Genomic DNA, 576,716 nt, shown 5'->3' with positions numbered 1-576,716 from the left:
CTAATGGTATCCTGGACAGCATTAGAGAAAAAGTATTGCCATCTGGTTGAGGGAGGTAATCCTTTCCCTTGGCTCAGCACTGATGAGATCATATGTGAAGTACTGGGTCCTGTTCTGGGCTCCCCAGTTCAAGACAGACATGGACATAATAAAGTCCAGTAAAGGGCTACAAAGATGACTAGGAGACTGGAGCATCTCTCTGTCGTGGTTAGGCTGATTCGGCAACTTAACTCCACACAGCTGCTCTCTCACTCCTCCCCTCAATGAAGTGGAGAGGAGAAAAATGTAATAAAAGGACTGAAGGTCGAGACAAGAAGAGAGAAGGAGCACCCACCAACCATGGTCCCGGGCAAAACAGACTCGGATTGCGAATAAAGCAAAACAATTTATTAACAGTTACTTGAAAGCATAAAGAGAAACAAAACCAGTTACTTAAGAGGATAAAAAGAAAACAAGGCCATATCATAAAATCAACACCTCTTCACTCCCCTTTCCTTTTGTTCCCGGCTCTACCTCCTCCCCAGCGGCGCAGGCGGACAGGGAATGGGGGAGTGCAGGTCAGTTCATTCCATGCTGTTACTGCTGCTCCTTTTCTTAAAAGAGAAGTCCTTACACCCTTTTTCCCTTGCTCCAGTGGATCCCCTACTCACAAGGAAAAATCCACAGACTTCTCCAGCATGAGTGCTACCCGCAGGATGCAATCCTTCCCCATCGGATTGCTCCAGTGCGGGCTTTACCACAGTCTCGGATTCTTAAGGAGCTGTTGCCACTTGCTCTGCCGTGGGTCGTCACATGGACTTCAGATGCATCTCTACTTTGTCGTGCATTCCATGCTTCACGACCATCCTCAGGCTGAGGCGTCTCTTCTCCGACGTGGGCTTCTCCACGGGCTCCAAGTGGGTCTCTGCTCCACCGAGTCCCTCCTGGTTACAGGGGGGCCGCCTGCCGTCTCGCCACCGGTTGCAGGGGAAACTCAGCTCTGGCACACCTCGTCCCACTCCATCCTCACTGACCTGGTGTCGATGCGGCTGTTTCTCTCAGATCTCAGTCCTCTCTGGGTGAACTCAGCCCAGTGGGCACCCCGGGAGCGGGGCGCTCCCTGAGTTCCTCCAGCGGCTCCGTCGCCGCCATTCTCAGTGGGTGGCACCGGCCCAGCGCGGGCAGCCCCTGGCCAGGAGCCGGGCAGTGCCCTCCTCCCTTCTCTCCTCACTCCTGGGCAAAAGCACCTTTTCCGGTTCCTTTGTCCCAGCCTAAATAGGGCAATTCGCAGAGGCGCCGATTAGCTCAACCCCGAGGGGGATGGGAGTCCGATCTGGTGGCCAGAACCGGGTCTGACCCAGTTCCAAAACCAGGGAAGTCACAGGGAGCAAATCCCCTCTCTTGCCACCAGAACCCCTTTACCCCAAACCCATCACACTCTCCTATGAGGAAAGGCTGAAAGAGCTGGGACTGTTCAACCTGGAGAAGAGAAGGCTCAGGAGGATCTCAGCTATATGTGCAAAAATCTGAAGGGAAGGTGCAAAGAGGATAAAGTCAGGCTCTTTTCAGTGGGGCCTAGTAATGGGACCAGAGGCAATGGGCACAACCTGAAAAACAGGAGGCTCCCTCTGAACATCAGAGAACACTTCTTCACTATGAGGGTGACTGAGCACTGGAACAGGTTGCCCAGGGAGGTGGTGGAGTCTCCCTCCTTGGAGATATTCAAAAGTCATCTGGACATTGTCCAGGGCAACTAGTTCTAGGTGACCCTGCTTAAGCAGAGGGTTGGACCAAATGATGTCTGGAGTCCCTTCCAATCTCAACTATTCTGTGTTTCTGTAGTAGGATAACCACTACTCTCACTTTTTCTCAAGCCAGTGCAGATTAGATAGCTGTACAAAAGTGCCAGCAAAAGAAGCCAAGGCAAACAGTGCTCCACTCCTAACAAGATGACACACTGGAGGGAAGGGATGGCATACGGAGGGACCTTGACAGACTTGAGAGGTGAGCCTGTGTGAACTTCATTAAGTTGAACAAAGCCAAGTGCAAGGTCCTTCACAAAGTCCCAAGCACAAATACAGGCTGAGAGGAGAATGGATTGAGAGCAGCCCTGAGGAGAAAGACTCAGGCACGTTGGTTGATGAGAAGCTCAACATAAGCCAGCAATGTGCACTGGCAACCCAGAAAGTCAACTGTATCCTGGTCTGCATCCAAAGAAGTGTGGCCAGCAGGTCCAGGGAAGTGATTCTGCCCCTCTGCTCTCATAAGACCCCACCTGGAGTACTGCCTTCAGCTCTGGGGTCCCCAACGGAAGAAGGACGTAGACCTGTTGAAGCGAGTCCAGAGGAGGGCCACGAAGATGATCCGAGGACTGGAGCACCTCTGCTATGAAGACAGGCTGAGAGAGTTGGGGCTGTTCAGCCTGGAGAAGAGAAGGCTCCGAGGTGATCTTATTGCAGCTTTCCAGTACCTAAAGGGGGCCTACAGGAAAGCTGGGGAAGGACTTTTTACAAGGGCGTGTAGTGATAGGACAAGGGGCAATGGCTTTAAACTGAAAGAGGGCAGATTTAGATTACATATAAGGAAGAAATGTTTCACTCAGAGGGTGATGAGGCACTGGAACAGGTTGCCCAGAGCATCTGTAGTAGCCCCATTCCTGGAAGCGTTCAAAGATCAGGTTGGATGAGGCTTTAAGCAAACTGCTCTAGGGGAAGGTGTCCCTGTCCGTGTCAGGGGGTTTGGAACTAGATGGTCTTTAAGTTCCCTTCCAACCCAAACCATTCTATGATTCAATTAATCCTCTTAGCAGACCATAATATCCAACATTTTTTTCTTTTTTTTTTTCCCTCATTTTCTCTTCCCTGTTATTTTTATTCTCACATTAAATCATAAGGAAAACATGATTCATAGAACAACAGATGGTGACAAAAACCCTCTCTCTACACAGGAATGTAGGTGATGTCAGTCATCATTCATCTCAGCTTAATAGGCTACATTCAGTGTTTCAGTGGACTAAGGATAAGGATCCATTCCATATAAATTATTGACTTCATAAGTCACAGCTATATACCTCATATATAAACCAAATAGGACTATAACCCAGGGACAAGATTTTCTAAAATGAATAGTGATTTTTCATGCCCATCCTGACAAAATTTAAGTATGAGCAGATATTCAGTATGCTGGGGGGAGGGGAAGAAGGAGGATTTTTAAGATGTCTTTAAAATCTTCCACATGGGAGAAAAAGAAAACATTTGGCATCAAATTTACGATATGCATTTAAAACACTTGGTTAAATAGGACATTGTGATGTCATTTCAGAAATGCACAAAATCCAATTTTTCCACTTACCAGACACCATTTTACCTTGTATAATTCAATTCCTGCTTTCAGCAGATTTTGTTCCATGGAACATTCTGATTATTTCCATACTTAGTTCCTAATAGTATTTGCATTTGATAGCACCATAGTGGTTTAATCAGGGAATGGGACTTTTCCCGAGAGGGTATTTTGGAAATGCTCATCAAATTCGTGTTCCTCACTCAAAACCAAAGAGCCATACTCTTCAGTGCAGCTGTATTATCCCTAATAAACAGGTTTAGCCACAGGAAGGATCCAATTCCTACACAGCATGACTACAAACTACTGGAACGCAAACAGGCAGGAGTAAACAAAAGTTATGGGTCTTTGTCCTAAAGAGCTAGTATCAAAACTTGATTCACTGTTATATAAAGACGTGTGTTGCTCAGGCTTTGTCCTGTTAAGACTGTGCAGCATCACCCTGGAAACACTCACAATTAGTGGCAACTGCCTAGATATCCAGTGTGATGTTTTCTTTCTTATACAATTTTCTCTTTTGACTTTCTCAACCCAGAGAAAGCCAAAAGCACCTTTAATTCTGTAAATTCTTATAACTACCTAATCTTAGCTTTAACTATGTCCATAAATATCTTGAATTGTATGCAGAGCTAGTGCTAGTAAAGTTGAGTATCCGAGTTATTACCTTAAGGATATCATGGGATATGACCATTATGTGTGACCTGATTACGCTTCCACACATGCTTAATTTCACATATATGAGAGTAGTCCTACTGAAGTCAAATGAGCATGTTTTCAATGCAGAAAGCACACTATTATTTTTCACTTCCTTATAAATATTACATTTCATTATTGGTCCCCAGCTTTGGGCAAATACTTCTAAACCTTCCTGTATGGTGCTATCCGCCTCAAATAATCACACAGTATCTACAGAATGGTTTCTAAAGCTACTACTGTTAATGAAATTACTTGGCTTTCTACTAGCCCACAGTGCATTTCAAAAATATTACCATACTGAAGCTTGCTTATCTTAAAAAAATAAAACCCAAACAAATAAAGAAAAAAAACCACACCAAAAAACCCACCCCAAACCCACTGTTTACACAGGATAGAGAGAGAGTCCCAACAAGCACTGAAACAAGAGAGAGTCCCAACAAGCACTTTCAGAGAAGTGAGAAATAAAAACCTACCAACTGTATTGAAAATTTAGAGTGCTGATCAAGAACTAGCATAACTGGCTTTCTCTAGCTACAGATGCCTCAGAGATCAGACTTGCATCATACTTGACACTGTATAAAATATGCTTACATATTAGAAAACTGTTTGTTCTGAGGAATTTACAGTCTTAACAAGCAAGGTAAAGAATGTGAGTGAAACTGAGAGGTGAATTTATTTCCCCTCTCTCACACGGTCCCCCTCTGAACAGTGCCCCGATTCCCAGTCACTGTTCCACAGCGATGGGAAGCACAGTGTTAGTTACTGAAGACATCTTCATAATATATTTTGTGATCTATACTGCCTTCGACTGCCGATTAGATTGTGAAAAAGAATCCATGAAAGGGGATGGATGAGAAGCCTAAAGCAACTATAATATGAACCACTGCTTTCTGCAATTTCACTAAAATGGTAACTAAGAGTAGATCATTCATCTGACTGCTGGAATAAGAATTGTTTTTCCCTGCAGTGTATATAGAGAGTGCAATATTAATTTCTATGTATTACATACAGTAGCACGAAAATAACCTGTTGGGGAGTTTCAACAGAAATTATTTGTACAAAGAGATCCCCAAATCGAGGTACTTTAAACACCATGGCAAATATTTAATTACTTTGTCTTCATCAAAAAACCCACAACGCATCTAAGTTAGCTAAGCAGTCTCAGGGAATTTCAGTTGGAATCGTCAACTAAACCAGACACTTTCTGTCTGAACAGTACCTCACGTACAGAAATAGTCAGTTCACAGTGAGAAATGTTTGAGAAAAATACTGCTCTTTTCTAAGTCTGAATGGAGACTAACACAGATCTCATTGCCCATGCAGCACATCAAAGAAGTGACTAGTCACTTCATTCTGCTGTCAGCGATGGCGGACGAGGGACAGTCTGGGGGCAACTTCTAACCCCTGATGGAAATTACTAACTACTCTGGAGATTAATCCAGATGATGGAAAGACAATCTTCTGTCTTCACACATCTGCATATCCACCTGCACGGCCTCTCAAGATGAGACACATTACTGACAAATGCCATAATAATTCTTCTTTTTTGCCTTTTATCGCACTTTCACACCTGATGAACCACCTATGGCTGGTAGGAAGATTATTTCTATATAAGCAACTAGGCAGAGCTGACTTATTTCATGGGCATTTGCAATTTTTCATGAGAACTACCAGAATGCCCATAACTCTTCACAGCATAACCCAGCTATTTTTGTATGTCATTGGTGCATACAGATTATCAAAGGAATCAATGACCATAGATTATTTTGATCATTAATAAAAGTCAAATTTATATAAAAGACTAACAAATTTCTAGCATTAGCATGTGTTCAGCCATCCGAGTCAGCCAGAACTGACATTAAACTGGACAGGAAACAGTTAACTGAAATGTGTATTTCTAAGATTTTCCAAATCCTTTTAGGACCCTTCAATGAGCAAAATATAGTCAGCAATTCAAAATCAGTATTATTTAATTTCAGTCGCATAGCAAACATTACTAAATATTGTTTGGCCTCTTAAAACACCTTCACAGATATTAAACCAGTTGACATTAATGAATGATTTATTGAGATCTTTATTATTTAGCTGCATATTCTCACCACTTGTAAAAATTTCTTCCTCATGTATGAGTTCAAATTTAACTACTGCTGAGATTTTCAGTGCAGCTTGGCATAGCTGTTAAAATTCAATGGAAGTTAGGCATTTGAGCTCTGAAGCTCGTTTGGTAACCTCAACCTAGAAACCTAAATTCAGGGACTGAAGCTTGGAAACTCTCATTATACTCTCTAAAGAAAAAACATTTTGCTTCTTTAGACCTGTTGATTGACCTTTTTTAAAAATAAAAAAAAAATTCTTCCACCACCAAACTACAGGAGAGGCTTTCCAGCAGACAGTAAAATCAGATTTGTAGTAATAATGTAAGCCTGTGGCACAGTGCTACAACTTGTGGTGACACTATGCCTTCAATAAAGCACAGAACCCGTTTCCTTTCAGACTAAGTCAAAGCATTAGAGACAGTACAGTCTCTTGGCCTGGACTAAACAGATTCAGTGGATTCACTGGGGAAAAAAGTTCTTAAGCAAAGGAAAACCAAAAACTAGGTTTGATAATATTAAACTATATTAAATATCAGCATTAGATGGCTTTTTCTTCCCTTGATTCTCTGATGAAAAACAAAAGATAATACCAGAATTCATGCATAGTCAGTAACAGAGCATCACAAAAGGCAAAATTATTAAGACAGAATGACCTTTAAGATGTTTAGTGGCAAAGAACGTACTTTAAAATTATAAAGGCAGTGCTTATAAAAAATAGCTTTACATTGTGTTCTGAATAAAGGCATGAAACTAGCTGAGATACGCAGACAGATACACCTGCATTCTTCCATCTCACATTTAATTTTCCTGAATAAAAGGTAAGCTTTTAATTCTAATTGCTGTAAGCAAAAAAAAAAAAAAAAACACTCAACCAAAATATCCTTTAAGCTCATGACTGTATTATTCAGTGCAGGAACACAATTCCACAAATTCACAAATATCCTTTCAGAAGCTTTCTGAGATCTCAACTGCCCTATTTCAACGGGTGCTAAATCAGATGACAAATAATTATTTTTCATCAGAATATAAGAGAGGAGAGCAAATAGCCTATTATAAAGTTCAAAAGCAGCATTTCTCAAAGCTTAGAGGATGGAGGAGGAAGTAAGAGGATTACACAGAGGCTACTGAAGGTACATTTATGGTAACCCCACACTCTAGCACCTGAATTCCTTATGATCTATAACAATCTACCCTTAGGATACCCTCATGAGAGAGGAAAAGTACCATGTTTCTGATTTATCATGAATTGAATTTAGATCATCTGAAAGTAAACACAATGCCCTTCACCACCTGCTTATCCTTTACTTGCCAGCTTTAAGGTAAATGGGAGAAGAGCACGGGGAAGTTTCAACAGTATCATTCACATGAAAGGAAGTTCAGTCTGAAACTACTACTATAAATGCTCTTTTCAATCTCTTACCTTTTTTATCCTTTTAAATGTTGAAATCTGTTATCCAGCACTCCTATTTGAAGGAACAGGGTGTGCTGAGGAACAATCATAAAAAACTTCTCAAGAAAACTCCTGAAATGGTGTACAATCTAACTTTGAATCTGAAACTTGCCACTTTTCCTATTTGAAAAAAAGAAATGCTTTGGTTCCTAGGCTAAGGTGGAACAGAAACTGAATACTGCAGTATACTAAACAAAGAGGATTCAAAGCATCAATGGTACGACTTCCCTCAACCTACCAGAACATCTTATCACAGCACTGACAGATAACTCTAAAGCTGCTCTTAATTAAAAAGCTTCCTGAAAAGAAAGGCAACGTGTATTTCTACAGCTGAAATTTTGATATGGGGAACTTACCGTGCCAACAGCACGCTCTAGATTAGAACAATCGACTTCACAGGCAGAGCACTATGTCCTCACCGCATATAGAAATCAGATGTTTAGGTAGGAATTTAGATAATTCATTTTAAATTACATGTTTAAATCAAAAATGATCCTGTGACAGAGAATTTGAACTTTACGTCCCTATATTCTGTTTATTTTAGATGTTGATTCACACAAACAGTACACATACACGTCCTGTGCTCTTTTTCTTCCGTCAGCTAGTGAATACTTCGCAGAGTAGTTTGATGCGCGGCTCAGTTTACTCAACCAAACTAAGAAATGGCAAAACAAGCTTTCTAAGCCTTACAAGCTCCACAGGAATTACCTTTTTGGAGAGGAACATTTCCTACAAGGAGACCAATCAGCGCCATACCTCTTCTGACCTGCTTCCCCCATGGACTGAGTCCTCCTCACGCTGTTATCCAAACTCCATTTGTACAGTGTCAGACGTTACTGCAAACCAGTACAAGCCTTCGCAGTGGGCTGTACCCAGGCTGGCCTGTGTATCGATCGCAGGACACACGCAAGTTGAGAGAACCTGACTTCGATAACCGACTTCTCATACTCATGCGTCTGGTACAACTGACAGGAAAGTTGTGCTCAAAAATACATTTTTAAGTGACAATGAAGGAAAACAGCTCTTCAGGAACTGTAAAAACTATTTCCACTAGGGTTCCATTCTAAAGTCCCTCAATTAAACAGTACTTTAAACAGAAGACCTTTGAAAACTGAAATGTCATAGTTTTGACCTTTTATGGTGTTTTTTTTTTTACTTAATTAAGGAGACAGGCTTCATTCTTGATTTTTGTGAATGCCGAATGCCCAGAACTAAAGTCAACTATAATTTGAATTTTAGTTTTAAATTAATCACAATGTTCTCCTGAGGTAATGTTTAACGTTCATTCTTCAAACATAAAACATACATATCTCTACATTCATTGCTTGAAAAAAACACTGAATAATTCAGGAACAGTTTTCAAAATATATCTATTAAGACATACATGAAGTTGACAGTAATGTTACGGCTCAGATAATACCTAATTAATGTTCATTACTAAAGAAATTTAAAAAGTTTGGTACATACACGTAATTCAAATAGTGCAGAAGACTGATATTCTGGAGCTTTATACCACCAAAGTTTTAGGGTGAAAGATATCTTTTTCTTGTTATCATGCAGACTTAGAAACCTCAAGAAAGTATGCTAGTTGGAATCCGAATTAAATACAATACAACATAAACTGGAGCTCTGACATTTAACAAAATTTCATAGCCCTAAGGACCTAGTCTTGAACAAGAGTTTGAAATATGAATGAATTTGCAATTCCAACAACTCTTAAGCTGAGCTCAAGGTTAAAAATATGATTTTGAGGGCAGACAACTGAAAAAATACCAGAAGGTTAAAAGAAACACTAAGAGGCAGAAGCACAACACAAATCTATTTGAAAAGCTGGGTGATGTTTTTACCTATACAGGTCTTAACTATCATCGTACAAAGCATGTGCTAACAAAAATGAATTACAGAATATAAAATACTAGGATGTAAAATAAGTTCGAGACACATAATGTGACTGATTAAAAACATGGGGAACAGAAGTAGGAAGAAAATAGTGAAAGGGTTTTTTTCCCCATAAAAGTTTTGAATAACCGAAGTTCCTAGAACAAAGACAGAAATATTCTGAATAACTTAAGACAGTAAAATGGCACTTAAAAAAAAAAAATTTAAACTAAGGAAACTGGATTTTCAATACCAAGAAAACTTTTACCATCTCAGAGGGAACTAAAAAAGGATAAGCAAAAATTCCTTACTGCACTCTGAGATGAGCCAAATCAAACTTCAAGAAATTTGGAGGGTTTCCCCCCCCCCTCAAATTATGAAACAGGGAAGAAGAATTCTTTCTTGGAAGTACATTTCCAGAATGACTTAAAATCTTCGAAGAACATACGAGAACTTTATTATCTTGAAAGCATCTTTGAACAGAGTAAATGCATTTAAAGAGCTGCTACCTCTCAGGACGTTCTGAAAGCATTCCAACACTTTATCCTTCCTCTATTTTTTTTTCCTTCTACGAAAATTGAGATATTTATGTGTTCTAATATCTATTTAATTTTATGAACATATTTGTCTTTCTGTGTCTTAAGGAACCATTTTGGAGGCTGAAATAATCAGAACTTCTCTTCAGAAGAGTTCAGTTCATGGCTGATGCATCTTGCTATGCTTTTATCTTTCCCACAGTTCTCCTCTGAATTTTATGTTTCTTCAGTTTCAGCTGAGGCTTCACTGCCTGCTCTGACACTACTTCGCTGTCTTTAGTTGAGGAAAAACCACGGCTTTCTCATTATGAAACAGTTTTTCATGCCTTTACTGTTTTCTCTTGTCCATGAAGGAAACATTTAGTCACTTCTGTCATGTCAGAGCAGACAGCCAGGAATATCAAGATTTCTGTGATTACAAAAAGGGGAAGATTATATTTGTATTTACCTGGGTATGACTGTGGAGAATCAATGTATCTTCTAGATGATAGGATATTTGAGGCCTTAATTCTTAAATGCATCACAGAAAAAAAAAAAGTATTTGCTTGAAGCTATGATAGCAGGAGACTACTGTAATTCAAGAAGTTTCAATGGTTGTGATCTGAAAGGCAAGTTTCTGCATTTTGCTCATAAAGGAGGTCAAAACCTGTGTAGGTCCCAACACCTACAGTCACACATTTCAGTTTTCTTCTGCAAATCACAACTGTGTGCAAGGAACATGTGATTTTAGAATACAACATATTGTGCCAGTTTCCAGAATTGTTCCCTGTTAGTGCCCTCTGGAAGAACTTCTAGAAAGGTCAGCTTGTGTCCTGGCAGCATCAGTCTCTTCTCTCTCTGCAGCATACAGGTAGCTTCCATCAAATTAAAGAACAAGATTTCCAGAAGGGCCAGTGTCAAAGCTCGTGTGGTAAGGAAAGATGCTGATATATTTTTAAACCATTTTAATGCTTGTCTCAGTTCTTTATCATTCTGGATATGGTGTCAAGCTTTCCCATTCAAAAAAAAATTGTCTTTCAGAGAGAAGTATACTTAGGATGGAACAAAAGCTTTTCACCACATGGGAAAAACATCTCACCTAATCATAAGGTGTGGCTGGTAAGTTCACTGCCCCTCATGATGTTTACCAAAAGCTTTCAAAGCTCATTTCTAAATGTGTGTAAAGAGATCCACTATCCTTAAACAATAGAGAGAGAAAAAGAGCCTAAGGGAAAAAATTAAAATAATGCATGGCTTATAATAGAGAGAGAGACAATCTGTGAAACAAGCCACCCATTTTTTAATCTTTCCAAGGCTGGTGTAAATAACAATAACTAGAAAACAAAAGGCACGTCACAACATACAGAAATTTCCCATCTGATTTTAACTGCTCTGAAAATTGTTAGTATTGATTTTGTAAGGAATCTAGCAGAAAATATCTGTTATGTTTTTGGGATAGAGATCAATACAGGTATCACAAATCCCTTCAATAATGAGAAGTGAGAGATTTTTCTTGGAATTTTATTTATCCCCCTTAATGTAACATTTTCACACCATGCATTTATCACACTATTACATTCAAAGATCAGAGAGAAGGATAAGAGCACTTTATTCTAGCAAAACTTTTCCCACTTTATATTCCATCAGCCCACCACAATGGTATTGTTAGCCTGTTCCAGTTAGTGACAGCTTAAAGAGCACAGCCGTATTCTGACTAAACACATAAAAAGCAAATTATTTAGTTGCTAACGGAGTGTTCCAAACAGGACACAGAAATAAATACCTTCCATCTGCAACACAGTGGACAAAAAATAAAGACATCCAGTGACTATTATTTGTATAGTTCGGATTTTCTTCCTTTCCCCAAACTGACATGACTTAAAAGTTTTAAAACACATTTATGCCTCTTTGCTTATTGCAGCAAGAGAACTTCTACAAGTCGTGCAACAAAGCATCTTGTAAAGCTCTGCGCTGGAGAAACCTGCGGAGCTCAGCACCACGCATACCTACTGACTCAGGTTTGAAAACGTTATAGTTGTATCCCATACTACTCTCCAGCCAGTCCTCAAGTGCTCTGGAATCTTTCTATAGGGCTTTCTATAGGGAGCAACTCAGCACTTGTTGATTAGTGTACCTAATGTGAAAGCTTCTGCTTAGTCAAGGAATTAACGTCTGCATCTAAGAAGGGAGGATCAACGTGCCCACTATTACACATGAGGAACGAGACTTACGAACGTCTGAATATTCAATCAAATCTATGTTTCCCTTTTAACCTGTCCAGAATTGAACTGCTTAAAACCATGGTGAAAGTCAAATATGCTGTAGCCAATATCTTAAAAATAAGAACATAAATCCTTCCTAACAATGAAAAAGTAAAATAGAAAAAAAAATAATTAACATCCACTGTTTTGGAACATTTCTACTTAGGACCAACAGTAAAGTCACCACCAATACACATTTAAGTAAAAAATAAAGCCAAATTTCATTTTCATTGAACGTATTCTTTCTCCACCAAGCCGATGAGAATTTTCATCAGTGCAGACAGATGCATCCAGAGAACCTGGAATGAGCCTCTCCACAACTGACTCCCCCACATTGACTCTGCAGCACTGTGCAGAGGATTAGCTAATCAGATTTAGACTTTCACTGTTCATCAGATGGGAGGCATACTAAATGACAACTGCTCTTTCAATATACCGAAAATCTAAGATAAACACTTATTTTTACGAAATAAGAAATAGTTGTGAGTAAGGTTTTAGAAAGCTTCCATTTGAATCACTTAGTATTTACTAAAAAGATCAATACCACAAACTACTGGGACCTAATAAAACAGAGTAGTTCAGACATAAGCCTTTAAGAAATCAAATTAAATTCTTCAAAATAACAGGCACAATACCTAAGCTTTTAAGAAGAAACAGAACCATAGCAGTGCATATATGATGGCTCCTTCTTTTTATCTGCTTATATCCACAAACCTCTGGTATAGGTAACAGGAATTCTCTGTGTTCTTAACCAATAAAGACATTACACAATGCATAAAGAGCAAAACTTGCATGAGCTAGTTCTTACTAGTAATTTTCAGTACTTTAATTTATGTACCACTTTAAAAATTAAAGGAAAAATAAATTCTGGGGCTTTTAGGCTATTGGAAAATAACGGTTTGCAGGAGGTGCCATAACTTAGTTTATCTATGCACCACCAAAATTTAGTACCAAAGAAAATAGATTCACATTCAGTCAGACTCTTTATCTGTTTCTGAAATTTGGAATTCAATTATACTGTTCAGACATTTCCATACATATGTGTGTATTTTATTTTAAAAATACATTCACAAACACTCTGTCATTCACTTCTTCAATTCTAAAAATTCCAGGTAGAGCCATAATTTAACAAATTTCTACGAGCTTATTTTTCCACTCACAGAACTAGTGCAAGTGCTAGTGAAAAAGTTAAACACAAAACTAGTGCTTCTGCAAACTGAATGAAGAGAAGCATGTAGATACTGTGGAGTGTCACACCTTTTGCTGTTCACAATTGAGGGGTCAGAACTTTGACTATAGACCTGGACTGGCAGATCAAAGTCTAACAAAGATTATAGTATATACTCTCAAAACAGTATCTTGAAGATCCAAGCCTTATATATTAATAAAAAAAGAAATAACAGCAGTAATGAAAATTGTACTATACAACTTTTGTATTTTCCTGTACAATTTTCAAACTAGCTTGAGAGAAGTGCTGTGCCTGGACATTTGGCATCATGCTGCACAAAGAAAGAATAAATTACAAGACCTTGAAGGCTAAGTGCCACAGGAGAGTTTTAGGCACTGCAGTTTTTTGGAAAACTCAGGCAACACACCGCTTATTTTGAGTGACTCCTCACTGCTGAGCAGCACCCTTGGAGAAGAATTTTAACTGTAACTTTATAACATGTAAAGAGAAAAGGATTGTAAAAAGCCCATTTTATACAAAATTAATGATATTTCTATTAGCTTGGAAAAAAGACAGTTATTGTAAAAGCTTGTCTTCACATCAGAGTAAGTCCTGTGAAGCCAGGAATGTAGCTCATCAGTTCAGCCTCAGTCAAATTTTAAACTGGGTTTCAATCGACCTTTCAATTTTAGGGAATTCTAAAGTTTGTATTTAACCCACTAACCCAGAAAAAAAAAATAATCTAATTGCCCAAATTGGGCCCAAATTCTATTTGTAAGCTAGCATGGGTATACCAAATTACTGCTCAGATAAGCAAGCGCAAACTGATATTTTTTTTGTCAAAATTTGACTAGATTATTAAGTCAGAGGAACAGAGAAACTCAGGTTATTAAAATAATCAAACAAAAGTTAAATAAACAGAAGAGGTTTAAACTCCCTTAATAAAAACAGTTGCATGGTATAGTCCAGGTACCTGGGTTTATTTTTATAAAAATCAACAACAAAAAAAAAAAATCAAAGAAACAAAACATCACATCAGCCAAAAAAACCCTAACCAACCAACCAGAAAAAAATCCACACCAAATACACACAACTGAAGAACATCACCTGGGCGGATTTGAACAGATCTTTATAAATTGGCTGAGGAGAGGAGCAGAGACAGACGATTCCAACAGAATGGGATTAATCCTGGTGAGATCTTTTGTTAAAGCAGTGAGACAGACCCATGTCACTTCAGCAAAGCAGAAAGTTCTTAATTGGATTCCTTCTTTTATGTCAGTACTATGATATGAAACAAAGTTGTTTTATTATGTATTTCCATTATGACTATCCCTTTGGTATTTGGTATATTATTACTATTTTTAATTACAAGTTTCTGAGTAGAAGTATTTGCCTTGAACTTACAGTTGCCTGAACACCCAAGGTAAATCTATCATGAATTAGTTTATTATTATTCTCACTACTTACTAGGAGCTTTATCTTACTTACCCGCTCTTAAAAATACACAAAATAAAGATATGTTTGTCTTCCTTTCATTTCCTTACATTTTCATTTGTATTTGAAAAGGAATGCTGCTCACTTTGAAGCTTCTAGATACCCCATACAATATAAGACTGATTCCCTTAACTCTCAACTAATTACAATTTAATTCTCTATTTAATTGAGTCAAGCATCTTGCACGAACCACTGAAACCAAACCATATGAAGAATTACGTGTGATTCAGCTCTTAATTTTGAAGGTCAAAAGTCGGAGGCACACCTGAATAATGCTGATATTTCCGAGGTGTGTTTGAGAAACCATGTTACAGAGTGGCAGAAACAACTTAAGATTTGCCAAGTTAACAGCATAAGTAACCTTCCGTGCAGGGTCTGAGCTCTATGGAAGTCTCCATTCTTGTTAGATAGCAGGATCTATGGTGCCATGATTGTCCCCCACACCAATAGGGGTAACAGTGGGGGGGGGAGTAAATGGATGGATGGATGGATGGGAGGGGCAAGAGCTGGCAGGAAGGAATAAAGCACAACTTTTCTCTCCACAGACAGTGAGAACACAGAGCAAGTAAAGTGCTTGGCAGCACTGTTTGTCCCTTCCACATCAAAGCAAAGAAGGGCTGGTAGCCACTGAACTTTTATTCAAAGGGAAGAAAATAACCTCTTCTGTCCACCAGATGCATCGCCGTGTCTTAGTCCCAAAGGCTCAGCACGTTGCTCAGTATATCCCTCATCATTCAAAAACTAAGACCTCTCTCCTAGGTTTTGCATTTATGGAATTTTAGATGCTTAGATACTTCCAGGTCCTTCTGTCAGCCTGGTCAGACTTCAGCCCAGTGAACACAGAGGCTAGAAACTGCCAGCCAAGCCATCCATCCCTTTTCCCTCAAATTGATAATAATTTCTGAAATCCCTGCAAAATGTGTTGGGGGAGGAGAGGTGCACATGATTGCACTTCTCACCTATATATCTTCTCTCTTCTCAGGCACATACGAAACCCACAACCACTCACCGAATTTTGGTAATAGCAGTTCTCATTTTGTTTTGCAAGTACAGATTCCTGCCCTGATTTATTAAAAGACTAAAAGACAAATTTATTTCTAACTAGTCCATTGCGTAGATCAAGTGATGTAGATACTAATTTCCCTTCTTCTCGTAGAGCCTACCAGGATCTACAGAACCCAGATAACATTCAGATTTTGCGAACACAAAAAATAAATCCCAGACTTTATTACACTCTCCTAGCTGTAACGGTCCTAAAGACAAATAATGTATGAAGAAAATACAAGAAGCTAATTCTAAGCCTGACAGAATTACTGCTCTCATTCTCTCTCACTGTCTCGAGCTCTCACTCTCTTTCTAAAGCTGCCCACCCCTCCTCCGGCTCCTTTATAAACACAGCAGTAAGAAAGAAGACTTGCAGGGATAAAAAGGCACCGCTGTTGAAACTATTATTAAAACACCACAAGGAGCACTGGGTCGATTGTGGCATCTGAGTAGAATCTGTCTTTGTTTACGTACAGGCTAAATTGTTACAAAAAGTATAACAAATCAGCAAAACCAAGACAGAGATGTCTTAGTTCTTCGTAGGCTGGATTGTTTTTGTCTAAATTGAAAGAAAAAAAAAAAACAGCAGAAAATACTTTTAATTTAAAAAGCTAGTAACCTTCAGATCTAGACAAATAAAACGCAAAATTTATCTATATTAAATGAGTTTTGTGGCATCAGTTAATGTTTCATTACACAACAGTCTTCGCAAATTATCAGAGTAGAGCTGAAGACAGCATGGAAATACAAAAAACAAACTTTGGTAATACACAGATTTCACAGTTGGGTGGAGTACCACCTCAATGTGAATGCCATTTCTCAATAAATGAATGAAAACTCCACAACGTTAGAAAAGTACATCTGAATTAACCAGAGCAAATGCAGATCCTCCCAGCTATTTTATTAGTGATAGAGAAAAAAATCTGATGTCTGCAGGTCTCCTTGCTTCTTCCTACTTTTACTCCCTCACCTTCCTTCTCCACTCTTCCTTTTCCACACTGACTAATGTAAGACACTGAGAAGAGACTTCAACATCACAGAGGGTGGAAAAACTTAAGCCTTGGAACAGAGATGATCATGGAAACAAGACCAGGTTAATCATGGAATTAGGTTAGGGTTGGAAGGGACCTCAAAGATCATCTAGTTCCAACCCCCCTGCCATAGGCAGGGACACCCTCCACCACACCAGGTTGCTCAAAGCCTCATCCAACCTGGCCTTGAACACTTCCAAGTTATTAATTCTTAAGTGGGGGAAGGGGAAAATTTTTGACATATAAAGAAACAGAGGAACAAAAAGTATTTCTATATCTTACTGTACCAAAGAGAAAGTCTCCACTGATCAGTTTAATAATAGTTCTTCTGGAGGCATTCAAATTGTAGAAAGGGTATATTGCATAACAGGTTCTCCTTTAGGTCCACCCCGCCTTTGAAAAGACACAGCATTAAAACAGTCTATGAAATTACCCGACTGTCAGTGCAGGCAGATAGTAGGTGCCTTCGGTGCCAGGTTTTCAACAGCCGGAGCGAGCGAACACAAGAACAAAGAGCCCTGGCAAAGCAGATGGATGGTGACACAACCATGTGACAACGGATCCTATGCACGTTTGTAGAGAAACCCGATGTACTTGTCCGGCAGCTGGCCCAGCACAGCGGCTCTCGTCCTACAGGTGTGACAGACCTCACTTCAGAGGCTGCCACAGCTTTTCTGACAGGATGTAAAGAACAAAACTGTATTTTCCCAATGCTGTGGTTTGAAATTTGAAAGTCTTTATAAATAGATTTTTTTTTTTCAACGCTCTAACTTCTAAGAATATTAGAAGCAGACTGCATGGTCTTCAAGAAACAATCATCAAACAAGCTTAATGTTTAAGTACAGTCTCAAAAATCAGATTGGGATTAGCTCCCTACCGATAAATAGTTTTCCCTAAAAATCGTTTACCTACTCAGTATAAAACAGCAGCAGACAGAATGCAATGCAAATGCAGATTCTGCATTTACTTAGTTCCAGTTCTTTCCTGGAATGGGTCTGATTCAAGGTAAGTTTCTCACACGTGCTAATTCTAGGTCCTGTGCCCCAAGAGTCCAAGTACAGGCTCATCTATCTCATTTCATTCACAATAGGCTGTTACATGTTAAATTAGGATGTTAAAAAGAGACAACAGGAATTTTCCCCATTTCAATTAATGCTGCTTAAAATTGTAAACAAGGCAGGTATTTAAAAAAAAAAAAAACACCTCAACATTTTGAAGAGAAAAACAGGGGCTTTGCAGTTAATGACAACATCAAAAACAGAAGGTGGTACTGAAAGAAGTATTCTACTCAAAGGAAAGTGATGGCTTAGAAATACGATCTCAGTGAAGGCTAAATGACAATTTAAGGAAAGGAGCTTGCTAGGCTTAATCTAAACAGATTCTATAAATATTCGTTGGTATCATGAAATTGCTAATAACAAGTCTAATGCATCTGTTCTGTCTTTGTGCAGTTACCTAGACTACATTTCTTGACACCACTGTTCTGTAATAACCTCCATCTGCTCTGCTGTGTCTGTCATTTCTTTTGCTGTAACATATTGTGACAGAGGCTTCATTTACCTAAACTTATCTTGGCAACTTGTACTTCATTAAAGAGAATCCTGCAAGCATCAGTTAAAGCTTTCTTATCTGGCCATGCATAGCTAAGCTTCATAAATCATTCTTTCACGTTCCATTTTGCAGCTCCTGGAAAGGTAACACTATTGAATTCAGATCACTGGAATAGAGCAGTACTAAAATGTTTATTGACCGGCTTTTAGGCACTGAGCTCTGCTTTGAATGCAGACAGTAATATTAGCTAAAGCTTTTGAATTTAAAAGGGGTGTCACTAATATGTTTTATACACTGCTATAAATACTGTTTGATGGCAGGCTACTTTAGCAAGCTGCTACTAATCTAGCAGAAACAAAATATTATTAGCATATATTCCCTCCTTCCTTGTCCTTTTTTTTTTGTTTTTTTTTAATCACAGCATCTGCAAATAAAATATAATATATTCATAGATCTACGACCTCAATCACAGCTCAGTAGTGCAGACTGTATCTGACAAAGGAGAAGGGAATGTGCAAAGGGACCTTAAACCAACCTTTATGTTTCCATCAGATCAATCTGGCATTGCACCAGGACAGCACTTGGTGCAGTCACAGCAGCTGTGGAAGTGCCAGTCAGTAGTACAGGGGTACCTGGTTTGTAGCACAAGAGAATTGGGTTCAGTTTCTGCCTCTGTACAGACTCCTGTGTAGGAATCGTATGACAATCAGCAATATTTATACTGCAGACAGTATTACCTCATGATAAGAATCATTTGTTATTAGAATGAAAATAATGATGAGCCCATTTACAGACGGACAGAGCTATTCTCTTTTACATCAGGTTCAGAAGAGACTCATGCTGTGCTGGCTGATGAGTCAAATCACAAGTGCTGAGCTATAATAGGGTAGGAGGAAAGGAAAAGGGAAGACTGTTTGCCAGACAACCAAAACTTAATCAACACAGAATGATATAAATTCAGATTAAAGTCAGCCGATAGTTTTGAATGGATATTTCCTATATGAAAACAATATCTAAACTGTTCATTTCGGCAATATCAAAACATACCAGTTTAACAGTTAAGATTAAACAGTTGCAATAACTCATAACAAACTCGGAGACAAGTAGGATGCTGGTGGCCTGGATTCAGAATTCTTCTGTGATCCACAATTACAATTTGAACTGACATATCACACCTTCTGTGCATGTACTACGGGACCTAGGGAATTTGGGGATAGGACTCCCCTGTTTAAAGCATAGCCTAGTTTATCTAAACTAAGCATTTGGTAGCCCAGAGAGACAAGAAAGGACACGAAGGTCATTAAAAGACACACACCTAAGAGTGAGCAGCCTAGATTTAATTATCTTTCATAGTTTATAAAAATGCAGTGGTTTAAGATGAAAAGATTATCAGTTTCTTGGAAGTTAAGACAACTTCCAATAATGAGGAAAGGATCTTTGTTGGCAATGAATTGCACTTCAGTGCAATGGGGTAATGTCCTAAGCCCTGAGCTATCCAAAGACAGTACTGAGAAGCCCCTGTATGAGCTCGCTTTTGCTCTTAAAATGCCCCCAAAATTGAACTAACTTTTGAATGGATTAAGTCTGAAATGAATAGTTTCAGTTCTCTAAATTTACAAAATAATTAGGATTGAATTAGTCTGAAGCAACATTGTCATAAGCTTTCCAATCACAATTCCCAGTGTACCTGCTCAGTAAAGTAAACCTTGACTATTCACACTTGCCCACAAACAAAAGAAGTGGCAGTACGATTTTGAATAAAGTACAATCAGTCCTCAGAACTTACACTCAGAAAACATCCTGGGTTTTTCTACACACCCAGAAAACGTGGGTCGGGGCAATCCCAAGCACAAGTATAGGCTGGGCGGAGAATGGATTGAGAGCAGCCCTGAGGAAAAGGACTTGGGAGTGCTGGTTGAGAAGCTCAACATGAGCCGGCAATGTGCGCTGGCAGCCCAGAAAGCCAACTGTATCCTGGGCTGTATCAAAAGGAGCGTGGCCAGCAGGTCAAGGGAGGTGATTCTGCCCCTCTACTCTGCTCTCGTGAGACCCCACCTGGAATACTGTGTTCAGCTCTGGAGTCCCCAACACAAGAAGAACATGGAGCTACTGGAACGAGTCCAGAGGAGGGCCATGAAGACGATCCGAGGGCTGGAGCACCTCTGCTATGAAGACAGGCTGAGAAAGTTGGGGCTGTTCAGCCTGGAGAAGAGGAGGCTCCAGGGTGATCTTATAGCAGCTTTCCAGTACCTAAAGGGGGCCTACAGGAAAGCTGGAGAGGGACTTTTTACAAGGGCGTGTAGTGATAGGACAAGGGGCAAAGGATTTAAACTGAAAGAAGGTAGATTTAGGTTAGATATAAGAAAGAAATTCTTTACATTGAGGGTGGTGAGGTAGTGGAACAGGTTGCCCATAGAAGTTGTGGATGCCCCATCCCTGGAGGTGTTCAAGGACAGGTTGGCTGAGGCTTTGGGCAACCTGGTGTAGTGGAGGATTTCCCTGCCCGTGGTAGGGGGGATGGAACTAGATGATCTTTGAGGTCCCTTCCAACCGTAACCATTCTATGATTCTATGATTCAACTGCCTAGGACACCACTTCCCTCTTGTTCCAGGCTCCATAAAATTGGCCCAGTATCTAACAGGAATTCTAATGAAATGTTACTAAACTATCAAGCTTGATCTCTCTTCATTCCCATGCCAGCTTAGTGGATCCTGTACCCTCTAGAAGAAAGCCTACCACTTGGATAGTAGCTCTTTTTGGTGGAAGCACGACGAGGGGGAAGCAGGAAATACTGCAAGGACAACGTCGCCAGCTTGTAAAGAAACCAACTTGCGTGCAGATGGTCACATATTCCCTGTGGATCGTGGATACAGTCGGATCTTGGTGGCTGCAGTTCTCTCATGGGATTTTGCATTTAAAATACAAATTATTTCTCCAGCCTGATGACTGCTAGCTATATTGAAGGGGTTTATACACAAAGAAGAAAACAAGTTTTCCTAATCTTAGAATTTGTCTAACACTTAAATATTACTTAAATGTAAACTAACTTACAGTTGAGGAATCTATTTTCAGTTCAGATATCAATTTTGCCATCAAATGATGCCTCATTTTAATGAATTACAGCACAAATAATTCCACTTTAAGAGTTTGGTTTGGGTTTTTTTTTTTTGCTTTTAAAGGGTATACTCTGCATCGACTACAATTAAGTCCAATCTGCAAGGCAGGTAAAATGAAACTATTATAGTTTATGATTGAGCAAACCATTTTCTGCTGGGGATTTAAAAGCAATTGTTTGTGGCTGCTTAATTATGATCCTTAAAGTGGTAAGGGAAAAAAGAAAAAGCCAATGGAAATGTTGCGTCACAGAAGGGAGAAACAAGAATGTTAATATAAAAATGCAGTCTTAAGGATTATCCAGGGAATAAAGAGGCAATAGACAATTATATTCAGTAATAACAATATGCCTCTAATTCAGACCTTGCGTGTCAGTACAGTAAAACCAGCTCTTTATATGACTTTTCATTAGCAGATCCCAAGCTTTTCAGAAATCACAATATCCATTTGAAGGGGGACATAATAATTTCCTTTAGACTACACATTCAAATCCACAGAAAAATAACTGGGTCCTGTCTGTAGTTTGGGTCAACTGTCTGACATATTCATAAACCTTTGCCCATGAATAAAAACACCTTAAGAGTCTATGAATAGCTGAAGAGCTGCTGAATTCACATGCCTACTTCATTTTCACAGCCTGAGAGGAATCACCTATCAAAACACATCTTCTCTCACACCTTATCTCCACAACTAGGGCATAAAACTTTTGAAAATGGAGAAAGAAGTGGGAAGTTAATGAACAGAGATAGATTCACTTTGAAGATTTCCTCTTACAGTTCCATACACAATGAATTAAAATCTCTAGATGAACCTCAAGGGAAGTAATTCATTTGGCTCCTGCAAACCAAATAACAAGAGTCAATGTATGAACCTTTCTATACAATGATAACTTGTGAGGCTTATGTAATGTTTGTAAAAGACTTTTTGTTCCTCAGGTGAAAGGAGCACGTAAGGGCAAAGTGTTATTACCTTTAATTATAGAAGAGTTCACACTGTACTATTTTTAAAAATTGTAACCTAGAGCTTGATGGTTTTCTGTAATTAATTATATTAGTCTAAAGATGTCTCGTACAAAAATCTTTCCCTAATAAAAACATACAGATATTCTGAAATTAATACAGATTCCAGTTGCTAAGCAATTCAGAGAGCCACACCGTCATTTTTGCTGTAAAGCACAGAGTTAAGACAGTAACTCTAAAGACATGGATAGTTATCTTACAATCTTCAAATGTTAAAATCTTCAAATTTATGCATTACAAGCAAACTAATGGCTTTCCCTGTTATTAAAAGCTGTCCTCTTTCTCATTTTCAATCACTCATAGCTTTACCAAGTTGTGCAAACTACAGTTTTACATGCAAAAATGTGAATTTTCATTTCATTTATTTTAAAAGCTTCAGCCAGAACAAAAATGTTACAGAAATAAAATGTTTTTTTTTCTCCCCATTCAACATTTTATTGATAGTTTGTTAAATAAATCTGAATACTTTCAACATTTTAAAACAGGATTTATAAAACTGACAGTGGAATGAATTCTCTGAGGCATGCGTTTCTACACATCCTGAGAAATTCTGCTAAATTACACCAAGTGCTAAAACTTTGGGGAAAAAACTCATCGTTTGCACATGCTTAGCATACATTTGGTGCATCTTTACTGCAGAAGTCTCTGAAGAATCCAGACTGAGAAAGACTTTCCCTACAAGTGAGGAATTCAGGTAGCACAAAAGCAAAAGCTATTTGGGAGAAACCAAAGTCTAGGGAGGAAGAATGAGACCAGCATTCAAATGTGGACAGAGGTGCTCAGCAAGGATGCCACACCTGGGACCTGGAAGGATAGAGACCTAGTTGGCACAAACTAGAGTTGGAAAGAGAAACTAAAAAGCTCAAAACCCAGGAATGAATAATAATAATTAAGGAAAGGAGAGGAATGACAACAGTGCTAGCTGTGTAAGAAAGTTAGGGATAAAAATGGGAGTGGGTGAGCAAGAACAGGACTGGAATGAAAAGCCAAGAATTAGAAAGGAAATTATTTAAAAAAAAAAAAAACAACATAAAAATAAAAGAGATATGAGACATGGGAAATGGCTTGAAAAGGAAATGTTGACCTTGTGGAGAACCTGAAATATCAATGGCAGAAGAATGCAGTCCCCTTCAGACAAGAGAAAAAGCCAAACTCTGCATCCTGTAGGTCTGTGTTACACAAACAGAATTTCATTCTCTCTCATAGTTCTCAATAAACCTCATTAGCTACATTAACCCAAGTTAGCTACTGTCTACGAAATACCACAGACCACTTATGCCATATGTCACTCCCTTAGCTCAAAAGCAGACATCAGTATTTGAGTTTTTGATAGAGTGACTCTTTTGCATCCAGTTCATATGGACTTGAGATTCTGTTGTTCATGTGATCAAATAAACTACAGCTTCCCTGGAGTTTCAGATACTTTTCATTGTCCAAATACTTAAAGCCACACAGTAGTGCAGTTTTTTGCTGAAAAACTGAAGTTTTATATAGCAATTCCCACAATCATAACCACTTTCTAATCTGTTTTGTACACTATTTTAAATCACATTATCCAGCAAACTTTCTTCTGTGTGAAGCAAAGACAATTGTCTGCTACATTTCTTGTTAAGACACATGAAAGATGTATCTTGTTGGAGCCATATGAATATATCCTAGTATAAGTGTAATGTAATATAAAAGAGAAAAGCTGAAATCCTGAGACCAAGTCTGTATATGATCTTCTACCAAATAGGATTATCAGAGTAGTTAAAAGGAACTGCAGTAGTTTCTCAATGAGTTTTAAACATCTACTATCAGATTAAGTGAAAAATGAAGAAATCTTACATTCAGATAAAAAGAGTTACTGGGGTATTCTGAATGCTTAGGATTCAGGATTCTGTCAGCCAGGAATAAAGAATCTCCAATCAAATTTGTTGGCTCTTATTTCCACAATTTTACAACAGGATCTCTGAATTTAAAATAATTATCCATGGCTTCTGTAATGTTGAGTTCTCCCTGTCTCTGAAACTATTAAAATGAAAATAATCATCAAACAAAAAAAACAAAAAAACACAAATCCCACAAAATCTGTTGATATTTTTCCACTGCATTTGCTTTCCTTGCACCTCTGAGTGATAAGTAACTCAAACTCCATTTCAGCGACATACGAGACTGGCAGTCTTACTTAGTGCATGTTGCTCGAACATACAAGTTATTTTATGCATTCTACCATGAGCAAGCAAAATGGGAAGAGATTCCCCAAAAATAGTCCAGCACAGAAAAGAGTATCTGATGAACTCTGAGAGCATGGTAAGGGTTATGTTTTAGCAGATACGCCCATGCACCTCTCTGATCACACTGATAAGACCACGCTTTAAAACCACTGCAAAATTCCTTACTCGATGCTCATCTGCAGGGCTTTTGTCTGCACATTGTTTAGAAAGAAAGTAAACATTTATAAATTGATGGTAGTAGTGCTCTGAATTTGAACATGTCCAAAAAAATTTCTTTCCAATATGTCTATAAAGAACCAACTGCTCTTACACAAGGTATAAAGTTTTCACTAGCAAGGTAAAAAATATCATTTTAGTCATGAATCAGACTGCCTTCATATCCCAATGTGTGAAATCTATAAATTAGTGTGCAATAGGCCAGCAAAACCATTAAAAACTATGAGAAAAAAAGACATTAAAAAAAAATCCATTTTGCTAGCTATATAGAAACTATTAAGAGTATCAAGCTCCATTATGCCAGGAGTACAAAATACAGTGAAATTTGGAAAGACAGTATCACACACACAAGTCATTGCCTTTAACAGGGATTCTTCTATTAAACATCTATGTTTCTGACAACATTGATTTCATTTTGCATGATAAAAACCCTCTGTGTCATTATCTAATCTTTTTTCAGGCCATTATTAAGTTTTTCCAAAGAAACAGATTATCCATAGTGTGGCTTTTCATTCATTTGTTGGCCACAAGCAGTTAGTTATAATCATATTGTTGTTACCACAAAGAATTTAATCAAGATCTGTAGTCAGATGATCATGCAGAGTATGATTACTCTGAATGAAAAGAAACAGTAAAAAAAAAAAAAAAAAATCTGCTACTTCCCTGTCCTGTCTCCTCCATGAAAGCAGGTAGGAGAAGGTGCTACCTGCTAAAATTCTGGTCAAGGAGATCCAAATTCTGAAATACTATTACAGTAAACAACCAACAGCATGGGAGAGGAATGGGTGGGGGCAGGTCTGGTAAAAACAAATACAAATGAATGGTTAGTGACAGGCAGAATATCTTCGAATATGAACTGTTTTGGTATCATCATCCACTGACTTGAATGGAGCTTGATCCGTTTGATGCCAGATGCGAGTCCGGCTGATGTGTAAAAACACCGCACAGAAAGTTTGTGTTGAATTCTGCTTTCTTTGTTGCTCTTTGATAGCAACAAATGCCAAAACTTGTCCTGCCTTGGAAAAAACATTCCCCAAAAGCATTCCATAGCAGTAACAAAACCCTAACCAGACAGGATGACTGGCTTCCTTCCAAAACTACTTAACACACACACAGTTCGAGGAATAAATATCTCATAGGTCTTCTTCAAATTTGGAGAACTCAATGCCTTTCCTACAACAGTGGCCATTCCCAAGGGGACAGGAAGAAGCCCTCCTCATTAATCTCATCTGTTGGTACTTAATCACCTCACAGTCTTTACTACACTAGTGCTTTACCCCTCGTATATTTAATTGTAACACGGTTGGAGGAGCAGGAGTCAAATTATTATCTGTACTAACTTCTGAAACAGTCCTCTCTTCTGGCCATACCAAGAATATATCAATAAATATCAGTCCTATGGACTAAAACAAACACTATCCCTTTGTACACGGCATTCCTTGTGTTCCTGTAACTACTCAGCAGAACAAAAGTTTTCTTCAATGCCATCTGTTTTCTTTGCATTATACTACCTTCCCCCATACCTTGATGCTTTATTACCTGCCTTAAACGCATGTACCTTTCACATCGGTATGGAACACACCAGCTTCTGCTATTACAGTTTCTACTGACACCTCCAACACATAACGCTTCACAGAATCATCTGGTTAGAAGAGATCCTCAAGATCATCGAGTCCAACCATTCACCCTGCACTGTCAGGGTCCCTAAACCATGTTCCTCAACACCAAATCCACACGGTTTTTTAAACATCTCCAGGGACGGCCACCTCTCTGGGCAGCCTGTTCCAATACTTCACAACCTCTCTGTAAAGAAATTCTTCCTGATATCTAATAACCTAAATTTCCCCTGGTGTAACTTGAGGCCATTCCCTCTCATCCTCATTCATAACGTGGGAGAAGAGACCGACCCCCATCTCCCTACAACTTCCTTTCAGGTAACTGTAGAGAGCGATAACAAAAAAATTCAGTGTAGCAAAATAAAATCTAAAAACTTCTTTTGCTTTTTGAATCATCTTTATAAAATGTATCACTAAAGCAATCCAGCGCTGTAGGCCAAATGGCAACTGCATGAAATTAATACATTCATTGAAGTTGTTCATACTTGAGAGGTGCCTTCTTTCCATGGAAAAGGGTTAAAAGCATTTAATGGTCTGGGTTAATAATAGTAAAGTTACTGAGTCAATCTAGTAATAAATTGAGAAAAATCATTAATGCTGGATAGTGTTTGACCTACTCTCTCAAAGGCATAAGCTAAGAATGCCTTCCCTGTAAAACACGGAGCAACCTTGAGTGATCAATGCTTGTGCAAATGTTCGACTGACACCTGTCTGGTGGGTTAGGATGATCAGTGGGACATTGGCTATTCTCAAACCTGTAAGAAATTATAGAAAAGACACTTTCTTAGTACATTGATAATCAAGGCCAGAATTTTCAGCAAACATTTCATTCATTTATTCTCAAGGGAATTTAACAGCCCGCCTTTCAATACCGTTTTTGAAAATCTCAGACCTATAAGGGCAACTTTTTATCCACATTTATGCTTTAACACACATCTTTAGCACTCACATCCACATTACCAAAACTGACACCACAAAAAAACAACCAAGGGAATTTTTCACTTGCAAACAATTGCAGACAACAATATTTTCTCACTTAAACAGAGGCCTGGCTGTGACCAGGGGGAAAGGGATGAGCAAAGATGAAAAAATTCAAGTGCTACCTATGGCATGTCAGGAAGGAGGTGGGCTCCAGTATGCAGAGTTTCGGCTGGAAGCCATCTCTGGGAAGAGCAGCAGATGTAGAAAAATGCTGCGGCTAGAAATTCAGCATCGCTGCTTTTCGGGAAGTCAAAGAAATGTTATCTCTCAGATTCACTTATGAAGTACACATAGCTTTTGTCCTGAGTATTCCCATTAAAAAAAAACAAGAGGTATAAATGTATCACTTCAGAAATACAGTTTCTGCTTCTTATATCTTCATGTAAAATGTTTCTACCTATGAAAGAAAAGAAAAAAGCAGCTCATTTTGGTGCTCAAAGCTTCCTCATATGGCGAAAAACTGAGATTATAACTAACATGCCAGTGTATTAACAAAGACTGTCACTCCACGCTGAAATATGAAATACACTGAATGATGTCTTTAATCTAGGAAATCTAATCTAAATCTAATCTAGGAATAATCTAATCTAGGAAATTTAATCTAGCTTTAATCTAGGAAAGCACTTGAGCAAAAGCACAATTTAAAACCCAACACCACGAATAGTGCTGAAGTTAAAGAAACTGTTCATGTGTTTAGACATATTTCGGTGCCTTCAGGAATTTGGACTCTCAAACTAGTGGTAAGTAGAAGTATGTGAAGTTGGACTTTCGCAGTTCATAGCCTGGATCTGAAATTTCCTCACTTGGTGGCTTTGGCCTACTCATTTGTGTAAGTGTCTTCATTTCCACATATGATAAGGAAAAAATTATTTGGATGCACCAGTGGAAATGCTATCACCTGAAATTGTTTACATGTTTTGAAGATGAAAGAAACATACATTTACTTAACATCATATATTATTATTAAATTTAATTTTTATGCCTGAGCCAGAAAGCTTAATATTCTCAATTTATAAACTAAATTATAGTTAGCCACAACTTGCTCTAGCCTATCATTTAACTTTCTTTTCTATCTAGGTCTTACATCTTCCATTACTGTTGTACTGGACAGTGAAAAAAAAAAACGGTCCAGTTTATTTTTTTTACAGTGGACTGTAAATAAAAAAGTGTTGCTGCTCCATTTATAACCACCACTGATGATATAATCAGAATTTCAACAAAAATAATAAAAAAAGAGCCACATGTTTGCAAAAAACATGTTAATGCATTAGTTCTGGAACAAAACAAAAATAGCATGCCACTTTAGGGAATACATGTGTAATCTATTTCCTTCAGGTCTAGAGAAAGCTAATTTTTACATTCATTTTTCTTAAATCACACTGTTCCTCTGCAGATGACAGTTTTTGGCTCTCACATTTTTCTGCGCACGCTGAACTTTGTGCTATCAAATTGACGAGAACACCTAGTACAAAGCACTAGCAAACATCAACAACGAGACAGTTATTGGCAGACAGTGTTTTGAAATGCAAATAATTATACCAGTCTATCTTTCCCTCAATCTGTAATTGCAGGGTAGAACGGAGGACAGGTGGGTATTTCGAGCTCTGTTAAGCACCAAAGTTTTAAAGTGTCTCTCTGGACGTGGATTTGGATTGATGGCTGATGTATCATCAGTTACTTAGAAATCTTGAAAAATTCCGTAAACAACACAGCCAATGTCGTATAAACCTTCTCCTTTGAACCATTTTTTTCCTATCAGCAGTGAACACAAAGAGTTGTTTCTAATTAAACTGCAGTGCAGGGGGAAAAAAGTAAATGGATGCAGCAATGAGCTGGACTATTGGATAAACAGAAAGCTTGCAGAAGAAATGAAATAGCAGCAAAATGAGGATAAAGGACCAAGACATATACTGTTGTTAAAAGAAACAACTACCAAACCACACGCCGTCTTTGTTTTGCATTAAGTCATCTGTAATTCTAACGTTGGGTCAGCAAAAGGACTTCTTTCATTAAAATAACCTGATTGGGCCAAATGTTATGGGACCCTTTTAGCTTGGACTTGCCCAGTTTTTCCAGAGAATTCAGGAATAGCTTAGAGCAAAACGTTAGTGTTTTGCAAACTGAAAAGACTTGCTGGCCCAACAGTGTAATGTGTTACTTACGCATTGATATTGCAATCTAGGACACAAGCTTGTTCATGGACTACTCCAGGAAGAAAACTTATGCTAATACAGAATTTTCAGCCTGAATTATTCCAGCAGATTCCACATCAAAGAACAAGCAAATCTCACAGAAGGTAATTCTTGGAATAATCCATGACATCATGAAGGAGATGAAAAATCACATCATGCTTAATGGAGTCTATAGCTACAATACTTGATTTTTTCCCCAAGAAACTTGATAACCTCAGGTCAACAAACAAGCAAGATTTTTCCAGAGAGGAAACCTTAATAAGGTTTCTCCAGTACTACCTAATGTCACTGCTCAGCTTCCTGTCCAGCACAGTAATATACAAATCACCTGTTTTACAGCGATTATGAAGTGCAGCGTCCATGTGCGAGGACGGAGCATGAAGGGGCACACACCGAAGTACCCTGGTAAAAATACTGCTCTGTTTTCAGGCTGCCGTGAGCAGTGCCTCATGCTCTCAGTGCCTGCAGGCATTGTTCCACACACGCACTTGAAAAAATGAGCGAGAAGAGTCCGCAACAAATTACCTTTTCTGTTACCCAATCAAGCTAAGTACTAAGGCAAAGGCAACTTTTAGCCCCAGTAGTCTCTGAAACAACTGAAGGCTAAGCTGCACAACAGCTTTGCTGGCTCAGAAAACAAGGCCTTGGACAGACATTGGGTACTCTTAACTTCTCCATTCACCAGCTGGATGGTTTTGTGCCTACTGGAAAAAATGCTGAAGTGATAGCTCATTACTTTTTTCTGGCCATATAAGCAAACCCAGCTGGTCTGGCCTGAAGCAGGTTAAGAAAAACTATAAAATCTTCATCAGCAGACTACAGGAATGGCAAACTCTGCAGAGAGGGGAGATAATCTTAGAAGTGTGGAACATTTTCCAGTCACCATGGTTATCTAGACCTCGATCAACTACAGAGATTAAATCTGCTGATTGCCGCTTGTATCTTCTTGTCCACATAAAGTTCTATCTATATTGAAACAATTAATTATAAAAATGCCATAAGGCAATCCTTAAAAAGTCCCACATTCAATTCAGCCAGCTATGGGCTAAAGTGAACATGCAGGCACCAAAGGAAAAGATTGCTGACTCTGCAGAATCAGCCTCTGCCACTGGGAACGAGGACAAACTCTCACGCTGTATACACAGCGGGAGCTGGCAGTTTCCCAAGTGACATTCCAGTGATCAGCATCACCTCCGTACCTTCTTACTCGCTCTGCAGGAGTGAACAGCAGCCCAAATTATTTAAAAGGCATACTCATTAGGAAAGGAGGACTGCTGACAAAGAAGATACAAATAAAAGTACCAGTTCTGCTCTCAGACGTTAAAAGAACTGTGGGCTTGCACAGTATGTTCACAGTAGGTCAGTGTAACCATGTGGTCTGGCTCTTCTGGGAAATGTTTAATCTCTACTTTAGTCCTCAGAAACATCAGGAGTAATTACACGAGGCCTCCAAATGTTCATCGTGGTTCAAGGAGTCAGTCTTCTAAAGAAACACGAAGCAAATTAAGTGTCTGTTTGAATTTAATCCCGAAGCTCCACTATATTATTTACCCTGTGGCTGTAAGGTTCTCTCCAGCCTTTTGTTTCAGTTTTCAATTCAAAGCGTTTTTTACCGACCTTCAGCAACACGTTACCTGCTGTTGGGACTGGATAATATTTATAGAGTGCTCAAAGCACTTTGTGATAGCAAGTGCTACTAATACCCATGAAAAGGTAACAAAACTTGCACCTATAAAAACATGCCTTCCCTCTGGATTGAAGGGAAAAGACACAAAAGAAACAGGCATAACAGGATTTAACAATAATACTAACCAGAGGGAAAGAAGACAACAGGAAGAAGCAGAAAACTAATAAAAGTCAGTCAACCACAGGGAAAAGGAAAATGTTTTTCCAGCATATTCAAATAAGACAGGTCCAGAAGGGTAACGCACTGAAAAAAAACCAACCAAAAACCACATCAGAGATCAGACACCTTTAACGGAAGGTGTTCATATCAGAACTGGAAATCTTGCTCTATTTTGAATGCCAGTGGAGCATATGATTGAATTCCACTGCTGAATGTTATTGGGAGAAAACAGAGCGATCAATGAGTTATAGCTTATCCTTAGTCCGGTTCAGGACAAAGGTTTAAGTGTTAAGGGAAGATATTTGTATTTAGAAATGAAAGACTTAGAATCTGGAAGAAATTTTGAAGCTTTGAACTGTATGGTTGAGAAAACAGAGGGGTATAAGCAGAATCCACGGAGATACAGAAAATAATTTAAAAAGAAAATAAAAATTGGATAGTACTATATATCACAATTTATAATACAAAAACAGATAGACAGTGATGTTGAACAAAAACAGTTTGAAAAGAAGAGGGGGAAAATATTTCTACACAGCACATAATTAACTGGTGGTGGTTTTCCTGAAGGTATTATCAAGATGAAGAGCTTGGCAAGATTCAAAAAGGATTTAGACATTTATATGCATAATGAGAACATCCACAGCTACATTAGATGAGATAAAAAAAAACATGTGAGATATAAACCTTGATGCTTCAGCGAATAAGTCAACTTCTTGCTGGTGGGCATTAGAAAGAATCTTTCCCAATGGGCAAACTGCTCCAGAATTATCCATTACAGTGCTTCCTTCACTTACCCTTGAAGCAGCTGGTGCTGAGCACTGAGTCAGAGTGCCAGAACAGACAGACTTGCTTTGGCCATTTGTACATTTCAAGTAAACAAAAAAAGGTATTGTTATACAATCCAATTAAGTATGTGTCGTGTGATGATAGTGAGCTTGCAGAATTTGAAAAGAAGAATAGAGCTTCTTATCTCATAATTTCATTTAACTGTCATTAACTGTAAGGTTTAAGGCACTATAAGATGATAGCTTTGGCTTTTACAGAAAAATCTGTGTACCTCTTTCTTTAAAACCACATTGGGCATTTCACACTGCCTCTTAGTCTCTGGGCCAAACTACCTGACAATAGCCAGCCCCACTGTAAAACACACAGACAATCTCTTCATGTCCCGTGGGCATTCTTGTCAAGCTAGTAACAGTGTGCACCTAAATTGTGCTTTCCTGCAGCTTACTGCTAGCTAAAACGTGACACCAGTCCTCATGATGCATAAAAGGACAGCTTCTTGGTAGCACCACTCAGACTTACCACACTTTTCCAGAAGGCCATGTTGTACTAGGCTTCCTAATAGGCAGCCCTCCTTCCTTCTTTGCAGTACACTAATAGTCTCTCCCACCATTTTATTTTCTCACCCTTCCCAACTCTTAATAAATACAAATTCCTTCAGCCTGTCTCAGAAATAAAAATCTCTTGTCAACAGCTAACCCAGTTTGTGGGAAACGCTTCAAACGCAACCAAGCTTCTCAAAGAACAACCTGACAACAGGACACTTCCATACAATATTCTGTCACCTATACTTAGCCTGGAAAAATGCTTGGACTCAACCTCAACAAGCCACACTCACATGAAAAGAGTTACTTGTGCAACAAGACGCTCCACTAAAACATCCTAAAAACTCAAGGCTTATTCGCATAAAAAACAGGCCCAGATGATGAGAAAGGGTCATAACATGAAGATGGGTTGCAGTCCCTGTTTGAAGGACCGTTTCTGAATCTGGCCTATAACCACTTAGTGTAACCACTGCACAGTTCTCAGAGCAAGGACTGAATTCCCCACAGACGAGCATCCTAAATATTAGAGCCTGGCTCTCCTGTCAGTGTGAACTAATCATAGAATGGTTAGGGTTGGAAGGGACCTTAAAGATCATCTAGTTCCAACCCCCTGCCATGGGCAGGGAAACCCTCCACTACACCAGGTTGCCCAAAGCGTCATCCAGCCTGGCCTTGAACACTTCCAGGGATGGGGAACTTACAACTTCTCTGGGCAACCTGTTCCAGTACCTCACCACCCTCTGAGTGAAGAATTTCTTCCTTAGATCTCATCTAAATCTACCTTCTTTCAGGTTAAAGCCATTGCCCCTTTTTCTATCACTACACGCCCTTGTAAAAAGTCCCTCTCCAGCTTTCCTGCAGGCCCCCTTTAGGTACTGGAAAGCTGCAATAAGATCACCCCAGAGCCTTCTCTTCTCCAGGCTGAACAACCCCAACTCTCTCAGTCTGTCTTCATAGCAGAGGTACTTCGCCCTCGGATCATCTTTGTGGCCCTTCTCTGGACCCACTCCAGCAGCTCCATGTCTTTCTTGTGTTAATGCACTGTGAAAGCTGTTCTACCACTCAGAGAAAGACTTCACAGAAGTCTCACTATGAGACTAAGTCTTCTGTGAAGTCTATGAAGTCTATCTCCTAAACTTAACCCTCCCTTCTTACTCCAACGCAGAGATCCAGGGATTAGCCTCCTTTCAGGAGAAAACACATTTCAAAAAACTGACAACCATGTGAACTAGGTTTCTTCATATTCGAGGCAGAAGGTTTTAAGGTTGGCTACCTTATGTAAAAGCAGGCATCCTGTCTGGTTGTTTCTGGCAACTGCCGTTGCCGCTATGTTTTGTGCGGGGAAGACCGGATCCCGCAGCTGCCAGTGCATCTTGCTCACAGCATACCCATGAGACCACGCTCCTCAGGGAATTCGGTCACTAGAAGGATTTGACTGCAGATGTAAACTGTTTCACCAGAAGATGGGATGGCACTGAGCTGCTCAGCGCTGAAGAGACTGTGATTGTCTTAGACCTGATTAGTGAGAACTTCTGGACACTCAGGGAGCTTCACAAGGACTAATGTACCTAATGGGCTAGATGAAAGCCTGAGAAACACATTTTCTGACTTCCCTGACTAGCTCTCAATTACATTTTCTCAATATAAATAAACTGACACTTAGCTATCAATAACAGAGTAGAAATTGCACTTCCAGAGGTCATGCCAGACCCCAAGTGGAAAGAAATCATCCTTTGTCTCCTACCTTTGATGAAAAGTCAAGGTTAAAATGTTACTGAATTTGAATGCTGATATAAACACATATAATATCTACTTATATCTACTGGAGCGAGTCCAGAGGAGGGCCACGAAGATGATCCGAGGGCTGAAGCACCTCTGCTATGAAGACAGGCTGAGAGAGTTGGGGCTGTTCAGCCTGGAGAAGAGAAGGCTCCGGGGTGATCTTATTGCAGCTTTCCAGTACCTAAAGGGGGCCTACAGGAAAGCTGGGGAGGGACTTTTTACAAGGGTGTGTAGTGACAGGACAAGGGGCAATGGATTTAAACTGAAAGAGATTTAGATTTAGATTAGATATAAGGAAGATTATTAGATTATAATATTTATATATATAATACCTATTTAGATTAGATATAAGGAAGAAATTCTTCACTCAGAGGGTGGTGAGGTACTGGAACAGGTTGCCCAGAGAAGTTGTGGATGCCCCATCCCTGGAGGTGTTCAAGGCCAGGTTGGATGAGGTTTTGGGCAACCTGGTGTAGTGAAGGATTTCTCTGCCCGTGGCAGGGGGTTGGAACTAGATGATCTTTAAGGTCCCTTCCAACCCTAACCATTCCATGATTCTATGATTCTACTTGGATCCTGCCTGAACATGTGTATTTATATTTCACCATATGCCAAAGACATCTAATTTGAAAGAGGAGAGAAAAAAAAAATCTATTTATTTCTTCTATAAGAATCTGGCATGCATACAAAATTTGAAATGCTTTATTTTTACAGATCACATTGCAAATTAATTTAAATAATTCAATATGCAGATTATTCACTGTGCTGAAGATGACTGGCATTTTTCAAGAGTATAAAGACAACTGCCTGACTAAGGATATCAGCAAATGATATAAAGGCAAAAAAGCCTTAGCAACTTCCAGTAAAATATTTCAGACTATACAGATTGTTCCACATTTGAAATCGTACAGTATGTCAGAGGTTAACACACAGTGTGCAGCACATATTTTGAAGATCCGTTGTTTGCACTTTAAACAAAAAAGATTGCTTTAACTTTTTAAAAACTTATGTGGTTGAATGTGTACATAACCACACTGCCTGGATTTCACTTGTACTTGGCTTAAGCTATTGTACCATCAGGCATCAGAGAGGGTTTTTTTCCCCCTATAGAAATTTAACAATATAAGAACAAACGAAACAACTTCACTGACTGCTCAAGGTCATTCCTAGAGACTGCTCTTGCTAAGTAAGTCTATGGACATACTTAGGTGGAAATGCAGTAATTATAGGTGCCAGCTGGATGCAACCAATCACTGGTGCAGACCACCAACCCAAAGGATACCAAGGATTTTAAAGTCCAAAATAAGCTGTCATTTTACTTTTATCTTAATAAAAGAATCTTAAGGTTTCTTGTATCCTCCTTTATCTCACACTATAATGTACTTCAAAAATCCAAACGAAAACGAAGAAGTCTCAATACCTTCCCATTAGATTGACAGCTGATCAGGCAAGAATTACTCTTCTATTTGGTCAGACTTGGACAACCACACACAACTTTCAGTAACGTGCTATAGATTTGTCTGTATTTCACTATGAGCATAAAAGGCACTTCCCTCTATCAGCAGTTAGGAGGTTCTATTAACTCAAGGCTGTAAAATACACATAACATACACAGGTAAGTAAACAGTCCGATGGGCTACACTGATGGCTCCTGTAGCAGATGTCTTTTCATTTCTCTGAAATAACGTAAATGCTGTTAGAGCTAAAATTTGTAATAAAAACGCAGCACACCTCTCAGAGATCTTATCTACCAACCACTACAGTCCAAACAGCCTGGGATGCTGGATGCTCTGAGTCCCTAGCGGAATCCAGATTCAAAGTTTACAGCAAGCTGCTATATTTATAATTGATGACAATACTAACTACAGACATACAGGCACACACACTATCTTCATCTCCCTTTGAGGTGTTAAATATGAATATACAGCCACAAGTTGTTGCATGACTGTATCCTTAACAAACTCTTTTTAATGCAGAGGGCATAAAATTCTCATTAATAATAACTGGAGTTAGAAGCAGGAATTCCAGGAAGGATGTGTTGTCTCATTATATATTTACCAGAAATACTGTAAAATATTGTTTATGCATTGTTACAATTTTAGAGGGTTTTTTCTTTTTTTTTCTTTTTTTTCATCTTTCAAATTAACACCTCTATGAATAAGTCATTTAGAGCTAAATGAAAGCTCCTGCAATTCTAGAAACCATGTGTGTACTTGTAAGCTCCCACAAGGATACAGCTTTCTCGCTAAACTATAGAGTTACAAGAAAAGGGCTCTACAGCATCTGCTTGCGTTACTGCACAGGTAATTAATTCCCACCACAGTTTATGGATCTAATAATTCCAGCCATGTCACGTCCTCTCAAAATTCCCACCATGTTGGGGTTCACAAAATGCTAGTGGAGCTCTGCTCCACGATATGCAAGGGCTTTAACATGTCAATACTTCTTGGCTACACACAGGACCACACCATTGCTTCTCCATGCAAGGGACCATGGATGAGCAGATATTGTTTACTTTAAGATTCACAACAGAGAAATCAGAAAAGCTGCAGTTTTCTTGCAGGCAGCAATCCCTTCCAGGAGTCACCTGTAAGTGGTTTACAGCTCCATTAGAAAACTGCTTCTGCTCAGAAACTGATCTTTCAGAGTCTCAGAAAACACATTTCATTACACTGGATATGTCAGGATAAGATATTCATTAGTGGCTTATGCCTGTCTCCTAAAGTCAATAAAATCATTTCCAAGGACTCCGAGGAAATAGGGTTATGCTCATTCCAAACAGGTTTACAAACTTTACTCCTCAAGATACCCCAAATCCAAAAAAAAAAAAAAAAGGGGGGAGGTGGGACAACACACACTGATTTGGCCATTTATAGTAAGATTCACAAAGGGCTGCTTTAACCCTTCCGCTTTAATAATTATTGTCTGGCGCTCACAATTACAAAAGGTGATCCTTCCAGCTGCCACTCCCAAGGGATGCCACATGGTCATTTGTTTTAAAAAAAAACAACAGAACTCTCTTCTTCAATTGATGTTTGTTGTGAATTGGTTGTTTAGCAGTCAATAAAATCCTAAGAGATGCTTCAGTAATTGATTTCCCAGAGCAAATCTACAAAAGGATACGAAGTCAGTTCAAAATACAAAAAGGTATAGTTAAGGGTTAAGACAAAGCACCCATATTAATTCTCATTCACTGCTAAATCCATGGTCCTTTCATCCAGCAGTTGTTACTTCAGAGAATGTATACCCTGTACGCCTTCCAAAGAAACTTTTTCCTATAGGATGGAAAGCATCCTATAGAAAATAGGATAACTGGCAGAGTCTCCTAATGAAAGTAACAGTTGCTTGCAAAATTTTGCCACAAAGAACTTAAAATCCACCCAAAATGAAGCAAAACAAAACCACCACGCTAAGAAGCAGTATCCTCTTACTGCCATTTCATTGCTTGATTGGTCAAAACTGACAGTGCGATTTATCATCTTCACTTCAGCTGTTAGGGTTAAACCTTTCCAAAATGCTGCAGGACTGCAAAGGGCACTACTCTCACCCTCCTCCTCCTCCTCCCGTTAACTCCCTGATAATTCAGTAAAGCTGGCCAGGATATTTCCAAAGCTGCAACTCCACACCACAGCATGACACTAAATCTTCCAAAAATGTTTTTTCTCCTTTGTGGCAGGACTAAATCTCTGTAAAAACACTAATTCTTAACATTAAAATCTTGAAAAAAATTAGACAAAAAGGAACCATATTTATGTGCATGGTGAAAAAAAACAAAACAAAACGAAATAAAACCCACCAACACATAACAAAACAAAACCACAAAGTCAAGAATGGACACACATACGCACACAAAAGAACAGTCCTGGGAGCTTACTGCTCTTCATAGCAATGAGAAATGTCCCACTAGACCTGACCTACGTTCAAAACAGCATCTCTTCACATGGCCCAGGGAGCGTTTAGGACTATAAATGATTTTTCCATGCAGGAGGAAAAGGAAAATGACACATGCTACCTCTCATGCCCCATGCAATTGACAAGTACAAAATGGTCTCTCCTATCTCTCTCCATCACAGTTTTAGCAAAAACACCTTCTCATCCATAAAAGCACTAGAGAGATAACACTTTCACAATCTTTTCCACAGGTTTATAACCGACTACACTTGCATGAAAACAAAAGATCGTTTCCTTTAGGAGATCCTGATACTTATTCCCTACTCAAATTAGTAACACTCTACCTAATATAAAAGTTACATGGCGTTTTTTGAAAGAACATTCACATGGTCATCAATAATGTTTATAGATACAGGGTTGGAAACAATACACAGAAAACTTCTGTAGCAGCACAGTGTAATGTTGCACCCTAACATTTCCCACAGGCAACTGCCTCATCTTATGAGGGATACAGCTCTTTGTAACGCTTCACAATCCAAACATCTTAACACAACTACATGGTCATTTCTAATAAATTGCAGCCTCTGCACAACTGATGTACCACAGACTTTTGACTAGCTTTATTATGCTATGCCCAGTAATTCGTTCACACAAGCAAAGTATATTCCTGAACAGAAACAAACATGTATACCTAGAAATGAATGAATCATATTGCTTGAAATTGCTGGGATTTATGTAAAAGGTTATGTCATTATTCTCTATTATTTACATACTGGAAGTTCAAAGTATGGCATTTGCTATATTCTCAGTACCCAAATTTGCACTCTTAATAATGGCATTCTGTTTCCTGTTACAGCACAATGCACCAGCTAAAAAATATTTTACAATGATACCCTGAAAGTCTCCAAGAACTATGATCAAGTCTGTAGTTTTTCCTGCATAAAACAGCCACAATAAAGTGCTCAGTGATGCATACGTGCAGTGTCACACTGATGTTCTTAGCACCATTAAGTAGTCAAGAAACAAAAGTAGTATAATACCAAATTTCAAATTATGCTATAAAAGTGATATTAATTCAGTTTTTATATCCATAATTCCTCTGCTCTGCAAGACTAAGACTTTTGGAAAAAAACAGAGTCTTGTGACGCTTGTGATGCTCTGTACCCAGCACCTAATGCAACAGACCAAGAGCTTGCTTGTAGGTTCAACAAAATAACCTAAGCATGGAAGCTCTCAGGTGCACGTCTGCTTACCAAAACTTATGCATGTACACACATAAGAAAAAACCTTGTATTTTACTCTTTGTTATTTACAATAAACAGTAGCTTAACCAAGTCGGTTTTACTCTGTGCTATCAGCCTGAGGAAACTGAGAAAAACATTACATAGTCATTATTTTATATAAATAAGTGACAATATTCATCTTTTTACCACCTCAAACACTCACTTCTATGTCTTCACATTTACCTTAACTACTTCAAAATTCTCCTACATCTCAAGTGCAGTTATTATCATAATAATTCTCAAGAGTTAGTCCTAAGTATTCTCTCTGTAAAGCAACATCAGAGATACTTGTTAGTTTTTCAGGTCTGTGTATTTTGGTCTCCTGAGGAGATTCTGCATTTAGTTTTCCTGTGGTTCTTAATAATACCCATTTACTGGTTGACATTCCTGCATGATTCTGATCAAGAGCACAGATTTCCACCCCAGGACTGCATATGGGTTGTTTTGCACTCACTTGAGTGATTTAATCCTCAGATCCATAATCTCCATTTTATTGGTAATACCTGAAGAATAGCTTACTCCAGATCTGAAATAAGTTTTAGCATTCCCAAGTCTCAGTGGCAGTAGAAAGCCATAGTTGCAAGTGAGGTTAACAAGTTGGGGGAGGATGGGACACAAATGACAAAAAAAAAAAACCAACCAAACAAACAAAAACACCACCACACACCAAACATAACAAAAAAGCCTGACATTCTGGTTCAAACCTGATTTTCTTGGTTTTTATTCCCCCCTCTAATCTGTAGCAGCAAAAGTTTATTCATTTCGGAGACTGAATCCACCAGTAGTGGAATGCTGCTTCTTTCTTCCCTGCCACTCCCCAGAAAGGGCTGGTTCTAGTGCAAAACAAATGGGTTCAAATTCGTTTTTTCTTAAACATGTTTCTGTAATTGTAGAAATGTGCCAGTATTTTTAAACATTTTTAAATGTTCCCTATTAAAAGAAATTTCAAATCCTAAGTTTTTGCATATTTAGTTCTAAAAGGAGAAAACATATGAAAAAGTAATAAAAACAGGTAAGAGAAACATTTTAAAAATATAAAACTGAGTTGGCATTTCTTAAGGCAATTTTTGGTTTTCTGAATTGTGAAATTTTAAATCCCAATGCCAGAAAAGAAAATTTTATGAACCTTATATTTTTTCCAGAATAAAATATTTCCCATCAGCTATGCTGACGTGCTCTTTGGGGAGAGTAGAAAAAAAATAGGCTTTTCAGAATGCCTCTTGTTGGCCATCTTTGAAGTGTATTTAATCAAGTCATCTTAAAACCATCGCCTTGCATGACTGCTTATCCCAGATTCCTCTAAGATTACAAATCAGCTCCTGCTAGCCAGTCTGTTCTTCTGGCCTAATCAAAATGTTGAAACACCAGAATCTTGTAAGAAATCTTTTGGTTTTAACTTCATACTTGCACTTAGGAGGAGCTAATTAGTTTAAAATGTTATGCAAAGGCACACTGCCCTTGGGTTTGGGTGTATCCAGAAAACTGTATTGGATGTCTGTACAATTCAATGACAATCTGCTCCCTTGTGACTCCAATCATCTTCTTTTTCAGACGCCAGGATGTATTGAAAAGTTTGTTGTTACTATACACTGCCTAGAGAAGCTAAGCCTGCTTATGCCCCTACGATGTTCCTAGCGTTTGCATGTTTTACTGAGGGCTAGGCAATGTCACCAAGATACAGCCTGGAGCAGCATGTTTCTGCACTGGAGCACTGCACAGGAATGACTGCAAATTAGACAGAGGCAATTCCATCCTGCTTCCCTGTTGTTGGAGACAGAAAGTAATTAGCTGCTGGCCTATACCAGCAGCAAATCATTAACCCGTCCTGCCCCTAAACATTAGCTCAGCTGTGCTGGCCACTGAATTGCAAAGAATGGAAATACATCTCTGTCCATCTTCTGCTTTGTCTGCTTCAGAGAATCAGCATATGTGCACCATCCTAGGCTCACGGATATCCAGTCTGGGAAGTCGTCCTGAGAGGACTCGGCAGCATTTGGATTTGCTCAGATCTGATACCCAGAGCTCCAGAAAGGGCAAAGCTGCCTGCACAGAGGCTGTCGTTCCTACACATCGTTACACTGTGACACGTCAGCAGATACAAAGAAGGGTAGAAAGCTGGAGCAGGACCTGGAGCTGGGTTTTGTCACCATTGTCTTGGGTTATCTTCATTATACATCATTCAGATTGATCAGGTTTTGTTAAACACTGTTTTGGACTCCCTCTAATAAAGGCAACACTTGCCATTTAACCTAGACTACACGAAGCCATTCCAAAAGCCTAACTTTGAGAACTATTTCATCAAAGTAAGCATTTCTTTCAATACCCTTCTTACAAGCACTTGAAACACATGATGTAAGAGCAATTTTTCTTCACAGTTGTCAGCCGAGCAGCAAAGTAGGCCAAACACATCCATCTAACTCAATGGGCCAAACATAAAATGTAGGCCTTCTACAAACGCTTGTAAGAAATTATGTCTTATCCTTTGAAAGATGGAGTCATTGCATTGGCATTACACAGCCTGTGCATTAGATCAGACAGCAAATGAGATATTGATAGAACTATTTTGAACAGTCAATAGGCTTTCTAATGATTGATAGCTCTGAGCTTACTCTGGTAATATCAACGTCTGCGCTTGGAAACTAGAGATTGAAACTGTAATGCAATATTCTCTTTGCAGAATTCATAAGCATAACTCAAATGTAGGCAGTGGCTCCAGTTGAGAGATTTGCATGAAACTCTTTCTTCACAGCAGAAGGAAAGAATGAAAGTAAATTTTACTTGTTTTAATCTTTCCATCTAAATCCAACCAAAGTAGTGCATCAGAAGATAAGAACAGGGAGGAGGAAGCCATGGGAGAAGCCAAGTTAAATCACTGAGCAAAAGAATAAACTAAGGAAAAAGAACTTCTCCATGAACATTATGCTTAGAACACCCTGCAGGTTAGTCCCACAGATTTCAGCAGAAGTCAGAACAGTAAGTTACTGGACACTTGATATAAAGAACCAAAATTTTCCCTCGGAATATTTTATGTAGGACAGTCAAAGAGAAAAAGTACCCATTAAGGAGGGGAAAAACGAGCAGAGAAGACATAAAGCCAAGACTTTTTTAAGCGATATAAAATAATTATCAATGCAGACCTAAAGTAGCTAGATATTCAAAGAACACGTGCTCTGTATTCTCCCAGCATAAGCTTCTTTCAGCTCACAAAGAATCCAATAAAATGCTACTATTAAAAATATTCCTTACACTCGTAAAAATTTCCTTTTGCAGAAGAATGAAGAAGGAATTTTAATTCCATAACCTCCATCTAACAATGACTGAATTTAATGACAACATATTTATCTTAATTTTAGTTTCCAAACTGTCAAGCTGATGGTAATGTTCTGAGAAAGCTATAAATCCTGTTTGAATTACAGTTATTCATGTACAGTAGTTTCTACCACTATACAACCAAGTTTCCACTCAATTTCATCCCATATTGTAGAGGAGAAGGTGAAAGTAGTATACTGGGAGTCTTTCCTTATCATTTATAAACAATTACTTTCCCTTGCAATCTTATTGAAGTTGATGCTACTAATCACAGGGGAATTGGCTCACGCTTGCAAGAGGTCTGCAGTCCAGCTATTAGTAAACTAAAATGCAAAAGACATTAAGAGTCTCTACAGAAAAGAGAAGGTCCATAAGGACTACTTGATCAAATTAACTGTTAACAGTTTAAAACCTGAGTTGTACCAGACTACAAGTACTAACACTTGTCCAGTCGCCACTCAGATCAGCCATGTTTCAGTACACTCAGGCATATCTCCCTTCTGCCCTCTCTGCACCTGGCATAGACGCATCCTTGCTCCCTCCTACACAACACAGACCATAAAGCTGCCTGCATAGTTAGGGATTCTCTTTGGAAAACCAACTGTCAGCAGAAGTAGCTCTTCTTTCACTTCCATGGTATTATGCCGGTGGGAGTCTACATAATGCTGCTATTGGTTTATGCTGACATGCCAGACCAGGATCTATACCTAAAACAAGCACAACTCAGCACTTGCAGATTTATTGTCATAATCTACTTAACTAATCCAAAACGATTCCTTCACCACTAGTATTCTGCTCCAAGGAGGTGGTATCCTCCTTCTCTACTGCAGCACTTCAAGCAGGTTTTTATATCCCTCTCACTGTCACCTATGTGGCTTCCCTCTTTGCCTTTTTATAAACACTACGCCTGAACTATGGTGTCTGGGTAATCATCTCTAATGCAAATTTCATGGTGTCCAGACAAAAAGTGCCCATTTTTATTTAACTCTTTACACACATGCAGAAAGCTGCTTGCAATTTTAGTTCACTAAAACAGTACAGTTGCAAGGTGTTCCCCATGCAGAGAGGTGAGTGACAGTGCATACTATACAGCAGTGAGATAAGCACATTATAAGCAGATAAAGTAATTTAAGAGAAACAGTGAGGACAATAAAGGCTTTGAAAACTAATGTACTCTATGCTGATTGTTTATTTTTATTATACTGACTGACTCCTCAATCTAATACAAACTTAATGAATAAGCAGGCATTGCAGTTTATTAAGGAATAACGTCCTAAGCAAGGAAATAAAAATAACAGATGTTCTTCAAACTTTCTTCTAACACCTGCATACCACAACAGAAACAGTTGGGGACTGTAAGGGATTCTGAAATTAAATAGAGAACAAAATTGGCACAGTGAAAAGCAAACAGAAACGTATTCAAACGAGAATGTATCATTTTTCACATCAAGAGTTGGAAACGATTTTGATTAAATCATTGGTTGTTACAAATAACTTAAGGTATCTGTACCCTGTGAGTAGTGCTGGCGAATAGTATAAAAGCCTGGCTTTTTAGTTTCATTGAAAAGCAGTCTTTCTGTACCTAGTACTACTCTTGAATTTTGTTTTTAAGTAAAAGAGACAGCATGGAAATGATTGATTTGCAAAGTGCAGGGGAAAAAAGACACAGTCTATGATCACTTAGGCTTATAATGACTTATTCCTCCCCAAAGGATACCAGTGTGCAACTAAACCTGCATTTAGAATGTATGCCACCTAGTGGGAGCAAAAATTTGATCAAAATGTTAAAATACAATCCTCCAAAAAATTTAGCCTGGCACACTGCAAGCTGGAGGGAAATTTGAACCTGCATTCAGTGCTGAAGCACAGTAGTTACACACCAGGGCCTTCAAAGGAAAGGGTTTCTGATTGTCTGTTATCTCCTTCTTATTGCAAAACATGAGTAAAAGTTAGTGAAGACTTACGTATAAAAAGCCACTGCTTGATATCGTTGTGCACTGTGTCTCCACTAGAAACACAACTGGCTGTAGATAGACTTCACCATCTTGGGTTAGGTCTGATTCTAGTGCTGCAGCTCTGTACGAGCTTTTTCACTCTCTTTGACTTGAACTTTGGGAGGAACTAACCAAGTGCAGCAGTTTGGGTAAGCTGCAGCCATAACAAAAGTAACGGCATGTCCATCCATAAGAGGTGAATCTTGTCTCTATGTGAGCATGTAGGGAGGTGCACATCTGCCCCGAGACGTTTCATAGTCTTCATTCCAGCTTCATATGGTATGTTAGATACAGAATAAGAAGAGGGATGTTCTTGCTCTAAGGTTTGTCAGCAGACTGAAGGGAAATAAACATGTCTGCTTAGCTTCACAACGGATGGGTAAAATCAAAATATTTATATTTCACAATATAAATTTCACCAAACAGATCTATGAAACTCACTAACAAAAGATGCAAGTATGTCAAAGACCACGTGAATTCAAGGAAGACAGAAAAGAAACTCAGTTACTAAATTACTCTCAGCTACCTCCAGCCTCGAAGTCTCCTGAACAGAAAACGTCAACAAGGCTAAGAGCACATGAATTATCTTTGTCCTAGTCATACTCTTTACAGAACTATTGGAAAGAGGACTAGATGGACCTTTGATGTGTTTAGCTCAGAAATTCTTGTTTTATGTCAGGGCAAAATAACTTGTGTATCTAAGCACTAGTTATTCAATAGTAATACAGAAATACAAAACTTTCCCTGAGTTCAAAGGCATAGTGGTCTAATGTATGTAGTAAATACAGGGAAATATTATTTAAAATTAATGACAGAAGGCAATGTACTGTAATCTAATCACCTGACCTTCAAAAAAAATAAAATTCTGGAAACGCAGTAAGCGCCACCACATAATATTCGTTTCAGATCAAATCGGCTTGTACCATTAGCATCGGCATGGCAAGCAGAGCGCACGTGAGGACAAGCCAAGAGCCTGGAGAAGGCTCAGCTCCTGCTGCCTGGCAGCACGGCGTCACGGAGTGCCGCCTGCACTGAAGGGCCACCGGGCACCACTTCCCGTGAGGACACATGGCAAGGCCATCTTCACCCATGCTGTTCCCCCAGGGGCCAGCTCACACAGAATCAAAAGCAGGAGAACAAGCCTGTAGAGAACTCTAGAGGCTCCTCTACACCCACACCACAAAAGGATCCATAAACTCCTTTGGGAACAGGGCAGAGCCTGTGGAAGGGGGAAGCGGGGCTGACGCCCCATGGCACAGCCTCCATGTGCGCACAGGGGGAGAGGCCCCTCAGCGCACACAGCACAGGGCAGGCACGGGCACAGCCTGGCTTATCCCCACCGCCCCACACCGCCAGCCCCTCTGCCCTCCCGCCCCAGCCTTGCCCACCCCTCTGCCCCGGACCCCACTCAACTTCAAAGCCATCCCAGCTCGGGTTTTGCCGGGAAACAGTTGCCTGAACACAGGAGAAAGTGCTGGAACACTTGCCTTGAGCACCAACTGCAAGCAGGCAGGTGAAGATTTCATTTCTTCCCTCTCTCTCCTCCCCTTCCAGGCGCACAGGGCACTCGGCTCTCCCCTGACAGCCTCCCCTGGAGCAACGTGCCTTGGGAACCCTCACAGGCCTCTCCCGGCCCGGGAGCGCCCAACAAATCCCCTTTCCTGCCGCTGCCCCGGGGCAAACCGGCAGTTTCGCACCGAGGGGTCGCACCCGGGCTGGGGCGGGCGGGGCCCCTCCGAAGCAGCGCCGGGCGGTGCCGCGGCCCCCCCCGCCCCGCCCGCCCCCGGCCCCGGGAGCGGCACCGGCTGCCCGCCCCAGAGGGAGGGAGGGAGGCGGCGCTGGGAGGTAGCGGCCGCGCCACCACGAGGGTTCGGCAGCGCCGCCATGTTTCGTTCTTTCTCCCCGAGCCGCCACGCCTGGATTACAGCCATGGTGGGGGGCCGGGCGCGCTGCCGTGGCAGGAGTCCCCTGTTGGGCTGAGTTTAGGCCCCAGCGAGAATCCATAACGCTCTCGGGAATAAGTTTTGTTCCCTTTTGTGTTCTCGGCAGCACTGAGCGCCTTATTTTTCTCCAGTATTGCAAACCATACATGTGTTACTCTGCTTTTTGTCTCCTGTTCCTCAAGTAGAAGGGTGCTTTAAAAGACTCTCTGTCCCTTTTAATTCAAGTCAAGGCTATTGGCGCTGTGATTTGTCTTACTTTTCTCTCGAGTGAAAACTTCAAAATGACTTCTACCTGGGCTTTGAGTGCTGGAGAGGATGGCAAAGAGTATGCGACTCAAGAATAGCTCCTACTTTCCACAAAACCTCTTCATACAGTCGTACCTGAAATATCTTTGTGGCTGACATCGTATATTTCGCTTATGCGTGTTGTTACAGTTTATTCTTCGTGCGACTTCAAATATTCTTCATGTAAGATTTCAAGTGTTGGAGAGAGTAGATGCATTTTTTGATTGATTCTGGTGGGTTTTTTTACATGAACTATCTGATGAATATGAAAGCAGCTCACAGTGCATTTCAGTCCTACCATTTTATTAAACTTTCCAAAATTTGGTCACAATCTTTTATTCAGCTCTATTCTTGTGCCTCAGAGAGAAGTCAGTAAACCAACGCAAGAGACTTTTTCCATTATTTTGTGGCAAGTAAAGAAAAGTGAATGGATATGTTCACTCAGGATCTGTGCAGGAAGTTGAAGACATTCTCACCTCTTGCCAGCTCCTCTTTGGAAGAAAACAGACTTTTGTTAGCAAAGCTCAAAGGTATGTAATAACTATCTGTGTTCAGGTGGTCTGATTTTCAGTAGTGCTGAACGTTTGCTGGATTGTGTGTTGATAATCAGGCTGCTGATCCAAGTAGTAAAACACGAATTTTGGCACCACATTTTAGACCCTGACATTGTAAAATATGTGTAGAGCTGAAGAACAAAGGTGCAGGGGGAATAAAAAAAAATCTGTAACAGTAGAAGGAATCATCAAGGCTGTTTATATTAATGTGTTGAGCTTACCCGAGTGTTTTAGATAAGACATTGACATCTTCTGCAAATAACTGTTAGAGGACACATTTCCAAATCATTATGTGTTTTACAAAGGAACATTTGTAAAAAGAAAGAGGCTTTCTGAGAATGTGCCTTCAGCTAATAAGGCAGTCCAATGAAAAGTTGGGGCCATACAGGTGCCTTTTCCTGCTTCTCTCAGAGACAGGGTCCCATCTCCTCATCTGGGCTGGCTCTAGGGCTTATCTGACCTCACAATGAGCCGGGTTTAGAAACCTAGCAAATAGAAAACTTCATTTTCTCTGAGTTTCCAGTTTGGTTCCTTGAACTCGTTAATGCTCAGTCAAACAAGTGCTGAAGGAACGGAGGATGGAGGGGAGCAGAACTTCCCATTTGTACAACAGGTTGGTTGGCTGCCTTAGTTTTAAAATGAAACCTTCATACTACAGTAGGAACAACTCTTCCAAAGAGCCAGACACTTACGTGGTACAAATTGGTAAAAATCCCATGAAAACTCATTTTTTTCCATCTGTGATTTTGATCCACATGGTTTGAAACCCCTGGTATTTCAATGCTAGTTGATCTACTTCCAAGCCAGTACATGAAGAAGAAAAGGGGGAAAAAAACATCACTAAAAATAACAAACTAAAGAATGTGAAATCAGTTTAGGTCAGCATATCTACATAACCAAAATCAGTTATGGATGTGTGTGATCTCCCTGCAGGCTTTGAACTAGCCAAAAATGATGCTGTTGTCTTGCATTTTTTGCTCGACTAGACTATAAAGCAGGATTAATTTTGGAAGTAAAACCCCACTACTGTTTGGTTGCACCTCCCATTCTTTTCCAGCCTCTAAGATTTTCGTGTAACTTAAACTTCAGACTTGATAAATTTTCAGAGTTTGATAAAACTGCTTTGCTAAATCTTCCCTTTAAGTTGTTGAAGTGTATTTGAAATGTATTTGTTTTATCTAGCCTTCTATGACCTGTTGCTCACCCATCTCCTTTTACTAAACATTATTTTCTGAGGCTCCAGGGAACCTTCTAGCAACCTTCCAGTACTTAAAGGGGGCCTACAGGAAAGCTGGAGAGGGACTTTTTACAAGGGCGTGTAGTGATAGGACAAGGGCAATGGATTTAAACTGAAAGGGGGCAGATTTAGATTAGATATAAGGAAGAAATTCTTCACTCAGAGGGTGGTGAGGCACTGGAACAGGTTGCCCAGAGAAGTTGTAGATGCCCCATTCCTGGAAGTGTTGAAGGCCAGGTTGGATGAGGTTTTGAGCAACCTGATGTAGTGGAGGGTGTCCCTGCCCATGGCAGGTGGTTTGGAACTAGATGATCTTTGAGGTCTCTTCTGACCCTAATCATTCTATGATTCTATACCTGGTCACAGTATACTATCAAAAAAAATTTCTCTGCAGTGGCTATTTTGGATCTGTGGTATTTTATGACAACAAATAAAAAAGTGTATGAGGGAAGTTTGATCTGAGTCCACTTAAATTGTGAGAAAAATAATGGCCCATAAAGTAAGTAGAAATGAACAACAAATCTGTTTTCAGTGCTTCTGATGTCTTAACAATATATTTTTCTTCTTTTCCTGAGAAAGTTGTTTTCAAATCTAGGGATAAGCTGAAGACGTAAAATTGATACAGAATTTGTTTCTACATTAAATTGTCAAAATGCTTTTTCATGCGCTTAAAACATTACTCTTTTTCTACTGAAGACTACAGTAGTGTCACAAAGAGGACAATAGGGCCAAGATCACATTTTAGAGTCAAAAAGCAGGTGGGTTTAAAATTGATAAAGCACTAGAGATTCTGGGATGATCTACTTTTGCTATATTAAACAGAACAGTGTATTTTGTAATTACCGACAAATTGGTTTTATATTATGATTTCTCTCACCTTATTAGCTTCATCCTTAAGAAAAAGACTCATTGTCCTCTTATTCTACAGTGACTACATCAAAAATTAGAGGTGTGGTACCTGTTTAGACTATATAGAATATTGAATGTTGTTAAGGAACTTTAATGAGGAAACTTCATTTCTGCTTTTCCCTGCCACACATTTTCAAAGCTTCATAGAGGGAAGTTTGCATCAATGATGCCAAGAAGGCACTACGTATCCTCAGCTCCCCATAAATTCCATAAAAGCAGTAAGGGCTCCCCAGAGGACCTAGCAACTTAAAAGATTGAGGCCTTAGGCACTGCTGTCATTTACACCTGAAGAATAATGCAGACACATACATGCAGATGTAAAATTGGAGATCCTCTGTATTTTTTGTTTCAAAGCATGTTCCCGTTCAAATATGCAATTCTTCTCTCATGCAGTGCCTTTACCAGTAATGGGGAGTGTATAATGGCACCATTCATACAGCCTCACTAACAGCTGGATCAATGATACTTGTCACGTGTAGGGTTTCCTGGGCTGCTTCTTAAAGCTAGTTTTGATGGTATTACTTGAAAACACACATTTAGCTTTTGGGTTCCTCTTATTGATTTTTGTTTTTCTAAATGTAAAGCTTGTTTCACCCTAATATGTAAGTGTTTCTTTCAAGTGGATCTATAATGAGGTGGTTTGGACTGTGTGTCTTACTTCTCTCTGCACACTATTAGTATTGGACTCCCAAGGGCAGATTGTGCAGTGAACTGCGATAATGAGGTTGCTGGTTCATAAAAGGGCTGATGTGACAAATTACTGACCTGTTTTGGAGATTAAGTTACCATACCTTTGCCAGGGTCTGCGTATCAGCTTTTTATTCAGCATCATTCTTGTAGTTGTAAGTATGGTAGCTGCCCTGTTGAGTGTTCCATGTGCCAAGCTGATCAAGAAAACTGTTGCAAAATATAATTACTGATGTGATTAGTTGTGCTTCTCTCAAGACAAAACACTTATTCTATGATTTGGGATCTGCTCTAGGTTAAATTTTATGCAGCTCCTTGCAGTACTTGAGGTCTTTAGAAGTTCTTCCAGTACCCTACATCTGCAGCTTTAGTTGTGAGAGTATCAGAAGGAGCACGTTATAAAACTCACTTCTCCATACACAAATGTCGCCCCTGCGCTCCATTAGAATATTTGGCCAGCAGGTCAAGGGAGGTGATTCTGCCCCTCTACTCAGCTCTCGTGAGACCCCACCTGGAATACTGCGTTCAGCTCTGGAGTCCTCAGCACAAGAAGGACATGGAGCTGCTGGAGTGGGTCCAGAGGAGGGACACAAAGATGATCCAAGGGCTGGAGCACCTCTGCTGTGAAGACAGGCTGAGAGAGTTGGGGCAGTTCAGCCTGGAGAAGAGAAGGCTCTGGGGTGATCTTATCGCCGCCTTCCAGTACTTAAAGGGGGCCTACAGGAAAGCTGGAGAGGGACTTTTTACAAGGGCGTGTAGTGATAGGACAAGGGGAAATGGATTTAAACTGAAAGAGGGCAGATTTAGATTAGATCTGAGGAAAAAATTTTTCACTCAGAAGGTGGTGAGGTACTGGAACAGGTTGCCCAGAGAAGTTGTAGATGCCCCATCCCTGGAGGTGTTCAAGGCCAGGTTGGATGAGGCTTTGAGCAACCTGATGTGGTGGAGGGTTTCCCTGCCCATGGCAGGGCAGTCGGAACTAGATGATCTTTGAGGTCCCTTCCAACCCTAACCATTCTATGATTCTATGATCTATGACATTTGACTAAGCTGCAGCAGCATCAATTGGTTATCTACTTATAATCAAATTTTCTCAGAAACACTCTCTTCCATGAGGCACCATAGTTTCTCTCAGTAAGTGAGACATAGATTCTTTTCTCTGATCTTGCTTTTGCTGATAATACAACATGCCTCTTGATTCTGTTCGATATCGCAAGCATTCCAGATCTCTAGTAAAAATGAATTGGTTTTGTCATCTGTAGGACATCTGTATAGATGTTTTTTAATATTGGTCCATCAGCTGGCTTTTGAAGGTAGCCAATAGAAACAACATTCACTGGGTATTTTATTTCATTGCTACTTTTGCTGGTATTTTTTATTAACTTTTCCTTTATGCCTGCCAGGCTTTGGATGGGTGCATTTTTATAGGCAAAAAGTGGCTCTGTTATGTACAATGTGCATTTACATGTGTTCCACAGTAATATATGGTTCTCAGCAGGAAACAGAAAAGCTGTTGTTGTACACTTAAAAGTGTGATGATGATGTTTAATTTGTGATTTTATTTTTGGAACATTCAGCAAATTGAGCTTCGTTGTCCTACTGATGGGGCCAGCAGAGAGTTTGCATTCATAGTCTTTCCTCATTAGCGTTGACACCGTTGGTTGTGCTAGCTTTCATCTTTCCCCATAGCTGTTGCTTTGGGTTTTTTGCTACAAGGACTCTTGAGCATTTAAATGAGCACAACTCGCTGTTGTCCCCTTGCTGCAGTGGGATTGTCATTTCTGTCCTTTTTACTGTTTCACATGCATTCATTTCCTGAGGAAAAAATGAATTCTGTGAAGTATCTTGCATAATTGTCTGTGCCTTTGTGATGTGTATAATGAAGTGTAACATTATTTTGGAGAGGCTAAAGTAATGATCAAAAGTTGAATCCTTGTTGCATCCTTCATGTTTTATCAACACAGTTGGCAGGCGGTGGTCACACTCACTTCTGCAATGATCTACATCCCTCTCTAAACAAGAGGATGGCTTTTGCGGAGCTTATCTCCTACCAGGTGCCAAGAAATAATTGAGGCTTCTTGCACAGATAACAGTGTTGTGCAGCACAAGAATATTAGCACCAGATATTCAAAGTATGACTGCAAAGTGCTCAGCAAATGTGGTGGCAATCATAGAATTTGTAGTGAAAATGTCATATAAAAAGAAGTGCTTTAATTTCCCCAGTACTTTTCACCTTCTCTGTATGCTTTAAACATGCTTTTTTAAAAAAAAAAAATTACATGTAATCTGAAGGATTATGGAACTAAGGGACTCTGTATACAGTATTCAATAGGCTTTTGTGATAATGAGAGTGGGCTTACTTAAAAAGGAATTCAAAGTCCATTGCCAAAAAGCTGAGCTTCACATTTCATCCATTTTACATACGAATGAATGATTTGTGTATGCCCAGAAAAAGAAGTCTTATACTCTGAAGAATCATTCTTAAATGTCAGTATTATGAAGCTGGCTTTTGGTTTACCAGTTGTTTCTAATTTTGATAGCCATCTTCAAAGTCCTAACACCATTCTTCTTTATTTTTATTTATATCAGCTCACAACTTATGCTCAGGACAACCACAAAACTCTTCAAAGCACATTTGCCTCCAGATGAATATCGTCCACTTGTGAGAAATGCTTATGAACATAAAGCGATCTGCTTATCATTATTTGTTTTTAATAACCAAGTAATCAAGATTGATTTACTCATTTTTTAGGTCTGAAATTATATTAAAAACTTCCTTCCATAATGAGTGTTTTGGAAGTCTACTTCTTATTCAAGATTTGAAGGCAGCTGATATCACCGTTTCCAATGGCTTACGTCTCCAGACCATTCTGTACTCTGCTCCTGCTTATGAGCACTTTGAGACAAACTCATCTCTGTCCATAGCCCTGCCTGGAGCAGAGCCTTCCTATTCCAGAGCATGTATTGATAAGTATTCAATATCTGTTGAAGAGATGTAGAGATCATCTTTTCTTTGCAGGGAGTGTCCAGTTGCTGGGACACAGCAGCATGATCTGTTATGCAGAGGTTTAACAGACCTGCGTGACAGACAAAATGTTTACCCATTTTTATGGGTAAATCATTATTAGAACAACCCTGGAATTTACTGATATGTTGTTTAGAAGCCTGTGTGCTGGTAATGTCATAGCTGAGTTAAGGGAGCAGCAAAAAGAACTTGTCAATCAAAACTTAAAATATAATATTAATTTGATTAAACCTGATATGCCATGTACGTGTTGTGTTAACATGCATGGCTCCTCTTTCAATAGGAATAATTATGCCAAGACTGATGAATGGCATTTTGTGAAAATCTGTCAGCACCAGAACTACTGGGTATCTGTCATTTAGAGACTCTGCTAGTGCCACTTAAACATTTGAACAGGTATGATAGAAGTAATGATTTTAATGACATAAAATTTCTACTTATGATACAAGTTCTGGTAAATGAGGAAACTCTTGAACAGCTTAGCATTCCACTGGCTTGTCTTTGGCTCTAGGCTGGTAATCAGATTGCTCACTTCTTGAAACAAACTTTGTTTTTAGAGAGACTGAAGGTTCACTGAGAAACATTACTAAGACTAGACCCCTATTTTACTTCCTATCCAGATTAATTGTGGTAAACTTCAAAAACAATATTTCATGGAATCATGGAATATTTGGGGTTGGAAGGGACTTTTAAAGGTTGTCTAGTTCCAACCCACCTGTGGTGAGCAGGGACATCTTCAACAAGATCAGATTGCTCAGAGCTCCGTCCAACCTGACCTTGAATGTTTCCAGGGATGGGGCATCTACCACCTCTCTGGGCAACCTGCTCCAGTGTTTCACCACCCTCATTGTAAAAAATTTCTTCCTTAGATCTAATTGAAATCTCCCCTCTTTCAGTTTAAAGCTATTATCCCTTGTCCCATCGCAACAGGCCCTACTAAAAGTTTGTCCCCATCTTTCTTGTAGGCCCCCTTTAAATATTGAAAGGCAGCAGTAAGGTCTCCCCAGAGCCTTCTCTTCTCCAGGCTGAAAAACCCCAACTCTCTCAGCCTGTCTTCGTAGGAGAGGTGCTCCAGCCCTCAGATCATCTTTGTGTCACTCCTCTGGACTCGCTCCAACAGCTCCATGTCCTTTTATGTTCAGGGCCCCAGAGCTGAATGCAGTATTCCAGGTGGGGTCTCACGAGAGCAGAGGGCCAGAATCACCTCCCTCGACCTGCTGACCACACTTCTTTTGATGCAGCCCAGGATATGGTTGGCTTTCTAGGCTGCGAGAGCACGCTGCCTGCTCATGTTGAGCTTCTCATCAACCAACACCCTCAAGTCCTTCTTGTCAGGGCTGCTCTCAATCCCTTCATTCCTCAGCCTGTATTGATACTGGGAGTTGCCCTGATGCAGGTGCAGAACCTTGCACTTGGCCTTGTTGAACTTCATGAGGTTCACACGGGCCGACTTCTCGTGCTTGTCCAGGTCCCTCTGGACAGCATCCATCCCTCAGGCATGTCAACCACCTCTCATCTTGGTGTTGTCTGCAAACTTGCTGAAGGTGCACTCCATCCCACTGTCCATGTCGTCAACGAAGATATTAAATGGTAGTGGTCCCAGTACAGACCCCTGAGAGACACCACTCATTTCATAGGACTTCATTTCTGAGTATATATCAGCTTTGCATAAACCTCTCTCCTATTCTTCCCCAATAAATTCCTTTACCTAGTCAAACTGATACAGGGCTGCAACTATTTGTAACAGCATTAGCATGTGATTCTCTTGATTATATCTTAGACTTCAATAGAACACATTATCGCTGTTGTCATGGCAAGAAGATGGGGTGCCTTTGTAGTCCTTCAAAGTCCTTCTTTGTTTCAGTCGATGTGATTTCATTTGTACGGCATGTTTTTCCATAACAGTAGCCAACATAACTCCCTCAAAGAAAAAAATGAAAGGGGCTCAGTATAATGCATGTAGATACAGTTTTCTCCTTACAAGATCCAAAAATTCTCAAAAAAAAAATTAACAGATTCTCAGCCTCGTAATCTACTGATTACTTGCAAAAATACAAAAAGGATATATTAAAGGTCACTCTGGTTGGACTCTCAGAAAAATATTTTGAATTAAAATGACAGCAAAAGGCTGTAGTATGTGCAGCCTGGCCCCTGGTTAAACTTCTGTGAAAACACTTCTGATGCTTGTAAGTCACAGTCCTGCACTGTACTGTAACAGAATCACAGGAGAAACCTTTATTTATCACTATAATATTGCAGATAAATTTTTGTGCAGGTGAGAAAATAATTGCCTGTGGATATTAAGTATGTATCTACATGTTCATAACAGACTCTTTGTCTTACTCTCTGAAAACCCAGTCCTAGCTAGCCAAAGACATAACAAGAAGGTTTTGTTAACGTAAATGATAAATAAAAACAGTTCAAATAGGAAGTTTTTAGAACCCAGTACCTTCAGAAATTGCCCACATTATTTTTATTACTGTTTCACATTAAGTGCCAGCTATGAGATGGCTATTGTACAAGATAGGAAAAAAAATATTTGGTTTAGTCCAGTAAAAAGTTGAAAAAAAATCTTTTTATCTTCGTGAGGATTTTGTAGATATTTCTGACATTAATAATGGAGAAAGGGAGACCTTCATGTGTAGTTAATCCTGCCAGTTCTCTGCAGCTCTTCATAGTACTTGGGCCTTCTACATGAGACCCAAACAGTTCTTGGATCGTAACATAGGAGGGATTCTCACACCAAACGCCTTAAGGCTCCTGCCCACCTTGTCCTCCCTTCATCGCTACCCTTTCCTAAGAAAAAGTGTCATGCAATGCCAATTCAGTTTGAGACTTTTTCTAAAGCTAAATTGATGTTTGTAGTGTATGGAGTCAGTATCACCCTACAGGTAGCTTTTCGCTGTAGTATTTCAGACCCTAAACCTAATTATTTTAAATACAGCTAATAAACACCAGAACTTTACACTCAGAAATAACTCTTGGAAACAGCATTAAGGCTGATACACTGGTGGTACTCCTGGGCTTGATGCAACTCAGCCAAAGTGGGTATCAGAGCAGTTGAAAGCCAACTGATGCCTGCTGCACCAAGGTACTGGATGGCTCAGAGGTGCCGGCAGTGCAGAACGTTTTGTGTTTACCATCTCCTACAGGAAGCAGGCTCTGTGTCCCTTTGATATTCAACCAGCCTGCTCCATCTGGCACGGTCTGTGCTTCCAAATAAGGTTCAGCTGTCGCCTGCATGAGGAAGAATGGAACAAGGATCCTCAGAAGGAACTTGAAACTAAGGTTCCTGTACAAGATGACTAATTTTCCCTGTCAGAATTTTGCCTTAAATGCCGTCCTTGCATTTAGGGAAAGATAAAAATCCTATCATCCAACGATGTCTGAACATTGTGTTCACAGATTAGTGCAAATACTTGCCAGCGAATATGCACTTCAGATTGTTCTAGGAAAAGGGTGATGGTGTCATGGGAAGGAAAAAAAAGAAGGATTTTCATTAATCTAATAACTTATGTGTTTATTAGCATGATAGAAGTACCATAACAGATCAAAGCCACAGATCTAGATAAGTTAGCAAATGAAATATTGCAGTGGGAGACACTAAGAACAACCAGCATACAGCTGAAGACCATATCTGCTAAAAAAAACAAGTTTGGATTTGGATTATACCAAAATTCAAACAATTATGCTCTTTGTTTTCCCACTGTAAATTGTCCTCATTGTCGCTGGGGTCTGAACACTTTTATTAGTTTTGAAGATCATCATATTCATAAGAGGTTGTAAAGTCTTGCTGCTGAACTTTTTAAAATCTGTGTTGCACCCAAGTGGGCATTGTAATTGCAGAATGAGCAAGAGTAAGTAGGTGTATCATGATTTTTATTAGCCATGCTATCATTATTTGTATACTTCTATCATGCCGCTTCTTCTTGGTCTGTTCTTTAGACTGATTAGTTCTATACATTTATCTTCACCTGGAAGTTGTCCATTCTCTTACAAATTTCTATTACCTATGTTTGGATTTCTTGTATGCCTGCTTTTCCCTCTCTAAAGGGATGGGGAGAGAAAATACTTTTGTCGATGAAAGCATATAATTGATTTAATGACATATTTTGAATTATTTTCTATGCCAGTCTTTCTGTTTACCTTGTATTTAGCTGCTGATGAAAGTGGAGTAGGTATTCTTAGAGGTGTCCCAAATGAATTCAAAGTCATTCTTTCCTCACTTGCAGGAGACTTACAATCATTAATTATCTATTCACTATATACAATGCTTTTGTCATACAATGACAAGAGTCACTTTTTTTCATCTCTCTTTTTGACATTCTTTCAGTCTTTTTTTAGGCTTGAGCAACCTAAATATTCTGCAGTCTGTAAATGCTGCCACTTGCATTCTGTTGTTAAATAGTGAATGCACAGCTTCTGCTGTAAGTGACATCTTCAAACAAGGTATCTAGTTTTCAGAACAGACAGAGAATAACACTTTTTTCTAGATTATTGTGTTACTATACTTCTTTACATGGGCAAGAAATGGCCCCCAACAAATGAGAAATGATCTAATACTAAGGATCTGTTGTCAGTGCTTGAAAAGAGTACATGATCTTTGACAATCAGAGGGCAAATGGATATTTTTGGAAGTTCTACTTATACAGTAGTTCTCGGGGGGAAAAAAAAAAAGGGAGGAGGGAATACGGTCAATCTTTGGCACTGCGATAATGTGCCAGAACCTATTTAGTGCCTTTCTGAAACAAGACACTGTAGATTTAATAAATGCATGAAAACTATGAAACTGTCTGAAATATTTTACAAACCCTATCCTAGAGCTGATTAAAATATATTCTTCTTAATCCTTTTCTTATTCTGTGTCAGCCCTAAGAGAATCTGAAGATCTGGCCTAGTGCCTCAGAAGAATCATAGCTCATATTTTCCTTACTAAACCTTACAGGTTAGGCATCTTGGTTGGATTTCATCTTCCAGATTGGTTATTCCTATTTGAAAAGCAAGAGAGGCATATATCCTGGGGAGCTTGCCCTGAGAAGTGAGAGTCTGTGACAATGCAGGAGGCATTTAGCAAATTAAACATATTTGTTTGTGGATGGGTTTGGATCATGACTTTTGGTGATATTAATTTATTTGAGGAATATCCATGTTGTATCCACAGTCAGCTCTACATGGAGTGTCGTGCCTGGGATACATTGGATCCATTGTACATTGTTCCATGTGCCAGGCTGCCAAATTGCCATGATTTGTTAGATAATGGAGAAAAGCAGTTCATCTGGCAAGTATCGAAACTGGAATTGCTATCCCCAACCTCATATACTCTGTGAAATTTAGTTTTGGATTGAAATGTAAATTTGGTAGGAAGTCTTGCTTGTAATTTTAGTAAATGTAAAACGTGTAACAAACTTACACGTAATAAACTAAATCACATTTAGCCCTGTTATACCTCAGCCAAACATTTAAAGTTTCCTCTTTGAGAATATATGTCAACTAGTTATAGTGATTTGATAAATATTTCAGCTACACGTCACAATAGCCAGTAGCTAACAACCTTTCTCCTACACCAATACTCTGGTTCATTTTCAAAGCAAAGTCATTGACAAGGTACTAATAAACCTCTGATTTAGTCACGCAGCTTGTAGTGAAAGCCTCAAACTGAAGGCTGTATGTGTATGTAATTTTTTAACTGATGCTCTGGGCTACAAGCTTTTTCTATCAAGGTAAAATGCATTAAAGTAGCTCATAATTCTTCTGTCTGCCTTGTGTTGCTTGAAAGGCTTTAAAGAGCCATAATCAATTTGCCAAATGAATAAAGAACAGCCATGACCCTGCATCACACACAACAGAGAATTCACTAGTGAAAATACTGTGCATATATGTAGCTCCTCACCTGTTACAGAACTGTAGAAACATCAGGGTCCTTGAAATGATATTGTGCGCTGAATAAAGGAGAAAGATAAAAGATAACAATGGATATTGTACTTTTCTGAAGTGAAATCACGTATCTAATCTTGAATTGGGCATGATAGCAAATGAAATTTACTGGTAAAAATCCATTCTGATTCACAAGTGCTGTCTTTCTCCCTGCTCCTAATTTCAATTTCAAATTGCAAGGTCATATACCGTGGGATAATTTCACATGAAAAATGCTTTATCCAGCCAGTTTGTAACTGAGGATTGAGGTTGTAGGTGTGTTTGGGTAAGAAGAAGAGAGAACTATAAATCTATGTGTTGGGCCACGATTTCGAAAAATGCATATGGTGGAAAGTCATTGCTGGTAAAAACAGCTCAATGAAGTTAAGGCTAATTTGGATTTATTTATTTATTCATTTATGAAAATATGATCAGCCTACCAAAAATGCTGTCAGAGAAGAGTGAATAACTCTGAGGTTGTGGCTTCCTCCACGTGACACATCATAAAGTAAAAAAAAAGCTTAAACCAACTACACAAAAGCTGTATTTCTAGAGAAGAGCTGTCCTACACATGTACACTTTTATCCTGTCTCAATTACCACCATTTGTAATGGCCATCAAAGGCTGATTCTACAGCCAGAAGAAACTTTATCTACACTTACATCATGGAGTACATGTAGTACACCCGTGATATAATGACCAGGAATTACTTGGCAAAAGCATTTCTGTGTCACAATGAAATTCTCCTATTTTAGGGAAATACCTTTGCATTGTTCTGCAAGGGAAATAGCTGATAGAGAGGCCTAGGATGTGAGAGATTCTTAATCACCTTTTCTTAGAGTTCCAAGTGTAGTAATTTTTCTTATTTATTATAATTTTCTGTCTGTTTTGTCTGTCATGTAAAACTGATAAAATACAAGGGATTCTGGGTTTGCCTCAAAGTGAAATTCACTGGACACATAATCATCATATAACCCAAACAGGTCTGAATTTTTTCATATCTAAAGACTTCTCAGAAATGTCATGCCACAAAGAAGAAAAAAACAAATTAAATGATTGAGATGCCCGCTGCTCTGAGACTAACTCAGAGATTCATTATCACCTTTTCCCCTCACCTTTTTTCAGCTTTCAGATTGCTTATAAAAAAGTGATCTGTAAACTTCTTTTGTAAACCCCTTTTCTAAATTCTTTTAGATATGTTATTTTTTTTTTAACTTTATTCGAGAACATGTCTAATTAGCAATCAAGTTCATTGGTGGTTGTGCACCCAGGAAGGTGCGCATTTCCTTATTAATAGTCAATAGTGGTTTTCTGGTATCATAAATTAAAACAACTGGAGTTGGGCTATTGCTCAAGTGAAGCATTTTATTTTTCCTGCAAAGTTTCATGGTCTACATATTAGCCTACAATGTTGTTTCCTCCAGCCAGATACCTAGCTGTAAGGCAGTCCATTCAGCTTTATGTATTTACTATACAACTAGCATAGCTGTGATTGACAGTTAAAAAAAAATGTTGAGGAAAATAGCAATTTTGTCACTTTGCCTTTTAATGGGTAATAAAGTTTTAAAATTGTAAGCCTAGAACCTACTGGGGCTCTTCCCTGGGTTTATTCTTTCTGGACAATTACATCAGTGAATGAGTACCTTCGCTTGCTAACATTGTAATGGCAAGTCAGCGTGTTAACCTGGAGACTCAGCAAGTATTCAGATCATTACTTTTTTTTTTTTTCAGAATTTTATCAGTATTTTTGAAAAGCTAGTCATGAAAATGGAGATATTTGAAGGAGAGATTATGAAGAAACAAAAGATGGCATTATTGCGACCTTTCATAGACCTTAAATTATCTCTTTTGAATGACTGGTATGATTTGATCTCAAACTTGGAAACCAGTTAACCCTGTGGAACTGTAGCCCCTTGAGTTTGTGAGCTTATTTCTCATGTAAAACCACAAAAGACCTATGTGACTGATCCTTTGCGTGTTGTTTGTACCACACAAGCTTACAAATATGGCCAAAAGCACTAAAAAATTGGTCTGGTTTTCAGAGTTCAGGATGAAAGCAGTATAATCCTTGGAATCAATTGACAAACCAGGACCCAACTTCTTGAATTGGAGTACATGGAGACGGTGCCACTCATTTGAAAAGGAGCGACACTAGACCCTGAGTGAGCAGAAAAGGAAGTTTGCTCAGTTTTCAGCTTGGAGCATAGTTCAGGTCATGAGAGTACGGTTTGGAGTTACAAGCCTTCTTCTAACACTGAGCAAGACCCTTTTCTGGTTTATGGCAGAACTCCTACCTAGTAAGCTCCTCCATAGTCCTAATGGAAGGCTGCTTAAAATACACAATATTTTTATTTTCATAGTCGGTTTCAAGTCTGGCCAGATATTGGTGCTATATGATTGCCGTGTACTCTGGTATTTTGAATGTCCCAAAGACAGAATAACAGCATGCAACAATTTCTAAAACTTCCGAACACCAGTGCAGTCTTTTTCTGGGAACAGAGTTAGCTCTGGAACAAGGTCACTGCTTTAGCTGCAGGGCATAAAAACCAGATCTTAGACTAATCAGAAGTGGTTCCGTTGTGATCTACAGTTTAAAGGGTACACATGAAATTAAAAATATGGAGCAGTACGATTGGAAGTTTCTCATTGGTGATCAATTAGGTAGGAAATATTTTTTTGGGGGGTAGGGTATTTTACTGCTATGCATTTATCTTTGAATGTTCTTCAGATCCGCTTTCGCATTCCTGGCATTCTCTTCTTAATAAGCCTGGTAAAATGTCATGAAACAGCCTTCAGCTATCTTTCAATACTTACATGAACTACAGAAGTTCTTGGAGGCAATAGCCCATCTTGTTTGAGTGCTGTCAAACCATGACTGCTAGTTGTTACAAGATGCTGCCATTCCTGTCTTGTCATCGCACCTGTGCAGGCACGTGCGTGTATCCTTTTCTCCATGCCAGCTAGCAAGTCAAGTGCAGCAAAGAAATGACTCATGGAAGAAACTGGCAAGGAACCATGCTTAGGGCTGCAGGAGCCATATGGAGAACAGCTGTGACCTGGCCACAGCAGCTGGGGTCAGGCTTACAATGAAGTTGTGGGAGGAAGCAGAGATGTGAGGGACATGGTGCCAGTACAGCAGGTGAGATCCATTGATCTGGACTGCCAGTGCCTCTCTGTCTAGTGAGATAGGTGGGAGAAAGGATGTTCACAGCAGCAGTTCTCAGAGTGTGAGCAACCGGCTTTGGAAAAGCATGTTCTGGCCGGCAACTGCAGTGCTTGGTCTTGGCTGATGACTACCCGACGGTGCAGAACACAGAAATAGTCACTTCTCTTTTCCTCACAAATCTATCTTTTCCCCTGGTACTTGTACTTAGACATATATGAGCTTATGTGTGCATGTATGCTTCCACAGCTCTTCTCCATTGGTGGTCAAGAATGGTACCCTGAAAAGTCCTAACGCTGTTCTTCCAAAGGACTGCATAGGAGCTGCATTTTGTCTTACAGTTCATCTTTTTAACAGTCTTGGTTTGAATCTCTCCCCTTCTGACAGTCCTTTGCTAGCCAAGTAATTAAGTGGCTATGGAAACGAACTGCCAAGGCATGCACAAAGTATCTTCAGTGCCATCGCATCATGGCTCTGCCAGTGAACTCTACTCATGCTTTCCATACCTGGGAAGTGTTTTGTGGCACAGAAGTGGTGGCTGCAGTAAATTCAGTGCACAGAATACCTGCCCTGAGAACCACAAAAATGAGTAATGAGCAGGAAAAGTTGAGATGTAAAGGTACTATAACTTTTGAGAGCACTCAAAGACTTGTGGTGTGAGTTTGCTTATGTTTCATTCTAGGGTCTTAACCATCAAACTTCCTTCCTTGCGATTTGTTTTGATAAGATGGTGTTAATGTTCCCTCCGTATTTGCAGCTTGTGAATGTCATCCCCTAGGAAGAGTCCTCATCGTTATCTGTTTTTTCACTCAGTATACTCAGTGTACTCAGTACTTCCCATGCAGAGAGCCAAAGAGCTTCTTGGAAGAGCCTGGTTGACAAGAGTGAATTGTTGCTCTTGTAGCAGATGTAATTGCCAAGGAGCCTTCTGAGGAGAACAATCTGATTGCTGGTGAAATTAAAGCTTGCCTAACTCTGCAAGGCTGAGAAATATAATGGAGATGGTAAAGATTAAAACATTAATATTTGAAGAGAGTTGGAAGGGATCTCCATGAAGGTCAGATAGCTCCTACCTGCAGTATGCTCTCCTAAACTAATACCAGTCCAGCAGGAGAGACCCTCAGCCTGTAAACATTCCACAGAAAACTCTACAGGAGGAAAACTCTCCAGAAAGGATCTGAGTGTCAGATCCTAATTTAACATATCCCTTCCTTTCTATGTGGGAGTTATGTTTGCCTAATTTGCAAATCTAATATTGAGGTGGGTGGGTGTGTGTCTTCACAATTTTCCAGGGAAATTTTCAGGAAGATTTCTAGCTGCCCAGCTGAAAAACATCTATACTAGTCTTTTTCATGCTTTCCTTCTCTCTTTGTTTCTTTCTTTCTTTAGCCAGGGATTTTTTTTTTTCCTTAAAAGTTCATTTACCTATTTACTTAATGCTTTCTCTGACAAGATGAGATATTTGAAGAAAATATATACCTTAGGTTTCATAACATTTTTAGTAATGCATTTTTTGTCCAACCTTTTAGCTATATTTTCTACCCTGAGCTGCTACTCTCCCTGTTTTGGTAAGGGCTCCCTGCCCGTCTAATAGGTTCTTACTGCTCAGTGTCTGTTTTCGTGACCTGGGTAATATGCATGGCTTTCAGAAACAGGAAATATTTCACACTGTAACTGTTTTTGCAAGTGACCACAGTTTTCATTCAAAATGTAAAGAAAACATTCTCAGGAATACTACACAGTTTTAAATTTCATGTTAGGTTTATCCTGTTGACAAGTACCCACAAAATTAAAATCCTTTGTTCAAATACCTGTCTTCAGAGTGTGTGGAAGAACAAGACCATTAAAAGCTGTGTTTATTTGCCACTCAGTATTTACTGGAATTTCATTAATACCATTTTAGGCAATAAAACTTTTAACTGTAATTGTCTGGGCAGCATGAATAATCAGTAATGTCTTTTCAGAATGGTGTTCCCAAATAAGGAATACTAAAACTGTTTGAATAAATTCTTATCAAAAAATTAGGCCTCGGTTTGTTTTCAACTGACAAATTGACCAGTGACACAGTAATAGAAGATTGTGCATTTTTCTGCAGTAGTTATTTATAGTCAGTATTGTACTAATTTTATTCCTTGCAGATTGTCTACCAGTTCCAGGATTATGGCTGTTGAACCGTGTTTCATTTTACATGTTTGGATTTAATTGTGATACATCCTGAATTGATCAGGGTTTCCTATGGAGAATTAGGTTTTGTATAGCCTATTTCACCACCCACTCAGTCAAGATGTGGCTGTAGTTCAGGTGGAAGAACATCCCCTAGTAAGCAACATATGCAAGAAATTTCAGTACCAACTTCAATTGTCATTCACCCCAGATGCTTAATAGAAGTATCCAGCAGAGCTCTCTTCACATGTTTACTAAAAAAGACCATGTTAATCTCCTATTTTAGGATTTGTTTGCATCATTCGTTATCAATGAACATCAGTTTCTGCAGCAGAGATTAACTATCTCTTCTGGATTATCTAGCATAGCATGAATCATATTTCTTTCAGGGGAGCCAGCTTGTTGCAGTTAAGCCTCTTTATCTTTAAGGCAACATTCATTAATGCTGGGGTTCTACAGGATTCCATTTCGGGACCCATACTGCTTTGTAATTATGTATTTCCCTTAGGCAGAATCAGATTGGTCTCATTGTTTCCAGTATCTCATGCAGATGATCTTCAGATTTGCCTTTTCCTATTCCAACCTAAACTGAATGCTAACGAGACAGAGTAGTTACTAATTGGTCCATCTCTAGGTCTTTGCACTCCTCACTCATTGCTTCTATAAATAGATGTTCCATTTTCCCTGTTGCCAAGGCTTGTAGCCTTGGTGATAAAAGAAGAAAGGGGGTAAAACTGAGTCCCTGAAAAACGGTAGATATCTGCTCCTTCTAGATGAGAGCAAGCAGTTCTAAAGGAGCTGAGCTTCTGTTTCACTCGGCTCCCTACAATGGGACAGATGCAAATAATATTAATGCAAAGAATAGATAGATATCAATGACTAAAGGGAGTCAAAGTGCAATGGAAAAGATGGGCTAACTGCAGATGCTATATACTATCCTAAGAACCGTTATGGGCAATGGAATGTTTTTGCAGCTAAACAGAGGATATCAGTTTAAAGAAGCATTGCTTAGGCCGTCGTGGCAAATCTGCTGTCTCAAAGGCCTCTAAGCAACAAGTGGAAACATAAATGGGACAAGGGAGGTGGCAGTGCAGTCCTATGTAGTGAAAGATGATAGCAGCTTGACTGACATGGAGCTTTTGACAGTGTAAGCTAAAGAGCCTTGGAACTGATAGTCACATTGCAGGAAAGATGCAGACCCACTGGAGAGAGTCCAGTGCAGAGCAACAAGATCGTAAGAACAAGAAGATAGCTATAGTCCATCAAACAGTTCATCTAGTTCAATATCTTGTCTCTAACAATAATGAGCAGTCCTAGGGAAAGAGTGTAAAACCTAGGCATAGAACAAAATGCCTCTTGATCTGATTCCCAGATTTTAGTTAGTTGGAATTTAGGGAATTCCTGAGTTCAAAGGTGTGTCAGCATCACGCTTTTTAGTTGCCATTTTATTTTAAATGTTGAATGTAGCTTAATTACGTTTAAGCCATTTATAGTATTTTTATCTACCACGCCTTTCAATGAAGAGTTCTGCGGAAAATCTTTCTATCAGTAAGGAGGAATGAAGCACTGAAATAGATTGGAGCTTCTGCAGATCTGTCAATGTCTTTAAGACCAAGTTAGACAACTGTCTGGAATAATTATACAAGTATAATGTGACTTGGGCAAATGGGTGGATTGTTTTATCTTTTCGTGTTGTTTTTGGACATCCTTTTCTACAACTCTGTGAAAGTGGTATCATCCCAGGAAATAAATCCCTTCTCCCTAAATCCTCTCTCACATAGCAGCCTTCGAAGCCAGTTTATTTGCTGTCTCTTCCCCCTGATCAATCTTGCACTGATGCCACAGCAGTTTGGACAACACATCCTAAACCTTGTCCTGTAGATGTAACACTAAACAGGTATGATTCGCAAAAAGAACATCTTCATTTGATCAGACGCTGCTAGATTTATATAATTGTGACATTTCATTCATTGCCAGTTAACTCAGGTTGTAAAGCAGAGAACAACAGGCCTGCAGATTTAACTGCTGTGTTGGGCAAGATTTCTAGAATTATTCATAAAGGATGGACTTGTTAGCTTGTTAGATAAAAGTCTGTTAAGCAGTAGCCAAGAGCCATGGGTTTATAGAAGTAGATCTTGTCAGAGGCATGTGATAGAATTAATCAAGAGGCAAGTGGCACAAAGAAATTAGAGACTGGGGATGCTATAGATCTGATTGACTTAGATCTGAGTAAGGCTTTGATAAAGTTTCACAGAAGGATTTGATATGCAGATTCAAGGATATTGGAGTCAATGAGAGGATGTTGAAATGGATGAAAAACTGGCTGAAGAGAAGAATACTGAATAAATAGGCACAAACTGACTGAAAGAGTATAAACAACTAAAGGCCTCTGGTTCATTCATTTGCCACTTTAGATTCTCCAGGCTTTGTTCAGATGCTTACTCGCACTTAGCATACATCCACTGTTGTAGAAAAATAGCTGGGGAGATGCAATGATGCAATACACTGCTACATCTGAGGAAATTCGCTACTTTCCCCGAAGGAAGAGAGAGAAAAGGAACTTAGAATGCAATTTCTCTCATTCCAAGGCGCAAACATTAAACAGACAAATTCATTTTTAGAAGATGTTTTTTTCTCTATGATGAATTATGGATGACTGGTTTATAGACACAAATATTGTGGACATCTAAAGTGCAAGCAAGATAAACTTCCTCTGATGCTGCCTTTTCCCACGTTTATACCGGTTGTACATCAGTATAATTGCATTGACTTGCATTATTACCGTAACTCTCCCTTTTGTAGGATTGCCCCCTTATACCACCTTAAAATGTCCACTTTCTCAGAAAGATTTCTTTCTTCAATCTCATCTTACATTCCTCTTTCAGTTTTTAAAGACTGAGTGTAAGGAGAGTATATGACCTTATAAAGATCCATTGCTCTTAAAAAGTTCTCTAGTTCTGGAAAACTCCTCTCTCCCTTTACAGAGAGTAAGTCTCAGAGCCAAACTGTAGAAGCATCATCTGGTACATAGGGGTTTGGGTTGGAATTCAGTCCTGGGTGAACTATAATTTGCCCTATGAATAATCAATTTATGCTTTGCCTCAGTGCTCCATGTGTAAAAATGAGAATGATACAGAGTTATTTTGTAGACATAATCAGTTGATGCGGCATTTAGCCTCATAAACAGAATCTGTACAAACAAACTCAGGTTTTGGAAGAATCATGCTGTCTGTACTTGCTTTTATTGGTTTAGAAAAGGGGGGAGGGGTGTATACATATACATGCATAAATGCCTAAATCCTTTCTGATTTATATAGGTGAAGGAATTTGCAATGAGGCACATTGAAACAGAGCTAGTATATATAAAACTAATTTACATTCATCCGAAGAAGCAGATACATGATAAGACATATTCAAAGACTTTTTATTCAACCTTTTGTTGTTCATTGGACCCCTCTGAACTGCTTCATCAAAACCTTTTGCTTAAGGTGAAGAAGCATTGCTCTGCATTCTGGGACCTGTAAAACATCATGCTCTTGGCTGTCAGAACAGCATGCTAGAGAAGCTGCACGAGAAGTAGTGTGATTCCTAGAGACAAGGGATGTAGACTGTCCTTAGTCAATGGCAGAGAAACGTATGTTAGGAACCGTTTGTTTTTTTTTTCTAAAAGTTTCCATTCTTCATGATCTCAGTATAACTCCATTATCAACATCGATTGTACAGCACAGACTCAGACAGAACATAAACAGCAGTACTTTAAAACCAGATCTTCCCTGAGGAGGTGGGAATGGCCCAGGAATCCAAAATTGGAACTGGGAATAACATTGGAGCAACTCTCTGGGAAAACATACGAAGCGCAGGCAGGCAGAAAGGATGCAGCGTGGCACTCTCACTTGGCACACTCACATCTTGTATGCCCTTAGTTCTGCACAAAAAGCCCGCAGTTCCAGTCCTCTAAAGTACTTAAAAATACTCTGTTCCATTGCAATACACCATTGCAATGATCTGTCTCCCAGTACAGTCCCACAAAGGTTTTCATTCAGCACAACTTTATTTTCTTTTTTTTTTCTCCCCAAGATCAAGGGAAACACAGCATCTTTAAATGTCTAGGAAGCTTGTAACAATCATTCTGAATTCTGCATCGCAGCTGGGTTAACAGGAGTGTTACAAATACAGCAGTCCCATGTCACTTATGTCCTGCTGTCTTGAATTGGCTAGCAGAGTGTCTGCAAATACTTTTTTGATGCTCTGGGGGTGTCCTGACATGCCTGAATCACTCATGATCGTTTCCAATTTTATTGAAATAGTTTGAAAAATAGAAAGCATAAGAAAATAGGGCATCTTTATTTTTGAGGAGTTTTTGAATGCAAAACCGAATTACTTCCTCTACTTGTAGATAAGCTGATAATTTGATTTTATTAGAGGGTCAGTCTTTTTTTTTGCGTTTATTTAGTTGCCTGCGTAATGTAAGAAGTAGAATACCAAACTTCTAAGTAAAGGAAATAGTTAATGTTGATAGAAAAATAAGTACTTGTTCTGCTAGATACTTCTACTTAGAAAACTTGTTCATGCAGAGTCTGTGATTGTTAGGTCAACACTCTATTCCAACAATATGCTAATCAATGCCTTTCCAAACAACAAACTCACAGTTATTTTTCTCCTGTGGGGAAAGTGAAAAATCCTATAAAGCTTTTATTGACTTTAGGCTCTGGATTTGGAAGCAACTTGGTGAGTTCTGAACAAGGTATTGGCTGAGTTCAGTAGCAAGGGGCTGGTGAGTGAACAGGTTTGTCCTTTCTGGTAGATGTCACTGTAAGTAAGTGAGAGCTACCACGTGGGATTTTTGAGGGACGTAAACCAAATTTGACCCGTCAAAAAACAGTCATTAGGCAGCTAGTCCTGCAAATAGCCTGAGTGATTCTTTGTAAAAGAGATTGCATGGTGGTAGTGTGTATTTCCTGCCTTCTTCCAAATATGTAGCCTATCAGAAATAAAGCAAATATCATCTATTTTGAGAAAAAGGAGGTGTTCGTTTAAGAATTGTCAGGAAGCCTTTTCTTTTTCTTTCTTTTTTTTTTTTTTTCATTAATTTGTGGTTCAAAAGGGAAAAGACAATGTGTCCAGCATAGGCCAGGATCCCCTCACTTATAAAGCTTTGTTCTATGTACAGCGTCCTTTACTCTTATTTGCAAAAGTCCAAAACCTTATGGTTTCTACTTCACACTTCTTAACACATGTATGCTCACAGTACTAAGGAAACAATTCAAGGGCTTAAATTATCATTTAGTGCCATTATTGTGTCAGTTTCTGGTTGCCACTGAAAATTAAAATGGCACTAGATGTCTGTGTTTAAACCCCTGGACCCAACCTCCCAAACAGGCTACTGGCCTTAATGTAATCATTAAATTAAATGTGTTTATTTTCATTTTATTTTATTTTGTTTAACAGGCTATTTTTATTCAAAACCTGTGTGTGGGCATGCAGTAAATTCTGGTATTGGTTCAGCAACAGTCTCAAAGACTTCCTCTTCATTGCCTTTTTTTTTTCCTGATTATTTTCAATCGTTTTGCTCCTGAGGAGTCTCTGAGTTTCCTATGGAAATATCTGAGAAGTCTGTCATTGCTGTTGAGTTGAAATAAAAGAATATTCAAACATCCATGCAGAATAAAAGATGCCTTGCAAAGAAAGAAGAAGAAAAAAAGATCAACAGAAATTTCCGTTCCTGGTGTTTTGCTTCACAAAGTACTATCGCAAGCTGTGTCATAGATTGTTTTCCTTGTCCCCTAGTCAATCAATCATATCATATGGAGCTTTTCCTATCAAAGCCCTAATGTAAAAGAATTTCTTAAGGTAAGACTTTAAAGCTACTGTACCTTGTGACTGAAGGCTCTTGATCAGTCTTTGCCTATGAATCATTATTTTTATAAAGATAAATCCTAATTACTTGGCTGTAGAGAAACTGATATCTTTCTCCTTTCATGGGAAAGCAGAGGATATTGAGGGAGATGGATCACTTTTTCCATACAAGAGGTGTTTCTACAGGCCAGGAGGCTATCCTGAAATTCCACAATTGAGACATGATGACTTGTTCAATGGATTTGAGTCTGGTTGTTTGGAAGTAGCCTGATGCCTTGAAAAAAAGGCTATCTGGTTCACTTCTTGGTCCTGTTAGCATTTCCCCAAGACAGCGGTTTGAGTTGTATCCGTTTGCTTTCACACTTTTTCCTTGAGTTCTCTTGGCTTGTGCCCATACAGGATACTCCCTTTCAGTTCTCAGTCCTATACTGTATTTCTGTGTTATGAGGACAAAAGTATATTGCAAGTGCTTTACACTACTACCTGAGTCATTAGCATTCCTAAAGGATATGTAAGGGGAGAGGGACACTAATGAATAGGAATTTTCTCCTCAGTAAACTGCGGAACTAAACAGATCTGGCTAGTGCTGTCTGATGCAGAGATGGACCACATGGATAGTACTGCAAGCCTCTGCATTTCAGTGTATGAGGATTTACACGTAACTTGGGCAAGCTGTTAAGAAATCAAGATCTCTCTAAAAAGATCACAAAATGGATGTTATCTTGCCCATGCTACAACTCATGTTGCTAAGTAATTTGGTTGGACAAGATTTAATTAATAACAATCACAGCTTGATAAAGGCAAAGATATTGAAGAGCTTTAAAAGCCACTTGATCTATCCCAAGGCAGAAGTACACTTGCAATTTAGTATTAGTCATGTAATTAATAATAACCAATAATTTCACCTTCATAATAGTGTTGTTGTACTCACTTTGCATATGAGGAAACATCAGCAAAAGCAGGGAAAACTTTTCGAAGTCAACTAACCAATACACTGTCATAGAGTTTTTCTCCCCCAAGTTTACCCATTTTTGATAATTCTAAACTAAGATAGCAAGACTAAAGTGTGACTTGAAAGGTGGTTATAGCTTTTCTTTCTAAAATTCAGTTATGAAATCTCAGTTGTTAACACCAAAGAGTGTATGGTTTAGTATTATATGAAGAGATGTGTTTGAAAAATATTGAAATCCTATTCATCACATGTTTTTTTCCTTCTTTATTGGTGATTGGTTTATGACAACAGCCTACTTGGAATGAAATGATAATGCGACTTTGCATTTTCTTTCCTCTCAAGGATTTTCTTGAAATTGGGATGTATTATTCCATAATTTCTAATGGTAGGTGAAATGCTAACAAACAGATAAATCTGAATACTTCGTAAGTCATGGTTTTGTGTTTAGAAGATTCTGGAGAGGAATTGGATAATTCTAGTGAGTTGGGATTACATGTCTATAGCTTTAAGCTGCAGGTCACTTGCACAAAACCTAGCTCAGATCAATAGATGCTGTGTTACACCTGCCCGATGGCTGATTGGCGTCTCATGTGATATAAGCTGGTGACCTTGATTTACCTGATGGACAGGTGCATACTGATGTCAGAATAGTATTAAAGATTCTAATAGAAAAGTGATAATCTATGAGTAAGAATTATATCACCAATATGGAAGATTAAAGAAAGCAGAGAAAACAGAGCAATCATATAATATTTAGATTGATCAAGTGAAAATATAGTCCATTTCTATAAAAGCAACTTGGTTACACTCATAGAAGAGGTGTTACAGGCTTAAATCATAAGCTTTGGTTTAAGTTGTAGATTCTCATAAGAGGTGTCACAGAAACCGCGTGTATTTGGCATCATCTTGCCACTGAGTTGCTCATATTAAGCAAGAAGTCAAGGAACGAGTAGAAATGTCTGAATGATTTGTCAGAAAGGACAGAGAAATACTTAGGAGAAAGCACATAAAAGTTACTGCTGCATGGCATATGACCAAGGGCATGCCCTCCAAGGACATTATGTTTATTTTCTTTCATGAGAAAGTCTGAACTTCTATAGAAATTTGGCCATAAGCTGAAACTTTTGAGGGCTATCTTAAATGTTACCCACTTTAAACCTTTCTGCGACATAAGTGAAACTATTCCCATTGGGTGCATTTAGGAGTGTAAAGAGTGGAACCTTGGACAACATTTTCTGCTCTAAAGAGTTCAGTTTGGTCTTTTTCTTATTTTATATCTGCTCATTATTACTGTCTGTAGTTTAAATGTCACATAAGCTACATCTCGAAAAATAATCTTGATTTATAATTAAATAACAGGTTTTATTAATAACTGCTATGCATTTAATGGAGGCCTATGACTAAAGGCCTTTTATCATCTAATAATGCCAAAGCAAATTCATATCTCTAGAGTTAAATTCCAATATGTCACAAAAAAATTTCAAAAGCTTCTTTTCTGATATTTAACATTTTTACCTACCCACACATTAAAATGGAAGCAGGAACAGAGAAAGCTATGCCAGGGATGGTTTAAGAACTTGACCTATGCTGAGGCATTGAGTATAACAGTTTTGTGTTGTTTTTCTTAAAAATAGAACCTTCCTCAAATCCACTTGAGATTGTATAAGATAGTTAAGTACAGACATTGATTTATAGAACTATTTCTTTGTCATGTGTAAGTATTAACAATTGTTTAATAATAGTGTGTCTCTTTTCTGTTGCATTCATTCTTTGGAAACAACCACATCTACTGAGTAACCCATTCTGAGCTTATTACTCATTAGCTTTTGGCACCCAGTTATGCGTGGCCATGAGTTTTCTTCTTTTGGAGCTACTACCAGAATAAATGCTACTGGGAAACTAGTTTTTATAAGTTAATGTTGTTTGGCTTTGGATACGTAGTCAATGTTTTGTTACACCTACCACATAAATCACAAAAATTTTCTGTAGAATTTGGTCTTTAATATGCCAAGGGGCCTCTCTGTCACATCTGATTCTTTTTTCTAATTTTTCAGAGAGGCTGTAGCTATGCTATGGATTTCCTCTATGTCATTCTGGAAGGATTTTTTAATAAAATACACTATGTACAGACATCAGCAGTAGTTATGAATGCAAAGATTGATGACTGTTGATACTAATTAGTCAAGCTGGTAATTAATGGCTGCAGTACACCTAGCAAGGTTTAAAATGGCAATTATTTTACCAGAGACTAGCACCTCAATATGTTATCTCTCAAGTTACAACTGTGCATGACAATAAGACGTTAAGAATAAAATACCTTGTGGCTACGGAATGAACTGAAACAATGCATCCTGGGCCAAGCGTATCCTGGGCTGCATCACAAGAAGCATGGCCAGCAGGTCCAGGGAGGAGATTCTCCCCCTCTACTCTGCTCTCCTGGGACCCCACCTGGAATACTGCGTTCAGCTCTGGAGTCCCCAACACAAGAAGGACATGGAGCTGTTGGAGCAGGTCCATGAAGATGATTTAGGGCTGGAGCACCTCCCCTATGAAGACAGGCTGAGAAAATTGGCGTTGTTCAGCCTGGAGAAGAGAAGGCTCCGGGGAGACCTTCTAGCAACCTTCCAGTACCTAAAGGGGGCCTACAGGAAAGCTGGAGAGGGACTTCTTACAAGGGCGTGTAGTGATAGGACAAGGGGCAATGGCTTTAACCTGAAAGAAGGTAGATTTAGATTAGATCCAAGGAAGAAATTCTTCACTCTGAGGGTGATGAAGCACTGGAACAGGTCACCCAGAGAAGTTGTGGATGCCCTATCCCTGGAAGTGTTCAAGGCCAGGTTAGATGAGGCTTTGAGCAACCTGACGTAGTGGAAGGTGTCCCTGCCCATGGCAGGGGGATTGGAGCTAGATGGTCTTTAAGGTCCCTTCCAACCCAAACCCTTCTGTTGTTCCATAATAAGCCTTCTTTATGGAGACTATGTTTTTTTCCCAGACGTAAATTATAAGTTACATCTTATTAGAAAAATAATCCAGTGGCATAGTAACTTGTGTAGAAGGCCAAATTCCACTAGCATTTGCTAACTGCTATTCTAGTTATTTCTAATTATTTATTTACAGTTGGTTTTACTTCTTTGTTGGAACTTGCAAAGTTACGTGTTTTCCACTAATACCTATAAATCCATTTACAGACTTGCTTATTGTAAATGCTTGTATTTGAGTTCTCACATGTGACTGGTAAGGAGAGCAGCTCTCTTTCTGTGCCAAGTGTCTATGGTTACATTTATTTGGATCCAAACTGTACCTTATGCCACCTCACATTGGTATCTGAAGTCTCCTGTTCACTTAAAATTGGAGTACAGTGTTTCATCTTTACCATCTCCGCTCTCCTTCAAGATACTGAGCCAGCGTTCAAGATCAGGGTCTATGTAGTCCCATCTGGACATAAAAACTAGCCAAGCAAGCTTTGTTCCTCTGAAAGTCGGTATCACAAATAACCCCAACTATTCTGTTTCTCACAGGCAGTGGATTTGCAAATGTTTGCAAGCAGCACAGCTTGTCTCCTCTCCAGTGCCGTTTCCCATCGTGGGAGTAGCACTAGCCAAGCTATACTGTTTGCAACCGTAAGCTCTCAATAAAGGGACTCTTACTTTACTACAATATATATGTACACATTTGGAGTCTTTCAGCTTGAAAATAAGCATTGGTGGTGGAGGCAATCGAAAAAAACCCCTACAATTTAAGCTGCTGCCTTAGTCCATACAAACTTAGTGCAAAATAGCCTGGACACAAATCCAGGATATTCTAACCGAGGGCTGGAGCTCCTTTACTTAAAAGCAAGTCCTTGTAGCTGGAATTTCTAAACAAGGAACTGGAATTACAACTGCAATTTACAGGAGTTTACTTTTAACTGGGGAATACAGATAATTAATACTTTTGAAATAGTGTGAAAATTCGGACTCCGTCTCTTTAAGCCACGCATGACCTGTTTTCTCTTCATTGTTTGTGCATGCTTCTCTTTTTCTATTTCTTTAAAAGGTTTGTATATCAAATTCTTTAGAGTTGTTGAAAATCGTGTTGTGGGTTGATATGACTCATCACATTCTCAGTAGCATGGACAGTGGTAGAAAGAAAGTATCTGTTAGGACTGAGATTTGAGATACAAACTGAAAGAAGGAAAAGATTTATTTGATAATAAGATTAAGAATACCTCGGGAAACAATGACTGCGTATAGACAGAATGTTGCAAATTATTAAAGTACACAGGGAAGTGAAGCATCAGAAAAGGAGTTAAGATGAGAAAACCAGAATATATATTTATCATAAAAAAACCAGCAAGAATAAGTATTGTTGGAATTGTAGAAAGAAAAGGATGTTATAGCAGTATCAGCTATTGTCTTAGATGTGCAGATCTGATATGGTCTTATAGAGCTGTCGGTTTTTTTTCAAAAAAAGACTAGTATTTTCATCATGAATAAGAGTTTAGAGGTTTCAGTTGGGATTTTTTTAAATTAAATAAACAGTCTAGTTCCACAACGTCAGAATGAGAACTTTGAAAAAAGAGATCCCAGCTGTATACAGAGGAAAAACCAACCCATTAGAGCCCTCTAAATATGGCAGCATATTGCAGCCCTCACAAATAAGTAGAACTATTGGCATATCCAGGGAACAGAGACAGTACTCTGTTTTGCCACACTCTACTTCTTTTGCTGGCTCTTCTCCTTGCACTTCCCGGAAGGCAGGATGAGTCTTGGAGCACTGCTTATTTTCCTTTGAGCCCACAAGGTTGTTTCCAGGTGGTTTTACGTGGTTTCGCAAAGAGGAGGAAAGTGGAATGATTATTTCTTTATAATGTAGCTGTAATAAGCACCACAGTAAAATCAGTAGAGAAACAGATAAAGAATGAAATGGTGACAGCAGAAGTACATAGCCAGGGTTGTTATTTTTGCCCTTCAGGCCAACTACTTTGGCTCTTTTGTTGTTCATACTTGTTGACCAATACTAGTAGAGAAGTAAGACAAGGATTTCCCTGCTGGCCTTTGCTCTTTCTACCTTATCAAACCCCTAGCAAGCATTCCTGTCAGAGGTGTCTCTCAAGCATAAAAGTCTGCTTTGCCCTCTACCAAATCCCAGAGGGACTGACAGGAGAGAAGGGGACATCGGGACACTGCTTCAGCTTCCTTCTGCTGAGAAGCGGATCCTTGGAGACAATTGCAACCAAAATAAATTTGATCAGCCTCTAAGGACCAGGCCCATATTAGTTCCAGTACATGGTGTTTTAAAACTGCTTTTTCCTGCCACTCTCTGATTCCTGTGACAAGTACAGCTCAGCTGAGCAAAGGATCCCACTCAGTGGACTGGACAGAAGGAAGGCAAATAAGTGTAAATATACACGGTTTGGGACTCTGTGGTGGTAAGGAGCTGGACTTGATGGTGTCCCTTAACAATCAACTGAATTCTTGCATACAGTAATAATAACAATAATAGCAGTTGGATTATTTTACATAGTAAAACTTGGATACTATTCAAACAGTTTTTTCAGACAAAAAAACCCTGCAAGTTTTATTGCAAAAATGAGGTAAAATATACTGAATTTGTATGACATTCACATAAAGTAAAATAGAGTAAACAGAAAACTACACATTCCAGAGAATTAATTCTTAATGGGCCTTAAAGCTGCTACTGGATATTTTAGAAATAAAGAGAGCTAAATCCAAACATATATTGCCTAGAGTAGAAGATAAGTGAAGTTTAGGTGCCAAGGTTCAAAACTGTGATCATGAAAACTCCAGCTTAAGTGCTCTTTAAACTCAGAGGTGCTTAAATTCCAGTGGTGTGATGCTTCTTGGACAAGTTCTCTACAGTTTTGTCTGTATGTTCCTAGAAATGCAAGTGGTTTGACATGACGCCAAGCTGATACTAACTTTTACCCAATCCTGAGCAGGAGCCAGAAACAACTTCTTTCCAAACACCCTGAGAGGCTCAATCCAGGAAACAACCTCAGAATATTTGTAATCTGCACCCAGAACCAGGTTCCCAAATCAGATGATGACTGCTAATACTCTTGGTGTTAACCCTGCTTATTTGGTTACCAAACTGAGAATTATCTGTGGAGCAGGAGACTTAAAGTTCAGTTCTGTTCTGTGTCTGATCATGTACAAAACTACTTTTCTTCTTCCACAGTGGAAGATGGATCTTTAGTCACCAGCTGTAGCTAACACTGAACAAGGACATACGTCTCTGTTCTCATTGAAGTTCTGTTGCACTACAAAAATTTATTAGGTCAGGAAGAAAGAGTAAACTTGAGGATGAATCCACAGCCTTGAAAAGGGAAACCCAGATCTCAGCCAAAAGACTGTTGGCTCAATTTTGATTTGTAGGGTCTTCCAAGTAAAACAGTCTTGTGGTTAAAACAGTCTTTCTGCAAAGTGTTGCTGGTTTGGATCAGCTCTAATACTCAAATTTGAAAAGTCTGACGTGTGATGGATGTGTGGTTGGTTTTTTTTTAAATGTTATAGCTCTCTGTCCCCAGAAAACCACACTTAGCTTTGGAGCCACATAGCATCTGAGTGGACAGAGGCACATCTCTGCACTGTAAACAAAAGGGCCACATTTAAAAGACACAGGTTGCTCCCGGCAGCATTTCCTATTTTCCTATTGCCTGTCCTCGCGGTGATGGTGTAGGATGCGTTTGGCCCTGTGCTTAGCATACTAGTTGGCCTGGATCCTGTTCTGAAAATTCCCAATGTTGCTCCTTGGCACCTAATCTAGTCCTAGATTTCACTATAAGTTTTCATGTTGGTTCCATTTAAAATGTGTTTTACTGCATATAAGTTTTAAGAGCTATTGTTGAAAGCATTTTCAAGACAGTGATTTCCTTAATCTGATCGAGGGAGACAATGAAGTGAACCAGCTTAATGATAAGTGAGATAAATCATCTGCATATCAATCACGCTGTAAGAGATTGTAGCAGCTTTCAAAAGGGGAAGAAGAAAAAAAAAATCCATTTAAGCATTTAACAAATCTTACAGATATTTCACGTGCAAAGATTATTTTCATCATGACCCATAACCTAATCCTTGAATGTGCTACTGTTTGAAGAGGAAGGTCTATTTGTGTCTTAAGAGTTGAATTCGTGCTTCTCAAGGGAAAACCACTCCAACCATCTGCTGTTGCTACAGTGTTTGTAGTTACTTATGTTTTTCTTCCCACTTCAAGCCTCAGATTGCATGCTTAAATGCAGCTTCCCCACTGTAGTGCTCAAATACTCACTCTCTGTGCTACGTAAGATGATACTGAAGAAAAACAAAGAAGGCTGGATTGCTCTTAAGATAGAAGGAAGAAAAAAAATGGACTGAATTAAGGGAAAAATTGGATGTTAAGTTTTAAGGACAAAAGGCTCTTCTGTTGATGTACATCAACTTTTCTGTTGATGTTAATTGACTTTGGACACTCTTAATCTGATAAATGAGAGTAGTGTCTCAGACAGAAAAAACTGCATCGGCAGTAGCTAGTAGCAGGACGTTGAGCAGTTTGACAATATCCAAGATCAAGATGGACCAATCCAAGGTGGATTGATCTAGAAGCTACAGGAATTTGAAATCTAGAATTTCTACAATGAAACCAGTAGAAGGAATTTCAGCAAGTCTTAACATGCCTTTATTTTCCATTTTATCAGGAGATAAACCTAAGGAACAGAGGTCACTTTTTTTCCCACCACAATCAGTATAAAATCCAACCTGTGTATTTTTTTGTTTCTTCATTTTGGTATTCCAAATACTCCTGTGCACTGTCTCACAATGAATATCCTTTTGAAAGACTGCTGCAGCAAGATCTGTCGCCAAGGAGCAAATAACCCTCTGAATCGGTGGGACAAGTACTCTAATTTATTTTGCCTCCACTGATTGTCTTGATCCTCTTGTTTGTTTTTGCCTGGGTTAACTTCTTTTGGTACTTTATGCTGTTCATCACTATGGGATTTTAATTAAATTGATATATTAACTGTTTGGTAATTACAGATGAAGTATCTGTTGTAAATGTCATGCTGCTGTGCTCTCACCCCAGGTCAGCAATGAAAATGAGATGTTGTGCTTCAATATATTTACCCAAGGAAATTAAAACATAAAATAATTTATGATTTATCATTATCATTAGAGGCATTTATTAAAATTATTTCTTACCATGCATCATGCAATGTTTGATAAATGCATAATGTTTTGTGTCTAAGTAGACAGTAAAATAAAAATCGAATGGGGATGTTCAGCTTTGGTATCAGCAGTAGCCTTTCTGTGTGGCCACCTACTTAATCTTGCCTTGCCTGCTGGAAATTAGGCCAAAGAAGATAAGAGGTAACACTGAAAAACAAATAGGAAGTTTCAACTTCAGGTCATGCCTTAGACTCTCACTATCCTAAAGTGGAATTGTTAACATGAGTTTGCTTCACAGAGCTACCATAACGAGCAAAGACAAGCTTTTGGATAATTTAACAGTAGCATCATAGAAAAGATTGAGAGAATGCTTGTTCTGTATTCAGTAGAGGATGAATGTGAATCTGCTGTCCAAGGTGTACATTGACTAGTGAAGAGGAAATTCATAGCCAGTCAAGCAAGTACTTTCAGCTAAACGATGGAAAAATTCTCTAGAATATACAGAAGTAAATACATTAAAGAAAATACTCTAGTGCAAAATGTGCAGGCAGTCCTAATCGAGATACTTTCTATCTGTTGAATGCTTTACTTTGCAGGATTAACATTGCAGTATATAATATATGCATATATTTGGCTGCATGTTTCACTTCGGAATTACTTCCAAATAGAATTTCTAGCTCTATTTCGGAGATTAAATAGACATGTCACTAGTGCATGTAATATGATGGTGCGAGATGTGCTAGTTAGCAGCATTTCTGAGCAAGATCTCAGCTGAGACTGAAACCACGTTATGCAAGACACTGTCATACATATGATTCTGGAGAGTTTAAAATGTAAAAAATGAAAATTATGAAGGGTGTAGAAGCTGAGTACTACTATTGTCCTTTTATAGCTAAGGAATTTGAAGGATCTTAAATACAGAATTAAATGACTCATTCTTGAAGGCATGCAGTTATGAACTAACTGAACCCATCTGTTGAACCAACTACTTGCATGCGTCTGTGTCTGCTGTATGGGACAGGAAGGGTACTTATTCCTGGTGAACAGCTGGTCTGTGTCCTGATTTCACACCACAACCAGAGCTGTTGGTGCAGCGTTGCCCATGCACTCTGCTTTCCTGCAGAAAGCCCTCCGCACACTCCAGGAGATGTCCGTGTCTAGACTATTAAAGGATAACGGCTGCAAGACACACCATAAAGCACACCTGCCACAAAATGGATATACAGCTGGTAGGATCCTCCCTCCTATCTTGTTCTGTTAAACACTTCACTCAGGGTTCAAAGTCTGCAGTTCAAAGATGGTTAGTCCTATTGCTTTCTATTGACACAGCTATTCTGATGTTACGTTCGCTGAGGTTGTTAATGATCTTGTACACGTCAAATAATCAATGTAAATAAAACAAAGAAGCTCTGAAAGCAGTAACCAGCACTACATCAAAATAATTCACTATATAAATTCCTAAATCTAGAGACTTGTTCTACAGATCATTGTAGTTTCTTGACATTGCTCTATTGCAATATTGAAGTATTGTAAATACTTCTTATGTTATGGTGTACTACAGATAGAACGGTGTGTTCAAGTTACTTAAATTTATTAAGTGGGGCAGCTTTTTCAAAATGTCAATTTCTGGCCAAAACACTGACATTTTATGAAAGCTGCCTCACTTGATAAATGTGTGTATAACCCGAATGGACTGTTCTCCTGGAGTGCGCTATAAATGGAGAGAGGACTCTTCATGTGCGATTCAAACAATTGAAGGACATATATAGAATGTTATGTTTGAAATGAACACTTTAAATTTTCTTTTTATGTAATTTTACGATCTTATATATTCAAAGGCTTCAGAAATGTTTGAAAAGTGTGAGGAAAATGCAGATTAAAACCTCACCCCAGCAAAATGCTGAACAGTTAAGTGTCAGTGTGGTCCTGGCCTCATTTCCACTGACGGCCATGGCACAAGGGCTTCTTGATTTGCCTGTGAACTGACTTTTAACTCTGATTCCTTGTGCGCCCTTGGACAAGTCATTTAGTTTCCCAGTACCTTTGTTTCTTTTGTAAAATTAAAAGATTCATACTTAGTTAATTTTCATGGGTATAATAATGTTTAATTAATATTTATATAAATTTATGAGACCCCCCAGGAAAACAAATTCCTAAGAAATTTATTAATAATAGAAATAAATTATTTTATTAATTGATGGAGTAATGCACATGACACAACATTGCTAGGCAAAGGAGAGACACAGCATCCTGGTTAACAGGAATTTAGACTAAGTAAATAATTCTTGTAAGAAATTTAACTTGGCTTAGCTGTTGTTTCTCCCAGTAAAATTATATTAAACCTGCAAGAAAAACTCTTATTCTCATTCAGCATTGATATATAATGAAAGCCAATGAAAATACTAGACGCCTAGAGGATTCAGATTTAAATTTACTGTGGAAATATAATCTTGAAAGTCTTGATCAAATAGTAGTGTCCTGGTTTTGGCTGGGATAGAGCTAATTTTCTTCTTAGTTCCTGGTATAGTGCTGTGTTTTCAGATTTAGTATGAGAACAACACTGATACTACACTCATGCTTTTAGTTATTGCTAAGCAGTTAAGGAATTTCAGCTTCCCAAGCTGTACCAAGTGCACAAGAAGCTGGAAGAGAGCATAACCCAGACTGCTGACCCAAACTGGCCAGTGGGATATTCCATACCATATAACATCATGCTTAGTATATAAACTGGAGGAGTTGGCCAGGGGTGGCTTGATTGCTGCTCAGGAACTGGCTGGGCATCAGTGAGCAGGTGGTGAGCAATTGTATTGTGCGTCACTTATTTGGAGTTTTTTGGTTTGTGTTTTCCCCCGCCCACCCTGTCCTCTTAAACTGACTTTATCTAAACCTATGAGTTTTGGTTTGATTTCCCTCCTCAGCCCGTTAGGGGAGGGGACGTGAGCAGGCAGCTGCATGGTGCTTTGTTTCAGCTGGAGTTAAACCACGACAAGTCGTCACAAACTGAAAATATGTTTGGCAGAGTTTTGAAATCACACACTATAAAATTGATTAAAGCTGCACAGTGCTGTCATTTGGATGTTACAGTTTAATACATTAATATGTTACTTTAACATCAGGGGTTTGGGGATATAAAATAGAGTGAAGTCAGGACTGGTTAAATCTTTATGCACTACATGAGTCCAAACCATAGAGAACAAAAACAGCTAAGTGTGAAGATCCACCAAATTAGTAGTTGTAAGTAGCACAAGGAACCAGTTTCTTCCAATAGTTCTGTATTTTTCTCAACATGAAGTTTAACAACAGCTAGTCATTAGAGTGTCTTGGGCACTCTATATAGACACTGTTGAATACAGAGCAGCAAAGTCTTGGAAACAAGCCACATCCGCTAGATCTAACATTAACAATTTTTTGAAACGATATAATCCGTTGTGATTTTCTCCTTATAGGTACTTGGATCATAACTGTGAAACATTCTTTAGAAGCAGGACCTTGCCTTCCCCCCCTCCATCATTCATCTGGAATAAAAAATCTGTTCTTTTAGTTTGGCCTTCTGAAATGCAGAAAACTTGGATCTTTTCAGAGTAGCAGACTGTTCTATCCACAATCTCCTGACTGAACACCTTGAATTTTAATGGCTGACTTCTTGTGCTGCTCCCCATCAGCAGCTAAAATTGTTCACTCTTTAATCATAGAATCATAGAATCATAGAATGCTTAGAGTTGGAAGGGACCTCAAAGATCATCTAGTTCCAACCCCCTGCCATGGGCAGAGAAACCCTCAACCACACCAGATTGGCCAAAGCCTCATCCAACCTGGCCTTGAACACTTCCAGAGATGGTGCATCTACAACTTCTCTGGGCAACCTGTTCCAGTACCTCACCACCCTCTGAGTGAAGAATTCTTTCCTTGTATCTAATCTAAATCTTCCCTCTTTCAGTTTAAATCCATTGCCCCTTGTCCTATCACTACACGCCCTTGTAAAAAGTCCCTCTCCAGCTTTCCTGTAGGCCCCTTTTAAGTACTGGAAGACTACTATAAGATCACCCCGGAGCCTTCTCTTCTCCAGGCTGAACAGCCCCAACTCTCTCAGCCTGTCTTCATAGCAGAGGTGCTCCAGCCCTCGGATCATCTTCATGGCCCTCCTCTGGACCCACTCCAGCAGCTCCATGTCCTTCTTGTGCTGGGGACTCCAGAGTTGAACACAGTATTCCAGGTGGGATCTCACAAGAGCTGAGTAGAGAGGCAGAATCACCTCTCTCCACCTGCTGGCCACACTCCTTTTGATGCAGCCGAGGATACAGTTGGCTTTCTGGGCTGCCAGCGCACATTGCCGGCTCATGTTGAGCTTCTCATCCACGAGCACTCCCAAGTCCTTCTCCTCAGGGCTGCTCTCAATCCATTCTCTGCCCAGCCTGTACTTGTGCTTGGGATTGCCCTGACCCACGTGCAGGACCTTGCACTTGGCCTTGTTGAACTTCATGAGGTTCTCACAGGCCCACCTCTCCAGCCTGTCAAGGTCCCTCTGGATGGACCTTTCTTGAGGCTCGTTCTCTTTCAATGGACGGAGAGGTTGGAGGTCTGTAGTGCATAGTATTTTGACGCCTTCCAGGAAAAGTCATCTTCATAGTTATCTCTACAGCAGAGTTGAGCAAGTCTGGAACTCTAAGTATGTTTAGATGGGTAACATTCTTGCTCATTTTTAGCTGTATGAGTGCCATCATTATTGAACAGAAGAATTTGATATTTACTAAAATGATTTTCTTGTTCTGAGTGAATCTGAGTTTTGTTGCTCTGAGTGTAGTGCTGCTGGAGTTTTTTCTGGTTTTGAGTGAGTTTTGTTTTTCAATACACAATGTTTTTCGTCATTTAAATCAAACATTACTGCTTATTTCAATCATATGCGATTACACATTTATGATCAGTTTAACAACCAGACTGCTCTCACAGTGTGTGCAATGAAGGATAGAAATCAAGAGGTTAAAGATTGAAGATGTTAAACGATAAAGTAGGAAAACAGTGCAAATAATTTTATTTCCCTTAGTGGCGTAGCATTCCTTTTTAAAACCCAGAGGTGCTATTCATCTGAGAGTTACTCTTTATTTCTTTGGCCACCACTGGCATTCCAGAGGCAAGGGAAGAGTTTCTTCATAGACTTTACACGCACTTCAGAGCTTTTGCAGAAAGCTTCCTGTAAAAGTAATAAAGAATGTAAACTTGGTGAAGCTGAAGAATATAAACAAACCTGATTTAACCCAACTCTTAAAGAGATCTTTTATATTAGTCTTGCCATTTGATCATTATTACATCAATTATTCACAGGCCCATCTGCTGGGAATATTCAGGTGGAGAAAATTCTGTTGGACTCAATGTAAGCACTAGGAAACCTATTTGTCCTTTCTAGAAAGAAGGAAAAAGCAACTGGACTGAACCTATTCCTTCATGAAACTGTGAGAAAATACAGTAATATGAAGTAGATGAGTCTAATGAAAGAATATCAATTTAGAAATCCGTATTCAATGAGTTATAAAGAAAGATCAAAGAGAAGATTCTCAGGAAGACAAATTATTAAAAAATTGATGTGGCTTGGATTTTATTGGGGGAGAAATGGAAGAAGATTAAGAATGAAATACAAGTTTTAATTGACATGGAAAGTACCTGAAGAACTGTATGATACTTCTAGTCTCTTTTAAGCACTTTCTTGAGTAAAATCTAAATATGATCTCAGTGCAACCACTCAAAATAGGCACCAAGCCACCACAGGAAAATAGTCTCTGTACTTATTTCGGGAATTCTGTCATGGAGTCCAGTATTTTTCATTCACTGCACAATTGAGAAAGGGAATTCTGACAGACATCATGTTAGTAATTTCTAAAACTTTTCTGCTATATGGAAATCATAGTAGTAAATTATAATCTCTATGTTGCTTATTTCTAAAACTTTTCTCCTATATGGAAATCATAGTAGTAAATTATAATCTCTGTGTTGCTTATTTTGAGTAGAAATCTATTTGAGCAACTGACTTGCTGTAACTGCAGGTCTCTCAGTTGGTTTCTCTTCTGGAGCCAAAGACTGTGGATCACTTGACTTTGAAGGAAGTGTGTTGATTTCCATCAGATGGAGTTTGAAAGACTGTAATAAACATTTATTTTCTCTGAATATTCACCTGAACCAGAAGTAGAAGATTTTGGATTCAGTCATACAAACTGAAAAAAATTATAGAAGAAAGAAGTTTTCTAAAAGTACTTGGAAATACCTGTGCTCATGAGATACCTATTTACTCTGCACATACTTAAGCTTTAACTGTTGCAAATAAATGGTACACGATTTTCAATAGTTTTGATGCACTCATATATGAAACAAATCTCTTATTTTATTAAAACTTTTCATGCTTCGGATAGAAGTAATCAATTTTACAGAATTAAGAATGAAATAAATTATGTATCATCACCTATAAAAGAAGAATGGTCTTCACACATGAAAGATTCATTCATCAGTCGCTAACAGAGTCAACTCCCTGTAAGGTGTTGCCTGAGGCATGAAGATGTGATCAGCACAAAGCACGACTCTGGGAAGAAAATATTCTTCTCTTGAAAAACAAATTGATCATTTCCATCTTGAAGAGCAAGTAGTTCATCACTGGTTATTTCAGCCAATGTTTTATCTTGAAATCTCTCTGTTTAGGCTGTGTGGTTATGCCATAAAAATCGCTGTGAGTAACTAAAACCACTTGGCACATGGTAGTTGCTGTTGCTGTCTAGGGAACATCTCTTACTCATCTCGTTCCTTTGACATAATGAAGTTTTGTGTAGGCTTAGTACAGTGTGTAATGTGAGCTGTGCCACACTCATTTCTCCTTCTGTCAAATGGTCTTTTATTTTGGCTGGTGGTGTATTATTCACTATACATTCTGCTTTCATTCAGGATTCTGTCCTTGGCTTCCTTGCAAGTATCACCATAGCTTTGCTGCTCAGAAGATAGAAACTAAATAAAGTGTAGTGCTGGCAGAATTCAACTGAATAATTTACAATGCCATTTAGTCAGAGGAACACACTTTAACAATGTGTTACATGATATCTGCAAAATAATTTCCACTTTGTAAGGCTGTACGGCTACAGAAAATGGGAACTAAATTTGCTCTTCTACAAACCTCAGTAGTACTAAGAGCATGTTTGGTAATTGACCTCAATTTTTTTCTTGTTTATTTTGAGGAATAAAATGTTGAAGGTCTAAATGACTTGAAGACAGTTGTTAACATTTTCTTCATGGTTGACTCCAATGGCTGTAAACGCACATGCCAGGGCACACATGTGCCTGAAGTCCTAAATTGTAAAGAAGTGGTCAGAAATAGTCAGAGGCATATGCTCAGCTGAGAAAGATTGTACTACTGCTTACACAGTTCCGGCCGTTAGGCTTCACCTACCACTTTCTGCAGCAGCATAAGCCCATTTACAGCTGTGAAAGGCTTAACCTGAAGGAGAAAAGCAAAGCTGGAATTCTGCTGGACACAGCCAACCTGCATGCGGACATCTGTGAATTATGCAAACAGAGGAGCAGAACGCAAGCTTGTCCTTATAAGCAGGCTGTGTTTTCAGTGTAAGGGGGAATGGAGAAACACTCTTGCCTAATAATTATTGAAGTTGGGAGGGAACTTATTCCCATGGTGCTTCTCAGGGAGGAATAGTTTGGTTTGGCTTGGCTCTTCAAGTGGAAACATAACTGTGAATTAAAAAATGGCATGCTGAGTTTTAGGAGTGGCTTTTTTGCTGCTTGCCAGAGAAAAGCGGTGGGTAGAGGGCAAGTTGTCATTGATTTTTGAAGCCTGAGTGCGTTTTTCATACTCTGATGCTGAATAGTAAGCAGTGTAATGCTGCTCATGATATAAAGTTTATGAATAATGCTAATAAATGGAGTGTTCACACTGCTGCTCTCCTTCCCTGACATAACATAGCCACCTGCTCCCTACTTGTTGAAGAAGGTGGTAGAAGAGAAATTCCACCTTTTTTAAGAATATGAGAAGCTAATTTATTCACAGTAAGAATGTAATTCCACAAGCATTAGGCTTCTTTTCTTTGTTCAAGTTTCTTTCTAGTTCTGTTGGATAAATTATAATTAATATATCAAGTTATTTATTAAGTTTAATTATTTCAGTGTTATTCTTCTCTCTACCATTCTACAGTAATAATAATTAAATGCTATCAATATTACTCTAACACCAGTGTGAATGTAGACCTGGATGGTGCTACGTGGAGTCAAACAACAGGTCATTATAGGTTTTTTAGTATTGATTTGTTCAAGAAGAAAATAAATACTGTTACCATCATAAAACATAAACTGAGGTTTTGTAGAAGACCTTAACCACCAACTCATTTCAAAAATTTCCAGACCAGATACAAATGACGATGATTTTATTAACGTGCAAAACGTTTGAGAAGCTGTAAAGCATGTAAATAGCAATACATATGTAACACTAAAGTATTACAGAATTTGAATAACTTTTATGTGGGGCTGCCCATCAAAAAGCAGAGGTCACTCCATCAAACCTGATTTCATAAGGACCACCAAAATTAAATCATATGCACAATATACACATGCACAAGTAGCGTTTTGGGGCAGGATTGTTGTCATTCTGGAGCCAATACAAACTCATGGTCTAACTGGTCAAACATAATATACGTAGCTCATTTCTACTCTTGATTTTTTATCATGAATAAGATCTTATTATGAAGAAAGAGAATGAAAAAGCAAACAAGAACTAGAGTTTATGTGTGTTTTCACATCAACGTCTCCTTCCTTATTTAATGGAAAACTTTGCTTATGCACTTGGGTATTTCAGCCATAGTTGGATGGTATTTTCTGTGAAAAGACATAATTTATTGCCTATGTTACTATAACGTAATTTTGCAACAAGCCATGAAGGATCCATTGTCATGTCACAGAAAAAGAGTTTGCTTTGTATTCTTGCTTTTGAAACAAACATGACATTAGGCTTTCTCTGGTAACAATTGGGAGCTACTCTGTGGTTGAATTACATTTTCTAGAACAATGCCTGAGTCAGCATAATAAATAGAAATTGTATATTCCCATCTGTGCATGGAAAAGAGAGTTTAAACAGGGAACTTTTAAGCAGTATAACTCTTCTTGTCTTTTTTTTTCTCTGTGAATGAAATTCAACATTGTGTAGAGTCTATACAAGCCCTAAATATCACATACATTCTATTTTGAGAGCTAATGGGGACTTACGTAGTTCATAGGTTTTGTTTGTATATGGAATTTTACCTGTTTTCTGCAAGGCACCTTCAGAAGTCCATAAATGGATTCAATAAACATTGCTCAGATTAGGCTGAGTCTTGGAATGATTTTGTCACTTTCATTATTTTATTCTCCTTTTTGAATGCTGCTTAATAGCCTCTGCCAGATGTGACTTACTGCTCTTGGACTCACAAACGTAGTATTGAACAGGAAATTCTTCTCTGTAAACAGATTTCATTAAATGGCAGTTTTTGTCAAAGGTAAATGATACTCCCATAGGAAGACATCCTCGGAGTCCCATAAAAGTCTTCCTCTCTCTCTCTCATCTTTCATATTATAAATATCACACTACTTTTAATATTGTGTAAGCTTTCCTTCCCATCTTTGCGTGCTTTTGGAAGGGGAAACTCGAATACAACAAATGTTCTATTAATAGATACTATTACTTCCTATCCCTGGAAGTGTTGAAGGCCAGGTTGGATGAGGCTTTGAGCAACCTGGTGTAGTAGAGGGTGTCCCTGCCCATGGCAGGGGGGGTGAAACTAGGTGATCTTTGAGGTCCCTTCCAACTGTAACCATTCTATGATTCTATGATATTTCCTCTCACTTCTTTTCAAAGTGATACTGTAGATGAGTAGGATTTCGCTGGAAATACTGTACTGTGGTAAATACTGTCACTCATAAGCATAAATATTTCATACAGTTATCAGATATACTGACAAGGACTTCAGAAACGTGTGTTGTTAGACAGCTCTGTTGCATGCGAAGCATAAAACCCGTTCTTTGTGTATGCCCCCAAATGTTGCTCAAAAAAAGAGGGAGAATGTTATTCATCAAGGGAGATGCTGTTGTTTTGCTACCACTACTGGTATTACAGCTTCAGTGGAGGTTATTGTGGACTCTGCTGGAACTGGCAGCCTGCAAGTCTCTAATGGAAGCAAATGATAGACTTCCTGAAGTGAAGGTATCATTTCACTAACGTGCAACTAAAAGTATTCAAGTGAAATCTAATAGCTTCCACTTTCCAGAAACATTGTGAAAATAATTGCTCCCTCTTTTTTTCAAAGTAATATTTTATGTAGCAGATTGTCTGAAAGGAAAGTAACCTAAACTATAACAGGAGAATGTAAATTGCCCAGACAGTACTTTAACGTGTAACCAGAAGGTTTCAATGTACCAAGACACTGTGAGCTAAGCAGAACCTGCCTGGGAATAACTGATCTCTTTCCCGTTATTCAAAAGGTCATAGGATTCAGTCTATCTTGCTTATTTTACTAAATTAGTCAGTCTGTGCATTTCTTTATCTATCATTAAGGCAGCAGTGTGACAGCTTTGTTGTACTCTGATGTCTAATTTTATTTCCATTTTCACACTCTCAAATTTGTGTGTATTTGTACGTATGAATACTTGGGTAGTGTGGCTATGAATATATATGTAAACATATATATGAATCCATGAACAGAGAGAATACATGAATAAAATATTAATGATGTACAATTAAAATATGATTAAAAGCAAAAGCAACATTTGGAAAACACTATATATCTAAGCACATTGCCTTTCTTTGCATAAGCTGTATTTCACAGTATTGTTTACCATATATTTTTTTTTCATTTAACAAGTGAAGAGGAATAGGAAATATAAATGAAACACCATCATAACATGAATGTTTGATATTGTACACTTCTGTGTACACTTCTCATCAAATGAGCAACAGGTGTTTAGTGTTTTATTTTTCTGAGTCTTCCTGCCTCAACCCTGATTTGTTCCTTATAATTATTAGAAGAGTAAAACCACATTTCATTACCTCTATGAATTAAGCACAATCTCATGCTGTGTTTTTGATACCTCATTGCCCTCAAGCGTGGCAACTGGCACACTTGGTCTCTGGCACTTCTCTTTGCTGCTGCCTCAGAAAAGTGGTGTAACTGGCAACTCAGAGTTTTCCTGCTAGACCTGAGTCCATTCAGTTCCCACTCCCAGCTGAAACAGGCAGCTGGGGCGCTTAGGGAGAAACGAAGCGGGTGCGGGACGTGGGAGGGCTGTGCTGTGCTCAGCCCGTTGTGCTGCAGGCAGCTGTGCTTTCAGAAACCGCCGCCAGCTGCCCGGGATTGCGGAGCACCACGCGCTCTTGCGATCCCTCTGCGCTGTGCCCTGGGCAGCTGCTGCCAGCCTGAACGTGCAGCGCAGTGTGGTCGTCCTCCAAAACGAAGGAGGCTGGCTGCTGCAGCTGAGCCGCTGCCCAGACGCAACAAGTTTCCTTTGCAGGCTGAACCCTCTGTTGGTTTCCATGTTTTGAGATGGTCTTCTGCTAGTGACCGTTCCATGGAGAAGAGCAGCGCATGAGGGCATCTCACCACATCAAAGTGAGGGCCAGGAAGGGAGGAATAACTTTAAGCCTCTATAAAGCCAGGGGATCTCCCATTCCTTTCTGATCATATGGCTATGGACCTTACAGTCGCTGCGTGATTACAGCCTTGTGTTAAGCTGACAGTGCAGCTCGCTGCCTGAACCTTGAAATTTAACACTCTGCAAGTATTTAACCTCCCTGAAATGCTGACAGCAACATTCGGTTTTAAGGTATATAAGGACAAATTCTTCCCTCCCATAATTTCATTTGCTATAGTGAAATTATACTACAGAGAAATTTGTCACAGAAAATCCTAAAATAGCCAACCTTTATGTGCTTAAATCACTAGTAACCTCTAGACACATAGTGCTGCATGAAATAAATAAATCCCTTTTCAGCCTTCAAAGTGTGTGTCTAGTAAGAAGAGTGAGAACCTGTAATATGGTACCATTATACTCAACTGATCTGCTTCCTTTCAGGAGCCAGAATCGCATTAGCTGGCTTCAGTGCCTGTGTAGGATCCTTCCTGATTAGCAGTTCCAGCAGCCCTGCAAAGCCAGTGACCTAAGAAAAGAAGAGTTGCATTTTATTCTAGTTAATTTTTCTCTGAAATGATAGCTCAAATATATTGTGGTATAATATGTGTCTGTGTGTGTAATGCTTTAATTCTGTAATTCATTATCATGAAATTTTATAATCGTATTGCTGTATAACGAAACCTCTTTAATCTCTATCTGTCTAAATTTGAGCTACCCCTATGAAATCTCATTGAGACCACTAGGACAACCCAGATGATTCTGATCATATGATTAGAAGACAATGATGCTCATTGTTCTGTCCAGCAGAGCAACTGCTGGGGAATGTGCACCAGAAATAATCCCACTAAAGCAAGAGTCATTACGCTCCTCTGTGACACCATAGTAGAGAAGACTTAAACTACTCTGAAGACAGTTTAGGTTTAAAGTTACTGTGGTGTAAACATGCAGCCCAACAATACTCATTTTCCCCAGGTCACATTTCAGAGTAGGAATGTTCTTTACAACTAATTGACGCCATGTGGACATGGTATAAAGTCCATATTTAAAATAAGTCTTTCTCTGGACTCAGCAAGGCATAAACATGCACTTCATTAGAGCATGTGCCTAAAGTGTCAGGTGGGCTTGAGAAACAGGAGTAGATCCAGCTTTAAGTGAAGGGCAAACCTAGGTACTGAAAAATAAGAACACTCATGTCTTGTGTACTGTCCACACAGAAAGAAATTTTTCCAATATTTTTAATTCTACTGGAAAACTGGGCTTTTACTTTCTTTCTTTTTTTTTGAGATCATGTTTCTACTTTTTAACCAGAAATAATTTCATTGCAAATCTTAAACAGCAGACTTCATCTGTCTTTCAATTCTGCATGGGCAGAGCAAGTGGAGTCAAGTGTCCACTCTGTGTTCTTTTCCTTGGGCTTTTGCTTTTGTCGTTGTTTGCAAAACCTGAGGGGCAGAATTCTTTTACGTTGTTTTATGTTCATCAGTGAAGGTGGCCTAGAGGCTGGCACATGGCCTCTGCAATGTACAGAGTTTGAGTACTCTGCAACAATATCAATACTGAATTATTTCTTTTGAAAAAGAATTATTTTTCAGTTTGCATTTGTATAAATTTCTCGTGTTCTTTTCTGTGACTTTTTTTGCATTGGGTGTGGCATGGATATGTGTTTTTGAGAAAGGAGAAAGAGAGAGGTTTGAATCTTTAGAAATAAAACCTTGTTGCTGGATCATTCTCTACATAATCAACAGAATTGGAACTTTCGTTTTCACCTCACAGCTGTAATCATGCCTGAATTTATCTTTCCCATTAATTTTCAGACTTGTTTTATGTGTGTCTTTTTCTCATTTTTCTGCCTATGTGCATGCACGCACGCACAGACACACACATACTTTGTCTTGCCCCCGCAGGCACACGTACACACACCCACACACCACTACAGGTAAGGTACAATTTAATTTCCCAGTGCACACAGCATGGCCTAAATCATGTACACGCAGTGAAACCCTGGTGTGTCAAACTGCTGGGGAGACGTGCCTGAGCTCCACGGGCAGAGTGATGTTGACATTGTCTTCTCTTGCATTGAATTGGACCTGTGATTTTGTTCCCCGTCGTGTAAACCCCACAGAGACCTGAAGCAATATTCTCTTTATGCTAAACAGTGCATTGCAGCGTGTTCAGATGATTTTGTGTACAGGCAGTAGCAGGGCTCTGGATAAAGAGAAGAAAAGAGGCAGCATTTTGATGCATGATTTTCCTTATTATTCTCCCAATGGTTCCCCTTTTCATTTGAGAGGCAGCAGTGGGTGTTTGTTTTACTTAACACCTCACTGATGGGTCCACGGTGCGACTTAAGCAAACTGTGTTCCTGCAGGACGCCGAAGGTGCTCGGCAGTGGCCTTTTACATGTGCCTGGGTGTGTGATGTTGAAGGGGACAGCTTGTTCGAGACAATAACCCACGGAAAACCGGCTCACCAGGGCAGCGTAGTGGGTTTCAACTCCAGTTTGGGGCACTGGCACAAGGCGCTCTCGCACTACATCGTTTGCAGCCCTGTTTGGTAGTGGTGCTGTCACTGCTGCCCTTCCTTCATTCCTGCAGGTATTGAGGATCTCCAGGGAGCACCGTCTTTGTGCGAATGAGGAATATGACACTGCAGGATGCAACTAGAGCGTTAATGGGTCAGTGAGTGACAGCTGAGCCTTCTCTCTGAGGTATTGAGCTGGCTATCACTGCCAGGAGCACAAGGTCTATACAGCGAAGTGTGCCAATTTAATTTTGTCACATGTGGCCTGGGTTGTACAGATAGGGCAGTTTCTAGAATTGTTTGACAATGCTAAAACTGATTCAGGCTACAATGCAACATTTAAGGATGCTAATTAGAAAATAATTGTGCTGTGTTGTACAGACTTTACCATCGTAATATATCTTAAAGGCCCCTATAGAATGGGAAAGAAGGTATTTTAATGCACTTTACATGCAAAATGAGGCACTAGATTTTGTGATTTGTAACAAAGCGCAGTACAACTGCCATCACCTAGTAAATCAGAAAGCAAAAATAGTTCTTAAGCAGTTAGTATCCTGCTTTATTTGCTAATTAAAATGGGGTTTGGAACTGCTCTTCAAAAATGATTGCTCTAATTAATTCGTTGTTCTTTCACAATTCTGCCTTCTGTACCATTTGAATACAAGGCAATCCCTTGTGCTTCTCAAAAGCATGACGGCCAACAGGGCATCCTGCCCTTCCTCAGAACAACGGGCTTTATTGCTTGTCTTTGTTTAATAAAATGTCTGTCCTATACCAGGGCTAAAAAGTCATGCATATATACACTCACAAATCTGTTTGCAATAAAATACAAGTATAAACCCACGTTTTTGACATAATTTTTTTAAAATTTCTGCAGAATTAAAAGAAAAATAGGTGATCACTTTTGTGTGGCCAGTGTCAGATTTTAGCTTTAATTATTTTTTAAATCTTGATAAAAGATAGTGATTGTTATAATTACTATTCCTGTCACTGTGATATAATCTTCCATTTTGTGGTTGATGGATGGTATTTAAGGTAGTTTCTACAGTTGCCTTTGAAGCATTGCCTGCATTACTGGCATGACTATGCAGAGTACAAGACATCAGGTATGAAAAGGCAACGAAGGAGGTGAAGTATGGAAGAAGATGCACTCATTTTGCATTCCTCAGAGTGCTCGAAAGTTCGAATATGTTTCGTATCCATTAAGACAGACATTTAAGGAGAGGTAATTGAAGTATTGGTTGTGAATATACTGTCTGATAGAGGTAGCCTTGCATTTTCTCAAATCGATCCTTCTATCTGTGTATATATGTATATTATTCACAGGTTTCAGTGAGGAATTTGATACCATAAAGGCTACTTATGAACTGTTGTTTTTAGTGACTTGTTCAACACAGGAAGATACATGTTCTGTTGCTCATTCTATTTATTAGAAATGTTGAATGAAAGGAAAAAATGAAAAATTAGTCCAGAACTGAAGTTCACTGAAGTCATTAGAAAAAGAGATTCTAGATTATTTCAAAATGTATTTGATCAAATCTGTAAAGAGAACTAATAAAAATGTATATGTGTGTGTATAAAGTAATGAATTAACAGCTTCTCCTACTAGAATGAGCAAGCCCCTTAATGTTAATACTTACAAGTAGTAGCATGATCGATCCCACAAGTATCACTGGCGTGACCCCTCAGCTTTATTCAGAAAAGAAGTGCGAATCTATCACGACTTATATTATTTGATTGGTTCCACTTAGAACAGCTGACAAGAAAGTTTTAAGCTCTTCAGATTTTCATTTCCAGCACATTGGGAACTAACCTCTGTTTTCTTCAGTAGTGTATAAATGACCATGATTACAGACTGTCATATCTTAAAGAATTTAGGATATTAAAGATAAATGGTCTTAAATTTAGTTTTGTGGGGCTTTTTATGCCTGCAAGCTAGAGCTAGGTCAGCATAGTGGCTTTTGAATTCTTCTTTGTGCAATATCTGGATACAAGATGTTATGAGCACTATATTAAATATTGGATAACTGTAACAAAAATCCATTTTTCAGAAAAACATCTCTGTCAACACCAACCTCCAAGCTATTTGAAATTGGCTCTCTGTATCTATTTGGTTAGTCATTTAAAAAAAACGAGTAAATATGGAAATGACCTCACAATATCCACCTACTCTCTGATTAAGAAATTGCCAGCACAACAGTGTTTTTTAGCAAATTATAAATAATGGGAAGGAACTGGCACCTATTTACCTTTCTCTTCTTGCCCATCTGTCTTTTGGACAGCAGTCCAAGATCAAGCAGACACTTTTAAATTTTTCTTCCTTAAAAATGAGCAAGCAGACTAAACAGTCCCTAAAAGTCCTGTAAGATGAAATCTTCTCTGGGAACAGAGGTGATGCACAGCCTATCTCCTCTGTGCAGGGTGCCTCTGGCCTCCTTGCAGAGGGCCTCCTCTCTACTGGCCACACAATGATTCTTCCTGGGACAAGGTCCTTCGTACCCTTAGGAACTGTGCTTCATCCACTTCTACGTATCTCCCACCCTCATCTTGCTCACCTCCTTGAGAAACTTGTTTCAACTTTGCACTAAGCTGTTTATGTTTCCTGTTTCTTTTTTTCCTCACAAATTATTTGTGACATTAATGACCCACATTTTCACAGCAACAAACCTTGCTGAGTGTTTGTATGTCTCAAATGGCTGCAAGTACTTGGCCTTCAGCCTCGTGCTTCACAACATCATGACTTATTGCTGTAATAGTTATTTTCCATACATCTGGAATATGAGCTTGTACACTCAAGTCTTCATGCCCCTATATAATTATATGTGCAACTGCTTTGCACTTCCACTCTCACCACCCAGGAGTGTTGTAGCTAGGCATTTGCAAAATACTAACTATGACAACAACAACATCTTTTTCAGTTAAGTCTATGTTTTAAAACAGCAAAAGAAAGACTTCTTATGGTAGCAGTAAGATAAAAATTAACACACGTGATTTGCTTCCTCTTTCAGCTGTTATTGTCATCCCTAAGTACCTGTCATCTACTCCTGCCTGTCAAAATCTACTGATTTTCTCTGTTGTCCTTCATCACTTTATTTTAATAGAGAGAGGTTTTTGGAAATACTTCCCGATACAAAAAGAAACTAACACAAGTTTGTTCTTTTGCGTAAGCAACATCTGCTGATGCTTCTACCTGTTAGAACAAATATGTCTGTGGCAAGAGTGTCTAGAAGGTAAAATGCAAAGTCCTACCAGTCTGAGTACTGATGAGATATCTGCTGGGAAATGTGTGAGATGCAGAGGGGTGGAATGGGAGAGGCTGGTGGTATGGAGAGATAGCTGAAACAAGCAGATGGCTTAAAGGAAGCTGAGAAAGGCTGTTAGCACATAAAGCACCAAACACTTGATGATGAATTGCCATTTTGAGTTGCTAGCTTTTTCTTCCTTATTTAGCTAACTACTGTTCCGATAATGACTTATATAATAGCTTCTCTGTGAAGATTTTAAGTCGCCTTTACATTGAAGGTATCTTTTTTTACAGAATGAAAGCACAGGCTTAAAAAATCATTAAGGTCTAATGCAAAGAGAGGAAAAAAATGGGATGAGAGAAAGGTAACTATGCAATTTGCTTCCTTTTCCCTTAATCAAATGAAAGTCATTCATTACCCTACCAATGGGAAGTAAGACCTAGGAGTCCACAGAAGGCAGTCCAAAATGGCCAGACTGCTCAGGTTGTATTATCTGCACCCATGCCTGACATAGATAGCTCATCCCAGTCCAGCTTTTATGTGCTGTACACAGGCTCTGTATGACCCTCAAACTTTTCCTATCTTGCTGCTTAAGATGTCTCATTACAGCAGTAGACCTATTCGTTGCTTCTTGTCTGACGGGTCCTTTATTTTACTCTTAGCCTTAGTTTTCTCCCCTGCAAAATCTGGCTTACACCACTGGCTGATCTCAGGGCAGCATGTTTGGAGATGGGAGCTCATTGCAATATGTCAGGTAATATAGTAATTATCAAGAACTCTCAAGGAGGAAACATCTGTTCAAAGCGGAACACAAAACATCGCATTTTGCTGTGCTGGTAGAGCGCCAGGCAGACCCCTCCATCAGGATGGTCCTGCGCAATCAGCTGGTTGCAGGAGATGCTCTTTTCAGTATTTGTCTTCATCAGACAGTGTGGGTAATATGTGGCAGGTGGGTGTGTGACAGTCATTGCGTGTTTAGACAAGGGTGTACTAAGGCATGATTCAGAAAGCTATGGAACACATGCATTCACGTGACCAGGACTGTGCTGAGTCTTCAGGCAGGGCTTTGTCTCTTGGGTTGCGAAAGACGCTCTGGATTAGACCTGAAAAGTGTCCTTCGTCGTTGTTACCTAAAAATGGGGTTCTTCCAGTTTTTAAGAGAACAGTAATGTACTGATGTGTTTCAAGGCAAAAGTGCATGCAGCCCTTGGGATCCAGATAGTACTTGTGTTGGTTTCATTTTGCTAAATACATTGCTTTAATGTTATTCTATAACACCTATTCATTACTGGTAATGAGCATAGAAGTTATGATGAAGATATATGTCCAATTTCCTACTATACCTGTAAAATATTAGTAATTTAAATGAGGCCATACAAACTATAAAATTACACCATCACGCACTCTCATTGCAATATGATTGGATTGCCTCTCTAAATGGTTTGTCATCAATCCCAATAAAGACAAAGCGTGGGTCTAACTGTTGTCTTGAATCCAATAGCTTAGTTTTATTGCCTCAGTAGCAGCTGTTTAAGTGCCCCTTCTTCTGCCACTCAGTGATGTGATACGCCTTTTCCATAAAGCAAGTCCATCAAACTTGCCAGGAATCTGCTCCAGCCCACCACAAGGGATCCTCTCAGATTTAGAACTGAACAAGTGTATTTAGAGGGGCATAAATGAGTAATGAAGCCTTGAGTTCCCCTTATTTTTCCTTAACTGAATTAAAATTCAGAAGAAAAAAAAAACAATATCCAGCAACAGTTCTCAAAATCTCCTGCCATCTATAGGCTTTACTTCCATGAAGGAAAGATACAACAGGATAAAAAAAATGCTGAAATATAAGAACTCTTTGGAAATCTCCTAAAAATATTTAAGTACTAATGAAGACTACGTGAAAAATTTCCTGCTCTAGCTGGACGCTAACTGCCAGGAAGTTCCTGGACTGGATGTCATTACTGATAAATCATGAAAATATTTAAGAATTAAATCAATTAGGCAATTAACTTTCTAGAAGTTTAAACTGAAAGACAAAAATATACATGTAAATATGTGTTCTCAGGGCCTGGAGTTCTATTCAGTTATTATTTTCTTAACCAGTGAAGTTTAATAGTAGACAGGATCCAATTCTCTCCAATACCCTGGGTGTATAAGTGTCATAACTTCTAATGATGGTAATTCTTGTTTCAATTTCAGTACATTACTTGAAGTAAGAAACAGTGGCAATGTCTTAAATGGGGAAAAAACCCCACATATGTAAATTGAAGCTGATCAAAATGAGGGTAAAAAGTGTAAATTATTTGTGATTTCCTGATGCAGTTTTTGAAATAGTGTTTATATAACCCATACTCAGGCAAAATTGTTTTTTTTCCTCACTTTAAATATATTTTTTGAGTTGAAAATTCACATTCACTTTGATTTAAAACCCACTTCACTGTGGTGGCTGGGGATTTGTAAGCATGCATACTATGGAAATATTTCTTTGTAATTTCTGAGCCTCTCTCATCCTTGAGTTGATGCAGAATGAAGAATTGCTTTCTCTTTCATGCCAGTTGCACTAAAAAAGGTACTGCTCCGTTTGAACACATGGTAGGCACTTTAGAAAGAAGGGAAGTGCAAGGAAGTTACCACATGTTGCATTGGATGCCTAGGCCTTCTCTGGCCATCTGCCTGGGAACATGGTTCTGTCTCTAGAGTTCAGACATTCAAGTTTTAGATGTCCTACTGTCCTATTTAAGATTAATTTTACATATATCTTGGTGCATGTCAGGAATATTTCAAACAAAGAAAACATCATTTAAATGGAAAAGTATAGCATTTATGTATCCTCCTTGACAGTGTTAACTGTGCACCTTTTCATTGTGTCCAATAATGAAAGTTCTTTATTTTTACATATTATTTCCCAGCTAACCTAGTTTATGTGCTGGTTGCTAATTTGCTGTTTGAATGCATACGAAATACAAGAAATACACTGCCAGGGTGATTCCCACAAAATATATTTCTGCTTTGGTTTCTAAAATTAAGAATATTCATATTCTGTGAGAATAGACGGTAAAGTTATTATTTTGTTTTCAGGAGATTTTCACAAACATTTTATGCCACAAGGAGAATAAATATACACATCTCCACTACAGCTACTGTACATATTTTATTATAATATTCTATTAGTTTGCATTTTTCAGCCTAGAGCTTTGCAACCTGGATGACAACGGTTACGCTGATGAAGTTGTTAAGCTAATTAATAGATAATAAAGTAATAGCTAGGTTTATCTCTGCACTTCCACACTACTGCCCTGTAACAAGGGCTGTTTATAAATAAGCATTCATGCTGAAAAAAGTAATTCTGTGAACACAGTCATTTCAGGCAGAAAAGAAACTAATGCAGCAAGATTGATGAAAAATGAACCCACCACAGATTTTGGTGTGAATTTAAACTTTCATCTTGACAGGTCTTATCATTGTCCTTTAGACAAGCACCTGATGAAAATCCACAGAAAACAACAGTTCATAGAAACTTCTATAAAACTTTTTCTCTGTTTCCGAAAATGGCTTCATTCAGGGACCAATGAATCTATATGTGCAACTGAGGCAAATTCTCATAAATTGAATTTTGAGGTCTCCAGTGGTTACCACAGTATTCCACACATCTGTCCTATTCAACAGACTGCTGTGCTTTAAGACAATGCTCAGGAAGTATCAACGTTGCAGGCATTAAAACAGTCTATACTTCAAATAATTTGCTAAATAACTGTACTGCTGAATTGGGACATTCACCATAGGCTAATACACATATTTGGAGCCTTTTCTAGGCAGACGTCTAAGCACAGGACTTTCACCCTGAAATTCATTGAGTAATTTGTAGAAAATATCTTACTCTATTTATTAGTCATTGTAATGGAGGAGCGGAAGTTAGTTACTTTTTCATAATTGGGGCATGATTTTGTGAAGTGTGTCTTTTCCAGTACTATTCATCAAATAAGTTCTTGAAATAATTTTGAAAATGTATCCAGAATACTTCATTGCAGACATCAAAAGATATTTTACTATGAATGTCAGTATTACTAAGTTCATGATTTCTTGTTTTCTCATCTGACTGGAGTCTTTGGTGACATATTACATTTTTTTCTGTTCTCTTGTTAGTTAACTTAGAAAAAACGGGTTTTCTGAGTCTAAACACTTGGGTTTCAGAATACCTTTCTTTCAAATATTTTTGGAAATTTTAAAAGAAAATATAGTTTCTGTGAATATACTTTCCAGGAAGTTAACATTCTGGAAAAGAGAACTGTCAAAAGTAAGGAGAGGTTGGGTTTGTTTTATCAAATCCATAACATATAAATTATTTTTTAAAAAATTATTTGCCTGGATTCTAGTGGAATTATAGCATCGTCACTAAGTGGTCATAAAACACTTTCAGACTTCATTGTAAATGGGATTTCATTGTGTTCACTTGCATTGTGTCTGATTTTTATCATACAGTACACAAAAATCTGTAATCCAGCTTCCATTATTATATAACACAGGGATAACCACGTCTTTATTTCTACAAACTTACTAATTATTAAGAGCCTCATCTTGTTTCAAAGATGGATTTGAGATTAAACTATTTTATGAAAGGCTACATGGGCAAATCTATATCATAGACATAAATCTGTGCTTTTAAAAGTAGATTTCAAATGTGCTGTTGCTATGATTCTTTCTTAACTTCTACTAAATGTATTATTTTCCCAACAGTTATGTCTTCTTCCCAGGGTTGTTTATTTATGGATTATTTGGAAGTTTTTATTCATAAACATGTCCTAGATCACAGCAAGAGTAAATTTTGGAGGGACTGTAGGAAAATCATTAAAAACATCTCCAAATTGATTTTCCATGTTTTTGTCCACTTGATAAAGGAAGTACATAAAATCTTTAGGAAGTGAAGAGGTGCCTACATGTAGTACAGTGATCAGGATAGTTGAAATCACAAGAACTAGAGCAATTCCCTGAGTCAAGGGAGTATTTTATTAGAATAACACAATAAATTATAGCAGTTGTATTTAATGAGTTTCTAAATAAGCTTTAATATCCTCTTTAATACAATATAGTTATATTAAATACAATGTATTTACATACAATCATATTGTATTTAATACAATATGGTTGTATGTATGAGCCATTGAAATGCGAATACATGAAAGAAAAAGTGAATTGTAAAACCTTCAAAGCAGCCAAGTGAGTTTGGACCAGTTTTTAAAGCATATTTGCATGACTTTAACCCACAAGTGCTGGTTTTCAGTGTGGAAAATTAAAGGTAGGCTCTTTAACCAGTCATTAAAAAAAAACATTCTCCCCATAGCCTTCCACTACTAAAAATATGCTGGATTTTATTGCCTGTCAAGTTCCAAGTTTGAGAACAGCTCACATTCTGGGAGCCAGGGATGCGTCCTGTTCAGGATGGACACGCTTACCTGGTCTTTCACTATGCTTATCCCAGGCATTTGAGATCACTGTTTTCCTTGGGGATCCTCTCTGGCTGAACTGAGACTGGCTGATTCTGAGAAGTGTCTTTCTTCAGAAAAAGAAATACATTATAAATAGTAGTGAACCAATCTGCTCTGCCAAACCATTTTTGTCTTTCTCTGAAGGCAGAATTCAATGTGTTCATAGGATTTTCCACTTTTTTTTGACTGGAAGTACTTATCGTAAAGGTTATGATGAAAGTTTTCACCTGAAATGCCATTTCACTTTTTTTCACCTCCCTTCAGTATTCTTTCACGTCCATAATTTTGTGTTTTCCCACTGGGCTGTATCTGGAGACCATTATTTATACATTTGTTCAGAGCCCTTGAAACCGGGACAATACAGCTATGTCTTCCATTGGGGTTTTTAGGTGTGTTCCCATTAACATTTCATTGTAATACAATGTTATCAGAAGAAAAGCAAGGATGATCTTGTCAATTAAAATGGCATTTTAGATAACCTTAAGGTGATGACAAATGGATAAAAGTCAGGACATGTAGTGTAAAGGCTCACATGTTTTATTAGTCTTGTCATGTTGGGCTCAAGCTTGGTGATAGAATATGCAAGCTAACTGTGGTACTGTCTCAGTTTTAAGCTCAGAAATGTCTTATTCTTATCAGAAAATCTATTGTGTCCTATAATTAAAAATACGATTTTGTAACCACAGGATTTCCCTAGAAAAGCTATACTTCTTTTCTGCATATTGCACCTTGAAATCTAAGAGCTCCCTCATCTCTCCTGTTGAGGCAGCAAATGAGCTCCTCCTTCTCATCAGGATTTTCTTTTTGCTCTTCATTTTTCATTGTTTGTCTTAATCTTACGTGTGTCATCCAGACTGAAACTGAATGCAATCTGGCAACCCAGCCCATTTGTAAATTTTGCAACCAATGCTGAATGCCAGGCTGTGATGATACCTCAATGCCAGAATTCAGATGGTTTCCTTCTAATAAGGGGGGATCCTTGGATGAGCAGCAGTCAGAACTTTAGCTGTAGTGTAGACACAGGCTACCCTCTTTCACTTTCTGTTTATTTTTACAGATTTTAAAATAATTTTTAAGTACTTTTAGAATTACAACCTAAAGAACCATTCTAAATGTCGTGGTTCAGCCCCAGCTGGCAACTAAGCCCCACCCAGCCACTCGCTCACTCCTTCATCAGTGGGATGGGGGAGAAAATCAGAAGAGCACAAGTGAGAAAATTCCTGTGCTGAGGTAAAGACAGTTCAACAGGTAAAGCAAAAGCCGTGCATGCAAGCAAAGCAAAACCAGGAGTTCATTCGCTACTTCCCATGGGCAGGCAGGTGTTCAGCCATCTCCAGGAAAGCAGGGCTCCGTTACGTGTAATGGTTGCTTGGGAAGACAAACGCCATCACTCCGAATGTTCCCCCCTTCCTTCTTCTTCCCTCAGCTTTATATGTTGAGCATCACATCATGTGGTGTGGAATATTCTTTTGGTCATTTGAGGTCAACTGTCCCAGCTGTGTCCCCTCCCAACTTCTTGTGCACTCCCAGCCTACTCACTGGTGGGGTGGGGTGAGAAGCAGAAAGGGCCTTGACTCTGTGTCAGCACTGCTCAGCAATAAGGAAAACATCCCTGTGCTATCAACGTTATTTCCAGCTCAAATCCAAACCATAGCTCCATACTAGCACCTATGAAGAAAATTAACTCTATCCCAGACAAAACCAGCTAAACCACAACCACGCTAAACAAATTTTCTTTTTATGTTTTGTAATAAATCCTTTGAGCTACTGATCAGTTGAAAGCCCTTTAAAAAGCATATTAATATATATCATGGTATTTTTGCTCAGTGCATAAGGGAGCAACAGAAACTATTCAGTGAGCTATTGCAGCGAGTAACACTTTGTAGGAAAGGGTCTGTATACTTTATGTTTAAGACAAAATGTCTGGCTCTGAGTGAAGTTCAAAAGCGTGACGGGCAAGTTAAGTTCTGATAGGAAGCAGCTAGCACCACCAGGTCATAGTCTTAATTCTGGGCTGCTGGATGCCTAACACACTTTCCCCTCCTGTAGTGAAACTGCTCTTGTTTTGGTTTAGGACACCAACATGACCTTGGGTCTAGGTTTTGGTCAGGAATTGGCCCACTGATTGCACAGCCGCTAATTGGCCAGTGACACCTTTCTGGTGATGATAGAGCCCTTCATAAACTCCCAGTCCTGCACATCTGTGGTCCTTGTGCCAGGAACTACAATGAGAAGGGGATAGGTAGAGGATATAAATATTTGTATTCTTTATCTGTGTTTTCAATTGCTTTTGAATTTAAAGGCTTAAATCCAAAATTAAAAAACTTATTTTAAGATAAAAATCTTATCTTATGATACAATCAAATTTAGTCTCTAGAAAGAAGAACAATGCCAGCCTGTGAATTTCTTGCTTATTGTTTCTGTGCTTCCTCTTGCTTCAGAATTCCCTTTCGTAGGAGGCATTAGGAATCTTCAGTGCCTGTCAGCTCAGATCTCTAAACAGTCTCAATTCGATATAGATAGCCTGATTTTCACCAACCTCTGAAAAATAAACAGATGGCTTCTTAGCGAAGCCAAGAACGGGATAGTCTACACTCCCTTGCTGGTCAGTTGATGGTGGAGACTACTAGAAGTTTTTCTACAGAGTGTGTTGAAGTTAAAACACACTAATTGTGATAGATTTCCAGGGCAACTGTGAGGTTAGTGGAAGCCCTTACAAATGAGATTTGGGAATCTGTGTATTCTGTGTGAGATTCCATGGGATTTTCAACTTTTTATCAGCTCTTAAAATGAGAGGAAAAAAAAGGATTTTTTTTTATGTTTTAGAGAGAGATTGTATTTCACCCTCGTTGTCTGAACTATTGTGGATGAATGGGTGTAGCAATACTTACGGTTCATTGACTTTATGTTTGGGTGAATACTTGAATATATTGTTCCAAGAGGTAAATATTGGCTTATGCCAACAATAGTCAATAGTACCATTTTGCATGCTTAGTACTGCATTTTAACAAAAATAAATGGTAACAAGGACTGCACAACTGCATGCATTTATCCAGGTTGGATGGGACTTTGAGCGACCTGACCTAGTGGAAAGTGTCCCTGCCCATGGCAGGGGGTTTGGAACTAGATGACCTTTAAGGTCCCTTCCAACCCAAACCATTCTATGATTCTGTGATTCCTGACACAGGTCTTCATTCAACTGCTCATAACTGTCTGGAGACTTAAATCATTCTTACAAACTTTGAGACATTAACAGTAAGGGAATATATTTTATCCTCTTTTCCCACTTTTGATTTGTCTTGAGTGGGTTTGTTTTCTGCTGTTTCCTGATCCTTCCTTGACATTTAAATCCTGGAAGAATAATACTTTATATTCTCTAATTACATTTTAAAAGTTAGAAAAGAATCGGGGATTTTTATTCATATTTGGAAGTTTAATCTGTATGTATAGTTGTTTCTGTCTCTAGACATGCAATATTCAAGAATTCAGCAAGATTATTGTTTTTATAACAAGAGTGCTTTTTTAAATCTCCGTGAATAATTAGTTCTTGGACTGATATTTCGTATATCCATCATATTTCATTATCATGCAACAACTCTTCATGCACTGGCAATAGAAGAGCTTTTATTACAGTAGCGTTATTACACAGTGTTAGTATTCCAAGAAATGAAATATTAAAAAAATGTACATTCACAGAGTGTGTTACAAAAAATCTGTAAACACCCATGAAAATGAGGAAATTCAAAGTTAAGAACAAATATGAGGATTTCTGAAATGAGCATAACTATAGGGAAACCACTGCATTGTTTTGGTACTTCCAACTGTTCCAAGTCTTTCTTATTATATTATCTCTTTCTAATCTTGACTGTTTAACTGTGCCCTTTCCCCTTTTAGAAATAAGTCTATCCAAAATAACCCCTGAAAACAAATTTTAACTTTGGTCAACTGGTATACGAGGCCAAGTTCACGTTTCCACTCTCCTCATCTAAAATTTTCCAGAGAAAGTATTGGAAAAGTATTTCTTTATAAGGCAGGCTGCTCTTTCACTTGAGCATCCATGTGCACATGTTTAAACTAAGCCATTTAATACAATGTAGATGAAAGTAAAACATAAGAAAAACAATGCCATGAAAACGACCAACGTACAAAGCCCTCTAAGAATCTTATCATAAAAATAATCTTAAGATACAGCTAGCTATTTCTGTTCAATAGCCTCTACAGGTGTGTATAACACAGGTATTTTCAGTTACCTTGTGGACCTGACCCTGATTGTACTCTGTATTTGAAGCTCACTTTGGATTAAATTGCATATACAAAACAGAGGACGTAAAAAATTGTGGCATTGAATAATAACAGTCGGAAACCTGCTCCACTACATTTGATATTTTATCTTCCGTACCTGAATGCCTTGTGAATCACTGGTCAGCTAGCAATTCCATCTTTTATTTCGCTAGAAATACTTGTTATTTTCTGAAAGATTGTGCTAAATATATACTTTGCAAAAGTATTACTCGTAAAGACATGGTGTGTGTCTATTAACCCAAATTTGTGACATTGACTTTGAAAGAGAACTGACGTGAATGAACTGTCACTATCACGACTGTCACTATTATCCTGTTAGGCACCTCAGCCCTACGATTTTAAATCACTGCGAAAACAAAACAACAATAAAATCTAGCTTGGTCTTCCTTCTAACTTTAATTTTGCTTTATGCATTGGCCATGTGCCAGCTAAATCACCTTGCGTTTATTTAAATGCTTTACAGGTTTTCACAGTCCTAGATTTTGGTTTTTTTTTTAATATCAGTAGCTACAAGAAGAGTAGCTCTAACTTTTGACCTCTGTTAGCTGCAATAATATATACCACAGACCAATAAAATGAGCTCATCAAAACCACATGTATGACTAAAATTCCCTCATTAGCTTGTACAAGGAAGGTTATTCTTTGTTCTTTAACTTTTTAGCACTAATTTTCTGTTTGCCTGACTATGTCTCAACAACTGGGGAAAGTTTGCAGTTGTAGCAATTGGAGAAAAGGAGAAACCTCCTGCTTCTTTATTGGTATAGTCCATTAATATATATATCTCACCATGCAAAACTTACATTTATTTTTCATAACATCTGAAAGTAAATACATTTTAAGGGGCAGAAGAACAGCAGAGCCTTAGGCAGTGAGCAAAGTAAACATCAGGTGAAAGACAAAAGCCTGGAAGAATTGATTATGCCACTTGGCTGCTCTCCTGAGAAAGATAAAAGAGGCCAGGACATGCTCTGCTACTCCCCGCATGTAGAAGTCAGGCTTGGAAACAATACTCTGACATCTCTGCCATGCAGATAACTCCAGCAGGCAAGTCTGCTGATTTAACTATTCACATTTTGTATTTTTTGTGCCTGCTGATTGACAGCTACAGAACACATTCTACCCGCTTGATCTTTGTGTACTGGCTTTAATGAAAAAGAAAGAATTAGGATAGGAGAGGGATGAAATTGAAAAGATAAAGCGATTAAATAAAAGATTAGGATTCCTGAAGACTGGGTATTCTGCCAAGATAATGCAAGGAGAACTTGAGCCAAAGCGTTGGGCTGTGTGCACACAGCCAAGGACACTGGAGACTGTACAAACTTCTGCTGTTCAAAGCCTGTCGGGAGATGTAACTGCAAAAGAATAGCGCTTTACACATCCTTAGCCTTTGAATGACTGGGTCACAAACATGGTGTTGCCTATTGTGCTGCAACACCTCCAAGCCAACACATCAATGGAGAGCATGCTGCTTACATTCAGTTCCCGTTATATTTAATGTCAGTTAAAACTCACAGCATTTCTTGGTACTGTGCTGAGTCAAACTGGAGGTACCATGTAATGTTTTGCTGATACAAAGATCTAAATCATAGTCATTATCTGAGAAAGGAAGAACTTGAATTCTATGAGATGTGAAGTCTGCCCTCCAGCAAGTTGGAAAGAGCTGCTTTGCACCAGGAGGTGCTGGTCCATTATGATGCCTGTAAGTTATCATTTAAAATGCTAGTTATTAAAGCTAGTACTATAAGAAGAGAATAGCATAGGTAATCTTATATCCATTTATATTCTGGGAACCCTAAGTGATGTTGTGTCAAAATGACCGCTAATCCGGCAGACCCTTCCCGTAGAAGAGGTTCTCCCATTTTGGTCATTCGAACTATTATAGGATTTACTTACAAGGAAACAACTCTATTCATCATTTCTGCTGTCAGACAGGAAGGATATTGACACGAGGACTTCTCGCTGCAGTTGTAGATAAAGGCAAGGCCACGCATGTGGCGTAATCAGTGGTACCAAGTAGGAGCTGCCTTTAGGTTCCTCTCTTACAATGAGCTGGCTGAGTTTATCCTGCGACCAAGAGGTTTATGCAACACAGCACAGCCTGAAGGCCAGGCTGGGCATGCAGCAAAGCACGAGCCTGCACCTGTTCGGGCTGACTGCTGGATGGACACTGCTGGTTGCACGCTGATTGCTTGGTCAGGACCGCTGCAGGAGCTGGTTTGGGTTTGTTTTAATCTGAACTTTGACACTTTGAGAGTTCATAAAGTAGTGATTCCTGAAATGAATACGAAACATGAAGTTGCCCTGAGCAACAGGAATTTGGATATGCTGTTTATTCTGAAGAAGCAAGCTAAAATAAAAGGACAGAGACATTATGGACAAGAAGCTTGCCCAAAATTGTCTCACTGTAGCTTCTCCCTGCCTTCTCTGGGAGCCAAGATGTGCACTGGCAGAATTAGGATCTGTGTATGAAGAATCTGGCTGTGACAGCTTCAAAAATAAAAGCCAGTAACAAAACACGGGAGCATTGAGTTAGAGCTCCTGGCCCTTTACAGTGATCATTCTGCCTGCCTCTCATGTCAGCGCTGCTCCCCGTGACCTCTGTCACCATGGTCTTCCTTATCCTAGATGGGCTCTCCAGGTCCTCCTGGCTGGAGCAGGAGTCTATGCACCATTCAGTTTTTGTACATTAGGGAACTTAAGTTAGTTCTCAGGGAATGAGTTCAAGATCAAGCTATTTTAAAGTCTTCCAGTTCTCTACTCTGCCACCTGAGAAGAGGAAAATAACAATACTGTATTATTTCAATATATTTGATGTCACCAATTTTCTCAAGAAAAGGAGGAATTTTACAGTTCTGCTGTTCTCTCTTCTGAATACACTTGAGAGGTACAGCCGATTTCTGCAAAAATAGCATGTTAGATCTGCAAGATATACAGGCACAAGCAGCAAAACATAAATGTGCACAAATTCCATTTATTCCATTCAAAATGGATTTTCAATTACGTTAAGGTAAATCCAGTGCTATAAGAAGAAAGAGAAAAGCTTGTAAAATGGAAGTTATGATCTGTGCACAGGTAAGGAAATTACAAAACAGAGTGAGTTCAAAACAAACTCTTCTGAAAAATGGCAGAGAGGGAAAGATGGTATCAGCTAAGCAACCAATTAAAGACGTTAGCAGATGTAGAAGATGAAAAGTATTAAATGGCCATTATATAGAATAATTGCTGAGAGACAAATGATAGGAAAGAAATGGAAAATGAAGAAGAGACTCAAAAAATAATAGAAAAAGGGAAAAAATCTAAGATGGCTGCAATTGTGGGATTAGGAGAGAGAGGTATATTAGTAATAAAAACAGTGGCTTTTAATCCAGGGGTAATTTACAAGGAGTAAATTTGAGTCTGTGATTCTGAACTCAATATGACATCAACAGAAGTTGCATAGCTGCTGCCTCATAAGCACTTGTAATGTGAAATCTGACAGCCAAAAGACATAAACCACAGCACTCTGCCTAGCTGGGAACTGTGGCCATGGACACTGAAGCATACTCCTCTGCTTAAGTATCACTGGTCTTTGATATGTATTCCTACAGGGAAGGACTTTAATGTTAAACTTTTCCTCCACAGACTCACTCTGTGTTAGGAACATATTAAAGATAAAGGGTGCTGTAGAAAGGTGATTGGTGACCTTGCATTGAATTTAATCTCTTAGAGCAGAATTATTTTAGCTGGCATTCATCTTACTGAGAGAATTATTTCTTGGCACTCACTACTGTAGCAACTGAACACATAATGAACATTAATAGATTGTTTTCATCATCATAAGCCTTATGTGAGCTGAGTAAGAATTAGCCCCATTTTGCAGGTGGTGAACTAAGCCCAATCCTTCAACATGATGAACATGTTCTACATAGTGTTGTATGCCCTCAGCTCCCATTGGAATTGCAGAGTGGTGAATACCTCACAGAAAGCTTTGAGACATCCAAGCATTTTGTTTAAGTGATTTGCTAGCAGTTCTACATGTGTGGCTTTCCTTATTCTCAATTACACTAAAACCATATTACATTAACTGGGCAGGAAGCCAGGGAACATAATCTGAACCCTACAGTACTAACCCAGTGTCTTAATCACAGGGTCATTCTTTCCCCTTAGAACAGGCACTAAAAAAATCCAGGATTTTCAGCAGAAATGAATGTTGGGCTAATGGAATCAGTGCACTTCGCTTGCACAAATGACAGTTTGTTGATGAGAGCAAATGGATAGAAGCAGGAAAGTGGTGGGTGTGGGTGTGAGTAAGGAAACAGTAGAAGAAAGGAGTGGCAGGATTAGGAGGGTGTGGAGGTCATTGGTAGCAGAAAGTGAGGAGAGACAATATGTTTAGTAGCAGTAGTACTGCAGGCAAAGGAGGTCATTATGAGAGTGAGAATGAACACAGCAAATGCAAGACATGAGCAAGTGTATTGCGTATGTTTTAAATGAACAAATCTTCAGTACTTGGTGTGTTATTTGTATCCAGACACAGGTAAATCCCTGGAAAAAGAAGTCATGTGTACTTTAGAACACCACAATAGCTATAAATATAATGTGATTTCTACAAAATGATGGTTTGGATTTTATGTTTATCATTAATTTTCCTTTATGACTCATGTATTATTTCCTTATCGTGTTACGGTGTTTATATTGATTAAGTATTTATTAAATGTTGAGTTATACTTCTTTGTATTGATCCACCACTATAGTAACAATTGTGCTTTGGGGTTTGCTTTTTATTTTATTTATTCTTATCATTCACAGAATTTCCCTTCAGGTTCTCCTAAGTCCTACACAACAGCTTCTAGACATCTTCTTGAGAGAATACTTGTTAAAAAGATTTCAAAGACTTGGGAATTAAGACCCCAAAATCAAAGACTGCTAGACAGAGGCTTTGATCTTGCAGTTTTGTGTTCTCCCACCTTCTCCCACTCCTTTTGATCCTCTCCACCTTTGCTGAACAGACTACTACTGCCCAACAAGCAAACCACAAGTTGTCTAAGAGGGAACACATTATCCTCCCTTAAACCAGTTCATTTTGCAGTGTCACGTATGCATTCATTTATATTAGATGCTGTTTTGGAGAATTCCTTCCAGTTGCCAGGTCCCACCCCTTCAACATTATATTCCTCTGTAGGAAGGCAAGATGAAGTACACAGACAAAGGCACAGCCACATGCCTATTGATGAAAGAAAGGCAAGTTTTTTTGAGAAAGATAATACGTTTTGCCAGAACAACATGTACTGCTACTTTCAGGGCCTCAAGTCCTTCATCAAGTGTGTGAAGTTCTTACAATTCTTGAAAAATTACTACAATATTGCTAAAATTATAAAGCACAGTGGAAGAAGGCAGAGGAACAGGCTGACTCAATTACTCCTGTAAAATTTCCCAAGTTAAAATTATCTATTGTATCTCTGATTGAAGATGCCACTGGTGCCTAGTACTTTCATGTGGTGTATCATACACCGTGATCAGAAACTTTCACAGTACAGCAGCCTCTGTTCAAAGATAGAGCTTTTAAAACGATCCTCACAGATTTGCTGTATCAGATTTTCTGGCAAAAAGACCTTCAGTGGGATTTGTGGTCTGTTCAAGCAAATGTCAAGTGCTGTTATTCACCTTGTGCTCACATTCCCCTCTCTAAAGGCAGAACCAACTACCTAAACTTCTCTGGGCTGACCGCAGGAGAAGTGATAAAGAGCCAACAGTCTAATAGTGGAGGAGAAAAAAAAGGTGAGCTGATAGACATAGATCACACGTTGGGCTGAAGAGCAGCTGAGCTGTCATCCAGTCTATTAACACTGCAGTCACTCACCATAACTTTTACCCTGCATTGGTCGTTGGCTACTTATTTTCAATGAGAGATATATAGTTTGTCAGAATAACAGCTTTTCCCAGTAAAAATACCTGTTGAGTGTTTTGCAAGTCACCCCTGGAGGGACTGGTCACTTACTAAGAGCATGTTGAAAGTGCCCCTCCAAAGTGATGTGTCTTATGTAATAGCCACAACCTCTTTATTATTTTTGTGCAGCAGAAAAACAGTAAAACATCTTTTAAATAATCCCGCTTAAGGTTTAAGCTCAGTGCTGCAGAAAGCTGTCATGGTGATTTTGATTTCAGAGGCTGAGAGAAAGGGAAAATGATGAGAATTGCTCTGACCTTTATTCCCAGTATGATCGGAGTGGGCCGTTCCTGTGTTTCTGTATAGACAGCTTCAATGTTTTAGGATGAAACCATAGGATATTATTCACCGTTCACTTTTGAGAAACCACACACACAGCATAAATGTAATCTGAGTTTAAAGAAAAATATATGCACACACGCACACTCACACACATGCACCCAGATCAGCTCAGGTACTAGAGAGAATACCAGTGTGCAGTAAATTGGAAGAATTTGGTCTCATACCTGTACATCTTCCCCTGTGCATTCCGTTTTATACCCCGTGTCCTTTGAGTTGTCGGTTATTTTTACATAGTAGATGGGGAGAATATGTACATATTCATTCCCCATGTACATATTCCCCATTCCAGAATACTGTAAAAATACTTCAGTTCCTCACCCAAAGGAGAGCACAAGGGCACACAAGTGAGGGATATAAATCTGGACACACTTGAGACTAAGTGTTGCAAGAACAGTAAGGATTCTGGCAAGTTAGTTCGACTCTCACAAAATAATTTGTACTGGAAAATGTGACTAGGATGCTTTTTAGGGTCTGTATTAGCCAAGGCTACGATGCAATGGTAAGAAGATAAAGCTGTGAAGGAAGCTGTATGCAACCAGCTATGGGAATTAGAAGTGAGATTGGCTGGGCAATCGTATCATGCATATGAAATTCTACGAGCAAATTACTGAATACCAGAAAACAAGGCAGAGCAGTGTTTCAGTTTCTCTAAGAAATTATTTCCATTACTTCTAAAACCTACACAATTAGTCAGGTGCAAAAACAAGGAAGAAAACAATATGATTAAGGCCACCTACAGCCTATGGACCTGCTTATATCTGTACGGTAAATTTTCAGCTATGACATTTATTTGTTATTAAGAGTGTGCTGTACTGCTGATGTCATCAAATTATTGAGCAGTTCCCAGCTAAAATTGGTGATATGAAGAAATCCTTAGAAAACGTAATGAAATCTACAGTTCTCCTCCATACAACATTATTTCAATTGGATTTGATTATTAGCCGATGTTAACTAGCATAAGGTCAAATATTCAACCCACTTCTGTTATCATTTTAATCTTTAAGAGCCTAAGGACATTACTAGTCATTACTTAATTGGAATTTCCCTGCAAGTACATTTCATGAAACACCGGTATGAGAAACTAACAACTTGCAAGAAATTTGTGATATGCCATGCAACCTCTTTGTATTTGGCTAAGTATGTTTTGTTAATAATGTTTTTTTTTGTTGTTGTCACTGTATCACACTTACAAGCACCAGAATTTTAATGTTAAAACACTCTGTAGTCTTCCTCTACTAATTTTAAGAACATTAGTCTTGAGAAAACTTAAAAATTCTTAAAACATAAAAGAAAAATAGGCAAAAATGGCTACATATGTTGCATACATAGTATTCCCAGCAGCTCACGCACAAAATAAGTTGATTCCCTTCTCTCATGCCATGCTATCAAGAATGACTGGATTGTCTACTCACCATATGAAACAAGAAACGGGTAGGATGTTACAAATCAAAAGGAGATAGGTACATATAAAGTGTGTTTCACATATTCCCCATGTCTCAATCTCTGACATGTTTCTTAATGGCATGTGAATTGATCTTGAAATTTATTATTTCCAATATTATTTTACTCAGTGATCAGAGAGATGTAGCTTTCTCTACTAAAAACAGATGACTCTCTCAGTGGCTGCATTAACATTTCTTAATACAAAACACTGCATATTATTTCAGTCAGTGAAGTATCTTTGACTTAATATTATTCAACAGACTAATTATGGAGAAGATATCCAACCAAATAAACTAAATTAATGACAAATCTTAAAACTAGGGAGAAGTGTTTTCTTTGCATATTTAATCCTGTACTGGATTTGACTTTATGCAGCATCAGAAGCAAATCCTCTAGCTGCTCAGCTCCACAGAAATGCAACCCAACCTGAGAACAGAGATCTAAAACCAAAGGACTTGCAAGCTTTGCTATTGTTACTGATGGATTTCATAAGTTCAGTTAGCTAAAAAGATAAATGAAGGAAGTCACAGCATCTGCTGAGAAGGATTGAAGAGTTCAAATAAACACCTTATGAAAAGTTACTCTAGCTTGCACTACTTTTCCTAAGCATTATGTAAGGAAATTATCTCCAAGCCTAACTATATTATCAAGCCCTCAGATGAAAACAGCCTTGGAAAGTCAAGTGTTTCTTTCTCTAGCAAGGATGACACCTCCACAGCTGCTGAAGCCAGGTTCTATACTTGTACGAACTCACATTCTTTACTTCTTGATAAATGTACTGCAATATATTTTTTTAAATATGGTGGTTGGTGCAAGAATAATGTGTGGATCCATCTTTTTGTCTCTCTCCAGTGGCACTCTTTGTACTAATATAAAGGAGGAGTGTAAATCATGTTTAGCCGGGAACTCTGGCTACAGATACAGTTACTGAAGTCCAGGGCTTTGTGGTTCGCAACTATTTTTTGCAGAGGTTCATCACTTGAGTGTTTCACTTTGTTGCGTACACCAGATTACCTGAGGACAGGTCTTACACTATTGTCTATGAAGTATCAGGACTTAAAAAAACATTTTTGAAATAAGAGCCACATTGTTGACACTGCAGGCCTGTTTGGTAGTATGTCTTAGCTGTACTGTTAGTGCTCCCAGCCTGACTTGGCTTCTTGCACTTTTTCTTCTCTTTCCCCTTCCATGAAGGGCCAGGCAGAACTTACACTGGCAGAACAGCTAATCCATCACAACTTTTCCTTTTTTATTATTTTTTTAATGATTTCTTTCATGTATCTGGTTAATGGTATGGACACACAAATGGTCGAATCAGTAGGACTGAGGAAATGGCAAAATGTGACAGCAAGGGCAAGACTAAGGAGCACAGAGCATAGCAGGGGCAGGCATCTCTTAAACTGATTCCCAGATGACCTCCTCTAGTTCCCAGTTCTCATTTTCTCTTTGGAGAAGCAAGTGTAATCTATGGCAAAATACGGCTGTTCCTCACTCAAACTCAGTCGTAAGAAAAAAACAGATTCAGGCTCCTGAGGTTACAACTCTCTGCACCCCAGTTAAAGACTGGTCTTAAATAATCATCACTCATCCCTTAGACCTGCGTCTAAGTTAAATAAGACTCTTAAATATTTTGTTATTAGCTCATGCATTTAACACATATTGGAACTGCAGAATTGCTATGGGCAGATAGGAAGGAAAGGAGGGGTACAGCTGCCTGCCAATAACTGCACCTCTTCCTACCTGGTGGATGCTACACACTAGGAATAAAGAGATTTTACGGTTCCACTTTGTGCTTACAAATAATTTTGTTTAATGCTGTACCTATGAAATTAGTAAGTACAATGTGTCCTGAAAGGCTATGTCTCAACTTGGCTGAAATCTACCTCTGAGTAATGCTGTGGAACAAATTAAAAGAAGATGGGAGAGAAAAGCTCTTTTTTCACCCTCTTTGTTCTGCATTTGTATGAGGATGAAGTAGGCTGCACTGCAGAACAGTAGTTTTGTCACAGAAGATATCTTAGCTGATAAAAAGAAATAACCTTGTCACCTTCTGTATCCTTTGCTGAAGTTAACATTATGTCATTATGCTTCTGGTATTTTACAGTGAGACACTGAGTCAAAATAACATTTCTTTTGTCTTTTTATTTTTTGTCCTCATCCTCAGAGCCTTGAACTCTAGGCATAATGTGGGCCTTGAATTAAACATCTGCTCTCTCTGGATTTTAGACATTTGCACCTTTACTAGGGGCTTCAGCAGAGGAGTGTAATCCTGTTCTTTCTAACACTGGTGTAAAGTAGGGATCATTACAATGCAGTTAGTGGAATTACTCTGGTAGAAAATGGGGGTAAATGGAGCTCCGGATTGTCCACAGACTTTCTGACAATTGGAAAAGATGTTGCAGTATGCCCTCCAATTACTATTAACAAAAGTGCTCTTCCCCACATAGCCATTTTTCTCAAAGTGCCAATTTCTTTTGAGCTCAGCTTCCCATTAAGACTTTCCCTGAATGAGGGCAAATGAGAGTGATGCTCACTTTCATCAGCCGAGCGGTATTGGAGGACTGGCCTTGCTATTACTATGCACTCACAAGCAGCTCAGAAGCAATTGCAACACACTTGGTTGTCTAATTTAAACTTTGAAAAATGAAGGAAAAGGTTTTTTAAGACTCAGCTTAGTAAGAGAATAGCGTGTGTAACAGCATTTAAAACTTTCAAGTGCTTTTTAGAACAAAACTCCTGAGAAGAATTTTTACTTCTCTTTTCCAGCGTCCAGGATCTGATGTGTTTCTCCTGTGAGAATTGATGACAGCAACAGATATCTTTGAGGTACAGTAAGAATTGTGAGAAAATGGTTTGCCTTGATTGCTATTAACGTACTCAGATTTTACAGCAAAAAGCAGACCTGGTCTTGGTAGGTGGGTGAAGGAGAACATTCAGATATGTGGAAATTAAACTGCACTGTAAAACAAGATCTGAGCTTTGAACAGCAATCCCAGTCAGGCGGGCAAATTAATAATAAAGTTCTGCATTGAGGCCCCTCAGTCAAGTAATGAGTGAAATCCATTGACTCCTGTCCTTCCTGAGTCTGGGAGAAATCTTGCTCACGGCCCATGAGCCCAGATCTGACACAGGCACTCAGAGGTAGCCCAGTGGTCAGGGTCCTTCCTGGCGGTCTGTTCTAACTAAAACAATTTTCATCTTTGTGATATCAAATTTATATTCATTTAGACTCCCTTATATTTGCTTAGATTAAGAGTGACAGAATCTAATTCAGGCAGTTTTATTAATCACTTCTGAATCAAACTCTGTATCTGTTTTCTAAGGGAAATTAAATGAAGATGTCCTGTTCATATTTATGAGGTATTTTCCTCTACCTCAGAAACATATCTTCTGGCTTATTGTTCCTAAACAGCTTCTCAAATGTGGGCCAAGAAACTGTTTACACTAGGATACACACAGCTTTCTTTGCCTACATTTATTTTTGTGTCAGCATATAGGCAGCTGCCAGCTGAGGAGTGACCAGCACCTCTTGGACTGGAGTGAAGTGTTTGCATGCTCTGTACCTTACCCAGCAAAGCCATGTCCAATGGGGACAGAATATTCATGTGATGGAAAACCTTATAGTTTATTGCAAAGTCTGTGCTTTATCAAATTTAATGCATTTATTGGTACAGTATTCCAGTGGGGTTTTTTTTCTGCTTATAGGCCAGTTACTCCCCATCTGGTCTTACCAGAACTCATGAACAGAACTGGTTGGAAAAATGATGATGGACAAATTCTAACAGTTTTAGTGCTAATATGAGGATGTGCTGCTAAAACAAAACAATTACTGTAAATTTATAGGAAATTTTCAATAGACAAGAGTTGAGTCAAAAGGACTGAGACTGAAACAGTCTGATTTCTAAGTGGTTTTTATTTACTATAGCAATCATGCTTAAGTAAATACAAATTGTTTGTGTGAGAAGAATATTTACTATTTTGGATCCTTGTGGCTTAAATCCTCTCTGGAAGAATCCGATGGACATCTGGAGTAACTTTTAGTGTCTACAGAGATTAAAGCTTTTTCATCAGGAAATCGCAAAATGCTACACAAAAACCACAAGTTACAGTTTTGTTTTTAAGGGAAAAACTGATAAACCGTTTGCTCAGGGCCTACAGTTGCAGATAGGTAGAAGTGAAATCTGAAGCTCTGTCCACTTTATATTTTTCCCTCTTACTCTCTTAAGTTCAGTATAGGTATTGTGTATATATATGGCATACATTGTATATGTGCTTTTGGGGTTCCTGTCAAGTTTACTCAGTGTGAGTAGAGTATGTATGTAATCTCTGTACGATTACGAAGATGATGATCTAGCTTTCATACAAAAGAATCCCACCAAAAAACACCAAAAATTCATCCAGGACTGTTTGAAAAAACACTGCCTTCACTGGCACCATTTGAACTTGATAGTTTTTTTCTGCTTCCCCTCATCTCTTATTAACTTAAATTTGAAGGGAACTCCAGTATTTCGATTATAGCTACTGGAGGAATTCGGTTAAAGGAATTCTGATTACAGCAAGATAAAGGAAAATATTTTCCAGGATCTTACCCTAAAATCATGTGTGTCAGAGACTCAGCACTTCATCAGAGGTTTTATACATTCTCAGTCAGTGTTGCAGTTTGTCTGCATCAGTGATGGGAGTTAGTGTTAGGGGCAGAAGGGAGGTGTGTGCGCTCTCAGGGTGCTGCATGGAGCTCCCTTGCTGTTGAGAGGTGACACGTGCAGGATGTAGGATTCTTTTCAGACTAATAGGATCTAAATGGCTGGGCGAAAGATGATGAAATCAAAAGTTTCAAAGCTGCTTTCACATGAATTCTCTTTTAAAATAGATGTAATTTGTGGGAGGAGAACATTTCAGGTGTTGATTTTTTGACTCCAAAGTTAGCATAAAAACTCAATTATATGGCTTGATATTTCTGTCTGATGGGCAGAGTGGCACCTATATGCCTACTTGACGTCTTCAAATTATCACATTGCTCAGTCATTTGCTTTAAAGTATTTCTATATATTATTTTTTGTTGTAATTGTGTCTAGCGGTTAAGATGTAGGCTTGCAACAGAATTTTCCATCAGGGAAATTAGCATTTTAGCCTTAAATGTTAAACACTTTTCACATTACCGTTTTAAAGATATGGGTTTATCAAACCTGTTTTAAGGAAGCAACGTTCGCTGTCTAAAGTTATCCAATGTGGGTCTGTTTACTGCTGTTGAAAGTGTAGAAACGCAGAGGTACCCTGGAATAAGACAGACACAGACAACGTTGCTGGAGTGGTTTCTCGGCATTGCCTAAGAGGATTTGTCTCATCTTGGAGGCCTTCTTAACCTGGCTTGGTGGCTTCTTAATGAGACTACTGGTTAAAATTTCAGATTTCAGTGTGAGCCTTTCAAGCATGACAAGACTGACTACGAACAGTCTGCATAGAGCTGCAGAGCACATTTTTGCTTCACTAATTTGTCTACTTGACTTTGTTCATTGTGTCTCCTCACAACACCCTGTCTAAACAACCTTGAGAAACGTAATTATACACTCACTATTGGTTATTGAGGATCCATATTTAACTATGTGTAACGTGTTCCACTCTTAAACTTTTAGTTCTTTGTTCATCAATACTTCATGTCAGATTGCAGTTTACTTTCAGCCATTGTGGTAATGGTCTTCATAGGAAAATGAAGTTTCCCTCTTCCTTAAATTGCTTAAGTAAGAGACCTATTTCCTACTCCTCTAGCTGCTTGCAAGCTGTCATCCATTCTTTGGTACAGAAGTGTGACCAGTCATTCCTCATTGAAGGATTTTCTTTGCAATTTTTTGCAACGAAAACAGTTTTGCTGAGGCAGTGTTTTGAGATCTTTGCATTGAATCTGTACTGCGGTTTCTCGGGATCATGTCAGTTAAATTTGGATCACTTGCCAGAGAATAAATATTCTTTATTTTTAGTTCACAAAAACTGTTAAACATTAATGGTGTAAGATCATGTACTTGAACAAACCTGAAGCCTTCCCTAACCAGTTCCTATTTACTGCAAAAATAAACTTTTCCAGTAGAACAGGAACATATGATTAAAAACAGCTGAACTCTAGCTTTAGCGTACTACAAACTATCTGACTTTGTAGGCAGTCTCCTTAGAAGTAATATATGATGATTTGCTTCCTGTTGAAAAAGGAATAATGCACAAAACAAACCTTGCTTTACAATATTTTTCTCAAACAGGAGCCTAATTGAATCTTCCTTCCAGGGCAAATCTAATCTATGATCCTTAGAGCTGTGGATTGCAGTTCTTGCTTCTGAATCTGCATCCCCCTGTGATTTTTTTTGTTGTTAGTTCAGAAGAATTAAAATCAGAGGACCTTAGTCTCTAGATCTGGTTCCCATATGCTCAGAATTGGAAGAAAGACCGTGACAGCAACTCACATCACTGTAGTACTGCCAAAAGCCAGACCTTCCACCAGACTGCACTTCAGCACTGGAGTTCTTGCCTAGACCTTCTCCAGTCCTAAACATGGGCTGATTGCTACTGATAATTCAGGGTCCCATTCATAAGCATCAAGCTGAGTGCTAAGGGAGTCTACTTGGGATGAAAGAAAATTAAAGTCTCTCCCCAGAGATCATCTCTGTCTTCTTGCTGAAACAGCTTCTACAGACTTTGTATAGTGTGGTGATACTTGTATGAGCATCCTTGCTTGCTTCCATGGACCTAGCCTGTCTCTGTTTGATAACCTCTTGGGAATCAAGGTTCTGCATTGTGCAGAAGCTGTGCAGCCATGTCATATTCCTCATTATATCTTGGGAGTTTTGGTTGCTACCAAGACAGAGCATGGGAGAGTAAAAGGAGAATGAAGGTGTCCTCAGAAGACACCATTACTGAAATAATTCCCTGTGCAGAGACTGTGACATGAAAATGTACTGATGAGTTCATTGCTGAGTGGGGCTATTTCTGGGATATTTGCACTCACCTCTTGCTCAGAGCTGTGCCTAGTGTAAGCGACTAGTTTTGAAGGTTTGCTTAAGATAGTAGTGCGGTGTTAAGCAACGGAAGTATTTTCCTTCGAATATGGCTGTACTACAAACAAAAGTAGTTCTGAGTAGCTTGTTTGTGCAATAAAGTCAGTTGGTAATATGTTTGGGAGCTGTTTGGATCCACGAGCCCTGGTAAGCTATAGGGACTACAAAGCATTATACTGCCAGGACTGAACTGAGAATGAGATGCTCATTGTGCAGTTGATAAAGAAGACATAATAATATCTCATGACAAAAATAATTTATAAAATACAGAATAACTTATGTTTTTCCTTCACACTGAACAAGAATAGAATGAGAAAAACAATAATAATCCTAAGACTTGTTCATTCTCTGAGCAAGAAGTAGGTTTCACAATATTCCAGGCTGTCTAGATCAACTGAAAAAAAACCCAGACTGTGAAAATCTGTTTTAAAAATCACTTCTAAACACAGTAAACAGCCAGTTTTGAATAGGTCTGCAAACAAAAGGCAAAATAAATGTGTAATATTCATATATCAGAATATAGGTTGCATTACTTAAGTGAAATCTTTTGTATGCTAGGAATCAGACACTAGAAAAATGTTTTATAGTCAGGATATGAGTTGCTGGTACTGTAAAAGTATATTCTCCTGTTAGGAAAAACTTCTGATTTAAACCCTCCATTTTCTTGTGCGATTGATTATCTCTGGTGCATCCTGCAGACTGTTTCTGCTCTTATTTTACATCTGATTACAACACTGTGATGCATTGTGTTATGTAGTTGCAAAAATAATAACAGCCCTGAAACAAGCATGATCATTTGTGGAGCCAGAGAAAGATGTGCAAGATGATGATGGCACAGCTGACAGAAGAATTTTGTTCTGAGAAGTTCACTGTTCGTGTGAGCTGAGACAGAAAATATGATGAGATGACATTTTATCTGAAAATTACATCCAAGTTATTTTTTATAATTATTTTTTAATGAAAGCTATTGGCATATCCTTTTAATCTTTTACATTTGGTAAAGAGGAAAAAGTGAACAGGAAATTACCTAACTAAAGTAGTCCAATACAACTTAAATTCCTGTTAAATGATTCACAGATCACCCAGTAACCAATGTCTACATCAAGTAGAGAACTCTGGTAGTTGATTTTAAAATTGTTTATGGAAAGTACCATTTCCAATCTATTACTTGGAGTCATGGCAGATTTAAAATTACCTAGATCCTCTCTTTAGGAGCAATATGAACAGCATTTATGCTTGATTTCAAAATACAAATCGCACCACACAGACAATATGGTATCTGTCCCTGCTTTCTCTTAGCTTTTGCAGAACCAGTGCTACAGGGCAGGCAGTCAAATAGTCAGAACTATATGAGTAGGTAGACAGAGTGCCTCACATTTTGGTCTGCAGGATGCAAACTGAATCTTGACATACAGGTAAAAAAGAAGTCAGTGTGTAAAAGTGATGGCACAGTGCGTTTCACATCACTTGAGGACAGTGTCACTAGTTTCATGAGCTATTTGTAGTAGAGCTTGTTTACTGTCAACACGTGTGTTTGTGTAAGCTAAACTGAATACATCTATATGGCAAACACCAGACTGAACATCAGTGGTTTCCACCTTGTAATGAGTAGGGAAGAGGAGAGTCATAGACTTACATTTCTTTTGTTATGTATATTATTTATATGTTTGAAATTACTGTGCGTCAAAGTTTTTGAAAAATCTAATAAACATAGATCCTGGGTGGAGCTATTTTAACATATTAAATGTCAAACACCCTCCTCAAAAAAAAAAAAAATGCTGACATTTGAGACCAAATTTCTTTCTTCAAGCTATATGCATGCATGTACAAATAAGTAGTGGCTCATGTGAATATTCCATCTGACTCTAGTATCATATGCATGTAGCTGCATCTTAAATTGCCATTTTACACTGCAAAGTTATGCTTCATAAAGTATCCATTTAGCAGGAATATAGATAAAACCTACAACCTTATTTATTTTTTTGTTAATTAATTGTTCTTGAATCTAGTATGTGACAAATCAAACAAATGCCTAAAATAAGGAATTTTGAAAGACAGAGAGGGAGGTTAAAAAAAAAAGTAGAGGGCAGTGCGTCTGGATTTGGACTCATCTGTCATATCTGGGTTGACAATTAAAAATGTGAGACTATGTCTTTGTTTTAAAAAAACTTGTCCTCCTTGGTCAGTCTATCAAAGCTCTGAGATTCATAATTGTTCTGAAACAGGGAAAATAACTTCTGGCAGTAACACCTAGGAAAGGAAAAGTTTCATATTTCGTGGGATTTTAAAACATTCATCTGACTTTTAGTAGACCCACAAAAAAGTTAAGTACCAGAGGAAATCACAATGAGTCTCCTCACTGATACTTTTCTTCGGTTGCTCTGCTCCAGCCACCCCTAAGGTTAACGCATACAAAAGCACTGCTAACAAGGCCCAGCTAAGAGTCTCATTTTATCACATTAATACAAGAAGGAAAAGTGTCAGAATGTGACAGTCATCTGCTGTAAAATTGCTTGATATATACATTTACTAGATGGGGAAACAGCAGTCAAATGGTGTTATTTTCTAACTAGCTCTGCCGGTTAACCGAGGCATAGTGATGTCCTCCAGCAACAGTTCATGGTATGTATATCTTGTCATGTACATGGCCTCAGAATGTCTTTAGACAAGTCATGCCTGGTACAGTAGAGAATCTGAAAAGATTGGGTGGAGGAATCAGCTCTCCTGTGCTCTGTCTGTGACGGAGAACCTCAGAGCTGCAGAATCCATTTCAAATGGATCCCTGCTGAATACCAGAAGTAGTAGCTACTCCACAGGGACTATCACTTGGTCCCTCTTTTCAGCAGCAGTGATGCCTGGGAACCCTGATGGCCCTTGAAGTGGGGGAGAACTTTTATATTGTTGCAATAACATTGCCTCATGAAAACATCATGAGGAAATAGGGCAGAGATATGGGGAAATAGAATAGGGAGAACCTCAAATGGTGCAAGGAAGAAAGTTCTCTTCAGGAAGATGTTTGCTCTTGGATAGAGTTTAGAAGAAAAAAAAGGGTAAAAGAATAGGAGAATGATGTGTAGAAGAAGCACTTGTTAGGCACCTGAAGAAAAAAGTGAAGGAACTCTGGTTCCTTTAACAGTTCAAAGAAGAGGGTTAAAGTCCCAGTCTGCATTCCTGGACCATATCTCATTACACTAAAACGAAGGATGCTGTTTACTTTGATAAGAAATACTTGTTTCAAAAATTGCTTTGGACTTGGACTGTGGAAAGCAAATAATGTGCATAGCCTATTCAGCACTGTATGTGAGTGGACCAGAAGCCCGCACATAAATATGGAGACATAAAGAAGACAAAACAAAATTCTCTGAGTAAAAAGTTGCAAGGACTGATGTGATATTTAATTTTTAAAGTCTGTTAAGCTGAAATAACAGAAGGATATAAGTCTGAAAATTTTGTGGCACAGTTGAGTAAAAAAGCATGAGTTTCGTCAAGTATAATATGCCTGGGAGCTTTCATATTATTCAGATGATGTCAAATGCAAAGCAAACAGCGTAAATGCTGAGCTGTGAGAAACTCTGTGTGAATAAATATGTGCCTATCACACTTTAGACATAAAATATTCATATATTTCTATGCTAATTCTTCCCTAACTGGACTGCTTCCTGAAAAAAAAAAAAGGATGTTTTTACAGAAAAGTCACTGACTACAAGTTATGCTTAATATTATTGGTAGAAACAGTGGCTAGAAACACTAACTAGCCCTTTTTTAAACTCCATTCTCTTTTAATTGTGAACCTTCACATTACAGAGTGATAATTACAGAAGCAAACTTAGCATGGGGTCAAACAGCATTTTTCCTGCATCATTGACTAATAATGTAGAGCTGGTTGGGATTCAAGTCCAGACCCTGAATTCACTGGTGTCTCAGAAGCAGCTACGGATTAAGGTTTAATAAAGAATAGGTCAGCTATGACCAGCTTTAATTGAAAAAGGACAGCCAGAGATAATTTCAAATGTAGCACCATGATTTCTCGCCCGTTTGAAGGAAAGAAGAGTTCTCGCATCCTTAAGTGCCCTTAGTGCTGATGGGAAAAGCTAAGCATTTTCATCCATCTGATCAGGCCCAGGGGCAATACTAATACTGTTTTTATTGGATATTTTAATCATTTGCAGCACTGTGGACTGAGAGAGACAGCTCACCTGTTTATGGCAAGTCCGAAGAGAAGAAGCAATTTTAATCAATGCAGAAGCATTGCTCAGCTCCTCTGTCGTGCTCCAAGTAAGCACGTATGCAATGCAACAATCTGATTCTGTGCTTCTGTGTCTAGACCTGGAATGATAATCTCTAGGGATAGATAATGGTCCTTAAACTTGTAGGGTACTGTGATAATGGAGTGATGCTACAAAGGTGTCTGTAAAGAGAAAGGTGCTCCAAAGCAATCTCTTCCCAGGGAAAACAGCGTGCACTCTACTGACATTGCAATTACCTAGAACTGCCCAAGCCTGCCTTCACTTGCTTTTATGCCTGCTGGATTCCTCTGCCATGTTATTGATATACACCTACCTTGGCTAGTGCATTTCTCTCTTCCGTGGCATTACCAAGCAGGAGGTTCCTGGGGCTTTACCCACCTTCTCAAAAAGACAGCATTGCCTCTCTTGTGAGCTCCTTACTTATTTCTTACTTCATGCTCCTGGAGCTCTACACAAACCTTGTCCCAGAATATCTTATTGTTTTCTTTCTTAATCACCTTCCTTATTTTTCATGCTCATCTTACAGCTGAATTTTCATTGTGTCTCTGTACAACTCACCACTTGTGGTTCCTGATGCATTTTTTACTGCAGTTCCTGGCATCTGAAACTGATTCCTTATAGTTCTTTGCCTCATAAACACTCCATCTTCTTCCAAATCTCAGCTTAAGATGTACCTTTTAGCACTTGCTTATATCTCTTAATTTTCTCTTCGCAGTTTTTTATTATATAACCCATCAATTTTGTTGCTAGACTGCATAAAGTATTTAGGAATACATCACATATTTTTTAAAAAATTCTATAAAATATGTCTGAATTTTGTTGGCCAGATTCTTTTTGCTCACATTAGTTGGAAAAGAACTCCATAATTTTCCACAGACTTGCACAGATACAGTCTGGAGTCAGTGAAAGAGACTAGGACGCAGTATATTTTATGAGACGACTTGACAGCAAGCCTAGATGCTATGCAGTCCACCAGAGGCTGCTCACCTGCATGACGAGCTGCTCTAGATTGAGCAACACGCTGGTCCAGGATCGGGACGTTGGCATGGCAACAAAAAGCCATTTTACTATAAGAAACAAGCCAACTGAGGGCTTTTGTGAAACAAACTTGATGCATAAATTCAGCATTTTGCTTACTGTTGTCAGTGAAAAACCTTCTTTTAGCCCTTGATACTTTATTCTCTGCAGCTTCCTTATTGATACAAAACTTTAGTGTACAAATCCCATATGCACAGAAGGAGCAGTAGTCTGTGCTCATCTTGCATCCTCAATCACCTCGGGTCCATATACAACCTCCAAAGCCACAGGGCCAGCAGAGCTGCAGTAAGGCTTTAAAATCACTTAAAGGTACTTACATCAAATGAGTTTTCCATGCCTCTGCTCTGAGGCTGAGTAAGGCAGAAAACAGAGAGTACGTATGCTGCCCTCAGAGGTTGTGTCACTGGCAAAGAAGTCAGGCATTGCTAATTACTGAAGTGTCTTACTGTGTCCTTTGCCCTAAGTAACTAAGCAATTGATCAAAAGAGACCACAGGAATCAGTGGGAATTTTCTTCCATTTACTTCAGCAGGCTTGGGGTCAGGCCTTTGTTACAGTGTTCCAAAACTTGCTTAAATACACCTTGAAATTCTGCTGGTCTCGTAAACTCTATCAATTGTTCCCAGATGCACTGTGCAGAAAGTAATTTTCCTTTTCTATGAGATTTCAAATACAAACAGCAAGCAATATGAGAAGTCTGTGGGCAGCTGGTTTGATTTTTGTCCTAGAAACTCCAGACTGGCCATGCATAACCTTTCTTGAATAGAAAAAAATAACAATAATTCAAATTTATTTGGATGAGTGCAGTCAAAAGGATTGAAACTGGCTGAAAAGACCCTGGCTTGGAAGGAACTTCAAACACCACTGAGGAGAGAAATAAGAAGGATACAGAATGGAACTGTGAGCAGGAAATTATAAAATGAAATTAAAACCAGAAAAGTTAGTAGATTTTCATCCAAATTCTGTCTTCATTTGCACCTCATGTATTTCCTTTGTTCTTGATCTCCTTCTCTCTTGCAGGTTTTAAACAGGCCTGATAAGGCTATTGGTTTCAGCAAGGGCGTTGCTGTTTTGCCTCAGTGCCATTGCGAACTATGTCAGCCCTGACTGTGAGATGACTGGAGGAAGATGCCCAGGTTTCTCACAGTCTTCAGGAAAACCAAATATGAATGATGTTTACATGTCTGTTCCTGTGTATCCTTTTTCTCAGGACATGACGGGAAAAGGACAATTAACATTATACAGTCAAACGGGAATCTGGCATTTCCTAGGTCAGTGAGAGATGTGTCCTAATGAACTTCCAAGTAGCCTCAAAATACTGATCCTGAACACTGAAAAGAGAGACTAGGCAGATTTGTTAGTGTGACATTAGATGGAAAAGAATTTAAATTTAATATTAAAAGAATTCAAACTTAAATATCACTTCCTATCAGAAAGGAAGTGTTTCTCTTAAAATGTACTGAAAGACCTATTTCTTGAGATGCCTGAGAAGCAGTGAAAGACAAGTACACTGTAAGAGCCAGTCTTGCCTTGTCAGGAGGAAGAACCAGGTAACCTTAAGATCATATGTGTCTAAAATGGATCCTGCAATGATTTTAATGGAATGAGTCTAATACAATGTTAGCGGCTGAATTCACCACTTCACTGGAGGATCAGTGCTTATTTGAAAGTATTCACATGGTGATGTATATTTAGAAATCAACAACAGCCTAGTTTCAGCTGCTTGTCACACATGTAGGATGGGTGCTAGATAAAAGTGACATTGATTAAAAAAAAAAAAAAAACAAAAAAAAACACACACAAAAAGAAGAGGAGAGTTTAAGTATGAGCCAAAGAGGCACTGTGTTCCGCTCTGCCAAGGAAAGGTCCAGGAGCCAGAAGAATTAGTTGAGATCTTGTCAAAGTCATTTATTTCAGGGGTTTAATGAAGCCTGGCTACCAAACTTATTTCAGGAAAAAAGAAGAAAAAAAGGAGCTAAGGAGCTAGCCTTCAATTTGCAGTTATACATTTGAGATGCTATATCTAGGACGTGTGGTTAAACAATTAGTAATACAAAATGTATCTGCTTCTATATCTGGTCCATTTTAGATAAAACAATCTATAGCCAAAATTGATTTATGGAACTAAATGAAGCAATTATGATCAGGCCAGAAAATACCTATATGCATGAAAATCCAGTGCATACAAAAGTAATTAGATAAGCCACCAGTCCAATAGAGTTAGACATACTGTACAAATGAGCGACTTCATTGTTCTGTTGTGCTGGTGTTAAGCAGACGTGAAATAGATTTAATTCAGATCCAGTGGTTTACTGTATGTTTTTTATTTAGACTGAGGTTGCTCTGACTTCATTTGAGTACAGTGGTATACATCTAGTGTCACGGGGAGCAGCAACAATTTACTAATATTTGTTTGTTAGTTTAAACATTTGCTGGCTTGTTAGGATGGACATAAAGATAGAAAGAAAGAGGAAGGGAGGACTGAGGAACTATTTATTTGGGGAAGAAAATGCAGACATACAAACTAAAGGACAAATAGTTAAACACTTCATCCAAGTTGATTTTCACATCCATATACCCATCACAGTTGTGCCTAGTAAAATCAATACCATTTACTTTTTCTTTTTCTAGAAACAGCTGCCTGTTTCTTTTTAAGCTACCACTCCAAAACTACTTTCTCTCCTGTGTGCCTTCCCGCACCCCCCTCCCCAGTCTGCATTTGGGGTTGATAATCTCAGGAGTTGAGTAGCATGGACTCAGATGCTGTTCTTCTCGGTCTTAAAAAGCTCCCTTATACCATTCTTCCCATGAAAACAAAAACCCTAGGGGGGTTTTGATGTTTTTAAGGTTAGGAAGATTGCAAGGTAAAGGAAGCAATTACACTAGCCATTTGAATCCATTGATAGATTCTAACTGGCACGTCTAACTTGATTGTAGTGACAATGGAAGAGGCAGGAAGGCTCAGCAGACCAGCCCCACAGTGGCGATGTACACCAAGGAGAGTGTAGAAGACCAGGAGGGGCAGACAGTGCCTAGATAAAATCAGATGCCTTGGTAAAATACAATGGGAAATGCAGGGTTGGTTCAGGTATGAATAGCAAGTCTTGTTGCTTTTGTTATTGCAGAGGCTGCTATTGCTGAGTTTTACATATTCTTCACTCTTTATGCTATTTTTTTATTTTTATTTTTCCTGAGAAAAACAGATATATTTCACATCCACATCTTGAAATGTGCAGCATTGATAAGCCTCTGAATGTCAAAATACATTAAGAAATCTAACACAAAAGATGAATTGTAAAAAAATAGAATGACGCATAAAACCAGAAAATATAAGAGTGTAGATTAAAATCCAAGAGGTGTTTATAGAACTGAGTCAACAAATCAGCGTGAACACATTCATACATTTACTTTAGGCCTATCTATAATTCAGTTTCTAGATTGTTTGCCTGAGTGTGTAGGGGCTGATTGCCCTCTTGCTTGTTTGTTTAAATCAGGAACATCGTCGGTGCATTTACCAATATAACAGTGACATAATGGAGAGATGAGTCAGTCACGAAAAAAAATATATAATAGTATTTTAAAAAGATGTGCCTTAGTTTACTGTGATGAAAAAATAATTTTTATAAGCTCTCAGCAAAGAGGTGAACAATTTGGACTGTATACCGGGGACCAGTTCCTCAGTGGCTCGGTCTTGATCTATGTTGACGAAAGATCTTCTTGGGAATGTCAGTCACTGGAATGAGCACAAGGCAGCAATCTCTCCAGTCATGCTATTGACTGGAATTCATGCTGGCCCTTTTGCATAAGATGTGAGAGCCGGAGCCATCCTGTTCTTCTCATTCCTGGACTCCCATGCAAACCATCTACTCAACCTCCTTTTCACAGCTTTCACATCCAACACTGCTTTCACGTGGTCAAGAAACAGAAGTGAAGCCACATGATAGATTTGATCTCCTACAATTATTTGTCAATCTTTCTACAAAGGAAATCGAATACAGAGAACAGTTCATGTTCAGTCCACATGGTTAAAAAAAATTAACTTTGGACAATGAATACATTTGAGGAAATCGTGACTTGCATGCCGATAGTCCCACAAACAGGAAATGAGACTAAATCAATTTGATAAATACTCCTTGCAAATGAGTCATTCAGACATAGTTTTGCAAGCATTGCATTGAGAGCTATCCAGAGCAACCAGCGAGGATGGGAATAGAGGGACTGCTTCCTTGCTGAAGTGTGAGCAGAGTGTCCATCCAGGAACTGTCTAATGGTAGTTCCCAGGCAGCTCCTATTATCTCCCACCTACTGTGGCGCTGATGTCGTGTTGCTGGAAGAGGTTTCTACAATGACCAGGGGACATCACTGTGAGAGCTGTAGTCCACATCAATGCTCAGGTCACCTTGCAGAGAGCTGTCAGAAAACGAGGCCTCAGTTCTCTCCTGGTGAGCTGTACGGTCTGTGCGTTTTGGACACTGTCAGTGTGGGGGTCCTCAGCCCTTTACATACATACTTCATAGAATTGAACAATACATGTCAGTGGGGAATTTCAACCTTGTTAGCAATGATATTACATCAAATTAAGCTCCCTGTGAAGTCACTTGTTCTATGTTGTATTCATCTTGGTTTATTTTCTATTTACTAAGACATAGCTACATTTGGGAAAACAAATATTCCGGATAGCTAGCTGGATATGTGAAACTAAGGTGGCTATTTTCATGTAGAATACAGCTATGAGATAAAGCGCAGAGGAATAAGCTAGGTTCCATAGTGCTTAGACCTATCCATGGCTCCTCTATCCATGTAGAGAAGAGCCTGATGTTTTAGAAGCGGCTGAAGAAGGTGGCAGCTGATATAGGCTGTTAGGCTGCTATGCACACGTAGGCATGTAGTGCTGGCTTCCCTGTGGGCACGTGCTATGACCTTCCCTGTGGGCATGTGCTATGACCACAGCTACTCTTTTGGGAGGCAGGAATATATTGGCTCAAAGAGAATTCGATGCAAAATTATTTAACACCATTTCTTAGCTATCCACTGAAATGTAGATATAAAGATTGGGAGATAAAGCTATTGAGTCATTGGTGCTATTAAATGGAGCGATTGTGTCTTTATTTTTCTGTCTTTTGAGGGACCTGATCCTTCTTTCTGTCAGATAAGTCTGAGAAGAGGGACTGTGTGTTCCCACATATTAAATACCAGGGATATTTTGCCTGGAAAATAACAAATCTATTACTAATAAAGCAAGAAGGAATAGGAGAAACTTGTGGAGAGGACTTAAACAGGAGTACACTGATAAGGGTAAGTGCTTTTTGTTAAGCAGAGGTAGGTATTGTGTGTTCATATTTGTGAGTGAGAGAGAAACACTTTCAAAAACACACACATTTTTCAGTGCAGGTAGAGTAACAGTTTTTACCCCTGAGAATACTCAGGTGACAGACGAAGTAGTGCTTAAAGAAACTTTGAGCTGAAGTGTTATTTCTATAGCCGTTATCAGCTGCACTCCCATGACTAAAATGCGTTCCTCCAGAGAGAGGAAAGGTAACAGAGCTTCTAGCCAATTCACAGGAAATCTGTTTTTTTCTTCTACAGAAAGGAGCAGAGGGAATACTAGGTGAAAAAATTCACTTTGTTGAGACCATGTTTTCAGCACACAAGCAGATACAAAATGGACAATTATGTAAGAAGTTAAAGCTCCAGTCACACAATGGGGAATCCCAAGGTCTCCTGTTTTTAATGGTGTGGTGGCATTTGAGACTAGACAAGCACTCGGTCTTCCAGAGTACAGCACACACGGTGAAGCAGTAAAAGTTTTCAATTGCCAGAACTGTAAATCACTTTGAGGAGTTCTAGTTTTTTAATCTTCTCTGCTTAAAATGTAACCACTTTATGCATATCAAAGACCAGAATATATTTCCGTTACATGCTCTGTATTAGGATAGCATAGATTCGTGATAGATGGAGCCACACCACATTTATACTAGTTGATATGACTATCTGAGATAAGAAGTTTCTATCATCTGTCAGAGAAATAGAGATTATCAAATTCATTTTGCAGATGCAATAGCAAAGACTCTCACATATATTCCATGGCAGAGTTTGAAACACTCTGTTAATTTGCAGGGCTCGTTCTGTCTCTGCCGTGTCAAGTCTATAGGTACTCGTCTTCTTCGCTAAATACTATCGTGGAGGCCAAAGGGCACAAGGTGCAATGGGTAGATGAAACAAGCACACAAGGTAGCCCACAGCCAGAAGTCTGTTCTGGAGACCCCATTCTGTAGTCTTTCTAGTTTCATCCCTCTCTTCTAAGAGCTGTGTAGGTTTAAAAATATGTTTCCCAGTTATTTCTGTTTTCTTTTCAGTACAGCATTATAATATATCGCAGAACTCTGTCAGCACAGATCTTTTCCAGTGACATACCACAGAGAAACATTTTGAAATGCAGGATAAGTGAGGGTTAAAAACTGATCAGTGGAACAAGCTAGTATCTCCAATTTTAGATTGTCCCAAAATACCCGGTCAGAGACATTTCATGAAATGTTTTTAAAAATAATGTTTTTCTGGATTTGAGGATTTTTTTCTCATTTCTGTTACGTGAAGAAAAGGGCTGACAGTATGAAAAAGTGAGAGGAAAAAGTCTTCTTTTCAAAGTACAGTATGTATTACCCAGTATCTTATGTGTCAGTAACTGAATTGACTGCATTGCTTGTAGGGTTGGTCATTAGCTTTAGCCGTTAGCCTGGTGTTCTGGAGTGTCAGGACAGAGGAAGAGACACAAAAACCAGTAACTCCTCTGCACTTCGGATAGCAGGAAGAAAGTCAGGACTAAATTTTCAGAAGTACAGAGGACGGCAGCAAGTACTTCTAGCCACGACAGTGTCTCAAAATGACCATTCTCCCCAAAATCAGACAAATACGGATGTTCCATTTGGAAACGTGGTCTAAGCGCTATGAGTGTCTATGTCTAAGTGCTATGAGTGTCTGTCTCTGTGCTGAATATATTGTCACTGTTAGATAAGAAATAGAAAATGCCAGAGGTCATGAAGATGATGGGAAGCAGTAAGATTTTGAAACTGACTGTGATTAGTTTTGGTATTGAAGGAAAGAATTAATGTCCAGAATACTTATGTATTGCATGTCTAATTCACTGAGATGAACAAATTATCTAGGGTTGAGCTAAAAAGAACCATGGTTTTAGACTACAAGAGAAAGATCACTGCTTTGAACTACAAGAAGTCTAAAAATCCTGCTTTGAACTACAAAAAGAGGTACCAATAAGAACTTTGCTTTAGTTGAGCAGTAAAAGAATTCTGCTTTGAAATACAAGTAGGGGAAGAAAAATCCTATCGTATCCTGAGATGAAATGAAATAAGGAACGTGCTTCCAAAACAAAGACAAACCCCAGGGTTGGGCATTTGAAAAAGAGCAAAGAGAAGCAGCTGTAAATATAGCAGCAGAATTGTGTTATCTAACGGTCAACACCTAAGATTGGAAAGAACTTCTGAGTCATGGCTGCTGCTAATTTGTTCTCTCCTTAGCCGGGTTACTTACCTGACTGCTTCACTTGCTGCCTCTGTAAAACATAGCTGACTGCTTACCTGCCTCGCAGAAATTGGGATATTTTTTACCGTGCTTTGAAGATGTTAAGACTTATGTACGTGCTAAGTATTGTTATTATACTTTGCTATGGATGATTACAATGCAAAGGACAGAATAAAAGCCTGCTTTAATATAGAAAAGATAAATGAACATTCTGGCTGTAAACAAGAGTAGGTAATGTAGAAAAGAATCAAAAGACTAAATAAAAGGAATAAAAAAAAAAGATAGGGAGGGAAGAAAGTAAGCAAGAACGCTCTTCCAAGTACATCCATCATCCATGAAATGGCAATTACTTCAAAAAGACTTGCAAGAGGGTGAATTTCCACATGGAAATGACTTGCAACAAGGAAATCGCTGTTTGCTTCCCTTCTCCCGAATGAAGTAGGCCTCTTGCTGTCGCATTGCCATCTGGTGGGGAAAAGCGACAGGTTCTCGCAGCGTGTGCTCTCCACGGAAGGTTATCCAGGTAGAGCTGAGGCAGGAGCCACCAGATATCCCTGCCAGAAATGCCACTGCCTGCAAAGACCGTTGCTTGATTGATCTCTCTGGGTGCTCCACCGTACCGAGGAGACAGCGCGTACTAATCTGAGAGCAAATGCGATATGTAATGGGGCTTCCGCTAACGGGTAGGCAGAAGAGAGCTAGTCATGCTGAAGAGCATGTGCTGAGTACTTCAAAAAATAATATCTAATTAGGGAGACATATGGGTAAATGAATTCCAAAGACTAGATCCTTCCTCCGCTCAACTGTACGCTGCAGCTAGCTCTTTTCTTTAATAATTTTCTTTAAAATTTCCAGTGACAATGGAGAAATAATGAGACAGAGCATATGTACTCGTACTTCTGTATTCATTAAATAAAGAGTTTGCTTTGGATGGCCTGATAATTATGTCCACCATAATGAAGATATATGAGGAAAACATAAAATTAACTTTGTCTTGCAAAAAAATCAAAATGTGCTGAATTCAGCAGGTTTTTTTTTTAACCAAGCACACACAACAGAGGAAAGTGAGAATGAAGCTGGCAGGAACAGAAAGGTCCATGTTCTGCAGCATGTTTTGCTGTTTCAGAAGTGAATACTAATTGTGGTATAAATTTGTTACATCTGCAAAGTCAAACCTTTCCAAAGGAAATGCTGATGTTTATGAGCTAAAGCATGTTGCCAATATATGACAAGACAGATCAACTGAAACAGGAGTGCACCAGAAAAAACTAGATTCCCTATAGTTTCTGTATCTTCATGAATGAAATTATTATAGAATCATAGAATCATAGAATGGTTAGAGTTGGAATATAGTAATGTTTTTTTCAGGGAGGCCAGATTCTGAGTTCATTTTCACCCATGTTTGCGAGATCACCTCTGCTGACTCCATTCATCAGCCTTGCAGCAGTAAAGTTTCTGTGGCATCACTCAAAGGCATCAAAACAGAAAGTCCTTCAGATATTGATTCTGCCACTAAGTATTAGACGCACTGTTATGTTTGATTTTTATGGATTATTACCTTCCTCATGGACCTTTCTATTCCAGTTTCCCCTGAGATCGATGAACGTGCATGCTAAGTAGAACCTATCAAACATTACTCTTCACCATTTTAAACCATATATTTCAACAAGCAGCCTCGAATTCAATATGCCACAAAAAGCTACCAGGGAACTGCAGTTCACCTTCCCGTCAGACCGAGAGCAGTAAGGACTTCTGTACTGGCGAAGGACATCCTGCACAGGGAACAACTGCGCCCTTCTGTGCTGTTTGGTTGAATCACAAGACACTGCATAAACCTTCTCCAGCTTCCTAAACATTTTGCAAAAGTGGAGTACGGACTCCATTCTTCTCCTGCATCTTGTGATGACCCTCGTCTCAATGCCATGATGCGGCCTGGAAAGCAAGAGCCTAAGAGGTCTTCTGGCCAGTGGTGAGATGTTATGACATCAGACTCTGCCCATGTTCTGGTACCAGCACCAGAGAAAACCCTTGGGCTTTCTGCAGTTTGTGTGATTTATTTTAGGGTTTTGTCCTCTGGCTTAAGGGAGCTTAGTGACATCAGATAGTTTTTTCCTACATCATTTCAGCTCTATGGCATGTAATGTGTTGACTTTCTGAAGCAAAAGAATTGTCATGTTTCTGAAAGAGAAGAATGGATCCCTATGATTTTATCTCAGAACAAGGAAAAATCAGGAGAATTGGCAACTGAGTGCAAGAGAAATAGGCTGTAATGTGGGAAGCAGCTGGTTTTACTAGCAAAGGTCCTTCTGCAAGGATCTCTGTGGTGCTTGGAGCATCTTCCTCTGACTCCTGCTGCTTAGCTAGGCTGAGCACCAATTCTCCCTGCAATAGATAGAAAAGGGCAAGGGCACAGCAAGAGAAGACTGCATTTAGATTTTATCAGAGTGGTGGAATGGTCCCATGGAAAATGAAGCATAGTCCAGTTCCCTGCCTATGGCAGGGGGGTTGGAACTAGATGATCTTTGAAGTCCCTTCCAACCCTAACCATTCTATGATTCTATGATTCTATGACAGTCTTTCTCCCTTCTCGGTTTGCATCAATGCATACAGGCTGCCCAGGTCTACTACCTTATGGCTTTTTACTTTGTCATACCTTGGAGAATCCCTTCTTTCCTTAAATTGTATTGTGGTGTCTTTTTAGATGGAGGACTTGGATGGATATGATTTTTCTAATTTTCTTCACCTCAAAGTAATTATCTTTTAGCTTAAAAATCTAAAAATTACTTTAGCTAAAAGCGTATATTGAAATATGAAAGATTACCAAAATTAGGTGATTACTGGAATAGAATTTATTCCCCCCTAGACCACTATTCTGGAGGGTAGTTAAGTCTTTGCATATAATAAAACGTTAAATTCCATAGTATGAAGCTTTGATAAACCCTTCAGTGTGAGGAGATACCTTCCCCCTCCTTACTGCATGACTTTTATTAGATAACACTAAATTCTGGTTAAATATGTCTCGCAGTTCATGTGGGCCATATGGAATTTAAGTAATCTGAAAAACAGGTGCCATTCAGCATGTTGGTTTTAGGAATACAGGGCTTGATCCTCCCTTGCAACATCCACAGGTTAACTGTTTCCACCAATACAACATGAAAGCAAGGTGGGTGGGAAGCATTATCCAATCTGAATCTTAAATACCCACTAAAGACATGTGACAGCAGTATAAGAAAAAACTAGTGAAGAATGAACTCTACAGAGTGTACTATAGCCACTGCTTCCCAGGATTGTTATGTGAAATCCAAAGTCATATATATAGATATAGATAAAATGCAAAATACTTTACTCAAATCTACTTCAGCATTTCTGGAACGTAGCTAGCAGGTAAAAGTGTTAAAGACTTTTTTTTTCCTTCTTTTTTATTTGTTACGTTCCTATCAACTTGGAAATGCAAAGTGTCTCACAGAAATCATACTGATATGTGTCTTTGGGCATATTTCACCCCAGCAGGAGGGTGATGAGCACAATCAAGGGACGAACACACTAAGACAGTGGACTCCAAGTCCGTGACTTGGCATTAGGAGCATTACTGCAGTATAATAATGGGAGAGGTTCAAACATGACGTCAGTCATACCCAGCTCGTTTGGGTTTCACGTTGTGCAGTGAGGAAGCGTTTGTTGATCAAGCAAAAATAAATACCACGTGACAAGACTGATTATTTAAGTTGTAGCAAGATACATTCATCAGCAGTTATAGCTGAAGTACAAAGCAGAAAGCACAAATGATAACGCACTTGCCATTTTCACGCTCTTTAGCAATTCCAACTTTTACCTTGCAAACTCTTTATTTCACTTAGTATCTTGCAGGACAGAGCTGTTTATATGACTATTTAATTAAAACCAATTATCACAAAGTGATCCCATTTTCTGCATTGCAGTCCCTTTGCTTTACTTAGGAGTGCTCTGAATTTACATCAGCTTGACAATTAAAGCTCCAAACCAGTTGTGAAAGGCTTTTATATCTGGTTTTCATTAGTTCATATTAAACGATTCATTGGCTTGATTTTCACTTCGGTGAGCCTTCTCATAAAATCTGCTTAGACATAATGGTGATATCACATAGGAAGTGAAATGAATTAATACATCAGCAGAAACACTAACTAGAAGGCTATTATTTTTTTCCTGACATTTTATTATTTTGCAGATATACTTGTCAGTCATGTGCAAGATATACTGAGACCAAGAGAGTGGGAAAGCAGCACTAAGTCAAAAGGATGCTTTGACACTGTATTCTGTGTTCATTTGCTGAAGCAGGTGTGTAGTCAGCAAATCTCTGCTGAAGAGAATTATTCTTTAGATGGTCTCTTCTAAGTGTTATAATGGCACCACTAAAGCTGCAATAATTAAGGATCTCTCAGCATTTCATTACAAAACCATATTTTCAAGTGGATATATAAATTGCATATAGAGAAATTTTGCTTCTCCTTCAAATGTCTTCCTAAAATTAGCATTCTGAGTGGGTTCTTAAAAAAAAACACATATATTAATTTGTTGATAAGAATGACTTAATGAGTATTTAGCTCAGAAGCTATGGAGGAACAGCTGTAACACAATAAGAAGAAATGGTTTACCTCCTTTCAGATCTGTGCAAATATTGTATGAAATGCCCCTGTACACAGGAGCAGACATTGATCATCAGAAATATATCTGTTTAGCAGGCAGAGTACATCCTTGCATTTATAGGATTTTGATGTTTGGTGGAAGACCTGTACAGGCTAACTGAAAATACAAATCTGCAAGATCTCATGTATTATTAACCTTATTAAAAGGCCGGAAAAAGAGATTTGCAGTGTAGCTTCCCTGGGATGGCAATGAGGAGAAAAGCACTTCTGTCATCCAGTTGCATGCCCAGCCCAATAAACTCTTTTGCTCAAATTATCCTCCATAATCTCTTGTATACACTTCAACAAAAGGTGATCGTCAGCTATAGGAGCAACGTGCTGGAAATGTATCTACCGCATAGCTTGTGCACATCGAGTATGGCAAGTTAGGCTGGCATAAGTGAGGGGACATTCTTTGCTATCTGACCCATAACTATGTAGGCACACAGTTCGATAGCATGGCTTCTTCATAGATGAAGCATGCTTCATCTTCTCTTCATAGGAGAGGTGCTCCAGACCTCCTGTCATCTTTGTGGCCCTCATCTGGCTTCTGTGAAGACAAGCTGAGAGAGTTGGGGTTGTTCAGCCTGGAGCAGAGAAGGCTCTGGGGAAATCTTATAGTAGTCTTCCAGTACCTAAAGAGGGCCTACAAGAAAGCCAGAGAGAGACTTTTTACAAGTTCTGTCTTACATGTGTAAAAGAGCAACAAAAGGCATATGTTTTTTTCCTTCATTTATAAAGGATTCAACAACAACAAAAAAAGCACAACATTTTAAAGCCTTTGCTGTACTATAGAAGTGTTTATTTAATTCTACTTTAAAAATACCTGAACATTTTTGTTTCAGATTTATTCAGTATTTACCCAAAAGACTGAAGCAGCTCTTTTTGGAACATGTAGTGATATGATCTATAAATAGCAAAGAGGATTAATTAGGTATTTATCCAACAGATGGTCAGTGAATTAAATAATAGAGGTTTTAGAAAACTTCATAATTATGTATTTTCGCCTGAGAGCCCAGTTAAATCTGTATAGAACACTAAACATGAAAATCCGAAGGATTACGTTAAAAGGCAAATGTAAATAACAAGAGCGCTGAAATTCCCTTTCCAGGACTTGTGCAGTTCAACAGCAAATGTCTGCTCCTCCAATCTTGTTTTGTTGGAACTACTTGTGATTCATGGTGGTATAACTAGGAGCAGACCTAAGGATGCACTTTTTTTCACTATAAATCATGCTCTCTGCCTTTTTTTTTTGTTGTTTTATTCAAATAGTTCTAGTTTACCTGTCAGTTTGTCAGATCATTGATGCTAAACCATATTAAACCATAGTTCCTGTTGGAGTTACCCACTACATATTTAATACTGGCATAACTAAATCACTCAAATTATGTTAAACAAGGCCTGTATGTGGTGGAATATATAAACCTTTTGCATATTTATCAGGGGAAATCTAAGAGTCCACTTTCCACATAAGGACACAGGAAAAAAATCTGTATGTACAAAATGTTTTGAATCCTAATGCTCAGGTTTAAGAAAGTAACCAGTATTAAGCTTAGGTTTGACAGCCTGAGTCATTATAGTTATTTCCATTTAATTTGAATATTATCTTCTGCAGCTTTCATATTGCAAAGCCGCCTTTTTACGCAACAAATGAATTTGCACTACAATTCTGTTCCCTTTACCCACCCATCCATGTAATCTGACATCTTGAATAGGTGACATCTGAGCCAGGTGCTAAGGAAAAGCCAGTCTGTCCCACCTACTGAATGATGGTAGTTTCCCTACTTGAACAAAGTGATGATTATTTTTTTTTCTTGATAAGCAGCCCATACATTCTAAACTAGCAATTCTAATACTGGCATTACAATTCCATGAAATGGAAAAGCCGCATTTTTCCTTTTGGTTTTGCCTTTTTACTTCACTTTTTAAACACCCTATTCTCATTTCAGCTATGTAGAGAAAAGGCACCGTTTACTGCCTCTAAATCTCTACATTTCCGTCAGGCTGAGTGTTATCAATATCCACTGTTTTTTTTAAATTTTATTTTGTATTTTACTCAGTACTTCAGGTCCTGCAATCATGTGAGACCAGAAAGCATTTTTTATCACAGAAAGGAAACAAAAAGGTTTCTATACCTCATAACTGCAGGAAAAAAAAAAAGATTTGAATCTGTTATCTGGATATCTGATAAGACTCTGAAAAGAACAAAATTAACCACAATTGTGTCATGATTTTAAAATTTCACTGCTTTTAAATTAAGCACATGGTAGGATTTGATTGAAACCTGATTTTGGCGTTGGCAGAAGGGTTCCTCTGAGTCCTCACTGGGCATGGATGGGTGTCAAGAAGATCCCCCTCCTGCCACTCATGCCAAGGCTAAGACTGTAATTGTTAGGCTGCCATTAGGAAGCATGATGATCCAGTCTGTCAGTGGCTCCCTCTCACTATCACGATCACTTGCCTCCAAGAAGATGAGAAGAGGTATGTCTGCCAAAAATACACGTCTCTCAATAGCTGAAAAGCGAGCAGGAACAATACTTTAATGCCCTCTAGAAACTAAGGGTGGGGAAAGAGCAGAAGGGAGAGGAAGCACAGAAAAAACTGAGAAGAGCTGTACAGAAAAGTCAAAGGGGAAGCAAAGCAGGTGACCTACAAACTAGGTACTACTCTTTGGGAAAGCGGCTTTGTCTTGGAAGTCAGAAGAGAAAGCATGACCAGTAGTAGATAGAGCGTATGCAGTAAATACGAGCCGCCCCTCTTGAGCAGAACCTGTAAAGCAAGCTTTTTTTTAGTGAAAAAAATAGATTAAAATTATGTTTAGCTTGATACTGCTTGCAGCTTTTTCTAGGACCAGAGCTAAGGGGTTGTCAGAAGTGATTTTAATTCATTTTTCATAACTTAGTGTTTTAAGATTTTTTCTTTCTTGTATGAACTTTTTTTTCCCTTTCACAGCAAAATGGGATGAGGGAAATGTTTTGTACAATTTGAATCCGCCTTTTTTTTAACCTTTGAGGAAATACTGAAAGATTTTGAAAAAATATATTTTTCTGAAAATACTTGTAGGGTTTTGCAAAGTCCTGTTGGAGGTAGGATAAATAAATAAATCTGGAACTAAAATGTCAGGCTGTGCCCTGCCTGACTTTCTACCACAGTATCTAAAGCAGGGATGCCACAGTTAATACTGAAAAGTGGAAAGAAGCATGAATACCATAGCACTTGCTAACCTTCATTTGGTTTTACGATTTTTCTGTAGAACTATGATAACTTTCATATTTAACTGAGAGTCTAAACCTGCAAAAACGGAGTCATGGTCTGAAGGGAAGCAATGTGAGCAGTAGCAGGCAGGTAAGAACCCCTTACAAGTGCCAAATGTAAAGTGAGCTGGGACCACTGCCTCTCTTCACACATGTCATCATGCAGATGCCATCTGATAACAATTTACTTAACACTGTAGAAAGAGGAGGTTTCTCATCTTAATTACACCAGCTCTGAAATAGCACCATGGATTTCATTGGAATTATTTTATAATTAAAGTGGCAGCTAATGTAAAGGAGAGTATAATCAAGATTCATATTTTATTACTTAGGGAGACCACAAACTGTGGCCTGGGGTCATGGTTTGTGCAAGTCGAGGAGGAAAATGTAGGCATACAATTGGGACCCCAGGCGGAAAAAGCATGGCATTGGTGTTCTGCTTTGGAAGGTGGGACAAACTGTGATATACTACATTATAATAGGGATTATAATATGGAAGATGGAGTAATCTGAGGATCTGTAGATAAATGTAAGTCTATAAATTAAATTTTCCCTAGAAACCTGCCGTCAGTGGCCAAGGAACAGCAATTCACAGCCGGCCAGTGGTGAACGGCAGAGGAGGCAAATGATTGAAGAAGTGGTGGTGGCTACTTAGGGGCAGTGATGGCAGAGACAAGAAGCATTAGAGATATGCTAATAGCTATAGAGGAATTCAGTGCTGTGGCTGGAAATAAAATAGCCCACATCTAAATATCTGAAGATTGAATGCCAAATCAGTCCAAAGATCAAAATAATTGACCACTTAATGACCCACAATTTACATAACTGAAACCATGAATACTTGGTAAAACAGCTTGGGATAAGTGAAAACCAACTCCAGCCTTTCAGCTCACACCTTAAAACACAACCAAGTCACTCTTCTCTGCCATTGGAAATAGTACTTGGAGGGAGAAAAGGGAACCATGGAGTATCTAGAAGTTTTGGCTGACTGTTTTAGAGTTTTTTTGATTGCATATAATCACAGGAGATGGTCTGGCAGGGAGCTAAGGAGATCATCTAATCCTTTTCCACATCCACAGTACCAGAAAATATCTATAATATTTGATTTCCGGCTTTCTCAGGACAATTTACTGTTAAATAACTTCAGGGAATCTTTTCTTTATGAATTTCAAGCTGGGGCACAGAGAGACAGAAAAGCAATTGCATTTCCTTTTGGAATGGATATCACTTATTTCAAATAGGGCAGAAATGTGCTCTGGCAGAACAAGGAATAGTCAGGCACTGGACCCTGAACTGTCTCTTCAGTTTGCCCATTTAATGGATTAAGGGCACATCAAGGTTCATGCCTTCCACGTGTTTTCTTTCATTGCTAAGAACTGCTCTTACTAAGAAAATACTAACATTTACTTAGTACTAGTAATAACAATAATGGAAAACATTCTCTGTTCACAGCCCAGCAAGATTAGTTATATGGCTGTTGTCTCACAGGGCCAGCTGAGTGACAGCTTCCAGGATAGGGATGAGTGTGCTGCGGAATAGAGGCAGAGGAAGAATCTCCTTATGCCCTGCAGAGAAGCCTAAAGGGGAATAGGATTTGCTTCTTAAAGTCCAAAGACGGAAAAAAAAAAAAAAAAAAGAGCCTGATTATATGTAGATTCTTCATTGTCCAAATAGCTAACAATTTGGTAATATGCCTGCATATTTTTTGGCTGAATTGAATGCTACTTGGTGTTATTCCTAGGGGAATTTTATCAGTAAAAACATTCTTTCCTGTGTGAGAATTGAGACATCTCTAGGACAGTGATTGCGGAACAGAAGAAAACCAATAGGAACCCATTGACAGCCAAATGTAGCATTAATTCACGCCTCCTGAGAGGTAACAAAACATATGTTTTGGTAGCATCAAGTGGTGGGCAGTGGTAGGAAATCTTAAGATCTCTCTTGATTATCTGAGATCTTTCTCCTGTATTTAAACATAACATTTGTTTTGCCCACTGAAAAATCCTTTTGGCATTTCGCAACACCTCTGAGTATCTTGCCCCAAGGCTTTGTAAAACTCCTCCTCCCAACTAGCTTTGAAATTGTGCCAATTCTACACAGCTCTCGGGGAATGGAAATAGTTTGTTTGTCCATTTGCACTTACTGCAGATCAGACAAGGCTCCCCAGTCAGGGCTCTGGGCAGTTTTCCTATGCAAATTCCAGCAAAGTGAACATCTTTTGTGCTAAATATTCCCACACAGTACACACGTTATTCCCCTGTCAAAAACAGTTTGTGCTGAAGTGCCTGGTTGTTGTAAACAGGGAACAAGGCAAATGACTTCAGGGGAAGGCTCACACACACATGGATAGCTCTTCCAGCAGCTCCGATTGAAGCCGTAGGCAAACCAGCAGTTTAAATCTGTCTTTGGAGACTGTAGGCCAAAGAGACCTAAACAGCACAGGAAACTTAAGACATTATCCAACAGATGTGGTTTAATTTTGCTACATCTGTTGGCAGATATACAGAACGTGAGAATATAGGATGGTTGATAATAGCAGCCTGGGAAGGGCAAAGCCACAGACAGTGAAAGCTGAATGCCAGGGATGTGATGCCCGAGGCAGGTGTCTCTGGGCATAAAGTGAACTCTTTCCGTTCAGTCTGCCAGCTTGATAACATTTGTTTCTGTAGATGGAAAAGGTATTTCCTCTAGAGACGCTGCAGTCATCGAACAGGGTACATCCTGCAGGTACAGCAAGCTGGGAAATAAAAAATTACTTTGGCAAATTAGCAGAGGGTTAGAAAGTTAAAGTCAGCATTTTCAGGATTGCACACAGATTTAGGAGGGCTCTGTTTCTGCATGCTCAGCCCAAGACAAATAATGGCTCAGATGCTAAAGGGCTAAATCCCTCCCCTTAGAAGTTCCAGCTTTTCAGGGTTTTCAGCCCTCATAAAAACCAGGCATTAGCTCTTTCGTGTAATGAACGTCTACAGATAAAGCGCCACTGTCACTACCAGCTTCTGGAAAATGTCGCTTCCTGTTTCCACCTTTATGCTTTATGCTTGGCAACTCCATCCAGCTAGCCACAAGTGCCAGTGCAAGTGAGAACTGCGATCCCAAACTCACTTCTATTCTCCTTCAGTTGCTGGAGATTTTTTTTTTCAAATTAACAATAAGCCAATTAACAATAATTAACAATATTTAGGACTGTATTCAAATAGAATTTTCGAAAAGAAACAATAATGGATTTTTCATTTTTGAAGTGCCATATGCATTGACTTTTTAATAAGGTCTTTCTGAGCATCTCCTGGTTAGTCTGTTGCTAACTTATTCCTAATTTATTCCTGGTTTATGTGCATGATAATTTAAAAAAGAAGCTGTGCAAAGACCTCTCACCTTGTCCTGGCAGTGAGAAAGCAGCCTTTCATCTGCCGTTTTTTCACCATAGCTCTCCACAGTGCCTGACGTCTCCTTGGTTAGGTACTTCCTCGAGAGAAGCGTCGATGATTGGTATTACCTGCTGCTTCTGCCATCTACAGACAAGAGGAAAGGCTCCGGCTCACGCTCACTTTGCACTAGCAGCCAATTCAGTAAACTGAGGGCTGTTTGGAATGCTCAACCATGGGCTGTTGGACATTCAGCTTCGCTCTGGCCAACCCAATTCAGTCCCAGAGCGGTATGGCCATGCTAGTGCAGTGAATTCAGTAAGAGTGGCATAGTTGCCATCTGTAGAAATGCTTGTGTTTGCTGTGAATGAGCCACAGGCTCTGTAGGTCCTTGATACCCTATAGTTATGTTAACATGCCACTCTGCTTGGTGTAAATACCCTATATAGAATCACAGAATCATAGAATGGTTTGGGTTGGAAGGGACCTCAAAGATCATCTAGTTCCAACCCCCCTGCCATGGGCAGGGAAATCCTCCACTACACCAGGTTGCCCAAAACCTCATCCAGCCTGGCCTTGAACACCTCCAGGGATGGGGCATCCACAACTTCTCTGGGCAACCTGTTCCAGTACCTCACCACCCTCCATGTAAAGAATTTCTTTCTTGTATCTAACCTAAATCTGCCCTCTTTCAGTTTAAATCCATTGCCCCTTGTCCTATCACTACACGCCCTTGGAAAAAAGTCCCTCTCCAGCTTTCCTCTAGGCCCCCTTTAGGTACTGGAAAGCTGCTATAAGATCACCCCGGAGCCTTCTCTTCTCCAGACTGAACAGCCCCAACTCTCTCAGCCTGTCTTCATAGCAGAGGTGCTCCAGCCCTCTGATCATCTACGTGGCCCTCCTCTGGACTCGCTCCAGCAGCTCCATGTCCTTCTTGTGTTGGGGACTCCAGAGCTGAACACAGTATTCCAGGTGGGGTCTCACGAGAGCTGAGTAGAGGGGCAGAATCACTTCCCTCGACCTGCTGGCCACGCTCCTTTTGATGCAGCCCAGGATACGGTTGGCTTGCTGGGCTGCCAGCGCACATATATCCCTTCCTGGTGTGGGGCTAGCTCATCCAGTAAAGGCTCACATTCTTCGTGCCCTCACCATCAATTCAACTTTCTTCTCTCTCCCCAAAAGGACATTTAATTTAAAACTAAGTATAAATTAATTATATTAACATAAGTATTTTTATTAAATTATTTCCTGGTACTTTATTTAAACAGAGCTTCAGTATTTTCTACATCATAATGGCAGATATATACAAAATTTCCTCCTGTCTTTGAACATAAGCATATGATCATCCTCTGAGAAACAGCGAAATCTTTCTTATGTAGTACTTCCTTCTTCATCCTGTTCTTCCATAGCCTCCTATATCTGTGAAATACAGATAGCATTGTGTATAGGCTTTCTCAGTGCCAAGGAGAGATAGCGAGTGGAGGAAGATAAATTAACTGGAACTCAGTCAAAACAAGACTAAAATTATAGCGTATATATATTCAGTTTATTTCAGAGGCAGAGAATAGCAACTATCATTGTAGTAAGGCAAGATACATGGAAAGAAATACAGAGAGTATCACTGCTCGTTGCCCAGCATAAATGGCTCTTGCTTGTAAACTGTAAAAAGCTACATGATATAATCACAGAAATAATTATAAGTTTACCTTCTAAGGGCCTCTAAAATGAATCAGAGCATTTTCTTCAATTTCCCTGAGCATTCAAGCTGACACTGAAACTCTTGTGTTTCATTGCTCGTTCAGTCAAATTTCCCAGTGAAGTCAGGGGGGGTTTAAAGCATGAAGGAATACATGACTGGCTCTTCAGGACACATCAATTTTGATGTGAACTGAGAAGAAGACTCCTGCTGCAAATATAACCATTAACCTTGTGCTTTGATACTGACAGGCAGCCGTAGCATTTAGCCACTAGGCAGAGAATGGAGCGGCCGCAGCTCTGGGAAGCTGGAGAACGTGATGAGAGTTAGCGGGGAGCAGCTCGATGTGCTCAGGGACTGACGCTCCCCGGGATCTGCTTCGCTGCGCCCACTACACATGGCCTGATCCCTGCTTGCACCTCGCAGGGCAGCGTGGGCAGCTCCTGGTGTTCATGGTCTGCAGCTGTAATGGACCCATGTCCCAAAGGGTACTTGTGCCTGAGCTTAAAATGGAAAACCAGAAAGTTAAGTAGCTACCAATCACAGAATCACGGAATGTTAGGGATTGGAAGAGACCTCAAAGGATCATCTAGGTCAGATCACACAAGAACACGTCCGGCAGGTTTTGAACATATCCAGAGAAGGAGCCTCCACAACCTCTCTGGGCAGCCTGTTCCAGTGTTCTGTTACCCTTACTGGGAAGAAGTTCTTCCTCATGTTTAAGCGGAACCTCCTATGTTCCAGCTTATATCCATTTCCCCTTGTCCTATCATTGGATGCCACTGAGAAGAGCCTGGCTCCATCCTCATGGCAGTCACCCTTTACATATTTATAAACATTAATGAGGTCCCCCCTCAGTCTCCTCCAAGCTAAAGAGATCCAGCTCCCTCAGCCTTTACTCATAAGGGAGATGCCCCACTCCCTTCATCATCTTTGTGGCCCTGCGCTGGACTCTTTGAAGCAGTTCCTTGTCCTTCTTGAGCTAAGGGGCCCAGAACTGGACACAATATTCCAGATGCAGCCTCACCAGGGCAGAGTAAAGGGGGAGGAGAGCCTCTCTCGACCTACTAACCACATCCCTTCTAATACACCTCAGGATGCCATTGGCCTTCTTGGCCACAAGGGCACATTGCTGGCTCATGGTCATCCTGCTGTCCACCAGGACCCCCAGGTCCCTTTCCCCTGTGCTGTTCCCCAACAGTTCAGTCCCCAACCTGTACTGGTACATAGGGTTGTTCTTACCCAAATGCAACACTCTACACTTGCCCTTGTTGTATTTCATTAAATTTCTCCCCACCCAACTCTCCAGCCTGTCCAGGTCTCTCTGAATGGCAGCACAGCCTTCAGGTGTGTCAGCCACTCCACCCAGTTTAGTGTCATCAGCAAACTTGCTGACCGTGCACTCCATTCCCTCATCCAAGTCATTGATGAATATGTTGAACAGTACTGGTCCCAGTACCCAGTTCCTCAGTACCAAGATGAGGGAGAGGTGCTGAGGAAGCCAGAGCCCCAGTCTATTGGTGGCCAGCATCAATGGGAGTCAGTCCAATAACCTGCAAACAACTGCTCTGGGTCAAATTCAACTAAGAGCTTTGCAGGGAGCTGGGGTGACCACTCAGGGCTTGTACGGGAATACATGGTGGTTGTGTTTCCCATCGCTTGGAAAATAGGTGGTGGTGTGCTCTGCGACAAGCACTCATGGGCTCAATGAAATTATGAGAAGGAATGAAAGTAAATTTGGAAGGATTCAGAAATGAAAAATGACACAAAGGAGCTCCAGGAATTTGCAAGTAGGAGTGAAAGAGAATTGCGTTTGCCATGCCTGTAGTGGAAGTGTGTTCCGTTTACACTGGGCTGGTATGAGCTGCTCTCATGTAGCCTGCGGCGATTTGGGAGGCCCATCCAATGAAACCAATGCACTCACAAAAGTGTAAATTCAGTGAGAGAGAAAAATTAGGAGCTATTATTGTGACATACATTAGGAAAGTATATTTACAGTGAATATAAACAAAGATAACTGTTGAATACAGTTGTTTTAGGATGTTTTGCCTGTGCACTGTTTGCCCAAGCAATATCCTGCTTATCATAGACTGAGTGCTTATTTAATGAAATCAGTTCCTGTTTATCTTCAGTTTCTGATCTATCTGTCTTTCTATCTGTATTGTAATAGTCTGGTTTTGCTTTTTCAGGCTAGTATTATGCAAGTCTTTCATCCAAGTCCACTCCTTTTGTTTGTCATTCCTGGGTCTGTTCAGAGGTCCCTCCCAGCTCCAACCTGCCAAGGCTTCTTCTTTCCAGCAGGAAAGGTCGTCAGTATTTCTTACTGAAATAATCTTTTTCTCCTAAGGTTCTGTCAAGCTAGACACTTTAAAAGCTATGTTGAACTGACAGAGTTCTTTGGGTTTTGCTCTTCTTTTAATTCCCGTGCTTGACTGATTTATTTCTCTTGTCTGCTCTGTCAGCTTACTGTTTATTCTCCCCTTACTTTCTTTAGACCTGCTGTTTGTTCCCTTGGTGTTTTTCAGCTCTCTGCTTTCTTTTTGTGGGCAGCTGTACCATCTAGAGCCAGGAGCACAGCGCATACTTCCTCTTGTGTCATCCACTTCGGTCTTAATAGTTGAGCTTAATTTTCTCCAAATTAAAAAATACAAATTCCAGAGAGTTTTCCCCTCTCCACAGTTTTCAGCTAACGCTGCAGTGTGTACCTTGCAATGTGGTCACTAGCCTTAGTCTCCTCTCTGTCCCCTTCACGTAGGAGTTCATGTCCTACTGAGTTGAACACTCCTTGAGGTAGAACAGCAGGACCTTTACTATCCCTGTAGAGTGGTGTATTTCAGAGTTTAAAGAACAAAACCAACAGGAAAATTATCATAATAATACAATGTTGTAACTGAAATAGGATTGCTGTTGGGATTCAAATGAGTGATCTCCAGATACAACTCAGCTATCACAGGAAAGGATATTACTGAATGCAAAGGTTGTATTTTTCCCAACTCAGCACATAGCCAATGTTTCACTGGGATGACAAGAGATGTTGTACTGCACAACTTCTTTCACTTAACTGTAAAACCAAGTTTACGACTGCTTATGGTCACTAATGTGTCCTGGCATACTTCCAAGTGTTGGATCATTAACCTTGCTGTCAGAGCTAAAATCCACTTATATAATTAGGTTATCTTTATCTCAAATTTCCACTTGCAGTTTCATTTGGAAAAAAAAAAAAACCTATTCTTCCTTCCCTTTTCTTCAGAAAAGAAAACAGCTGTGTGGAGCTACTGTCAAATAAAGGTGACTTGGCTTTTCCTTTGCCTTTTCCACTTCGTTTTTTAAACACAGTGATAGATCTAATCCTTCATCTCCTCATTTCACTCTGTTTGATTCTGTATCTAAATCACAGAATTCAGTTTAATACTTGTTTATGTCCGTATTCTGCACCCATGACTATTCCAGAGGGGTGTTAGGCCAGGTGAGTGGCAGCTTTCATGTTTTTTACTTTCTCCTTAGCTGACTTCTAACCAGACAAAAAGTTATGAAGAGAACAAAACGTCATGGTTTGCTACGAGATGCTCTGGCGTTTATCTTTGAAGACAAGGTCAAAGCACCTTTTAGTCTTTGGAAAGGATAACAACAGGGTTTGAGGTAGTTCTTACTGTACGAGAATTTTTATGTGATGTTTTTGGTGCTGTTTTTCTTCAAATTTTTCCTCTTTAAAAGTAGCACATTCCTCAGTAATTTAGTACTTTCTATCATCTGCATAATCCTGTGCTAGGATTTAACGTGATACTCATACCTGGAGAGTGCACCCCACTAGGCAGACAAAAAGCTCTGAAGCGCAGGCAGGCAGCAGAAGGCACCTCACGTGCAATCAGCAGTATGCATGATTCCACGTTTAAATCACAATTATGATTTGAAACTTGTACCTGTGAAAGCAACATTGTGAGAGTTTGGAGTATCTGCTTACAAAGCTCAGAGGCAAAGTGTGCTAGGAATTTCCTAATGGCCAGTGCTTTCAGCTATTGCCAGCGTCAGCATCTGAAAATCCATCTTTATTCTGTCTGGCAGAGATAACTTCATCTGTAACAAAAATTCTAGCAGGGCAAAATCTTTCCTAATTTACATTTTTGCAACTTCATTGCCATCAGATGCCTCAGTCCCATCACATTTTTTTCCCCCTGTATATCCCTAAAGGGATGTAGACAGTGAAACTGCACAGGGGCCACGGAGGCACATCTGGACTGGCAGCTGCAGCTGGGTTAACAGGTTTGTTGTGAATGAGAGGAGAATCCAGCTCAGGCACACTCTATGCCAGATCTGCATGACTAGGAAAAATAAGATAGCAGCTAAGACACATTCTTGTCTCTAATTCTCATCACCTTGTCTTGAAATGCATCCATTCCCACAATGTGATGGAGGCATACACTTCAGGTCCCTGCTCCACTGATGGGAATTTGGACCTCAGTTTGAATGAGGGACTGTTTTCTGCTTTTTTGCCAGAACAGAAAATGTTTTTAACTGCTCCCAAAGCTTTGGTGCTGCTCCTTCAGTGTGGTGATGTTCATGTAAACAGAAGAGGTGATGGCCACATGGGTTTGCATCTATTTTGGTGTAACCATTTGTCTTTGTCTCCCTGCTACAACCCATCCCTTTCAGCTATGCTGAGCACTAAGAAGCTGTTCTTGGCAAAGACTATAGGCACAAAAAAAGAAAAAAAAAATGTTTTTCCCATGAACTATAACTGAGAATGCCAGCTTTATACTCTGCACAGGAAACAAAAGTCAAACCATGGAAGAGGTACGCTAACCGCACTTTTTCATAGCTAAAGGGAAGGATATTTTAAGTAATGTAATGTTGATGAGAAAGTTTTATTAGTGATAGCATTGACGTGCTTTTCTCCTTTTAAGCTATTATGGAAACTATTCTGTATTTAGGACTACAATCTATCTCAATTATATGTAAGACAGAAAACTATTTAAAGTAATATCAATAATTGGATAATAAAGAACTTCACTTCTTTAGATATATACAGAGTGGAGTATAACCAATGGGAAAATATAAATTGCTTTAATGAATTGCTGTGCAAGAAGTAACATGTTCTTTGGTGTTGAGAAATGACGTATGAAAGAAGATTAGCCCCATCATATGTTATGCTTCACAAACTATCTCCATGGAAATGCAGAGTTCACTTTCTTCTTTGCTCAAAACCTGTTTTGGGTAGAGATCACTATTGATTTGAAATGTAAATCAAAATTTCCTCATGAATCAGAGGACTTTGTTAGTCATGCATGGCATTGTTCTTTCCAATATGACCTCTGTGAAATGATGCCTCGCTCCCTTTCTCAGACTGATAGAGTCAGCAAAGAAGGGGGAAGGTTGAGCAGCTTTGAAAAAGGTAACTATTTATCTTGAGTGCTTATTTCAATGTTTTCTGATATGAAAGCAAAACACATTGGCATCAGTTTCCTTGCCTTCTGTCAGTCTGCCTCACTTCTTCCACAAGGTGCAAGTTGTGGGAATTCACTGAACAGAAATGCTACTTCTCATCCTGTCCTAAGCAGAGCTCTTACTTCCATTTTATTGTGCTCACCATGTGAGTGTGTTGCATGGAGTGGAACGTCATTTAATATCTACCACATGATATTCTAGTGCCTGATGCCAATGGTGCATGGCTGAATATTAAAATCAACAGAGAACTTAGTGTACTATAACATTTTTTTCACAATGCTTCTTCCACGACATGAAATTGATTGATGTCTTCGATTAGTCCAGTTTTAACATAGTGCAATTGTTTCTCCATCTTCTCTGGAGAGAGTAAAAAATGCAAAGTCTGATATTTCTAGTTAGTATTTGTTGACTCTAGGTACTGCTCATTTCCTCAACCCCATAACATTCTCAAGCATTTATGTAGTGCAAGGTGAATGCATTCAATAGTAGAAGTAAAATCCATGTTCTCTTCTAAGGAATACGGAATTCTAAGGAATATTCACAAGCATATATGTAGACAAGCATTTATTTCCAGTATGAAAAAATTTCAAATCTAGCATCAGGATCTAACAGTCTGATTAATTACATTTTAATTCATTTTCATTATAAATGTACTAAATAGGCTTCAGTTAAATGTTTTTACTAAGTGGAGGTTTTAAAAGTTCAAATAATTCGTATTAGTTTAAATTACAATAGCAATGAGCATTCTCTGGCAGTAAAATAAAAGTTGAAAAACTTTTAATTAATACAGAACTGTAAAAACTCTAAAAAAATCATCCGCTTGAATGATTTCATTATTTATATGAATAGAAAGTCTTGACTGAGTTTTCAAAAATCTCCATAAAGGGAAAAAATCAAAATATATCAACCTTTCTTTTCTTTTGTCTTCATTTTTTTCCAACTAATTCATATAAATAAAAATGTAAGGTATTTTGTGAAAACGGGGTACACAATCACATTTTATGGCTTGCATTTCAATTGGTTTAAAAACAGAGACATCGATGAGACTAGGTATCTATGAAGTTTTACCATTAACTTTAATGTTCCCATAAAAGTGAATGAGAAGTTACAGTGTTTTGGTCATCTCAGTAGTTAAGCTAATAAAAATACATACTTTTTCAACCATGCGTACAATAGTAGTCCCAAATGATTACACCACTTTTTGGGTGGGTTTTTTTTCCCAGTTTTCCTTTTTTCCTTTATTCTCTGAAAATTTCCACTCTAACTATTCTAAATTCACCTGAGCGTCAAATGGTAAGGCGCAGAAAGACTTCTCTTTTCAGGGAAGCATATAGATCACAGTAAGGACAAAATAATATATATTCACGTTTCTTTTGTTCAGAACCATGAAAATTTTTAGCTGAAGCAATTCTTTTGGAGAAAAACATTAATCAAAGGGGATGTATATTCCAGTAAACTTTACTGAATTGTTCCAATACAAGAACAAAAACAAACAAAAAAAGGAAATATTTACTTGGAATTTTTAGAATTATTTTTTTAAATGAAAATGCTTTAGTTTTTCTTTTAAAAATATGTGCATTTTGAAATTTCCCTGCTTATTTCAGATTTTTTTTAAAGTGGTGAAATCAAATGGTATTTTTTCTACTGTCCTGATTCTTTCTCACTGAACTATTTCATTTGATCCTCCATTCTTCATGTTCCTCCTCTAAAAGACTCAAATCAACAGCAATGCAGAAAGAAATAAAACTCTTCTACTTTTAATTTGAAAAAACAAAAGTAAACTAACAAAAAAATCCCACCTTACAGATCACCTGAAAGCACTGGAAAATGTATCTTCTGAAGCTAAACTGAACTAAACCAGGAATTATTCTCGTTCTAGTTGTATTGGTTTAGATAAGAAGGAGCATGTGGCACATCTAACCATACATCAGGTGTGCATGGAGAAACACAGGCAGGGAGAGACTGTGTAGGTAAATGAGGCTGTTTGCTAAAGGCACATGGATTCTTAAGATAAATATAGGTGATGAAGCACTGGAACAGGTTGCCCAGAGAAGTTGTGGATGCCCCATCCCTGGTAGGCTTAAAGGCCAAGTTGGATGAGGCTTTGAGCAACCTGATCTAGTGGAAGTTGTCCCTGCCCATGGCAGAGGGGTTGGAACTAGATGGTCTTTAAGGTCCCTACTGACCCAAACCATTCTATGATTTTGTGATTCTCCTTTTGAGTCCAAGCTAGTGTCTCTGAAAGGCATCACACCACACACATGAACTCACTGGTGTCGAGGCTGCCTCTGCCGTGGCACACTGCTTGTTTGCACTACGTAGAAATCACCACAAATGTATCTAAATGATTCTATTAGCCAAATGAAACTTCCCCAGAATTCGGGAGGCTGTGGATTTGCAATGACCTTGTACGAGAACATTTCTAAACCAGAAGAGAAACAAAAGGCACGTACCAGTCACTCTCAGTTACCTTCCTGTCACTCGCTTCTTCTACAGGGGGTCTGTTCAGCTGCAGCTGGTGCTCCTCCTGCTTCCTCTTTACTGCCCATTATCTGAGGCATAAAATCAAAAGATTGGGTATGTCCACACTACAGTAATAGCAATGACTGCTGCGTGGTGTTGAGAAACTCATGCTGACTTTTAAGCAGCTGAGCTTGGGCATAGGAAGCAGTCCTGTTATCCTGGCATGTCAGCACACCAGTTCACCCCATTCCTGTGGCTGCTACTGGTGTGTGGACAAATGCTGTGTCTCTCAGCAGCGGAAACCGTTCGTAATCCTTTCACGCTTAACCTTGATTCTGTGTGTTAAAATAGACTCGAAAGCTAATGAAAATGTGGTATCATTTGCTCTGTACTTCATTTCACCACTAAGTCAAGACGTTTAAATATTCACTGCTAAACACGGACTATTTGGAAGACAAGGTGCCAGGTGACTGTGGATCTCTGCTCCTCGGTAGGAGCCCTGTTAGCTGATAGTAAAGCAGGTAAAACTTCGGTTTCCGAAACAAGAGTAAGCCCAGCTTCTGACTCTAAAGGGAGATGTCAGCTCTTGCATTTGCCCGTAGTCCAGGTATTCACATCAAGGACTGGTTGTTCAAACATGCTGTCCCATAAATATCCTATCTGCCCTTTGTAATAAGAATGAGAAACAGAAATGATTATGTTAACATAATTACAAGCACAGCAGAATTATCATTATGAGGTAAGAGGGAAAAAGTGGGAAATTTGGAATTTTACTGAAGAGAGTAACACAGAATTTTGTACAATAGCCACCCCTTCCAGAAAAATAAGGATGATATGTTGGAAGCAAAATCATACCAATGTTAATGTTTAATTCCACAAAAGATATTTTTTTGCAGATGGCTACTTTTTTTTTCAAGTCATGAATTTATGAATATTTTGTATATGAATACTATGTATATTAGTGCACGATATTTTCTACGAGAAAATAAATCATCTAATATACACATCATCTAGTATCCACCTATTGTTACAAAAACGAGACATTTACATAGCAATGCACTGAGCTTGATCAGTCAGACAGCTTTTAAGATTTGTCTTTTAATGTATGACCTTGACAAAAAAAATAATAGTTTTCTTATACGTGCCAAGCTCATGAAAAAAAGTATGCACTCGCAGCCTGTTAAAAGTAACAGAAATTTCACTCTAGAAATTTTAGTGCTTCGTGGTTTGGTGCTTTACTAATGAGAAATAAGGGAAAAAAGACTGCTTGCTAATCTGTTTCTCTGTGTTTCTCTCGAAGTTACACATCTGTTCAATCTCAGTGGAAATAATTTCTTAACTTTATTTTAGTTAATAAGCAAAATTTTACAGCTGACCTACCAAAGGAAATGTCGTCTTACTTCCCCAAGTCCTTTTAAAAAGAGCCTCAAGGAAAGAAGACTCTGAGCTCAGCAGTGCAGGGCACCGTGGAGTTGGCACAGCAGAATTTCCAAATCTTGCATTAGCATTAGTGATACTCATTTTTGTAGAACTAAATGCAAAATTTCTACAATTTTAACAATTCCTAGTAAGAATACTGAGCTGAGGAGTTGTGACATCCGATAAAGTGAAACAACTATTAGCAGGAAAAGACTATGTCTAATCCAAGCTGCAAACTCCTATTCATCCAAATGGACATTCCTGTGAAAATAATGGAAAAGGTGTGATCCTAAGCTGTTAAATGAAGGTCATATTTGAAAGCAGGACTTAAAACCCTGAGTCATTTGGGTCCGTGTAGAGTCAGACCAAAATATGTTCCAGAAATCCATCTTTTAATCTTGCTGCCCCAGCTCCTGAAAGCTATTCAAATTTTTAATTCCATTGAGTCAAGCACCTTTGAAGCTCTGTGCGTTCTGACTCCAGCTAGGTCTGGAAGAAATTGCTGTCACACAGCAGTGCTGGCCCCTATCGTTCCTTACATAGGTTTTCATAAACTTCCATCTGTACCACAGAGATAGTACCACTTCCTGAGCTTTTATAAGGCTGTGAATAGAAATGAAGACCTGAGAGAAACTGGTAGTATTGTAACAGAAGATTTTTCAGTACAGTAAGTGGTATCTAACACTTTTCCAGAGGATGACTACTGCAGGTGCTCTCGTTGGCTTTTGTGCGGCTTGGGATGGAATGAGGTACTATTTTCTCTCAGTATTGGAAATAATGTGTGACCTTAAATGAAGAGTGATGGATAAGTACGCTGAGAGACTCTCCAAAGCGGGTAACTGTTGAAGAATTGTAGTTTCTGCCAAATAAAGAAAGAAAGGATAGAGAGACAGCAAGTTAGACAGAATCAGAAGGAAGACAAAGATAATTTTCCTACACAAAATTGTGCATCTTGCACGTGGGATCCTTGCAACTGAGCAGAAAAAAAAAGTTGGATAAACAGGAAAATTATGTAGAGGTTCTTTTTGTTTATCAAGAACTCCTCTTCCCTCTGTAGATATTCTGTGCTGAGTTTATGTACATGTTTGTGATGGCCAGTGTCTGTGAAACATTGCCATGGAGTAACTGTCTCTTTCTTTAGTGCTTTTCCTTCAAGGCCTACCAGGTCTGTTCCTGCTTGCTTTTACTGCACTGCTCTTTTACTCACACAAATCATTCATCTCTGATTTAAACAGGGAAAATAAGTGAGATTTGTTCTTTGTGATCATGACAGAAACCTTTAAAGATGAAATGACTTTAGCTAGTTTGGGATCTAGAGTCTCTGGGCTGGAAAGGATAAATATGATGGCGACAACTGAGCAATACTTCACTCCTGACATGACTACCTCTTCTAGAAATTACAGCAAAGAAGCAATATGTTTTTTAACCTTCTAAGCAAACAGTTATTCATTATTTGCATGAGATGCTGATTAATAAAACTGTGCTTGAAGTAGCCAGAGATTTCTTGCTTTTATATTTTATTTTATTTTATTTTATTTTATTTTATTTGTGTCCTGGTGTCTTCTTCTCTTTATCCCAAGGCATTAGGTGAATATTTTCATCACGTAGACTGGCTCATTTGTCTCTGTAACTCTTCCATTCAATGCATGCTCCCACTGCCTGGTGCGTAGCCCTTCAGCTAGCAGAACCAATTAACCTCCCTCTTTTTCCTTAAAAGTGAAAAAAAAAGCTCGTCCTTTCTCTGTGCTTACAATAGGGTTAGCCAAAGTACATATTCACAGCTATAAATATATCTCTTGGAAAACTGTAAGCATGTGCCATGAATTGGATTTATTTTGTCTTGGGAAATCACACTTAATATAAAACTACAGTTTCTGACCTTTTCTTTGTTTTTCATTGTATTACTTATTAGCATAAACTAACATTTATACTCCTGCTAATATCCAAAGAGGTGTTGACATGCTTGTGGATCCGTAGGCTTGCCAGATAAACGACAAGCCAAAGGGACATGCCTTACCCATGCAGTTGCTGCAGTGCATTGCAGAAAAGAGAAATATCCTGCAGGTCAAGGAGGTGTTTGCAGAATCAATGCCATCACCTTGTCTGAATACAATGGACCTGCCTGAAAGTACCAAATCAGCTCAGGAAAAGGTAGTCGCTCTATCAAGGCAGGATTGATAAACATGGTGCCACCTGGGCTTCTTCCAGTTGCAATACCTCTGACAGGGGTGGGTGGATATCCCTTAGTAACCACTTGGCAAAAATTACCCCTTGGTCCCACCTAAACCCTAGATGAAACCTATGGTTTGTTTTTATTTTTTTAAAGGGAAATCCTTGATTAAATTGTTTCTGTTTCCCCAGAGTGTTTGTCAGCTGTAGGTTGGAATCCTTATTAATAAACTGAAATACTTACAATCCCTTTTGAGGTATTGGTATGGTTTTGTCTTTATTATTTAATATACCATTTATAATATTTCATGTGTTCTTATTATTTTATTAATTTATGAACTACCTTGAAAGAGGGTATGATATGTATGGGCTAGCATCTGTTACAAACGTGGTCAAGGCTTCTGCTGACTGTTAGCGTTGTTCTTCAATTCACTGAGCTCCTTTTACTGCTAGACTGAAAAGGACCAAAGCATTGTAAGCAGAGGTAGCACCTGAAGCACAGCTGTGATGGGAAAAAATGAATTGTGAGTAAGAGTTGGAGTGGAAATAAGACTGCAGTACTTGGCCAGGTATCTAGTCCTCTGTACTTGAAATACCTGTGATCTTTTCTAGGAAGGAAAATGCAAAAATCAGATTAAATAGGAAAATGTGACTAATTTTGACAACTTCAGTCCCTTGTAAATGCATGTTTGTCACTCATAATGTGAAATTTGTGACTTGACACCAGTAATGTTCACTTTGTTCTCTGTGTATCAGTCTTTCAGTCACAGATGTTTGGAGCATCTCTGTGAACTTCCCCATGCTGAAAGCCATAGGACAATACTTCATAACTCCGTTGAGCGCGTCTGTATAAAACCCTTGCTATCTATTTGATACCCCATCATTACAACAGTTTCACACAAACTCATGCCTAGCGATCTGTTTAACCAATGTCTCTGGCTTTGGGAACATCAGGAGCATTGCCTTTTGGATCAGTGAAGGACAAGGGGATTTTTTGACAGCGTATGTTGTCCATAAGCACTCTACCTAAACCCTCACAGTCCCACTACATTATGCTGATTATGACAATATGCTATTGGGGACTCACTGCCTCTGCTGTAAGGTAAGGTTCCCGGTAGCTGGCAGTTTCCTCAGTGACCAGCTCTTCCAGGACTTCACTGAGGAGCACAGGCCGAAGTGTTGCAGTTTCCAAGGCAAACTCCTGAACAAAGCAGTAAGAAGCAGCCCTACATATTCCACTTAGAGGTATGGCTGTGCTAACCTTTGTAGTATCATAGGGCTGTGGCTTCTGCTTATCAGTAAGGGACTTCTACCCTTGCAGCTTGAGCTGCCTGTACTGCTGGAGGCAGAAACGAAGGAGGTGCAGCCCACAGGGCTGTGAGCACTTGTGGTGTGTTTGCATGTTCTTCTGCACCAGCAAAAGCAAGCTGAGAGGAATCATCAGATCCTTGTTCCTAGGTGTCCACTCTGCTCACCTGGCCTGTTCTTTGTCTGATCATGAGAAGTACTTTATTCAAAGCTTTCTCCTCCCTGAAATCTGTTGTTTCCCAGAGAGCTCATTTTTTTCCAGAGGTCTCCTACAGCATGCAGGCTGGCAATTAAGGGCTAAACATCTACAGTAGCCAATAGAGCTTTAAGGTAGGTAGGGTAGTCTACAGTAATTGTACCCTGCTTATGTTTTGGTGCCTGCTGTGAATTTAATGTGGAGGTAGTTAATCAGGTACACTGTATTTGATCATAGGAGAGAGGGGACAGTTCTGCAGAGAGGCATCTTCACCCAGCTGTGCAGGAGCAGTGTGCAATCTGCATGTGAGCATGGTGTGGGCAGAACTGAAATATCTCCAGCATGTTTTGTGCTGCCTAAAGAAATCTTGCAGATACCCCCTGTCCAGACCCCAAATGCTTGAAATGTAGGAATTGTGATTAGCTGCAAGACAGCAAAGTTACCTGACTGTTCTTGTTACTCTAAGACCTCCTTTTAAGGCTTATTTTCTCTCTTTCTGAATCCAGTAGACCTTTGGAGCAGTTTTAAATTCGCTAATTGTGTGATGGAATGGATTTGTTACAGACCCATTCAAAAAATGGGTCCTTACCTTCTCACAGTGAGGGAAAAGGGTGGAAGAGGAGAGAAACTATAAAACAGCTCCAGGGTTAAAAATGGAATTGGTTTCTTTTGATCTGGCATACAACCAAATGTAGGTAACAGATTTCCTGGGAAGAGAAGTGGGGAATTCAAGGAGCACTGATTATTTGTAGTGCCTACTGAGTCAGAAGCAACCGTAGCACAGGAATCAAGCCCTGCTGTGCAGGTGTGAAATCGAGATGTTGCACGCATCCAAAAATACATTGAATGCTTCAGATGCTGCTGTGATTGACCTTATTTTGTGTACGTTAGGCCTGTAACCTTGTACACCAGGTAACGCGTTACAAGCAGCACATAGTCCTGATGCGCAGCCTGCAGTCATTTGTTCTTTGCCTCAACAGATTGATTCAACGGTTTGCCAGCACCTCTCATCCAAAAGTGGCTGATCTTTCTGTCCAAGTCCCAAAGACTCGTGCCCACTTTTGCTTCCATGTGTTCCTTGCAATGTGGTTTCAGATCAGAAGCCTCTCTCTCTTCCCAGAAAAAGAAGGAAGTGGTGACTAATTCTGCTGTGAAGTCAAACAAAGAAAAAGGAGATGCAGGGGAAACATGTTTCCCTTTTTACCTTGGCTTATTTTTAAATAAAAATGTTGATCCTTTCCAACCAACTTTGTCAGTAATCAGAACTGACAGCTATTTAAAATATTGCTATTTCCTTCTCATCTCTTTTTATCCACTATATCCTAAATATTGATAAATTTTGCAATTCAAGAGACAGTCTGAGTGGTGACACAGAGGAATTTCCAGCTCTGCTTGTTAGGTTGGTTCTGAGATCAAGCTGATCACAGCCAGGTTTTTCATGAGCCCAGCTTCAAGCGATGCAGCCAGGCTTGTCCTGTGGGATCAGGCAATTGCTTAGACTGAGTGGAGCTCAGCCCTACTGCTGCCTTGTTCACAAATCCCACTCTTTCAAACGGCCTGAATTTCCCACTTTGTGTAACGCCAGGTAGCCATGACCTCAGTGAAGTAGATGAACTTGCCTATGTGTAGGCTGTTAAAAATGACCATGATTTCTGCCACCTACCCTGGGGAAACAGACATAAACCACTGGAAATCAAAATTAATTGACAAGATGTTTGGAAAAAGCAGGAGCATTCCTGTGAGAAGCAGCAGCAGAATTGCCTCCTTCATGTTACGTCTTCTAACACGAGTCTCTTTTATTTATCATCCTGCTTCTCGGATAGCAAGAATTTGTCAGCAAAAGAGCAGAGGCAAAAGCTCTGTCTTACTACAGAAATTTAGTGTTTATCATAGCTTTTCCTACAGCACATTTAGCTACTGCTTGCTCAGTGGTCAAAACCCTCCTACAAGGGAAACAAAAATTAGTGAGGTTTTGTTGCTCACCAGCCTGGGCTGCGGCACCAAGGACGCTGTTGCATCTTCCGCAGCCAGGAGGAAATGGCCTGCCTCTTGTAGGCAGGATAGGTACCTTGAGTTGAGTGGTTAATTAGTAGTTCATTATCTCAACTCAGTCCAGCTGGATAAGAATGATTAGTGCCATAATTCCCCCTTTTTGTTTTACCATTTTTTCTGTTTTCACAAAGGCTTTATGGTGAGTAGAGACCCGGCCCATTCATCCAACTCCAGCACGCTTCCCTCCCACGAATACCACGTCAGGGCTTGCGGCTTTACCTTCTTCTCCAAAGGACTCTCGCTCGAGCTCCCGGCTCCAGCTCTTTTAGCTCGGGCTCCTTAGGCTCGGGCTCTCGGCTCAGCGAGGGAGTCAGGGCTTCCCAGGGTCTCATCAATGTATCACATCAGGGTCACCAGTTGTTGCTCACCAGCCTGGGCTGCAGCACCAGGGACGCTGTTGCATCCTCCGCAGCCAGGAGGAAATGGCCTGCCTCTTGTAGGCAGGATGGGTACCTTGAGTTGAGTGGTTAATTAGTAGTTCATTATCTCAACTCAGTCCAGCTGGATAAGAATGATTAGTGCCATAATTCCCCCTTTTTGTTTTACTATTTTTTCTGTTTTCACAAAGGCTTTATGGGTGAGCAGAGACCCAGCCCATTCATCCAACTCCAGCACACTTCCCTCCCGCAAATACCACATCGGGGCTTGCAGCTTTACCTTCTTCTCCGAAGGACTCTCGCTCAAGTTCCCGGCTCCGGTGCTGGCTCCGGCTCTTTTGGCTCGGGCTCCTTTGCAGCCAGGGCTCTCGGCTCGGCGAGGGAGTCGGGGCTTCCCAGGGCTTTCCAGGGTCTCATCAATGTATCACGTCGGGGTCACCAGTTGTTGCTCACCAGCCTGGGCTGCAGCACCAGGGACACTGTTGCATCCTCCACAGCCAGGAGGAAATGGCCTGCCTCTTGTAGGCAGGATAGGTACCTTGAGTTGAGTAGTTAATTAGTAGTTCATTATCTCAACTCAGTCCAGCTGGATAAGAATGATTAGTGCCATAAGGTTTTGCAATTCCTGTTGATATTGCATGTGAAGGGTGCCCTATTCATTAACAGGTACGTGTGAAAGCTCTCTTCTTTTTGGAGCAGAAAAAAGCCATTCCAAGTTGCTGGTTTGTGTCTACCTACAGTACAGTTTCCATCTTGTCCCACAGCTACTTCACCGCTGTCTGCATATCGCACACCTTTCTCCCTCTAACCTCATCACACTCTGCCGTCGAAGCAGAAATACATTAAAGTGCTTCTTTATAACCACCAAATGCTTCAGTCGCTTTTTCTCCCATCTTTCTCAGTTCCTTGCACAGGCAATGCTCCTCCCTTCTGATTCTTTCATGGATCACACATTGTGGTGCACACGGTAGAGCATGATAAGGCTGTATCTCCTTTGCAGCGTGTGTTGTAGGCACTTACACTTCCAGAGAGCAGGTGCAGAGTTCTGCCTCTCCTTCAGGCGCTGTTCTGTAGTTGCTTAGTGTAGGTATAAAGGGCTACACTGAGCTCAAAGCAGAGGTGGGCCCTGAGCATGTCATTGCTAATACCCGTTCTTACTTTTGAATCAAAAACGTAGAAAGCTTGTGCAAAAATCTGATCTTGGGCGGGGGGGAAGGCAAAAAGCCTTTCTAGACTTGTCTCTGCCTGCCTCTCCATACAGTTGGCGGGATAGATGTTGCCCTGTTTGAACAGAATCTGCTTCAATTCACGTAAAATATTGGTGCATAAATTATTTTACTTTTATATTTACAATTATTTATCTGTAACTTCATTGCTTCTGTTAGTTGAGCGTGTGTTACGGTAGTGCATCACCTGCTTGTGAAGGCTGAGCCTGACAAGGTGGAATAAAACCTCCCAGGTCAGAAGAGCGAGAACTGTGGAGAGCCCCACACCTCAGCATGGTGACTGAAGGAGGTGGGAAGACACGGTCCCCAAGTTCATCCTTTGGGAAAGGAAAAATAGCAGTAAAGTCTCTTCATTTCTACATCTGTGGGAACAGACAAGAGGAGGGGGAATCAATGGGAGTAAGGGACAAATGATGAAGAACTACAGTGCTGCTCTGCAAATATTTTTTTTTAAGAAGATGGAAGTGGGAAATATAAATAGATGAAGACTTCAGACCACATAGGCCATGCAAGGAAGGGCCCTGCTGTATGCTCTGTAAAGTGTAGCAAGACAAACTTCACAGTATGATTCAGGCTGTGTTGAAGAAATGCAGTACTGCAGAAATTAAGACAAATCAGAAGCTTACTACAAGTTCATTCCCAAAACATCTCCACACTTATGCTTACATCTCCACACTTATGCTTAACACAAGATTTAAATGTCTAGCAGTCTCCTTTCATCCCAGCAGCTCACAGTAGGCAAGGTTTCATCTTGCAAACACCATCATCACAACTGGTAGCCTTGCTGACTGCCTTAGCAGAGAGGCCGAGGACTGATTGATGTTCTGTTAATTTAAATGGAATAAATTGGCCTAAAGAGTCAAAGGCATTAGCACAACACCGGCACTGTGTGCTTGAACAAGGCTCAGGGTTTTGAGCACAGACTTCAGCTGAGTCCCACGGCAAAAAGCACCATTAAAAATCTTTTAACTTTCATTAAAGATTCAGAAAAATTAAGAAGACCACTGAAGTCACTGAAATGTAGAGTATTTAGGCTTTCACTCAGCCTTCCTTTAACCCTTTAGTTATAGAGGTTTCTTTATTTAGAGGAACAGAAAGAAAATATTTAGTTTTAAGTGGGATGAAACTGTGGTTTTGGGGGAAAAAAAATAGTTTATTGAGATGGTCTAGACTGTTGCCATTAAAGTCTGACCTCAGCTTCCTGAAAACAAACACTCGCAGTCACACAGTAAATGGAGTTTCTGCCTCGAATGGTGACTCTCCCTTGCACTTCTCCAGACCCCTGATGGGTGAGGACAGGGACAATCTGAAGCCCACCACCACCCGGTAAGCTTGCAGCTCTTTTCTGTGCTGTTTAGTACGTGGCTGTCAATGGCTTCGCTGGTTACGGAGCCTTAACGGTACTGCAAGGGATTCACTTGACCAGGCAGTCGAAACTGAAGGCAAAGAGGAAACAGAAAGAAATTGATATTAAAAAGAGGAGAAAACACACAGTGGGAACAACAGTTCCAGGGAGTCTAGCAATGCTCCTCTCCATGGCATATCTTGCTCAGGAGGCTTTCAGGGTTGGGATAGCTGAGGTCTGGCAGGGGCTCAGAGCAGTAGTGGTGTAGCTCTAATGGCAGAAATGGTGTCCTTCAGGGTGATACTTCTTCCTGGCAGAGTTGCTGATCAGGAGAAGCTCTGACTGAAGAGCTCAGGCCAAGCAGTACTTTGTTCATGATTACACAGAGAAACAAGTTTTCCTTCTGTTTCTCTGTGTTCCTTGGGTAGGATCTAATGGCATACTCAAGTTTTGTCTGTGCTTTTGGCTAGACCAGTTCTGTGTCTCTCTAAAGTTTCCTAGCTTCACTACATGTACATTTGTAACAATCTGATCTGGACTTTGTGTACTTTAAATAGCTTAATGTACCACTGGAAGAAGTGAAGACACAGCCCGGGAAATTGTGTGTCTTATGGATCTGGCTGAGGCAAAGTGTGGAACAAGCATTTTGGAGATTAACCAAGATTAATTCCACACCATCTATTATGATCATGCCTGAAGCAGTGAAGCCTAAGCCCTGGTTGTGGTAGGTGTCATACAGGTATAGATGACAAGTCTAGCTTGCGGATATTTGATATTGTGGTGCTGATAATAACTTGAAGTTTCCAGTGGCAAGCCTGCTTCCATTTCAAGTTGATTACTTTTAAAAAAAACACGAGTAAGTCCTGCGGTACAGTGGCCATAAAATCATAGAACGGTTAGGGTTGGAAGGGACCTCAAAGATCATCTAGTTCCAACCCCCCTGCCATGGGCAGGGACACCCTCCACTACACCAACAACAAAAGCTCAGCTGATACATGGTTTAGATGGTTTAGTTTAGTGAGCTAACAGCAAAGAGGAGTATTTAAAAGAAAAGAAATACAGATGCCCCTGAATGGCTTCCACAACACACGATGGTGTGTTCCCTTACAGTGTAGCAGGCACCTCTTGCATGCTGTCAGCCACAGGTAGATATCAATATGTTACCGAAATAAAGGAATCTGTAGAGCTGCTTGAACAGAAAGATCATGCTCTGGAGCAAACGAAGCATGCAAAGGCAAAGGAATAAAAACCTTCTTGCACCTATAAGGGCAGACATAAAATGTCATACATAGATCTGTACACCTATCTTTGTAGTCACTCAGCTTGCCTGACCCACTTCCCATTATGGTGCTGTTCTCAGCTGCTACAGAGACCAGAGAGTAGCAAAGAGGGGAAAAGAGGAGGTTTCTCCAGATCTGCAAGGGTTAAAGCCTTTAAAACTCAAGGAGTGTTTTCTTGCTATGCTGGGTTCACAGGGACAGGACCTATTTTAAATGTAAAGTTAATTCCACATTACCAAATAAATTAAAGAAGTTTACTTGAACTTAGGAAGGGGGAAATATAACCTGACTCTATCTCCACATGCAATCGGCACTCTTTCCCACGCAAAAGCAGCAGGAGCTCTCCCAAGTGCATTAATAAGTGTTTCCCTGCAAGGCATTGTTCTGGAAGGCGGGAGAAGAAGGCTGTTCTCCAAGTAGGAAGGGTAGAAATGCAGCAGTGCAAACAAATATTGGTAAGTAAACAATGAACGTACTTGAGCTTCGCAGTGGATTTAAATTACAAAATTAAAAGACAACAGTCTGCACGCTTTCTGGGCCTTCGCCCGCCACCTGGTAGATCTCGGGAGAGGGCAGCGAAGCATCTCCTGGAGCTCTGGGACGGTGCCAGACTTCAAGACGCTGGAGCTAGTTCTCTATATCTGTTGTCCTTGTGTCCTTTCAGAGATGGCGCAGGGTCAGAAGAGCAGCGCCAGGGTTCAGTTACCAAGCAGGGCGTTCAGAGGAGCCCAAGCACCTCAGACATGATGGCAGCACTTGCTGAATGCGTTCGCTCCGTGAATCCAATCTGCAGTGGTTCAGTGGCAGGATGAGAGCCGGCACTGCACAGCTGGGACAGAAAAATGAGGCCTAATTATTTGGAGACCCTTATAATCCAGGTGTGCTGTTCCACTAAGCAGAAATCCGTGCCGCTCTGTTCATTACACAGAAACGTTCTGCCCATGTAGAATTTCCTTTATAGGTAGAACTTGATACCTTTATTGATGTTGTTGTTGTCGTTGTTGCTGTTGTTGTTGTTGTTGTTATTATTATTATTATTATTATTATTATTATTTGCTGCTGTGTAATACTACACTGAGCTATCGGGAGCTACTTTATTGCCCCTGAGTTGCTACTTCTCGGCAGTGGATGAGCTGACTCCTGTGTTAGAAAACAGTTTTCCTCTTCCCAAACTGTTTAGTGTAAACAAGACTTTTTTTGCAAGTGTGTGATGCCGTTTAATTGAGGTAAAGTTCTGTCTAATTGCATAGATCATGCACAAGAAACAAAAGTAGCAAAATTGCAGGATGGAATTTTCAAGGGTTGTTTTTTGGGGTTGGTTTTTTTTTTTACTTCTGCTGTGAACAAAACATATTTTTACACTGATGAGTTTTTAATTAGACACAGCTCCCATTAGCTAAGATTAGGAGCTGGATTACATCTCCTGCATTTTCGAAATGCTATATGATGATGAAAAGGATAAGTGAAAAGGAAAAATTAACGCAAAAAGTTTCATTGCATCTAGGGATATGCTAAACAACATCTGAGCGAAAATAACTGCCTTCCCTCCACTCCTGCTGATGCGTCTGGGTTTATCAGCAGGAAATGACAGTGTTTATGTATTGGGAGATATTTGTTTTAAATATTTATAGGGTGCAAACTCCTTAGGCATTTACAGGAGGCTTTGTGAATTCATCACGATGTTTTTTATACAGACGTATTTTGGTGAATCTTTTTGGCATAATGCAAGAAGATTCTGTGCCCAGTCTCTGCATTAACCTTACTGCACTGTCTGGATTAAGAGGAATAGAAGAGGTAATGACACAGTTAGAGATAAATGGGCAGTACCTGGAACACAGGAAAATCTCAGTGTGAAACAAGAGTGGAATTACAACACTGGCATTCCTAACATTTCATTCTTCTCTTTACCTCACCCACGCTGGCACAAACAAGTACACACAAATATGATCCAGAGTGTTTGCTCTGACCCTGAGTTTAGCGAAGAGGAGCTTCTGAGCAGCTAGTGACTATAAGGCTGATGATAAGGCACTGAGAAGAATTAATGTCCTGTGAATAATTGTAAAAATATAGGCATTTCCTTTCCTTGCTTCTCTCCATCTTTTGCCCTCAGATATGTTTCCCTTATTTAGCCTAATAAAGCTGCACAGGGCAGCTTTATACTTACTTAAAAGTAAGCATAAGTCAGGATGCAAGGTAGGTATTACCTCGCTTTAGGATGCAAGGTAGGTATTCTGGATCATGTTCTTTAGGTTAAGGGCAGCCCATTTTTTGGTGCTTGATTAGTTTTTTGGAGAGGTATGAATAAGAAGCCATGTGGTTTTCTCTCCTCTCAATTTAAGCAACTGTATATGATGTACAACCCATGAATTTTCTTTTCTTTTTTGACTCTACGGAAAAACAAGACAAAAAGGTAGAGAGTGCATGCTTTGCTGCCATAGGTCGTAGTGAAATATGTGCTCCCAGATCCTCTGCTAGCTCTTCACCTGTAAAGCAACAGGTGAGCCAAAAATTGTTTCTCTCTTTGTGAAACACCGTTCTGCAGAAATATATGCTGAGGAGCACTTTATCAAGAGACAAATACTCTCTCCCACTTGGCGTTTCAACATCAGTGATATTTGGGATTCAGAGCTCTAAAATATTCACAGATCTCCTTGTACAACACCTTTGCCATAGGCATGCTAACTAAAGATGCAAAATCTGGCTGGACAGGCGATGCTTTGTGCCCGCAGTCGATGAACGGAACGGGTATTTTGGCTGCCAGCTCTCCAGTCCCATCTGTTAGGATGCTGCTTATGTGGGTTAGATGTTGGTCACACTCTTGCCCCTGCTCCAGATATGCCATATAAGAAAAGGTTGACAGGTCGGTTTGATTCCAGACTTGCAGTTTTTACTGCAGAAAGCAGCAAGATGTGTATGAGTTGGGATGACTTATGACTGACACAGAATGTTAAGACTTCATTAATTAGAAGCTGCATTAATGAGAAAACTTCTTTTTAAAGTCACAGGGTTCTGTACGCACATGTTATTTTTAACTTTAATTGTTAACTGGAAAAACTAAATGTTTTTTTAATGTCTTCTTGCTTAAATAGCAAGAAGATTATAATTAGTCACATTTCTGTACAGCATGCCTTCATACACTCTGCCACACCTGTTGACATTTAAGTTCCAAAAAACCTTTTCTAAACAAGACAATAGCCAAATAGCAGATGATGGGAAGGCATGCAGATCATAAGGCTTGTAGATGCCAAAAAGACAGATTGTATGCAGCAGGCATCCTGAAAAAATGTTTGGAAAGTCACTTGGTCTCCCTAAGTTTGTCACAGTGAAGAGCTGCTTACAGGCAGCCCCACTGCAACCACTGACACCTGCAGAAAAATTATAAAAGGAGTTAATCAGAAGAGACATAATTTGGAGCCTGCCAGTCAAAAAGGAATAATCCCAACTGGCCAGTCTCAGGGTGCCTAGTGCCCTTGTAAAAAGATGAAGGACATCACAAAATATGACTCCTCTATTAAGTTTATTGCAAAATCACCCACAGGTCCCACCTGAGACCAGGGCTTTGTATCATAGGGTGTACAAATGCAGCCTCTGCAGTCAAAAAGTTGAGAGTCTACGTGAATGAGGTTGACAGTGCCCAGCCACAAAAGACAGATCTTATTTGGGTATGTAATGCCTAATCTCATTCTCTAGCAGAGAGCAGGGAGTTAAACACAACACCAAGCGCAAGGCTGGCTGCTGGGTTCATTGCATCCTGACTCCTCTTGGTTTGCATGGCAGCTTTTCTTTGTGCTGTATGAACTCATAAGTAAAAGCCTCTCTTAGTGCGCTGGGATCTGAGTGGGGGTGACCGTACGAATGTCAAAGCTGGCTGCAGATCATCTGTCATACAAGCAGAAGACAGCAGACAGCATGTGTTAGGCATGAGAGAGAGATACTTTAATAGCACTGAAAGGAGTTCAGTAATTGTTAGTTTTGAGATCTGACTCATTCTATTTACCTTCAGCTTTAACGGTACAATGAGGAAGTGGGATTTATCATAATTACATTTTCCCCCTGAGGAGAGAGACTTGGAGGCAATTCTGAACTTCGGTGCTATCTGCTGGGTTCACAGAAGGTTTGGGATTAACTAAGAAAGATGAGGTTTGCACCTCTTTGCCACCAGCCTTTTCTGCTACAATGTCAATTTGAGCAAAGTTCCCTCATACAAAGATTGCTGGGAGTCACCATGAACGCCTCTAATGATGGTAGGGTTACAGGTGCCTTTTGTTAGAGAAAGTAACTGTGCTGCTTTCTGTGACCAGGTAGTAAAAATAATTAGGGGAAATATATAACTCTCATCTATGAGAAACCCCTGGCCTTCTGCTGAGAAATTGTTCCAAAAAAACCCCAAAGCACTATTAAAAAAATGGGAGAATGTTTGAAGGCTTAAGTCACCGTTTATTGTTTTTATTTTCTCTCTCTGTCTCCCAGACTTTTTCTTCTCTAACCAAATATCCTTCACCACACAATATATCTTATCCTAGCTCATGGATGTAAACAGTTTTCCTCTTGAAAAGAAGCCTCTTGAGTACAAACAGCATAGAGCATGGCAGGAAATACAACAACTGGTGGTCTCCGTGCCATGGGAAAGAAAGTAGGTTTCGTCATTTCTGACTTACAGGGCAATTATAAAATTACTTCCAGACATCAGCTGAGATCATCCTCTTCAGCCCATTGTAACTTTGATTCGCTTAGGTTGCAAAATAAATAAATAAAAATGAGCAAACAAGCAGTAACAGAGTGCACAACCCCATAATCTGTTGCTTCATTAATGCAAGATGTAAATGCTTCTCTTAATCTTCCTGAGCCTAGGAGTACAGGGTGGTGGATCATGATGACAAAGCAGGGTTACTGAAGGGACACTCTGTACGCCCTTTTTAACTCAAATGCATTCAGTGCCATCGAACAAAAAGCTTTAATTTATCTCATATGCAAAGCTCTGAATGTATTGCTTGTTTAATCATGTTGATGTGGACAGTGGAATTACTCAGAGCTGGAACTTCTTTCATTGGCAGCTCAACTTCAGGTCACATTAGAAGCAAAAGACATAGAGTTTGACTCAAAAGTGTTGTGTAGCATGAGACATATTGATAGCTGGGCTGGCCACAGAACTGGGAGGCTCAAAGCATCCTGAGTTCCCACTGAAGTTGTTGGGAATGAGGAGGTGCTGACTCTGCCCAAGGCCACCGACTTGAGGTCCTTGTTGATGCCACTTGTGAGCGCACAGAGCAGGTACTCGGCCACATCTGCAGCGCAGCTCTGGTGATGGACATAGGTGCTGGTAGAAAGGAGTCAGCTCAGCATCTTTGGACATCAGGCATTTTAGCTGGATGGTTGGGAAGGTTGTTACAAGTATGGATAACGGGTTAAACTACATTGAACATTTTGCCTCTAGACGCACATGTAAATTGCAATGGGCTTAATGCAGCTTCAGAAGCCCACAGCAGAGCAGGATATTTATTGTGCCTGTAGCTGTGATGTATAAGCACTTCTCTAACTTAGTTTAAGTCCTGAGCAAGCCGGCTGCAGGCCCTCCAAGGAAGCAAGATTAACAGGCAGCTTGTCGCAGCACCCTCGATGAGAAGCACTTGCTACTGTGAATTCTTGCTACCAAAGGAAGGAAATGGTTGATTTCTGTGCAAAAATCATACCCAGATCTGACAGCAGGATATGTATCCTGGGAAAGATACATTTGGCTACAGACTTTAACCGTTGTATTTTTATTTAGCTCATGCAGCTCTTGTACTTCAGCTATTGCACTGCTTTGGTGATCTGAAAGAAAAAAAATGTCATTATCCAATGCTGAATACAGGTTGTGCATACACAACGTGTTGCATCTCATAGAAAATAATTGGTTTAGAATAGATTTTTGTCCTGCCTCTTCCTCAGGCAAACTCAGTCTATTTCCCAATCAAGTATGTCAATCATTGTAACAATCATTTCTGGGTCATTTGAGACACTGCTACGTCCATGCCATGGGAAAAGGAAGAAAATCTTAAAGGATGTTTTTAGTCACTAGAGAACTTTTCCTGTTTTCTGCACTCTAGGCCCATGAAGGAGTATGTATGGGACTGTCTCTGACTTTGAGTTCAGCCCCACTAACCTTAATGTTGTTCTGCGTGGATATAGGACCCAATCACAAGTTTCCACATGTGCATATGTACTTATAAACGCAGTCTGTCTTCACAAGCAGCACAACTACAGTGCAAGCCTCTGCAGCTCATCTTTACACAATACAGTTGGCCATAAGAGGTCTGAGCTGCAAGGCAGTATAGCTCGGTATCCATTTTTCCTTAAAGAAATTCAAGTCCAGTTCATGTGCCACCGAATTTCAAACAAATAATTTTACTCTCCTTGTGTTAACCTAGAAGGAGTTTACCATCACTGAATGTTTACACAGTCAGTGCTCTTCTGAAGTTGCTTCAATGTTTTGAGACACTTTAACTTGCATTTTTGTTAGATATATTTGTATGGTCACCTTTTATAATAGACATCTCTCATTAACTGTGTCAGTGAGAGATCAAGTTCTTTACTTTGAGCTATTTAATTTTAAGATTTAGTTTTATATGTGGCACTGCCTTTAAATTCAGTTAAGGAATATGATCTCAGATGATTATTACTGGCAACACGTTAATCTTTGAGGCACAGATGTGTGATCTTGAAACACAGTCAGCGTCTTGAGACTCCTTTGATAAGCTCCGAAAACAAAGGTAACTTCTCCACGTACTTCCCAGATATGCAGCTTGGCTGCATCCTGGTTAAAGTGATAGGCTAACTTGGTGTGACTTGCAGAGGTGCAGCACTGACATAATAATTTGAATTAATACGAATTACCCGATACTGTAATAGCATTTCTAGGTGTCATGTGTTCAAAAGCTGCATTTCCAGGAATGATTTAAAAAGCTGACACTACAGCAAGTTGAAAGGCAGCTTAAATACCAATTCACATCTGCTGTGTCTGCAACTCACATTGCGGACCTCATTCTACAACTTTGGTCCAGTTTTGATTGAGTTGAATTAAGTTTTAATTAGCTCAGAAACAGGGAGGGTAGTGTTTTGGAAATGCAAGCATATCTTTTTTAATGTTAAAAGTTCAGTGTATGCAAATTTACTCACACCACTTTGGGGAAGCAGAATTTAAGTGCCAAGATAAAGGTCTCTGTTGAAGTGCTAGACTCAAACTTTCAGTTATAATTGAGGCAGTTCAAGGTGGGATAGAGGAGAGGCCATGAGTATTAATATGGGCTCTACAATTTGGCATATGCAAAAAAGAGGACGATTTTGTCCCTTATCTGCCAGAGGTTTTATTGCTGTATGGAAGTACAAGCAAGAAGGTATCCAAACATCTTTGGGCTAAATTGTGTCCTTTTCCTCTTCTTTTTCCTTTGTAATAGATTAAGTTGCCTTCATGAAGTCATAAAATACATACTTTTGTGAAAGCCTGAGGTTCTATTAAAAGACTTGCACATAAACAGTAATTAAGCAGAGTTTTAAAGAGCTATTTAAAAATGTGTACAGAATGGGATTAACTAACTAACTGGATTTGTATTTAGCCCAGTTTTGCTGTCAAGTTTTCAGATTTCTGGTTTTGAAGATGAAGAGAAAAGCTTTGTTTTATGCTTAACTACTGGCAGGAAGCACTTTACACGTTATGCAGTAGTAAAAAGTTCGACTTTCATTATGGAGCAGTGGATTATATTTCTTTATTTCTGGAATAGTTTTATTGTTACTTTTTCCATTGAATTGCTTCCAGGAAAAGCATCACATAGGTTTTTCCTCTTTTTCCATTCTTTCTTCTTTTATTTTTTCTTTTTCTTTCCTTTGCTTCTAGACTTTTACTTCAGATTCTTTTTATAGAGTGAGCAAAGCTGAGCAGGTTTGGCATTCTATTTTGAGTACCATTAAAATGTGTATAAATGTAGTACTCAACAAAATGTGACAGTAATGGCAGTCCAAATTCACAAGTGTTGCTGTTTTACACTGCAGTCTCAGCTCCCTTGCAATTAAAAAGCACAATAGATAATGCTGAATGACATACTCTAGATATTTCCATATATTTCTGTTTCTTATAATCCTAACATGATTCCCTTCCATGGTGGGTTGACCCTGGCTGGACACCAGGTGCTCACTCTATCACTCCTCCTCCTCAACTAAACACGAGAGATAAAAAAAATGTAATGAAAGGCTCGTAGGTTGAGATAAGGACAGGGAGATCGCTCACCAATTACCATCACGGACAAAACAGACTCAACTTGGGAAAAATCAGTTTAATTTATTAACAATCAAATCAGAGTAGGGTAATGAGAAATAAAAACTAAATCTTAAAACACCTTCTCCCCACCCCTCCCTTCTTCCCAGGCTCAACTTTGCTCCTGAATTCTCTATCTCCTCCACCCCAGTGGTGCAGGGGGACAGGGAATGGGGGTTGCAGTCAGTTCATCACACGTTGTTTCTGCTGCTCCTTCCTCTTCAGGAGAGGACTCCTCACCTTCTTCCCCTGCTCCAGCGTGGGATCTCCTCCCATGGGAGATGGTTCTCCATGAACTTCTCCAATGTGAGTCCTTCCCATGGGCTGCAGTTCTTCATGAACTGCTCCGGCATGGGTCCCTCCCATGAAGCGCAGTCCTTCACCAACAGTCTGCTCCAGTCCATCTTGGAGACAGCTGGCATTGGCTCTATTGGACATGGGGAAAGCTTCTGGCAGTTTCTCACAGAAGTCACCTCTGTAGCCTCACCCTCTACCAAAACCTTGCCACACAAACCCAGTACTTCCTCCCTTGTAACAGTTAGGTTAGAGATTATTACTTATTAGTGTACTTTCTGGAAGTGTTCTGCCAAAATGTATCTCAAATTCAATTCTGTTTAATGTAAGCCATAATCTCAAAAGATAGAGGATCTTGGCTCTAGGCACATATCAGGATGTACACACATGAATAGTAATAGCACTAGTCACATTTCTGAACTTGCTGCATGGTGGGATATATGCAGGATCAGGAGCTAGGGCTGCTGAAATTAATGCAAGTATAGATTAGGACTGTGGTCGTAAATCGAAAGAAGCAAATGCAGCCACCTATAATTGCCTTATTTGGCAGATCTGAAGTTTTCAGTAATAATGGTTAAACAAAACATAATTTACCTTTAACGCTTAGAATTCCTGGATCCTCACTTTTTTTGGCTCTCCAGACAACATGACCAGCAGTAGTGAGTCTGAGCTGCCTCTCCCTAATTTTTATTTGATTATTATTAGAGATGCAAAACTGACAGTGGAGTTTTTCCTAATTGACCTCCTCAGAGCAGGTAAAGAATATGCAACAGAGCTGCAAACTTTCCAACTTCTCAGCCCTAATTAACCAGAAATTGAACCAGACACTAAAGCCTAAAGAGGCTGCCCTGGCCTCGGCGTCAGCCTTAACGTCTGCTCTCACAATAATTCACCTTGCAAAAGAAATCTCAAGTGTGTGTTTATGTGTATTTACAAGCCAGTCCATTTGCTGTTGCAGTGATGATTAACTTGTACGTTGTCTACTACTTGCCTACTGCAGCAGCTAAGAGTCTGCACAACAAATCTGCGTGGTGGTGTTTATTTAGAGTAGCATCCAGTGTTGCTAATTAGAATTAGACTTTAATTGTCATTCCTAACAGTGTGCTTGAGACACAAGCTAATTTACCCCTCCTTCAGGCAGTGAGATCAACTTCCAACCTTTCTATCATTTCTAAGGAATAAATGAGTTCCATTTAATGCCTAGTTAAGGTGCACCCAGACCAAGCATGACCTGAAGAGTCCAGAAGTGCAAAACCTTGTGGCTTTAGACTAAAAACGTTCATCCTCAAGTTCTCAAACTCTTGACGTTGTTAATCCTCCTTGTGCCTTGCCTATTGGCACTTTATGGCTACTGACAAGTACTTCTGTCCCTTGTCTTCCTCTGGAGGGAGCTCACAAAGTTTTGGTAGAAACTGCGGCAAGCACTTCTGTGTGAGCTTTTCTCTAACGGAAATAGGACTTGCCCCAAAGATATTTAATTTAGGTTCATCAGATCTTACTCCATAACCTATAGAGAAATAAATTGCCAGGACTTTTCATGTGTGCTGGGATTTGCAGAACTGAGTAGTTTCCTTTGCCATCAATTTGTACTGGTTTCTGCAGCGAGGTTGAATAGGCTACCAGCAGTCCTAAGTCAGCGTTTCTCAGCCTGTTGCATATCTCAAAGAGTCTGAAAAAAGGCTGGAAGGGATTTCTGAAGAGTTAGGGAAAAGCAGTATTGGTAGGTAACACATGTCCTTCACACTGAGAGCGCGAGACGTGGTCGTGGTTACTGACTGCGAGTACTTACCCTGGCCAAGGAGCTCGCAGCTGCCTGCCTTGCTGGAGGGAGCTGAGTTACTCTAGGGCAAGATAGTGAACGTCTCCACAAGTAACCAAGAATGACAACTGGTTCCCAGCCCAGCTTCCTGAAAAAAAAACTCGGAGATTATGCTGAAGACTGTGTCTGTTAGGGGACAGACAAAGAAAGATAAGCCATGTGGAGCACATATCTTTAGAAATATCCAAGGGAAGATTGTAAGGCATCTACATATGTTTTAGGTACTTACACTAAACTTTTCAGTTGTTGGACTAGGTTACAAACATTTAAGAGAGCTTTCTAGAAACATTACCATCCAGGCTGAACCACACTTGATAAATATTGTTGTATTAGGTTTTGGGTTTGTTGTTGGTTGTTGGTTTTTTTTTCCTCCCAGTGTCTATACAAGGGTAATGGCTCATTTTTCAATTCCCTGGTGAATTCCTCTTGAATGTATGCTCTGTGTGCAGAATCCATCAGCCAAAACAGTCCTCATTCCAGCAGCAGCCTCAGAGTGCACAACTAACAGAACTACCATCAATAAAATGCATATGGAATCCCTTAAGCTTGTGAACACTTATTTTCCCGCCAGAGTTATACGGTAGTTCATAAGAGCACTAGCAGGAGATTCCGGTTATAAAGAATATTTGTGTCAGTAGCAGATGTAATTAAAGGAATCGTTCTTTGGTTTAATGTTCACCTTTGGCACTAATTCTGTTGGGGTTTAAACGTGGAAGGACATAAATATTGTACTTGGGGAAAATAGCATCTCTATTTGCCGACCAGCTGAATTAAAAACCGCAAGCAGTTAGGTGGTCCAGATGAAAACTGTTATGGTGAGAGGTGAAAACCATACCAGGTATTGTGGCCCTGAGTTTCAAGAAACGCACACACCCGCAGTGGTTCGCTGCAACGGCTGCGTAGGTGCACGGCCGATCTGCTAATGCGCACGCAACCTTCAGTGGGTGTAGGAGGAGTTAGTTCAGTCAGTGGTATCTGCTGAAGTTCTCAGGAAACCAGTAACAGACAAAGCATGGAAGATTTGTTTCACGTTTTCGTGGATTTTAGGCAACTCTAGACAAGTATTAGTTCTCGTCTTTGTTGTTTTCTCTTCCAGTTGCTTTCAGTTTATGCCTCTCAATACCAATCACCTTCACCTTGTATTAATACTCAGTAGGAGACAGGAAAAAAAGGACAGCTCAGCTTCTAGTTCCACCACCAGCTGTGTCTATTTATCAGCGCTTCCAAATGAATCAACTAGATGCAGTGATCTAAAAACAACTTTTTCCTCCTATCGTAAATCCCCAGGCTGGCACAGATTTCTTAATTATGCCACTTATGAGCAGAGAATAAGTGTGACACTGATCCAATACCCAAGCAAACTCCATTAGCTTTGGTCTTGCAGCTTTCTACAGCACTGGAAAATGTTAGGGGTCTTCCCAGCCTACAATTTTTTTTCTATAATTTGGAAGTACCACATAAATGATCTGCTGTTCTCTTTATATGGTTACGTTTAGGTATCTCTAATTATCTTTTTTCAAAAATTACTGCTTGAAAGCAAGGCTAAACAGGTCTATCAATACTTTCTATAATGAGCTGAATGGAAAACTGAAAAACTTCTTTAGTTGGGGCAAAGAGCTGTACTGCAGTGTAATGTCCCTGTGCAAAACTGTATTGTTAAGTCTGCACTAGGTCTGAGCCTCATCCTGCTCCAAGACACTACACATTGTTTAGTACTTTTCCACAGCACAGAGTTTGGAGAACGACAAATGATTAATGCTGGAGCTGTGGTAAGGAATAAACTGATCTTACTCATATGTTATGGAACTGTTGATGTGTGTACAAATTCTGGAAAAAAAACATCTAGGAGGATAAACACGGTATTGAATGTAGACTTGCCTCTTGATCCTAAGACCACTATCACTGGAGATCTTAATTCCCTTGTAAACGTCAAGGACACGTGGTACTCCTAGGGCAGAAGAGCGTCCTTAAAAGGGCAATGAAAGATCTGAACCCATGCCAAAATGGGGTAAAATTGCACAGTGACTCCTTTGCACTCTCTGCACTTTCTTTTGGAGCTCCACCAGGCACAAAGATCTGGCTAGATGGATAAAGTGACAGAGCTGCCTTCTGCATGTTCAAAGGCAGTCCAGCTCACAGTGCATACTGCTGTGCAAACCACTGCTGTCCTGGCATCACTGTGGAAAGGAAGATGAGTAAATAACTGCTGAGTCCAGTTACCAAAGGCTGCACTGCTAAGGCATGTCTGAACACCCGTTAGAGCTGAGACCTCTAAGGAACTGCTTTGTGGATTCTCTGCCTGCCGTGACAATGACCCTGGCTGCTATGCTCAGCTGATGGCCTTCCCTTTGGGGAGGATAAAGCAGAACAGGGCTGTAGTGCAAGCTGCATCACTATAAGAATGATTTTCCTTGCAGAGAAAGATGGAAAGCATGTGTGGAGTAAATGTAAATTTAAATGGAAAATAAATTATTTCTGAGGAAAAAGAAAAGAAAAAAAAATGAAAACTGGCTAAAGATGGGGTGAGTTACTTTGTTCTGTGCTCCTGGAGGGATTTTTGACAATCCCTGAAATGTTAGAGATGTGGGGAGGTACAAGAATCATGAAATCTTTTCTGGGCTTGTAACTATGAATCCTGTCCTGGTTATGATCATATTGTTTATCTGATTCTTCTAAGAAAGAGGATCTTCCTGCGTATGTATAATGTCCTGCTACTTTTACAGTGTTCCATCCCCTGCAATCCTCCCACATGCTCATCCTTGTAAACTGTGATCAGTTCTTCATTTGACTTCTAAAGTAACCAAAACTTCCTTATCAATTAAAAATTCAAAGGATAAAAATGTCAGCCAGCAGCCTCCGAAATGCTACTCTTGCTCGGTTCCAATTTATGCCTTCGTTTTCCAGGACATGTTTGAGAGCATGTAGAGCAGGCAGGCAGCATCAGAGTTCTCCAGTCCTTAACAAACTTACCGCCATTCCCTGTGACTTTGGAGATCATCTGGTAATGTGCTCTCTCATCCCCCTCCCATGTCTATTCTCTTCCATTCTATGCCTCTATCTTGGTTGCTTGATCATTAAAACTTGCTTTTCAAAGGGGTCATTAAGCGAGCTGGCATTGTTGCTACTTGGGACAATTTAATTCCAGGGAAATCGATGAGTCCCCAGGCAGGTCTGTTATAGTCTAATGTTGTTGTCAAAACCGTGTTCTTCCCTTTTTCATCTCCTCTGGTCTGGAGAAGAAGGAGCTTTTAGGGATGCAAGCAATTGTTCTTTTTCTTGACGATAACACAATCACTGGTATTGCTTTGTTGGGTCCAAGAGACTGGACTTTACTATATCCATTTTTTCAGTGGGAAGTTCTTGTTCCATATTTCAGAGCTGGTTTTAATAACCTAAAGACTAAATAATTAATGATATTTTAGTTATGAAGGTAAGATATATCTTCTCATCTTAGAGTTCATGTTACTCAGAGAGGAAGCAAAAGTCTTGGCCATTATCGAGCCAGTATTGTAATCTGTATCTTATCAGACTCTTGAAGAGAGTCTGTGAACAGTTCCGGTTCAGAAAAAGAGAAAAAGAGTAATAAACCTGCAACATTTTATAGAGGATAATGTGAAATATTAAGTTTTTATTCATAGATTACCATCAACTAATTTATGAATGCACGTGGAATGAAATGAGCTAAGAAACTCAGTGCAAGATACTTTAATCATCCTCAAACACAGATCAACTGAGACATCTAATAACAGAAAGCATTGTGTGGGGACACAGCCAAGGGTCCATTCATTTGATATTACCTTTCAAAACGTTACTCAAAAGAGAAACAATGAATAAAAATGTAGGTCTTGGATTAAAGCAGTAATAAACTAGAAAGCCGCAGATAACCTGTAATGCTCCTGGGTCAAAACAACGCGCTCACTATTATCTTTATGATAGAGAGAGTCCTACAGGCGAAAGGGCACAAAGTTTTTCACATAGGGGACTTACTCCCAAAGGGTCTGAGCTGGTTTCCATAAATCTCTATGGAACTTCATCTGAAATAAGAGCCGACCCAGAATAACTACATCTGCTTGGGTCAAAACTTAAACCTTTTTTTTTTTCAGTGCATGTGGTCATGGTTAGACTTGAGAAGTAAAGGGAGTCTTCTCTTTATTTTTCAAGTTTTGCTTGATATTATCTGTGTTGCACATGAGGAAATGCACAGCTGAATTCCCAGTAATGTCTTCAGACAAAGAAATCTTAAGACTGTCAGTTTGAATTACTGTAGTAACGCAAACCACATACGTTACTTTCTAGCATTGAATAACGTGCTTTAAGGAGTTAAAGGTCATACTTAAAACAGGATCACACGTTGTCGTTATGGGCGATTTCTATTTTCATAAACTTTTCATCTTCAGCTGTGTGGGGCTGAACATTTTTGTTACTCCATCATTTTCAGTGTACAGATAGATGAAACCGAGTATTTCTATGAAAACAAACTAATTATTGCTAAGCAGTCAAGAATGTTGTTAATTATTTGACTTAAACAAATCACGCCGTTTGTGAAACATTAAGGTCTATTATAAGATTATAATGATAACTATGAGTATTATAACTGCCTTTATGAAAAGAACGTTAGAATAAATGTTCTGGAAATGATACAGTTTCTCTTCTATGGTTTTACACAGAATGTTTCTGCTCCTTCATCTCTGAATTCATACGCATTAAATACATGCACAGCTTGGAGCACTTCACAAAACAGAATAAATACATCTCCTCATTCGAATCAATAAAGCTACTTCAGTTAACAAAGACTTCATTCTTGTTGGAGCAATCAAAATCTATATAATGTTTGCTTTGATTACTGTACTGGGATATCTTTTCCCTGTACATTTGAGCTCTAATTGCCCTGCCACCAAGAGGCCAGGAGAAAAAAGACTGAAAACACACAGCCAGGCTTCCCATTACAGGCACCCACAACAGATTTCCTCCTACTGTCACACACTGCTCAGGAATTTGAGGGTTTTGTTACGAGAGCTTCCTTCTCTTGGGTAAAAAAGATTATCTGGCTGTACGGTGTGAGTAAATGCATTGTAGGAAGGTGAAGTAGAGCAGCTAGTAGGGAGAGCTGCATTTCAAACCCAAGATACAACAGAGTAGTTTGTCAAGTTTTAAAATGAAAAAGAAAAAAAAAACACACCCAAAACCAAACAACCAAAGTGAGGCTGTTTGTTCTTGTCATAGCTGTTTTTTCTCACGAAGCAGATATAACTGGGAAGGCTGGGGCCATTGCCATATACTCAAACTCCCAGTTTGCTTAATGTCATCTGTTTTCACAAAATAGCTGATGCAGAAACTGCAAATATATTGAACTATAACAAAAATCCATAACAATTAAAAAAATGCCATTTTTAATCTAGAAGACAACAAAGGAATGTTATATAGGCCTGTGTGTAACTTTGATCTTATCGTAGAGCACCAAAATACCATGTCAACAATTACGCTTCTTGGGAAACGTGTTTCTTCATAGAACCTACATCTTCTTAAACATATTTTGCTAAAAAGGTTTCTTATTCTTCCTTTATATTTCTTTCTGCGTGCTATCAGTTTCCTTCCTTTAGAAGTGGTTTAATAAGTACTATAATTATAATAATTTCTAATATCACTTTATGCAAAGCGTATCAGACAAGAGAATCCGTAAAATAACAAACGGAGTAAGAGCAACCCAGCATACACACCTACAGGGAGAATTTGAAACAAAGGTCCCAAACTGCAATTATGCCTGTATCTCTCCATGAGTAACGCAGGGAGAAAACACAGAGATGGGCAGTGTGGCAGTAATGCGACACTGGAGAGAGGACTCTTGTGACACTAGTAAGGAAATTTGGAGGAAGCCTGCCCTGAAAAGGACGATCAGAAATTAGTACTCGGTAAATAAAACAAAAAAAACCCACACTTCAGTGGAAGCTGATGGGGATAATCCTGGGCCAAACTGATATCTGTCGGTCACATTAACATTCCACTCAAGGACAGATCTGTCGTTCCGGTGCTACAAAACTTAAAAGCGAGCGGAGAGCGAGAGAGGGACGTAACCGTGTTGTGGGATAGATGGAAACGTTTTTCCGGCGACCCGCGCCCTCTAGCTCAGCTCACGCCGGAGCCCCGGGGGACCTGGCGTAGGACCACGGCGTTACCAGGGCCGGACCTACGGGAGGTTTGCTCCCAGGTGTAGCGCTGAAGGGGCCTCCGAGGCGCGTCCGAACCAGCCGCGACTGCCGGGCGGGAGCGGCGGGGCCCGGACCGGGGTCTCACACCTCCCTCTGCCGGGGGCCGCCGCCATCGCGCCGCCGCCGCTCGGCGGGAGCGCTCCGCTCCCTTCCCGTCCGTCCCTTCCCTTCCTCACAAACAAACTGACAGGAGGACTCACCTTTCGGATTTTTGCCGTGATTTTTCAGGCAACGGAATATAGAGACTAAAACGATCAAGCTGCTTCTTCCTTCCTTTTTTTTTATTTTATTTTTTTTTAAGTGTTGGCGAGTATTTCTAGATGGGAAATGTTTTGATATCGTATCATGCAACAGGAATAAGGAAAATAGTTTGAATACTGAACTTCAAATGCTCGTGAGGAATTGTGCATGAATGAGCTACAGCTCAGGAACTGTTCAGAGAAAACATTCACCAAACAAATGTGACGAGAGAATAAATAAATAAGAAACCTGTGAACTGTTTACAGGTAATTTACATGAAATAAAAAGCTCTCTGGACGCATTATTTGGCTATAGCTGCAGGACACAGATTTCAAAAATAGGCAAGGAGCCTAAGTCCCATTGCTGTTCAAGGATATGATGCCCCTGACTATTGAAAGTGAGACTTAAACACCTTTGCATTTTTTACCTTTATTCCCTAGGCATATAACTCCCCAGCAACAGCAGCAGCCTCTTGCACAAGTTACAGCAGGATGTTGTGCACAGCAGGATACAACAGGATGATAGCATCCAGCATGAATACAGGGACAGGATTTGTCCCTACCTTTAGTACAATTACCTGAGACGGTTCTTTAGTTCAGGAACGTCCTCTTCATATATTGTGAAGAGTCAAACTGTTCGGAAAAACAGCGAGAACAACAAAGTTGTTAATTGCCATAAATTTATTAAACAAACGGGAGCTGTGCACCTGAAAAGACATCAGGAGCAGGACATCATATGTCCTCCCAGGTAGTTCGGCACAGTTGTGGAGTGATGGTTGTTATGAGATGAGACACTGTTTAAACTGTTTCAGTGGATAGTAACGTATATGGGGACCCATGGTTTGCTAATATAATGTCGAGACTGAAAATTTAGTACACTAGTATAGTGCATGAATATGGATGAACTTTGGAAGATCTGGCTCCATAAATAAGCAAACAAAGTAGTGATTTTGGAAGCTGAAACACGATCAGTTGTTTTATTAGATTTCTCTAGGTATGAAAGAAATTTTCCTTGGACCACAATTCCACCACAGTCATTTCCAGCATGAAAAAAATGCTCAGAAGTTTTTATGAGGTTGTGTTTCTCTTGAAATGTAAGATATCAGAAGAGTAGTTTCATCTGCTGATCCACCTCATCACACAAGGCAACCACAGAGGAAGTAATCGCCTACCTAAACTGCGAGAGAAAACTGCAGGACTTGATAGCTTGCGGTACGTCAGTGAAGTGAGAGGCTTGTCACACACCTGCTTTTTGGATTGCATTTTGCTGGGCTCTGCCATAAAATAAGAGCAGCATGGCAGAGCCTGGGGGAATGGCACAGCCGAAAGCAGGTGTGTGATACACCTTTCACGGCATGCCTGCCACATGCTACCCAGCATTGCAAACGGCTAGCGGGGAAGCTTGTGAAATACAGCCCTCACTCAAATACTCCGTGCTGCTTTAGGTGTATCTCAGTAGCTGAGAGCATCTCGACTATCAAATACAATCACCTGATGTGGAGCCTGAATCTGCAGGCCTTAGTAATGTTCGCGTAGCAAATGAGTCCTCAGGCCGGTTGCCCAGAGGTGATGGTATCCACCTAGGAACGCAATGCTCCATGTGAAGACAGGTTACCAAATCTTCCTCGTAATTATCAGTGCACAGAAGAGATTTCTCTCCTTGTTCAAACCAGCATTGCTCAAATCCCACTTAACACAGGGGACCTTAGTACCTCTGCTCCAAAGTCATTAATCAAATTTTGCAACTCTTTGCAAGGGGAATCGGGGCTCTTTGTTTTCATACGGTGCCTGCTGCAATGTGGTCCTGAGCTGTGCCACCGTAACAAAAGAAAATATAAATTTCCCTTGAGTTCTGTAATTAGATTAAGGTTTGTATAAATCGTTATAAATGTGGAGGATCTCAAGGAACCGTCTAGAGCAAAACCTGGTTCCTACACTACCCTTCACAATATTAATTATGAAAACTGATAGGACTTTTCAAATGCAATATGTCTTCTAATTGATTGGTTTGCAACTCCAGATGCTTGGGCAATAAAATACACTGAAGTCAAATTCACCAGCTCTGTACTTTCAAAACCTGCTTGTCAAGAGCTTGGAATTCCTGAGTTGACAGCAAGGGTGAAAAACTTCAAGTATTGATTTAGAACCTAACTCATTTAAAAAACTCTTTTGGAAAAACAAACCAACAACAGAACACTTCAGTACACAAGTTGCACAGAAACATTTTAAATAGTCACTTACTGTGGGTATCTAATTTGGAGTTGCAATTTCTTGAACTTACCTGAAAAAAGACCTAAAGCAACACCTGTTAAGCTGCTAAATCCACTTCCCAATGCAAACTGTTTGGCACTCGATATTTTTGTCTAAGTATGAAAATTGGAGATTAATATTTGCTTCAGATGGGTTTATGAAGGGTATGCAGTGATTTGTAAGGACATTAAAGGTGACAAAAAGATAAACTTACATTATATGTACTTGTAGTCACCAACTTTTCAAACACCCAGGAAAACACCTCCCCAGCCAGGTTCTATCAATCGGGCAAGAAAAATCCCACTTTTGGAATAGACCCAGGCAATTTCCCAAATCCCTGAATTATCTCGGTCCTTTAACTCCTGTGTCAAATTTGAAATATATTAAGCTGGGCTAATAGTTCTGCTTATCTCGTAGGGAGAAAGGTAAAGGGCCCTTGGGACAGACAGGCTGCTGAATGGGCAAAATCCAGTGCAGTGGCATTAGGGATGGCCCAGGCACAACTGTCGTTTGTCAGTGCATGGAGGACCTCCGAGGAAGCTCCGTGATATAGGCACATGCAGCATCCTTGGATGCCCTTTGTCACACATAATGGAGCATAGAAGGATTTGAAAACACGTTTCCCAGAGAAGACCCATATTTAGCTGTTTGCTACTGTTGCTTGAACCATATTCTCCTGGTCAAGGTGTACCTACTTCCAGTAGAAAAGTGATTACGGAACACCTCAGGCTGCAGTACCCTAGTTCCTCTGTTGTCCACCACACCTTGGGTATTGGGAAAGGACTTGCTTTCTCCTCAAGCTGAGAGCATGCGATCCCCATACCATGACTTTTGCCAGGGCTGTGAAGCAGCAATGCTCCCCTGTGCACCTTCTCTGGGGCAGAGAGGCTGATGGGTTGGCAGCCACCAAGGATCCCTGGGCAGGGCTGCAGCGACATCGTCTTGAAATTGGGATGGACCTATTTAATGAGGTCACTGAACTACTAACTAGAAACTAAGCCTGGAACTATAGGTATTACTCCTGGGAAGCGCCAAAACATCGAAAATAAATTAATTTCATTTAACAGAGAAGCAAGCCTTCCCTCCTCCATCTCTCATGGCTGTAGATGTGCCCGTCAGCTGTTGCTGCAACGGATACATCTTCCACGTGTGACATCTTTCAGGGGTCTCTTTTCTTGCCCCCACAAAGTTTCCCCTAGCACAGGGGAAACAGTAAATACACAACAAATGAGAGATGTTCCCAACTTACAGAGTTATGGCAAAACTGGCAAACAGACACCATACATGGGGAGGTGCCCTGTTGACTCCCAACCTGAGACGTAAGGCTAGGTATCATGATGTCAGGGTTTGGTGTGGGGAGCACGTGCCATCAAAAAAGCTCTTGTTCAGGAGTGACATTCTCTTTTGAACGTGGCTACAAGTTGAGAGTTTCCCTTCCACCCCTTATATAGCCACAGGACTTAACTCATGGGTTATGGTGGAGCCTTAATGTTTTCTGAACTATGCTTTAATGTTTGAAGTGGATGGGACTCACCCCCTTGGAAGATGTAGTACAGCCAGGAGATGTGTAGTACACTCCAGGAGAGCTGGAGTGCTCTAGTTGGAGAGGACTGCTTAGAGTTACTGAGTATATCAGTCTGTTGGGCTTGAAAGGCACCATTCCCGGGGCACCTTCCAGGCATACCTAGCGTGCCGCCCAGAACAAAATCTGCCCCTTTTTCTTGCTCTGTGCCGTTGCTTTCCTGTCACACTGAAGCTTTGTGTCAGCTGTTGTGGAGGAGGAAAAAAAAACTGCCCCTCCAAACCCAGAGATGGGAATGGTCTGGGTAGTTCCCTGGGAAGGGCATTAAAGTGAGGGGGCAGGGGGGATGGAGCCTCCTCCCCAGGGAGAGGCAGATCCTGTGGCCCCTGGGAAACCCTCCTGCGGCATCAGCAACGCTGCTACTGTTTTCTCGCCGGGGACAGAAGGCGAAGGCAAAGGCAGCGGGTCTGGGAAGATCCCGGCCATGCCTCGGAGGAAAACAGTGCTCCTTGCCTCGCACACCACCCTGCTCGGGGAGCTTCTGGGCTGGAGAAGGTGACGGTCCCTGGAGTGCCACGGTGTGGGGAGGGCTGTGAGGCTGCAGCCCTCTGGCATTGGCAAAGCCTGGTGTGAGTAGCTGGTCCTGGCTGGGGGCAGCCTGCCTGGGCTTTGCAAAGGGAAAGGTGACTTAAAACAAAACAAACCAAAACACAGAACAAGCCCTAGAAAGCAACAGTAAATCCCAAGCGAGCCCTGGTTGAGCAGCGAACCTGAGATGTGGGCACTGCCATCCTTCTGCGTGAGATTTGGTGGGCGCATGGTGAAGGCAGAGGACAAGGGAGAGTTTTTTGGGGCTGTAAGGAGGGTGGGAGATCAAGGTCTGGCAGGGATCGACTCCAGCCTTAAGAGAGACACCCTGGGGGAGAAACGGGGAGATGTTCCCTGAGGATGAGGGGTTCCCCGACATCCCTCCTGGTGCTGCCTCTCCCACTGCCCCCCAACCTGCTGCTTGTGGGAGCAGACTGGTGCACCCCGGCCGGCATTTTGTGGCTCCCTAAGGACTGCCGTGGCCCCTCAGAGCCCCGCAGGTGCGTGGGGGGTGTCAGGCCCACGGGCACGGTGTGGGGAGGAGAGAGCCACGCGTGCAGCAGCGTCCGGCCAGCACAGCCCCGGCTCCCGGGGCTTCTCCCGGCTGCACGGCCCGGGAGGGCTGGGGATAGGGTAGTGGGAGTGCGTGTGCCAGCGTACACGTGTGTGCTCCACCATCTGCGTGCGAGTGTGCCCGCGGCCGTGCGCGGGTGTGCGCGCAGGGGGCGCGGGCGGGGGAGGCGAAAGGGGGCCGGTTCTGCAGCGGGTGGCTCCCAGCCTCCCCCGCCCCCTTCCCTCTGGGTCTGCTCCTCGCTCCGGCTCGCATTTTATCGCAGGCGGCCGGCGCAGCCCCCTCTCCCCAGCCCCGGCCCCGGCCCCGGCTCCGGCCCCGGCCCCCGCCCACCCCCGGGGTGGAGGCAGCCGCGCCGAGCCGCCCGCGGGAAGGAGGCAGCGCTCCGCCGGGCTCCGCGCCGCTCCGCGCCCCTCCGCGGGGCCATGCAGCGCCCCTGCCCCCCCGCTACGAGCGGCGACCCTCGCCCCGCCGCCCCCCGCGCAGTCTGAGCCCCTCGTGGGGGCTCCGCGCCGCTCCGCGCCCCTCCGCGCCCGGCGGTGGGACGGGGCCGGCGGAGGCAGAGGCGGCACCGACAAGCTCCGCGTCTCTGCTCGACTGCCCCCCTGCCCCGGCCATGGGGAAGGGGCTGGAGGGGACGGCGGCCCGATGCGGGCTGGGACTGGGATACCTGCTGCAGACCGTGGTGCTCCCCGCCCTGGCCGTCCTGGGGGCCAGCCGCCCCGGCTCCGCCGCGCAAGGTAAGGCGGGGGATGGATGGAGAGGGGCCGGGGCGTCTTTTCGTGCGGGCTGAAAATGCGAACGCGTACCGGGATTTATTTTTTTTTTCCGTGTGTGTATGTGCAAGCAGCGCATTCCCCCGCATGCACGGCCCCCGGGTCGGGTCTGTTGTTGCTCGGTCTGGCCGGGACAGGCTTTTCCCTGCGCTCCGTCCTCAAGCGGGGCACCGAGGCCGGAGAGGGGCTTTGGGCTGAAGGAGCCCCCCGGCAGCGCTCCGGCCGGCGGGGGAGCGGCGCCGGTGCGGCCCGGAGGGCGGGCAAGGTGCGTGGGAAAGGCAGGTGCGGGGCGGGCGTCCCTCTGCAGCGGCACAGCCGTGCCCCGGGCTCTGCGGGCGACGGTCGTTCCTGAGCCCCCCGTCTGCCCGTACACCCTCCACTTCGTGCCTAAAACATGACACAGCTGAAGAGAGTTACCGTCTTTCTGTGTTTACCCTTTTTTTCTTTTTCTTTTCTCTCCTTCCCTGCCTTGCCGCGGGTTCTTGACTACGTTTAGATCTGTTTTCCTTGTAGCAGTGTGTAAATTCCCCTTTCCAAGTGAAAATGTCTTGCTTCTCAGTGCGTGTTTAGCGATGTCTTGAGAGCATCACAAAGAGCCCTGGCTCAGCGTGTCACCCACCCGGCAGACAGCCGCAGCAGGAGCCTTTTTCTCCTTCGAGCTGATGCCGGATAAACTTTCTCGGTGTTTTTCTCCTCTCTTCCCAGGAGTTAGTCCTAAAGTGGAAATGGGTGGCTTTTGCTGGGAAATACTTTTCTACAACCTCCTCAGTACTGGAGAGAGAGAGAGAGAGGTTGCTGCTGCATGTGGGCAGAGCTGCACATAGCAAGGATGTGCGGGTTCATTAAAACACTTAGAAATCCTTGTTATACGGTTAGCAAGATAAAAGAAATTTTAGAAGCTGTTTTGTTTTGTTTTTTCCATATATGCCAGCAAGAAATAACAATATGCACCAAAGCTTTGATTTGGAGTTGTTAGCATGATGCAAACAGAAGAATACTTGGTTTTGCCCCTCATCGTGTCTGTGGAGAGGCACTTGAGACGACTGCACAGATCTGACCCCGTGCTCTCACCCAGCCCTTTCGAAGCATGCTCCTCTATAGCCTTCCTGACAGGAGAGCGGTGCTGGTTGCTCTGACTCCCGATGCCCCTGGCAGGCTTTCGGGAGCCAGAGGCTTGCTGCCGGTGGGCTGGATGCACCATACATCATGTCTGTATGTGTAATGGTGCTAATCCATTTCCCGCTGATACTCCATCCTCAGAGTCGCGTTCCCTCGCCCATACTGGGTGTTTATTTCGCAGGAAGATCAGAAACTTGGTCATGAAAAGGAGGTAGCAGAGAATGAGAGTACAAAAATGCCTTATGCATTGTGTCATGTTTCTTCTGCGTCGTGCGTACCATCATTTCCTTTCACTGGTTGGATTCACGTTTGAGATAGGACAGGTTTGATGTTATGTATCTAAAGGTTTTAAGAGTACCATGTGCAACTAGACCTAGCTGTCAGTGGGTATATATCTGTCTGTGTAGATGATGGGTGTTGGAAAGGAAAGATCCTCTCAGATAGTTGGACCTCAAGCAGAAAGGAGCCTGCCCGCCCTGCCGGCAGGGACATGGGTGATTCGCGTGACAGATGGCCTGAGCAGGGAAGAGAGGACCCCCTGCGTTCCGCGGTTTCAGAGCGCGCATCTCGGTGGCACAGGGCATACCCCACCGCTTTCAGATGGTTTCTTCTTTCCACGCGTACCCTCCGTAACACGACGCTGTGGGACAGAAGCAGCACGAGCAGAGAGGAGCCAGGCCCCCTGCGCTGCCAAGGGTGGCAAATGCGTGGGGACTGTCACGGGACACAGGTGTGCTCACCCACCCGGCAGGGGACAGAGGGCTCTTCAGCAACGCTCCCCGTTGTGCGGCGTGCGTAAACTATCACAACAGAGTGGAAAATCCAGGGAGCGTGGTTGGGATATAGTAATTCATCTCGGACTTGTTTTCCCATGTATGCTTTTATTTTTATTTCCCATTTGTTAGGACCCGGCACAGAATTTGGGTGCAGACCTGGTTTTGGCATCTTTCCCAGAGCTGAGGGATTTTCTGATTGGTGTTTGCCGTGGGATCTTCATGTATGTGTGCGTGATGCTTCAGTGAGGCAATGAATCAACAGTTTAACTGTGCCCTCTTCAGGAAGTTTTCTCATCATATAGCACCGGGCAAAGTTTTCCCTCTGTTTTATTTATGCGTTTCCAAAAATGTGTGAGTGTTGAAATGATTCTTACCCAACCTCTTTTTCCAAAGTCATCCTCCATTCAGTCTGTCTCCTTTGAAATGGAAACGTGCCTCTAGTCTTTTCAGTTGCATTCCTTTGAGAGCAATAGAAATAGGACGTGTGGAAGTTACACTCCAAACTGGTCTCGGTCTTCTGATTTTCAGTGGGTCTGGAGCCAGCTGACTTGATTTTAATTGTGCAAAAAAAGTTCAATCTTCCTTTGTGATACCTTGAAAAGGAGAAAAAACCTGAAGGGGTATCTTCACACAGCAAACACCTAGTTACAATTTAGAAAGGGGAGGAGGGGAAGGGAAAGGGGGCGTGTACATTTTTGCCAGTACTGGCTGCTAGCTTTATTTCTTGTTTTGCTTTTCTTCTCTATTTCCCAAGCATCTTTATCTTTTGAAACGGGCTAAGGAGGCCATGAGCATTGCTGGCCCTTCTGCTTTCATGCCTTCCCTTTCCATTGCTTCGTGGAAAATAAATTTATTAACTGAGTAGTAGGTGGACCAACCCCCTGCTCCCTGGTAGAGAGATTCATATCACTGCATCTCAGCATCCTCCTGTGAGCTTCTCCGCAGAACTGAGTACACTTTTTGTTTTATTAGTGTTTCTTATCTTCTTATCTGAAGCTGTCTAAGTATTTTTCTGCTGTTACCAGGAAAGAACAGGAAATGGCCACAATAATAGAGACAGCCCTTAATTCTCCAAGCGAGGTGAATGAGGCCAGAGCGATTATCAAGCCAGAATCTACTCTGATCTGATGTTCATTACATTCATTATACCTCTACAATAAGCTGTATCAGAATGAGAATTCAGATGTCCCAAACTGTAAGAGAAAGAGCAACCACCGCTGGACCCAAGCGCCTAGCCCTGCCCGGCATGTCGGTGCCATCTCCCATAAGAGCAACTTTTCCTTCAGCTCTTCAGTCAGCAGCAACTGGATTGCTGGGTTTTAGCTCTGGTGCTTCCCTACTTTTCCCCCTCTACCCCCCATCTTCAGGTGTTAAAAATGTTTGAAGAACTTATCCTGTGGCTCCCACCTTTTCGGTGGTAGGTGGATTGAGAGTGGGGGTCAGGCTATCTATCTGTAGTGACAAGCATGGTTCAGACAGCTTTATGGGCTAATAACGATGGTGTAAGAGACAGATAGAAAAGCTAGAGGGACTGCATATTAACGGGTTTTTGTTTCAGTTGTTCCTTTACAACAAAAGAGTACTTTTTTATGCTTAACCTCTCAAATCTAATTAAATCAAAGTGATAATTTGAAAAGAAAGATGTAAAAGAGCCATATGTGCAGATACTTGTCTTGCCCCAGCATAGTCTGTATTAGCAACAGCAGCAATTTGAAAATGCTTGGTGCGGAAAAAGTGATATATAACATGTGAATGTACTAACCTTTTGAGGATGCACTTCTTAATTAAATACCTCAATGCATCTTGTTGAAAAAAGGGGGGGAAAGGACTTAATTATCTTGATGCATCACTGTACCGCTTGTTTTTGATCATGTGGGTGTAATAGTATTTGTATTAGCAAAGTGAGGGCCAAATAGTATTTTTTTGTGAATGGACAAGCCCTTTTGGAACATTAATTTGTTTTAAAGTGATGTGTTCTGCTGGATTTCAGTGATATTGATGAGTTTGGGCTGGATTTGGTAGCCCATACTGGCCCTGAGTAGCACTTTAGTACTGCAGTAGGCTAAAAACTAAAGCAACCACCGGGTTTCCTTTGCTGACTGAGGTGCAATTTAAGCAGGATTAAAATGAAGCGGATGGATCTGTCCTCCCTGGGAACATGGGAACCAGAATCTGGGCTCCTCTTCCTCCAGCTCCAGTCTCTAGCAGCTGGTTGCAACAGTTATGAAAAAAAGTATGTACATCAAATACAGCCCCCTTCTGATGGCTTTTCAGCATTACTGTCAGTGTCATTTATGCCTCTGTACAGTAAAAATGCCTGAGTGTATCTAAACATTTCCAGAATTGTTGTGCATATTTACACTTAATCATTTTACATAGATTGCATCGCCTTTTTTTTTTTTATTATTTTTTTTTTCTTTGGTAGTGGTCTCAAACCCTGATTATTCACTGCATTTTGGGACTAGCTTTGTGTGTGTCATCCAAAGTCAGAAACAGGAAACAGCATTAACCATACTAAAAAGATTTTCCTAATTTAATTTTCCAAATACAGTAAGTCTGAAAACAGGAATACAACTCTGTGCCAAAGCCAGACAAATCAGTTCCATAGCTGGTCTGCAGAGCAAGAGACGGGAAAATGTGAATGATACTTATTAGACATTTTCAAGTAAATATCTTGATTTTTTTGTGCAAGTTGAAGGGAGGTGTTTTGGTCTGTCTAGTTCAGTTGAACAGGATGCAAAGCAACATCGGTTCCCATGGAAGGTGAGAGGAGCCCAGGCCGACTAGGACAACAGTTGAGTACGTCCGTGCAGTATACGACCAGAATTTTGTGTATGTGTAAAATACTGAGGAGAGCTGTACTTTGAAAAGTAAAGCTACGTTTCTTTCCTGCTACCAGCTAAGTAGTCTTGTTTGGAGTAACCCATCTTTTAGCGTGTGGCTAAATTTGTTGCTTTCTGGATTTTAAATCATTGGACTTTTGAGGAATCAGTTCTGGTTACTTTTTCTGGAAGAAGGCACAGAAGTAGCTTTTGCAGCTTATCAGAAAAATGTTTCAATTGCTGTTGCAAAGGGGAGTTCCTAGGTGAATTTGCATTGCTCAAAGTGGTGAACAGTTTGCTGCAATTTAGTCAAAGAGGATTTGCCTCAATGTGAATCTCAAACGTTCAGATCATTGGTTTGTCATTGAAAACATGTCACTGGAGGCTATCTTTGAAATAAAAGTTAATTTAATCGTGGGCGCTCTGCCTATGCAATATGTTTCATGTAACTATCTGTATGTCACTGTAGGAAAAAATGGCATTCCCTTTCCCCTTCCCTCTTTCCTCCCCTTCCAGTGGGGAGAGGGTTGTGCTCATTTGTGAAGCGCACATCTCGTTAGCCACCCAGTGGAGGCATTCAAGTTTAGCAGGCAGCAATCTTGGCATCGGCGCCGATAAAGCAGCAATTACATCGCCTGTTGCTTTCATTAGCCATCTTTGCCTTCACGTTCGACTTGGAGGGATGAAGCAGCGCAAGCTTTCAGAGCACGAGTCAAGGATTAAAAGCGAGGAGCAAGAGACGAGCAGCAGTTTTCCAGTTGGCTACGACCTCCGTCAGCACAGCGGCAGGATAATGTTGTGCAGAGGCACAGTTGAGTGCTAACTGCTTCCAAAGGCTGAGGGGATGGTGGTGTTTGAAGTGATTTATTGCGTGTGCTCGGTAGAGTCCAGTCTCAGGAGGAGGCGCCCCTGGAGCTTTCCATCATAACGTTATCCAAGAGGCGATCTGAAAGAAATGGTATTAAGTCTTCTGGGAGGCAAACTGTATCCAAAGAAAGATTTAATTTGCATTATTTGTCAGCAAGCATTTGAAATTATGCTCAAAAGAGAAACGCTTATAAAGAAGCTTACGTTGAACAAATCGGAACAACAAAATTCTCCTTAATTTTGCACGAGCTTTTTTCCTCTGTGTTTCATTTTAATGGAGGGGATCACCTGCAGATACTCCCTCCCCAAACTCAGCAGTGTGATGGGGGGGAGGATTAATTTAGTATCGTCACTGGTTTTGTGATAGGTCTGCTTAAACGTTTTGCAGAGCATTGGTTGTAGTTTTTGCTTTCCTCAGGTAAGGAGGTGGCACAAGTCTGACCATAAGCCGTGGGCGTGCGCAGTAGCCAGAGAAGGTGAAAGAAAGCCCCAAACTGTAGTTGTTTCCAGTCGCTTTCCTCAAAGCTGGCTCTGCTCCTATAAACAACGCGCACAAGTAAGGCGCAGCGAGTCAGAGCAGCGGGCAAGAGCTGCCAGAGGTTTTCCCGGCTTTCAGTAGCCTCAGAGCTGCTTGTATACGGCTTTCCCCCTAGGTAGTCATCATTAGAACAGCTTCCTGTTTGCTTTTATAACTCCATCCCAAATCACACGTACGTTAAGCAGGAAACATGGGATTTCCTCCTAATTCATCAAATGCCAGGTAGTAAGGAGTCCCTTTATAGCCTGGCACATTATTATCTAAAAGTTTGGGCTGGGGAAGAAAAGCTTCCTGCAAAAGTAGTTTCACTTAAAAACGTCCTTTTCATCAACATGGAAAATTTTTTGGGGAAAGAAAAAAAGAGTCCTTTTTTGTTTAGTTGCTGGGGGGAGGTTGGAAAAAACCAAGAAACCGTAATAAAAACCAGAAAGGATTAAGTTATTTTAGTGAAAAAGTCAGTAAAACTTCAAATATTTACCTCACTGGCTAAACTGTTTCTACTTAAGGCTCTCTGAAAATCTGTTAGGTTTTCAGTGAAGATGAGAAAGTTAAAAGTTGTAAAGCCTTCTGACAATAACATTTTTCATTTCCACTTACATTTTTCCATGTATTTCAACCAGCCTAGTGAAAAATCTCAGTGTTAAACTTGACTTACAGTCTTGGTTAAGCAGTGGTTAAGGCATATATTTAGAGCAATTTCTAGGTCTCAATCTCTTTTTGTTTGTTTTTTCTTTAAAAAAAAAAAATCACACTGGGGCAGAGACCCAGATTCTCAGTGGTGCCAGACACGCCCTTAATGCTGCCAGGGAAGGGCAGGCAACTCTGAATTTAGGTGAGTACCTTTACTGTTCTCTAAATACAGGCCGTGCTGCTCTAGCTTGTGTGACTGTGCAGTAATCCCACAAAGTCAGGAATGTCCCCTATGTCAGTATGCAATGCTGCAGTACATCAGTGCCTCCTCACATTCTCACTTTCCTTTGTTGTGAGTCCTACACAGGCAGGACAAAAAAAGGCAGCCAAAAAGTTGTGGATGCCTGTCTCGGTGATACCTCCCGTGGGGGACATCCACAGTTGCATCTTTAGGATGGCTTTACTGCATGTTTGCATTGCTAGAGACAATGGGAGGTTCTTACTGGTCACGTTGTATTAGCTATTTAGTCTTTAATCCATCTTGCTGAACTGAGAGGACAGCTGTATTTGCCTCTATTTGGTGGAGAGATATAAGAGGAGTTGCCTAATTGTGTAGAGCAAATGTGTAAGGAAGCCAAAACGCGAACTTGAGGCTTCGAGTGCCCAAGACTGATGCTCCAGTCCATCCTTTTTGTCTGACAGTCCCGAAGATGGATGCTACAGAGGGAACGCTGTGTTGAAGGCTCTCGGGTGCCTCCTCAATGCCGAATTTGTCGGGTATCACTAACGATTTCTTTATATCTGCTGGTTTCTAGAAATATGTATAAAAGATGAAGGGCAAACCCATATGCTGTTGCTCAGAAACAGGGATGCTTCCTGGGAGCTCTGACTTTATGGTGGCAGGCAGTTTGGGAGGATTTGCTTTGCCCATTGAAATCCACAGTGTTACCCAAATTTGGAAGGAACACGAGCAGATCCAGCGGATGGCTGCGGCACTGTTGTAAATGGGATAAGGATGGGTTGTTACGTTCCATTTAGGTTTAATCTGCAATTCAGGACTATCTTATTCAACTGTACTTCATTCATCTGAATGAACGACTTACGCTCCAAAGGACCTCATTGCCTTATGAGTCATAAAAGCTATGAGGTTGCCAAGGCAATTAAATCAGTATCTTTTTTTCTCTTGTTGATGTAACATTATCAACAGTAGTGCTAAGGAGCTCAGATAGGTTTTACTGGCCTGGCAACAGCTGAGCGTTTTCTTGTTAGGTAGCTCCTGCCAATCCTTTTTCAGTTATTTTCAAGTAGAGTAGCTTTATTTCTTAGTCTCATATTGAGTGAGAGGTTGAAATGTTAAGCTCTGTGGATTAGCGGCGTATCCTTTGAGAAAAAGGAAAGCTTGCGTTTTTCTAGGTCCCCCGAGCGCTGGTTGCAATTGTTTGAGAAATCTTGAATTTCGTCAGCTAGATACAAGGAAAAGTGCAAGTAAGCCTCGAATCATCTGTCAGAAGAGGTTGACTCTATTGTGGGCATTTTGGGAACTTGTTTAAACTGATAGTTGTTCCCCAGGCGTTTCTTTGCTTGAATTTAGTGCGTTTCGCGTCAGGCAGTGAAAAGTGATCACCACAGGATTATTAGTAATTCAGAGCTTCTTGGAGAGCTATATTCCAACCATATATTTGCTAAAGTAATGGCTGGAATGTGAATAGCTGTGCTCTTATGATATGGTGTATTTATTTATTGTTTAAGTACATCACTTGTCTTATCCAGTCCCAACATATGTGTTTATACTGGAAAGTTTACATAGTGAGCGAAAATAATAATATGGTCTCACTGAATGAGGTTAATTGCAGTTCAGTTATGCTGAAATCAAGGAATAAGAAGTGGGACAGAACAGCAAGCGAGACTAATTCTCTTCTCCATGTGCAATGGATTTACCTACACTGACTGTAGCGCAGGTAATTACTGGAAGTAATTCAGAGTACAGACATGCACACTGCCTTAGTCTGAATTAATTTTCTCTTTCATTAATATTTCTCCTCGTTTTGCCAGTTGCTCGCAGAGTTAGCACAGATGTTGTAGGGAAAGGTGAGAGGAATACATCAACAACTTCAGGTGTCCACCTGGTTACTATGCAGCTCTACAGATGCAACAGATGAGTGTCCATGACTAGTAGTGAATAGCCAGGGCTGAGTAACAGTGATGTGCCCATGCTGAAGTTTTGGGCTGTCCACAATCAAATGAGACTATAGAGAATCCTCTGCTGCGCGAGCCTTTATTTTAGGATTAGGAAAAAACTCAGGGGTGCTTTCAACTAGGAGAAGATAAAGTCTACCTTGTCAAACTCACTCACTTCAGATCTGAAAATCAGAGTTGATTATGGAAATGAGAAGTCTGTCCAGTTAAGGGATGGGGCTGTAATTAAATGGTGATGAATGTGCCCTTGTACCAGTGTCATTCACTGAAAACCTCGCTGAATTTGCTCGCAAACTACTAGTATTCCTTGCTCTAAGCTTTTTGACCCCAAAGCTGCACTAGTTTTTTGGCAAGTCATCGTGCCCATTACAAATTCCTTTCATGCAGATGTTGCAAACGTAGCTTTAGGGACTTCCTTTCTGCTTCCTCACCAGTTTCTGAAGGTGAGGGTAACTTTTTTCGGTTTCTTGCTCAAATAAAATGCAGCAATCTTCTTACACAGCAGATCTCTGCTGGCAAGAATGTGAGTGCTGGTTTTCCTTCTCTTCCTCATGTAAAATAGCTGTGCTGGGGCAAATAGGATGTTCCTGATTTCTTAGTTCCTAAGTAACTAGAAGTTTGTAGCTAGAAAGTTTAGTACTGGGAGGTGTTGGGTTTGGTTTTTTCAATCTCTGGCACTTATATCAAGGATAGACTCACAGTACACAAGGCCAGGTTATGCCCGCCAACAAATATAGCTCCATTAATTTCAAAGCTAGCACATGTCAGAAGCTGATCTGATTCTGTGTTAAAAATACGTTGACACAGTAGAGCGAGACTCTGTGATGGACGGACCTTGATCTCACCTTTTTTGCTGGCAATTTTTTTTTTTTGTGTGTGGGTTTGTTGTTTTGTTTTTTTTTTTTAAGATCAATAACTCGAATAACTTTGAGGCTTTCCATTTCCCTTCCATGTAGTGATGTGGCTCTTTCCTGTAGAGGGATTAACTCAGTGCCTTACGTAAAAACATGTTGGCTAGATTCTTCCAGGTAGATGTTATTTCTTTTAGGTTTTGTCACGTTATTTCAGATAAGAACACTGACAGCCAAATGTCACCAACTGTAGGCAGATACCCACATAAATATCTATTACACACAAATGTGTGGCAATTTCCTGCCTCAGCGATCAGTCGTTTTTGAACTAAAGACCTCTACTACTAAAAGCCTGGGCTTTGAAGGCTTGAGTTAGAAATGCAACCTGGTAGCTGGTAACAAAAGCGGTTATTATCCTGGTTTAGGCAGTAGAATGAGAAGTGCCATATGCCTTTCACAAGTACTGGAAAAGGCAAAATTGTTCAGCTCCTGCTAGCTTTTGTCCTTTGCTTGTCCTGCACTATTCATGTACGGATTTTTTTTTTTCCTAAATGTTATATTTTAATTCTTTGTAGTAAACATAGCTATTAGATAAAACCTTCCAAACCTTAAAAAAAAGTCCTAATTTACTTACTTGCTTTGTAAACATTTCTATCATTTTGCAGTCTCGAGGGAGAAGTCTTAAATTTGCATTTATAAGAAACATTTGCAAAGAAAACTGAATTAAAATGACAAAGTGACATTGTGTGGACTATTCATCTGCTGCGTTTTACTGATGAGCTTATTTTCTGAGTACTTGGTTTCATTGCAAAGATCCTTTCTCTTAGGGAAATCAGTTGATGGCAGTACCTCGATCAAATTTTGCTTTCTGCCCAGTTAGTTTCACTGGATTGCTTGGGATTTACTCACTGGAGCAAGACAAGGAAAATTCTGTCTTTTGTCTTTAAAGTTTTTTATATTCCCTAGTACCAGTGCAGAACATATATTTCACTCGTGGAGGCCAGGCTGAGGTTAAGTTGGTTTTAAAGATAACAGTAGATTCCAGCGTCCTTGCATTTGTTTTGTATTTGGTGACAGTCACTAAATCAGAGGAAGGAATGTTCAAACAACACACTTGAGGAAAAGTGATTTTTATAGAAAGGGCTAATAGCCAGTAACTGCACATAACCCCACTGACATTAGAAGTCCATTAGCTAAGCCCAGTTTAAACAGCAGCTGATGCTATGTCAGCTAAATGTACATTGGAATTTTTCATCTAACACAGCAATAGCACTTCTGTAATTTTTCCAAAAGTATGTACATTAAGGAAAGCAAATGTCATCTGATAGTAGTAAGATGAAGAGTTCACATTAAAGTGGGGAGAACTGTAATCAAACTGCAGTTACCATCTGGTTGCATTAACAAGAAACAAAAATGGTCACAACAAAAAGCAGAGCGTGTCAGGTTTCTGAATTAAAGCTAGATTAGCAAATCTAATGTACAGGCTTCTGTAACACAGGATAACCACAGAGCTGCTTATCTGCTTGGGTCTTTGTCATTAAAAACATCCTGACCTTGTTCAAGAAAAGTTTCTACTGAAGGTAGTAAGATGCTTTGTCATGTGGAGCACTGGGTTACCATGGCTGGGGGGCGGGGGGGGGAAAGGTGGTTTGCTGACTGTTTAGGAAATATGTCTCATTACAGATGTGTGAAAACACTTAAAGTTGTCAAGATAGAGTTTGTATGCCTATGACCTTAAATTCTAGTCAACCATTGGCGCAGCAAATAGCATCTGCCCATCTCAGGGTATCAAAAAGAGGGTTGAGAAGTATGATGATGAAATGGTGAATACTGGGTAAAAAAAAGCGTGGCGGGTGATGAACTTGTTCATCTTCAAAAGCAACCAGCAGACTGAGGTCCTAGTTCTGTGGTCTTGGAACCTACTGGAGCACGATTTAGCACCCAGTTTGGCAACTGGTCTAATTCTGAAAAGTCGCTTTGAAGTCTGCTTTGAAAATAGATCTTGTGCTGTAAAGCCGTTGTGGAGACAAGCGAGGGGTCGCTTAGTAAAATAATGTGAGAGCTGGACACAGAGGGGTAATTAGTCGCTTACTGACATGCTCCCGAAGTATGGTGAAGTATTACTGTAACCTCCTCCGCCTCCTCTTTGCTACTATCCGTCCATTAGCGAAACCTTGTACGAGTACTGACAGGAGCAGAGCTTAAACGCTTGATGCGGTCAGACATACCCACTGCAACACCCCTGCGAGCGCGTCCGCAGGGCTCACCGAAACTCTAAGCAAACTGCGTTAGTAGTGCAAAACCCTCACATGTGTCATGAGGCTGAACTTGAATTTTTTGTCTTCCCAAGCTGAAGGAGTTGACACCAGTAGCGTGCCCAGAGCAGATCGTGTGTTTGTGAACCACAGGGTTTAAGGATGGTAATTCAGTTGCATGGTTTTTTTCCCTTCTGGAACATAACATGTAAACATATTACTGAACTAAAGCCTGGTTTTAATTACAAGCAGTAACTTTTTCATGTTGACAGATTCTCACATGGAAAGCTTTATTGAAAATGAGAGAAGACCTTTCTGTCACCATTATTTCTTGCTGCTTAGTGCTTTTATCAAGTACAGTAAAATACTGTTTGTAATTAATTCCAAGCTTATATAGACATGTTTAATATAATTACCAAACAAAATCCTGTTTACTAACATATTGCTTGTGAAACCAGTCTGAATACTCTGGTCTCTAGCACAGATAAATCAAGCAGTAATAACAGCTGTAAATATTTCACAATATACTTCGAGTGCTTTGATTTTAATACTGAACCCACTTTTGAGTTTTAAGGATAAAACATTGATCAAAAGTGACTTTTCCCATGTGTTCTTTCCTAATCTCTTGCACTACTTTGCCTGGAAATTATTTTTAAAAATCATTATTGTATTTGATTATAAAAAGCCCCAAATATATACACGTTCATGAGCTGGGAGAATTATGTAATTGAATTATACCAGAGCTAACAAAATGACGCCGTTCACATTGGCATGGGACAATTGGTCTAATACAGCCGTGAATATTTTTCATTGGAAAAGGCGTTGCAGTGCCAATACTCTCTGACTTTCTTAAAGTTTTACTATTTTAATCTGTCTGGATGTCTGTATATTGTATAGTAAGCCTGAAACACATGCGTAAAACTGTTAGAAGCAGCTGATTATGTAGCTAATTCAGGTGCCTGAAGGGCTGTGGAAACCAAAGGTGACCAGGAGGGAGGTTTGTCGTGGAATGCTTGGGGACCTACGAGCCCGTGTTTTGTACTGGGCCCCCTCTTTCTGGGAAGGCTTTGAGCCTGCATTTAAATAGAAAGAGGAAAAGGAGACCAATAGTCTGTCTACTGCAGAGTATTTGGGGTTGCATGAGGCTACTAAACCGTCCTTGTGAGTTAGGACTGTGCATGTAGTTTGTCCATTTCAGTGGAAGGCCTTGAAATTTCGGGAAAAGATTTATAATCATCCCTGAAGTCATTTTCCCCTGCCCCAAACAAAGACCTTGAAAAACAGTTGTGTAAAACAAAACATTTTGCAATTTATGTTTACTTGGGAATGTTCTTGAACCTCTCAAATAAAATCAGAAATAAAGTAATGAAAGTACTGTTTTGAAAGACAGATTTGAAAAGTGGTCACTTTGCAGATTTTTTTACCCTTGGTCTGCAGTTGGATTCCCTCACTGAAGTTGACATAAATTTTCGAATGTTTTGACCATTGCGTCCTCTGAAAGAATTACCAGTCTTCAAAACTGCCAGGATTCTTCATGAATGCTGTCTCCTCCAAGCCATGAGCCTCTCAGGCTTAGGACGCCGCCCCCCAAAATAAAAGGCACAACTAAAAATTGTTATCAGATAGGTGATAAGGTTGGAAAATGTTGCAAAAGACTTTTTTTTTCTTCCCCCCAGCCTCCTTGAGGGAAGGAACAAAGCCTGCAGATGTGTTCAGCTCCCCGAGGTGTGTGTCTGTTCAAAGAGAGTCCCTGGGTGCAGGATGGAAGGAAACTGCAGGGTGTCTCTGCTGTACCCCTGCACTGGAGGTACAGATGCCCAGGCATTGGCAGCAAGGGTCTGCAGGGCTGGCCCCTGTGAGGAGAAGTAGGATGAGGAGATGCTCCAGGTGTTGGAGCTGAGATCCTCCTGCAGCCCTGGCGCAGCCCAGGCTGGAGCAGGTTTATCCTGAGGGACTGCAGCCTGTGGGAAGGAGCCACACTGGAGCAGGTCAAAAGCAGCTTAAGAGGCTCAGCAGAATTGTTTTTGTAGAAGGCTGATGAAGTTCTGTGGTGTAACTGGAACACTAAGCTGCCACTAATATCTTCTGCAGTTAGTTAAGGACAATAAATGATGGCAAGTGGTCATTTATGGAAGCAGACGCCTGCATCAAGCAAAACTTTGGGGATGTTCTGATTGTGTTCTCTCTCAGTGGTATGTCTAACTATCATGAATTTCCCAAGGTTTCTGCTGTTACCATGTCTAGGCATTTTGGAATTCAGTGGGCTTATACAAACACATTTCTGACTCCCAAGTTATGAAAAGGACTCTTATTTGACTATAAAAAATTGTAAGGACTTTCTAGTGTATTTGCTTCTTTTACTGTTTCTTCCCTATGTACATCAAAAGAAAGTAAGTCTGGTTGCTCTTGTCAGAGGTCCTTGCTTTGAGCGGTGGACTTTAGCACTTTCATGGAAATGCATTAGGAGGAAAATCGTATTTGCCACATGGTCTGTAAGGTCAAAATTAATCTTGCAATACTATTGATTACTTTTTGTCAGTTACTGAAGTTTAGTTTGTTTGAGCAAAGTAACTCTTACCCACAGTGCAAGGTAAAAACTGTTGTATTGCTTGTTTTCTGAAATGGCGTCTGAAAAATAAATACAGATAGTGGCCTATTTATTATCACTTCTGCATATTAGAAAATAAACGTACCAGAGAAGGTTTTGCTTCAGGCAGTCCTTAAAAAAAAAAAAGTCTTTAATATCAGATTTCTTCTAACTTTGCCTCACTTTTAGGTGGTCAGTATTTTAAGATACATCAATATATTACGTTATTACACTGATCAAGTGGTGTCATCATCTTGTGATCAATATCAGTTGTCCCTATCAACATCCTGTGGGCACCTAGGAATAAGTAGCTATGATTTGCAAAGGTGTAACTGTAAAATGCCTAACGGGGTGGTTGTCTCTAGAGAGGTTACAGTGGTCCCTGAATGCAGTGCTTTGGGACTTCAACTTTCCAAAACCCATTCTTAGTTTTCTGTAGTATGAGAACTTGCATTGAAGTGTGAGTCATTGCTTGAAAACATTTGCAGTGCATGAACAATGTTAAATTGTTGTTATGTGTATGTGCAGGCTGCATCCAGACACTGTCATTGGGAAGTTATTAGTCTATATAATTACCTAACCACAAGGAATTTCTGGACTGAAATAGCTTATGTAAGCCGACGTTTTTCCTTCCCACAAACCCAGCTTAAAGGCTCATGCGAGTCTCTTGCCAAGGAAATGTCTTACTGACCACGAAATGTTATTTGGGAAGATGCACATACCTGTAATGGTAAAGAGCTTGCCTGACAGTAGCCCTAGCTTGAAAGTTCAGTTCTTCTGACTTGTGCTCTTGGTTGTTTACCAAATGCTGGATTACTTAATATCGAGTGATTTGACCTTTGAATTTCAACCACTATCTAATTGGCAGTGTGAGTCTTCCTGTAGGAGCAAAAATTATTAATAAGAATTGGTGCAATATTGAGTTTTCATGACTTGAGGGCCGCTGAGTATGACTTGTGTGTATGAAAACCAAGTAGCTGTGGCAGCGTAGGTCTGGAATTTGAGAAAGCCAAAGGTGTTTTGATTAGGGAGGAAATGGATACCAGCTGGTTTATTTAGCTTATAAATATCTGTAACTGTATTTAGGTGCACAGGTAAATTGTGTATGCCACTTAGCCCCATCTGTTCTTAATAAATTTCAGCCCACAGGCTCTAGGTTTTGAAACTTCCGATTATGCTCAGATAGGTGAACTTTCTAAGTGAAAGAGCTGGGCTTCACAAAATGTATTTACAGCTGAGCCTCTCATTTTGTGTAAACCAATGCAACTTCCCCGAGTTCAGTGGGTGCCTCAGTTCTGCACCAGCTGAGGGTTGTTAGCAGTTATGATTTCTGTAAGACTGTATTCATGCTGGAGAGATTTCTCTCTCATCTGTTTGCACAGAAAAAAATTCCATGACTCTAAGAAAGCTTTGAAAAAAAAAAAAAAAAGGAAAAAAAAGGAGCAAACACTGCAAAGTACATCAGAGAGCGATCCCGGTGTTAACAAAGAGATTCTTTGCCACTAACATGAGGAGGAAAATGTTTGTATCTTTACAAGATCTTATCCCGCTTAAGAGAGCCTAAAGAAAAGATAGGCATCTAGAACAGCCATTATTGGGCAAAATGCTGTTTTATGACTACAACTCGTTTTGTGCTTTCTATTTTTTAAAAAGAAAATTTTCTTTGGAAGTTTTTGCAGCCATCCACCACCCCACTGACGCAAAGCCTCTGCAAAGACTTAGTAATTAAAATGAAAAGGCTGATTATTCACATTACTCCCACTTTCTGCAGTTGTTTGTTCTCAGAACATCACCCTACTTCTGATCAAACCTGAGATGAACTTTTCTCGGCAGGTCTCTGTCCCATCAAGACTGTCTTTCTAGATACAGCAATGATCGGTTACTTTTGATCATCTTAGATGATATTTATAAAAACAAAAATAAAACTTGATTTTTTTGTCGTTGTCTTCTCTCAAAGTAGGCAATGGAAAATTAAAACCTACAAAAATTGACCTATTAGGATTAGCGGTTTCAAATATTAATTAGAAATAGTGGAAAAATATGTATATTTGGAGAATTAAGAGTTTTGAGTACACTACAGTATTTATTTTTATTTCCCTGGGTGGAAAGACAAATAATCCACTGTATAAAGAAGTTAAAGCATCCTCTTTCCCCTAAAATACGTGTTTATAAACACAAGGTATAGACTAAACATTCTTTTCTCTTGCATGAAAACTTGGGATGGAAACGAACTTATCTGTGTGATTTGAGGCTGGAGACAGGCAGCGTTTTGATCCTCCAGCTACATAAAAAAATATGCTTTGGGGAGCAGAGTCATATGTATTTACTAGTCACTTCGAAACCACAAGACAGACAAAAATGCGCACGGGCGGTCTGTTTAAAGGTTACTGAAGCATGTTGTGCGTGATGCTACTGGAGACAAGAAAGGGAAGAGGGTGATAAAGAAGCTGCTCCTTTTGTTAGGACAGCAGCACGCTCAACACGGAGGGGTCTTTCCTAAAGATGGCGAGGGGCCAGGCAGTTGCCTCTCACCCATAGTCGTCTGCAGTCGAGTGGACTGAACGTGGCCCTGATATAAACCAGGGTTAGCAGGCAGGACAAGAATTACCAGCAGCAGGAGCCCATAAAGAAATGCTGGAGGAATGTTTGAAGAAGCAAATGCTGCTTTGGGAATGACCATGGGATCCTTGCTTCAGGCTGGAAAAGGGGATTCAGTATGAGCTGAGGCAAGCCGGGAGGAAGAACTCCTTGAAATCCAAAAGAAAAGTCACATGAATTTAAGTTTTGGGGTCTTTAAATAAATGTGTTGTTATCTACGTGAATTATCTATAATATTGTGGCTATGAGGCATATTAAATAACAGAGGTACTTTAAAAATAAGACAAAAATTAATAGTGCCACCAGGTTATCTCTTGATGTTATTGTTTGTTTTGTTTTGTTTTTATGTGAAGCTGTTCCTTATCTGCCTGAGAAATCTTGCAGAAGTGAGAGCGGAGCACTTAGAACAGTTTCCTGAACTGGTCCATACAGTCACTAAAAAAGACACCAGAGGGTCGTTAGGATCTTTGGATGCAAGAGGAAACTGTGAAATCCAAAGACAACATAAAATGGGATCCCACAAACTGTCTGAGTGAGGAATTTGGAGCAAAATAGATGGAAAGTGAAAGGGCCATGGATCTGGCCCTTGTGTTTGAGTGCTAACGCTGCTGCCACGGCAGAGCCATTTTGTTACCAGTGACTCTCCTGTTGGGGCGCTGAGATAGGAGGCACTTTGGTGCAATTGCTGGTTACGCTAAGCTGTAAATGACATAAAAGGAACAAACAAAGTCGATTTAAGCATTGTAGGGTTTCATACTTGTGGAAAAATGTCAAAGGAGAATTTAAAGCCTAAATGACAGTAAAGGCACAGTTCAGTAAAAGTCCTTTATCTCATGAACAGTCGTATTAACCTTTGAAGTGTGACCACGCTTCTGCAAGTGTCTGTGTTTCAGTGTGTGAGTAATCCCACGTCTCTAATGCGCAGCTTTGCAAGGTTGTGGCCTAAAAAAAAGCAGGTCCAGAGGGAAGGCCACAAAGATGATCCGAGGGCTGGAGCACCTCTGCTATGAAGACAGGCTGAGAGAGTTGGGGCTGTTCAGCCTGGAGAAGAGAAGGCTCCGGGGTGATCTTATAGCAGCTTTCCAGTACCTAAAGGGGGCCTACAGGAAAGCTGGAGAGGGACTTTTTACAAGGGCATGTAGTGATAGGACAAGGGGCAATGGCTTCAAACTGAAAGAGGGTAGATTTAGATTAGATCTAAGGAAGATATTTTTTACAATGAGGGTGGTGAGGCAGTGGAACAGGTTGCCCAGAGAAGTTGTGGATGTCCCATCCCTTGAGGTGATTAAGACCAGGTTGGAGGACGCTTTGAGCAGCCTTATATAGTGGAAGGTGTTCCTGCCCATGGCAGGGGGATGGGAACTAGATGATCTTGAAGGTCCCCTTTCAACCCAAACCGTTCTATGATTCTATGAAAATGAGTAGTCCTGTCAAAATTTCCAATAGGATAAGGAATAGTCCCTTAGGAAGGAGTTCAGAGCAGGAACATAACTTCTCTGAAGAATTCTTAATCTAAACTCTCTGTTACAGGAGCTCTCATCAGAGAAGTTTTGATGATGTCTATTGATTACATTTCTTTTTTTCTTACCTTAAAGTGTAAATTGAAAGGTCATTTTTTATATCGACGTGCAAGGAGTTTTATTGATTCTCTTTTATGAGGCATTAATGAAATCTGTAGAAGCCTAACAAGATTGCATAGTTAACCTTGGGAAGACTGCTGGCTCTTCTTACATGTGCAGAAAAGGGAAAATACAATGTTCCATTTTGGTGGTTTAAATTATGTGGGAGTGAGTGAATTTCACGGAATCAAATACCTCTTAGCACAGAAAGAGAGCATGATGTATCTATACTATCCCGTTAAGTCCAAAATGTGCTTAGCAGAGATTTTTTTTGGAAGACTTTGTTTTCCTGCCTAATGGTACCACATATTTATCACTATGAAAACAAGCAGGAAAGTCAATCACTCGTTACGCGTGCCAGAAATGCCTTCCACAGTCACAATGGTGGTAAGTCAAGAGTCTGTCCCACTTTAAAAGAACAGGCAGGATTTATTCTGGAAATGTACCAAAATGGACCAATCTTTCTCAGAAATATGAAGCTGGGATCAATTTTGCAAAGTTAAAATAAACAAGAGTCACACTTGACCCAGTATGTTATGCTAACAGAGGAAGAAATTTAAAAAGCCGGGCGTATCTATGGATTTGGCTTGGTAGAACATTAAACATGATACATCAGATTAAAAAATTATCCACAAACTTAAAAACTATTCATAGTAAAATTTGGGAAGAATTTTCAGTGTATTATTTAATTTCATATTATTTTCTTAAACATATTTTCTTTTTATGCCACTTAAATTAATGAAGGCCATCTTGGCTATGAAGTACAAAGCTAATGCCCTCTGAGAAAGGATGCCTTTGCATACTGAAAGCTCAGATCATGCTCATCAGAAGCTCGGAAGCCTTTGAGTGAATGTCACGCATTTTTATTTGCAGTAGGAAAAACATATTGGAGAGAGGCAAGTATAATTATCTCCATTTTTAGATGGAAACCGGAGGAGCGGGGGGCAGGACTGGGGAGTGAGTAGACACAGGAATTCCCCTCTGGTGGGCTCACAGAAAACATGGAAGTAATTTGTGGTATGAAAAAGGCTGGTGTTGCTTGTTTCCATCAAAAGGCCATGGAGAATGTAGGAAGCGGGTGCTGGTTTTTTACACCACAGCCGGATTTGTGACCAGCCTAACTGCTGCTGGCCCACCTCGTCTTTGCCACTTGTCCTCATCAGGTGGTCAGCGAGCTGCTGGTACAGACAAAATGAGGAGTGGGGCTCCCGATCACAATTTTTGGCTCCACAGACCTGCGGTGAGACCCGTGGCTGGCTGCAAGAGCCTGGTTGGAGAAGCCCTGTCCCGCAGAGCTGTTGGTCCTCTGAGGACCAGCCCTCCCTGGTTTGCTCCATGCCCTGCGCTTTTCTCCAGCTGCCTCTCCTAAGTGCATGAGTTTGTGACACCACTCACATGACTTTTCTATTCCTCACCACCCTTGTGAAAGCCTCCTTTTCTGCCCATGAGATGGACAGCCTTCCCAGAGCATTTCTGAGAGCGTTTTAGCAGTGGAGGTGAGGGGATGCGTCTCTGCCACTGCCGCCGTGCCCTGTGGGGCTGTGCTCGGGTGGGTGGCTGTGCCGGGTTTCACACGAAGGAGCTGTGCTTCGATGCTGCTTGCTTTGAATCCGCACAGCTGGAAGTCCCTCAGGGAGAAGTGCCCTCCTTTCGTCCCTTTGTCAGGCACCGGTTGTATTTGAAGAGAGTGGAACGGGCTGGAGATGCTGGTCTGGAGCTGCCGGAGGGGCATCGCGTACGTAGCGGGTCAAGACTTTGCCTGTGCCCAGAGAGTGAACAGCTTTGCTTCCCCTTCTGGAGCTCCAGACTCCTTCAGAGCTCTACAAATTCAGGCTGTAAAGAGATACGTCCCAAAATCACAGAAGCAGTCTTTAGCTTGGCTCTTACGCTTTTATTAGCCGTCATGAAATGGGGGGCTAGATGTTGCTGCGTTTCTCAGCTCCTGAGACAGGTACAAGTCAATTCTCCTTTTTGTGTTTTTTGAATGGTATTACATGTTCTATTACTGGTTTGGATTTTGAGTAATGACCATTTAGGCTCTGGGGTTTATGAAATTATGTCTGTGCTGGAGGACAGAGATCTGCAGTACTTGAGGCTCTCTTTATTTCCTCATTTGGAAGACATATCTAGAAAATCCATTGTTTGAGTCTCTCTTGGTGGGAGCACCCCAACAAACCAGCTGGAGTAACCTTCTGAGATACTGTAAGAAAACTTCGGGATTACCTGAACAATATGTCTAAAATGCATTGCAGGGCATGAGTGAATCAGAGAGGGACAGGCAGGCATGTTACCTTTTGCTTTCCTGTATAAACGACACAAAGAATTAGAGTTTGCTTATTTTCCATTTGATTGAACGTTTTGGTTAAACTTCCTTGTAATCTCGAGATGTCAATACATCAGTAGATTTATATAGTTGAAAGTTAAAGACATTTTGATGGCCGCTAATATTTATTTTCTACTTCAGCTGAGCTACTTTTATTTATTGATCAAATGAGCATTTAAGGTTGAAGGATGCCGAGAAGTATTTGGACCCTGGCACTCTAGTAATAATATAAGGAGTAAGCACAATTGTCTAAGCTATCTCGTGGTACATTTCCAGGCAGTACGTTTCCGAGAAGGCAGACGCTTCCAGTTTTGTAGCTGAAAACACTGAAAAAAAGATTGAGAGAGATAACCGGATAGATGGAGAGACAAAAGATGAATGGGTGGATGCAAAGCTGAAGAGAGATAGTTGGGATTAATCAGTCCTTTGCAAACATAGTACGTGCTCCAGAAATGGCTACTTTTTCTTCCTGGGGTGTGCTTGAGAGGGAGCGGGCATAAGCAATGGCTTCGGTGGCCAGGCTGGGGGTGGGAGGGGAGAGGGTGCTGAGCTGTCTGAAAACGCTCCTGCGCAGTCCAGCTGACGGTAGGAATGAGTGCAAACAAAGCTGGTTTTAGCCGTCAGTACCTGGCAGCACTGGGCAAAGGCAGAAGCAGTCGGAGGAGGCGTGTGGCCGCCGGGCAGCGACGGCCACGTTCGCGGCCCCGGTGACTCAGTTTCCCGTGTCCCTGAACCGCGCGCGCCAGCCGCTGCCTACCTGCCAAGCGCCTGCGCCGAGCGCTGGTGATGTGTCTATCAGTAAAGGACAAGCTGTTACGAGGCTTTTGCCGCAGATGTGGCTGCCCAGCCTTCTGCCTGGCGTCTGCAGATTGCCAAGGTGACTGATTTACGGTGTGGAAAGGGGGTAATGTAATTCAAAGGAGGGAAAAAACAGCTACTGACCTAAGGGTGCTCCTCTTAAAGCAGTTTCTGGGGCTTCTCCAGCAGGCATTGTGCTTCATCCGTCCTATGGTGGAGTTGGGCAAAATTATTTACTATTTCCAAAAGCCTCAGCCCTGCCTTCTGGATGGGCTGCACCTTACTCCTGGCTCCACTGCATCCTCCCATCAGTCTGGGAACCTGTTCATGTTCAGAAACTCTTACCTGTGTTTTGGCATTTATTGCTTCATGGAAGTTAAGAAGTGATGACCCATGTTATAAAGGCTGTTTTTATCTTTCCTTTGATACTGAGGGCTTCTCTGAACAGAGTGGAGCTGCTGACTTCGCCAGGCTAAATGAGTTTTCTGCCTACTGTTGAATTTGAGAAGATCTTTGTTACTATTTTGTTATATACCTTTGCCAAATGAGCGTTTGAATCTCAGAAATGGTGATTTCCTGCACTGAAGTACCAGCAGAGTACAGTGGTACAGGTACCAAATATGCTTGAAGAGGCAAACCACATTCCCCCCAAGTTCAGAAGCAGAGGTTAAAGCCTGGGTAGATATGTCCTAAGCACTTACACGCATTTGAGTGGTCTCAGAAGGAAAACAGACTCCCGTTACTACAGCCAAGAAGGCAACATATTTTGGACAAGCATCAAAAAAACCCCTTGCTTTTTGGAAGCGCGGAACAAGAGTTCAAGCTTCTTACAAAACATTATTAGCTACAAAATGAGACTCTGTTGCAATAGTCTTTAAAGTATCTTTGGCTTTCTGGCTGTGATTAAACCTCCACGTGTTTCTCTCCAAAGCATCCCTGCCCATGCGGGAAGTCCACACTGCCCCCCTGCCTCTCCTTTCCTCTGTGCGTCATTTTGCAGGTTTCGTGTAGCAACTTGCATGTTACGCAGAGCCTCCACAATGCCCTGATGAGCAAATCCTGTAGGAACTGCCCCAGCTACTGGTGACTGGCACTGCTGCAGCAGGTAACGCTCCGCGCCTTTACTGTATGAAGCTGCAAGATGTTCCTGTGGGAGGCCAGCTGAGCCCTTCACCTTCTACAGAAGGTCACGCGAAACAAAAATCCCTGCTCTGCAGCAAAGGCCGTGCTCACCTGGTGAAGTGCACAACTTAACTTTGCTGTTCAGATATGGAGGGCTGGTTCTTGGTGGCACCGTACAGTGAATTATGTTCTTGTGATTTGCGCTGCAGAGATAGCCTGTGCTGGACGCTTCTGAAGCCGATAGCTGGAGAAATGAGACTTGCTTTTGGCCAAGATACAGTTGGGGTTTTGGCACATGGTGTATTTCTGCTGCTTGCATGCAAACAACTAGGCAGCAGTTTCCCATTGAAATTTATCCTCTGGTCTTCACTGAACACAGAGTTCAAAAATTAGTGAAGCAAAGTATCTCTACACAACTTTAATGTCTTTTTTTTGTTAGTTACTTTTTGGTATTTATTTTACTTGGCACAGGAAGATTTGTGTTCCTTCTCCCCCTCCTCCCCCCTTCCAAATCAAGAAGCTATATAACCTGTGGATATTAGATTATTTCTCCCAAATGAGATATTTGGAGATATCCCTGTTTGTTGCAGGGGGGTTGGACTAGATGACCTTTGAAGGTCCCTTCCAGCCCTAACCATTCTATGATTCTATGATTCTATGAAATGCTGTAGTAGGTACTGCACAAAATAAAAGGAGGAGAAGAATGATAGAGTTTCATTCACCTTGGGCTGTCCACCATCTGGCTGCCCTTCAAGTAGCCTGACTAGGACTTCTACACAGAGAGACACTCTCATTCTGTCCTTGTGCAAAACGTTGTTAGGGTTAAAATGGTTAGGACTGCCTTTTACTTGTCTGTTACATTCAAGGTCATATTATTGAAGAATTTAAACTGCTGATAAAAATAGGGGAAAATGAAGTTGGAGTTTTTTATATTGTTCTAAGGACATTCCATTCTCTTTGGTGTAATATTGTAGTTTTTAACGGGTGAAGAGTGACTTACACATGACTTATGTCTGGCTTAAAACATTGTAGTAGGATTTCAGTGTCAATGAGATTTTCTGTGGGTCTTTTGCATGAGTATGACTTGAATTCAGAAATGTCATTCATTTGCACAGAGTAGGAAGAAGACTTCGATTTCGTTCTGTTGTTAAATGTCTTTTATGTTCTAGTTTACCGCTCTAAATCTTGCTTTGACATTGGAATTATTACACATACTTCTATTGTCCTAAAAGGCCATTTTCAAATCTGTCTGTCTAGCACATAATAAATCTGCTTCAGTCAATTAATATATGATGCAGTACTTTCTACTGCAAATAAATCTGCTTCACTTAATTTATTTGTGGTAGAACAAATGTTTGAGCTAGGAAACTAGAATCCTGTATCTCATACAACTGCCCACTTTTGGTGACATGGAAATAATGTGCTTTCTGTAACAGTCTTTATCTTTCTGTGGAATATTTTGAAGTGTTAGATTACTCAGTCAATTGTGTATTGATAACATACTAAAATTCAAGTACAGGGACAGCAACAGCTTTCTAGAATGAAAAGTAAGTGGTGCTTTCCAGCTTTTCTTGTACTGTAAAGCCATGTCTTAGTAGCAAAATGGTGGGTTTGTGTTCTCTGAAATGTATTAGTACCATTCAAATGGCCATTATGAGAGGGTAAGAAAAGGCAGATGTACTCTAGAGAAGATCCGTGGACTGAAGTTTCACAGATGCATGTCACCACAGAGACACGTGATGTAGCGAGCATCCATGTTATCTCATTGCTGTCCATTGGGTATGATGTGCAGGAAGTACCAATTTCCCATTGATCCTTATTCACAAGGCTTCCACTGGGGGCTAATGATACAGGAGTTACAGGTGCCTTGCAGTCTTAGAAACTCTGTGTGTTTTTTTTTTCTTCTTTTTAAGCCTACAAGAGTCCTGCATCTTGATGGACAAGGGAAAAAATATTTTAAAATATTCCTTTGTTGTTTCAAGGGAAGGTACGAAAACAGATACAGTAAAACAGTCACAGTGTTTGTTGTGGGGAACAACGGACCATACCTGATACTGATTTGCAGTGTGAAATACTAAGTGATGTCTTTAGACAACCTGAGTCTTGGAAACATACTCCAGAACATCCCAAGAGGGTGTTCAAACACTGGCACAGACTTCCTAGAGAGGTGGTCAATGACCCAAGCCTGTCAGTGTTTAAGAGGCATTTGGACAATGCCCTTAATAACGTGCTTTAACTTTTGGTCAGCCCTGAAGTGCTCAGGCAGTTGGACTAGATGATCATTGTAGGTCCCTTCCAACTGAACTGTTCGTTCCTTTTTACTTTCCCCTGTCCTTTTTCCTTTCCCCTGTCCTTTTGCGGGGAGAGCTTTTGGGAGAATGAGGAGAGAGAAGCATCCATTCCCACCTCTATACCAGAAAGTTTGCTGCCTTAATCTCTTGCAGCCATTATGTTAGTTATGTTTTCATTTGTACTTTAACTAATCCAATCCTTGCCAGTTTTCTTGGCATCAACCCCAACACGGGAAAAAAAAAAGCGCTACTTTTAAAAAGTTTAGGGAATTCTTCATGTGTGCATGCTAATACTCGAGACTTCATTGGCAAGCTTAGGTCAGTGAAGGGTGCGATGGAAGCCGGACCTGGGAGGCAGAGCTCTCCAGTCATTTGGAGTCTCTCAGCCAAAAGAGTTCTGCTGTTGGCTTGCTCTCTGACTACAGAAATACGTGCAGGCAATGCTGGGGTGTTGTGTAAACTATTTTGTATGTAACCTTGACCAATGAAAATATGTAATTGAGAACTGGCATTTTTCCTTCCTTTTTTAAAAGACATACGGCTAAGATTTGCTCTCTGCTTCATATTTAAATAACATCCATTGTAGCTGTCTGTTCTCACTATTCCCTGAGCATAAAACAAATGAAAGCAGAAATATGTTACAGCATCTTAAATTCACTCTAGCATAGCCTCAGACTTTCCTTCCAATTTCTTCCTCTATGACTACGTGAAACAATTCTCAAAAGTTAATCTCTGCCTCATTCCCCACCTCCTTCCTCCCCACACTTCTTCCAAATATTCTGGAATTAAATCTGAATCTTTTTGAAGTTTCTAAAACCTTCAGTTAATTTGCATGCTTTTCATTGTCTTAATTTGTTTCTGCACATCAATTTGAAGGATGGTCCTGACAGAGCAGCAGGTTTGCCTCTAGCGGTGGTCCTGCAAGTCAAGAGAGCAGCCTATCTTGCAAAAAAAAAAACCATCCCCAGCAACCTTTTTTTCTTTTTTTTTAAAGTTTCTGGCTTAATTCTGCAGACTATTTTCAGAAGCCCTCCCAACAGCTATCCAAATATTTAGTTGCTTCTCTGGACATTGTTGATAAGGTTGGTGCTGTCATTAGTTGTAATGCTTCTTATCTTCCAGAGCAAACAGAAGCGTTAATGCGGATTAGCATATTTGTCAGTATGTCACTAGTTTTAATTTCTGTGAGTCTTTTGGTCATTCTCGCCACTAATTTTCAGCATCTGGATAAGGTAGTATTGAAATGATTTGCAAATCTTCGAAGTCCGTTGAGTTGTGATGTGATTGATCATTTGTCTGAAAATTTGTGTTAGAAATGTATTGCGTATCAGAGGGACGTCAGCAGCATACTTAGGATTTACTGTGTTTTCTAGTGCTAGGAAGCAGGAATGGCTCTTCATATCTTGTATGCCTTGCCAGGTGAAATGGTATATTGCCAACACAAAGAGTTTGCGAGAAAAGTGTACATAAAAATTTTCCCTGAAAACAATTCTGTGAACACTGGCAAATGGCAAACAGCAAACATAGCTGAATAATATTCAGATCTGATTGTAAATAAAACTAAAAAAGAAATAAGGTGGTGTGTAACTTGCAAAGAAGAATGCGATAATTCATTTTTTGCCACTACTTTATCTTCTTGCTGCCGTTTTTCAGTGCCAATCAGAATTACTGTGGTTATTTCAAAATGCACGTTTGAGTTACCGGGTTCAGGAAACATAAATCTGAACAGCTCTGTTATCACCTTTGACTTATGCTGCACATAAAAGGCAGGTTTTTCTTAGGAAACAAATTAAAACGAGCATCAGTAGCCTGGTGCAGGTACAGTTGAGAAGTTTTGTGGAGTGGGGCTGGTACCTGAAGCAGGGATGGTGGCACGAAGGGGAGGAAGGACTCAGCAAGGGTCAAACCCTGCCTTGGTAGCAGCCAGTGGAAGGCCCTCCATTAAGGTCGGCAGGGAGAGGACTTTAGCTAGTGCGTTCATGGAACACCAACATGAAGCTACAGGTAAACCAGCCGTGTACAGAACTTTTTCACGATGTACTTCTAAGTTGTTTTTTTTTTAAAAAAAAAAACAAAAACAACAAAACAACACAACCAAGCATCCATTTCAATGGCAGAGCATAGTTTGCTTTTCAGAACAGGGAGTGCAGATTTGCAGCTCCCTTGAATTTATACCCCTGAGGGCACAAGAGAGAATCGGAGGAAAGAAGAGACAAAAGCAACTGAAACTTGTTAGTATGCTCTCCCGCTCCAGTTGTAACAATTTCTTCCTCTGCCATCGTGCTAGGCATTTTACCTGAGTGTACACTGTTCTTTTATAATTGCAAATACTTGTTTAGAGAAAAATGTCTGAGCATTTAAAAATGAGAAAAAAAAACCCAACACAGTAAAATCTGTGAGACTTCACATAAACCTTTTCTTTTTGAAAGTGGGGGTGGAGAAAGAGAATAAGTCAGAAGGAGAGAGCAGTTCCTCCCTCCTCAAGGTACCCGCAGGGGTGGTGAGCGGTGGGAGGCTGTGCAGTGCTCAATGTATTGGGATCGAGCACACACCTGGCAGAAAGGAGCTTAGGCTGTCTGCATCCCCTCTGGAGAATGAGCACAGCCGGAGCCTCCCTCTGGTATTTTATCAGCGCTTGCATGAGGAGTGCCAGCTTACGCTGAGCAACCACGCATCCGCTATCTTGCCTGACTTTTTCTTTCCTCTTTAAGTCAAGGAGAATCCACTCTCGGAGTGCAGACAGCATGCTCTGTGATTACAGCCAGGGCAGTCGCTAACGTCTTCCAGATGTTTTATAGTCCCTTGCATCAGTTTCACAATGAAATTCCTTATTTTCAGTTAAATCTATGCTCAAATGGATACCTCCTTCATGAGATGTAAATCACTCCATTTCAGCGGTCTGTAACAAACATTCTCTGTCTGAAGTTAGTCCGGTTTCTATGAACTGGTTCAGCAGAAACAAGATCGAATATGTCGTAAGCGTTGACCGACAGAAGCCTACTGCCAAACAAGGAGTGGGGGAGAGAAGTATTTCTTACATGAGATCGTATAACCTAGGATATTCCTGTTCATAAAGAATAGGGATTTAATTCTTGCAGTCCTGCCTGGCTGCTGAAGTTGGGGAATGAAAGGGGGTTGGGGATTCAGCTGAGTGTGTGGTAAACGCTTTCGTCTTCAGCTGGAGTCAGTCGTTTTCAAGCCCTTCAGTAGGCATAAAGTCTCAAAGCTTGGAAGCGGATCTGCATGATTCAGTTGAACAAATGTGTTTGACATTGAAGACAAATATTGTACTCAGTAGAGCAATTTTGAAATCTAATACTCTCCTTTCCCAACTAATTCTAAGGCTTAATTACTGAATACCAATATTGTATAATTCACAAATAATTCCCTGGCTGCCTTTTGTTCACTTGTGCCTTTAGTACCATATTATCAAATACCAAAAAGATTATCAGATAGCATGACTGGTTTGCAGATGCTCTGCAGTGCCAAAAAATTATCAAAATGCAATGACTTGCCAATTCGCAAAGTGGTGTCTCACTAGCTCCATAAGAGTATTATTCCACCCTTTGGTTTTCCAAGCCTGATTTTCATGTAGTAATAAAACCTTCCCTTCATAATACTATTAATCTCCCAAATTTGAGAGGCAGACAGACTGAGTTTCCTTTGTCTTAATTCAAGAAAATATATGCTTTGCCTGTATAGCTCACAGATTAATTATCTGCCGTTAAATTACTGTAGCCCTAGGAAACAGGAGGAGACTGAGCCTTTCTGTATGGACAGCTTCTGCCCAAATATAAACAACTGTAGTGCTACTGACTTTATATTGCAGTCTTTACCAGGAGGGCTCCATTTGGTCCACTTTAACAGCTTGAGAAAATACTTTTCTTTTTTTTTTTTCAATGTTAGTTTCTTGAAAAGCCGAGCTGTTCATAGGAGAACTTTTGAGTGTCAGTTTTCAGTTAGTTGAAGTACTGTAAACAAAAGGGCGTAAAAGCAATATATCTAGCAGTGGAAATGGCTAGAATTGATTTTTGTACCATAAATTGATCTTATTTTTAGCAATAATTATATTACATTGCTACGTCTAGAGATTTGATAGATGTGTGCAGTTTTTTCTCCCTTTAATGAAAAGGTGTCAGAAACTTTTAACGTTCTTATGCTCAATGTAGAAATAACACTGTGGGAAGGGCAGGGATTTTCACTGTGAATATATATTCCATCATCAGACAGAGAAATTCAAATATTTCACCTGACAAAGGAAAAGGTGTGAAAACTGAATTGCTACAAGGCCCTTGGAAAGCAGCAGGACGGTTCAGACTTTGCTGGGCACTTATGGTCTCACCTGGTAATTGCTCACCCCCAGGAGAGGAGCGTTCCACCCTTATGAGCCTTTATCTTGGAGAGGTGCAGAAGGCTCCATGGAAGGGCTTTGCTGCTGTTAGTTTGGTAATGTATAAATGAGAATTTTGAGTTGAAGCTCAGTTTAGTCATGGCTCTCAAATTCCTTGGGCCAAGCAGTGAGTTCAGAATAGTCTTCATTGTTTGCTGAGTTTCTGGCCCAGATCTGTTACTAAAGTGCAGTGTCTTTAATCCCCCTGAAGTATCACATATGGCAGCCGCAAGAAGAGTAATAGAGTGCCGCCAGCCCGCCCAGCGAAGATGGAGTGACATGGAACTTTCTTTGCATAGACTCTTCTCTTCTGCTTGGCTTTTTGTACTGAAGGAGGTGGCAGAAGCTTGACGCGTTACCCCAAGCATCAGCGACCAGTGAGGGCAGCAGCTCTAGTCCTTCGTGTGTGAGCTGCTGCCACAGTCAGTGCCAGCAGGGCTGCAAAGTCTCTGTTGCCAAATGCTCCACACCTTCTGGAGACGATTCAGGGCTGTCGGGTGCTAGTCGTGGCTGGGACTGCAGCACCCTGACTTGCGCGAGGGGCCGGGGGAGATGAGGATGTTAGGGGTAGGACTGAAGATAAAGCTCTTCGAAGTAGTTAACGAGATAAATTACACTGTTTGTACTATGACACTGGGTTGGCAGCTATGGCTTTGCATGGGGAGGTCAGTTTCATTTCCCCTAGTATGTGTTTATAGAAGACGCAGGCTGTCACATAAGGAGGAAGAGTCTTCCAGTGCCTTCTGCCATGTGCCCAGGCAGATGGCTACTTCCTCCCCCAGTTTTATAGGAAATTACAGCACAGTATCAGAGCTTACTGCAGGATGAAGTGCAGTGGAACAGGGCTTTGGAAATCCCAGACATTCTCCTGTGCATGCAGAGCGAAAAAGTGAGGCATCAAGGGCTCAGGAAAACCGTACAGGCACTGGGGGCTGTGCTGGGCCAAGCCCAGTGCTCAGACATGGGGAGCAAGAGCTGAGTGAACCCTCTGAGAAAGATACACTGTTAATGGTGCTGCTGCAGCATGGAGTCCATCAGTAGGATGTCTGAGAGAAGCCTTGTATTGCTCCTGACCATGTTAAATCTTATCTGTGTGTGAACAAAGGCCATTGGTTTCTAGGGCTACCTATCCATTACCTCAGAAGAACGAATGTAAGGGCTGGAGAAGAAGGATGTTAGAGCAGCAATTATGTGAGGTTGTATTAAGGAGCCACAGCTGGCCACTTAGCTTGTCATTAGCAACCATCGCTAGGTTGGAGTCAGGAAACCCTAGAAATCTGCCGAGGAAGCCTAAATTAGCGAAATTGTGAGGACAGTTTTGAGATCAGATGTTCAAAGGATTAATTAACTTTGGGAAAAACCACCTGCTGACAGACCCATACTGAGCCTTTGAGACTTAAGGGTTCGGACCACCACAGAGTGGGATGTGGCCCTGGGGCTATGGTGTGGCAGAAGCCGTAGCCGTGTAACTACCCCTCTGCCCCAACAGAGTCTGCTGCAGAAGCCGGGCTGCAAATTTAGTGTTAGAAGTGCTTGAGAAAAATACAGGGTCTGAGCTGGAGTTTGCAGAGATAACGAGGTATAATTTTTGAATGATAAAGGACAGGCATCAATAGCAAAGCTGGAACAGTGTGTTGAATCCTGCTCGCTTGTCCGTTCATTTGTTATTTTGTACTTGTACCCTCTAATGGCTTCATGTCCCCACTTCAACATGAAGATCTTTTTTAACTTGCTGACCTCTAGAAGCTACCGTGAAGCTGAGTTCATTAAGCTTTGAAGTTTTCAACCTCAGCAGAGGCCGAAGAACTACCTGCATATAAAGCACCGTTGAAGGAGCACAGTGGTATTTTATTAAAGTAACACATCACACGGGTTGATGCTTTTGTAGCACCAGTCCCTAGAAATAAATAAATAATGAGAGTTAGTGATAATTTTATGGTTTTGTTGGGGTTTTTTAGGGAATTTTGTCCCTTATTTGAGAGAAGCACTAAAGAATAGGTACTAAGAGAGTACTTTGGTAGCAGAAGACTTCTTCAGTCGATTTCCTTCTGATTCAGTATTATTACAACGTGTGACACTTACAGCTGTTATTGCCATATAATGCAATGAGTGACAAACACTACTTAGCATTCTGAATGGGGGCACTGTCCCTAGCTTAATCTACCTAATGCCCCCACTGCAAGATATAAATAGATTAAGAGAGAAAATCCAATAATTTCTCCATTCTCCCACCAGAGCAATACACATTACATGTTCCTTGCCATCTAATTGCATTACGTGGCAGGGATGCAATAAACATTTAATGGCAGTCACAGTCATCTGTCACTTCCCTTTAGATTGGTAATGTTCAGTATGATTTACATGCTTAACACTGTACATTTTTGGTGGGAGGGAGGAGGATATGAGTAACCCACATCAAAGAAGTTGTGCTTTTAGCCAAAAGATTTTCTTTAATTAGAGTTGAGAAAAGGAAAAGATTGAGTACCCGGTGTTCCTGAGGTGTCTTAATTAATCCCTCATGAAACCTGGATGGGACTTTAGAAGTTTTGGACCTGATTTATCTCCAATGGTACTTTAGTTTTGCACAGGTGTAATGCCACTGAAACGACACTGGAGTCACACTAGAGGGTTAAGTGCAAATAATTAGAAGTGTTTATTAAAAATGTTTGAGTCCCACTCTAGGTTGTTACTTAGACATCTTCATAAATTACTGTGTTTCAGAGAGAGGTGCAGTGGGTGCTGAGAAGCAACATGGTCTGATAAATGTATATACTTCAGGACACAGAGAATGTAATTGATCTAAACAGCAAATCTTCCATTAGCTTCAAGGAAAACAGGGTGGTTCCATCACATCACAAAAGTCTGTTAAAAACATGGAGACCATGAAAGATATTGTTCATTTTGAACACTTTAATGGAAAAGCTACAAATCCCTGTGGACATGTTTATATCAAATTATAATTCTGACCCCTCTGAGGGCAAAGTCGGGGGGGGGGGGGGGGGGGGGCGGGGGGAAGATGCTCAGCCACACTTCTCATGAAGCTGCTCTGTTTTGCTTTGTGTGGAGTTTTACACATCCAGTGGCAAAACTCAGCTGTTTCTAAATGGAGAACAAAAGTTCTCACATACTTTTTCTTGTAGCAGCATCAAGAGCTGTGCTTTTGAATAGGCAGGTCATTGGCTATATTGAGCAAAGTTAAACAACACTGCTTCAAAAAGTGTCCTTTCCACACCGCTGTTTTTTGAATTTACTAGCTAGGCATGAAGTGTTTAAAAAAAAAAAGTCCCAATGTAGGTAAGAAGAAAGCATAAATGAGACACAGTAACAAAGTTAGTGTGAATTAGAAGAGTGATTTTTAAGGCAGATAGAAAGGCACTGGCTTATTCCAGACAGACCACCAGCAAGTTGTCATCTAGTGAAAACTTCCAGCCAGTGTGAATCTGAGCTGCGCAGTAGCCTGCAGGTGACAGTCTCTGTAGCCCATTAACAGTCCCTTGAGGCCTGTAATCCAGCAGCTGAGCCCGTTTCTTACTCCTCCTGAGAGCTCGGTTCTGTGTTTGCTTTGCTGCGCTTGTGGCTTACAAGCAAATTTGGGAGCAACTGTGCTCTGCTACAGCATTGTGGTTCCCCAAGAGTTGGGGCAGTTTCCCTTCTCCGGCTTCTCCTTTTGATCCTGAGAAGGATTGCTTTAAGGTTTTGTCTTTTAAAAGTTTTGCTTTTGTGCTCTGTGTTTGTCGAGAAAAAGAAGGGGAGCGGGATTTAGTTTTCTTGTCTGTTACAAAGTCAGAGTTGGGCTTCCTGGGATCTTTCACCAAGGGATGGGAAGAGCAGAACAGAATGCCAGCGCTGAATGACTCTGTCTTAAAAGAGGTCCTAGAAATTGTGCCCAGCAAGGATGAAACACAGAGACTGTATGTGTGTGTGTGCACAGAGATTCACCTATGGATATACTCACCTCTGTAATTTGCCAGCGAGTTACCTGCTGTATGGTGCTCGGGGCTTTCGCTAATTTGACAAGGTCACTTCACATGGCACTGTCTGCAATGCAAACAATTACTGAAGGTGGCAAGGCAGCGTTTCTTGTATGAATCACTAAATCATTAACTTCCGTGTCACTGAGAAAGTATCCTACCTACTGTTTGTGTCCTTCTCAATCAATATCCCCAGACAGAGTATCCATGTCCTTTATCCCCCGCAGGAATGACTAAACCTTTCCAGCGGCTCCGAATCACTCAGCTAATGGGCACGGGAGCACAGACCTTAATTGTCCCTGACACCAACACAACCGCTTTTCTTCTTTGCATATCAATACTATACATCTCTGTCAGAGCAGAGGCAAATTGAGTTATGAAAATGCTAAGGCTGGTCTCAGAGTACATTGCATCAAGTCTGGGGCGTGCTGACTTGATTCTGCTAACGTCCCTGGGCTTTCAACAGCCTTCTGAAAGCAGTTACTTGTCGTTCATCGTTGGGCTTCCTTGCATCGTGCTGCTGCAGAGTTACGCCACGCAAGTTCAGCAAAATCCTCCCGGTTTCCAACTCGGGGCACGAATCGCTGCCGGGCCGCGTTTCCACGCTGGGAAGGGGAGAAGGGAAAAGAGAACGCACAAAGCAGCGGCGGTACCCACGGAAATGATAAAAAATGCGGCGCTGGTTCGCCCTTCCCGCCCCGCAGCGCACCGGCCCCGCGGCTCGAGGGGAGCGCGGCCGCGCCGCGCTGACGGCGCCCTCTAGCGGCCCGTCCCGGCGAGCGAGGGACCCGGCTCCGGTTCCGGCTCCGGCCGGGGCTCCCGGCCCGGCCCCAGGGCCGCCGGGTCCCGCCTGGGCGGGCGGAGGTGCTCGGTCTGTTCGGAGAGGAAAGTGTGGGGTTTTTTTTTTATGCACCCGTGCTGAAAAACATCGCGAGCCTTCTAATGTGGCGTTAGTGTTGAGAAACATTTTAAACGTTTAAAGCGTTTTGATGCTTCCACTAAATCCCTGTGAAACGACTTATGTAGCAATTAAAAAAATGAAGATTACGAGTATTGCTATTAATCCCTTGAATTGAATCAGAGATTTTAAAAAACTGGAAAAGACAGCAATGGCTGAAGTTTTGATTGTTGTTTTTGCATGTATGCTTTGGATCCATCTATGCGGGTGTTTTAATTGGAATTTCTAGTCATCTCTAACAGTAAAAAAACAACTCAGAGAGTTATTTCTTTCCTAAGTGGTACATCTTGTAACTTTCTAAAAGAAGTTAAGGTACTACCATAGCCGTACCAACTGCAAAACTCCAGGTCCTTTATGATTTGAGAAATGCAGTAACTCATGGGGCCAGCAACACCTCTGAGCGTGGATGCAACTGCTTGACTGATGCACTGAATTTGGGGATGGCAGAGCAGGAATGAGTTCTACACCGTCCCTTGCTGTCCACTTAAGCTTAAGTACATACTTTGATTTAATTTTGTACTAATGAGATAAAATTTCACTAAACTGAAGAGGTTACAAGGATTACTGCCTGTCTGTGCAACTGGGATTTTGTGGTCCAAGATATTGGGAGCTTTGTTTTTACAGGTACCAGGTCTTTATGAAATCTTCCCATAAAACTAATATCAGAATGATATTTTGAAGCTATGACTGTATGGGTAGTGTAAATACGTATGTCTTTTTCATCCTGTCCCATATTTAGTTTAGAACAATGCATGATTTAATCTGAGGCAGACGCCCTAGTGCTAACCCCTCCTACCTCTACTGCAGCCACTGCTGGACCACAAAACTGCTGCTGTGGGAGGGTATGGTGTTCCCAAACCACACAGTAGGCTGCACGGTCCCCCCAAATCTGCCCTTTCTCCCCATGCGCCTGGCTCTCCTTTCTCTGGAAGCGTCTGCATTCGTGGGTGAGTGTGGGAAGATGTCTGCTCTTACACACTGAATTGAATATTCAGCTTTGTTGCCTGTTTATTATTGTGCTCCAGGCCTCGTTAGAAGTTTTGATAGGAGCATGTGCATATAAATATAGTCATTAACACATTTATTATTTGCAAATTTACACTTAACTTTGGCTATTAAATAAACAAATGGGAACAGCCTGTACCAGTGTTACTAAACTGCCTGGAATATTCATTTCAGTCAGGTCGTGCAGTGATGTAAGCTGGTGTAACCCCATTCAAATCAACATTACCGTGCAATTCAGAGCATGGTAATTTGAAAATCTGGCCACAGTAGATATTATTTGTTAATAATTTGGGGAGGAAGTTTTATTTATTCCTTTGAGGATGGTCTCAGAGAAGCATAGATTTTAAAAACAAAGTGAAACAACCTATCAGTTTTATGTATAACACATATCTCAGCAGCATATACCATAAACCACTATAAAAAGGTCTAGCCCCTGGAAATATTTTTTTTAAACAAAAATACATATTTGTATAACATACAAAATGTGACTCCATCAAAAGTAATAAAGTTTTTGTAAGACGTTTTCATACTATGAGAAGAACAGGCATAAAAGACCATGTTGGAGAAGAACAGCGTAGAGGAGCGTTGGATAGATGTTACTTAGCATCCCTGTTTGCTGGCTAGCCCAGAAGGGAAGACTCAAAAGCAGAAGAGGGTGCTTATAGTGGCTCCTGATGGGACTTGTGTAGAGGTGATGTGTCAGTCTCTGGTCAGTGTGTAAAGACGCTCATCTCTTCTGCTCGTTTCAGATGTTCCTGGAGATTTTGTGTGTGTCTACATATATATATATGTATGTATATAAACATACACACACGTATCCAATAATGAGGAATGTACAAATGTAGAAAGTAATTTCCATCACTGAAACTGTCCCTCTGTTACAGCAGGAGGCCCCAGCTTCCACCCGTGTTCAGTGTCACACAGAGCACTCGCAGCAGAGCGAGACTGGGCCTTCAGGAGCCTTAGGGATGCGTGTGTGGACAACCGTCCCATCCTGTGAGGAAACTCGCTCACGCACAGGGCTCGGCAAGGCAGGGGTGAAACACTTTGACCACCACGGAAGCTGGCGGTGAAAAACCCAAAGTTCCCTGGGAGTTTTGTGGCTGTGCAGTGCAGGCAGGATCCTGGTTTTACATTTCTTATCTGTAATGATTTGGGAGTCAGGAGACTGTTGGCTTTTCCAGACCCGCTCTGCCTGGCAGCAAGCATGCTCTTGCTATGCTGCGCTATGGTTACCTATTCATCAGAAGCCATGAGAGTCAGCTGCTCGGTCCTCTGAGTGTTCTGCCTTCCTTTAATGTATTCCTAAATGGCTTAAAAGTTTATTTGTAGCTGTAATAGCCTGTGGTATCCTGATTTCTGTCTGCATGTTTGTAAAATCGTATGTCAGCAGCCATCAACGTTGGAAATCATTGCAATATTTCAATTATATCCCTTTGATGCTGGTAAAGGCTGTTTAAGAATAAAATAACAACCCTGCACTTAATGCAATCAAAGTTTCCTCAAAACTGGTTTATACCATCATCACTCACTCAGTATGGTTGAAAACATGTTGTATAATGCTGTTAGAGTGACTTGCCAGTGAACAACACAAGTTAATATTGATTTTAATGCACACAAATGATTCTTTAAATCCCCAAATGCTTAATGAAAATTGCTATGTACTCTTATAAAATAATTCATGGATGCAAGGTGGATGGCATGTAAAGAACAGCAGATTCTTCCATTCCACAATACAACCTGGTATATGGCATACTTTTTTTATCTTACCTACCCTCCAGGTAAACAGATCCATGGCTCTGTAAATATTTGACATGGTCTCCTTTCTTTTTCTCCAAAGAAGATCACAGAACTGGTTTTTTAAGGCTCTGTCTGCACTGGAAAAATTAATAAACTAATTCCCAGGGTTAGCAGTGGTAGGAGTCTTGGTACTGACTGTGCTTTGTACTCAAACCTATTTTTAGCACCACTTGACTTCACCGTAATGAAAACTAGCTGCGTTGAGCAGCAATGGGGATTTCTCCACCTGACCTCATCCTCTAACCTCGTTTCAGCTGTTTTAATTTCTGAGCTCCTATATGAACTGTGTTCACAACAAACTAAAGAGTGAGATGTGGAGAATGGAGAGCTGTAGTTCATGATGAAGGGACTTACAGGGTGGGTGGGTTGGTTCGGTGTTTTTTAAATCAGAGACCCGAAAATGTACTTGCATTGTAAAGTAGAAAGCCAAAGAGAAGGATTAGGTAGATAACAAAATAGAGAAAGAAGGCTTAGAAGGGCAATCAGAAGAAGAGGTATGCTAGGGCCATTCCAGGAGGATGGAGATCCTGTCTTCCAGTCCAGATTCATACAGATCAGCTGGATCAACTGGGAAGGGAGAGCCTCTCCACTCCAGTGACCCTCAGCCTCCTCACTGCAGCTGGCAATTTTACAAGATTTATGTAAGCTGGGGACTAGTAAGCGCAAAGAATTCATCTGAGATCGAAAAATCATTTTACTTGTAAGCCACCAACCAACAGTAGACACTAATATGTCTGAGTCACTAGTAAAGTAGGTTAGATTTGAATTGGTGACCTATGGAGTCACCAACACTCCCTGGAGAGATGCACTGCCCTTTCCTCTGTGTGGTCATTATGCAAAAATTATGCTTTTATTTCTCTATCTTTTGCATTAAGTGCTAAGGGAAGGAAGATAAAGAAGGAATACAGAAGACTCTCTTAATTTTTGCCTATATTTTTTGAAGTCAGAGTTTGCTATGCAAGAGAGACTTGGCACCCAAGTTGCAGTGTGAAATCGGCACCAAAAAGCAATTCTTATTGCTGCCTGATTGTTTTCCAGCCTGAGAGATGGAAAAGCGTCCAGGGCATGCTGATATTTTAACTACTGCTGTCTAACAAGCACCGTGTCTTAGCTTTGGGCAGCAAAAGAAGCATGAGTGGAGGAAACCCTGGTCTCTCTCTAGTTTGCTTTCACTCTCCTGTCCTTTTTGAAACCTCCAATAGCTGATGCATCACCGCTGCGGTTTGCACCGATTCATGCATGGAGGGTTGTTTCCCCTGCCCAGGGAATGTGATCTTAATGGCTTCATCCCATTGAATTCAGTAGAGTAGACGACTTTGCATCCCCTGCAGTGTTTAGTTCACCCGTTGCCACCCTTTCTTCTCCCTGGAGCGCCAAGGGGGAGCATGGGCTGCGTCAGCATCATGGCACACCTCCGTGTGCAACACTCACGCACGCACGTGTGAACGCCCAGGCACACTTGAGCCCCATTGCAGCGTGCGCCTTAAAGCACAAACTATTCCACTCTGAAAATTGCTTTGAGATTGCAAATTGCTTTTTTGATCCTTTGGGATGGAAAGTTCCATATCAGTGTATTATTATTAACGACAATAAATTATTCCGGAGGCAGTGGAGCTGCTTCGCTTCCCGTGGAGCGAAATGAGTAAGCGCTTTCCCATGAGTACACCCAAAACGCGAAACACCAGCGGATGAGCCCGGCGGCTGGGCAGCCTGATGGCTCACCGTCGTGCGTGCGTTCGAAAGAAGATGCCCCGAAGAGGAGTCATGCCATACTGCTGGGGACACGCTCCCAGGCAGCAGGGCTAGTGCCAGCCCAGCAGCTTGCCAGTAGCCTTTACTGGGAACTGGCTATACAGACGCCTTCTTTGAGAGGCTCACTGAAGTCCTCGCTCAGTGGCTGAAGTGTTTCCACCGTTTGTTTTTCTGGGACCCCTTCCAGTTCCTCTGAATCGGCCTCTTGTTTGCCCGCCTGCCTCGACCTGTGCACGGGGCTGCGGCGCTCCCCGGGCCTCCGCCGCTCACTCGCACCGCTGCGCCGGGGGCTTGTTCGGGGCCAATGAATGATTCAGAGTCAAATTTCGGTAACGGACAAAGCGGCCGTTAAGTCCATCACCGACTTTCAGCAACACCCTTGTCTCCTGTGTTTTCTAAAACACTCCAATTCATTACTGCACGTTCAGGAAAGAAGAAATAAGCCCCTACGCTGTAGTCACTGGCTGTGGAGAAACCTGTTTTTTCTTACCCTGCCGCTGACTTTTCAATATTCAGGCTTTATTGTTGTGAAAGATGTCCTGTCCTGTGCGAAGGCATGTTTCAAAAGGCGGAGGGGCCGACAGTGCTTAACGTGTGTCGTGGCGTTTCGGGAGCGCCCTCAGCAACGTGAGCCTCGCAAAGATGCGTTTCAGCCAGGAGCGACGGAAGTGTTTAGCGTGATGGATCTGTGGCCAGGCGCGCGCGGGAACAGCTTTATGCAGGCTTGAGAATGGGAGAAGTGGAGGGGTGATAAGTCATGTAGCGGCAGCTTTGCGCGGCAGTTCTTTTCCTTCTGTTTTTATAGTAAGTGAGAGGCGAAAGCAAAGCGTTTTGTGCCAGGGAGCCTGTTTTCTAAAAGAAAGCCGGATACTGTGGAGAAAAATAGCAAAAAACAGTTGTGAACCATCCCCCAGCCACTTCATACCAAGTTTTCAAGGCTGAACTAAAGCCAAATCATGAAAAGGGTTCTCATTAATTACTGTAATTTAGTGCAAAATGTGGTTGTTTACTAATCTGAGAACAAACAATGTGAGAAGGCCAAAAAACCCCCAAACCCCCCAAAAACATCAACTTTTTTTTTCTCTCTACAAAACCTAAAGAAAACGAGGTAGCTGAGGCTTGGGAAAGAGAGGGATGAGAAGGGGCCAAGGAGGGTAACGGTGTTTTTTTCCAGGTCTAGGACAGGGGAGAGTCCTACTTCATGGCGAGCAATACAGCTGCTGATAGTAACCAGCCCAAGAAGTGGGTGCCCACTGGCCAGTGAGGCCCCGGTCCGGTGGCACAAGGTCTCCGGCTGCAGCGCCGTGGGAAGGGGGACTCACTGCTCCCTGCCCCTGCCTCGAGCGTCATCCCTGCCGCTCTGCCTGCTGGGTTCGGAACCGTTCGTGACGCTGGTATTGATGCCAAGGCCACTGTACTCTGCAAACTTGGCTTACGTGTGTAGAGCCTGTAGTTGCTTACTCATGTTTTCACAGATACTAAAGTACTTCTTGGCCCTGCGTGTGCGTATGTCCCATTTTCACGCCTGCATGCGTGCCTTTTCCGGGAGTGCAGATATGGCTAGTTTTTTAATGGTAAGCTAACAATAAGCTGATAAGATTGTCCTTCTGGATATGCTTTTCTACCAGTTGGAAGGGAAAAATGTGCAGTCAGTCCTCTGGAGATCAGGAAAATGTTTTGAACAACAGAAGACTTTTTCCTGTCTTTAAAAGAAAAGGGTGAAGAATACAGCAACTGTGGGCTTTGGTTGCTGGGGGTCTGCTGGGGAGATTTGGTAGAAAATGCATCTGGGGGGTTTGGTGGAGAGTATTACAGCTAAAAATGTCATTTCTCTAAAGAAGGCTAGAAGAATGATAAAAGGAAAATCCCTTTTACCCAAGCCATTGAGAGGCAGCACTGACAAGAAGAAAGGAGGGTTTAGATTCTATATGCTTTTTTTTTTTTTTACTTTTGCATAAATGTTTGCGTGAGTTTTCAAATAGATAAACACAGATTTTTTGATCCAGCAAGTGCTGGACTAGGCGCTACCCACTCCATGCCTATGTATTGGCAAGAAACAGGAAGAGAATAATGAGAAGGTAGAGAAGCATTTTATTTTCCATAAAGCTGAGAGCCCTTGTCTGAAGAGAGCTCTGTAAGTTTGGCATCTGGGCAGCTTTCCCATCTTCAAGGAGTGGGAGTGTAGGTAAGATAACCAGGGGAGCAGTTTTGAGCTCTCCTGGATCTATTCTGAATTACGCAGATGGCGAACTGTGATCCCGCGCTCAGATGTTGCACGGGGTGTGCGTGTGCCTTTGAAAGATGCTCCTTCGAAAAGCTGGGGTGGTTAGTTTTAAGAGATGTTCTTGTGGACAGATGTAAATGATGGGGATAGCAGGGTTCTCTGTAGCTATTGGCGTTCGGGACTACCAGTGTAATCAAACATAAACAGACAGAATGGATGGGATTTTGGTCTTACAGGCCAGATCCCTAATGGAGTTACTCCGTTTTAACCACAACTTTCAAGGACAAGAGGTAAATGCATAGGAAATGCAGCTTACTGCAAGATGCAATATCATGATGGAAAAGGTGGATATAATAAAAAGACTAAACCACGCTAACTAGACCACATCTTGACTGTGGTGTTCTTCATTCAGAATGAGCCAGAACTCAATGTCCATTGCAGCAAAACATCCTTAAAAATGGTAGGCTAGCATAAGGGTATTTACAGGCTTCATCAGTAAAATGGAAGAATATAGGTTCAAAGAATTGGTGTTATTATTGAAGGCTCTAAACTAGACCTCGGAGACAATAATGGATTCAGATTTTCGTGGATGATTTTTAAAAATTCTTATTTTTTGAGAACTGACTGCAGTTGTCCTCTCAAAGACCAGAGGAGTGGATGGCCAGGGACCTGTTCTCTTTTTATCTCGCTTTTCTTAATTGAAGTTTTTTTTAAGGAGACAAAAATAAAGGAATCATTTATCTCTTTTTATAGACAACAATTTAATATGACCTAACAAGAGCATTAACAGAATATAGACTGAAAATGGTAACGGTAAAGTAGACCACTAGTAATCTATTCGCATGGACATTGTGCGTGTTGGGTTTTTTTTTAAAATAATAAGTGGGCTACGTAATCAGTCTAATTAAGAGTGAAAGGGAAGTCAGGCAGAACTGTTCTACTCGGAAGGAAGCAAACATATGGAATAAGTTGTAGAGCAAAGCTGTTAAAACCAATATGCAAGTTGCAGAGAGCCAAAGAGGGTGACGTGTTTATTGCGAACAGGGAGGGGGTTCTGAAAACACAGAAACAGATGCAAGAAAGGTGGGGGTGTAAGGGGATAGACTGGATTGTGCAGGCATAGCGTCCTTTTCTTGTGTGATGAGTTTGTGCATAGCTATAGGGTAAGGGAGAAATTTATTTTTACTGTGAAGTTCCAAGTTAACTAGGTGATTTTAGAAAATAAAGGAGCATGGCAATGGAAGCCTTCATTTTTCTTGCAGCTGCTGTTTCATTTCGCACCTACCAGACCATTGTTGGACTCTGGTGGCACTGGTTTCAGTGGACCTAAGTATTTCATACACAGCAGAATCAGAAACTGTATGATGAGGATGTCATCTTCACAGTGCTCTGCATGTAGAAGTTTCAGCCCTACCCCAAGAGACTGGTTCTGCTGGCCTCGGTGAGACTGCTCAGGCGAGGGTTGGGCAGCCTGCTCAACTTAGAAAGTAAACATCCTTGAGACACAGGGAATTAATTGGGAACGGGCTTTGCCTTTCCAGGAACTGGATAGGATGCTTGCTTTTTTAGCTCCCAGTTTCAGGAAAAGTGTAAGGTTTCTTTAAACGGGCATTTTAATGATCTGAGCACTGCCAGGGAGTCCAGCTCTCAGTCCTTCCTCTCCCTGCAAAATCGACCTCTTCCAGGAGACAGCTCTGATCGCAAAGATAAGGCTGTTTTGTAAGAATCCATCCCCTGCCCCCTGGGGTCTCCTTTGTGAAGTGTGCTGAAATGAAGAGCAGAAGGACAGATCCTTTGGTCCAAAGTGATAGTGAGAAAGAAAGGGAGCGTGACCTGAGTTCCCCTAATTATGGCTGTGAGCACAGAGATCCAAGGCCCGAGGTCTGGTCTTTGCCCCCGCGCCTTTTTTTCCCTTGATGTGAGACAATCCCGTTAAGTGTGGTAGCTGGTCTGTGGGTATCCTAGCAATGGTACCTGCAGCCTGGAAAGATTGTCTGCTGCTTTGCATCAGAACTCTCCTTATTCTGTGATTAAATGTTCCATGTAACCTTAATCTTCGCATCTTCTCTTAGGTCTCAGTATTTCCTGGGTTCTTGACCAAAAATTCAAGCTAATATTTAAGGTCTCTGATAGATCGTTTACTAATATAATTAAAAGTGCATGGTGGATAACATAGTGTAGGATATTTTTTACTTTTAAGATTGTTTTTGTTAGAGATTGATACCAAATGCCGTATTTGAAAAGCTGTAGCAAGCCTTAAGCTGCGAAAAGCCAGCCCTGGTTGTGAGCTGAGCCCAGCCATGATAGAGTGTAGTCTCTCATCGTCTTTAAAAAAATTTGCCTCTTTCCCAAGAAAAAAAACCACTTCGGTAGTCTGTTTATTTCTACATCTGCTGGAACCATTTTCTATTAGATGATGTGTGAGCAATGATTAATTAGCTGCTTTTGTTTCAGCTTTAAGGTTTGTGCAAATGACAGTGAGAAGAGGGGGTTTGTGAGCTGGTCTTCTGCCAGGGGTTGTCATTCACGTGATTGACAACTCAATCTCTCTGGAAGACCATATAATAATGTATTTCAAAATAAAAAGTCGGTTAAGGGAACATTCATCACTTTGAGAGCATGTTCAAAGCCAGCGTCAAGCATGTAATTCAAGAGCGTTTCAAAGTAGGGCTCCTGAGAGAAGAACTAACAGGAGAGAAGCACAGCCAGTACTCCCTGTGTCCTTCTCTACCTAACTTTTCCTCATGGGAGAGATGTGGCTTTTTGTCCCTGTCTGAAAGACTCTGGGTTAGGGACCGTGCCTGAGCACCTCTGCCTGTTACCACCCGTGCAGCTGGCGGTGCCCTCCCTTCTACACCGCCTTTCCTTGGACAGAAAGGGACAGTGCTGATCTCACTCATGGTATTTTCGCACTTGAAATGGCTCCGCTAAGATGACATCAGTGTGAGGTAAGCACGGAGTCTGGAGTGTGCTTGCCAGCTGGTATTCTGCACTCCCGTGGTAAGAAAAAGCAGCAGATGCGGTGATGTGGCTCTGTGGTTCGTGCTGCTGATTCGACAGCAGCAGATGTTGTGTCCCTGTTTTTGCTTTAGAGCCTGATCTCATTCTTGATGGTCGCCTCACTCTCTCGCTCCCACTGCTACAGCTGCCATTTGAAGATGAAGTTTTGGGATCCTGGCACAAACTGGTGGTGTTTTGCTATGGCCATGAGATCCCACTGACTAGCCCAGGATCTAGCCACAGTCATGTGAGTGTTAGGAGCGATGCTGGAGTCCTTCAGCAAACTGAGTACTTTTATGTTTTTTGAATAAGAAAACAGGGTGAAACTAGCACGTGTTAAATTGCTCTTAATGCTGTTTGAGGATGGTTTTATCCATTCTTGTCTCAGTCTTTAAATTAGTCTTGCCATTTTTTCCATGGCCTTGCTTTGGACTAATGTAAAGACATTACTTCTCTTATCTTGCTGTTTCTGTGCAGCATGCCTGCTGTTCTGGGTCTCAATCTGTGTAGACTCCTCCACTATTCTGGGACAAATATATGTTTTGGTCTCGCCATGACCTTATCTAACATCTCCATCGATGCATACGAGCCAGTGGGAGTTATAAACCCAACTTCTCTTGATTGTATTAGGAATAGAAATGCATCTTAGACCCATTTGTGCCTTAAGTGGAGCGCTGTTTTCTGAAATTCTTGCCACTTTGGGTCCAGGCACATACTGCGTGTCAATGTTGTTTGGCAGAAGACTTCAACGATTGCTATATGCTATCCTCAAACCAAAAATGTCTGACGACTTCAGACAAGAGGATCAAGGTGCTAACAGTGAAACTACAGGTTGTTTTCGCCTTTAGATAGCTGGTAAATGAAAATTGCTTTCCAATTTCTCAGAGAGGGAAGTGTTAGAAACTATTAGCTAAAAGCTTTCTGCCTGACAACATTAATTTCCTATTCATTTCATTAAAGGGACATTTTTGGAGAGACTTGTAAATTACAGCATGCTCCTAGCAGAATAATAGCTTCAGGAAAAACATGTAATAGCTCTCCTTAATCAAAATAAGGGCAAGTTGTTGTTTATCCAGCTGAAGGGCTGAAGCTCACTAAAGCATGATTTCTGTTTTTCACATTAAACAATTGTACATTTTTTGAACTATGTTTTAAGAGAAACATGAGTATATTTCAGTAAAGTACATGCCTATTTGGTTATTTGTTTGTTCTGAACATGTTTACGCTTCTGTTTCCCTTTTTATCCCTATACCGGTCTCCCTGTCCATGCCCTTCCTTGACTGTGACACGTCAGCCAAAAAGAAGCAACCTTGAACTGTTGAATAAAACAGAATTCTGCCCCTGTGGGATAATGTAGCAGATATTATCGTTGTTTAGATAAAAGCTGATGATAAAACCTCCTGCCAGAGCTGAATGATTCTCATCTTAGTCACGTAATAGATCAGGTGGGAGTTTCTGCTGGCGCTTGCACTGTGATGCTCAAGATCTGCTCTTGCTAACTCTACACATGTAAATAATTAACACAAGGGAGAAAGAGATCCAGATTTAGACCACTGATTCTAGTGGGGCTTTTCAGAGAAGGGTTGATGCAAGCTGGCTGGAGATAGCTAGGGCTGTGGTCTTCAAAGCCATTTAGATACCAAGTCTAGATCTTCATGGGTATTTTAGAAAACAAAGTTCATTTAAAATTAATATGACAAAAATTTGATTTTTTTTTTTCCTGGGGTACCGTTGTCTTTCTTAGCTTGGCCTATGTCTGCTTTTAATTGGGTTTAGGTAGTTGTATTGTGGAGTTGTGATTCCTCTGGCATTATCTTCTCTGCACTTTGCAATTACAAACAGTTTTATTCTGTGCTCCTGCAGGTTTAATTAAACCTCGGAACCTCAGTTTACCACAAAGGGGTTTATTTTCATTATATATAAATAAAATACAGCAAAGAGAATTTAAACGAAATGGAAGAAATACATTTCTGAAATAACAGCAATTAGTAGCTGTAGTCCTTACAAGGACTGGCAGCATACTACAGTGCATCTCAGTACCTCCCAAAACCCGGGTGCTTGTGCCCTTTCTTAAAAGACTAAGACACAGTAGAAAATAGAGGCTATTTTTTGGATGTTAAACACATGGAGTTCATGTTTTGATGTAGGTACTCTGTTGGATTTTCAGAATCGCAGGTGATTTCCATTGATAAATTTGTAGTGTGATGGTTGGGTGGAGGCAGGAAGGGTTATGTGGAGATGGGGCAGGACCATGGTGTTAGCAGTTGCAGACTGTCATGAGCACCAGCTTTTCCCTTCAAGAGTCAGTCAGCATTTCCAGCCTGTCTGTGTAGACTCCCCTGGAAAAGGACAAAATAACAGCCCTCTCTGTTTGGACAAAATGAAGACTGAAAAGCTTATTCAGATTGATGTGTACCTTTCAGTTGGCTTCCTTGCTCCGGTCCAAGAAATGTATTTACAGATCACAGCATGGCAAGGAGCTGGAACGAAGAGCTGGAGCCTCTCCGTGTCATGGCAGAGGGCAGGAAACTTGTGATTAGCACCGTTACAAAATCATACTTTTCAATGCTAATGACTGACTTTACGAATAGTGGTGTTGCTGCACGGAGGAAGGAGCAGAATGAAGAAATAATTGAGAAAACCATGAAGCACAATAACGTTCCCCAGAAATAGCTTTTTTTTGCTTAGATATATGAAGTGTGGCATGCAGTGCTCTTGCCTATATTGCATTCTCCATCTGGCTGGTTACTGAAAGCTCAGATTCTCCTGGGCTTTTCTGAGTTATTTACTTTAATATTCTGCCTTTTATAGGAAAGATTATCTTACAAACTGGATTCTCCATAGTGGATAGATTTTTATGGTTTAATCCTGTTTTTGATATCTAATTCTATTTTTTCCCCTTGAATTTAATATAATTTCCCCTGACACACATACATAAACATGCACAGGATTTCATGTCTTATTTTTTTGTGGTAGTGTCTCATGCAGAGATTCTTTTCTTACCACACTTGATTGAGAAATAGCTCCTATGGGATTCAGAGAATTGTTCTATGCCTCCAGCTCAGGGACCGAGAAATCGCTGTGTGCCTTGTTCCCTTTAAATGGGGACTACAGCCAAAGCCCAGTTAAAACAGAGGGAATCATTCCATTGATTTCAGTTATCTATTGGTCAGACTGCCTGTCTTTTATGCTTCATTATCACTGAGTGTATCATAATACGTATATTTATCTTTCTACATGCCTGAGAGGTATGGAAGTGATAGTCTTTCTGCTTTATTGGTGGGGACTTGAAGTAAGCGAGATAAAGTGCTTGATCTGGCAAGAGACCGGGTTCAGTTACTGAAGCCCTGGTTTAGATAACTTCCAAAGTATTGTCACCAAAAGGCCCTGCCAAGTGACTGTAGGTGCTGGTGAAATGTACGTATCCTTTACGCAGATGATGTGGTTCATGCAAAGCAGTGCGGAAACAGTTCTGGGAGCACTGCTTGGCATACAGGACCAGCCATCCTTCTGGGATGATGGCCTGAAATGAGAACAGCAAACCAGCTTTCTCCCTCACTCCCTGCTCTTTTTCTCCTGAGTACGTGCTCAACATTACGCTCAGTGGCATACACGCAACGAGAGTAAAATCCACCCTGCGCAGAATATTGCTTGGTGACTGTAGGACTCTCTTGGCAGATTAGGGACCAGAGTTATCTGGAACTGAGCCCGGGTAGTGAATGACCAGTGACATATTGTTCTGCTTTGTTCATGTGAGATTTCTTGCAAGACATTGGCTCTTCAGAAGAGAGTTCAGGATTGGAAAGCCCTAAGCTGGCAGTTGTGGGTTTGGTTTTTATTATTTGTTTCTTTTAGTTGGAAGGTAATTAGTTGGTCTCCAGAATGGCTGGTGACAGGATGCTTTGGGGTGCACTGGAGAGGTGTGCTTAGGATGGGAGGAAGAACACCTTGCAAACTATAGCCAAAGCAAAACAGCTGTAGTGAAAGATAGATCTCTTCTAGTTTAGGTATTTAGTTTTATGTGGGAAAATAATGGGTTTTTTCTTTTCTTTACTTTTTAAGACATCCATGTAAAGGTCCCATAGTGCCTTAGGCAAATCACTGTGAGATTTAAAGCAGAAAGCTTAGTACTATGTTTAGTCTTCCCATTAGGCAGAAAAGAGTTTAGATTTCCACTGATTGACCACTGAACCCTCCCTTCCTCCCTCCCCCCACCAGCTCCACTTCTCTGGCCCAGATCAATGTCAGTAGTTAAATGGATCGGTTATTTGAAAGCTGTCTGTTGACCTTTCCTTCATGATTGATTGCATGAAAAGTGCACAGGAGTGTGGCTTCCAGCTAGGCGAGCAGTCACTGCTGACGGCTCTCTTTCACCACTCCCCATAGCCCACTAGGATTTGCCACAGAGGAATAGGCTGCCTGCGAAGATGCTGGACCAGAGAGTGCTCTCAAGTAACCATAATGAAGCTGAAAGCCAGCTCTAGTCTTCCTCAATGGCTGAGACGAATTATTTATGAAGAAGAGACCAGGGCTGAGTGGTTTACTGGCCTTCAAAACACTTCCTGACCAGAGGTCTGGAATCGGAGAGCCACAAGAGCCCTGGGTGGCAGCTGCCTACGGGTATTGGCAGGTGTCCTGCCAAAAACGAGGAAAGAGGACAAAACCAGGGCCATCTGAATCTCTCTGGTGCACATACCAGCATGCACTTGCCATCTCATGCACTCGCCGTCTCTCACACGTGCTGTCCTAGCCTGGAGAAATAATTAACTTTTCTATCTTTCAATATGCATTTGAAATACAAAAACAGCCTGCAGGAGCAGATGCATAGAATTAGTCTTTGTGCAACTCTTCTTTCTTATGCTTTCCCAGTCTAAAACTAATGTTGTCAGAGCTTTAATTTGCTTTAAATCTCCTGTAACCAGTTCCATGGTAACAGATTTTGATTTCTGGCATATGGAACATTTTAGTTACTCCGATTGTTAGCATTATGAATAATAAACCCACCTTTTAACTCTTAAAATAAAGTTTGACAGTGCAGTAAGTGACGTTCTGTTTGCATAGAAGCAGAGAATACAAATTACCCTAAATCAGGTAATAGGAAGCTGATGTATGATGATTATGTTGTTTCATCACCCAGTTTTTAGTAGGTTATACAGGACCCGTAATTCACTGCGTGATCTCCCTTTTAAATCACTTCCTTAATAAACGTGTAACAACACTAGTCTGATGTAGGGCACAGCATGACTCTGTGCTTAATCTATATTTTACAAACCAGCAATACACCATAAGTAATAAAAGGTTCATAGTGTCAGCGCTTGATTCTGATTATCAGGGAGTTGCTCTCTGTAGAGTGTGGGGTGACATGGAGAACTGGAGAGGAGGATGGAGCAGGCTGAAAATTGGGTTTCTGCTGATAAATACCATGTACCAAAGCCTAGGCTGGTGCGTGAAATGACTGTTGTAACCTGGGTTAATGGTGGATGCCGGGCAATTTGTCAATTGGAACAAAGGTTGGGTTTCTTGGATGGCAACGATTTGCCATCAACTGGCTTCTGTGTTGCCCATCAATGCTTTTCAGCTCTGGCACTGCAAGGTGGTCCTGCTGAAGGGTTAGCCTTAACCCTTCACAAACAGTGGAGAAAATAGCTTGTGGAGGAGCTCTGAAAGGCACGAGCTGGGAGTGAGGAATGAGTGAGTCTGTTGGAGGCTGAGGAGGGCTTGGGAGACTTAGAGAGGTCAAGAGTGTGATCCTGCTCCCCACAGAGGGAAATATTTGCAGCCTGCTGTATTCATCTTTGGAGCATGGTGTGATTGAAGGAAGGGCAAACAGAGCTGAAAATGTGAGACCTATCTCCTGCGAACTGCTACCTGTATGAGAGCCACCCCAAGTTTCAGCTGCTGTAACTTAACAGCAGCAGATGAAGACAATATAAGCCAGGTTTAAGTCTAGGTAAGGCTGCTAGCGGTAGTTTCACTATATTACGTGTACGGCAACTTTGGATGAAAAAGCTGCTGATTTGAATGCGATTCCCACGTTCAAACGTGGGAATGCAGAGGGCTTGGGAATGGTGCTTTGTAGTATTTATGATTGACTAACTTTGCTCTTCTGGCTGCTGGAGTCTGATTCAGGGTTACCACAACTGATGTTGTGCTGTGTGGGTCTCGGCGATGGGGCTGAGCTGGTGGGGCTGAGCTGGAGAAGGATGCGAGCGCCCAGCTCTGCAGCCATCCGCAGCTGCTGAGACATGATGGGCAGAAACAGGCCAGAGTTCTCAGCTAAGAGAAGATCTTCCTGGGCCATTCATGGCTTTAAGGGGCCTCCATGTGGCTGAGCATCCAAAGGTGAAATTGTAATATGGAAAAACCCCACAGATCCACCCGAAGGGTACCTCTACTAGACTGTGGTTAATGGCATCTCCACTTTCTCTCCATGTAGCTCCACGCCTCTTTCAGGTTTCGTAAAAGTTATATATGGCTTTTCTTTGCCCAGCTAAGATGCGTACTTGATGAATTGACTCCTCTCCTCACATGCTTCTCCACACAACATGGGATTCATTATGGCAAAACTCTCCATTTGCCTTGAACACCTTCCTAATTAACAGACGCCATCAGCATGCCAACAGTTGCCACTGATGGAGAGAGTTCACCGTCACTTTCACATCATCCTCTAAATGGCCTAATAAAACACCAGGGAGAGCTGTTTCAGGGTTAATGAAAGAAATTGTAGCTCTTGTAATTGATAGTAGTTCTTGCTCATCTATCCAGTCAAAACTAATACCTCTCTTTTTTCCGAAGGGGTGAGGGATCAAATGGTGACTTACCAAATCATAGGCAAGTGAGATTATTTCAGGCTCTAGAAAGTATAATCAGGAATAGACAATTTATTTCTTCTCCTAGTGCAAGATAATTTAAAGTTATTCCTTGTACTGAAGTGGAGAGGGAAAGAAGGAAAAAGGAGACAGAAGAGAACAAAATAATTATTTTTTTTTTAAAAAAAGTTGGCAGCTAGCCAGCTTGCTTGCAAACCCAGTTTGAACCTAGTGCATGCTCAGTCTGCACAGCTGCACGTTTCCTTGCCCTGCAAATGCATCTGGAGTAACTCTGTGCACGATGCTTATTTTACTTAAGGTGGCTTGGTTGGGTGAGAGGGGTGTTAGACAAAGAAAATCCGTGATATTTTAAGAAATATTTCTGAAGTTAGAATTAGCAGGAGAGTTGGTGTTTGTTAAAAAGGAGGCTGGCGCTTACTGGACCCACTTTTTCTGATAAAGATGAAATGGTAACAAAAACTTCCCAGGCAGAAAGCTGTTATGATAAGGCCTTGAGGAAGTGGACAACACACTGGATGTGCTACAAACACGGAGACGCTTGAACTTGTGCAAGACTGTCGCAGAAATGGCTCTGCCTTCCTGCTCAGCTCTTTTACCAAAGCAGTGTGGAGAATCTAGAGGGAGCATCTGTAAGTCAGCTTAATGTCCACTGGGAGAGCGCCTTCCTCTTTCCAACAAACCTTCAGGTTTTGTTCCACTATTTCTCTCTCTTATATTGTTTTTTAAAAAAATACCTTTCTGGAATTAAAAAGAAACCTCTAGGGACATTCTTCTGTTGCAGAGATGGGATGAGGGCCTGTAATAGGGCTAGAAACTACAGATCTATCAAAGATGACATTTGGAATTAATTACAAAGCTGTTAATGGGAGAATTAGTTGCTCAAGAGTAGCCAGCACCCGTCAGTTTGGGTGCTTGGGCGTAACACAGTCAAGTCTCCATTGTGTCTGACTCAGACCAGAGACTTGAATTTCAGTTTCTACTGAAAAACATCTACTGAGTGTCCTGACTGTTGCCTCTTGGGTTCATTTCTGAATTAGAACTCGTGTCTTTGATCTGAGGAAAGAACTGGCAAAAGCTTCAGAGAAATAAGCTTATTTCGTCAAATTGTTTTCGTTGTGGATACTATGCTGATTTTCCATTGGGAGGAAGCGAAAGGAGTAAGTCTAAAAATTTCTGACCAACCTAATAAAGAATGAAACAAAATATAGATGTCATATCAGTACCCACTCTCCCTGTCTTCCCTGAGGATCCTTTCATTGCCAAAGCTGAGATATAACGATGACTGTTTGCAACAAGTCCTGGGGAAAATCCTTATCCTGACCCTGGTGTCCTTACACAGTCCTTCAGGCCCGGTGCTAAAGGGAGTCCTTACGTCTCCCACTGATCTTGTCAGATAGAGCCTGCGGACAACTTCTGAGCACACGTTTACAGCTCGGGGAAGCAGTTACTCGGGCTCACTGCCGTGCTTTGTTGGTGGGGAGTCATTCCTGAGCAGACTACTTGATTCCTACACAGGATCTCGCAGAGTGCCCGAGGTAGCAGCACCTTACCTTTGAGAAAAGGTAGGGTTGACAAAGAGGTGTTCTGAGAGCTGAACAGAAATGAAGAGGATGCAAAGCTTTCCCCCTTTATTCCTTCTTCTCACATAGCACGCTGTCTTTTGCCCTCTTTCCCACCCAGCCCTGGGTGCCTGACTGTTCTCAGTGTCGTGGTGCTCCGCACCCACGTTTCCACAGGGAGTCCAGCCATCCTTTCTATGGCATCCCTGCACAGCTACTTGACGTCTGATAGACTGGGGAGTGAATAAGTTTTCCTGTCTGCTGCCGGTGCAAGGATAACAGATTTTGCAAACGACCTTTTCATCCCTCATGGAAATCTCTGGGTCTGGGCTTCACATTTCAGCAGTTTTATTTCCCAAACCGACCTTTCCCCATATGTGGGTAGAAAGCAGTAGGTTGATGGAAAACGCACGAGAGCTATTTAACTCCCTACCAGCTTAGTGTACTGGTCTGCACTAGTGTGCTGTCTTGAAAAAAAAGAGGAAAAATGTCAGACAATCGGGTTTGTTTTCATTTAGAGTGAGAAATGGAGACATTTTGAGAGATTAAGTGATATGCCTAAGGCTGGGCAGGGGGTCTGTGCAGAGCTTGGACCTGAATTTACTGTTGCCCCGTTGTGTAACTTGAGCTCAAGACTTTTTCTGACCTTTGAATAAAACGTGTTTAAAGCCAGACAGTTACAGTTCTTTGTAACATGGCTTCTTTTTCATCATCATAGTAAATCCAAGGATATTAGAAAGTTTTAGAATAAATCCAGATCACAATATCTTGCATTTTCCTGAAGTCTTCTAGTGAATTTTGAGAGCGTAATTTATATTTTATCACGGTGAAAAGTAGCACCTGCAGTCGGTTTATTTCTTTGCAAATGCCAAATCTAATGTTTCAAAGAAAGCTCAAGATGAAATGAAAATGAGAGCAGAAGGGTACATAGCTGTCATTAGCCTTAAGATTGTTTATGAAAACCCGAGATGACCTACAGCTTTAAATGACATTGATTGGCGTACTTTAACTTTGTGCTAATGGACTAATGACTTGCAAAGCTCTGAACGTTCAAAGGGAAAAAAAAAAGACTGGCATCTGTGAAAGATGTTGATTGCAATCTGTGGTATTCAGCTGACTTTTCCAATAAGTGTTAAATATGCAGGACACTGCATAGAATTGTAATTGTTGGTATTTAAAAGAAAATAAATCATTCCTCAAATAACAAAGTCTTATGTCCGTAGTACCAGGGATACAACACGTTGAAATTAATACCTTCAACTGTAGCCTCTCGACACTAGAGGCAAACCTTGCCACAATTAAGCAGCACATAGTGTCTGAACCGTCTTTCTAAATCTTCAGTCTAAAAGAAAAAGTACTGAGGGAATAAAGCTTAAAAAATAGGAGAAAATCCCTTCTTCCTCCTGCTGCAGAACACATACCAACTACCTTTGATTCTTGTTTTCCCCCTTAACTCAGTCAGATGTTTGGGATAAAAGGGAGGGTAGGATTTGCCTTAAATTTCCAGTGTAGTGGTGACTCTTTTTTCTTCTTCTCCTTTTATTATCCTGAGTAAAATGTGCCACTACAGTAATCCTTTTGAGACGTGAAATACTGCTGGAAGGTCACTGTTCAGAGCACAGGCAATATAGCACGAGACACTGCTAATCTGTCGGTTCTATGATGAATGTGTTGACAAGCAGCTGAATTTTAATAATTAATCATGATAAAACTAAGGCAAGTTAATAATTTAGAGTCTGATAATGGAGAGTGGTGCGACTCCTTGAGTAGGCAGTTTCTGTTAAGTTTCACCTCTGTTAATTTTAACCAAAAGGAGCACTGTCACTTTTAATTATCAACGAGAAGCTCTTGGAGCTGCATGGCTGGCATGGAGGAGGTCAGCTCCAGTAAATGTTAACAGCTCAGAGAGAAAATTCGTGGAGCACATGTAAAGTCAGTCGAAAGCTAATCAATGTGGTTAGCTATGTGTTTGCTCTACCATAGTAGTGCGTTACTGGAGAACAAGTAAACAAAATGGTAAAAAGGTGAATAGATAGAAAATAGATGTTTGTCATCCCAAATATATCAATGATGAAAAGTCAATGTCAAGCTTTGACCTTACTAGCGGTGTGTTCTGGGTGGTGGAAGAATTGTCATCGTCTCTAATGGAACCAGAGTTTACCCATTTATATGCGTGTTTTCACCAAAATGTTCAAATAACCTGTCCATCATTGCAATTTCCTCCTCTGAAAATAAATCAAAATATTTTGGATTCCTAAAGACGTGAGATGTAGATACTCACACTTTTGTCAAGCAGGTTGCCTCTCCAAAAACTTTGTATTTTTTTGTTTAAATAGCCCATTTCAACAGAAAGAGGTAAGAGACCCCACAAGATATTTCTCCAAGCTCTGCAAAAATCAGTAGCAGGATACAAGAGGATCTAAATGATGTTCTGGTGGAGGGAAGGATGCGTGTGCAGAGGGAAGGGTGCGCGCAGCCTGCCCCTGCAGCCCCACTCCATGCTGCCCCAGGAGTGCAACGGGAAGCCTGTGGTGCTGCCAGTGACAAGAGCCCACTGGAAAGAGAAAGGAGTTTTAGGGGATGTAAGGCAGAACTTTAAAGGAAACCAGGCTTCAGCAATTGTGCTACTGAGGGAATAACTTTTGCATTTATCTCCCAACTGATAAGTGCATCGTGCTTTCTCAGGGCTGAACATGCCGACGTAGGGCACTGCAGCGTGTATGAGATCGCCAGCGTGGCATTAGATGCTGCAGTGCCTGAGCATTGACTTGTGTTTCCCGCTACTTATGGTAGGAAATTCCTAGAATACCGGGACTACTGAGGTACCTATTCAGTTATCAGAAACATTTGGCAAGTTTCTAAGGGCGGCCACTGTAGCTGAAATGTTATTTTAGTAATTTTACAAAGCTCTTTGATAAACAGAGGTTGACATTTCTAAGGAACCCTGTTCTCTTCACCCTTGTGGCAGTCAGAGTTGGCCAGCAGGGAGGAAACACCTCACATGGTGTGTCTCAGGTTACACAAATCGGATGATTTAACAGACTTTTCAATGTTCACTGTTTAAATAGCTGCTTTTGTTCCAGGGTTGGCCGAGTTTTCAGAGGGTTGCCGTTCTCCACTTAACTGTCTTGTTTGCAAAAGTTGGCCGTTCGTGTTAAAGACGCATTAGCGTGGTTTTAAAAGAAGAAGTAATAAAGCAACGCAGTAAGTAGTTAAAGTATATGGTGTGTAATATTCGGAGTTACTTTACTTGGTCTCAGCACTGTATCAATGGCAAAAAAATTAACACAAAAAAAATGCACGCAAAGAACGGCCGCTTCTTAGAAGCGCTCCGAGCGGTACCCGCTTGCCACTCGTACGTCTCCAAGTGTGTCATCTTGTCTCTGTTAGTTGTTTGTTTTGGCCAGGCTCCAAGGGATTCGTACTACAGGCTGTTTTGTCACTGCAGTTGACATAACTCACAGTTTTTCTCTTTGGTTTTTCACTAGAGATAATCGTATTTGTTGTACTGCACAGAATAACTTCATCTCGCTGTTTGTAGTTTCATGTCATGTTGTGTTGAAGTGTGATGAAGGCATGTCCTGTCATGATTTTATGTCGTTATATGACAAGACACCTTCCTCATAAATTAACACAATTTGATTAAGTTGCAGCACTGGGTCAAGTTATTCCGTTGCAAAGTTTCAGGAGTCCCGGAGACCCAAACTAGTTCAGAACAATAACAAAGCTTTAGGCTAAGCTTGTGAGATGTGAGGTACTCCTCATAAAATCAGAATTGTCCCATGAACTTCTTTGTAGACGACCTTTACATCATATCCCAGCCTAAGGCTCTTATTAAAAATTTTCCTGAACTGGGTAGCAAGCACAAGTGTTGAAATACATGTATTTTAGGCATCCATTCCTCTAAAGACAAAATTTGCATATATCAGCACTTGCCAGTTTCTAGTCAACTTGAATGAAAGAGGTCTCCAAATGTCTGTTCTTCTTACTCCCTAAATCCATCACATAGCAGTATGATGTACTGTAGCAGATGTATGGACGTTTGAAAGAACCATGGGGGTCCGTGATCTATAAATCATTACGTTTCTGTGTAGCAACCTGCTGCATAAAGTATGACACTTAAGATATGAACAGAGAACGCTACCTGGCAGGAAGAATAGAGCTATGCCTGTTTTATAGTAAATCATAATTAATTGGCCATGTCCTCAATAAAATGTGCCGACATCTCTGAAGTCATATGTGAACTGTGTGCAATTACAGACGAATGTCTGCATGAAAGGGTTGGATGTGTTTCACATGCCCGAGAAGCCCGGCTACTTAGCACCAGACTTGAGAGCGAAGTCTATATCTCAGGGGTCACCAAATTCAACCCCTTTATGTTAATGCTATCACCTACTGACTTGATTTATTTGTTGAGGTAATTGCATATGTTATTACTCAATTACTGTAGAATTTTTATTATAATTCACTCATCTATAGATACCAGGCCAAATTAGACTGCATATCAAATAATCTTTGTACTTGTTATATCTACAGAAAGAAACAGCTGAACCACATTTTTATGTATGATGATTTGTATCAGCAGTCATCAGCTTCCTTTCTGTGGGCTGGAGAAAGAGTAATATTGCATTCTTTCTTAAAAATACATGCTTTTGAGTTAGATCCCATATATACGTGTAGAAGATTTTTGAGAGTCTTGTAACTTTTTCAAATGTTGCATATTTTTTGTAGGTGACAGAAATGAGCTGAAAACTACGAAAAAAACCCACCCCAAACCCAAGTTTTCCTTCTTGCCAGTCATTCATCATTTTACAGCATATAAAACTCTGGAGCTTTTTTTTTTTACCTAGCTTTGTACTTACTGCATAACATCAATAACTACTTATATCTTCAATACAATCTATGGACAAGAAGACAAATCAAGTCTAGCTTGTTCATGATTTATCGTAAAAGCGTTAGCTATTAGGTTTTGATTTCAGGCCAGCAGAAAGCCCTTGCACTTTAACTACTCCTAGCTAGTAAATAATTTTTCTCAAATCATTCAACCAGTAGATGTAAAACGTGAGCGCTCTCTTACAAGCTCACATAGTTGTTGAATGGTTAAAATTGCCTCTTGCATTTTGGCTTTTACTACGTTTATAACAATGGACATCCTATTTATTCCTTTCCTAAACAAATGGTGCTTAATGTGGCTTAAATGTGACTTAGACAGAAGTAGCGACAAGAGAGGTTAGTGTTTAGGAGCTGATGAGCTCGCTTTAGGATTGGGATGAAATCACAGTCACTGGGTGGATACAATAATGTTACTTCTCCTCTGTCTGCCGCACTGCATTCTCATCCCTTGGGCGCCCTGTGACACATTCACAACTTCATCTAAGGTGGAGACCCACCTTCATCTGCCTGTCAAAAGAATGATGAGAGAAAAAGAGAAAGAGCTTGGTCCTGCAGAGCACTAAGTGTACCCCGAAGTCTTGCTTTCCGTCGGCTCCTCAATGATTAAGATGCTCAGGTTTGTCCATTCTGCACTGGGTACAGCAGCGTGGGGAATTTGAAGTGCTCATTTCTGTTTTACTTGCTTCTGTCCACTAGTTGATCCCTCAGTTTTTTGTTCTGTTGTTCTGTTGGAGCTGCAAGGCTGGTGCACTGTATCAGTAAAAAGTAAAACCTGTTACATAAATCAGGTAAAGAAAATAACAGTCAGTTCCTTATGGGAGTTTATCTGTTTTAAATTACTTTCGTATGACTAATGTTGTGTGCTGAGCTAAGAAGAAAAGAAAGCAAGCTGACATTACCTCTGGCCATTTTAAGATCTCTTGTGGAGAGTTTAATGCTCCTTTTGCAATCGTTGGGAATCGTCTGCTTGCACTGATTGTAAGAGAACAGTGAAGTAAAGACCATGAAACCAGCAGTGAAAGAAAGTCAGGGTTTTCCTCCTGTGGGCTCAGACCTATTGTGGTGTAACTGCCTTTAGCTCACTGATGGTAACAGGTTGCTGCTGAAATAAACTGCACTTTATGTAGGCTAAAGATGTACACCCAACATTTTGGTTTTAAGAGAGCTAAATATGCTTGGTTTTTTTGCTTGCCTTTATTTTGCATAAGGTTTTTTAGTCTTTTTTTTTTTTTTTTTTTTAGAAAGTGACAAGGCAAAAAGCCTTTCCATACGCTGCAGCATGGAAAATTTGAAATGTAAAATTTGATAGTGGTGAATTATTATCATTTGCTGTTTATACTAGAATACCCAACATGCTGTGGGATCTACCCAGAGATGCAAGGAAGGCATGATTCCTCCACTGCAGAGCTCACCAAATCAGTATAGACACAGAGAAGGTGACACAGGCCAGAGCAGATAACGGGTGTTAAAATGGAAGTCAACTCTTCTTGTGGTAATATGGCACAAGTGTTTCTTAAGGGTATTTCATGGGTAATGAAGCTAAACAGCTTAGTTTCATTATCTAAGCTGAGATAAATGCATGGGGAATACATTTCAATACATCATTTAAGCCCCATGCGATTTACGTCTCAAGTCAAGTCACGGTCTGTTCAACACAACACTATGGTTGTAGGAGTTGGACTTTTAAATGCAATTAAAACTTCAGTTCCCGAAAGTACATGAAGTCTAAATTTTCATAAAGGATTGAGTGATTGATTGAACAACTAAAGATGTTTCCCCGACTAATTAGTTTGGGATCACTGCAGGCCATCGTATCTTTGGCATGTCCCATCTCACAGCTTGTACAGAGCTTGGGCACTCTCACTGTGCTCAGAGCTTGGATGAGAGAGGAAGAAGCAAACTAGAATGTCACTGGGCTGGCAATACTGGGCAGTTGGCTTGTGGATGTTTGACCTTGGTAGGAGGGTGAACGCAAAAATATTTTCTGGCCTGTTGTATGCAGAAAGGCCCTGTCGCTCTAAAGGTGTCCTGGAAACAGAACAAGATATGAGAGACAAGAGCTGGGGAATTGAGTAGCTCATGTAGATATAGAGCTGCAGAAATAACGACCAGTCTGATGTGTCCCTGAACTCAGGCCCATGCATGAGTCATGGCTTTGAGAGGGAAATTGATACTGAAGACGTGTCTTTAACAGCAGATCTTCTGCAGTGTCAACTGCTTCGCTTTGACATTTCTTTCAGCGACAATGACCTTGGAGCAAGTAAAAAAAGGCAGGTAAGAAGTGTAAGATGACACAAAGAGGGCAGACCCTTTGGCTGTCCTCTGCCTGCCTTTTCCCACCAGGGCTCTGATTGAGGGTTCGGCCTGTGGTGTTTATCTTGGTAATGTCCCTGTACATGTCTTGTGCTCTCCCCCCCAAGTAACTCACTCCAGAGCATCGTTTCTGTTTCCTCCTGTGTGGTGCATGCACAGAGTAAACAGGATAGCTTCAGTGAACCAAATCTGTTCCTGCAAGAAGTCAGTGGGGAAACACTCACTGATACGCATGGAAGTGAGATTCGGCTTCACTTGCTTGATAGATTACAGTATCCAGAAGGTGAAACTTTCCATTTTGAATTCATTGATAACTCTGTACTAATTACTGCTCATGGATAAGTATTGTGCTGTTCTTCAAGCGGTGAGTAGAACGCAGAAGATGCCATCAGTGTGTACGATCAAGAAATACGGGAGACATTATAAGGCTGTCTGGCTCATTTGCTCGTGTGCCCTCCTATGATCTCAAAAATCTGCTGCATCTCTGCACTCTGTGGAAAAGCCATAATATGCAAAACAAACATGATGCTGGCGATGCAACATTAAGCGACTGATGATGTTAAGAAATGTGCTAATACTCATGTTTGAGGCCGTCTGGTCTGGTTTAGACCTCCTGAGCCTCTTTAATAGATTAATACTATGTATTACACAATTAAGTGGTTTAGGATAAAAATCTTCATGTTATTGTTGCTACATTCTCTGAAATGAATATTTTTTGATTTATATTTCCCCCGCCTCTCTCTTTTTCATGTGTATGCATATATGTATGCAATGCATATACATTCTGAAAGAGAATTTTGTATTTCACCTCTCTTGGGAAAATTCTTTTCCCTGAAGATGCCCGTTTTTCCCTAATGTGGGCTAGTGGCAGTGAGTTAATGAATTTTTGCTTCTTTCCGTGAGAACTTTCACCAGAGACACTTCAGTAATAGGACAGTAAGTGTAAGTGGAATATAAATTTTACAGTTGAAACACCTGCTTTGATGGAAGGGGGCAGAATTACAAATGTCAGATATTCCAAACTGTTTCAAGACGATTGAATTCATTTGAATACAGCTTCAGCGCAGAGAAACAGCCTGGGGGTGGATTGATCTTGTTTGCCTACTGACACGTTACTTCCGAAGTTGGTTGTCTGTGCAGAAATTTGCCTATGCAGAACTGCGTGCACTGGGGAGGCAGGTTCGTTTTAGACCTTTCAACTGATTTTCTTTAGAGTATCTGGTGCATCAAAAACTTTTTTTTTTTTAAAAAAGAAAGAAAAAAAGGAAGATCGGGATTCATTTAAGTCTTTAAAATGTTTCAATGCCTCAGTCTTCTTGCAATATCTCAGTGCAATGTTGCATCACCTGAAAGAAATACTTGGCATTTTTCATTCCGACGTTGTAGAGTTAACCAAGGGACCCAGTGTAAGAGGTAACATCCATACTGGCACGCTGTGCGCTGTTTCTGTGTTGGGTTTGTTAGTTCCCCAATTCTGTTGAAAGCATGTCGAAAGGGTGCTGCTGCACAGGTTCCTGAATCAAAGAGCTCTTCCCTCTTTCTTGCTTCCCACCCTCACCCATGCACCCTGCTGAGGGCCTTTGGGTAAAAGGGAAAAGAATGTGAGTTTCTCTGTGACAGCATTGTTTATAATGATTTATTATTTCTATTACTGCAGTCCTTAGAGGCCACATGTAAGGATTGGGGCTTAATTGCACTAGGTGCATTGCAAACATGTGGAAGAAAAAAGCAGGCATCATCCTGAAGGCACTTGTTAGTAACACACCCTCGTTGGCTGCAAGTCATACAGATGTGTGAGGTGGATCTGAGGAAGAGAGGTACAAGGTAAAACAGAGGAGTAAGTTTGCCATACAGTAAATGTATGCAGAAACTAAAGGAAAGTACTCTTTGCTTGAGTGCCAGGCACTGGAATAAATCTTACCAGCTTCTGAGGAAGAGTCAAGACTGAGCACTGGACCTGGTGCTTACTGAGAGAGTTAACAAGCCTGGCAATAAAACCCTGGGTAATGATGGCTCTGAAGAGTTACATTTGCTTTGGAATTTACTTTTATAAAAGCATGAAATTTTATGTATAAACAAGATCTATAACAATCTATATAAAAGTAAGGAGTTTTAGTATCTCTGAGAATGATGGACTATATTCTGTATGCTACTGCAGGACAGGTCTTGTATTAGGACTGTGGGATCAGAGCTCAGTGAGTAGTTCAATATTGGTTATTTCATAAGCTTTGTCTTTGATGAGCATAAAATATGATTTTCTCCAATCATTTTTTTTTTTTTTCTGCCAATCTGCTCCTGCCAGACTTACTCTTAGCATTTCCTGGGTCAGTAAGCAGTGACCCAGATGCCAAACCAGAGGTGCTCTAGCTGGGGTGTGGGAGCACACTCAGCCTGGGATAGAAAGGAACCAACCCTTTCTACTGCCTACTGTGAGCATGCCTTTACCACCCTGCCATGCGTTTCTGCTGTGCAAGGACCCACGGCCTCGAGACCATCCTTCTGCAGCTGGCAATGTTGCAGCAGCTTGAGGTGTCCCTGCAGCTGCCCTCTGGGCTCCAGCTGCGGCAGAAGCCAGGAGATACAGGGACAAAAAAGGAAGAAAGAGTTAGGAAAGGGCAAAAGGTTTTTTCTGAAGTCTTTTTTTTCTGTCTCTTCCTTCTGGAAACACTGGGGCGTGAGTTATGTTTAAGGGTAGTGCTAATATAGCTGTTGCCTTCAGCAAGAATGCGCTGCAGAGCAAACTTGCTGGAATTACACTTTTGCTTATTGCTCCCATGAAGCAGCAGTCTTGTGGACCTGGTGATAGATCACGGTCCAAAGCCCACAGCGATGGTGAGGTGAAGTAGGGAAAAAACCTGCAAAGGAGAAAGCGAAGACAACGGAGGAGGCATTGATCTGATTTTGATAGCTGCTAAACAAAGTGGGCTGACAAAAACCATTAATGCCCCTTTCAACCACCTCTGCAGGAGGTCAGCTGCCAAACGAGAGAGGAAATGGCAGCGGTGAGTTATGTGCTGGCTATAAGAATGCTGGCTTCTTGTGCTTGATGGAGCCAGAGTTGCTTGCTAGTGGATGTGCCGGTGCATCAGAGAGAGGCCTGGGCGTTTGCTCTCTGACAGGGGATCCTGAAGGAGAGGCAATTGGAAGAGCGTTGCTTGCAGTGGGCTGGTGGCAGTTGGCTGTTGGGAAGCGCCTGAGCTCCGCTGCTGCCCCGGAACGCACGATGAGATCACCTGCAAACGCCCTATTCTTGGGCAGGGCACGGCAGCGGGGCACTGCCAGCCCCAACCTGCCGCAGGCTGTGCTGGAGGTGGTTTTGACGCAGGTCTTTAGTGTAACAATGTCTCCTTGCTGGATTTTTTTATGGTGATGTTTTAGTGTTAATGGTTTTGTTGTATGATGAGCCTTCATTTTCTTACGCAATGAAACCCAGAGATGATCAAGGTACTGCTGCAGGTGTTAAATAGACCAAAGAAGAGGGATTGTGGGGAGCAGGGGAGAAAGATGTCAGTGGTAGGGCAGGGTGGGGGAGTCCTTCTCAGGCAGTAGTGCTTGTGCCAGATTTGTTAATCTTGCTTCTTTTGGTTTCCCTCCACTCCTCCCTACTCCTCTTCCAGGATCAAAATATTCCTGTTTGGGTCTAGGTCTATGTGCATTTACAAACTTGCTTTAAGACCATATCTGAGCTCATTCTTTCTCAAAATAGTTTCCACATTGACCATGATTAGAGACGCCATTTATGTCACTGTTAATCTGTAAAAATTTTTGCTGAATCAATAAAATACTGCTTTGAGATCACGGGGCCATTCTGCACAGGCTCAAGTTGTTTTAGTAATGGAGAAAGAAAGAGCAACTGCAAATTGAACGTTTTATTATTGATAATGGCCAGCCAAGATGACTAAAGCAGGATGCTGGCTACAGCACTGGTTCTTTCTTCTGTTTTAACATTTCTGTGGCTGGCAACTTGAAAAACACAACTAAATTTTGTAGTAATCAACAGACATGAAGTTTGATTACAATGCAGTATAATAGCTTAGCTAGTGTTAAAGTGGCGCTCAGCTGATGGACTAAAGGAAGTCTGAAAGAATGGTTTTCCTGTTCATTTTCCTGTTCATCACGTTCTTGCACTGGATGTTTTCACGTTATGCACCGTGGAAAGCTGTTGGCAGTTTGTTCTGTGTGAGTGACAGAGTATCTTAAAATTCTGTGGATTTTGACAGCAAGTCAGAGCTGGCTTGTTTGCTCAAGTGGTGGCCTAAATTTCAGAGGCCCAGTAGCCCTAATGGAAACTTTGTCACTAAAGCTCTGCTCTACTTTTAAATGCCTAATTTGTTTCCTTTTCATGTGAAAAAAGATAACCTACTCAAGGTTACCTGGACAAATTTTCTTTGACTGCAGACGTCTGATGTAGAAATCTGTAAATTACTAGTAGAGAGATATTAAGTGAGATTGCTGAGTGTTTTCCTAGATGTGTTACCAAATAACCTAACTAATGGCCTGTGCCTGACTAATGTGCCCTTCCTTGGCAGCAAAGTTGACTTACAAGGTTTTTCTGTGCTCCTGTCCTTCCTTCGCTCGCTGTTACCCACTTCACCAGATTCCTCCCTCTTGTCTGTGCCCGCACTAGTGCTTGTGGGGCGGACCTTATTGACATGATCTGAGTTGAGAAACAGAGCCTTAAAAGAGATGAAGAGTTATTTTTTTTTACCCTTGTTGCTTCTCTAATGCAGTTTGTAGTAAGACTTTGAAAATTATCAGCGTAACTGGGCAAACAGTGAACTGTTTTCCATCATGTTGTTTGGAGACAACACTCTCTTAAACTGTAAATACCACTGGTGCCTACTCTAACCTCCTTCCATTTGATAGTTACCTTTATCCTACCACGCCGTGTTATTCTCTCTTCAGTTTCCATCACCTTCTCTAAGCGTCTGATAAGCAAGCAGCTTCTGCATCTGTACAGAATTGCTGGCTTCCAGGACACTTATTTCCATTACTTGCATCAGGACAACGCTAATGAGGTATGAAATCATGCTGGCCATGAGACATTTTCTAAGCAAATTCTCCTCCAAAATAAGCAGGCATCTGGGCCTGATGGAGCAGTGGAAGTTGCATGGCGCAAGGAGGGCCTTGGAGAGCCATATGTTTGAAGGCTGGTGGTGACATTTCTGCTTTTCTTCCTTATATGGTTCATTACTACGGTTTGTTTGTTTTCTTAATTGCTGTCTGTTGCTGAGCCTCTGTGGACTGCAACGTATGTAAAACAATGTGTATGATTCAAGGAAAAGCAAGAGTTTTACTCCCTTGCTATACATACCAATAAGTGGAATACTGTGAAACACGGATTTAAGGAACTCATAGTCCGTTGAGCTAAATCCTAAACCAGTCATAACTTAAATCCTTTGTTCTAACTATAATTTAATATTTTGTAGCAGGAGATTTGCTGTATAGCAGTGTTGTGCCTAAGGCAGTTGCACGAGATCAGGGTTTACTTGGCTGGGCTGCTGCGTGTGCCATAGCCGTTCCAGCAGAAAGGAGCCTGCTTTGTCTGAGCAGGCAAAAAGTCTGGAGAGAAGAGAGTATTTTTATCCTTATCCTGCAGAAGAGGTGGACTGAAAAATTAACGGACTGGGCTGTAATCTCCCAGGGTCTTCACAAATGAGCTGGTGATTGAATCTCCTGAGTCCTGGTACATCATCTTCATCACAAATTCTGAACTAATCGATAACACATTTATTTGCCATCCCATAATTGCAGCAGTATTTTGTTGTTAAATACCCTGCAGTGTCATTAAAAAATAGGTTATTTAAGAATCATAACCAACGTGGGCACTTGAGGCATTTCCAAAGGAAATAGCGTGTGAGCTGTTCAATATAAGTAACAATAAAGCAAAATACTTGATTACTCAGCAATGCAAACCTGAAACCCTTCCTGAGGTAATCTGGAGAAAACCTGGCAGTGTCATACCACCACGACACGTCCTCTTTACTACTCTGCATAGCCCTGTAAAACAGATGCAAAACGAAACACAAGATTAAAAAGGGAAAAGTAGACCTGGGCTACCTTGATCTGAGGCCAAGAGTGAGAACATGCCCCGGTCACCTCTGAAACGGAGTGGCACAGTACGGAAGGGGAAATCTGGAACAGCAAATTGCAGCTTTGAAATTCCAATTGAAATGTGACTGTGCAAGCTGGTAGTCCACTGGAGTAATCACCTGCCGCCACGTTTTCAAACAAAAGCTCTGAAGAAGCCATAGGGTGACCAACAAAGGGGCAGAAGGCTAATTTTCCACCTGCCTTTTGTTATAAATGGTGATAAAATGTGCCTCCTGGTCCCAGAGGCAGAAAGGACACTGTGAGGGAATGGTTCTGTGGCTAGAAATGGTGTGTTAAGACACTTTAGGCAAAACCCAAAAAGTTGGCGCCCACCCCCCCACCCCATCTTTCCATGGGAAAAATCAGATTAAAACACTGCTACTGTATCAAGATCCAAAGAACTGAAGCTAACAAGATGGGCAAAGGAAGCTGGTTAAGATTTAGCCAACAAAGGAAATGTCTATAAAGAGTTTTCAGAATCTCAGCTGTTAAAAAAAATTACGAATTGAGCTGACATATGGATAGCTCAGCATTGTTTCTGCTTTCTGGATGGGAACGGTGCTTATAGTTGGGTTTTCGGTTCATGTGCTTGCTGTTAGAACTGGGTTTGGATAAACCTGCTGGGAAGGTTGTGTTTAATGTATGGTTTTAGCAATGTTCTTGTTTTCTAACATTCCAGTAAGATTGATATTTAAAGGCTGTGAAAGCACTCCATTTTATTTACAATTTTGAATTGAAATTTTGGGGAACTGTTCTTTTTTTAGTTGCTCTTTTCCCCATTTGGTTATCAATATGCTGGAGATAAGAAGACAAATCCTGTTCATCTCATATTGATTTTGGACTCAAGTGGGCAATCGGCCCCTGTAACTCTACTCCTCCCCATGCTGAAATGACATCTGTAAAAGCAGAGATGCAGTGACGGACATGAAGACCAGATACAGATACACCGCTTTTGCAAGGGAAGCGTTTAATAGAAACAGGAAAAATGAAGTGAGTACAGCGAGTAGTTTGGGAAGGCTTACCTGAATTGTTTGCACTCTTGAAAGTGATAGTAACTGAAAACATAATTTCTCTCTAAACCAATGGGGGAATTCCTTTACATCAAAAACTTAACTGGAGTATAAGAAACAATTAGTGCAAATATACTACAAGATTACGGAGCATAAGCATTTTTTTTTTAATCTTGCAACAATAGAAGAGGCCAAATACCATTATATATTACATTAATGAGATAGATTGCTACTTTTAATAGAGCCTCTGTGCTCTGCATGGCACTGTATGCAGATTTGCTAGTTAATAAGCCCGAACGGTGTTTCTGTTCATGGAAAATGAATCTGAAACGTTTGTCAGATTATCTGTTTGGCATGCCTGGCTGGTGTCTGGAGTGGCACTTTGCTAATGTGCTATTACTCAGTGTCATTAACCCGCAGAAGTGATTGAAAGGTGAATTTCTATTTGCATCATGCTGCTCAGAACGGGCGGTGCTCTGGATTAATCTGGTGCCCTGTGAAATGGTGCTGCACAGGACAGAACGAGCCGTGCATCTCAGAAAGCACGTATCCCTAACTCTTGGTAGCTTTTCTCGTTAAAGGAGTGTCCCGTTGCGATTGTGGTAAAATGTGGTCACGAAGTTGCTTGTGCGAGTGTTTGTTTTTCAGCTGTTTGTTCAACATCGTTAGAAATCCAAAGTTTTTGTAAGCTTCCGACTGCTTTGCTCATCAGCATTAAAACCACATCAAATACTTCGGCAGCTGCATTATCTATGCATAACTTTAAAATACTGCATTAAAAAAAAAGGGGGGATTGATGTGAGAAATGCAGAGCTGATGTGTTTTTTTTCTTATCAATAAAGAAAGTGTATCTGTGTGCATGCAAGTAGGTTACTTTCATCCTACAACATATTTCCTTCTCCAATGAAAGTGAGTAAGTCTTATTTTCTTTCTGTAAGCGGAACCATCATTGTTAGTTCGTTTTGGGTTAAATAACTGGTTGGAGACTGCTTAATGCTTTGCACCTCATGATATTTTTACAAACAATGTTCCTTGCGAACAGTTTTTAAGGGCAGTTTACCAAGTAAAAGCCACAATCTTTTCATTTAGGTGGATTTTGGAGCTGAAATGGGGTTTGCTATGACCTGTTCAGGCATGTAAGAAAATACAAACCCACAGAACAAAACAGTTTTTCTTGCTTACTGAAAATGTAGAAAGATGGGGGGAGAGAAGGAGATTGGGATCATTCTGCATCTCTCCTGACTTGACTTCTTTCTGTTTGGTTTTACATCAAAATTTGAGGCTTGAAGTAGTCTTCTGGGGGTTTTAGTTTTGAAATATTGGTATGTTTGTCTATGTAAAAGGGCAAAAACCCACCCCTTAGCTCTTTTGCACTGTGCTTCGCAAAAGACAGGGGAGTGTGACATACCGTGATAATCTCCCTTTGATGTACCCCAGAGCTGGAAATGTTTTCAAAAACCTAGGGAATGGGGATTTTATTTCCTACATTAGTGGCTCAGGACTCCCACTCCGTCTGCAGCCAAAATCCCCACTGCTCCTAGCAAGTTTTACCCGCAGAACCGCACAGTCAGAACCACCCTGTGCTCAAACAGAACTGAGGGGAAAAAAAAAAAAAAATGTGTAAGTGAAGCCCGTGACATCAACTAATCATTGCAAAAACGAGCGCAGAGCTGGTCTTAAATGAGAGGTGTCACAGTAATAGATGACTTCTGAAAATCGCGGTGACAGGCTGGTGCGCCTGGGATCGGGGTGTGGAGAAGCGCCCGTCGGTGCGGTGTCGGTGTCGGTGCTGCGTTACGCGCTGTGCTGGGACGTTGCCTGTCCCACATCTCTTTAGAAAGATGCCCCTTCTTATCCATTTTCCTTGTAGTAAGGATTAGCGCTGTCTCAGTTTGTGAAGTTTAGCCCCATTTTCAGGGACTTGAAAAATAATGGACTTGCTGTTCTTCTCAATTAGTGCTTTATTTTGTTTAATCAGATAGAGATCAGTTTTCTGTCGTCATTCCTTCATAATAATAAACGCACTGATGAGCCTAATTGTTAAAGTAATTAGACCTGAAACCCAGGAGCAGTCACCCCTAAGTTTTATTGTTCAAAAAAGGATAAATGCAGAGCAACCTTGAATGTCTTTCCAGGCGTTGATTAGCTGTGTAGCCTAAGTACTGGGATTCTTCTGTGTGTTATTTTTACTGTTATTGGATGGTAAAACAAAGAAAAGAAATCCCGAGGAGTTCATCTACATTGACATGATAAATTACAAGAGCTTCTCCAGGGCATTTGTTCATCACATATAGATAAATTCAATCTCTCTCTCCTTTTTCTGTAATGGAAAGATTGCTACAATGTGGGAGTTAATTAGCAGAGCTGTTTATGAAAAGGGGCGGGGGGGGTTATAGGCATGGATAGACGGATGGATGGATTGATGGATGAATAGATAGATGCTGGGATGATTTTAAGTTTTAGAAAAAATCCGAGTGTACGGGGGATTGCAAAATTTGGAGTTTGCCTGTATTTAGCAAAACAAAATTACTACTTGCTGTCAGCCCTGGAAAAGCGTTTTATGACTGAGGGATTTTTTTATTTTTGTGTGTGCACATGTGTTTTTGTTAACTGAAAAGCATGTGTGGACATTGTGTAATTCCACTCACTAACAAGCAAGTCCCTTCATGTCACCGAGTGGAAGCAGGACAGACAGCACATGAAAAAAAAAAAAGGAAAAATAATTATGAAGTTTAAGAAATTGTTAAGAAGAGCCTGGAGTGGTAGTGTAGTCTGTTAGTTGAATTGTTATGTTGATGAAGAAAATATGTATGGGAACAGTATTTGTAAAGAGAAGGCTATGTTATTAATTTTGCTTTTTTTAAAAAAGACAAAACTGGCTCATATTTCAGAGTATTTCTGTATTATTTTCTATATTTCTCAATTTGGAAAAAAGTTACAAACTCCAACGAATACATTTAGTTTTCTGCATTTCACTAGAATGGGAGTAGGGCAGGGACCTTCTCCTATTTCCACTTTAATGGCTAATACTGATATAAATCTGAACAGATTCAGACCTTTCCTGTTTCTGATGGGTTTCCATTCCTGGTTTGCATTCACTAAGGAGACATTGTTATGGACCAGCACAGCACTCTGCTACTTGGATTTCCATTCCTCTGTTCTGATGTTTATTTCGTTTCATTTGTTTTTTAAATAAAGCCATTGTTCCAATTTAATTATAAAAAATTTGAGTAGCTGTTGAAGTTAAGGAGAGAGCTCATGAAATAAATTATTCTCATTTTAACTTCATTTAAGTAAATATGTTTTTTTAAGAGACAGTTGAAGCCTTTTCATTAGAATATATACATATATATCTGAGTTTAGCTTAATAATGTGTCTTTGAATCAGAAGAGTTTTTCATTACAAATGTAAATGTTAAAAAAAAATACAGAAGTCTTAAAAGCACTACCATTATTTGTGAAGTCCATTAGCAGGATTTATATAGATAGCATTCCTTTGGGTTTTAAGAGGGAAAGCACAAGGTTTAAAGTCAAAACGCAACGAAAATTCGTTGCTAATGAGCCCATATACAGTGATACATGTAAACATGTCAGACAAAACACATTCTGGGATTGCACAGAAATACTTTGAAACTTGCTGTGAGATGAAATGTATTTTCTAGTTGCCTTAGTATCTGTTGATCTGGAAGAGACTGTCTTACTGAACATGAGACCATCGTGTCCCCCAGCCTCAAAATTATTTCATTCTGTGATTTAAGGCAGAAAATAGTATATGTGAAAGTAGAAGTACTGCTCAAGAAGGGTCTTCAAGACGAATGATGGCATTTGGCCAGAAAAGAACCTCTTTGTGCCATTTGTTCCTCCAGTGCCTCAAATTTGGTCTTGGACTTTTGAGGCTCTTCCTGCCCTGGGCTGAGGCACGCTCCACCTAGAAGCATCATCCATCCCCTGAGCATGCCTTCCTTTGAAATGAACATCCCCCTGTGGCTAGCCACAGCTTCTCTTGTTCTTGCTTCTTGCAACGAAGTCTTTCTTCAGGGAGGCTGTGAGATGTCCAGCTACCCATGGTCTCCTTACCAGAATGTCTCCCCAAGGTATCCCATGAAGTTTTCCATTTATTAAAGCTACCTGTAAGAACAAAACTCGGTCACCAATGTGCAGCATGGCTATATACTAACCATCATCAACAAATTGTGCCAAATCCTCCACATATACAATAGTAGCAGAGAAAGTGGGAGTCCTTCTACTGGGATCCCATCACCGATAGATGTTGGTCAGGTTCATAATGAGCACTTATATGTAGACCATGTTTTCAGACATTATCAGTTGAGATCTTTCTCACTAACAAAGGGGAACATCATGAACCAGTTTTCAACGCAATAAGCTGGTGAAACCCACTTAGGGCAAATGTCTCACTATTGCTTGGAAAAATAAAAACACATTTTACTTCACATCTGGAGAGGCCAACCCTGGGGAGGTGGGGACTCGTTCCTTTATCCACGTGAGAAATCACCCATTGCTCCTTCTCTTGAGTGCTTAGGGGACTCTGTGATTGTTAGATTTTAAATTTTTTATCGTTTTGTTAGCTTAACCTGCAGTTGACCCATACAGATTTCATTCAGAGTGATGCCACTTAGTAGTAATGCATTTTCTGACACCCTGTAGAAATTATGCTGCTGGCGTGGTGATCTGGACCATCAGCCCGGGCGGAGCTTCTGGCGGGCTCATCCCCTGCCGGGGAGCCTTGTACAAGGCTGCTCTTTTATTATTTAGCACCTTGCTTATGGCATCGCACTTGAACTCTGGAACTTTTCAAGTCCACTTCCCAGGGGTTCAAGGGCAATTATTAACTCTTGCAATGCCAAAAATCTCCCAGAAGCCAAAACCTTATAGGAGCGTGTGTGCTTGGCTGGTATGTACAGGGCATTCGCTTAGTGCTTGACAACTTTAGATGCGTATAGCCACCACCTTCTGTAACTCTTTCAAAGACACTTGTGGGAGTCCCAGTGCAGGGCCAGATCCCAAAGGGCTGGCCATTGCCACCCCAGACGTCCCTTTGCGTGCTCCTAGGTGTGAGCCTAGCCCCCTAAAGGCAAAACTTCCTTTAGCCTTGACACGGCCAGGATTTCACTCCTGACGTCTAATGCCATCATGTATTTAGAGTCCTACATTGCCTGCAGAAAGAAATATTTATTTCCAGTGTTATTTGCACTGCTTGCCAATATACAGAACTGGTTTCTTCAAGTGGAGCTTTTAACAATGTCTAAATAAAATGTTTGTTATAACGTAATGAAGGCTAACAAAACAGGCTTATTACCACACTGATTGCCGCTGATATTCACTGATCAACACCTTCTTGCAAACGTCATCCTTTAGGAAATCAATTTTAATTAAAAAAAAACCCCATGACTAGTTAAAATTAATGTTTCTGCTGTGCCTCGGCCTTTGGAACAACCGAAGGAAGGCAGAATTCAGGTTTTCTTCTAGAATGTTTGAGAAATGGGAATATTTTATCTCATGAAGTAGAAGTTATGAAAACCAACCAAATTCTTTAATGTTTGATTTCGAACCTGAAGCTGCAGCATCAGGCAAGAGAATAATAAGGCCAAGAAAACTTCAGCAATGAAGGAGCAGGGTTTTTGTGGTGGCACCTGCTTCCCTGTGGCTGTACGCAGGTATGCAGGGAAGGGGCAGTCAGTGGATGAGTGCTTGTTTTTCATAAGTACTTTGTGAAGCCATCCTGTGCCTCCTACTTGCTTTTCCTGTTCTCCTTGTGAGCAGTGAGACAGCTCTCACCAGAACTGCATTGCAAAGAACAGGGAAGGAAAAGCCAGCACCCATGAGTACTGCTAAAGGAACTGCTGGTATGAGCCCCGTGTTTTGGAAGACAACATCCTTAGGGTCCCCCAGACACATTACGAAGGTGGACTTTGTTACAAAGGCAAGGGATTGCTGGCAGTAGCATGGTGAGGATCCCATAAGGTCGAATGGGGAGCCAAGGGCTGTGCCTGGTGCATCCCCTTCATGAAGGTCCTGCTCACGCCGGAGCGCTCTCTTTAAAGGCTGCTCCCGAAAGAAAAAGGCTTAAATGTTTTAAAATGGAGCTGGGTGACTATCTTAGAAACAAACGTGGGCGAACATGCTTGAATGAAAAGCCAACCCTACATCTGTTTCCCTTGTATCTTTTGGCCTTATCTGTGCAACAGAGGAACATTTCCTTTGTACTCAAACGAGATGGATGCAGATGGCAGCTACCTATAGTCCTGGTGCAGCCGTACTTTGAGATCTTTGCATTTTGCTCATTTTTTACACCTCGGCTTAAACTCTCTCCTAGAGTAGGCACTATTTGCCAGGTGGTTGTGGCAAACCACTCTTCCAGGCACATGGGGCTGATCCAGCCTTCATCTCTGCAGCTGCTCTGTCTGCCCTTCTCAGTGCAATGGGAAGCTGAAGATGTAAATGGTATGGCACCGGCATGAATTTGGTCCTACATAGCGCTGTACCTCTGTTAGCTTTGTAACTGTGGACTGTGAGTCAAAATAAAATGTGGCAAATCGTTATGCAAATGAGGAAGGGAAAAAGTGTTATTTCTTAAGTGCTAGGTTTTGCAAATGGATGTCTGCAGGCTGACAGAGCCCTGCCCTCATGTGGAGTTCTGAAGAGCTCTGCAAAAGAAGGACAGGGCATCTCCATGCATCGGCTTGCAGGATTAGAATTGGTATATTAAGGGGAGAAGAAAATGTAGAGCCATCATTTGTTTTACAGAAAGTTACAGTTTAGAAGGGTTCTTCTATAGACAGATTATCGGTGCTTCAGAACTAAATACCCACATGAAGACACAAAATTATTGCAGTTCCTTTGTTAAAGGATATTAACTTTTAGTGGATGTGAATTTAATCTAACCTATCTGTTCGCATTAGACAGATCATGCATTATCACTGATGATTATTGGAATTCTGCTTAAGCATCTGAAATTCAGACAGGATGCTATGAAAGTAAAATTGAGTAGGAAATGACCACATACAAGTGTGAAGCTGACTATCCTGTCTTCATCAAGAAGGGAAAAAAAACCACCACTTTTTAAGCCTTGAAAAACAAGTGAAGTGGTCAGAAAATCTATCTGGTGGTGTTCTGCTGTTTCTTCTCATGCTTCTACTGTTTATATGAACTCTAAAATCCAGCATTTTTAACCTTACGAATGCACGCCTCATTCATCTGATAGCATGTTTATTTTTCAACTATAGAGTCTGTATCATAAAATTCATTAGCCGATTGATGGGGAATCAACTAGGAAAATAAAAATTAATGAAGCCCCCAGCAAGCAGCTCTTCCCCCCCTCCCCAACAGACCAACGAAAGAGGAGAGAGAATCAGAAGTTACCCACCTCTGAGTATTTTTTGTTGGTGGTTTACAAGGTAACGTTTACAATTTGCTGGCTAAAATCCCTCTGATCAAATCTGCTGTGCCATCCTGTGGCATTTCATAGGGTCAGCTGGCAGGAAAGCTTTGCACTTGTGATTTATCACAGACGTGACTTGCACCGCAGTTTTATTAATGCTGTAGACCCAGGTTCGGTTGAGTTTGGAATTAAGAAGGACCTTGAGGGAGAGGCAGACTTTTGAGATTGATCATAAGATGATTATATTGCCTTTTTTTGCTTATTTTACACTGAAAAAAATATTATTTTCCACCTTTCAAAATGGGAAATTTAGTCTGGAGTGTCTACTAGAGTGCCCAGACATCAGATGGAGAGGCACATCTTCTTTAGTTTCATCTCGCTCATGGTTTGCCATAAAAAGCAATCAACCCAGTCAACCAGAATTTTATAGTGTTTATTCTTTGCATAAAATACTTAAATTTTAATTCTTTAGCTCACAAGACAGTTTTGGGAATATAATTATTAATATTTATTCATTTAATTTTCCTTCATTAAAACTAATAGCTACTGTGTTAATTTTTAATACTGCTCCTGGCATACCTGGTCCTAGAGGGAAAATAAGGATGCTCCTGGGAATCTTGTTAAATTTATAGCTGACCCATCCAGTATGAACCATCAATCTTCAGAGAAAACAGAGGTCCATTTTGATACTCCTTTGTCTAAGGTTTTATTTCTGCGGGAGGGAGGTAGGGGATGTTTAAACACTTACTGGCTCAGCAACTACCTGCAGACCATAACTGAAAAGCTCCATTATAAGTACTGGCCAGGCAGTGGTGAATTTGGTCCCATACATTGAAAGAGAAAAAGGAATATAGTCCAGTCAGGTCTGCTGGACTGCTGGTAAGTGACTGGAGAAAAAGCGATTTATGGATGAAAAGAGTCAACAGGTGATTTTTGCTCCAAACGGCCATTTTGTGGATGAGCCAGGTCAAGAAAAAAAAAAGATATAACTGAGTATTTACATTGAAATCCAAAGTCCTTTTTGAGTATCTGAGTTCATTAAGCACTTTCTTATCCGAACTGCTTTTGCTAAGCTTTCTTGTGACTTGCTGACACCTCCAGAAGTCCCCCAGAGTCCCTAATGATCAAAGGAGGTTGTGCTATCAGGAGTAATGTGGAAAGCGTAGACCAGACTCAGCTGCAGACTTCATCCTCGGTTGGTCATTCACTTTGGCCTGAGGCATCTTACAGTGGCCCAGCTTCAAGGATGAGCATTCAGAAATGGCCATGCCTTTGGAGCAGTGCTTTTCAGCTGTGAATCCCTTTGAAGCCACAAGTCCTACACCTAGTCTCTGAAGGTAGTATGGCATCCCTCTGTTGAGTGTATCCTGCCTGGCTTGAGGCAAGGAAGGGCTTCAACACACACAGTCAATGAGCGGAGCTGGAGCTGTGTGGCTAGTTAATCCTTACTTTGGCATGTCTCTGAAAATCATTCTGCCAGGGTAGTTTTTTTCTATTGATTGTGTTTTCGAAGTGAGTAAAATGTGGCAGCAACTTGAGAGGCTCCTTGCAGGAATTTTTTGCTTAAATTTAAGTTTTTAAGAAAAAATTCAGGTGTTGTTTTTTGTTTGTTTGATTTTGTTTGTTTGTTTTACCCCCCCTAGATAAATAACATTAATATTGACAGAAAGGGATCAAGTCTCACAAGTGAATGACTTTTGTTTGAGAATTGTGTAGGGAAATCTGAGAGCTTAACACTTACCTCTCTAAAAGAAATGGAAAGCAAAGCTACAGTATGTATGAGAATCAGTTTCTGTATTCTTAAGAGTGTAAGTTCAAGCTGCACGAACATGCGTGGATGCAACTCACACATTTGTTGACAACCTTCTTCAGTGTGTCAGCTGCGAGGCAGCAAAGCTGAACAGAAATGGACACTGAATTGTTTCCTCACCTTAGAGTTTCTTGTAGGAATAAGGACCCCGGTCCTGCACCGAGCAGGGACGGCTGCAGTGTACAGTCAACTTGAATGGTGTGGCGTGTTGCGTTATCTGTATGAATGTTAGTCTTTATTTAGATGTCGGGATCAGGCCCATATTCCAACTGTTTCTACAATGTACTCGATGGAGTGTTTTCGTGCTTTCGAGTGATCCCGTAGATGGTTTGTCGATGCTTTCGCGCGAGTGCTCAGGGTAATGCAAGTAGGGGTGAGATGTCCCATCTGCTGCTCTTTGTGTCCCTCCCAAATTACGCTGTCCCTGCACCTCTGGCGATGTCCCGGAGCTCCCACCTCTAGCCGCTTCTCAGGGTTGGTATGGCACCGGAGATGGGGTACTGCTGGTCTCAGACCTGCAGCAAGCATGCAGAGGATGGGGAGGTTCCTCTCAGGCGGTGGGTTTATGCGCTGGGTACAAGGGGGGTTGTGTAGCCCACCCTCCGTGCTGTCGTAGATTTTGCTGGAGAAGAGAGAATGCAGCAGTGATGGTGGGCGCACGGCTCCCTTTGCGCTGTGTGGAAATGTTGCCTGCCTCAGACAGATGGCAAGGTCAGGTCCTGTACGAAGCAATATTTAAATTACAGGCCGTGGGAATGAATATTCTGACCTTTTTGTAATCTTTTTGCTACTCTCTCTTTTCATTTTATTCTTCATTCACCAGTGTTTAAAAAAAAAAAAATATCCAGCAGAAGGTCTGCAAATGACATTTCCGAGTGAAACAGAGAGTGCAAAATTTCAGTTTGACCCTGGCACTGCAGCTGCTGAAATATTAACGGCATTAAATGCAGGTGAATCGGAAATGTGTGCACAGGCCAAGGATTCCTCCAGGCGGTTTTCTTCGCGCTCGCCCGCTCCCTGCGTCCCTGCCGCCCGCAGGGAGTCTCCTGCGCTCGCCCAAATGAGGAGCGGCAGGGGTGGTGAGGACGGCGGGTTTTGCAACAGCCTTTCTTGGAGAGCGAAAGCTGTCTGTCTGGTAGGATTGAACAGGCAGTACGGGTCGGTCAGGTGATGCAAAGCCACCTCCGGAAAGCACGTCAGCCAGCTGGGGAAAAACCACTGTGGAGGCTCGGGGACACGTGTGGCTTTATGGAGGTGAATCGAGACCTCAGGCTGAGCTGCGTTACGTCCCTGGTACCCAGCTTCACCTGTGATGTTCCTACATGTGTTAGTGATGGTATGTTGTACGTGGGCTGCCCCAGTGCATGCTGTAGGAGCAAGGTAGGGGAGTCCTGCAGACACTCTTTCTGGGAATTGCTTCCTTCGATAAACAATTGCAGCTTGAAGCCCAGAAGATGAAATATTTGATGAATAGAAAAAATAAAAATACTGCTCTGAGCTGTCTGTCCCAAACAGCGGAGAGGGTGGTGGTGCTACACGGCTGTCAGGCACTAAGCTCCCGTAGCCGCAAGATTTTGGTGGTGTTAGGAGGTGAAATATTTGGAAGCGGGCACTCTTGTGGCTGCCAGAACCATTTGAATTGTTAATTTCCATCAATGTCATGCCGGCTTTTTCACAGAAGTGGTTAATGAGGTAAAGCAGTCATTTCGATATTGCCACATTTAGGTTACTGGAAAATCTGCCGTGACATAAATGGACTTTAAAAACGCCAAAATAAAATGAAATGTCTAGCTATTCCCCCCCTCTTCTTTATTCAAACAGAATAAAATGCTAAGAAGGGGATTTAAATGATTATATATGTGGCCAAGACATGAGTTTTACTCCTTTCTACTTTTAGGACATGAATAAAAACCACAAGTTTATTTTCAAAGGTAGCTCTCCGTCAAGTTTGTTGCCTGATTTTTCTTTAACTTTCTGCTCTTTTACCTTGTCATTCTTCCCTCCCCCAACTGCCACCACACACCATCCTTGCTCGCTTTCTTGCAAAGCTGCCAAGAAACTGTGAGCAAATTTAATGTCTGAATAACTGCTCGGTCTCTCAGTGACCTTGAAAAAATTACTTTGCATCATTAAAAATTCATAGAAATGAAATTTTTGTGAGGAGACTGGCACATGCAAAATTAGTACTTGTTGAAATGCAGCTGGAGTAATCCAACCTTGTGAACTTTTGAAATTTTAATTCTTATGAGGGCTAATTGCGACCACCTTACAACTTGGATCAAGTGTTGCTGTTTGACTTCATGAAATAATATCATCCTATGCATGATATACCTGTGAGCACATGCAGTAAGTGCAAGTAAAATTGATATGTAGCTTTGCAGGGACAAAACATTTAAAGATTGTTAAGCGCTGATACGATGATACGTGCTGTAACAACAGGATGCAATGCCTGAGTGGGATAGTTGGGATTTTATCAGATTTTTTTCCCTTTGCGTTGGTCATCTAAGGTGTAAAGCTTGGTTGAGTGTTTGGCAGGGAAAATGAAGGCGTGCTTGGGTGCTAACCATGTTCCATGTTGTCTTGCTTTCCTGTTATATGCGAAGAATGTTTTGCTGAGGAGAAACCTAATTAAATAATAACCACTGAAGTACGGCATGTGGTAGCAAAGTACATTTTCCCTTCTTCAGCAACGTGGCAGGATGGAGACTTTAACAGATGTCGCTTGTTCAGTTTGGAGAAATAAAATGCGATGCTCATGAGGCTTGAGCAGGAGGGATGCTGTCCCCATGACCCGAGCGCACCAGGTTCTTCATCCCTGACAGAGATAATCACTCCAGGTTTCTATGTACTGCCCAACATCCTGGTGGTCTGACTCTCTATTTTTGGTTTCTTCCTTGAAGGCTGCTTGTTAATACAGGACAGCCCCACAGTGTATTGAACGTGATCCCAATTTCATTAATACCAGTTGGAGACTTTTCATCTATTTTGCTGGACTTGGGATTCGAGTGCATTGCAACCATGGGACAAGAGAGATGCCTTTTATGCTTAGGATCCACAGAGACTGTTTTACACTGTCATAATTTGAGAATCACCCACTTTTTGGGTTATTTCCTATGGAATTCAGTGTGTGTGTTCCAGGCTCCCAAGCAGAGATGGGACCATGCGAAGGCTGCAGCCGGCAGCTGCAGTGTTTCACTGTAAGTAGCTTTTGTTTGCCCAGCTCTGAAACGCGCCCGTGAGCTCAGTGGACGTGCTGAATACCAGTTGCAGCTCCGTCAACGCCCATGTCACGGTCCATTCTGCTGTCACATCGTAATTAAAAAATCAGTGCTCTCAGTAATGTTTGGCACCGTGGCTGAACTGAAGCAGTAAGCAGCTCAGATTGGATGTGACTGAATGAAAAAAAGTTTGGCTACCTGACGTATTTTCAGCCAAAGTCTGTCAGGATAGCAATACAGGCATAATTTTGGGGGCAGCAAGCTCGCTTCTTCTTGGTTTTGCTTTGTTCCTGGGTGTTTTCTGCCTTTGTTGTACAATACCTTGGTCTTCCGCACACGTCCTGTTGTCTTCCCCAGTGCTTTGCTGCTGGATGCCATTAGCATATATCTGGGCTGCCCCTTGTGCAGAGTTGTCCCCAGGTGAAAGCCCTCGTGGTCTGGGATGGAAAGAGGCTGCAATTTACTGAGTCCATTATCACCTCCGGACGTGTAGAATGATAATGGAAGTGACAGAGGTGCAGCTGAAAATTGGCTCTTAATATTTTATGTGTTAAAGCTGAGGATTGGAAATCTCACACTGCTCTTCAGGGAAAATGAAGTGTGTGTGTCTTTTTTCTCTCCTCTCCCCCTCCCATCAAATTCAACCATTGGGTGAAACAGCTCTCTCTTTACACCTATGCATGATGGAAAGACTGTGCTTCAGTAGTGATATTTTAAAAGGCAATGGCATGAAACAGTGTGAAGAACGAGTTATCCTGGATGGTAGTATGATGCCATCAGGATCACTGCTGCAGTGGAACTTTGGAGGACCTATGTTCAAGGCTAATTCTTCCTTTCTCCCTTCAAGTTAGGGATGAAACAAAATGTCTGCCCTGAAGCAGCATCTTCAAATTGCTTTCCTTCGCATCTTGTCGTCTGTAACCTGGGTGGCTTCATCCCTCTGCTCTAATGCTTGCAAATTGTGCTCTTTTATCAAGGCAGCTCCCTTCCCCCTCCTCTGCACATGCACACCGCACTATTATCCAAGGTTACTGTTCATCTATTCACGTGTAATGTGTCATGGATACATAATTTTAAATAGTTTCTTCTTCTAAATGACTTATGCAAATGGCAAATTAGCTTCCTGGCCTTTCACCAAACTCTATCTGCAGACTTTCTGCGTCTTCTTGGTAGTGATTACAAGCGATATTAGATTAAATTGGTTCTCGCGGTTTAGCTTTATTAATTTCTCATGTTCTTACATCGGTTAAAACACTTAGGACTGGGTGCTGCTGTGATTCCCATTGACCCAGAGATTTCTTGAGTGCTTTGGAGGACTCCTTCCCTTCTGCTTAGCCTCTTCTGTGCAAATGCTGAGACTGGGAGTAAGAGCACTCTGCTGAAGGGTATTTCCATGCATACAAAAGGGATTCTGGCTTTCCTTGCATTTTTGAATGAGATATTCAGCAAAGTCGTGATACGTACTGCGCCGCTTCCCTTGCAGGCGAGTCTCGCAGCAAGCAGACTCGTGGGCCACATGTCGTAAGACACCGGTGCAGTTTAATGCCTCCAGTTGGCCTGCATTACAACAACCCTTAAGTACAGTCACCTTCAACTTCCTACCATAGGTAGCCTTATTCTGTGATGTGTGTTGCTTCTGCTGTCCTACCCACAACCAGAAATGTTTAAATATTAATGCAAACCACCATTTTGTAGTTGCTGTTACCGTAATGGGCTGCGAGTTGTGTAGATTAGACTTGGATTTAGGGAGCCTAGGTGCTAGCTGTGGATCTCCAGAGACTTCTTCCATCGGTCCGGACACGTGATTTCTCCATGACTCGTTCTTCATTTTTTAATGAGAAGTAAACACACTTTCTCAGTAGAGTTGTTGTGACATAACTGTTGCTAATTTGGAGATTGCTTAGCTATGATGCCGTTATGACAATGGGAATGCTTAGGAAAAGTAAATATTACTCATCGCTTTACGAACTGGTAAAATAAAGCCTTAAAAGAATTTCAGGGTAAACAAGGCTGAGGTATCATAGCTAATCATGTTTTTATAGCGTGCCAAACTAATTTTGCAGAATGGAAAAGCACCGCCCACGCTGTTCCTGCTTCTCTTCTCCACAGAGACACGCTGGGATGCAGGGAACACCATTAGCTGTAGCTGGTTGCAACTGGGCTGCAGGAGATAGACGTGCCAGTTTGAGGAGTGGGGAAAATTGCCAGGCTAATAAACATCTTTTCTTCAGCGGTTCCCGCTTGACTGTTGTGAAAGTTATGGAGGTTTTTTTAATTAAAAATCGTTATTATTGAAATGAGCAACCCTGCATGCCATATGGGTGCAAATAAAATACAAAGTCCAACCTTTCAATACTATTTGTATTCTCTCTATTTGCTTGTTCTGTTTTAAATAAAGAACCAGGGAATCACCCTATTAAGATTTAATTGACTTAACACACACAAAAAATACTCACTAAGAATGAGGAGCAAATGTTTCCTCTAATCCAAACAACATTTTATCTAAAATAGAAAAAAACTACCCATATTCGGATTTTGTTGTTTAATCACCATGTTTGTTCCCAATTTCTGTGTTTCATGCCAAGCCTACTGCAAATAGGCAATGAGTTCTTGTAATGGAAAGCCCTTGTGCAGATGGTCAGAAGGAGCAGTATATTTGCAGAATGTTATGGGAAGTCATAAAAAAATGAAAGAAGATGCTCCAATAGCCTGAGCAAGGTAAGCAGAGAAGAATGGGATGAGAGTCAAAGTGAAATTGGGCAGCTGGAGTCCTAAATCCTTTTTGAAGGTATTGGGAAGTGTTGGCAAGAGCAGGAAGAAAAAATTGAGGAAGATTTTTCTCTGTATGAGAGATGGTTAAGATAAAGAGCAAATAAAGAACCACAACATTAAGATGTGGATGCAGCTCTTCAAACTTCAGGCTATTTGCATCTAGGTTTTGCATTTGTAGTAAGCCCTGCCGAAAATTAAACCATTCAGATGTTTTGCCTTTTGCAAAATACAAATTTGAGGAAGGAGGTAACTTTTTTTTTTAAAAACGTTTATGTCTGCTTTCCCACAGTGATTATTTAAATGTATCTATTGTTTAGGGCTTTAAAATGCAGGGAGTAATTTCTTGCCTACCACAATAAATATTTTCCAGAACAGGAAAAAAAATCAAATTATAAAATATCTTCATGAACAGTCATAAAAAGTTGAGATACGATGTGCCCTGGTGCACATGGATGCGATTAGCTCAAGATACGAGCGCTTGAAATAATGACGAGTAATACTCAACTATTTCAGCAGTGTGACCATTTTGAGGATCCTGCTAGGTTGTTCATACGTGAAGAGCTTGGTGTAAAGGCACATTCAGTTCTGCCTTTCCTACAAGAAAGCTGGAGAGGGACTTTTTACAAGGGTATGTAGTGATAAGACAAGATGCAATGGCTTTAACCTGAAAGAGGGGAGATTTCGATTAGATGTAAGGAAGAAATTTTTTACATTGAGGGTGGTGAGGCACTGGAACAGGTTGCCCAGAGAAGTTGTGGATGCCCCATCCCTGGAAGTGTTCAAGGCCAGGTTGGATGAGGCTTTGAGCAACCTGGTGTAGTGGAGGGTGTCCCTGCCCATGGCAGGGGGGTTGGAACTAGATGATCTTTAAGGTCCCCTTCCAACCCAAACTACTCTATGTTTCTATGGTTCTGTGAAGTACTCGGTCTTGGCTGGAAGCTGTTGCTCAGTGCTGTAGGAACTGACAGGCTCTTATGATGGGTCTGTGTCTCTCTTTTGCTTCAAGAAGGTGGAAATGGGTGAGACTGAGCTCTTTTCATTACAAAGTTTTCTGCTGGCTGATATTGTTCTTGACACTTCACAACTTAGGAACATCTGCCGGTGCTGTGGCTTTCCTTGTTACCCAGATGTGGTGTCTGAGGCAGGGAGAACAGAAGTGGTCAGTTTAATGGCAAGCAGGACACCACGACAGGAGGAAATAAACTCCAGATCGCTGATATGATAAATCTCTGCCTCCTCTCACAGACTACAGCACTGCTGAGACATCTAATTTCAATTCCATGTATTTAATAATCACATCGAGTATAGATAGGGCTATTCATCCTTCACTATCTGGTTGGTATTTTGCCCCTTTTCTTTTTCCAGTCTCTTTCAGGGCAACAAATGAAAACATCTCACTTTGGTTAGGTCTTTCTTACAGCTGCACAAAGTGCAGAAGGACTGACCTGAGCAACTTTGCAAGTTAGAAGTTTCTGAATGAGCATGAAGCATTTCTTTTTTTTTTTTTATTTTATAATTTTGCTGTTTGACATTAGATTGATTGCATAATATTTGAAAAAGAGAGAGACAGAGAAGTTACACAAAACTACTGATAAAGGTGGTGGGCGCCTCTGTGTGCTGTGAGACCTAGCATCAAAAGACTGAAGTTACTCAGGTTGGAATGACCTCAGGGAACTAATGTGCTCCCAAAGCACCCACATCTTAAGAATTTACGACTGACAGTGTGTTGCTTCCTACTTGCTATATGTTACTCCTTAATTTTTTATTATTTTTTTTATAAAAATATTTCAGTCAGTGAATTAGCAAAGAAAAAAAATCCTGTATGATTTAAACAACCAGTTGTTCTAAGTTATTTTGCAAATACTTCTAAGTAACATATAGCCACAGTTTCAAGATCATGATACTGTTTTCATTTGAAGAAGGGAAGCAAACGGGGTTACATGTGAAATCCATTTTCATTACAAATGATTTTGACAGTATTTTGACATTATTTTGCACAAATTAATTGTGTGCTTTTGATGGTGAATACTCCTCAATAAATATTAGTCTGCTTTTATAATTTGAAGGAAGAGATACCATTGCCTGGTGGGAATCAACCAGTGCTCCTTTTCTCCTCAAAGGCCATTGGGGGAAGAGATGCTTAGGATTTGCAAATAAAGAAGGACTTGAAAAAGTAGAGTACTTGGTATAAGTACTTTGTGTAAAGAGACCTATTGATTTAAGGAGAAAATGAGAGAGGGAAAAGAATTCCATTGTAGCAGTGTTCAGACACTTCTAAAGCAGATGGCCTAATGGTCTAAGCATCTGGTTTGAAATATCTGGTTTCCCTAGGGCCATCAGCTTGAATTTAGGCAAGCTTTGTTTATACCTTTATTTTCAAGACAGATAATTCCATCTGACTCTCTGGTTGGTTACAGAAGGATTTTTGCTCAGGTAACACCACTGATACTGGCTCAAAGGGTTTCATGATGTTCTTAAGGTAGATTTTTCTGGCTTGACCTTAAAAATGGAAGTTCAGTTGGCTACGTGTCATTCTTTAAGAGGATCCTTGTGCCACACAGGGATTCGTTCTGGTGTCATTGTTCAGAATTTCCCTCATGTCCCTACTGCTATGCAATGTTTCTTGAACGGATGATGTATTGTTCTTGCTTCTCTTCCGTGCTTTGAGTATTTAAATGAAAACCTTGGAAATTACATCTGAATTTAGACAGAAAGCTTTTGGGTAAGAGCAGGTAACTGTGTGGAGAATGAAAATAAAATCACTCTTATATGGTGAGTAATACAGGAGTGTTGCATCCTCAGTGCTAGTTGCATGGGGTTTTACAAGATAAGGCTTGTTACGTGCCTTGAGTCACACGCAGACGTCTCGCTTTGCTTTCTGCTATTTATCATGCAGAGCATTCCCTCAGACACGTGCTAATAAAATCAAGAGGTATATTTTCTCGTAATAAAGAAGCAAATCTGAAACAACAATAGGAGAATAGGAGGGCAATGGAAGGGCAGGTTCATTTTGTGATCATTGTGTGAAATTGTTTACGCTATCTTGTAGTCCTCGTTGCTGAAATTGTCTTTCTAACAGATTTCCTGCAAATTTCATATTATGCTGCGCTACAGCTGGTGACCTATATGCTGTCATCTGCATGGTTTTTTATAGAAAGAATTTGAGTTTGAATTAGTTTTCTTCTCTATTATTTATTGATAGCATGTTTTTAGAAAACCAAGGAGGAAAAAAAAAGAGTAACAGGGAGATTTATAAGTCAAATGATGAGAACAGAATTTAGCCTGCTGTATAGTAATTGAGTGGCATAAACAATTCCCACTGTTGAAGAGAGATTAATCAAAAGATTAACCAAAACCACTTGCTAACAGCAGTTCTTAGGACAGTCCGGAATATGTACTAGGCAAAATTAATCCTTTCAAATTGCTAAGAAACTCAGGGACTTTGAGATTTAACCCAGAGTGCTGCAGTTCGTAAACCATTTCCAATCAGCGTGTTAGGTTCGTAATTCTTTTTTGTTTTGTTTTGCTTTGGAAATATAAAATCTGAGCGATGGTCGTGCCAGGGGTCAAACCCTTGCCTGGACTGAGGCATAGAATCATAGAATCATAGAATCATAGAATGGTTAGGGCTGGAAGGGACCTTCAAAGGTCATCTAGTCCAACCCCCCTGCAAGGAACAGGGATATCTCCTACTAGATCAGGTTGCTCAGGGCCTTGTCCAACCTGGCCTTGAACGTCTCCAGGGATGGAGCATCCACCACCTCTCTGGGCAACCTGTTCTAGTGTTCTACCACTCTCATAGTAAAAAATTTTTTCCTAATATCCAACCTGAACCTACCTCTCTCTATTTTAAAACCATTACCCCTTGTCCTATCATAACTGGCCATCCTGAACAGCCTTTCCCCATCTTTCCTTGTGTCCCTCAGTTCCTGTGCAGGTCGTACAGGGCTGGGGCTCTGGGAACTGCTCCAACTTGTGCTGGCTGTCTGTTCAGTAGAAAATTGGGTGGCCACCATTGATTCGGGGAAAATTCCTTTAGCTTGTGTCCCATCAACATCTTCATCCATCTCTAGAACGTATCCCAGAGCAGTTGGTGTAGGTGCTACGCTGACAGCTTTTAGCCACTTTAGGGTCTGGCTACACAAGCAAAGGGATCCTTCATTAGTCAGCTGTATTGATTTTGTGTTGGCTTTGTACAATCGCAGCCCTGCTTCAAAAGAGGTCTTAGTCCACAGTATCGGATGTCACAGAGCTTTGATGGGGCGTTGTGTATCTCTAGGGATGATCAAGGGCTATAATGAAGAGCATGCCTTATTAAGGGGTGTCTGTGTAGGTTAACTTAATAGGTGACCTGAGCCATTCTAAAGAAATATTTAATACAAGTAATGTCTGTTATCATTAGACTTTAAAATAATCTACTTCTCAGATGTAGTTCCCGATGGGTTTATTGTGATGAAGGAAAAATTAAGAAAGAAATGAAAAATAAACAATACTGAAAAGATAAATGGGAATCCTGCACAATTCATGTAGTAAATAGTTTTTTCCTCAAGTGCCTTTCAGAGTGCAAGGGAGAAAGAAGCAGCAGAAGGACAAAAGACTTCTGGGAATTTCACTGCAATGTTCTGTTTTCTTCAGTCTCTTTCGTCTGCCAAAGCATGATGAAAATCACAGCAAACTGGGAATGAGGCAGCAGCTTTGTCTTTTTTTGTTTTTTGTTTTCTCTTTGTCTTCATGACTGACATACTCAGTGCTCCTCTTTCCGAACTGTCACCTTCCCTCCTCAGACTGCTTTCAAATCCCGTGGAGCTCCTGCGAGGGAGCAGCCGTGTCAGATGTGCCCATCTGCTTCTGACACATTGATGTACACAAGAACCTGGAAGAGGAGTTAATCCCTCTCACTCTTGTCCCACTTTTCTTTCTATCAAATTCTCCCAGTCCAAATTTGCCTGGAAGTTGGGGTTTTTTAAGTAAGCGGGGATCCAAGCAGGAAACCTGAGCTCTATGAACCTTCCAGCCCTGATGACTTTGCTCCTGTACCTGGAGTTCAGCCTTCCAACTTTCTGCCACATTTTTGGAAATGACCCACTGACAGATAACTCCAGCGGCTCCAGGCTCTTCCCACACCAGGACCCAGAGTGTTAGGGAGGACATCTGGCACCTTCATGGTGAGCTCTGCCCGGTGTTGGCTGGAGACCACAGCAGTCAGAGGCATCAAAGAGAGTCTCAAAAACCTCTCCTGAGCTAGAGCAGGCAAGGCTAGGAGATAACACGGTGCACAGGAGTACAAATAAGTTTTCCTTCGCTGTGATAACCAGGACATTTCGTAACTGTCAGGTGCTGGTGTCCAGAAAGCCATGATTCTCCATAGGGCTGTGAAATGCAATATAACTTTCCTTGCCTTTAAGAAGTGCTCTGGAGGGTGAGGTAAGCCAGCGAGTATTCTGAGTTTACCATTCCCTTCTCTCATGCAGATTTTTTTTGTTCCATAGTATTGAATTTCTCTGAGCACATAGAAAGTTAATGTGAAAGTATGAGGTGATTAAAACCAGGCAGTAGAACAGTAGGATTCCATTGACTTTATGAAAGGTTTTCTTCAGAGGATAATCTAGTAACTTGGTATTTTGCTGTTGCTTACTTTTTTTTGCCACTTTAGAGACCTTTAAAAATGCACTCGTTTGCTGCAAAAATGGATTAAATCTTGTTGAGTAGCCAGTTTTCTTTCTAGGTGATGGCCAAATACAAAATACTTAAGCAAAACTACCACTGTTCATTTTTCGTCAGATACTCTGACTCGTTATCCCATATTCTGTGTGGGGTTAAATGAGTTCCAATAATATGTATTTTTGCTAGAGAAAACGATCAGCACTTTTTTCATCACAGGTTGCCTTGATGTTTTGAGAGGGGCAAAAAAGGAAAACCAAGCCAAAGCAGTATTTCTTGAGCACCTAAGGGTTGAAACTGCACCAGTTGCAGTCCCGTTGCTTTGCCTGGCCAGGCACTTGAACACTGGTGGATTTTTGTGGTTGGTACTGTTGCAATTTCTGTGCAGTTTCCTTTTGACATACTGCAGTTTTGAGCTCCTTGGGTCCCCTGAGGCTTTATGTGGATTGAGAGAGCCTTAGTTAAGCTTGATTTGATGCAGCACTCTTGGAGCCAAGACAAAGCAAAGCTTTCGTATTTCCTAAAGAGCACATTATCCTCAGAGCACTTAATTTGTGCCCTCTGCTTTTGCTAGTAAGAGGCAGTGCTGCTCTGCCCTCCATGGGCTAGTAGCAGGGTTTTATTCCCTTCTGCCTCCCCTGCACATCTGTGTTAACCATAGTTATTTACCTGTATTTGCCTGCAGATCTTGACAAGGATTCTTGTATAAATAAGGTGATTAAAATGAGGCACAGGAGGGTATTTTGCTTCGAGCCTAGTGCACATCTGGAGGCCTTTATTATCCCGCTGTGCCTGTGCAAAAGGGTATCTCAGAAAGCATGGGAGAGAAAATGTGTGTTAGTAAATATGTGGTAATGCTTCACAAATAAGAGAAGTGGGAGAAGAGCAAGGAAAACATTATCCACCAATATTGCGATATGGGTAGAAAGTCTTGTAGCTGAGCTGACAATGCACAGAAAACCTAATCCCCTGCGTATTTTCCCAGGCCTAGTCTGATGGCCTCTTTTCACTACTGATTGTTGCCCTGTTTATTCTTACTCTTGGCCACAGCTCATACAAGTATGGGATGGCATAATGCTTCTGAGGTTCTCAGTCCACATATCAGCTCATAAATCTCTCTCTCCGATGCCTTAGAATTGTTAAGCAGAAACCCCTTTCTGACAGAGCCGAGGAAGTGGAGGCATAGCTGCCCTGATCACACACAGAGCAACATGCTGGTAGAGCGTCTCATGCTGTAGTGTTTGACCAAACGGAATATGGTCACCAGTACTTTACGTGGCAGCGAGCGCCCCCCTGCCCAGCACACGCAGATGCTGGAGGCTCTCTGGAGACTCGCCTTTGCTGTGCAGATGTGAACCTGACACGGTTCCACCAAGGTCAGTGGGTAGGCTGCTGATGGGCAGCAAAGCATATGAGATGAGAAGCTGTGCCATGCTGTCAGGTGTTACCCAGCTCTGTACTTATTTATGCCTGCGAGGGCTGTGGTCCAGGATCAAAGAAATACGGAGGATGAGATCCAGCATCCAAGAAGCCACAGGGTGGGACTAAGGGTACAGAGATGAGACAGCAGTTTAGGAGCATTTTTTCTGCACCCAGCTGGACTTTGCTGCATGGATGTAGAATAGAGGTATTAGAGCTCTGAAATTCATTTCTTTTGATTCTTAATTTGCATCTTCAGTTTATTTTGTTAGGGATCAGTAATAACCTAACTTCTGTAAATGCTTATAGTTTTGCTTGGAAAGTCAAGAACTGCTGTGATTTGCAGCACACAGGAGGTGGAAGAGAGCTTTGATTATCTGCTGTGTGCAGGGATCGAGCTATAAAGGTTAGATTCAAGACAGGGATCTCATGGCACCAGTGACATGCATCTGATGCTCCTGAGATTTCCATGAAATGCCGTAGCATGCATCAGTATGAGGCTGTAGATATTGCACAATAGAAGCACGTAAGAAGTACATAAGAATCATAGAATACAGGTGTTCCTTCATGCCTGGAAATCCAGTAGAGCAAAGCCACGTGCCTAGGCAAGGAGATGGGAAAGCAAGGCAGCGTGCAACCCTTGCATCAGTTCTTGCTAGCCGGCTCTTGCACCCTTCCTTGCTACATCTATGTGCGATACGCAGAACGAGGGCAGCTCCATTTTGACTGTCGTATCTAGGCACTGAGTAATACAAGCTATCAGTAGGAAAAACTAAAAACCATTATGGGATCTTTTTGTGTAATCTGTGTAAATCTGTCTAGGTAGTGTGTGTTTGCTATGCGTGTTACAGTCTCATATTTTCTGTACTGTGTTTCTGCTGCTTTACACATCCAAGATAGTCCTTTTCTAAAACCGGAGGAAAAAGTGGCATGGACTAGCCAGATAAATCTGATTTACCTGCAGTGCTAACAAAAGTGTTGCAGAGGTGTTCTCTGGGAAAAAGAGGGCAAAAGTATTAAATGCATTTTCCGTACAGCAGAGCTCCTTTATTGGTTTCTTTTTTTTCCAGTTTGGTTTGTTTTGGTTTCAGTGAGTGCATAAGATCTGCACGCATTATTAATAGTCAGGAGCACGAGCGAGCTGGCTTTTACCCACAGCCCTGCTGTTATCTCTAATGCGCAAATAAACTACAGCTAAATTGCAGAATTAATCACATTAGATTTTTGGTCCCTGATAAGGAAAATGCCACTCTATGTTTATTTATTTTGAGCCTGGAAAACAATTTAGCTGAGTTCCTATGGATGTGCAGTTCGCTTCCGTTTCGGCATCGTACGGCATTACATTAGATCTTATCCTTGCTGCTGCAGTAGTGTGTCTAAGCAGCACTCCAGTCATTATAGCCACCTTCTTCAACAGCATTGCTAAATGAACTGGGATAGAAAAGCTAATTACACCTTTGCTATGGAGGAAGGTTTTATATTATCCAGTCAAAATGCCAAATATTTGGAAGGGCCCAGGCTCCAGATATAATTTATTATATCGCTTGATCTGCCGACTGCCTTACCCAGGCCCACAAGGGTTGCTAAGCCATGGATTACCAACACATGAACTTCGGGAAAGACTGGAGATGTGGGAACAGAGGAAACTCACTGCTTTTAGTGGAAGGAGGTGAAGGAAACTGTGTTAGAGCTAGGATGAGGGCATTTTGGAGGCAGGAAGGAATGCAGCTTAGCAAATCGTTCAAGTACGGCTAGACTTCAAACCTGAAGCCACATCCTTTATAGGGCACTGGTAGGTTTGCTGTATGTGCAAACTTGCTCAGCACTATAAACATTATAAACCATAGTCATAAAAAATAATAAGTATGTCTGAGGAAACCATGACCTGATTATAAAAAAGCTTTCTAGTTTCACTGAATGAACTATTTCCTGAAAGTGATTAACTCAGATGGAGTAATAAATGAAGTAATAAATCTCTGCATTTGATCCTCTGGGTTTAATCCATAAGACAAGATTTATGACTGGACCCATTAATTCTTGTACTGGGAAAATGTTCTTCATCTCTGATCCGCATGATATTAATTTGGAAGGTTTGCATTCAGACAGGTACATCTTAGCTTTCAGTTGAAGTAGGGAAAACTTTTGAGAATATTTCACAATAAAAATATGCAGAGTAAGGTCCCAAAGCAACGCTCTTCTGATGTATGCAGCATTTTGCTGGTTATTCTGAAATTAAGCTGTGGTCTGACTGAAACCTAACAAACTGAGGAAAATCCATTTAAAGCTTCATTCCATTCTGAATTGTTGCTGCTGTTGCCAAATGTGTTGACTACTTGTGGATCTATTTCTGCACAAGAGAAGACTGTATGAACTGCAATGTATTGTCCTAACAGATGTGTTAAGAGCAGAACGGAGGACTTAACTCTGCATTTCACTGTCTCTCTGGATTTAAGCCGGTCTACTGCAGGCATGTTCAGGCACTTTGAAGGTTCAGTGTCTCTATTTGCACATTTTAATAGTCTGAACAATTAGAAAGGCACTGAAGCATAGAGATGCTTTATGAAGGAGATTCAGCCAAGCCGAAAGACCAGATCTCAACAGATCTGGGCTTTTGAGTAGTTCAGAACCAAGAGTAAAACTGACCTCGTATTGATGCACTTGTAAGTGCCTACACAACAGCACGATTGCATCAAGAGGAGCGTGGCCAGCAGGTCGAGGGAGGTGATTCTCCCCCTCTACTCTGCCCTCGTGAGACCTCACTTGGAGTATTGTGTCCAGTTCTGGAGTCCCCAACATAAGAAGGACATGGACCAGTTGGAGAGGGTCCAGAGGAGGGCCACGAAGATGCCACGAAGATGATAAGAGGGCTGGAGCACCTTTCCTATGAGGACAGGCTGAAAGAGTTGGGGCTGTTCAGCCTGGAGAAGAGGAGGCTCCGGGGTGACCTTATAGCGGTCTTCCAGTACCTCAAGGGGGCCTGCAAGAGAGATGGGGAGAGGCTGTTCAGGAGGGCCTGTTGTGATAGGACAAGGGGTAATGGTTTTAAAATAGAGGGAGGTAGATTCAGATTGGATATTAGGAAAAAATTTTTTACCATGAGAGTTGTAGAACACTGGAACAGGTTGCCCAGAGAGGTGGTGGATGCTCCATCCCTGGAGACGTTCAAGGCCAGCTTGGACGAGGCCCTGAGCAACCTGATCTAGTTGGAGATATCCCTGTTCCTTGCAGGGGGGTTGGACTAGATGACCTTTGAGAGTCCCTTCCAGCCCTAACCATTCTATGATTCTATGATTCTATGAATCTAAGAACCTCATTTTAAAATATTTTTAACTCCAGATCTTGTGACTGACCCTTTCTGTAGCAAAAAGGAAAGACTGTCAGCAGAGCATGCTATACAGAAGCATTCAGTTATTATTGTGTGTTGAAACCTTAGGAGCCACAGTCTTACAGTTTGGCTCTTAAAGTTTAGAGTATCTTTCTTAAAAATTGTATTTAAAGACGCTTTCTGTAGTTGTAACATAGCTGCAGAATGATGTGCAGTATCAGCTGACAATGACGGCATCGTAGCTAATAAGCTCAAGTGAGATCTCTCTGTTCCTTAAGCTATTTGAAAATGGATTTTTAGCTTGTAGGGTACAAAAATAAAAGCTAAATAAAAGATTCAGAGGTGAGCTAGAAGCAATATCCCATTTTGGGATTCTTTTAATGGAATTAACGCAGAAGAGCCATGCGGTCTGTGTGTTATATAATGCAGTGGTCAAAAATGAGAGGTTCTGTATATGTATGTAAACATATATACATATACATACATATATATAAAAAAACACTCGCTGCTTCAAGTGAGCATAAGTGCCTATTTTCAGATCGTTACTTCTGATGCTAATGGGGAAATAAGTTCCTTTACAGTGTGCTTTCAGACACTAATATAATAAGCTTGTTGCTATCCACAGCATTCAAAGTCCCTTAACGTTAGCGAAAGCTTAATTATAAAATATTACCCCATAATAAGGAGATGCAATGTTTTGTAAGTGTAAACATTAAGGCTGCTCCAATTACAGTCTTCCCAGGAGCTGCTTTGGAAAGACACATACCTCTCTGCCTGCTTTCAACAAGCAGAGAAAGGTATGATCTGTGTTATGGGCTGATCCTGTGCATGCTCAGCTGTACTGGCTGAACAGTCTATTGACATCAAAGAAAGCCTTTAGAAGATAACATCTTGGCAGCCTGTGGCCAGCTAGAATTTCACCCAGGCTCCATAAATTAAAGTGGGTAGGTACTTTTTTTTTCAGATTTTGGACCTTAAGACCAAACGCTACCCTGAGGGAGGGCCCTTTTAAAGTCCTTAAGAATGCAAAATGGAGCTGTGCCACTAAATGTCTGGAGGAGAAAGATTTTTTTTTTCTTCTTCTTTTTTTTTTAAAGCTAGTGAGGTGGCAAACTGTGAATGATTGGTGTAGGATGAGTATCCGGAAGGTGATTTAAATTAGTAAGCTGCACATAAATTTCCACACTTCTTATTTGATCATTTCTGACATTCGGTATTAAGTTAAAATGTTCAAAGGGTGTCCGCAGTCCGGCGCACTCTCTCAAGTTCAGCACCCTCATTCACATGCCTCATGTGCAGAAATGCTCTCTGCAACTTGTGTCTGACCAGCCTCACGTGCTTTGCTGTGGCTGGAACTGGCTTAGGTCACCTGGGCTCCATAGCATTCACACAGATGACCTTTAAGCTAATGATGGGTTATGCTGAATTTTAGGAACTTGTCGGGGCTACCCATGGAGGGGGAACAATATTGTTAAAAGTTGCCTCTGGACTAATACAAATTGTGGGATAAAGCAAGATGTCATGCTCTGCAGACCGATTCAGCCCAAACTTGTTAGGGAGGACCATGATGGTAGGATGGGTAGTGCTCTAATCACAGCCATCCAGCCTAATGGTGGACATAGCTGGGAGAGATGACCGCCTGTTCTCGGTAGTGCTTTTGGAAATGAACCTTCTGCTGGGCCACTCAAATATCCGTGTGCCGAAGTTTCCAACACAATTTTAATGCTGCTCTGTGATTTATGAAGCTGTGCAGCAGCGTTCAGTGGGTGAGCTGTCCTAACTCTTTGAATGTAGAGCCTTCACTGATGATGTGTCGCTCAGGGTGGCTGTACGTGTGTGAGCTGGAAGGGCCACGGTTCCCATTTTGTTCCCAAATGCCCTCACGGGTACCTCAGCACACTCCACTTTTCATTCTTGGCTGGCTGTTAGTTTTGTGTCGTAACACACTCAAGCGCTCCACCATATCTAGTAGATCTGGAAGCAGTTAATTAGCTAAGTACAACCAAAGCAGAAGCAAAAAATAGATTCTCCTCTTCCTCTGTGTTTCTGGAGAGCCAGATGTCTGTCATCTACTGCAAAATGTCTGCCAAATGTCTATCCAAATGTCTGCCTCCGAATACCGGCCAAACGCAGGGTGGGTGGCGGTCATGCAGAGTGCCAGACATAGGGTGGGTGCGGTGTCCGGGCTCTCCCGACTGGCACAGCAGCGGAAGCGCAGAATAACCCCTTCTGCATCACTGGGGTTTGCTGCGGTGTAGCTTTACAGAGTTTAACCCTGGGCCCTGCTCGTGGCAGCTCCTCTGATCATGCCGCTCCCTTCCCTGCCCAGGAGCCGGAGAGCGCTGTCACCCGTGCTCATGGAGGAGGGAAAGCATACAGGACTCTCGGCAGTGGGTCTGGCCCATGACATCCCCTGGCTGTGCACTTGAGCGGCCGTTCCTTACCTTTTGGTTTATTCTTTCAAGCCCTTGCACAGGGGAATAATCTGTTTTCGTTTTATTCTTCCGAGTCAAATCAACATGACTGCTCGCATCAGCTACGTTTACAAGATCAGGCTCCCTGGTTTGTAAAGCTGCGTGTAGCTCATCTCTGTTGGTAAACTTCTTTTCTTACTTGCAAATCTACCCAAGAGAAAATAGTCAGAAAACATGTTACTGTCTTGGAGACTCACTGACCTACTATTTAACAATGGTCGAAAGGGTTTCTCTATTTTTATGTAGAGTGCAGATCAATAAATCTTTAATAAACATCTGTTTTTTTGGGTAAGGCATCTTTTGAACTACGAGAATGCTACAGTACGTACAAAAATGAGTTTCAGTACAGAAAAAGGAAAGTTCATATAAAATTTCAGCCCTGGGAATTTTATGTTTTAATCAGTTTGCTTAATAAAATACGGTAAAGCTATGGCAGTTATCAGCAAGATACTTTTCAGAAATCTGATGCTTGCAGCTGTCTCCTTTATTAACGTGAATCACAAAAATAAATGGTAAATACAAAGCATTTAGCTGAAGTTGTGTTAGCTCCCAAGATGGCTTTCTTACTCTGTTGCCTTACTAGCTTAAGTTTATAATGACAGCACTGCAGATCAGATGTCTTTGTACTGCATTTTTAAATAATCCTTAGAAGAAAGAAAAATCAGTCATCTAACCAATTAAGACTAGTGGTTTGTATTGAGAGTTACAGACACTTCAAAGAAAGCTAGGTTTGCCCAAAAAGACATTTTCCCATGTCACTTTTGGTTCAGATGTGAGCTGAGATGTATTTAGTAAAAAAAAAGTCTGTTTCATATTTAAAAGCCATCTAAACAAGCTTGTGGTTGTAACAATGACCGTCATGTTTAAAAAGTAGTTGTATGTATTATAACATAATAAGATAATAAATAATACATGTCTGTCTATAGCCATCTCTCCACCCATCCATCCATCTAGCCATCCATCCATGTAAATCTGTTCCTCTTAACTGTGAAAAAAAGTAGCAAAAAGTGCTCATTCTCCTTGATGCACTCTGTTTGTTTTTTTTCCTGGGAATGATTCTGAACCGAAAGCTCGTATTTAAAGGAACTAATATTTTGATCAGGCTTGCTTACAAATCTAAATTTTCTGTGTGACACCGAAAATGTCAGTGTGACCAAAATGCAGACCTCCCCTTACATTCAGCAGTGAGTTTTTGTGCTTGGCCTTTCTTTTTGGAGAGAGAGGATCTCTTTCTGGGGAGAAGTCCAGTGATAAACCATTATTGGCATTTACCATTTGTTACACTTCTCTTGCGTGCGATCTGTGTCAGTGAAGGAGCAAGCCAGGCTTCACTCGAGTCCAGGCAATATTTGGGATTATCTAGAAGGGGACCAGGACCTTTGTCTTGTGCAGAAAGCGAGCAGAGACACAGCCCTGCTCAAGCGGTTGGTCTCTGCGCAAATCCGAGGACCAGAGGTCCCGATCCCAGCAGTATCTCTGTGGACTACCGGCAGCTAAAGGGTGTTTTCTGTTATCTGCAGGTGGTGGATAAAAGTCTCCACTGTCCTTGGCGGGTCCCTGAGAGGCTCGTGTAGCTGTTTGGGGTTTGAGGGGCAGGTGGGCGAGCACGGCTCCTTCGTGGGGAGTGTTGCTGCTTTGCATCAAGGTGGCTACTACCAGCCGCAGGCTCCAGGGATGCCAGTTTTAATAACTGAAAGCTTTGCTCCCCTACACAATTCAGAGCTTTATACCCTCCTATTGAGAAAACTTCCTGATTCCTTTTGGTGCTGGTAAAACGCTTGTGCCAGCGGGCAGGCACCGGCTGCCTGCCGATGCTGGTGGCTGGAAGTGGGCACGCCACTGTGGGGCATGGCAAGCGCTGGGGTGGCACTGGGACTATGGAGACTCATCCCTGTGCTGCTGGGCAAGTGGACAAGTCTGCAGGGATGGGCTGGGGCAGCCTGGCACAGGCAGCCTCTGGGAACGGGCACCCCACACAAAGCCCCAACGCTGGGCTTCCATTAGGGCGTTTATCATTCACATGGGATGCAGGGATTAAATAACCTCTCTAAGCTGAAACGTCATCGTCACAGTGAGTCACCCCTTAGGGAGAGCAGTGAGGGGAGAAGCGCGGCGAGGTAGTGGGGCCACTCTCAGTCTACCTTCTCCAGCGTGGGGCTGGAAGCTGCTGCATGAGTGTCAACGGTGGTATCTGGCATGTGGCAGGGGTGCTTCCCATGAAAGGAGAGGATGGACAAGGCAGGGGCGAAGTTGGGGTGCTGGGAGACAGCGAGAGAAATATTTGGCGCTATAGGATGCCAGCGAGACCAGTGCTGCAGAGCAGTGTGTTGTTCAGACAAGTAACCATAACTCCTTTTGGCTGCCTTTGCATCTTCGTTATGAATTATTTGAATTTCTTCTGTGGATTTATTAAGCACCTCTTGTCCTGGTGGCTCAGCACTTATTTACCAAGTTAAACCAAGCAGTAAATTACCTGTGCGTGCCTGGCCACAATGGACAGTGCGACAGAACTGCCATTGCTGTGTTAGGAAACAAAAAACAGGCCAGAAATAAAAAGAACAGGAAAGCTCTTACTGCATTTCCTGCCTTTGCCTTCTGCTACATCTCCCTGGAGAGAGGAATCCATGCTGGAAGTCCTCCGGAGAAGACCTCTGCTGTTGCCAGGGCCTTAAAGCTAAGGAGCGTCCCGGCTGATGGATAAGCACTGATTTTCTTTCTGCTGGAGCCTATGTGTACACAGTTGCTTTTTGCTACAGCTCCTTATATTGACATCACAATGCACCTTCTCCCCAGAAAAGACTGATCCAGACTGAGAACTTGCTCCATCCATTTATTCTGGCTCCACTTTGTCTTCTGCGATGGTGTTGCAGTGGGATTACGTTTCCCCCGGTGATTTGCAGATAGGTCAGGTATTAGCTGGGCACGCAGGAGTTTTGCGGCTGGCTCCGCAGTTGGCCCTTCTCCATGGAGCCCATTAAAGCTTTTACACTACAATTTAGGCTAAGAAATTCTATTTTATCAGTTTTGTTGTCCTCAAGGTATCCCGGCGAATGTCAGATTGGATTATACAAATGAAGATGGTTTTACTGAGAGCCTGTTAAAGGCTCTATGCTAATTTTATAACTTAGTTTATAAAGTGCTTCTGCTGACATTGAATTGATTGTGAGCGAAGAGGCAGAGGCCGTTTGGTCTTTTGATACGTTGCTTCTTGGTAGAAGCAGCACAGTTGTGGAGTTTAGTCAAGAGCATCAGATAATCCTTGTGGGTTCCCAGCATTTGGTTGTTTACAATCCCCATACGTTTTCTGTGCAAACATTTTCCCTTTTCTGATGCTCACTTTTGCTGACCCTCTCTAGTCAGGAGACAGCATTCCCTTATTAATCTGTAAATCAGAGACATTTAATTGCTTCTGCAATTTCAGTATGGGTTTGGTCATGTTCCAGTGGAAAAAATGTGGCTTTGACCAACCACTGTGATGTCTGTTTTTCCAAGCAGCAGACAGAAGAGAGAGCAGAGATAAGATACAGTCAAACAGAGAATGCCTTCTCTAATTACAAATGGCCCATTCTATTCTGTTGTGGGCAAAAGGCCAAACGTAACATATTACGGAATATAACAATATAACCGTGTATATGTGTGCTTAATATTAGGGGAAAAAAAACCCACATGTGAACTTACAGCGTCTTCAACAGAAGGAACGTGCATGTTTCTTTGGAATAAACCAGCAATTTGTAAAAGGGAGAATTTTCTTCTATCTTTCTGAGTAGCTGTAGAGTCGGGGCACAGTTACAATGCTGTTTACATTCACAACCATACTCAGATGAATTCATAACGAGGGCAGATGAAGGCAGACTCCTCTAATGACTGGAAAGAGTCCAGAGTATGTCAGGAATTTCTGAGACTCTTTCTAGGGTGCACTGCAGCTAATTAAATCCAAGGAATAATAATACATAAATAAATAAATAAAAGTAGAGGAAGCGCAAATACAGATTGCAGAACTAACCTCAAGGGTCTTCACCATTTCTAAGCTGTCTTCACTTGAATCTGATTTTTTGGGGAGGGGATAACTGCATTTATTTACATTTCTGTGTACATCTCCTTTCTCACAGTGCTGCCTCCAGCTTTGCGTGACGAGCATCCTCAGTGCAGGGCCCGGAGGGTTATGCACAGATATGAAAGAGCCAAACAATCCCGGTAGAATGGGTGCTGCCTTCCTCCTTCCCTTCCAGCTCTTGGAGCGCCTCTGTGCTAGTTAGGCTTTGTGCACCCCATCGGCGCCTGCAAATGTGTCTCTTCGCTTCCATGTGTAGGCAGCTCTGTGAGTATCTGGCTTGCTCCTCTCCTTTGGAAGCTGTGTGGGAGTCCGGGCACGCCGCAGGCAGTCACGTAACAAAGTACCATTCAAGAGGTGTGCATATAGGTTAGGTTTTAAGCATGGAAGGACTTAACCTCTTCCTGAGGTTGGCAGCCTGCGCTGGAAATCAGCAGGCTCTTGCTGGACTCAAATAAAATTCAAAGAAAGGCTCAGGGGGAGCTGAGCACCCGTGTGCAGGATGCAGGGCTGCCCCTGTCTTCCCTGCCCTCCCTCCTCTCCCTTCCCCACTTGCAGGCAGGAGAAACCAGTCTGATGCTGGGCAGCGCTTTCTGCAGGGTGCACAAGATGGGAAGCTCCCATGGCACTCTTTTTTCCTGACAGTTTTCGAGATGGAGACTTGGTTTTCTGTCTGGATCAGGGAATTGCCAGCCACAGGTGGCAATCACCCTTCTTGCCAGCTTGAGTGCTTGATGTATTCCAGGTGGTCCAGACACAAAGCAATTGAACAATAAACCCTCCTTCATCAATAAGGAATGGCTAACATTTGTTATCTGCATGGCAAGATTGGGCTGGGCTGTTTGGTGGAGAAAGCACCGTCCCCAGGGTGCCTTGAAGGTGAGGTTTGGGGAGCAGATGTGGAGCAGTGCCCCATGGACCAGGGAAGCCACGCAGCTGCTGTCAGGGTCTCCATCACGCAGGAAAAGCTCACTCATCCCCCCCAGCCACTGCTTGTGAAATTGTGCTGCCTTAAATAAACAGAGCAAGGCGAGTTGAAGCTTTTGGCTGTCTTTTCAGAAACCATTACAAAGAAGTTGATCGTGTGGCCGGTGAAGGAGAGAGCTGGTTTGGAGCTAAAGGTCCAGGTGGTGCTTAAAGATGGGGCCCATAAGAGGTGCCTAAAGATGAGGCCCAGAAGAGATAGATTCATGGGAGAGGGATACTAAAGCAGCCTTGCTGGGGGGAGAATTGCTGGACTTTCCTACTTGACCACTGATGGGAGTCGATGGGCTTCAGGGGCTTCTAAAAAGCTGTGCAAAGAAGCAGTCTGCTCTGCTGATGCTCGCAGGTCTGCACAGAGGCTCAGAGGCCAGCAGCTGCTGTATCTCCTGGGCCTCTCTTCATTTATTTGCCTTCAGAGAGTCTTTGAAATCCTACTATACGAAGTCTTGTGTAAATATATTTTTAAAAACCCCACAGTTCAATGGGAATACAAAGAAACTCCTGTGTGCCTGCATTTGCTGAGCTTGTTTCCCGCTGAGGAATATGAAGTTTTAAATAACTTAGTGGCTGCAAAACTTGAGGAGCAATTACAGAAGGGATGTAGACTTTGAATTTGTAAATCCTTAGATGGGATCCTGTAAACTGGCTACAAAAATCTGGTTTGGAGTATTTGGGATGTGCATACAGGCTGCAGAACTAGGCTCTGTTGAGCTCAATAATGCCAAAGATTTTCAGTATGAACAGATAAATGCAGATAACAAATATTGCAGCAGTAACAAAACTCACAAGGACCCCAGGAACTCCAGTGCAAAAGCTACAAAGCACCTTTTATCTTATTTATGCTGGTGCAAGGCTTTGCTTCAAGATCAGCTCTTGGTACTGCAATGCCACTCCGTGGAGCTGAAAATCTAAGAGCCATCAGATGAGTGACATGCTGAATGGTGACATCGTTCGCTGTTCTTAGTTCAAAAGTGGTCTTCTTTTCAGTCTATTTATTTTGTTTGTTCTTTGCAGTCAGTTACCATCAAGTTCCCAAATATTTTCTGCCCTTTCATGTGTATGTATGCCTATACGTTTGTGTAGGCTTACCGTTAAGCTCAAAGGCAAAATAGATTTACTTCATGAGTTTTCTCTTTAATTCTATTTCTTAGTGAAAACATAGGTGCTGGGAAGATGCCAGGTTGTCATGTCCCACTAATAACTTGAGGAGCTGCCCTCTAAAACTTCACTTTTACCTTGAAGAAATAAATTCCTGATTTTCCTTTGCTGGAGAAAACATGGAAAAACTAGGAGATGTAGGGCATATCTGAATGATAGCCATTGTGGGCTTTTTTTCCCCCTTATTCCCCTAACCATCCTGTAAAAAGAGGGAGTTTCCATGCTGCTACTGTTGAGACAAAAGTATCTGTGAGCCACCCATGGCCGTCAGCCCTTGCCTGCAGCTCACGTGCACTTGGATATCCGTGGGATGAGAGGGCAGTTCCCAGTGTCTGGGAAGGGAACGGGATTTGTGTGGTAAAAAAGGCACCTGGAGCATGGCTGGCTTTCATGGGGCGCTCGCAGGTTCTGTAGCATTTGGGGTCCTGTTAGAACCACAGCTGCTGGACTGCAGTTGGTGTCTGTAATAGGGAAGCTTCTAACCTGCATCGCTGTAGGGAGGAGCCTGATGCTGTCATCTTGCAGAAAAACTGCACAGGGCCTTGAACAGATCCTTTTTTTAAATTTGCCTTTTCTTTTTACAGCTTCCACTCTCCTAAGTGATCAGATCAGGAAGGTTCAGTTGGTTTTGTTTCTCTTGGCAGCATTGTTTCTGGGACAGGTGGGAGGAAACGGTAGGTGAGCGATAAGTCGGAAGGGGAGGGGGAGTGTGCTCTGCACCCCGCAGGGCTGGACTCCTTGCCTTGGGGTGCTTGCCAGGCACACTTTGAAAGGACAACACTTTGAAAGAAGAGCATCCCAGAGCATCATTCAGGAAGGCCAGGCTCTTTGCAGGTTTGTTTTTTTTTTTTTATTTTCTTGTCCCATTCTGCTCTCACATATGCGCCTGTTGATTTCATGAGCCCCTGCTCTCCCTCAGCAAAAGTGATGTGCCAGTGCCATTAGCTGTTGAATCCTGATAATATATGAGATGTTTTCCCCAAAGTCCTAACTAGACGGTGCCAAGCTGAACTTTACAGTCTGCAAACCGTATTTCTTCCAATGCTCCCTGTCTTTTAATGAAAACAACGCCCTCCCTCTGACATTATGTGGTGCTTTTGTTTTATACAGATTACGCTTAAATTCTCACTTACGAGGTTATTACAGATTATAATCCCCTAGAACTCTGTTATGAATCCTCTTGTAGTAACAAGTACCTGGTGGTCATGTATGCAAATGTCTTATCTCATGAGAGCAGCTGGGCACAGAGGGTGCCCTTTGTCGAACACTTCAAGGTATGTGCTGAGATTGCTCGTGTCTTTTTTGTGCGAGTTTATCCCAAAAGGATCCTGCCCTCCAAGAAATCAATAATGCTTCTGTATTTGTTCAGGGGTTTTTGTTGGTTTGCTTAGCTGCACCAACACAAATCCCAACCAGAAAAGTTACTGAAGCAGGAAGATAAGTTTTGACTGGCTGCTACCTCCTTACTCAAAATTTCATAGAATCATAGAATCATAGAATCGTTAGGGCTGGAAGGGACCTTCAAAGGTCATCTAGTCCAACCGCCCTGCAAGGAACAGGGATATCTCCAACTAGATCAGGTTGCTCAGGGCCTCATCCAACCGGGCCTTGAACGTCTCCAGGGATGGAGCATCCACCACCTCTCTGGGCAACCTGTTCCAGTGTTCTACAACTCTCATGGTAAAAATTTTTTCCTAATATCCAACCTGAATCTACCTCCCTCTATTTTAAAACCATTACCCCTTGTCCTATCACAACAGGCCCTCCTGAACAGCCTCTCCCCATCTTTCTTGTAGGCCCCCTTGAGGTACTGGAAGACCGCTATAAGGTCACCCCGGAGCCTCCTCTTCTCCAGGCTGAACAGCCCCAACTCTTTCAGCCTGTCCTCATAGGAAAGGTGCTCCAGCCCTCTTATCATCTTCGTGGCCCTCCTCTGGAGATGTAGGGTGTCAGGCTGTATGTGCAATCTGCCTCGTCTATGATGATCAGCAGCAGTGTGTACTTTCAAGTAGCTGATTTTGCATGTTAAAAACAAAAATAAAAATTACATTTCTTTTTAGCCTCCTGAAGTATGTTTAGGTCCTTGGAAAGGTGCAGTGAGCAGACAGGGCTCGGCTTTGCTTTGTTGCCTCCCAGCCAAGATGATCTTTTCCTCTTACCAGCAGTAACTTAAAGATCTGAATTTCTTACAAACTGTCCAGTCTAATCTTAGAACTTGATTTGTCTCTAACATCTTCCTGCCTACGCTTCTCTTCAGCTAATGATAGAGATTGTCCATCTTTCTGCAACACTGGGAAAAACTGCAAACTCAGAAAACTACCACTCATCCTTGCTATAAAAATAATGAAGGAACTCACTGTATTAACATGCGCAAAGTGAAGCCAGTTTGCATCCTCTCCTGAGGCCCTAGGGAGAGAGAGATACTGAGGCTTTATCGTGGGAACACTGAGTCTTCGTCTGGGCTAATTGAACTGTCATTAGCCGTGCATCAGTTAAGACAGTCAGATACATCTCCATCGCGAAATCCGCAGCTGACAACGCAGCTTTCTCCGGAGAAAATCCTGGCCTTGCTGCAGGGCCTTTGACTTCGGAGGTAGGGACAGGGACGAGAGAAGGTTAAAAAGAAGAAAAGGGAAAAAGCAGGGGAGGAGAAAAAGGCTAGGGTCTAATTGAAGTTAAAAGTCATCTTATTTTAGAGAATGTTTTCTTAGCAGAGCGCTGCAACCCTCCACCTCAGCATTTTGAGTTAAGTTACTGCTGTAGAGATAAACTTCATTAGAGCCGTCGTTTCCAAAGGAGGTTTTTCCACAGCTGTTACTCTCCCTTCCTTCCCCAAACCTCAGGTACAATGATAGAAACATTAACGGGGGCCAGAGTGGGCCACGAGGATGAACTTTTTATTACTATGCGCATGCAGGCGATCGAGGAGATTAATATTTCATGCATGCATCTCTTTGCGAGGTGTGTTTCGATTCCAGGCTCCTGGTCCCTGGCTGGCTGCGAGGGCTGTCGTCGTAAGCAGCGTCTTGTACTTATTTTTGTTTCTGAGGACCAGTCAGAGCAGCCCTGTTGCGTGGGGCGGGCTGCCCCGGGGGCTGTTGTAGCACGGCCATGAGAGGAGCAGAGCATCCCGGTGTACGCAGCACTGCAAGTGCCGCTTCTCCCACCTGTAACGCCATGTGGCACATCCTTCCCAGGATGTCAGCTTGGGAAGGGAAGATCTGCAACCACTACAGAAGCGGTTGAAATAGTTTTCTCTGCGCTTCCCTAGCAGGTAGCTAGGCAATGCTACAGACAGACGTATGGCCAAGATGCTGTCAGATGAGCTGCCGTCCGGCGTGGTACCCTCACTGTGTGCAGTGCCCCGCACGCCTGGTAACACAGGCAGGGCCACGGCGCGGTGCCACTCGTAAGGGTGGTGAAGTTCAGGATGGGTCTCAGGATTCAAGTGCTCACTCGTTCTTTTCTTTACCATGATTTTAATGAATGCTTGTCACAATAAATATGCAAAGCAAAAAGCGTGAGCCAATACATACTGCAACCTGAGACCGCGCAGGCGGCATTCTGCTTCGGATGCGCTCACCCAGAAGGAGTAAGAGCCTCTTAATGTGTTCAGAGCATTAATAAGCATAAAGTGGATTTGAAGAACAGGTAACAGAATTGTGAATTAAATATTGATCCTGGTATTTCATTGTTGAATTGCTGACGTTCAATTGCCCATGGATTATTCTGCCGTCGAATCATAGCAGCTGGAGATGGAAAAGCCATACAATTACACCATCCATCTCCTTGCCAATGGAAGAGTGTTCCCCACAGTACATTCTCATAGTGGTTGAAGTTGATTACTTAATTCCAATTACTGACAGTCTACTAATTGCTTAGGCTGTATTCCAACTTTTGTCAGCCCTCCCATAATGTTAACTCCTTATCTAGATGTCTGCCCTGCCTTCTGGAGGGGGATCACATGAGTGGTTTTGAATAGGAACTTTTAAAATAAGCCAAAGTTTCCCCTTGTTTTTTTTTTTCCTATTCGCCTTTGTTTCTGACCGCATGTGTTCTTGACCCACCTTTACAGAATAAACAGGCAAACTAAAATGCCTCCAAATGAGCCATTTAAGGAGAGCCGATGTGTGTCAGCGTTCTCCAGCCATGATTATTTTCCTTTCAATGTGTCCTGGTCACTAGCCTTCAGTGGATGGCTTTCTGATTTTATACACTTTGAAATAAATTAAGGCAAACTATCTCTGCCAAAATCTCTAGCATCAGATTCACATCATTTTTTTTCCTTGTCATTAGAGAATTATCCTCCAGCAATCCTTACTTCCAGAAATGAGTCTTGATGAAGAGGAAATTTACTAACTTTCTCTGTTACTCACTGGTAAACCCACACCTCAGCCCTTCGCCATCTTCTCTTGCCTTAAAACTGCCCTCCCTGGTTTTTACCCCAGGCCATTTTGCTGTTGGGGAAAAACTAGCTGTGCTCTGAAGAACATCAGAGGACAATAGGCAGTTTTCTGACTGCCCAAATTCCTTTAAATCATTTATTTATTCACTCATACATTTTTTTGGGCAGCAAACGTGTGAGCGAGGGTTTCTTGATGGGACTGGGCAGCCAGAAAGGTACCAGATGGGAAGGTTGGCAAAGACGGGGGTCACGGGAGAGCGAGGACGAGCCTTAGAAGTTTATTTAAAAAAGAAAGCACTAGTGATGGAGCCGAGGCGTGAAGGCTGGTGCGGGTCTGGGGAGAAGACAAAATGCTTGAAGGTGGATAAAAGGACTCTTCTTCTGCGTGTGTGTGAAGTGCAGAAGCAAGTAGCGAAAAGAGAGCTGGGGCGATAGCGGCAGACTGGGAGGATGCCGAGCATCCCTGGGCAGTGCTGGGCTGGCCCCAGCACTGCGGGGGGACAGCGGGCACCGGGGGGCTGGCGGGCCGCCTGCGCCCGCAGAGCTCATCCGGCCGCGGAGGTAATGCGAGCGTGAAAGGAAAGCCTTGCAGCTCAGAGCCGCATCGGGAAGTCTCCGAAGGGACTGTGGTAAAGAGGTTTAGTTTTGACAGGTGAGGGCACGGCACTCCCAGATGAAGTGACACCAGATAAATGACTGTCATTTTCAACTGCATCTCCAGCGTGGAGTTTTGCAAAGGATTTCCAGGCACAAAGGGAGGAATTTGACTGTTCCTGGGGATTGCAGCCAGAAAGAAGTAAGTCGGTAAAAGAAAGTCCACTTTTTAAAGATGTTTACAGAAGACAGACAACCATGCGAAAGCAAATCTATTAGCTCTCCAGGCATGTAAAATTAAAGAATTTTGCTCAGTCACGAGATGACACAGAGATATATCAAGCTTTTGGCCTGAGAGCTTATAGAACGGCTTAAACTCTTGGCTTTGCTTTCACTTTGAACATCCCAATTGAATGCTGAGCGAAAGAGTAGCTGGGGAGCAAGCAGGCTGAAAATGAGCCTGTGCGGCCGAGCTGCTGCTTTGAAGGTGCGTGGCCTTTCACAGCCACACCGCTTTATCATCCAAGGCTCACCAAGTTGTTAACCTGATCAAATGAACTAGGCAAAGGGAAAGGAAAATGCGCACAGGGAAAATGTTACATCTGTCTGCAGTTTAAGCTGAGCCTCAAGTTCAGGTTACGGAGAGAAATAAGGTTCACAGGAGTTATTTTAATATTTCAGTAACTGTGGTCAAGATCATGGTTGCATTTCTGACTGGCAGTGTAGAGTAGCCTTACAGGAAGCATTATCTGTCCTGAAGAATACACAGTCTGAGACAGGGATGCTGTATGTTGGCTCAGAGTGTAACATTAGAAGGAGCTACTGTCTCCCGTGGTAGTTGCTTATGAAAGAAACGTATCGCCAATTACTGTAGCTGCGCTATGTAACCTCCAAAACAATTCCCACCATCACCTCCAAACAGTAGTTTGTGGATTTTTAATCTTCCATTTGATGTTTCACATGGTCATTCTCTCAAAACGTGAATTGTGTCTCCATTAGAGAAGGCTATCTAAAGTAAGAAATCATCCTGCTTCTTTCTGCTTGTCTTACGTTGGTGTACAGCTTATGGCACATGCACTTGACTGCTCTCAAAGCTCAGTATATCCTGTATATTTCTGTCCTTTCCAAGATGAGTCTGAACCGAAAAGATAATAAGATGGTGCAGGTGATATGGGCCCCATGGGTCTCACACCTTAGGCAGTTACTTTAGACATAAAATTTTTGACCAAATAGCACATAATTTTATACTTACAACTAGGGCATTCCGTAATTAAAGACTGCTTATATTCAGGAGACTTAAAAAAAATTCACTTTCATTAATTTCCACATCACTTCTAATGTTGTTTGTGTTTAAACAGACCAAAAAAATTGCTGCAAAGAAGGGATCAGACGTCTTTCTGTGTTCTCACAGGACAAGGCTGAGGGGGCTGAGATTACAGGAAAGGAGATTCAGGTTGATCACCTGAAAATCTTTCAAAGGAAAAGAATAATTAAGCATCAGGAGAGTTGCCTGGAGAAGTGGTCAGGTCTGCGCTGAAGGGGATTAAAAACTCATTGGACGTCTGTCGTAAGCGTGACACAAGTTGAGTGGATCTTGCTCGTGGACTGAAGGGTGATGTGTGTTTTCAGTGAGTCCCAAAAATCAGGAAAGAAAGGCAGCAGGTCTACACCAGTTACTAGTGTTCTGCTTGGATTTAACTCTCCTTGTCCAGGCTGGGCTGTAGGATTGAAGTGCTGTAAGCCTCAAAAATAGTGCTGTATTTGTGGCAGTGCACTAGTTTGGAAACACAACCTAATTGCAAAGAAAGGTCAATGACCTTATTCAGAGTTAAGTGGAAAGATCTATGGTCCAAAGGGGAGTAAGCTTTTGGCAAACAAAAATAGCCAAATTCAGCAAAGCAGAAGAGAATAAATCAGTGGGCAAATGTCCTTCTGTAATGCTCTGCTCTTTCAAGGTTGCTCTCCATTTGAACCTTAAGCAGTTGCAAACAGAAATTTTAGGATCTCTTTCCTGAATAAATAATGGCTCTGGAAAGCAGGTGCAGATTTACAGGGTGGTGATGAACGACTCCAGAGACCTTGGCACTGCATTAACACTGCGGGTATAGAGTGTCCTCCCAGATCATACGGTGTGGCTCACAACTCTTCCATCCACTCTCCGTGAAGTTTCTTCAAAAAGCAGTCAGCCTCCATCATGGATGGCATGTTGTCATGGACAGGTGGAGGGTATTACAGAGCTCTGGTCTTGCAGCTTTTCTCCCGGTACGTGTTGCCATCAACGCAGCGCTGGAAAGAGAAAGAGACAAGGGGGTAATCTCTAGTTCTTTTGCCTTGCTGTGATTATCTATTTCACTGTGAAATATTGAAGAAGTGGTTCTGGTGCTTTTGCTAAGAACACTTTGGGACGAACACTGATAATCACGCATGGCCCGTTTGGCTGGTGGGACGACTTTCCAGCAGCCCAAATGCAGCCGTGCCATCCTGCAAGCACGGACCTTTGAACGGCTCTGAGCAATGACTGGCTGTCAGTTGTGCTACAGAACTGCTAAGCAATCCATGTTGCGCATGAAATGAATATGTGGGGGTGAGAATGAAAAACCAAGCAAGCAAAAGTGTGTTTCCAAATGCTTTATGTTTTTTTTCCTCCCGCTTTGCACCCAAAGGAAAGCTTCCTGGCGAGTCAGGGCTGGACTGTCAATTGAGGAAACCGAGGAAGTGTGCCCATGCACGTGTTTGTTTTCAAAACAGCCATCCTCGTTTTGGGTGTTGTTTCCCAGGGGAAACCAGAGAAAGTGTTCCCTTCCCTGCTGCACACAGCTCTGACAGATTGATGCAGTGTGCCGGGAAGAAAAGAAATGCTTGTCCAAAAATTATTTCCCATATCTTTGAGAGGAACAAGCCATATTATTTTTTTCTCTTGATTCTTAGCGCTGAAAGCTCTGCCTTTACTCTTTAATAGATGACTGGGTTTGATGAAGGTTTTTGAACCACCTAAATGGTCAGGTGTCAGAGATCTATAGGCAGCTGGTGTTTGTTTAGTAAATGATGTCTCTGTTATTGTAGTAAAAGACAGGCCTCGGTGGGCTATAAATACACTCTGTTCCCATGCATCATACCTCTGTCCAAAGGTACATTCCAGACCCTTGGTTGTTTGCTCTCCAATTTCTTTCTTTTTCATTACATTTCCCCCTCCCTCTCTCCCACCAGGTTATTACACTGAAACAAGACCAAACCAAGTAATTCATGTAATAGCCCTTTCAGAAGGAAGCAGAATTTTCTGTATACAACAGTTGTCACTGCAATCTTTATCTTTGACGTTTGCCAATCATCAATGCTCACGTGTTACTTGAATAATGTGAAAAAGACGATAATAGACATGTATTTAGTGAATACCAGTACTGCAAAATGCTCCTGTCTGTCTGCCTGAAAAATTGTGAAATGGAAATGGCAGACCGTAATCTATTTTCCAAAGTTGATTGCATGTCTCCATTGAGGAGAGTTAGAAAGGAAACGGCTGGTTAGAGAGTGCATGGGATTTTGTCATCAGATGAGTGGCCAGAAGACAACTTAAAGAGCAGTACTATTTCCTAACTACCTCTCCTCATTTTACTCCTATGATGGTTGTTCTTGTAGATGTAGAGGAATTCTAGGTAATTTACAGGATCTGTAGAGCCCCACCAAGATTTCAAAGCTCACCAGACTTTAGTTTGTAAGGTCAGAGGAAAAGGTGGCTTTTGGGAACCACTTTTGTAGAACTATTATTTCCTATATAAAAGTTCATGTCTTTCTGGGTTTCACATATACTAATATAACTGTGAACATAGCTTGTCTTGTGGTGTCTTGACCATTTTGTTTCTGATTCTATTTGGGACTCTGATATGTAGATGTGGCTTGGAAAATACATGAGTGGGACTTGTATGGTAAACATGAGCTAACCTTTCCTTGTCTTGGATACCACATGGTCGTTATTAGCTCATGTCATCTGAGTTGTCTCCTCTCTTTTGCCTTGCTCATAACCCAAAGCTGCTGATCTGCTCGTCTGAAAGTGCCAGCACAGTGTAATTGAGACTAGAAAGTGCTCTGAACACACCTGACATACCGGTGGCACTGGGTGGTACCTTGGAGTCAAATCCATCCCAAATTTGAAAACATCTGAATCCAGGGGGAGACCATATTTCAAAGAGGAAAGGAAAACGTAAATACTTGGAACCTCAGAGAGGTTCATAGGCTCATCAGACTCTGTGCCCAAGCTTTCCAAATAAGAGCAATCTGTGCCCTTGACTCTTGCTGCAGTAAATCTGAATATCTGATATTTCACTTGTGGTGAACAACTGGCAGAAATCCCAGGAACACAGAGCCTTGAACTGTCCTGCAGTTAACATCTCAAAGTCTCCAGATCTGTGAGAGGGAATTAAGTGTCCCATGGGATCTGGGCACACCCTGTGGCCAGGGTTGCATTTGACCATGATTTAACAAATGCACGTATGATTTAAAAACTGACTTCAGATTCAGAATCGCATCGAGTTGCTTAAGGAATTCCTCCTCTAGTAGACAGAGTTAAATTTACAGTCCTCACCTAAAGGTCATGAAGATAAGAAGACAGGGTGACATTGCAGGTTTTCTTGTACTTTTCTGAAAAAACAGTCATTTGTTCAATATGGAGAAGAAACACGACCTCCTTTTATTATTATTGTTTCACTTCAAGCATATCTGGCACAATTAGAACTGCAATAAAACTGTCCTGATAATGATACAAATGTGTGAAATTGCAGATCTCCTTCTACAACCTTTTGCTCTTAGTTTGATTATTTTAGGCTGTCAAGCTGCTGATTTTAAGCCTCCTCTTTCCCTGAAACAACATTTTATTGGAAAAAAATATGTTTTCTCACTTTTTTCTGGCTTAACTTTTCATTCTCCTCATTGATACTCCAAAGACGAATCTCCGAGGGAACCGAATAATTGGAATCTTCAGGGTACGAATTGTTCATTTTCCACTAAATATGAAACCCATCATGCTGAACTGTGAATACAGCAGGATACACTTAGCAGGTGTATGAAAATGAAAATAAAAGGACACTGATTGAAAGGAGAGGGGGGAACAATCATGAAAGTGACATTTCCTCAACTCATACAAAATATACAACACTATTTTAACTGCTTTCATAACATACCATGCAAAGAGACCCAATTAATTTTATCTTCATGCTGCTATAAAATCTGTATAATTCTTTTGGTCACCAAAATGTCTGAGGTACATTTATATTATTCATACACACCTCACTCCTTGGAAAAAGAAATCACATTTAATCTCTTTTTCTCTTTATCTATGAATTGATCTGTCCATGAACAACTCCAAGTCTTAGCAGGAAGAGAAGTATAAGTAATAACAACCTGGTAAATTCTGAAAGAAACCTTAAAGAGAAAGCATGCTTGCATCAGGCAGAGATTGATGTTTAAATAGAGGAGCACGTACTGCGTGAATGTAATTGTGTTTGAAGGTAATGTCTTCTAACTTGGTATATTGAAGAGACAAAGTGCTTTTGCAAGAGGTCACAGTAGCCTTACAATTTGCATGAGGGTTATGGAGGGAACGCTAACAATAGCAAATGAAGCCCAAATTCCTTGTGTAGTTACGGGGAGCCAAATCCATTTCTACAGTTCCTTGAGCCAGATTCACTTTTCGTTTCTGCTGCTGGAAACCAGCAACAGATTTGTGTATCGGCAAAGGAAGGGACGCGGCCAAGACCCTCAAAGGAAAGGGCTGGTTCAGTTGGGCAGTGGCAAGTGACAGAAATTTTATGACACTTCTGTGCAGAAATGCAGGCCAGGGAGGCCAAGTTGTCCCCTGGTTCTAAGAATAGGTACCTCGTTTCCCTTGCAAAGCTAGAGCCAGGTAAGTCCTCACGTTTTTGTCGTTGATCTTCACTTCAGCCTGTAGTGAACGTTACAGGCTGCTCAGTATGCCTGAGCCGAACGTATTGATCTACAAGGATGTTGGAGAGGGAAAATGACACAATCTGCTGGAATTTGGTTATGGCAACAGAGTATAATTGACAAGTTAGCAAGTGGGCGCTCAGTGATTTGTTCTCCAGAAACATCGAAGAGGAAGGATGGCTGGGTAGTTTGATTTCATAATTAAATGTGAAACTACTTCATTTTCTGGTATCATTGTCAGCTCAGAAGCCAGCCCCAGTTTGATGAGTAGTTTTCTCCTGTTTAGAAGGCTTTCAGAAAGCTTTGGTGCAGATTCAGGTAATCGTGGGCTGAAATCAGCTCTATACGGGGCACACCTGAGTTAGTGTATGATTTCATGCATCTAGTACAGAGAAATCAGGAAGTGGAGTAACAGTTCTTTTTGTGCCTATGGGCTAACACGGAGAAGAGCCACAGCTGAATACAGCCTAATTTGCAGGGGACTCCAAGTGCTGACTTTGGTATGTGTGCCTATGTTGTTTTTTTAATCCCTAAAGATGCAACATTTGAGGCTTTATGTTTGTTGTCGTATCTGAGTATAAATCACAGTGTAAAACTTGTTTGTCTCCTGCAAAGTGAAAGCATAAAAATTAGTCTTGTAATATTCACTGAATTGAGCCGTCTGAATCTAGAGACCAAGCTGTGATCAGCTCACCTTTGGGAGAAAGTCCATAGGGTACCTGTGGCCATTTGGCATGTGGTAGGTAGAAGAACCATCTGAATCTGCATTTGAAGGTGGGATAAGTAAATGACCATAGAAGAGGGGAAAGCACCACAAATTTCACTTGCTACAGATTTCAATGGCTCCTTTACGTTCAGATGAGAACCCAGAGGGAGCTGAGGCCTGATTCGGAGCACCGAGGGGGAGCTGTCACCAACCTGGAGCACCACTTGTTCTCCTGTTTGCTGCCCAGACAGCCCTGCTGCTCCATGCCTCTTTGTCCCAGCAGGTCACAGAACTACAGGCTAGCCTGCCTTGCAGGCTTGTTTTGAAAGGTAGCAGCATCTTCTCCAGTCTGGCCTGATGTCAACCACATAATAAGTGCATATTTGTTACATCGTGGGTGTGAAGCCTGTTGGAATATAGGACAGAGAGCCTGCCCTATATTACAGTTGTGGGTTTTTTTCCTTTAACAAATGCGCATTTATCAAACTGCTGAGGGGAGAGAAACCCAGCTATTTCTGCCTGTGTGCCTGCTAGGATTTAAAACCACTTCTAAAGGTATAAACAGAGTTGAAACCCTGAAGGGTTTAAAGACACACAAAGCATGGGCAAGTTTTTAGAAAGATAAGTAGTTAGCACCATCCTTATTGTGTTTTTGCTGACTCTAGAAAACATCTTAAAGTAGGGATTTAAAAATGCTTCCTGTATTCCTCTATGCATTCATCTTTGCATGATCTGCACGTTTCAGAGGGGGCTTATTTTGAAATACTGGATTTGGATAGTGCTTCTCCTTTTCTGTTTTTCAAGTAATTTTCTTGGCACTGATTGTATTTAATGCCTAAACTCCTAGGCAGAATGGATGTCATTGGCCCTTGTTCTCTTCTTGTTACCAGTCAAAGGGTAACAGTGAAGTTAAAGTAATTATGTTGGACTGAAGTTTGCATCAGAGGCTTATGCCGGCTAAAAATTATCTTTTGTGTGTTTCTTCTAATATATAAAATGTTTTAGGTTTTTGCTTACAATACACATACACACAACTACTTGAAGAATCATACCTATCTTTTGTGTCCTCTAGTGACCTTATTTGTGATACAACTATGAAAGAAAAAGCTAGGTTGGTTCCTCTTTGAGGCTATGACTTTGATCATAGGATACTGAATTGTACCTTACTTTATTTTAGAGGTTTTAACGAGAACAAAAGTCAGGAACATTGAGAGCAGCAGGGAGAGCCTTTCTGTTCAGAGGTAGATTACTTTATCTTTAATCCTCTTCCCTTCCTTGCACCTGATGCGATACGCACACGCACGTGTCCATGTGTACACAACTACTTGTACAGTTTAAATTTCTCTTGCCCTCCCTCAGAGCCAGAAGCATAAATCTTGTTTCTCTAATAAAGGCATTTAAAGCACAAAGTTATGAAAATATTCTCTATATTTCTGTGTTGGGTATGTCACTGGCAGTAGGAAGCATTTATCTTCCCTGTCACTTAGTTTCCTTGCTGAAGTCTCTAGGGACAGCAACATTTGGTTTTCTTGAAATTTTCAATAAAGGACAGGCAAATAATGTCTTTCTCTACTAGGCTTTCCCCAGCTTAGCTCTACCGAGGGTGTCTTGCAGGGACAATTACACCACGCCATTGCCTGCGTTTCGGTGGACGTTGTTATTGCAGCATTTGTCCCCTTCCTGACAAATCGCATTATTCCCGTGGCCATAGACCATTAGTGGGCCCAGGGGAGCTAGGAGGGGATCACAACCAGCTGCTCACTCCCCCCGAGAGGGGTCGAGCAGAAGGCGGCAAACAAGGAGCCCCTTTGGGTGCTCTCCTGTACCTCTCAGCTGCCAGCTACTTAGTGCTCAATGTGCCTGATTCCCCCTTCCCTGCCTGGGGCTTGCTTCTCTCTTAGCTTTGCAGTGCTGCACCCACTGCCCCCACTACACCTCCTCCCACCAGCGAGGGAGCCTTTTCCGTGTCCTTCTCTCTCTGCCCAAGCATTTGGCATTAAGCAATCGCTTAAACATCAGCAATGCCTGAAAACCACGCCGTTTCACTGAAATATCCCTTTTTTTCTTTGCCTTTTGCAATTTTTTTTTTTGCTTGCTACCTGGTTTAGTTTCAGGCTTTGGCTTTTCTAGCAGCATAGCTAGGAAAGATAGCAGATGTCATGGTCTAGCTGAGGTTTTGAGGTTTTACAGCAAAAAATGGCCAGAGCTGGTCAGCATCATGTCAGGCACCTCACAGGCAGCAGTTGGGGACTGTCTGTGTGGGGCATTGCTGAGGCTGCAGGAGCAAATATGTCCTTGATGCTGCTCCTTACATTAAATGGAGCTATGCTAGATGGCAGTTTTCTCTTTGAGACATTAACATGAGGGCAACAGGCACGTATTAAGAGATCAATAATTAAAGCCTTATCTTGACTTGAAATTCTCCCCTTGGTCAGTTCCTGATCCCAAACATTCAGCTGCAAAATCCCCAAAGAGGCCAGTTTGTAATTCTCACCTAGTCTTTATGTAACCAGCTGTGTTTTCCTCATCCCAGGGGTGATGTAGGTCTCCAGGTCTCTTGCTTAAGCCTTATTAATTCATGGGGTTCTTTCTACTATGGATGTTCCCAATTCACTTTTGACATATAGACAGAAGTGATGATACATTATATATTTCCTACTATATAGATATTTCTGTTTACCTAAATAGCCTGCTTGGGAGAGATGGAAGGGAATGGTTGTGCTTTGAGGTAAACATAAAAGTATCTCTGATCTTCTCCGAGATTCCCTGCCCATGACAGGGAGGTTGGATTAGATGATCTCTAAGGTCCCTTCTAGCCTATGCCATTCTATGATTCTATGATTGCTTTGAAAGCACTGAAGAAAGCTGGTATTTTCTCACTTGTAAAGTCCTTTCTGTTTTCTTTCTTTCCCCAGAAATGTTCACCCCAGAAACAGCATGTACCTGGTACTCCCTTCATATGTGTCACCTTCATATGGCACTGCACCTTCGTGAAAATACACTTTTGGACTGTTAAATAGGCTGATTTAACTTACTCATTGCTTCAGTTTAGCATCTAGGCTTGTAAGCAGAGCCGTGTTGGTAATTGTTACCATTGGAAAACAGATGCTTAGCTCTCTCAGTGAGGCAGGTAATTTGTCTGATGTTCTTACTCTCTTGGAATTTCTAGATTTTATTGGTATTCATTTGTAGTATTTCCATTAGATGTGGACAAAATGCATATGCTAACACGCCAATCTTGTGCAAATTTCTGCTGTTAGAGTTTATATAGAGCCTAGGTGGAAGCCTGTGAATCAAAGTGGTTAAAGAGTTAATGCATATCAAGATTCATTCCTTCCATTCTCTTTCTACCTTTGCTGCAAACAATGCGTTATTTAGTACAGGTGCTTCGTTGGGAGTCTCAGTACCTTGCAGTGATGATCACTGCAGATAATTGGCCTCTGTCTGCAACAGAAATATTACTGCAATTGGATAATGTAGTTTATCTCCGCTGGGACCCCAGATGAGGTGCGTTCCCATAACTGCACAGCCAGCCGACGCAACAGCTTTAAGCACCATCTTGAACCACGAGATCCACAAGACGCTGCGGTGCTTGGTAGGGCAGCGGTTGTCAGCCATCTGCCGAGGCTACAGTCCCCACTGCTGTTAACTGCGCAGGCACTGAATTCCTAAAATACTCCTTCCAGGGACCATAGCCACGGCTAGCAATCCTGCATTCCCCCCTGTCTTTACCTGTCACGCTCTCCTGCTCACAGAAGAAGGAGCGCTGGCTTCAGTGGCAGCGCTCAGCTCTCCTGCGCTGTTTTGCTAAACATAGCACGGTGCTTTGTCTTAGCATGCCTACAAATAAATGCTGTGTTATCAACACTGGGTTTTAAAGGCAACTCGTTGAGGAAGTGCACCATTTAAAGTTACTGCTTTTATTAAGAAGCCACGTTACACTAGGAAGACTACATGAGCCTGTAATTTGCTTTGATGGTTACTAGGTAGGTTTAATTGGATGCAGCTAAGCTTTGGAAGCACTGATCAGATCTGAGATTTTGGAGGGCACCTTGATGGCATCCCAAATCTTCATTTGAGTAAGACCTGAGTGCAGGGGAGCACAGCCCCTAGGCATGCTGCAAGAGCCGTAAGCCAACAGCAAATACTGAGTCCTTGCGGAAGCTCCTGTGCAGGCAGAGATGAAGCAGCCCTGAGCTGCCGGTTCATAGGAGCCCCACGACAGGAGAGGATAAAAGCGGTGAAATGAGGCCAAATTATGAGACAAGACAGGTCCATGTTTTTCACAGGGTGTTTTTTTTTGAGGGTGGGGTTGTTTGGGTTTTTTTCCCCTTTTGAGCAAACACCAAGGTTTATGATTCTGAGAGACAGGTTTGCAGTGCTGTTTGCTACATAGGTGTTCGTACAGCAACTATGAGTTAAGAGCTAATAGAAACTGTAAGTGGTACATAATGTTCCTCATTTCACTGGTTCTGAATAAAACTGAATAAAATAAAATAGTAGAAACGGCATCTATGATGAAGAGTGAACTTTTAAAGTTCTTTTTGCTTTATATAAGGTTGGTTAATTTGTGCAGCCAGTTGGTATCATGAACCGCAATGGGACTGTTTGTGAGAATAAATAGGCTAGTTTTTAATCCCTCAGGTTTTCCTAATAACATCATTATGTCATTTAAAGCATGAGCAGCATTTATCTTGATGACCTCTTGTTATTTGAGATCAAAGTCAGATAAGGGTTGAAAATGAATTCAACCTAGCAATCTCATTAAGAAGCCATCTACAATAAGAGTTTCACAGCAGAGTCATTCTGAACGTTTCATTTTGGTCCCTCACTGCAGTCTTTCCTTCCAGAAATCCACTTCTCGGCTTGGGGCATTAATTACCATCTCTATCAAGAGCCCTGTCCTCAAAATGCCTGCGCACGTCTGTATCTCCTGGCATCACTAGTGTCACCGAATGGGAAATTAATCAAATTACAAAGACCTAAAGATTTGGCAAATTCTAGCCTTGAGTAAGAAATAATACCTACCTACTACAAGATGTGTTGTGAGGGTTTGATAGGGACATGAAAAGTCCCTATTAGTGCTAAAGTATTACTGGAATTAGGTCATGGTTCGGTGTCTTTTTCCTAAGGATGGGGGTGTGATATTACTATGTGATATTACTATCAGAAAGATCTGTGTTGAGCCTGAAGCTGTACTAGCTTCAAAGTTGCTTTTAAAATCTTATTCTTCCCTGACCCCTTTCTGAAGGATCTCATAAGTATGTCTGGAGCTAGTACCTCAACGAAGACCATTTTCATTGTCTAATTCGGATTTACTGTAACATATGGCAGTGGTGGTGGTGGTGAGCATCATGTTTTGTGAATTAAATTCCAGAGACAGAAATAATTCAGATTTTTTTGAACTTAAAGATTTCTTCCAAGTAACATTCTGCTTTGGTCTGTTGAATACATCCAGAAAGTTTCCTTACTAATCATCTCCCTTTTAATGGGTAAATCTTGCTGCTTGGAAAAAGGTATCCTAAATACTATGTAGAACAAAACCAGAGTATTTTCCCCTAAGTTACTAACTCTTGCAAACACAGTGGATGCATGAGTTGTAAGAAAGATCATCTCAAATTACGTTAGATATCTACATTTAGGCAACTGATTTAAGCCCTTTGTATGGTGATGGCAGTATAATTAATTCATACTATGTAATAAAATATGCATAAGTAATTCATACTGTAATGAAAAGTGACATTCTTATTTTCTAGTGTTAGTAGAAAGACCTGGTACTGAAAAAGACGTCAAGATTTCCTTATATGTGTTCACACATATGCAGAATATATAAAAATATTTTAAACTTCTTATTTCATTGAGTATATCATCCAATGCAAAACAAGCAGAGTTGCATTACAGGATGTATAATTGGCCTCAACTTTGAAAGCAGTGTTAAAGGTGGAAATTCATCTTCAGTTCTGTTTGTAAGATTATAGTATGAAGTAAAATGTATTGGCAGGTAAGTTTTAAATGGGTGCTCATCAGGGACTATGAGAATTGGAAAGATCTGTATAGCCAAAGGGAAATAACAAGCTAATGCTGAAGAGTATCAGGAGCAGGAAGCCACAGAAGTCATCAGGTCCCTCAAGATATGAGGGACTAATCAGAGAAGATAAGGATGTTGCAGATGCTTTTCAAGATTTTCTTTTCCTTGGTCTTTGCTACTGAGAACGGGGAATAAATTTGGAGTGGGAGAATTCCAGAGAGTGGAGATGCAGTGTTCCCTTTGACAGATGTTTGAAAAAAATATATCTCTCTATATATCTATGTGTTTGTGTGTCTGTGTGTGTAATGGAAGAACTCAGGAAATTAAATGCCAATAAATCATTGGGACCAGATGGCATTCATCTGAGATTTCCAAAAAACACAGTATCAGAGTTACTATAAAAATATGTATAGATTATCACTGAAAACAACCTCATCTATTAAATGAGAACAGTTGTCTATTGAAAAGACTTTTTTAAAAGTCAAGAATAGTGTCAGGAATTATGCTATGGCCAGCAAATTTAATCTCCATAGTAGGAAAATAGATGTATGATGTTTTAATAAATTAGCATACTGTTACTTTTGATGTCCTACAGTCTTTGACTGGTTTAACAAAAATATTTAAAATAATGCAGAAAAAAACCTGTGTTATTAGAACATAGATATAACTGATTATTTTTTCTTTAAATGTCTTGTTACAAAATTCTTTTTATGAAGTCTGTTAATGAAATTTGTTAACTAGAGGGTGAGGGTAAAGTTAGATCTGTTCAGAGATTAAGAGAGGGAATTAGATTACCTAGATTGCAGATAGGAAAAAAGAATAGAAGGACTGATATCTGTGCCTCAGCACAGAAGGAGGTTATTAATACGTAGCCGCAGGGTTCAAACCTGGAGCTGGTCGTGTTAAACATGTTTAGAGTAGGGGGGAGGAAAGAGGTGACTGCTGGCACAACAGGAACTTGTTCGTGCCGCCACACAGTGCACTGAAAATTCCTAAGAAAGCTAGAAGCTTGGGCAGTGTAATTCAAGATAGGCAGGCGCAATGAAATGCATACTGGAAAGAACATCTTGGGAAGCACTCAGACAAGTTTTGGATTAACCCGAGCCACTCCAGAGGAGATAAAGGGATGGGAGGTAAAAACCTGTTCCTTCTACATCAGAGCACACCTGAGTCCTTCTAGGATAAATCCAGCCCGGTGGCTGGAGGGAAGGGAGACAGGCATCGCGTGTCGCGGGCACGTCTGAGGTGGGTACCGCTCGCAACAGCATCGGATGAGCACTGCCTGCCTTTTCTTTGCCCCTGTAGCGATGGTGCCCGTGCCTGTGTCTCCTAGGGTGTTTATGCAGTATGTCGCTTAGCTTTGTGCAGGCATTTGGGCAGCTTCCCTTGCCCACCCCAGCACGAACGTGTAACGAGCATAATTAACCTTACAGAGCCCAGCAGCATTGAAGATAGGCCCCTAAAGATACCTGTGTGGCGGAGAAAGATAATGAGTGGAATACCAAAAATTTAACAATACTTTGTTAAAGAGGAGATAATGTTGTCTACTATATCTTTTCACCTTTATTAAGGGATTCACTTTTGCTCATTTTATTCTGACAAAAACAGTAAAAGATAGCAGGGAAAAGAGTGAGGGAAGGCTAGAGGAATGCCTTCCTCTAGCCTTCTTCCAAAGACGAGAGGAATGCTAGATAGAAGGGAGAAAAGAGATTCAGCAATGAAGACTCGAAGCAGTGCTAGGAAACAAATTTGTCTCCCTTCCTATGCATGGGCTGTAACTAATGATTTGGAGAACGTTTCTGAAGGAGGCATTTGCTCTAAACCCCAAACTAACTGATCCACTTTACTTCAAAGTATGTGATAGGGGAAAAGTCTACTTTATCTTCTCTACTCAGAGTAGTGATAAAGTCCTGCTCATGCTCCTTCCACTTTCAGCAGGAAGTCTGCATCACTAACATTTTCAAGCCCAGCTTTGCAAAGAAAACATCTAGAGACAGTTTTTTAAAAGCCAGCTGAGATCTGGTTTCCTCCATGGGATCAAAAGGCTGGACTTTTCACAAAAGATTTATGGGCATCTCTTCCAAATTCTCAGCGTTCAGCTGAATAGGAAGTCTGCCTGTTTAAGAGTTAGACTGATAATTCAGTGCAGTGGGGATAAAGTATTAGCTTGTGATGTTTGTTTGCCAAGAATTTTGTATCAGAGCATCCTAAAGGAGCGGGAAGGAGGGCTTCCGTGCCTGACATTACAAAGCTCATCTCTAAAAACAAATATCTCGCGGTTTGGAGTTTCAAAAGAGGACATGTTTTTTTCTGCAGCGTTCGGAGAATTTGAGAGGTCAGCAGAACAGAACTTTCTTCTGCTGTGATTTTTTTTCTAATTAGACAAAAGCCAACTTTTCCTCAGAAGGAAAGCCTGCCTTCCCCAGCTCCCTCATTTCCTCGCAGAGTGTGCTGTTGGCAGAACAAGGACTTGCTGCTGAAATCGTTGCTACCAATTATCCAGTAAAGATAATTCCACTGAGAAAGTGTAGACCAAACTTTATCTCATTAAGACAAAGTCCAGATGCTCCGTTTATGTGTGTTTTAAAACCAGTGCAGTAAAGTCTTCCAGATACATGTAATTGGCAAGAGAAAGCGGAGTACAAAAGGGTAATAGTTCCACTCTTTTGTTTTAAATTAACAACTGTGGTGTATTGTCTTGTTTCCAAATAGAGATCTGAACAAGGACATGGATTGTATGGCATGCCAAAAAAACTTTGCAGGCATAAGTTGCAGGAACAAAAGGAAAGGAGGCTTTGATAGATAGGAGGTGCTACAAAGACTCTCTAAGAGAGAGTAAGACTGGAAAGAACTCAAGATGGCAGAAATGTGAGAAATAATGTCAAATTGTTGGCTTTGTTATTTTCAGGGTAGAAGGGAAAATACATGTTCTTTTGGGTCTTTGGCAGGGGAGCGTTTCTGTCCGTGAGCAGGGATGGGAAAGACCCTCTCCCAATTAGCCAGGCTGTCTGAAAGCACGGGTGGGAGAGGTTGATGATGGACATGGATGCCTTTGTCTCAATTTACAGATACTCAGGAGTACGAATTCCTCTCCTGCCCCCTGGGAGCAAGCTCGCAGGTAATTGAGAGTAGCATTTTACACAGGAAGAGGAAAAAAACCCTGCATTTAGACAATTCTAGTTGGAAAATTGTAGCCCAAGGCTGTAATAAAGATGCCCGTTTCATGAAACTGAAACAGACTTGGACACGCTGAATTATGGAGTGAGGGGAGCCCAGTCAATTAGTAGTGAAATTGCTCTTAAATATAAATGAGAGTTTAGGATAATGTTTTTGATAATAATCTTTTTGTAATAGCACAATAAAACGATCCGCACTCCTCGGCTTGCACAGAAGAGCTTATTTAAATGTCCTCTATTCCCTCAAGACCAGGCTTAGATATTTGATGTACACCTTAATGTCGGTCGTTATGTCCTGAGCACATCAACAAAGTTTGATTCCATTTATCCTAAGTGCCGAATTTAGCTGGGGGCTCTGCAGGCTCTACATTGCACCGGCGTGACTGTGGCTGTAACGCAAAGCGATACGCGGGATGTAAATGGTGTTGCCGCTGAAGTTCCTGCCTCCCTTGGCAGGACACGGCGGAGGAGCCCTGCGCTGCGCGACGGTGGGATGCATGCAGCGGCTGGGTGCATGCAGCGGCTGGGTGCACCGACTGCGGGACGAGCGATGCTTTTGGCAGGAACAGGAGGAAAAAGCTCGTTATGAGGAGTCTGTTTGTAAGGCGAATGCTGGCACATTTTTTTTAAGTCTCTTCTTTTAGTAATCCAGTAAAGGTTTTTAAATGCGTCTCTTGGAAATTGTACACTGGGAGATTGCACAGAGCCGGTGCACGGGAGACGGTGTGGAATTGCTCCCTTATCTGTTGATGTTGGCTTCGCAAAAGAGCACGGCAGAAACTACGGCCCCAATCTGTCTCCCGGCGGAGGGCTGCTAGCAACCCAATCTCATGTCTGCACTGCTTTTTAGGGCATTGATTTGCTCTCTTAGGAGCAGATAAAGCTCTCACTAAAATCAAGGATGAAATCCCTATTGATACCAGTGGAAGTAGAATCCAGCTTTTGTGATTTAAGTGGTGTGCATAAGGAGGGAGTCCCTGTCCCAAAGAAGAAAGCCTCTAACTTTTTTAAGCTTGGTTACATGCATCTTACAGGCGATCTGAGCAGGCATAACCATCCCAGTTCCCTTAAGTGCTTTCTGGTGGAAGCACCAAGTGCACCAAACTTCGTGTTGTTTCTCTTGGCTCCTGACTAAATGGGCTGAGTGGTACTTGTGGTACAGCGAAGAAGCAGCTCCCCTTCATGCTTGAGGGGAGCCTGATTTTTGCCCAAAATGCTGCAATTCCCTTCTAGCTGGGACAGTGCCCTCCGCAGGCTGGAAATCCGGGCACAACCTCCCGTTCTCACCCCTGGTCTGGCTGTGCCATCGCTGGTGGCGAAAGAAAAGTAATGCATCTTTGTTATACCATCAGGATGTGCTCTTCTAGGGATCGGGTTAATTGGCTTTTTAGGGCAGTGGGAGGCAAAGTGTGACGGCTATTTCATTAAGACGGGATGTTGAATAAAACAATTAAGAGACTGCCCCCCTCCGAGTTAACCTTTCCTGCCTGCATTTCCGAGCTCAATCATGAGGTTAGGTTAGACAAGGCTGATGGGGTGGGGAAGGGAAGGTTAATGTATTTTATTAGAGTAAGCTAAGGAAAAAAAAATAAGCTTTTCTTTCGGGATGACCTGAGTTATTCTCTCCTACTCTAAATGAAATGACAGCTTACCTGGGAGAAGAGAGAGGGATTTAAAACCAAGTAATGATTCATAAAATCCATTGCCGCAAGATAAATAAGTTTCGAAGAACATCTAGTGCTAGGCCAGCTCTGCTGCGTGTAAAAGCCTTATAGCTGAAAGCCATTAAGTCAATTAATACTGTACAATACATCAGAGCTAGTTCATGCCGACGGAAGGTCAGCTCAAGGGAACGGTCCAGCTGATGTGCTTAGCTAAGACGTCGCGTCCCAGGGCGCTGTCCCAGCAGCGCAGGGCAGGACGTGAATCCTGGCGGAGCAGTCCATGTTTTTGTGGTTTGCAGCTGGCTACTGCGTAGGCTTTTTCATCCGACTCCTATCTCCTGGCATTTACTTTCTGCACATTTTCTGGCTTCTAGGCCAGAGTAAATGTCTTTTTGGAAGAAGTTTACATGACCGGTGTCCTATCAGAAGATGTCCTTAGGGCTTGTCTTCTGAGCTGCAGAGCCGTGCTGCACTGTGTTTTGTGCTCCCAGATACCAGCAGGCTCTGCTGTGTTTCACACCGGTGTAAATCTAGAGGAAATTCGTGCCCTATCAGTTTACACTGAGGGGAGAAAGAGACCCCGCTGCGGCGAGTGCGTTGTACAAAATTAAGTAATAAGTCAGTCCGGGTCTCCGCTTGGCCTTGTCAAAGGGCAGACAGGGAGAGACGTGCAGCAGGGAGGTGGGGTGAGGTGGGGGGGTGGCAGGCTCAGTTTGAATGTTTGCCCTTTGAATTAATTCTGGTTGACCTACTTCAGCAATGATTGAAGAATTTTTTATTCAGTTTGCCCTGATCTATCCCCTGGTGAGCGTGCGCTTGTTATTTTTTAATGAAACCATTTTCACAGCCTGTTGTTTTAGGTGTTGCGGATGGAGGAGAGTGAGGTTATTTTTTGGTTTGTATTCTGGTTTTTGTTTCTTCAGGGTTCCCAGTGCCACGCAGTTGCTTTTAACTGTGAGTGCGTAGTCCACTCCCTGTTCCTCGCTCTCGGCTCAGCAGGATTGTTTTCACAGCAGTTAAAAATAGTGTAAAGATATAATCAATGATTAAAAAAAGATCTCTTTTACAGAAATCATAACCAAATATTTTTGTCTTTCCCAGAGTCATGTGCGAGTAGGCTTGAGGAGCATCCTGCTCTGGCTTTAAACTTCTCCAGAGCATTAGTGTTTGAGCTTTTAGACACAGAATATATTGTAGGATGGGATGTAGGATGGGATGCACTGAAGTAACTGTGAAAAATAGCTGTTAATTTACGCTCTGTGCTTAGGTCAGACACAAAGGACTTGCCCTAGCGGATGAGATTTGCTGTTCTGTCTTGTTTTTTGTCCTGAGGAAAGCGCAGCACCTCTCCTGTCCCATCATGGCACGTATTTGCACATTCTCCCACCAAGGCAAACCCGGTACCAAATGGTGAGATCCTGAGCTCTCTGCATGTTTGGGAGCTTAACTTTGCAAGAATTGCTCTTAGTCTCCCCCACTCTGGAGCTTTTCTTGTGCAATGAAAGAGGCTCCAGGGATGAGGAATGGCTTGGTGACTGCACAGATCCAGGGCTGATTGCCTTTTGAAGGTATTGCTTTGGCTCTGAAGTAGCAGCTATGGCAAACAGCGACTTTTGGGTTTTGTTAGGGATCAATAGCTGCGGCGTTTTTATCGCGTTAAAAGACAACAGGTTGGGTTTTGTTAAGCGACACAAAGGAGGTTTCCCTGTGGCAGTGATGTGCCATTCCCTGGCTGTTTGCTGACAGTCTCTGCTTTCGTTTTGCAGAGCAGCGGTAAGTGGCATCAAGCATGGAGGTTAAAAAAAAAATCTTGGTCCTTTTTGTGTTTTGAATTTTTTTTTCTGTTTTAAAGAAAGTAATTTCTTTAAATGTTTCTGGCTATGAAAAAAACATGAAGAACGTTACTTCTAGACAACTGAAAGTAAAATAAAAAGACCCTCAGTTTGTTAAGTGAATGCTTCTTAGGCAGCTGGCATCGATCACAGTTTCAAATATCAATTACTGCCTTAAAAGAAAAATTGATCAAATGCCAGTAACCTTTTTTTCAACAAAGAAATAAATAATGCTTCTAGAGAGGAATAACATAGTATTGTTATTTGTTGTATCATATCACTGTGATCAGCTACGTGTATTAAGGGACATATAAGTTGAACGGAAAAAAAAAAACACTACAACCAAAAAAGAAGCTTTTATCTTAAACAAAGACATACAGCTTTATTCCTCTTTCTCAGTATAACTTGCCAGGAACAGATTTCATAATGGGACACTATTATCATAACTTTAATCTTGTTTAAATTCAAAATTCTTCCTGCAAGCCTCAAGGCCTAGAAGAAAGACCTTTAGTAAGTTATCTCAAGAAAGCAGATTGCCTGTGAATCACTTCTTATAGTCTATAAAATCCTTTGTAATTTACAGAACAGCTGTCCATAATAAAACATCAGAAAAGCTCTACTTTGAGTCCTTAAACTGAAATAAACGCGATGTAGAAAAATACAATTATGTGGAACACATTTAGAAAGGTGCAGGTGCCAGCTATAAGCTTTTCACCTCTACTGCTGAAAAGGCTTAATGTAACAGGTTAGAAAAGGATGTCAGATTAAATAATAGCCAATAAAAATCCATGGAGAAGCGTCAAAATGCTCCAAGATCATCCACTGTGTCTTCTAGAAAAAAAATGTGACCTGTAATGAATTTGAGAGGGAGAAAATGTTTCTAAATGAAGGTTTTGCTAAATCATTGACCTTCAGATTTTTAAGTTATTCTTCTTTTTGCTGTTCTTATAAACAAGTTCGAGGATCTTTTCAAGGTTAATGAGTAGTTGTTGTAACATTTCAATGTAATAGGTGTTCACTTAGCATATGTTGGCCATGAAGAGGACAAATGGAGCTTTTTTATCCCATGGCTGTTTAGAAAAATAACATTCATGATACTGATCCCATGTAAGTGTCTTCATAACTTATAGACACTCTTTTTTGAAATGAAATTTCCCATAAATTCAAGTGCCAGTTAAAACAATATTGATGCCTGTTTCTCTACCGGTTTTGTTTCTTGAAGACCTTAAACTTACTTTGGCATCACAGACCCATCTACAATTTACTGACAGTCTAGGACATGGTAGGATGGGGAATAAAATAACGAACCTGAAGACAGATTTCTTTAGAGAACTCGTCTTACCTCCATTGGGAACAAAGTTGCTCCTTTTGAGGCTCTTTCTGGGATTCTCCAGAATGGACTTCTCTTTTGAATAACTTTCCTGGTTCTTCTAAGGAAACCAGCTGAAATTTATTGTGGAGACTTTTTTTTTTTTTAAAGAACTGCTGCGACTGGAATGGCAAGCCTGGCCACCATGGAAAGAATCCCTTCTTGAAAAGCAAACTGGCAGTTAGCATTCAAACACGGCAATGTGGGCTCACTAGAAGTCCCATATCATGGTACTTGGGAAGGAAAAATTAGGCAACTAGATTTTGATGGTAAAATTGTTCCAGTTCTGTTTTCATTTTTATGCCATCTGAAGTCTTGTAATTCTTTTTTGACATAGTGACTGGTTGTATGCTAACTTCACAGTGATCGGATTGCAATAGTTTGGACACCTGATCATATGACGTGTAATTTGCAACGTGCGATGGCCTTTCTATAAAACACAGGGTTACTAAAACTATATTGTCTCACTTCTGTCTCATCAAATGAGAAGGATGAGAGAAAATGGTTGGAATGTCCTTGTATAAGGACTTCATGTATCTGTTAACAGAGATGTAGGGTTGTTTCTTCTGCCCAGTGTTAATAAATAGATGAAACAGGAAGACATAGTGGATTTTTTAGGGATCCCTTAGTTTGCTCAGCACACATTGAAATATTGTTGCAATGAAAAGGCATAGCTTTCTGGAGGTGTGTATGCTTAACTAGGTGAAAAATATGTTTGATCATATTGCAGAACTACAGCAACTCCTTCATTTGAAAAGCAACAAGAAAATCTATTGAGGACAGATTTGAAACCAGATTTTACACGTTTTGTGTTCAAGACCCAGTAGCACCATTATCCAAATGGTGACATTGAGAGTGTATTTGTACTCTGACCAGAGGAACTAGAGTAAGAGCAAAGACTGAATGCAGCAAATGAACTGTGGAGTAGAAAGATTTTCATTTTAAGGAAAAAATAAAAGCTCAGTATACTATATACACCAACTCCCTATGACCACTTGCGTAATCCAAGGCTCTAGTATATGTCCCAGACTGGGAGTCTGCTTTTAAGATAAAAAAAAAACAGAGGGAATGTGAACAAAAGATAGCCTGTGCACCAAACACCCCACATGCTTATGCTTAGCCGGCTAAATAACTTCAATAAGTAATTCTTTCAATTGCTTTCCTCTTCTGTTAGTATTTCTCATTATTTTCGTAGTACTATCTGATCTCAAGTCTTCACCTTCATAGTAATCACAATCCAAGCTGTTACTTCCCTAGAAGAGTAATAAATTATATTGGATAGAGGAAGGAAAATAACGGGAAAAAATAATGGTTGATCGAGGAGAAAAAAAAAAAAAAGAGGTTGGGAAAGGATGTGCAGAGTCTGGCCAGAGCAACAGACACATTTTGTGTCCTCATGTGTGAAAGGATATCTCTAAAGATGGTTCTGCCAGGAAAGATTAAGTCATGCTTGGGAAGAGGGGCTCAACGGTGGATTTGGTTATTGAATAAGTGCAGAAGCTCTCCTTGGCTTTCAGGATGTTTTTAGCTATCTATTCTTGATAAGCACAAGCAGAAAGAGAAGGTTGAAAAGGATATAGCTTCCAGCTGTGGCTAGTCCCCTCTACTGATAAAGGGATTCAGGACTGTGAGTTTGGGGTTTTGAGGGTTTCGGTACCGTTTTCTAAAAAGCATCGTGGTTGCTGAATTTTTTCCCTCCTAAACTGAGCACAATTTGGTGAATGCTGCCCCTGTGACTGTTTTCCAGCATTATCCTGATAGCCAGCTGGTGCTGTGCTCGTGGTTGCAGTTCTCCTTGTGGCACATAAGAGCTAATGCTAAGCAGTTACTTTTTCTAGATCGGTAATATTCACAGCAGCTTGTTTTTAGTTTTTGAAATTCAAGCAATTAGTATATCTATCTGACATTTTTCTGACTTTCAAATTATTTCAGATATGTACCTCCTATTTTTCCTCTTAGCAGCTCTAGCAGTTAAGATGAATTTGCCAAAAGCTCCACTTATTTAGTAACCTTGGTGACAAAAGTTAGTGAATGCTTTGATGCAGAGACCCTCAGAGCAGAGGGTCTTCAAAGGGATCAGGCAACGTAGCTTCAGGTAGATAATCTCTCTTTTGTGCTGGGTACTTGAGCAAAGTCTGCACAGCTTAAAGTTGGCCAGGGCCTGTTGAGTAGGCGACACGCTGGAGAAACACAAGCTGGAGAACCTGAGATAGCCTCTCAAAAGGCTAGAGCCCTAAAAGAAACTTTAGAGCCTCTAGACCCATGGGGGGGTCTAGAGATGGTCAAGGTGAAGGAGATGAATGATAAGAATGGTAGCTCTCCCTCACATCACCCTGGCTGCAATGTTGTGCAACACAGGAGACAGCTCCATGTGCCTGCCAGTGTGTGATTTACACTCCCCTGGCCCAGCGAGGGCCAACAGTGTCAAAGTACCACATATTTATTGCTCCCACGCACCCTAAAACTCTGCAGTCCCAGCTGTCAGTTTGTCTTTGCTCAATGGAAAGACGGCAGCCTTCCTCCCTTATCAGGCCATGCAACATCTGTTTCAGTTTATTAGCTAATTTCCTACAAAATTGGGAGGCTTTAGTCTGCTGAAAATGAAGTTTCTGCTATCAACAGCTACCAATGGAATGTGCTTTTGTGGAGCATCTCACGCCTTTGTACAGGACTTGCTCAGCTTCTTAATTAAACCTCTCTGGTCTGGAGAGCACGCTGAAGGTGTGGAACAGGAGCGGAGCTCATGTCAAAGGTGTCACAATTATTTTATATCCAAATTGACTTTCCCATTACAGGTCTGGTGAAATTTTATTTTCCTTCTCTGTTGGCTTCTGCCACCAACTCAGCTGTCCTTCATCTTAGCAACCTACTTCTTCAAAGCCACATTCTGAATCTAGGCAAAGGCTTGCTAATAGGGTCGCTCTAGTAGCTGATCCACTAGCTGCGAAGCAACCACCCTCTTGAGGTGATTTTTAGTGACTCTTGCTGGAGTTGATGATGGACCACCAGGAAAAAGTAAAGCCACCGTGCTGCCCAGGGAGTAAGCTGGAACTATCAGCTCTGACAACAAATTCTACTGGGGTAGTAGCGTATCTGCCTTGTATTTCTAGTTGTATGTATTTCAATGTGGTAAAGTGTCCTCCAGCTCAGCAGCTTGAGGAGTGCAGCATTAAATTTCCCTGTTGCTGTTATTTTGAAATTTATTAACTCCTGCATTGATGCATCCTAAAGTGACAGGTTTAAAATATAGCATTGTTCTCATGTCCTCCTTTCCCAGGTGCAAATAGCGCTCTCTTTTTTGAACTCCAGTAAGCGCATGTACAGAGTAAAATACTGAGCTCTCCTCACCCTCCCATCTGCAGATTGCTCCCCATATGTTACATTTTAAGATGTAATTTAATAACTAAAGGGAATTAATACATTAAAAAAATTGGGCATGAATTTTTAGTGCTTGTAGAAGGTGCCAGATGGACAAGCGGTGGAGAGGGAAGACCTTTCTTTGTCACCAGAGGCCCTTAAACAAGAGTAGCAGCAGCACAAAGCTCCTCACGTTGCTTGTTAACGTGCCTTAATCTCTATTCTTAACCGATCGCTGAGTTGTTTCTCTGGATTTGCTCCAGACCCAGGCTAGACTGAATTTTTTGGCTCTTCGGCTGTCTGTCTGTCTCTCCGTCACCCTGCCCTAAGCAGGGGGATCAGCTTGACACTGAGAGGAGAGGAAAGCAGCAGATTTGGGCAGGGCGGTGAAGTATGCGCAGCTTTTGGGCTAAGAAATGGTTTGTGCACTTGCTGGGAAGGACAAAGGCAGACGGCGGTGATTACCGAAGCCCTTCTTGGGTGGCTGGTGCTCTTCGCAAGGGTACAAAGGCAGCTGCAGATAAACAGAACTAGCACTTTAAGCACGTCTAGCTTGCATTGATGTGGTCTGTGATTTGCTGAGATTGCCAGAGTATTATACAGCAGAAGTCTGTTTGAAACCTGGATTTATATAACTAATCCACTAAAATACTGTAATGAATAGTGCATTGAGCTTTTCATCAAGAAGTGGTCTTTACAGCTACAAAATCATTGTACAATAGTATTATGTAATACGATTGCACATTTCAAAGAAAAAAACCCCAACTCAGTGGTTCAGTGCTGATGGCTTTTGCTATCTTATTTTCCTCCTCCTAAATCTGCTATTCAGCAGGTTGTTTGTTTCTCAGAGCATGCTTTTAGGTAACATCATGAGGAAGGCTTGCCATGTTTATTTAAAAATAGGTCACCAACGGTATGCGGTCTTCATGGAAAAGTGTCTACATTTGCTCACTGAATATTGAGTATTGGCACTGTGTTTGTACCCACAGTAAAGCGAAGCAGGACTCTGGTACTAGAGTTTTGTTCAGCTTTTGAACTGCCTCGTAATTGTCAGTTTCATGTATTTTTGATATTTCATGTATTTTTGATTTTTCAAAATATCAAATATTTTTATATTTCATGTATTTTTGATTTTTCGACTGTTGATCTTAGAAAGCCTGAAGTTTTACAAGAGATTTAGCTAGTCCAACTGTTAAAATAATGAAAATACAAATGAACAAAATACAATAGATAAAAATGTGGTTTGAGGGCATGCTGGGAAAGCCAACCTGCTTTATCACCCCGGTGCCACTGCAGCTCGATCTGAATCGCAGAGCACTGCCAGAAGCTGTGGCTGCAGGCGTATGTACAGGGTAAGGTTTCGAGCTAGGTCAGCTGTAGATGAAGCTGTTATGTCAGTGGCGCACCCCAGGTTATTATTTTTAAATCTTCTTTGATGGAGCTTTTTACACCTACATGACACGGTGAGAATTTTTGTAGTTTTCTCACCAAGCTGTGCAAAGGTAGCTGTGCAAGGAGAGGCAGAATGAATGTATACAATTGGAAGAACATTTTTTTTTCTATTTTAATTTAATATTTGTTGCGGTAAAAAGTAATCAAAATTCAAGTTGATAACAAAGAGCTTATAGCAGTATTTTATGTAAATATATGAAGCTAATAAATTAACAGAACAGTTAATGGAAGTTAATGGAATAGATTTAAATGGATGTGATAAACATAAATGTATAGATAATAAATTTTCTTATTTTTTGTATGTAAGAAAATCCGGCTTTTCCCTTTAGGATGATAATCGCATGGCTGTAGTTACCTGCATCAGTTACTGCCTGATGATAGCTACCAACTGACAGTATTCTTGCCGTGGTGCCCAAGCACCTGCCTTGGGTGGTCGCAGAACAATGCCACATCTTGTCAAGAAGCACGTAGAGGCATGTCAGCTTCAGATAGTTATCCTAAATTAAAAAAATAGGGAAATAAACATTCAAGTGGGTAATGAGTGTGTTTGCCTGCTTTGCAGTACACGAGGCGTAAGGAACGGAGATGCTTTAGGCACAGTTAAGTGCAGAGACCACATCAGAGATGTTGGACACCCCTCTTGCAAGCCCTGGAGATGGATGAGCCTTTTGAGAGTGGGGTTGCCCACTACCATCTGTATGAGGCATATTTGTCCAAAGCCAGGCACTTCTGAAAGTCCTGCTTGAGAATGATTTACCCGGAGTTACAGGTTAGGGCCGAGTCCTGCAGGCAGGTGTAGGGTGCCCCAGAGGCACTGGGTTTCCCTGCAGCCTGCCCAATTTATTGCCCCTAGATGTGAGGTCTGTAGCCTGGGGTCCAGCGTATGTTTTTGGCCAGTCTCTACTCTGCTTTGGTTGCTTCCTGCAATAAATACATTTAGCAAGCGAAAGGGGCTCCTTTCCGAAGTGCTGGCGTTGCGTCCGCACCCTTTCTCTCCAAAGGAAGCACTAGACAAAGTAGTAGGGTTTGTAAGTTAAGTTTCTTTTCATTGTCTAATTGTCAAACTGCCTGCAGCCCAGCTTTGATGCTACGCTGTGTTTTAGAGCGGCTCTTTGGTGCGCGCTCCGCTCGGTGTTTATCTCCCATTATCATACCCCACTGACAAGACAGGGAATGGAAATCCTGGCAAATATGTGACAGGCGATCCGAGGAAGCGTTCGGACGCCCCTAGTAAGTTAATCAGCTTTTGCTACCTGCGAACTAAGTGTAGCAGGGGCTGGAAGACTGATGGCGCGCTGCCGCAGTAAATTGTTTCTTCTTCGCGGGAAGCGTGCGGCAGCAGCGTAATTTGGACGCCGGAGCGTTTGACAGCTCACCCCGCGGGAGCGGCTCACCCTCCGTTCTGCATGCAGCCAAGCGCTGGTGAAGCAGGGGCTAAATGGGAGAATCATTTTCCAATCAAACAGCAGCATGGCTGTTTATCCCGTTGCCAAAAGGGTCTCTGTCAAACCCCGCTGCCTGGAGGACATTCGCTTGGTGTGTTTATTCAAGTAAGCCCTGAGCTTGGCTGGTTATTCTTTATGCATCAGGTGTTGGAGTCTTTTTTTCTTAAAAAAATCGCCGAGATAAGGAAAATGGTAAAAGTCTTTGCTGATGTATGGTCTCGTTGCGTTCATTAATGCAAGGTGGCAGGATGACAGATACCGAGAAAACCGTGCGGTGTCTGTGCAGCCATGCAAAGGGGATCTTGCAAATATTTAATAAAAGAAAGAGTGATGAGACAAAGAATGTATGTACATGGGCTGACCTGGTTAATGGGTGCTTGGCTTGTCCAGATGTTGGAGTATTCGAGTAGTTTAAAGAGTGACCTGTAAGCAGAGTAAACAGTGTTATACATGCACTGTTGAGGCATTAATCTGAACTTCCTGAGGGATTTAAAATCCAAAGTAGAACTATGATTTTACAAGTGATGGGGGTTGGGATTATCCAGGCCTTAATATAGCTATTTCTTTTTCATAAAGCACATGATCTCTACTCAGTACAGAAGCACTTATCTTCTAAAACTACTAGGAAAATCCTACAAGCAAAAACAAACTTAAACAGTATTATCTGAAAGGGGAGGGAGGGAAATGCAGTTTTCATACAGTAAAATTCCTTGAATTATTTTACATGTCTTTGCATGAATTACATAACCTTTCCCCATATCTTAATTTTTTTACTCTACCACTGCAATACAGGGTTTTTTTAGCTGTTGGGTTGTTTTTAAGCATTTCCTCAAAAATAAACATAATGCATAGTTTGAAAAGTGGTAGTTTAGGATCATACAGTGGTCAGAGGTCAATTCATCTATGTCATTTTCACTGAGTTGTTTCTTGAATCAACTCGTGCACCTCAGAGACTGAATACTTCGGCATCATGATGCTTGGTCCAGTATTACTCAGACCTCATGTTTTACTATAATAATTGTAGGTTACCAAAGATCATATGTGATCACATCACATGCAGTATATGTCCATCAGACCTCATGGGACTTTGTAAGATCCTTGAATTTGGTGCTAAAAATTTCTCTTTAAAGTACATGAAGACACTGGAAATAATCCTTTCCTCTAAACTTTGGTTGAAAAATGTAAACTCTAAAACCTGTCCTACTTCCTGTCTTCCCCCACACTCCTTAAAATATGCCTGCATATCAACACATGCACCTGCTTCCTTTGCAGAGATGACCCATTTTTGAAGTTATATATAAATGTATGTTTCACTAGGTTTGGTTCTGTGTTTTCTGCAAGCGAGACCTAAAGATTGTGTTTGGGTTATGCTACAGATCTAAGACCACAGATCAGCTGTGGGCTCTAGTGGGCTAAATAATGCCCTAACTTTGCCCAGCCCAGTGCCAGGGAAAGAAAACATGGGTTTAAGCTGTTGGTTTTGAATGCCTACTCCAAGTCAGTAAATTTGGACACTGGGTGGCTTGTAGCATCAGGATGTGGAGGTCACTGCTCCATGACTTTGCACTGACAGAGTCTGTCCCCTCAGTATCACTTTGTTCAAGGTCAGGAGCCAAGAAACACACAGGAGGGACAGGAGTAGGCAACTGGGAGAGAGGGACCTCCAGGTCCAAACCTACGTGGGTGGAAGAGAAGTGGGAGGAAGGATCAGGGGAAAAGACACAACAGTGTTATAGCTAGCTGGTTCTGATTTTAGCAGCAGGCTAGCCAGAAGAAAGACCAGACCACGTCCTGCCTGCTGTTGAAGTGTCCCCTGACTTAGTAATACTCTACACAGATGGCACAGAGTACGTACCATTGGAGACTCACAACCAGAACTTGTGGTCCCAAGCTATTCCTAATATATCCCAGTATTTTCTGGAAGAGGTTGATTTTCTTAAATTTGCTTTGTACCAGAAGATAGAAAATTAAGTTCAGTGATTAAATTTCATCAACCTTTTCTCAACACAGCTGGGTAAACCATAGTCATGTAACATAGCAGAGGTTCATACTACATCGTGTGTTGTATGGGCCTTTTAAGTTCTGCTTGTGTTAATCACACATACTTTCCAGAGCCAAATAAAAGGTGCCAGGGAGAATTCTCTTCCAATAGATAACTCACTTCTCCGTTGGTGTGATGTTATGTGGCATAATGATGTTACCATATTGCACATAGCTCCTTCCTGAATTAAAGAAGCTAAAGAAAGAGTAGATCAACTGCATCAAAATACCTACTTGTACACCTTTCTAGTACAGTTAAAGGACAGCAGTTCATGGACTAACAGTTCTAAATGGATGTGGTGGCACTTACGTCTTGCTGCCTTTGACTTCATAGCTCAAATAAAACAAGACTTGTTTAAATTAGAGTCAACTGGCAGCCACTTTAGGAGGTTTTCAGAATGAGATTCGAATTTGCAGCCGTAAATCTTTGGGAAGGTGTCTTCCCAGCTTCACTCCTTTAACTCTATAGCCTACGGCAATTCTTGATTATGCTGAAGAAGCATTTGATAAAAACCCGAAGGAAGAAAGTTAAATTGGAATGGTGCAACATTGTCCATTTCCTGGTTTTGCCACTCTCACTCAAGAGCTCTTGAGGATTTCTTGTTTGGGGGTAGGTATGGAGGAAGAAATGGAGTTACAGTGTCTCTTGAGCTGCTTTATGAGTTTATTTCTCCATCATTTAATAAATGAGATAGTGGTTTCCATAGAAGTCAAGAATCTGATGAATATAAATGTATTCTTTAAAACTAATGGTGCACTGTTGACTCATAGGATCGTTTGAGCTGAGAACCGAGTAAGAGTCTCTTGAGATACACAATGCAAATCTCTTGTTTTATACAAAACAATATGGTGATTTTAAAACGTAGAGCTACACGGTGATTTTTAAAAGCAATCCATCAAAACACTTGTTTTCTGGCAACGGTGATTCACACAGGTTCTGTAACAACCTCTAAATGAAATGCAAACGTCAGGAAGGGTCTGCAAATGCTTCTGGAAGCATTTATATTTTTCAGACGATGTGACACTTGTGGGTGTTTAGTTTTTTTGGAGGGGGAGAGGGTAGGGTTTTTTAAAAGGCACGGAAAGGTTTACCTGAACCATGGCTGCATGCTATTTGCTGTGTGTCATAACCTTATCTTCTTAGCAGATTTTCCAATACTGCACAGTGTGCATCTGTGACTGAGACAAAATCAATGCTTATAGATTTAGCTGTGTAATCCTATTGCTTGTCCTCCTAGGTATGATTTGAAATGTAAAGTTCGTTAATGTTTAAATGAACTTGAAGGCCTAGGGTCTCTAGAGGAGTTTTCAGTCTCTTAGAGAGTAATCCATTTCTTATCTTTTTTTTTTTCCTGCTTGTCACTGTCTGTCTTTTTGTCTCCTTAATCATTTAAGACTCTGGAACACTCAATCATGCCCAAAGTATGTATCGAAAGAAAAAAGAAGGAACATTACTAATCATGTTACCAATAGCTTCTTAAGCGTGTGGAACACTTAAATTCCTCTGTATGAATCAGGGTTAGGAAAAGTGAAACAGAAAGTGAGTAATTGGCTTTTACTGCTTTTGTCATAAGATCAGTTGAAATTTGGTTCTCCCACAGTACAGACAACTACTCTTACCTCTTTCAAAAGACACTGTGTACTTTCCTATGATACTCTATCTTACCTGTGTTGGCAATAAATATTGTAATGGAGATGTAGAAAAAAAGGATTTGTTTTATTTTTCTTGTCCTTCTTTTTACTGGAGTATCTATACCAATGCCAGGAAAAAAATATTATTGGGGAGTACTTTGAGGCAAAATTTCTCTACAAATTTGTAGAAGAGAGAGGCAAAATGATTTTGGAACTAGTTGCAAATTTTGGTAACCCTGCATTTATAACCATCTGTTACTTATTTGAATTGCACTGGTGAGAAGCCAGGCTCGTTCACCTAGGCAAGGAAGTAGTCTACTTGAGAGGGGATATTTGGGTGTTTTAAGAGCCCACTTGGCATGAGTTGCTTGGATGCTGAGAGCAGTGATGAATTACTTTTGGTATCTTAAAGCCCAGCCTAACTCTGATCATCGGGCTGATGTTCTGCACTTTAATGAATTAAACTGCTGGATGGGGCCCTGATTCCTAATGTTTTTCCTGCATATTCAGGATCTTCCTGCACTTTGTCTCGTGATTGCCTCGAGGCTGAGCATTATTTTTGAACAAGAGCTGCTCTGAACTTTGGAAATGGGGTTCAGGTGGCCGAGCTGCATGCACCGCCGCAGACTGGCAAGCCAAACTGCCTCGAACGCATCACGTTCAGCCTAGGGTTTGTGTTCTGCATGTTTATGGCCTTCAGCAGTTCTAGGGGCAAGTTTGGCTCTGGATTTAGTTTATTCCCATCCTAGCTCCCCTTCCCTTGTTTCCTACCAAGTGAAACTCTCTTCACGGGGACACCTCTGAAAGTGCCTAGGGCGTGTTGGGAGGGACGCCTGCGTGCCCGCCTGCTTGCGGTCAGGGGACAGCAGCTACTCGTGGAAGAATTTCCCCCAGGTTTCTTCAGCTTGAATGCTGAAACAAACCAGCAAAGAATCAATAAGTTTTTCTCTTTTTTTTTTTTTTGGTCATTGTAGGGTAGGGGCTGGGAGTGTCAAAGTTTCTTGCCTTGACTCAAGGCTAATGCCAAGGCAGTTTGTTGTTTCTTATTTATTTACTTAGTTAGCAGGAAGGTAGGATTAACAAGGACTTGAGGATGTGAAATTTGCCCTTGGTGATCCCACAGTAATAACCTGGTCAAGCCTCGGTATATGGAAAGTCTGATACTTTTCTAACTCAGTCGGTTTCATCGCCAACATAGAGGAGGGTAGGGCCAGCAGAGAGAAGTGCGTTCAATCCAAGTGAAGTGTCTCGGATCATTTACATGACATCCCTGTGCAGCTCCCAGGTGAGACAGAAACTGCAGTAAGATTACTAAAAAAGCAGGGTTTGTCTTTCAGAGTGTCCTGATAACAGAAAAATCTGGCTTTGAAAATCATTGTCTGTGTGGGCTGATGCCTACTTACGTATACACAGCCTGTGGGCTCAGCTTTGATGTGCGGTTTTACCCGTTGGCACGAGAACTCCCCCAGGCTGACCTTCAGCCCTGGTACGGCAGCTGAAGCTTGGGGCCGGGGGCTGGTGGGCTGCCTGCTCCCACGGAGCAAGGGCTCGTCCTCTCCCAGGGCAGCTGGAGGGGCTGCTGCTGCAGGAGGGAAAGCAGTGAGATTTTCTGGTGGCTTTATTAATGGGCGTGAACTCAAACTGGTGGTCATGGTGAAGCACTGAAGCTCAGGGTTGGGTGGTTCTCATCTGTTGAGTGGGTTGTCTGCAGTTCGCAGCATGCACCCAGTGGGAAATGCAGATTTTGGTGTCAAATAGTGAGATTCAGTGCATTTCGCTCCGATCAAATGAACTGTACTTTATGATGACAAAAAGCAGTGCAGAGAATGCTGAACTTGCACTTTAATTTACCCTGTCAGTGTGCTGATAAGGAGAGAAGGATTTGGGGGACTTTGCAGATGGAGAAGGTCAGGAACATAGCTGTTAACAGTTACTTGGGCCATATCAAGTGGCATTTACGGGGAGAGGCAAAGTCCAAGGGGCTGAAACAGTACAAGAGGGTAGCATTAATGGAGACCAGGGGCTGTTTTGTTGCTTGAGGGGCTGTAAATTGGACCAGAGGCTCTGTCAGATCAAACACGTATCTGTATGCAGTGCTGTTTACGACTGTGAAATAATCTATGTTAATAATTGATTGTTCAATTAGTAAAACAAATGTTACAAAGTTAGCTTTGTGCGCCGATGATGACAGGAATATATTCGACTGCAGCCCATTATCAGTCCAAGGCTGAGAAACATTATTCCGAGAAAATCCTGTTTGCTATTCCTCTTGCTTACCCTTTTCTTTCTCCACCACTTATAAGGGCATAATACAGGCAGACACTAAGTACATGCAGCGAGTAACATTAGATGAAGATGTAGCTCTGCTTAGTGTATCACTGATAATAACGCCAGACAGCATAAAAGGCCCCAGAGCTGTCTAGGCAAGGTGACATCAGAGCCCCAACTTCTCCTGCAGATTTTGAGAAGGAAAAGCAAGCTGGCAGGAATTCTTGCAGAGGGGCACAGAAACAACATCTGCTGCTGTTTTATCTCATTTGCCCTTGTAATGTCGTTATGTCCAGAGTGACTGTGTGTTTTGCAGCAGAATGCAGAAACTCTGGTGTAAGCAAGTGTAACTTTTTGACAAGCCTTGGAAATGTGTGAATGCAGGTACAGATTACGCCCTTTGCAGTGCGACGCTTTTTCTGAAGACGCTTGAAGAAGTTCAAATAAATCTTTTTCTCAGTGTCTTATCTTACAAAATGGTGCATGCAGAGTACACTGTAGAGGTTTTCTAAATCGGTTGCCAGGAGCTTGCAAATCCCTTATCAGAAGTTACGCAAGAGCTGGACCTCTTCTGGTTACTCTATTCAAATCTAGAAAGTTTTTGTATGGGTCTGAATTGGAAGTAACACACCAGTAATCATTCTTCTGATTACCGCTAGTAATACATCGAGTAGCTTTCCCAGAAGGATCTCAAAGAAACACATAACCATTAATTGCTTAATCCTCACTGCACTCCTGCCAGGTCAGTCTACTGGGTGTAAAAATGTATTATGACCATTTTTCAAGGGAAGGTTTCAAGCGAAAGGAGGCAGCTTAATAAATGGATGGAACCAACTTAATAAATGACTGTGCCCTATTTTTGTCTCTCTGCTTTCGGAAAGCGTGCTCTGGTCCCGCAGCCCCGCTAGCTCGGTCAGCATTTTTCAGGCTGCTGCCTGGTGGTTTGGGAATTTGAACTGCACGTATTTTTGTCCCTTTGAGTTTTGGGAAAGCAATTAGAAAGTTAGTCTGCCTATTGCCTATTTCCACAATGCTCAAGCTACGTGGAGGCATGGTGTGTGCGCGTAGGGATGTGGACCTTCACCGGCCAGGGCCCGTGGCCCGCGGTGTGAGAAGCGTGTGGGCACAGCAGGCTGTAATCGGGGACATCTGGGGGTAGGTCCAGACCTGCAGCAGTGGGTGTCTTTATTGACATCAGGAGTGAGGAGGCAGAGCTGAGTGCGTTTATGTCATGAATGTTGGGAAGAGAGACGCGATTAATAACGCTCGTTATGAAGCTGAATGGGTACAGAGATCACTAAAGCTCATTTTAACAATCCCAGAAGGCTTTGGGTCTTAAAATATTGGCAGTGACAAGAAAGAGTCAAAAGTAATGATGCGATAGTGAAAGGCAGTGGTTTATTTTATTGTAGGAAATGTTGTACATAAACTTTCAAAGATTTTGTGCCGAAGGAAATGGCACGACAGTTTGGAAGGAAGAGGCAGTGATCAGAAGCGGGTCAGCTTTTTTCACTGTCTTGTTCTGTTTTTCCCCGTCTTCCTTTGTGTTTTTCTAGACCCTATGCTTGCCAGTTCAGGAAGATTTAATAGGTGTTTGTACAGCATGTTTGGGCTTCATTCTAATTGTAGTATTTGAACATTACCAGAATAGAACTAATAAACAATAATTATATCAATAATAGAGCCACACAGACACGTATAAAAGTTTGGAATGCTGAAATAAATCTCAATGAGATTAATTTGTGGGTAAGGTATATAATCAGACTTATAGTAAATTGCACTGCTTTTCTGATATGTGCCTCTGCTGATCACAAAAAAAATCCCTGTCACAAGTCTGGCATATAAAATAGCTTTGCTATGCACATTTTTCTATACATATTCTTACACGAGTGCAGGATGAAAATGGACTGTTTTGTGTTATATTTTGTTGTAACTTTGACAAAACAATTTCACAATTCCAAATGAATTAATAAAAAATGATGGTGACTATTTATAACTCTTCACATGTTTTGTAATATTAGAAGTCTTAAGGGGATGGATGTGATAAGAGACAGACTCAAAGGTGTGATAAGTTCTCATATGCATCAGATTCTATGGCACGGCATTCGACTCCACTCATGGTGGTCTCCTGCTGCTCTCCACTTACATGTTTGTTTAAAAGGGGACTAAATTAATGTAGAAGAGCAGCTGTTGGAAGTGGGTCAGCATCTTGGAGGGAGAATTCTTGACTTCTCCTTGGGCTTGTGTTCAAGGAGATAGATCAGTGAGGAGAAGGCAAGTAGATGGTCAAAATTATGACAAATAAATTTGTGACATGGTTCTGAAAGTTACATTTGGGTTCAGTTATGAGGGTTTAGCATATGTCACGTGCCATTGGCATTTATTAGTGAATTTGATGTTGCGTCTTTCGGCTTGGCTTGAAGGGAGTTTGCAGAGCTGCACAGGTTGTTGATGGCAGGTATGCAGATTAGCCCAGTTCCTTTATGGCAATATTACTAGGTCCTGACTTTCTGAAGTGCTACTCTACATTAGCCAAAATAGAGCCTGAACTACCACATAAAATCCATAATTGTCACTTTCCATCAGTGCCTTTCAGGGAAGGGCTGCAGTTGGAGTGGTCTCCCAGCCAGTGGCACAGGTATCCCCTGCCCCATAAAACATAGGGCCTGGACAAGGCTTTTCCTTACATATTTGACTCACAGCATGTGTAATGAGTGGCTCTGTGCACGAGCAGAACAATGTCACGCATAAAGAGAAATCTGTCTGGATTCACTTACTGTGCCGAAATTGTTCTGCATTGGCGAGATGTATTTGTCTGGGACATGAGATTAACTGAATCAATGTTGAGTCCAACTTCCAAAGTCTTTATGGCATACTGGGTCTCTGTACTTGGGTGGTTTTTTATATAATTGCTAGCAAGTGGCGAATATGAATGCAAGTAACTTGTTACACTTCACTGTACAGTTCATAAGTATGTAAAAAGTGTGTTGAAAAAGCTATTACTAAAGGAAAATTAAACTGGGAAGGCTGTGATAGTCTTGTGCCGTATTAGAGGAATGCATTGAAAATCACTGTTTCGCTGAATCTAAATTCTGCCTCTTAAATTTAGGTAAAGCATATCTCATCTCCTGGAAGTCTATGGTGCTAGCAGTGATATTCTATTGTTTAGCTTAATTTAGGCCTTGAAAACATGGAAGCCAAACACTTAGAACGCAGCTGTTCTTCTGAATGTATTAAGCAATTTACTTTAGGTAATGTAGCCTATAAAATTTTAATTTTGGATTAAATAAACCGTATCCTTCAGCATGACTCTCCTACCTTGATGTTCAGAGAATGAAATATGGGCACATTTAGTGAATTTCTTCTCCAGGATGCTCCAGTGGATAAGGGTCAATAGTTTCCTAATGAAAGCAGTCAATAGCAATTTCTCTTAGTAAGCACAAAGAAATTAGCATTAAACAACAGGCATCAGTGGCGAAAGTTTTATATGATTATGTGGTTGTACTGCTACAGGCTTTAGGAAATAGCTGTAGCAGGTAGCATACAACTATTCAATAGTTAGGAAGCTGCTTAATTACATCCCTGTTGACAGGAGATGCATCATCAAAAAAAGTGTCTAAACAAGTTGGCAACAAATGTACAAATATTTGTGTTTCTGTGTGCAAAGGTAGGCATGTTTTCTACAGTGTTTATGTTATGCATTTTATGTCCTGAGATGTGGAACTAAGCGGATGTTTTGCTGTGGAAGAAAGGCTGAAATGATTTCTTGTCACAGTTCCTTCATAAATACCATTCTCACCCTAGAAACGTGTCTTTTCTCACCTCCGTTACTGTGGCAAGATTGCATGTGTTTTACCTGCACTCCTCTAGGGGCAAGACCTTCAGCTGGTATTGAGAAGTTTTATTCTCCTCACGGTGATTGAACTGTCACTTGGAGCTACTGAAGATCTGACTCTTCTTTCCTTTGTCTTGGAATAGCAGAGCATTGAAATGATATAACTTAAAGCATTAACTGAGGCTGTTTTCCTGTATGAAATGGATATTATATTACAAGTTTCATGTCAAAATCCCACAGACGCCAAAGAGAATTGCTCCATTGACTAGGGTCACTGGGATCTAACCATGAGAGACTCCATGCAGGGATGTTGGTGTGGGTGCAGGTGGTGACAGAGGCTATGATGGAAAATAGTCAACTATCTCAAACACATCTTGTTTTTAGTTTAAAAAGTCTAAGCCAAAGCATGCATAGCAATTTTCTAAGGAAGAAAAAGGTTGACCTGTATCTAGAACAGTTTCATAAACATATGTAAAAATAACCAGCCCTGAGAATCAGTGAACACCTTCAGCCTTTGCTTACTCCTGTTTATTCTTGATATCAAATTAGCTTTTGACTTATGACTCAGAGTCACATGTAGGCTCTGAGATGTAAGAGATGGCAATTCAACTGATTTCATTGATCTATGTAGGACATGTTAATAGCCTGGGAGGCTTGGTTGTATGGTTTTTGTCATCTGTTTGTTTTTAACTCCTTGTTTTTAATGCAGTCCTTCTAAAGCTCTTCTCAATTTTTCACAGTAAAATAGAAGTCTCATGCAGTCAATACCTAAGTTTGTACAGTCTATATCATAGTATTGATTTGGGACAGGTGAGGAACTCAACTATTGGCAGACTGAGGAATGAAGGAGCATTTTTAATACGGCTGAGATGAGGTTGTGCCAAGGGCTCTTTATTCATCCCGATTCCAAAGCAATACCTCATTGCATGTAAATAACAAGAGACAGAGAGGCTGTGTAAGAACGGGGGAGGATAGGAAGATCTTAGAAACAAGTCTCTTCCAAACGTTGTCCAAGGCTGTAGGCTGTGAGGGACTGTGAGGGCAGTGCCTGTTTAATGTATTGCTTTTAAAGACTGGTGTTTCATCTCTTACTGTCTTGAGGGAATCTAACTCTTAGAATAAAATTAATATAATAAGCAAAAGTACTTTTTGAATGGCAGGAGAAAAAAATCAGGTATTTTTGTATGATAGTACAGCAAGTAGTCACTATTGAACTAGTAGTGGTTTCGAAGACCCATGCTTTCATGTACTCGTTTCTTTGATGAGAAAAGTAGCTTAGCACTTGTATTATATCATATACTTTCAGAGCCATTGTTTGATAGAAAAGTTTAAGGCATGGATACTTTATTGAAGTCTTGATTGTATTCTTAATAGACTACCGATTTGCCTAGCAAAGGAAATTGTTAGTATAATTTTTTTTTCTGCCTGGTTCATTCCACAGTTCCCTTTCTGGAGAGCACAACTTTATTACATGTTCAATCTCACTCTCTGCTGTTACACAAAGACTATGCCACAGAGGTAACGCACTGACTGTCAGAAAAAGCTTTGCTCTTGGTCAGCCATGACTTCATGAATAACCAGGCAGAGAATTGCTCATGTTGTTTATCCAGGCAGCATTGCAGTACAGCCTGGTTTGGAGGCAGCTCAGGCAGAACTGAAACGGTGCTCTGGGTTGCCCGGGCCACAGGCATAGGGCAAAAAGTGGTGTTTCGACTTCCAGGCTTCATGCATCCACACAACCCCATCATTGCAAGCAGTGTCAAGTTGCTGTTTAATTTAGAGCACAGAGACACCTAGAACAAAGACACAAATTGGCATTTATTTCTTCATAAACCCAGGCTCCTTCAACAGCAGACTTTTCAAGACCAGTATTATTTATTATTGTTTAAATGACAGTTTTATTAGAAACCCCAACTGGTTGTACCAGGTCTGCATAACGTGTCACACATGCAAAGGACACGAAGGCAGCTTGCTACTGCGAAGAGTTAATTGTGTACCTGAGTAAGTACAGAACATCGGCAAGTGCTCCCATTTGCATGTACATTCAGTGTGTTAGCCCAAATCCTTCATTCCTAGCTGGCTGAAGGACATATTACTCTGATCCACTGGTACAGCTTATCAGTTGGTACAAGGCAGTGACTTACAGTAGGCTGGAGTTGGGTAAGGATTCATCTGACTCTGCACAAAAGGCCGTTTCTGCTGGAGGAAGAGGAGGTGAGCCATTCGAGAACATCAGAGTCAGTGAAGATGCTCTGTATTGTGAAACTGTGTTTTGCAATAGGACTGGTATTATTTTTCACTAGAAGGAGGAAAAGCCTGTGTTAAAATGGAGTAATGGGACACTGTAGATGTCTGTAATTTTGATCGAGGCACAGTAGGATTATCCCCAATCGAGGGTTATAGATGCAGGATATTTAGACTTCAGTTCAGAGACCCATGCTTGTCAAGGTGGGGAAGTACTCACTATCCAAACAAGCTTAACGCTCACCACCCCCAGTTAACAACCCTACTATTACAAGTGAAGCATTTAACCTTTCTGCTCCGGGATTAGGTTAAGCTGATCTTGAAGGGCAGTTCTAGGTTTTTCTCCTCTGTGGCTGTGTGATTATGTTGCGTTCCAGTACCTCTAGCCTTCCCTTGGACATACACGTTCTCATGGGCACCCATGCTCCCTCTCTCTGCAGTATCCCCTTCTTCTGCCAGGGCCTCCCACCCCACAGCTGTAAACGCTTGCTCTCTCTTTTTCAAGACTGCTGCTGTCTTGCCTTGGTATCAAGAGACTGGCAACAGAGCTGTGCTATGGTGCTCTCTCTTTACATGAATGTTTCCTTTATCATTTTCCAAAAAAATGAAGTTGCCTTTTTTAGGAACTAGCTGTAGTCTCAGTTCCCTTGTGAATAATGGGAGATGAATGTTCTCAAAATAGCCACCTAATAGGGGGTAAATTATGACCTCTGTCCTTTTCAGAGCAATAGGAAATTACGGCCATTTGGAAAGACGGCGATTCTACATGAAATTCTCTATGGTACAATCATGTGCTCATGCTGGAAAAAATAAAAAAAAAAAAAAGTGCTGGAAGTTAAAGAGAATAGCTGGAAAAATACTAAAACGTTCCCTCCCTTCCCACATGCCCAGCTTCTGCATGCTATTTCAGTGAGTCCCTGACTGTTTCTGACTGCAAAGTACCCAGACATACCGCAGCTTGCATTTCTCTTAGGCACCGTTGGTACGAATACTGCTGAAGATCAGCAGTGCAGATTGCGATGAAAGCTAAATATCCGGGGTCCCAGGTGGACTGGCACACAATGTACTGAAGACAAACCTGTCACTTATTCATCGCTTTTATTATCCAAGCCATAAAGATTAAAGTGGCTCAGTGCCTGCAAATACAATTCAAATTGTGATGTAGACCCAGATTTAACTCAAAGGGAAGCATAATGCATCCATCTTATTCCATAATGAGAAGGAAATGGTCTGACACCCACAGGCCAGATTTCTTGGAGGGCTCATTTTAAAATAAACTCATACATTAATCAGTTTATTTGCATTGTCTCGGAGAGAAACGGTTCTTTGATCAAAGTCGTAAGCTCATTATGGGCGGAAGGTCAAGTGTCTTCCTGCTGGAAGCATAAATACTTTGTTGCATCTGCGCCTAAATTCTGTAATTTTGGGAAGGCTATTGTAGACGCGTAGCCACGGCTTTAACTTCAAGGCTGAGCTCACTCTGTTCTAGATGCAACGTGAACGCAGTGAAAGGTCATCTTTGTCCTTGCAAGACTTGAAAATATTAAGAGGTAAAATAAGAGTAGGAGGAATAAAGATTACTGCTACAATCCTACGGACCGAATGGCTTGCCCGTGGTTACTCAAGTTGTCTGTGGCAGAGCTGGGATTGACCTCGTAAGCCCTGTGTACACATCTGTCACGTAGCTCAGCTTCCCTCCCCTCAGGACTTTGCCACTGGGTTTGTGTTATATCGGGCTGGACTTGTTTCCTGTGTGAGATGGTAAATCTTCTTTTCCATGCCTGGCAGGAGCATGCTTCATGTTGTCCTCGCTTAGGACATTGAGAGCATGCAGAAAGCCACTAAGGGACGTGCATCAGGCGCAAAGTCTTCCTGCCACCTGACTGGCACATCCTTGCACAGAGGATTGAGATATCATTGCAGCATGGGACACAGCTGTTGGCAGCTGTAATACAGCGTGCTTGCAAATTTCCTGGCAAAATTGATACAGTCAGCACGCAGTATGCTTTACAGCAATGATAATCGAATGTTCCGTAATGATGTAGGGTTGAAAAATAGCACTGGCACTCCTGGCCCCGCTCTCACAGGTTCTTCATACTAATGGACAGCTTTGCCAATTTTCCCTCTCCAACCAGGGGGGAAATATATCCAGGCAGCTGGATTGCGTTTAGTTTTGCAAACCTCAGGGCATACTCGGCATGCTCTAGAGTGAGAGGGCCAGGAGTGCCATACATTCGCGGGAATATTCCTGAATCGTTTCCGAAGCGCAGCAGGTACCGGCTAGAGCTGTAATGGGGATTGCTGAGAGCTGAGCGCAAGTGGCGGCGGGCGCCTGCTTGTAAGGATCTGTGAAACAGCAGCGGCTGTGGCTAGCACGTGATTCGGGGAGCACATGAAGACCGTCCTCCGTCTCTCTTGCTTCTGTCAAAATTAGGCAGGAGCTGTTCTCGGCACAGCCGCCGGAAAGAAAAATAATAGGTGGCTCGCAGGCTGTGTTGTTATTATTCGGCTGGTATTGACTGGCAGTACCAGGACACTGCAGAACTGCCTTTCTCTAGCTGTCAGCCGATCAGCTGTGACAGCCCTAATAATGGTTATGTCAGGAGGCAAGTAAAGAGATGCCACAAATGGATTGCACGTGTATAATTGCTTCAAAAACAAATCTGTTAATAAAAGGAGACAAGAAAATTGACAGGAAGAAATGGCTTATTGCATGCTAATTTTCTCTGGCTTTCATGTTCTCTCTTTTTTTTCCTTTTTTTTTTTTTTAATTCAATTGGATCACTTCTTCTGGGGAGAATTGTGGTCACAAAATTGACTGTGGGGAGGAATTCTATGCAATAAATAATTACAATGATGTGTTTTTCCCAGCAAGGATCAAATTCAGGCAGATGGATTTGGCTGAAGAGCTGTTACCTATCTGATGGCTCTTTCAGATTACGTTTACCCTTTGAGTTTATAGGCAAAGGAGAAGATATATGGAGTGGCTCGAGAGCATAAAATCTCTTGGCCTACATGTCTTCAAAGGTCCCATGATGTTGTCTCACCTGCCTTATCCCTCTAGAGGAAACAGGAGATGCTGCAAATTCTGGTTCCTAGAAATAGCAACATCCTCAATGGATGAAAAGGATTTTATTTTCCCAGCCCACAGCCTATCGAGATCTATATGGGTGTTCCTGGGTTAAAATGCTTTGCCTTCTGCACCCTCTCAGTAAGCTTGCTGGTGTACATAAACAGCGGTATTTACGGAGCGTTTAAGACTAATACATACATACATCTAAGCAGTTGAAACCAGGGTTGTCCCAGAAATAAGATAAGGAAGCTGTGAAGCAGAGGAACAAGAGAAATGAGTGGATATAGCTGATGAGACAATAAGGCTAGAAGTAAATAATTTGAGAAAATTGTACCAAATAGTGGAATCAATGCTAATCTTGATGAAGGCAATAATTTTCCTATGACATTAGTGGAAGCAGCTGCAAGACCAATAAATACAAGCTCAAGAATGCCCATTTTGAGCAAGTTTTTGTTTTTCAGAAGGAAACATTTAGTTATTCTTTCTAAAGAAAAGCATCTCTTTATCTATATGTAGCTAAATATATCTATACTCCCCAAATATATTTAGATACACCTCCCCCCCCCCCAACCACCCCCCCCACCCCGCGCCGATCTCCAAACTGTCAGCTGTAATGTGAGTCATTCTGACTGCAGGAACAGCAAGAACCTCTCCTGACCTGTGGCCCTGTCATGGTGCTGATATACAAGTGATAATCATGTGTTGTACCCTGCTGTAGTTTAATGGTAGAAAAGGTCAGTGTATATGTACCAGGATCTAGATATTCAGGTAGTTTTATGAACTTTGTTGACAAATGTTTGCTTAGTTCAGAGTTACAGGCTGAGGTGTATTCTGACTTGCAGAGCGTAGGTGGAAACAACCAACTGGAAAGGACCTGTTTGGAAGAGGAGGAGGCAGCAGTATGGTTTATTTTTTGGTTTATTTTTAGTCTGAGGTTGCTAAAGATGAAAGTTCTTACCGTACCAGTCAAACAATACCTGAGAGTTGTGAAGTTAATTTGTGCTCCTGCTGGCTTTCTTACCAACGCTTTCCTGTAGCCTGAATCTCGGTATCTAGGTTGGCCACAATTTGCAGCCTCAGCAGTGAGACAAGGAGTTAGATTGCTTCAGAGATAAAGTTTGATCTTTTAAAGCAGCCTAGTAAAGCTAGACAAACTGCTTTAAAGGAAAAATTGAGTCTAAACTCTCTAGGCTATGACAAAATCTTAACTCAAAGTGGCAACCCTACCCCTAGTTTGTCCGAGTGAAGACTAGGGATAATCTAGAAGAGTGGAGGCTAGACTGAGATTTCAGAAAAATGGGTTGGACTCCTGATTCAACCAGTTTCCAGTCTGACACTGTCCTGGTGCTATAAACAGAAAAGGAAAATAATAAAAAAAAATAAAATCTTTGTCTCCAAGATGCACGAGACCACTGCTGACAGGGAGGTGGGCACGTTCTCTGACAAGGTGGCAGGACAACTGTGCACTTGCAGAAACTCCTCAATGGGTCCGGTTTGGGTTGTTGAAGCAACCAGACTAACATTTTTTCTAGTTCTTAATTCATGCTACAAATGCACATTTCAAAAAAACGTTTCTAGGGAACAGTTGTTTTCAGATTTGTAAGGAGATATTAGAAATGGCAAACGATAAGAGCAGTAATACAACCAGGGAAAGTGAGACAAATACGAAGAAATATTTGAACTGTATTCTTTGATGTTATTCATTTAACAAAGATAGAGAAGACTCATTTCATAGCTGACTGCTGCGATATGTGCTAAGACACTTATGGCTGCGTCAATTTTTACACTTTTCCTCAAGTTGTTTGGAGATGTGGCATTTACAGTACGTTATTTAAATACAATGCCTGCTTCGTATTCATGCTTTCCTTAATTAAACATTCTGCGCCGTGGCTCGGGGTTCAGGAGAGCAGTCACTGCATGAGCTCTCTCCGCTTGAGCAATGAAGAGCAAGTTGCTGTACATGACAGCATTTCATCTCTGTATGGCTGGGGACAGTAATGCACGAGCAGCAGGTGAAGGCATTAATCTCCTTAGCTATCCAGAAATGAACTGTCATGTACAGCAACTTGTTCGCTGCTGCTGCTGCTGCTACCTAGTCCCCTCTCCTTCCTTGTCCAAGATTACATTTGCATACATTAAGCATATTCTTGGGGTATATGCTGTTTTTCTTCCTGGGAGTAGCAGACTGGGGGAATATGAGGCCAGGAGGTGCTGCAGTCCATGGGGCCAGGCAGTAGCGTTGGTTGTGGCAAGCACAGAGGTGGTGAGGATGCCACAGGCCATCCCCTTTTCAAGCCTGAAGGTCACAGAGTTTGAGCAGTGCTATGGGGGAAATCCTCAGGTCTCAAAAGAAGCTGCTCCCTGTGAGGTGGTGGAGAAGCAGGCTGGTTATTTGTTATCTCTGAAGAACATGTGCCCAGTACTCTGGCCCATTTGCTGCCTGACTTCTATGTGAAATAGTTGTTTCCCAGTTGACTCCCAAACCCTTTGGGTTTCTGGTTGCCTGGCAAGAGAGTAGGCTGTCCTACATGTCAAGAAGGATCCTGGAAGAGAACAAGTCACCTGAAAACCAGCTCCAGCTGCAAGTGAATAAATCGTGCAGAGCAGTCTAACTTGAGCATAACAACAGAGATTAATGTAATAGTGGGATTTTTCGAGGGGGGGAGGCAAACCCAGGTTAATTTACAGTGGTGGGAAGTGCTGTGCTCAGGTTAGTGTTGATAGGATGACACTGTGCTACACGTTACTAAACAGCAGAGGTGGACTTGGGAAGGAAGCAGCTCAGCTAATAGAGATTTTGTTCATTAACAAGCACCTACAGCCCAGACTCCTGAGGCAAAATGCTGGCTGTCTTGCTTGCCCAATACCTGTTTTCGGCTGTACTGAAATGTGTTTTGGCATCAGCCCTGAGTACACTGGGAATCCAACCAAAATACACCCCTTGCTTTAAGTATTAGCAACGAGATTCCGAGGTTTCTTGCGTAGAATTACTACCCAAATGCACAGCTGCTGTTTTAATTTAGATATTAATTTGCTCATGTGCTGTGATTTTGCCACTTAAAAGGAAATGTGGCTCAGAGAGTGAAATAGAACCATTGCAAATGACCTTTTTGGTGTAAAACTTTCACATACTATGACTGGTAATTAATGTTATATGTTCTCTACTCATTCTGCCCTAAGCCTTGTGCAATCACAGAATGTGACCTCCTACCATATGTTTACAGATGTTTTGATTTAATACTACTGTACACTGCTGGTCACAAATTAGAAACCTGCTGAATGAGGCTACCTAGCTTCAAAATGAACTTGTACTGTTCAAGCCAATTTTGCCAAATGAGAGTAGAAAAAGCTGTTTAAAGTAACACTTTAAACTGTAGTCTCTGGTTAAACACTAGAATAAAGTGAGATTGCCTCTTTAATATTTAAATATTAGAATATTATTACTATTGAATGGATGGATGGGTGGATAGTGCATGGGTGTGGGTAAAGTAGACCTGTAGTTAATTATTCTGAGAGTCGTAAAAGTAGATACAACTATTTCAATTAGATGTTGACTTTTAAGAGAGTTCTGTCTTTAGTCATTTTCTGTCTCCTCTTCTTGGCTATGATTTTTTATCTATTTGTAACAATGTAGGGAGACTCCTGACTAGTCCGATTTGCTGAACTTGAGGAAAAAAGGATGGAAGAGATGTGGAATTAAAAAAAAGGGGGGGTAGAGAGCCTAGAGGCAAGAAGAAGGAGGATAAAAATGGTAAATAAAAGATAGGACAGAAAACTCAAGAAAAGAGATTAAGGTCAGAGATGAGAAAACAGAAACCAGGGTTGAAATTGTATGTTTTATGCTCAAATCAGTCAGATAGCTTACGTCTATGTTTCTCTAGTGATGGTGTTTATGATCAGGACTGGACAGATTCAGCTGGGACTGGATATCAGTTTCCTCAGAAAGCCTGGGGATGATGGGGACAGAGATTAGAGTACTGATTCATTGCTCCCCAGCTTGGATCTGACCTGCTGAAGAGTGCTGAATAAATACATACAGTACAGCAACACAGAACATGTCCAGCAATGCTTGCAAATGAATTGCATTTCTGTTATTCCTCGACAATGTTCCTTTTTCTTTGTGTTTTGGATTAATTCATTACCGTTGCTGTGCTGACTTTTTGACTGAAGGTGCGTATTTTAAATATCAAATTCAAAGGAATCCATTTGCTTCTGCTTAGGGCTAAGGCTCTGGCACAGGCAGCAAAGTTACTTGTGCAGGGAGTTGCTACCTCAATGATGTGAAGTTTGGGAGTAGACTGAGATACAGACAAATGCAATTTCTTGGAATAATCTGGGCTATTGTGGAACAATACGGCTTTCTTTAGACACAAGGAAGTCAATGGCAAGTATAAATGACCACTTGCCCAAGTACAGGCAATGCACATTTAAATGTTGGCTTAACACTGACTAAAAGACACTGTCCTGAGTGCTATACAGTGTGTTAGCCCCTGTGGCATCTACAAGACAGAGGTAGATATCTCCCAGCATTTCTTATCTCTGCTGCTGGAGGCGGTCAAGCTAGAAACACTTCAAGCCGCCTTTTCGCTCCGTTTCTGCATGTGTGCTTTCAGCTACTGAAACTCTATACTGTTATTATCTGACCTATCATTTCAGTTTCAGAGTGCTTCTGATTTAGTCCAAACGACTTCATAGCACCGAGGAGAAACAGCAATGTAACTCCGTAGTGAGTCTTCTGTTTCTCAGGATCTGAAGCCCCACTCCCAGTGGCGTTTTCTGTTGGCATATTAAGAGATACCAGTCCCTGTAGGAACCTTACATTAAAAATAGATGTGGCAGACAAGAAACTGTTTACAGATAAGGAAAGGAAGCAAGTCAGTGTGTGATAGATCCAGGAGTTAAACTTCAGCTGCTGGTCTCTGAACATCGGCACCGTGTGTTTTTCCACAAAATATCAGTGCTGGATCTGTTCTCAGCCCTTGCTGGGGATTTGTCTGCTTTAACTATCGTTGTCAGTTGTAACTGTGATTACTGAGTATTCAGAAGGTTTCCTTTTCTTTTTCTTCCCTGGTTTGTTCTTACTGTTAGGGGCCATGATGTGAACTTGAAAAGATTTAGAGGCAAAGGGTAGGGTGGTGGCTATGAGTGACCATGCATTTTGCTGATACTGGAGTTTTACACGCTGGGATCCAGAACTTGTCTGATGGCACATGTCAGAGCTTTCCATAGGCACTGCACATTTACTATCTTGTTTCAACAACTACCGTTTGAGCTACCTTGGTGCTCCTAATGATGGAAAGAGTCATACTTCACAGGCACCTTTGTTGAAAGTTCAGTTGGAGGTAAAGCAAGAGTCAGGAACGTGCTGTCTCAGGTGGCTCTTTTGAGTTTTAAGAATTACTTTTTTTAATTATTAGAGAATCGGAGAGTAAGAAATCAACAAGACTTAGGAAATGAGTGTGAATGAAATTAGTCACTGCAGGGGAAATTTCCATCTGTAACCGAATACTTCAGGCTTGCCATGGACTCCTGAAATAATTCTGCGGATGTGGACTGTTTCTCTAACTCATATAGAATCATAGAATCATAGAATGGTTAGGGCTGGAAGGGACCTTCAAAGGTCATCTAGTCCAACCCCCCTGCAAGGAACAGGGATATCTCCAACTAGATCAGGTTGCTCAGGGCCTCATCCAACCTGGCCTTGAACGTCTCCAGGGATGGAGCATCCACCACCTCTCTGGGCAACCTGTTCCAGTGTTCTACAACTCTCATGGTAAAAAATTTTTTCCTAATATCCAACCTGAATCTACCTCCCTCTATTTTAAAACCATTACCCCTTGTCCTATCACAACAGGCCCTCCTGAACAGCCTCTCCCCATCTTTCCTGTAGGCCCCCTTGAGGTACTGGAAGACCGCTATAAGGTCACCCCGGAGCCTCCTCTTCTCCAGGCTGAACAGCCCCAACTCTTTCAGCCTGTCCTCATAGGAAAGGTGCTCCAGCCCTCTTATCATCTTCGTGGCCCTCCTCTGGACCCTCTCCAACTGGTCCATGTCCTTCTTATGTTAGGGACTCCAGAACTGGACGCAGTACTCCAGGTGAGGTCTCACGAGGGCAGAGTAGAGGGGAAGAATCACCTCTCTCAACCTGCTGGCCACGCTCCTCTTGATGCAGCCCAGGACGCGGTTGGCCTTCTGGGCCGCAAGAGCACATTGCCGGCTCATATTGAGCTTCTCGTCCACCAGTACTCCCAAGTCCTTCTCCTCAGGGCTGCTCTTGATCCATTCACCACCCAGTCTGTATCTGTGCCTGGGATTGCCACGACCCAGATGTAGGACCTTGCATTTGGCCTGGTTGAACTTCATGAGGTTGACACGGGCCCACCTCTCCAGCCTGTCGAGGTCCCTCTGGATGGCATCCCTCCCTTCCAGCGTGTCGACGGCACCACACAGCTTGGTGTCATCGGCAAACTTGCTGAGGGTGCACTCCATGCCACTGTCCACATCACCGAAAAAGATGTTGAAGAGGGCCGGGCCCAACACGGACCCCTGAGGGACGCCACTCGTGACCGGTCTCCACTTGGACATCGAGCTGTTGACCACTACTCTCTGAGTGCGGCCATTGAGCCAATTCCTTATCCACCGAGTGGTCCATCCATCAAACCCATGCCTCTCTAGTTTAGAGAGAAGAATGTCGTGCGGGACAGCTTTGCACAAGTCCAGGTAGATGATATCCATTGGTCGACCCTTGTCCACCGATGCTGTCACCCCATCATAAAAGGCCACCAAGTTGGTCAGGCACGATCTGCCTTTGGTGAAGCCACGTTGGCTGTCACCCACCACCTCCTTGCTCTCCATGTGCCTTAGCATGGTTCCCAGGAGAATCTGCTCCATGACCTTGCCAGGCACAGAGGTGAGGCTGACCGACCTGTAATTGCCCGGGTCCTCCTTGTTCCCCTTTTTAAATATGGGGGTTATGTTCCCTCTCTTCCAGTCATCAGGGACCTCGCCAGACCGCCATGACTTCTCAAATACAATGGCCAGTGGCTTGGCAACTTCATCCGCCAGTTCCTTCAGGACCCGCGGATGGATCTCATCAGGTCCCATGGACTTGTGCACCTTCAAGTTCCTCAGATGTTCTCGAACCTGCTCTTCAAGTACAGTGGGCGGTGGTTCATCCTCACAGTCCCTGCTAGTTCTTTCCACAGCTTGGGCGGTAAGACAAGAGGCTTTATCAGTGAAAACTGAGGCAAAAAAGTCATTGAGTACCTCAGCCTTCTCTATGTCCCGGGTAACCAGAGCACCAGTATCCTTCCGGAGGGGGCCTACGTTCTCCTTGGAACGATGAGAGGGACAGTACTGCAGTATCACTCTGTGGGCCCTGGGATCCATCCGTTGTAGATGCCAGCTTTAGAAAACGATAGGGTGGGTGTTAATGTCCATGAACTAGCTGCATTTTCCTTCCATCGTCCGTCATTTGCTGAGTCTGCTGATGTTGGGGTAGAGTGGCAAGAGGAGAGGATGTGCTCTCCTGTAAATAAACGTGTGCTCAAAGAGTTACATTATCCATGCATCTCCTCAAATAAGCAGGCTCTGCATGGAGGGTGGTAGCTGATTAAATCATCCTGTATGTTTCTAAAGTAAATAAGCCTTTCTTGCTTTCGTTTTCCCTCAGAGGAGGAATAGATTTGGTTATTTTGTATTAAGATTTGGTTGAACACCTTATTATTAGTTTTATTAGTATATATAGTACACACAATCTGTTATTTGCATGAATGCAACCGTGATATTCAAGCGGACCAGTGCTTTTCAACTGCTTGCAAAGTCTCCTGTATTTACAAAACCGATCGCTAGTCAAAGTAAATAAATAAATGTCTGAGTCATATTTCTGATCCTAGGCAATAATCTGTGTTCTTCCATCTGGCTCCCTAAATACCTAGGTGCTTAATTCAATAAGAATCACAGAATCACAGAATGGTCTGGGTTGGAAGGGACTTCAGAGATCATCTAGTTCCAACCTCCCTGCCATGGGCAGGGACACCCTCCACTACACCAGGTTGCTCAAAGCCTCATCCAACCTGGCCTTGAACACTTAAGAAGATACTTATCTTTTCCTTTTCTACCTCTTTTAAGAATTTTTTTTCCCCTTTTCCACATCTGGTGCTCAAATTCCCAAGTCGTGTTGCCCCCCTCGGCCCCCCCTTTCCCCTTCTCCCCAGAAGCCCCTGCTTAGAATTTAGCTAATGGTTTTCTAATGCAATTTGTACTTCTGCTGGGATAAATCAACCTCATATAAAATAATTTATGGTTCTTGAAAAATTGACTGCGGATGAAATTAGGTAGCAAGCACCAGGCAAATACTATCTCATTAAGATCCACGGAAGAAAGGAGTGAGTAGGTAGATATTAATGAGGACTAATGTTAGTCTCAGGACAGCGGACAGGATGCCCCTAGCCTGTGGACAGAGCCCTTCAGAGCACCCAAGAACAGGGTCCTGCTCCAAATCCTGCTCCTCAACCTCTCCATCGATACAGAGGGAGACCAGCAGCTAAACTTACATCAGCTCCAAAATAGCCATCATTCCTTCCCTAATCATTTAGTAAACATAGACTTGTTTGTGGTCCTTTGTGCGACTGCTGTGGGCTGTTTAGTAAATGGTGTTGACTGAGGTGTTTTGAAGACATTTCGAAGGAAGAACCTGAGTACTGAGTCATTTCCTGTGATTTTTAGAGTGCCACCTTTCAGACTGCTACAGCCTTTTTGCACATGGGACCCTGAACTGTGCAGAGTAGATTTCCCCAAGGTCACACAAGAATATCTATCCCCTGGGTCTCAGCTCGATGCCTTAGCCAGGTGGCCATACAACTGAGCTATTATTTTAGGCATAGGCAAGTGTCCTGTGTTTCTCTGGGATGGAGTGATCCCACTAACTAGATTAACTGTACACTTCAGATAAATAGCTCAGGAAATCAGGATCCATAACATCCTCCTAGACCTCAGTTTTATTAATCATGAGATGTTGGATCATCACTCTTTGCTGAGAAAAATGCTTGCACTGGAAGTGTTAGGAATCTGGGAGCAGAGCTGTGCAGCATTTTTAGTAATGGGAAAAGTAGGGATAAAAATAGCCATTCTTGCTAGAACCAAAGAATTGACATTTTAACCCTAACATACTGACGCAAGAAGTAAGCTTAATTATTAATATGAAACAACATAAAAAGCTAAAAAAGCATTTGCAAAGTACCACATTCAGTTACAGATCCTCTCTCAAGCTGGCAGTATGGGACTCCTTTCACTGTGCCCCAGCCATCAATGGTATGTTGCACACAGACTTATTGATATTAAACCAGCTGTGCAGTGTGTTGTTATTTACCACCGCCCTAAAATCCACCTACCTATGGCTGAGGAGTCTGTAGCCTGAGCTCTTGTCATTGTTTCTAGTACATAATAAGAGCCTTAAGAAATCCTCGCATGAGAAAAGGTAAGATCAGCTCTTCGTTTGTTCGTCGTATCTGGGACACTGCATTCGGACTGTTGAAATAGCAGTCAGACAAAGAACCTGAGTTTGAACTTTTAATTCTAAAGATACAGACAGAGTTAATTATCCTCAGATTTTTTTCTGCATTGTATGCTTTGGATTATACCCAGGAAACCTGTTTCCAGTATGTGTTGAGAATATATTTTCTGTGCTGTAATATGCATCCTACCATCTAACCACAAAGGTTAAGTCAGGTCTTGTAAAAAGAGATTTTTCATATTATTGTAACAGGCACCTACTTTCATGTTCATGTAAATATGGCAGGCTCTGTCCTGTGTAACAAAGAGTGCCTGAAGGGGACTTGAGAATGAATAGGTTTAACGAAAAGTATTTTAGCCTAAGCCTTGTCTATCTTTAATTAGTTATCAGGGTTAAAGAAGGGGTCAAGAGCCTGGAGCTGCTTCAGGACTAATGTGTCAAAGGAAAGTGAAGCCTAAGACTGAAGAGGAAATGATGCTCCTCAGAGGTTTAATAATTTTCTGACCGTGTCAACCAGGATGACTACTAATGGCAGCTGGGGCAGAAATGTTTCAAATTAGACTCTGCTTCGCAGGTGGTTAGGAGGAGATCCCGTGCCACTGTGCAGACCCATCACAAGCTAGAATCCAAAAGGAAAAATGCGTTTCAGTTTTACCAGCAGGAAGCAACATCTCATGGTCTGACCCTGAAGTCTCTCCACTATTCACACGTTGCATTTGTATCAAAGAAAGCAGAACTAGCAATACTATGCAGCCAGACTGCTTGAACTCTACCAGCAGAACCATGCCTAACAGGAATTGTGTTAATTTTCTAATTGGATTAAATGCCTGGAGCTCACACTTTTTTCTTTCTTTTTTTTTAAAGCACACATATTTTATTAGTTTTAAACAAATGATAAGAGAGAGCAACAGGACAAAGGAGATCAATCTTCCACAGGATAATAATTACCAAGAAATGTCACTGATGTCATCTTCTGTTTGTACAAGCACTTTTGTTTTCTTTTCAGGTGCTGTACTTTTGATAGCCATGGCACCGTAACTGAGCCAGCCTTATCCAGTAGCTCTGTACTAGCACAACAACAAAGTTTCCATCAGAATTAATGAAAGTGTTGCAAAGAGGGATGTGGCTGCTGGTACCCAGGACAGGGCAGCAAATAAACACGGCCTTTGCCTCTTCACTTGACATTTCACACTGTCGGTGCTCATAAGTCAGTCTCACCCCCTGATGATTTGCCTCCATCCTGTTTTATCTGTTTATATGGTTAGGCAGCCTCTAATAAATAGTGCTTGCAGATTACTGCATTGGATTTCTTACACTGACAACAATTATCATAAACCTCGTTGCCCAGAGAAGAGCTCGGTGCGCTTCATATGTGACAGAAAGTATTTTCATTGCCTTCCATGAAATCACACCATGTTCTGGCATTTTCCTACACCAAGTCCAATGCTAACAAGTACCTGTACCATCTCTTGCATATTTAGGCAGCAGCTGGTAGTCTGACAGACTTTGTCTCAGGGCGATGGTGAAGTTCTGCATGCAGAACCTTAAATGTCATATCTATGTATATAACCACAATTTTGGTCTTGGATTCACAATGGAATGTATAAAGAAATATCTCTGTCTTTCAGAGGGCTGCGAGAATCATTTTGAGGACACATGTTTTGTCTTTGGTTTGCATCTCATCTGATTGATGATAAAATTGCCATTAGCCTCAAGAGAAACAGCAACTTTAATTATGATTATGAATTAAACGAACTGGGTGAAGATGCCTTTTCCCCAGGCAGTAATATATAACTTGCAAGCTGCTTCATAAAGCTGGTACGATCAGTGTTTTCCTCATCCAGACCTGATTCTCCTTTTCCTTATTCTGATGCAGATCAGATCTTTTTCCACTGGAATTAATTGTTGATTGTCAGAAGTGCAGTTTACCAGGGTAAGCCAGGCAAAATATATTCCAACCGTTGACCTGAGAGAAGGAGGTGGTGCTATCAAAGCAGGAGAAACGGAGCACAAGCTGGTTGCTGTAGGTAACATGGTTCCACAGTGTCCACATTGGCCATGGCCAAGTGATAACCGTTAACTCTTTCATCTTCCTCTGCTGTTGGCTTTATATCTGACTGCGCAGCGTTTGTGTGAAGCAGGAGCACGGCGAGACGTGTGCTGCGGGAGGGGCCTCTGCTCAGTGCGGTGCCTCCAGTGAGGAGCCCCACCAGCCGCTCGTTTGGCTTCTGCGATGGCGAAACGTCCCAGCTCTTGAACTGCAGCTCCCAGTCGTAGCAGGCACCCCGTCTAATGCCAGGTCGTGTGCTGCCTTTGCAAGGGAAATCGTGGCATTCTCTTCTCCCCTTCAGCTCATCACAGCTTTCTGAGAAAGGCTAGTCGAGGTGGGATGGGCGTAACGAGCACAATTACTGTATTAGGGCTTTGGTAGCCCATTTATTTGTTTGGGGTGTTCAATGTAGTAGGCCTGTCGTTGAGTAACAGAAGCCTCCTCCCTGGACTCTTTAGTTGAGCCAACACCTCAGTATTTCAGATGTCTCAGATGCCATGGTCTGGGGTTTAGAAAGGGCTCTGGGTTGGCATCTGTGGCTGACAGTGGATCAGGTGTTGCTTCCAATGCCGCTGTGGAAGTTGCTTCTTTGGTAGGGGTACAGGAGGACAGGAAAGGCTATGTTTGAGTTTTGTTTGATGTGTGTGCATTTGAGGAGGGGAGCCTTTTGCCGAGCAGCATTCTGATCTATACATAGCCACTCAGTGAATATGTTCCTCGTTCTCTAAGTGTGTGCAAAGCTTGCTTTAACCTCCTGGGGATGTGTTGTTAGGCTGAGACCTGCTAGGAGGGTCTTCACCGAGCTGTTGTAGGTGCAGAGGAAGTTCATTCCTCTTTGCAGTCTATTTATTCTGTTTCTGGACTGGAGTCACCCAAAAAAGATGAATATTGCATGCCTTATTGATTTCTCTGTCGCTTTTCCCAGACCCTGCCTGCACTGTGCTTTCCCTGCCGAAAAGTGTGTTTCATTCTGGGGGTGCTCAGTAAGTTTGAGTCTGAAATTCCCTTGACCTTCCTCGCCTGGGAGTTCAGCAGGATTCAGCAAGCAGTGGGCTTTGTGGGCTGCCACAAAACCAAGCCTCATCTTTAGCTACGTAAAGGCCTGCAGTGAATTCGGCTACAAGCAAACAGATGCCAGCCTCCCAGGCTGGCCAAATATTATGCTGTTATAAAATTGCAATCTTCCTGGGCCATTTAGTGAAATCTTCCACTTTTGAGATGCTGAAGAATAACGTGTGATTGCCCTATTGCATGCCCACCTTGCAATCAGCTGGAAGTAAGGCTGAGGGGGGTAAGTGCTGAGAAAGCCACCCTTCTCCTCTTCCCCAGGGCAGGGCAGGAAAATGTACTTTCTCTTTCAAGGCACGGGCTATGCTTTGCTGTTCCCATTCTCTGTCCCTATGTGGTCTCCAGGGCTGAGATTGGGACGAGAGAGCCCTCTGACATAGAAACTACTCAGAAATAATTCTTAGAAAAAGTCCTGTTCTCTCCCATTTCTCGTTCAACTTGGCCTAATTTTGGATTCCTAGCTCCGTCGGTGTTACAGAGCTCAAAGGTGGAGGCAGGATGTATCACGTACAGGATTTTTTGCTTCCTAGTTTCTCATTTGGTGGCACTGTGATACTACGTGCCCTTCCTGGGAGGACAGAAAAGGACTAAAGGACTTCCAGCTGAGTAATTTTCCCATCCTGAAAATGTGTGCACTGTACGCCAAACTCTTGCCTCTGTCCTGATAAGCTGTTTTACCGAGCTAGCACCTGCTGTTAATTTCACAGTAAACAGTACTTGTTGCTCTGGAAAGCTTTTTAATCATAACATTAAAAAACTGAACAGAAATCCCATCCATACAGTTAACTCCAGCTGCCTTTCTTGCAAAGCGTGGGGAATGATCTTGCCGACTGATGGGCATCCAAATGCAAATGGAATTAGCTTTGCAGCCATTCATTTTAAATTGCTCTTGAATCATTCTGAAGTAAATTCCATTTGAGAAGAATTTGCTTCAGGTCTCGCACAAAGAGATAATGGTCCAATATATTATGATCTAAGCAATAATAGTTTAAGTCTCGCAGTTCAGAAATATAGTGAGTTATATACTGGGTTGATGAGAATTAAAGCTTGATATATAGTAATAAAACTAGTGATCTAGAGATGAATAGATTGGTGTACGGAGCACAATATTTTCCTGCCACAGATTAGAGCGGGGATACTAGTCCATAAAAAGGGAAGTATACTATAAAATCTCCTTTTTCACTTGTTATGCATGAAGACCTATGATATATAGTTTTACAAACAAATGCATAAAAAGAATAAAGACCTTTCATAACGTCAAAAGGTTCCTGACTTAGGCAAAGATTTGTTTTACCTTAAAAGGTAGTTGAACTAAAATTAAGCTAAAATTCCTATGTGTCACAGTCCATGCCAGCTTCTGTCAATGCTGTTTCAGTGATACTTCACCTGTTCCTACAGGTTTTGAATTCAACGTGCCTTTAAAAAAAGTGAGCTGTCAGATACTACAGAACACAAATAAAAGAGCGTATCTGTATTTGCGCCAGCAACTAAAATAAAAATTCTAAATTAAGTTTATAGATTAAAATGGCTTTTTAAAATTTATTTTCTTAATATGAATGAATTGCATGAGTGAAACCAGTTTAGCTGTACCATTAATCAGGTCTTTTGTCTTGCTAATATAAATCAGTCAATAACAACAGATGGGCTGTGCACTTTATTATGTGAAAATAAAGATGAATGTGACATACTGCAGAAGTAAACTTGTAGCTCAAAGTTACTCAGTACAGAAGGGGATTTGTTATAACAGGCGAGAACGATGTGTGCCTCGTGGTTTCGTTTGATCAAGGTTGCAAGGGGAACTTGCCGCACATGACATTGACATAGTGATTGGGAATCAGGTACGTGAATTTTTAGCGTTTGTTTGTATCTGCACTCCCAGATCACTCCCAAATGGTTTAATTAGCTTTTTTCCTCCTGACAGAAGAAAAAACATCTAACACCTTAGGAGAGTCAAATAAGATATGTAAAGTTTGCTGCTTTGTTGCACTGTCAGGAGATGAACATTTTAAATAACCAGTGATAACCATCAGGAAGATTCAGATCAAAGTCTCAGGCAAGATTCATCCCCTCGTATAGCAATGGAGCACATGATGAGAGGCGACCTCCAACCAAATGATAGAAGCAGGCCCAGCAGGCCACATGGTTATGACACATAATCATTCCAACATCTAATTCAGAATTTGGTCTTTGTGTGGACCGAGGAATGACCTGTGTTTAACTAGAGCTTGCCAGAAGAAACTTTGATGGAAGTATTTATTAGATTGTTAGAAACTGTGGCCTCGTGAAAACAGAGATTAATGAGATTGGTTTGGTTTTACTCAAAGTTTGTTTTGTAGAGAGTTGCAAAAATCTCAACATGGCCAAATGTTCTATATTGACATTTCACAGGTAAATATCTGTGTTGGATTTTTTGTTATATGATTACACTTGTATGTTGCTGCAAGCATATCAGTCTAATTAAGAAAAATGAAATGCAGGACTTAGATCCAAGATATGTGTTGAGGTTGCTGGTCCAAAACCCCGTCCCACATCAGCAGCCGAATCAGCTGACTGCCCTAAGCCGTGCCGCAGCTGTGCCTGGTGTCATGGACAAGCCATCATGTGGTGATTTAAGGTTCCTCCTCCTCAACGCATCCTCATCCTGAGAGGCGAGTACCGCAGCCCGGCACGGGGGAACTGCGGCTGCACACCCTGTCTACCTGTAAACCATCGTCCTGGGACTTCAGCCGGTGGCGGCTCCCAGATCAGGGGAGCGGTGGTTTGCCTGCCCGCAGCAGCCGATCCCATTTCTTTGGGGAATGCAGGGAACGCCAAGTGACTTCCCACTGCGATTCACGCAGGCTGATAAAGCTGCCTGTTCCCTTTCAGCAGTGAATAGCAGGAGCGAGGGGCTCTGAATGCTAATGCAGGTAGGACTAGCTTTGCGGTGTAATTGTTTTTTTTCTGCCAAACACAGAAAAAAACAGTCATGGTTATATTCTAGATGCTCCTCTTAAGAATCTGCTCCAGAAAACTCTGATGTTGCTGCTAATAACAGTACAAGGGCAAGGACTGAATGAACGTACTTCAGTTTACAAAGCCAAAAACATCTGTCTTAGCTACTATGTGCAGGTTTTAAATGCCAATTTCCAGGGACAAGGCAGCCTCTGCTCACTCTGTTTTTGTGACAGTTTGTGAATGGTTTCCATCTATATCCATAGCATTTAAGAGCGATTCTGATGCCTGTCGTTGGCAATGAGAAAATGTGTGGAAAAAATAAAGCTGAGCTTTATTGTTGCTTAAGAAGAGTAAGGTGGGATTATAGCAAGAAGACAGTAAGAAAACCGGCTTGTGCCTGACCGTGGGATGCCAGACTAGTGAAGGGAAACAGCTGTCACCACGATCCAAGCATGAGACTAGGTTGTCATGTACTGGGCAGTACTGACTTTAACATAAAAATAGGATTTAAACTTCAGAAGCAGTTACCTTCAGGAGGGAAGACCAAAGCCCGCACACATTCTCCAGGCTGATTAAAGACATATTTTTTCAAAACCATCTTTTTTCTTTTCTGCAGCTTGCTGGTCCCTCTTTTTAGACTTTCTAGTTACATCTTTGATAAGATGCAGTTAATTGGTCAGGCAGCGTAAGTGTCGTCTTTGATAATGTGCAGAAATCTAGTGGTGAAAATAAATACATTTGTTCTTCCAGTCACCAGAAATTAGTGAAGCAATACTTGTTTAATTATAAAACATATGTGTGCTTTGTTAGTTTCCATCTGTCTGCTCGCTGATTTGCAATTAAATGACCAGAAGAAAAAGATACGTCCTGTGACAATTCAGGGGAAATGATTCATCTCTAATGTTTCTGTGTGGTGGATGTCTGTGGAGCAGCGTGTGCGAGAGGGAGAGAGTGGGGAAGAAGGATAGAAGGGGATGAGGAATGCTGAAAAGCCTTTTGCTTCAGTTCAAAGGTGTTGCGTTGTCATAAAACCAAATGTGGACTCCCATTAACTTATTGTAACTTACCTTTCACCTTGAAAAAAACTGGGGAGCAAAATGGAGCAAGGAAGAAATACCTAATAGGGAGTGGAAATGGGATTGCAGAAAAAGGAGGCTGGTGTGGTCAGAGTGAAAAGGAAATCGCAGGAAAAAAGGGAGGATGGGAAAGTGGTAAAAATTAAATTTATTTAGAGTGTTCGGATATGATTAGTTGGAGATGGAAATTGAATTGTTACAGTATGTCACAATTTTCCCTTTGCTAGAAAAATGCCTAGCTTTATTTAGTGGCCCTTTCTTCTGTCATTGAACCAGTTCAGTTCTCTTAAGTCTCAGGGTGTGATGCAGTAGCGAGTCAGGCCTGTTACTCTTTGTAAAACGAGACCCCCGAAAGGGCAGGAATATTTTTAAATTAATATGAAGATAAAGAGAAACCCAATTGGTGAACATATGCCCTCTTCATAAATTGTTCAAGAGGTTCAGAAAATCTTTTGCTCTGTAAGGTATTCCTATCACTTATAAAGACATACGCTCTACCTCCATATAGCTACATGGGTGGGTACTGTATTACCTTCTTGCCTTGTCCTTTATCTGTTCCTGTTCTTTCTTATTGTTCTGCAAAAGCAGTAGCTGGAGGAAGAGCCTTTCATGCGCCTTGTAACTCTGGACACTGCCTGCTCAGGCATGTCTCAGGTACGGGCAGGTAGCCATCTGACATTTCATCTTCATGAAGGCTGGCAGGGAGAAGGTAGCCAGCCCTCCTCAGTATTTTTAGTTTGATATTCTGTGGTGTTTTATTGATCATCAGCAACGTCCATCACTGCATGTAATGATAACTGCTTCAGAGGCAGAAAGAGGGAGATTGAAAAAGGCCTTCAGGACCAGCTTGCTGCTGGTGGGTCTGTCAGTAATTGGTGTCCCCTCACTCCTTTGTCGCTGGGAGCCTCTTGCATGTTCTTGAGCACTGACGGCAGGTGGGGAGGTGGGTGGGAAGAGGGTTATTCTCCGCTGAATTGCTGCTGTCTGGTGTAGAAGGCTTCTTCTGCAGAAAGAGGCAGAGGCGTTGTAAAGGTGGATTTGTGAAGAGGCAGAGAGAGAGAAAGGAAAATGTGTGTGTGGTGTTTTCAGTGCTGCCTCCTGTGTGTTGGATTTTTTTCCTTCTTCTCCAGACTTCTTACATCGGCTTTATTCATTGCCAGCAGCACCAGAGAGTTGCAGAGGTTCCTTAAGTCAATAACATGGGTCTGTGTTGGCCCAAAATATCACCATCTCAGAGCTGCTCAGCCCCATGTCCCAGCTCCCAGTTCCTCTCCGTAGTGGGAACTGCACAGGCCAGCGTATTACAATCAAAATAAATAAAGCATAGCTTGACACCTTCATTAGCAGCCTTAGCAAGAGAGACAGAGTATGAACAAAGCAGCATAGGCTGTGCCTGTATTTAGTATTTTGCCCTTAGAGCAGATTTCAAATTGCTCATCTGAAAGGCAAGGTGCTATTTCCTATTTTTAACAGCCTCAGCCAGTACTAGCTGTGTGCATGCACTTGATTAAACAGTGCGATAAGTCACTATTGAAAAGTGTGACCTTGAAGCCTCCAAAAGTTTCTATTATTTCTTTTTACGGTTTTGCAGGCAACTCTCCCAAGCGCTAACATAATGCTTTATTGCTAGTATTGCCGGTGATGATAACAAAGGACCGTTCCCAGTCATGTGAATGTGCACATCCTGTCACATCGCATAGAGGGAAGAGAGCTCAGGATGTAAAGAACAATTTCTTCTAGTCTGAAAACAGCAGTGCTTTTAAGCCTCGGTCTAGGAATGCTCCTAAGATAACATTTTATTCGAAAAGTACACTCTGTTTGAAGTTTTCAGAAAGTGCTAGTAAATCTTCTCCAGCTGAATTTTGGTTGTTTCATTTGTCCTTTTTGTCTCTTCTCTACAGATGATGATTTTTTTCATGAACTTCCAGAAACTTTTCCATCTGATCCTCCAGAGCCATTGCCCCACTTCCTTATCGAACCCGAAGAGGCTTACATTGTGAAGAACAAGCCTGTGAACCTGTACTGCAAAGCGAGCCCAGCCACGCAGATCTATTTTAAGTGCAACAGCGAGTGGGTTCATCAGAAGGACCATGTGGTGGACGAGAGAGTAGATGAAACCTCTGGTGAGTTTGTGTTATGTCATGGAGAGGTGAGAATTAAAACCGATTAGTATCAAGCCCACTGTTGTAATCTAGCAGCTACTTCTTATGGCAGCTAATTTTCTTTACTCGATACAGCTGTGAATTCTGTATCTGGCATTACTGAACGTTAACTGTCATAGCCCAGAGGTGGTGTCTGCATCCAGCTCAGTTAGTAAAACATGATTGTAGAGCATCCTGCCCGACTTTGAAAAAAAAACAACCAATCCAGGAGAACCATGCACAAACAAAACGGAATTGCCTTCTCAGCCAGGTCTGCCCTCTGTTCACTTCCCCACTGTCACAAGTGCCCTGTGGTTGCACTGTATCGTAGTCACACACCAAGAACTACATTCTTCCCAAAGTGCCAAAGAGCAATTGGGTTGTTCCTCTAATGATGCTTTCTTGGGGAAATTTGGGAAAAAAAGGAGACATTTACTCAGCTTCTGTTAAGAAGGAAGCAGAAACCACGCCTGGTCACAATTTAGAGCAGTGTATTGATCCAGAGCAAGCACCTGGCTGTTACTGCATTACACTTTTCTGCCTGTTCGTAGAGCTTGTGTGAAGGAGAACTACAGTAGGTTAGCAAAGAAAAGAAGAAGAAAAAAAAAAAAAAAGAAGCCAAGGGCCTCATCCTTCCTTAGTCAATACCAGAAATCCCACTGACGTTCATGGAAGAAAAATAGGACCCTTACAGTACCAAAATAAAAAAAAAAAAGTTTAAAAACTTGAGTAATAAACCAGTGTAAATCAAAGATATGATTGTTCCCATTTGGGAAGGCTGGTAATCAATAAAGTTTGTGTCACACGCAAGGAGAGAAGTGGGACTTACTGATGTTTTGATGGCTCTGAGAAATAACTGGTTACCAAGCAAGAAGGTACCTTTCATTTGGGAATTACACCACCACTTGGTCTAATTACTTAGAAAAATAACTCCACCAGATGTCTTGGAAGTCTCTTGTGAACTGGGTTTTATTTGTTTCAGCTCATTTATTTGCACAGAGATCAAAAGCATAAGCTTTTAACGGTACTGTTGTCCTTAGCTTGAAAAGAAAAGGTGGGTGTAGGAAGAAAGGCTGTAGAAAAAATTGGTATTAAACTTTGGACCTGTTTATTTGTTTGTAAGAATTGACTTTTCCAACAAGTTGACTGCAGCAGAAAAACTGAAAAAAGAAGTTGTTTTTACTTAATACATCTTCAATTTTTATCATCTATGGGAATCCAATGGAACAAAGAAGGACAAGCAGGAGGACAGCTGTCACTGTGTTAATTTTTAAAGCTTTTATTAACATCAGCATTCAGAAACATGAAAGTGTTTTGCTAAAGGTGAATTTTTTTGCTACAGGTGAAAAATTCCTTCTTTTTTTCTCAAAAATCTCATTGTAGAAAAACTTCATGATGCTGTAAAGCAAATTGCATTCTACAAATGTAGAAGGCCAGTCTTGAAAAGAGATGCATCTGAATATATTAGAGGACAAATGTTTTGCATGACAAACAGCAGCAATTATATGCAAACGAAACCCACATCCAATTAGAGATTAACATGATCTACTGGAGTGGGGAGGGGGAGGAGGGTGTCAAAAGCTGTGCACATCAGATTATTAGCAGAAGAGCCACAAACGCAGCTACGCTAATAGCTTTTTAAAATGAAACTGTCATTAGAACCTAAATTTGTCAGTCAACCTGGTTTTTGCCAAAAGGTTGGTTAATGCATGTCATGGTCGTGGTGTTTGTGCACCTTCCTGTCAGTAGACTGAGAATCTAGGGCTCGTGGCATGCAGTTAATATACAAATGGGTAAACAATGTATTTAAGGTAGTGGTAAAAATAATGTCTTCTTCAAAGCGGTGGAAGCTCAAGAAAATACATCCACTGCAGATGAATCTTGAGAAAAAGTTGCGGCTGACAGTGACTGTGAGGATTCATTCTGGCACCCAAAGAAGGAGGTATGAGATCATGGACTTGGCAGCTTGCACTAGTCAGACTGGCAAAGCCCTTTGACTCTGCCACTTTTGAATCTGTTTTGGTCTCTTTTGCTATTTTTGGCTAGCTAGAGCAGCAGTTGTAACCTGGGGCACAGCACTAGTGACTGAGCTGCTCAGAGGACAGTGTAAGAATGGCAGCCCAAGCCTACGCTGCTGCAGGCTCCAGGCTTGCAGTTAGAGAGGCTGGAGAAATTGTCCACAAACCGGGTTAGGTCTAGCCTTTACGTTGGCAACCCGGAGCTCAAAGGGGTCTCGATTACGCGGTGTTTCTGGTGGGTCAGTCGTGTAGTCCAAGCAACTGAAACCTGGGCATGTTCTTCTTTCCTGATAATTTACCATTGTTAAGGTATGCTCTGCCTACACGCAAAGAAGAGCACCATGCTGAAGTGGTCTTCTGCTGCTGGTTTTGAACCAGGCTTTCTCTCTCAGTTCTTTAGGTAGAAAAGCAAAGCAAAGGAAAACAAGATAAACAGGTAATAAAATAAATGAGAGGAAAAAAGTAAAGGTCACCTGTGCTTTCTTTTCTGAAGGACAGGTAATCCAGAAGAAGGAGGACTAAAATACAGGTGGTACATCATCTTGGGATTGTAAATGATGCATGAAAGAGAGAAATAGGTTTTGATTTCCAAAAGATTATGTGTTCATGGACTTTGAGCCTGTGCCTAGGAATGAAATTTATGTAGAGATTATTAACTCTTCTTGTAAGGCAAATTTGTTTCTGTCATTGATAAAACCAGAGACAACAACACAGCAATAGCAGTGGCACAAAAGATGGAATGAGAGTGCAGCTGAGCTCTCATTGAAGAGAGCTACTAGAGAGAATTGTGGAGTATATTAAGAAGGTTCATTTAAGAGAGGAAAATAATATTTATATCTTTTTCCTACATATGTATTTTTTTTCTTTGTAAGAGAGAAGGTACGAAATAAGAGTTAGTTATATGCTTTTTGCACTGTGGGATATTTTTAAACAGTAGGTAAAGCATTGCTGTAAAGAACATGCACAGGGACTCTGTGGGAGTTGTTGCCTTCTGGTTGGAGAGGATGAGAACAGTAACAGTGACAAGGTGTTCTAGCACCACTTTATTTAATTAAATTAGCCTGAAGAGAGAGCCTTGCAAAAAAAATTCCAATGATCGAGTCTGAGAAGTCACAAGCTTTGCAAAGAAGATCATTAAGTTCTGGTTTTTAATCTTCACAATGGCTGGATTTTTTCATTGTGGAAAAAGCTAAGCATTTTCATAAGGACGTAAAATGGGTGCTTTGAAAATCTTTAGTGCACATCTTTGACTCATTTCCTATACACGTGAAATACAAGGCAGAACATGGTCTTTTTTATGTCTTTACTGGAATATTTTCCCATTAATGTGGAAAAATATATGTAAAGAATAAGAACACTGCTTTTAAAAAACAAAGATGAAAGTTGTTTTGAGGGAACACATTTGATTTTATGACTCACTGTCATAAAAGATAACATCAACAAAAGTAAAAGGGACCCTGCAGAACTGATGCTTTTGGACACAAGAAAATTCCATCGTCACAGGGCAGGAAGCTCAATAGCATCAATAATTGTTAAAGCAATTTGTGCACATTTTCCAAATCACTGTACCTCTGTAAATGACTGTGGCGAAAGATTTTATTTTGCATGTGTGCTTTTTGTGCTTTTTATGGAAAAATATTTTCAGATACACACACACCAATTCTGCAGTGGTGGGAGAGTTGTAGATGTACAGAAAATCAGTGTCCTACACCTCTTTCATTTGTCCGGAGGGGTTAAATCAAACTCCACATCTCAGTGATGTACAACAGAGAAAACTCATGACTATAGGAAGCTTGTTTTTGTCTTTTCAGTTTGGATATGCATTGTAATAGTTTCTCCATGACTATTAAGGTGATATGATCTATAAAACCTCTCTTGCCCTCTGCAATGCCAGTGACGTGTTCTTCTTCTCTCTCCTTCAAGCAAGGAGAAAACAACATTTGGGACTCTTCTAAGTGCTAATTAAATAGACATATTGGGCAATTCAGCTGGCATTATTGTTTGCCTGCGCTTTCTGTCTTCTTTTGCTGGGATGCATAGGGAGAGGAGGACTCGGGGAGTTTGCTGATGACCTCCTCCGTGTTCCCAAAAAGCAGCAAGATGGAATAAGGACTCTTGAGCCTGGCCTGAGTGCCCAGCTGATGCAAAATGAACAGGCTTATCTGTGCAATCTCAGAGGAAAGGCAGGCTGAGGGAGGCTCTATTAAGGAGCAGGTGAAGTCCCCAGTCCTTTTTGCCCTGTCCTGCCTTCAGAAACAGGCTCTCAGAAGACCTAATGTCCCCCAGGAACATCCCCAGTGCCACCCAGCCTTCAGCAAGGAGGATAGGTGGCTCCGAGGACTTTTCCTTCAGCTGCCTCTTCAACTGTCTGCCTCCCCACAAATCAACGAAAACGATAAAGTTACAATCTGTCTCAGAATGAGATTTTTGTCTGATTAAGAGCATTTATCAAGCTGTGCTGAGGTGGATGAAAATTCTCTTCTTTTTAGACAGAAATCTCAGACTTCTTTATTTCAGTTTCTTTACATAGCCACCACTGTGATTCCTGCGCTTACCTCCCACCATGACCTTTCCCCATTAATAAAGTATTTTTGGATGACTTGCAGATTTGATGAAAGGAGACTGAGCTTTTGACGTCTAATCAGCATTGATCTGGCAAATTGCAGGTTGTTACCTTAAGCAATGGATTTGGCAGCCTGTTGAGGGAGTAGGTACCCAGCTAGCTAAGTCTTTAACGGATCACCTTCTCAACAGAAAGATCAAAGATCGACGTCTGCCCTTTTGCCTTTAAAACAGCTCTGACAAGATGCTGCAGCCAAGACAGCAGTGGGGAAATCTCAGGGAGAGGAGTGCAGACGGGTACCATTTTACTCATTTTCTGTGACCCACAGATCTTCCTTTCCCTGCTGCTCTTTTCCCTCTCTGCACATCTTCTTTCCTTAATCTCCTTAATCTTCTTGACCTGCTGTAGCCTCTTAATTCTCTGTATTGCTTTTCAGGAGTCAAAAAGATAAGGAAAAAAGCTATTTTTCTGAACAAATGTGGCCAGTATACCTATTAACTTCACTAAAGAGACAACAAATGATACTTAAAGCTCCAGTTATACTTAGCCTGAAGTATTTTGACTCTCTGGCGTAGAATACCTTGGGGTTATGTTAGTAAGGGGAGCCACATACAATAAATAAGGATTGTTTTCATTTCACTGTTGTCACAAGTCATTTCATTTTCCTTTTATCATTGGATCAAATCCATTACAAACATCAAGCACCTCAATTCAAAATAATTACTTCTTAGCAACATATTATCAATTTTTAGCTCTGCTCCTTCAATACTCAGCCCTAATCCAACTCATTTCAAGGACATTTAAAAATGTATCTGTGTATTTCTTCCCAAATACTTCTATTAATATTTTTGAGATGTGAGTTAGAATTGATACTGCAGTCCATTTTCTTAAGTAATGGGAAACACAGGGTATTTACTTACAGAAAAGTACATGAACAAACCTACACTTTTTACCTATTTGACTTTTAGGTTGCAGCCATTTTAGATGTCATTCTGGCCATCTTCTCTCTGCCTATCACTCCCTGTGGCCTGGTGGGCAGCTCTCCCAGAGAAGAGGAGCCTCATGCCCATCACTGCTGCAAGAGAAGTTCTCTCTTCTTGCAGTTTGCATCTTCAAAGTCAGTTGCTGGAAACATGGTCCCCAGCACACTCAGATCAAGGCAATACCCAACAACAAAGCTGCTGCTTTTGCAAGCAGGCAGTTTCCACTTTTATCTTGAGTAATTAGTATATTTTCATAGAAAAAAGAGCCAGTTTGGAAACTTCAGAAGCAACACACACGGAGGAATAAAATCACGATTTTCTAGGTTATAAATTCAAAATGGTGTTTAGTTTTGTTGCAGTGAGTGGAGAAATCACTGACAATCAGTCCTGACCTAAAGAAGGGAAATGATCATTCTATAAACAGAATAAGAACATTGGGTCATTGCTACCGAAGAGAAATCTGATTATAGGCAATGCAAAACCACCCCCCAAACCAAGGAGGGTTATGTTTTTGTATAGAAGCCTGCAAAAGACTGCAAGGTTTTTGACTTTAGACTCCACTGAGTATAATATCTACCATGTATAACACACTTATAAAACACATTAACATATAATTAATAACTTCTTTAATCAAACTGTTATATATGGGAGTTTTGTCCCTATAAGTCTTTGTGGAAGGCTGTCTCTAACTCTTACATGTAGATACCTTCTTTACATGTTCACAGCCATTGACACCTGCCTGTTCTGCTAACGCTGTCCTTCCCAGGAGCTCTTTGCCCTGTGGAGGTGCGTGCCCTGCCACCTTTACGGACAGCAGCCATAGACCTTGCAAACCCTCTGCCCTCCTGCTGCTAAGCTGACTGAGCTGGGCTCTTCCAGCCGCGGCACTTGCTCTGTCCTTCAGGATATTCAGGGATGCTACCAGGGTGGGGCCAGAGGGAACTACTCTTCCTGCAAGTTAATCCTGCTCGTGCTCTTCCTGTGAGTAATGGTGGGTCCGTGGGAAGGGTCACGTGCCTGTTTCAAATTTTCTATGGAAACACCATGTATCTTTGTGCAAATCACTCAACGTCTCTGTTGTTTATCTCTGCAAGGAGCTTTTGGACCAAAAGATAAAAGCTTTAGGATATTTATTCATTTCTTATTGCAGCATTAACTTCCTATCTGCAGCTGTTCGCCTAATTGTCCTGAAGGTTTCCTGTGGGCTTCTAGAAAAACAAATCTGAGACAGGAAATAAAGTTATTTAAAATAATAATAGGAGGAATATGGATGCTTAGTGCATTCATCTGAAGCATTTGAGGATACCCCTCTGAATATTTCCGCCTACACCTTATCTCCCTCCAAGTTTTTCCTTCATTAAACCCTTTGTTACATACTCGTAATCCCATCAATTCCCCAAAAGACATCTTCAGACATCAGTCCACCCACCACAGCTTCAGACTAGCCACGGCTTTGCACAGCTATACTTCCTTTTACCATCCGTGTCCCCTGGCTCCTCTGGAGCTGAATGCCCTTTGTGTGGGATCTGGAGTCCCTGCGGTGAGGGTGGTCTGATGCCTGAAAGGCTGATAAATATTAACCTGGTTTTGAAGCGAGTCCCAAAGGTTCATCTCCATCCTCCGTCTGCTGGCCTAAATGGAAAACAACTGTTTTCTGGATACAGGAACGGCAAGAAAGAACAGCAAAGCCAAGGTCCTGTGTGTTGTCAGACAAAAGTGCTACAGTCAGTAGCACTCAGCAGTGCAAGAGCAGGAACATTTGCATCCTATAAATGTAGGGGTTTCAGTTAATTAAATGTGAGAATGAGTAGCTCTGTAGTTTCTTTGTGAAAATCCCTGAAAATATTCAGGGAAGTAGAAGGTCCAAATTACACCTTATTTTTCTTTGTTGAGAACAAGTTATAGTTGGACGCAGTCACTGGAAATATAGTCTAACCCTGTTTAGAGACGTTAGAGTCTTGATGACTGTGCAAGACATTTAGGTGTTGTTACCTTGAGTCCCTTGAAGTTTGTGTAAGCCTGTATCTCAGTTGCCTGAGTAGTATCTTCTACTTTTTTCTTCTATTAGCTCATTAGACAGTGAAATCATTCTCTGAAGAGAGGCAGAAGAATTCCTATTGCTTAAAACTAGACTAGAGAAATCCTTTTTTTTTTTTTTAAAAAAAAAAAAGGCCATTTATATGGAACAACCATTACACATAGATCAGATTTAGTGAGTCTTTCTGCACTATGCAGATGGGGTACCAAATCATCGCTAACGTGTGAGGGAAGGAGAGGCGGCTGTCACGTGCAGCTCTGACCCGTGCAGGATCTAATTTTGTGCTGCCTTTGCGTGTTCACCACCTGTGTTCGTTTTGTCATTCCCATGCATTCCTGACTCGTCCATAAACGAGCAGCATGATGTGGTAGGTACCAGCAGGACTGCCATTCACCAGCAAGGTTATGTGCAGCTCTTTCTCATCAGGTTTTGATGGGATGCCTTCCACAATGCCTCATAACTTCTCATCCCTCTTCATATTTTGATTGTGAGAGCCGAAAGGGCGTCTTTTGTCAGACTCTTCTGTGTCTCTTGTTTCCTGTGAATACCGATCTTTAGGCCCTCACAAGCTCTTCTATTATTTGCTCCCAGGTTTTGATTCTAGACAGGATCTCAGTTGCTTTTGGCTTCCCAGTGACTTGTATAATGGTGTTTCTGTAATGAGTGCTGCCGCTGCACGTGGCTCGGTTGCTGTGCCCTCCTCTGAAGAGGAGTGAGAATTGCCAGGCCTGAAGAATAATGATGCATAGAAGTGGATCAGGCTTGCTTTGGCATTTAGTTTTAATCCTTTTGTTCTTCAACTAAAGCGGAAACCAGTATTGGAATTCAGTCAGACTGGGTACCCTGGAAAAAAAAACATCCAACCAACCAGGCAGCCAGAATCACAAGGATGCTGTTGATGGCGTTTACGTACATAATGAAAAAGGTCTTTTTTTATGCATGTATCTGCAGAGCAACTTGCTCACATCCCTGGTGCCTTGCTGTAGCTGACAGGGATCATGAGTTGTGCTGCATCCAGAAACACGTACACACCACATGACTTCTGTGAGCACCAGGCTGCCTTTCCGCACGCCTTCCTGCCATGATTCTTTTATTCGTTGCAAACTAAGAAAAATCTCCTGGCGTTCAGGGGCTGGTGTTTTGCCTGCTGCCCTGGCACAGCCCTGAAAACACACTGGATGGGGAAGCAGACAGTAAATTCCCAGAGCTTCATCTCTGTCTGGTGGAAGTCGCTTCACTTGACAGTGCACCGGACAAAGCCATTTGGAAAGCTGCTGCTTGCCTTTTTCTTTTTTTTTTTTCTTTTAATTTTTTTTTCCAAGGTACCTAAGTCGGCTGTGAGGTGCCATCCTGAACATGCAGAACAGCTGCAAAAAACAGTGGGTATTTTTACCCCACCCCCCAAACCTGCTGTTCTTGCACATTGTGGACTAAAAAACAGGAAAACAACTGCCGAAAAAGGCTCCCGAGTGACCCCTTGTGTCACGTTGCGATTGTCCTTCTTCCCACAATTGCTGCACCAGCCACTGAACTGTGTCATTGCATCAAGTTCACAGAAATAAGGTGTTTTCACGTTGTTTCTGCTTCTCAACATCATGCAGAGTGGGTGTGGTACATAAGTACATGTACAGATACTTACTTTATATATATGCACAAGCACATATATGTCAATAAGTCAATAACATAAACAACTTGATGTATATTTAATTTCTCTACCTCCCCTTCCACTATGCAAAGGGGATGTAAACATGCTGTTCAAAATTCAGATGCTCTTGGTTTGCTTCCCAGATGTTTGAAGTTCAATAGATTTTTGGTTGGTTTTGTTTGTTGTTTTTTTTTTTATAATTTCCTCGTCTTCTTCTAGTGAAGTGCTAAACAACCATTATTGGTGTTTCCCTGCACACTGAGATTCATCTTTAGGCTCTAAACTGCTTCGAAAGTGCTTCAATTTTGCATGAGCACTAAGCTGGGGACTGGGAAGCATTACCGGCTGCTGAAGGCCCAGATCATTAGAAAGAGCATGTAAATCCTCTGAACCAGAAATAAAAAGTGCACAGATTTTCTTTGTGAAGTCTCAACTGCAGCTCTAAGTAAAACATGAACCATTGGCACGTTTTTTTCCTGGCCCTTGAAAAAAACCCAAAACATCTTTTCTCAGCTGCACGTGCCTCAACCAAAAGAAGAGGAGATTGGGCTTTGACCCAAAAGCTGGAGCTCTTAAGAGCTCATGCTCATGCTTTCCTGTGTGAACGATGCCTCTTCTTCCCACTCCCTGTAAGTAGCACCAGCCTGGCACAGAATGGTTCAGATATTGCCGCTCGGGGTTGGTTAGTATCGGGATGGCTTGTGTCAAGATGCTTTGACTCATGTTTGTTTCTGCCTCTAGACCTCAGCCTATGTGAGTTCAGAAATGACGATGCCCGTGGTTGAACATAAATATATGGTTGTAGTGAGGTTTTCTTTGGAGTCCTGCTACATTGGAGCATGATTATTACTTTTGTACCAGGAAAAAGGAAAAAAAAGAAAGTGGCAGCAATAGGCACACATCGTTACATGTGGAAGAGAACAATGCATTTTGGAGCTATTTGTGCATATTAGCAGAAAATGCCATCAACCAGAAAATAGCCTCCATTAAAAAAAGAGGAGAGGTGTTTTTCCTTTGTCTCTGAACTGTTTATAGGCTGAAAACAAGCAATCCAATGCTGTTCTAAAGTATTAAACAGCAATAGTTCAAGGCTTATATAAAGCAGTCGAGTGCCAAGGTTGGCCGGGGGAGGAGACTGCAGAGGGGCTATTTTACCTTCCCCAAGGGGCCAAGCCCACAGGGCTGTGCTGCCCACCTCCACCACGCTGGCGGGGACCAGGGCACATGGTTTGCTTTTCGCTAGTATTCAAGAACTCAGTTTTGAAATCTTCCCTGCGTCTTACACAACTTGGTGCTTCAGATGTTAATGGGAAAAGAACAAAAAGGCCTTGTTTTCACTAAAAGAAAATAAAACCCAAACAGAATGTGTGTTCTTTAATTCCATTTCAAAGTAAAATCCTTCTGAAGACAGCCCTTTGTAATTTTTGTGTAAATCAGTCAGTTAAAAAATAGTAGGGGAGCTGGGATTTTAGCTTAACTCCCTACCATTAACTGGTAATTGGATACTGTAGCTAACTGATGCAAACCAGTGCAAACTTGACATGGGTTTTAACGCAAACATGACTTTATTAGGCTATTGCCTTCCTCTGTATTAATTTGAGTTAAGAATGTATCTCTTTCCTAATTATGAAGAGAGCAAAAATAGCTAGAAGCCTTTAATTTAAACATTTAAGCTAGTATTTATGTAAAATTGTAATGTTCATGCAGTTGTTTCGTACCACTAGCAGCCACAATTTACGGAAAAGCAGTACTGAGGCAAAACCAGGTGCATGCAATCACAGCGTGAAGGATTACTGGGTGTTAAAGCTGTTGCTCTTTTAAACTATCTCTAGATATCTATCTGTCTATCTGTCTTTTGTTAAGATTACGGCTACTCTGTATAGAAAATAAGCTATAGGCAAAGTGTGCCGTTATGCCATCATCTCTGTCCCATTAGGATGCACAGAGTACATTTTTCTCAGAAGGAACTTTAATATTTGAAGACGTTCTTCTTTTACATTGCCTATTTATTCATTTTTTAAACACCAAATTCCATAGCTTAAGTACTCTGATATATTTCAGTGGAATAACTCCCTTACTGGCAGGAATCTATCTCTGCAAAGCGGTAAATAAATTTCAATTCTGACATAGCACTGAATTTTATCTTTACCTTTGTAAAAAGGTTATTTCACCAAGTAAAGTGATCAGCCTTCTGCTACAGAGACAGGTTGCTTACAGTACGTGTTATGAGTGGTTAAATGAATCAGACAAATCATTCTGGACTATCGGTAAGTAAAAAGATCATAATTCTTGGCTTTGGTCACTTAAGTTTTACCATCAGAGAACAATCTAATGATAAACAACTGTGTAATGAGAAAGCAATCTGTTTACCTTTTATTAAGCCTGTTTGCAGTCATACCACTTTGGTGTACCGTCTTGGCCACTTTCACGAAGCAAAAAATACAATGCTGTTTTAAGGATTTTTGACTGAAACTTTGTATGAAAGACAGATGGGGACTATGAGAACTGAAAATGCTTTCATCCTTTTGCCAAATACTGTGGAGATAATGCAGCCACTCCTGAAATCATTGCAAAACTCCCATTTTCTTTTTTGGTATCAGGATTCTCCTTCCACCCTCACCTTGCATTAAAAAGTATGTATACTTATGTCATTCAAATCTGGCCTGACTAAGCAAGATTCTTAAAGTATTCCTCCACTCTCCTCTCCTACTCCTAATAGATAAAAAAAGGAACTGTGAGTCAGAAAGCATGGACTGTTTCAGACTGGCACTGATGCGTTTTAAGACTGAGCAAGCCACCGCATTTTTCTCTATGTCTAGGTTCAAGATCTGAATGGGGGCACAACGTGATTTTCTAAGTTATGTGGCATATCATTTGATTCTACAGCAGTACATGTTGCATGGACGTGCAAAGGAATCCCCCTACCCAAAAGCTGTTTTGCTGCTGACTCCCCAAAGCCTCTTCTATGTCATCAAGAAACAGCGTCCCTGCCCTCTGTGTGCCCACTGCACAGCAGGAAGGGAGATTTGGGGGGAATCTGTGCCTGTGTAAGCTGGGAGGGAGCTGACAGCACTGAATGTCAGGTTTAGGAGGGTTGTCTCAGTACGGATTTCAAGATATTACGCTTGTAAAGGGCTGCAAGTTACCTGCAAATGGGCTGTATTTCCATGCTTATTTACAGTGGCTGCGCTACACCTGCAATCTATATGCATATATTACAGCAGTGTCTTTTTCCAGACCAGTAGATCATAAAGTTCTGTCTCCTTGAGAAATGTGTTCTGTGGCGTATGTGATTACTAATTAATGAAATACCTTTTGGGCAAATGAAAGCACAAAAGCACAGAAATTGTTTGAACTTCCACTTACAGAGAAAATAAACAAATTATCCACGCAGTTTCTTAGAGTTTGTAAGCGCGGTTTAGTCTTGCAACTAAATAGCTCCTGTTTAGTGTTGTGCCAGAGGGTCAAACACATGCCAATGTAATACTTCCACAAAAATTCCTCTATTGAAGTCCTGAGGAAAATTTTCTCCCATGTAGAGTATTAATATCAAATGCTGAACATTTATGGCAGCCAAAATACATCAAAATAAGTTCTTGGCAGAATGATGCCCAGTGAGGTGTAGATACACAGATACTCTGTGACCTGGACTGACTCCAGGCTGGATAAGTACTTTTGATTAATTGATAATAATCTTCTATTTTCAGACGTTTACAGTGATCACTTCTTGTCTTGAGAAGTCCTATATGGTTGCAGAACCTAAGACGACATTTTTGTTTCCCTCTAGAAAGAAATGAGTCTGATTGGCAAATCTGCTCCTATTAAAATTGTTGGGAAGTTTGCCAATTACTTTGGCGGGTGCAATATGGAACCCATGAGTTAGTATTGCAGTTACTAATAATCTACCATAATATCATACAATTACATTACATTTGCATACATTAAAAAGATAACATTTCTGCCTCTGAAGACCAGATAATCTACCTCACAGTTTGTATAGCCAGCTAATAAGTTAAGCACTTGGGGACCATGTGAATGAAGTGTGTCTTTGCTTGATTGTGTTTCCAGGATACAGCTTATAATAAAAGACCATGCATATAAGGCACAATTCCCTCCTCACACTTCCTTTTGCTCCAGGAGGAGTAGTAATTTTATTGTGATATATGCCATCAGCCAGCGCCTCTCCCCTGTGCTCGTTTGGCTGCACACATTAGCAGGAGGCAGACTGAGCAAGGCTCTCCCCACCCTCTGCCTCCCTCCATCCATTAATCTCTCGTTAACATGCAAATACAGAAATAAGTAAAGTTCTGGTTCCTTCCAACTCCTTTTCAGAGCCCAACTTGTATTAGTCCCAGAGATACATTTATTAGAAGGAATAAGTGTGTATGCTGTGCTACTAAATATGTAAAATTGTCACTCATGGAGAACCTATTTAATTAATGGGATTGGGACATAGTTGCAGACTAGGTGTGCCAAATGCCCTGAGACTTCTTGTAAGGCATCCTCCATCCTCAACTGGACAGAAAACTATTGGGGTAAGAGGGTATCTTAGGCCGGTTTATTTAGTCTCCTAGTGGAGGGTGTCCCTGCCCATGGCAGAGGGGTTGGAACTAGATGATCTTTGATGTCCCTTCCAACCCAAACCGTTCTATGATTCTATGATTCTAATTAACTACAGGGTTTTGAATCTCTTTTTGGGGAAGTTCCACCAATGTAATGTCTTTTTCTGGTGCCAGGTTTGGGTAAGTGTATTAAATCTGACTGATCTGTGTGTATAAATAGTCCTGGCCTTGAGCAACCTCTGTGACATCTTTTATAACCCAGCAGATCCAGATCTGTGTGCTCAGGACCCAGAGAGGACAGCAAATATTTTTGGTTTGTTTTTTTTTTCCTGAGATTTTTTTACTTCCTCTTACTCAAGTTGTAAAACTTCTTACATTTCTTCTCCCTTGGGAATGCTGCAGTTATTCACCAAGATCAGAAAATACATGCTTGTGCAGAAAGAGCCCAGCAATCTAGGGATGCATTTTTAAGGATCTGTGTTGTTTTTCGGTGAACAATATTGAGATGCAGTTACTGTTTATTTTGGAGAATTGTTTTAAATTACTTTGATTTTCAACATTCTCATTTTAAAGCTCCTGTCTTCACAATCTTTTTGTACCAGAAGTAGGAGAGTGATAATTAGACCAAATATCTTCACGTATCTGTCTTCATACCCAAGATCCAGATGGGCTGCAAGAAGCTACAGAAACAGTTCTCATTTTGTTGAATGCAAATCAAGTTTGGACAGTGCAAGCAAATTCTTTTCACTGTCATATTCTAACTATCCATCACAGGGAGAGTACAAGTTAGAAATATTATATGGATGCTCTTTGTGGATTTATAGGCATTAGAAGGGACCTGCCAAGCATTCTAGTTGCCCACATTTCCGTTATCTCCCTTTAGCTGTGTTTATTATTGCATTACTTTAAAATAGGAAGATCCTGACTTCTTGGGGATTGTGCCACCATCTGTGTGTTTATATTATTTATGGAAATGTGCAGCTTACTCAAGTGTTGTAAAGAAAACATTTGTGCTACATATCTTCACCTGCTGTATAGCTTAGCCATATGAGGAACAAAACTGAAAAAATCAATATTTCTAATAAAGAAGGTAAGGTAGAGGAGATATTCTCTGTGAGAGGGTGACATTTTGTTACTTAGCACTGTGGCAAAGTAGAATTGGCCAATACCAGGTAGGTTATATGCTGCATAAAGTTCTGCTAATCTGTTTATCTGGCTTGTCCAAAATATATTTAGGCAAAATACAGGGACTCATTTTATAAAGTGACTTCTAATTTTGCACTCGGAGGTTGTGCTCTCACCTGTAATCAAACAATTGGATAAACAGTAGCCTGAACTACAGGCACAGCATGTCACATGGTCTGGAAATATTGAGGCACAGGTTGTTTGGATTTTTCTTTTCTTTTTTTCTTTTTTATGACTCCAGCCACTGTTCTTTGATGTAGAAGCTTCAGCAGGGATAAGATGAAGATCTCTGTCTGAAGTCATCATACCAGGGTTGTCCTGCACTTGGTGCAGCTCCTCTGTGCGATCTGATGTACAGCAGTGGGTCAGCTGATAACAAGGCAGTTGCTACCAGAAGTATCTCAGCAACTTGCATTTTTTTGTAATCTAGCCTAGGAAGGGGTTTTCTATTAGGGGTTACGTGGAAGCATGTTAGCAGAAGGAATAGGATTGTGAATTGGTACAACAAGGGAAACACATCCCTTTGCAGTTGCCCCAGGGTCTGAGGCTGGGTGCGTTTCATCTGGTGAGGTATTCCCCCTGGATTGGTGCGGCTGTTTGTGCAATGAGGTGCCAGCGAACGATGCTGGGAAGTAGTTGAATCAGGTTCTGGTTCTGGCCATGGATCCTTATATCTCAGGTGATCTCATGGCATCCTCAACTGATTTGACAGATTTCAAGCTGTAAGAAAAATAGTTTACCTTAGAGACAAAGACACAATGATATTTTTTTGCTTGTAAGCAGAAAGAGGCAGCATTTGTTTGGTATGTAAAGAGGGTGTGCATGTCTCTGGTCATGGCACAACTGTTGATATTACTCAAAGATCAAAGGCCAAATTACTTTGAATAACCTGGAACCTATCAGTCCTTCACGGCCATCCCCAAAGGCATTACCTGGAGTAGTTTATTATTTTGAATTAGAAAGCATCTCAGGAAGTCAAAGATAAAAAGTTCTGCTGGTGCATTCAGTGGGAGCTATTTGTCATATGGTTTTGTATCTTAAACAGACTATTAGAAAACAGCATTTGTGTCCTGAATGTTAAGGCTATTTCATAATCATTATTAACCAGTACTGTTGTTATGAGCCTGCTTGCTTTAGCCCTCGGGTAGCAAAGTTCACTGCTCCATCAAGCTCTGTCATAATCAGCCTTATTATAAAAACATAATATTGTAACCTTCAAAGGCTCCCTGGGCTAGTACTGTAAAAACTGGGAATGAACTGAAGTAATCTTTAGGCTAGCAGCGGTTGCACTGGGAAAATATAACCATTTTTATGCATGTAATGTACATGCTCCCTCCTCACCCTCTTCATGCTCTTCTCAACAGGACAAAAGCTATCCCTCTGACCCCTTTTGGAGCCAAATTAGCTCATCAAAGCAGAACAAGTTTATAACACAGTGTTCACTGCATATCAAATGCCCATGCACCGCTTTGATTTCCATTCTTTGGGGTGTAGTTGCCATATTTTGAGTTTTTCATTTCACAGAGGAAAGCTATTAAGTGTTTCCCCCAAAGTAGCTGCTTATTCAGTGGCTAAAGATGTTGAGGATAATGAAATAAAAAGGGAGCTAGGCTGTGATCATCTCTAGCAGGAAAATGCATCTCATTAGAAGGCATTCCCACCAGAGGAGTCTATGGTATTACATGCATGAATTCCTTTCTGCTGTTCAGTTGTTAACCAAGTTTTGGATGCAAACAGCAGGCAGCCTCAGTGACAGTGCACAACTGTGTACAAACAGTAATTAATCGTTGGCTTCCTGAATGGAGCCTCTGTGAGGCTGGAGGCAAATCAAAGGGCTGGCCTGGTTTCCAGTGCTCGAGGAACGCGCCGTTCTGTACAACTGGGAGCATTCACGTTATGAATATCACCTTGTAAGCCGTGTGGCAGGAGGCTGAAGCTAGCTGGCCTCCACGGGCTCGAGTCCGTGCTTAGCAGGAGGACCTGCCTCTTGGCGTTTGGTGATGGGGACAAACTGTGCACGCTGGGATCCAAGGATCTTTCAGTTGAGTTTCCTGGCAGTTATGGAAGGAAAAAGAAAAGCAGTCCCTCTACTCAAAATACTTGTATGTGAATTTATATATTCAAGGCTGTTTACAAGAGTGCGTTTTTGAAATGGAGATGGTGTTTTCTACGGGCACACACACATTAGAAGTTTATTGATATTTTGTCATCAGCAGCAAAGACCAAATATGCTACCAAGAGGTGTAAGCACGCTCTCCCACCCCCACCCAATGCCTTAGCTGGAATTAAGAGAGTTTTTGACCAAGCATTGCGTTTTGAGGCAGAGAAAGGGGCCGTGTCAGTATGAAACACAGTGGTTGTGGTCAGAGGATCAACACATTACCAACGATCCTTGCAGTGCTGTCTGAGACACTGCAGTGTTGCCTTGCACTTAGAAGCAGCAAACCAGCTTCCCAGCAGAGAGCAATGGGTGGGAAATGTGGGCAAATATCGGTCTGCTTGGAAGGGTAGCGAGTGGGTCACTGTCATCGTTGGTGCAGCGGTGGGTTTGGGGGAGGTTGCACCGAGATGCATTTTGGAGGGCAGGGCCAGGGCTGAAGTGTATTGCACTGTATTATAAAATCACCTAAAAAATATCACAGTATCTGCAGTATATATTACAGTAATAGTTCCCAAATTGCAGCTTGCAATAACCATACTGCAGCACGTATGCCATCATCACAGAGTATCGGGACATTTTTTGCAATGGTAACGTCCATTTTCCTGGGCAGTTCAGTGTCGGAGTGCACAGGACTTCTTCCTGTGCTGTATCTGTCTAGCAGAAGGAGATGAAATACAGGAGGACTAAGGGAGTCATATAAATTGAATCACTCTGTAGTTTTACGATATTCATATGAAAATAAAACTGGGCTGGATCATCACTTGGTGTAAATCATCTTAGAGACATGACACGATTTATATCAGCTGGGGTGCTGTTCCTCTTACTTGTCTAACATACGTCTGGTATGTGATAAAAGTCAAAATCGCAGTGATTAGATTTTCATTCACCCACTTCTCTTATGCAGATGAAGTGGTGGGTTTTGCTTTCACATTCTTATGACAGTCCATGTTGCTGAGTAGACATTAGAGAGCTGTAAAGTCTCACAACTTTGCCAGCAGACTTCTGCACCTACACGTTTTTCTTTCTAGCTGTAAGCCTAATATTGACCAGCATTGCTTGTGCCCTGACAGGTTTGATTGTCCGAGAGGTAAGCATTGAGATTTCCCGCCAGCAAGTTGAGGAGCTCTTCGGGCCCGAAGATTACTGGTGCCAGTGCGTTGCCTGGAGCTCTGCAGGCACCACCAAGAGCCGGAAAGCCTACGTCCGCATTGCATGTGAGTGACTTTGCTCTGCATGTTGAGTTGATGGTGTTCAGGTGAGGAACAGTGGAGACTCTGCCATTTGAGAGAGAGATTTTGTTTCCAACCAGTTAGGCTTTGTGTTTTCTGCAGTTATTGACACACACTAAAATTAAGGCCTTCAGAAGCATTTGTGAGAATTTCAGTTTATCCTGTTCTTAAGAACAAAATCTCATTCTTTTCCTTTGTGTGGAGGGAAAGCATCAAAACCAATATTTCTTGAGTAAAGCAGTTATATGTCTCAAGAAAAGTGTCTGAAGCTAATGAGTAGGAATTCAAAGCAAGCTATGAAATGAGATAACAGCTTTGCCTTTCAACAAATGACAAAATGATTGAGGCTGGAAGGGACTTCTGGATGTCATCTGGTCCAACCCCCTGCTCAAGCAGGGCCACCTAGAGCCAGTTGCCCAGGACTGATTTCAGGTGGCTTTTTAATATCTCCAAGGAGGGAGACCCCACCACCTCTCTGGGCAATCTGTGCCAATGCTCAGTCACCCTCACAGTGAAAGTGTTCCCTGATGTTTGGAGGGAACTTCCTGTGTTTCAGTGTGCACCCATTGCCTCCGGTCCCATCACTGGACACTACTGAAAAGAGTCTGGCTCCATCCTCATTGCACCCTCCCTCCAGGTATTTGTACACATGGATGAGATCCCCCTGAGCCTTGCCTTCTCCAAGCTTAACAGTCCCAACTCTCTCAGCCTTTTCTTGTAGGAGAGATGCTTGTCATCTTTATGGCCTTTTGCTGGACTCTCCCCAGTATGTCCATGTCTCTCTTGTACTGAGAGAAGCCCAGAAATGGACCCAGCACTCCAGGTGTGGCCTCACCAGTGCTGAGCAGAGGGGAAGGGTCACCTCCCTCAACCTGCTGGCAATATTTTTTTCTCTAATGCAGCCCAAGATACAATTAGCCTTATTTGCCTCAAGGGCACGTGGCTGACTCATAGTCAACTTGGTGTCCACCAGGACCCCCAGGTCTTTTTCTGCACAGCTGAAAATATATATCTCTGCAATTATCTAAGAGAAGTGCTGTTTCTTAACAAAGAAAAAATGTGTGTTTGGCATATCATGTAATCAGATTCGTAGTACAAGTTTGAAAGTGGTCATCTCAAACCTAATATTTCATCATTGTTATTCATGGCTACTAACCTGAGTATTTATTTTGAACCATTCCCAGCTTAGACCCCAAGAACACAGGGCAACCAGTTCCCTGAAAACAGATCTTCATTTGACTGTACAAATATTTGATGTTCATTAATTTTCCAAGAAGTGCTTTTCTTTGTAATAGAGTAGTCACACTGGGGACTCCCATTTCTTTTTCACATGATGAAATGCTGTTTCGTGTAGTGGGAAGAAAATATATCATCTGGAATTGTATCTCTTCCACTGTTTTCACCTCAGCAAAACCACATTTTGTTAGAAAAGGTCATTGGAAGCTGGGTTTGCAGCATACTTATATTTCCTGCAGTATGCCTAACAATTTATAATTAGAGAAGAGAATTCTTCCTGCCAAATAAAGCTTTTCACAGACACATTAGAGGAAGGGCTGTCTGTCATTTAAAACTCTCCATTTAGAGCTTGATTCTCCTTTTGTTTTTGAGAAAGTATTACGTGGTTAAATCCTTGGAGAGGAGTGAGGATGTTCACCCAGAAGTGATACAAATCTCGATACAAATCTCGGAGGTTCAATTTAAATACCCATTTTTGAATGCTTTTAGTCCAAGTAACTGACTGGAAGTAGAGGACCTGTACTTCTGAGTACAGGACTAACCTCAGAGAAGAATTTCCCCAGGGTTAAGGGGAGTTAAAATTACTGTACAGAAAGTCTTCCTGCAAATTAGAAACTCCATTACATATGTGCGTAGTTGCTTTCCCATGGCAGGAAACTTTTCAAGACTTTGAGGATTTTCTTTTTCTGTACTGCAACAGAAGAAAGCAATTTCAATATTTTTTATTCTAAGCAGTCAACACTCCAGAGAGGCTTAACAATATTTGAACAGGTTTTTTAGATTATGACTCCTAAGTTAACTCATTAGGTAGATTTTCATGTCCTGCCAGTAACCACTTGACTGATGACCATTAAATTAACACAGTTTAGAAGTCTGAGTGTATTTCACTTGATGATTAAGTAACTTTTGTGTACTGCCACTTAATTTCTATATAACACATAATCATTGTGTGTGTATGCAAGTTATTTTGTATCAATTGACATTCCTTCCCAGGTGTCCAAATTTCTATTGAAGGTGCTCGTAACATAGAGTTTGCTTCTTTTGCTTACCATAGTTTGGAGAGAGAGGAACAAACAGTTCAGTGATTTTTCTAGAGTCTTTATGGGGTTTTTTAGAACAATCTAATTAAATAAATTCCAGGGAGTTTTATGTGCCTGTAACTCAAATGTGGCTTCACATTTTACTGAAGATTTTTTAACCTCTTGTTCCTGAATTTGGGGTTCTTGGGCAGCTGTGACGCAGGAAAATTCCTTAGACTCCTTGGGATTAAGGGTTGAAGTGTTAGGCCTTCGAACTGCAGATTTTCAAACAGCAGCAACAGCACATTCTCTTCAAAATTGTCCATTTCCAATTTCACAAATTTCTATAAATTTTTCAGGTAACTCAGGACAACTTTTTTTAGGAATTCAGACATGTGATGTGGGTTATATGCCTTACTTGGTGATGTCATTTGGTCTACAAGATCACTGTTTTAAACTGTAGACTCAGATATACTGATAATCATCTGTATTCACAGCCTTGACTTCAGAGGATTGAATCTACTGGCAATACAATAGTTGTTTCCTAATAAACTTTAAACACAGCTAGTAAGTCTTCTGATGGTTACACAATGTGCTACGAGACTGGGATGAAAGGTAGGATCCATACAATATTTATTAATCCAGAAAATCAAGGATGTCCAAAATTTAAGAGGGACAGAAGAGTCCATCTCTCCAGCTCTGTCTGCAGCTATAGCTGCATGTTTGTCACCAATGCAGTCTTCACTTTTAATTGGTACAAGAAGTGAGCACTGACACCTTTGGGAAAGGTGAGAGGTAAATGGAGCATGTAAAGTGGCCTGCCGAAGTTATACTATTATTTATCTTAATACCTGAACCTGGTGATTTCATCTCAACAGGTACAACTGTCACATAACTAGCCACATCTAGCGCATTAAGAAAAGCTTCTCTCCTTCTTTCTCTCCCTCTTCCTCTCCTCCTCCTCATCATCATCCTCTTTCTCTTTCTTCTTCTTTTTTTCATCTCCTCCTTCTTTTCTCCTTCTTCTCTTTCTCTCTTTTCTCCCTTATGCCCACCAGTCTGATTGTGGAATTATTGTGTCCTCTCAAGGGCTGGAGCTACACTCCATTAAAACAAAACGAAAAAAAATAGCATGCAACATCTCTGTTCACTGAGCGTGTAATAGAATTAACTGAAAAGTAATTTGAAAGTGTGAAAAATGTGCATCCTGGAAAAGCGGCTTGTATTTGTTTAATGCAGGGTCAGGCATGTGTCAGAAAGTACATAACAACCTAGTCAATGAAAGTTCTCTGTGAAAATCAATTGCAACATCGCGCCGGCCAAGAGCTTCAGTTATTCAGGAAGGGAGTAATCTATAAATATGGAGCGAAGATGCTGCTGGTTTTCAAAGACTGCCCATGCTAGCAATACAAACAGGAAAAGAGTCTGAGTCTAAAGCCAACATCCTGGCTTCTCGAAGTGTTGGGGGCATTTAACGGTGTCTCACCGTTGCACTCCTGGACCATGAACATGCTAGGAAATCGCTCCCTCCTGTGTAGACTGTTTCTGAAAAGGAGCTTTTTTCCTATTTCATGGAATTCGTCTTCCTGAGGCGTTGGTTTCCCCATGAGAACAGAGCATTTCATCCTCTTAAACTAGCAGATTTGTTGGGATTAATTTTCACTTTGCCGTTCTAGGTATCTCAGTAACCAACAAAGTAGGGACACCTAATGTATGTCTTGGCGGAGCTGGAAAGATATAATTTTTTTGAGATATTGGCCTATGAAAGTGCTAAAACGCATTTCCTATTTATTCACACATTTCTTATTTATCCTAGCCACATCCTGTCAGGAGCACTAGGAGTCACTAATATGTTTTGATACAGTTTTTCTGCTCGATTAAAAAAATGCCACTTTTGTGGAGGGAGAGAGGAAGGAGGGGACGTTGGGTAACTTTACCTTTGGCTGAAAAAAACCCAAGCCCAATATAAAGTTTTAATGTGTATTTTAATTTAACAAGACTGTTGTCATTGAACAGATCTAACAGGGCGAAATTCCGGTTAAAAGGATGAATGAGGTCTGAGCCTGTGTAACTGAGAGTAGAGTTAAACCCACTGGAAAATACATCTGATAAAGAATAAACAATAGCTGCAGGATTTGACCTAATTTTTAGATCAGATAATAAAGGGGTGGTTAAAACAAATTGCTTTGAGCCCATGTGCATAGAGCAACCTCACTTTCCATTTGCTCCAGTTTGGTGTTGCTGTAGCCTCACTGACTTCATGATGTTAACCCATGCTGTCCTTGAGAAAATCTAGTAAGAATTTAAGGCCTAAATCTGCCATCAGGTTTTAGGTTTGTTGGAAGCCTGTAAGAAAATAGCAGCTTCTGTTACTGGATCTTTTTTGGTGTAAGGGATGTGGATAGTCTCTTTCTTTATTCATTACATTAAAATCAGATTTTTTTAAAAAATAGTAATTTTTAAAAGCCCTGATGTAGTAAGGAACTGCACTTGTTAATCTTCTGTATAATTTGATACTAGTTTCCTATGTACTTATCTAAAAGCCTTTTTTCTTCCCAGACATTTTTTTCAAAGGAATGTAGCTAATATATGCATGTCAGATACTGTATACTGATAAGATAAATGCAGTACAGAAAAGGAGACTAGTTCAATTGATAGTTTATCTCTGCTTACAAGGGGTATGCAGTTGTATGAAGAAACAGACATGAAAAAAATATAACTGTGTCTTTACTGACTTGGTTATCGTACCTTTTAGTACTGGGGTCTATGCCCACAATGTCACATTGCTGCAGTGCCTTTCTTCCCTCTCTTCATGCACCTAATCCGAGCAAGGCAGTGAAGACACGTTCCTGTAGCCACCAAAGCATTAGAGCATGTTGCAATAGACAGAAAGTTGAGTGGATGTCGAGATCAAGAGAGAGGGCTGAGAAGGACATCACTTAAAAATTTTAATAGGAAAGTATGTCCAGGATATGCATATTAAAAAATAACCAAAAAATGTATTTTGTGCACTTTGATACATGTGTATGAGAGTTAGCAGAGATAGGACTTCAATTCCTTCCTTGTGTACCGTTTAAATTACTCCTAATCGATACCTGCTGCTTGTAATTAGTAAAGGGATAACTGAGGCACGTGGTCTTGAGCTGAGATTACTGAAGAGACAACAGCAGATCACAGAAAGGGCAGCAGAGAAGTTAACTGAGCATTTAATATATTTGATACTTCCACTCTGCTTTTGCTTCTGACAGGTGTGTTTCTGTACCACTTTCCAAGTTAACAGCCATGGCTAACTCCCAAATTTAGGGATGCAGTTGCAGCAGTAATAAATACAAATCGCGCTGCTTTGTAATGACGAGCTAAGGCTTTATAAATTAAGACGGACTTGACTTCACTGTTAGCGTTGCTTAAAAAACAAAAGGAAACCCCTTTACTGAATTTATATGAAATTAATCCGTCAGTAGGAGCCTTGTGAGAATCCTACCTACACTGTCATGCTAAGAAATTATCATCTTTCAGTAGAGTCTGCTTAGTATCTGATGGTGAAACATAGATGCAGTCAGAAGTTAGCAAAATTTTGTGTATATTTTGGTAGTGATGAGACAGCTGTGTAAGTCAGATTAGTGTATCAGAAGAGCAACAACAACAAAATATCATGTTTATACAAATTGTTTTCTGTTTTAGTGTTTCAGTGTGTTGTAAATTCAGTTTTACATATGAATTGCAATATACACCTGTTTCTAGTGTCCGTCTTCAGTATCTTTAGTATACCTGTCATCTAAAAAGGCATCTGTTGAAGTTAGGGCATTTGAACTTTACGTTTAGATTTATTTGAAAAACAAAACTTTGGATTCCATCTTCACCAAATAAAATAATGAATAGAATTAACTTTATAAGTAAGTTTACAGGTTAAGCTTACAAAGAAAACCAAGAAATATCAAGCTATCAAGTAAAAATATAAGAGGAAGGGAACAGTGCGATCGATGTACACCTGGGAACCCATCTGCTCAGTGAATTCTTGATAAAGTTTGCTTGCTTGTTTTTTTTACAGTTGTATCAATACCAAATGTGTTGAGTGGGTCGTTCTTCATTATAAGCAGAGCCCACATGGAAGCTGTGTTGCAAAAGGGTGTTTTGTCTTACCAGCACCTGGCTAAACTAGCTTAGAGCTGAAGAGAGAAGGGGAAAAAATCTTTTTTCAGCAGCTTTGTGGACAGTGAGCCACCAAGGAGTCATCAGGGTGCAGCATTACACCCAGCTGTCTGATGATGCCATCGGCAGAATGAGGGGCTTGCCAGGTGTGCACCTCCCATTTGCTCAGGTTGTAAATACGTAGGGAATAAAAGAGGAGAGAAGGTCCTGGTCTCAAGCAAAGCATCTTCCAGGTTGTAGCCTGGCAAGCCAAGGGTGTTCCTCACCTTGTTCAGTACCTCAATTCAGAGGATGTAGCAGCCTGTGTCCCCAAAACATGTTGTGCACTTCCAAGAAGTCTGCCTCAGTCCCTACCAGCTGCTTGGCTATGAAAACTGATGTGGTTTTTTGGCTGTGGGGGATGGTAGCTCCGAGGCCTCGCTCCCTGGGCCACCGGTGAGCTACAGGCAAGCTCAACCTAAGCCACGGACTACCAGGCGTCTTTGGAAAGGGAGAAGCTCCACCATCCCTGATGTTCCTCTCCAGGCTGAGAAGGTGGCTGGGGCAGCCGGATGGTGCTGCAGCATTTGCCTTTAGGGCTGGGCAGATTTGAAACAGCCCCTCCAGATACAGGAAGAGTGGCAGAGAGTTCTATATTGAGCATAAAGGTGGGGTTTCGAGGTGTCGAGTTATTTCCTCTGTCCTCAGCTCCAGGCATTGATGATTGGGCTGGCTGAGAACGTAGCCCTGTCCAGCCACCATCTCATCCTGTGAGCAGCAGCACACTGAAGGAGGGCGGGCGGCTTTGATCAGCACCTGACTTGTGGCCAGTGTAGCTGGGGATGCCACGGGGCGAGGTGCCACACTTACAAAAGCAATTAATAGAGGTTTCAGAGGGATCTCCTGGGTCACAGAATGATGACACTCCTGTGACTGTCTCAGTGGAAATCTGGTTTGATCTCATTAACAACAGAGAGCTGGAACCACGCAAGGACAAAAAGAAAAAAAAAAAAGGTTTTTTTTGTACCTAACCTTTCCATTACTTAACCACCAGTGTGATTGATCCGCGCACAAAGGTCGTAGACTCAGCTGTGAACAGAGAGGCCAAAGTATCCCTGATAGCACATGGTTTCTTACATTTACAATTGCAATTCTGTCTGTAATGCCTTTTTTTTTCACGATGCTGGGGGAAAGGGATGGAAGAGGAACAGGCCAGTTTTACAATATTAGTCATGTTTCTCTAACTCGGCATCAGTCATTCAAGTTTGGGAATAAATGCAGTGAGATGTCTGTTCACAAGCATGTGGAACCTCTTTCATTTTGTACATCAGTGGCGTTTTCCCATTATTTTTACACAGTTATTTTTCTGTTTGACTTTTTCTTATTAGGCTAGGTAGAATTAAAACAACATTGTACCTTGCCTCTTAAGAACACTCTCGATGGTAAGAGGTAGACTTGAAGTGGAGACCTTGGCTACATATTGATCTTCTAATAATGGTTAAAATAGTACCAGGCCATATTCCTTTTTTTTCCCTAGTGTTTTAATTGCATTTTTTGTTTGACATATTTGTTTTTATAGGGATGCTTGTACATACTTACCCATATAAAGCAAGCCATCTTCTGTATGGACGTATGTACTTGTGAAGGTCTTTTCACATTCTTAAAACTTTATTTCTCTGAAGGCACACACCAAACATACTTCTCTCAATGGACATAGTTAATATGAAAGTTGGATAGAAAATAATGTGGTTTTTCTTTTTGTGCTCTTAAAGCTCGTTCATTTTTTAAATTGTTTGTTATAGAAGCAAAGTTGACATTGGAGTTACTAGAAGGAGCACAGAGTGTTTAAGGTCTACCAAGGGCAGAAATCCATCTTTCCCTGACAGTAATGCTGCATTGTTCTGTTCGTTTCTGGTTTACATCTAATTCCTGGCTGACAAGTGTCCGTTTTTCATGCTCATTCATTAGTCACCCTTGCATTAGCACTGCCTTGAAGGCGTCTGCTCTGCCTCTTATCACATTTCTCAGAAATGATAAAAGATATCCTTAAAGTTTTACCCACCCACCCAGCAGGGTAAAACCCAGAGCAGCAAAGAGATAAAATACATTTGATTAAAAAAAAGAATAGGGTCATTCTTTGCTCTTTCTTAGAAGTTGACAGGTAGAAAAGGAAGTGGAGAAATGCCATGAGTTCCTGTAGAAACTGTTACCTTTAGCAGGCAAAAATGCAACTTCTGAGTGGTTTGTAAGCTCAAAATGCATTGAACGTGAAAGGAAGTCATTTAGCAGTGCATCAAAATTAAGATCTAATGCCCTTCTCCCCAAAAAGCATAGTGATTCAGGAATAAAGCTAACAATATGGAGTACGCTGAGATTCTGATTTCCCATTATACTATTTCAGCTTTATGCTTGTGGAAATTCTCTCATTTCAATGCAGCTCTGAGTGCAGCCATCTGTCCTTACCAGAGAGAGTTGTGCAGGAGTATTTCAGAAGTCTTGGAGGAAAGTCTCATCTTAAGTATGCTGTAAATGTGCTGCGATATATGCCACGAGAGCCCCCTCGGAATTTTCTAAGACTACACATTAGTAAAGAAAATAGAGTCTCTCTCCAGGTGGCAGACCAGAATTTTAATTCTTCTCCTTGGTTTCTGTTTATGAAGACAGCCTTGAAGGGAAGTCGGAGGTGAGGGAAAATGCCTGATGGGGGTGCAGGCTGTCCCCTGAGCCTGGCAGTGACATCCCCACTTGCAGCTGGGGGAAATACGTGAGATTGGTGCTGAGAAAAATAAGACGGAGCCTTGAGCATCACTGTCCGCCTGGGCTCGCTCCGCTCTGGGAGAGGTGAGCTGTGGCAGCAATACTACCTGTATGACGGGAGGAAGAGTATTGCTAACACAAGCAATCAGAGATTGTTCTACATTACCAAAATAATAATGAAAAGAAAGTGCAACTGCCTTTCTCTTGTGTCTCTCCCTGTTGAAGGTGAGGGTAGAGAAGGCTCGCTCACAGCGTCACATTAACAGGGCTGCTGCCGATCTGAGGCTTTAATAATTCACACTGCCTCTTCACAGACAAAGAGGTCCTGACCCAGAATGGATCAAATGTTTTATTGTTTTGCTTTTTCAGGCATCTTTTCTGAAGATTGTTAAAACTTCTTTTCTTTTTCTTTTCTTTTTTTTTTAATGGGATGTATTTTATTCGTCTTACCATTCTGTGGGAAAATGTATCCCTTCTGTCCTTGCTTGCAAGCAATTGTAACTTATATGACACTTTGAAAAAGTTAAAAATGTTATTGAAAATGCTGTGCTCTGGAAAAGATCCAAAGTCCCTCAGTACATTAACAAGCTCACCCACTCCTGGTCGACAGTGTGAAGTTACCATGATGACTAGATTGTTAAATGGCAAAGGAAGCTGAACATTGAAGAATTAGAAGGACATCACTGTTAGCCACAGAAATCATAGCAAAGGCTATAGAAAAAAAAGCAGCCAATTCAAAACCCAGTGCTGTCTCAGCAAGGTGTTTCATGATACTTAGAGCAGAGGATGAAGTTGTTTGTCCAGGCCCTCTGCTTCTTCATCACTTAAAAAACCGCTTTGTTAACTGTTTATCTGTTACAACCAACGAACCATGCCACTTTGGTTAGGTAAAACCTGCCCTGCACAGCCTCCATCTGTAGCTGTTTGTAGGTGGCATGGCTGTGGTGGGAGGTAATGGGTAGTTCTGGTGGGATAAAGCTATGAACATGTGGGAGGGAGCCAACACAATAGGGTACAAGAGCTCCCAGCTCCCAGTCTTGTAAATACACAATTATGTACTTCTTTTTTTTTCCCCACAAATTAGTATCATTTGCTCAATAGTATCTAATGACTCCTTTGAGCATGTTGCTGTCTATTATGCCAAGGCCCCTACTTAGTGTATTTTTAGTTTGTGGTTCATTGACCCACTCGAACCCAACAGCGCCGTTAAAGCGTCCGCACACAGCGAGGCTCCTCGGGCGGGGGCAGCTGTAGGGACCGGGGTCCCGCAGGGTTCCTCTCACCTGCCACAGCCCCACTGCAATGATTCCCAGGGAAAAGGGGATGTTCATACCCAGCAATACCGGTGGTTGATAACGAAGAGATTAAAGTGGGATTTTTTACTGTTATTGCACATTTCTAGACTAATGCTATTTACTTTCGTGTGCACTAAAATTTGGAGGTTTTTTTAAAGGTGAGTGCTTTATGAGAGAGGTGATTATTGTGCACCTGAGGCTACGGAGAACTTCAGAGCTCTATTAATGTTTCAGGAAGGTAGGCAGGACAGTAAATCAACGTGTCAAGGAAAAAACTCGGATTATTATCGATCTAATTGGCCTCTACTGTCTTCATCCCTCCATATTTGAACACCTGAAAGCTATTATTAATGTACTATTTATTACTGTGCTTATATGCTTCTATTACCAGCATGGTAACTTTCTCATTTATCTTCAGCCATGATATTAGAGCACAATATATCTGTTATAATTGTCTGCATTGTGCACGTATGTGTACCTGCTAGATGCACTAAGGTGTACCTGATGTGGAAGTAATGCTTTTCCTTTGGAAATACCTGTGGAACTAGCGATAATATGATCATATGAGTACTGCTAGCAATATAATCCCAGTTACTTGCTAATTTAAAGCAAACTGCATTAGCCTGTTATGTGTGCCCAGGATACCTAGCAAGCCCACAGAATGTATTAGAAGCCTGGGCCAAAGGAAGAATGTCATATCATGAGAAACCCACTAGCTCCGAAAGAGCTGCTTGTTGCTATGGTTAACATGCTGAAGTACAGCAAGCCAAAACTCAACGTTTGTCCTTGGAATGACTCTCACCCACAGGCCACCTGGAGGGTTTTGCTTTCACTCAGATTGAGCCATACAACCCAAATGTCCCCTGTTAGAGAGGGTGGGATGAAGCTGATAGGTGGGTGATACTGGAGCTGACAACATGGTGGGAGCGATGTACAGGCATCGGAGACTGACCTAACCTGACCAGTTGTCTCAGTGCAGTCACTCTCACATGAACGAGCCTCACTGGCCTGGGATAGCTCCAGTATGACAAGGATGCTGACAGGCACAGTCTGGTGAAAGTTGGCATGTCATCCTAAGAAATGATTACTTCCAGATGCTTGCTCCTCCCCTTTCCCATAAGTTATCCGGTGTCATAGGTTAAAGCCCCCTTCATCAACAGCTGAGGTTAGAATGGTGGATTTTGTAGTGAGGTAGCTGTGACATTGGCGTGGGCTTCATTTCGACAGAGAGAACCCCCAAACAAGCTGTTGGAGGCAGTAATTTCTTATATTGCCAAAGTAAGATCTGCCAAAGCTTATCTTTCTGTGCCCTAAACTGCGGCCGTAAATCCTGTCCCATCAGAGGGGCTCTCAGCATCCCTGCCCTGTGTGCTGGAGGGAGCAGGAATGCCAGTGGCTGGGAGGGAGTGGGGTTTGGGGTTGTTCCTCTCGTGCCTGCAGTGCCACAGAACAAAGATGCCTCAGTTTCGCTAGGGAAGTGCATGGGTTTAAGGATGTTAGAAGTTTACCACGTCATCAGCTGAAGTTAAAATCAGCATGTGCAGCTATGACAGAGCTTTTCTATGGTACAATTAGATTGACATTTAATTCCGGGTAGTTGAAGAACCACATTTTCCTGATACAGGCTGAGACAGAGGTCTCGTGCTATCTGAAGGTGAGTTTCAGAGGAGATGATTTTGGTGGCAGACATCTCATCTCCTTTTCCATCTGTGCCTTCACCTGCCCCAGGTTTTGCCTTTTGCCTTTTCGTAGTGCTGATGCAGTTCCTGTGGGGTCAGCTGTAAATCAGATCTTGGAGGTAAACTAGACAAAAAATAACTCTTTGGATGGTTTATTTGTAAACTGGTTCAATTCAGTGATCTGTTTTCCAGCACAGCCACAGGTTATGGCTTCAACAAATATGAAATATTTGGCTTTTAAATTGTTCCCATATGACTTGTTTCCAATATGACACGAGTATTTGTGCAACCTCGCCGTGAGCTGGCGTAGGAAACTGGTCTGACTTCAGAACAAAAAGTAAAATAAACCTCACTTTTTGGCAAGGTATTTTTAAAGTCAGGCCAACTCTCTAATGTGACTTTGAACGTGGCCCCATGTCCATTTGCAGCAGGAACCAGCAGCAAGGAAAAATATCTCCAGTGGCTACTGGGGCTGAATGCTCGGTTCTCCAAAATCCCATCCTCCCCTGGCACAGCGGAGAGGGTGCCAGGCTGTGGTGGAAATAGGGAGCCAGCGGAAATATGGAGCCAGCAGTAAGGAGGGAATTTCTCAAGTCTGTTTTACCACCAACACGAAGATATTACAGAAGTGTACAAAATAGCCAGAGTGCACAGCTGTCCGGTATGATGAACTGGTCCGAGGTTTGTGCATTCAGTGCCCTCTCTGCCTGCCACATTTCTGTGGTGCTGTGCAGGGATCCAAGCATGGTTCAGCTCTGTGTTACGAATATTATTAGTAGTATCTATTTAGTGCTACAGGGATAATGATAAAGTGAAGGCAAATTAGCTAAAGCTGTAAAGTTAATGCCTATAAACTAAAAGTACATTAAATCACAGCATGAACACTTGCCTCAGTTAGTTTAAGGCAACCCACCTTACGTGCTTTAGTTTTACAGGTTTATTTAATTTGCCTTAACTTTCTTTTGTACTTCACTGGCATAGTTTACCAAACATAAATTATCTGAAGAAGGGACTTTTGCTTTTTGTTCTGTGTCTGGACATGACCTTCCACAGTGAGGCCTTGGATTTTCACTGGGTTCACATGCTCTGCCATAATATAAATAATAAATCCACTGTGAAACCTTTGGCCGCTTAACGTTGGAATGGAGTGAAAACATGTCCTGGTCTATTTTAAGAGCTTCACTTTCCAGGGAGCAGAAACGCTATTTTCTCTGTTTAGAAAGACCTCTCGCATCTCTGCAATATGGCAATCGAATGTAATTTAAATGACTAGCTATTAATAATATTAATTCTTTTCCTTCGTCTTCTCCCTCCCCAGATCTCCGGAAAACTTTTGAGCAGGAGCCCTTGGGGAAAGAAGTGTCCCTGGAGCAAGAGGTCCTGCTCCAGTGCCGTCCTCCTGAAGGCATCCCAGTAGCCGAGGTGAGCAGCAACAGCAGTGTTCTGGCACTTGGACATCCTCACTGAGGCCTGATGGGTGTCTAATGGTGCAGTGAGTTAGGGCATGGCATGATGAATGGGTGGTAATAGAGAGCTGACTGCTGCTGGTAGACAAGATTGATTGGGAACTGATTAATGGCTTTGGATTGTGGTGCCTTGCTCAGCAGAGCTGCAGGCAGTTTGGTTTCAGTTTTTTCCTTCCCTTCCAAAAATCACGGTTATATCTGGCATTCAAAGGACACATAGCTGGTGGAGCATATTAATACCAGCCTACTATCTTTCCTTTTCCTTTTAAAGAAAAAAAACATTTCATTTATTCTGAGAGGCACCTTTCAAACATACTATAAAGACGTTTTAATTTTTAGTTTTATCAGATTTTATTTCCCTTGCATGTTTGTGCACATGCTGCTGTGTGCACCAGCCACCCAGCTCTGCACGAGAGGACGTACCGTGGTTCAGTGTGTGGTCCAGGTGAAGCAGCATGAGTTGGAGGCAAGCAGGGGATGTGTCTGCCTAATAATCCATCTTCAGGGGCTCATCTGGTTTTCCTGCCGGCATTTAAGTAAACTCAGAGTGGATAGCCTGCCCTCCACCTGGCAAGAGCGAGCCTGCCCTTCAGCAAAATCCGTGCCCACCCACAGCACTGGGTGTCCCTGTGAACAGGAGCTTGACAAAGCAGAGGTGGCTCCAGCTTCAGACTCGTTGCTCACAGAAGGAGGCTCTCTGAGTCACAGAGAGGGCCTCTGAAATCCTAAATCCGCTGTGGCTGTTAAGAGAAAAATTGATTGTTAATGACAGTAATTCCCCTATCTGAATTCTCCTCGGTTTTCCTCTGCCATGCACAGAAGAAACTGTTGCCAATTTGCGTTAGGATAAGTTAGACTGTCATGGGCAAGTAGCAAAGTGATTGTCACTCAGCACTGATGACTGATTTCTCAGGAGATGAAGCTTAAAGTGTTACCTCCCCGTCTAACCCAAGTTTAGATTTAATCAGAATTGCAGAAACGTGTCCACAAACTTCAGAAGGAAAAATTAGCATAGAAGATTTTTCCCATTTTCTTTTTCCATAGGCTGTTTTCTTTCCCCGTTAAGATCCCCGAAACTGTAAAGAGCATTTAGGACTGCCAAGCCGGCTTGCTGACAACTGTAATATTAATCAGTTGGCTTTCCTCAGGAACTTAGCAACACTTTTTTATTTTCCTTCCTGATGCTTCTTTGCATCAAATCAACTTGCTGTTGTGCCATGACAAGAGTGTTTGCAACGGGATGTGTCGTTCAGGCGGTGCAAGATAGTACTGGGGAACTTCATTACCTTTGCTAGAAATGGAGATTGATGATGATGGGTAGTTTGTTTGAATGCAGTGTTACAAGCACCTTGGAAATTTCAGCAGCCAGTCTGGTTATTCCCTCAGAAAGGTCTGCAATGCCCGGTCAGGCGGCTGGGACACAAACAGTCTGATTTAATGTGATGCATGGAAGTGATCTCTGAAAAGATCCTCTGTGAGCTGCTCTCATAATAATTGCAGTTTTTCCTGCCTTCTAGTATCCTGGCTTACTCTGTCAATAGCTGAGATTCATGACTGTACGTTAACGGGCTCTGAATCTTACTTGTACCGTTGTCGGGGCAGACACCAATTAACACTTGGCAGGCTCAGAAATTGTATACTCCTGTCTGACATTCAAAAGAACTGTTCTCAGTGTTGGGGTTTTTTTTCTCTTCTGACTTTTGAAGTCAGAAGGAGATCAAACACCCGGATTGGACAGCAGCCTAATACAGCCTCTTTGTAGATTCTTTCCAACACTATTAAAAGAACAAAGACCTGAACACTAATGAATATGAATACCTAAATGTGACACTTTATTACAGCCACTTGCTGAAGCTGGTAAGATAAATTTTAAAAAATGGAAAGATGAAAGGTAACTTGGTGGGTTGAAGGATTACATGATTATTTTAATTTAGAGATGAATGAGTTCTTTGTTTAAGACTTCGTTTATTTGTTCGGAGAAGTTTCTGATATGATGATACAGGTAACTAAGTAAGAAAGGACTTGGGAGGAGGCAGGCAACAGGCTGAGGCTATTTTCCATCTTGTTGAAAGACTGCTTTGATTCCAGGTAGAGAAGGATAATGCATATGCTGCAGCTGTGAGTAGCATTTCCAAGTGCTTTGGTGAGCATATACCTCAGACTCTTCCCACTCTAGGCACTGTGTTTTGTTTTGTTTTTTTTCCCACTTAGTGGCTTCCGAAGTAGTCGCTGGATTTAACACCAAAACAGAGGAAGAAAAGCTTACACTGTGAAACCATACAAAATACATGTTCAGTGTAATGTACTGCTGGAGTCGAGTCCCAGCATCTTCCCTTTGCTTTTTCTCTTTAATTTTATTCTCCTCCTTCATTTTATTGTGGGTTGTTTTTTTTTTTTCCTGGTATTTCAAAGCGGTGGGAACAACCACGCTCAGGGATACATTCTGTCCTCTTTCAGTAGCTGGGGAATTTAGTCTTATAATTCCCAGCATATTTAATTGCAATTAACTGTGTCAAGCTCTTGTGGATCAATGCTAGAGCAGATCTTACTGTTACTGAAAAGCTGAGCCACATAGCAGCATACAGCTGCTCCAGAAGGACAAAGACAGAGATGGGGAGGCAAAGCTTTCAAGGCCACACTTACCAGTCCCTCAGATCCATGAAGACATGACGAGCATTAGAGCAGGCTCAGATCACAGCCACTAGAAAAAAAAATCCCAAGATCCAAATAGAAGAAGGTGTGTTAAAATACACCAGCCTCATGGCCTGAGGTCAAATCAAAGTATGCCTTGCTTGTTCACTTGGGACAAAGTAAGCAACTGAGGGTTTGCTTGGTCTCTGGGAAAACCAGAGAAGCTTCCCTGCCACCTTATACCCCTGCCCACCAGCCCCGACCAGCATTGGTGCCAGCTGCACCATGGCATGCCAAGTTTTATAGCCAATGTTGAGCTGAACCTACCTACGAGTGCTGAAATACGTGGGTAAATGTTTTGTCTTTTCCAGTGCTGGCCCAGGCAAGCAGCAGCAGGACACGTGCAGGTGCTATTACACTGAGGTTTAAGGGGTGAAGGGGCAAATTCACATAGTCCTGCTGTGGAAAAAAAAAAAAAAAGGAATGGACATAAACCCAAACACCACCCTACCCTAGCTCCATGCTCCCCTACCTTCTGCTTTTCCTCAGTGGGGAGAAATACGATAAGGTGGTGAGATAAGCAGTCTGACCCCCAGACTCAGCAGGAGCTGCCAGTGCTCAGCGGAGATCAGACAGTTGCAGTTCCCTGATGACAACAGAAACATCCATTTCAATTCTATTCTCTTCTTTGTGTGCATTTTTTCAAATCTGACCTGAGAAGGCAGGAAGGACCCCATTCTGCGACGCTCCAACAGTAATGGCAGAGTTATAAGCAATTAACCCCTTAGCTCATTTAATTTGTTCTTTGAAAGATGCCAGCATCATATTGCACATGATAAAACAAAGAGACACCGAGTCACATCAAATTAGCTCATTGCGATAGGTTGTAGATCAAAACATCAATGACATGGAAGATTGGTTAATATGCCGTAAGCTGCCAGGAGAACTTTTGCATTGAAATGTCACCTTTGCAGTGCCTTTAACAGGGGGATAATTGCTTCTTTAATTACAATTGAGGTGTTTCACAGAGTAGTTTAATTGCAGAACAGGGTGTAACGTACAGTTTGGTGACCCAGTTGGATTTAGAACCGGACGTGATATTTATCCACATTCATGGCTTTAATTAGGAACTAGAACAAGGGGAAAAGCATCCCTGAGTCAAGAGGCAGAAGAGGGTGTTTAGCTGAGTTAAGATGGCTGTGACACAGACTTTATTCAGCTGCTCTTGCACGGACAAAAACTGGTGGAAGCTGGGGACTTCTCCAAATAGGCAGCATCAGGTGGCTCCTCCGTCTAATTGATTATTAATATGACCACTGTTTGCTTTGTTTCGCGAGAGCCACTTATGTTCTGCAGCAGTTATCCCTTAATTGGAAGCTCATGTGTATGCATTTCCATGCAGGTGTGTGTCACCGAGGCAGGGTTTTATATTCCCAGCAGGAAAGTGAGCTCTAAGAGAGAGGAGTAGAGGACTTTATGGCCACAAATACTAATTAGCTGGGAAGTGACACTGTCCTTTGCAGTGCCTTGCTACATACAGCAAAACTGCCTTCGAGTGTCAATGGGAGGAAGAGTGGGAGGGGAAGGTGGGTTTGTGTGCAGAAGGAGTGTTGACAAAAAGAGCACTACACTACAAGGTCCAAGCAAACTGTTATTTGCACTGAACTTACAGGTTTAACTGTAAGGTCCAAGATAGCAACTTACTTGAACTGCTCTTGCAGATTCAATACGGCACTATTACAGGTTCTTATGGATACAATGGAGGAATGCACTATTGCAATTTAAAAGCAAGATACACACTATTACAATACACTATCACAACACACAAGAGAGTCACAGAATGCACTATTGCAGCACACAAAAGAGACAACACACAAGTGCACTACACTGAAAGCATGCTAAATAATCACTTACCCCTCCAGGTAAGGGCTCTCAATCCCAGGGAAGTTACCTTGGCCGGCGTCCGGATCAAGTGGGGAAGAATCTCCTCACAGACCAGCTGCGTAGTTGGAGAAGCAGCTCCCCCTTTCCAACCCAAATCGTAGGGCTTTTATCCCCTCATGTACATGACCGTGTAGGTACCATGCCTGAGGAGGGTCTTTAAGGGTGTGACAGGGAGTTTGCCCTTATCTATTGTGCCTGAATACCTTATCTCAGGCAACTGGACAATGGTTGAATTGAGACTCAGGGTATACTCTTTGTTGAGAGATTTCAAGGCTCAAATCAAGTTTTGGTTCTTTGAATAATGCAGCACTGACTCATCAGACAACTCAAGACTGAGCTATCTACACAGCTCCCCGTGGGTCGTCTCTGCCTCAAGGCAATACAAAGCTGGGTTGCTTCTACAACACCGCCCCCCCCCACCCCCCCCCTCCGCCGTGTCACCTGTGTGCTGGGCATTGACCAGAAACTTGATTTGGATCTATGAGCCGGATGATCCATACAAGGAGCACAGCCCAAAATGAAGTAGGGCCTCTCATTTGTTTTGCCCTGGAGAGCCATTGGGTAAGGTCTGACAATGCGGGGCTGTCCATCGCCAAAAGCACAGGATAAAGCTCCCCGTAATCGTCAATGTCTGGACTCATACATTTCCGTTCCTTTTTCAGTATTTTTACACTCCAATCTACGGGTGGGTAGTCAGGGCACACTTTTGAGAGGCAGGTTACAACCTCCTACTTGAGTATAGGCTTGCATTTGAGTCTTTCCTGGGAAATACGCTGACTAGTAACTTATTAGGTGGCCTTATTTTTACATTTCCTACCAGTTCATTTCCCCAGTGCAGAAGCCCATGCCGAGATGCGCAGGTCTTCTTGCACGACCAAGTTTTTTGAGACCTGAGTTCTCGGTAGGATCTATCCCTACCTACGCTTTTCCTTTCTAGTGCAGTTCCATTGATGCCAATGTAAGCGAGGGCAGAGCATGCTCCTGAGTGAATCAAGTTGCTGTATGATTGGATCTGACCACAGGCAGGGATGATCTGTGAGACTGGAGAACGGTCAGCTTTCAAGTTCCTCCATAGAATATTACAATGGGAAGTTTTCTACGAGAGCATTGGCGTGAACCCTGCTAGCTTATCCTCTTTATGGCTTGCTTTTTGAGATGAAGATGGCTCTGGGATGTTATTTTAGCTAACATGAACTACCTCTCCTCTTCAGACTGTAGTCAAAAAAAGCAGCATTTTACCTTATGCCTACTTTTGGAAGATACACAGTGTGAGACACAGCTTTTAGCTGCGTTTTTTGGTGAGGTAGATAAGCATGCCTCCCAACTTTCCCCTTAGAGAAGATAGCTTCTCATCCTGGAGATACTGTTTGTACAAAGGTCCTACTTTGACACCGACTGATTGTTGCTCCCTGTAGCCAACAGGCCTCATAGGGCCTGAAATGTGAGAGTTTCCTCTGGCAGGGCTTTGCAGAACCCCTGGTTCTTACCAGCACCCTCAGTCACCCAGTGATAGTGTTTGCCTTGGTCAGTTCCTCTGGCAGTAACTTCTTCAGATGCAGTGCTCACCTGAGGCATGAAGAATTACAATGGTTCCATGTTTTAGCAGATGTATTTCCAAAATATGAAAATATGTCTGTGGAGCGCATGTCAGCTGTCACTCAAGAGTCATTTGATCAGGTTTTGCTGGGTTTTGCTCGGGAATTTCCATGTGCTTCTAGAGCTGATGCCTTTCTTTCACTAAAAGGTGTAAGCTGGATGCCTTTTAAAACTGGTAGGAGGAGTTGCTTGTACTACTACAACAGGCACTATGCAACTTCCAGGGAGAATGGGGAAGGGGCAGTCCTCAGGGACTGCAGCCACCTTCCATGTCCTGTTCCTTTATTGAATTTAATGATCGTGAAAAGCTTATGGCTCTGTGCTGTGAAGAATGAGACCCGTCTATCTGTCCAACCAAAGAACTGCAGACGTCACACTGGTAACTTCTTTAAAGCAGTTTCCAAAGACCTCTCCCAGTTGCTTCAGGGACTGGGGAGTCCTCATGTCCACGTGATGCCAAAAGTGCCAACCAACACATGTGAGCCATGGGACTTCCAGACAAAGCCCCTCTTTCAGGTGGGAAGCGAAGCCCAGCCACTGCTGGTGGCCACATGGCAGCTGCCATAGTTTTCAGTTAATAATGCCATGATCTGTATTTTAGGTGCTATGAAATAGTTCTCCATCTGCTGCTACCAGTCTACCTCAGCCTTTGAAGTTTCTTCTGTGAGGCTTCACTTCCCCCTTGTGTGTAAAGTGACGCTGTAATAGGGCCAGAGACATCCAGCATGTGTACGTACATCCTGTGTAGATTTTAGTACTCAAGCAGAAAGCTGGATCTATGTGCAATTAAGGAAGTGTTTCCACAGCAGGAACACAAATTCCCCTTATTGGCAGCAGAAGCACAGTGGCAACAACTGAACAAAATGTCATGGTGGTTTGCGTTGGCTGTTTCATTCTCAATATGTGTTTTGCAGTCTCTCATAGCTGTAATTTCAGCATCTTTGGAGACTACCTTTTTTTTTTTCTTTTTTTTTTAACCTTAAATGGGTACAAATTCTATTTCCAGTGATCAGTGCATGGCAGACAGCATGCTCTTCAGCGGGCAGTTGCTGGGAGGAAAGTGTAAATTTGAAACCAAATCCAAAAATCACATAATATTCTTCAAAGAGGCATGCGAGTCTCAAGGTACCTGAAATAGCTGCTGGCTCAATAGCCCATATGAAAACTGCTAAAATTTTCTCAATCTCACTTGAGCGTCTTGTACCGTGTCCAAACCAGTAGTTAGCTTCACAAATGTTTTATTCTTACTGGCAAGTGTATGTGTGCCCTTACGATCAATACGGTGTGGGATGCGCGTCTGTTGCGAACAGTTCAGGTGAAGTGGGGGAGCTATGATTTCCCTGCGGCTGTCGGAGGCAACGGGAGCTCAGCAGGGACTGCGGCAGGCGAGCGGCACTGCCGTGACCGCTCTGTGTGGCTGCAGAGAACACCAGCCGCAGCACCGGCGCGGCTGGGGAACTGGATGGAATGTGGGCCTGCCACGTTGGCCAGGCATGGGGGAGGCAAGCTTGCAATGGTCTCACCTCCCAGAATCCTAAATCACCTGTTACTGAGGCAAATCTCTCACTGCTCCCAGCCGTTTGCACCTCGCTGCTTCTGGAGCATTGCACTCATGAGCATCAGAAGTCTAGAGGGTAGAAGAATTGCTGGGTTTTGGCAGGTGCTCTCCGCTCTTAAAATGTCTCTAGGGCAGGTAGATGCAGTGGAGGCAATGAGAGACCAGGATGCAGGATTTGCACCCCGCTGGCTTCCCTCTTGAGACTGCAAGAGGTGTGAGGAACGACTCGTACAATCAGGAAGGGAGGATCTAGAGGAGCTGGTATCTCTTTTCCATTCTTGGGTTTCTTTTGGAGCAGATGTGCTGCTGCTCCACCAGATTCTGAAAGAGTCATGCATATGCAAGCGTGCCAAGAGATTTAAGTGTCTAGTAATGCTAGTAACTTGGCGTGGCTAAATTTGTGTCAGCAATTAGCTTCCGTAATAGGTTTTCCTGCATGTGTAATCGCTTCTGTGATTTATGTTCCCTGTGTTCATTCAGTCTGCACAGAAGCCTGGCCTGGCTTTGCAGGTCTTAGTCTCTGCATGTGCTGCCTCATTTCAGGCTGCTGCTGGAAACATCCTGCAGCAGCAGCACAGATCTGGCTGCAGCTCCGAGGTACAGCCAGGGCAGTGATTGTGGGTTTTCTCTTCTTGCTGATGGTCTTCTTTTCATGTTGGGTGGTATGTGGCAGGTTCCCTCTGTTAATTAGAACAAATGTGCCAATTATGTTAATGTATCTCCTGGTACCAGTCAGCAAATAATTAGAGGCAACACATCTGTCTCTCGCTGGGGAGTGGGATAACGGAAGAGATGCTACAAGTATGTTGCTCTAAATTCCAGCCACCTTGGATCGTGGGCTTTCTCAGCTGGTGGTGGGGACAGCTCAGTCTTGTGGCAGGCTTGCCAGCATGTTAGCAGCACTGGATGTGCAGATGCAGGGCAGCTGGCAGGAGCCACATGCCTCACTGCTCTGCAAATGACATCCAGAACACTAAGGAGCTCTGACCAAAAAGCTTTTGACTTCAGGTGTGCTCTACCTTATCAGCATCCACGATCGCTGCAAGTCAGGATTTCGTTCACTGTGCTCACACCTTTACAGAGGGGCCGCCTCTCACTAGTCAGTTTGCAAACATAGAACAAAAATACCTTCTTGAGAGGAAAACTAAAAAAAGAAATGGAGATTTTGTGCCTGCTTTGTTCCAGGGGGTTGGTATGTGAGAAAAAACAGTTGCATGTTGTTGTAATTTTCCACAACTGTCATCTCCGCAAGGGAACACTTACCCTATCCTTCATGGCAATATTGTTGCCGATTATATGATTTCTGTTACGAAACCACAGAATCGTTTAGGTTGGAAAAGACCTTTAAGATGATCTGTTCCAACCATTAACCTAGCCCTGCTAAGTCCACCACTAAACCATGTCCCTAAGCACCATGTCTACATGTCTATTAAATACCTCCAGGGAAGGTGACTCAACCACTTCCCTGGGCAGCCTGTTCCAATGCTTGATAACCATTTTGGTGAAGAAATTTTTCCTAATATCCAATTTAAACCTCCCAGGCCTTTTCTATGTACATGCACATCCATCCGTACATTTATTAATAACAGTTGGTAGGATGTGCCTGATTTAATTGACTAAATAGAGCAAGGTACCTGTTCAAGAATCGTTGTGACTGTAGCTAGTAAAATTACATCTTCAATATTTAGGCAAAAGCAAACATCTACTCTAGAAATGTCTTCTCCAGAGAGTTGAAAACTAGAGCTGTGAGGGTGTGATTTGGTACGACCCTGAAGACAGGCATCTTGTGCACTTTGAAGTGCCCGTGGGTATCCTGCTGCCCCTCTGTCTGCTCACCCGGAGGGGTGCAGGTCTCTCGAATGTAAATGTCTGGTGCCTCATCCACCAGCATCTTGCGAGTATGGTGGTTTCCCCAGGGCACCAGTCACTGTTATTCAGGCAGCGGAATTAAATTCAGGATAAGCTTCTGCATTGACTGGATTAACAGCCTACTTCAACGAGGGGGCTGCACCTTGGGGAATGAGATGACATCAAAAGAGATCGTTGCTTTTAACTTCTGTAATAACCGTTTGCATACTTGTCATTCATAAATCACGCTGTCTTGTTCCGCTTTGTTCTCTTCTCTTTTGTATCTGACATCTGATCTCTTCCTGCTTATGTGACAGAACAACCCTGCTCCCACCTATTCTGGTTACCTCAAAAAAATGAATCTGAGGTGTGGAGCTGCTGAGTACTGCCATCACCTGCATGGGAAAAAAAATGAAGCCATTAGCAACTAAAAATAAGTACCAACAAAAGTCTCATTTACATGTTGTGGTGTATTTAATTAGTTACCATTTCTGCAAGGACTGAGGGAGAAACGACAACCGCTGGAGGGGTGTGCTCTATTTTGTGTTGCTCTACTGATGGCTAAAATGTGTGTGAAAGCAGACTCCCGCCTCTCGTCAAATCGTCCATCAGTTCCTCTCTTCAGGTTTGATGACATTGTAGTTTGCAACATGAACAGACTCGTGACATCATAAAAACCTGGATGCCAGAAGAAGGCTGAATTAGGTATATTAAAGAGGTATCTTGTAAAAGAGATGGGGTTTAGACATGACACACAGTACCGATGTACTGGCAAAACAGATTTTTCAGAAAAAAAGACATCTTGTTGTTCTGCAAACTTAATATTTTATTGTTATCAAATTCTGTGAGCCATTAGGTGAAAATGATCTTTTTCCTAGGAGATTTGCTGAAGAGCCAGAGGCAGTGTACTGAATTATACAGAGTACCTTTTTTTTTCTGATATTGAGAACTCCTGTTTTCATATAATCTTCTGTGTTTTTGCAGGGATGACAGGGAATTTAATGCTCATAGCTTTAATTTTGTCTAATCAGCTGAGACCCAGACTGCATATGCATGTGTGTGTTTTTGCAGAGACAGAAAGTGTTGCAGAGTACTGGGAAAAGAGAACCATGTGCTTGAGCCTGAAGCCTTGCATAATGCTGAGGGCTGCTAGAGTGTGTGCTTGGATGGGCATACCAGGAACATTTTGGACTGAGCCTTAGACCATGTAGACTACAGTCGTGTTCTCACTGACGTCCTGATGTCCTCTATGTGCTCAGGGAAAGTAGAGGTGGATTTGAAGACAGTATGTACATAGCTGTGGCAGCACGTGTAGCATCTTTTAGAGTCCTGACACAAGTCTATACTCCATCCCAGAAATAAATAACGGTATTAAAAACCAAGAAAGACATTTTGTTTGTGTGAGAGGCAGGGGTTAAGTGGCAGCCTACCACTGATGGAGCGGTAAGCTCCTGGCATGTTTTTCAGTCTGGGATGTGCGCAGACTTGACCTGCAGGTGAGGAAGGAGCTAAATATTGCCATTGACTGAAGAGGAATCTGTCTGTCTTGATTATACCTGATACCAATGAGGATTCAAGAAAGGAGGAAGAACAATTTCAGTCATCCTGGCAAGAAAAAACAGGCTATTGACTAAGAGCTTGGATCTTCTATGGTAAAACATTAATTTTGTAGTGACAGAAACACAGCCTCCAAAGTTTTATGTCTTTTTTCTGTGTGTCTTTTTTCTTCCTTCCCTGTTCCTCATAGACACACGTATCCATTTCCACAGCCCTTTTGGCACCACCAATTTTAAGCTATACAGTATTGATATGAGGGAAGAGATGCCATACAGAGGGACCTTGATAGGCTTGAGAATTGGGCCAGTGCAAACTGCATGAGCTTCAACAAGTCAAAATGCAAGGTCCTTCACCTGGGTCGGGCCAATCCTAGGCACAAATACAAACTGGGCACAGAGTGGGTTGAGAGTAGCCCTGAAGAGAAGGATTTGGGGGTGCTTATAGATGAGAAGCTCAACATGAGCTGGCAGTATGCTCATGCGGCCCAGAAGGCCAACCGCATCCTGGGATGTATCGAGAGAAGCGTGGTCAGCAGGTCAAGAGAGGTGATTCTCCCCCTCTACTCTGCTCTTGTGAGACCCCACCTCGAATACTGCATCCAGTTCTGGTGTCCCCACCATAAGAGAGACATAGATTTGTTGGAGCGTGTTCAGAGGAGGGCCACAAAGATGATCCAGGGGCTGGAGCACCTCTGCTACGAGGACAGGTTGCGGGAGCCGGGATTGTTCAGTCTTGAAAAGAGAAGACTTCGGGGGACCTAATAGCTGCCTTTCAATAGCTGAAGGGAACTTACAGGAAGGCTGAGGAGGGACTTTTTACAAGAGTGTCCACTGATAGGACAAGGGGAAATGGGTTTAAGTTGAAGGAGAACAGATTTAGCTTAGATCTTAGGAAGAAATTCTTCAGTATGAGGGTGGTAAGACTTTGGAATAAATTGCCCAGAGAAGTTGTGGATGCCCCCTCTCTGGAGGTGTTCAAGGCCAGGTTGGACAGAGCCTTGAGTAGCCTGGTCTGGTTGAGAGGCGTCCCTGCCCATGACAGGGAGGTTGGATTAGATGATCTCTGAGGTCCCTTCCAGCCTATGCCATTCTATGATTCTATGATTCTATGATAGTTGTGAGGCTGCCACATACTGCAGCGACCTGCTGTGGGAAAGGATGGTTTAAATCAAGCCTTCCTCGGGGCAATGGCTTTATATTCACCAAGGTGTACATCTTTGGAAGCAGCTCACGCCTGATGCACATCCACCCAAACTGGGGTAGGAGAGCTGGAGCTGCTCAAAGTAGGGCTAAAGATGGGCAGCTTGAATCCAAGCCCATGCCTGCCAGTGCTGGTCTTGCAGCGTTGGACTGGCTCTGTCTGGGAGCGGACAGCGAGAGGCCATTGGTTTTCTCCTCACAGCTCAAGACAGTCTGTACGGCTGCCTCAGAGGGGGGAGCAGGTTCTCTGTTGGTTTTGGGGTATGTCGATTCTTGGGCAGTTCCTCAAATGTCTTTGGAAAAGTGGGGTTTATGAGAGCAGGTCTTGGCAGTTAGCACCTCATGGGTCTAGTGGGTTGTTTGTGTTTATATTTTTCTTCCTTTAATTAAATCCTGGGCACAAGCTGAAGTGATCCAGTGACATGAAGGCCTGGCTTTGATCCATCCAGAGCCCCAATCCCATCATTCAGAGCACGCCTGGTTCAAATGAAAACAAGCTACTGGTTTTGCAGCCAAGTTATATTAGGGTGGCTCGCAGGAGTCAGCTGGGATATAATAGGGTGTTTCTTTAGGAAGGCAATAAAGAGAACATTGTCTAGATTAAAAATCACATATGAAAATATTTTTCTGTGTAACCAAGGAAATTATGCTTTATTAAAATAAAATATAGCTTACATAAAGAAAAGGGAAAAATAAGCACTGATGTAGTCTTTGTGATTCCTTATTTCCTTGGTAACTGTCTCTATTTTGTTTAATCCTGATTGCAGAAAAACAAGACCATGCATGTACGTGTGAGTGCATGTATACTTAAAAACTTTGGAGTGTTTGTAATTTGTTAGAATGACCTACTCTGATATAGGGCCTCATCGTGTTATTCCCAGGGCAGGTACATACAAGGTTACTGCATTATTAACTGCCTAATTACACAAGATGTACAAAGGAATGGGTGAGGTCTCTGCTGTCTTAGAATTTCTGATGTTGTCAGGGAATTTCCTATTTGTAGTTACAGTCCTAAGGTATCACCCCTTTCTTATCCCTTGCCTCAGACTCCGAAAACATAGATCAGCTATTTGTTTCTGTACAGTAGCTGGCAGCCTTTGAACACGCGTTGGTATTTCCAAGACAAGGCAAGACAGCTGGTTTTTTTGATGGGTGGGTGGGAGGGAAGAGGACCTGCAGGAAAGGGTGGGCATGAAGGGTGTTCTCCCACGCTTCCACTGTGGTATTTTATTTCGGTTGGCAGCGTGCCTCAGGTGAGTCCTTTGTGCTGTGCCTTGGCCAGTTGAGCTTTCTGGGATGAGTAATGTAATCACAGATACTGTGCCCGTTGTGGTGTGACCTGGTGCTGACTCACTGCCTCCCCTCTGGCCCTTTGAAACCCTAAGGTGGAGTGGCTGAAGAACGAAGAGGTGATTGATCCCGTGGAAGACCGCAATTTTTACATCACCATCGATCACAACCTGATCATTAAGCAAGCCCGGCTTTCTGACACGGCCAATTACACTTGTGTCGCCAAAAACATTGTGGCCAAAAGGAAGAGCACCACAGCAACTGTGATTGTCTATGGTAAGTGATACCTTGCCCTGCCTGTGTGTGACTGGACATGCACTCAAAGTGAGCAGTGGGGCAAGAGGGGGATGCAAAACACCTGTGTGAAACTTGCAGTGCTGCCTGTTGACTTGCAGCCATATGCAGTGACTACAGTCAGGGCTCATTCCCAAAAGTATTCCAACATACAGATCTGATGGCTTGGTTTATTGGTGACAGACAACAGCATTAAAGGAGGAACAGGCATCTACACAAAGAGTCGGTTGCCTCATTGAAGAGAAGGTGGCTGTCCCTGTTGCCGTAAGACGTGCCGGCTGGATGCTGCAAGTTGCTGTGAGGGCACTTTCTCCAGGAGGAACATCCGAGGCATTGCTTTCTACCAATGCATTGCACGTTCTTAGTGTCAATTTTCAGAAAGAAGAGTGAAACTGAAAGGAAGTTTGTGCTTCCAGATACCGGTAAGAGTGTCAGAGGACAGCAGAATCTTCCATCTTCTTATATCTCTTTAAATAAACTTGATTTTGGTGTCTACTACCAAAATATACTCTGATGTCAGGGGCAAAGTAGCAAAGCACTCTGCAGTTCACAGGCACACAACCTAGCTTAAAAATAAGCATCGGGGGAATATGAAGAACATTATTGTATGTCTGCATCAGCAGGCTCAATCTAGTATTGAGGATGGCTGTGCTTTGGCTGGCCGGGGGCCAGATGAGATGCCCTCCTGGGGTCTCTTCCAGGCTGTTGCCCCGCAGCTCTGCCCCACTGGTCTGAGCCTTTGCCCCTTCAAATTTATTGCCCCAATGCATCTGAGACGGGGGGACCCACCAGAACAAAACTGCTCTGACGATGTGCCAGCTGACTGTCCTGGTGTTCCTTACAATCAGCTTAATTATAGGATAGACAAGTAGGAAAAAAATCCCCATGATTATCCCTAATATTCATTTCATATTCAGGGTAGCAGTTAGATTTAATTGTAAGCAGTTGCTTCGCTGAAGTTACAATGAGGGCCTTTTAGTTCATTTTTTATAGAAAACGGACTGAATTGAGTTGATTAGCAGTGTTTGTGATATTGAGGGGTGGACCATGCAAGAGCACTGTGTTTTGTAACTGTGATGAATGCAGAAACATAAAGATGTAGGCATTCTGCAGCTCTTCCACATACATATACAGCATTTTTCTCAACAGTGCAGTCAAGAGACATATGTGGGGAGCAGCTGTTTTTATGGGTTTTGCTGCTGGAGCTGCTTAAGGGTTGTGTCATGTCACAAACATTTGGGTTTAGGGAATCTATGCAGTTAGTGTGTTATCCATACTCTGATGATGACATTGTTACATAGAGCAGCACAGCTCATTCTCCATCCATTCACCTGTCTCAGAAGCTGAGGTGGATGAAAGAGAGTCAGCAGAAGTATCTTCCCAGAGATAAATATCTTTCCAAAGTCCACAAATAAAAATGCATTTAGTGTGAATTCATTCTGAGCAGCTTGAATATCTGTTATGGAAGTGCTGAGACATTCATACGCACCAGCTATGTCCACAGAGGGGTGAGTGAAGTTGCCAGGCGCCCTGAAATCACCTTCTGGAAAAAAAGGGAAAGGAAATTATCAGTTCCTATTCAAAGCACAGGAGTCTCTCAGTATGCATATGTGATAAGTGCATCTGAGAACGAGCGGGAGCGCAGAGTATCTCCCTTTGGAAAACGGTGCAGCTTCCGGAGCACAGACTTCTGGCTGGCAGAGCTGCTAGTGCTCTCTGAACCTGCAGAGATTTTGGCCATACACACACCACCAGGTGCTTAGTGCTGGGTCTGGTCAGTTTTCAGGAGAAGGCAGGTCACCTGCCAGCCTTTATAGTCATCACATGGTGGTTTTCATTCAGCGTCAGCATTTCTTCAGCTTGTGCAGTGACTTCTGGCATGCTGTGCATTGGGTACATTGGAGACATGGGTTTGTACCTGTTAGTGCTGCTTCTTGTGCTCTTCCCAGCCATCGCTTGTGACTGCTCTTGGAGGCAGCAGGACACAGAGCCAGAGGCACCTTTGGGCTCAGCAGGATGGCTTTCTTATGCAATAATACTCTTCCTCTCTTGCTTTTCAGTGAACGGAGGCTGGTCTACCTGGACGGAGTGGTCAGTGTGTAACAGCCGATGCGGGAGAGGCTTTCAGAAGCGTACAAGGACCTGCACCAACCCTGCCCCACTCAACGGCGGTGCCTTCTGCGATGGCCAGAGTGTCCAGAAAATAGCTTGCACCACTCTGTGTCCAGGTTCAGTATGAGCACTACATAGCCCTAGATAAATAGTTTTGTCTGTCACCAGTTGTTTCAGGAGAAGACTATTAGTTACAAAAGCCTCCGTCTCTTTATTAAATCCAACATTTCAGTGAATGAATATGAAATTATATTACATAAGTAGATAAAATAGTGAGCACATTATATGAATCAGCAGAGGATTCAGACACACCTTTGCACGCAGCTTGCACCAGTCTCTCAGCCCTGGTAATTCAGGGCATTTGGGGGACATTCAGAGCTTCAAATTGTAGGAGATAAAGGTTGAAAGCTCTGGAAAAGGACTCGAATTTGAATACAGAAAGCAACTGTGATGTAAATATATTTGCAATGTCTGTTCAGTCCAGCTGTCACAGCAAGTGGAGCATTTGGGAAATGGATGTTAAATTTCATAGAATCATAGAATCATAGAATGGTTAGAGCTGGAAGGGACCTTCAAAGGTCATCTAGTCCAACCCCCCTGCAAGGAACAGGGATATCTCCAACTAGATCAGGTTGCTCAGGGCCTTGTCCAACCTGGCCTTGAACGTCTCCAGGGATGGAGCATCCACCACCTCTCTGGGCAACCTGTTCCAGTGTTCTACAACTCTCATGGTAAAAAAATTTTTCCTAATATCCAATCTGAATCTACTTCCCTCTATTTTAAAACCATTACCCCTTGTCCTATCACAACAGGCCCTCCTGAACAGCCTCTCCCCATCTTTCTTGTAGGCCCCCTTGAGACACATGTTTGCCTGACTTCAAAGACGTTTATTCTGGAAAAAGATGTGTATGCATACCTTTAAAAGGTGTTTAAAGGTGTACTTCTGAAAAATACAAAATTGCTTCAGGACACACAAGGTAGTCAGTGGCTTTTCTTGTGACAAAAGTTCTGCCATCTGGCCTATTGTCCAGCACTTTCCTACCTCTGCAGCCCCACTCAAATCAACAGCAGTAGCGTTGTCTTAAGCTGTAGGAGCTTGGCCATCCACCTTTGGGTCTTAGTGGTGGGTGAAACTTAAAAGCTGAAATTTCATCTCAGGTCACTATTTCAAGTGACAGACTCCTGGCTCAGACTGTGTCAATGGAGCAATATCATAGTTTATTCTTCAACTGTTCAGTTTAGTGCTTTTGAAAATCATTGTGGGTTTTTCAAAGGCGCTAAACACATTCCTGATTCTGCTTGTGTGAAACAGATCAGTGCATCTAGATATTTCTTTTAGTAGAAAACATTTAACATTAAATATCTTCTCACTAAGGAAGAATTTCTGGCCAAGGTTAACTTTAAGATCTGGGTAAACAAATGCAAAATAAATAAATAAATCACAGATTCCCGACTTGTTGTTCATTTTCTTCTACACTTTGAGCACAGATAAACTCTTTATAAAAAGGTGAGGAAAGAGCAGAAAAGGGACCAGGGCAGAGAGAAAACAGAGGGAGACTGAATGTGCATTTACAGGCCAGAAATAGGACTTCAAGAAGAGCAGACTGACAATCCTTCTGCTTTGCTGGGCAAGGCCAGGAGTCGCAGGCTGGCTTGTGCTGAGATGTGCATCGCCCTCGCTCGATCTCACTTTTACGTACCCTCTAACAAGTCGTGTCCTTTCCTTGTCTCAGTGGACGGCAAGTGGACGTCGTGGAGCAAGTGGTCCACCTGTGGCACAGAGTGCACCCACTGGCGCCGGAGGGAGTGCACAGCCCCAGCGCCGAAGAACGGGGGGAAGGACTGCGAGGGGCTGGTGCTGCAGTCCAAGAACTGCACCGACGGGCTCTGCATGCAGGGTAAGTGCTGCTGGGACACCTCCGAGTTCTGGGGTGTACGTGGCTGCAGAAAAAACCTGCAATAGCTGCAGATCAGCATCAATGACCTAAAGTCGCAGAATCATTTGTAGGGTGGGGAAATTAGTTAATCCAGTTCTCACCCATCTAGACACCCCACTCTTCTTCCCTGAAGGTGAATGTAATGCTGTCTGAGCTTTATGAAGTTGAGCAGTAAAGAATTAGAAAGCATCGTAACAGAGACCTCTCCCCGCTGCCTTCCCCACCAAACAACCATTCCCTCTAATACCAGCTTAGCATCTGTCCAGAGAGGCTTGTCAGTGACTCTTACGGCAATGCAAATGAGAAGTAGAGGGTTTAGGGCAAAGCCAGCATTTTCAAAAGAGTAAAATTGGCAAAGCAGATCAGCTTGTGGGTTCTCACTGTCAGGAATGGTAGGTGCGTGTGTTTCTACGTATAGTAGTTATGCCCCTTTTTGAATTTGGAGTGCCCTGGAGTAGAAAGAGGTACCCTGTATCTATACAGTGCCTGTGCAAACTTCGTATATAGTTGTCAGTGTGCTGCAGCCTCACGAAGATCAACGCTAGCACTGAAGTCTGTTCTGCCTGCTCCTATTCATGCCATGGTCCTGCCTTTGTGGCTAATAAAAGCAAGATTAAAAAAAAAAAAGTAGGCTTTTAGTGTGATTCTGACATACACTGATGAACAATTAGTCTTCTCTGCACCCCATCCTTTCTCAAAAATGAGATCTTCTCTGTTCTGCCGGTGCTTTGAATCTTCCTTTCACGTTTTGTTAGCACAATAACCTGAGCCAAAATCCTCACGCACATGTCTCTCTTGTTCCTTCATCTTATCGCTCTCCAATAGTTCTCTCTCGAGCCTCAGCTCTCCATTGCCCAAAGAATTGTGGCTGTAACTATCCGGTATCTATGTGTCCAGGTCATGAAATGCTTTGAGTTCTGTCATGAAAAAGGAGTCAGGATTTTTTTATTCTCTGAGGCAGGTTACTTTTGAGTGAAATAGTCATGATGACACAAAAGTGAGACTACTAGCTAATAAATAGGTCTGCTTCTTGAATAAGTGCCGTACAGGTGTCTACTGTGCTGGCAGCAATCTCTGAGCTACCCTATGGCACAGCATGGCCGTTTGCTCTGAGGTTTCCCACATTTACAAAAAAGACTTCTTCAGTGTGGCTCACATAAACACTTTCATCACTTTAAAAACTATTAGTCAGTGTCAGCAGCCTATAAAGCTGCAATTCCTCAAAACATTTGTTTTTGTGGGGAAGACAGGTGCGATTCAGAGCTCCTCTCTTTTTCTTTTCTAAAGATAGAAAAAAAAAAATAGAGCTCTCACCACATCTTACTGTGTAACACCTTGGTGATTTTTATAGTGGGGAAGCTAACGTACCTCTAGCTCCAGCAGTGTGAATAAGTCATTATGGTAAATTAGGAAGAAAAGATACATTTCCCCATACAGAAGAGCTCTTCACTATCAGATTCTATTTAGACAGGTGTATATCATCTTTGTGTATGTGCATAAAGAGAGTCATTTAAGCAGAAATCTTGTGCGAAAGTAGATATAATGGTACGGCAGAATAAAAGCCCTGTAGGGATCTCATTTATCTGTTGATGGTATATTGCATTTTATTTGTGAAAGTGGATGCTGAGTATAAAGCAGAGGTCTTCAGCAGGAAAGAGGATGAGGCTGTTGTGAATCCTCTTCTGCTTCATATATATGTATATAAAAAATGATAATGAAAAATATACAGTCACATATTGACCCGCTTGGCTTCAGGGGCTGTGATCATCCTTCAGTGTTGGAATTTAATGGCAGTGTTTTAATAGTGTCTTTATACTCGTGGGGTTTCATATACCTGTAAAATTTACAGTCCTGCTCCCTGATCCATCACTGCTGAGAAGATTGATTTGCTGTATTTGGTGGCAGTGTGCCTTCTGCTCTTTCTCTCTCTCTTTCTTTCTTTCTCCTTCTCAGTTTGTGCAAAACCAATCTGAACACTTAATTTTTTGCCAGCGTGGGTCTGGATTCATAGCAAATCTGCTTGTGGGTCTGGATTCATAGCAAATCTGCTTGCTGATCTGAGAAGAAGCACAGGACTCCTTTCACTCCTAAAACACCATACTTCTTTCCACGTCATTTGAGGCTGGTGGGGACTGGCTTGGCAGTAGCATTTCTCCTAGTCTGGGGACCTGTGGATCCACAGCAGACTTTTCCAACACTTTTGTGCCAGTGGGTCTGTTGTGGCACAGGTGGCATGAGGGGAGCCATGGCAACCTTTCCTCTGTGGCCTTAGCCCTCCAGGAGATATGTTGGCCAGCTGCTTACCTGCACCATAGCCAAACCCTGCTCCTGGGTGCCCTGGTTCTTCCTCCTTAGTGTCAGTCTTTAGTGAGAGCTTGAAGGTTGACGTTAGCACCATGAGTGTGGATGACAGACTGTAGACAGACCTTCTTACCAGGAGTCACTGGGCTGTTGCTTTGACAAAAACCCACTTGTAAATATATATCTCTATATAGCTGTACATAAAAGATATCCTGGAAAATGTTGGATTGAATGAGTCTAATTTACAAGCCCTTTCTTTTCCAGTCTATTATTCACTACAGTAGCATCAGCTGGATAAATCAATAAGCTCTTTCATCAGACTGCCTCTGCTCCAGCAAAGAGCAGCAGTCTGCACCGCTATCGATTTCTGTGGGGATAAACACTGTGGAGCTTTCTCCATCCCTTGTAATTACAGTATTTTACACCCAAAGCTGTAGTTTGTGCTTACCACTGACTGTGGCATTTCTTGCGCAACTCTGCTGTCACATTTATTCAGACTAATGATCTTGCCAGTACACACATACACTCCCTTATCCAGTAGTTAGTATTTTTCTGTTAACATGAAAGGATGAACAGTCATTAAACTAGAGAGCCTGCAGAGAGACAGCAGGCTGAATTGAGGAAGAAAAGCAGCTGTAGTGGAAATTTAAGGCGGTCATTACTATTTTAAGTTTCCAAATACACAATGCTGCCTAGCAGGTCCCATTATAACAATTTCGTAATTCCCGTAATAGCATTAATATGATATTCTGGAACAAAATATGCTGTAGGTGTAAGAAGAATTGGCTGGTTACCACCCACACTAGTTGCATTATTGCCTCCATAGTTGCATTATTTCCCATTTGAAGTATGAGTACTGTGGTAAATGCTTCAGTGCAAGGAACAACACTTTTAAAGGCACACGCTGCATTTCACAGGGGATCGCTATAAACTGAAACACTGCAATTAGCCCTCCACTCATCCTGCCTAATGACTTTGGTGGGTGTTCTGTGTGGGGACTAAGAAAGCAAAGCACTCCACTGCTGGCTCAAACTTCAGCACGAGTAGTTCCCTTCACTACATCACAAAAATCTCTAAATGTGGAATGGAAATCATTTTGCTGGACCTAGTCTGGAATGACTGTGAGATCATGTGTGTGGTACCAAACAGATGCTAAAAGTCCCTGGCAGGCCAGATGCTGCTTTGCATTAGGTGTAAAATGCTGCTGTTAATCAGGAAGAGGAGGACAACCTATGAAGAGAGTTAGCTGCGTTGCATGGGTATGTTGAAGGCTTATTGCATGAGTTGTGACATGCAGCTGTCATGCTCAGAGCATGTCACCTGTATCCTTTCTTCTGAGAATCTGAAGTGACAGTGTTCAGATCTCTATTCTCCCTGTCCTGAATAAATAATTGCGGAAAGTCTGTAGGCATGAGGTTGGTGCCTCTCCATGCTGGTAAAGCTGTTGGTCTTTTCTGAAATCATGCTTGTGATGCACAGGGTTGGCAGAACCACAGTCAGAAGATGACTACCAGTTCCCCTTCTTCAGCTCACTCTCAGCTTTAGTAGACCACCTTGGCCTTTCATAAAAGGCTGGCTAAGTTGTGCTTTCAATTTTTTTCAAAATATAGGGCCAGGTATCTTACAGCAGCAAGGTGCTACCGAAGCACATATTGTCGCTTGAGGACTGTGGATTATACAGTCACGTAAATAGTACTGTTTCTCTGTGTCGTAAAAACTGTTCACTCCGTACAGTCTTACAACATGGAATACAAATTCCTTATTGAATAGGGCCAAAAGAAAATTGTGACACATTGCCAAGTGTGGTCAGATCCAGTGTGGACTTTTCCATTGTTCCTTTGGATTCAAATAGATTAGCATGAAAAGACTGAGACATGCTACTGTCACTTAAAGAATGGAAGAAAAGATTCAAAGCATCTTCACCATTGTTACAGACAATACCCTGGACTAAACCTCAGGTCGCTTTGATTCCCTCCCTGCATGTAGCTTTAAGTACTTAGAAATTCAAATAGCGGATACACCACTTGAGAAAAAGCCACCTGTACCATGGTGCAGATGTTGTGATCAGACCTGTAGTTCCATTCCTTGTCGAAAAAACGCTACCTTGTAGTCGAGAGTGAACTGATGTGAAATGTTGATGGCAAATCGATATTTGCCAAGCACTTGAAATCCTTGTCTGAAAGGTGGTATGAAGTTCATAAGGTTTCCTCTTACAAAGATAGTGCCTAAGCGAGTGAAAAAGATGCAGTTTGTCATGCTTGTGCACAAAATGCTTAACTGCTGCCTTTTTCCAGTCTGGTGCCTGTTTATACACAAACCTTGAGTAGAAAGCAAGGTTAACCTGATACTAACATCTCTTTCTTCCCGAAACATATATATTCTGCACATGCCCTGCTTGTTTGATGTAACATGCTGGAACCTCAGACGGATTAAGCATTTGTTTCCCTTTTTGGCTTGTTTTGAAAGCAGGCATTCAGGGAAGAATTACAGGGCAGGGCAGAACAGTTTGATGAGGACCTCTGGTCCTCCAGAGCAGTTTGTGTGCAAAGAGCAGGGGAATGTTTTGCAGACTCCAGGAGGTAAGCAAAACTCTCTCAAGGGAGACTGCAACAGAAGCCTGTGTGTGCAGAGGAGTGAAATAAAACCTTTTATTAAGAGCATGTGGGTCAAGAGAGAACTTCTAATATGTTCAGTCTGTCAGCATAATAACATAGCCACCCGACCTGTTTCGTTGAGCCCTTGCAGATCAGCGTTAATTTGTTTGAAGAACACATCTCATCTGTTCCTAGAGGAAGTTTTATGTAATATTGTCGTTCGATATGAGGAAAGAGAGGTGTTACTCTGTTTTCAACCCAGCTACTACGTAATGGTGTAGCAGTCAAGGGAGTTTATGCACATCTCAGAGTTACGACTCATCTTTATTTTTGTTGTAGCGGCATGGGAAATCCCCAGCTGAGAAGCGTCCACACTCTGGTGGGGCCTCTGCAACTCAGAGCTCTTGCCTAGAAAACCTACTGCTCGAAGCAGATAAAAGCATTGAGAGAAAACAGAAGGGCAGAGCCACAAGCAGAACCCAGGACACTGAAATTGCTGTGTCTCACCCCAGTCACTTCAGAAAAAGACACCTCCAGATTAATTTTAATGAAAGGCAAGCTTGTAATAAAGTCTAATTGATACATTAACTTTATCGTGGAAAAACACCAACCATACAGTGACACTTTACAGTTTAGATATATTTTCCTTACCTTATACAAATGTGTGTATATTTTGTGATTTTTTTGCTTTCCTGGCAGGGTGTCAGGCAGAGTGAGGTTACTTGAGCAGCCGAGGGCTCTTCAGGGAGCCAGTGACAGGAGCAGGAGTAAAACTCAGCACTGTCTATTTCTGAATCTATGTTCTACATAAAGGACTTAGAAAAAACATTGACAGCATCCTTAAATAAAAACTCTCATTGAGGAGGGAAGATTCTACAGTTTGGGAAATGAATGCTGAGCTGATCAGCTGATTCAGGAGTCTCAGGGATTTTTGAGGTTACAAGCCAGAAAGCCAGAGAACGCAAGTTATCTTACTTGTGAACTTATAGATCTGCCGAAGATTTTGATACATATCACTGAACATCCATGTGGATAACTCCTGCTTTCCATGAGCGTTTTTTTCAGCAGTCCTAACAGTTTCAGTCCCCTCTTCTAGATCCCCTCCCAGCTGTCCCTTCCTTTGTCTAGCTGTTTGCCTTGTGTCCCCTCTTCAGTGCCACCCCATGTCCTTATCTCAGCCCTCCCTGTAACTGTTTGCTCTTGTCCTGCTACAGCAGCAAAACAAAGCAAACCCCGGGAAGTCGATTTAACATTCAGTCATATCAAGCGTGGAATTTTCAAATACACAATCTAGCAAATTGCGATGCTAGACGTGTTTACTTTTGCTGTCAAACATGCATAAGAAAACCAATTTTAAGGTTCTGCGCTTCTAAGACACAAAAAACTAACATAAGATTTAGTCAAAAGGTCAAAGTCCTTAACTGTGAAAGAGTGCATAATGTCAAAATTGCCTGATCTAATCCACATCAAATTTTAGCAACAAGTTATCCTACTCTTCTGTCCTCCCCCATCCCCATATAGGTGATGTGCATGTTTAAACTCAGACAAGACCTTTCTAACAATGTTAACAAAATGTCAGGGTCTGATTTAAAATGAAAACGTAGTGGCAATCTTAATTATAGCATATCATAAACTCTTGTTGAAGGACAGAACAAGAGAGACTCCCCATTTAACCTGCCTGCTCAGGAAAGATCTGAGATAATACTCAAGTAAATAAGCAGTCACGAAACCTCAAGCTCCCTGTTTATTAGCCCACTCTGAACATGCCAATAATTAGTCCTTTAGAAGGAAAATAAATTACTGTGCATTATCTCTGGGATGCCTGATACCATATCTGACCTTCAGCATCATTACTGCAGACATGAAGGTCTTTAGAATAGCAAATACAGGAAGAAACTGGATACATTCAGTCTGAGAGTTTTTTGCTGCTTCAGGGACTATGTTTCTTGTTGTTGTTTTTTTAATTTTTAAACACCACAAATAAGGTATAAGATACCACATTTTTCTTTATGTGCTAGAGTTCCTGGGAAATAGCAGGGGAGAGAAACAATTAACAGCAATTACAATTCAAAGGTTGTTAATATTTCTCTTGTGGTAAATCTACATTAGCAACATGTTAAGTGAACGTGAAGCCTTACTAAAGAGTCAGAATATGGGCTTTACTCTAAGGTTGCTCTTGTACCATTACGTCTGCCCCCCTTGTAGAAAAGGAAATACTGGAAGTTTGTGCAGTCACAGTCTCTGGATGATGGGACCTGCACGATACTCTAGGATGTCAAAATAGTTCCTAAATTCCTTCTCCTAACATGAGAATATGTGACTGCTTGTCCGTCATAGGGACTACATGGAAAACTATAGCATTGCTATGCATCAGAGTTAACATTTTGAAAGCTCTTGAAAGTCTTTTTTGAAAGTTTCTTTTGAAAGCCTTGAGCCTTCGTACATTGTATTGATCATCTAGAATTTCCTTTAAAAATAATGAAGAAATTCAGCAAGCTGGTGATAGCTGTAGGATTGCTGAGAGGTAATGGTGAACTAGGTAATGCAAAAGGAGGACTAAGATGGAAACAGGACTAGTAATGCCAGGTCACTGCTACAGTCACAGCTCTGCAAACGCTGCAAGGGCATGTGCCTTTTTCCTCTTTGTCTCAAAAATGTATCTTTGTAGTGGAATTCAGAATTTAAAATTGCTGGATGTTTTTTCTAAGGAGCACAATTACAGAATTTGAATTTGGGCTGTCTTTGTATTGAGAATGGCATTTTACAGGAAAAAGGAAAGAAGCTGAATTTCTAGAACTTGGAATTTAGAAACAGCAGTATATACTATTTTTTTTTTACCCATTGAGATCCACTGAACTCAAAAATCAGAAAAAAAAAAACCAAAACCCCAAATAAAAATAAAAAGGGTTCTTCACATGATTTGACTCAAACTTTTCAGGATTATTTCAGAGACTGAGACTGATTATAGAAAATTTCAGCCAAACTCAAAGCTTTTAAAGAAAATTTTGAGCCACTGAAGCTGGGGAAAGCGGAAGATAACTGAGTTAATGATGAAAAAACCCCCATCATGGGAATTAAGAACAGAGCAATTGGGTGGGTGTTGTATGGGAAAAATGACCAGCTTGCTGGTTTTGAGTTACTAGATATTGGAACTCATCTAATGTGTATGTATCACAGAGAAACAAAGGGTTGTTCCAGTAAACTCTCATGTCACGATGTGTGCACCACATACCAACTTTAAATCACCTAAAAACTGCTTCCTTCACATTTTAGGCATCTGCATGTGAGAATTAGTCTCTGTTCATCTGTCCATCATAGCTCTGTGGTTCAGAGCCTGTTGCCAGCAAGAGCTTGTTTCTACTTCAGTGTTGCTACACTGGATAAAACCATCAAAGTAGAAAAAGAAAGGCAGGAAGTTGAATGAGTGCCCTCTGCTTTTCTTATATGCAATTTAAGGGCACTGGCTTTGGAGCCACAAGGAGGGAAAGTGCTGTTACAATACATTGTGCTCAACCTGTTGAGTTCATCGCAACAGGATGTTATTGTGACGTGTCGTGTGGCTAGGCTTTCAAAAGGGCCACGTAATTACGTGACCTTAGCTCCTTTTGAAACTGCTACACAGAGGGTAAAGTAAAGAGCGTTTATAGATTAGAAGCATGTGGTGTCAGATTAAAATGTGATGCATTAAGGAAAGAAGCAGTTATGGCGTGCCTTATGCAATCTTCACTTTATTAAATGAAAGTGCATGTCTCTGGCTCTCACTGACCTTGATACAGTCTCAAAATAAGTATCATTAACTGTGACCTCAGCAGCTAATGGTGTAAAGCAATTTCTTTGCAGGATAATTGTCAATATTTTTGAAAATACGACCCAAACTGTATAAGCCCTAGTAAATAAGTGCCCAGAAAGATCACCTTCAGCTACTCCACCATCTTACGTATTTACTTGCTGTGAAGAGAGAAATTAACTGGGGAAAATACAAATGGAAAACCGGGGATTTTTCTTTCTGTCTTAGGCGAAGATTTTATTTTCTGCAAGTAAAAGAGCAAAATATTTTCATAAGCTGATCAATTCACTCTTAAATTGGTATCCATTAATACAAATTCAGCATGACTAGAAAGCTGGTAAAATCTATTAAGGACCAAAAAAGGGAGCCGGTCACAAAATTCTCTCTGTATGAAGCCGTGACCTAGTGTTTTATACCATGGGGACAAAAGTTATCTTTAAAATATGCCAGTGTGCAGGCCAAGGCAATGTATTCCCTGGGCTTTCTAGGTAAAACCAGGATGCCCACAGTCATGATACTGAGTTCCCAGGCCGAGCACCATATGTGTTATATATGCCCATGAGTATGCTGAGGCGTAGATTCTTCCCCAGCAGAAAGAAAGAGAGCTTAGAAAAGTTATTTGGGTGACTATTTTGTGTCACTGTTTAATTTCAGTCTCGAGGGAGTCAATGCCATAATCTCTGCACCATTATCTTTCATAGGTCTGAGATTCTTCATTCCCAAATGCTTCGTTTGCCCCAAACTTGGCAGAAGGTTTGTCTGCTCCTCCCAAGGCAGATTGCAAGAGATGAATTCATGCTATAAAAAAAGTCTACCTGTCTGTTTGTCAAAGATAACCCCCTAAGGCAGGTGATCCCACACTTGCAGATAACACTGAAGGCCATTCAGCCTCAGAGACCCACCGTTGAGTCTCCCCTGGCCTCTGGCGCAAATGTGTTTCCAGAAGGTCAGAGCAAGTCATGTGGAACCACAATGCTCAGGCTCAACTTCCAGCCTTTGAGCATCATCTGCCTTCACTAACTGCACCAAACTAATTAAATGAGCTTCAAAATCTATTTAGTTAAATGGTCACAATTCCCCAGACCAGTGCAAGTGTGACTGATGCTGAAATTCAGTTAAACTAAATGGATAAAAAGCCTGCTGAAGCTTTTCTATGGACCACCCTTGGACTGGTTTATCTTTCCAGTACAACTTGACGGTTTATCTTTCCAGTACAACTTGACGTATTCACCCTTCTTCACTTTTCCCAGTTCGTTACATCATTATAAAGGTGCTTAAATTGCTCTTCACATGCTTTGTAGAAAGAGAATAGGCAATGCCTACGTAATGCACCTTTATAATGATACATCTGCGTTTGTACTAAGGATTTGTGCCAGTGCAATTACGTTAGTTAAAAAAAGCCCACCTTTAACACTTAATAGAAGCACTTCCACAGGGACAAAAAAAAGTATTTGCAAGCCTAAAGTGGAACATAAAGTAGAATGCATGGAGAAACATCAACTTAATTAAAGGCTTTTTAATGAATGCATTTACTGTGCAATTACAGTGGTGCAATTTCTGTGCGTTATCTCAAGCCTCCCACTGATTCTCCAGGTATGACATAGGGTGAGGTACTTGTAAAATGAGAGAAATAAATATCCACTTTTGATAAGCCTTTGAGAGCCTCAAACAGAAGGGACTATGCAAGCGTAAAGTGATTTTTACTATTTTACTTATCCAGCAGTAAGTTATACAACAAAACATCAAAAGCCCTTTTGAAAATGTACATTTCCCAACAAGCTGTAGGAAGAAGCTTAAATTACTTTTCTCAAAGCAAGTAGCTCACTTCTGAAACCAGCTGCTCCGAGTGTGAGTCAGCAGTCTCAGCAGCCTTCTCAGAGTCAAACTCATCAGCACCTCTCTAAATTCACCCTCGTTAAAAATTTTGATAATCGTGTAGAAGTCCCTCAGGTACTTGCCAAGTAGCACTGTTGATACAAGGAGGAAAAAAGAAAAAAAGCCTACAAGAAAAAGGTCTCTTTTCACTGCAGTTACTTTGAAGAGAGGAGGGAAGTCATTCTTCATTATTTCAGTTACTAATCCCAGCAGGTTTGCATCATTATCTCGTGAAAATGTCCTTTCTCATTGTTTGAAGGCATAGTCGGAGGGACCAGTGTGAAAGCTAACTTTCTAAAGCAATATCTGTGCTCTTGTGCTGGGATCACAACCCTACCTCCTGCCCAGCCACCACCACCAGCACATGGCTGCAAGCCTTCCCCTCACCCCAGCCGCCACAATGCCCACCTCCTTTTGGAAGAGCGCTTTCATGGCAAAGGAGTAATTTTATTCTAAAAAGTCCTGCCCAAATGGCAGAAGGTGTCTGGTGTTGCCGTGTTTGTTTGAGTGATCTCAGACAAATGTGCCTAATTTGCAAGTGCAAATGGAGCTGGGATTTGCCAGCTTGGCTGAGACGCTGAAAGTCAACCCAAGGTAAGGTCTCTGCTAGCTTCAGCCAGGGAAGCCTGCCCACATACTGTGAGCAGACAGGGTTGTATGTCCACTGCAGCATGGCTTGTGTAGTGCCATCACCTCGACAAGGACTTTACATCCAGCATGAGTGACCACTTATCCATCTACAGTCAAGCTGGTCAGCTGTGACTCTTTTTCCCTTAGCGAAAAATTGGCATGCCCATGACTCAAATGCATGGCATCTCACTCAGCAGCCCTAAACCCTTCCACCTTGGCCATGCCTTCCTTCTATGTAAAAAACACGTTTTTCAGGCTGAAAATGTATCCTTGAAGACAGTTGTGCAAGCCAGGCTGTGTTTGCACAGAAACAATTGGGTGGTGTTGGGTGCTTGATTCAGTTCACAGTGCGCATGGGACAATAAAATCAAACTCACTTTAGTAAGCATGTTGGTTTGCGAGGCTGGTGGAAGCAGCAAGCGGTATCCTTGCCTCATCCTCCCATTTTAACAGGCGTGCCTTTGAATTCTGTGGAAGAAATGGGTCTCGCCCTTACATAGCTGCAGGGATGCTCTCTCCGTGGTTATCCGTGAGAGGATCTATGCAAACTTGTAAGACGCCAATAAGAACTGGTGACAAACAGGGTCTATGAAGAGGTTGCAATGAGGTAAATTTCTTTTAGAGTATTTGAGGACCACACCTGTTTACTTTTCTAAAAAGACTTGAATTTGGATTTCCATTTTCCTGGGAGGAGAGGATGCTGTCAGTAATATCACAACTAATCCAGTCCTGTGTGCCCATAGAGTGGCGGTTGCTAGATCATGTCAGACGTGGCAGGAATGACACACAAACTTGAATGCAAAGCTTGCCTTGAAACGCAACGTAAGGAGAGAGGAATAGCCTTTCCAGCTCTGTGCGGTGAGCTTGAGCTCCATGGGTGATGCAGAGCCGAGGACGTGTGCTGCCCCGTGCCCGCTGCCCCGAGAACATGCTGGGGTACATGAAGTGCAGGGAGACATCCTCAGCTTTCCCGGTGGATTCGAGTACGAGTCAAAAAGGCGTTCGGAGGTGCAGCCAGTTTGAACTGCACCTTTTCCTTGGGCCTCGTATTTCCTGCTGGCTGCTTCTTGGTCTCCAGAGACATCTTGCCAAAGGAAATATTGGGCATAAGGCTATAGCTGAAATTTAGGTTGACTAAATATGGGCCTCGGCATTCGTCTAGGGAGTAAGTAGGGAGTAACTAGAGTACTGTAAATTCATGCCCAGACTTGCTGAGCACTCACTCAAGTGCTCAGAAGTTGCTTGTCTGACTTTTTATGGCCGATACCTGAAGTATACTAGTAGAAGTAGGAAGCAGTTACTATGAAAGATTGAGTATGCGTGTTAAGAGTACACATAGGTGAACTTGGCTCGAAAAAAAAACCACAAATAAATTAAGGGAAGAACATACTATTTCTAAAAGCAATTATAAGGCTGGAATTATTGCCGTGAAATGAAGTTTTAAATAGATATTATGGGCAATACAGTGTTCTATGATGCCTCAGAAAAAACATCGTCATCAAAAAGCAGCTCCTCTTGCTCTGCTGTGGTGGGTTGACCCTGGATGGATGCCAGGTGCCCACGAAGCCACTCTGTCACTCCCCCTCCCTCAGCTGGACTGGGGAGAGAAAATATAACTAAAAGCTCATGGGTGGAGATAAGGACAGGGAGGGATCACTCACTAATTACTGTCACAGGCAAAACAGACTCAATTGAAGAAAATTAATGTAATTTATTACCAATCAAATCAGAGAAGAGTAATGAGAAATAAAACCAAATCTTATAACACCTTCCCCCTAGCCCTCTCTTCTTTCCAGGCTTAACTTTACTCCCGATTTCTCTACCTCCTCCCCTTCTCAGTGGCGCAGAGGAATGGGGAGTGGGGGTTGCAGTCAGTTCATCACACGCTGTTTCCGCTGCTCCTTCATCCTCAGGGGGACGACTCCTCACACTCTTCCCCTGCTCCAGTGCGGGGTCCCTCCCATGGGAGACGATCTTCCACAAACTTCCCCAAAGTGAGTCTTTCCCACGGGCTGCAGTTCTTCATGAAATGCTCCAGTGTGGGTCCCTTCCATGAGGTGCAGTCCTTCAGGAACAGACTGCTCCAAGGTGGGTTCCCCACAGGGCTACAGATCCTGCCAGAAGCCTCCTCCTGCACAGGCTTCCTACATGGTCACAGCCTCCTTCAGGTGCATCCAGCAGCTCCAGCATAGGGTCCTCCATGGGCTGCAGGTGGATCTCTGCTCCACTGTTAACCTCCGTGGGTGCAGAAGGACAGCCTGCCTCACCATGGTCTTCACCATGGGCCATAGGGAAATCTCTGCTCCAACACCTGGAACACCTTTTCCTTCTCCTTTTTCACTGAACTTTGGTGTCTACAGAGTTGTTTCTCTCACATATTCTCACTCCTCTCTCTGCCGCAATTGTCCTTGAACAGTTTTTTTCCCCCTTCTTAAATATGTTGTCACAGGGGCTCAGCCTTGGCCAGTGGTTCCATCTTGGAGATGGCTGGCATTGGTTCTGTTGGACATAGGGAAAGCTTCTAGCAGCTTCTCACAGAAGTTGCCCCTAGAGCCTCCCTGCTACCAAAACCTTACCATGCAAACCCAATACATCTGGTATTTCAGTTAAGGAAGCATTTGCATGGTGGTTGACGACTGGAAACTTCGAGGGGGAGATATGTCTATACCTGCAATTGGGATGAATTGGTATCTTCATTAGCAAGCAGCACAGCCAAGCAGGAAGAGCTATGGAAAGCACAACAGATGCTGAGCACCCAAACTCAGCATTTCTGGGAGCTGGGGATTATTGTTTCGATCAGCTTGTAACATGGTCCTGTGCCTTAGCCGCACGCCAGGAACACATTTGCCAGTTTCATTTCATCTGCAGGGAGTCCCTGGCTGTGCAAGCTCCTCGCAGTGCCGTCCAAGGAGAGGAGGTGAAATTCCCTTTAAAAGCGCTGGAAGGGAAGGTGATGGAGGAGAGGCACCTTCTGTCTCACACCAACTCTAATCCCATCCCTGACAGCGACTCCTCTGCTTACTTTGGGTTTGTCATTCGCCTTCCAGCAGGATGGGGCTTGGAGCATTTCACTCATTTCCTGTATGGGTGGAGAGCAGCTGGGAGGTGCTTAGCGAGTTCAGAGGATTCATGTGCAAACTAAGCAGCTCCAGCACACCATGCTGCAGGAGCTGCAGAAGGAAAAGACAAAGGAAATGGACTCTCTTCTTTATCCGTTCCGAAATATAGCTGTAAATTGTGTTATGATTTTGTCGATATATGGTGCTTGCAAAGATTTCAAATAAATAACATTATGACCTCGGGGCCCTTATTGATTTTGTAATAATTTTGAAGAGAAGCCACTCAGTCTCCCCTTTGCAGACAAATTCTTTGCTCCCTGAGGAATTCCTATTGAACACATATTAAAGACAGGATAAAATAGTTCCAGGGAAATGCAGAGAGAGGGCTTTGTGTGGGGACTCTGCTCAGCGATTGGGTATTTAACCTCTGACCGGTGACGACAGGTCTCCTTTAGCTCTATTAGATCAACAGCAAGCTACTATAATTAAATAAAAAAACTGTTTAGAGCCTCACCGAACATGTCCTGGGAGTTAAAGCATATGGCAGGGATAGGGAAAAAAGACTTTTCCATATGCTAATGACCCTTGATGTCTGAAATAAATTAGATCCATTAGAGTTTATGCTCAATAAAAGAAAGACTTTAAGCACTCCAAAGTTAGTGACTCGAGACCGATTTTGGCTTAGAAATTCAATCTGCCTGCTTATTAATTCTTAGTAAAGCTCTGGAGGAGACAGGGGATGCAAAATCATAATTCTATGCTGTATCTGAATTTTAAAGTGCCATCAGTTTCTTTTCCTTCTTTTTTTTTTTAATTAAACCATTTTTCATGCTTTCCTTTTTTTTGTTCTTCTCATTAATTTGATTTTGTTCCCATTTTTGTTTAATTTCTTTCTTTTTAAGGTTTCATTTATCCTATTTCAACTGAACAGAGAACCCAGAATGAATATGGATTTTCTTGTAAGTTTAATATTTAATTTAATGTTCCTGGATGCTAATTTGATGCTGTTCCTTGGGTCAAGCTTCCCTGTTACACCAGCTCTGTGTGACGAGGCAAAGAGGGACCTATTCGGCAGAGTGAGTGGCATGCTGCTCGCTTGACAGCAGTCACAGTGTTCCGCTGTCAGCGGGTTGACACAGATTGATAACAGCCCTTACGCGTGAGGAATATGGGAGAAGATGCTGCCTCAGAGACAGAAACTGGGGAGAATGAACCCTCTTCTCATTAAAATTTCCTTAGCAAACGGAAGAAATGTGGTGGAGGGGTAACTTTTCTTTCAGCTGGAACTCGGAGATCTGCTTCCTGAAGTGCTGAGGAAAAAAAAAAAGTGATGTTTCAAGGCTGGTACGTTGAAGGTCTGATAGCTAGGAGCTTACAGAGATTGATCTGTCCCTTTCAACATCTGCCAGCTCTCACCTCTGCACTGGAGGGCAGCCTGGCTTAAGTGGCTAGAAGGCAGGGAGCAAAAAAAGAAAATGAAAATTATTTCACGTTTTTCAAAGTAACAAAAATGAGGTATTAAAAAAGTCTGATTTGTTTTTGCAGTTTCTTTTTTCATTACGCTGTCTCTAAAACTGGCACTCTTCACTGTGTAGAAACGCATCAAATTTTGGTCATATATTCAGACCTTTTGGAAAAAAAAGTCTAGTGGATAATGATGCTAGAGATTAGCCTGGAATTAGTGCCAAAGATACCGTATAAGCAGCTAGTAGAAATATCATAGCCATTTTCTCACAAGACAGCTCTAATAAATCTGGGTTCCTTTTTGTAAATTACCACATTATTTCTTGTGCTTGCTTCGGCTTTTATCTAAATATGGGTGTGTTAATGCCAGTGATGAGAATTCAGTGTTTGATTCTCTGCTTTACTAGATTGTTTTTTTTTTAAAAGGAAATAGATGGAAGGGAAAAATGGCTTGACACATTATAGTTCAAAAAAAGCAAACTCAAAGATACATCCTGATATTCTAGGTATTCCATAGCAAGCTGACTTTTTGAGGTTTGGGTGTTTGTTTTGGTTTTTGTTTTAATATAAGGCTTCTGAAGTTTAAAAGCCCACAACATTTTTTTTGTTATCAGATGAACCACTAAATAGCAATATTAGGACACTATGTCACTAAGACATACTATTTTGTTTCATAGGGTGAATTTAAGACTAAGTCTATAACGTGTTATGCTTAGTAGTTCACAGCCTGGGTACTAGATAGATGAACAAGTAGGGAAAGAGTTAGAACATAAGTTAGAGAGAAATCAAAGATCGTTTTCCATCAAAAGGGCATAGACTTATTATATAGCTTTGGAAATGGATTTTGAATTAACCTATAAAAAAGGTAGTAAATATCTGCAGGAAATGAGAATAATAAGAATGTGTTTTCTCGAAAGTCCCTGTGAGGAGCACATTTCTTCAAGGTTCCTGGCCTCTCTCCCTCTAGCTGCTCCTGACTCGGATGATGTTGCTCTCTATGTCGGGATCGTCATAGCCGTGATCGTGTGCCTGGCTATTTCCGTCGTTGTGGCCCTGTTTGTCTACCGCAAGAACCACCGTGACTTTGAGTCTGATATTATCGACTCCTCAGCGCTAAATGGAGGATTTCAGCCTGTTAACATCAAGGCTGCAAGGCAAGGTTAGTTGTCATTTCACTCCATGTTGACCAATTCAGGGAGATGCTATAAGGTTACGGTCTCTTGGGCTGCATGAATGATATTCACTGGATGCTTGTTGGCACTTCATAAAAGGAAGAAAGATTATATCCATTGGTTTCTGATGGCCAAGTGCTCAAAACCCACGTTGGCGTTTTTCAGATGTGCTCAAGAGCATAAAGCAGAGGAATTAAACTTCTGAAGAGGGAGCGTGAATGCGAGAGTGAAACACAGAGACGTTTATGGAAATACAGGTCCAGCTCAAATTTAAATCAAAGGCAAAGCTCTGTCAGAAACAACGGAGGCAGGATTCATCACAGGGATGATATTACAGTACAGTAATTCCATCACGTCTTCCTCCCCTTTGTTTCACTAATAGCCTGTTTAACTGTGCCTTGTCTCCACAGGCATAAATAGTAGTTTTAGAAGTACTGTACTTTCAATAGACAATGTAGAAGAAGAAGTTGCAGTAGAACAACATTTAATAATGAGCATTTTTATCACTGGTGCATAACAGCTTGATTATTTTAATGCTTCATTCACCAGAAAAAAAAGGTTTAAGTTAGTGTGGGCTTTTTCAAGACTCATATTCAGACTGTAGCTCCTCTTTTTCCCCAATATGTGTGCAAAAAGAATAAATCAAAGTAAGAGTTAAGATGACAAGAGAGTTGTCACGTGAAAGATTAGCAGAAGTGTCATTTTCTTTGCTGGGGATACTTTTAAAACAAATCTCCAAAAAGTGTGATGCAGGTAGTAACCTTCACTGCGGGGAGTTGTGGGCACCGTGACTTCATAGGTTTGTTCTGTCTTTTATTTCAGGAATGCTGTCGTTAGGCCAATTAGATAAATTGGTTAATGATTCTCACTTAGCATTTAGGGAGCAGGTATTAGTAAAACTAAATCTACTGAGTATGGAAAACATCTTGCCCTGAAGCTAAGCATGTCATACTGGAAATCTGAGCGCAGCCTGGAAAAAGATTCTCAGTGAAAAATGCTTAGAGCAGAAATGTGCTGCAGTTTTTGTATGACAGTTAGATTCCGTAGCAGCTGGGGCAATACGAGCCCTGGGACCTTACTGGAGAAATGCATGGAAAAGGAGACCAAGGTCAATCTGCAAGGACTTTGCATATCTTAACCTTTGGTATGAAATGCAAAACGCAGAATGCAAACCCAAATCATTACACAGAAGAAAGTCACCAGAATAGAGAAGTAATACGGTTCTTCCTTCTCATTTCCGACGCAGATCTCCTGGCGGTACCACCAGACCTCACTTCTGCTGCAGCCATGTACAGGGGTCCTGTTTACGCCTTGCATGACGTCTCTGATAAAATCCCAATGACCAATTCTCCGATCTTGGACCCACTGCCCAACCTGAAAATCAAGGTCTATAACACCTCTGGTGCGGTCACTCCCCAGGATGACCTCTCTGACTTCTCCTCCAAGCTGTCTCCCCAGATTACACAGTCTCTGCTGGAGAATGAGACCCTGAATATGAAAAACCAGAGCCTTGCTCGGCAAACAGACCCATCGTGCACTGCATTTGGGACCTTCAACTCTTTAGGAGGTCACCTAGTAATTCCCAATTCAGGTAAGTGCTAGTAGCTGCGTTGGCTTGAAGGCTCAGTCGTTTTGTGTTTTGAAGTGGAGTTAGCTCACTTTTATGCAGGAAAAAGCAGGGTCAGCCCTGGAACACTGCCTTTTCTTTGTTCAGAACAAAGAGACATTTTTTTCCCCCCATTCAAGTCTACCACGGTACTTTTGAGTATTCTTTTCCCAAAGTCCTGGCTACATTTTTAACAGAATATTGCAGGGCTCTTAGCCACTTTCTGAGACATGCGAGGCTTCAGAGCTTCCCTGTGTGAAGTGAGATTCAGCATCCTTAACTTCTTCCTTTCATGCAGCTCTGGAAAAGGGTCTCCAAGCCAGAAAGCCTTGATCTTGTCATCACACATAAAACAGACAAATTAATTAAAAAACAAATCGGTTGTTCCACTTCCAATTCATTGCAGACTGTGTGCTATTGAAGTAGGACAGCAGAATACTAATTTTCGGAAGGCTTTTTTCCTGCACACATTCATACCCAAGGAAGAAAAGGCCCAAGAGCGTCTTTTCTATATTTCTCTCCTTATATGTATTGTTGACTTCTTTTACAGCTGGGAAAGAGGGGGACTGAGCAGCAAGTGCCTTTTGACGTAATTGCAAAGTGCTGCTCAGTTTTTCTCATATGGTATGAGACCAGGCTGCCAGGCCCCCTTCAAGCCACTCGGGCACTGGGAGGCAGTTTCAGAGCATCCAGGGAGCTCCTGGGCAGCCTTGGGAGAGCTCAGCTCTCAGCCAGACTTTTTAGGAGAGCCATACTGCTGTTTGGCTCCTAAATGAAGTGTTGATGTTCAAAGGGATTTCAGCACCTAGATGTTCCCATGGGTTTGGCTTGCTAATGAAGAGCAACCTTAACGTCTGCAGTGGGATGGAATCAAATGCATAAATTCAGGGGATGTTTAGGCTATACAGTGGTCAGGAGTTGCCCTGCCTGGTTTCTCTGGAGCTCTGAGTCCAGGTAGGACCACAGCACATGTGAAACCACAACTCACTGATGAGATAGCTCAAAGTCTCACAGCTTTTCTGCCTTCTTCCGTTACTTCTGGTGATCAGCTCTTGGCCATTTTCAAGCACAGTGCCCTGACCGAGGAGACAGCACCTACCCTTGTCTCTTGCTTCTTCGCTGGATCTTTTCTTGTTTGTTGAGGTTATGGAGAAAGCAAAACACCTAGGTGGCCCAAGACGTAGGTAGTTTGGTCCTTCCAGGACGCAGCCCTACACTGCCCAGGAAGCAGTGAAAAGTGGTCGGTGAACCCTCCTCTCTGAGCTACCATGAAACAGAGGGCTAAAATAGCTGTTAAATTTAAGAGCCTGAGTGAAGGCTGAACTACTTAAAGAAATCATTCTGGCTGCTGAGCAATGTTGAAAATGCATGTTATACAATCCTGGATTTCACATTTCTCTAAGTAGCAGCTGAAGGTAGATATTAATACTCAAGTTTCTTATGCCATGGTGGTGCACGTTGTCAGCAAAGTCTATTAGTCACATTTAATTCACATATATTAATATCAATTTGTAAAGAAAATAAATTGTTATTTATTGCTGTAGTTCCTTCAAAATGATTAAAATAAGTTTTATAAAATATATCAATCTGTCTACCACTACTGTGCATGCCTTCGTGCTGCTTCTAGATGTATGTATATCCTCCTAGTGATGTGATCAAAGCCCTTTGTCAGCACGACACCTGCCCCGTTACAGCTGAGAACATGCCCAGGTGAGGTTGCAACAGGCGTGTAAAGAAACAAGCATCGGAAGACATTCGTGGAAAATGCTTTCCTAGCTAATCCCTCCCCTTCAAAGCCAACACATGGTAGGGCACCAACATACAACCAAACCACATATGCTAAAGAGGAGAGACAGGGCATGCAAAGTTTCTGTAAAGCCTGTCTTGTGCATATGTATATATGTATATATGTAAATAATCTGCCTGTAGGTTTATTTTCAGCTATGTAGTAATAACTGTCTTAAGATCCTTGCCGCTGATTCCCAGCTAATCCACATCTGCAAAGCTGCCTGAGACGTGTCCAGCAGAGTGAAATTGCTGGCTCGTGTGCCGCGTTTGTCGTGTGACAGGACCCTCTGTTTTCTGGGGAGTCATTTGCTACGTTTCTGACACCGCAGTAAAGCGAGAACATATTTTGTAATCGAGTGTGCAGCTAATAGTCACTGAAAAGGGCACAGAGCATATTTGCCCACGTTTTTTTCAAGATTGGATACCTGAATTTTGAGCCACTCAGCAGGACTTGGCACACTCAAAATACCAAGAAGCCCTATTTTGTTTCCCTGGAGCCTAATTAGAAGCCGGGAGCATTAAAAGAGAGGATGCCAGTGGCAGAAGCCATCTTTCAGGAAACAACTAGTTCTTATTGCTTCCTGGGACAGCGCTGCACTGCCTTTCCTTCCTGATTTTAATTAAGTAAGAATTGCCTGGGGAGAGATGTCCCGTTACAGCTGTTGGAAGTTTTAGTCGGAGTTGTTCGTTTTTCCATCATTTTACAAGGTAAGCAGCAGCGTAACCATCTGTCTGCTCTTTAAATAAAATAAAATGGAGGGAAGAAAATCCTCTTCTCCGCTCCTGTATTTTGGTGCTGACACACAAGAGGAATAAGAGCAGACCAGCTGACTGCCGGAGATGCCAGGGTTGTGGTAAATACTTTTTCTCCCGAGTTGCTGAGGTCATTTAGAGTCTGCTGGCGATGTTAGGTGAAAATCTGGCATCACAGGCATCATCTTTCACCTCTCCTGTCACTCCCCTTCACAGACCTGCTTGCCTCCTTCTTCACCATTTTCTGTTTCGTGTCTCTTCTGTTCTGCAGGAGTGAGCTTGCTGATCCCAGCAGGGGCCGTTCCACAAGGGAGAGTCTATGAAATGTATGTGACAGTTCACAGGAAGGAGAACATGAGGTAAAAGCCTGCCTTTATTTGCTGGTGCGTTAACGGAGGGGAGAAACGTGGTAACTGAAGACCTGTGGTAATACGCTTACGCAAAGCCAACTGCCTTGAAGCTATGTGCTGACTTGGAGCTAAACGTGAACTAAGCCAAGGATAAGCTTTGCCACAAAACCAGCTCAGACGTTGGCTTTTCTAACCAAGAGTTGCATTCTGCCGCAAGCCCTTGGGCTGGTGGGGATGCTGAATCATAGCCAGAAGCAAGGAAAATGTGCCAGCATGAGTTTGGTGCAGCAGAGAAGGTGTGAGGTAATCTCTTAATAAAGACCTGTGCTGCAAAGGAGAAGGAGCGGAGGAGCAAGGTGACAAATGGACTCAGCAGAGGGACAGGTGCCTGAGCACCTGGCTTGGAAAATCTCCTCTCCTATCATAATGAAGGTGAATTTTTATTTTACCCTTCATGGGCTTGGCTAGTCCATGCAGTGAAGAGAATGGAGCCAAAGCTTTTGATGTCCTTCACCCCTCCTTGCTCCAAGGTAGAAGTAAACAAGTAGTTGTCCTGCTCAGCCCCAGGCACAGCATACCGAGGGCCACCCAGAGCCAATGTTGGGATGACCCCTGTTGTTCTCACCTGTTATCTGCATGTGTGGCCAAATCATATTCTAGATCTTAATGTCTACTTAGTGATCTGGCAGCCTTGGCATAAAAACAGAGTTTCCGAAAAGGCCAAGATACCGTTTGAAGATGTTTACGAAAACCTAATGAAGGGAAAGGTGGGATCTTAGTGGACTTACGCACAAAAACTGAATGGCAGATGTGAATCGAAGCAATCATTACACGGTACTTTGCCTCTTTCCCCTCCTCATAGCTAGATATGTTTTTGGCTCAGCCCCTTAATGGCTTTTATTATGCACTAAGCCACAGCTGTTTATACACTGCATGATATTGAACACTATTCTTTAGCTTGGTAGTCTTTCACCCATGCTAAAATAATCTGCTTAAAGAAAAAATAAGTAACCCATCACCACCCTTTTGCATGCATTATTCATGGCTTACTCTTTGAAAGTAGCTAATTGCAGCTGTAGAAAATGTGTCTCTGTTCATATCTAATATTGATTGTATTCCTATTACTTTTGGCTGTGCTTTAAAGACACTAACAAACAGCATTGAAAAAGACTCTTTACCACAGAAGGAAAAAAAATTGAAATCAGAGGGCATCCCCTGTTATTCAACGTGTCTCCAAATCTCCCTTTGTAGAACATCTAATTCTTCTCCAAAAAATTTATTTCATTCCTAGGAGGAGCTGCATGTGCAAGTATTTTCTTTCCAACCAGTTATGGAGGGAATCCCTGCCTCCTTACTCATGCAACTGTGGACAACCAATGTCAGATGGTAGTCTGATTTATTTTCCTCAAGGGTCATAAAGCCTCCTCTGCGTGCTTTGTGATAGCTGTTACTCAGCAGGTCACACAGGGGATAAAAGGATAGGTTAACCTGTATTGGAAAAAGCGTGCTTGGAGCTGTGCTCTGCCAAACTGAGCAAGTGTGCTGAGGTATGCCTGCAGAAGTGAATGGAAAAGTGTGAACCCTCACTTGCAATGAAGATTTTGAAAAGTGATTCCGTTCTCTAGGAGAGGAGCGAGCGGGCTGCCTTGGCCATGGGGCAGCAGGGCTCATCCCATCATGGTGGTAATCGCTACCTGGGTGCACAGACCCCAGCTGCTTGTTTGATTTATGGCAGTTTTTCAGCCTTTCTCCAGCCTGCTCATGCTCATGGAAGCTAACCACTTCTAGGACATTTAAAATGGAGTTCACCGGGTGTTGTCTAGATCATTCAGAACTGAGTATTCACTGAAAAGGGCTTAAACGCTGTAGGACTGCAACATTCTTCCCTGTTACTTGCTCCTTTTCCTCAGGTGCCCAGGAGTAGAAAGGGGTGGGTGGCACCCAGCACCCAGCTGTAATGGTCTCCTGCTGCAGGACTGTGTTACCAGACACTTCACTTGCTGTAGCAGAGCTGCAGCTTGGCCAAAGCCTCTTTTTCTCACTGCATGGGCCACAGATGTTCCTTCATGTAATTGGAGTCATATGGGTACCACAAGTTAGTGTGCAGCATAATTATTTTTTAAATCTGCTGCAGCACTCTTACAGCGCTCCAGCAGTGAGTGATGGTCCACAGTAAGGAGTAGCTGCAGACATTTGCTTTTGTGCCCACATGGTAACTGGAGTGTGTTCAATACACCCTGTGAAACCCTATATTTGTTTTCATGTGCACTGTGTAAATGTGTATGGGTTGAAAAGTCCTGTCGTGTATTGAAGTAGTTTGGAAGGGGTTGTATAGGAAACTATAAAATGGGTGTTATAATCAGAAATGAAGGCAGGCTCTTTTTCTTGATATACAACGACCATTGAGGTGAAAATGTGGTCCCCGTAGTGCTACCCTAAATAGAACCAGTGCAGCAACGGAGAGGCTCACCATCACAGCTTGCATATCTCCAGCAGCTTAAAATTTAGCTCACACGTTGTTTGTAGAAATATGAAACGACTTCTCAACAGTCAAGCTGAAACAGTAAATCTGTTATCCCTCAGAGTTCCGCAAATTCCTCTTTTCTTTTCCTTTCTTTGTTTTCCTAATACGTTTCCCCAGTTAGTCTCTGAAACCTGTAGTACAGAAATTTGTGAGACTTAACAACCCAGTAATATCACTCTTTGTGTTGCCTTGCAGATGGGTCAGGAGAGCTTTCCAAGACAATCTGGTTTTTCCCTTTCAGATCCATCAAAGCATGTGAGAGCAGGAGGGTCACTCTAAAAGCGTTATCCTTCTGCGGTGAATTGGGGTTCTGATGGCTTGCAACAAACACCGCTTGGAGGCAGCTGTTTTCTCTAAGCATGTCAGTGTGCTTGTGGCACAGTGGGTTTTCTCTTCTCCTAGACTAAAACTCCAGCAGTCTGGTTTTCCTGCTCCTGCGCTGCAAACTCATCCTTACTCTGCCTGTCTCTGGGGGCAGAATGGATGGCAAGCAGCTGCCAGGCTCTGATGTCTGGCTGGCGTGAGAGATTTCATGTTGACCTCAAGGAAAGGTCCATGTGCTTTATGAAGTAGCTACAGTGAGGAAAAGGATATCTATGTATCTATATGTGTTTATGTGTTTGTACACATGCATGTATGTGTGTGTGTATAGATATATCTCTCTGAAGAAATGACAAGCCTATGAGAATATTTTGCAACTCTCTGCAGGTTTCTCTCTTGAAGCTCATTGGCTTTTTCTGTACTGATCAGATGCTCTCTCTCTTAGCCTGGGGAAGTATCACTGACTTTGAGATTTGCAAGGAGGGGTGCCTTCTTGAGCTGTGGTTTCACCTATAAAATAAACACATTGCTGTGGCCAGTACCTGGCAAGAGCCTATTCCCGTGAGCATCTATAAGAGCCTAGGTCTTACACGATTAAGAATTAACTGGCATGAGTATAAACCTCCAGCCTTGTGGATTTTCTTGACTGCCTCGGGTTAAAAAACAAATGTAGCTGTGAGCTAAATTAGTGGAGCTGTGTGCTTCTTTTGGAAACATCTGGCACTGGTCAGTGCTAGACGGGGTCTGGGCCTTGATGGACCACTGGCTTGATCTTGTATGGCAGTTCCTGTGCTCCCGCGTGAACCCCTGCCGAGCTTGCACAGCTTTAGGTGGAGCTGCTCTTGCATACTCTAATCAGAGGCAAGAACTGCAGTAAATATGGCACAGTGAAGGACACTCCTGTATAATCCATCACACAGGAGATGAAGCAAACGAGAGCGGATGTCACCATGCCCACGAAATGTGACAACGCTGAAGAACAGAGCAAGCAGTGCTCCTGAAGATCTTGATGGAGGGCACACATAAATTGTGCAACTTCCAAATTAGCTACCTTAAAAGAGAGAACGGTCAGGTGGGTCTTGTCAGGATTTCGATCAGTGGCTTCACAGTGTATATATAGACTTTATATTAAAGTCACACAGCTGATCAATGAGTTTGATCCAAGGGAGCAATGTTGCCTTTTTCACCAGTAGACTCTAAGCTTAGTGGTGCAAAGTAAAAGTAATTGAAGTCTTCCATGTCTCATTTCTCCACCTTCTTTCTGTATCTCAGTTGCATAAATGAAATTGCTTTGCAACTCCAGAAGACAATTTCATGAAGTGTCAGTCATTATTATTGAAAAAATCAAAATAAAATAATGGAAAAAACCACAACAGATCATGAGCAAAAGGGGCGGAAAACTTTTCAGATCATTCTCCTTCTAAAGATAGGCTGACAGGAGAACCAGGGTCAGTCAAGAATATTAAGTTTGAAAATTAAGGAACACATATTAAAAATAAAGCCCCTGCAATGAGAGGAGAAATAAAATATCTTCCCTCTGACTTTTGGCTAAGCTGTGTGGAAGGGTTGCCATCTGTTGCTGTGAGTTTGCCATTCCTCTCTCCCTGCTCCGTCCTGTGCTTCCTGAGCTGCTGTGATTGCCTGTAACGTCTACATACAGTGCCAGGGAGCGCAACGTAGGTCCACTGAGGAGCAGAGATTTCTCTAGTTGTGCTCACATCTGCTGTCTGACAGCTACCTTAATGAATACGGTCTGGCTTATTACAGGGAGATAGTTTCGAATGAGTAATCCCATTAAAAACACAAATTTGATTGTGAAGGGACCAGATATAGTGGGTAAAAGTTTGTCTGCTTTTTAATGAAAGTTGACTTTTATCCCACAGTGCGAGATGGGACAACATCTAAAAATGTCTGAAGACCTTTCAGTTACTGTTAGTGCGTTTTAGTATCAGTGCTAAACAGAGGATTGGATTTTAGTTGCAGTCAGATCTTTGTAAAACAAAACCACCTCTTTTGCGTGCAGTGAAGTGACTTTGGAGACATACATCTGAAGGCCCAGTCTCATCTGATGAGTTGTCCCAAGACTGCTACAAGCCTAAAGTGAAGCACATGTGGGTGGGTTTTCTGGGGTCTGGGGTTCTTTTTTCAATAACAGCCTAAAAGTGGGTTCTGGCCCACAGTTTTGAAGATGTCTGCTCATAGGTCTTTTTGCTTTATCTGTATGCTCCCCTGTGTGTGTGTTTGTGCTGGATCTCCTGCGATCTATAACACAGAAATTGCAGTACTCGATCACAACAGGCGCTCGTTTACACCAAGATCCTGACTTTGCTGTTGCTGCATCACCTGTTCCAGGAGAAGGAAGAAAATTGCTCGTAATGGATGACTACACAATAACTTGTCTTCAGGGGAATTTGTTGTTTACTAATTCCATCAATTAGTGTTGGGTTTATGCCTTGAAGCAGAAAGATTAATATCTCTCGTATAATACATCTTGTCTACTGCATCTGTTTCTGTTCTCATTAGCTATAGTAAGGTGTAATCCTTTTGTTTTAAAATGGAAATTGGAAACAGTGAGAAATAAGAAAGGATCTGTCAAGAGGTTTTTTTTTCCTTTTTCCTGTCAGTTATCATAGGGTACCTCTCTGCTGCATGTGCCATTGCATGGTTTAGCCTCATTCCTTCGGGTTTCAGGTGTTTATTTCCGAGATCTCACTCCAGTCCCCAAACACCCAGCTACCTGCAGTCGCATTAGAGCTGGGTAGGAAAGGGAGTATCACCTCAGCGTGCTCTGACATGCCTTGTCCCACACAGCCCCAGAAATCAGATTTGCTTTTTGCCTCTGTGTCACGATACAAGTAGACGCCTGTTGCGTTGCAGTAAGCTCACCTGAGCTCTTTCTCACTTTTATTGCTTTCTTTGCTACTAAATAACTATGTTTGGAATTTGTTTTGCTCCAGCAGCCTGAGCTGCTGTACAATTAATAGGATTTTATTTCCTACTTGTATTTTTACCCTCTCTGGATCTTTTGCATGATTTTCTGGCTCTCATTGTTACTCGTAAAAATTCTTATTCATTGTTATCTGTAAATTTAATAATTGTGTTGCTATTTACATTGTCTTCCACATTGTGAGTAGAAATCCTGGCCTCTCAGTAGTCAGAGAGAGGTTTAGCATGGACTTCAGTAGAGCCGAGATTTCACATGTTCAGTGACACTGACCCCTGTTCCACACCACTGGAGAACTTCTCTGCAATATCTCAGTTTTTAAAAGCTTTATCTGCATGAAGTGGATGGTGGAGAGTCACTAGGACTGGCAGCGATCAGTAACTTTGGGGTGCTGGACTCGGATGCGTGCCTGGTTGGCAATTTGGGACTGCAACGTCAAGCACCCCCGCAACTGACCGGTTTTTTTTACTCTTCACTCATCAGGTTTTCCTGTATCATAAATACCCAAGTCAAGAGCATGCATATCTCATCCACTTGGCAATAAATCTCATAAGTCTGGTGACAAAGATGCTGTTTACCAAAGTTGGCAAAAAAAATACTAAGCTTTGCTATTTTTTGCATGTCGATTGTATGCCTGTATCCGCTTCCCATCTCACTTGCTGAGTGTGCAGTCTGGAGCATCGCCCGGCTTCGTGTTCTGCATCATCTTTTATACTTGTGCTAATCGGATATAAAAAGTTGCAGCACAGAATCGTACCCTCCATCGGAGTTCTGAAATTTAACAGCTAACAAAATTTTGTCACGGAGCAGTGACTAAACTTAATTTTACGTTGAGACAACTTTAGGCTGTATGATTTATCAGTACCGTACTATTTTAATGACCTTTTGGCTTTTTTTAACCGCATGCATCAGTGCTCGGATTCTTGTCAATTTTAACTCATTTTTCATCTAAAAGGCACTGTATGATTTTTTTTTTTTATGGCAATCATGATATATTCCTCCTATATTCTTTTTGACTGCTGGTTTTGTAATTCAGTCCAAAAAACTATGATAACTTGTATTTTTTTCCTACTTTCTTCATGGGTCAGTAGCCTGTTAGATGAAGTTAGGTTAACCAGATGATTAAGTCTATAGTTTGTTATATCTGTATTTTTCTAGACAAATATTGTAATTTTGAAAGATCTTTCTCATAAGCCATTATGTTTTTTTTTTTTAAAATTTCTTGAATTAGACTATAGGAGAGTGTTCAGATATCCATTACTGCACAAGGTAGGTGACCATTGAAAACCACCACCACATTGTGAGTGTTTTTTAAGCTTCTTGTTTCTTTTTATGAAAAAGAACCTGAAGTAAATGAGTCTGAAAATGAAGCAAGATTTTATTCAAAATCTCCCCAATGGTTTATTCAATTCAGTCTTGCAAGAGGGTGATCCCTAATCTTCTTAATCTGAATCCAGAGATCCCCACAATATGCAAGAGAAACTGGACTAGGTACTCTATTGCTAGTGTTTAATTTCTTTTATGTACTGTTTGTGAAGCTAAAATAACCAGCATAATACACGTAGCTGTCCAGATTGTTATATTTTACATCTTTTTTGAAAAGCAGCTATCGCAGCTGTTTGTTTCCAGTCCATGGCTTTTCAGAAACAATTGTTAAGTCATTTAGTAAACTCGTCAGTTAATTTCCACAGATGCATATCATCTGGATTTACTGATTTGCATAGATTTCAACTTTTCTATGCTGGACCTTTTTTTTCCCCTCAAATGTTACAAAAACCTCCCACAACATTTGTATCAAAAAGAGAGACTTTTCAAAAATGCCTTCTTCCCACTTTGAAAAAGGATCTCTCAAAAGTTTGTCTTTCATTTTCTGAGGGATTAATGAATTATTCAGGGAGAATTAAGGTGGGCAAAATTAGGAGGTGCCTGTGGACATATCTTTGCAGTAGCCAGAATAAGTGCAATAAATTGGATATCAAAACAGCTTCTGTCCTCCTCATTGAAAATTTTATCTAAGATTATGGCTACTTTTTTTTTTTTTGCTCTTTCTTTTAGTAGAGGCAAAGACTTGCAGAAATTAACAGTATTTAATGTTGTCTCAACTAATTCCATTATAAACCAATCTAAGTATAAATGCAAGTATTTATACATGGAACAAGGGGTTGAACTGTTAGCCGGAGTGGAGGCTGCATGGTCCCGTGGGCCGGTCTGGAGTTTAAGTGTAGATCACATCGAACACTTTTAGTGTCCCGTTTGGTTTCTGGATCATGAATTTGTCCTCTGTATTATTTCGAGAGGCAGTTGATGAGAGACATTCAGCTGTATTTGTCATACACCAGATGTCGGGATAGTTAAAGTCATTCATGCTTCCTCTGTTTTTAAGCTCCTCAGCAGTTGGTCTGGGATAGTTTACACATGCACACGCGTGCGCACACACACACGCACGCACTATCATTTACGAACCGCAGTATATGCAATGTGTCCTAAATATTTATTTGATTTCCCATATCACCCATTCCTAGTGACTGGCAGCAAGTGTGCTGGACAATACCCATGTTTTTAACTGAACAGCTCTGCGTTATCACTAGAAATCTCAGACTTTGCGAGTGTGTTTTGCTCTCTGCCCTATTCCTTACCATCCCTTCGCCCTTTCTCCCTCACCGCCAGTAACATCTGCACCCCACAGGCTTATTTGCAACAGCCATTCTGGTAGATCTGAATGTCTTTCAAGTAAAACGGAGTATTAGTGGATTTGGTGATGGGTCTGAACCCAAACTGCACGTCTCAGATGTGCTGTATACCACTTAGGAGATTTCAGATATGCTCATTAGTTAATTCTTTTCCTCTCTTCTTCAGTTATCCCTATCCAGGCAGTAAATGATTCTCACACGTGGTGTTTACAAAAGCCGCTGCTCATTTTTGTGTGCTACTAAACAACTGCCAAACGTGGCAGCGGCCACATTTCGGCAGTCGGTGCAATGAAGCCTCTGCATCATGGTCTGCGGGAGTCCTTCAGAGTGGAGGGTGCTCAGCAAGTGTGGTCTATAATTTGCTGCCATCTAAACCTGCATTTTAACAAATGAGTGATATTTAGGAAAAAAAAACCCACATCATTTTGGGATTTTAAAAACAACAAAACAACCACCCCCCCATCCAGTCTTTGCTTGAGCAGGCTTTTTATTTTAAGAGAAGAGTTTTTTATTTTTATATACCTGAACATACTTTTTGGCCGTTTTCAGCTCACTTAACGTCTCTATCTCTCTGCCTCCTTGCCAGGCCGCCTGTAGAAGACAGCCAAACCCTGCTGACGCCGGTGGTGAGCTGTGGCCCACCAGGAGCCCTGCTAACCCGCCCCGTCATTTTAACCATGCACCACTGCGCGGAACCGAACACGGAGGACTGGCAGATCCAGCTGAAGCACCAGGCTGCCCAGGGGCCGTGGGAGGTGAGGCTCCGGAGCTCCAGCCACTGCGTGCAGGGCTCTCTGCTTATCCTTCAGCTGCCTTTCTGAACCAGGGTGCCTGTATTCTGGGTTGGCCGTGTGAGGTGCATGGCTGCTGCAGGTGGGCAAGAGTGCACCAGGTATCTAAGCTGCCCAGTGCCTATACAGAGACACTGTCTCAGGGCAGTTTGGTGCTTCCTAGTTCTGACTATTTTCCATTAAATAGGCTTTATCACGGGATTTTGACACTTGAGCTTTCGGTGGTGGTAGGACGTTGTGCCAAAGTCACGGGGAGAGAAGGAAGAAAAAAGGCAAAATAAAAAACAATGGCTGAAAATAATTTCTGACTCAATTCTAGAAATAAGGAAATGTTTTTTGCATTTTGTTTGTTCCTGGTTTATAGCCTGTTTTCAAGGGAGTGAAAATAATGCAGCAAATTAACTGCCTCAGCATCAAGACATCAGCCAGCTTAATAAAATTTATAGGCCTTACTTTTCTTTTTCCTTCCTAACATGTTGGTGGAGCATCGTTTTGATTCAGTTCACACGGCCAGGACCCAACTCTGCACCCCATTAACTGGGGAGCTGAACAAGTATTGCTGGGCAGCGCAGGCTGGGTGGGAGCCTGGGGTGGTTCCTTGCCAGTAGTGCAGCAGGTGGATGCCCCAGGGCAGGGTGGCAGAAGGATCTTCCACCGTAACTGGAGCATAAAGTGATACTTTCAGCAAGGCTGGGCCATCCTGGCAGAGCCTTCCTCTTCAGCTCTGTGCTCCTAGGTACCTGCTGCCACCAGTTTGGTCTCACGTAATTGATTTGGCAAGGGCACCTTCTCATACTGGTAGGTTTAATGAGGGCAGGGTGGCTTTTGGGCTGACAGCAGCAAGAGAATTGTGTCCGGCACTGCCTTCTAAACACTCTTGCTTTTGTCCCCTGCCTGTGGCACCGGCTCTTCCTCACGCTGGGAGGGAACATGCAGCGAACGCGGGTCTGTCTGGCCAACTAATCTGCACCCCACCAGCCTGACTCTTGGCACCGCACATATGTTCCTTATTTGTGCCTGTGTGTTACTGGCACCTCTTCCTTTTCTCCTCCGTCCTCCTCCTGCCCTTGATGGAGCAGTTGCTCTGCCGGCCGTGTGCACGCTCTGGTGCCAGCGCAGCAGCCCCTTGCCTTCCAGAACGATTGTGGCACCCCGGCAAACATGGCCCGTCTGCCTTTCCTGAGAACAGGGCGCCCGAGCTGAATGCCAAATTTCACAGAGCCCACGCTGCTCAGCCGCCAGATGTGTACGTTGTGCTGCAGACCCGCAGGCAGCGGGGGCGAAACGGACGAGTTGTGCCGAGCATCGTGCGGCGCGTGGTGGCTTTGCAAGAGGCGGCCGTCATCCGCCGCTGCCTTTCCGCTTCTGCTCTCTCTCAAAGCCATTCAGAGCAGCTTGTCTCGCGTGCAGGATGTTACGTGCAGGGTTGAATGGAGAAATGAGCAGGAGAGCTGTTTTCCTTTACGCGCAGGGTGGGAAGGTTGTCTGCATCCTGGCTGTATGTCTTTTTTTTTTTCTTCACCCTGCAGTCTCGTCATGGAGGATTATTCCGATGAAGCAGCAGGTGATATTTCATGTAGATGTGGCATTTGGCCATTTTAGAGGTTACTCCTCTTCCTTGATTTTTTGTAACTCCTTGTTGTTGTGCTTAGGAAGCAAAGGGCAGTTATTTCTTCAACACATCTGCAACTACTGATGTTAAATCATGGTCACTGAATTATTACTTCTACAGTATCTTTTTCAATTAAGTATTAATGATATTTTCATTATTTGCCTAACTCTGCCCAGGGTTTTCAAAGCTGCTGCAGGGCCCAAAGTAAAGAGTTACAAGTCTTAGAGAGTGAAGACAGGAGGAGGGTTCTACCACCATCATCACCACCAGCATCCCCCTGGTGTGCCTGCACATTCCTGCGAGGTGGAATCATCCCCTCCCTGTGCCTGTGCAGCAAAAAAGCCAGAAGCAGGAATTTTAAATCTTGATTAATCTGAGGTGCAAAGAGCAAGGACTTTGTGCATCGTCCAGGCTCGAAAGGGGCATTGCTGTCTGAAAGGAGAGCAGCTCTCAGGGGTTGGGAGCTCTAACTTGGTCTCTTTCTCCCTTAGGATGTGGTGGTGGTCGGGGAGGAAAACTTCACCACTCCATGCTATATCCAGCTGGACCCAGAGGCCTGCCATATCCTGACAGAAACCCTCAGCACGTATGCCTTGGTGGGACAGTCAATCACCAAAGCAGCAGCCAAACGTCTCAAACTGGCCATCTTTGGACCACTGTCCTGCTCGTCGCTGGAGTACAGCATCCGGGTCTACTGCCTCGATGACACGCAGGATGCCCTTAAGGTGCTGTTGCTCTCTCGCTTGCTTTCCCTCTCCTTCTCCAGCTCTCACAGTACTGCCATCACAGTGGTGACTAGACACTCTGCTCCATGTATTCTGCTTCCTGAGTTATTTTTCCCATTAGAAGAGCAGCTTGACAACAAGCTGCTGTTTTACAGTTTAAACTCCACACGTTATAAATTGTCCATTGCGTAGGGATCTCACACTATTTTCCACCCACCAGTCTTTTTTCCTTTGTTTACCTGTATCATATCCTGAATCCTAAGATTTTTGCATTATTAAAAGGCCATAAGGTACACGGGGCTTCATTCGTTATTCATGTATTTTTAATGCTAAGTGCCAGCTCCCCAGAGATGGGGAAACATAAATGCTTCTTTGTAAATAGTTGATAATGATGAAAGAAGCTTCTGGGCTGTTAATCACTGCCTGCTTCCATACTGCTTTATTACACCTCTTCGCGCGCAGCTTTTTGTGTTGGGAATTTGCAACTAAAATAAACCAAAGCTGTTGCTGTCTCAAACTATATAACCTTATTCTCACTGCGTAATTCTGGCATGCACACAAACACACACTCACCACGTACAGATGAGCAGATAGATAACCATGCTTGCCATTTCTCCTTACAAATACCTGTATTTATACAGGTATCTATAATAGATGCACTCATGAAACATGTTGCTCTGACTGCACGAGTAAGAATGGAGGTTATTAAAAGGTGGGGTTTTTTTCTTTAATCGTAGCCACTGCAACTTGCTAAACGCCTCTTGGCAGCTAAATGAGTTCAAAGCCTGACTCTAAGCAGAGTCATCCTGGTGCTGTATGTGCTTTGGTTTCCTCAGCTCCGCACGGGAATTATTGAGATTCAAACCCACACGCACCGGCTGGGAGATGTTTGTGCTTTTCAGAGCAGTGACTTCCATCAGTGTGAGTGGCACACCCTGATTTCCTCCTCAATACTGTCAGATATGGAGGGCTGCCTGCCTGGGCTTTGCTGGGGGGACGCTCTTTTGCTACATGTAAGGAAGGCAGTAAAGTAGAAGGGTCGAAGCAGGCGTATCGTGACTTCACAGTTCTGTCTGAGCAGCGCCTGAGAGCTTGGCCTCTGTCAATGCCTTGGTGTTATCAGGATTTTAGAAACAATTGTTTTCCCCGGTCTGATTTCCCTTTTGTTTTTCCTCTTTAAAAAAAGTGAAAAGGATCTTTTGCAGTGATCGCACTGCAAAAGTCCTGATGGTTTTATGCCTGCGCTGCATAATACAATTTTCCGTGGAATCATCAAGGCCTGAGGTAATAATAAGTGGGTCAGAGCTGGCCTTGGGCAGACAGCTAATGCAGTCAGAGCTGGGGGAATTCGATTAGGTGTTACTCAAGAGCTGTTGGTTTGCTTCTAATAGACTGTGGGGAACATTGTGAGATAACGTTAATTCGACTCGGTGCGATAGCAGAAGGGATCAGGAGAGGCGCTGAGCAAGATGGAGGGACCGTCTTTCACCTGAGAAACTTCTGCTGCAGGTAGAGCTCAAAGTGAGCTTGTGATTTGGTTGGGAAAGGTGAGAAAAGCTGGGTGGCCACTGTCCCACTCGTATCTACTGCTTTTCTACAGCAAAGTACGTGCATTTTAATTTTCTTCTTTTTGGCACATCTACCCCAAGGCTGGAAGGCCACCCATGGGGTTCAAGACCCAGCTAGCTGGTGGTTTACAGGAGAACAAGAACACGTACTTGCTGGCCACATACAGTTGCTCACGAACTTACTGATTGCGCTTTTCTGGAAATGAAAGGTCTGGGGAAGATGTTTTAAGAAAATCTAACCTAGTAAACTAGCTGTAGATGAGAGGGTTGAGCACGGATTGATGTGTATGATCCAGTGAGTACAAACCAGCCCTCTGCAATGGTGTTGTGTAGAGTCAAACTGTGACTGTTTAGAAAGAAAAAAAGGTTGCAGTGTTTGCTGCATGCTTTCACAACAGCTGGTACCACAGCAGCCCTGGCTATGCCAGGAAGAGGTCCTTGGCACTGCCATATTGCCGTAGGGGAAGGCATTCACTAGGCAATTACTTCTGGCTGTGCGGACGGGGCTGGGCCAGCAGGTCCTGAGGTTAAAAGTAATTTGGAGAGGGTGGAAAAGTTGGAGGCAGCAAGCGAGGCACCAGCTGCACCATCTCGGTGTCTTGGGGCTGGCTGCTCCAGGCAAGACATGGCAAGGGGAGGGAGGAGCAGTGTGAAATGTTCCCATATTGGGATGTCTGAGGTTTGGAAGAGCATTTGTAGGGGATTATGTGTGTGTTTTAATAGGCGACCGAATGCATTCTGTTATTATTTACGACTAGCAATGAGTGTGCCATATGCTGAATGTGTCCTAACAGCCACCAAAGGAAGACAAGCAGTTGCAGTCTTGCACACAGTGCTGTGTTTATCCAGCAGGCTTTTCCTCTCGTCATGCAGAGTAAGCTCTCGCTGCCGAACTGCCGGTGCCCGCAGTACAGTAGGGAAGCGTAATGACTTGTCATCAATAAGGCTCAGTTATTGTGGGAGCAGCTTGGCGGGGTTCCTGGGGGCTGCGGAGTGGTGGGCTCAGCGCTGATCTCGCCTGCAGCAGCCTCTGCCCTGCAGGGTCCCAAGCCGCTCGGGTGGGATGGTCACAAAACCACTTTTTGGGGAAAGACAAGGGTAGCAACGACCTTGAGCACTGGCCTCTTTTTTAAGGCTGATTTTTGTGTTTTGAAGGGGATGCTCGAGCTAGTCTGCTGTAAAAAAAGAAAGTAGTAATGTGGTAACTATAAAGAAATCCAGCTCCTTTATTCTCATCTGTTTATTCACGTATGGCTTTGACATTGAGGTCGTAGAATCATAGAATCATAGAATGGTTTGGGTTGGAAGGGACCTCAAAGATCATCTAGTTCCAACCCCCCTGCCATGGGCAGGGAAACCCTCCACTACACCAGGTTGCCCAAAGCCTCATCCAACCTGCTCCATGAGCTGTGTGTGGCAGTGTGGCGGGGGCTGAGCAGCCTCGCACACCAGGGGCAAGTGAATGATTTCAGGCTGTAGCAGGGTGGCATCCCCCAAGCTTCCTCGTGCTGCGCAGTAACTGTCCTCCAAAGGAGAGGAAAAAAGGCATAACAGGCATATGATCTCTCGGTTATTTAATGCGCATTTTTCCCTCTAACAGAGAAAGCCAAGGGCTTAGACTGATCACTGTTGCTTTCTTCTGCCCCGTTAAGGAGGAAATCCTCTCTGAATATTGTGGTTGTCCTGGTGGCATTAATGATGGAGCAACATGTTACACTGCTCCTTCTCCTAGGAAGGGTGCAAGGGCGTAAGTGCCAGCTCACAGGGGTGGTGAGAGGCGATGGGGAGGTTGGCTGGAGTCACATTTGTGTGGGGCGAGCAACGCACAGGCCAGTTTTCGGCTCAGGAGGGCATAGAGGCACCAGCCAGCGGGAGAAGTGCTGCTCCGAATAAAATGCCATAAGGCTAGAGCCAGCCTGCAGGTCTGAAGAGCTGTGGGAGTCATGACTCTGAAGTAATTCTGAATTAATTAGCTGGGCGGCATGAGAGAAGCATGAGCTGCTCGATATCCTGCAGTCAGAGCATGTAGAGGGGCTACGGTGAACAGGGGTGGTTACCGCAAGTGGGATATTGAAGCTAGACACCCAGATCTGGTGGGTGGGACGGTGCAGCATCACGCTGCCATGTTTTTCCCACAGTAGCGTGGCTCCCAGGGCTGGCACAGCACGGGCAGGAGCGGTCGCTCGGCTCCTCCCGCCCCGCGTGCCTGGGAGGTGGCGTCTGCAATGAGCTCACGCGATGCCACGAGTCGTTTGCTGGCCCTTCCAGGGAGGTAATTTGGACATAATGAAGATCTATAGTAATCAGATAATTACTATCGATTGCTCTTTAGACATCTTGACGAGGTAATTAGGGGGCACTGGAAAGAAGCTGGAACTGATTTATTGGCATAACCGTAATCTAAAAGGTTTCCTGATTTTGTTTCTTTTCCTCTAATGGCTGATAAACAAACATCATTTTAGCTGCAGGATCTGCCAGGTACTGGGCTCACCAGGGACAGGGGCTTTTCTTTTATGCTAACTAGATCCTGAAAGAGATCAAGAGTAGCTTGTTTTGCGCTTAGCTACAATAGAAGCTCCTTTAGTTGGTCTGGAGCAGCATCCTGATTTCATGTGCCTGCATAGTTCTTGAGCGTGCTCACTGTGTATGTACTTGGCTTCGGCCACGTGAGACTGGTTGGTTGGTGGGCATTAAATATGACTGAGTTTGACTGTGTTGGTTTGTTTCTTCATGTGGACTGCAATTAGGCTGTTTATAGGCAACAGCCCACTGTGTTCTCATTAGTTACAGGCGTATATTTGTTTTTAGCTGCAGAAAATGACCAGGCTCTTGGCTTACTAGCTTTTAATTACAAGATCAATATTTCAGTAACTCCGAACTTATGTATTCGATGTACAACATGCTCCATCACAGTGTCTTGCTCTCATTTTGAAACCATCCCGCTTGACGGTTAGTCTCAGAGTACGCATCTGTTATGTCCTGTACCGCTCTGTCATGGAGCCGTTTGCCAGGAGGCCACAAGTTGACCAGCAGTATGTGCAGATCCCGTATCAGCAGGACCTATGCAAATAAGAGCTTCTAAAAAGCAAAATATTAAAGCTACCATTAGATGTCCAGTTTGGTAAGCAATGGAGAAGACTGATATATTTCCCTATTGAAACAGTGTGGGAATGCAAAGTCTTTGTGTTCAATATAATTGCATGCAATTAAGCTTTCTGCTTATAGGACATGTCATCTAATGGTGTGTCTCCCAAAGGAGACGTGGGTGCCTGCATCCCTGCTGAGCTGCTGCTGTATGATGAGGGTGAGGGGGTTATACTCAGCTCCACTAGTGCAATTCAGGTTCACAGAGAAAAACAACTCTGCGTTTTTTCTATATTACACAAGTTACAGCATCTACAGCAGTCTATCTTCAGGAATCAGAAGACCAGTGTGCTGTCTTGATGGAACTTGACTACTTTCTTCTTGTTCTCACAATACTGCAGGAGGTCCTCCAGCTCGAGCGGCAGATGGGCGGGCAGCTTTTGGAGGAACCCAAAGCTTTGCATTTTAAGGGAAGCACCCACAACCTCCGCCTGTCCATTCATGACATTGCCCACTCTCTCTGGAAAAGCAAACTGCTGGCTAAATACCAGGTGAGCATCACAAACCATTCACATTGGATCCTAGCAGCGAGGCTTAAAGAAAGTGACGCATAGGGGTGTTTAAAAAACACCAAGTGCCAGACTGCAATGCCATGGACTTTTTTTTCCCTGGACCATTTGTGGTGACAAGTAGCATGGAGGCCATGGTCTCTGGTCATATAGCATCCACATCCTGGTCCCACATCACTCCCTGACTATACTTGTTTTTGCTTTCCTCCTGCAGGAGATTCCCTTTTACCACATCTGGAGTGGATGCCAGAGGAACCTGCACTGCACCTTCACGCTGGAAAGGTTCAGCCTGAATACCCTGGAGCTGGTATGCAAACTCTGTGTGCGGCAGGTTGAAGGAGAAGGGCAGATCTTCCAGCTCAACTGCTCTGTCTCAGAGGTAAATGACATTGGTGCACTTGTCTGTCTGACTGCTGGAATGTGGGAGGCCTAAGGACATATATATCCTTTCCCACTGCTATCTGTTTATTTCTTCCCGTTTTCCTCCTCGCTGCTGGGATGGATGTGGGGGATGAATTAAGTCATTGTTGCATATTCCCTTCATTTCTCTCATCTAGAAGGGAGCATCCCCTTCAAGGGAGGGAGGAGAGCAGCTATGGTCTCCCTGCTAGTGGCCCCTTTCTGCGTTTACGTGGAGAAGCTCTTTGCATACGACTCCGTAACACATCTCGCGAAGCACTACATGCTCCTGTTTCCTGGCAGTCCACAAAACCGTTGTGCCCAACATTTCCCTGGAGAGGGAGGAAGGAGAATAGGAAAAACGTCATTGCCATATGTTTGCATGAGCCACTCGACTCTGATCGCACGTAATAACTGCTGTGCAAAAGGGAGTATCAGTCGGCCTAGTTGTGATAGACTTTCCTCCTCAGATTTTGCCACTGTTACAAATCCCGACTTACCTTTGACAATTTTTCTTTTGATGGCTGACATTTTCCAGTAGAAAAATGGTCACAAGCTTTGGAACATCTTTGCTGATGCTACATAGCACCTGGAGAACTTTTGCTCCTTGGGGCAGTCAAGCTTAGGGCTGAGACCAAGCGACGTGTTCAGGTGTGAAGTAGCATTGACTTCAGGGAATGTCCTGGTGGGTTTTATGACTGGTACTCTTAGTTGCTAGGAAGAGCAGGCTCTCGGGCAGCAATCGCTGCTGGCTGGCTTGTGGAAGGGCTGGGAGACCACAGACAAAAGTTACTTGTGCTGTAGGGCCTCGATGGTGTGCGCCATTACCTGTAACATCTGCTTGGTTATTGGGTGTAAAGTTACATATTCAGCTGGGGACTACACAGCATTAAAGACAGATGGTAAAACAAGTATCATAAACAATTATTGTAATAAGTGCTTCATTGAGGTAATCTCCAATTTAACCTCGCAGAGAAGAACTGAGAGTAACTTTAATGAAATGCAAGTATACACTATAATCATCTTCAGCTGCTTGTGTGTAATAGGGCCTGGTAATAGATTCAGAGGGAATAGGATAATATTCTTGTCTTGTGCTGCGATCCCATCCATCAGTGATGAATAGAGGGAGTGAATAATACCACCGTTATCAAGGCTGCCTGCTGCAAAATTGCTCCTTGTGGTTGACGCCTCGTGATGTTCCCAAGCCCCAGCAAGGGGCAGGAGGACCTTGGGATGCTAAGGGCTGGCATACAGAGTTGTGCCACCTAGGAAAAAATCCTAAAACTCAGATGATTTGATGACAAAATTCACCTAGAAGTGCAATAATCAGGAAACTGATGTGTGTGCCTCTAGAGGTGTGGTAAAGACACCAGACCAGGCACCAGGAGACCTTAGCTGTGGTTCCTCACATTTTCTTCTGTGGTTAGGCTAGCAGTATCCAGCTAGCGGTTAGGCATTGCAGGACTGTGCTGACACCTTTCTTTGTTGCTGGATCTGCCTCTCTGCCTCTGTTACCCTCTGGTAAAAATGTAGTAACACAGTTTCCTGCAGCCTCCCTTTATGGGCTTTCTTTTTAATCCCCTGTAAAGGATGTAAAACTTCTGCAGATTAAACTGTGTTATTCTGGCTTTATATCGTGTCTTCCACTGGAACTTCAAAAATACAAACGCAATGAGTGCCAAAACAGGCACATTTGCAAGGCAAGAGGATGACTGCAATAAAGGTCTCCCACTGTTTGTTTTTGAAGCCCCCTTTTTTATCTCGTGCTGTCGGTACTCACCTGAAAGAGCCCCAGGGCACCGTCACGGATACCTGGGCTCCTTCTGCAGCAGTCCTGATGCTCCTGGGGCAGCAGGCCACCTTGAGAGCCGGGGCTCAATATGTCACTTGCATCCCTTGGCTCCTAATAAAAAGGGAAGGTTGTCCATCTGTGATGCCACCAGTCACCACGCATGCTTCTGACCTGCCAGTGAGGGCAGCAGTGGCAGCATGCGAGTCGTTTTGCCAGCTCCTGGGCAGCCCCCGCTGCCAGGCAGTTAGGGGACAGTGGCTCATTGCCTGAAGCGGTGGGGTTGGGGTGGCCCATCTGCGATGCAGGACCTTGGCACCCAAGTCGGGATGCCGTGTTCGGCACTGCTTTGGGCATGTTCACTGAGGACATTACAGCGTGGCATAAACCTTCCTTGGTTAGAAATTTCACTGTTTGCCTAAAATACCATTTCTGGAAAAAAAAAAAAGGCATATTTATAGTGAAAGAAAATTAATCAGTGTGGATAAAAGAGTGGAGGCAAAAGAGGTTTAATTCTATTCATTGCTCACTGGTACTGGCTCTCCCCTTCCCATCTCTGCGTACATTTTTTAGGGGGGAAACCAAAACCTGCACATGACTGTGAGCATCTCCAACAGTTTCCTGGGGGACTTGTGATGGCAGCTTAAGGCAGGCATTACCTGGTTTTGCGATAGTTTCAGGTTTTACAGGGCCTTCCCAGCAGCCAGCTTGACATGAAGCAAGAAGACAGCTCACAGAGGAGAAAACAAATTGACATTTAACGACGAGTCTTTTGCACGGGTGTTTCTGGCTGCCAGGGGCTGTGACATGGGCAGAGGCAGAGATAAAGCAGCTCCCCTGTTTCTGCCAGCCCAGCCTCAGGCCTGTCGTGCCGCAAAGGAAAGCAATTGAGAAGGCAGATGAGAGGTATGAAAGGAGACCTAGCCCTGCTTGCTGGTTCTTCCATTGCAGGCTTTGGTAGCTGGTGAGAAGTGCAACGTGCGGGAGGAGGGTCGCCGCTGCACGGTTGGGTGGCCAGTCAACGTCGATGGGGTTTGGTGGGGCTTTCAGCTGCTCTGCAGCACCTCATTGTTCCTAAGCAAACCCAGCTGTCCAAATTGACCAACTATCCTTGTCCTACCAGCTACTGAGCCCCTCCTTCTACCTACGTGTGGGTGCTAAATCCTTCCAGGCCAAGGAAGAGATAAAATCCTTGCCCAGAAGAGCCAACCACTTGTTATTCCTAGGGGGGCCACATTACAGCTGCATCATGGGGAGCCTCCCAGCTGGGGGACTGCATCAGAGAGCATCAACCCTGTACCCACAGGGGACAGGCTGGCTTTGGAGGTGACATTCCCCCTGCAACAGTGCTGCCACTGCCTTTGAGCGCAGTGTTGGTCTTGGGGAGGAAGGCAACGGCTGCCTCCCTGAGTGCACACGCTCCATCTGTCATCTCCAACACAGAGTTAAAGCCACATGAAAATAAGGGATCAGCTTGTGCCTGGGGTGGTATTAGCCATCCCTCCATGGTCTGCTTGACATCAGAGGCTTCGGAGAGCATGGGTTCTGCTAAAGGGGTGTCAGTGGTGTGAGCCTTCTGCTGGCTCCGTTTGGCGTGGGAGGCTTGGGGGGGCTGCCAGCAAGGGGCTCCTGCCAGCCAAGCCGGGAAAGCCCTCTTCTGCCCTAGTGGTACCAATTTGCTCTGAAACATGTCAAAGTGCCTGATCTTTCATTATTTCCAGTAAGTGATTAATTAAGCTGGACTCAATTTTATCCAGCCATAGTACTCTTCACTCTCAAAAAAAAAAAAGAAAAGGGAAAAAAAAATCTGCTTTCTACTCAAAGTCGATTATAAAGATTTCTCTTTCTCAGCTGACCAACATAAGTGCTTGATTAGTAGAGGGCTGCTCTCCTCCAATCCAAGTAAAAGCACTGAGTCTCAGAGGATATACTTCTACAATCATGCCTGCACTCAGTAACAAAACTGCTGTATTTATTCTATTTTTTTTTGCCTTCTTTCCAACCTCAGGAACCTACTGGCATCGATTACCCTCCTATGGACTCAGCAGGTACCATCACCACCATAGTAGGGCCCAGCGCTTTCAGCATCCCCCTCCCGATAAGGCAGAAGCTGTGCAGCAGCCTGGACGCGCCCCAGACCAGGGGCCATGACTGGCGGATGCTGGCCCACAAGCTGAAACTGGACAGGTGAGCGGCGCTGCCTACGCGTGGTGGGGCAGCGGAGCCCCCCAGGAGGCGTCAGCAAAAGGGTCCTGGTGAAGATGAGTGACAGCAGACGTGTCTACAGACTGGTCAGACTGACCGACTGCACAGGAGATGAGCACCTTGACAGGGCCAGCAATGGGGATGAGCTGAAATTGTATAAATTCAGGTAGCCTTCATGCAGCTCAAAAAAAACGAGTTTCCTTTTGGTTTGTTGCAGGTACCTAAATTATTTTGCTACGAAATCGAGTCCCACTGGGGTGATCCTGGATCTCTGGGAAGCCCAGAATTTCCCTGATGGCAACCTGAGCATGCTGGCAGCGGTTCTTGAAGAAATGGGAAGACACGAAACCGTTGTTTCTTTGGCAGCAGAAGGAAATTACTGATGCAGCCTTGGCGTGAACAGGAAGGACAGACGCAGGGAGCGGTAATGCCCTGTTATTACAAACGAGAATTGAAATGAAAACCCAGACCAATGAGTTACACAAGAGACATTTCAGAGAAGAAAGCAAGCAAACAAACAAAAAAAGCCAACCAGCCCTGACCTTCACACGTGCTCTCCTTGTACATTACCACAGGATCTAAAAGAAATCATGCAAAGTTGTACCTTGAAAATATAAATCAACCTAACGTTCCTCTCGGCTTGGCTGTACACTGCTTGGTACAGGATTTTACAGTTTCCTAGGAAACGCTTTTTATTGCTATCCAGATATATGGATAAACTTTCTTAACAATCCCAGTTTCTATGGATGTTGTTTACATCAAATTCTGGACAGGGGTAAGGAGATTGTCCATGGCTCTTTATATTTTTTGTTTAAAGCCATTCTAGACAAGGCTATGGACAGTTGGTTGTGGCTATTTCAGCTTATTGGTTTCTGGTGAATTCAGATTTTGGCTACAATTCTGCACATCGATTGTCTCACAATGATCCTCCTGTCATCGTTCTGTTTCCTAGACCTACTTGTAAAAAAAAAAAATCCAACAAGAAAATCAGAGTTTAAGAGGTGTGCATCTGGAAAGCAGGTACTCTGGGTGCTAAGCAGGAACACACATAATGTCCCTTTCCTTCCCCGATCGAGTCCCACTGCACCTGTGTGGAGAATAACTGCAGGATGGTGGGGAACGTAGGGTTGGAGTTAATTTTAAATTCAAAATGTAACACCACCCTTTCCACTCCTTTGCAATATGAGGGGGGCGGATATGCAATTCAGAGTGGTTAGGGGGAAAAAAAAAGAAACTAAAAAAAAAATAAAAAAGAGAAGTTGCTATGATAATTATTTACTAATTAGTATCTAGTGCAAGGATTATAATGATTATTATTATTATTATTATTACCATTATTACTTTATTTCTATTTTTGTCAGCAGCAGAATGAAACATTCCTGTTTTTATGGAACGTGTTGTCCCCTTCCTGAAGGTCTTTTAAGACGTGTCCCTCTATACGCTGTCTGTCCTTCCCTTCTCCAGCCATCATACTCCTCCTTCAAAGTCCTCTGCTAGCCCACACGGGTTGCTCACCTCATGTTAGCGTTGCTGTGCTTCGTGCCCGATGCAAAGGTGTTATAAACTGGTGACGCATCACTGATCTGCACTCGCAAAAGATCCAACCCAGCACCCCTCCCTGGGATGTTTTGCACCACCTTGCTGCCTCCAAGTTGCTCCAAGAAGCAATCCTTTCCCGAGGTGGCTGTGAACCAGTGACTGCCTCCCAGTCCAAATACATGTAGACCACTGGTTCAAGAGCATGGGTGCAAGCATGTGGAGGCACTGAGGTTGACCACCTGATTTGTGCATTCAAGGTGGGCCTCCATATGTCTTGCTTCGCTTTGAAGTGGTCTGAGAGCCGGCAGCTCCCGTTAGCTTCCCACGGAGCTGCAGGTACTCACTCTTACTGAAACCCACCTCCTCCTGTAATGTCTAGGGTGGTCAGAGATACTGGAAGTCCTCTCCTGGGTCACCCTCCGTCGCATGGGCCAGCGTGGGGTGATGGAGTGGTGAAGTCAAAATCCCGAGTGCTGCAGTTGGCTGTCTGCGCTGCGCTCTCTCCGCCACTGCCACCGGGTCCTCACTGGCTGACCAGAGGGACATGTGTCCCTTTCAGTCACGTCCCTCTTGGCCACCACAAACAAGTGAAGTGGGAACTTGGCAAAGGAGCGAACTCTTGCTTTTTCAGTTATCACTGTGAACGTATTTTTATTGTCTGCTCAGTGAAAACACTGACCCTTTGGCACATGACAGCTCATAGGGTTGCAGTAGTTTCACTGCTGGTCTTGTCTGTCCTCTACTTGTGGTGCAAAAATGGCTTTTTTCCCCTGCCTGTCTGCTCCAGGTTTCCAGCCAGGCTGTGGTTATTGCTGTTGTGCACACACGGACCCCCTGCCCACACATGTATTCCCACTCCATGTGCTTCCCAAGACCAGAGTTGGCTTCTTTTCTTTTGTGTTTTGGGTTTTGTTTTCCCCGAAGGCTTTCCAGAGTGCGCTTGTAAAGGTAACTTTGAAAATGTCATTGGTCAAAACGAAAGGAAAATTTCATCTGACCTTTTTCCCATTTGACATTTCCATAGGCTTGGGACTTTCTGTTTTTAATTTCTCAGCTCCCTGACACCAGCGGGGTTTTGATTGACCGCTGGGTAGTGATCACAAACGCTCCCTTCCTCCTAAGAAGTAGCCTGGCAGTTTGCAAACCAGCATTTCAGTCAAAACCAGAGACCAGAGGTCATATATTTCAACAGCTGTCTGCATTTTGCCTGTGTAAGCCCCACCTTCTCTCACTGTGGAGATGCCAAGGGCATCTTTTCAACAACCAACCATCTTCTTTTTCACCTTGGGCATCTGATGCAGCCCATTGCAATGCTAATGGAAATCTCGCTTTCAACTTCCGGAGGCTTCGCTGGGGGCTTTCAGCTCTGCCCCTTACCTACAGTTTTTACTCGCCTTGGAGCTCTAAAATGGCTCTTTAAAAATAGGTCTCAGCTTTTCCCCCTCCTGCCCCATATTCAGGTGTAACCAGTTGTATTAAGTTTGTGCATCTTCATCCTTCCTGCTTGACTACTCTTCCAAGGCAGGTGCATGAGCTGAACTGTCCTTTGGCCCCTTCCCTGCTTCTGCTCAGTCTTTGTTAGCTGGTGCCCAGGCTCACCGGTACTCCCAGCTCACAGCTTTTGCTAGGTGGGCAGCATGTGCACCTTCTCACCAGGGCCTTGCCATAAAGTATCTCAGAGTTATCCGTATTGCTATAAGTCGATGCTCCTTTTGGCAGCTCTCTGACCTACCCCTGAGGCTTCCTTCAAGAAAAATAGATAAGCAACTCTCTTTAAGTATTCCAGGGCATTTTCCTTTCACAGCACTGCTGAAAAGGGGATTTTTTTTTAGAGAGAGAAAAAGACGCTCTGGTTCAGAGGAGCATCCATAGAGGTGGATGGAGGTCAGGAACATTACTGCTGGCTAGGGCAGTGGCATAGCTGTCGCTGGGAGGTGGAGCTCCTCTTCTTCCATCCCAAAGGCTCAGAAACCCTCCCCTGCCTGCTGCAATCACAGGCTGGACAGTTTCTCCAGCCCCTGCTCCATCAGCCTTTGCAGGGTCCCAATGTGGCTGCCTCAGCTGGGACAGGGCAGGGAGAAGCAGGGGCTGCTGGCGATGGAGAAGTTTCCTCCACAGAGCCGCACCTCATCCCAGCAGCTCCGCACTTCTGCTTTGCCACCGCTGCTTGCAGCAGCTCCCACCTCACCCGACACTCGTCCTGCCTTAATTTGGCTCAGTTTTGTTTTTTTTTGTTTGTTTTTTTTTTTTTTTTCCCAAGGATACACCACTGGTGGGGCATGCAGCTAGTGTGAGGGCTCTGGCATGGGCCGGTGGTACACACCCCTCAGCATCCCCATCTCAAGGAGGGAGGGTGGGAAGCCAGGGCCGCCAGATCTGCTTGGGATAGTATTTTTGATGGGAGAAAAACCAGCAGCGGTCCTTGCGCCTGGGCTGCGTGGACACAGTGCCATCTCGTGGGGCTGAGCCCCAGCTCCGACGCGACGCCGCTGCGCCGAGCAACATCGCTTGGGAAACGGCTTTCCCGTGGGGCAGCTCTTGACAATGGCAAATAAGTTTGGCAGACAGAACCGACTCTTAAAAGTTGTAATATTTTATGTCAGGTAAGCACATCTGCTTTTAGAAAAAAAAAAACAACAAACCACAGCTGCAGGCTTCTTACCCTCCAGTTATTACTACTTTTTAAAATGCTTATCCTTTTAGTTGTCCACCTTCGGCTACGTGCTGCAGCAGTTTTGCTGCTCTTCACACCATCTCTTCATTACATGTTGATCACTAGCGCTATAAATAATATATATATTATATAAATATATATAAAATATCTACTGGCTTCAAGAAAAACCTTTCATTTCTGAGTAAGAAACACTATTGAAGGCAGTCCTTTTCACCTGATCTTTTTCTTCAGTTCTTCTTGTGTTGTGTTCTTGTAAAGGTGACTGTCAGTGTATAGGGTAAGTTTGGGGTTTAGCTGGGTTTTTTTTCCCCAAAATTTTCTGATCACGGCTGATCCACTGTATCTCTCGAAACAGCACAAGACCTAAGTGCTGTTATACTGAGTATTGAAAGTTTGGAGGCAGTGAGGGTCTTTTCAGTCACGATTTGCTTCCGTGGGAGACCGAGCCTCTTTTTTTCCTTATCGCTGGCAGAAATGCAAACACTCATGAGACATGTTGGAGCCTGGGGTGCCCACAGAGCAAAACATGTCTCTTCTTTGGGTTTCTTGCTATTTCTGTTGCTGACATACAGAATAAATGTATTTACATGCTGTAAGCCTGTCATTGTGGACAGTGTCCTCATGTCTTGTATTGCTACCTACAATAGCAGGTTTTTGCTTTTCTTTTTGGTTCTTCTTCTTGTTTTGGGGGGTGGGGGGTATGGGGAAGGGAGGGGTGGGGTGGGGGAGCCCTTAGATCATTGTATGCTCTAGCCAAGTAGTTACCCAGAGCTCTGAGGATAATTTTAAACCAGATGATACTGTTGAGGTTGTTTTATTTTTTAATCTTGTGTCCAGGGCACTTTGTAAACTATCTTACTGAGCATTCAGAAGTCTTTTCAGATAATACTCTGTCTCTTATCTGGACATGAAATAGCTAATTGTTTGTGGCTGGCTTGCTTAATATCAGGGTGCAAAGATGCGAGTGGTTTGTAAATGAAAACCAAACCTTTGGCCATTCTCCTGCAAGAACTCCAATGAGGTATTGACTTTGGGGTCACCACCGCGATCCATTCCTAGCTTGTGTGTGAAACCTTGAGTTCATAAAATGAGCTGCACTGCGGATTTTTAAATTCTGAAGCAGATCTCTCAGACATCTTTGAAGTGGGAATTTAACAGAAATGCAAAGTGTTTCTGTGTATATACTTACACATACAGACAGATAGAGAGGAGAAAATAAAGGACACCTACTGCTAGAGGCTTTTAGCTCTGATGTTAGTTGTAGGCATCCTCTTATGACCAACTTTTGCTTGGGAAGGTGAAGGTCAAAATTCAGTGCTGCATCATCACTGCAAGGTCAAATAGGCAGTACATCAAGAGCCAACAGAGTAAAAACTGGCAAGGAATTAGAGTTGGACTCGAACCAAAGCCACAGAAATGAGCCCTCAAGTTTGGAAGGTCAAGCTCCTCGCTTGAAATAGGAGCATTTAGCTTATTTACTTACTTGTCCTTTAAGCTTGGGACCTGCGCCCTGAAATCTGAAAAAAATCCCTTTATCTGAAAGTCCTTTGATAAGCTCTTTCTGTACAAAAAAAGCAATGATAATCCAGAGTTCCCACAAACCTCTGTCACTGAACAGGTGTTTCATGTTTTTTGTGATGGTGGTTAAATGTATTTAATAGTGGCTCAATCTCCTCAACTGTTAAGAGTTAAAAAACATTAATTGCTGCGTGTGCTGTACCTTGGGCCTGCCCTTTTCTCCAGAAGCATCCCATGCCATGGCACGCGAGTGACTGCTGGATGCCTGTGAAGAAGCGGGATGTTGAATCAGGCAGGGCTGTCCCGTGGCAGTGAGGTGGCTCTCCAAGCACTGGCACTGGGGGCTCCAGCTGCCGGTTTGCAGCTGGTGGGACAATAGCCCCTAGATAAGAAAAGCTTGCGTGGCCCCGAGCGCTTCTTTGGCTGCTGCCAGCTGGCTCTTGCTACGGCTTGTCAGTAAATTTGGGAGCCTAAACAATATGAATAAAAAGCAAAATCAGTCTGGAAAGCAAACAAAATTAGGAAGAAGGAGAAGCAAAACACTCTTCTCCCATAGATCTTGCAAAAATACCCCCCAAGCCAATAACCTGCTTTGGAGCGGGGCACGCAACACAGCTGAGACAGGGAAGTGATGGCATTACCGTTTCAGCACATCTGTGTGGTAGACTTTTGTGCTAACACATATTCTGTCTGTTAATGTTGAAGAGTTTTTTTTTTTTTAAAAAAAAAGTTAGGACGGTACCTTTGTTACCTTTCCAAAGCAAAGAAGGAGGCCCCATCGGAACTGAAACGTCTGTGCGTCCCGGGCCGAGAGGGTGTATCGCATTTCTTCCTCCTATTCCCATATTTCAGCTCTACCAGGGTTTGTGGGATTTGTTTTCTTTGCTATTCAGATCTTGGTTTTGATTTCCCTGTTGCTGTATTTTCTATGCAATTCCTTTTCTAAAGACTGACTTATTACCGGAGAAGTGCTAGCCATTGCATTATTTGTATTGCTGTACAGTGGAGGTGTGGTTTACTAGTTCTGAGTGTGCCTCTTACCCCCCTCCCTTTTTCTCCTTCCCTCTGTTTGTAAATGCCTGCATTTATTCTGTCAGCCTGACATGTACAAAGTGTAAGAAAGAATTTTTAAACAGGTAATAAATTATATTTATAAGCAACTGGAAAAAAAAAAAAACACCGCCACTACCTTGTGTTCAATTGTTTAGCTCCTGGAAGCTTGGAAGGAAAAAGGAGCCTTTTATTTAGTTTCTTTTTTTATTAAAAAAAATAATAATTATCTGCTGAAAGGAAAAGTTTCTGCACATAACTCCTTGTGATGTAGTCTCCCTCATAAGATGCCACTGATGATGAGCACGCGCCCGCGCAGGCTGTTCCATTGCACTGCATAAATCCTCGCGCCTCCCTGTGGGGTTTTACCCCAGCAGCAACGGGAGGATTCGCCCCAGACAATTTTCCTGGGTTCATATTTCATGGCTACAGTCAAAGGTGGAGAAAAGCAACAGGCAAGAAAACGTGTCCTCAGCTGCTGAGCTCAGCGTCCCTCCCTGCATCCAGTCCTGTTGTTCAGGGAGCAGTCCGCTGGGCTTGTCACAAACGCCTGGGAGGCAAACGAAAGGCCACTTGGGCAAGGAGATTTTGCCCAGCAATACCTGCTTATGTCCGATTTAGCCAGGTGGATACAATGCCCAAACACTGAAGTTCACCCTTCTGGCACCCGCTCCCCGCTGTCAGAGATGGTGGTTGTTTCCTGCCGGCCTTGTTAGACTTGTTGTGCTCAGTATTAAATTTATGGGGGTGCAAGGGACGATTCCCCAGTCAGCTGCTTCTCCCAGCTGAGGTGTGGGGTGGCAGTGGGGAAACAGTCATCTCTTAAAGCGGGAAACAGTCATGTCCTACAGCCAGCCTCTCGTCAGCCCTGGCCTCAGGAGCTCATCCTGCCTGTGATGGAGGTGATATGGGGGCCTGTGCACTGCCGAAGGCAGCAACATCCCATCCCAGCAGTGCCGTGCTGTGCTGTGCCATGCCATGCCATCCCCTGGGGGTGCAGGGCTCTCCTGCCACACTGTGCTGAGCCGAGGAATGCTCAGCCCTTGCCGTCTCATACGGCAGACCCGCCGGCATGGCCGCACGACGTGCTCGCTCAGCAGCTCTCGCTGCGAGGGGCAAGTCAAGGGCAAGTCAGAGCCAAAGCACCGCGATAGCGCACGAAGCCAAACAGCACACAGCCCTAAAGCCGACAACGAGGCAACAGGTGCATTTGCCAGGTTTGCGGGACCCTGCAGTCCAGCTGGAAGAGGGCAGACCTTTAAAAACCCATCCCCTGTATGCTTGGATTGCAGCAAGCTGTAAGGCAGCTTTACTTCATTTTCCTCCCATTGCAGTTTTTAATGTGAGCTACATGGCAGGCAGAAGACACTTGCTCAGGCTGTTCTCCCTGAGCACGGGACACCACCGGCTGCTTTAACGCTCCTCAGCAAAGTGCATCACTAACACAAGGCTCCTCCGTTCCTCTGGCTTCTCGGCCAAAATGGCTGGTGCTACTGGGGACGGAGCTGGGGACTGGCAGGTGACTGAGCCAAGACCTGATGCCCCGAGTCCAGATGAAATACTGGGTATTGCTCAAGTACATCGAGCACGGCACAGAACTGCGGCCAAGCACCAGCGACAGGTTTGCTCCATCCAAATGCCGCTGGGTCTTTGGCAACACAGAGGGAGAAGTATTAATTTTTTGTTGATTTTATGATTATCTTCTGTAATAGGAAGGGGTAGATTATATACGAAGAGGACTTGGAGCTATGACATGTAGGGGAGGATCTGTATCCCAAGGGACAGGAGGCATAACTTCTGCAATGGTCACTTTGGCCAACGTGGTCCCGCAGCTAAAGAGAGCTGAGCTGCATCCAGGGCTGGTTTCTGCAAAATTCCGCTGCCCACTTGGGACAGTCACTGCTTTTAGATTTCGTGGTGTCTGCCTGCCTTTCCCTTTGTGTACTTGGCTTTCACAGGAGAGAAGCTCTTTTCTGTCTATCCCACTATTCCCACTCTGTCTACGTGTATTGCCAAAATCAAGTTTCCTTCAGTTTCTGACACCCAGGTAGGGTGGGTCTGCCGTAGCCTGCAGTCTCTGCACTGGCCAAGAAGTTCCCGCATCATCTTCAGGGACTTTCCCTTCAGGTCCCTCACCTCTAGCTATTCTTCCTGAGACTCCTGGAAGTGTCTGCTCCGGTGTTTCTGCATTTTAAACTAGTGGGATTGCAACTCTCCTTCCCAGGCAGTGAAAAGCACAGTTCGGTGTGTTTCACGAGGAGGCAGAGCTCCGGTTTTGGCAGGGAACAGTACCATGACTCTGCCAACCTTGAACGGAAGTGGAACAGTCCCAGGCATTGCCTGCAGCTGCAGAAGATACGGGTAGCTAAGGCCAATGGTAAACAGTAGTCATGCACCTAGCAAGGTGGAGAGGAAAGAAAATGAGAACAGAGCCTAAGTCTGCCCCAAAAAGCCATACCTAGAAAGTTACGGGGGCGAAAAGCAAGCAGAATAGGAGGAACCAACAGCAGCTGCAAAAGCACCTATCTCAGCAGCATGCTGGAGAAGGTGCAGCACAGATGGGTCGTGCTGAAGCACCGAATCGCCTTCACCACCATACAGCTGAGGGGAGCAGAAATGGCTCCAAAACTACAGGATACAGCAACATGCCACAGACAATGCGCACCTAGACATGGTCTGATCAAGGGACTGGGGAAAAGCTGCTGGAGAATCACTGCAACACTCCGCTGCTGATTGCAGATGGCCTGGGGCAAAGCAGGAGGGCTGCAGGGGGTGCCTTAATCAGTGGCAAGACTCGGCTCAGGGGAACAATGTTGTTCACTTACTTCTCTGAAAATAACCGGTGAGGAAATTACACGTCAGGAGATGCTGAGCTGAATCCCGCATGCTGCAACATGGCACTGCAAAATGAGAGCTCAGGTCATAAACACAAATACATACCAATATGGAACCACAGAATGGTTTGCATTGGAAGGGACAAGTTCCAACAGCTCCATGTCCTTCTTGTGTTGAGGGCCCCAGAGCTGAATGCAGTACTGCAGGTGGGGTCTCACAAGAGCAGAGTAGAGGGGCAGAATCCCCTTGCTCAAACTGCTGGCCACACTTCTTTGGATGCAGCCCAGGATACGGTTGGCTTTCTGGGCTGCCAGCGCACATTGCTGGCTCATGTTGAGCTCTCATCCACCAGCACTCCCAAGTCCTTCTCTATATCTCTTTGTATACAGAGATACATACGCTCTGATACCTCTCATCATTAAGCAACACCATGTTTCAGCTGATGTGGTGTATGTACACAGCAACTTTATTCCTCCTGAAGCACAGGGCTGAAAAATCTAGCTTCAGCCTGTGCACAGATTACCTCCTGTGCCTCTTGCGCTATTAAAAATATTAGTTGCAATTCATAAATATGAGGGCGAAAGAAGGGAAAGGGGGGGGCCTCACAAAAATATTATGTGACTGCTGAATTTCTATAGATTTACATAATCACTCACAAAATGCAAGTGACTGCTCCATTAGTGATAACACTATTTTAATTACTATTTCTCTCTTCGCTGAGTTGTGAATGGGGTGATACTTTTTTTATGCCAGTGGAAACATATGCAACATCTTGCTGTTTACTTGTTTGCTCAGAGGAAATATCTTATTTAAAAAAAAATGAAAATAAAATGAGGCACGGTCAAAATAATCTATCCAGGGAAATGAAACCCAAAGGTAGTGGTTTTCAAGCATGTGAAAAGTAAATAGAAGTAAAAGCAATCTCTTTCATTCATGGGGAGATGGAAACAATTTTATTTGGGGGGAATGTTAAAACAACCATATACAACTCAAACAAATACAACATAACACAGTTTGTTCCCCAGGTTTTCTAATAACAGTATTTACAGGTTTAATAAGGCACTGGTTCTCAAAAAAGAACACAAATTAGTTTCTTAGTCTTTACATTGTCAACTTTTTCTTTAACAGAAATAACTTTGTGCTAGAGAAATGACAGCAGTTGCTAGATGGCATCTCTCTTGGGGTGTTTTTCCTTCATCTCCCCCTTACCTGTGCCATCTTATCTATGCCAATAACTCACTAAACTAAACTTCCTTCAGTGATTTACATTTGAAAACTGGATTTCCAGACCTGTGGGCACTGAAGCCACAATTACCTTCACCACCGACTTCCAAGCCCTTATTGATGTGCACTGTGAAACTACCAAAATCTGGAAGTGACATTAGAAGGCCACAGTTGGCAAAATAAATGTACTAACCTGCACTCACTGTACGTGCTGAGACCATAATAATTACACATTGAGTGTTGCAGAAAGTCAACGATGCAGGCGGTAACTCGAATGTCACAGGGCTAGAACAAACAACTTCCACACCTGCCTTAGGCTGTCTTCTGGCTTTAGGAATATCCCTTTACAATAGCATCCATTACAGTGGGTAAGGAGATTTGAGGGCAAAATCTGGCCTTTCGAGTCTTAGGAGAAAATGGGCAGGCACTAAGTTATACAACCGCAGACCCTTTCCTTTCTCAGAGTATGCCTCCTCAGTTATATATATATATATTTTCCTATATGGCACCATTGCAGTGATTTGTCATTTATGCATTTTCATAAATAAATATTATGTTTTATTTAGTGCTTTATCATCTGGAATAGTATACTCTTAATCCACATTCTGGAGTTATTCCAGACTCCCAACAGAATATATATATATATATTTATATATATATATATATAAAAAACACATAAACTTGAACATTTAACATACACACTTTACATAACCTATCAACCAGTATCTTAGATCCCTTTCTTTTGAACTGGAAAAAGTAAGACTTGCTGAAAAAAACAGTGTCTGGCCCTTTCTCTTGCAACACGTCGAAGGCAGGTGCCGGGGGCATCACACGCATTGCATACACCAGCCGGCAAAGCACCCTCCAAAACATTTCTGGGGAGAGCCATGATATTTTTTTTTTTTTAAAGTATCTATCTGAGGAAAGCAGATGTGAAACACACCTAAATACGGCAGGGAAGAGGCATCCCTGCTGCATGACCGCTTAACCAGGACCCACAGGGATGGGGCTCGGAGGTGGGATCGACCCAGCCTGCCCCAACCGCTGCCAAAGTCAACGGACTCATCTGCTCCGTCAGAGCCAACAAACTCCACATTCCTCGGAGCTGCACTGGTTTTTATGAAAGGGCCTGAAGGTGAAAGGAGCGAGAGTAGAAACCCCGTGGTTCCATTCACAAAAAGGTGACGAGAGGCTGGGCTGTTCTCCTCATTTTGGGCCACAAATCTTCAAGCCAAGGCAGCCAAGGAGAGGAACAAACTCCGCGCTCAGCCACGCAAGCGCACTGTTTATCAAGGATGGGGGAAACCAGCATCACCCCTCTTGGGGCCAGGATTCAGTGTACTATTAACTCTCAGAGATTTTCTTTTTGTATTGCTCAGGATTTTTGAGTACAGGCAGGGAAACTGCACTGTGGAAAAAGCACTCTTAACAAAAATCCTCTGATTAAACTTTTTAACACCTATAATCATGGAGGTCATGCTGGTTCTCCTGAACCTAAGCATTTTTCTCTGTTAGTTCAAAAGTATAAAATGGTAATTTTTCCAACTAGAAATACCTTCAGGGAGTCATGAAGCTAAGCCCCAATTATATACCTTTCTACCACAAATAAATCCGTTTTGTCCAAAAAGGAAAAAAAGAAGCGGCACAGAAATGCTGAGGCTAAATCCAGCATGGCAATTACTTCAGTTCTGAAACAGGCTTAGCATAATCAAAGCAGCATTTGTAAGGACTTCTTTCAAAATTAAACTGAACACCATCTAGTGAAACAGGACACAGGCAGGCAAAAAAAATGAAAAAAGAGAAAAGAAGGGTAAAGAAGGGTAAGCCAGTAACTCCCATACAGCTCAGCTTTGATAATCTGACAAAGAACAGAGATCTTTCCGAAGAAAATACTTCACAGGGAATATTTCACCTCTCGTTTCCCCTTCTGTAGTATTAACATGGCAGTGACGGCTGCAGCCCCAGGAAGGAGGAACAGGGAAAGACAGTAAATACATTTCCTGTTGCTCTTCTTCCCTGAAAGCTCCTCTTGCTGGGAACCACGATGCTATGCAGCCCCAGCTCGGCGGCAGAGCCCGTCGCTCCCGCGCCGTGGCTCCCAGAGGCAGGGAGGCTGCTGGAAGGTCACTCCGAAGAGCAAGGCAAGTGAAGCTTGAGTCAAATTATTCGGTTTGTGGTGACTCTCAGTACAGGGGGAGAAGGGCTGGAGGCACCTACCCACTGCTGGCCACAGTGTCCAGCTCTCGCCGTCCACCCAAGTACACTACTCCTTCCCTGTCAGCTTCCTAACGCGGCCAGGAGGCACTGGATCTCCTTACGCTTAAAGGAAAACAACTGCCACCCTGAAAATGGGAATGTTTGAGGCTTTTCACTTAAAAGGAACACAGAGTATTTTTTTTTTTCCAACTGTGGTTGTGGATGGATACCTCACCTTTTACACAGATGAAAGAGCAAGTTAGTTTTTTCTCACAGGAGCTTCCTCTTCCCCAGTGCTTGTGCATGTAGGTCACAGCAGTTTCAAATTCACTGGCAGATATGAATGTGTACTTCATCTCCGCTCACACAAAAAATACTTTATTTTGCGGTGGGAGGAAAGAAAAAAAAAAAAAAAAAGCCGAGAAAAGGAGCATCCTGGTACCATACCCATCAGATTTCCTGGAAACATGAAGAGCTGCTTCAAACAAGTCACACCGAACCATATTCATACAGCTCCTGATTATCTCAAAGGCAGCACGACCTCCCCTGGGACAGGCCACCCCAGGAACGCGGACACCCCTGCTAACGAGGGCGAGGACATAACTGGGCTCCCTCTCTATACTGTGAGAGCCGCTCGCACACGCAGGACTATAGAAAGTTGTCTCTGCAGGTAGGCAGCTTCCAGATGGTTTCCATTACAGCTCTTCTGAGCTGCACAGGCCCTTTCTCCTGTTGTTTTTTTTTTTTTAAACACTGGAGTGCAATAGTCTCTTTATAAATGAAAAAGTCACTTTGCTTTAATTTTCAGCACAGTTTCCTCCCAATTTTTTTTTAATGTAACAATATACGTCTTTTTTTACTTCTAACCAAAACTTTTATTTTCATAAAATTTAAAGCAGTATCTTTTTAAACAATCAAAATAATAATAATAACAATAATAATAATAAAATAATAAATGGCTTTCACGGAAAGCAACATGCATAATCTTAAACCAGTTACTAAAACTGTATTTCCCCGTGTAAACAAGGGCAGACAAGCCTCTTCCAATCTTGTATGTCAAAATTCAGCTGATTTTTGCAAAGGATAGTCTCCTCAAAAGCTGTCAAACTTACAGCTGCTCTTAAGCATGACTGCTTTCAAGGTATTATTAGCAAGACTTTTGATACCTCTTCAGGACTTCTGCCTGCACGAGAAAGTCCGTTTCCATGGGCCTTCACGAGAGCTGCCCCTGGCCAAGTCAGAGTTTAATGTCCTGCGACTCTGACATTTTGGCAAGTGTTTTCTTGACCCGCAGGGCTGTGAGCCGGGAGGCAGGGTTGTGAGCCCAGCACTCCATCATCAGCTTCCCCATCTGCCGTAGGCACTGCGGAAAGAAACCAGAGAGAAAGTCCCACCTGGGTCAGTGGAAGGGGAGACAGCAGTTGCTGGCAATGCCAAAAAACCAAAGGGAAAACATCTTTTCTAAGGGCAGCCAAACAAAAGACAGCATGCTGGCTGGTGCCACTTTTCAAGAGCTTTTCTTTTCTGCATATTACGGAGAGTTCTCCAAACATGGCAATTACTCTTATAATTTATGACAAGTTATAGTCCAGACTTGGCCATACGCTCCACAAAAGCACTTTACTTATTTCCCCTTCTCCAAACCCGCGCAGCCTGACCTGCACAAGGCTCTGTACTGTGAGCCTGTTGCTGTACCAATGCAGTGGAATTCATTTTCCTCAGCCAGTGACCATCTCTGGGGTACAGTCCAGCGTGAGCACCCACCCACAGCCCCTGTCCATCCACCCCGCCAGAAAGCCACCTGTGAGCACCCAGCTTCGCTCTGCCCTGTCCCTCTCCAACTCCTGCTTGCTTCCGAAACATAGCCAGACCATCCTCTGGCTTCCAGCAATAACCCTTTTGCTGACAGCATCTCAGCATTGCCTTTGCCATCCTGGAAAAGGAGCATACATCCCTGCCCTGCGCCTACCACCTTCTTCCAAACATAAAGCACCACAGAAGCCACCGCAGTCGGATGATGACCCAATCAGCCTACAGATTTATGTTGCCTTAAGATTTGTTTGCTACAATAGGAAAAGAGAAGTTTTCCATCTCATCTGACCTGCTCCCCGTTCTCCCGGCCCAGAAGCAGTGTAGACCTGAAAGGCACCAAGCACAGCACCCACCAGCTGTGCCCAGACCAGCCTAATGCCTTCCAGATCAATGCTGATTGTTATAAACACGTTTGGGTGGTACACAAGGTCTTACGCACTAACAAGTTTGCCTCTCATCGCTACCACTCCTGAAGTGGGATTACCGATGACGACAACCAATTAATCAAGGACAGTTATTTCAAGGAGCCTCTCTGATCCTCAATATGTGCAGCAGCGGACTGAACACACTCTGCGTGCCACCGCACAAAAGCTCTTCCTGGGATCGATACCAACAGCGCTTCCTCCAGCATTTCACTCCTGGTCTGAAGGCTCAGAGGGATTTGGTTTGGGAGAGGATGAGGCAGGCGATTCTCAGTAAGATCTTCCCACCCTGGCTGTTGCACAAGTCCGTGAGCCTCCCAGGAGGTTGTTTTGTTTTTCCCCTCACGTCTCCAAATTGCTTACATCTCTCACCACCTAAATCTTTCATCTACCTGCAGAATATTCATCTACACACTGCTATTCCCAAGCGGCAGCTGTCTTCTGCAACTGTAGAAAACTTCACAACATTAAACTGTACCAATTAACATGATTAATGATGTCTCCTCCATAGCATCTCGAGAGCAGTCAGCAGGTTCGCCTGCAGCACCTCAACCGTTCGTCTCCGATCCCACAAGCACAACTTCGCTTCATTACAGATGCTCAGCAGAGAGAGTTCAAATTCTCCCCCAGCCCTCTCACCTCCTCCTTTCATTCCGGAAAGCATTTTCTGGACCCTACGTCTCTTCTGAGAGACCACGTCTGTAGCCCTCTTTGCTAAAACATGAAGTGGTACCTGAGCCCTGTTTTCCGTAAGATGGAAAGGGGTGAACAGTTGGCGCTCCTCGGTGCAGCCCAGCTACTGTGGCCAGTACTATTGCATATCGATATCACCAGAGTAAAACTTAGTATCTTGTGCTCATGTTAGTGTAAAATCAAGGTAAAATCATGTTTCCAAGCCTGCACACCCGTGATCGCAGAAAAGCTGTATGCTCATTTCAAAGAGACAGGAGATGTTTCCTTCTTTAATAAAAAAAAAGGAAAAAGGTTGGAATTACAGCCCACACATCAGTATAGACTGAGGTATCTGCCAGTGCCCCAAATGCACTGCCACTGCACTATACACTACAAAATAATTTCTCTTTCAAAATTTTTGGCTAGCCACTGATTTAATGCTATCAATGCCAGGAGCAGAAAGCAAAATGAGTGCAAGAGCACAGCCTGCTATAGCTGTGGGATCTGTAGACAGCACACGAGGAACCTGCTTGCAAATACTGTAGGCTATGGCCCCTGGGGCTCTGAACAACTTCCATGGGGATATGTGAGAATGTTGTGCTCCTTCCCGAGCCCTGTTACACCATTACTGGTGCTAGCACCAGTGGTAAAGCTCCTCCTCACTTAATATAAGTCAGAATTGGGTCAACCTCACTAACTCACTGTGATTGAAACCACAGTTTAAGTGGTTTTTAAGTTTCACATTTTAAGAGGGACAGTACCTCATCACTGCTCCATCTGTTGGGAAAGGAAGGGCGTAGTCTCTTGATGCACACGATCTCCCGCATGTCCTCATACGAGGGGTCGCTGGGCACGAGGTCATGGTACGGAAGCTGGTATTCCTCAACTATTCCTGAAAGAAGCAATTAGTTGCCCATCACTCACAGAAGACACCTTCCACTACCCTCTTCCCCTCTCATTTGGTAACAGATTGACCATATCAACAATTTGATGCACTGCTCCTTAGGAAGACCTCACTGCTCCGGGAAGTTATTCCACAGTCAAGCTCCAACATAATCATTGCTGTGTAAAGACTGACCAGGTATCTTAATCCAAAAGCGCAGTTACTTGCCAAGTGAGACAGTTTCTACCACTGCTGTCCAGTCCAGCAATCTCCAGTAAGTTATTATCGAAAGAACTGTTTGTTAGCAGTGGGCATGTATCAGACTAACGAGGTGGAGAATTAACGTTGAATTAGGTCTCATTCTTATCAGTGGAACTGGTATCTATTAAAGGGCATTTCTGTGCCTTTTCAGAACATGGCAAGGTACCACTCTCTGTGCACAGCAACGATGACGACAATGTTACAGATTTTACATCGCATCATTGCAACACGCTTTACCGCTTTGTAAACACAGGGGTCACGTTGCTCATCAGTGCAATTCAGCTCCTCTGAGGTAAGCATGGAGCCAGCATTCAGCACAATACTGCAGGCTTTAAAGACCCATAAAGCCTGATGAAGGTAGCGTAGACCCGAGAGAGACATGCTCTGCTCTTACTTGCCACCAATCTGGCACATAACCGCTGCCAAGTCATTTCTCTGCATTTAACTTTCCTCAGTGGCAAAACAGAGGTAATAACACCCATCATTTCTTCCCTACACCGAGCTCTACATGCAGAAAACACACATAGCCTATGCGTACAAGGGTGGATCTATGTCCCAAGTCTGCAGCTGGGTGCATTGCTTCACCTTTGCTGTCCTCAACACTTGAATGCCTGATATCAGAAGGAAATGAAGCACATCACTGGTATGCCAATGATGTAATAACTACCAATTTGCACTGGTTTTTTTTCTACTTGTCTTGTAAACAAAAGATTATTTATTTTAAATAGGGGCACAGCATATTCTCGAATTCATTGTCCTCCTCCTTCTATTTAACTCTAACAAAACAAAGAAATCGCTATTTCCTTTCTGCTAAAATAGCTGAATACCTCCAGTCCAGCAAAAACGTGTTGCCATTGGAAAACACCCTCAAACGAGTTCTGTATTCCTTCTTCAGTGCAGGCATCTGCTGCCTTCAAACGAGCCACTAATATACAGTCTAAATCTTTGCTGCTGAAATAGCACTGACTGATGCTTTAAAATAAATTTCAACAAGAGAACAGATCTTAAGAGAGTTACCTGTATGGTTTATCCACATTTGTTTATATGACAATAAAAACGATTACCCAGAGAAAAGGATGTAATGGAAGATTTGAGTTGACTGACCCAATTAAAAGCCATCTCCCAGCTCTTTACCTCCTGAAACACATCTCCTTGCTATCTCCCAAAGGATGAGTCCAAAACTGTACATATCAGCCATGATGTACGACTGAAAGTGATTTCTATTCAAGCTTTCATCCAGCACCTCGGGAGGCATATAGCGTTTTGTTCCTACACGGGTATTTGGAGGTATGTCTACCTCGTTTGTATCACTAAAAGAAAACGAAGAGGAAAAAAAAGGGCATTAAACATGCAGTAAAGTGGTTTCAAAAGAAAGCAGTTTAGATGAGACTAGTAGTAAATTCACACCACATCCACTCTCAAACAAGGTCAAAATAATGCATAATCTTAATGCAACAGTTCTTCCAAGGAAAGCCTCTTAGTGTGAAGGCAATTCTTCTTAAAAAAGGCTGACCCGCCTGAGGCTATGTTAAGCATTCAAATGCAGAACCACAATGGAGATAAGACTCAACAGGGATGCTGTAACATTTGTGAGATTTCATTAGCATTAGTCTGAGCTCTAATGCTGGTGATAACAGTCAAATCTTCATTAAATGCTATTTTCTTAACATATTCCACCACCTAATGCTTTAGTCTTAGCAATTAAGGGAGGACACTAAATAGTTGGGGCAGTATCACTTAGCTATAGCAAATCAGATCTGCAAGGAAGTCGAAATATTTTCGTGCATGCATTATGTTTGATTTCTCCCAACCTTTACACATCAAGATGTGTAAACACAGAGATGTAAATATGTAAAAAAAAAATCTAACTCAATGTGTCACACCTCACACATTAACTAGAAGAGACAAGGTATATCTAATGGGAAACAAATTCCTATTAATTATGTGACTGGATTTTTTTTTTTCTTACTAACTCAGATTCAGCTGCATCAGTTTTAACATTTTTAAAGGTTTAATATATGGCATATATCGCGGTTTGCTTAAAAAGGTCTGTTTCTCTTTCCCCACCTACTTTAAATGTGGTGGATACAACAAAATCTCACAGAATAATTATACAACTTCTTCTGTAGGTTTCTTCACCTGCAGCAATTTTTTTTCACCTACTATTATGAAAATGACCAAAAAAAAGCTCAGCCTGAGGTACAACCAGTCACCTACAGAGTCATTAAATCATACATTTGCTGATGGCATTTCTGTGTACCTCCAAGAATGTAACATAAACCTAGTGACCTGCACCGTCTTGCAATATTTGGAATGAAATGAGAAATGCAGAGAACTTTACTAAACTCATTAGCTTCAGCAAGAGCACACCCCTTTCAACTACTTTTTTTCTGGTTTTGGTCATGGCCTGAGAAACGCTTTCTAAGGGAGGATTCAGTACGAAAACAAGCTGAGTATGTAACGTAAATTCCATTCAGACTGTGACAAATGCATATTTCACCTTCTTTTATAGCAACACTTAGTAGTTCCCAGTTCTTCTCGGTTCATACCTAAGCAGTGTGCTGCTCTGCACTTGTCAGGCAAGGAATACCTGCAAAGGGTGATTGTCTTCCCTGAAACTTTTACACCAAATAGTGTATTTCCAAGTTGTTTTCTAGGCCTCTGTTCCTCAAAGTAAAAATATTCCTTTCTCTTCTCCTAAAGAAAGGTCAGGTTGATAAAGGAAAGCCTCACCAAGACACCTGGTGGATACGTGAATGGTGAGAAAAGCACATAAAAACTGTCTTTTCCTTACACTCTGAATCATTTCAGCTCAAGATTTGTACAGAATTCTTAAAAGTTTTTTTGATACTTCAGGGAGCACACGGTTTCAAAGCTGACCTCTGAAACTGAAACCTTCAGTCTACGGCCACATTTCTGTGCACAGAAAAATCAGAGACTTCGTAACACACGTCTCCACCGCACGGACCACTGCCGAGAGCTCAAGCTCCTCTTCAACAGAGCTGTCAGACAGCGATGACTCCTTTACGAATCCCAGGAGTGATAAGTCCTACTTGTCTGCTCTTTCTAAGTTGTTTAAACACACAACCACTTTTTCAAAATCAAATTTAAAAGCCATTTCAAAAATCAAATCTGTACCTCAGCAATTTGATTTGTCGGAAATGAAACAAAAGGCAGCCCAAATGGGGTGCTCTTCAATAAATCCCAATTAGTAACTTGTGCAAATGATTAGTATTATTCTATATAAGTTGCGAGTGAATTATCTTGGGATCAGACAAGCTGAAAGCTTCAGTGACAAGTTTATCGACATGACTTCAACCTGTCAGTGCCACGTCCTTCTAGCACATGGCAGCAATACTCAGGTTGCTATTGAAGACAAAGTGATGAAAATGGAACCTTTACACAAATGCAACTAACGTGCTCAATAATTAAAAAGGCACTATTTATACACCTGCATTATGTTTTTACGTGACATTCTCACCCACACAGGTAGCCCCACCTCACATACAGATGAGCACAGCTTGAAACGTATGCACATACACTGCAGGTGCTTACACACATGCGCACACCCATTTAGTCAACAACTAAACTAGAGTTTGCATCTGATTTACCAACTTTTCCTTGCTCTCCTCACTTCTACTCACCTGATAAATTTAACAGCCAAGCCCAAATCTGCTATACAGCAGGTGCCGTTCTTTTTCACCAGGATATTCTTACTTTTTAGGTCTCGGTGGGCAATAGCGGGTTTGCCCTGAGTACTGAAGATCTCAGTGTGCAGGTGGCACAAGCCACTAACGGAGGAGTAAGCCAGTTTTAGCATGGCTTTTGTGTCCAAAGTAGTAGATTTTAGATAATCATAAAGCGAGCCATTCTCGTGATAGTCGGTGATGAGATACAGCTGGGTCCAAGATCCTGTACCTTTAATGTCCGCGGCAATGAACCCTGCAAAAAAAGTGATTTTCAAATTAATACTTCTCGGAGCTTTTTTTGACTGGTCAGAACTCTGGACCCTCAGTCACTTCAAAAGTTTTATTTTAATAACATATTTCATTTATTTCATCTTACTTACTTTCATCTTACATGCAACTGTGCGTCACCTCTCGCCTTTAAGATATTTTCAGAAAGCCCAGATATCGAGATACAGATGGCAGAAACAGACTATTACAGGGAGTAATAGCCCTCAAACCTCGTTATTTTAAAACTTTTATTTATGTTTCGGTAATCTCCTTGAAACACTTTTCTTTTGAGAAGTGCTGGGTGGCTAATTGAGAGCACAGCAGGTACCAAAGCACATCGGAAAGGGCATCAGACAACAGCAAATGCAAAATTCTTAAACTTAAGAAACCTGTACCCTATCAAATAATCCTCTTTAATTTCACTCACCGAGAATATTTTCATGCCTCATCAGGACAGTCTGGTAGATTTCTGTTTCTCTGAACCAGCTGGCTTCCTCCGTGGTAAAAAACACTTTCACGGCTACCTTTTCACCACGCCACTTTCCCATCCAGACTTCTCCATAGCGACCTTTTCCAATCTGCTTTACCATCTGAATCTGTTTTGCGATGGTCCTTTGAACCTGTGAAATGCCAAGACCGGCGGTTATCACTCGCTCAGCAGAAACCTGCATTCCCCTCCCTCCTTCTGTGTCTCCCTCCCCTGCAGCCAGTCCAGTGGAAAGGGGAATATGCAGCCTTTGTGATGTGGATTTCGGGAAAGCTCCGCAACTCCAATGCTCCGTGTTTCCCCCAGGACGCAGTGCTGGTGAGGCCAATCCTGCCCCTGTGAAGAAGTCTTTCCGTACATTCCCAAAACACACCGTGGCCTCTCAAGAAAGTAAATCGGTCTGTATAAAGGAAACGGTTTACTACTAACCCTGAAATTTTTATTTTCCTGCGGGAATTTGCCACTCTGTGCAATTTTTTTTGTCATTTTTGGAAAAGCTTTGACAGAAAACACTCCTGGCCACCCCAACCCAACCCAAAGTCCAAAGGGGCAGATAATACATTTTTAATTAAAACAGACATGTTTGTTACATGTTCAACACCGTTGAGACTCAAGGCTAGGGCTCACAAGAGCCAAAAGCACCTCAGCACTCCAAAACTAGCAAAATTACTGACAGCAGCTTCCTATCAACTTCCTATTCAACTTCCTTGAAAAACCCATGCCTAATAATTTTAAAACATAGATTTGGTGTTAGGAACCTCCATCACTACTTACACAGCTAGAACCTACGTGCCTACATTAATTTCAATAATCATCATCACACAGTAATAATTTTTTTTCTAAAGATACGGAAACACAGCTTTAAATCTGCCCTTTCTAGTGTCCGTACCAGCTGTGCCAGTTGCTGCACTGTGAACTGATGCTGAAGTCAAACCATTTGTGCAGCTGTAGCGTAAGATCAATGTGCTCGGCAGCACTGCAGAGACACCCTTCATGAGGATGGCAGACCTCACGTAGCAGATGGACTCACTCTATGCTTAACAAGCTTTTATGTTTATGAAAAGTCTTGGACAAATAGAGACTGATATATTTTCATAGGACTGGAGCATGTCCACGGATCACATATTTCTAAAAGTTCACAAATAAAAACTCAAGCAGATGCTGCAACACAACCCACTGGTGTTCATGGTTGACTCGGCCTCACTCTAGTATAATGGGAGATCAAAATGTCACCTTCCTGTGCTTCAGTACTGCCAGTTCGATCCACAGCTAATGATTTTTGGTTTCACAGGGGTTTTTTTACAAGATTTTCAAAGAAAATAGCTTTATAGCCTCCAAGGCAAGGAGTTTTTCATCTGGCCCAAGCAATTGGCAAAATCTGGACAAGCGTAAATTCAAGGTCTCTCCGTTTTGCCACCATCCACATACAAATTTAAAGCAGTTTATTGCAGCAAGTGTGCACTATCTGAATCTCTATGAGATCACATGCATTTCATGTAATACCAAATATTTTTGCAATCTTGGCTGACAGAAATGATCAAAACTTGATTTTAAAATCATTTGCCTCCTTTGTTATCCCCGGGAGGTCCAGTGGAAACTACCAGCCTGGTAACGCACAGCAGGACTGCCACAAGCCCACTGCAGCATGAATATATGTCCAAAGAAAACTCAAAACCTATTAGGTAAGGTCTATTATCATTTATTTTGTAAATAAATTACTGGGTTTCATATTAGACAATTTAAAGATTAAAAACATGCAATGGCATTTATGCAAGGCTATTTCAAAAGATCCAGCTTTCTTCTTCTATCATTTTAAAAAAATTCCATTTTTTCAGCCCTGCAATGTATTATTAGACTGTAAAGGTAGCAGCACCAAGATGGTGGCTTCAGTGCCATTATTTTTGATTAACATCAGTGAAAGCCAAGAACAGAGATTAGCCTGGATTTTTAAAATTGATTTATTCTCCTTTATACTCTCATATAGTGATTGAACAATAGTTATATTACATTGGAATTTTGCTGTAACATTTTGTAATGTCATTGTAGCATTGTTGCTTTCTATTTTGCCCATTTTAAAAATGCATCCTGAACAATAATGCAGTTATATCAAATAACTTAATTTGTGTAAATATATGTAATGGCATCATAAAGTACATGGAATTACAATACTTAATGATGAAAAGTTCCTTATTAAATTACATTAAGAAAATGAAAAACACATTTCTGTTATGGGTTTTCAGGCGGCAGAATACTATGTGAAGGGCCTTAACCTGGTTTCCTCTTGCCAGAACTGGTCAAATGATTTCCTATGAACAATTTATTTTATTTTAAGGAATTTAGCCCTTTCTTGAATCATAAACTGATTACGATTTCTAAAACAAATTGGTTAATCAAAATTGTTGGATGAACTGATTTCATAAGCGTGCTGAGTGATGCGTTCATGTGAACTATTTACACTGAGTAGGGTTGGGTTTTTTAAATTTCTTCTCAAATCTGTGTATTTTGCTGCTTGAGCTCTATGAGAAGCCAGATAAGTTTGCACGGCCCTTTGTTTCCTCTCCCTGTCTGGAATCAATGCAATTACCAACTATTTCTACTTTCTGCATTCTGTTTTTCAGATGTTCAGCTAAATGTATTCAGCTACTTCAGAGGAAAATTCAGACAAACCAACCTTTTGTAACTTCAATATTTTGAACAGAGAACTTCATACCTATGGCTGGGATGCAGTCCCTCGAAAAGTAAAGTTCATTCAAAGAGGAATTAGGAAAAAATCTATGTGAAAGGGTAGAGATCAAACTGTAATTCAGCAAACTCTTCATACAAATCACTGAAATAAATGTCCCCAGCACCTGATCTCCTTCCCTGATTTTGCACATGGATTGACGGAGGCAACAGTTTTGCCTACACTTCTTGCTCTATCAAGGCCAATGGGGTTCTCCCTGCTTGCACAGACTTGATTGTGCACCCCAGTTTGTTAGCTCAACGCCTCTATTTAATACTTACTGTATTTTTTTCTCAGTTTAAAATTTGATTGGCAGCATTTGACCTGCAGCAAACTTTTATGTCAGAGGTATGAACTGGTCAGGAGAAAGAACGCTTGCTGAATGTCAAAGTATTGATAAAATCTTGGTTAATGCTTGGTTTTGATATAATATTTGTACCTATTAGAATAAATGTTCTGCACAGAAGGAAAATATTACTGTTTAGCATAAAGTGACATTTTGTAAGAAATTTGTGGCTTACCTTCCTGAAATGATAACTTTGGATGTTTCAGTCTTTGCATAACTAATAATACAGTTAAAAACAAACTCTGCCACGATAAAGTCTAGAGCATTATTGCCAGGCACTTTCTATATACTTATTTCAGGCATGGGCCCAGAGGTATTAATCTGTGCATTTCTAGTGAGCCTGTAGCAGTTGTAGCTGTCTGGGAAATGCAGCAAATATCTATCACCAAGTGCAAGATTCATTACAGCTCTCGTTTTTCTTCTCTTCCACAGAAAATCACTACTTAAGGGGAAAGTCTGGGAAAAAAAAGTATGCATTTTTGTAGGCAAAGAGAGGGGGGTGAATGAAGAGTGCCTTCAGGAAGAACACTTGTTCCAGTGGCTGCAAAGTCTCCAGGCTTGAGAGAGGAGGACTGGCAGAAGGCAGGGTGGTTTCTGCTTCACGGAGAACCAGCACAGCTCTGAGAGCTGCTGAGCAATGACCCAGTTGGGATGCCACCTCGGCCATTACAGCAGTTAATCAGCAGAAGTTAGTTTTTCTGCCCACTGAAAGAGTAGACCTGGGGACATCAGTAAGACTGTAGATCCCATCTTCAACCCGCGCACTGGGACAGAGGAAGGCATAATGCACAAGCGGTCACAACCAGCATTACGCCAGCTTTTTTGTCTCAAGGGCATCCCGGGATGAACCATCCAGCCATCCACTGCTATGGGATGCCCCAGGGCACCTGCTACCCACGTGGGCTGATGGAAACACATCCTCCCAGAGGAGAAAAACCAAGGTCGTTGCCTTTGCTCTAAGTTAATATATTATTTCTATCACTGTAAAGGTAGTAGCACCAAGATGCAGACCTTGATGTGGCAGGTGTTATGCAAAAAAACAAAGCAAAAAAAGCAAGAACATCTCACAATTAAATCAATTGGAAGCACTCATTAGGAATGGTCCTAAATCGTAAGCATGATCCCTCCCTTTCCATGGCTGCTAGAGGGACATTGTTATGGGATGTGAGAGAGCTTTCTTAAAGCCTAGACCTAAATGATGGAGTTTCTCTCAAAAGAGAAAAATGACCGTGGGTTTTCCATGCTCAGCACCAGTCACAGACCCACTTGGGAGCTTGGTTTTTTTTTTTTCCTCAATAGCTATGTTAATTGTCAAAAAATTGGAGTTTTACAAAAATCAGCACTTTATTTAAATAGGACTCTAAGCACTTACTCCTGCTAGAACAAACTGAGTTTAGTCAGCTTTTTGCCACTCAGCGTGTTGCTTCATTTTAAGGAATGATAAAACTACCCATTTTATTTCTTCTTCAGGGTACAGAAAAAAGACGTGTGGGCAAAAACCAGATAGACAGTATATAGTACTTGGAAACTGGACAATGTCTACAGTAATAGGATCACTACAAACTAATAGGTTTAGGAGGCAGGAGGGACATATCTCTGAAAAATGAAAATGAAATCTAATTCATTTTCTCAGAGGCAGTATTTTAACTAAGTAACCTGGCTTTTTTTTCAGTGCTAAAAAGCAATGATGAGCCCCAGCAACAAAAACCTGTGGTGAACAGAACTGCTTTGCCACAGAAGGCAAACCTTCTGCCTTTTCAGCCAGGTGAGCTCAGGGGGTCTGGTCATCCTGGAGTTGGTTCAGAAATAATCACAAACTCCGTCCCTGTGCCTTGGACCTTTGAGATTGCCACACTACAAGGAAAAACAATTAGCTCTTGACTTCTGAACGCAAAGTGAAGCCTACGCATAAGAAGAGTCCAAGTTTGATAAATTACAGTTCCCTTTACATAAAGACAACGTGTCAGTGTCTGAAATGCTGTTGTGCATTGCAAATAAAAAGCAAGAAAATAACATCAGTGGGCCAGATGCTGTCCTGTACACTGGGGTAAATCCTGATGAATTTCTGTGAGCTCTGTTAGCGTGTACTTACCCTATGTTATCTAAAATAAGAGATGAGCTGAGGTGAAAAAAACACTAAGCTTTTTTGGCTTAGTCCACATGAAGAAAAGTCTCCTGCTTCTAAAGCAGCTGTTCTCCAGCTTAAATCCTTGCCATTTCTGGGAGAGAAAAAACACCTTAAAACAACAACTGAGGATACATGCATATAATTTCTTGTGCCTCACTTTGCCTTCTCTCTTTATGCATTTTTGCCTTTTAAACTCGCATGAAAATAATATTGCTTCCTTACCAGGAGAGGGAGCCCGGAGCCGCTCCCCGAGCTCTGGGACTGCTCGATCAAATCCTTCAGGGACTCTCCAGGGGGAATGTAGGTCTCATCCTGCTCCAGCCCGATGCTGTAGCGAGGCCTCGTCTCCTGGCGTTTGTATCTGCCGTGTTACATGAAAGTGGAATTAGTTTTGAATACAATGAACACACGTGTAATGAATAACGCACGTTGTTCTTCACGTTTGCTTCATTTATAGCCTCACAGCTTCCTCTGCTCCCCTGAGGAATATGCTGGACTCATTGCCCAAAATTTTCGATTTTATCTTTAGCAACTGTTTTCAGCATCAAAACTTTAAAGACCATGCAAACTTTTGCAAAGTGACCAAATTTTTTTCTTTCAGAAACTTAAATATATTTAAAACACAGAGACCAAGTAAGTATCTAGTTTTATTTTACTGACTGCAGTGGATCTTTTAAGAGCCAGTAAGGTCATGGGATCTGCGACTATTTAAAAAACATGACAAATTATTTAAACATAATGTATGTAGATAATGATAACATTCTCGACATATTTACTTACCTTCCGCATCCTTCTTTTTTTATGATCAGTTCTTCACCACATAAATACATTTAGAAACCTTAGGTATATTTACCCTATTTAAAATTTGTCCAGAGGCTTTCTTAGATTTGGTAAAAAATAATCTGCACTTCTACTTGAACGGCTTTTTAGGATGTAGGGCAAAAGATGCTATATGAAATACATCACACAGATATACCTGTGACTAGCATGAATAAAATATACATTTCCCCTTATCATAAAATTACAGTTTCTCATTCCTTTTCTTTAAGATCCACTTCAATTTTTTTTTTTAATTGATGAATAAAAAGATGAATGTTGGGAGAAGCATTAACAAGCTAGTAAAGTATTCCTTATTTACCTGAAGTAGCAGAATATGATGATGAGCACCAGAAGTATACTGCACACAGTCACCGAGATCAGCAGGGCCTTATGGTGAATGTTTCCTTCAGCAAAGTCTGGGGTTAAAAACAAGGAAGGTGGAAAATTTGGAAAGGGAAGTGGAACTAAGTCAGTATCAAAAGACACACAAGACACACATGCCTTGAAAAGTGCAGCGAGCACAAGATCATTTCTTTTCTTTTCTACTGAAGTCCTGTACAAGATATCCTTGGATTCCTCAGGCATTTTGTGCGCTTCCTCTTTTACCTTCCCTGACCAGGGCAGAACCAGCACCTCCAAAAGCCTATTTGACTTTTCAGCCTTCACTCAGGCACAACATCACCTTGATTTGCAATTCCCTGTTTGGCCCTAAATGAAAAAATCAATTAAGAGCCGTAGCTCTGTGTCTTAACCTAAGTGATCAGTCAGGACATAAAAAAAATTACTCCCCCTACCTTAAATCACTCTTATTAAGTAGCATCCTATTGAGCAGTTAGTCAATATAAAAAAAATGAGTAACTGCATTTATCCTAGAAGGGAAGACACAGCAGACCATCCAACCCCCAAGAAGACAGGTCATGAGAGGCCTTGAAAGTGTATTTCCATCACTGCATAATAATCCGGCTCTCAGATCCTGGTTTAAACACTTGAGCAGGAATTTGCTCCTCCATTCGCTCTATAGCAACCCTGCGTGCCAGCAAGCCCTTCCTATGCTGGTGGGCGAAACTATCCTTCCAGAAGCTATTCTGTGAAACACTTTGAAAATGAAATGTGTCAAATAACTTCTAGAAAATGCTGTTATGTAAAAACTATTAAAATGTTTCAGTCGGTCTTGGCATGGGAGACTCATATTCTCCTTTCAAGTATACCATTAATTTTCAAATTTGTATTCTCAACTCAGGCAAGTGAGTTGACCTTCGTGCATGCTCCTCTGCTGAAAAACAAAGAAAGTTAGCACTCTTCTTCTTTAACCTCCCCTGCCCTCCAAATTTCTCTCAAAATTATGGCGTTTCAGCATGTAGATACACACACCACCCTCTCAAAGTTGCTATCTAGTTTAATGCAGGTAAGAACTATGTTTTCTGAACTCTTTCAGCCTCGCTGTCTTGCAGCTTTCACAGTAACGCCCAGCACATCGTAAAACACAAGAAACTCATCCTCATCGACCATCCTGGAATGGCACTATTACGTTTCAGATTTACAAGGGTAATGAGACAAGGAGATTCCTAAGGGACTCTTGGTTTACTGTCCGGCTTTTTCATTTTAAAGATCCAGTTTCTTCTTCTGTTTTTGCCCCCAAACTATTTCTTTCCTTCCCCTTTCACTACAAACAGAGATTACCTACCAACGCACGCACCTTTTGATCGCGCTGGTCATGTTTTAACCTGCCATTACCTGCTCCGGGAGCATTAACAGTGTAAACATTTGAGACACGGCTGATGCCTTTGAAAGGGGACACTGACACGATGTCTATCAGGAAAACACCGGAGCCCGCCGTTCTCCCTGCCGCAGCAGGGAGCCGGCCACTCCAAGTGGGCTGCGAGCTGAAAGCGAGAGCCCACCGGGGAATCCAGACCTCTCCTGCCAAGGTGACGGCTGCTCGGCAGGGCTGAGGGCTTCAGTTCACGCTTTGTAAGCAGCTGCCTGTGTCGGCCAGCCAGCTCCCTCTCAAACGTGTGGCTTGGAACAGTTTGAGATGCCGCAGCCCATCTATAGCTGAGGATATAGTGGGATTTCATACTTGGGAAAAACCTGGACATCTGTCCACAGCAAGGGTTTTCCCACTTCACGGAATAAGCCATGATGGAAGCTGGGCTTTTGCGCTCAGCAGGAATGAAGGCTGATGTCAGACGCAGAGGGAGCAATTTGGATCTTGCTCTTATTTATTTACGTACGCTGGACATCCGAGCCATGAAGTCTGCGCGTTTACACAGACAAAGCGTTGCACTACCAGAACTCGTAAGGCACCCGTACTGTTCATGTCACCTGTGTGCGTCTGAGCACGTACGTTTGGGAGAGGAATGATAAAGATGCTGAGATTTTAATCAAATTTGATCATGTTGAACAATCCAAACCCTGTGCTCAATGTCTCTAATGGGCTTCTCCCACTCAGAAAAGCAAATAAATGCAGTTTGAATTTCCTAGAGGTCAGAAGGCATTTCGGAAGCACTGCGTAGCTCTCAAACAAACTTCAGACTTCAACACCACAAAATTTTTCGGTACTCAAATGCAACTATGTGAAGCAAGCGCGAGGAAAGCAGGCAAGACATAAAGGAGCACGTCTTGATCTCCGTGCTGGGAGCGGCTGACGCAGACGGCAGCAGCAGCGGTGCTTACGCGCTTGCAGTAGGTGATGGTCCCCATGCTGATGAAGTCAGCTAACGCAGCTTTAGCAATGGTTCACTGCACACATCACAAGCATGCAACTGGCTCTCACAGGAAAGGAGAATAGCTTCCATATGGCTTTATATTTATTTGGCTACATACGACGAGAGGGAACACTGAAGATAAGTGAGCCATTGTCTCACCTTTCAAATACTTCCTGCATTTTCAAAGCATTTTGGCTGAATTTCATTTGCTTGCTCACTTGAAGACTTCATAAAACTGCTGGCGCGTGGACAACATAAGATTAAAAGCGTGCTCCCATTCTTATACCAGCAATGTCTGTTTGTCCTGCTGACCTGAGTCAGGCTGGTGCTGCTGGGGACCAACTCCTCTCTCCTCTACAGCCCGCACTGCTCCCCACAGAGCGGCAGGAACAAACCTCCCATTCCTTGCACCACTTTCAGCACCTTCTTGGCCAAGTGTAGGGATGGGGCAGCTCAGCAGTGAGTCCACTTCATCACTGGCTCGTGGGCTCCGTGGTGGAGACCGTGGTGGGTACCAGTCGGTGCCACCTGGCATGATGGAGATACTCTGTCCTTTAAAAAGTGCAGTGCTGTGCTTTTTAGTGTTATGTTACTTGGCAACTACAATATGCCAAGCAGCGGGGTTATGAGAATAAGCAGTAGCTTTCACGGAGGCAGCAGTGAGCGGTGACGAGGAGCACGGCGGGGGGTGCGCAGAACAAACACGCAGTAGGTTTGGGAAGCTTCTTCACATACCTCGGCTGGCTGATGATAGCAAAGCCCAGCAAATGGCACGTTAACAGTTTGATGTTGTATGAAAATAGTGGTGCGTGCAGCACAAAAAGGGAGAGCTGGCTACAAAAGGAGGGTCTCTATAATACCAAGCTGCCTCCGTTACTTTCCCGTGACTCCCCGCTCCTCTACCACTCGTTCCCCTCACTCTGCCATCCACAGGACTGTGCTGAGGAGTGCAGCAAAAATGCCACCCAGCAGGTTCAAGGGAGAAGTCAGCATATCAAAGGGAAAGGAGGTTCTCCTCCCTCCCCAGGTCCCTCCAGTTCACAATGTTACGGTTATCCAAGTAAAAACTGCAGTGAAATCTGAGGCGTGGAGACTGTGTGCACACATCAAACCCCATCGTCCCTCCAATCATCCCCTTGCCCATTCATCACTAGCTCTACAGGCAGGGAGCCAGACACGGTGGCACCACCACTTCTGCTTATATAGGCTCTAAATCAGTAAAGATATATTTCTCCTTTCGACTGGTCTCAGCCTGCGCTTTCGCTGGGATTTCCAGGAATATCTTCTATTGTTTAAAGCAGAGGTGTTGTATCAGACCCAATTATGACTCTCATTTCCTTAATAAGACAGATGTACGGCTGGGACGAGGACTTTATGGTTTTTCTGAGGTATTTTATCCTCGGTAATTCTGTACCGAGACGAGCTCAAAACTTAGGCTTAGCTGTTGTTTCTTCCATCTTGCTTAAAAAGCCTTTCTTTAACCAGTGTTAATTCTTCTAGTTCTCACTTTCATGTATGTGGTCCTCCTTTTTGGGGTGGGGGGGAGGTAAACCTGCTTCACAGCACATGCCATGTCTGGAAAAGCACTTTGAGAACACAAGTCACTTGCCTTTGTAGATGTTACCTTGGTGCATAGGTTAACCTGCGGTTCAACAACCTCTGACCTGCAGCTGGATGCTCTCCCTAGACTCTGTTCCCCATGAGATATGACCTGGGACGTAAGTTCATCAGAAGCCAAATTTCTGTTTGTATTTTAAATGCTGAGGAACATACATATTTTTCATGGAATCCTGGAGGTCAGAAGGTTGCTCCTAGAAGCTTGTTTTTAAGTTCATCTTCTCTTTCTTTGTACTTACAGTTTATGTTAAATTTGATACACAATTCTAACAGTACTCAGTCTATCACAGCCTAATCTAAATGTTTCCAACAGAAACAATGATCACAGCCATAGCACTGGGCACTGGCAGTAGTGTGTATTTGTACACAGTTTTTTTTACCTGCTTGCGGTGAGGATCTAGAGTTCAAACTATGGCTTTTCTCTGAGCTTTCACACTAGGATACAGCAACGACAAATTAAAACAGGTCTGGCACCAAGAATGACATATTTACTTAAGGTTTTAATAAAGGTGCCGACTTCAGTCCTGACCAGCCACATTTAATGAAGCAGCTCCTGAAATATATTTCCACAATATACTATCAGGATAGCAGTAGAGCGAGAGCTTACTTCAAACAAAAGTCTTCAGAATACGCTGAGTGAATAAATCGCCTTTTGTTTGTCTTGCTAAAACAGACAACTTTGCAACACAGAGCAGCTAGAATTCTGTTCCAACTCTATGAAATTTTTCTTTCAACAAATATTCACTCTGCTATTTAACGGGTCTGTCACCGCGGTGCCCAAGTGATGCTTTATTTAGCCCCTATACACACAGAGCAAAACCAAAATTGGTTCAAACAACTCTGGCCATTACCAAAAACTTGCTTTATTGCTTTCTCTATAAGCAGCGGAGAGTATTGCCAAATAACTAAAACCTTAATAAGGCAGATGTCTAGTGTTAGGTATTGGTTCAGTATTTTTAAGTAGTTTTAATGTAGAATAAACTCAGTCAGCAGCAAGAAGAAATTATGGCAGTGTTTTCCAAACTGAAATGATATTTATTGATATGCTAAGTAAGTGTGAACAAATATTGACTTCCTTTTGGAGCTTCTCTCTCAGTCCAAAGAACTTTCAAATATGAAAAAAACAACAAAGTAGTACATAACTCTTATGTTGGAAGTCAGAATTTTATGAGGTTTTGCTAACTTAATGGCTTGCTAGTAAACAGTGAAATATTTACATACTGCTCTTCATAGGCCTGATTCTGCAGCCCATCTGTGCAGGATTTCATAGGCATGAAGGGAACAGCTTACACGAGCGAAGGCTTTCTCTGAGCATGCATTTGTCCAAGTATCTGCTGTTTGCATAATTAAGAGTGCATCTGCACACTGATCTGTATTTCCAACTCAGAACACCATCACTACAAATTCTCCTGCAACCTTGAACTGACTCTCACAGACTAAACTCCATGCTGACCTCCACAAATCTTGGCCATTGCTGCCAATGCCAAGAGTTTATCATGGATGAATTCACACTTACATTTCTATAAAACATATTCTGAAATATCCAGCCAAAATAGTTTTACCAACTTTGGAAAGTGATGTTTAAAAAAAGAAGCAAGCAAAAAAGCTAAAACCTTGCCCCAGAACCTAAGTTAATACACATCCATTTGCTCTCAAATAACAAATTAAAAAAAATAAATCAGTGCATGACTTCTTACTCTACAGTCTATTTTCAGCTACATTTTTCAAGTAGAAAATCCGCCTTAGTGACTAGTTACTGTCCTAGTGTTGGATTATCAGGTCTTTTAAATAAGAAAAGCTTAATGGACTTCAGTCAACTTGAACTGATTAACCACTGGAGACCTGGTCCCAGATGCATGTGGAGTTATGAACAACAGTAATGCACGTTGCAGGGACTAGAAAGAAGATTCAATTTTATTATCAGGCTAAAAAACACACATAGCAAGAGGCTTCCTCTGCTACGACTAACCTAAGTCTTTGAGATGACCACTGATGGCCAGCAGGTCTGTGGTGGGACAGTATCGTGCAACTCTGATGCATCTGGTGCTCACTGCATGTATGCAATAGGAGTAATAGCAAGTATCAGCAAACATGGGTCAAGGCATCGCTCCCCATATGACCTATAGGAATTCAGCGACACTGTTTAATGCGGTTTACCTCTCTAATCACGTGCAGTTGGAGGGAGGTGCTTTGGTTTTGGCTTTGTTTCTTCCTAAGGCACAAAGAGCAACAGCAGGAAAAGATCACTTTGGGACTGGATTTACTTCCCCTTACCTCGATTCTTCAGTGGTGGCAGCGTAGGGTGAAGATGTTTGTTACAGTAATCTTGGCCTGTGCAGCATTCAATAGATCTTCTTTGGTGTGGAATAGGAGTGTCCTGCAACAAACAATTTGATATAAAGTGAAGTAATTATCTGTGTGGTAAATATATACCATCATTCGGGCACTAGAGAGAAAGACGTGCCTGTTAGCTGGACTGTAGCCTGTTACAGATTTCTAGGATGTGTGGAGTAAGAATTTCTGCCACCAAGCGTATCCAGAAACATTTCATCCAGATAATTAAGAGATGAATTCACCCCTAACATATTTCTGTTGGTGCTCTAGTGCCGCAGAAGGGGCTGATGGTGCAAGACAGAACCGTGAAAGTCACATACATCCATCAGTTAGACTTACATGAGAAAAATAAGCTAATGTGGGTATTCAAAACAGTTTAACCAGAATAATACAGGAATTGCTGCATTGCCTAATTTAGCTGCTGCTTCTGCTCTTATGGAAACCTGGGTAAAATACCTTCCACAGACCTTGATGGTTAGACTGTTCCTGTACTTATGTAAAATAATTTAAGGTTAACGTTAGGAAAGGCAAACACTTCAGAGCCACATTGCTCCATTGCCCACATCCTTCCCATTCCAGCAGTGAGATTTGCTCTCCATCAGGTGATTGCTGTACTTGCAGGGAATTTCTGGCACCAGAAATCCAAAATCAAAGTGCAACTGCACGTAAGACATAAAGGTTGCTGCGGTCCATCAAATAACATAACTTCAGCTACTATGGAGACTTCAGGAATTAGACTGCATTTCTCTAAACTGAAACTTCCTCTGAGTGGGAGCGTTACTAGTAACAGCAGTGCCAAAACCAGAAACTTAAGTTATTGTTAGGAGGAGTTATAATATCACCATCCAGGGATATAAATGCACTCCCCTCAGCAACCAATGCAGAGCAACTATTTGCCAAATGAACAGAAGTGAAAAGCATGGACATAGTAATGTCTGTCGACTGCACGTCAAGTGAAAGCTATCAAAAAGCCAAGTGATGCTCTGGCAGAAAATGCTTTCTTACCCGACACTGGAAGTCTGAGCCCTCTAATCCAAGACATCCCTTGGTGACTAAATGTCCACCCGACTCATCTTCTTCTATTATGGTGAAGCAGTAGCCATCCGTGCTGAGGATGAGAAAGAAGGAATCAGGAAAAGGCTTTGAAGTGGAAAACGTGCTGTGAACATAGTCTTAAACTTTGTTCCTTGCAAGGCAAATGTGCCATTAACAAACTGATGTACTAAGGCAGGCTGGAAGACTCGGGCATCCGAGGCAACCTCTCGCAATGCAGCCCAAGAGCCCACACTGCTGCGGACAAGCTCTTGCACACACAGAGGAGGCTCTGCCTTGGAGCTGATACACTTAACTTCCCAATGTTTCACATCTATAAATCCCACTAACAAACATCTCAATTCTCTGCCTATGGTCATCAGTGTGTTAAGACTTTGCAGACCCACATAAATGTGAGCATCAATGCTACAGCAGGTCTGCCTCGTGCGTGGGAAGAAGGCACGGATATTTTCACCACAGTGGAGACCTGAAGAAAGAAACATTTTCGAGATACTAATCGTAAAATATTATTAAGAGTGATTTGTGATTCCTGTTCTAACCATATGACAAACTGCAACACTCTTGTGCACGAGTCCTTGAGTTATCATCAACACCCTTCACAACTGTTTACTTGGGTTATAAGTCTAAAGTGATCCATAAGGCTTCCGTTTACAAGAACATGCACCAGGGAGGACAAGTATACTAACAGATGCCTAGATGGTGCTGGTGATAAATGTCCTTCCTCCCTGAAGGTCAAACGCCTGAATGCTATGGAAGGAGGGGGAGGAGGGCACGAAAAGGGTGGCTGCATTTGACTGAGACTGCTGTACACTAACTTCTCAGCACCCTGAGGGAGACACGTAATGTAAGAAACACAAATCGACTGATTTGCAGGAAGAGGATCCAAAAATAAAGAAAAAACTCTTTAATATAAGACATTTAAGTCACATAAAAATAAAATATTCAATTATTTCCCCAGGAAAATAACACTGGTTATTATGTGCAGTGAGTATTTTTCGGAAGAGAAGAAACAAACTCAGTTAAAACAAGGAAATAAAAAGAGAAAAGGATTATAAAGTTTAAACACAGCAAAATTTCAGATGATTTGCTCCTTACTTGAACGAAAGGAGAGCATAACAGAGCAACAACAGCAAAGGCAATGAAGATGTAGGAAACAAGAGGCACGGTTACACATCTGAGAGATAAACACAATTTGTTTAGTATTAGCTACACGACAGAGAGATGGTGGATAGTATCATGTCAAACATTTGTGGTGGCGTATTTTTATATCAGTGGTGCAGGGTCTAGCCACAGTAAGCTTATTACTTCAAATAATAATCCATCATGGCATATTGACTTCTGGATTTGAAAAGTAACCAGCTGCACGTTACAAATTACTTTCTCAGAGAAGCGAGCGATGACTTCTACCCTTCTTCGACGTTGTGCATATGAGTAAGGCACAGGAGGCAGCAACCCTTCCAGCCACCTTTGTTTCATTGCTTAAGCTTAAAAGATAGGAACAACAGGATTGCCAAGAAGAGAGACTGTAAGGAATCCATTAGAGTAGAATATTATATTAGATTAGATTAGATTTTATTTGTTTGCATGGTGCCTTTGATTCAAAGTAATGAGTAAGTTTAACTCAGGGGACAGAGCAACAAAACAATAAATTGCAATCAAGAGAAATACAAAAATGAACTCCACAGCTAACAGTCCCCAGCAAAAACCAAAACGCTCAGTTCACCAGAGGAAAGCAGGGAAAGGAAAAGTTCAATTGTTTGCAAAAGAGAAAAAAGAAGCAGGAAAGTCAGCAGTTTTATTTCTTTTTTTTTTTTTTTTCTGACTTGTCATGGGACTCTGATTCTGAGCTCATTTCTGAAAATTAAATTCAGGCCCCTCAAGCACTTTAGTCCCTCTGAAAATTTTACTCCAAATTTAAAGAGACAAACAAAATTAGATTGGATAGAGCAAAATAGAAAAGTCATAAAGCTCCAGCAATAAGGATAAATCATGTGCTTTACAGACAACGCAGAGTAATAAAGGAAAAGTGCAAGACAATTAAAAATAGCAACGCTGAGCAGAATTAACATTGATATCGCTTGTTTCTACCTCTGAGGAAAAAATAAACCAAAATGTTTTCATGCTATGTAAGCACTCATTATCTTACTGAAAATTCTCAGGTGTTTGAGCAAGAGGTAGAAGTGACTCTTCTGAAAAGAAAGAAGTACCTCTTCCCTGCTTCCCCCCTCCCACCCCCGATCTCTTCTACTGGTTCACCGATGTCAGATGGACCACATGTTGCCGCAAGTGAAGGGCAGGGCATACCCCTGATGTTCTACCAACTGTCCTACCTCATACCTGCCTATGGTAGAAATGAAACTGTTCTTACTATTACAAGTCAGAAAGAAGTCAGATAAGCCCACATTGTCTCCAATTTTATGTTTATTTCAGCGACTGCACAAAAAGAAACATACGTACATTGCTAATACATGCAAAGCAATATGAAAAACCTGTTTTCCGCCTCCTAGCAAAACTTTGTGGTATAGAATTACTATTTTCTTAAACTCTGTAATTTGAATTCTGTCTAATTTGATACTGCAAACGGTGTGTAAAGAAGGAACTCAACCTGATGTTACTGAATACGTCTGGGTACACATCCGCTAATCTCCACTCAAGCATCATCTTTAGAGTATGGTGCAGCAGAGCGATTAAATATATTTTGGATGTGGTCACTAATAAGCACAGATTCGGTATGTCACACATTTGCCAAGAGTGAATTTTTGCAGCCAAGTCAAACGCCAGGAAAATAGAGGGAGTTAATAGCAGAAACACTGACAGACACTAATGTAGAAGGTGCTGCTACAATTACTGATTACCAGAAAGCAAGAGATGATCTTAACTGAGACCTTTAGTAAATGTCAGAAGAGAGGAACAGAGGCCAACAGCTTTGCAGCTGCTCACACAGATGTCCTCACTGGCCAACAGCCATTTCTCATTTCTCGCAGAAGATGCGATACCTCAGCTACCAAAACTTGACTGCTGAAGGTTTCCTATCTTGCTCTCTGTGTGACACAGCCAGGGACAGGAATATACAACTTGGAAAAGCAACGTCTTTCCCTCATTCAGTGCCCATCACAAGCAGTTAAATGGGTTAAATAACTTAATGAAAAGATTCCTTATGGCTTATATTTTTTTTGCAATTTAGTCCATGTGACTATTATTATTTTTGTCCACTCCTGCTCTTTATACTCCTAGTTTTGGCATCAGAAAGAGCTACAGCATCTTTTCAATTCCATCCAAATCAAAATGACAAGTTTCTGCACTGTTTCTAAAAACCATCAAAAAATGTTAGATTATATTATGTTCAGAAACTGGGAAGTTCATATTCTTCTGTAAAGACTGGCTGAAATAATCTAATTCCAAAATTAGCTGACTCCCAATTTGCATCTAATTCACGTCTTTTGTCGCATGCTTCACTTAAGGAAGATGATGAATGCCAAATTTAGCAAAACACTGTCTTTGGACACTATCCATAAAACAAAGAGTCACTGCAAACGTGTTCAACGCAGGCTAATTTTTCAGAGAAAATAATATAGTTAGTGACTGCGCACCAGGGAAGTAACACGAAACTAGGTGGGAAAAGCACCACACGGTTGTTGAGCCAGATGAACCTTCAGATGTTTGCACAGCTACTCTGAAGGCAAGGAGAGACATACAAGTGTAACAAAGCAAAGAAGCTGGCTCACAGCAGGCCACAGTTTCTGGCCACACTAGTCTCCAAGATGGTGACGCTGGCCCTACCACGCATGCTCTGCTGTGTATGGTACCTTTTGGCTCTCTGGGTGCTCAACGATGACCCTACACACAGAGAGAAAGGAGGGTACCCAACGCATTCTAGCGGAGCATCCTTTCATACATCACATATAGGTCTATCAGTCAATATTTTCTCTATACTACCTGTCCACACTACTCTCCCAGGACTGAGACATGACCTGGCCCACCAAATGTGTATCGCATTGTTCTGCTAAATCACAAATCAGATCAAACAGTTCTCCCTGACACATGGGGTCACAACACAGAAAACAAGCTGTTATGTCAATCTGTGAGGGACAGCCCTAGGAACTGCGCACGCTTCACGCTGAGTATACATGATTTGACAGGTCTATAGACCCGATAGCACAACTTGGGCTATAGCAATCACACCAAGCACAGGTTCCTCTCCAGCACCTTTCACTTACGTGCAAAGTCCATATGAGAACTATCAGAAGGAAGTAGTCAAAATAAAGCTACTCATCCTCTTTTCCCTTTTTTCTTTTATTCCTTTCTTCTATCTCCAAAATTTAAACACAGACCAAATGTTTTCTTTTACTTGACCTTAAGATTACACTGCATTTGTATGATATAGCTGTTTCTTTAATGCTAGGACAAACTTAACATGGATATTTGGTGGTTTGGATTTTTTTGTGTGCAAATAAATTCAATATGTAAGGGAAGCCTTAAGTATTCCAGCACTTTCTGCACAGTAAAACCAAAGTACTCCTACACACTAAAAAACCATCTGAGAGTAATGCAACAGGTCTCAATATAGGGAGACTGGACTTGCATTACCATTTAGCTTAAAGTTTATATTAAACACCCAATGGGCGAGCCCTGAACAAAACTACGAACAAGGACTTTCTGGGGCACAGCTGGAAATCATGGGAGGAAGACTTCGCGTTTCAGTTTAAACACTTGGGACAAAGTCACCTGCTGAGCCCTGTATGAGACAAATGGCCCTGGCAGAGGCGGCAAGGAAAATTTGTCTCTGCTGACCCTTGTTTTTTTGTTTTAATCATCAAAGGGGACTTAACTGCTTTCAGTATGGCCCTGTATAAAGGAAAACATTAAAAAATAATAATAAAATATTGAAAGGCTAACTTTTACGACCTCACCATAGCTCCTTTATCAGAAATCGTTTGACTTCTATTTTAAGTTTTAGGGTAAAGTTGCCTGAACTCAGTGCTTTGGCACACAAAGTCTTCTTCCTTCTACATACCAAATTACAAGAAAATTCAATCCTATCATCTAGAGAACAGGAGAATGAAAATAACATCACTCAAGTGAATTATCACCTCCGGTAACACTGAAAAAGCAACTTAATGAATTTACTGCTTTAGATAACCAAAGCTACCTCACAACACGCAGTTGGGCAGAAACACAAGCAAGACCAGTAGGCAACACATAAGAAATTAAACTCTATCAGCCCAATCTTTAAAACTGTCAGCATTTATTTGTGAATGGAAAATAGAGCACAACAAGGCATCTAATCAGCCTCTGCCTTTACTGCAATCCCATTACAGTCAAAGCCAATTAAATCTAACACTACTTTTTAAAATATGCAATTAATTATGATTAGACACAACTACCCAAGCATTCACTTTGTACACACAGAACTTGAAATGGAACAGTAAAACAAGGTCCTCGTTGTGCTCAAAGCAGCTTTGAGCTTCTTTACGAAAAGCCTTTTATGAATTGCACAGATGTTCAGCAAGAAAAATAAAGGTTCAACAGGCTGCAGGTTAATGCACCTTTTACAAGAACAGGATCGTGAAAGTTGTCCAAAGATCTTGTCAGAGCCCTGAGCGCACTGATGAGCTTCAATTGCCCAGAGTGGTCCCACCTGGGACATCCCCATACACACGCCCTGCTCAGGGGCTCCATTTAAGCTCAGGTTTGAGCACCAACACTCCCCTGAGTGATGGTGCAGGAGTGCCTGTCTCCAGCCTCATCTCTTGCCTGGATCCACATTGATACTAGCCGTGGGAAGGGCCATGGAGGGAGCCATCTCTGCCTGTTATGTCCAGGTACCTTTGGGGAAGTGGACTGCTGGTGGGTGAGCATACGGCTGGTCCTAGCACCACCCTCAGCTCCTGCCTCAGCCCCCTTTTGCTGCACCCTGACACTAACCCTTGCTTGATGAGATGACCCTGTAATGGGTCTTCCAAAGCTTGTTGTGCTCATGGCTTGCCCCACTTTTTTTAAAGTGCACTCTAACTAGAGCTACTGCTTTAGAGAAAGCAATCTGTGTTTTATGCTGCAGTGTTATCCTTAGCTTCCTAAAGTATTATTGGACTTAAGCGGTGGAAGTATAAAGAAGGGGAAATTCTGTATAGGAACACAGCAGGCCATTAGAATATTTGATACAGATGTGGTTAAGGAATATTGACTTTTAAATTTCTAAAAATACAATTATGGAGATGATTCTAAATGGCCACCAGATGTCCTCATTTTTATATAAACATTCAGACTACTGGTACTATGGGCAGGATCTATGTTTTAATAGATAAATACCAGTGGTAGAAGATCAAAATCTTCAGGTGAGATGGCAGACTGTTTTTTACAAGATATTTTTAATGGTGATTGCAATAGGACTAGCTATTTTTTTTCTGAGCTTTAATTTAAACACAGCTGGAAACATTTTCCTATTGAACTTTCAGAGCTCTCCTTGCTCCTGGGAACACAAAAGGCTTCCCTGCTTTGGTGAGAGCCCCAGTAAGGACAGTCCCTGATGCTCTCCAAAGTCCAGGCCCTGGCTATAGATATGCTCAGCAAATTTCCTGGATGTCAGGGCTTTGCCAGGCCCTCGGGTGCCCTGGTACGCGCTGGCTCATCCCTGCAGGGCTGGCAGATTCAAGCTCTGCAGGTCCCAAGCCCAAAGCTTAGCAGACTGATAGAGCTGTTGAGAGGTTAGACATTTTTTAAATATAAAAATGTAAAAGGCTTTTACTGGCTGCGTCTGAGGGAAGTAGATAATTAATGCAGTAACTTTTAATCTGGAGGAGTTCATTTATTGTTCAGACAAACACAGTGCAATTGATACTGCTTGAACTTCAGTATGGGGAAGCTTCCTTTATAGTGAGGTTCAATGAGAATTGCTGAGTGCTTTAAAACTGCCAACACCAACTCAAGCTAGGATGAAATACGAAAGTTACTGCCTGAGCAGTAGGATGATCCCAAAACACAAGGCAAACAAATAATCCCTGCTAACCTGCTTGGTCTTGGCCAACTTTTGAAACCTGCTCTCAACCCAGCCAGCTAACTGGAGGCCTAATAACTAACTCTCCCTACTGTAGACTTAGGACCCTCTTCTCTCTGTAACATCCCATTTCACTTTTCAACTGTAATTCCAGCTACATAGTAGGGAATTTAAGAAGCAAATGATTAGAGGCTAACAGTTAAGCAGATGTAGGGAAGACAAGGGGTGTTGCGTCCTTCGTACCTCACTGCAGCTCTCACACCAAGGGAGGGGGAACCATAGCAATGACCACCATCCTGAAAAGGATTATTGCTGACAGCCATGAAGGCAGGGCATTTAATGTAAGTCAATTTAAATTTTTTGGTTTATATTACTCCAAACTCTTCAGCGATTGTTCCACTTATGTTGCTGCTCACTGGGCCAGTGGTGAGGTGGATACTGCTCAGGTACTGGATACTGCACCGGATACTCAGGTGGATACTGCACAAGATAGGAAGAAGGACTAGCTCTAATGCAAGTCTTTCGACTGTTTCCATTTTCCTGGGTAGAAAAGTGCTTAATATTTGATGGGTAAATTCCAGTTTCAATGATTATTTTCATGTCTAAATTGGAAAAAATAATTTTGTCACTCAAGTAGAACATTCAAGCTGAAATGTGCAAAGATTATGAAGACAAAAGGGGTTATAATTTTGTGGTTCATTACTGCTTAACTGCCTATCCTTGGGCATGAACACCTAAAACCAAGTTTGGTATTTGACATTGTAAGGGGAACTCTGAAGAGAGTTTCTTTTAATTATCACAGTGAGGAAAAATGCACAAATCCATTTTAATAGGACATTTCATGTCACCAAGAAGTGTGAGTAAAAATACTTCATGTCAGTGATTCCTATGAAGCAATGTGCAACAGCAAGCCTACCCAGCTGGGGTATAAACCTCATTGAATGAGTTCCTTAACATGGATCCCTTTGTGCTTTCTAATTCCTGGATTTAAAAGTCATCTGCAATTTCTCTGCTACTGTGTGTGTGAGAGAGCACGTGTGAAAGCGGTGGCTCTTGCTGGGCAGGAACAGGAAACAGCTGATTCACGCCGCAGAGGATCTGCACAGTGATATCCCAGTGGGTTTTTATAGCTTTTTAAACTGACTGCCATGTGAGTACAGTTAGGTCTAACTTCTGACTAGAGCATGCATTTGAAGGAAGAAGATAGAAGAGGGAAACAGTATTTACAGCTGTCATCAAAACTTTGATACACTTCAGTGTGAAACTGCAGGCTGAGCAGGATTAAGTCAGGCTACAAAACAACACTCAAAAATCCTACAAAGCAATTAGTATCTTCAGCAACCTTAGGCTTCCCCATCTCTCTCTTTAATGTGCTGCCTTGAAGAGCTGACACCAGGTTAGACTCTCACCTCAAACAGCACTGCACACCCAACCAGCGTGTCCAGCTGGGCTCACATCTGTGCCCTGTTTCAATGCTTCCCACATTCACATAACTCTACTAGGCTATAGCTGACGATGAATATCTCCAGTATCTTCCCTGCACTAACTAAGCAGAAAAGTTTAAATTCCTCAAGTGGAATGTGAATAGCTCATCCCTACTTTACTGCAGTTAAAGCAAACTGCACAGGCACCTCAAGTCAAAACAGAGGTGTTTGACCACCCTCATTCAACAGCATGAGCTGCTTTTGGGTGGAGGAACAGCAGCTTGGTCCCACCACTGGTACCCTCAGTTCCCTCTGCTGCTTCGGGCAGTGTCTGTGCAATGCAGACCAAGGCTGAGCCTTCTAGGGGACTGGGCACAGCTGGATGTGCCTCTGCCCCAGGGAGGCAGAAGGATCTGAGGAAGCAGAATCCAACCTCAATGAAAAATTTGTAGTACTCTGGACACAAAATGGAACAGAAAACTATAGCTAGTATAAGAAAATACTCCATGTTTCACATTAAGAAAAAGATCACTTTCCTTTTAGCAGACAGAAGCTAAACATGAGCCGGCAATGTGCTCTGGCAGCCCAGAAAGCCAACTGTATCCTGGGCTGTATCAAAAGAAGTGTGGCCAGCAGGTCGAGGGAAGTGATTCTGCCCCTCTACTCAGCTCTCGTGAGACCCCACCTGGAATACTGTGTTCAGCTCTGGAGTCCCCAACATAAGAAGGACATGGAGCTACTGGAGCGAGTCCAGAGGAGGGCCATGAAGATGATCAGAGGGCTGGAGCACCTCTGCTATGAAGACGGGCTGAGAGAGTTGGGGCTGTTCAGCCTGGAAAAGAGAAGGCTCCGGGGTGCCTAAAGGGGGCCTACAGGAAAGCTGGAGAGGGACTTTTTACAAGGGCATGTAGTGATAGGACAAGGGGCAATGGATTTAAACTGAAAGAGGGCAGATTTAGATTAGCTATAAGGAAGAAATTTTTTACCTTGAGGGTGGTGAGGCACTGGAACAGGTTGCCCAGAGAAGTTGTGGATGCCCCATCCCTGGAAGTGTTCAAGGCCAGGTTGGATGAGGCTTTGGGCAACCTGGTGTAGTGGAGGGTTTCCCTGTCCATGGTAGGGGGGTTGGAACTAGATGATCTTTAAGGTCCCTTCCAACCCTAACCATTCTATGATTCTATAATCAACAAAAAAACAAAGCCCTGAAGACCTGCAAAAGATAGCTCAGCTATTTCAAAGACACACACCAAGAGCAAGGTTCTTATAAATGGTGTTCTGCAGAGAGTGATTATAAATTTATAAGTGTTTACTGACATTTCAATCAGTGCCATTAAGTCTCCTCTCATTAACTGCATGCACCTTTAAAGACAAACTCCCACGTTCTGAATATTTCACATGCAAGGCATTAATACAAGTATTATCTAAAACTGTAAGGATGTAAACACCCTAACAGAAAAAATATAAATATGTAGCTGATCTGTAGGTAAAAACTACCTCTGATATTTACACTCAATGTATAAACAACACATTTACATGTTACTGCTGAAACAAAAACTGCAGTACCCAACTTGAGACTGCTGAGCTACCACAAATAGGTTTTTCCATGTTTCACCACCAAATTTGTATCCCACAAACCTGCAGGTGCTGTTGACTGAGTCCTCAGGACAGTGGTGGTGGCACTGACAGGACAGCTTCTTCTGCGGAGGGGCAGGTGCTGTGCTCTCACCATCTTCTTTTCTTGTCTCCATGCTCAACTTGCCAGAACTTCGCAAGGGCATGTTGTCTAGAAAATTGGCTATAAATATAAGGGGGAGAAAAAAAAAGAAACAGTTCTGTGCTGGATTGCAAGTCTTGGAATGAAGGCTTTAAAGTATTTCTACCCATCAAAATTTGAGAAAGTTATTCGAGCAGGGTGTTCGCTCCAGAGCCGTTTTCTGCAGAAGCTTCTGAAACAGTCACCGTGTTTGAGGCTTATTTTGCCTCAGTGGCATTAGATCAAAGGTGCTGATGTTCAAGTTCTGCTGCTGCCAAAGACACAGGGTGGTGCTTTTCAGATTGCAGAGTACAGCTTTTCTCCTATTGCATTACACAGGTCAAATCCTTGGTTACACCTTTGCACTTTCTTTGTCTCCATACTTGGCATGTACCTACATCTACTGAACCCCATAAAAATGAGCAGGATTTATGGTACTCCAGGCAGTGCAGAGCATGTGCATAGAATTTAACAAAGATATAACAGAAAGTGATGTTCTTTCAAGTTCAACAGCACTTTCTGTCACTGACTTGCATAAGCACTACTTGGAAAACAAGGGAAAATGGTTCATTTCCATAAAAAAACATTGTATAAACAAACTAAAAGGCAAGAATGTGTTTTAGAACAAACAATGCTGAAATGCATGGAGGTGATTACTTCCAAAAATATCAGAGTACTGAATCTCCATGGAGCTGGAGGAGTACAGATCGAGATGTTGGTGATGGGCTAGGAGCTGTTTAAGCGACACTGCTCCCCCCAGCTCTACTCAAATATCAGCTTTCAGTGCTTGTGAATATTTTAAGCCTCAAAGACAAAAATGAGATCAGTATGAAAAGCTTCAACTGGCAGCTTCTCACTTTCCTTTTGCTTCCCTCTAAGAAATCTTACTAAAGGGTCATTTATGAACAGCTGTCTCCAACAGAGTAGCTGAAGAGCAGGCTTGAAATTCTTGATTTACCGTTAAGTCTTTAGAAACAATTGGCATTATTATTATTTTGATTGGCTCCTGAACTGCTGCTTTGACTCTAATTAAAATCTTCCCCAAACCTCCATCATCAGGACTTGGCTATATCGTCGAGTTGACAAGAAAACGTATCCTTTTCAGCTCCCTACAAAGAGATGGAGTGGGCAAACAGGCGGAGGCAATGGGAACAAGCAGCTAATGCTTCAGGGCTTGGATGGCACACAACAACCGAGGCAAGAACAGCCTGAAAGGTCACGAAGCAGTGGAAGGCTGGAGGAAGAGCAGGGCTGTTCAACCAGCCCATCCCCTTAGGAGGACTAATGAAGTCCAGCCTGTGCTCCTGGGTGCACAGGACTGGCCAGTGCCCTGTGCAGCCTCCCAGCTGCAAGCTTCTCCTCTCCTCTGCCAGGTCTCGTGGGGAAAGCTCTGCAAAGGGACAGGCACCAGCAACAACTGGCAGACAGACTTCAGTTTTCTTCAGTGTAACCAGAGGCATGCAAGTTTGTCCCTGGCAAACTAGGAAAAAGCTAGAACTTGTTGGCTCTTGGAAAAGTAGGGCTTTGCACATAAGAGCATCTCATTTTTGAACATTCTAGCACTTCTACTCCTTGCATAAGATGTTTATGAACAATATTAAGGTGATACACGTGAAAGACAATCATTCACTGTATCAGACTATATAACACCTATGAAATACAAAACTCACGGCTTGATGTTTGCTCTGTACCTGTGTACTATACTGAAAACAATTGGATTTTTGGATTAGCTCACCTCCTCTTAAAGTTAAACTAGAAAAGTAGTTACAAAACATATACCAACTATGGGCTTATAACCCTTGTGCTCAGCATTAAGATATTCATTGGATTCAAGATACAACTGGCTGTTGAAGTCCCATACTGTTCTTACTAACGTTTGACAAAATCAGAACTAAACGGACTGGTTCACTCAAGATGTATATCCTTGTACTCACAGCTGTACCTCAGGATGCAGGTGTTTAAATTAAGAAAAAAAAATAAGCACTGTTGTCTGTTTCACATAATGTAATTGTGATACTCTAAAACTCAGCCTGTGTACAACAAATTAGTATCAACAGCTGTTTGCTCCCTGGGTCACAGGATTAGAGATTGAGTAAATTGTCTTTCAATCAGCAATTTTTCTCTGTATTACTTGTTACCACTAAATGGGGAATATTCAACTATTAATATTCCCGTCAAGGATTCTCAGACTTCAAGCTCATGAGGCAACAAAGTGAAGGTAGCTCAACTAAGTGAAATTGCTCTGTGTATCACTTCCATGGCTCTTTCTACAAGCTATCTACAGTTTCAGCAAGGCTCTTTCCTCAGCAATAAGTGCAAAACCAAAAGCATTTTGCATTTAGCACAAAAAAAAAAAAAGGAAAGGTTTAATTACATATTTGAAAGTGCCTGAAGATGTTAAATTTAGACAACTAAATGCCTTCCTCATAATACATACAACTGTAGGTCATTCCTTTTTTTTTTTTTTTTCAAACAAATGTATATGCAGTTGTACTCCAGTGCAATCTGTGCCCATCACTCATCAGGGCTCTGATCATGAACAGCTTTTGCAGAACTTGCCATAAACAACAACAGCCTACATCCCTAGACCTGGTTGGAGTCTTAGTTAAAGTAAGACAGGTGGGAGCTGCTGAAATCTTAAGTATCATCAAAGCATCACAAGTCGCTATTTGGAGATGTAGTCTGGTTTTTAGAAAACTTAGCACAAATAGGCTGGCATTCAAAACTAAATTTTCTGAGAGTTGAAAGCTTTTGGCTTATGCTCAGGGTCAAAACTAGTGTAAAATCATTGCAGTTTAGTGTTGAATGCATTAAATCAAATGAAACGAAAAGAGGGAAAAAAAAAAAGGAAAAGAGGGAAAAAAACGAAAAGAGAAAAAAGGAAAAACTTTTCTCATTCCATTCTCTTGTTCCTTTCATGCCTCATCCCTGGCTGCTAGCTAAAAAGATGGACATGTCTTTGTCTCTGAAATTCAGATGTCTCACCAAGCTGATGACCATGGAACATGTAAGAACTCCTCTTTTTGTCTTCTATATCTGCTTGACTTCAGAGCAGAAAGATTTTCAGCAGTCCCTTCCCTAAAATATAACATGTAGGAAGAAACTCACGCAAGCTTTCCAGTTTGTCACCAAGCTCCTTGTGATTTCAGGTGTGACACGCACAGTTTGGGATGGTGAACAGCCCGCTCCTCTGCCGTTCGCTGCTGCACTGTAACACGCACACGTTGGTCACGCAGCTCTGGCTCTGTCTAGGGATGAGAAACCCTTTGGGTTTTGAAAGCTCTCCTAAGGAGCTACATCCAAGTGCCCTGAAAGCAAGGGATTTCAGGCTATTTAAATTTGGCTGCTTCTCTGCTGGTTGCAGTGTGTTCACGGCCAGCCTCCTGTCCCTGACCGACCGAGCATGGCTTGGGACAACTGCAGAAAACCAGCAGCATCAGAAATAAGGTTATTGTAGTCTGCTCAGAAACTGACTGCATCAGGGGATTAATCAAAGCAGTTGAGAGCCTGAAGGTCACTGCTGGACGGGTATACCTTCATTAAATTTTAGCTGTTTTTTTCTAAGTTTATCCTTCTTTTTCCACTAAAATTCACCAGCGTGTACAAAGCACCTTCCACCAGGAGGATAGGCAGGAAGCCACCACAGCTTTTCTGTCTCTGGAGTACTGCTCCTGAGAAATATTTTCCTCTCTAGGACTGGGACCACGCAAAACTGGGATGTGATGGCCTCCGTTACAAATCTGCCTGAGAACGGAGGCTGTGTGCTCAGAAGCAGCACACTACCATTGTTTTTTCCCAAATGTGTTAGCATATTTCTTTCTCCATGCTTTGCTTCACCTGAGCTTCTTTACAGAAAGGCATGTCTACAAAGATCCTGAAGCCAGGAGAAGTACTTGCACACTTCACAGTGCTGTAAAATGAAAAGCATTATCCTGGATGACCATGAGAATGACTAATGTCTAGCCTAAACCCCTACTAACCTCCATGCCAACAAATAATCCTTCTTAGACATATTCTTACATTTTGCTTTCCACCCCTCCTAGACTTCATGGTAATCTACGAGTACTACGCTTTCACATCTAAACACTAACTCGTGGTGAACCCTTTCATGGTTTTTGAGTTTGTTTTGCCATCGTTTTTTTTTAAATGATAGAGAAGCGATCACAGATGCCCACTCCACAATCACGGTGAAGCAAGCATTAGGATGGATTACATATTGGTTTTAAATAATGCTGTTTAATGTTGGCTTGACAGGTCTGTAGACAGTGGTACCTCACACACAAAAGGAAAAACGCCTATTTAAGCTTTGCATTGACTCATGTAGGTGCAAAAAAAAAAATTTGATCTAAAGAGCCTATCTCTTAGCGTACATTCAGTCCTCAAGCTCTCTGCTGTGGTTGCCAATAAGTACTCCAGCCCCTGCCAACTGCAGCCATAGTTATGCGATTTGGACAGGAATTTCTCCACTAGAATCTGGATAAAGACCAATAACACATTTCACACCGGCCCACAGCCATCAGATGGTAATGACTTTTGGGCACTGCTCTGATTCAACAAGTCCGGTAATGTAGGAGGTGAAAAGCTCTGTATTCTGTTACTCTGTATTCTGCAGTCCAAACCTTAAGCCATCCCGTTCCCAGAGGATGAATAATTAGCAATAGTTATCTTAACAGAATGATTTCTTTGCCACAGCTGTGTGATTTATGTGCCGTCTACGCAGTGAAAAAGCACATCTTCCATGACTTTGCACGAGTTTGTCAGGAGCAAAAGTCAGACTTGCTCCTTCCCGAAACAGATGCTAAGGGCCACAAACAAGTCTGTTCAGGAAAAAAAAAAAAAGAATCTCAGCGTGCTGTGCTCACTCCTCTTTCTACATAGGGTATCTGAAGCCTCAGATTAACGCAGCACCATCCGTTCATGTTTTCCCAGGCCAATAACAACGATGTTTGGCTGGCAACAGCACCCGCTGACTGGGAGCGATGCTTACTGCTTCAGAGAAGGTACACACCTAGGAAGCTTTGCGCATCATGGAATGGCTGTTTCAGCTGCTGCTTGGGACTGGAAATTAAGTACACTCACACAAAAGTGTCTGAACAGTAATTAAAAAAACCCACCAACCACCCAAACCTCAGAAGAAAGTTGGTCAACTTGATAACACTGTTGGATGGAAATTTTAAACCACAAGGTTACTTCACCTATACCCTGCACTAGCCTACACAGTTAGTGTGCTTTTCCTCAAACCATACTTTTATTAAAATATGAAACTATCATGCAGCACCCTGCTAGAGTTTCCTAGGCTAGATCATAAACTACAGCCTGATGACTTCCCACCAGGCCAGGGTTATACCATCGACATGATTGTTTTAAGAGAATGGGAAATAACTAACTGCTAACTCACTGTACTTCACAGTCATCAGATAAAAGAATTTCCATGGGATATTTTTTGGCAAATAGTCAGCAATGAAAACACAGTGCAGTTAAAGAAGTCGAAATAAATTACACCTCTTAACTCAGTCTGATCTACAGTGTAAAATAGTCAAGAGGTAACAGTAAAACACTTTTTATTGGTGACAGTCATAAAACAGGGAAGGAGAAATGGATCATGACAGCTTCCCTTTGCTGGATATTCAACGCTACCATAAAACTCAAGGGAAGGTCAGACGTCGAGACCTGTGTATTTTTGATCCAAAACCACAGTAAACAAAATCTGGCATAAAACCACCAGAAAAACGAAAACATGCTCTCCTTTTCAGTGTGTGACTGTATTGAACCAGTGAGCCCAAACTGAGGTTGGTATCAAATGGTGTTTGAAAATAGCTGTACCCTGATAGACATCCACCATAATAAATTGACATACTAAAAAAATGGTAGCATTGTTGGTCTTATGTATGATTTGCTTCATTTTCCTTGTATGTTGGATTACCTGCGTACTGAAGGACATAGAACCTACACATTGCTCCTTCTCATCTGTGTATTTCAAAATTTGGGGTGGGTTTGCCTCTATTCATGACGCAAATAAATAAAGTTTACAAACTTATGTAATTTTGAACAATCTGTCAACATAGTTTTCTTAAAAACTGTCTCTGTCCATACTCACAGAATTGCCACTGAGTGCTAATATAGCTACACTACTTTAAATAATGTATTTATTTTTCAGAAATTGCTTTTGCATTTGGTTTGGAAAGGATAAGTACCTTTCTCCAAAAAGTCTGTTTAAACTATTTTAACCACACATGACATTATTAGCTAAATTAGTTCAGTTCAGCATGGAATGTAACAAGCTGTGACAAAGCCACTGAGACAAGACCCTTCAAATTAATACTCATACCATACTACTCACAACTTACAAACGCAAAGGCTTCTTTGGTGTCATAGCCCATGGAAAATACACATGTAATTTGCTGTCCGCCATTACATCACAGTTTGATGGAGTGTTACTTTTCCCTGGTTTCCTCTCATTTCTGCTGTCCCCAGTTAATCTTGGATGTATTTTTCAAGAAAATGAGAATTGGTTGGCACATTTTTCATAGCATGAGATAGCGTATCAACAGAATAGGAAAAAAGCACAATGAAAAGACTTCTTTAAAATTTCTTAAGGAAAGTACATGCAAAGGGTTTTAGCCTGCCATCTTAGATTCAGTAAAAGTCTACCCCTACCCACTGTAACTCCCCATTAACCAAGAATTTTCTCAACTCTGACGAATCTCTCACTTAATTCTACCTTCTAAAATCCTTTGGTTCCATCTATAACCACTCTATGGCAAAGAAAAGCTTTTAAAATGTAAGTCAGTTTTTAATGTTTGCAAAGATGAATGAAAAGGTATTTCACATAATTGTCATTAAGATATCGACACATTTTCTTTATTTCTAATTTCTTTTCAAGAGCCACATTTTACACAGCAAAGGTAAAATGTGTTGGAGCTACCACTATTCTTTTCGGAATTGTGTGTTCTTGTACAATTCAAACCAAACAAACATTTTGCAAACGTTTGTGTAAAAGCACTACTGTTTGATGCATCTATTGAGGATAACAGGTAATAAAACCAGAACAGCGAGATGCAAATATTCCAGGCATACTAAGGTGAGCTCCAAGGTCTGATCTGAGAATGACTGACTCTTCTGACCTCATCCCCAGAAGGATTTTGAGTCTTAACAGAGCATCACTTGAAAAGAAACAGAGAAGATGCGGGTACAGCTAGATCAGACCTCTTCTGATCTCCCCACCATGTTAGTACTTAAGGTACCACAAAATAATTAGGGATATTTTTTCCAAAGGCACAATAGCCTAGCTTTGTGAGACAACATGCAGAAATCCAAGTTTTCATAGTACTGTTACTTTATATATTGCTTCATTCAGCAATTTGGTTCATATTGAGTGCCTACATTTACTTTACAAGGTAGCTTCACAGAGCAAATAAGCTACCGAATACTTACAGTGTACAAAGGCACATTAAAGGATAGTCTCATGTCTCCATCAAACTGACAATATTCCTTACCACAGAAAACAAAATTAACTACTTCAGTGAAATTGCTGAAGTAGTTTCTTTGAAAGAGGTTATCTCTCATCACTTTTACGTACCTGAGCTTTTTCATCTCTTCCTCAAGAGCATCTGGGGAAAATGCCTAGCTAAATGTAATCAAAACTCATGAAGCTATGCCAGCTGCAGAACCCCATCTCCCAGATATGAGCATCACTTGATCAAAACAGGGAATGGAAACTCAGATACAAGGATGTGAAACAAGCAGTCTGTACATTAAGCTACAAACAGCAGAGTCTGTGCCACACTCTCCATTTAGAAAATTTTTATGTAGAGAAAGATAGAAAGTGCGCTGTTAACATCCAAAACTAGTTATTCCTGCTTTTAAGCTGTAAATCCCCACACACACTTGCAGTTCCAAGCAGCAAACACCAAAGGCCACCATCAGGAGATCATGCAAACGTTACTACAAGCAATCTTGAAAACTCTCCTGAACACTAGCAACAGGGAAAAAAAATATACAGACGGGAAGCAAGGCAATGTGATATTCTTACTACTAAACTCCGCTTTGCTATCTGATTTTTAGGAAACCATCAAAGATTGCAATGGGCAAGCTGTAGACTTTTACTTATTATCATTTCAGATGATATTTAGATTGAGGCATTCAGACAACAGCATTTAAAAGAAACAGCAATAGACAGCTTTGACCCTGTGGCTCTCTTAGATACATTTAATAAATTGTTGTCACTTCTGTTCCCTCTTCCAATGAAAAGAAACCCAAGAGCACCGTGCCAGTAGTCCAGACAAAAACAGTGCCTGGAAGATAAAAACATCAGCTAGCCATTCCCACCCCAACATCGAAGACTGTACCTGTATGTTAAAACATCACTAGCGTGTGCACGTGTCATGCTTGCGGAAGATGGGGCCAACGTTACTCAGAGGTGCCAGTGCCCTCCTCGCTGACCGGGTTTGGCTGCTCATGAGTAGATGTGACCTATCCCCAGCTCATCCTAAAGAGCAACCTACTTTATAAATCACTAACTCCTTTCTCAGTCCTACTACATTGGAGTTGTTCCCTCTCACTTCTCATGAGAATAAATTAAACAACGTAGACATTCGCAAAACCAAAACTGTCATGTAACTATTTTATGGCATAGGCATGCTATATTTTTAATGGCTTTTTTTTGGTAATTTTATGGCCCTACATATATCACTTTTTTAAAAACTTGGTTTATTGATTAGCTTATCACTAAATGCTTCACAAATCATGGGGACACTGATGCTTCCTACCAACTCCCCTCCCCCCTTTTCCTCAAGTGCCTGTCTATTACTTAGAAGGACAGATTATTTAGTGTCTGAAAAAATAACTAGTACGTTTTGGTAATTTTTCACAAGCAGATGCCACCAGCACCCCTAAATCCCACGTGTTTATGACACAGTCAGCAACTAACCGTCGCTGAATGAAGAGCTCGAGGATCTGCAAGAATTTTTCTTCCTGGAGGCAAATGCCACCCTGCCAGGTCACCAGGCCGAGCAGCGTTTTAAGTAATTGAACAAGAGAGAGTATAAATTCTTGCCCTGTTCAGCTGCCAAGGCAGGGACTGAATTGAACTGACTGCTGCTACTGTTGGCCCCACCACACACACCGAGCAGGGATTTGAACCGCACGTAGAGAAACCATAAGCGATGAAGAAGATCTTTGTATTTGCGAAAGAGGGCTGAGGCACAAACCTTACTGTCTGCAAACGTGGCCGAACGCAACACAAAGTGTCACCGACTTACTCACTTTGACAGAAAACAAATAAATCCATTTACAGGGGGAGGAAAGCATCCCTACTGCAGACCAAAATTAATGGCACACATGGAACAACAATAATCAATTTTGACCGCAGACATAAGCACTATGGTTTTCCTGAAGTGTTCGAGTGGCCTGAAAGCATTTTCCTGTCTGAACACTTTAAAGCATCTGCTGAGCTCGTGTCTGGGCGGGGAGGAGGCACGTGCCACCCGCGCCTGGTGGTGCTGGCGTCAAACCATCAGCCGGTCCCCGTGGGCAGGCTGCCACCTCGCCCACCCACCCCGTTCTCTGGAGGAGAACGAACCAGCCGTCAGCCCCTGGCTTTGCTTGCTTTGCTATTTTCCAATGTCATATGGCTACATCTTTATAAATATGCTTCATAAAGCACCTCAAAGTCTAAGAAACAAAAGTGAATTGCAAACATCCTTAAAACTTGTATTTCACGTGCTCTTCTTGACCAGAAGCTTAAGAGCTGCGTGACCACCTTTCTCTCCTTTGACTTTCTCTACAAAGCAAGAAACAATTATGGTCAAATGTAAAACTGTTTTGTTTTGTTTTTTTTCCAGCACCCAGCCATATATGAACAGTGATGAAAAGTTTTAGGAGATAAAGTACCTTTGGTTTAATTATTTGGCTGTTTTTCCAATTAGCTAGTATTTAAAATGTATAGAACAGACGCAGAATTTTAGTAAGCATTAGCAAATTACACATGCACTATACATCGCCAAAGTACCTTTAAAATTAGACAGAAAGGTGTCTATTGCTAAGGCTAGATCCAGTCCCAGCTCTGTAATACATCTTCAGAATGCAAACCTGGCATCCAAACTGGTCTATTATTGCCAAAACATTTATTTTTAAATTAACTTCAAACCCAAAGATTAATACGAAAGCACATTTCAGTAGAAAAAGAGAAACATCCTTTTAAATTCATTGTCAGGCTGAATGCCAATTACCAGGTCTTCTAAAAATCTTTTTTCCCCTCTTGTTCCTCACCAAAAAAGGGAATAGGAACTCTTTTGTTTTACCTGCAGTGTATTCTCTGTAAATCTACCATCTCTAAACTAACGAAAGCACACCTAAAGGTTTGCAACAGACCCCTGACACCGTACAATCTCTGACCCACAGTCCAAGCAAATGAAAAGGAAACCTCCAGTAGGTGTGTGTGTCCCCTCCAAGAGCTGAAGCTCTGAACACAAGACGGCGGGCATCGCGAACCGCCTGCTGCCGCTGCCCCATGGGGCAGCCCCGCATCTCACCAGCGCGCTGCCGCCGCCGCTTTTTTTTTAGTCACGTTTCCCTCTTTGACCTTTCTGCAAAACCCGCTGAAATTCATTGTTTTGATTATTTTTTCTCTCGTCTGTTTAGTTTCTGCTTAAACTAGGCTTAAAAAAAAAAAAAAAAAAAAAATTAAAAAGAGAAGCAAAGCAAGAAAAAATTAAAAAAGAAGAAAAAGGAAAAAAAGAGAGGGGAAAAAAGCACAAGTGCTTTGTGAAGCGAAAAGCTAAGCCTTCTACTTACACCGGGTTTCTGCAGGCTTGCTACATCGCCGCCAGGTTCCCCGAAGATGAGAGTCATGTGAGGAGGCAGAGGGCGGCTCGGGGGGCTCCGCTGAGCAAACACGGCACCCGGCGCGGGGCTAATCCCGCACCTGCGGCGTGTTAGGCAGCGCTGCAGAAATGTCCTCCGGACCGCCTCTGCCTAATACGGCTCAGCTGTTCCTCCCTGTGCTCCCTTTGATTGTAAGCTGGCAAACAATGGTATTTCAGCCAGGCGCGAAGCAATATTCGGGCTACATAGGATATGACAGTAGAAAGGTGGAAGAGAAAGGAAAAGCCTGGAATTACAAATAAAATAACGACTCAGAGCAATACAGGATTTGTAACTGTTTCCAGATGGTTGACAGCGGTTTCCAAGGTCAGTACGTGAAATGCGCGCTGGAGCTGGAGCCTTCTGCTCCCCACCTCCCTTTAAAGTGGGTCTACTTGCGATACGGGACACACCACAGCGGCCTGGCTCGCATTTATCCAGTTCAATACCTGTTTTCCAATGAGAGCAATCACAAGAAGGTTTCAATGTTTTTTAGGCTCCCTCCTATTTGCTTTACAGGCAAAATAAAAAATGCCGATAGAGAACAGACTATTAAGAGATGGCATACCACCAGCAATTTGTGACTTATTTTTTTCAGAAAAAAAGGGACACCAAAGGGGTCGTGAAGTTGCTGCTACTATACATAGGTTTTATCATAGCAAGTCACAAAAACAGACGGGAAAATTAACAAATCTATATACAAAGAGCAGCAAAATTTGGTCCTGTAATGGAAACATAGCAAGGATTTCTCTCCAAAGTAGAGACATAACAGTTCAGAGTAATTAATTATCCTAGTATTTGTCTTACAAGTTGACTAATCACTGTTAAAAATTCCCTGTAATTGTGTTCTGCACAGATATACGACAAAAGAATATTATGTAAAAAAACCCCACACGGATTATTATTTCACACCCTCTAAATAATTTAATTAGCTTGTAACTTTAATGCAAGGAAAAGTAATCTGGTAATTGACATTTATTCCAAATAACAATCATTTAATATATCACACTCCCTTCATGCAACACATAACATCTATCATTTCCATGCTAGTATGTAACTGATAGAGACAACCTATAACTACTGTTACTAATCAGCTTTTTTCTTGCTGATGTTAAGCTGTAAATATCAGACATTGCAGTCAGAACGTGCTCAGAGCATTTTTTACTTAAAATGTTTTTCTCTACAAAATGATACATCAGTTTCTGCTCCATCATTACCTAATCTAATTCCATGTTTGGAAACTGGTAATGAAAATAAGAGATACCTGCACTTTCAGAACCATGTATCCAGTTTCTTGTTGGGAGGCTTACTGCTGCCGTTCTTTACCAAAGGGATGATTTCCAAAGAAAGAAGAGCTATATTCCTACGAGACAATGCTCAAAACTAATGTGGAACTACAGGAACATTCAACTGATTTCATACAGAAGGGCTGACTCTTCAGGATGCCGAGTGAAACCAGTACGATTCCTAGTGCAATAATGAAAGACAGCTATGCAGGTATTTGATTTGATCTACGGCGAAAAAGGTAAGAAACAAGACTTTATACAACATCAAAATCAAAAAGCTGTCTCCGATTTCCTCTCCAAAAAATTTGCATATATTGTCTTTGTAAATACTTACTTCCCTTTTGGAGCCTTACACATGCTTTTTTAAAGCTATTTGATACTAGCAGAGGCAACGGTTGAGTTTTTCGTCCTCCATATTGTTTGGTCTGTTCCTGCTGCATCCTGACTTTAGAGAGCTACTGGTACACACTAACAATACCGTGCGTGCCAAGTGAAAAAGATCCATGACATGCAATCTTCTGCCAACGTGATGTTGTAACGTGGTTCCGGCTAGAAACTGCTCGAAGCGCACGGTGGTGGTGCTCCTGGCAGCCACCAACATTCCTCCTCTTCAACTCTCCGAGGGCATCCTGCTTATTCTGCCTTGTGTCTCTTGTAGCCCATTCATGGGAAGGTCCAATACAAACATCTTCCGAGCTGTAAGAAGGGTTTTGTATTTGCTCTCTTTGTATAGCGTGGCCTTTGCACCGTACGTGGAGTTACCCAGACTGTGCTCTGTACCAGCCTGCTGTTCTTCAGCCAACACAAAGCGCAAAACCTACTTTTAAGATAACATGAAAGCTCAGAAAAACAATGAAAAACATGGAAGTTGAAGCATAAACAAGACTGATACAAGTTTCTTTAAGTAGGAACAGCCTTCATATACTGTTCCTTTTACAACCGGTCACCCACCTAAATGTTTATGTTTGATTAGCTTTTCAAAACAGTGGACTAGATGGCTGTGGAGACATAAACGATTTAGGTATGGAGAGTGCTTTGTATAGCACCAGCTAAAATTCACCTAAAGCCAGCAAAAGCTGGCCACTGGATTGCCTATTTGAAACCAGAACATTGACCTGGCTGAAATTCTTCAAGGCTGATACCCATCTCACAACACTTATATTTGCAATTTCCAATAAATACTCTTCTTGCAAGTTAAAAATTCACAGATAAAGGATTGTACTGACAAGCTGACAGAAGTATAGAAGAATATTAATGCTTAATAATGGTGCCATGAGACACCATTGCTCCTCATGTTATTTAAATTTCATGGATAAACAAGCAACTTTTGTTCCCAAGGTAATAACAACATAGCATTTCTCATGGGTGGTAAATCTACTGCTTTTTTCTTTTTTTCTTTCCCCTCTCTCTTCCTGAAGCATGCACTTAACCCTATTACAAAGGAAAGCCTACCACTCTCCGTTCAGGAACCAAGCCAAAGGACTTGTCAGGAAAACATAAAAAAGGCATCTTACTTTCATTAATACACTAAAATGTCGTAAAGAAAGCCCTGGGACAAAATACTGTAAATGCCAGCTGCCTAATTATTTTCTCATCCTCTTTCAGCCCTCAACACAATGCCTCTGTGAGGCTGCCTGCCAGCGATGTTTGGAATATCAAAAATACCCCAAACTTCTGCAGAGATTTCATGTTACAAAATGTGCTCTGATGGGCCAAACCAAAGCAAATATAGGAGTAAACTGATACTATTTACTTCAAAGGACGAGAGAAGCGAGACCACTGTGTGCTGTCAACTCACCCGCGGGTTTTTATCCGTATTGGCAGAGGAACAGTTCAGCAATAGGAGGTTAGAGGTGGCCGAGGACAAGTTTCGGTTCCCAATTAACACTACCGAGCCGCGCAAGCCTTGTCTGCCAGGCGCCGTGACATACAAACTATCCTCCCACTGCACAGGGCCCTTGCTCTCTGCAGAGTTCACTGTCTCCTGACTTGCTCAACAGTGTAAGCAGAGGGATCATTAGTTATGACTGGCAGAGTCTAGGAGATAATGTTGACTCTTATTTCAGGAACTATTAAGCTATAAACACTGCTCTGAAAGCCATTTATCTGCATTTCAAGATAAACAGAGAAGCTGCTCAATTAACTAGATTGCAAGAAATAAGCTACAGATGCCAAAGCGAGCGACTTTTATAAATTCCTAAACAGAAAATCTGTGCATTTAACAACCATCATTTTGTACCGCGAAATTACCGACATGGAAGTTCATAAGCAGCATAGCTTAACCACCCCGTGATGTCTGATAAAGAAGTACAAATCAAAGTGTAATTACAAGGCAGTCAATTCCAAGCGATGTAAATTACACACACTTACAATTTGCAAGTTACTACCACAGATACCAGTTATGAAGTATAACATTACGAAGTGGCAGTTCTTGTACAGCAGTACTTACATTTTACATTATCTTCACATCGCTACAATTTGAAAATGAGATGCTATCCCAGACCTCTCCAAATGAGATAAATGCCAAAGCTGTCATGCTTGAATCTGCACTTGCTAGGGAGAACATTCTTACTGAGATAAGCAACAGAGGATGAAATTATTTTCTCGAGTCTTGTCAGCTAACCAAATTTTTGAACTGAACCCTATTCATCTATTTGGGCATATGTCTGTGAGATCTTTAAGATACTGGTTTAATAAAATTAAAAGCAAAAAAAAAACCAACCGCGAATCACTAAAATGCATACTCACAAAATAGTTTCCTGTATCCTTTAAAAAGATGTAAAATACAAGGCATTCAAAGCACCAAGAAAAAGATGGATTATTCCCCGTCCCACCCCCCCCCCCATCACAAAAATTAAAAACCTGATCTTTCCTCGCACTTCCAGATGCCAGAGCTTTTCAAGCCAGCTCTGAGGTCAGACAGGGGAACACGCAGGTGCACCGCGCGTCGGCAGCTGAAAGCTTGCAAGATTGTGCCGGAATCCGATCCGCCCCCCCACATTCCTGCAGGCATTATAAATGCTCCCTGAAGGAATATTACCCTAATGCGGACTAATTTTCCACAAACAACCCCAGCCTCATTAAACCTCTTCTTTATCAGCATTGTTCAAAGCAGTTTTTCTGGTAATATTGAACTCCCCTTATGCTCATCTAAAAAGAAAATAAACTCCTTTTATGTTCTCTCCAGTATCATTTCTCCTATTCAGGTCCACTGACACTACACAATAGATTCAATAAAAATATTCAGCTTCATTATATGGTAGTAATGTCCTAAAGATTATGCCACAGAGATTAAGAAAGAGAGAGAGGTTCTGTTTCCATAAATAAATACGGAGTAAAGAGACCACTCTCCAAATAGGATTTGATAGATTTATATGGGTGACTCATCCCAGCAAGCAGGCAAGCCCAAGTGAATTAACAGGACAGTACTCCTAAAGCAGGTGTTTTCCTGGATCTGCAACTCTTCACGTTCTTGAAATGGCCCTGTACCCTTCCCTAGACCAATCCTTTCACCTTCAGTGGGATCACACAGACTGTTCGCTTAACACAAACAGTCATTGGCATTAAAATGATTCAAAAATTTGAACATGCTTTCACCTAGCTTTATCGAGGAGCAAAAAAAAAGAGCTATTCTGCATTCAAGCACCCTGCAAAGCAGCATAACATAAAAGCAAGGTTATGACATGCAGAAACCAAAAGCAGATCCTCCTCCCAAAGTGACAACTACCTGTGTGACCTTATCCCACGTGCTCCATGATGCACCTTCCCCATCCGCAAACCATTGACACGAACAATAATGTCCTTTTAAAAGTGCTTCTAGTTTGCAGATGAAAATCAGTATTATAGGACTGGCACAGGAACACCACCTGCAGGTATTCCTTCTTCCCCTGCTCCATCCAGACTGCCCTGGACAGCCTGAAACTCCAAACACAGCAGAGAACGACAAAATACAGAAAGGAGATGCAGTCAGAGGCTATCCTAACCACACACTCTTAATAACAATCCTGAAATGTTAAAACCAGTTGTACCATAAGTTGCTTGTTCTGAGGAAAGCAGCAGACCAAACAGTGCTGAATTTTCCAGTGATTCTTTTGCCTACTGTTCAACACAAAAACATCCAAAAGGAATTGCCAGGAATAAGGACACCGGGAAAAGGAAATGCAGGCAAAAGCACTGGGAGAAGGCAGGCCAGGCATCCACAATCTTTGGCCAGTTCAATTCCAGCTGGTATGGATTTTTTGAAATAAATAAACAAATATAAATAAACAAATAAATATTTATATTATTTATATAGTACATATATAAACACAGAGTACATAGTCTATCTAAACAAAAAAATATATACACAAATAACCAACCCATAAGAACTCCAAACTGGGGGAGTTTCACCGAGTTACAGTGAAAAAAACCACTGTGAAATTATTTAAAAATTGAAAATACTGCTACTATTCAAGAGGATAACGTCAATACCAGCAACATAAGTACAAAAGCTATGGTCCTCACAGCCACTCTTCACACGTGCACAACGAACACAAGTCAGTGGTGTGACATTTTCATCACACGCACCTAACTATACAAGACAGAACTTCTTAAATGAGAATTGCTGTTTATGGGCAGACTTACAAAACCAGCCAAAGCCACAGCCCTGCGCAGCAAACCAGCTGCTCCCCACTCCGGACAGCCCAGTTACAGACCGTGCTGCAGAGAGACACGACATGCCATCCCACGCGGTGCACCTGCCCTGATGACCACGTGGTGCTAAGCGCAGCAAGGATGACTGCTTATGCCCTCCCTACCACACTGGAAAAAAAATACCTAAGTACCATCTCTTACACCGTTTATAAACAAAAATAAAACAATGTTTCCCACAATTTCTTTTTCTCTTCTTAAAATTGCTCCCTCTTCTTTCGCGTTTTCCCTCAAACTACTTTCCTCCATAGTGTTTTAAGCATATAATTCCTTTTTATCAGTCCTTTTGAAAAATTTCTTTCTTCACGAAGTTTTCTTTTAAATAAAACAAGTAAGTTTCTCTCCAAAAATTCATTTTCCCTCGCTTACATTCCCTTGGCCTGCCTCCCTCTCTCACCTTTCTTCTATTCTCTTCTATAATCTGATCCCTCTTCCAGCCCCTCTCACTCCTCCCACTTTTCAGTGATGCTTTGACGAGCTCACTGATATTTTTCCTCTTTCTCTCCCATTCACATTCTCCTTGTTTCCTGAATGATTTAAGTCAAAACCATCTGACCACGATTCCTTCCTCACCCTTTGTGCACCTGCCCCACTTTCACATCCCTTTAAAAGCACATGTGATATGGACTCCCACTCCCAAATCAGGCCCTGCTTGCTCCCAGTTGGTAAGTACCTGTACACCCAGCACACACACAATTCGACACACTCAGTCCTCTACAAGAGGGCAACTTCCGTACGGCCTTCCTGCTGGTCCTCACGCTTCCCTGGGAAGGGAAACCTTTCTTCCTTCCCAGGCTTCTCCCTGGGAAGCACCCCGAAATGACTGCTGTGGACCGGAGCAAGGGCAAGAGGAGCACTGCTGCCCCTGAGGAGAAGGAAGAGCAAACGAGACAGGCAATAATCCTCCGACGTGATGCGTTGCTTGCCAAGTCGCTAGATGGCATGACAAGCTGTCTTCTCTTCCTTGATCAAGTTTTTTTGGTTTTGTTTTTTCAGGTTTGGTAAGCTTCTTAGAGAAGGCCCAGATAAGAGAATAGAGGTTGCCATCTACTTATTTCAGCTGAGATCCCATCTGAAATTCACCAAGCTTCCATTAGCCATTAAAATTGAATTAGAAATCTCGACTTCAGCAAAAGTTAATGAGAAGTTACAATTAACGCTAACAAAATACAATAGTGTGGGTCTTCTAGAGACTTCACATGAAATTGCAAGGAAGTGGCTATGCTCAACGATATGAATTAGAAAAATCAAAATTAGATTTTTCTTTCCCTTTTCTGCTTTTTAGCTGTTTTAAAAAGATGGAAATTGTCATCCAGCTGAAGTTTCATTTCTTTCAGCTCCAGTCAATCTCTAAAAATACTTCAAGTCATAAGAACAGGGGCCAACAGCAAATATGTGTTTCAAGCTGAGATGCTGTGTAATTTCAGAGAGAAAGAAAAATATTTTCCCAAGCTTTCAACTTTTCATTTGTATAAAATAGTTTATTTTATAGCTAGGTAAAGATGTAAAATTAAACTTCTTCATTAGTGTAATATACTATAACTCACTATAAATACTGTTAACATAAGTAAATGCATGAATTGTGCAACATTTTCCACCAGAATATGAAAAGGAATAGATGCCAAATATAGGGTAAAAAAATATAAGAAGTCAGCTTTCTTCTATAAAATAGCAGAATTCTTAAAGAATGCGTTGGTGGTCAAATCTGACAAATAAGAGGTTGTTTCCGTGCTACACAGCCCGTCTATTGGTCTAATCAACATTAACTAAGGAATAAGAAAAAGTATTTGGATACTCTGTAAATAAGCACAGGGAGTATTATTTTCCTATAAAGCCATCTGAAATTACTCCCTCCCAACTTGTATTTCTTATTCCTGTTTTCTTAATGCACCGCCACTAAATTAATTCCCTACTCAACTCTGCAATAGAGGAATGATTTTCTAAAGCCCTTTCCTGGGTGGGGACCGTACTGGCTAAAACAACCAGTATCACTGAGTTGCAGCCAGATGGAGAAGGAAAAGGGTAAACCCAGTTTTTAAGGATGGAAGTGATGACTATAGATATTCACACACTTTCCTGTATGTAATAATACATATTTCTACACTGCTTTCCTTTCCAAAGTAGCTTCCCCTTGGACTGAAGGTGGCGGATAGAAGCACCATCTCTGTGAGCTAAAGAACCAGGCTGATCTCCATGCCCAGGCTGTGGAAAAATTCCTTCAAAAAAGGCCAGCTGATTTGCCCCAACAGAGAGTTCACGTTTCTCGCCCTAAATTACAACATGCCCAAGGAAACACAATTAAAACATTTAGTAATACATTCAGCAGAAAATCAATGTAAAGGCTTAAATATGTCTGACATTAGAAAATATGTCAGTTTTAATAATTTTCTTCTGTAAAATATACCACAGCTAGGTTATAAGTAATTAACTAATCCTACTCAAAATTTTTTTCTTTATAATACTGCACTAGCAGGTCCACGTATGTGCAACGCCTACTTTGGTCACCGACAAAAACGACAGGTAACACAGATGGCACAAACCCAACCATGCCAATCGGAAATCAAGCTGCAATTATGACTAATGTTTGCCAAACTGATAGTGAGCTATGGCTGTAGGATCCTCTTTAGGAGCTGAGCTGCAAGCCATGCACTCCAGCAGCTGGGTTGTATCAAGGAAAGTAAGAGGGAAAGGGGGGAAAGCGTTACGAGTCCTCTGTGTTAGCTTTATCTTGAAAGTCAGCTTAAAATTGAAGTTTAAAACCCTGACTCCTAACATGATAAAAACATGAAGCTCAACATCAAGCCTAGAGATTGGAAGCGTTGGCCGGCTGTGCACATTACTTCTGTACTAAATGTCACCCATCTGACCTCAAAACAAGCAAGAACGAACCTTTTAATAGCTACTTGAAAGAATGAGGTTAAGGAATTTATGTTCGGAAAAGTCCAGAATACACTCTGAGAGAAAAAAATATTTTCTTGTGCAATCAACTACAGATTTTTGTTACTCAGCAACAATATTTCTGATATGAAAATAATTGTCATAAATCAACAAACCCAGGAAACTACACTTAAAGAAGGGCATCAGATATCCATGAAAAAGTACCCAAAAGAGGAAGAGTTAAATACAAAAATAACTGAATTAGCACTTTATAATTTATTCTACATCCTGCCGGCTGCAGTTTCAGTAGGATGTGATATACTCAGGATAAAAACAACCACACTTCTTCAGTTTTATCCTCAACGGCACTGTTGACGTGAGTTATTGAATTGAGCAGATTCAATTCCAAAGCTGGCTATGTTTCAGGACAGAATCAGTGATTTCTGCAAACTGTTTGTACATCTCTAATACAGGACATTATCTCAAATCTTTGCCCCTTTAAAAACTCTGAAGCTAGAGAACGAAAGCCTGGCTTTACTGCAAGCGTTGTTAGTTTTGCCATCACCTCCAATGGGTTCAGGATTTCAAGGCAGTATCTCATACATGTAGAATTCCTCTTGCTTTCTGTCAGTTAGAGAAAGTCAATGAAAAAAAATTTATGTACTGAAGTAATTCCCCTATTTGTCACCTAGACCCTAGTTCCCACTGAAAATAAACCCAGTTGTGATGTTAAAAATGAAGGTGAAACCAAGCCCAGCATGCACTGTAACAGATTTACAGGGTCCCTTTCGGATTTCAGAGTCATTGTTCTGCAGCCCATGAAATACCAGGGAGCCTTGGGAAGAAGTCAAAACCCTTGACTTCAAAACCTCACACCCATTCAGAAAGAGATTATTAGGAACAACAGTGTTCTAGCATCATATTTCTGGTTCCCTTCACTAGTATAAAATGTTTTCAGATTCAGCAATAATATTAATCAAGTGTTTTAAGACCACCTTTTTCTTTCCCCGTAAAATTGCTCCTTCTTAGCACTCTCAGGAGTTTTTGTTTCTGCCAAAGGCAAATTCAATTTCTGCCCGTAACAATGGTGGCAAAATGGGGCTCAGCACACTTCTAGCAAGGACCAGATGTACTTTATATAGATCATTGTATTAGAATAGCTCAAACCAAAATACTGCCAAATTAAAAGTGAAAAAAACCCCATGCTTTTCAGACATGCTTACAAGAACCCAGCATAATCAAACTACTCCGTCTGATATGTTGTATTTCTTACACAAGTCCAAAAAAGTCCAGTAACAGATTATTTCTCTTTTTTTTTGTACACTTCTTTTAGAGACCTTTCAAACTAAATATGCAAAGAAGAAAAAGAAAAAGCAAACTGAAAAATAACCACAAGTCATCCATCTTAGAGACGGATGGGGAGAATTATTTATCGAACAGATGCACTAGAAGATTTCCCTTAGAAACACCTTCTCCCTATCCCCCAAAGAAATTGCCCTTCCTAATTCTTCTGTGTCAATACGCTATATCCATTGTTTAATTTGCCCTATAGCAAATGCAGATCATCCCACCAGTGCCTCCTTTCTGGCCCTGCCACCCATTCTGAGAGAAAGTCAGCTCAATACTCCTTCCAACCTGCCTGAGCAGGCGGTCACCAAAATCCCCCAAATGACATCACAGGACTGTCTGACAGGTGGAGGCCAACCTTTCCTCAATAAAGCCAGGCATGAGATTTTAAGAGACGGTCACTCAGCTTCATCTCAATAAAAGGTTTCCAGGAGTTTATTCAAGGAGAGGAGATGGAGGACAACGCACTTGAGCAATTAGCCCTCCTTATGAACTTCTAAAACCCCTCCAGCAATTAAGATATGGACAAGAGACTCCACTTCCACAGTGACCCCAGCTAGAGAGCTCTTTTTGCCAAAAGAAACATCCCTTTCAAAATTCCTTGGCCAGCAGGGATATGCAGGTGTTTTCCCTCTCCTAATTTTCTAGACCATTGGTTGAGGGACCTCTTCATCTTCCAGTCCCAAATCACATGTGTTGGGACTTCCCTAAACTGTAGATATTATTGTTAAAGAAAAACAAATGATGGAAATCTAAACCTAAATAATCCCCAGAGATCAGATTTATATCTGATTTAATCTGTAAACAAAGAAAAACTGGAGGTTGGTGGATTTAGGGTAGGTTTCCTAACCTTTTAGCCATAAAAACCTAGTCACCCAAGTTTCCTCCCACATAACTCAGACACATATTTCAGACATAAAGAATCACTTCCTGGACCCATCTTTTCCAAATATCTGAATATTTCTAAAGCATCTTTCACTTTCCTTTGTCTATAGACACTGGGCAGACAGCTAACATTTAGGCAGGAAAGGAGACGTGACATACATCGTACTCTCACGGTTTGAATACGCCGTTCACTTTTTACACTCTGTGGTTCATAAAGATACAAATTAGAAGCAAATGACTCCTTTCCTGCTCGTGCTTTGTGAAGGAAAATAGGACACAATATCTGAAACGCTCAAACGTGGCACACTGTTCTGATGCCTGTTGCCAAAACCAGACCCAGTGATGCTCTCTGGCCAGCCATCGTCCGCAGGACATTAGTAGAAATCTTTTCTCACCGTGGAAAACCGTCTGAAGCACAACTTCTCCATTCTCCCATTCCAGAGACGCGTGTTTCAAGCCGCCACAGACCTGCTTGTTTCAACTAGCAGCTCCGTGACACAACCCAGAGGCCGAAGGAGATGTAAACTATTTACCCTGCCTCCGCTTACGTTATTTTTGCAAGCTGGCAGGCTGGCTTCCCTGGGCCATGTTTGTTTATAAGGCAAGTGTTCCCTGGTCCCGCAGGGCGCTCATCGAAGGAGACGCCTGGGAGTTTCTGCTTGAGGAAAGCCACTAAGTGATCTGCATTTCTGGCATGGGAGATGCTTTGTTTAACTGGAAAATAGCTTTGAAAAGTAGTACAGCAAGTGCATTTTCCCTGAAGAACCCAGGGTCACCAATGATGCTGCCGTGCGACTACGAGGAGAAGACACTCATACGGGGGAGTTTGTATGGAAATACCAAGGCACCTTGAAAAGCAGCCAGTTAAAATTTCTACGGTCTGGTTTCACACATATGTTGCGTGCTTTATATCCCTATCTTTCACTCCCACCTCTGTAATATTTCTCCCTGGCTGGGCTGTCTTTCTGTCATTATTGGCTTTTTGGGTTTTGTTTGTTTGTTTGGTTGGTTTTTTGTTTGTTTTGTTTTGTTTTTAAACAAGCCCAAGCTTGACAATGAACACAAGGAATTTTCAAATGTGATGACTAAGCAGAAAGTAAAAAATGGAAATAAGCTTAAATAAGCTATGGAAGCTTCCTCCGATGATGTCCCAGCCAACCTGCAAATGTCACTTTGAACACATATTGTTCATCCCAAAGAACTTAGTTTCTTTTCTAGAGTATTTGCTGCTTCTTGAAATCATTGTCTTTCTGGTTTTGTTGCTTAGAGCTAGCTCAACATTTACATAAAAATGTTATTTTGAAAGAAAAATATTTACATTTTACTGAGAATGAGTTGTACTACTTTTCAAAAATCCTACTTTTATTTAGTCAAAACTATTAGTCAAGCGTAACTCAAATTTGTGAATACTTTGGGCCTAAACTAAAACATTTTTCTGCCGATCTGTACTTTCTTATGCTTTTTACTTGCCTAAACTTTTATCAGCTTTATCAACCATATCACTTTCCAGCCTTCTAAGAGGACAATGACACAAAATTTAATTTGGTATTTCCTATTGTATCTACAAATTTTAATAGGATGTTAAAGTCACATATTAGTCTCAAAAGAAATACAAGATAAAGCCAAATAAAATTGGTTTTTTTTTTCCCCCCAAAAGCAGAAGTGATGGGGAATTAGCACTTAGAAAATTCACAGGAAGTCACTGTAGACACTTGTCATAACAAGGAGATAGTCACTTGAATATCTACAAGAGTTATGATAAAAATCTAAAAAAACCCCAACATTTAAGTGTGAAAATAAAGTGACATAACGGGTCCTAGTTAAAGCAAGTAATCATTTCACCTCTCAGTATTCAAGAATTCCATCAAATCACAGAATACCAGGTTGGAAGGGACCTCAATGATCATCTGGTCCAACCTTTCTCGACAAAAGCACGGTCTAGACAAGACAACCCAGCATCCTGTCCAGCTGAATGTTAAAAGTGTCCAATGTTGGAGGATCCACCACTTCCCAGGGAAGGTTATTCCAATGGTTGATTGTTCTCGTGAAAAATTTTCTTCTTGTGTCCAATTGGAATCTCCCCAGGAGTAACCTGTATCCAGACTTCGTCACAGTAAGCAGTCTACCATTGTGAAACACCTCCCTTTCACAAACTCACCTCAAAAGTTTGGTCTCACAAAGATGCCAATGGTTCATTTAGAAATAATCCTGGGTTTTCATAAGGCTTAATGCAAATCGCACTCTCTTTTTTTAATACCTAAGGAGACCGCAGCTCCACCTCAATGGCTAAATCCCAGGGGTGAAACAAGGGTTTCAGCCACAGGTGGGGCCAGCCTTGCTAGACAAAAAGTATCACAGAGGACACACCAAACATTTCCCATGGAATCACGGAAAAGTGGCATTTTGAGAGGGAGGGAAGTATTCTCTTGTAGCTCTCCTTCAGTGGCAAACCCCACAGCCAATCACTCAAGTATTTTCAAAACATCCTAGTGCATGAAGGCTGAGTGTGCTTCTCTCCACTTACTAAGAGACAGCAAGGAGGAGAGAAAGAAATAACTCACATAAAATGCAAGTGGGCTGAAACAATAAGGCAAGCTAAGAATCTTCTCTCCTCTCCCACTGATGTGTTGCAGTATGCACCATCTCACGCAGCATGCCAACTTCTTAGGGCAGTTAATTTTCATTTCCACTGCAGCTTCTACAGGGCTACCGGAGTCTAGTATTGAAGAAAGAAGTTCAAAGATGCCTTTCGAACCCTGCATGGTTCTCTATGTAACATGGCTACAAGCTAATAACATCTGCGTTTGCTAGTAAAACAACTACAGGCTTTAGCTTCAAATATTAGACAAATTTAGCACCAATTAAATGTCAGTCCTGATGTATGAAGTCTACTAGACAACAGGGCAGCCGTAAGAAAAACTCTCCAGTTCTGGCAGCGTGCCTCATCCCTGATTTGAACTTTTAAGGGTAACTTCAGCATGCTTCACACAGCACACTACTGTTAACGACCACTCGTCACTCCTTTTCCATCTCCTCTGCTTTCAGCCCACCTGGCAGGGTCATTATTTAAGCAACAGAAAGAAATTTTTCATTAACATTTTCAGAGTATTGAATACCTTTTCAAGATTAAAATGTATTAGACGTCCAGCATTTGTTTCTATTTTTCAACATGTAGTGTTCAAAATGTCAGCCTTATGCTACTTTCTATGGGATATTTTGCTGTTAATAAAGAAAAAATATTTAGATAGAGTACATGTAAAGTCTAAACCTTAAATAATTGCTACTGACTGCAGTGACTAGTGCTGCAACGAAACCTAAGGGAATTTATAGGTTTACTTTGAATGGTTTAGTGTATTATTTTTCATAAATGCTTGACCCTGAAAATGGGACCAAATTATGTAGGGTCTTTATTCTCTGAAGAGATCTGTACTTTGCATTACTACATCCTGCTAGCATAAGACTGTATGAATGTTGTTCCCCACAGAATAATACGAGAAGACTGAAGCAAATCTCAGCAGAATCAGAGTTAAACACTGTCAAAAACCACCTACAAAGAACACCTCTTCATTTATCAGCTCAGACATTAACCCTCATTTATATAACTTTCAATGAAAGTTACAACCTGAAAATGAGGGTTTATAAGTATAATGCTCATTATAATAGCATTATAAATGAAGCTTGCTCACCCTGGAAGCATTTCTGCTTTTGAAAAAGAAATCTGCCAGCACTTCAACTTCTTGTTGCCAACTGTGTGAAAAACAGCAGTGAAGGAGCCCAAGAGAATGGCTCCAATTTTTTATTTTGGGGGTTAGTTTCAAGTGTTTGGCAGTGGGATTTACTTCCATGCTCTGCAGATCAGAGGCAAAACAGCTATTTGAATTCTTTCACCGTTACCACCTTTCCGTCACCCAGAAGTTCACCTTTATTCATTAACAGAAGGAAGAGATGGACTATGGAGAGCTGAAATCCGCTCAGTCAAAACCCTGCCTTTTGTTTCTCACAATACACTGGAATTACTTGTGTATGAGGGCAGAACACTGCCCTTTGCTGGGATTTTGTACAATGAATACAATCTTCTATTTTGTGATTTTAAAAAAGTTTAAACGAATTATAATTTGAAGTGAGAAACTTCAGAGTTTAACCAGTTGAGCTTTAAATTGACATGCATGTCCCTACTACATCTTTTAAAACGAGACTCCAGTTCTCATCTCGGCCTCCTGCGTGCTGACAGAAGTGCAGCCTTCCAGTCAAAAGTCCAGTGCCAGTTCTCATACGCTGAATAGATGCTGATGGATACATTTGCCAACAGACACTTTAAGTGTATAGAAACAGAGATACCTTACGGGAGGTGCTGAAAATGAAACCCAAAGCTTTGGCATTTCCTTCAGAAGGGATAAAACACCACAGTGATCTCAGTGAGCATTATTGCGCTGAAAGAACCCAACAGTACGGCTGTGTGAAAAACCCTAGACAAATAATTCTTGTTCAGTTAAAATTAGACACACTGCTAAGGGCCCTTTACAGTGCTTTGGTGAGAAGATCATTCTCCAGTTCCTAAATAGACTGAAGAGATCTTAGTGTTTAATAAGTGTGTTCAGAAGAGTCTTTAACAGATCATGAAGATATTAGGAGGTTGTCTCCAACCTTCCAAAGCAATTAATGTGCGTATATTGAGACCTAGATCTTCCAAGGGAACACGAATGTCTTTGCATGGGCAGAGATAGGAGATCACGTCTCATTCTTTTCTGCATAAATGTGCATACTGCAGATTTGAGTAAAAGGCAAGTTTCTGCATCGCTCAGAAAAGTGGCTGGGTTGAACTGTGTGTAAATCTACTCTGCAGTGTTTTGTCCCATCTACTGAACGGTAAACAGTCACCTCAGCCACCCTTCCAAGCAAAACCAACAAAGGAGCTAATCCTGATTAGGTCTAACATTGTCTGAATCACATTTATGTTGACCCTGGAAAAACAGGTCACAGAAGTTAATCCCGCCTGTAAAAACATCTAGAACCAGAAAACCTATTAGCCAAAGGACAAGTCATATGCCCAGTCACCTGACATGAGCCACACGCCCAGTCTTAGAAGAATTTAACCACTGGAAACCTCTTCAACATCCCTCCTTTCCTCTCTCCCCTTTCCTAAGTTGCTCAACAACAACAAAGAGCTAGCCATACACTGTATCTGATTTGGGTTATTAAAACCATGAATTTTGCTGAAGAGTCTTAATATAAAGGTCTAAAAGAGGGGCAAGACTCTGTAGGGAGAAGCTTTATTAACAGAAAACTGTTAATAAAGTTTTTCTGTGGAAGGTGAACAGGGAAAATGAATCAGAAAAAGCCTTCCAGGAGAGCAGTTATAAAAGGGAGAGGTTCTCTGTAAGAGCAAACAGGGCAGCCTAAAATTGATCCAAGAGAGACCAGGTTTTATTCCCCTTCAGGCTTGACCAGACACGATGCTTTGCTGCTCACAAACCGGCTGGACACAGAAATCACGTGCCGACGGTCTGGGTGGCACCAAAATTCGGGTATTACTCTGAGATCACTCAGCTGAAGAATTATCTTAGCTCATCCAGGAGCATTTCACTGCTAATGGCCAGCAAGCAAAGTTGCTGGCTTGCTCATTTCCTTCTATGAATATGGCCCAGCACACCTGAATTTTACAGCATAAATAAAGGAAAATCCAGAACCCTGCTGCTAAACTTACTGCTTATAGAAAAATCACTGCAACATCTTTTTTTGCAGACCTTTTTTGGGCCATTTTCCAAGATGAAGCAACAGCTGTCTTTGCCAATCTCCTCACAGGCAGAGAAAATTTTCAAGATTAATTGCACTGATAGAAAGCAGGAGATTTTTTTTTTTTCCTTCACTTTGCCAGTGTTGCTTCTCCTGGAGTCAAGTTTCTGATCCTGCAGGCATTTCCAACTGCAAATTAATTACAGGTTTGATAAAATGCTTACCTGTTCTTCATAGAGATCAGGAGCGGTACACTTAAAAAACCCTTTTATTTCCTAGAAGTCTGTAAAATTAATTTCCCATTTCTCGAAGAACGCTAACATGAGGCAATGGCCGATGTCTTCCTACGGTCTGAAGTACAGCAAAAGGAAACCTCAGCTGTAAACTGGGCTTTGGCAGAGGACAAGGGCCTGAAAAGACAGCAACCCTTGCAGGGGAAGAGCTTCCAACTCACTGATGAACCAAAGTAGCAGAGCCCATAGTCCAGATTGGTGGGTGCCCTTGCTGAAATCCATGCTGCTCAGGATGTCATCCTTTTTAATTAGGACATTCAACAGATGAGTATGGCCCAGAACCAGAATCGCCTGTTCTTGTTTAAGAATAAGCTCTCCACCCAAACAAAGTATTAATCTGTCACTCTGTATAATAAATACATGACTTGCTATACAAAGAAGTATAGTTGAATGGCTTTGGCCTTGTCTCGAACTAATTTATTTTAAGTCTATATATAACAAGTTCCTCTGACGATGAATTGTGCAACGTCTACAAGACAAAAAACGGCACACTTTGTTAGCTACAGAAAGACAGGTGGACCGACAGAAACTTCCACTTAGTGCTTTATTGGCTGCCTGCCATGGTTTGAATGGGGGCAATTATGAAAAAATTGAACACATGACTTTAATAAGCTTCAATATGGATCGCTGTCTGGTGGAAACAGAGCTTTACAATAAGTTACTCTGGGTCCAGGCTTTGCTGCTAGGAACGAATGTGTTGTTTCAGATGTCAATCACATATTCTTGTTATTATCCGAAAAGGTTAGCGAGAATACTGACATGTGAAATTGCATATGACAGGAAGCAGCCACAGCATTGATTTATCCCCACGTCCTGGGAGATAGCAGCCTCCCTCCGTACCTCTCTGAGCACAACAGGGATGTGGTAGCAGCACCCCACTCCAGGAATTCATAGCAAAGAGGAGTCACCGGTGCTGCGGGGGTTCAGCAGCAGCCCTGGCCAGCGTGCTCTTCTATTGTGGAGGCAGTTGCTAACACGGCGTTCTCTCCTCACAGCTGAGCACTGAATACTTTCCAGATAAAGGAAAACCAATCTTATCAAATATTTCAGATGGATATGTCTCTTGATAGCAAAGATGTCCTTCACAGGTTTTACAGTTCAAGCTGCCACCTCCAGCATTTGAGCTAGCTGCGGTAAGGAGGGCGCACAGCAAACTCACTACTCTGGACTTCAGGAGAGCAGACTTTGGCCTCTTCAGGGATCTGCTGGGTAGAGTATGATGGGATAAAGCTCTGCCCCTCTACTCTGCTCTTGTAAGACCTCACCTGGATGGAGTACTGCCTTCAGCTCTGTGGCCCCCAACACAAGAAGGACATGGACCTATTGCAGCAGGTCCAGAGGAGAGCCACGAAGATGATCTGAGGGCTGGAGCACCTCTCCACTGAAGACAGGCTGAGGGAGTTGAAGTTGTTCAGCCTGGAGAAGAGAAGGCTCCAGGGAGACCTTCTACCAGCCTTCCAGTACCTGAAGGGGCCTTCAGGAAAGCTGGAGAGGGACTTTTTACAAGGGCATGTAGTGATAGGACAAGGGGCAACGGATTTAAACTGAAAGAGGGCAGATTTAGATTGGATATAAGGAAGAAATTTTTCACTCTGAGGGTGGTGAGGCACTGGAACAGGTTGCCCAGAGAAGTTGTGGATGCCCCATCCCTGGAAGTGTTCAAGGCCAGGCTGGATGAGGCTTTGGGCTACCTGACCTAGTGGAGGGTGTCCCTGCCCATGATAGGGGGGTTGGAACTAGATGATCTTTAAGGTCCCTTCCAACCCTAACCATTCTATGATTCAATGATTCTATGAATAAGACGGCAAATAAGGCACCTCTTCACACTACCCACACTGTCTGGGAGGTGTCGTTGCAGCAGTTCGTACCTGTTCCACCTTTTGAGGAGTTTAAATGAAAGCTGAGGTTTGGATGAACCACCAAGCCTCCTTCCCTCCCCAGCCAAGCACACCCTGGCTTTTAGAAAAACCCACTCACACGTCCTCCCAAGGGGACTGCTGTTTCAGCAATGAAAGTCTGAAGCAAACTACTTCAAGACTGAAGCAGCATGTTGATGGGGGAAGCAGCGTGGCATCAACCCCGTTGCCTGCCTTGCCTATGTGCAAGTCACAGAAAGTCAGGCTTGCTGGAGCTGCTAACATGGGAATAGGGGCAGAGAGCCTGACCAGAGCAAGAGCAGCAGCGGTCCTGGCCCCCCATACAGACTCTTCCCATCCCCCAGCAGCACAAGTGGCAGGACAGTTTCTCCTCAGTCTCCTGTTCCCACTCCCACCCACCACCTCCAGCTCCAGCTCCCTCCCTTGCCATCACTGCGGATGCACCACTCCATCATGCCTGTACAGCTAATAACATCTTTGGTCAGCTCTGCACTTCTTCACACATGTTTTTTTACTCTGTACGTATACTTATATTTATTCAAGGTATAACATCCAGCATAACTATTTCATAGCAAAGATGCACACATATGGCCATATCTAGTAGTACCTCCCAGGACTGAAGGTACATGTTTCCAGTCTTGTATCACCTGTGACAAGCCTGCTAAAGCAACTGCAGATTATTTTATCCTCTTTCAAAAATCAAAAACAACAAAAAAAGGAAAACAGAAAATGCTGTTGCATTCAGTGAGAAATTCCAGAGAACTGCATCACCTTGGGAGTGGAAAATAAGAGGAATAGGAGCAATTTTCAATGGCTTTGTCCTTGAGTAGGACCATGCCACCAGAAACATTTTAATAGCTTAGGATGCTCAGCTACAACACTATCAGAATCACTCCTCTCCCTGTAAGTTTCCATTTTTTTGAATGCTCGTTGCTTCTGCCTACGCTGTTCTTGCCTGCTTTGGTCATCCTCCTTCACACGTGTTTGAGAGGAGCTGTACACAGGCAGGCTACTTGTTTTTAAACTGTATGACTACATGATTTACAAAGATCATCCACAGAATAAAGTAACTAATGCTACCACGTGGTTACCACTAAGTGATGTTAGTAACGGATATTTTTACTTTCACAGGTTTGATGCATTTTCAAATGTTGCCCCAGAAATTGTTATATTCTGTAATTTCAACCCGATCCCAAACTACTTCATCTGTAAAAATAGTAACAATTATTAACAATGTGCACTGATGACAAATCGATACGTTTCTGACACACCATAAATTCAGTAAGGACAAGTCCAAACAATGCACAGGTCATAATTTGCCACCCAAATACAACATGGTGAACAACTGGCTGGTCAGTAATCTGTGGCATCAGACAGTGGGTCGCTGACTTAATGTGAGTCATCAGCGTAATAATTTATGAGAAAGCCATTACCATATCAGGAGGTATCCATAGACTGTTCTGCGCAAGAGAGGAGAAATAAGCCTCCTGTCCAGGACTGGGAAACCTCGTCAGGAACAGCATCGTGCTTTGGGCAGCACCGCTCCCAGAGGATGAGAACTTGTGAAAAAACAAAGTCCAGAAAGGTGCAACAAGCACACTCATATATATGAAAACAATGAATTATGAGGAAAGATTAAGATGAGGAGGTTTGTTTAGTCTAGAGACACGGGCCACATGATAACAGCTCTGAAAGAAGGAAAAAGTCTCTGCAAACAGAGATGAAATATACTCTTGCTCCATGTGTACTTGCATAGGACAGGAAATAAAGACTGAAATTTCAATGCTGAGATCTCAGACATTCAGAAAATCAGGTTTCCTTTAAAAGCCTAAGAATGGGAACAGATTGTATCCAGAGGTACAAAAACAAACTCCTCTTCCCATAGGTTTAAAAAACGATTAGACAACAAACAGTGGTCAGAAATGGCTGACCATTATGGCACAGTTATATGTGCCTTCAAGTAGAGAGACAGCCTAGACACCTCCAACTTCTTTCCAGACTTACTTTCTGTCACTTTCTACAAATTTACCCCAAAATGCAAATTCCATTCATTCAAAAACTGAATCCAAATCTCCTATTTTTTAAAGCATAAAAACTTTTTTAATGTAGTTTCACTTTTTTATTTCATAACATTGAAATTCTAACCTGACCTAATGAATAAAAGAGAAAATAATCTAAAATCAAACATTTCAAAGTAATGCTTATAAAACATTTATTATGGCAACTCTCTGCATTATCATTAGTCACTCACCAAGCCAAAAGATCCATCCTCCACAGAGCTCTGGTCAAGATAATAAAGATAATCCCGTTATTGGAATTCCAAGATTCCAACAATATTGTTCCATATTGTTTCCATTATTGTGTTCACATCAGAATATGAATAGAAGCTGGATCAGTTACAGTATGAGTCTTGGTGACAGGCTGAAATCCAGACTGTTATCACCAGGGAGAAGAAAAAAGAAAAAAAAGGAAAGCAGCAGCTGAAGAAATGCTGAGGAACTCAGGGTAAAATTGTTTTTAAGAGACACTGAAGCTTTGGAAATAATGAGACTACAGTATTTTGCTCTTTCTTAACTCTGGAGACTCAGAATTTGCAGCAAGCCCTAGACTAAATTGAAACGGATTTTTATTACACATTGAATCTGACTCTGCAATATGTTTCTTTGGTCATGATAGCTTAATTTCAGAGGAACAAAGCAACATTAAAAACTGCTCTGCGACTCTACCCATGTTTCCTAATCTCCTCTGAGATTATTTTTAATTAAGGCAAGAAAAAACCTTTTTCAAGTAAAATAATCCATATCACATTTGTCTCCAGACCTTTAATTGTTTAATGCAATTTCCCTTGGAAGATGTTCAATTTCATCTACACAATTTTTTTTTTTCCAAAAGACTAATCAATATTTTAAAATATAAAGTTACTTAGTTTATAAATTGCCTTGACTTTTCAAATGAGTCAAACTGAAGTTTTAACAAGCAATACTGTGTCTTCTCCCATTCAACGTATGCAATCCCTTGCGAATGGTAGCTTCTGCCACTTGGGATTTTGGTTGTCAGAGCAGTAAAATTTTGCTCGCCAAAGCTTGTTCTTTACACACGGCTGGAGAACTCTGCATTTCCCACAGAATTGCCATGCATGCACACACAACTAAATTGTTCATTTATAGAGGCAGGTGGACAGCAGTATTTCCAGTGTAGAGTGAAAGAAGAACATAAACAGCCAAACAAGCAAGGGCCATGCATGAGAACGGAGATGGAGAGCATGGTAAAACCAGTCAACTCTGCGGGATTGAAGTTGACAGGCGATACCGTTTCTTTAGTAACAACAGTAATGCCCTATTATATAGCCTAGATCTCGAAAGGGCAAAGGAACGTTTCAAAAAAGGGAGGAAAAATACTATTTCAAAGAGTTCCTTCATGTCTCTTCTCAAGAGGTTTAAGGAAACAGATACCAAAGGCTCACAACATTGCAGAAATGTCTTGAATTTCTTTACGGTCTATGTCCACTGCCTTTCAGGGGAGATTTCCAAAGAGGCAGCCCCGGACACACCACTGGAGCGTGATTCATTGCAAGGACGGCGCGTTCCGCTTCATCCTTTGGGAAGTGCACACAGGTGTTTGGGAGGAATGCTTCGCCTGAAACCTGCCTTTTGATTATTATGGCTTTGGAGACTTTCTGAAAAGAGAGACCTGACAAGGGCGCTGAGCTTTGTTTAGAGAACATAATCCTCATTCTCCCAGCTGCTGACAGGAAAAGGCCATGCTTTGCTTAAGTAAAAAAATTCCTTTCTTAGAATCAAGGGATGAAAGTGGTAGAGAAGAGCAAACACCCTCCCCGAAGAGCAGAGTTAAACCACTGGCAGCTGACTGTTAACAACAGCAGAAACAGCTTTTTCTATTCTACAATATATATCAAAGTAAATCTCTCTGCCAGGTGGCATTAGGCATTACAAGGATACGAAAACTATCCAAATAATAACCTGATCCTGTGAGACACTGAGTTCCTCCCTCCTGTCGAAATGAATGGTGCGGAGGGTGCTATGGATGTAACCTGAGCACAGAACCATACTCCAAAGCCTACAAAGCATAAGCCACTCCAGTGCTATACCAAGCATTAGTTGAAATATTTCCAAAAAGAGAAAAACTCACTGTTCATTTAAACTGAAATTCAGATCTTGGATGCACACATTGCCATGAGCTTTGATTTCCATTACTCCTACAGTACTGACAGTGTGAGACCAAGGAAAAGATTGTGCGAAGTGGTCATAGCTAGATCTTTTTCCCTTAAGGACCTGTATTCCTACCAGCAGCACACAGACCAAACACATTTCAATATTACAAGCTTGTAGTAAATATAATTGGAAGCATTACAGTTCATGAAATAGTTTTATTAACCTTTTCTTAAACAAAATCTTTACCCATAAGTGGAAGAGTTTGTACTAGGGGTGCGTTTGTTGCTGTTCCTTTGAAAACTTGACCTAGCTTCACCAGGTAATAAACCTGTAAACTCCCCAGGCGTTTTGGAATTCCTGACAACTTCACCTCCAAAGGGAATATGCCAACCCAGCAGGACTTCTCCACCAGTCCTAGTTCCTGCCTGCCCCAGGCTATAGCAGGTTTGCACTGTCATTCATCCCAGTACTTGGAAACATGGGCAGATCTCATGGGGAGTCAGAATGGGTGAGGAAAACAGACTGAGCTGGGCTGAAAAGCTGAGAAAAAGCATCGGAGGTAAAACCAATATCCCTGACACGAAGCAGAAGTGAGCTGAGAAACCAGGGCAGTGGGAACTATATAAACTCACTCAAGGAGGTGAATGAACTGGGGACAACTGAGCTAAAGGAACAAGAGTCGCTGGATGCTTCTCTGTATCTTAGCATGGCACTTGCTGAATCTCATCCCTCCTGTGTGGCAGAATCTTTTTGCCAGGCCCTGGCAAAATGTCTGTCCCTTCCAAGTGCTAGACACATGGAGATTTGTAACCTATTATTTGTGCTACTTACTCTGTTCACTCAAGGGAAAAGTTTTGTGCAGTGGATATGCATGGTCATCACGCTACATCATGCTTTGGCACGATGAGTCTGTGCGTTATGTGATGGAACTTCTGTTTTGCATTTGCTTTTTTCAAGTCTAAACAATCACAAATAAAACCACAGTATGTTAAAAGCACACTTAAAATATCATCAACTTACCCACCCGTCCACCTACTTAGGAGATGCTCAACTTTGCATTACTTCAGCAGGTATGTTTAATAAAGCATACTTATTGTTACCTGTAGAATCCTTTCTCAATTTTTGACACAAATTTAAAAGGTAGATAAGGTAAATAACCTTGAGTAGAAAAAAATAATTAAAAAAAAAAGAAAAAGAAAAAGAAAATTAATTATCTCTGAGTAATGTAGCTAAATGCTTTGACCATGACCTATTTCTCCCAGCACTACCTGGGTGTGAAACCAGCAGAAATATCTTAAGTCATGTCCAGGTCTTTACTCCACTTTTCTATGTGCTCAGCCTGAAAACCTGGGGTCTGATCGGCAAGCACACTGAGCACTCACAAGTACCGCCGACTTCAGGAAGGCTGTGCTTTACTCTGAGTAAGTAATGCCAAACTGAGCCCAAAATGCCTCAGGCAAAGCACATGGTAGAATGATGGCGTGATTTCACAAGCACATTTAGTCAATGCACTTCCATTGAAAGAGACAGTCCAACGAAAAATTGGTTGACCTTCTGTTTTGGTGGGGTTATTTCGCAGTCATATCAGTGATCTGGCTCCACTGTGCAGCTGCCTGAGTACTAGGGACAAGGGGAGAGGGGGATCAACAGTGGGAGGGATGCCCAGCTGCTCCTCCCATCCTAAGTTATGCTGGTTTAACCCAACTGTGAAACCACAGGCTGGGTGTCATCTTCTAACCTGAACTGTCATCTGCTTCCATGCTCCATCTGTAAAGCAGGGAGACAGACATCTCTTTGTCTAACCGGAGGGATCTGTGAAACTACACTGCAGTTAATGAACATTCAGATACTGTAATGATGGGTGTCTCCAGAAAAAAAAAAAAACACAAAAAAAAAACACAAGGAAATGAATAATTATGGCCTCAGCAGGGTTTGAATAGCATGCAGTAAATAAGGCGGTGGTCACACATCGAACAATGCAACAAAACCAAAATACTGAATAGAGACTCATTAAGCAAGTGCTGCTCCTCCTTTGGACTGAAGAAAGCAGGGGTCCAAATGAAAAAGCTAATCTGTTATCATGCAATTAAAGACTACATAGTAATGCATATGCACAGAGGTCAAACAAAGGTTGCATGTCCAACACAAATGCAGACATTTTGAATGCAACACTAGTAAGGGCATTTTCATCTGGTTTTGTGCTCGTGTAGTGTGACTTGCTCTGAATATAAAACTCACCAGGCAGTGTTTACAAGACTTGCCATCATTTCAGATCTATAAATTGTCTTTCTAAAGGTCACGTTACTTTCCTTAAAATCTATTAGCCTGGGTGCATTAAGCACTTGGTTAAATTCTTTGGTCCAGATCAGGCAGGAGTCCAGATTAACAGATTCAGTTTGGAGTACTGAGGTTGGGCCACACACTGTTCCTGCACCACAGCCCTCCTACAGTTCTTGTGATAAGGTCAAAACATGGTTGCCTTCACTCACCGAGTGAAGATCCTGGCTGCGAGACAGGCAAATGAATGAATGACAAAACTCTCTTCACCATTCTGCAAGGGAAATTTGTTTGGTATTATTTTAGATTAAGCTGCCCTGAGAAAAACGACGGGCATGTAACATGAAAACAGCTCATAGCCTAAGGGAGCTGCCGCAGGTCTACTCAAATTTTGAAAGCCATTTGGTCCAGCATATGGAATAGCAACAGTCTGTTGCTGTTTATATAGATAATCTACAAATATTTCTATGGCCTTTGTCACCAGTGGAGACAGCTGCTCCCAATTAATGTCTCTCATAAACAGCTCTATGGAGTCAGACTGCATTATTATTTCCATTTTGCAGGAGAGAAGGTGAAACGAGAGAGCAGACCAGATTCACAAAGGTATCTTTGTGTCTAACTCCCACTGCAATCAGCTAAATTTGATTCAACCACAGAAGTTCTATGGATCTGGATCCACAAAATGGATGTCCGTCTAGGTAGTGTCATACTACAAAGCTGCAAAATGGACCTAAGATTTTAACTCCCACTCCAGTTTTATAGTTTTAAAAAGTCATTTGTGGACTGATCACAAACTTGCATATTCAAAAAAATTGAGCTGTATTATTTCCTTCCATAAGGTCCTCTTTCATGTTACTTCCAAGACAACATTAAACAGATAGGAGAAACTAGGGGAAGAAGGTTTGGGTTTTTTGTACCAAATGGTTGCAATGGTGAGTTTGATGGCTGTCTTTCATGCTGCATATGACTTCTTTTTCTCCTAATATTGCCCACACTCTAGAAGAAATAGTATGCTGATAAACACTCAAAATATAAAAATCATTCATGCTGTCACGTGGTAAGTTTCAGAAGCGCAAATTTCCGTACATCTTTTAGATCTGTACAACAATATAATAAAGAAATAGTTACAACACTATGTTTAGTTAGCTCTAAAAAATCTTTCTGATGTCAAACCTAAGTGTTAAACCTAACCACAGCACGAAAGTGCTCTGCTAGCCTTTCAAGTCCAAGAATGGAAGGTGTTTGCCTGCTAGCAGAAACATATATTTTGGAGAGAAGCGAGAGCAGTACATCAATCATGGGACTTTTTTCCATCAATTCTCATTTTCGCTATTTGCCCACCACTTGCCAGCACACCCATGGCAGGGCTGCAGCCCTTCTCCCATGTAACGCCCATTCAACAACCACCCACCAAAAGCGTGACGGTGCTTCCCAGAAGCAACAATGTCACCGTAGTGCCAAGACATGAAAACATACGGGCGGAAGCATTTGTCCCTGGTGGGTGCTGGTACCCACGGCTGTAAAGCTACAGATTACATTCCCTCTCTAAACACGCGGAGGACTCTACAAACACATCGCTTACAGAACTTGCAGAAAAATAGGAGCATCTTCATCTTTTAAAAATAACTTTTTTTAGAGATTGAATTTATTTTCCATTCTTTTTACATCAGCTAGACCTTTATTTCTCTCTGTTACCTAAAATAACCATAAAGTATTTGTTACAAAAGGAAGGATATACCACTAAGCTGATTTTAACACATTTTTTGGTGGTGGAATGCTAGCTTAGTGCGCAAACAGATTTCAAAGAAAACGTGTTTGGCAGCCCCTTCCTGGGGCTGACAGAAACTTGGTTACAAAGGTTAGATTTTTACATAAACGACTGCCCAGGCACTTTATGCGCTTCCATAACTTCGTGGCATTCCATTTTATTTGTTTATGAGATTTAGTTTGCACTTCTTTGGTGGTACTATTTTGTTATTAAACAAAACATGTACCTGACTTAAGTGCACGTCCACAGAGCTAGAAAGAGTCTTGGCCTTTTTTTCCTCCAAAGAAGAACTTCTGAATGATTTACGAAAAAGTTACAATATCACACTAGAAAAAAAAAAAAAAGTACAATGACAGTAGATATGTCAAATTGAACCCTTCTCAGGTCATATAAATCACAGCATCTCCTTCTGATCCAGAGAAAAGTCAGTTTGTGTCAGCTTAAGAAAAGCTTTTAAAAAAAACACCACCACACCATACTGTTAATAACTATCCACAATGATATTTGCATAGTGTCATAAATAAAGTACATCTTCAGGCAGCTACTAACAACTGAACTGCTAAAAGAACATAGAGAAAACTACACTTAACAAATAATGGAGTTCATGAGATGTTGAGGTTCTTTGAAAACTGATCTGAAAAAATGTTCCCAATGCCTAAATTTACTCACAAAATTGTTGTCAGTAATGACAGATTCAGAAGGCAGTGATGTTATTTCTGTTATGTCTGTAGCTGTATTTTCAGCTGGTGACTTCCCACAGGCAGCTATCGTTCATTCAACAAAATCTACTTGGTGGCCTTTATTCGCATAGAATGTATTTAACAACTTAAATAAAATACTGAGTTTTCACTTGTTACTCAGTCACAGTACAAAAGAGGTTAGTATAATGTCATACTGATCCAAATGATATGGTTTAAGAAGAAAAATGTAATTTGGTTCAGCTTCCAACTGCTAACCTGCACTGAAAGAATAAATCAGAACAAGTCCCACGAGACCACCACGTCACCCTATGATGGAGCGACCCCGCTAAGCCACCCACCAGAATGGCGTATCTCAGGAGGGTGCCTTTTTGTCAGCCCTCTATGAAGATGCTGCATGACTTATGCTGGGACATTTTAGTTGGTAAAAGCTTCAAATATTACAGTGAGTAGCACCTGTTTGGGGAGAATGAATCAAGACAAGCCCAGTTACAGCCAACACTGAGGAAAAAGACCATATGATACTTGTGCTTACCTTTTATTTCTAATAAAACTGAGTTGCCAAAAGGAGATAAAGTTGATTACACACTGTCACTGTCTCTTCTGTTCTGAGAAGTGTGGGAAATGCTTTTATCTCTGTTCCTTACACCGTCTATTTAATTAATAATTAATTTAATACATATGTTGCTTGATTGCTACATAAGTCATCATAGAATTGGATTGTTAATCACTACATTCCAGAATATTATTTTTCTGTATTTTTCTTCGTTATAGGAAAATCTAGCTGTCTGCTGTAAAGGTTCACTCTGTATAGAAGTTGCCACAGTTAGTAAAAATCATGGCAACTTCTGCACAGAGTGAATCTACACAACAGCAAATTGAGTATTTTTAAGTTCTTCGTTTCTGATCCAAGGCTGACTTGCAAGGATTTCCCACAGTTTGATTTTTAGTCATTCCATTTTCTTAAGTGGATATCATTGGGGAAAAAAGAAGGAAAAAAAAAGTTGAATCAATGCTACTCCTGCTTTTCTGCCTTAAAAAAAAAAAAAAAAAAAGTAAATTATCGTATTCCATAGGCTGACCAAACACAAAACTGAGCTGCCCACCAAAAGCCTTAACCCAGGTAAAGGAAGAAACTAAGCCCGTTTGTTTCTGAAGCTATGTCACTTATGCTGAATTTCCCAGTGCTACTGCACAGTCACCACAACTTTCTGTGGTTGGCAAGAAAGCGAAATTTGCTAGAAACCTCCTGCAAATGAAACCCAGCTGCTTAAGCACAATCCCAGATGTCTCCTGCACTGTGTGGCTTTGATAGATTAAATTGAGCATAAGAAAGAGATGAAACATTTATGAAAATTAAATTTGCAGGATGCATGTCAGTAAGCCTGAAAAACACTTTTTCAAACGAAGACAGGAAACCACATTTTTCACCTAACCGGGTTAGGTTAGGTTATAGCGGTGGTATGCAGAGAGCTCCTGAGATGCTTATGTTCCCTGCATGCTGCTTAGCTTTTATTCAAACCACTCATTCCAGAAACAGCAACCGCAAATACTGTCTCTGACACCAGTGTATCAAACATTTATAAACAACACACTCAAATGAAATATTATGTTTTACTCCTTATCCACCAGAAGCTCAGCATTTTGAAGGCTGGGAAAAAGCTCAAATCACATACGGTGTTCTGTGTAATGATACCGTACCCTGGACACCGAATACTGCTGGAATGAACAGAACCCCCTGTTTCACATTTAAAGGAATGCTATCGGGTATTTAAGCAAATGAACGTATTCTGAGACATCTTCAGACTCTTTGTTCATCAAAACTTCATACTTGTATTGGCTTCCTCGAAAGAGTAGTGAAAGGAAAAGTCAATGTGGTAAAAGAGCAACAGAAAGCATACATGAATTAAGATAACATTTACGATTAAATGAAGCCATGGAAGCACTGAACACCTCCATTTCTCCAATGATAAACATCTTGCATAAAATCCCCAAACACAGCTCGCATCTCTCCCGTGGTCCAGGTCTTGCCTGTCTCAGCAGATCTGTTCATTATGGTAAGTACTACTACAGAGTATGATCAGGTTTTCCTTTCCTAGCTGCTCCTAACTTTCATCCCTCTGGAGAACATCATCTCAGAAAGGGTGGCACCCTCTTTCAAGGAGCACTTATCTCTCTTTTGGGCAACTGAGAAACCCAGAAGAGTATTACAGGGAGTTAATCTTTGTGATTACGCAGCGCTCAAAACCCTGCCTGATACAAATCCCCATACAAATACAGAACTACAACTTAATTCACACAGATCTGGTCGTCTTAGCAAAGAAAAACTAATGCATGAGATTAATATTTATTCTGTGGATTAATAATAGAGGGGCTGCAGCTCTCTGTATGCTTTTGAAACAGAAACCAAAAGGCCGTTAACTTCAGCAGAGCAGGAACAGAGACCAGCCCAACACTTCCTATCGTCCTTGCGCTCCTTCAACGCCTCCCGAGCGCGTTACAGGGCCGCTGGATAAGCCAGGACAGCAGAGCCGTCCCAAAGGACAGCAGGGGTTTATTTGAAGAAGCCCAGCAAGTGACGTTTCCCAAAGTCTCTTTCAAAAGAGAAGCAACAGATCTCCCCACCTCCTTTTCACGGGATGTTTATCTGCTAAGGCCCAAGTACCTTTTATGCTGCTAAGCTAATGCAAAGCCAGATTTCAGCAGAGGAAGAACAATACGCTTTCTCAGTGTGCACGTTTTGAGCTGTATTTACATGAACGCGCTGTGCCTGAAGCAGCAATCCAAAAATTTGCTGATAGATGATCAGTACTGTTGCAACATCACAGTAACTCCACAGACAGACAGACATCACCAAAATCAGCAGCGTTAGAAAATATCTCCCTACAGTCAGTTTGCAGCATAAAATACTTAAAAATAGCAGAGCTGCAAACAGAAGTGAGTAAACAGACATGACTATCCTTGGTCTGGATAAGCAAACTGACACAACAGTCATTATTTTTTTTAAAGGAGTAAACCCTCCAGTTCTGCAAAGTACTTAAGGAAAAGAGTAGTCCTGTCAGTCTCAAAAGGACCGTTTAAGTTTAAAATCATACAGGTGTTTGAAGTAACCTGCTGAGTAAACACTTCATGGTTACTTTGGCTAACACATGGCGCATCTAGTTTCAGTCTACTTGAATATTCAGCTTCCTAGCGAGGAATCTGGAGCAAAAGGCATTCAAGAAAATCATACGAGCAAAGCGTTTGCCAGAACTGCGAAACAAGCCCAGGCTTCAAACCCAGTGTCCTTGTCAAGGCCACACAGCCAAGGACCTGACGCTTGGTAAGTGATAAACTGCAGTTGAGACCAAGTGGGTGCAAAGTATGCTTCATATGTCCTGGGTTGAACTGCATCTCCTTGAAAAACGAGGAGGGAGGGAATAAAGTAAGACAAGATCTTAGTATTGCTATCTTCCCTCCAGCTACGATGCTGAGGAGATCAGATTTCAAGCGTCTGTGATGCTCACCACGAGCTGCTTTTATTGCTGATTAATAGTGAGAGATTAATAGCTGGGGATGCTGCATAATAGCTGCAGTAAAAAACTCTTGAACACGGTTATGCGTTTAACAGCTGGGTTCATACTTTCAGTGGATTTTGCCATATAGTAAGCGGGATCGGTTTACACTGACAAAATTATGACTCTAAACGCAGGCTGTACAGCTACACCGCACAGCTACTGCTAGAGTCACGCAGCCCAAAGGCTACCCGTCCTCGAGTTTCCCGAATCATCCTTCAGCTTTCAACAAGTCAAAAAATGTCAAGTCCTGTCTCCTAATTCCCAGAATTTTTAGCTTTAAGCCTCTGAGCGTTAAAACGCACCGAGGGGCGGCAAATATCAGTTGCAGGAGGCGGAGGGCTGGCACTTTGCCAGACAACAACCAGACCAGCAGGTGAATGTGAATTTTTTTTGGATTAAACCAAAGTACAGCACTGCCTGCTGAATCCCTTGAGCAGTGAACTGTATGACAAGTAATTATACCAAAGAATTTCGTTACATCAGGTTTATATATTCACCAGATTGCAACGATAATTAACAACCGCGTCTACTCAAAGTCCCTGTGGCTTTGGACCTGTTAATTGTGAAGGCTGATGTGTCGCTCCGCAGCATGAGGCTGAAGCGTACCAACAGGGAGCACCATCGGCATGAGCATTACACACCTCCTCCAAGATACAACTGGCTCCTGCCCAGTTTTCCCATACCTTCTCCCCCATATCTTTCACAAACGCTACATTTTTTCATTCAGAAATGAGTCTTGGTGATTTCCACGTACTGGTTTAGGACAAGCCTGCGACATAGAATCATAGAATGGTTAGAGTTGGAATGAACCTTAAAGATCATCTAGTTCCAACCCTGCTGCCATAAGCAGGGACACCTTCCACTACACCAGGTTGCTCAAAGCCTCATCCAATCTGGCCTTGAACACTTCCAGGGATGGGGCATCCACAACTTCTCTGGGCAACCTGTTCCAGTGCCTCACTACCATCAGAGTGAAGAACTTCTTCCTTAGATCTAATTGAAATCTATTCTCCTTCAGTTTAAAGCCATTGCCTCTTGTCCTATCACTACACGCCCTTGTAAAAAGTCCCTCTCCAGCTTTCTTGGAGGCCCCCTTTAGGTACTGGAAGGCTGGTAGAAGGTCTCCCTGGAGCCTTCTCTTCTCCAGGCTGAACAACTTCAACTCCCTCAGCCTGTCTTCAGCGGAGAGGTGCTCCAGCCCTCGGATCATCTTCGTGGCCCTCCTCTGTGGCAGCAGGTCCATGTCCTTCTTATGTTGGAGACCCTAAAGCTGAATGCAGTATTCCAGGTGGGGTCTCACGAGAGCAGAGTAGAGGGGCAGAATCACCTCCTTCGAGCTGCTGGGGATGTTTCTTTGGATGCAGCCCAGGATACAGCTGGCTTTCTGAGCTGCAAGCGCATGTTGCCAGCTCATGTTGAGCTTCTCATCAACCAGTAACCCCAAGTCCCTCTCCTCCAGGCTGATCTCAACCCATTCTCTGCCCAGCCTGTACTTGTGCTTGGGATTGCCCCGACCCATGTGCAGGACCTTGCACTCGGCCTTGCTGAACTTCATGAGGTTCATAAGGTTCGACATGGTTAGTGCCTTTTGGAAAGATACTCATTTGTGGCTCCGCTTGGGATGCCACCAATGCTAGTATGGGAAGATGGAAAAATCTGTCAAATCAATGTCCTGCCTCTATCTTACATGGGTAGTACGGGCAGAAAAAGCTACATTTTTTTATAAAGCTCCATTTTACAGGAAGTTAAGGCTTACGCTTCTTTCCGTGTATAGGACTGATACAGCTCTGAAGTGCCAGATGCAAGGCACTTGAGACAGAACTACAATTTTGCCCCGAAACTCAGCCTCTTAGGCAAAATTTCTTTCTTTTTTTTTTGAGCTGAACTTTGCCTGGATTACGGGATAGAAGAGAGTTTCCCAAAACAATAAGAAGTGTTTTGGCAAGAAGAGCTTTTGTCACCTGTTGTCTTTACAGTGCAACCCTCTAGTTTGCATCGTCAACCCAGTTTAGTATTTTTTCTAAACATCCGGTTAAATTAGCTTTTGGCCTACATTATTTATGCTTCAGTTTGCAAATGATGATTACCTTTTCTGATTTTGCTTTTGGACGTTACCTTCAGAAAAGATCTCCTTAAGTCTGAATTGCAGCCTGGAAAATTACCCTTTGTAAGTTTGTAATGCAAGTTAGAAACAGAAAATGGCACTCAGTCCTAAAGCTTCCACAGAAGACCTGCAGTTCAGTCTGACTGAATTGCTCTGCCTTTCCTCCTTAGACTTTCATCTCAAGTTTAGAGAAGATAAGATTAAATTCAGCCCAAAACACTCCAACTGACAGAGATGAGCAATGGCCAACATGGGTTTGTCAAGAGCAAACCAGGTCAAAAGTATTTAAATTCCCTTTAGGACAAGGTATAGGTCTTGTGGACATAAGAGAAGCAAGATGGCACTAAACTGGGGGACAGGGCTAATATTCAAAAATGTTAAGAAACTGGAGAAATGATGAGGAGAAGGTAGGGTGCTACTCAGCCAGTATAACATAATACGTGGTCAGTATAATATAATGCATGCACGCAAGCAATCACATCAACAAAGAAACACTCAGGTCTGAGTTCTGCATTTTGAGGAATATATGGAGAGACTGAAAAACGTACAGCAGAGGTCAGCAAGAGTAAACGGAGACACTCAAGACTGGACAAACAGAATTGGTCTTGAACTGGAGCAAAAAAGACCAGAGTGTGCTTAAGACTAATTTTTCCAGAGGTGACAATAGGGAGACCCTAGAACTGATTGTGTGGAAACCTGTGGTCTCCTCATCACTGAAAGAAAGTCAAATATTGGTAACAAACATTGTATGCATGTCAGAGGGACTGACTAAACTCTTGGCTTTGCCCGTCTGTGCTATATAAAGAGGGCCTACAGGAAAGTTGGAGAGGGACTTTTTACAAGGGCATGTAGTGATAGGACAAGGGGCAATGGATTTAAATTGAAAGAGGGGAGATTTAGATTGGATATAAGGAAGAAATTTTTCACTCAGAGGGTGGTGAGGCACTGGAACAGGTTGCCCAGAGAAGTTGTGGATGCCCCATCCCTGGAAGTGTTCAAGGCCAGGTTGGATGAGGCTTTGGGCAACCTGGTGTAGTGGAGGGTTTCCCTGCCCATGGCAGAGGGGTTGGAAGTAGATGATCTTTGAGGTCTCTTCCAACCCAAACCATTCTATGATTCTATATCCAATGCAAAGCTGCCATTGCATTAATGATATAACTATATTTGATATTAGTAACCATGTGGAACCATCAGAATCTCCCTAGGCATATGTTCAGGCAAGAGGCAGAATCCACAGGCTAATAATTCATGTCCCCACTGATCATCCAGCAAGGAAACAGAAGCTTTGAAGGGAAGGGATGGAAGCATCTACTAAGCAAATTAAAGCTAGAATAAATACGGCTTTAGAAAACCTTGCTCTTGGCCTCAGGCATGGGCTGAATTACTTAAAAGACCTCTTAATTTGACTTTAAACTCTTTTCATAACAACTTCTGGCCTTGAAACTGCCTAGAGCAAAGGGACTCTCAACCATAACCCAAAGGGTGGGAGGAAGCAAAGTGTTACAGTCGTGTAACTTAAAAATAAACAAACACATAAATAATATCATTATACAAGGCAGTTTTACAAGGTTTTTTCCAAGGATTTAGCTCCTAAAGTTATCCTAAAGCACTCAGCTGCCATTGCTATCACTTTCTTTAATTCCTGAAAGGTTTTGGGTCAGATTGGATCTCATGTTCAGTACTTTGGAGGAGGACATGGAGGTGGTGAGAGCACCCATGGGAACCCGCATGGGTGCTCCCTGGCAAAGGTCCCCCAGCACAAGCCTCTTGCCCTCTGAGTGGTGCTGGCAAACCACAACTGTACAGTCCTCAGAAGGGAACAAATCCTGTGCAGAACAAGCCACTAGTTACATTTCCTAAAAAGTTTTTATAGGTGCTCAAAAACCAAGAAAAGATTTGACTCCCAACTGAGGGGAAGCTGGGAACGTATTTCAAATGCAAACTGTGAACCCGCGAGCAGCTGGGTTTCAAATTTTGCTACTGGGAATCTCCTGCTGACACTTATAGTTACGCTGTTGATAAGACACGTTGACTGAGGATCTTATCTTTTGGCATAACTTTTGCATGCTCAACTTTGTGCCTGGAATTCTGCAGAGAGGGAAAAATCTTGGTCTCTTCTGGACAAGAGACATTTTCTATGCACACCTTGCAGCAACCTACTGTGTTTCTTCTACAGATTTGCCTAATCTGCCCTTGCAGATTCTCCTAAATCAGAATACATCTGATTTCCTTGAAGGTCATCGCACCAAGATTCTCAGTGTCTTTAAGAGTACGTTTTGGCATGGAAAACTCTGAGGACAATCTAAGAATTCCCTTAGGGAGTTTTTCAAGGGACCACACACACAAAAAAATAAGGTCAAAGCATTTACCCATCAAAAGTTTAAAAGGGAACAGAGAAACTAGTGAGATTCAGAAACATTTATGGCTCCCAGTTTCAGGGGAGTTGATGCAGTCCCAGCTGCACTCCCCACTTCGGCAGCAGAGGGTGCTGCCAGAATACCAAGGGTCCCTGCAAAAATATGCACAGCTGGTGGGTCAGGTGTGACTGCAATTTGTCCAGAGCGTGCACGTCACACAAGTATCACTTAGGAAGAACAGCACCAGAGAATGGTTCTAAACTACGTTTTCAGAATCACCTAAAGTCTGTAAGATCGTAAGATCTGCTCATCCCATACAAAATTGTGCATCGTGCTCACTCCTACGCCTCATATACAACTTCTGCAGTTAAGTCTGAAAACAAGGTCAAACGTTAAGTATAAAACATCAGTCCAGCGGTTCTCATCATTCAAGGAGAAAATGATCACCCAAGGGCTGCAGGCTTGAATCTGAACTGCAACCACCGTTACACTCGGCACAAGCTCCTGCAGCCCCGCTACTGCTCCGAATCCTGCTCTGCAGTACCACGCTCTCCCCAAGCCCAGCTGCTCCCGCGGACACCGCATCCATGTCCCACCACCTGAAAGCTTTCGGGACAAATGGACTACACGAGTGGTGCTGCTTTTTCTTCTGCTCCTTAGCTTTATCATGTCTTATTAGGAAGCCAGAGTAAAATCATCTCGAGCATCAGAAAAACTCATGGTCGATGCTGAAGGCTGGCAGGTGAGGTCACAGAGAGTTTATCTGTTTAGTTAACGGAACTGACTAATTTGTGGGGAGAAAGAAAAACCTTCCTTGCTGAGCGTATTTTTTTTCTCTTTTCTGATGTGATACTCGGCTTGCTAGCTAACTGCTTCGTGATGAAAACATCCAAGCCAAAAAATCAAGCATGTTTCATTAAATTATTTACAACTTTTTAAAAGACACTAAGCTTAACAGTAAAATGTTTCTTCAAAGACAGTAATTTTACAGTTCTTCCAAAGAACATCAGCACACAAATGAAGCACGCTCCTGTAAGCACTTTTATAAACTCCCGAAAACACCCCATCTCATTTACTGCATCCTGAACTTGTTTCAAATGCAACTGTTGTATGTACATTTCAAATCCATTAATACACGTTCCTTATTTTCAGTTTACATAATGAATAAAGCTACTATGATTCTGCTGTCAATCAACATTCTGCCTTATTACAATCTCTGTTTACTGATAATCAGTGTCCCCTTATCTCATTAGCTATGTCAAATTTTTGCTTCTTGATGGGTAAATACGCATTTTCACTTATAATGAGCACGACGCATTCCTGCTAAAACTGAAGCATTGATAAGTTCAGTCTTCCTACAGAACCTGCATGATGTTTCTTAAGTCTACAGCCACTATTAAAAAATCCTCGCTGTTAAAAGGGGTAAACAGACAAAAGCCACAAAAAGCTACAAAAGGGGTAAGCCTAAACCGCTCAAGGTTTCTAAAGGCAGACTGAATATAAGGCAGCTGCTTTAGAAGTTCTTCTTCAGAGCGGTGCAAGTAGTCCCAAGTCGTGCTATCAAAAAGAAAACAGAACTGGGAGCTGCTCCTGATGCCCTCCCCCCTCCCATTCCCTTCCCTCCCATCACGCCGGCCGGTTCCGCAAGCCGTGCGCCTTCGGAGCATCTCCCGCACCGCCACTCCGAGCAGCCCGCCAGCACCAAAACGACAGTCCCGAGCCAAAAGCCTTCCCCCCTCGCCAGCGGCTGCAGACACCTTCCCGCAGCCCGCTCCCCGCCGCCGCAGCCCTCCCCGCTCACCTCGGGCGCGCAGCCGGGGCAACGCCAGCCGGGCGAGGCGCCGCGGGCAGCGCCGCTCCTCCCGCCGGCCCCGGCCGCCCCCTCGCCGCGCCCCTTCCCCCCCCCGGCAGCTCCTGCCCCCGGCCGCCCCGGCAGGCGGCGGAGCTGGGCCGGGCCGGGCGGGCGGCTGCCACCCCCGGCGCTGGGCAACAACAGGGCAGCCGGGACGGCGGCGGCGTGGGGCCGCCCGCTGCCCTGGGGGAGCGGGGAGTTGCCACCGGGCGAGGGACCCCTCGGCTCCCCCTGCTCCGGCCCGCCCCCAGCCCCGCACGGAAGCCAGAACCGTCCCGTCAAACCGCTTGGGGCTTTCGCGCATCAAAGGTTCCCTTTGCCGGTAAAGAGACCACACCGGTGTGCGCGGAAAAGCGCTCGCCGGCAGCAGCGGAGAGCAGCCGGGAAAGAGGAGAAACACAGAAGGCTCCGCTTTCTGCACGGCGTCATCGAAGATAAGGCATCCTCCGTGCAGGATGAACTGCTTTCCGCTGGACAACTGGTATAAACACTTTCTAAGCTGGTGTCATTCTTCAAGCACTAAACGAGCTGCTTCAACATACGTGCGGTGCGTGGTTTCCCTGTGAGCCCGTCAGCGATTCAGGCGTGCGCACGGATGTAACTTCACCCCTGCACAGCGGCTGTGTCGCTTCTCTGCTGGGTGCACTAAAACAAAGCCGCCTCGGCTATGGCGAGGGTTACCAGACTTCTGTGCTAATCATTTCTTGATGTTTCCTCAGTAAAATATTATTTTCACTGATACACCAATTCCGAAGGCTTGCCCAGAGAAAGAAAGGCTGCTCAGGTAGCATGGATGGATGCAAACCCACAAGACAACCCACCTATGCATCTGCCCTTTAGGACAGGGACAAGTGTTCTGAACAGCTGTTACAGCATCAAACAGCACAACTGTGTGGTCTATGTTCTTGGACAAAACACAAGAAACCGAAGTCACTGAATACAGCAATACAACAAGAACATTACAACTGACACACTGCAATAAAAAAAGACTCCCAACTACCACTGAACAAACAAACAAACAAAAAAAAAACAAGCCAAAAGCAGGGGTAAACTAGGTATTTACAAATAAACTCCATGTCAATATATAGTCATAATTAATGAAACTACTATTATGTTTATCTGTAAGAATGAGAAAAGTAGGTTTTGTGGTTCAGTAGCTCGCTTTTGATGATGTGTTTTTGGTTTGGTGCTCCTACTAGCCTGCTGTAGCTAACAGAAGCCTGGCATCTCAGTGGGTAAATTCCACTACCATGCTTCAGAAGGTATTTTGCTCCAAAAAAGTGATCCCCAGAAGCCTTCTGGGGAAGATCCACATCTCTGATGATGCCTAGCGAAATGGAAATCTTTGAAGCAACTGTCATACATTTATTAGTAGTAACAGAATAAAATTCAACTTAATGTGACTGAGAATAATCTGGCCAAAGCATTCATAAACCAGACCTTGACCAGCTGTCATAGATGTGATTGTTCTTTCCTCATCCTTTTGTTTAAAACTCTATTACCTGCTTGATTACTACATCATTTTACAATGCAACTGCAACACGGACATACATTTCTATGCACGATAGGAATACGTCATTTATGTGAATATAATTTTTCAGTCTTTCTCGTGTTTTCATTGGAATATATAGCAAGAAAGTAAAACGGTAGTGTCTAAACTATTTATTTTCTAATATGAGTCCTAGTTACAGATTTGCTCCACACACATCCGTTTTCAAAGGAAAATTTATCTTAGTTCTAAAATTCATATTTAACCTATATGCTGTCTTCAAAAAGCATGCTTGATGTTTCTTCCCAAGATCCCATATAAGCACAAAAAAAGGGTCTCAGAGCAATGCTTTATCATCTGCTGACACCGTTTTAAATGTTTCCATTATTAAAGCAAAAAATCCCAAACTGTCACATATCACACATCTTTCATGAAATGCTACAGGGCAGACCATTCCTCCTACGTCAAACACAGGATGGCACTTCTATGGCCTTTTTGACTGCTAGATGCAAGCGTGTCATCGTTGTGGACACTCGGGACAGACACCGCAAGCCCCAGTTATGTGACCATAAAGGACTGGATGAATTCAGAGCTGCAAATGTCTGAATCTGAAAGACTGCCATTAAAAGTATGGGGAATTTAACTGAGATGCTTTTAGGATGCCAGCAGAATCAATGCATCAAAAAAAAGAGTTTCTCGTGCAAACTAAAGCAAACTTAAGTGTTTAAAATCAGTCTTTGATTCATGTTTGTATCTGTCCACAGATGTAACTAATAGAATGCAGTAGCAACATCAAAAATCACAGTGGGAAGAACGTCAAATACGACTGTAAACTGCCAATATGACTGGGCAATTTAAGTCAACGTGTGCTGAGGTGACCACAGTTAGCTGTTCTGGCTCACTGAAGGACACCAGGTGTCTGCAAGTAGGCACGCAAAAGTTATCCAAGGTAGAGCACGTCTTAAAGTTACTGGCTTTCATCAGTTCTCTTTCAATATTAACCACCAGTGCCTAGTAGGTATGTGTTTGGGTATGGATGGCAGGAAGGCTCTTTCAGACAGAGTCAAAGATTTATCTCTTTAAATTAGGTTTCCTTGCCAATCCATACAGTATATATAGGTATTAGGTGGTATTGTTCCTTGGGACAGCAGCCAAAAAGAAAGCATAGATTACTTTAACACTTACCTTGATCACTTTTTTGAAGGAAAAAAAAAAAGGGGGGGCGAAGGGGAAGCGTGAGACGGTTGCTTGAGACAACACGGTTATGGATTTGATGACACAAGAAGTTTCCTCTCCTGTCCTGTATTCCAGTGTTTCTGACTTTAACGTGAATAATACTGTCCCATTCAGCAGAGCAAAGTGACAGCTTAGTGATGGGAGGCAAAGGGAATAGGCTGTTTGCAGATCACAGAATGTTAGGGATTGGAAGGGACCTCAAAGGATCATCTAGTCCAATCCCCCGATACGTCGTGCTTGTGTTTCTCTGATGTCTTCAGAGTTCAAGGTGTGAACTGCAACTAAGGAATCTTCTATTGTGCGTTTTCAATGAGGAGCACGACACTCCTGCTGTTATTAGAGCACAAAGTAAAATAAATAAATGAAGCAAGCAATAACATCCTATAATTACGGGGTTTGTAGGCAAGGCTGCCAGCGTACGCGGATCTTCCCCTCAATCCTGGGGAATACATCAGTATTACACGCTTATAGAGTATGTAAGCAAGCAAAAGTACTGCAAATTATTGCCCTGATAGGGACATTGTATTTCCAAAAATGGAAAGAAAATTTTCAAGTTATCATAAATGTGGAAAAAATATTTTCACATCATAGAGGATGACATCATTGTTTCCATAGTTGTTAATGTCATCAATGATGTAACCGTATCTTTGATTTCTTGCCGCTAATTATGCTATTTTCCTATATATCTTGTGTTCTGTAAAAGCTCTTCACTCATTAAAATCTTTTCCTAAGAGAACCACAAATCAAAAAATTCTGAATCAACATTTCATTGCTGCTCTCTTTTTTTCCTAGTTTAGAAAACAATCCAGTACTTAAACTGCAATAAGTAATATCCACAAAATGGAAGGCTCTCCCCTTCAGACGAAACCTGCTTAGCGATGCTTTCTCCACGAAAGCTGGCAGAAGTAAATTATTTACGGCACTTTTCTCTAATATTTTCACTCGCTTTGTGGTGAAACACATCCCTATTGTGTCCTCGTTTGTGGAGCACAAACTCAAAAAGAATAAAAAGTCGCTTTCTCTCCACTTTGAAAAACTGAGGCATTCAAACTCAGGGACAGGCAGACAAAAAAAAGCTGTGATGTGCTTACAAAACTCTGAAAAGACTTTTAAAAGGCACTGGAGAAATGAGCTGAACCTCTTTCGCCCAAGATTCTTCCCTCTGGCCCCGCTCCGCCCGTGGGGTGCTCCACCAGCAGCCCCGAGAGCAGCCCCCCCAGCCCCTAGCGGGGACTGCCACCGCCTTGCCAACAGTCCCCAACCCCCTGCGGCCCGGCTGAAGGGGCCATCTAATATTCCATGCACGTATTCCTCTGGAGTTTGGTGTGTTTTTTTTTTTTTTCCCTAGAGATCTGCCAAAGTGTTCCCCTTCCCTCCATCACCTCCCCCTCATTTGGAAAGGGTAAAACAGGAGCAAGCAGAGAGAAAATCCCATAACTTGTCCAAAGCCCGCAAGGATGATTTGTGTTCTCACTTATGGGGTATGACTGTCACCGTTGATCTGCTTTCAGGCCTAGATTACATCTGATAAGGGCTGACCTTATTTGAGTATTCACACATTATGCACTCATAGAGAGCACGCTGGACACAAAAGTCCCTCAGATGTTCTGGGCATCAATCACACTCACAGCGTGGAGGCTGCCAAACTTTTCTTCCCTTTAACTCGGGAGAGGAGAGGGTAGACCAAGACAGACTTAATAAAGTTTAAAGCTGTGCCACAGTGTATTTGGGGCCCATTGTCTTCTAAAAGCGTGCTTTTCAACAAATTCTCTGCAGTTACCACGGGCAACAATTCGTCTTTAACAAATTGGGGGGGGGGGGGGGGGGGGGGCGGGGCAGACTGCAGGGAGGAGGGAAAGTGAACAAAGGGCTTGTCAGGTCCTTGGAAAAAAAAAAAGAAAAGCCAAACCACCAAACCCCTTCTCTCTCTTACTCACCACGTATTTACAAAAACAAAGTAATTTTTCAAAATCGTTCCTAAACCCAGTAATTTCAAAACGTCTTAAAGCAAATCACATCGTTAAGAACTCACCAGACGCAAATACTTACACTCGTTACTTCAAATAACATGTGCTTTTGTAAAGAATGTATTATAAACATCACTAACCACTAAAACATTTCATCTCTTGCAGTGACTGACACCTCTGTTTAAACTTTCCTGATTTCACAAGAATGACAACTACTTTTATAAACCTTCTGTTTCAGTCTGCACATTTATTTTAAATTATGAGAGTCTGGAGGAAATAAGAGCACACAGCAGGTGATGCATGTGCCGCTCTGAAATGTACTTACCAGCAGGGCCCAGCTTGATTTGTAAAGTTTAAATTCTCATACAGTATCATCCTTACAGACAAAACAGACTCTATAGGCTGCAAACTTTCATGGACCACCATGAAAGCTTTGCTAGAACATGCTTGTTAACTCTGAAACCTACTTAGGCCACGTAAACTAGCTTTCTTCCACAGCCGGCCACTCCAGCAGTAACACTGAGCTAAGGCATTTTTTTAAATAAGACTGGAAATAAGTAAGTACGAAATGCATACACTTATCAACCAAAGCCTTGGACAGGATGTCCTGAAGAGTTCAGTGTGTTCTTTCTTTTTCAGTTTTAGATGCTCTCAGTGATGGAGGGTTTGTTGCTGCAGTTTGGGAGATCAGCTCACAGTATAATGCATCTCATCATGGGGAAATTCTGCTACTTTTCCAGAGCGTGGCTGGTTGGGGTTTTGTTCCTTCCAATTTAAAACCATTTATTTCTCAGTTATATGCCAAAAGTGACTGATCCTTGAGAAAAGGAGCAGCACAGTGCCAAGATAGGCTTGCATCCAGATGTCTCAGACTTTTGTTTTGTGGCAAAACAAAACTGCGTCTAGCTACAAAGGCTAAAGACATCCCCAAAAGGTCATATAACACAGCGACCTCTGCACTGCCCCGCCAGATCAGACCAACAGCTCAGCTTGTTCATATTCCTGTCTCCAATAAAAGGTATTTGCTTTTTATTAATTTTAAACACATCACTCTTTAATTTCATTGGGATATCTCCTGTCTTTTATTATGTAAAAGGTTAAATGGAAGAATCCAATTTGCCTTCTCTTTTTATATGTATTATTTTATTTTCCTTCTTCTGTCTCCTCTTATAGATGTCCTCTCTAACCGGCCCCCAAATTTTGAATTCCTCGCTCCTCTAGGAGTTCATCTTGAATTTTAGTCACTCACCTATTTCTGCTGCACCTTTTTATTGGCTGAGGTGGCCATATACGAATGTAGTGTTCTCGGAGGGATGCGGCCCTCACTGAGCAACACAGAAATCAGCTCTGTCGTTTGGAGTCAAATGTTTTATGCACCTTTCTCACTGTGCAAAGCAGAAGATTTTCATTGACTTGTTCAAGAAGACAAGGAGGATATTTTTTCTACTCAGAGTTAATTCAACATTCAGGAAATAAACCGGGATTTCCTATTTGACAACATGCGATGGCTGAAAACAATTGAACCTGCCTATTCATATCACTTTAGCAAATCTCTCGTGGCTGTGCTTCTCTCTGATCTGAGCTAATTCAAATAATTACTTTTTCCTATCTGAAGTCACTCTTTCCTCCAAAGACTAACATATCCAAAACCAATTCCAGAAATCGCTTATTACTGCCTGCCTGGCGCACACGGCAGGAGCAGCGTGCCTCCCAAATCTTTGTTTCTCCTTTCCCTCTCAATGTGCCAAGGAACAAGGCTGCAAAACCACAGAACAGGAAGACTAAGAGATGGATGTTTCGGTGTGATGGTTGGGTACAGAGGACAGGAGAGCAAGGAGAGGGCTGTAACTACCCTGAAATAACTCTTATCATCATTCACATTATTTTTTCAGAGCTTTCCTCTCTCATCCATAGCTGAGATCCACAGCCAGCCTCTGGCTGGGGAGTCAAAACCTGCTGTGCCCGGGAGCCCACCCGCAGCGGCTAGAGCTGGCAGCTGCTCTTCAGCCCCTTTCGCCACCTGGGAACCTAAATTTAGCTCTCTGGCCCGGCCAGAAGAAAGGATTGAAGGGTCGAGGGCAGACGGGCTCAGTCCTATTCTCGGCACGCCGTTAGGGAGCTTAAGCAACGCGCATGCATCTCTGTGGGCGTCTGTTCCTGCCCAGTCTGTCGTTGGGCAAACCCACCGCCTCCTTGCTGGGCGAGATCTTTCGAGGTGGCTGTAAGCCACTCTATTGTAAATTCCATCTTCTTTTGTAACGGAGATAAATTACGCTAATGGTCTTTAAGCGTGCATAAAAATAATAGTTAACGCTTTTATAACATAAGGTGTTCTCACCAAGTAAGTTATGGCAGAGTCTCTTGGTGTAATATCTTATCAGTACATAATTTCATATTTGAGAAGTTCCTTTCACTACAATTTGCATTTCAGCCTCCAAGCTCTTCTCCCAAGCAATAAATGGACAAAGATATAAATTTATTCCCCTCCCTGCCCCGCAAATGCATGTCTGATGGATTTGGAAAGTGTCCTACAAGTTCAAGATAGGCATCTACCAAAATAAATCTGACACTAAATGCTTGCAGAGGATATTTTTTTCTTCTGTACCTCTTACTTGCTGGTTAACAATTTCAAGTTGAAGTCACTTTTTTTACTGAGCAAAACAACGTGTTCCTCTGTTTGCAATCACATTGCTCTATAGATTGGAGTTCACAGCAGATCACCTTGAAAAACCACAGTGGCACACTGGTTCTAGGTACCCAGGCCTCCAGGGAGGTTAACGTTGTAATATACACCCTCTATTTATAACTTTCCTATAATGACAGGTGCACAAAGACCACAGAACTAAACAAACACACAGAAAGTAAATGCATTTCATGACTTCAGTGTCGCAAAGAGCACAAGCAGTACTTGGCATCAAAATAAATCTCAGCTGTATTTACACGTTTATCATAAGCACATGTTAGGGAAAAAAAAACGAAAAAACCTCACCAAACAACCAAATTTCACACCATTTCTACTAAATTCTTTGTATTACAACAGAAGACACGTCAAAAACCTCAAAGCTGGAACTAATGTGATGTGGACACGATATGATCTCTCTGAGTCACTTCTAACTGGTACAATGAACTTGAAGGCAAGTAGAGCTTGAATAGTCCACTGGGTTACTGGATTTTCAAGTAGTAATTTCAGTATCACCACTTCCTTCTGCAATGGTATTAAGAATAAATCTACATTTGTAGATATTTGACTTCAACTGTATCCCTTCTTTTGGTGGAAGGTTTTGTTTGTGTTTTCTTAGCTAAAATGTGTATTAAACATTAACAAAAAACAAACCCTTGGCTCTGCCTCTTTAAATAAGTAGACAGCTTCTTTAGTCCTTCTCATTCCTTCACCTGTCCCCAGTTACACAGCACAGCTGCTTGCGGGTTTAAGATTTTTTTTGGTGAAGTAACAGTTCATGATAATCTCATTAAATCCTTTCTAACACTTTCCAGTTCATACAGGATTTCCTTTGCCTGGGCAAGTGGAGCAAAGATTGGCTGTTTAAGCAATCTCTGTGCAAAAAAAAAAAAAAAAAAGTCACTCACAGGCCTCCTGGCAGAGCCACCCTCCGCAGCCCGAGGGTGCAGGGGAACCAAAGCTTGGCCCCCAGTGAGGAGCTGCAACAAATCCGGAGATGTAGCAGCTCTCTTCCCTGTGTCCCTCTCCAGCTAAAAAACATCATTAAAAGTGTAATCCTCAATACCTTCTGCACTTAAAATGAATCATGCGCTAAGCGAGCTGCTTTACCTGTAAATCATTCTGTTTGGATGTAAGCAAGTCCCTCTCTCCACTAGCCTAGGAAGCACTCATCTCAAAGTTCGGCTTTCCAAGGGAAGCTCCACGACCAGCTTGGCTGCTCGGACATCTCAGCTGTTCTCAAGAACAGGAGACAAACCTCCCCAGGGGGAACAGAGAGAGTGAAACAAAAGTGAGACCAAAAAAAAAAAAAAATTCCTGATTATTTTATAGATATGTCTTCTATCAATTCTTACAAGCCATGCTGCGGGTGTCCTGAAGGCATTTTCAAGGAGAGGAACCTCCACAGAGAAGCCTTGGTGATGAGCAGATGTAAGCGAGATGTTGGGAGTGACAGCAAGAAAAGCTGGGATATCTTAAACTGCTCTACCAGGAAACGGGAACAATTTTTAGGGTCCGTTATAAAATGTTTTTATAGCATCAACTCCTTCTATCAAAACAGTAAGTTTGCATTTCACTGCACATGGTCTCATCAGCTTCAGTTTAATGGGATTTTTCCCTATTTACATGCACTTAAATGGCAAACACACATTTCCTGCTCCAACTGCCAAAAACTACTTTTTCTACTTGCCTGCCTAAACCGATCCAAAAGGAGCAAAGGAGCAATGCAAAATGTGTAAGACAGTTTAAAGTCTGTAGAAAGGGCTGACCAGCTCAGGTATCTGGATAACAAATATTTTTACAGTCCTTTCAGTGGCTTAAATCCAGGACAGCTCTGCAGTGATTTATTTGTCTCCAACAGCTCTAGGGTGGTCTATGTAAAGTTTGCTGGTAATCCCAAACCAGGTCCCTCACGGGCACGTTCCACACCCAAGGCAGCAGTAGCATCTGGTGCTCTTTTGCCAAGGGTCGCAGTAGAAAGACTAAGGACTGGAGTGGGGGGGGATGTGGGATATCTCATGCCATCAGAAGGAACAAGGCTCAGCGGCAGAGCATTACGATAGGATTTTACAGGATCAAAGCACAGATGATCTTATTTAAGCCATAAATATAAGCGTCACTTTTTATGATTGCTCTGCTAGCACTTCGGATAAGCATTAAAGATAGTTTTTAAGGGTTATGCAGAAATTGTCTTTCAAAACCATATTCCCTTAAGAACACACAGTGTAGGCTGTTTGCAGTCTGAGTTGCTACTGCAGTTCACGTTTTTTTATCTGGAATGGTGAAAATTGTCCCTACATCTCAGTGTGGAAGGGAACAAATATTAATGGCACCACCTGTTTGTTCACTATTAAGGACAGTTCTGATGTTTGAGACTTCACTGATGAAGACTTTTTAAGTAATTGTAACACCTTGTTTAAGATAGAATTGGTTGCAAATCTTCATGTGCTGAAATTCCACAAGTCTTGCCAGCACCTCCTCTGCCCCAGGGCACCATCAGCTGGCTGCCCTGGCCGGCAGGCTCCAGCTCCATCCACAGAACAAAGGCACTTCTCAAAAACCACGTGAAATATAATTAGTGGTATAAGCTTCACTGGATGCTGCAGTAACATACTTTTTGATTCTTGTATGTTCTTAAAGTGAAGATTGCCAATCAATGAGCTCCCAGCCACTCCCCGCAATCAAAAGAAGTGCTCGCTCTGCTCTTGATTAACTAGCCCAACAATTATCATACAAGTCTTATGATGCTCAACTTACCTCAGTCAGTCATTGCTGAAAGGTCTGCTCAAGTAATCTGTAATAATGGCTTGGCTCATGGCAGCTTTAGTACTACAAAAGGAATTTTGCTCAATCTCCAAAAAGCAGCATGTGCATACACCAAAACCATACTGACACGTTTATTCCATGAAATCACACCAGGCCGGCACATGCCACCTGGTGATGTATTAGAGAAGGCTCTTGGGAACTCATTAAACTTCTACCACTAAACTCCCCAAACATAACTGAAGTTGCAATGATTTTTTTTTTTTTTTCTGCCTCTTATGCAACTCCATCCACCTCTGCCAAAACATCCACGCAAGATGGAGGCTAAAGGGTAGTGCCTATAATTTTTGTTTGGCTGAGATGATTCAGCAACATCTGCACAGTCAGTTCATGTGCTGATGCAAGTCTAGTATCTTTACTGTCCCTCAACGACTGTAAACCATCATCAGGCTGTGGTAATTCTCATACTCTCAGATGAAAGCTAGAAGCTGACAGAAGACTCCCAACCCTAACGTGACCAAAACAAACACAGAAATGCCTACTTCTTTTCTTGAATGATTCCCCACTATCTTTAAGACATGTGATTGAGACAAACATTAGTTTTATGCTCTCAATTCCTATTATATTCACTCAGCTCTAATATATTGAGTACATTGTGTCTAGATTCAGTTTTGCCACGCTTTTCATTAATTTTGGCTGATCTATTTTTGATATATTCTCTGTATGTACCTTCTTTAAAATGTGCTAATTTAGTTCTCTCACTGTAGATAATCTCAGCACTTGCAAATATTCAGATGGAAAATAAGAACTAGACACTAGAAGTCACATGCTTATTTAAAACATGTAGCTGGACAGTATCAACATGACACAGGGTTAGTAGATTAAAATTAACCTACAATTCTGCAATATCATCAAATAAATCGTCCTGCTAATAAAAGGAAACACATTTCCATAAGAATCCGAGTAGTATCCAAGTTACAATTCCATAATGATATACTTTCAATTAAAGAATTGCAATGGACTACTCTTATTTTTTTCTCTCTAATGTTAGGTTGTAATTCATTATTGTACAGGCAGCTGAATATTAACTTACACAGCTTCTGTTCTTTGTCTTCGTAGTAACTAGGAAACATTTTCAAGGTCAAATCCTGATTTTATTACAAAGGTATCTACACACAAAATTTTTGAACTTGTCTTCTCTTCCTTCATCTAGTTGCTGCTCTCATCTTTTTTATTGAGGTACAGAACTATTAACAAAATCTGTGTGAAACTGACTGCCAGACGGCCAAGAGTGCAGACGAATGGGTAACACAACAGAAGTAGTTCTATGTATTGCTATCCTGTAACCAAAAAAAGGTTAATTTCCTATAAGACCACAAGACTTGAAAAGCAAACGCGTGGTTATAAGATATTAGAGCCATTTAACAAGTCAATGTTATGAGGCAGCCAAATTATTATTTAATTATCCATTTATGGTGACAACATTTTAAGTGCAAGAGTGTGAAAATTAGACAAAACATGATCTTTAATAATCTTCTTATGTGGTCACTTCGTATCATATTCTATCACGACATATCACTGATGATGCTGTATGATATTACAAAATAATCATATTTAATCAAATTACAAGCAAAATGCATTATATTCTAAAAATGATTTTTCATATGCAGCTACGTTTCTGTCAATAATTACATCTCTGAGTTTTGCTCCGATTGCACTAATGCCTGAGAGGAAGGAAACAGTGCCCTGTATTATCAAATTCTCCACTAAGACTTAGTTTCAGCAATACAGCATTCATTCCAAATGCTTAAATTCAGTAGTTACTGAATTTAAAGCTTGGAGATAACCTTCTCCTCAGAACCAGAGAAAACCATTTTTCCTTGAATTTGACAGGCAAAAGAAAACAAACAAACAAGAAAAAGAGGGCTGGAGAAAGAGAGAATCAAGACATTGTTCCCATCCCACAGTATCTGTGGAAGGATTATTTCAAGTGAGAAAGCTACCAAGAAACGCAAAAAAAGATCTTGCATGCTGAACAGTAGTTCCTGCTTCCCATGAAAGCCATCTGTTCTGTGTATCTACATGGTTTGAAAGACATTCCTGGGATTGTGTCAAGCCAAAGGAATCCCCACTAGAGTTACAGAAATATAAACTCCCTTTACGCTGGCAGGAGAGCTCTCAAATGCAACACTGAAGACACATATACCACCACCAGGCTCAGAACCGTAACAGTTCTGCTGACATACCAGGCTTTATGTGGGATTTTCTCATCTGATATTATATGATGAGAACTGAAACTTTAGCAGGGATAACATTGCAATACTGTGAATTAGAAATTCTTCAGATGAGTATAAGGCGAGATCTCCGCTCCTCTCGATTGCAAAATGGCATCATCATCCTTTCTCCCGTTTGCACCTGACATGAAAAACGCCTGGAAAATATTTCTGAAACACGATTAATTCCATAACGCCATTTTTGCCATTACTGATTTTAACGGGAGTGGGACACGGTGCAGTTTGAATTATATACGTGTTCCACATTCATTTCCAAATTCTGGAAACGGAAGTCTGAAAGCAAAAGTCTAATAATTAATACTCATATAAGAAGGACGATCCTTCCTGCGAGCCTGGCATTTTCTCAAGTCCTTGTCTACTATACGACTGAGTTCAAATTGCAGTTATTTTTCCTAAGGAGCAATTAAATACTGCTACCACTGTTAAGCATAAACACAACTCTAACTACAAGCAATGCTCAGATGACCAGCTCAGGTTCAAGGGTTCACTGCACATGAATATCCATAAATACCACTGACAGCCTTAGCAGTATAATGAACTTTGCAGCAACTCATGCAGGCAGTCTACACAATGCACGAACATAATGCCCCTAACCTTAAAGCAAGAAACCTCTAGAAGCAATTCTGAGATACTTTTATGGCTGAGACAGCGTATTTGAGAACTGTTTAAGAAATAGTCCAATCTTGTTTGTTAAACGTTCATGTGTTTATTATTTTTTAAATCGTCCTGTGGAATCAGACAGTAAGACTGAATGAAACATGAGCTGTACATAAAGATGGTTAGTTCCACTGAACTATCACGCCAATTAGCAGTATATTCTTAACCTCCATTCATTTAAGCATGCAACATTACAAATTAAACACCCTTTGCTTTTCAAAGAAGCAAATAATATTTTATCTTTAAGATGTTTACATTTTTTTCTTGCAAACAGAGGCAACAGTACCACGCAGCCTCCCATAAGCAGATATTTCTGGCATCTCTCGAAATATACGCCCTGCTCCCAGTTCCAAAATCAGATCTGTTTTAAAGAAACACTCTGTTTGAAATCTAGGGAGTATGTTAGACACATTGGTTTTGTTTCTTTAACTCCACTACTTACTTTCCTAATTGCAAAGATGCTGCTTCTCTACTTCTATGTGGAGCTGCAGCACAAATAATAGAGGAAGCTACTATACAAATCTGTATACTTCGTAAATGCTGCTAAAAAAATGATCAAAATGAAAATTCAGTATATTTTCAATTGACTGCAAGATTTAGGAACACTAAGGGTTGATTAAGATGACTTTAAAGAGTTAAAAACTAGGAAGATGTATGGTTAGTAAGTCAATGGTGGGTTTGTAGGTACATACAACGTAACAGCAGTGTCCCTTCTTATCTTCTTGGGCTAGATGATGGCGGAGATCTTCTTAAGAGGTGTTTTTCGCTATATTTTAAGTCACATAGAAAGTTATCACATCCGTTTCTGTCTTTGCTGAAATGTTATAGCTCCTTACAAAACACTAGCTAGAGTGAACCGTGCGAGACCCCCATCTATTTCACAGACAAGTCAGCTGGGCTTAGTTTAAACAGCCTTCAGCAGCAGCTTAAAGGAAGATATCTGAGCTTATACCAAAGCAGATGAGAAGCACTCAGTCATCTTGCCACTTCTCTTTGGGAGAAAGGCAGTAATCATCAGCAGATAAGCAGTAATGTATTAAAACCAGCACATCTGTTCGAGCAGCAAACATCTGTCTGCATGGTACTTTATCGGTGTGCTGACCTGGAGTTCAGCACTGTAAGGGAGCTCAGTGTTATTATCCATGATGCCTATCACGCAGACCAAGAATTTCCAGCATAGTTTGGGGGTGCTACAAGGCCCAAATATAAGCTAGAAGCGATGTCACTTGTTTTATTACTAATTTGCTTTCCGATACTCAACATTAGATGAGCAGCCTACTGAAGTTAACAGACCCTTCTGATTTTGAGCTCAAGTTACATATTGGTCGCTGATGGTCACCAAATCTCCACAGGCATTTGGTATGGTCTGATCAGCTTTACTAACCTGTACACCAGGAGCTCACAGGTAAATACTGTGGCACGTAATGAAAACCTCCTTATTTCCTGTGTGATTCTGAGTTGGGAAAAGAGTTTCCCAGATTGATCACGTTGAAAGATAGCTTTTTAAACATCAGCTTTTTTTTCCCCCTCCTCTGCTCATCAGTTGAGAGGCGCTTCTGTGCAGCTTCAGAAGGCTGCTACACCCACCCACCAACCAACCCAAACCAGATATGCTAATGCTTTTTTGGCCATAATAGGCCTCACCTTCATGCAGAGACACCCAAAAGGCATGTTATTCTTGCAACCAATTCCTCTGTACTATGACGGGGGAATCCTGTCTTTAGCAAGAAGACAGATGCACGCCTCTCTGAGAGCCCCCAGAAGAGAAGGTGTCAGGGAAGGGACCACAGTGCACCAGTGCTGTGCATCCAGCCTGCCTACACCCACACAACCCTTGGGAGAGGGAAAAGCAGGGTCTAGATCACGAACTGGGTGACCCAGCCCCTGCCGATCACTAATTTTAAGTGAAGAATAGGTTTGTAATTCTAGGAAAAACAAATCAATACAGTAGCTGTGCCGTCTGCATTTTCTGTCTCCAGTGTTTGCCTCTTTAGTGCTTCAAATGTCTATGGGTGGTTTTGGTAGTCCTTTTAACATATCGTCTTACGCCTGATTAGCATCTCTTTAAAACCTCTGCAAGGGATTTTCCCCAGATAGATGGGGCAGTAACCACAAGCCTATTCAGTGCCTGCAGCAACATGACATGAACGGGTTAGTCCCATCTTTTCTTTCTTGTTCTCAACAGCTATTCAACCATGCTCACAAATAGCTTTGTAAAGGGGGATCTGAATGAGGTACTTATCATTTATCTTGGGTTGAAAAGCCGTCTAACCCTCCTAGGATACAGGCTTATATATAGAAAGCAGTACTGCTTGCTTCCTTCACACCTGTAAGCTTTCACCAGTTTATAACATGAGTCTTAAAACTGACATAATGAAATCCAGCTATTTGAATATCCTAACCGCAAATTTATAGAGGATTATTGCAATATTTGATAATTCTTAAAACGCTATGAGTCCTGCCCTAAACTTTCTCAGTGACATGCAAATAGAGCTTGAAAGCATTTACTGTAGTCCTTCTCTGATCACTAAACGGCCATTGTTCTAATTACAGTATTTTGCTTTAGGGTTGATATGTGACAATGACTAAAATACATAGAGTGAGGTGGTACTTTATGCATGTGCCTAGGATGCAAATATGTTCTCAAAGCCAGAGGAAAAATAGCAAGCTATCTCAAAGGCAGCAGAAGGAGCTGGCTCAGGAAGAGCCACGCACCCCGTTGAAAAGCCTGAGAAAGGCCATAAGAGGCCATGGAGTGGTGCGTGAGTGCGAGAGGCAAGCCACCCGCCGGCCAAGCGTGGTCCCTCTCAGCCAGAGTGGTTGCGACCTCAAATCCTGGCCAAATATTGAACAGGCAATAATCCTGCAATAACGGTAATATATACAATAGGCTCCCAGCACTAACTAATACTACATTTTTTTTTTCTAAATAAATAAATTATTGATTCAGCTTGTTTAATTCAAGCATACTGAAGTTGTGCTATTTCTCAGAACTGTTACCAAATCAAGATATAATTTCCATGTTTCTTTAGAGGCAACTGTTTACCTTTTAAAAAGCACTATGCAAAAATACAGTCAAAATATAAATGCACAGTCACCGTAATGTTTAAAAATCTTACTACAACAAATGATATTTAGTTTCCAGGTTACATCCTGGTGCTGACAGCTTGCCTGTAGCAGGAAAAAGAAAGAAAAAATAAGAGTATGCTAAATAGCCCCTAGGATAAAACTGATATACACTGAAAATTTGGATTTAAAACCTTGACAGTTTAGATGACTCATCCTCCTCCACGAGCCAAACAAACCCAAAATGTGTAGTACTTGCTTAAAAACTCATGTGTTGCACAATTCAGCATCTTGATCGCTTCTGTAACTTGTTAGTCTTGATCTTAATTCTCGATAAATAGATCCATAAGGCTGCTTGGAGACTCAGATTTTATATTTTTCAAAAAAAACCTCCCATTACTGAAGCCACTCATGATAAATTTAAGGGAATCATTCTACTAGACCTTGAAGAGTTGCATTCTCTGCAAAGACTTTAGGGCTCTCAGACCCTAAAAAAAGACAATAAACAAATAAAAGTCAATAGCCAGCAGCATTAGAGATTCAACTCGGTAAGTATTTACAGAGCAACAAAAATAGCACGAGGCTTTCACATCTAAGATCTATCATGAATCAACTCCATGCAAAAATCAACATGAAATATTGACCTTGGCTGAACATACAACTCACAGAAGCTGGCATCAGACACTACGTATAAGGGAATATTAGTGTTCAAATGGTCAGAGATGATCTCGCAAGAAAGAAGAGTGGAGTTTCTACAGTGTGAGTCTCTGTAGCAGTTGCCCAAATGGATTCATCACAATAGCACTTAGGAAGACTTATTTTCTCGCCAACAGGACAGCATCTACAATGCTACTGTATTTGTCAGCTCCAAATACCAGTTTTTGACAAGTCATAATTCCACTGCCTGTGGAGAAGAAATCTAAATTAATAATCTACAATGTGATTTGTCACATTTAGTGTCTACTTAATGTCCATCAGCTGGGGTCACTGGCTTTGACAAATAACTTTGTCAGTAAATAGAGAAGCTACTATTTTTATTGTTCTAAACTGATTTGTAGAATTTTTCATGTAGCTTCTTCCGTGCCTTCCCCATACAACCGTATGAGTCCTCCTTACTGTTCAGTCTCTTTTACCCTACCAATTACTTGTTCAAGTATCAATCTTCTATACAATATGTAGCAGATATAATTTTACCTCTGAACTGCTAAATTTATGGGGCAGGCACTTGGGACAGAGGAGAAGAGAATTCCCTTAATATCCACATTCTAAACTGTGAGAGGGAAATTGTTCCTAATAAAAGTTTCAGAGGACTCTCACCATCCCTTTGTATGTCATGAGGCTCAACTTAAAAATAATTACTCACAATCTACATGGGAGACATAAGTAGTGCATTTAAATGGGACCATGTGACAACATTAACACCCTGCTTTCATATTAGCAAAGCCAGATTCTCTGTAGCAAGTACATATAAACCACAGAAACAGGCTTACCATTTCAAGGCATCTGAGCAAGAACAGAAGCATGTTTCAGATATGGAATTCCTTGTTCCCAGAAGGCATTAAATGCTCTGTGGCATGAGTAATTTTTATTCAGTTTCTAACATTCATGCAAGTCTTTCAAACACTGTGCAAGATAGTCTATGCAACTGAATTGCTATTCTGCTCTTGCTAACATTTAGCAGAAGAGAAGGATTACTTTGGGAGGTACTCAGGTCTTGCCGTATTAAAACTTGGACAGAAATTACCATATATGATGATTCATGTTCGAAGCTGGATTTTAAGAAATTAAATGCTGTGTTTTAATAGTTTCCATCTCTATTCTGCAGAGTAATAGGGAGCGAAAGTGTTCATACTTGCCTGTGGCAATCTGGGAATAACTAAATCTGGAATCAAAAGGACCCTAACTAATCCATGAAACCTGAAACTCTCAGAACAATAGGAATGGAGGTACCTGAAATGCCACGTCAGTCATCGTTATTATTATTATTATTATTATTATTATTACATTTTGTGTATATTACATACATCTCTCAGAAATCCAGAATCATAAAGTGAATTGTGAGTCTACTAACAATGGCTGGCAGATACATAATAGTCACAATAAGGAGATGTTTATAAAGAAACCGTGAAATTGCCTGGGAATCTATCACCTAAAGCCAGAGGGACAGGAATTCAATTAACTCCCAAAATAAGAGAGCTCTTCACACGTCTCAGAAGTTGTTTCAACTTCCCACAGTGTTTTCATTTGGACTCACAAACAAACAGAGCTCAGCAAAACCATTAAGGCTATCAGCATTACTTGAATCCTACTATAATAAGAAGCAGGTGAGTGGGGGGCCCAGACACAACTTTGAAGACTTACCTTCACACAATAGCGCTCTAATTACCCTTAATGAGCAGGAAAAGGAAACACCATAGTCACACTTGCTTGGTAGATGCCATCTGTGAGGGTGAGACGCTGCTGAGTGGATCTTTAGTTGTTACAAATTCGGAGAAAATTAGTATGGACCTTCTGAGCTTTTCAGGATTTCAGCTTTTTTTTTTTTTTTTCTGCTCCTGCGCAATGAGATATTTTTTCTGTTTTAAACATCTGCACAGTCTTGTACCTCAAAGGTACAATTTTACAACCGAAAAATCTAACAATTCCTGTGACACAGGCAAATCTGTGGATGCATCTCCAGGTCCAGGAATGTTTGGGGCTTGCTTTTTGCTGTGTTGCAAAAGTTATTTCGAGCATGAAGCTCATCAAATGCCAGAAGACAGAACTGAAATTTCTTCTCCCTTGCCAAGCGGGCATCGCACAGCACCCTTTTGGCAAAGGGGCAAACAGTGGCCAGGCAGCTTATGACTGTGGCTGTGAGATCCATGTAGCACTAATGCCTACACATTTGGAAAAGCATCTACATCTTTGCAGGCTAGGATTTTCAAAAGGAGGTAAAAGCACTCTGCAATCATTGGCACAGTGTTCATTTTATGTTTCATTCTCACTTACTAGGAAAAGCCCATTTGTAGCTTCAGATACTCTTTTAAAAACACAAATTATTTGAACATGAGAATTTGATATTCTTTTTACATGCTAGTCTTCAAGCTTTTGGAAATCACATTTTCAAACTTCTCCCTAACTTGATGAGAACTAGAAACTTCATTTTGCTTTCTTGCACGAAAGCAGGAATTTTCATTTGATCACTTGAGTGTGAACACTAGGGATATCAGACAAAGAGCAATTATTGGGAGGCTAACGATGACGTTACAGACGCTGGCAGCTCTTTGCATCCATTCAGAGCACTGCGACAGGATGCTGACAAGTTTGCCGGTTTATCCTTCAATCTCCCATTGAAAATGTTAATTTACTGTCATTTATAAAAAAAAAAAAAAAGACAAGAAAGGAAAAACTTTCAAATGGAACTTTCTAAAACATTCCTCCTTGTAACTTTAGGACCTCATCTCTTGCATGTGAGCTGACTTCCCGAGTATGATGATCGCTGACAGACAACTGGAGTGTTGTTTGACCTTAACTGCTCACACTGAGCCACCAGCTGCTTTTTCACTGAGAGGGAGAAAAGACCTCAGGGAGACAGCACAGGAAAGGAATGGGTAGGAAAGGCGGCACGAAACGCAGCCTGCATCGCCACGCTGGCTGGCATCACACAATTCCCAAGTTCTGTAGGAATACAAGAGGGATATTCCCACCTACCTGTGTCCCTAAGTAAATACACTGCAGGAAAATGAGCTGGATGTGTAGCTGTAGCACAAAATGCAAGTGAACATGTCAAACATAACAGGGGAAAAATACTGCCAACAGGAGAGTCCTAGGGACGTGAGGAACTGCTGAGACAGAAGCCACCACAGAAATGATCTTTTGTGCCACCCTTCTCAAATAAACATAAGGAAGCAATGATTGCCACTATCAAATCCTGACCTGCCCCATCTTCAATGCAGAGGGGACGGTAATGTAATTAAACTACTCTGTAACACCTTTTTTTTCTCTTTTAGATCTAGGCAAGTGTGTGCGTTCACATTACTACGGAAGTTTGACAGACTGCTTTAGCGACCTCTTAGCAGTTAAACTTTAGCCAAAATTATTTGGGTTCTTGTTTCTGCTAGGCACCAGCATAACTCCTGTACAGGCACAGGGGAAAAAAAAAGGAAAGAATATAGTTTTCCCCTCGAATAGCAGCCAGCAGAAGTGAGCTGTCAGACCACTGAAGGAGATGAGCACACGATGTGAAATGTCCTCCATAACATAGAAAGCCTTCAGCATCTATCCTTCACCTTCCTATCCCTTTAAAGTGTTTGTAAAACAAATCTGGTATTTTGTCCTGACTCCTGAAGCTTTCCGTCCCTTGCTCTGGAATGTGAAGATGAGCTAGACAAAACACCAGGGAGGCCCTCAGAGAAGGAGAGGACCTTCAGACCCAGGCAACTTCCTCAAGGATGAAGTTTTCAATCCACTTCTGTATGTGCAGTTGGCATGAGCAAGTTTCAACAATCATAATAAAACACATGCTGAAACTGTATGTCTTAGCAGAAATTTAAACTTTCAGCTCTACATTTTGAAATCTGTCCTCAGTGAGCGATTATTAAAAATAGTTGACCCTTGCTCACGTTGCCTGAAGTGACTCGAGTTAAGATAGGCAATGCTTTTGGCATCAGCTTTTGTTTGCTTGCTTTAAATTTTTGTCAGGGCCATGGAGATATACGAGCAGTGAATTGATAAAACATTAATGTGTTTCAATGCTTAAATATTTTAGTTTTAACTAAAATAATTTTAATCCTCAATGCATCTTCTGAACTTTTTAATTTAAAGTAGGAAGACATTTTGAAATCTCTTTTAGAGATATGTTCTTTGCTTATTTTCTTTTTTTTTTTTTTTAAAAAAAGGGAAGAGTTTCAAAATAAATGGCTTATGGCTTGGGGAGTGTTAATGAGGTAAGACATTTCCAAAGAGACCAGAGAGTGACAATAGCACACAGACAGTGGCAGTGTCACAACTGCAGAACTGCCCCTCAGCAATGGACGCTTACTGAAGCAAAGCAAAGCCAGAAGAGAGAGACAGAGAAAAGAAGAAAAAAAAACTGTTGCAAGTTCATGCACCCCTATTACAAACTAATTTTAATTAAACAAAGAGATTATACAGACATTGCTGACAGGGATTATCAAAATAGAATGGCGCCACCTGCCCCCTGCAACCCAATTAATTAGTAGAGAATCTGAGGTGCCAATTATCACAAAGGAAAAAGAAAGGATCAGTAAACACAGCTCATGGTGAACTTGAAAATTAACTCTTTCAGCTCACAGCTGAAATCCCACAGCTTCACACACACACACACCCCCCTCCCCCCCCCCCCCATGCTTCTGCTACAGCCGTCCAAAAGCCACACACTGAAAACATGCAACAGACTTCTGTAGATCCATGTTTGATGTGGTCTTGTGAAGGATGACCACTTCTGCTCTTCCTTAAGTCACCAGTGTAGTTTTAAAAATTATGTTAGGAAATTTAAAATACCAGATAAAATAATTTAAGTTTGAAAGAATTCCTCAAAGAAAATGATGGACTTCTTACTGTGATTGAGATATGCCAGGAAAACGTAGATCATTTTCCATGCCATACCAGAAAGTTTTTAAGACAACGAGTCCCTGAGTAGAATTCTAGTTATTGACAGAAATCACTTCAAGGTTTTAGTTTTTCAAGAGGTAAGCCTGGCTCATACGTACTTGCTACCTCCTTTCCTTCCTTACGCAACAGAAAGAATAACCTCTTCTCTTTCAAGCTGTTGAGTAGGATGCCTCTAGGAGCAAAAAGCTTACCAAGAAAGGAAGTATGAAAGGTCAGCAGCAGTAATTAAATACAAACCTCTAGGGGAATTCAGAGTCTACCAGAACATTCCAGATAATTCTAGATTCAGATGTCTGCAGTGTGCGTCATCACCAAAGGCACTGCAGTATCCAAAAGGGTGTCTGCTTTAGGACTTGCACAAGAGGCTACTGGTGCCCCTGGAAAGGGAAAATGTACTGCTGCCTGCCCTTCCCTGGTATAAATCTCACATCATAGAATGGTTTGGGTTGGAAGGGACATTAAAGACCACCTAGTTCCAATCTCCCTGCTGTGGGGGCAGGGACACCTTCCACTAGGATCACCTTGCTCAACGCCTCATCCAACCTGACCTTGAACACTTCCAGAGATGGGGCATCCACAGCTTCTCTGGGCAATCTGTTCCAGTGTTTCACCATCCTCAGAGTGAAGAATTGCTTCCTAATATCTAACCTAAATGTACTCTCCTTCAGTTTAAAGCCATTGCCTCTTGTCCTATCACTTCATGCCCTTGTAAAAAGTCTCATTCCAGCTTTCTTGTAGGCCCCCTTTAAGTACTGGAAGGTTACTAGAAGGTCTCCCTGGATTCTTCTCCAGGCTGAACAACCTCAACTCTCTCAGCCTGTCTTCATACTTCTGGTAGAATTTCCTCCTTCTCCTAGAAGATTCTAAATTGTACCTCCCCTCAATCTGCAGGCTTGCAGCTGTGTCGTAAAGAGGAATTAGCCAGCACTTCACAAGTGGGGCTTCTGTATTTTCTCCAACCGTTGCAGGAAAGACACTGAGTAGTGGCGTTTTCAACTCCACCTCACTAGAAGAGCGATCCGCTGTTTTCTTAGGGTGACAGTGCTAGCATGTTTTATGCTAATTTGTAATCACAGCTTAACCCTACTTCATGGTTTCCTGAAAGTCATAAAAAACATAAATAAACAATCAGATGCAAAACCACAGAACCAAAACAGGCAACCGCTCTCCTACTTTCGTTTATTTCCCTGAAATATAATTTATTTTAAAGAATGCTTACCTCTCCAAGTATGCATATGCTCATTTTATGGTTACATTGACAGCTACTAAAAGTATGATATAAAATGATAAACTTGGCTTCAAGAGCTGTAAATGCTCTATGCAAAAAGGCTAGGTGAACCCTCAGTTAGCTCAGTGTAAATTCAATGTTAGTTTGTTGTCTCTGCTGGATTTGAGTGCCACAGCTGGAATTAAACATCTCTCCCTAGTTTTATACTAGTTCTTCTTTATTGCATTTGAAATAGAAAAAAAACCACGTGCTGTATGTGACAAAGTCTATTATTAAATAGCAGCTAGGTGAAAGCTGGATTGATTCAGATAGGAATCTGGACATCTAATGATAATCAGTACATTTCAAAAGTTTGTTTGCACTGTCAACACTTTTCAATATCCCTGTAAATAAAAATGACAACATGGATGTTATAAGCTTGGACAGAATAGCCTTCCATCAGGTAGCACGACTGGATTTAAATTAATCGCACAACTGATGTAGCATGATACATGATTACATTTCTGCATCTATCTTGAGAACTGCAAAACAAACGCCAAACACTTAACAAGAGCAACCTGTGAAATACGGCAGGTTTTAAAAGCAAACTTGCTTGCAATTCCCAACTCCTTTTGTAAGTGCCTGCTGGATCTTTACTCAATGGCTTTATTGTTTTGGGATCAGAAAGCGAGGGCTGCAGCTCCACAATGCACAGTTTGTCACCCTTTGGAAAGGGGTAGCGGACCAAAGGAGTGGGACACACTTGCATTTGACACGGCGTGCTCTGGAGAGCGTAGCGCACCCTGGCAGAGCTTGAAAGCCCCAAAATACCAACCAGTCACACCAGTTAACTTAGTGAGACCTCCACATACCTGTGGGGTGTGAAAAGGCCACTGGCGCTCATCATTCCGCATCAGGATTGAGTTCATCTTATCAAACGGGCCTTTGAGCGTATTGTGAAGTAATTTACCAACTGAAAAAATCATAACGATTTTCCACTTCATTTACTTCCACAGTAGCTACGTAATGTCAATAGTTTTAAACATTTAATTAGACAGACCACGTGTTTTATGCTCTACTAATTATATAAAATTGTGCTCAATAATTTTCTTCCCATTGAAACAAACCTTAAGCAGCTGTTAAAACACTAATTGGGCGAACGCTTCCACGCCGCGCATTTGACTCGGCGCCAAGCGCGTTCCTCCCGACGGTGAGCGGGGTTTTTCCAACGTCCACCATGGAACCCGTAAACGCACGTCAATCTCTGCCGCGCCACTGCGCCAAGAGCCAACTCCAAACATTTACTTTGGCCCTCACCTTTGAAAACTAACATAATATATAAAATGCAACAGTCGAGAAAGATGTTTAATTATACTGGGCTCTTAATTTTCTCTGCTTCCATTTTTACCTCCAAAGAGCAGCTAAATTTGACACAGAGCTTGTCATTTACAACCTCCTATGAAATCAGCACTTTTTATGACATCAGAGCTGCTTCACAAATGTCATCTCGCAGTATGGTCACATGGAAAAACGCACTGAAACGTGTTGCTGAGCCTGGTCCGGATGAAGCCCTTCGTACTGGGATATTTTAGGGATATTTTGTTTCTACAATGTTTAAAACAAGTATGTGAACCACAGTTACCTGTGCATACAGTGGCAAGGGATGGGAAAACATTTTTTTTTTTTTCCAGTTGCACGTGGAAAGAGAATTCAGAGAGTTTTTATTTGGTTTAGCTATCCTTACAAAAGGGCACATCGGTCTTACCACTGATAAGTTTTCGGTGATCCCAACAGCAGTCTGAATTGAGTCAGTCCCTCTGCATCTCTCAATTGGCTTCATATGGAGTTTTAACCCTGGATGTAACTCCATTAAAATCAGGTTCTCTTAATTAGTGACTAAGTCTGCACAGCTGCAGGCCTAATCCTGGTGCTTCTGTGAGGATGGAGGCCTGGCAGAGGGGACTGGATGGCCAATAACAGGAACTGTCAGACACAATTCCTACCTCAGCAGTTCCTCAAGGCTGCCTACACCTCTCTGAAACGGGATTTTGGTCCCATCCACATCCTGACAATTCCAGGCTCTGCTTCAGCATTTGCAGGCAGGGCTCCTGGAAGAGGAAACACACTGCCCATCCTCAGAGACACACGTTTACACTTTTCTCTTCATCTATTCTTTGACATGAGACCCTAGTTTAGTGTGCATACTACAAAAAACGGATGTCTTATATTTTTAGTTAATATCAAGTCTACCCAAATTATGTTAACTATATTTTTTCTTTTTTTTTTTCTTTTTTTTTTTAAATCATTTCCACTGATTGGTGTCCAACTGACAATGGGTCTTCTAAAATACATCGCACCTGTGGACTTTCTTCTTTTATATATTCCATGTAGAACAATTAATTAATTACTGTTCACAAAATAATTATTTAATTTTGAATAATTATAAATTTACCTTAAAGGTTGTTTATAAACCAACACCATAGCATTCATTGAAACAAATCTTCAATTTACAATCCCTTGTTTGTGTGAAGCATTAACTCTCAAAGGAAAAGGAATCACATGTCTTTCCACTAAGATATGAAGCCTGCCAACACTCTTTCCAAAACACTTCTGGAAAATGAAGAGGGACACGTCCTGGCTTCCTTTTCTAGTACCATTATCATCTACATCAGATGTAGTATTGAACGTTTTTATTTTTTAACTTGCATGTTCTGAAGTTAGGTATATCAATAAAAAGGGCGCAATTTTAATCCACATACCACATCACTGAAAACTGTAAGAATAGATCTGCTTAAAAAAAAAATCCAAAACATAAAACATGTTGAATTTCCATAGTTCACATTGATCTCATGTACAAACAAAGGGAACAAACATTTTCTTAAAAACAAAATTAAAAAAAAATTAAAAGAACTAAATATATGTAGTGTCCGGATGCAAATTCAGGCAGATTTCCTTTTTCTGTCCTGTTATGTTACATTGGAAAAACACTGCCAATGCAACAACAAAAGCTATACATAACCAAGAAACGTTTCCTGGGTAAAGAACATTTTGTCCGGTTTTTGAAGGTTCCCAGTTTAGCCGGTTTTAAGTCCATTTTCAGAGACAGAAATATGCCTGTGCAAAGCAGGCAAAGGAAGGTATCCTAAGGCAGAGTTCACATGAGCCAACTGATTTTTATTCTTTCAGACAGTCCCTTCACCTACAACACAGAGTGTAAACCCCTATCAATAAATTACACTGAGATGCAATACAAGAACAAACAGAAGCCATATTAAATATAAATGTGGATATAATTTCAAGCACTCTTCCTACACAAACAGGCCTGTACCATTTCTCCTAGTAGTTAATATGTCATTGAGTCTCACCGTTAAACTCTTGAGTCCCAACACAAAGTTCCCTTTCTGATTTCTTCACTTTACAAATCAAAAAAGCAAATCTAGTATTTCTTTTCCCACCTTGCAGGATAAAACACCGCCATGAAAGCTGGAGAAGGACTTTCTACAGGGGCATGTAGTGATAGGACAAGAGGTAATGGATTTAAACTGGAAGAGGGTAGATTTTGATTAGATATTAGGAAGAAATTCTTCACCCTGAGGGTGGTGAGGCACTGGACTAGGTTTCCCAGAGAAGTTGTGGATGCCCCATCCCTGGATGTGTTCAAGGCCAGGATGGAAGAGGCTTTGAGCACCCTGATCTACTGGGAGGTGACCCTGCCTATGGCAGGGGGGTAGGAACTAGATGATCTTTGAGGTTCCTTCCAACTCAAACCATTCTATGATTCTGTGATCCAGAGGGTAACTCTAGCAGGCTGATCTATGAAAATGTCATCTGAATAAGCTGATTAGTGCCCAAGCACCATTGCTGCAGGTCAAACAGTTAAGGGGAAACCTTTTCTTTTGTGCTGTTACAGGTGAAGATTTAAGTCCTCTTTCCATAAATAAGTCAAGCAGTCTCATACCTGTGGAAGAGAGGAATTCATCTACATTGCATTGCTGATAAATGAGATGGCCATGGATTTTGAAATTTAAATTAGTACATGATAGCCACTGTGTTTTTTTCTGGTTTTGTGTGAACTTGTTTAATCTACTGTAGGGATGTTACAGACTTACACAGCATCCCTGTGTAAGTTTAACATCAAGAGTCTTTTTTTTTTTTTTTAAAAAAAGGAGTATTAGGTACGACTACTTCTATATTCAGCACTACAGAAAAGTTACATATCCACAGTAAAACACATCACCCAAGCTAGCACAAGGATTTTCTAATTTTTGCATGCATAAAAAGCTGTGAAGATTCACTCACTCAAGTGTTCTTCCAGAAAACAATGATGGAAATTACACTAGTGTGGAACAATTACACTACACACAGTGTTCTCTTCTGTAGCCAACCCCTACACAAGCTGATGGACTGTAACTCACAGCAAGACTCTAGTATGTCTTTCCAACATTCTCATCAGACACCATCTGAAGATGTATTTTAGATGGGAGTAGATGGCTTCCCAGGGTCCCTTCCAACCTGAACAATTCTATGACGCATGCAGAACATTATTAATTACATCAGGTGGCCATAATCTCAGTATCTTTCACACATAACTAATTTTTTAATTCTTCCTTTTTACTGCAGGAGATGGCTGCACCCACTCGCCTCAGCCCGAGTAACTCAATGATTCCATATTTACTTCACGGAAACTTCCTTTATCGGCCACATTTATGTTCTTAGAAATGTGTGCGCTTCAATAAAAATGACTTACTATTTTATGGAAGTTTAAGGCCAATGACCCAAATCCTATAAATCATTAAAAATGTTTTTTCTCACAGAATCCTGTGTTGCTTTTTTCTCAGTAGCAGAGAAAGCATCTTACTATAAACAGTTACATTTTTGCCCACACTAAAAATTCTGTATTAAAAATATACTAAATGAGGGACAGATGTTTAAAAGAGTGGACCTACAATGAAGTATTAAATATTGCTGGCACAGTGAGTCCTTTGGTACAGTTTAGTCTCTTTTCGCTATAGGCATGTTTTCACAGCTGTAAAAGCACTAGAAATTACTGTCTTTGCTCCAATATTAATATAGAAATCAATGAAAAAATGTACCAGACTGCTGAACAGATTAGACTATTGTTCATACATTCTATTATTAAAAGAATTTGCTGTTATAAATTAATATTAAACTCAAATGTTTTGAAGTTAAGAGCAATAGCGTCACTTTGAAGAGCACATCGATGTAAAACCAAACAATTCCATGTTGTCAAAAGAAAATTGCAAGCCCCATTAAGAAATCAAACCTGATACTTAATTTTATGCTCAATGACAAAGTCTGGCCCACAGCAGCACAGAAAAGATGAATGATCTTGTGTGATATCACTCCAAACTTGCACCGAGTATGCAGTGCTAGGATTAAAGCCCTTGTCCAGAGGTACAGGTAGATGTCTTAGAGCTACCAGAGCAAGAAGTGAGACAGGGCATGGAAGAGCAGATCCTATAGTGCAGTAGATTTTTGCATTAATACATGCTAAACATAAACACGAAGGCCAAAGAGATAACACACACAACAGAATGTTACTACTAAAATCTGCAGACCTTGATCTAGTAACTGCAGGGATGAACTCGGCAAATTTATAACCATGGTAGGACCTGCTTACCACTGTACATTAATCTGTGCTCCCACAGGAGGAAGGGAAGAGCACATGCCATGAGCACTTTATTTTGGATCTCCTGCTACATTAAAGGTTTAATTTCTGTATCCCAGTCTGATGGCTCAGAGCTCCAAAATCAAACGTGACAAGTTCACCCTACCGTGATTTCATGCTATCATGATACTAGCCAAATTTTATCTCAGCCTGAGCTCCATTTACTTGAGCACTAAGCAAGCTGTGACCATCGTAATCCTGAAGAAGTGATGCCTACTTAATTCTGCAACCTGTATGGAATAATAATAGCTATGAGACATCAGCAGCTCAATTTGTTTTAGTGAGTCCTACTTCAAACATCATTAGGAACATTAATTCTTGTGACATGAAACTCTTTTACTACTCAAAGCCATAAGGAGAGGAAACGTTACAAAAATCTGCATCTATTGTTACATGAAGTGTGGAGGACTAGCTTGGGCCCTTGAAGGAACTGGAAAAAAAAAGAATCATTTGAATGTGTAGGCATCTAATAATCTTTGTTCAAGTTCCTGATGGAGAAAGGATGGGCTGCTGAGGAGAGACAAAGCTTGATTAAAACCTCTGAAGTCCAGAAACACTGTTTTAAAAGCTAGAAAAAAAGCTAGAAGAAAGAATAGAACAAGAATGAATACGGGCAAGGACTTGGCATGTTGGCCAGCCTGATTAATGGGCAGGATGCTAGCATATACGGTAATAGAAACAAAACCCCACAAGGCTTACAGCCCAACAAGCACAGCTCCTACGCAGTAAGTAAATTCCTTGGACTGGAAACATTTTTTTGGAAGTTTTGTATGGCATAAATATTTCGACTCCTTGAAGCTTCAAAAAACCAAAACCAAAAAACCACACACACACATAGAAAAACAAACTAAAGATGTCAACGGCCCATGTGAAACATGATTCCCATCCTCTAGAAAGTCCTCCGTTAACTGTCTTGAGTAGGTCTTTGTTGAGTTGGTCCTATCCAACTGTGAACCCAGAGACTGAAGCTGAAATCCCATGAGATCGCTAAGTAATTCTTGCCTTGAAGGGATGCTCACTGCAGTGCTGGGAGTCACTCGGCACAGAGATGACTGTTTCCAGTCGCAAGATCAGTTTGCAGACACCGGTGCTCACAGACAGACCCACATCTCTGTAAGCATTGTTGCCATGGTGGGAATGTCCGCATGGAGCCCCACCAACTTCACCAGACTTCCCCCAAACATGGGGTCCCAGGTGTGCATGCCTGCGGATGCAGAGGCATGAAATAGCAGCACTGCCATGGTGGCCAGCACAACCCAGCACATAAGGAAACAAAGAGAGCCCTCACTCTTCTGGTTAGAGAAAAAAATCCAGGGGTTATAAAACATGGGGAGGAAGAGGGGAGTAAAAACAATCTCTGAGTAGAAAAACAGGATAAATTCATTGAATAAATTATTTACTGGAATTATTCACTTAGCTTCAATTACAATCTCTCCATTCTATCCACCATCTACATTAAATTATAATAAATTCTTCTATTATAACTTGGCTTCATGCCTGCTGATTTACAATAGCTTATTTATTCAGAAAACAAAAGTCTGATGGTGTGCAACCTTCCACAGGATTTTGATGTGCACACCTGGACATCCCCAAAAGACAGTTTCTTTTTGAGAAACTAATTCCTTTTCTAAATTAGAGAGAGGAGAGTGAACATATTATATATTTAAATTGCTACCAGATATTTTGAACAACATAAAAAAAGGCCCAAGTTATCAGAATAATCTTAGAACAAAAATATCCTGCTGCTTTCCTGAAGAGTTTGGCAAACATCCTGTACCGAGTATCGAAACTCAGTTCTGAGAATATATATGCTTACTCCATCCTTCAGCCATCAGCTCTCTTTACTGAGCTGATGTTTTAGGATTCTTCTGAATGAAAAATATCTTATTCTACTCTACCAGGTCATCTTTGACATTCACGAAGGGCTGTACTTGAAAATTAGTTACACTAGGAAGCAGAAAAAGGAAGAAAACCATGAAGGTTGCTTTTTTATCTAATATACATAAGTTGGGCTTCCACAGCAACACAGACTTATTATTTGTTAGGAATCATAATCTGCACTGGGATAAAATGAGGACAGGTTCAAACTAAAAGGTCTAGTTACACGGAAAAAACAGCAGGGGAATGGTGCAATGAAGTTGAAGGGTTTCAAACACAAGAACTGCTCACCTTCCTCCCCTCGTTCCCATACTCCTGCAGCCACTATGCCTATAAACTGAACTGATCAGACTGACACTGTATTTTTAATTCTACATACATTGTAATTTTTGCATCTTCCTTAACTTCAGCACAGCATGTACTGTGTGAAATATAGAGGAAAAGTAGAAATAAATAAGGAAAAAGGTGAGCAAAACCAACTTTTATAAGTTTTAATAGTACTCTATGAACCAGCACTACAAAGCAAGAGACAACCAAGGCCTCGCAGGTCTGTTTTATCAGGGGCAGCTGCTCAAGCAGCAGTACGTGGGCCAACTTCTACTCCTGTGGGCAACTGTGAAGGCACAAGTTAAATCAGCTGAGTCGGGGAGTGGTCATGCTCTGAATGACAGATTTGTTCTGTCCTGTCCCTGGCGAAAGATGAAGGACAACATAGAAAACATCAATGCAGAAGAACTCCAGTGTAAACTCATATACACGTTTCAAAAACCTGAAAGCACCTTGGACACAGCCACTTCAGATCCTTAATGACAAAAGAATCCACATTTTCAAATCTGTATCTCAGAAAAACCACTAGACATCGTACCAATAAGAGAAAACAAACTGTACTTTCTCCCTCACTCCCTATAGGAGTAGCACAGGGTTTTATTTTGCAAATATCAACATGTTCTTCTATGCTAGAAGTGCTTTTGTAATCCTGAAAACACACTGGCACTACTTCCATGTGGTCTCATTGCTGATGTCTACTATTATTAAAGGGTAAGCATATACTTCAAAACTATAATTCACTTAGCTAGTTACCAGAGCCAGTATTATGTGAATAAGCTTGATATATCTCTGTTCCTAACCTATCAGAAAACAATTTATGGAATCTAATAAATTAAAAATGAATTGTCTCTAGCAACCATATATTTCACAATAAACGTATGCTCTTTGATCACAACTGACTGTGCTATGTTCTAATTAATTTTTATACAGAACTTTGCTATTGCCCCTTAAATAGATTTTATACAGAAGACTAATCAGCTAACATTTTCAGCTGTGCCTTTGTCTTTTCACCTTCCAACCAAGTTAAAAATTCACAGAATTCTAGTATTTATGGCATAGCTTTCTATGTAAGTGCCGTTTCAGTTTATGGAAGCAAAGAGCCATATTTCTCCTGTGCTTTCTTGACCTCAACAGGCATATAATAGAGATAAATACATCCAGATAGCTTAAGGACTTGCCTCTAGACTAGATGGCCATGGAAACGAATGCCTCTCTAACTCTTAATTACTTTCTTACCCAGTGAAAAGTTCTGGAATTACTCAGTCACTATATATCCCCTCCACAATCTTCTGAGAGAGGAATAAAGCAATTTGATATTGCTGTTTGAAATGGCAGGGTAGCTGGCATGGAGTAGTATTTTGGCCGTATTTCTGCTGGGATGCTCTAAGTTCCCATGCACGACTATATCTTCCTGTATCAATGACCAGGAAACCAGAAAAAACATCTACGAGTGCAATACAAAATCTCTAATTCAGACTGGATGGTCTATGCGCAGGATATTTTTATGATCCTGTAGATTCAGGCATTAGATTTGGGGAAAGAAAATAATGGTAAGGGTGTGGTAGAAGACATTAGTCTGAGGAGAAATGTAAAGGAGGAATGAGGAGGTTGGCCATTGACACTATTTACCCCTGCTTTGCAATGGGAGCTAGATTCTGTTCACTTGTGAGACTAATATGTAATTAAAAATTCTAATTGATAAGAAAGAAAAAGAACTCTACTATCTTGACTAAATCTCCTTCTGTCTTTACACATTCATGCAGGAAGGTCTATGGCTCTGTTCTGGTTTCAGCTGGGATAGAGTTAATTTTCTTGCTAGTAGCTGGTATAGTGCTGTGTTTTCGATTAAGGATGAGAATAACGTTGATAACACACTGATGTTTTAGTTGTTGCTAAGAAATGCTTACACCAAGTCAAGGACTTACCAGCTTCTCATACTGCCCTGCCAGCAAGGAGGCTGGGGGTGCACATAAAGCTGGGAGGGGACACAGCCCGGACAGCCGACTCAAATCGGCCAAAGGGATATTCCATACCATATGACGTCACACTGAATAAAACTGGAGGAAGTTGGCTGTGGGTGGCAGTCACTGCTCGGGAACTGGCCGGGCATCAGTCAGCGGGTGGTGAGCAATTGCATTGTGCATCACTTGTTTTATACGTATTCTTTTATCATCATCATTCCTTCCTTTTCTGTTCTATTAAACTCTCTTTATCTCAATCCATAAAATTTACCGTTTTTTTTCGATTCTCTCCCGCATCCGACTGGTGGAGAGTGAG

General features: G+C 41.7%; 2 protein-coding genes across 4 annotated transcripts; one reads left to right on the top strand and one right to left on the bottom strand.

Moving 5' to 3' along the window:
• Positions 1-189,518: 189,518 nt before the first annotated feature.
• Positions 189,519-449,891, top strand: UNC5C (unc-5 netrin receptor C). Of its 2 annotated transcripts, XM_086611278.1 has the most exons (17): positions 189,519-189,642; positions 356,739-356,960; positions 375,204-375,347; positions 388,795-388,898; positions 402,661-402,841; positions 404,920-405,087; positions 406,705-406,869; positions 422,057-422,113; positions 423,586-423,777; positions 425,037-425,381; positions 428,209-428,296; positions 437,353-437,521; positions 439,661-439,894; positions 444,948-445,097; positions 445,330-445,494; positions 449,312-449,490; positions 449,726-449,891. In XM_086611278.1, the coding sequence occupies exons 1-17, from the start codon at positions 189,519-189,521 to the stop codon at positions 449,889-449,891; spliced, it is 2,853 nt and encodes a 950-aa protein (XP_086467404.1). The 2 variants fall into 2 exon arrangements, with proteins under 2 accessions (XP_086467404.1, XP_086467405.1); XM_086611279.1 differs by lacking the exon at positions 422,057-422,113.
• Positions 449,892-463,781: 13,890 nt separating this feature from the next.
• BMPR1B (bone morphogenetic protein receptor type 1B) lies at positions 463,782-494,960 on the bottom strand. Of its 2 annotated transcripts, XM_086612557.1 has the most exons (11): positions 494,818-494,960; positions 490,161-490,265; positions 484,717-484,819; positions 483,652-483,754; positions 477,372-477,468; positions 476,456-476,594; positions 470,978-471,170; positions 470,239-470,536; positions 467,729-467,904; positions 466,212-466,342; positions 463,782-463,907 (listed from the first exon to the last, which is right to left on the bottom strand). In XM_086612557.1, the coding sequence occupies exons 1-11, from the start codon at positions 494,958-494,960 to the stop codon at positions 463,782-463,784; spliced, it is 1,614 nt and encodes a 537-aa protein (XP_086468683.1). The 2 variants fall into 2 exon arrangements, with proteins under 2 accessions (XP_086468683.1, XP_086468684.1); XM_086612558.1 differs by lacking the exon at positions 490,161-490,265.
• Between the last annotated feature and the right edge of the window lie 81,756 nt (positions 494,961-576,716).

This window comes from Tauraco erythrolophus, chromosome 5 (assembly GCF_009769465.1).
Source record: "Tauraco erythrolophus isolate bTauEry1 chromosome 5, bTauEry1.pri, whole genome shotgun sequence".
Taxonomy (NCBI): Eukaryota; Metazoa; Chordata; class Aves; order Musophagiformes; family Musophagidae; genus Tauraco; species Tauraco erythrolophus.
This window is presented reverse-complemented; position numbering and strand designations above follow the sequence as displayed.

Excerpts from the sequence above, each read along its gene's own strand:
- UNC5C (XM_086611278.1), top strand. The coding sequence starts at position 189,519 with ATGGGGAAGGGGCTGGAGGGGACGGCGGCCCGATGCGGGCTGGGACTG. Across the intron at positions 356,961-375,203 it reads GAGAGTAGATGAAACCTCTG|GTTTGATTGTCCGAGAGGTA; the intron begins GTGAGTTTGTGT and ends GTGCCCTGACAG. Across the intron at positions 423,778-425,036 it reads CATCAAGGCTGCAAGGCAAG|ATCTCCTGGCGGTACCACCA; the intron begins GTTAGTTGTCAT and ends TTTCCGACGCAG.
- BMPR1B (XM_086612557.1), bottom strand. The coding sequence starts at position 494,960 with ATGCCCTTGCGAAGTTCTGGCAAGTTGAGCATGGAGACAAGAAAAGAA. Across the intron at positions 470,537-470,977 it reads GAGGCATGAAAATATTCTCG|GGTTCATTGCCGCGGACATT; the intron begins GTGAGTGAAATT and ends CTTTTTTTGCAG. Across the intron at positions 466,343-467,728 it reads AAGGAGATGTGTTTCAGGAG|GAATAGTTGAGGAATACCAG; the intron begins GTAAAGAGCTGG and ends TGCTTCTTTCAG.